Raw genomic sequence first — 576,716 nt, 5'->3', positions numbered from 1 at the left:
TCCGTTCCCCTCCCCACGTCCCACGGCCCTCCAGCGGGCAGCTCTGAGTCGCGGCCACCTCCGGATCCGTCCACGCGTCCCCTCCGTCACCCGCGACCGGGAAGCGTGGGCAGAGGGAACGGGGTCCGGGACCGGGAGGCATCCGGAGGAGCGCTGCCGCCCACCGACGGCACCGGGGAGCGGCCACAGCCCCGGGGACGGCTCCGGGCACAGGGAACCCCAGCGCCGGGTTTAAGTTGGAGCTCAGCGAGCGTGTGAGCGCGCCGGGAAGCGCGGGCGGCGGGGCCGGGGGGAGGGAGGGAGGGAGGCAGGCGGGCGGGCGGGCGGGCGAGCGGGGGGGTGTGTTTGGGGTAATAAATCAGGAGCCGCTCTCCCGGCTTTGACAGGTCCCGGCCAGAAGACACGTGTCCGTCCGGCCGAGCCGCGCTCCGCCGCGCCGTCTGCCTCCGCCCCAGGGCCGTCGGGCCCCGCACGGCTCCTGCCGGCCTCCCGCAGGACGAGCCGCCCGCTGCCGCCCCTCCGCGGCTCCCTCCGGCCCCGCTCTCGCCGCTCCGTCCCGGCGCTCCCCCGGCGGCGCCGCCCGCCCCGCGGCCTCTGCGTGCGGACGGCTCTCACCGCTCCGACCCCCACCCCCCCGGTACCGCAGCGAGATCACCGTCCCCTCTCCCCGCTCCCACCGTTTGCCGTTTCTTCGCTTTTCCTCTCCCCCCGAGCCAAGCGCCGCAGATTTCTCCTCCAGCCCGTTCGCTTGAGAGACGTTTCCCTCCCGTCTCTTTCCCATTAACCCACCCCTCTCCCTCGCCCTGCCCCGCAGCCGTTCGCACCCGTACGTTCCTCTCTCCGCGCCGGCCCCGCACGGCAGCTGGGGACGGACGGAGCCGCGGAGGACGAGGCCGGGCTCTGCGGGCACAGAACGGGGCTTCGCCGGGTCCGGCCCCGCCCGCCCCTTCTCCCACCCGAGCTCGGCCGGCACTGCCCCGCTGCGCTCAGGAAAGTTGAGGGCGGACGAGGACGGGGGGTGCGCTCCGCGTTTCGCTTTTGAATTACGCAGAAATAAACGTACAACCGAATTTGGTGTTGTTATCTCCATCGCGTCGTACCGTCAGAACCCATTACGGGAGCGACGTTGAGTGGAAGAAAATAAATTCCGCCCCAACCTTGCTTTGCACTAGATTAGCAGATAGGAAATGCTATAAAGATGAACTTAATACGATTAGAGATGTTTCCTACAGATTTTCATATATTGATTCGTGGAATTTTAATTCCGGAGCTTGCTTTGCTATAATCCGCATTTATTACAAGCCGATAGAGTTTTATTATAGCCCGCTATCAAGGTCGATTCCCTTAACTGTGTAATCTGACATGAATTTCATTTTGAAGGAAACTCAGTTATAAAAACCCACCGTGAGGACGCGGAAGGAGCGTTGCTATGAGAGAAACCCACCCGAGTTTGGGGACGGAGGGCGCTGGTGGGAAGAGCCTCAAAACTTTACAGTACAAAGAAATATACAATAAAAACCGAAAAAGGAACAGCTCCCCCCTTCCCCCCCCCCCCCCCCCCCCCGGGTTTCCAAGAGCAGAGAACGGCGCTCGGTCCCCCCCCCCGGGCCGGGTGCCCCCCTCTCCTCCGGCCCTGCCCGCCCGGGACGCCTTCGGGGGCCGCGGTTGGGGGGTGGAAGGAGGGGGGCGAAGTGAAGGGAGAGAGAACTGAAACTTCACGTGTGTCGGCCACAAAAAGCCTGATCCAGTAATTAAAGCACATCTCGCCTCCCTCCCCATGGCTCCTTCCAGCACTGCCTTTGCCAAAGCAGCACGTTCGGGTCCTTCCTTCGGAGCCTTGTAGTGATTCAGAACAGAGGGAATAAGCAAAATGATCATAAATTTCCTAATTAGAGATTTCGCACCAAGACAAAAAGGTGTTAATGAGTTTAATTCCAGCGCCTGTCATTGTCCCTTTTTTCACACCACTTATTTACTAATGGCCCAGAGGGCTGCTCCCGTCTCTCCTTTGTTAAGATTTTAATTTGCCTCCTTTTCTGCCTTTGATGTAAAATTGTGACCTACAACTCTTTGAAGTCCCTTATTAGGAGGAAAATTAACTTCGCTTTTCTACTGTATCTGCCCACTGTTCGTCCAGACAAACGCAAAGAGCTCCTTCCAGACTCCGGACAGCGGGAGAACGTTCAGGGTACCTTTGGAAATGCTTATTTTTTAAACTGTTCTTTCTTAAACGGAGGGCACTTTTAAAGCTGTATTGGACGATGAGACCGCTGGTAGAGCCGGGGAGGGGGCGAGGTGGGAATATCTTCATAAAGAGCCCCAAACGGGCAGCGCAGGGCTGTACATCTGGAAAGCTGAAAGCGCCGGGGGGGGGGGGGGGAGGTGGAAGGGGGGGTAGGGGGGGACAGGGGGAGCCTTTATTATTAAACGTCACAACTTCTGCCGTCCCTCCCGTGTGCCACTCGTGGCCGACACCCGGCATTGAGAAGGGAGGGGGGGGGGTCCGGGAGAAATTATATCTAAATCTGTCTCTATATAATTAGAATGCCATGAGGCAGGGTTAAACCTCTGTAAAACACACAACTGATTGGCGATTGCTAAAACGAGATTGGAAAGCAACTCAAATAAAAGAGCGCGACGTCAGTAAACAGATTTAGAAAAAAAAAAAAAAAAAAAGAAAGAAAAAAAAAAGAAAGAAAGAAAGAAGGAGCCGGTGACAAACCCGGCGAGAGCAGCTCCGGGCAGAGAGAGAGAGAGGCAGAGGGAGAGAGAGAGAGAGAGAGACTTAAAAGAAATAGGAGGGGCTTGCGGGAGACTAGAAATGTCAATCAGAGCCCGGAGTCCCAATAATCTCAGGCAATCTGTTAGGACCTGACCTGGGTCCACTCAGATCAATAGGAAAAGTGCGAGAAGAAAGCAGCGCGCGGCGCGCAGCGCGGCCGCAGCCAGGCGGGAGCCGCGGCCTCCGAGCTCCGCTCCCGATGCGGCCCGGAGCCGGCGGCGGGCGCTGAGCGCTGAGCTCTGCCGGCGGCCCCGCGGCCAGCCCCGCCGCTCGCTGCCCTTTCTCTCCCTTCTTCCCTTCTGCCCCCCCCCTCCCTACCCTTCCCCCCTCCCCACCCCCACCCCCCCGCACCATGTCGTTCCCGCAGCTGGGCTACCAGTACATCAGGCCGCTGTACCCCGCCGAGCGCCCGGGCAGCGGCGGCTCCCGAGGCGGCGCGGAGCTGGCCCCGTCCGGGACCCTTTCCAACGTGCTCTCCTCCATGTACGGCGCGCCCTACGCCGCCGCCGCCGCCGCTCAGGGCTACGGAGCCTTCCTGCCCTACGCCGCCGAACTGCCCATCTTCCCGCAGCTGGTAAGAGTTCCCCCCGGGGCCGGGGCGGGGGGGGGCCGGGAGCGGGGCGCTTTGTTCCCCGGGCCCGGCCCGGCGCGGTCGGACGGTGCGGGAGCGGAGCGCGGCGCGGGGCCCCGGCGCGCCCGTACCGAGCGGCGCGCCCGGAGGTTCCGCGGCGGCGGTGCGAAGGAGCGGGTCGGGCCGATCCGGGGCCGTTCGGACCCCGCGCCGCCTCAGCCCCGCTGCCCCTTCCCTCTCGCTGCAGGGCGCGCAGTACGAGCTGAAGGAGAGCCCCGGGGTGCAGCACGCCGCCTTCCCGCACCACCACCCCGCTTTCTACCCCTACGGGCAGTACCAGTTCGGGGACCCGTCGCGGCCCAAGAACGCCACCCGCGAGAGCACCAGCACGCTCAAGGCCTGGCTTAACGAGCACCGCAAGAACCCGTACCCCACTAAGGGCGAGAAGATCATGCTGGCCATCATCACCAAGATGACCCTCACCCAGGTCTCCACCTGGTTCGCCAACGCGCGGCGGCGGCTCAAGAAGGAGAACAAGATGACCTGGGCCCCCCGCAGCAGGACGGACGAGGAGGGCAACTCCTACGGCAGCGACCACGAGGGGGAAGAGGACAAGAGGGAGGACGAGGAGGAGATCGACCTGGAGAACATCGACACCGAGAACATCGAGAGCGCCAAGGACGAGCTGGAGGACGAGCTGCAGGACGCGGACCTGCTGCACTCCGACTCCAAGACGGACTCGGAGGGTTCCGAGGGCTTCGAGGACCTGCCCGGCTCCGAGGAGCGCTACCTCGGCCCGGCCGCCGCAGCCGCCGCGGAGCCGCTCCGCCTCCGCCACCACCACCTCCGTCACCACCGCCACCACCGTCGCCCGCCCTGCGACTTGCCCTCCGCCGGCCCCGAGCCTCCGCCGTCCGCCCCGCCGCCGCCGCCGCCGCCGCCGCCGCACCTCTCGCCCCCCTCCTCCGCCTCCTCTTCGGCCGCCTCCTCCCCGACGGACGCCGCTTCGGCCGGCACCGTGCCGAAGCCCAAGATCTGGTCGCTGGCCGAAACGGCCACCAGCCCGGACAACCCCCGCAAGTCTCCCGGCTCCCCGCCGGCGGCCGCCCCCCAGCCGCTGCCGCTGCCCCCCCCGCCGCCCCACAGACTCGTCTCCTCCTGCCCGCTGGGCAAGTTCCCCAACTGGACCAACCGCGCCTTCCCGGCCGCCTCCCCGCACCACCACGCGGCCCCGCACCCGCTGGCCTTACTGAACACTCCGCACCTGCTGGGGCTGGGGGCCACCCCCGCCGCCGCCGCCGCCGCCTTCCCGCGGCCCGCAGAGCAGGCGCCGAGCGCGGAGCCCCCCGGAGCAGGTGACCGCTGAGGGACGCGCGGGGCGGGCGGGCGCTGCGCTCGGCTTCGCGGCGGCCGTCGGGCGCAGGTGGCGGCGGCGGGCAGGCCGTGCGCGGGGATTGCGCGGGGATTGCGCGGAGGGACGCGGAGCCGGGGCAGGCCCGGCCGTGCGGGCGGCTCTCGGCTTTTCCCCGTTTGGTTCTTTTTTACCCCCTCGAGACGGCGGGGCCGCCGTCGTTTTTGTCGCGCGAGCAAATCGGCGAGGAGGGATCTCGAGTCGAGCGGCTGAATTCAGGGATGGGGCCAACACGTCGGGGGCTATAAAGGAACGCTCTGTTTTTCTTCTCTTTTTAGATCGATCTAGTGCCTTGGAAGTAGAGAAAAAGTTAATAAAGACAGCTTTCCAGCCAGTGCAGAGGCGGTAAGAGACTGCTCCGGCGGTGCGCGGCCGCTCCGTGCGGCGCTTCCCTCGGCGGGGCCGCTCCGTGCGGGCTGCGCCGCGGTCGGGACCGGAGGGCAGCGGCGGGCAGAGCGAGGCCGGGGAGGGAATGCGGGGGGCAGCGCGGGGCTTTGCTGGGAGCGGCCCGAACGGCCCCGCTGTAGCCGAGTGGCCGCAGCCTCTCGCTGTGCCGCCCCTACAACTTGTTGTGTTTCGAAATGATTTCCAAATACCACCGACAAAAATAGCGCTTACTTCTAACAGCAGAGCCCACGGCGGCCCAGCCCGAGCTGAAGCCAATTAAATCTATTTTTTTGTGTGTGTGTATGTGTGTCGTTTTTGTTTTTCCAGGCCCCAGAACCAGCTCGATGCCGCCATGGTTCTATCGGCGCTGTCATCGTCTTAGTTCATTTTTTTTTTTTATCGTTGTTGTAATGATTGTAAAAAGAAAAATCTCTGTATAGTTACGACGTTACGCATGTCCGTATGGGGAAACTAAAAAGAAAAAGGAAAAAAAAAAAAACAAAACGAATAATAATAATAATAATACAGCCCCGCTTCTGTGCTCCCCCCGGGTACCGGGCCGTGCGGTTGGTTGGTGGAAGTCCCGTGAGCGTCCGTTCGGTGTCTCGGTCTTTATTATTATTATTTTTTTTTTTTTCCCGGTTGTTTTGTTTGGTTTTGTACATACCGTCAAACCTGTACATACGTGTGAACCAAATTGTACGAGAAAGTTATCTATTTTTGGCTAATAAAGACACGGTTGCCACTTTGCCTACAGCCGCCTCTCGGCTCCGCGGTCGCTGCTTGCGGGGCCGGGCGGCTAAGGGAGCGCCGGGGCGGGTTGAGAGCGGGGCACGGCCGGCTGTCCCTGGAGCCGCAGCGCCCCCTGGCGGCGGCCGCGCGGGGGAGGCGGAGGGCGCTGCGGGGCGCTCGGAGAGGGGGATCGGGCCGGCCGTGCCCCGCAGGGAACCCCGCGCTGCGTTCGGCCCCCGCGCCCCGTCCCGCAGTGAACCCCACGGCCCCGGGGTCGCTGCGTGACGGAGAGGCGGGGGGTGGGGTAGGGGGGGGTGCGCGGGGCTCGGCCGGAGCTGGGATGAAGTTAAAGTACAAACAGAAGCACATAGCTGACATGCTTCAAGTTGAGACAGTTGGAGATATGCAAATGTGCGGGGCTGCGCGGTATTGACATTTTGAGGCCACAGTGATCGGAATGTATTATTTATAGGAGCGGGTTGCGCTAGGCCCATAAACTGCATCTTACGTCTTCGGCGTCAGTAGGCAGCAATACTAGAGTGTGTGTGTGCTCACACCTATATCCGTACGTGTGTGTGCGTATCGCGTGTCCCGCAGCCCCGTCCCCATGCAGGCCGCGTGCCCCAGTGAGGCCCTCGGTCCCATTCCCCCCACGTCCCCTTCTCACATACGTTCTCTCCGGCCCTGGAAACGCGTCTGCCTCCTCGCAGTGCTGTCCCTCTGCCAGGAACCGTTCCCTTCCTGCGCTCCGACAGCTCCTGAAACGAGGGGAAGCTCCGTGGGTGGGTGCCGGAGAGCGGATTGTTTCTCATGTAAATGTTACCCTGTCTCTCTGCACTTTGTATCTTTGCTTTCCCCTTTGCCAGTTCTTGCTGAGGGAAAAAGAAAAGGGGAAAAAAAAAAAAGATTAATGGCATGTAAAACGGGAGGGCTGGGGGTGAGAGCTACAGGCAGATTTCCACATCCCCTTCCTCTGGGCGTCCCGGTTGCTTTTCCATTGAAACTTTCACCCAGTGGTCAGACAGACGCTTAAAAGGGGGGTGGAAGAAAATAATGAGAGGGAAAATGAGTGCCCCCCCCCCCCCCCCCCGACCCGCCCGGCATCGCAGCATCCCCCGCTGACGGGTTGCTGGTGCTGAGCTCGGCCGTAGCGCTGTGACAGCCGCCAGCAGCTCCCGGCAGTGGGAGTGCGGCTCCCCGGGGAAAACAGCAGCCGTGGTGGAGCTCGTGGGGTTCCCCGAGTGGAGAAAATTCCCATTCATTTGGTGAGGGAACACTCTGCGCTCTGTGTATCAGCGCAGCACTAAAAACCCCGCTCGTGTTTTTTTTTTAGCGATCACTCGCGCAGCCTGACGGCCTCCCGCAGCCCCAGCCCGGCCCGCGACAGCTCGGAGAGGCCTCTCCTCCTCCCTCCTCGCTGCTGGCTGCTCTTTTCCTGTCTAATCAATTATCTCCCTAGCTAGTCCTTCTCAAAGGTGAGAGCTCATTATGCATATTCATAAATCACGGCTCCCAGCCCTGACACTGATTGATGTAATCATCTCCTGCCCGCGCCTTCCTGCGCCCGAGGAGCGCGGTGCGGAGCGGTGGGACGGGGCTGGGGCTGGCGGCCGTGCGGGGCCGAGCGGGCAGCGTGGGGCAGGGCAGGAGGCAGCCCCGTGCCGAGAGGTGCCCCGCGCAGCCGGTTCTGTGCAGGAGAAACGGAAACGATGAGGAAAAGGCCCCCGACACACGCGTAGTTTTTACAGCCAAGAATCGGAACGGGCATGAAAATAACCCCCCGGATCCGACGCGTCAGCGCACGCACTTGCTTTCATTTTCCTCGGGAAGTTAAAGCTGGGAAGGGGTATTTATTCTGGTAGGGATCTGATGACGAGCATTTCGATATTCGATACAGTAAATGGCTTTAGCATTATACCCAACTGCTCCCGGTAGCTACGTTTTAGAAACTGAAAGAAAAAAGTTGCAAATGACGAAAGTTCCTGCTGAGAGGAGCTGGAGAACAGAAGGGCTCCCAGCCCACGGCTCTCGGATAGGGACGTGCATCACTGTGGTTTGGTTCCCAAGCGTGCTCCAGCACGGAGCCTTCAGAGGCTGCTCAGACTGTGTGCTTTACCTGCACTGTTCACACTTGGACTTTTAAAACAACTCTTTTTATCGCTTTGATCAGAACTATCAGTGTAATACAAAAACTATCAGAGTAATACAAAAATATATGCCCTGAAAATCATAACAAGATACAAATCAAAGGGAGTCCTAATCAAATACTTTTGAGAGCGTTATCTTCCTTGTTAACAAATGGTAATAAGAAAATTAAGGCTTATAGCTTGCTTGCATTTTATCTAAGAGAACCAATAAAGATATCAGATGCTCTTTGTTTTATATGTTTGAATGTAAAGCAGTATAATGAAGAACACGCACCTTCTCAGGGTTCATTTGCTTTACAGATATTAACCCTTTGCAATGCTGGTGGATTTCTGAATCTGAAGAGTGAGGAGGAGGCTGTGCTGCTCCCCCACCTTTTTGGGGGTAACTGGCTGCACTCGGGACAACGTCTTTTTTTATTCAGTGCTGAAATTGGAACAAAGCAACAATGGCTGCTTGCTGACTATGCATGTCCAACAGGCCTCTTTTCCATTCAGCAAATGGAAGATATTAAACAACATTTTGCTTAAAGGTACACCGAGGCCATTTCCATTAGGACATGGTGTCATTCATTTATTCACATGTTAAGTGGATGTCCTTGTGGCTAATGAGTAATAATCAACAGTGACTCCACTTTATTCCTTTGCTCCCAGCAATGTTAAATACTCTGATGGAGTCTCTTTGCTGACACACTAGAGAATATGGTTAAAAAGTGCTAAAGGACATTTTCAGCATAGAGCAGCCACACACACGCGTGCTGGAAAGAGCACTTTTATTACAGTCTGTTCTGTTCGGCTTTGTTCCTGGTTGAGGCACGGCACATGGAAAGCGCTGCTGTTTATCTGAAGGCAGTTTTTGTGCCTTAAGACCCAGAGCTCTCACAGCTCGGGAGTCGTTGGGTTATTGAGGGGAGATGAGCTCTTGGCCACCTGGTTTATAAAAAATACAACAGCCCACTCCTCCCTTCTGTGGAGGGTTTGCTGGGGGAGTGATATGGGACAAAACCTTCCCATCCAAAAAATCCTGTTGGACGTTTATTCTATAAAATAAAGAAACTCTCCCACCAGCTAATTAATCCGTTTGATTACATCAACCCCGGCAGCTAAGGAGGTTAATAAACTATATTCATATCTATTTTCTTTTCCTTCGTGCTATTGCTTACTCTGGAGTCTGCAGCTTGGTTGTCTCCCGTGTCAATTCCCAAGTTTGAAAGGTATAAATGAATCATTCTTGGTCACGATTAAGCTTAAGTTAGAAATAAAATATGTCAATCAATCCGGTTGGAAATGTTCCCGCTGTCTAAGTTGGTTATGCAAAACACTCTAAGGTGTGTAGGCATGCTCAATTAGGTCAAGGGATCTGATGGCACTCCTACCCGTAAATGTGTGTCACTTGGATTCCTCATTATTTTTAGCAGTGGTGAAAATGCATGTCAGTAGGCCAGCTAGCCAGGCTGGAATAAAATTACTTGCTGGGTACGTGTGAAACTGAGGTTTTAATACATTCATATTATACCTGTTTTCAAGCAAAACAGTAGAAGGAAGATATGTCTCTCTCTCTCTGCCTAGAAAATACATGACTCACTCTATTGAATTTCTCAGCAATCATTAGTATAACTCACACCGGGCTATGGGATACTCAAGATACCTTAGCAGCGAAATTTAAGTGTCTAAAAACATGGATGTAATGTGAAATTAGATACAAGGAGTAAAACATCAATTTGCTCTATTACAGTCTAACTAGCTTCCAAGAGAAGCAAAAGCTTCACTGAGAGGTTAGACCATCCCTCTTCCAAAATAATGTAATGAAAATGGACATTCAAGATGGCCATTGAACAGCAGCCTTCGTGCCCGAGTTCTCGGATGGAGACTTTTGCAAGTGATTCCCAGAGAAGACAGTGCCAGAAATGTACACCTGATAGACAGCTTCCCTCCTGCATACTCAGTCAAAGCCTAAAGCTAACAGAAATGTCTTCATACAATTGCAGAAAAAATAAAAACTAAAATCCAGGGTAAGCAAATGCCAGTGCTCATACCTTCCCTTCAGTGCAGCCACTGAGATTACCTGAGTGGCTCAAGGAGGGGGTTAGACCTCTGCTTTTACACCTCCTGTGCTGGCACTGAGGCACCTGTGCACAAGGAATGGGGAGAGAAAGCAGCTGGGAAGCACGCCATGCTCCGGCCTACTTCTGGTGTGCAAAAAATAAACAAAATGAGGGAAACTGGCAAAGAAAAATGTCACTCCCAAGAGCCAGAGGCAGAACTGGTACTACAGGTAAGGCCGGTGTTTGTTACGTGGGGCTCTTAAAGGTGGTTTTAAGGATGGCGGTGTCCCTTTAAGGACAGCAGCATGCAGTTAATATTTTCTTTACTGCCAATGAAATGCAATTAAATCCCATGAATTAATATATTCACGTCAGGAAGAATTCCCATTCTTTTCTTAGGATATCAAAATGGAGCCATCATCAGTCAGTTAGTTAAATAGGAGAATCTGGAGAGTAAGTAAATGGAAGAGCTTTCAAACGCGGGGCTAAAAATGCCCAATGAATGTGTAGGGGGCTTCAATAAAAAGATTTTGACTTGTGTTTTCACCCCTTTCCCACTTTGCTCATTGTTTACTGACACTGCTATGGACACAGCATTCAGGCGCTGCCTGCCCGAGCCCTGGGATGTAAAAATGTCATCTCTATTGTGCTGCTGGGCCGGCTTTGATGCCGCCGCCGCCCTTTGTGCGCTCCTCTAAATCCCTTTATAAGGCTGTCCTGATTGTCCGCGCCGCACATCGCCACAAAAGCTCGTCTTATTGAGAAAGTAAAAAAGTCAGAGAGGGGCCGAATGACGGCGAATTAGGCCTTTGCTGTAAAAGGCCCACTGTTTGTCTGCACTTCTCGCCGTGCAATCGCAAAGTTTGGGCCACGGCCGCAGCAGCAAAGCCAGGGCTTGTGTTGAAAAGCCGTCCCACTGGGATACGTCCTTCTAATGTTCCATCTAGAACTGCCAGTGTTGTTTTTGTAAAGAGTGGGTGCTACGGAGGGGAAGAGTTAAGTCCTAGAAGTGCTCCTGGAGTGTATTTTCCCATTTCTGAAGGAGGACTCGTGTGCATTTCATTTGAGGAGCTGAGACGGAGTGCACGCAGATTCAAGCAGTGCTGCAAAAAGTGCCCGTCGTTTCCCAGAGCAAACCCAATATAAATACAGCCCTGTCCCCACGGGACCGTGTGTCTTCGGGACGGGAACCCGAGCTGCGGACTCGCACTGCTGCTCTGGCAGTTGTTCTCCTGCCTAATGCTATTCTGATTTGTCCTGAATGTTAGTGGGCAGGAAGCAGACAAAGGCTGGATAAGGTCTTATTCTTTCGGAGTGGACTATCGGCATGGGAGGACGGTGATTTCATGGCTTTTGTTGCAGAGGTTAGGGACCGAATTCTCTCACTGAATTAGAATGGTAACAAGTGGGACCGGGGATCTCTGGGGCTTTTGTAGTGCACTCATCTGAGAGATTGCGCTTTTCTCAGCCCTTCAGATTTATTTTGCCAAAGTTACAGGGCAATTATGGAAATGCGCCCTTTGAAGCTCGGCCGATTTCTCTTTATTTTCTCTCCCCCCCCCCAACCCACCCCAGCAAAGCCAAGCTTCCCTCGCCTCCTTTCTTCAGCCTAGCAGCCTGCAGTGACGCTGGGGTTTTGAGTGGCGACTCTGCTAAGCTTTGGAACAACAAGAAAAAACTTCTAATAAATATATGCTAAAAATCAGACTTTGAAGCTTTTTTTGGGAAGGAAGTGCAAAATAACAGGGAGGTAACGACCTCCTAGGAAAGGCTCTGTGTATGTGGCGTGCTGGAAGATCCATGCTATGAAAAGAGCCTCAGTGTGGCATTCAGCCAGGCCGCTGCCCACTGCACTGCACTGTGCGGGTCTCAGCTGCACCTCGCACTGCGGTGAGGGGCCCAGGGCAAACAGTGCTGTGCTTTCTCACCCTCCTACACTACTTATCAGCACAGTTTGGAATCTTTGTGCTGTCTGTGAGCTAATATGACCTACTTTTGATTTTACTTCTGTCCTACCCCTAAAGAAATGCATCCAAAACAAGATGGTCAGACCTGGAACTATGCAGTCTCTGACTAGGACTGCTTTTGCCCCAAAACTCAGTTTTGCACCTCTGTTCAGCCCTTATTTTGTTTCTCTATCTGTAGCAGGCTGCCTTGCTTCTGTGGGGTACACTGAGGCTTTTCTGGGCCATTCAACAAATGCTACGGGCTACACTCAGACTTGAAGTGAGTAGGAGATAACTATTGGTCTTCTTGAAACTGACATACACAGGACCCAGACCCAACCTGAAATGTAGACCCTTCTATCAGCAACAAAACATAGTAAGAACTGCAATATTCCTTGTCTGTGTTCTGTAGCTGCACTGCAGATATCCTTTGTGCTCTCTACAGAGCTTATGAGGGATCTTAGGACCTTCAGCAGCACGGAATACAAGAACCTGGTGTTCTCAATGGATTTTTCATGACTGGTGCAGGAGATTAAGTGTTGCATCTGTGGCATTCAGCACTTGTATAGAGGCCCCAGCAAACACATTTTAAGGGAACTGAGCTCAGCAGAGTTTCCATAGGCACCATGGGAAGAGAACTAGTGTTTATCCACTCCACCTTCACGTCACTTTCCTCCCCTAGTTGGCTTTCACACATGCATGCTTCTTTCCCAATCTCACACAGATTCTCATGGCTCCATCCTATTCCTCTGCACTTCCCCTCAATCTGGGATCACTGATTTTTCTTGTTTTTTTGAAACTCACCCCATAGCTGGGAGCTACAAGGTCAGGCAAGAACCAACACCAGTGAGATCTGCCAGAACTGGGCCCATCACTGAAAAGTCCTCCAGGAGCTTTGGGGGACTCTCATTTCAAAGAGCAGCTGGGCACTATGTCACACTCTCATTTTGTTAGCAGGAAGGAGAGGAGAACATGGGGGATACAGATCTAGGTTCATACTTGGGTACAAAAACTTCTGATGAGTTCATGTTCTGATATTCTCCTCTATTCCAAGAATCTTCCTAATCTGACAAAAGTTAAAATCCAGGAAAGGAAAAGCAAGCCTGCTAGTAGTATCAAGGAAACTCCTGTTCTAGGATCAGGAGTTTCCTTATCTGAAAAACATCAGATTCCTACTGACAAGCAGATGCCTTCAGCCTACCACCAGGTACCGCAAGGTGAGTGGAACTCTCTGCTCTCAGCACAGAACCATTTCAGATACCCATGTTTCAGCTCATACTATAAATAATTGCCATGCACAGCTCCCCTGACATGGTATGACAGTGTGGGGTCCTCAGGGAGCCTGGCTTTCTACTGGTTTAGGCTTGTACTCCAGTAATTAAAAAGACTTTGAATCTGACCTGCTAACACCATTTCCAAGTGCAGGGTTCACCAGCTTCTCCTCCCACTGAAGCAGCTCCAGCCATGTGGGTTTGGGGGCCCATTGCAGTGATCTGGCCTTCAAGCTGAGATGTATGTCACATTGCCAAGGTCTGGACCTGCAAGTAAATGTCACAAATTTTAAATACATATTTTTGTAAGCCACTTTTGAAGATTGCAAAGAAAACGTGTTTCCATTTTTGGCACAGTCAAAAATGAGCCCAGGAATGCAAATCTTCTCAGTGTACTCAGGTTGAAGCTCATCAATAAACAGGGCAGCCATCAACCTGTGAGGTTGATGTGAGGTCTTCCAGATGCCTGGTCTTACAAGGAATAATTTTGGCTCATCTGAGCTGAATTTTAACCCCCGACTCTCATATTTACTCTACAGTGAAAGCAGAACAGGTCAGTGCTGTGAGTGTGCTGAAGCTTTGGATATAGAGGGATGGGCATTGCAAACCACAATTATAAACTCATTTATGGTACAAAAGATGGTATCTCTCTGCTACTTCTACAAACAGACTCTGGATGTGGGTCAGTGGGAACTGTGTGCCTCCTAAGACTATGACCTGGTTATCTCCTAACCCTGAGCAATTAATCACCAGTACCTAATAGGAAGTAGCAGCACACTATAACTTCCCTCAACATGAAACCCCTTGTGCAGAACACCCATCAAATACCAATAGCTGTTCACCCGGGCATGGGAGGAGTGCACAGAGGGTCTCCATACTCCCTCCCTGTGGGTACTGATAAGTGAGAGCAGGGACAGATCCAGAAATGCCAGGGCTGGGGATGTTCCCAATGCTTCAGTTTAAATGAGAGGAATGGCTTTGTCTCCAGTGGGCTGCGCAAAGTTGGAGTAAGGTAGTGAAGGATCAGGCCCCAGCAACTCTTTGTAGTACGGGAGCTTTGTTTTGAAGTGCAATAAAAATACAGGTGGTGGAGGAGATAATGCACCGCACCGTTCCTTTGGGACATGGGGGGAGACGCTAAAGAATTCCAAAATACGGAGTGTGGGCTTTTCCCTGCATTCATCACAGATGTTAGTTCAAGAAAACACCCAGAAGTAGCAAATATGCAAATTTGTTATGAAAGAAGAATCTACGGTACCCGCTCTGTTAAAGAATTTCTGTCAGGATATTTGATCCTCATGAGGAGTTGATCAGATTACGGGTTTAATTTGTGCATTCAGTTTAAAGAAAAAGGGGCGGGGGATCCCTTTTAAACATCTTTTCTTTCTCCCCTGCTCCAATGCTTGTACTTGAGCTATCTCACTTCTGCTCAGATACGAGAAGTGTGTTTACAGTGTAATATAAATCTGGGCTGGAGAATACCAATTTCATATAAATTAGATGGCAGAGCACTGTTCCGCTATTTTGTTGTCTAAATTATATGGAAATTGGTCTTATGCAAGGAGTAAGTCCTCACAGAACAGGGCCCTTAGGCTTTTGGTTTAATTATCATAAGCTTCCATTTAATTAAACTTATTAAATGGTTTGGTGTAAGAGCAGACTATCATTTTGCAGAAGCTTTCTGGAAGAGAAAACTATTTGTGCCCGAGCTGCTTGGGAAGGAAGTAGGACTTCCCTTCAGAGCTGCTTCCTGGAGCACAGGGCTGAGCTCTGCCCATGCCATATTGCCCCAAAAGCCACCCAACAAGCCCTTCCTCACTTTCGGATCTGCTCAATAAAACACTGGGCATTGTATGCTGTTGTGCCAGCACTGGCAGGTTGGACCTGGTGCCACAGGACATCTCCCCCGGCCATGGGTTTGCTCCCCATAACGTGTGCATGCACCAGCATATTGTTTCATCCAGACTATGCTGGGTGTATGCAGCCACTGTCCATCGTATCCATCCATTTAAACAGGAGAGACCTCATCTGAGACACAGATGGAACAAAAATCCTCGTTCTGATGAATTTGATTCTCAGTGATGTCCTACAGAACCTGAGCTTGCTTTATTCAGCCAAGACTACAGTACACTCACTGACTGACTTTGCTGGCTTCTGGAATAAACATGGAATAAACACCTCTTATTTTCTTCTGCAACATATAAAACATTCTCTGAATTGACCAAAACAAAAACCCAAACCTATTGATAATGTCCATGTAAATGGAATGGTGAGTAACGGTGTCATATTCCACCACTCGTAGTACACTGTACTGACTCCTTTAGAAAAGGATAATTAGAAGAATAATCAGCCGAACACATGAAATTGAGATGCTTCTTCAGGGACATGTGAGAAGCTGATTAATAAGAGGAAGGAGGGCCACTGTGTGTCAGGGACCTAATAAAAATATTTAAGGACAAATAGGTAGAAAAAGAAAGTACACATTACTAATGTTGATAGAAAGCCTTAACCGCCTAATGAATTTCAGAAATTGGTTGAGAATAGTTAATCTGTGTGATAACATGACCCTCAGGGTTAGTTAGATCTGTGGATTCTTATCCCCCCTGGGGACTTTGCAAGTTTCCAGAGATTCACACCAAATTCTTACAAGGAAAAGGCATTCACAGATGGGAGATTTCATGCAGGTTTCGCTTTTGAATGCTCACGTTACACAAAACCCAATATACTGAGATAATAGAGAGAGCGAAGCTCGGCGCTAGCCACACTGTTAATTAAAATTTTCACTTTCTAACAAACAATCACACACATTTGGATTTATTATGGGATCACATATAACTCTAGATGAAAGGAAGCGTTTTACCATAACAATAGTTGATTCTTAGTTGCTTCTCTATGCTAATTTAATCTCTATATATGCTGAAAAGCAAATGTATCATCTGGTATTTTCTTCATTGGATCGGGCATTTCTTACACACCCTTCACAGGAATTTCATGGGAAAAACACAGGAAAAAAGCCTCCTCACTTTTATAGACCGGAGCCAGTGTGTAGTAATTGCTGTCTCATCAGTGACTTAGGAATCCTGCCAGCACAATATTTCAGAGAGAGCTCCAAGGAAGATGCAGTACTGTGAGATGCCATGACCTGAGGAGTGGGCAGGACCCTCTTCCAGGGCAGTGGTTGCTGGGAACTCAACTGCCCCAGCAATGGTCAGCTGGAGGTGCCACTTCACAGTTGTTGCTCGTTGATGACGCCCCATCTCTGTGCGAAGCCAAGAGGGAAATTCCCCCACAGATGGCAGTTCTTACACCCCCTCACAAGTCTACTACTAGACTGGGATTTCCAAAGGAATTCAGGGCAGTGAGACACCCAAATCCCACCAAAATCTCCTTTGAAAAATCTCAGCTGGAGCTGTTAGTGACAAGTTGCAGCAGCAGCCTTCTCCTTTGAAGAATGGCACGGATTTTGTTCTTAATATGGATGTAAAGGTGCAGAAGGGGGCAAAAAAGAAAAGAGTCTGAACCCACAGAGCTGGCAGTGCCATGGGCTGGTGTCTGGATTTGTCTGCAGTGAACAATGCTGTATCTAATATCCAATAAGCAATGCTAAACCTCAGTTTCCAAGTCACCTACAGCAACCATTGGAAGCAAAGACTGAAAAGAGGTGTGCGCCCTCATTTGTATGTTGGGTCTATAGCTTGTGAGCTGCACTCATGCCCACCTTGTGCTTCTCCCAAAGTGTAGCCCAGGACTTGTGCTCCTGCACAGTGACTATCACAGGTTTTAGAAGAGGTAAGTGAGACCAGAGAGTGAGGATACCCAAAATAAAAAGCAGATACACATTTTGTGTGTGTATCTGCCTGCACACCTCCACCTCACCCTCAGAAAAAGGCAAGGTTTGTTTGTAACAGTGACATTAATATAAATGGTGTTGAAGGTATACTTTTCAGCTGATATTGCAAAAATGAATGCTCACCACATACTTGTGCATAGGAGGTCCTGCTGAAAATACTTATATATAATTTAACAAAAAAGAAGCTTTTGTACTAAGAAATTATGGCTTAAAGCTTTCTTATTTGGGAACATTCCAGCCTCTGTGCTCATATCCCAGTTATTACAGTAAAGACTTCCAAATGGGAGATATTTTAGAAGAAAACAGTACCAGAGTGATAAGGGTACCATGCTTATTTTTCTTCAAGCAATGGTATGCTTTTAGTTTGAGAAGGAATTTTAAAAGGTTCTAGACGAGATGGTACAAATCAAACATATTCTTATAATATTTATATAAAATACGTCAAGAAAAGGGAATAAGCGGGGCTATTAAAAACACTGCCTGACAAACAGAACAATAGTGGGGCCAGAATGCATCTTACTGATCATAGCTGTATTGAGCTAAAGATGTATGAATAGGCCTTCAGCATGGGACTATAACGACAAAAACCCTTCAAAAGACTTTAGAAACGAGCCTTTTGGTAAATATGAACAACATCCCTTTTGCTTTTCCATTTAACTGCTATGAAACATGGCTTTTATGGGAAGACGTGCACCTGGAAGTACTGTATGGACTGCTACTGCTAGAAAGATGTGCACCGCTCAAACCAAGGTGATGTCTCTCAGCTCTGAAATTAGTGTTTGCTGCTATTTTTTCCTTTAGTGGTATTAGCATATAGATAACATTAACAGAAAGAAAATTTATTAGCAATGACAGAAAGGCAAGGCAGATTGGTGAGTGAGATCCAAGGGTATGAGGGGAAAGATCAAAAAACATCACAGAGCCTATCATCAGCCTGTGCCTGGATACCTACAAGAGAAAGTGAGGCTTCAAAAAGATGAGAAGGAAGCCGATGATGGGGTGACAGAAGCAGCTCCTCTCCAGGACAATGACAGAACAGTAATTATAGACAACGATGACATGTGATGGAGAGCTTTACTCTACAACTTTACAGGGTAGGATCTAGGCAAAACACATGTATCGGCATACTCTATGATGTGAGAGATAGGGAATGAAAGGAGAAGTGAAGCACATCCTCTGCCACAGCAACTTCATCGTTCTCACCATGTCATCAATGAAGAGAACCTACAGCAAGAAGAGCAAAGGGATGTGTCCCTCCACAAAGGCAAGTGGGACATGCCAAACTTGAACACGTGGGCAGCCCAGGTGAAAGCCTCCGGTGGGTGCTGTCGGCAGTGCTCCCAAGGGGCAGCACCCATGGATTTATTTCAGTTTGTGATGCATACGTTTGCAGTGCTTCCTACAGGCTGATGAGATCACAAGCCTGGCTGGGTGTGAGAACAATGAAGCTGAGAGCCTGTCTCAAACCATATGGCCACAAGCAGAGGTTGTTTTCATTTTATTCAAAGCGGAAGTGAGACAAAATAAAGAGATTCCATATTTCACTTGCAGTAAAACACCAGAAAATGTACCACTTAAAATGCAGTTTCAGTAAACAGCAGTATGCTTCCAAGACTTGCACTCTTTTAGTCCAAGGAATGAGCTACTAATTACACAGATGTCATAATTTAAACTGCTCTCTCCAGTCAAGTCTTACCGGCGGCAACCAAGCCACTGCAAAACTGTTTGGTGTTATTATTCCATTTGGCTCCCCTACAATCTCTTTTACCTATGCTACATTGTCCAGAATAATTGCTGCTATGACCCTCCCAGAAATGTGGCACGTTGTCTGCTGCTGCACCGCAGGTGGCACTGAGAACAGGGCTCCACGTGAGAGCAGGAGCAGTATCTGAGATCCCCACTGCCAGTTCTGCACAGCTCACCCTCAGCGCTGTCAGGGGCTGCAAAAACAAATGCAGAGCTTCATCCTGCTTGCATGCACACATGCGTGCTCTCTCTTTCACACACAGATACTATGAGGACTAATAAAAGATCAAAAACAAATGAATGAGGTAAATTAATGAAAATGAAGTGGAAGACTGTAATCACACCCAACCATGCCAAAACAAGAAAACAAAACAAAAAACACCCCAAAACTCAGAACAAATTAGCATGTAATACACTGCTTCAGACAGATGTTCAAATAGGAACAAAAGGAAATAAGTAGGAAAACCATACAATGCTGGCTTGAGAACTTTCAGGAACATGAAAAAAAAATCACATGAAGGATAATTTCCCATTTAGCCTGCAGCGGGAATAAGGCTGGATTCTGCTCTCTTTAAGATCCTCCTCCCATCGCCTTCAACACAACCAGGGTCAGCTGAGCATCACATTTCCCCACCTTGCAAGGCTCAGGGCTCGGCTCCCACAGCAGCCCTCTTTCTGCCTCTTGTAACCATTACTACCCATAGTTTTTCACTGTGACGTGCTCAGCTTTTTGAGCATGTGAGTTCAGCTGTGCTCACAACCAGCTGAGGCACGTGAGCTGTGGCGTGCAGCTTTCAGGGATGGCACCTCTGCTCCCAAAGCCCCCAAGCTTTCCAGTCTGCCCACATTTGCTCACTCAAATACAATGAAATCTAGCTGGAGTGCGATCAGTTGTTAAAACAAAGCGCAACACCTTCCCAGAAAACACAGTTTGGAAGATCCACAGTCTCTGTCAGCCCCAGCAAAAGGGCCATGCAAGCCTGCTGAATGTTCCTCTTTCACCCTGGCTCACCCCTTGCCCTACTCCATGGCCAGATCTCTGCTGCCTGCACACAGCCCCAGCTCTGCTGCCCTCTGCACGGCTGGCCTTGAACAGACAATCATCCTTCCTCCAGCAAATGCTTCAACAGCTGGAACTTCCCCTCAGAAACGCATCAAACAACTACCTTTTGTTGTGCCTGCTTTCTGATTGTCCCATTTCTGACGAGCTCTCTCCATGGATGACTTTATGCAATGCCTGCAATACCTTGTGGAAAGGTCACCAGCCTTTACGTGTTGATCCCCTTGAAGTTCCATGCTTGTTACACAAACCATTCTTAAAGACAAATCAATCCTTTCTTTTAATAGCAGACTGTCCTTTATCTTCCCCTTCTGCCTTAAATTCCCATGTTTTCCCATTTGGAAAGGTTTTCTCCTTAGCCCCAGAAGGGTATTTTCCACCTGGCTTCTGCTTAGTTTAAGTCCTGCTCAGTTTGTTCCTCTTGCAAGGCCCCATTGCCCAGCCCTGCTGTTGAGCAGCCAGAACCATTACCCAGTCCTTGGTTCCCCAAGCCTTCTGCTCCCAATGGGGCAGGCTATCACCCAACCTCAGCTTGCTGTGAAGCTGCCAGCCTGCCTTTAGCCTGGGCTCTCAGCCATTGCAGCCTTCTCAGGAAGGGTCTGAGAGATGCCAGGAGACAATCCTGAAGCCACCACCCACCTTGCCATGCAGCAGAACCAAAACAGAGTTTTAAGCATCTGGGTTGGCGCACTGAGAGTTTCTGTGACACCACTGCAAACTGGTTTGTGCTTCACGCATCGAGGCAGGCAAAGAAAGTAGCCCTTGCTAAGCAGTATATGCTGCAGCAGCAGGATTGCTTCTTGTTTCTTGTTTACAAAGTTACACATTTACTCTTGAAGTCAGCAGAGCTATCAGAGATTTGAACTTCATGTTATTAGGAAAAAACATCAGGCCATAACAATGCAGTGTGTGTCCTATTGAGTATGGCAGGCAGGACGTGGTGGTCCTGGCAGAGAAAGCTGGCACAACAGCAAACTGCAGAAGCTGCTGGTGGTTGGGTGACCCATCTGACAAGCAGTATGGTGTTACTGTATGTCACGTAATTAACTTCATCTGCCTTGTTCCCTTGTATGACTTGCACCGCTCCTTCCCATCCATGCTTCCCATACCATGAACTGGTACCTTGGCCTCTACTGCCTCTGTAGTTTTGCTTCCAGCATTTCTGCTCCGTTGTGCCAAAATACAAACTCATTCAAATGAGGAAACACTTATTATTACAAGAGAAAATAGGGAACAATCAAAATATCTAATGTTTAAAGAATCGCACTTTCCCACCATTTTACCACTCCGCGCAAGGACAGCACAACACTGACGTGCTCTTGAAGTGAATATGCCTGCAGAAACTCAGCTCCTATTCTAGCAACAACAGTACAGAACACTAGCTTGGATCTGCTTAACCGAATCTTGGTAGATAGTGAGAGATGCCCTCAAATACTCTCGCATTGTATACATATTTTGCCAAGTAGTATCAGTTCTTTTGGAATAAACCAATCAACCACACACATCATATATGTGTGATACAACAACCAAGTCTGGAATTATTTTCTTTAATACACCAAAAATAATTTGTAATTGTCCCTGAAAGTCAGCAATTTGCTGATGCTGTATTAGATCATAATAGCCCTTACCAGCTGAACATACAGCCGGGCCCAAACAGCCCTGCATTTATGTTAATTAAAACCAAGCTCTTTGCAGAAGTTTGAGTCTTCGCAAACAATTTAAACTAAATGAGCACCTCTGGATCTACCTTTCTTCTTCTGCCGAGAAAGTACTTGCAGCACCGTTGTCATCAGCCAGTTATGTCTGCGATATTAGGTACATATGATGGCAATTAGAGGCAGAGCCTCCCAAAATCCTGTAGTACGCCCAGGCATCGCTGTAGCTATTTTAAGCAGATTTATACTTAGGGCATCAAAGAATGTCACGGAGAGAAGAAAATATGGTAACTGTTGCTTTAAATTATAGCTATCATTACTTCAAAAGGATATTCAATCAGAAACCACTGCAGACTAAAACTATTTATGTCTTCTGACACTAAAAGGAAAGTAGGCAGTTTCAGCCTGTCATCTCTTAATTCTTTTTTTTTTTTTTTTTTTTTTTTTTTTTTTTAAATAAAAGTAGTGTTTGGTCTGTAAGAAACAAGTTAGAAGTGCAGCAGGAACGAGTCAGAACAGGTCTCCTGCTTGTCTCTGACCTTCCCCTGCCAGTCAGCCTCATTAAGTACCGCAGGCTCACAAAGGCAGCAGAAGAGCTGAGCAGAAGGGTGCAGCGACAGCACTCCAAACGTGCCAAAGCCCTTCCTTAACAATGCACACCCCTGTCCTGGGTGCAGGGAAGAAGCACGGTTTCAGTTCAACATGTGCATTACGCAGACATAGTCATAAGGCAAAAGTGCCCCGATGAAGACTGAAGGCTGTTCTGCGCTTTCTGGAATAGTGGGGCTATTTCTAAATACTCGGATCTAGAATAATGTCCAGCAAAGCAAAGCAAACAAGTGAGCCAAATGTGTGAGGTCACTTCCCATTTGTGGCTTTTAGCTGTGTTTTGAAATGTGCTCAAATAATTCTTCAGTTTGCTGTTGAGATTGTCTTTTTCTTTCATTATTATTATTACTTTTAAAATCTAAGCTTGGTAGGATCTGTTTACAAAAAACAAGGAACCCCCTTTTACCTTTCTCTGCTCCCCTTTCCAAGCAGGCAGCACCAAGCGACCAGCAGACAGCTTGTACCGCTGACAGCTCGGTGCCAGCTCTCGCAGTGTAAGAGCAGCCCTCCCACCGATGTCTATTCTCAGCAAAATTACTGACAGTTTGGTCAGGCACAGAGTCCAGAGCAGCATTTCCCCACCAAGATTCACGTGCCTGTGGTCAGGAGTGTCAGCCCAGCACAGGGGTTTGTGCTGTATGAGCAGGAGGGAGCACAAAGACTGGCCAGCGGGAGGGAATATACTTCTTTACGTGACTGGTAATACTATGATCATACTACCAAGTACATAAAGAAAGGTGTAATGCAGAGACAAAATATAGTTCATGGAGAAGACACAGATGAAGAATAATCACATAAACAACACTGGCAACAGGAAGATGGGGACGGTGCTGGACGTCCTCATGGGGCTGCCATGCCTTCCAGAGCACTGCTGCAGCTCCAGATGCCCACAGCCACCTCAACAGGGACAGAAGCACAATGGCACTTGGGGGAGGTAGCCCCGGGATGAGCTACGTTGGAGGAGAAATGTGGCTGACATGCAGCCCTGTGTCCGCTCAGTGCAGGTAACCACCTCTTCAGTCAATTGTTTCACAGGCTGGAATGTAGCAAGAACTGATCTAATTAGCGTAGGCTGTAATTTAGGAGGGTTCATTATGTCACAGACATTATGACTCCTGGGTATTACTAAAGGACTCATTTGTAGTACTCGAAATGAATTTCTCAGAACACACATAATGTCACCCCTACGAGTGGTGTGTAGCTTTAAGACGATCTGACATATTTAAAATCTCTGACTTTGAGAAGGATTAACTTTCCAGACAGCAATAAACAAATCAGCAAATAGTACAGATTTACTTCTTGCTAGGAGAAAAAAAATGATTTAATGGCTATTTCGGGTTGAAATGGCAAGTAAACTCTGTGACAGGACTACAAAGGGAACTAATAAATCATTCCAGGGGAAATATATACAGTGATTAAACACACACACAGACTTGACAACGACTTTGCATTTCCAGGTACAATATCTGTTTACTTCATCTGAGATGGAAAAAGTTTAATGGCTCCTTCGGAGAGGTCGGTTATTTATTATTTCTGCTCCCAGGGCTCCTGCAGCAGGAAGTGAGCTGGCCCTTCTCATCAGGCCATGCAGCACTTGGGGAGGCAATGCACAAAGGTGTACGAGCAAGTTTCAGTAGTAACGATGCTGAAGTGCAAACTAGTTATAATTAGGCTTAAATTGGTCGTATGAAGAGGTAATATATATAACCTCTATTACTGGCTTTCCTTCGGGGGAATGTCACAAGATATTTCCTAGTTCTTTGCTTTCCTGACCTAAAAAGTTCACTCCCACACAGATATAAATATGCTTGTGCTTTTTGCTTACATAGTGTCTGATATGAAACAAGAAAACTCTTCTGGAGAGCACTTTTGCACGTGTTCAACATGAGCCAGTCCCCAGAGCGCCCTGCCTGCATCTTGTTCCATCCGTAGCAAAGCCTCTGCTAATTTCACTTGCTTGTGATCCACACTCCATGCTATCAACATTGGTGGCTTCTGACGTGGCTGTTCTGAACACACCGATCTCCAGAACTGAGCTAAAATTAACTGAAAGTAATTAATATTTACTTTCACATGATTTGCTTTGGACCTGCCTTCTTTGTGGGGATCAGAACTCGTGTCTTATTCGTTTCTCAGCTTCTCTTTGAAATCCTGAGTTTTATCAAGTTAATTTTAAAAGCCTTAGTCTATAAAGCAGTACAGTAGGATTAAATCTTGTATGTGGAATACAACCTTGTTCAGTAAGAAATGGGCACAACCAGTCGGCTGTGACACATTAGGAACAAGCTGCAGCAGATGAGCTGCTTTTGCCTTGCCGTTCTGCATCCCAGAGGCTCCAAGTGCCCCCGGATGAACATCATCAACTTGAATTATTTTGCAAAACTTCTCTCCCTGAGAAAGCTGGAAAGCTGATGGGGGTCACCTCTTCCCATTACTTCCACTTATGACGGGGGCTCAACATCTCTTAAATGATTATTAAAAATCTCAGATATAAATTTAATTTCCAGAAACAGATCAGATCCCCGCTCCCTTACAAAACACCGCTATCCTTTTTTGGCTGCCTAGGAATTCTAAGTGGGTACTAAACCAGCTAGAAAGAATGACTGTATTTAGGCCTTAATTAAATGCTGACAGATTTTCTTCAATAGCATTGTGCTCAGAAATAATAATAATTAAAAACCTTAATTAAATGATGCTCCTACAGCAATGATCAGCATTCTTGCGTGCAAGGTGTGGTAGCAGAGCGAGCCAAGGATTACTTCTTAGTCTTAGTTTCCATATTAAAGTTCTTATAGCTCATGAGCAACCTTATTCTGTATGCATGAAACATAAACCAAGCAATTGTCCTGAGGATGCAGTGGATTTATAAAAGTCCATTAATCTGATTAATAATTGGATTGCTGACAAGTTAAGTGTCTTGGTGCTGTTAAAACGAAGTATATTTTAAACGTATCTGACTTCCTCCCATTATCTGTCATCTCACTGAAGAGGTTTTGGCAAATAAAAGGTTGTTACCATAAGACGTGTGGAAGCTCCTCTGGTGTTAGCAAGCAGTGGAAAGCCCAGAGTGAAGAGCCGGTGAACTGCACAAGCTTTTGGAACGTAATGAGAAAGCAGAAAGAGGGGCTATTAAGGTTGATCGGTAAGACTCCTTGTTGTAAGTGATTATTTTCCAGTATTAGTGAGCTCCTGCAATTTGCACATATATTTCTGAAACATTCCTTTTTGTGGACATGCTCTACATGTTGGCTTGGCAGAAATCAGGAGGTAGACTCTGATCTTGGCTTTGCCACTGACCCGCACTATGACCCTGAATAAATCATTCCACTGCTCCGTTCTTCTCCTTAGATTTGCCTGTCTTGCTTCCTTAAGGCACAAGTTCTTCATGCGAGAAGCCAATCTCCAGTTATTTTTCTTGTCCAAAATCTGACCTCAGATGAAGTCTGTAGGTACTCTTGAAAACTAACAGGAATAGTGGTGAGGAACAGGTGGTACTGACATGCACAGTCCTCACTCCACTCCAGGAAAAACACCAGCATCAGCAGTTACACTGACCTGCTCTTGGATTTTGGAGTTAGGGGCTAGAAGGGTCTTCCTGACTCTGTGGGGTACATATGAGAAAGTACATCTCTGCAGTCAATACTGCTCACTGCTGAAGGTCTGATTTGTCTTAAATAATGAAGTTATTCTTACATATTGAAAACACCAGCCAACTAGGTACCACATCTCACCCACATCAGAAGAGCACTTGAATGATGAGTCTATTTTCTGCATAACTGGGCATACTTCTGCCTCCTCTTGAGGCTATGTTTCACGGAGGACTGCCCTCGCTCTGGCACTCTGGCCCTGCAATCCGAGAGATTTAAATCCTGGTACTACCTTGCATCTCCGTTATGTGCTGACTCCCAAGAAAGGCACAGCTCCCAGAGGGCTCTCAGCACCTCCCAAGTCTTCCTTACTCAGCATGCTGGCTGCTGCAAATCCTGCTCCAGTTGCTCAAATGGGCTGACTTGGCTGGATCCCTCTGCACCCTCACCTCACCAGGAGACATGCTCAGGCACAGGCTTTGCAATGGTGATACATGAGAAACAACGTAAGAAAGCCAATCCTACCCTCCAGCGTGGGGCTGACTAACCTGTGACACTTAGCTTCACGATGGTGATAAGCAGATTAAGTATGGCTCCTATGCTCAAACTACATCACATGTCTGGCACCAGGACTGTGCTGCTGGAAAACCTGGATAATTCAGATCTTCATCTATAGGAAGCTGTAAGTCAGCAGGAACTGCCCAAAATGGTATTTCGGGACCCTGCGGGCATACAGCTGTATGCTCTATTCAGCACCATCAGGTGCTGCAAAACTGAGATACCCCTGAGCAGCTTCCAGCAACTTACACCTGCAAAATCCCGTCTCTGAGGTATGGATCAGTCCAGAGCCTCCGAGCCACAGGACAAGTGGGTGTGAGTCCTGTGAACTGGGGGGCAAGTTCATAGGACCCAGCTGTGCTGTGTGCCTCCTCCTGCACAACAGATCCCATGCCCCAGACACCTCAGCAAAGCTGTGCCTGCTGCCCCAAGGAAATGAACGTTTGCACTACATTGCTAGCACAGAATCACTATAAAAACTCCATGCCATGTCTGAGTTGAGCCACATAAAAGACAAAGGCAAGATAGCAGCAGTTTTGGTAAACCAGCTTGATTAAAGAAACGACTGTAGGCTGAGCGATACTGAATAAAGCTAGGACAGGATGAAGAGATGTGAGAAATGGAGTTTTCCTTTCCTCCCTTTAACGCTCCTCCCATTTTTCAAAGCGAGCTTGACCTAGTGTGACTCCTGGCAGTTACCTGCTGGGTGCACATCAGATATGTATCAGTAACTGGAGAATGAGGGATAAGTCTCAGGCCACGGAAAAGAAACCAAAATGAAAGCCTTGCCATTAAGAATATTAATATTGGGACTGTTTGAGTTCAGACAGTTACAGACTGGAAGGCTCAGTTGCCACCCATAGTTTGTGTAAGCAGGAATATCATCAATCCATCCTGTGAAAACCAGTACTTCAGCTGGCAGAGTGGGAAGAGAAGAGTGAGAGAAATAGAAGGCTTTTGTCTCAGGTTACAAGTCTGGGGGCTTGGAGAAACCCTATTACCTCTTCTTTTTTTTTTTTTAATTATTATTATTATTTTTTATTTTCCTGTAGAAAACAAATAAAATGAAACAGAAGGCAAAAAACCCCCAACAACACAGCAATGTGACAGTGATGTGTATAATGATTTCTGGCAGCCTAAGATAAGATCACAGCCCTTGGGACTGGTGGAGCCTGGAGCTAACGGACCCCTGCTTTGGGGAAAAACTAGAAGTGGACAGAAAAAAAGTCCTGTTCTCATATTAAAAAGGAAGGAGAGGTATGTTGCTAAATCTATTCCTTCTGAAGAAACCTTTGAAAATATAAATGTATGAAAACATCTGAGTCACTCCTGCACCCCGGAGTGAGCGATGCCCTCTCCTTTCCCCATTGATACTCCAGTATACACTGAGAACTACGCAGGTTTGGGTCAGTTCCACTCATTTTTCCAGTCCTAGTCAGCAGATGATATTTTCTGCTTGAAGTCACCTTAGGTGGCTTTTTTTTTTTCTTCCCCAAATACAAACTTATGCTTAAAGTTAAGAATGATCATACAATGAATGAAGTCCATCTAAATTTCTGCTGTCACTATCCTATCCCCAGGTCTCCTTCAGGTCTTGGGAGTGGGTCTGTTCTCTCAGGGAGGCTGTTTGGAACATCTGGAAACTAATAATAGAATAAAAACTCAGTTTTATCTAAAGAAAAGATCCAGAAACTCCTCTAAGTCAAAAAATGGCTTTGTTCCTTCTATTGGTTTTAGATGGAAGGTGTGAAATGGGACAACTAAGCGACAGCACAGATGAAAAGCCACAGTTATTTATGGTCCTTTTCTGTTGCAATGGTTTCTCTGCAGAACTCCTTGTTTATGTGTGTTTGTTTGGTGTGGTACAGTGCAAGGCAAGCACAGGATGGGAAAAGCCTGCTTTTTGGGGTGCTATTTCAGCACATGTCAAACAGTGCCCTGTTTGCTGCAGAACCCTGAGCTCTTATGTAAATCCAGCCCTTGGACTGAATGCTGAACAAAGAGCCATGCTCGTGGTTAGCTTAAAAGCTTGGTACTAAAACTCACGAGTTTGGCATGTTGGAACAGGGGGAAACACACCACGACCAAATGCTGAGTGGGTGGAAAGAGCAGAGCACTGTGGTCCTGTGAATCATCTTCCTTCCCCAAGGCCTCGCTGTCATTAGGAGTACAGGTGTGTGTTTGGAAAAGCACACGTTGTCCGTACCAGCACATGAACAAGCGGTAGTCAAAGCAGTAGCAATTTCAAGAGGCATTTGCTGGTCAAGATAAACTCTAAGCTCCCCCCTCTGGGTTATCTCAGTCAGTTAACATGTTAAAATTGTAGCTGCTGAGTCCAAGAAAGGGTTTTAACAGGAGTTAAAAATAAAGTCCTTTTTGTACAGGCATGGCTTAAGAGAGAAGTGTCCAAATCCCTTCTTCCAGCAAGAAGAATAGAAAGAAGCAGAAGAAAAAGAGGATTAGAAGCAGCATATGTGCTCTGCCTTCCCTGTTTTCTTCCCAAGCTTTTATTTTGGTCTGCTCCACTTACTGAGTGCACCATCGGATGCTGATCCCATTAATTTCCACGTTACCGTTTAAATCAGGCACATATAGAGCAGAGAGCTGCAGCCCAGGCCTCGGCGGGGCCAGCACATGGATTTCTGCTGCCAAGTGAACATTGGTGCAGGAGAAGGAAAGTGCTTTGCAAAGCAAATGCATCTGCATTCAATCGTCATTAGCTCAAAACCAGTCATCTTTTAGAAAGCATTACAAGAGGAGGATGAGGGAGATGTTCTCACATCCATTCAGCTCTGCTACTGGGAGCACGTCGGATCAACTCACTAGCATTTTCAAGGATGTAAGATTAGGCAGAGTTTGCCCCAAAATCAGGAGAACTTCACATCCATTGAAGTGTGACCATATTCACAGTCAGTGAATTTGGAGCGGGGTGCCTGGTACTAGCCATGTACCGACTTGATCTGAAAGCAGCCCTCTTTAAAAGCAACAGAAGTCTGAGCTGACACGTGCTAGGAAATAAAGTGTCATTTAACTAGAGAGAAGAAAGTAAATGAGGAAACAGCCATGTGAAAGTAAGAGAATTCAAGGGGCACTCCTTTCTGCTGTCATTTGTCATGTATGACACAGGAATGTTGACATCATCCTCTGATAAATGACACTGGCACCTGCAGCAGAGAGATATTCTTCAGCAAAATAGAAGTCTGAGAATCCAGCAGCAGGGCACTACTAGTAGGTTCCAGGAGCTTGCAAGAAAGGAAAGATAGATGATGGTAATTTTCTTCCAAAGAGAAACATAAGACTTTTTAAGAACCATTCTCTTTTGCTTCCCCTTCTGCTCCCTCTGGGCTCTGGGAAATGATTCTGTTTTCTAAATCTAATGCTGGCTTAGACACAAGCTATATGTTATCCAAAGGCTAACCTGTGCCATTCGTGCCACCAGCCGGTGTGAGAGGATCAGTGTCATGAAGTGCACCAGAAGGCACCTGGGACTGGCAACTCTGGAGGGGCCACCCCCTGTCCCAGGCCAGTTAGAGAAGCCTTTAAAAAGCCTATTCTGCCACTAATCCTCACTTTTGCATCCACAACCTGCAGTAAAGAGACTGTTTCTCTTGGGAAGAGCAGGAATACACATCTCCATCGCGCTTCTGCGAGGTTTTTGTACGGCTGCACGGTGGGTTTGTGGCAGAGGAGGATTCCCAGGTGACTTGAGCACAGCCGTGCACAGCCTGCTACAGCAGAGCATCGACATCCACAGCCAGGGGTGCCCAGAGGAATATTTTACCACATCTTCTTCAGACAGATATATCATGGGCTTTATGTTTTGAAAAGCTGGAGAACAGTGGATTAACTGTGTTTGTAAGAGAAGTCCTGCTACTCTTAAAAAAGAAAAGCAAATACATGTTTTCTCTGTCAGATTTTCCACTCTGTTGACTCATGGAATTCACATGCAGCTCGATTTTTTTTTAATGGTGTGATTTATTTATCCCAGAAAAGAAAGAAAAAAAACCTATTTGATTTGGAACAGCAGGTTGAGAAGGAGAGTACGTGAGCTCTGTGACCAAGGCAGCCCAGCCCATCCTCAGGAAAACTGCATTCAGTGCCAACAACCTCATAGCTACTGTCTAGTCCCAGTTTGCTCTGAGCTGCTAACTACTGTCCGGTTCATTTATTATTTGCCCTCTCCCGGGATTACGATGCAGTGATATGGACTAATAGCCCAGCAACATGCCAAGACGTATCCTTTACATCCAGCACAGCCAACACAGTCTTCCAGACCTCTTAGTGCATGAGGGAGACAGGAATCTGGAAGAAGAACAGCTGGCTTAAAACAAACCCTGACAAGCCAACACTGGTGGAAAGGAGAAAACCCTGGAAGAATGAAGCAGTACACAGGATCACCTTCATCTGCAGGGCTTTGTCCAGGATGGTCAAAATATGACGCTGTGTTTTGGTCTCACTAGATCCATCTCTGGTACTGAGTGCTCAAGCAGAAGCAACCACTGCACTCCTGACTCTCCTGCTGGGATAACAACCCATTGTTTGTGTCTTCCGTATTTTCAGGTCGGATTATTGTAACCTGGGTTACATGACAAATTCACCGGGAAAATATATGTTCATCTTCTAACCCAGAGGAAAAACAGAGCATATCACATAGGGATGCTCCTCTGAATGCTTTGGACTGGAGATTCTTTAACTGAGTTTCAGTCACTGAATCCCAGCCAGCTCAGCAGAGTGCCTTTCCCTTCTGGGGTGATTGTCTGCATCATAGTAAAAAGGGAATGATAACTGCAGATGATTGCTGATCAATGGGGTTAGACCAGCTCCATTTTGCAAGGCTGCTTAGCAAAAGACAACTAATTCTGTCTCGTAACTGAGCAGGTGAATGGCTGTGGTCAGTGACAGAAAGCAGCGACACAAACCTCATACTCAAGCACATTGAAAACTTCAAGTGCTCAGGCTTGGATGAACAACTTTCAGCAGCCTGTTCTTTAAAGAAAACAGGAACTTCAGGGACTGAGGGAGGATGTGAATTCTTATGGAGGAGGGTGAGGCAGGGAATGGCTTTTTAAATTTTACTTATTTTCTTCATGTTAGTATGGACATTTGTTATCCTTACAGGCTTGATACTATTAGCAGCTTTTCTGTAGCAAGCTATTACTTGATTTGTTTATACTGTTTAGAGCACAGCAATGATGACATAATTTAGTTGTAATGAAGATGAATATTGTCTCAGAATGTCAGAAGGCACCACATCACCCATTAAGTGTAATGATTTCAAAATACCCTAAAGAAAATTCTGCTGGGCTGGTTGCAGGAAAATGTACACATACACACAAGTCTGATTTTGATTAAAATATAAGCTATTGAAATGCTCAGCTCAATCCCAAACTAGAAGCAACTGTTCAGCCCCATAGATTGAACCACAGAAGAAGGGGGAAAAGATCCTCCCAGGACTCTCCATATTCTCTGTGCATTAGCCAGACAGTGACCTAATAGCAACAGTGACTTGGAGGATATTCGTTTATCTAGCCTGAGCCCAGTTAAATATTGGAGTTAACCTGGCAGGTCACCCACGTTCTGCTGGACTGAGCCATGCTGTATGAGGAACCCTAGCCTGAAGGAGGTGATTCACGGTAGGCATTCAGCAATACTGCAAAGGTGCTAATTCAAAGATGGTTGCAAACACTTTGTGGCTACAAATGACCATAATTGTTCTCCTTTTACATCTGTAAATGCAAGTATAACAAGGCAGGGCAGGAGTTATGCTGTGTGCCAGGCTGTGGTTTACCTGGCATTTCTACCCATGGGGCTGTTAGTTGGCAGCACAGGAGCAGGCCTCAGCACAGACAACATTCTGCCCTGCATCTTTTATGGCCTCCCCTTAGAAAGTATGGCTAGACGCAAATGCAAAATGCAGAAGATTGAGAGGATACGGGTTAGAAGGAGGAAAGCTGAAGGAAAATATGCTATAAATATGAACTGGGTCATATAGAAAGATTAAGTATAGAAGACAGCTTTCTTGTAATGTCCAGCTGTTTCTCCTAAATATTTCTAGCAAACATACATATGTAGAGTTTCAGAAATGCTCCAAGAGGGAATACTAGTACTTCACTTAGGAAAAAAAACACACAGCTCTGTAGGACGGCTAGTGTTTTTGAAGCTCTAGCACCGAGATCTGTCAGGATAGGGCAGGAGTTATTTCAACAGTACTAAATAGCTCTCCCACTGCTTTACTGCAGATTGATCCATTTTCATCCTTTCTTGCCTTTCTGCAGTCAAACACAGATGTAAAACAGATTAAGTCTGTACAGAAATAAAATGAAATCAAAAAGACGCCTAGGACTTTTTTGACTTCCCCTGCAATAAAGTGCGGGGAGAGGTGAATAAAGCCACGCAAGAGACAGTAACAAAATGACAACGGTCCTAACTGATAGCTTATCGAGATGACAACTTGGTGAGTTTTCAGACATCCCTGGCATGAAGACTACTTTTGTCTCTCCACAAGTTAAGACATATGTACGATCAAGACAACTGCCTGCCTAGCAGCTGAAGCCTGTTTCTCCCCATTACCTCTCTCTAGCAGAGCCATACCTGACTGCAAAATACTCCTTCTGCATTTTAATGCACTTTAGAACAACAGCTGACAATGCTTGAGAAGAAACCAAAGCACAATAACAAACCATTATCAATATATTATTCATACAGGATCCCAAATCTGAGGAACGCTGCTAACAAGTCACTTCAATTTTCAGCCACAGATCTTGTGCATGGGAAGGCACCATGATGCACACCTGGCTGGTGGGGGAGGAGTGGGGAAAACAGGGTGATGAGAAAGGCCAGACTCTCCATTGGCCCTTGTGTGGTCCTTGCCAATGCACAGGGCTTCCACTCAGGCCTGGCAGCACATGACACCCTTCTCTGTTGATGCAGACTCTGCACAAGGAGCAGGAACATGGAGCACTTGTCCCTGTGCTCCCCAACCCCAGGTCAGTCCCCAACCTCTGGCTCCACAGCTTGCTCCTCCCAGCCCGGAGCTCCAGACCTTGTGGCACACAGCGTCCAGGCTCTGGAATGCCTCAGATTTAGCTTCAGACACAATAAGCATTACAAATTATGGAGCTCAGTGGGAATAAAAGAGATGGGTTGCCCTCTCTGACTATCCATCACTGTTTCCCATGTCTCTGGGCGACTGCAAAGCTTTCTAAATAGCTGAAAGACAAAAATAGGGTGTATGTATTTTCAAATGTTATACTTTCCCACTCTTAGGCTAATAAAAGTCAGAAAATAGAGAAAGCATTGATTTTATACTTTCCCAAGTCACCAGTAAAAGAAAGCCCCTACACATTTTATATTTTCAAATGATAAAATATTGAAGCTGGACGAGGTGGTTAAAATACCAGTTTTTCAGCTGCGGCTCTCAAAGCGCTTTAAAAAAAGCACTTCTGTTGTACACAAAATGTGTTCTCTCTGTTTTAATCTGTAATTGGTTTAGGCAGTAGATGGTGAAGCAGTCTGCAGTACAGTCACACGGCAGGTAAGAATCAGCGAGGCTCTTTGTTTTGAGGTTTAAGATGTAAAACTTACTGAACGAGAAACGGACGGCTTGGAAATGAAGAGAAACCTTATGGTAAACCTGACTCGGTCGCACCATCACGAGATCCCAGAGATGCCAACCCATTTCAGATGAAGAATTTTTGTGATGATAATGCCAAAAATCAGAGCAATGCTGGGACATTTGTGGGGGTTCTGCTTTGTGTCTTTTCAGCCAGCTCCAGGACAGTGGGACACCAAAGGCACGGCTGCCATCATCTTGAGGCACTGAATCTCAGGGTGATGGCTACAGATCCAGCAGAGAGTGAGCTGAGTTACAGGTACTACAGTCAGATATTACTATGAAACTGCAGAAAAGCCCTGAACCCTTCCTGGGTGAATGGATGCTGAGAGCCCCGTTGCTGGGATGGAGACCCTCTAATTAAAAATTAACACAAAACAACACAAAACAAAACACAGACAGATGAGGCAGATGGTGAATGGGGCAGCGGAAAGTTAGTTAAGCTGTTGATTCAACACCAAATACCTAAATAAAATGCTTCCTCGTCTCAATTGCTGATCAGTGAGAATGAGGCACAGGTGAGGTCATGTAGTTGGTGACTTCAGAGTGTGTCTACTCTGAAATGGGGGTAATTCCAAAGGAAATATTTCAGTAATATAAGGAAAAAGGGCCATTATGGAGAAATATCTTCAAAAAGTAGGAAAAAAGGCCTTCATGAAACATTGATTTATCTGGCTCCCCAGGATACAAATGGAAAGCTAAATCTCATGCCTAAGACAAATGGATTTGCAAAAGAGAATTGCTAACATCTTCTATCCTCAGTTTCAGGATCTTGTCACTTTTCAGTACTGGAAGAACAATTTAGACCTTGCTCATGGAATTAATACTAATGAACACTGAAATGTTTTATCATTTGTTGCGAGTCCTTAGAAGGATCTGATGTTCTGCTCCTGGTCTCCAGCAGATGACTAGGGACAAACCAAGCTGGGAAACTAAAAACAGCATGATTTCATGAAAAAAAGCACTGGGCAATTTAACATGAGATCTATGGCTTGGTAAAGGCAGGAAGGCTCTTTGTGAAAATGCTTTTTTATACTTGATCAGAATAGTCAATATCAATTGATAGCACCTCCCCCTTAAATAATAGTGTGAGATTCTTCCAGAGTACTTCTAGCTTACTAATGTGTAACTGCTCCACCTCCCAGCACAATGAAACATGGGGATGTCTGTACCTGCTGTGTCTCTCACCCACAGCTAGGTTGTCACTGCACATGCATGTGCAGCAGGGTTGCACAGCCTGAGAGCACCAGCCCAGCTCTTACCCCACACTGGTGCTCCTGCTGATCATACCCAGGCTATATATCCATAGGACCACTGCCACTTTAGGTTCATTTCACACTGTTCCATTTCATTCCCTCCCATTTTTTATTAAGGCACAGCAATGCTTCCTCACTTCTATGATTCTTCCAGCCCTCTGGCATGGCTGGTACCCAGCAGCACAACTAAGCAGGGCTGGGCAGCTCCTTGCCAAGAGGGGCAGCTCTCAGTGCAGCAGCCACCTCCGTGACTGCTGCCTGGGTGGCTGTACTGTGCAGAGCAGCAGCAGGCCCTGTGACAATAGTTAGGGGGAAACTTGCTTTTGATACTGTTGGAAAATCCTTGCCAAGGTGACACTACATATTAAAGGGTTTACAATAACAGAAGGTTGAAATTAAATTGAACAGGATATTAATACCTTGTAGCAGAGGAAATGGTATTTCCTTTTGATTTTACTCTTTGCTTTGTGACCTTGCCAAAACCTGCTTCCCTGCACAACTGGAACCAGCTTGCCAGGCTCTCCAGCCCAGCACTCAGCTGCCCGCATGCCTTAGTGCATAGACAGCCTCTTCAGAACCCCAGAAAGTCTGAAAGATTGGCTTTATCTCATCCCACATCCCCTCCAGATCTTTTGTCTATCCTACAGGCTAAGGCTGTTATAAGCTGGCTTATAACACATCTGAACAACCCACAGTTGCAAAGAGAAGATTTGAAACATGGAACAAGTTTCTACAGTCTGATTTCATCCCAATTCTTTCTTCAGTTCATGGAGATCTTTTCCCCTTTCTCTTACAACTACAGAGGGAGCACAGGGGTGCAGGACTGAACTAGCACAGGGCAGTGCTGCCTGGAGTAGCCCAGCCTGACCTGCATAGCAGCCCACAGAAGGGGACAGGGCTGGCTGCCACCCCTATGTCCCAGGGGCTGAATGTGGCTCTTGGGTAATCATAGAATCACAGAATGGCCTGGGTTGAAAAGAACCATAATGATCATCCAGTTTCAACCCCCTGCTGTGTGCAGGGTCGCCAACCACCAGACCAGGCTGCCCAGAGCCACATCCAGCCTGGCATTGAATGCCTGCAGGGATGGGGCATCCACAGCCTCCTTGGGCAACCTGTTCCAGTGCGTCACCATCCTCTGTGTGAAAAACTTCCTCCTGATATCCAACCTAAACCTCCCCTGTCTCAGTTGAAAACCATTCCCCCTTGTCCTATTACTATCCACCCTTGTAAACAGCAATTCCCCTTCCTGTTTAATGTCTGGGAGTCCCACTGCAATGCCAAGGCCTCTGCAGGAATCACCTGCCAGCATCTCTGCTAACTGGATCCTGCCAAAATCCATGTAGAGGCACGCAGGTTGTATGCGTGGATACATGTATTTAACAGAACCCAATCTGCAAGTACATTCTTTAGGGACTGGCTTTTTAAAAGCGTCAGGTTGAAGTATTTGCACATTATCCAGGCTCAGTTTAATGCATTTTTCTGGGCACTGGCATAGCACAAATGGGTTGGCCTGTACACCAGCAGCCATCACTAGGCTAGCAGCAGAGTCAAATTGGGGAAACATTAAGAAGCATGTTTTGTGTCCATAATTGTGTGTTTACAAATGAGGCATTTGAGTACTATATAGTTAGTCTCAAGCAACACTAAGATGGGAGTCATAAGAGTAAGAAAATTTGGCTTCCTGATATGGAACTCCGTCCAAAAGCATCATTTAATCCAGACAAAGAAAAAGATCAATCAATTATGCCAGTAAGTTTGAAACAGCACTATAAAAAGAAAAAGTGACATGGCATAGGTTTGTGGTTCCCAGCTAATGGACCTAAAACCTAGCATCAGCTGGTTTGTGTTTTACATTATTGTCAAACAAAAATAAATCATTGAAAACATGGCAGAATCAAGCCTAACTGGCAGGACATACCATAAAGAAAAACAGCTAGTGGTTGAAGTGAAAATTAAGAAATGCTGTTTGTTCTCCCAGAAATGCCAGCGCTAACCAGAAGAAGCAGCTTGCTCTCACAAGCTTTGCAATTCTTTCCCTTTCTTTCCCGCGAGCGAAACGTTGTTACGCCATAGCTGAGTTCTGCTCCAGAGAGATTTTTCTTCTCGATACTCAGAGATTAGCATATTAAGTACATTATGTCCCATATTTACATAACTATTGCATTATGGCATAGTTAGCATTTTGTCAGCATTTCTATTGCAAACCTCAGTTACAGAGCCAGGAGTCGTGATTGAGGATCATCTCCAGATGACCATCACCACAAGGAGCGGGGGAAGGGGAGGTTACGTATCTGTTTTTAGAACAGATCTCCAAAAGAAACAATCACCTACCAAAGACAGCAGCTAATCAATACTGGAAGGGAACAAGAACTCTTTCAGGAAGAACTGATCTTTCAAATGTGTGTACTGGCAGGCAGACGCTCAAATGACCATCATTCTGTACATTATCACCAACCCCAAACATTCACACACTGTGACCTGAGCCCCAGAATATCATCTTCAGCATTATCAAGTTTTTTTTTTGGCCACAACTATCACTACAGCACGGACTATGGGCATCATCAGTGGGTCTTTGACTTCAGCCATGGACTGATGCAGCAGGACCAGAAAGTGAGACAGACCTTCCAGGCAGCATCCTGCTTACCACAATGATTCCCTGCCTGGGTTACTGCAGAACTACTGCTGCATCAACACCAGCAGTGTTCTTGCAGCAACCAAAGCAGAGCATTGTCCAGAAACACATGCACTTATTCTCCCACCTCGGCAATAGTTAGGATTAGGGAATTAATTTAAATTTTAAAAGGCACTTGTTTGAATACTCAAAGAAGTTTTACTTAAATTGCTAGCATAGACGAATGAGCTGTTCCAGGTGACCTGGCACAGCATCAGCTCAGGACATTCAGATGCATCTTGGGGTCAGATTCCCAAATGCAGTCAGGTGTCTGAAAGAGCAAGAAAATGTCTGCATTTCTGAACCTTTAGACACTTATTCTGGCACACAAGGTCCAAATCCCAGCGGCTCTCAATGAGACTAAGACTCTTAAGTGCCTTCATTACCTCACTGAGAAGGAGTCTAAAGAGCAGATTTTAAAAGCCATTTGCAGCCTTAACTCTAATCTGGCCCTAAACTACTGGGAAGCTTTGAGGCTTTTACCCACTGCCTCTCCTACCTCCAGTGGAGAAATGGAGAGGACAGTTGCATAGCTGATGATGAAGACCTGGACTGTGCTCAGATGGCACAGGATTCTGGAGGAGCGCTTTGGTTGCCCAGCACCGTGTGGCTGTGCCATGCATCCGGGATGTTCATGCACTGCTATTCATAAAAACAAGTAGCCAAAGTCTTCTTTCATAACATATCTATGGAAAATTATTTCTTCAAAACATAAATAGTAAACTCTGCATCAAAACAGGCTTTGTTTATTAAAAAACGTTTTTTGGCTTAGGTCACATACTTGATTTTTGCCGTGAATAAATGTTTACACATAAATGATAATGCTCCAAAAACAGGTGGTTATGGTGGGAATCAAAGCTCACACAGACCATAAACTGCTATGACAGAGCGGGGCAGTGCTGACACTCACACACATATCATGGTTATTGACAAGTTGCAGCATTTACCAATTTCTACAGTTCTGAAGTTGGAAAGTCTGTATCACATGTGAAGCCAAAGGCTAAAGGTAATATTTCATCACTGAGGTAACTTTCCTAAACCATGAATTTACCTGGCAGTAGATCATCCTAAAATATATCATGTGACAAGCCTCCATCAATGCGCAGTTCTTTCAATCCCCCAGACTGCCATAAGTTACGTGCATTGCACTATGCAGGACAAGGCTAAAAACATTACTACACTGAAGCATCTCACCTTGCTAAAGTAAACACCTGCCTTGTTTTGACTGAAGCAAAGCAATCCAGCCAGCTCAGTGCAAACTTTGGCCATTCTCCACTCTGCCGAACACTTACAAAACTTCAGTGAGTTTATCCTTCCAACATATAATGAAAATATTAGTATTTGCCGCAACGAAAAATACTTTCTTTGGCATCTTTATTTCCCATCCTTATTCTAACATAAACACTGACAGCTGACGGTATTCAGGAACGTTGCCATATGTTCCCTTAGAAATGGGATGCTGAAATACGGCCGTTATCCACCAATTGGCATATTTGCTAATTAGCACAGGGTTGCTCAAATGCACTCATTTCTCCCCTGAGGGAGAACACCTCTGAGGAATTCTTATCTACCAGATAAGAATCGGCATCAGGATCCCCTACTAACCGCTTATCCACTCTCACAGTTTCTGATTTAATGGTTAACACAAGGAATCAAACAACAATTCGAGGGAGCAAAGTCAAACTGTGTATCTTCCATTGTTATTTTTTCCAGATGAGCAATGCAAACAGCACTCATAGAGTTAATATTTGAATGCCTTTTCTAATAAAACCAGCTTCCAGTTTTTCAGTCTTTTGTGAAAGTTTAATAAAATAAATTTTGAATATCAATGGAGTACATTCTATTTTTCTTGGCATGTCTGTGCCTTGCTGTGTCCTTCTATTGCAGGAGTCATGCCATAGGGAGAGCACTTTTCCACAGTCCATTGAAGTTGTGCCATAAGGGCTGGAGATGATTTGCTAAAATGCTCCAAAGGTATTCAGATTTCTTTAAAGAAGAAATTCAATTTATGTGCATTTATATTGCAGTGTCTGTCAGGAAGAAAGGTTATAATCACCAGCATATTTTAGATTTACATTTTCTTCTATACATGAGGTAATGGTATTAGAGGTAAACTATGAGGTTTAAAGTTGAATTCGATGTATGGTACTATTTTCATTGCTGCTAAAAGCATGTTTTTGAAGTTCTTGAGGAAAGCATATGTTAGCATATGTTACTGAAATATCAGGAACAGGATGCTGGGTGGCTTAGAGGATAAACCGTTTGTCTTTCTTCTCCGCATTCTTACATAAAGTACGGCTGGGTTTCATGAGCAAAATGAATGGAGGATTCTCAGCTCACAAATTAGTTCACATTGTAAAGCTGTGGCACAGTTTTGTTGAGCAGAGTAGCAGTTAGGCGTGTTTCTGAATTAACATGTGAGCTAAACGTGCCTTTAGTCGTTACTACTGAGGAAGGGAAGAAGAGGGCTTCAGGATTTTGTGATAGCACTTATGTAAGCCTCAGAAGAGCAAATATTCATCAAAAATTAAAAGGAAGGCATGGCACTAGGGGAAGATCTTCGTCTCATTTTACTCTGAAAATTTACTTCATTTAAATTCTCTGTGACGACATTAAATATTTAGATGTTGATATTTTCACCGAGTAGAAAACATTATCACGATTCTTATCAAGTTGGAATCCTTCTAAGCATATGTTAACGTTATCTGATAATGAAATTGCCACTCTTATCTCATTCAGGATCCTGATAATTATAGCCAAAGTACTTTTGTTGGATATACTGCAGCTGATTTTGGACCTGTAGCTGAATGCCCTCTTTCGAATGAACACTGACAGTTGGTCGGGAGATTTATTTTATAATTTCACTGCTACCCCTGCAGTCTCTGTCAACAAGGAAGCACCAGAGCTATCACGATGGTTTTTGCACAGCAAGCTAATTGTATTTTAAGCCAACTTCTAAATTAAATCCCTATAGCCGATCAACTTTGCAAACAGCCATTTAAGCTGTGCTCTTTGGGGAACAGCGCGTGCAGGCGCACATGCATGCATGCTATTTGCTTCATAAATTCCAACAGATAAAAATCCTGTTTCATTTCTCACAGAGTGTTTATTTTTAATACATTATAACTAGATATTGGGCCAGATATGGCAACAACAGATGTTTGCTGAGTACCTGAGTGGCCCTTGACAAGATAGGGCTTCAGTCCTGCAGTGAGCTTCACAGCCTCATACCCTCACACATGACTTTTCTGTGATCAGAAGTACTTGGAGACAAGAAAGAAATCTCAAGAGAGGGGTTATTTCATTTGTATAATTGTCCATGGGCTGTGTCTAAGCCTAATTCACTGAATACTCTGATCCTTCCCTTCCCTCATAAACACCTTCTATCAAAAATAAAATGAGATACTTCAGGATGCCTTTTCTGGATGCCTCTGGGGGAAGATTACTGTATTAATAGCAAAGCTTTGTGAAATGCAGAAATTCCACTTGGAAGCACGAAGACGCAGGTCCAATATAGAATGTGAACATCTCCTATTGGAGTCTTCCACTGAGATGGCTGAATGTGTTAGCTCACATTCTCAGCTTGAAGCCCTAAACCAAGCTCCCTTTATGATCATGTTCCCATCATCTAAAAAATCCCAAACAACAAACTCATTAACAGGAAAATACAAATAAGCAGGTTGCATCGAGCCTGGCACTGCAGGACTAGAATTGTGGAAAAACACACTGAGACTACACATTGTGCACTGGACAAAGAATTGCCACAAATCAGGCACCAAGACCAACTAAAATCAGTAGAACCCTATAAAACAGGGTAGAAAACACAGCCATGTTTCTCTCAGTACTTTGCATGGTCTGAGCTTTGAATGTCTCAGCACTGTCAGCTTCAGAGGGTTTGTTCTGGACATTTTGCCCCTTTCTAAATGGATGCAAGAGTTCAGTAGTGCTTTATCACTTATTTAGGAATGGAGGACTTTTTTCTCTTGTCCATTCCTACTTTCTAGTTATTTTCCAGAACAGTCTCAAGTCTGTTTTTTCCCTTTTGTTTCTTCTCTATAGTGAAACCAGCCATCATTAAGAAGGCCAATAAACTGCACCTACCATAAAAGACTTTCATAAAAATAAAGGATAAATTTCCAAAAGAAATCAAAGTTAAAAATCAATCACCAAATTGTTACCAGATTGCTATTTACATTTCTATTCATTCATCTGAAGGCCATTTGTTTAATGTTAGGAAATTAAAATCTTGCACATGATTTACCTGCTCTAGACTAGCCTGGGAACCCTTCCAGCTTGCACTACATTTCAGTGCAAACAACAGTGGCAGGAGTATTAATTCACAGTAGGTAAAAGCATTCTTATGAGGTCGCATTATAAGGGCGATTTTGTGCTCTTCCCCCTGTTCTTAACATGCACTGGAAGATGCTCACCCAACTAGAACTATTAAAAATGAATCCCTCCAATAGAGCAAACTGGGCCTTTGGTGCATGACTCAGTCTCCAGCCTGCTAAGTGCAATACCAGCAGTAGTTAAAAACCAAAGCCCCCCATGTCTCAGCTGTCCATAGCACTGCTTACTTCCATGTACAGTTTTCTGAGAATGCAATTGCAAAATGGATTTCCACCAGCAGCAAAGCCAACTTAAGGAGTTCCCATCACAACTGAGCTGATTGCTCCCACCCTGAGCAGCAGCTCAGTTACAGAACTCATCCATACTTGGTGCTGCATCACTGAAAGGATTTAGGTAAAAAAAACAGACAAGCTTTTTACTATCACAGTATTGAGACCTAAATGTGAAACATGCTGACACTCTGCATGTCTTTGTGACACCGGCAGTGGTGATATCACCAGCTGATGGTCAGCAATGACCAGATGTTCTGCTCAGATCCATGTGGAAGGGGCAGAGCTGGCACACAACAGATGTATGATAAGATGGTAACATGTATGAACACACTTCTGCATAAAGGGGATTTGAAGCACAAGAGATGGGAAGCTTCAAATGGCCACAGAAAAGAAAAGAGTACAAATGAAAAAGAAAGATGAGCACAGAAGAAAGGACAGCGTATACAGTAATTAATGCCATTTACAAAAACTCCCCTGACCCTTGCTTTTGATTCAGTTTTGAGTAAAATCATACTGTTTTAATTCTCACACTGCATTCTACTGTAATAAAGTTATAGCCAGAACTGTTGTTTTACCAAGTGCTAAATAATGAGTACCAACAGCAGCAATCCCCTAGCAGGATCCTCCACTTTCCTTCCAATACACTGCCTGTAACACTTTTAACACTGCAGAAGTTGGGGCTGATGTTCAGCTGGCAGCTCAGAGATGCTCCTGAAATGCCAAAATGGAACCAGAGGAGCACGGGGCCCAGTATTACATCTGCCTGGGAATTTCCCAATGAGATCTTTTTCATTAGAATAAACCAGCTGGTAGAAAAAGAAACATTCTGTGGAAACATATTGATTTTAAATTAGGAGACCAAACTTTTGTGATGCAGAGCAGGGAATGTGAAATGTTGGGCTCTTGCTCAGTGCCACATGCAATGCTCAGGTCTCAAGGATAGCCTTCAGCTGCTTTGGATTCAGGAAGAACTCCCCAAGGGCAGCAAGGAGCTCGGCTTCCTGCAGCCACAGGAAGAGAAGGGGTGCCTGCAAGACCAGAGAGCTGAGCAGTCCCATTCATTTTTGGAATGCTGTGTTGATCTTATTTTTGTAAATTTATTTCCAGCAGGAAATATCAGTATCTCTACATTTAATTCCTGCGAGAAATAAAACCCTTAGCATGTTCTTGTTTCCTCCAGCTGTAGCTACTGAAAAAGAAAACCACCAGGAGATGAGCTGTACTATTGGGAACGGAAGTTATCAGAGGCTCAGCAGGCTTGTAAAGGCCAGCTCTGCATTCAGAGCTCTGGGGATGAGAATTTTGTTCCATTTTTATAGTTTTTCCTATTTCAGTGTCATTAAACTTTTTCCCTTCCTGATACTAGCATGTGCTCTGCTAAACAGGCATGGCGATGTCATGTGCTGTCACAGCTCACTCCTGGTGTGTGGTGGTGTATGCTCACTGGTGGCACTGTGTTCCTACTGGTGCAGCTGATGTGCTGGGAGCGCCGTGCCCCTCCTGCATCCATTGGTGAATGCTGCCCTGAGTCCTTGCTGCACCAGGAGCCCCCATGAGCTGCAGAACAGGTGGAGAGGGCTTAGAGCAAGGGGGAACCAGGGGACAAGTGAGGCACTTTCAGCTGCTTGGTCACAGCACTCCCGCCCCTGGCAGCCTGCTGCCATTACAGAGCCTGCAGCATGGCAATACCCACTGGGTGCCCCAAATAGAGAGGAAATGGCAAAATAAGTGATGGTATTAAATCTTTGTGTTCATCTGCTGCCCCAGTCTGAAACACATTCCAGTTACTGACAGGCCTACCTGAAATCAAAGCTGCAGGAAAAAAAAAAACATTAGGAGCCCTGAAGAATTTTCCAAAGGCAAATCAATTAAAAGAAAGGCCCATCCGAAATTCAAAGTAGTCCTGCACATTTGGATTCACTGAAAGATATTACACAAGAAATCACAGCCCCAGTCGGCTCAGCGAGTAGCACCAACACTTGTCTGCACTGTGTTTCACAGCATCCCCACACATGGTATTTCAAAAAGCATGGTAATTTGAAAAGCAATTTTGTAAAAGCTTCCATACATCTCCCGTTAAGAGCAATTTGGCTAGTATCTGTTGCTAGTCGTGAGCATGCTTTTAGATAATAGATGGATGAGTGCAGACTAGCAGGAGAAAAAACAGTGGATAAATACTTGGCAGTTCTCTAACAACTTTCACTAGAGGATCGCAAAGTGATTTACAAATATCAATTAATTAAGCCTCAAAAAGCCCCAGTGAGATAGGTAAGTATCATTACTCTAATTTCACTAATGCGTAATCTGAGACACTGAGAGAATAAGTCTTTCACCCAAGGTCACGCAGCAAGCATCTGGCACAGCCTGAGACAGAAACCAAGAGCACTGACTTACCTGGCTCCTCACCTACTGGGTCACTACATCTCTCTTGACACTGTTCTTAAAGGTCTCTTATTGCTATGAGCAAATGCAATGCCCTGCAAACCTGCTGAAGTTCCCTTCTACTTCCAGGAGTAGAGGGCACAGGGGCTGCCAATGCAGGGCTGTGCTACTGCTGGTAACACACGGAGTCTGCTTGCCTCTCAGCTCCTGGTGCTACGACCCACTTGGGCGTCTCTTGTGCAGCCCCAGGCCAGGACAAGAGACTAATGCAAACAAAACAGTCCTCAAGGCTGGCAGCAGGACTGGTACCATTGGCTTCCACATAGCTGCTCGGTCATGACCAAAATACTGCTTGCTGTTAACACAGCTCATCTGAGGAAGAAAGCTGCTGGTCAGCTGCACAGAGAGCACTCGTCAGGCACAGCAGGCCTGCGCACAGATACAGGGCAAGTTGTTGGGCTCGTACAGATGGAAAAAGAGAAACAGAAGAAAGAATTGAAATGCAGATGGACTGTGTAAGAATGTTTTACATTTATCTGTTCATGTGTCAAGCACTAGTAGTAAAGCTGGTGCTTTTTAAAAGCAATTGCCTATTGTACTAATGTGCAAAAAAAGGATAAAGGCAGTACCCTTAGCTATTGCAAATGATTCTGGTTTGCTCCCAAGGAATTTCAATTTAAACTATTTATTCAAGGTTTCATATTAAATCATACAATAAAATACCATTCCTACACAGAAAATGGATTTATTGCACACAGATGTGCCAAAAGCAAAACATCTGCACATGAAAAATCATCAATGCCACGATATTTTATCTCCTGTTTGCAGATAAAGCAACTAATTGCTTTCTGAAAGAAAAAAATCAGGTCAGAAATTTAATGCCCCAAAATTTTAAGGGTTAAAAAGAAAACTAGTAATTACAGAATCCTGTCTCGTTGCCATTTGCACACACCATATTGGGCGTGCGCACATGCCATCAGACCTCAAGTAATGCTTTGTAGATTGATGAAGTCTGACTCAAACAATATGTCACAACAGGAGTCTGACAACCAAAAGCACGCTTAATGTAAACTTGTAAAGTCGCAGGAAAGAATGCCAGAGCTTTAGCCAGTTAATGATTTGAGCAGTAGGCTCTTTTTACTGCTACTGAAATTAAATACGTCGGTAAACCTCTCGTCAGTTACAGATGTCCTCCTGCATCAAAATCACGCACCACTGTTTTGCTTCTTCAACAGAATCAGATGAAACAGAGCTGAATATTTACTTCTTCCCAGCCGGCTGCAATGAGTGGACAGGCATTGCTGAACAGGACCAGTGAATCCCATTCTCCCCACTGAAACCCATTTTGCAGTTTTCTGAGTCAAAATGTAAGCCAATTACCTTAGTGAACAACTCTGTTTACTTCTTTTGCTAGAAAGGCTCATAACACCTTGTAATACGCATGCATTCTTTCCTTGCCTGGCTACTAAACACTGAAATCATTGAGGACATTTATTAAAATGCATGCAGCTCTTTAGTTTGACGTTAATTGGGAATTTATGTTCCACAGAGCACTATGTACAACACTGCGGCAACACTTGTTTGGTACTTTATCCACATCCCAAACTGTTGGCTGTAAAGAGCTCGAGGAACATAAAGGCTGGCTGAGTAGTTTCAAAACAAAAGGAACAGAGGAAGGTGAGTATACTGAACTTTGGGGGAAAGTATTACTGCTTATTTTTAAGTAGACACTCAAAGAGCAAGGACGTAGGTGGAGGAATTTGATTATCAGATGTAGTTTTAAGTCTTGTTTCCCTTGGAAATGAAGACTCTAAGATGATTTTCTTTTTTTTTCCTGCTGCAGGAAGGGATTTTAAAATTAAAAATCGTGCTACACTTTATCCTAAGATGTTGTCTTAAATATTTGATGGCAGGTGCCCAACCCTACAGCTTACATGACACATCTGATCTTCCCAGATAACAATACCTCCATGCTCATTTTTATTTCATAAATCCTCTGTCAAAAAGGAGAGAAAAGAAAGAACCGTCTCTGAGTGAGTATAATTTGAAGGAATAGGCAAATTGTGACACTTGGGCAGCTGTTACCGTATCTAAACAAAACACCATTCCAAAGCTGCAGCTGTCTGTAGGAAAGATGGATACAAAGGTACTAAAATTTGGTATATGATCAATGTAGAGAAGAAAATGAATACGAGGTCAATATACCAGATGTATCTGGCCCATAGCACCAGCCTTGAAACCAGCCTCCCTGGACAAATTTCCCTAAGGAATAGTCCACGCCACCATCAAAGGCAGGGATTAGGAGAGTTGCTTCTTTCCCACTATTTTTATGAAAGGTATCGCATTTCAAGCCAGTTAAGGGAGGGGGCAGGGGGTGGCCTTTTAAATTGGGGCTTGGAGCTGTTACTGCAACAACTTGAATTATCATCTCTTTAAGTCTACTTTTCCCACATGTCCCAAATGCATGTGGCCAGACTTGGGTAAAAGGGGGGAAAAAAGAAAAGAAAAGCCTTCTAAAAGAGCCTCTCACCAGAAACTGCTAATTTGTCAGCTGTATTATCAGAGGCAGTTTCCACATGCCTCTCCAGGCCTTTGAAACTTCATGGTACATCTATCTCCCTGTAACAACATTTACAGATGCTCTTTTTCTGGCATATGTAAGGTGCCTGGACTTACAGCACCAGCTCTGCTTGAAATCCTGTCTGCCCTCTCTGTAAAAGCTCACTTGTGGTGAAAAATGAATACTTTCCATCCCCCTTATTTTGCAAACCATTAAATGTATTGAGAATCGAATGAATGTAGGAGTACATTTTGTATTAAAAACGTATGGTGAAGGCTCCTATGTTAAGAAGCGGGTTAACAAGCAACATCAATATTATATTGTACAAACTTCAATAAAACCAATACCTAAAGAAATCCCAAATTTTGTTTCACTACATGGAATCATGAACGCCTCGATGATTTCAAATGAGACACTTTGTCAATGTTGCTGCTACCTAGCAGTACGTGTTTGGTTTGGGAAACAGCTTTTATCGTGGCTGAAATGAGCTAAAAACCTGCAAGAATAATAAGGACAAGCAAGGGTCTTGTTTCTGGATTTGTCTGGGTGTACAGTGTTCCTTTCAGGACAGTGGGACAAGTGCAGTGCTGCAGGTGAGTGGAAGATGACTCTAATTGGCAGCTTGCTCAGCACTCCGTGACCCATGCTTTAAAATCACAGACCCAGGCAAATTACATGACTGAAACATACAAACTGCCAACACCAGGACTTAGGATGGTACACAGGCCTCTCCTCTAATGTCTCCTGGAGCCTTGCTTTGTTCCAGCTTTCCCCTCTTGAAAACTGAAGCCCTTTCCTCTGTGGAACTCCTCCAGCTGGAGGGGAGGGCACATAAAGGTATGCTCATGCCCGTGCTCATGATCCACATGTCATTGGAGGGATTTGTGGATGCACTCCTGAAAATGGCCAGGCAAGCTTTTCTTTTCCCTTTCCCTTTCTCTTCCCCTTTTCCTTTCCTTTCCCCCACAATTAGTACTGCTTCTGCACGCTAAGCTGGAACACAGCATCTCTGGGTATGTGCATGCAATGTATTCCAACAGGACTCTTATCCCAGCTGAGGTATTTGAGTGTTAATCACAAGTTGAGAACACCTTTTGATTTAGAAGCAGGAGAATGCTCTGTATAGTCACACAAGGACCACAAATGGAGTTTTGTAACTCCAACCATAGCTCTGTGTCATAAAAGCTATTTAGCTGCAAACTATGAAAGATTCTATAGCCTATCACTTGTTCTTGTCTCACAAACTGAAATACATCAGCCTTTCAGCCACAAATTGTCACCTGAACATCTACACACACGCATATGTGTAAAGAAGAGCGGATAAAACAGTCACACAAGATATATGTACATAGGCAGTAAAGACAGATAGATGTCAGCGAGCCATACTTGAACAGAAACAAACTGCCAAAATAAAACATTTAGCATAGGCCTGCAGAACAGCTCCTCCTTTTTAGCCACGTTCCACAGATCTTTCCCTAGCAGCCCATTACATCTCTTCCTGGCTTTTTCTTTTTTTTTTTTTTTCTTATTTTTAATCCTGCCCATGTTCTTAAATTTGCCCAAGTCTTGCCAGAGGAAACGTAATGACACTAATTTTATTTAATATTGTTGACCCGCATTTAAAAAACGTTATTCTTTTAAACTTCCCTAGCTCCTACTTCAAGCCTTTTCATGGTTATTACGTTTCAGTCATTTTAAGAAAATGGATGGAGGTAGAATGGCAAAAACATAAGAAATCGCTACGTTCAGCAGCACAATTAATGCAGTCACCATTGGCAGCTTGGGAGAAGACAATCAACAATCAATGGCTGGAAGGTGACCTGACATCACAGTTTTCTGCCACAGCAATCAATATTGTTCTTGCTGCAGACAGGCTACTCCAGATATGTGATGTTTCATCTCAATGGCTTTTATTCTTGTCCAAATGCTTAATATCATCATACCCAGAGAACCCAGGACTACTTTAAATTACATTCATATCATGCAGAAGTGAAAGAAGTTACTCTTGGAAGAATTTGTCTTTCTGTCCAAAACAAGTACTTTAAAAAGGGGGACAAAAAACATCAACCAAACAAAATACCCAAACTGAATTCATTCACACACTGTGAGTTTGCATTATGCTGCTTTCACAATACCAGCCATTTTCAATTTAATAGAAGCAAAAAGGCAAATTCTTGTAGTTTCCTTTGTTCCTGACTAAAACTTTAGTTACTTGCTATTTTTTGTAACAACAACAAAAGTAGTCCCAGATCAAGTACCATTTGTCAATGGCATGATTATTATCTTTTTTTCCCAGAAGACACATAATTATCTTAGAGTTAATATCTGATAAATGAAACTTTATCCTCCATTTCTTTTTTTTCCTGTTAGGTAAATAGATTGGGAAATTATTGTGCAGTTGCTTGTAGGTAGAAGATAATACAAAATGTAGATGAGCACTTGGTTTGGGATGTTGTTGACTGGCAATACTGCTCATCCTTGGACCAGTGAAACCAGGAGTGCATTAGACAGATCCTTTACAAAGACTGTTAGTCAATTTTCTCCATTTTCACAGCACTTGTAACATCTTTTTCATCTCTACACCCAGACCAGCTTCTACAGAAGTCGGTGGGTGCCTTACCATCAGCAGGCAAAGGCAGAACAATGAGTTCCTTCTAAGAGCTCTCTGTTAATTTGAGACAGGCTAAAAAATAAAGCTCTGAAAAAAAACTCCAGCAAACTAATAACCACGTTCATGCCAGGCACAATATTCTCCAGATACATCCCGAATAAAAGCATCAAGATAAAATTCTTAGGATAGAATGCATTTGTAAGGAACAAGTAACACACTTTAATTAAATGAAATCAAATATTTGAACGGCAGTGCATGACCCCACAATTACTGCTTGAAAACATACTTTCAATTAACTGAACAAATGCATCTTAGTGGATCCTTATGGTATACAGATTGCGAGACAGTTAGGCACCTCTTCAAAGCCCTGAACATGGGGCGACCCTGCTCACGTGGGGATTTGTCCCCAAGGCTGAGCGCTATCGTGTTAGAGGGGCTGAGAGGAGCGCCTCATTGCTTCCCTATGTGCACAGTACGTGTGGAACTGCAGACATGTGGCATGAGTTGTGGAATCATTTTCAGATTTGTTTTGTGGTGACTATGTTTGCGGCAAATACTGAAAATATTATACTAAATGCTGAAAGCATGCCTGTGGGCCCCAGGGATAGACAAGTACATTTTATAATCAAATTACCATATGCTTCTGGCCCTTAATTCAAGAAGTTACACCAGTGCACATTTGGATGCTTACATAGGGTACACACTATGCTTAAGGACAGGGCATAAGCACATACTTAATAAGCATATTGTGGGCTGTTTTGTTTCACCAGAATCTGGGCTACAAAGAGCAAAACAAAACATTTGGATGAGTGATGTCCTTCGGAGGAGGAAAGCAAGTCTCATCCAAGCTAAAAATATATATGAATAATAGACATGAAACTTCCAACACTAACCTAATGCCTGTTTCAAATTATGCCACAGTCCTGCACCACTGCCTTCAATATCAAAAAGTTTTAGCCAAAAAGAAAAGAAACAGATAGAAAAGAATAGAAATATTTACTCTTCATAGTAACATTATTTGTCTTTCAGTGTTTACATTTACATGTATTAAACCTTTGGCTCAAGAAAAAAACGTATTTAAATTGCTTTATGTTAGTGAATGATTATAAAATATCTATTGAAAGTGCAGAACGTTCCTGCCTCTGATTAATATATTTTTCTTTAATTACAGAGGAGATTCATCAGCAAGCCTTCTTGTTGCTACAGTCTATTAAAGAGCCTCAAAGTTGCTGAGCAATGCACTTTTAACAGCCGATAAGCATATGCAAGACTGAGGCCTGGTTTTAAATGCACAGATGCAAGTTATCAAAGCAACCATTCATTTCATGTCGGTTTTAATATTCTCAACTCGATACAATTTGATGACTAATGACTTGAATTATATTTTTTAAAATGATAGCCTTTGACTCATGACGCTCAAAGTAAAGGATGGCAACTAAAGGCCATCAAGTGTCAGTCCATCTCAGCCCATCACAAGCCTCACCATCTCTGATTAAACTCCTTACATGCTTAATGTTAGGCAGATGCTTTAGTAAGGAGTTGGGTCAGGCACCAAAGCCAGCAAGTATCATCAAATTTCCTCACGTTCCATTATATAGAAATCAAGGCATAACAATTTTTAATGAACATCAGAGAACTGTGTCAGCATTGTTCTTAGGAGAGCTACAGATTTGTTCAGTTTAGATATGTTCTAATTTAAAGATTTCCACAATAGGGAATTAAAAAGACCTGAATTATAATTCCTTTAATGGCAGATCACTTGATAACACTGCCATCTCCAGCAGTTCTATATTAAAATGCATGGTTGTGCAGACAAATACTTTTTGAAGGAAAAGTGTTTAACATTATCATTTAACTTTGTCTAATTAGCTGAATACTGTATTTTTTTTTCTTACCCTGAAGCTCCTAAAAAGCCGATCTAATTTCACAATGAACACTTTGTGCCATTATATTTGGAAATGTTTGCATTTGCCAACTCTTGTGCAATCGCCGTTCATCCCTCTGCACTGATCCCTTGCTTCTCTTTCCTTAGGAGTGATTCTCTACCTTCAGCTTAGATGAGCTCCTTCCATTAAAAAACCTGTTCTGCTGATTCAAAAAACAAACAAATAGTTGTTAAAGTTTCTCAGTGGATTTTTTTTTTTTTTTTTTTCCAAAGGGGAGGACGTTTTGCTTCCTCAACCATCTTCCGTCTCTTCTATCCTTAGCAGCTCTTTAGCAGCACTGGAATTCAGTTCCAGAGGAGATTCCGCACTCACTGCGTGCTGAACCACAGAATCACACAGAATGGACCTCTGAAAATCACCCAGTCCAACCCCCAAGGTCAGCTGGAGCAGGGCATCCAGTTGAGTTTTGAATATCTCCATGGACAGAGACTCCAAATCCTCTCTGAGCATCCTGTTCCTTTTTGTTTTATTTAAAATCCTTCTGGTAAAAATAGCTTTTTTCTTATGTTTAAAAAGAATTTGCTGTATTGCAGCCTATGCTCCTTGTCTCTTTTTGTTTCATCAGAAACCTCCATGAAGAGCCTGGCCCTTCATTTCCCCCCATGCCACCAGGTATTTCTCCACACATACAAGGTTCCTCCAAAGCCTATTTATGAAGACTAAACAATCCTAGTTCTCTGAGCCTTTCTTTGTATAACAGATGCTCCAACCACTTCATCTTTGGGATATTTTCCTAGATTTGTTCCTGTATACCCATATCTCCTCAACAGGACAGCCCAGAACTGGACACAACACTCCACTCCCTAGATCCAAGGCTGCATTCAAGCATTTTCTCCCAAATCCAGCTCCATTAGCGGGCAAACAACTAACACTAGACACCTCTAACTCCTGCCCTAGCAGAGGGTACAGCCACTTGATGGAGCTCAGGCAAAAGGAGCAGAAGCAGCTCGCTGGTGTGAGCCTATGCCAGCCAGCCCTCAGCGGACAGAAGTCAAGCCTACAGGCAGCCCAGAGAGGCCTCCCAGAGGATGTCTGTCCACAGCTTACCTCGCTAATGGTGCTGAGTAGACTGTCAGAGTAATGGCAACCTTCACCTGATGTCATACCCTAATTGCTCCAAAACCAGGGGAACTGATTTTGGCAGTACTGGCAGTACTGCTCTACATCTCTGTAAATACAGATGCATTGATGTGCACAACTGGGAATGCCCAAGATGAAATACTAATCCATCTGACCGATCACGACAGCTATCAAGCATTTCACATGTTAGGAGAATAAAAACGTTACATAGCAAAAGGAGACACTGCCTCAACCTTCCTTGGACTGTACTGCTGCACAGGGAGAGCAGCTCCCAGCCTGAGAAAGGGGCCTTTTGGCACCTACCAACAGCTCGAGACATGTCAGCATACATTTTAGACAAACATTTCTTCGAAGCCAGGCAATTGTTGTTTCCTCCATTTTCATTTTCCATTTGCTTGCTCAACCTCTGCAGCCCCTTTGTTGCCTGGTAATAGGTGAGATAGGCAAATACGGGCTCTGGGTGCTGGAACGAAAGGGCCTTTCATGTTGTCGGCAGTGCAGAATGAGCAAGTGGTGTAAGCCGCCTTTGCAGTTTACATACTGTAGTGGCCTGCTATAGAAACTATGTAATTTGGTTTGCTTTGTTATTTGATAAACGGCAAGGGAAGCTTTGTAGCATGTTGACTGACTCTACTTGTAAGGTCATAGGCCAGTGCTGGAGTGAGAGGACACAGCCTTCTGCATGGTCCCAGAATGCCTCCAGATTGCCTAGGAGAAAGCAGGCTTTATTAGAGCCACAAAGACCCCACGATGAAGAGCAGCCGCTCCTAATCAGGAGAAAATATTGGAGGAGGCTTCGACAAAAAGGTACCAAGTAGTCTTAATGTGAATAATGCACCGTAAAGAACTATGAGTCTTACAAATGATGCTGCTTGCTTAGAAATCCACACTGTAGCCCACCATGGATTGCCATTTTTTAAATTCAATCCTATACACTTTTTCACCCTGGACAGCCCATTTCAAAAGACCTGTAAAACTGAGTCTTTCAAGTGGATTTTCTCAAATACAAACGAGTGAAAGACATGTCCACTTTACTAGACTACTGCTTGTGACAACACCCACGTAGAAATGAATAAACAGTACAGAGAGGATGCAAGTCAGACTGTTCTCATCAGCTTTTACCTCCAGGAGCCATCTGTGACACAACAGCACATGTTTGTTAACAGGAAACTATGCCCAGCAGTGGCCCTGAACAAGGAGGACTTCTGGACCCCAATTAGTGGAGACATGCGGAGATGGAAGAGAAAAGGAATTCAGTCAACAATTACCATCCCTGCTACATCCTCCCCCTGCTCCTGCTCCTTTAACACTTGTGGCATCACAGACCAGGATCCTCCTCTTCATGGTGTTTCAACTACCGAAGGGGAGCTTGTGTGAGCTATCTGCACTGCTAACAATTACAGTATGTGCTACTGTACTTTACAGACAGCAATTTTTTCCCTCTGGAAATATCCAGCTTGCTATATTTCAAGGGCCTATATTTCAAATGTGCAGGTACATCTGTCTTACCACTGAGAAATTGCTGACAGAAGCAAGGACCTGACCCTGAAGATGTCTTTGGACATATCAAGTAAATGGGAGCAGCTACTGTGTAGGAGAAATCTGACTCTTCACTGTGGAGTACACATGGCAAAAATTCATTATATTCAACACATTCTGATATGCAATTAACAACCTGGAATGAGTTCAGGTTATTGGCTTGCACCATCTTCCCAAGCAGTGCAAACCCAGACTTGCTCCATAAAGGTGTGGGAAATTTCCAGAGACAGTAAAGGTACTGGACGCTCTGGCCCTGCAGATCTAGCCAGCTGGGAGACAGTGGCCCATGTGCAGCTCCAGTTCCAGGAGTGGGCTCAGTGCTTGAGATTAATCTATTGCCAAATGACTGATGTGTTATAGAGGAATAAAATCAGTGTGTCTGAAGCCTAGACGTTAAAGCTGGTATTTATACCTCCCATTTTCATAGTAAACACAAAGCAGGTGACGCTCAAGACAAACTGAAATAACTCCTCTGAATTATTCTGCTTGTTTCTTATTTATTTTACCTTACTCTGAAAGTTAGTTCCATTTTCTGAGTCAGGGAGAAGCACTAAGAGGAAATACCTTGCTAGTCATTTGGTCAGAGCTTGACAACAGACAGTCTTGCAAAAAAAAAAAATCACTTCTGTATTACTTTTAAAACCAAAACAAGGACTGAGTAAGCCTAGGGAAACTCACCTGGAAGCAAGATGTTACAAAGGGGGCAATGAAGTTTGACAGGCAAGGGATGAGACTTAATTAAAGCTAGAGAGGGGAAGAAGGGAAGAAATTAAATGCTATTTGGGAACACACAAAACATAAATAACTCAAAATATGAAATATTCATTATTTGTAGCTGTGAGAGGTTGCTTGGGAATATTTTATTGCTCTTCCTCCGTCCCCAGTGTTTTTTTCTGGGAAGGGAAAAAAAGTGGAATACTTCAAAGGACGTGGAAAGCAGGATAACTGGGGGGTTAATTCATGTACTTTCTGGTCTTTCATTCTCTAACTCATCCCATCTGAGCCTTGGATCTTACTCTGGTTGAAAAGCCAAAGCATGTGCATTTGGAAGTAATGGGAATATTCTCACTCCAAGTGATGGCTAACTATCATTATTAGGGCTCTGGATCTGGGCAATGCAGGGCTTTTCTCTGGCTTTGAAAACTTCCCTGTTCTGGGCAGCAGGAGGTGAGGCATTACCATTAGGAGGTGAGCATGTATCCTTCTACCTCTTCAGGGGCCGGGCTGCTCACATCAGAGCTGCAGCTGCAATGTTCTTTGAAAAGGTGCAGTATATATGCATATAAGTGCTCCTTTAGTTACTATGGAAGAGGGATTCAGCCTATTCCTAGCCTCTTTGAGGTGTCAAGCTTACTGAATTATTGAGCTTTTCTGCTCCTTTGAGCATGCTTTCAAAATAGGTACTATCTAGTCTTCAAGTATATGGATTCTATATATTGAGCAACAGTCCTTGCAGTATCTGAGTTCTGCTGATTAAGATACCACTATCTTCCCTTTAATCATTACCATAAAAATCACAAACTTTTTGAAAAATATAAATTATTTCTAGATTTTATTTCTTTTTCCCTGATTTTGTCACATCTTTTGTATGTTCTTTTTCCCTCCCCATCCAAGAGAACCATGCAAGCCTCACATTTCTGTCTGTGGTTTTAAAATGAAATCTTTAAGCTGGGATAAAAAAAAAAAAAGTTCCAGTTATCACAACACACAGAGTAACTAACAGATGGCCAGGCCTTTATCCCCAAAATACATTACAAATGTTCTGCCTCTACTGCAGTATCCACCTCAGCAAACAGTACTACTTTCATGTCATGGGGAAGGGTTAAAGCCATGGAGGGATGTGGGTAGTGCTGAGCAGTGCAGTAGCTGACTCCTGGCAGTGAACCCAGTGATGCTTTGCAGAGCTGAGCCCAATGCAAATTCATACCTCAAGTCATCATACTGCTGTCTAACTTCACACAGACATATTTGCTGAAGTGTTTAACATTTCTGTAAAATACTGTAATTATTACTGCTAACCTGATTATTCACTAAAAACAACCCTTCTTTAAAGCTCTCCTTCCCTTGAGAACATCAAACACACTTATGTGACCACAACTTCAAGTTAGATAAAGAAATGCAAATGCCCGATTTCCAAGGAAAACGTTGCACAGACCTAGTGCAATGAGGGAGCTACATTAACTAAATAAGGACAAAAAAGAACAGCTTCAAGCAACACTGGTTTGACAAAACATATTCAAGAGACCCCATCCCTCCTTGAACTTCCTCGAGAATTCCGAAATCCATTTGAAAAAGGCAGTTCTCCTTATTACACCAAAAACAAGTTCATGCTTTTGTAAGGGCTGCTGTGCCAGGAAGGTCTCCAGCTAAAGACCTGAGGAATTAGGTAGTGCCATAGCAGCTTCTGTAAGTACTCACAGCTTCAGGCAGAAGAAAAGATACATCTAAAGATACTGAAGGAGAACAAATTTATGAAAGTAGCCTGCCAGGAAAGTAAGAGCAGTGGCAATGGCAGGGCTGCAGAGACAGAAATGCACATTTAGGCACAGGGAGGTGCTTGGGCTCAGCACCAAGGAGCATGGACAAACTGGGGCCTTCAGATATTCACTCAGGTCCCAAAACAGATAAACACCAGCAACTCCAGTCCAGAGGGAAGAAAAGTACTCTTCACTCCACAAGGCTACTTACAGATCACATAGGGAAGCTCCTCCGCCATGGCCAGGAGCAGGGGCCATCTTGGTGAGAGCTGAGGCCTCAGTGGCTGCCCCAACCTCTTCTCCAACAACAAACACAAAGCCTTCCTTCTGCAGCCCAAAGGAAGGGCAATGAGTGGCATGATCCTGCTGGGACTGGTTTGTGCCATCTGACGGCAAAGCTTGTTGCACAGCAAGCATCTCTAAGCCAGGCAGTGTAGGCCATGGCCTGGTGTTCAAACCAGAAAATAACTTGAGAAGATAAGTAAGGAATTAGTTCTGGATTAAGGTAGGATGTGAATTCAATTTGCTATGATGCTGCAAAGCAACTGAAGTAAGCTCAGCCAGACAAAAAGTGCATTTCCAGTGCCTGGGCCCTGGCTGAGGTGGTGTGAGGTGACGGGTGCCTGCGCCCTGTGCTGCTCACCTCAGCCTCTGGCTGCTCCTCGTCTGCTCTGTCAAAGCCATCGATGTAGGAAAATACTAAGTGTTTAATTTAAGCCAGATAATCCTGACAAAATACAATGGAGGAGCACGCACAGTTGTGCCAGGAGGCATGGCAGACAGCAGCCTTCAGGAAGGTCAGCATCCATGCTGGGTCAGTCCCTGAACCTCCCATCCCCACTCAGGGCAGGCAGGGCAGAGTGGCTGACTGCTCTGCTGTGCCCTGAGTATCACAGCATGGCTCTTGTTCCTGGCCAGTTCTACACACGTTGGTATATACATGAGTGGAGCTGGCCATGTAAGTACCCTTAAGTGATCCTTTGAAACACAGATAAACAACCTTTGCAGGAAAAAGAAATAGGGTAATACAAAACAGAACATGAATGCTGCTTGTGTTATTTTGTATGTAGAACACTAGGTGGGTATTGAACAATTATGCAAACTTTCTGAGAGAACTGGCCATAAACTAGTTCTTTTAAGAGGTGTCAATACCACAGCCGAATAAAATCTTTACACATTATATTGATCTGTATCTATCACATCTTGATCAAAGCTTCCTGCCTTCTGTTAAGGTATTAATGATTTTCTAAGCAAAATCAAACATGGCTACTTCATCTGTCTGAACAAGTTAGATGAAGCCTCTTTAATTGCTGACTTTGATGCATCTTTTCTTGCATACCAATTTCAGCTAGGAAAGACAGCATGCAAGCGTTAAGTTATCAAAAAGGTGGTAGCAGAGACATCTTGCTAAAAGCATCTCACCCATTCTTGCCTGAGCCTCAGTTTTAGGAACCTTATTCTTGCTCTGTGTTCAGGTTGCCACAGAACAAGAGGGCTTGCTTCATAAATGACTCTTTGAAGTCCTAATAAATAATAAGATCCCACCTATAGCTGCAATATTGCTAATGAGAGATTGTCTGCTGATATCTGGCAATTTGTTAGACAAAGGTTTGGAGAAACACCACCTGTAAAGTTAGGAGATACTCAAAACATTGGAAATAAAAGCCCATCAAACTTACATCAAAAAAACATCCCCACATCTGTCATTCTGATGATTCTAGCTCATCAGCTTTAAGCATCCCCTTCACATCTAAAAATACTAAAAACTCCAGTATTATTATTACAAAAGCTTCATGAGTGTTCAGTCATCAAGCCCTGTTATGAATTTTGTGACTAAATTATCCCTGGTCACTAAAGAGTAGAAGCATATGACAAACCTGCATGTCTACTGCTGATATGCTTCTGTCATCTGTGTCAGAGCTTTTAAAAGCTCACAGGTGCAATACAAAAATTCACTTTTGCACAATCATACTATTATTAGCTGCTTCCACCTTGTCACCTTTTGCTCAGATGAATAATAAATATTATATATAAATATATATATATATGAAAATATAGGAATGAAATCCAAGCTTAAAGATACAGAGAAAAAAAGGTTTGGAATTCACAGACATTCTGTATCTTCTCCAGAGAGCCATGGCACTTGCTTGCACCCAGATTTCCTAGTGCCTCAGCCCTCGGCTGGATCTTTCTGGCATGATTTCATCCTTGTCTCTTTAAAATTCCTTATCAGGAGGCTTGTGCTTCTTGTGTCTGTCCTTGTAACATGATAAAAAGGAAAAATGAAAGAGAATGGGATTCCCACAGTAATATATTTGTATTGCTGTTGTTAAACTTGTGTCAAGAGCTTACAACTTGACCACAGAAAGATCTGTACTTGGCGTAAACCTGGAATAAGAGGGTTCGTCCCTGGGGGCAATTTCATAAAACACCAAATTAAGAGACATCAGCTGGGTTCTTAAATTACATGAAGTAAATAAGACACATCAGTAGTTTCAAGTACTCATCTGTAATCAAATAAACTGTATTTCAAACCTGACATTTGGCAAGGGGTTAATTCCTGCAGATCCGTTCTGTACACATTTTTTGAATCTTTAATAAAAGATAGATTGCCTCATAATGTAGGAGAACACAATTATTTTACTGTGGCATGAATGTTCTAGCCTGTGCCTAAACATGTTTTGTTTCAGTATGTTTGTTGTTGTTCACTTTGTAGAATACACCGTAGGTGCTCTTGGAAATTCCTTTGCCAATTTTACAATGTGACTTGCAAATTTTATCCCTGACATGTTTGCTTAATTTCTGGACGACTGCCATTGTATGCACAAATGTAAGCCTCGTGTTTTGAAGTGCTGTGCCCCTTAACCATGACTATTTCCCATTGCTTTCAGCAGTCATTCACGCAAGGCTGTAAAGGTCCTGTGCGCTGTACAGGACAGGACCATTGGGTTCATGTGTTCATCTCAAGGAGCTGAACACCTAAGCTATCACCTGGTTCTCATAAATTCTGCTTGTGATCTTTGTGGTTATAGTTTCAGTAAACATGTTTGGAGAAGTTCAAATGAACATACAATTGCAACGCTACCCTTCCTGTGCTGTTGTATGATGTTTGTAATGGTCTCAATGAACTCAAGTTTCCTTCAGTTCTGCCTGTCCCTGCTTCCATCTGTCAGGCTGCAGGACAGCATAGCTGTTTTCACAGTTTGAAAGTAGTGGAATGCACTTTCTAGGGTGAACTAGCACTGCCCACCTGAATGTCTGAGTGCACTCTAAACACATGCATCCTTAATTTTCTTACCTTAAGCTGTCCTGTGCCATTGCTGGCACTGCATGACGTTCTATCTATCTGCCTCTATTTCCACAGCACTGACAGAGATAATCAACACAGCCAGCCCACTCCTGACAAGGATGAAGAACTTCAGTAACGAGGTGGACATTTGTTCAAACTGTACTTTAACCAGTCTGATGCAGAGCTGCCTTTCTTGTCTTAGGCTCCTAGGGCTAGAGACAGAGACCATTGCCAAGGCAGATGTGTGTTTATACAAAGAAGAGTAACAAATGTAAGCTGGAGGATGTTTCAGCCCCTTGCACAGGGGATTTAGTCCATGGAGAATGGTGGAGGAAGGTCTGGTATGTTGACCATGCTTACTGCCTTGGGTTAGTTCTTAGGCAGGTGAAATCTGATTTAGGAAACTTGCCCATGCGATGGGAGACAGCTCTAATTCAAGCCAATTGTGCATTTGGCCTGCTTAGGGAACACCTGCATAGGGTCACTGAGAACCCCATGTAGTTCCCCACACACAGGGATGCGCTGGCTGCAGGACAGACACAAAACAAAATAATTTCCAGGGCTTTGGACTATAAAATCTCCTCTTTTCTTCAGCCACACTGTAGTACTCATTAGAACCAGTACATGAAAATGTTAGAATGAATCCTTATAATATTTATTACCAACTGCAGAACACATCCTGCCTCATGTAATGAACACAGGAGTTCTTTCAAAGAGAACTGAACAAGATACCTTTCTGCACGCTACAGGCCAAATTATGTCCCTCTCTGAAGGATTCGCAAGTCTCTTTGGGAGGAATGAATACATATTTTTTGTTTTAAAATGCTTTACTATCCTGCTGTATAATCAGAAATTTCAGAACCTTCATTGTCGGCGTGAAACAATCTTTTATATATACTGTAGCCATTGCTACTTCCATGCAAGAGGTAAACTACTTTGGATGTGTACTTCACTTTGTGCTGTAATGCTATTAGTTTTACCTTAACAACAAAAGTATTTACCATCTCCAAGTCTGAATGAATGCTTTAATTGTTCTTCGAGTTGAGGAGAGGTTCTACATTTGAGGTTGGGAAATATTTCTACTGCAAACATCAGACTAAAGAGCACAAATTCAGCCTTCATTTTTCTCCATAGCAATCACTGAGTACAACTTCTGACACAAAAGCGAGTCAGTACATAATACAGCAGCAACAAAACATCTCAATAAAAAGATATTTCATTTAGTGAATGTTTCAGTTGCCTCAACAAACAAAAGATTTGCTGCTATGCCCATGAATGGCTGCTTCAGTTGCAAGGTATAAGGTATGTGTAAGTCTCACAACATAAGTGTTGCCCTTGAACTGAACTGCCCTGAAACAGGAGGGTCATAACGCGCCATCCTGATAAACTGATTTATGTCAGACTGAAAACCAGCCAGACTTCAGTTTCAGCTTCAAATGTATGTGGATGTGTATGCTACAGAGTGGAACTAACAAAAATTAGTGCACCTCTGAAACAAAACCTAGTATGCCTTGCTTTCCTTCTTTTTTTTCCCTGTATAAAGGAGTTAGGATATTCATTAGGCTCTTTACTTTAATTACATCTTGCTCTGTGCAATCATACTTACAGCTCACTCCTAAAAGATCACATGTACAAATAGTTCATTCTCTTTTGTATAGACATGCGTATTAAAAACTCAGCAATAACCAGATAGCAAATAGTAGACCTGCTCTCAAGGTGTATTTTCCACTCCAATAAAGGTACACACAATTCCCAGTTACACTGAATCTAACCAGTGTGCCCATCTCAGGGCTGTGTGTAACCAAAAGACACTGAAATTCCAACCCAAAGCCCTCAGTGTAGTTCTTCACTAGATAGTAAGGCACTCTAAAAAAGGTGATCTGGGGCTTAAAATCCCGTTCATGTTGGAGACCCAGCAATTAATTTTTCTATTCTTGTTTTTTGTTTGTTTGTTTAATGTGCTAAATTACTTCATTAAGTAATTAAAACAATTTTTAAAAGGTCTGATTTGCCTTTTTTTTTAGCTATAGGTCAAAGTCACAGTAAGGTTTTTGCTATTAAAGAATCTCCCTAGGCATGCTGCTCTGTCACAGATCTTAACTCAAAATCATTTATTTAACATCTGTTCCGCAATCATTTCTTAAAGATTTACTTCCTTTAAACACAACTGGGACACTTGATCCTCCCTTGTTTCAATCTGCAATATCCTTAAAAATAACAGTAGAAGACGTTGTGAATACAAAACCGAAGCTGACACCAATAAATTTCAGTGACTCATTTCTCTTGCATTATTCCTGCTTGGCTGGTTTCTAGGAGGAGATGAACTATAGAGACACTCAGAGGCAATTTAGGGGTATTACAGAAAGACCCATTCATTTTGGATTGCAAAGATCCTCTCAAAACTACAGGAAAACTACTTTCTAACTAATAACGTGTAAAAGGATGAACAGATTTACCAGGTGCTAGAAGATCTAATGTCAGGTTATGAGGTTGTTGCCATGGACTTGTCCTCTTTTTTCCACCTGGAAATTTTGCTTGGTCTGAATTTAAGGATTCTGGATATTGTTCCAAGACTTCTGGCAACGCAGCCAGAGCAGAAACCACTGCCAAGCTGATGGTCATCCAGAACTGCAAACCAAAGGTCTCCTGAGCATGTACAGATCAACCCCATAGAACAAGCACCCATCAGCTCTGCAGGACACATGATGTAGGTCTCATGTACCATAAGTTTGCTATGAATGTTTGGACCATCTGTACAACTCAGTGTATGTCAGACCAGAAAATCCTTGTTGAGAAAAAAGTTTTTCGCGTTAGACCTGTGCAACTGAGAAAATGTAAATCTGATGATCTGATGCCAGACATACATTGCAGCAACATGTAGGATAAGTAGCTTGCAAATATGACCTTAGAGAATTGAAAAACATGGGTGTGAAAAAGGAATCCATAATCATTTGTTCCTTGTTAATTATTTTTAAGCCACTCATTACTCAACCCACCGACAGCTTTGAAAGTCCATATCCTGTTGACGAAGTTCAGTTTGATTTCAAAATTGGATTTAAAATGCAGTTTACGTGGGTCTGAAATGTTAATAATTATTGTGGTGTAAAAGATTTTCATTGAGAGACGCTGCAGCAAGCCATTGCAAGCCCTTGTGCCGGATACATTTGTCACAGCAAGTGCCTGGGGTCTGCCTGGGGTCCGCTCCCAAAGGGCTGACTCGGCTGCTCCAGCTGCTGCCAGGTCATTGCTGTGCCAGCCCATTACTGCACTTCAAATGGGGCTGCCTTGGATTGAACTGGTACGGTCCCTATAATTCGTGTCAAGTATCAAGGAGGGAGAGGGGGAGGAAAAGGCAAATATCATAAATGAAAGAAAGATAATAGTACTTTTCTCAGTCCTGTAATTTCATTCAAAGAGTTGTAAGAGGTGAAAACTGCATTAATTACCTGAAGATCCGCACATAACCTTTACTGAAGAGGTGTTCCTTAAATTTATGGCAGGTGTATCAGCTTATAGGTTTGTCTTTGTTTTTGCCCAGCAGTACAAATGAATCACAGAATCACAGAACTGCAGGGGTTGGAAGGGTCCTTTAGAGATCACTGAGTCTAACCTCTAAAATGAGAAGCAACTCAGCAAAATTCATGGTGACACACTGCTGTGAGAACAGCACGAGTGGGTGGAAAACCCACCATGACCGGAGTAAGGAATTAATCTTGGTCCCTCCTCAACCACAGCACAGCCACACAGCTCCAGCCAAGTTAAAGTGCTCGAGAAGGGAAATGAGACTCCTTGGATAATGAATGAAGTCTTGTGGGATGCTGCACATCTCACTGAAATACACCTTTGCTGGTGGTAGTGTGGATGCTGCAAGAGGGCTCTGCCACCCCCAGCAGCATTTCCCTTGGCACCTACCCCAAGCCATGCTGCTGCGCCCCCACCAAGTTGCCTTACTAAGAAAAAGCAGTTCCAGATCCTAACAGTATGATGCCTGTGTCTGCAACTGAAAACATCTCAACATCTCAGATGCTATCATGACCAGATGGAATCCTGCTTGCAGCAACTCTCAGCTTCCTGAGATTTCTAGCTGGGCGGGCTGTTATCCTGTGCTATCTCCTGGAGTCACTGTTTGCCAGACACTAAACGATAACAAAGCAGGGAAAGGCCAGCTGAGTGTCCTGCTCACTACTAGGAGCCCACTAGCAGGAGCCCTGATGAACTCCATCGTGGAAAGATGGGAGGACTGCATCCCATGGGCTGCGCTTGGAATAAACTATATACAATCCGGAGTTATGTTTGGTTGCTCAGGACCCAAAGGGCAATCACTTTTCTGCCAGATCAGAAGTGAAGGTCTCTTTGTTTGAGTATATTTTTCTCCTATTTGTGAGTATCCTAAACTCGCATTGAGAACATTTCTCAAAACAGAAAACATGACAGCAGAGATTTCCTCACACACGGAAATCTACATTTTGACTTAATGCAAATATATCACCCTTTTTTGCTGGCAAAAGACTGTTTCAAATATTTGTCAGTGCAATAGTAATGGTCCCCAGCTCTGTTTTCACTGCCTCTCCCCAGGGTCTGCCCAAACACATATCTGTTGTTCCATAATTATATCTAATGTAACTATAACATCTATAACGCCTCTAACTAATAGGAGATACTGAATCTCCTTAAATAGGTTGCTTCACTTTTGTTCTGACACTATCATGACTGCACCACCACTACGAATATGAGCACTTTACAGTCATTAATGGATTAATCTTCACAGCACTATGGTAGAGATGGAAGACAAAAGCAGAGATAAAGCAAGTAACTATTTCAACTGGAGACACAGCTTAAAAGGAAAAAAAAACCTCAAACCACCAGAATATCCAGTTCCCTCCTCTATGCCCCCATGATGGGATTGCAGCCCAACGTTTTTGAGTTGCATTTTTTTTTCCTCCGAGTTTTTTTTTTTTTGCATAGCTTTTTACACATAAGAAATGAAAATCTTGACTCTTATACATTTTAAATTGCACAGAATACCAAACTTCCACAGAAAAATCATGTCACAATCCAAACCAAACTGTTTCAGTCTGCAGTTTCCATGTAACAGTTTTGACTTGCTCTGCTTTTGACAACACTTCCGACAACATTCAGATGTCAAAGCTAAATATGACTTTGTGAAGACTTTGCTTTAAAAAAGAGCAGCTTCTTCAATAAAAATAAACTTTTCAAAAAGCCTCACCTCCTATAGACAAGAAGTTATTTGCTATTTTATTGACTTAAAGAGAATAAAAGTCTTGCAGCCTTTGGATCTGATAGGAGTCCACATTGTGGAATCAGAACATCCTGAGTTGGAAGAAACCCATAAGGATCATAAAGTCATAGAAGGGGCTGGGTTGAAAAGGACCTCAGAGTTCATCTAGTTTCAACCCACAGTTTCAACTATGTGCAGGGTTGCCAACCACCAGACCATGCTGCCCAGAGCCACATCCAGCCTGGATCATGGAGCCCAACTCCTTGCTCCACACAAGACCACTCGATTTCCTCAGAGATGCCAGCATGCAGTAGTTGAGCTTCTGCATGTTTTTGTTTGTGAATGGGGATGGGAACCTGGATTTTCAGAACAGCTCATTTCCACTGATTACTGGGCTAAACTGACCAGCTTATTTATGCCTGACTACCATGAGAGTATGTCCACACATACATGCTTCTACCTGTGGGAACACAGCCGAGTTAATGCTGCCTGTGTGCTGCTTTTTGTTCCCAGTCAGGCGAAAGAAAGAAATGGAATTTATTTATCTTAAAGCTATCGAGAAAAATCACCTCTATTGGATGAGCTCTAGATTTCCAGTTCCTCCACACTCCTCTATGCACTGTTGTATACAGATGCTTCATTCTTCAATGAGAAAGCCAGAAAATTAAAATCAATAACTTCATTATGTCTACAGTGCTTTTCTGTGCACTTGAGTTTTCCCAGTCTTAATGTCTTACTATAACTTAAAAATCACTGCTCGGCTTTTCCAAAATAGTCCATTTCTATTCCTTTCATACAGAGGTTAGGAATATAGAAGTATATATTCCATTTTTTTTTCATCATGTAGATTCTGAAAGGACTAAAGCAGATCTGTTTTCTTTCACAAAGAAATGTCCAACTGAAGGAAATACAAACAACTATTTTTACGGTATCTTCTACAGATGGTAAAAAAATAATACTTAAAACAATGGAGCAATTATCGGGAACCTTTTACATTCATATTCTCATTTTCTGACAACAAGAATTCTTCCCGCACGGTTCCTCTTGTTTTGTGCATATACAAAAAATAAATAATTGACATTTTGTACTATATGAACTTCATGTATTATTAATTTGATGGAAATGAACACATGATGGAGCACCTTCTTTATCTTTGTGATTGTTTTCGCAGATATGTCAGTAGCACTGATATTGCATTGTATGATGTGTCCTAGGGACTGCAACGCTTCAACAAAATACCTCTAGAAATGCATGTGCACCCTCCATGTCATCTAACAAACTCACCTTTCATTACAGTCACCTGCAGTAAATCCAAGCTTACATTTGAAAGGCAAATCTAAAAAGCTACTGAAGGGAAAAAAAATAATGCATTAACGTAGCAATAGAGTCTCAGAGATTACTTTTCCTATAATTCTAATGAGACAATAAAAATAAAAACCCAGGGATTCAGACTTGACGGTAATGCAGAACTTCCTTCACAAGAATATTTGGGGTCTTCATTAAATGATATACTGTGTGCTATTTCTATCTCATCTAAAATTCTGGCATCTCCTGACAGTGTGATCCTCCCAGTGATATGCACATGAGTAATCACTCATTTACATTAATGGGATTATGGGTGTTTTGTATCTAGGAGAGAATACTTCTTTTTCCATTCTTTTCCCCCTCTAAGAGCGGTTGCTCACTATGCACTTGGCAACTGAGATGTATTAAGGTTTTTCCCTAAACAGGAATTAAGTCTCCCCTGTACAGCATGTCATACTTGCCTGAAAGCAAGAATGCTGCCTACTAAGCAACAGACACCCTAATTAAAGTTGCCCAGCATAATATCAGCCCATTAGTATAAACTAAAGACCAAAGAGAATAATGGAGGTGGTATTAGGATACCACAAAACATAACCTAAGGTCAAACAAAGATTAGTTTGCTTTGGGTAATTTCTTTAAATTTATACATTTTAAACCAATTTCCAAAGCCAAATATAGACAGAACAACGCATGTCAGTTTTCAAGCACCTGCCAAAACAAAAATGATAACAAATAAAGAGCAATAAAATAATTGTCAATCAGATGCTCTCGCACGAACATTTTGCAATAATGAGATATAATAAATATTCATCAACGCATAATCCATAAAGGCACATAGGAGCATATTTTCTGCCTGCATGTAACATATTGTGCTGAACAGTTACAGCTGATCATGGAATAGCAGCAGTCTTACAATGCTTTCTTGCACATTACAATTCCTTTATCCTTGCACAGCCTGGAAAATTGGAACCCTTAGAAACTGTGGGAGAAGGAAGGGATAAAGACTGAGCGCGTTGCGAATGCCAGGCGTTCCCTCAAGAGGACAGGCCAAGCTCTGAAATCAATCAACCTTGCAATTGCCGTGTTCAAAGTTTATGTTTAATCGATAATCAAATATTTAAAAGTGATTTTTTTTTATTTTTATTTTTTAATAAATATATTCTTGGTTGACTCTTTTGGGTTGAACCACATGAAAATACTTCAGGAACAGAGAAATGCTAGCGGTAATGCTGCTGAATGACTGCCTATTAAAATGAGCCTGCTTTCAAAATAATAGCAATAATGCTAATAAAACCTAGATCCTGACAGCTAGCCAAGCAAAACAAATTATCCCGACTTGTTAAAAACACTTGCATGGCACTCTAACAAACAGGAGTATGTTTCAAAACACAGGGAAACCCCCCCAACAGTTGATAAAGGAACCAGCTTGCAGAGCGTGGTTGGTTTCATCAGATCCTCCATGGTACTTGAATTGTTTTGTGCACACCTATCATATAGTTCTGTGAGGTGTTTACTGCTGGATTTAGGGAAACAAGGACCTCTCCACAGGCTCTACCAATGGCCCACACCATCTGCAAGGAGGAGAAAGGTGTTCGTAGCATAGGCCTATGGTCTAAATTTGTTCTGCATTTCTCCTACAACAGTCACACCCAAAGACCCAAAGTAAGGGAACTCATCCATGAGGATGCATTCAAAACCTGAAAGGCAGCAGATAATCCCACTGCTTGCTGCAGGGTGTGCCCTGTGGGCATTGCTGTGCAGCTCAAGGTGGGCCAGCATATGGATGTCATACAGATACCAGTTCTCCAGCCCCCCTGTGCCGTACAAGGCTTCTGTTATCACACTTGGCAGTGGGATTCAAAAGAAAGCTTTAAAGGCTTGAAATGGAGATGACAGAGTATCTATAACGGCACCCATTACATGGATTAATCCCTTTGCTCCGTGTGATTAAATGCACTCTGATGGAGAGCATGGTAAGAATGACTTATCTGTACCACAGATGGGAACAGGATCTTGGAGAAGATGGGCTAGACCTCTTATTATGGATCATGATCTTTCTAATCTTACATCATTACATAGCAAGATGAGCAAGAGCTGCTAAAATAAGTATGCATCAGGGAATACATGTAATATTCAAGCTTGTCTGTAAGGAGAAATTGGAAATGGTAAGATTAAGACCAAAAAGATGGCAAATAAGTTGAAGGGAAGCTTTCTGGACCTATCTCACTGCCCCTTCTATAGATGCCTCTTCCAGTGGTACTGCAGAGCACAGAGCCCACACTGTTGTCTGCTGCTGTGGGGAGCATTCATGGGACACTTTTCTCTAAGCAGAGATGCACAAATGGCCAAGGGGACACCGGCACATCTGAGCCCTGGACACCACAAGCCCTGCTCGGTCCCACGGGCTTTCAGCATGCTATGTTTTGCAGCTGGGCCAGCCTCACTGCCTGCTGGATGTGATCATCTCTCGTGTCAGCCAGGTAGCCCTGGGCCACAGCCCAGTAATTGCCAGGGTTTCCCAAGTGCCAGGATGGAAAAAAGCTCCCATCAAAACTGAGTGGCTCTGCCAAGTTCAAAAGGTGAAATAAATGAATCTTTACACATTATAAGAACAAAATCAACATTCTTCTGTGGCATAAAGTGCCTGAAAAACTAGCAAGTAAAAGCAGGTGTGATGTGCTCCCTGTCAGCTAACGACACTGATAAGCTTGCCATGGCTGGTTCTGCTTCATTTCAAATAGACTGCTGGAAAAAAGGGGGAAAAGCCAGAGCAGAAATAATTGCTGGAGCTTCGAGTTAGCTGAGAGAGCCTGCAGGCTAAGATCAACGCGACTGATTTCATCCTCTTCCTTTTATTTCTATAACCTTAAACGTTCTGCTATTATAAAAGTCATCATGTCAGCTTTCCCCCAAGCCTTAGCAGCGGCCTATTTTAAAATTGTATCAATTGGTAAAGCTCTTGGCTGGAGTATTTTCATCTTGATTTATGGTTTTCGAGCTTTAAAGATGAAGGAAAACTCCGCTGACCTGATCCAAGCATGTATGCACACTGTCGCCTGCATATGTTTATAATCAGGTGCTACAGAACCGAGGCATGCTTAGAAAAGCTTTAAAATTACAGAGAAAGAAGCAAATAGCACGTGAACGCAGCTTATCCCATATTTGTCTCCAAGTAGGAAACAAAAAACAACACAACAAAGAAACAACACAGAACACCTATTTTGATTCTAAATGTTCTTCCTCTGCTTAATATCAGGGATTTAGGACTTCCTGAGGCCATTGATAAGGGAAGGTTTTTAGAATTAAGAAGCTCGTAAATCAGTGTAACAAATGTGGACATGTAGTGCTGTGGCCTTGTCCTTGCTTCCAGATCAATGTAACTGATAAAAGAAATCTGGGATAGTGAGGACGGGGGCAAAGGGACTCTTTTTTTTTTTTATTATTTTTTTTTAAAGCAGGGTGTGATCAAAAGCAAAGCCATAACTTGTATTATTTCAGCAAAGAAGCAGTCAGCCAGCGCCAACGCACATCGCTGCCTTTTAAACACTTGCAGCATGGACCCCAGAGAATGCATTATTAAAATGTTCAAGAGGATCGTATTAGGGTTTCAGAATAAATACTAACTTGCCACAATAATCTTCACACATTTGTCCATGGGGAATGAAGGAATAATGACCCTTTGAATTTGTAATACAAAGGAGAGGCTTTTCTTCTCCCCTCTCCTTGCCAGCAGTGAGGTGGCATTGCACACCAAAGAGCTTGCCGCTAGCGGAAAGGTTAAACTGCTGTGGGAGGGAGGTGGGGAGAAAGAACTTCATCTAGAAAGATGGTGACTAAAGTGGGAACATCGAGGTAAGGCTTGCTCACATGGTGGGGAAATGCATACTGAGCTGTGAGCCAGGGCACGGAGGAGGCTGCTCTGGGCCTTTGGGTACAGCCAGTTGGTGATGCTCCCAGTGCACCTCGGCACCTCTGAAACACTGCCCTGTGCCAAAAAGCATTGGAATTAGCAGTGAGGTCCTCTAGCTGACACGTTGTTTTGGTGTGAGAGAGAGCCCGAGTGACACCTTCAATAATTTCAAATAAACTATCCATCAAATGCATCGCTCCTTGTGATGCGGGTGGGAGAAAAGCTCAATCCAAGTCAGGGGAAATTCTCTTTGGGTTAAGTGAAATTTGGATCATCCCCTAAAAATGATTTCTACCGGCTCAGCAGATGGCAGGTCTGGAAATGCTGCTCTTCCTTTGAGGTGAGCGGGTAGCTGGGGCCCAAAACAACCCCTGCTGCCTGCCTCTGCTCTGCTCTTTGAGGAACGGCTCAGCACAGCTCACCTTACCCACGGAGACGCTTGATAGATGGCATGTGGAACAATCTGATCTCTCCCTTTTCCCAGGACAGACTCGTTCCTGACAATACGCTTTGTATCTGTTATCAAACGAATTAAAACATGCAAATCGGAGAAAGGTCTGCTGAGTTACCCCGGTGCTTTCAAAGAGCCTAAAGTCACAATTTATTGCAACTCGGAGCCTTTTAAAAACAACGACTGCTTTAGCAGAGCTGGGGGGGAAGAGAGGTTGTGTGTGCAGTCAAAGCCGTAAACGCAAGCCTTAGCCTGAAAAAAGGTAATTGTGCTGTGAATGCTGACAGATCTGACAGAAAGTGTCTTCATTGAGAAATTGCATTTTGAAGTTCTTCCCATTCCTTCAGAAATAAATGGACTAAAGCACCAGGGCTGGCTCTGACAGGAAGCGGGGACTCGGGACTTCAAATACAAACATTATGAAAAACAAGCAACATCTGCAAACAGTAAGTACTTATTTATATTTTATGGAGTGTGTGCTTGGAATTTTGACAGGTTTTTAAACAGAGCCTATATTAGGCCCATACAAAGGCGAGAATGTCCCTTTTTAAAAATACATTATGCTGCTGAAAAGGAGTCTAAATCTGCAGCCCAAACCTCAGGTGAGCTCTGACCCCTCCTAACCTGGTCTAACAAAACACACATGTGGTGTTTGCAATGGAACAGTTTACTGCTACTTTCTCAAGGTCAGGACAAGACAGACACTTGAGGGTTAGTATTCAGCAAGCTTTTCCCTCAGCTGCCAGAGTGGCTTTGAACTTTTCCCTTTTGAACAAATAGGAAACGAAACTGTGAGGAAACAAGTGCTTGGAATCATAGCGAGGAACACATACCAGAAAGAGAGGGGAAAAATAAACAAACTATAAACAGACCCTTTTCAAGCAAATAATAATAATAATAAAAAAAAAAATCCAAAAACCAAAAGCAGCCTGACATCTAATTTAAGGGTTTAAAATTATTCCGTGTGTAGTTTTGAAATTTGAACACACAGTCCTTTTCAACATGCTACCCCTTCGGTTTTTTTCTCTAACAAATAATAACCGGTTGGCAGGTATGGTGCACTGTGCACTATAAAATATTTAGTAAGGCAATAACGACTCCCTGGGCAGCATAAGAAAACCACGATTATATTCAGAGAGAAAGCCATGAACAAACAGAGGGGAAAAAAATACAAAGAAAGATAAAGGAAGGCCTTTCATCAGGTCTTCCTGTCCAATAACACACTCAGGCTTGATCCATATGTTTTGAGAAAAATCAAAGTGTCACGACTACCAAAAATGTCAATAGCTCCAGTAAGGAATATTGTCTAACATTTTCTATTACACTGTTGAAGAATTTGCCTCCCAGCGCAATTTGGAAGAAAAGTCTTTTATTTCTAAAACACTAAAAAAACCTGAACAAGGCACGCTTCTGTGCAATGTGTAATACAATAATGCTGTGGGCTTCCAAACTATCCTGGAAACTGATACTCTGATGAAAGTGAGTCCTTCTCCACACCTCTCATATTTTCTGTCCTTTGCACATAGACAGGGCTGCGAGGCACATCCTGGTCAGTTTGATCTAACAGCGCAACGCACCATTCAGCCTGAAACTGGAGAAGGCCAACTTTCATCAGCCTTAATATTTTTATAATCCTGCATAATGATCCCCAGGATTGGCTGACCCTCCTCTCCGAGAAAGGGGGGATGGGGGGCTTGATCCAGGAAGGGGCATTAACTTTGCTCAAATATGTGCATCTTTCCATGTGTTGTTTGCATCTGTGTGCGTAGCTTGCTTTTAAAGACATCCCATTTCTTCCTGTCATCTGTAAACAAGCAATTTATTGCTGTCTTGGCAAAATGCAAACAAAACTTAGCACCTTGCCCTGGGGAGAGCTGCAGCTAACATATGGTTTGTCTGTACCTTGGTGCACAATTTCTTTTGTGTTTGTCTTTTCCAGCACCCTTCAAGTTCCAGAGGGAAAAAAACACATCAGGCTGCTCTGTCTTTATCCCAGGGAATCTAAACTAGAATTGAGCGCGTTGCAGGCAATCAATACTGCTGTGCAAATTAGCCTTTATGACTGAACCACTGTTTGCTCAGAGGAAGAAGAAAAAATCAGTGCGGTGAGTACAGTGCTCCTGATGAGCCATGCCCAGATTGTAGTGCTGCCTGGGCAGTCCAGGGCTCTGCTCACAGGGCTCCCACAGAGCTGCTCAGTGTGGGAAGGACACAGTTCTTAGCTTGTTGCACCGAGCCTGCACTGTTCCTCTCTAGCAACAGATGAGCAGGAGGTGAAGTGAGGGCTTCAGATGGGAGCTGAGAAGAAACCTCCCCCAGGGCCCCAAGGCCAACTAGACACGAGGTGTCCAGAGAGGATGTGCACTCATCATCCTCAAATATTTTCAAGACCTAAGGAGAAAAATCCCTCAACAGCTTCTTTAGAGAGCACAGTAACCTGCTTGGAGCAGGACTAGAGACCTCCAGTGGCTCCTTCCAACCTAAGCTATGCCACAAACCTCTCTTTAAAACTAAACTATGAACACCTGCTGAGCTGCTTCAGTAAGACACACCTTCAGGAAGATGCTCAGTAAAGTGTTTCAGAATCTGGTATTTGGGGTACTACTTGTCATTAATTTTGCCCCATCTCTGGTGGTGTTAAGAACAGGCTGGATGGGGCCCTGGGCAGCCTGATCTGATGCTTGATCTAGTGGTTGGCAACCCTGCTTGCAGCAGGGGCTCGGAACTAGGTGATCTTTGAGGTCCCTTCCAACCCGAGCCATTACGTTTCACTGTATTTCCATGACAGTATTTACACCATCTGCCACCCACAAACACCCCTAATACACAACGCTGCATGCAGGAAATCCAGCAAGGCTGCCCTGTCAATATTTGGTCTTACTGTTCAGCTCAAAGTAGTTTGTCTTCCACCTGTGCGTTATTAAATGGGAGTGCTAACACAGTAATGGACATCAGTAGACAATAAACTAAGTCATACTCTTAATAGGAAGGTGTCCAAAAGTGAAAACAAACAGAATTGCCTGCCTAAGCAAATCAAGATGTAGGAGGAAGACATGTTCTAAGAATTTATTTGCTAGTGAATAAACAGTAGAAAATAACCAGAACTGAGATACTTGCAATGAACAAGTTATTCAACACTTGTAACTCCTTTATCTTGTTTGCAAATTATCTGCAAACAGACAGTGAGCTTCTGTATCTATTTGCTATTTAGAATTACTCAGCAAATGAGTCACATCAGCAAGCCACTGCCAATGCTTTTCTGGTAGGGTGTTTTTTATGCTGTTTGTTTGCTCTCCCTCCACCATTACTCTGAGTCTATGCTCTTCACACACAGCAAAAAAATCAGCATTCATACTGGGCAACCTCCTGACCTAAGCCACTCTCTCCCATCTGATCCCCACACTGACACGGCACACACAGGATGACCATCCACTTCTGTCACCAGTAAGTCATAGTCATGAGTTCCTTCCACACAGAAATGTTTTTGTGCAAAGAGAAGAGTTCAGAATGTTCCCAGAAAGCAAACAAAGATACAGTAACCACCGTCCAACCAACTTGCACCTTCTGCTTACAATAACACTCACAAATAATTTCTTCAAGTATTCACACATTGCTAAAATTAACCGCTCTTAATTTTCTTCTCTAACAGCGGGCTATATTCTAAATAATATATTTAAAAGGATCATGGAAAGCATGAAAGCTCCTTGCTTTGTGCACTGGGTTTAGGGTGCTTGTGCCACCCAGACATTGGATGAGGTGGGGCTGATAATGCTGCACAGCCACCCCCAAAGGCATTCCCAAGTGCTGTCCTGTCCCCAGGGCCGGCTGCCACCAATGGCCATGGGGGCTCAGCTGTGTCAGCAGCATTTTCCTTGCTGTTGTCTGCACGTGGCGAGTTGCATTTTGAAAAGAAGTGACTAAGATCTCGAGCATATTATTACCAGAGATATGACACTGCCTTATTCCTTCAGAGGAAATATGGTCCCCAGATGATGAAATTTTCCTCTAGTTGGTGCCAGTAAACAGCAACAGAAATCAAAAGCCACGCGGGTGCAACTGTCATTAGTATGTAGATTTCAAAAACCAAGTCAAAAATATCAATACTTTCCACTTAATTTATTACTTTATAAAGATGGATGATAGTAAAGTGAAACATCGATTTTCAATGCCCTTTAAAAAATGGTGATGAAGAAAATACTCAAGGACAACTACTTCAAAACGCACACTCAAAATTAATTATTGGTGGTGGTGGTTTTTGTTGTTGATGTTTCTGGTGTTGTTTTTTTTTACAACTGCTTGTTCAATTCAATCCCATTTGATTGCTCTTTTTTTTTTTTTTTTTTCTTTAATGAAGAAAAGGAATAGACCGTTTATGTAAAGGGCCATTTCAGAATTGATTAGATGTAAAGACAGGTTAGCATTTTTACAGTATTGACAGAAAACCATTAACCAGGCAGCCTATAGACACGGTCACTGAAAGTTAATCGAAGCTCACAGTAATTTGGGAGAGCTTTGCGTGACAGTCATACCAGCCCGGTGCCTCTGTTCACAGGTTGGGGCTGTCGCTGATCTCTGAGGTGCATTGAACTGCCTCTTCTGAACGCGGTGTATAATTACTTTGGGATTATCGTCATTGAGTTTAAATGTTTTTGATAGTGTGTAACTGTTGTCACACGCTTGTTTCTAAAATTAACTACAGCACCTTCAACGTTGCACACAGACTCGGATTTAAGAGCACTGTAAGCAGTCTCGGGTAATAACTTCCCTTTGATTATTTACTTTTCAGATGACTCCAGTCTACATTGTAAGATAAGGCTAAAGCTAGGAAATTCTTTTAAAGCAAACAACGCTTGTGGGCATTTTAGGTCGATGGTTCCGCAACAATTCTGTGCCACCTGACAAATGCTACCTGCTTGCAGCAAACACGGCCTTAATAGTGCTAAGCTGCCACTAACCAGTTTTTCATGTGGTTTTTGGACACGGAACAACCAGTACAACATCTGAACTACAACAGGCAGCCGAGATAGAAGGCCTGAGTAAGAGGATGTCCAATTTAATAGTGTAGATAGCAAATAGCCACATTTCCTTCCACATTTACAATTACACTGCATATTATAAAAGCAGGGCAATTAAAAAACAAAACACATACATATGTGTATTACTCTTGACTTCCTGCAATTAAATCAATGTTAGCTTTGTTTCCCATTCTTACTGTGTTACTTGAAGTATTGCAGGAACATTTTGATTTTCATCTCATTAAAAATACAGGTAACACCAGCAGCTTCCATCTGCATGTGTCATAGCTCTGTTCCATGTTGCAGGGAAAAAATATCTGAAGCTTAAAGATTCTTTCCAGACTTGAAATACTTAATCACCTAGCAACCTTGCTGACATCTTCCTGGAAAGCATTCATTCTAGATTACTAAGTTTGTGATAAAGTTAGTATCTGTTATGCCATGAATTCAGCACAGGAAATATAAAAACAGGGTTGAATTTCATTCTTATTTCCCACATCCTAGCTCGCATGTCCACCTACAAAATTTAACCACTGACAGCACTGAGCTGGACAACAACATCCTTGTAAACCTAATTGGTTTCATCGTTCATCATGATTCTAATATAAGACCAACAAAACCCAAAAGGATGGAGCATTTTGAAAGACAACGTCCAGAGTGAATAGCAGGGAAATCCTGCTTTCCACCAAACCCTACAGCAGGAAACTACTGTGTGGATTACAAAGGGTACTGACCACAGCAGGGCCACCCAGCGGGACCACTGGCATCGCCTTCACCTGGAGGTAGATTTTTAGTACAGCAGAAGCAGGCCGCTTAGCTCCTGTTCCCCACTGAGCTCATGGCACTTGACCTATACGGATGCACAAAGCTATGTAGCAATGAGCTCCTGCAGCCACCCCAGTGCTGCTCCACCAATCCTCTGAAGAAAAAGATGGAGATCACTTCCCACCCCCACTGCAAAGTGCTCCAAACACATACATGGGATTTTATTTTATTTTTTGCTGAAGGTCAACATTCAGACCTTGAGCAGAGCAATATTTGGTAGAACAATGTCAGTAGGGAATTTCTAATAATGTCCACTCAGAGAGAGAAACCAGTAATTAGGACAACCCTTACACAGTCACTTATATAGCAGCAAGGGAGATGTAGCTGCCTCTGTGCACTAAAGCCAACAAAAAGAGCCGTTTCTCCTGGTAGCCTTCCTTGCACAAAGTGAGAGCTCCATGCCTCTCAGGGCACTGCAGCTGTAAGTGCATTTTAAAGAGAACAAAATGAGAAGCAGGAGCATGCACCTTGTCAGACTGCAAAACGGTTCAACTTGAGGCTTGAATACACAGACCTTGCAAAAAGGCTCAGCGTGAAAAAGCTGGAATTGTTTTCTTATTTGTCTTGAATGGAAAACAGGAGAAAAAATGCAAAGATGCCAAAAGCTGGAGGCGTGCAAACCTCAGAAACACAAACCAAAGGCTGTCCCAACCTGCAGCTGTTGCACAAAATTCACTCCAAGCCTTCCTCAAGTAAATATCTTCCTTGCCTGACTCTTTATTAGCGAATGCTATGAACCCTGACCCAGCTTAGAAAAATTTAATATTTTCCCCCTAAATACTTTAAAAAACATATTCAAGGGGCCTGGTGGAGTCAGGAAGTCTGGCGAGAGGTAATTTGACATCTGAATTATTTCAAGGCCAATATGGAAAGCTATTCAAAGGCTTATTTGGAGATACGTCAATCAAGAGACCAGTACCACAGAGATGCTGTTGGAAACCCAGATAGCTCTCAGAAAGCTGTGAGATAGAGCAGAGGAATCACGATGGATGTCACATCTCAATCTAAGACATCTATGATTAAGAAAATTATCTTGGTAATATGCGTATTTCCACACCTGTAAAAGCATTTAAAATTTATTAAAAATGATGAGCGTAAACAACGAACATGGTGTAACTGCTTCCCTCTGCTAATTTGGTTGCACTGATTAAGATTTTCCGTGATGCTTCTAAATCAGAACGTCAGCCCCACACCTCGCCATGACGCTCCGCAGCTTGGGGTTCACACACTGGGCTGGAACATGTGCCCTTCCAGCACGCCGTGCTCAGGGCAGCTGGGGAAACAGCCTTCCTTTCATTCTGCTTGTGCCATGGAGGATTTAATTATTCACTGTTGCTCATGCAACAAGGCTTGAAGTAAAATGGCCAAGCTTTTACTATGCCTTCCCTTATGTTATTTCCCCGCATGCATATGCACACATACAAAAAAAACCCAATTAACCATTATTAAAATTTGAAAAAAACTGTAATTATGCAAATCTGGAGTCATTTTGCCAAGAAATGCCCAAGCTGACTCTGAATCAGAAGTAGAAAAGGGAAAATAAACAAACATTCATTTCTGCAAAGTAGGAGTAGCATGTGGCTAGCAGCTATTGAGCAGGAAAAAGGGAGGTGCAATGGGTTCTGGGATTGACTGCTTAAGATTTGTTCCTCCAAAGATAAAAAAACAGGCCTTTCTTCTGCCATTGGCATTTTCTCAGTACAAGTGCTATTCATACCTTCTGCAGACTTCTTCATTTTCTGGCTCCAAGGCTCAGAATCCAATGTACGGAAACTTTAAGTAATATCAGAAACATCACTTCATCCCAGTGCAGAGGTGCACCTCAGGGATAAGCCCGTCGTGCAGGAGCAGCATGCACTGATAACACCTCCTACCTTTCTGCTGTCCTGCAGCTTTACTAAGGAGCCCAGTGAAGCAGAGCTGAGGAGTGATACCAGTCTCTGCCATCTCTCAAGGACAGACAGATGCTGTTCAGAAGGAATCTGCATGGGCAGCTGTAGAAACAGACAGCTCCATTTGTCAGAAGGGTAAAAGTGCTTGACCCTTCCACGTACTACCTGTGAGCCAAGAATGGCCTCCTGGCTGCAAACAAAGTGTTCCCCAGCTCCTTCTCCCATCTACATTTTATCCATAGCTACCACACAATGTGAAATCAGAGTACAGCTATGCCACCGGAGGGTGAGGCCAGATTTAGAACAGCAGAACTTGTCCCCATCCTTCATGTGGCACTGACAGTCCAGTAATAAGCATTTTCAAACTTAGTTCATCCCCATAACAAAGGCAAATCAGGGTTTAATAGTCTTGAAAGTAAATCTCAACCCCAAAGAGTGCTGGTGATGGAAAATGACTTCTTCTCCTTGTTGGAACACACTGAAAAAGAGACGGCTGGGCAGGGTAGCTGGGACAGCCAAAGCATGGGAGAAGCCTTTTGCACAGACAAGACCCTACGCAGAAGAATGTAGAAGAGGTATTTGAGGTAACTGGCAAGACTTTGAGCATCCTTTCTGAAAAGACCACAAGCCATGTCCCTGAAGCATCAAACTATCCAACTCCAAAGACCAAAACCCATGATTTTCTGACATAAAGTTCCTCAGGCACTAGCCTGGCAAGCAGTCGTGCTACATTTGTGCATCCTCCTGTCACCTGATAGAGGACACTTCATTTCAGCTGTTACGTCTCACCAACATTTCACCCACCAGCAGATCTCTTCCTAAAGGCTTGCTAACACAAGTGCTGATTGGAGAGATAGCTAATGCCTTGTTGCCAAGTGATTTCCCTTCTAATTGCATTTTAAGTCTCTTTTAATTGGTGCTCTAAAAGTCTCACACTCTCTAAGTGGAATAAAGTTATACTGTGTGTCTGATTAGATTTCTTGCAAAGTATGTTCTGTAGAGGATTTTGCTATGGCATTCTGGCCTTTTAGTTCATTAGTTTTAAGGATAGGATTAGCCCATGTTTTGGATATTATTGCTTAAATGGCGGCTCTGGAATTGCAAATCTTCTCCTTCCATTAGAATTCTTTGCAGTTCCAAGTATGAAATACAGTGGATGGCACCATGTTAATCCTCACTAATAGTTTTTGACCTTCAACTTCAGAAACGTATTTGCCAGGTTTTCAGGAACAAACCCCAACTCTGTGCTCTGCTGCGAGCTGTTTCATCTCTCTGCACACTCTAAGTGAAAACTTTCTGCACAATCTCTTTGCTATTCACAAAGCCCACATATATTAAGGCCATACTTCCATTGACTTTGCCTTTAATATTAAACAGGCAGTACATGATACCCTCAGTATTGACTCTACTAAGTCCATTAATGACCCTTTTGTGGCTTCACTTTAATTTACGCTTTGAAGGAAAACTGCTGTATTATGAGTCAGGGGTGAGATAGAATATTGCTTATATTAAAGATCGGTATAAAAAGAATATCATCTCTGACCTACCAAGGCAAAGTTGAATGCTCAAAATCATTTCTACTGTAAGGCACATGAAAAATATTATTATGGAATGCCCAGGCTTTCATCTGACAAGGAAGATTTAAGGATTTCATTGTTTATGTACATAAGAAGTAAAGGTCTTTAATTTTTTGTTGCCGACGAGGTGCAATAGAGCCAGAGTTGTCCGAAGTCAGAATATATACATCTATCTCAAATTCTGTATAATTGCTACAGCTTTGAAGGGCCATCTTTTCCAGTCTCCCATTCTGCTAAACTGCTACAGCACAGAGTATTAAAAGCATCAGCTGCTGAGTGACATCTTTAGTACCTAACCCTTACAGGTCACATAAAGACAGAGTTTCAAAACTTCCCTAGCCTTGCTGGTTTAAGTGAAACCCTTAATAATTCAGTAGAGCTCTGTATGTGTATACCAAACCCCGTGGTAGAGCTGAGCACGCTGTAATGAGATAGGAGCAGATCTGTCTTGCAGTGAAGGATGACATGGGCTAATGGCTTTGGCTACAGCATAAAGTGTGAGATTTAAATTGACTAAAGTGAAATGCAAGGGTGAGATTTGCTTGAATGCGGTCATCTGAGGCAAATTCCTTCAGATTGCCCCAGGGAAGAAGCAATTCAGAGAGGACATTCTGGAGTCTGTCAAGAAGACCTCGAGCTCCCCAGCCTGCTCTAAAGGGGCAGCTGCTGGGGATGAACAGAGGAAGTCCTGCGTGCCAGGACTGGAGCTCACAGCACTATTACCTGTCTGCATACAGGCATCTACAGGGGAAAGCTGAAGGCTCCTGCAGCAAGCCTGAAGGGTGACTGAGACACTAAGCAGCCACAGTAAAGCAGCTAAAAGACTCACAGCATATTGATGCATCAAAAAAAAAGCTGAAAGAATCTAAAGGCAGGTGACAGATTCAGAATGCGGTTGGAATCGATCCACTTGTAAGCGCACCGACACTGAAGACACCCTGCAAAAAGCTGGCGAGCTGCATAGCGACTACGTGAGAATTCCTAATGCAGGCTTTGCAGTAATGAAGGCTCGTTGCTTGGGAAATTGCAGCAAGCTTTAAGAACGCTGCAAAAGGCTGAGGAACACTTGGAAAGCTTCATTTTAAAACCGTCCTCAAATTGCAGCTGGGAAGAAATGAAATGCTAATGGCCGCTGGTCCAGGGCAGCTGAACTGTATTGGCTGAAAGCTGTAAGAAGTGCAATTATCTCACTTCTCCTGCGAGTCTGAACAAGCTTCTGTACTATCTCCTCCAGCCTGGCTCTGGTTATTCACTCTGTCTTCAAACTGGAGGAAGAAAAGCAACCTCATCAGAAAAATGAAGCTACTGGAAGGAGTGTGTTTGTCTGTAAAGACAAAGGGCAGAGAAATATGCATGTGTACGTGTATTGCAGCTGGGGCGCTGCTTCTTCTCATCTGGCCAACACTCAGAATGGCAATTATATTTAGATACAAATGTGAACCATGTATCCCAGCTTTTTAGAGCAGAGAGTCCACGCAGTAAATTCTCAGGCAGCAATCCTCTCTCCCACCCAACCACCCACGCTCAAAAAACTAACTTTTAATTTCCTTTAATTGGGTCCTACCTGTCAGGAAACCAGACCAATGCTGTTTTAAGGTGAGCAAAGTCTGGAGTCTCTCAAACAACAAGAACCCAGAAGTCTGCTATAGCTATCCTGACCTTTTTCCAGCCAGCAGCTTCCACAGCCAAAACAAAGCATGGCAAGATGCAGCTGGGAGAATGTTCACGTAATATTCAATTTTCTTTTCTTTTCTTTTTTCTTCACATTTGTGAATGCCTTGTAAAAATCTTCAGCTAAAAACCAGATGTGGGAGAAATGTCCCTGCGGCCTGGAAGGAACAAGGCTGCTTGTTAAGGGGCAACACAAGTTGCTGCAGTCTTCTCTGGGATTGCACTACTGACTTGGATGGTTTAGAGGAGAAACAGCCAGGATCAACCTGGTTAGCAAACAACTTGACTTTCTAAGCCTGAGCTCAGGGGTCAGTGCTTTCTATGCTGAGTAGAGCCAATGGATTGCAGTGGACCAGTGCTTTACTTATAAATACTTTAACAGAGGGCTGCATACTTCTAACACCTCACAAAGGAAACTGTTAACTGAATTCCTCCCTGTTTATCTGTATTCTGCAGTCATGTCCTGGTGTGAGAACTACAGCAGTGAGCAAGAACGGAGCCACAAAACAAGAGCTGGTACCCAAACCGGGCAGGGCTCTGTGTTTCCCAGGTAAATGCCAGCCCTGTGCTCACACCAGCTGGTTCTGCTCATCTCTGGTGCACATCAACAGCAGCTCTGCAGGATTTGGGCGCTGCATCCCAAGAGGTTCCCACGGAAAGGTGAAGCCCTTTGGCCTGGGGCCCTGGCGCTGTCACTGCACTCCCGGCTCCCCCAGACACCCACAGCATGGACTTCAGGTCATTAGCAGTGCCTTTTTCATTGCAGAGCTGCTCCAACCAGCCTGCACAACTTGCTAAAAAAGGTCTTTGGAATGTTTTCTTGATAGATGCCACTGTTTGAAGCAGGGGACCAAGTTCTGCAGCTCTTCTATGAATACACAACAACTGCAGTGGGAATTTTTGCTGAATGAAAGACTACAGACTTTAGCCCATTAATTTTACAAATGTCTTGTCTTCAAATGCTACAGTAATTAGCTTAACTCTTTCACACTTTAAGATGCTTTAAAGTGTGCTGCAGGAATGTCTTAGATTTTAGGGCAAAGCTAATTTAAACTTCACTAGCAGTATGTTCTCTTGGGATACTGCAGGCAATATTGATTTTTATCTGCAAACTCTCTTCTTTTAACTGTTGCCAAGGTTTTAGATTTTATCATAATGTATTCACAAATATTTATGGAGACTATAACTCAAATATGCATTGGTTAAAATTAAGCATATCTTATACAAGGTAACATTGCTGCCAGTTTATAAAGCAAGAGGTTTAGCTCTTCAGCAGGATTATATGTCATATTTAGGAAAAGCACCTTTAAATCCTGACCATGGCATCTCATGAAAGAAAGCTAAATCCATGGCTGTGGAGCACTTGCTGATGCACCTTTGCAGCACACAGTGGCTATTGCAGAGGTCAGTGTTGCTCACTGCACTGCATTTGCATGCTCAAGGCATGACATTAGCACTGAGGCGCATGGGTTGCTCCTTAGGGAAACTGCTCTGCTGCTCAGAGGGCAACTGGGCAGCTCACAGACTCGGGGAACCCTGCATTTCTGGACCCCGTAGGTTTATGAGGAATGAAAGCTTTCCCATAATTGATCTGATGATGGGAACACACCAAAATAACGCAGGTAAAATAATACTCATTGAAACTTCTCAGGGAAAATAAGGAAATGCAATATGAGAACTCATCAGCTTCTGGATGTTACAGATATGGAACTTGTTCAGTGTAATAAAAGAGTCATGGGAAAAGCAGAAGCAGAGGAATCAAAGCAAAGAAGGTACTTAACATTTCCATGGCATATAAACCTAAATTCGGTATTTTAAGTGTGAATATTTACTGTTGGCCCTGCAACCTCAAAAATGCCTCCAACACACGCATGTCACTCATGATTTACTACAGTTCTAATTCAGCACGCTGCTCAAGTTGTTGGGAGAAAAGTTGCGAGGAGAAAAGGCAACACTGAACAATGGCAAAATTAACCTTGCAGCAACTAAGGCTGGAATCCAACTTGGTTTCAGATAAGCAGAAATAAATGGATTTATACATTCTTTGCACTGTGAAGTTTGTGTTTGACCCAAATTCTGCTAGCTAAGAGTTTACCCCTGCAAGGACAGTCACAAGGAAGAAACCAGTTTTCTGTCCACCTTGACAAGGTAAAGCAGGCCATCTGGCCTGGATCTAAGATGTTGGTATCAGAGAATCACAGAGTGGTCAAGGTTGGGAAGGACCTTTAGAAGCCAGCTGGTCCAGCTCCAGTTTGGGCTGGGACACTTAGACACTGCCCAGCACTGTGTACTAGACCTTCAGAAGCTACTCAGCCAATGGACCTACCTCAGCCTGGTTTGGAATGGTTTTCAGGCAGGTCAGATACACAGAATACATGGGTTAAAACGATGGCATATCTTATGATGGGCACACACCTCATCTACGCATCGCGGTAACTGCTGTATGTCTACATTCTGCTGCAGCCACGCGTATGCATGAAGTGGATATAGGCCTTCAGTGATAGAGCCTAATAATGTCCAGGAGCGAAGCTTCAGACCCATAGCTGTAAACATCCAAGCTTAGATTGTTTTCCCCATATACAGTATACAACTAAATGGACAGTCCAGTTTTGGTATGTAAATAAGGTCAAATGAAAAACAGGAAAGGAAAAAAACCTATCAGTATTTGAAATCCTAACTCGTTTTATACGTTGTCTTCAGTTACATATGATGTTACGCAACCCTCTATTTTCTAGGCCTTCTTGGGATTCTTTATTTCCACTCAGTGTCTGATATGACCGCCGCTGGAATTATGTTGCAGCCCACCAGGATTGAGAGCCAGGTACTTCTCATAATGGGAGGTCAAACTAAATGAAAGTCAGAGCCCCACCAGTTCTCACAGCTGAATTCCAACACTGGATATGACATGGCCAAGGGGAAAATATTGGATTTATTTTTATGAGTTAGTCATAACCCTAATGCCCTTAAGAGGTACTGTGAGAAGTGAATCCATTCATAAGGCCAACAAGGTCACTTTTAACTTGTAAAAATAAATCCAATATTTTTCACTATGTCTTATTAGGTTTGTACAATGCAGCAACCACAGTGGTTTGTTTTAAAAACGTCACTTCCCACAACTGCTCATATTGCTTTTTAGTATGATTCTCATCTCCCTCATCCCTCTCCCTCTCTGCTCCTGGGACTTGCACTGGTTCTATGTTAGTGGAATGGAACACAGCCCTCTTTGGTTTGTGCTCACCCTTCACAGTAACACTACTTTACTGTCAACACTTCTTTTCAGCCTCCTATGTTTCACCATTTCTGCACTGCTAGCCCTCACTGACCTGTCTTAGTGTCTACTGCTATTTGCAATGCAACCAACAGAAATTCTAAAGATCATATAATTTGTGGCTTAGCCTGCTCAGATATATAGGCTAATAATTACCCCAAACCTAATCATTTCACAAGCTTTTTCTTTTGCATTCCCCTCAAGGCTTCCACAGAGAGAAGAAAGGCAGGGCTGGGAGCGCTGCCTCAGCCACCACATCCGCCTCTGCAGGCCATGGGAAATCTTGCAGCCCTCAGGACTTCTCTGAGGTTTGGAAAAGCATTTCACCCCACAGACAGCAAGAAACCATTACATGTTTCCTTTTCTTTTTCTCACAGATGGCGCCTTAATATATAAACAAGTTGGAAAAGCAGGGGGCACAGAAAGGCAGCATCTCTGGGGCAGCCTTGCAAGGAAGGAAGGCAGGTTTCAAGTGACTGTTAACACATATGGGAGCGGGAAGGCTCGGGATGGCAGGGCTGGTCACAACGTCTTTGTTTGCAGGAGAAGGCAGGGCAGCACTGTGCTCACCACAGACTAGAGAGCTGAGCCTCAGAAAGGTCAGGAGACAACAGTGCTATGGCAGGAAGCTGATCAGATCACAGTGAGGTGATCAGCCTTCAGCACGCACAGCAAAGGGCACTTTCAGGGATGACACGAATATTTGCCACTAAGAAGCTCAAGGAAAGCAGTGGATTAAAGGGCACGGACAGAGCAGAAAACTTTGCTCTCTGTGTCATTCAAATTTGTTTGCCACCTTCTGCTTTTGGAGGCTTTACGGGCATTAACAACAATTGAATTAGAAAATAAAATCTTTGTCATGAATCAATAGCTCTCCTCCTATTTGGTTGTAATATCCTAAATTAAAGTCACAAACCCAGCAAAATATACCAAATCAATTAAAAAGGAACTTTTTTACGTCAATCACATTCAATTGCTTCCTTTTAAAATGCATGAAAGGAAAGGCTGCTTTCCACCAGAAAGCCTCCCTAGAAAGTATTTGCTTTTTTCCTAAAGGAGCATTCCAATGTTTCTGACTGCAGTCACAAACTTCTATTTTCTGCCCTCTTTAAGGCAGTGCAGAACACAAACCAAGCTGTGAACAGAAGTTACAAAGCTGGCACTCCTAGTGCTCTTCTCATGCCTCCATCTGAGCATCCCCATTCACCTAGACATCTCTCCAACTACAATTCGTTCACCCTTTATCCAAATTCTGAGCTATGTTCCTTTTGGGAAATGATTCTCACTCACTCTGTACTAACATAAATCATGGTTTCAAGAGGTGCAGAGGAGAAGACGTTCATCTGTGTATCTATCTCAGTGAGAAAAGGCAAACCAGATCCAACAGCTCACACACTTTTCTCCCCTGAAAATGGCAGGGCCACATCTTTATAATTTCCAAGCTCCTGCTCCCTGCTTGAGTAGCAGCTCCAGATCATATAGCACAATTTAAAATCTTGGCACTTGGCTTTCAATAATTCCCTGTTAGATTACTGTCTGTGGAAGAGCATATAACACAACTGCTACAAATGCTGGGAGCAAAATCTTCAATAACAACTTAGCGCATATGATAACTTTCCCAATTTCCTGCATCTACACCACCTATCTCTTTACTCTGGTCTGTAGCAGCTTGTTTCTTTATTGAACATCTGCCTTGGGATCCCCTGTCATAAAAAGTAATAAACACATCAATCCAAAAGAAAGAGTATTGCATGGCCCAAAACTACTTAACCAATCAAACTGGCAGCTGGTAGCGTGAAACTAAAGGGATAAAACTCAGAGGTGCTTTTTATACCGAGTATTTCTAATGATATTACACACCTGCTGCCATTTTGCACACCAAACTGTCTGGGTGCTTCTAATAAGTTAATTACAGTTTCTAGCACCAATTATGGATTTCAACCTTTGTGGAAATACCAAGCAATGGGATTAATTTGTAAATCTGCTATCTCGCTGATATTTGACAGCTATTGCTTTGATTCTCTTTCCTACAAAATACAGATGGATTGTCTTGGGAAAAAGCATTCTTTAACTAAATAATAATAAAAAAGCTCAATAGAAATGCCTTGTAGCTTATTATCTACAGACCCCACAACTTGTAACTGTGACTGTAATTATAGTTGTTCTAGTTTCCCCTGCAGGTTTTGCTAAACAAACAAATGAAAAAGATCCCCAAAAGGAAAAACAAAAGCAATTTATGCTCACCAGTTATCATAATATAAATATCCATAGATTACTTGCATAGAGAGCAGATCAGATCTAATCTTTCACTGGAGTTGCTTGTAAATTAGAAATTACATTTACTTCAGGTGTATATTGTTTGCCCTGCTCATAACCAGCTGTAAATTAGAGCAGTTTTGCCTTTCGGGAGAAAAAAAACCTCTCTTTTGAAATGTGTCTTATTGACTGTGTATAAATTACCAGCAGCTGATCCATGAAGCAGATTTGAAGGCAGAAGTGCCTATAGGCAACTTTCTTTATTGATTGTAGATTGATATTCAGTTGATTTTAAAGAAAAGCAAAACAAAATCAGGCTGCAATGTAATTGCTAACTCTTTGTTGGAGTAACACAAACATTATCTCTCATAATACTGTGACTTGACAAGCTATTTGTTCCTCATCCTGCCACTCAGATTAGGATGTCTGGGCCAACTTCCCTTTCCACGTTCTCCTTCCATGAGTACGGAGAGGTGACCAGGTTGGGATCCTGAAGCCTAACAGCCCCACAGCCATGGAGACAGCTGGCTTCCTTTCTGGATAACACTGATCCAGAACATCCATACATACCAGTGTGTAGCCTGCTGCATGTGTCCCTTAGCAAGAGCAAGATCAGCACAGTGTTGTTTTGTTTGTTTTTTAAGCTTTATCACAATAAAAAGCACAAAGAAACTCTCCAAACCATACAATCCATGGATTCTTACTTGCTGTAGAGCACTGTCTTGTAATGTAATGCCTCTGTAGGGTACCTGACTTCTGCTAGGACAGAGCTCTCAAAACACCTTACTGGTTCTAATAATGCCTCCTTCCTGCCCTCACTCACAAAACCTGCAGAAACGTACCCCTTCCTTCAGTTAGATTTGGTTTAAGTAGGTCCTTGTGAGCAGCAGAAATAATGAAGCCCAGTTTCCCCTGGATTGAAATTTTCTGTCACTGAAGCCCCTACCCAATACCCCATCAGCTCACCTCTCCCCATGTTGGTTAGTATTTCCTCTAGGCTGACAAACCTTGCTGTGATTGAACCAGCTGCCTGCTGCAAAGGGACAGTGCAGCTCATATTGGAGGAAACACTGCCATACGTCTCTCTTCCTTTGCTACTCACTATACTCTCCATAGAAATTTCTGAACTTTCATCTTTGAGACCTGAATTTCTCTTTTACGTTTGATTAAACCTGGCTGTAAGTACAAAACTCAGCACAACTCAGGGAAGGACAAATGATGGAAGTGCATTCTCAGAGGCTTCTCCACATTTAGCAGCCAGTTAAAGCGTGTCAGAGTGAGCTTTCTCAAGCCAAGCTCTGTCTACAGCAGAGCCAGAGCTTCATTCCTATAGATGGAACAGCTGTGCAGAAAAACATTCTTGCCTGAATTTGGTTACTCTATTCATCACAGAAACTAAGTCTTGACTTTTTCTACCAAAAGCATTCCTTTCTGCAAGCAAATTCAGAAGTGTGGAGGAACATTCCCACCTACCTTCCTGCCTCCAAGCATATCCACCCAGTTCTTCCAGCTTTCAGTTCCCTCCTGGCACACTTCCAGCTGCAGCTGAGAAAGTAAATGGAGTTTGTGCATATTTACTTCCTTTTCCTACTCACTCATTCATCTCCTCTGCCATCTCAGTTACTATAGCTGTGGACGACCACGTCCTTCACAGTTCAAGCCCAGAGGGAAGTGGCTTGTACATCAATCAATTCACAGTTTCCCCTGCCAAAGGAAACCATTCCCGGGAATCTTTGCTATTAATTTGGTTCCCATATAAGCCCACATTTTCATGGTAACCACCTTCATGACTTACATGGGCAAACTAAGGATACAGGGAGCCCACTAATGCAAACACCTGCTATTCCCACAAACACCACTATTCCCACTCAGTGCAGGTGGCATTAAATTATAATCTAGTGGAATGAAGTACTAAAGCATGCTCACCAGTGCATTACATCCGTACAGTGCTTAATATGATCGGCCACTCCCTCCTAATTGGCACATCTCGGTTTTCCTGTAATACAAATATTCAAGTTACATTTTAGAAAAGAAACTTGTACAGCAGCCAGAGGTTGTACACAGACTAACAGCCGTGCTTTGTGATGCAGGGCTACTCTCACTGTTATTGCTGATCAGTTTGCTTCTATTCCTGATTTTCAACTTCCACTTAAAAAAAACCCAACAACAAACACCCAACCCTTGTTCATTAAACCTGATACCTTTTATATAACTGCACAACATAGACATTGATACATATGCATTTGGAGAACATGTTAAGGACTTTACAACCAATTTCTAATGAATTTCAGCGGGCAGATAACTTATAATTACATACAGCTGCTTCAATTATTGGGAAGTAAATTCTGATATATGTGGTTGCCTGAGTGTTTGAGGAGTTTTCTTCTCTCGTTACATTCTCCCTAAAAATGCTGGTAAGGCCACTTGTTTGACAGGAGTGGAAATGCAGTGCAGCACTTCATTTTGGGGCATGTTACTCAGTGATAGGCAGGCAAAATTACTTCACTGAGTGTTTATCTGCCCTCCTAATGGAGGAAAGGTCTGAAAACCTTTCCCTGTATGACTTTCCTATGTTAAAAGTACACGAGTTCCCTGAGCTATTGAATTTGTCTGCTTTTTAGCACTGGGCATGGCACGAAGATTTATGTTGCTCTGTGTGACCATAGCAATCATCCATCACTATTAGTTACAATAAAATGTTCTCCTTGTTTTTAAAAGCCCTTTGAATTAGATTCCATTATGAAGTTAACGTACCACTGACGGTCAAGTGCTTGTGAATGTAGAGAAGGCAAACAATCTTCAAAAGCATCGAAGGGAAAGTCAGAAGACTTAGATGACTACAGATGGACTTTTTGTGGCCATATTCAGCTATCTGAAAGCCAGGCACACAAGTTGCCTTAGCACTGCCTAGAGTCAAGGGGATGGGATGGGCTTCTTCAGAGGCAGCTCATCTTATCCTGAAATAAATACCAAGAACAGGAGGAATGGTTAATCCTCTGGAGCTGCTTCTTGCCTTCTGTTGTTTATGGAAACCATATTGGAATATGAATGTAATTATCAGAAGATCTTAACTTAGATAAGACGTATTGAGGGTTTTCCCAGTGGTTCCAAAATTATAACAACCTTGTATATAAAAAGGAATCATAAAAATATTGGAGGTGAATTCATAAACACCTGAACACAATGATGCTATTACGATTCTATTTTAAAAATAAATGTATCATATTCTTCTAATGGAGTTGAAAATTACAGTAAGAGCAAACATGGCACATAGTTTTGTCTCTCACAAAGGACGTAGCACAGGCTCCCTTTTCTCTTCACTTGCAGAATTTCCTTTAGGATATACACACCTATATGAGAAGACAGCAGTTCATTTATACTCAGAATGGGAAATGCAGAAGGCATTTAAGCCATGCCAAATCCTTCCAATGAGGGCTGCACTTGCACACGTGTTGCACTTTAACCACTAATCCCGCACTTCTGCCCATTAGCTTCCTTCACATTTATTTTTGTTCACACCGCCATGATAAAGCTAAACACACACCCGGAACAAGTACCACTAAATGCTATTAACTGGGCAGGCCTGCAGCAACAGAGATTGTAGCTTTGTTTCTACTGTATGTTTTAAACAGGGATCTCTGTATTTGCCACCTAGTGTTTGAGTTTGCAGAGCTCCCTTCGATTCCATTCAGCTGTAAGTGGGAAGTCCTGCTATTTACTTCTTACATGAAAGCTAAAGCAATGTTATTACAGAGTCACTCATTTCCAGGACTTCAGACTTTAGGCAAAACAGCAAATACTGCATGCCTTTCAACTGACAGCAGGACACTGATGGGGTTTGATCACAGAATTACTGCCCATTAGAAGCCTATCTTTTGATATTTTCCTTGTTCTTGGATGCAGAAAATCTGCGGAGAAATTAGTCCCAGCAGAGTCTTGGTCCTCACAGAGGGGACAATGAGCGCCACTAAAAAGTGCACCACGCAGCAAATACGTTTTTCCAGCCATCAGAGCAGATCTGTATTTTCTCCATGTCTTTAGAGCAGTTTCACCAGTATATGAATAAACAAAGACAGCGAGGGGCCTTTGCCATAGCACAGGTTTCCAAGGGCTGGGTTTCTGAAAGGGTTGGCTCACGTGCAAGCAGGATGCAGACAGTTCATATTGTCCCAAGGAGGGTGCAGACAGCATTGTTCCTGCTGCCACATTTGCAGGAACAGGAGGCATTCAATCCGTAATACCTCAGCCACTTCTTAGGCAACAGAAAGACACCAAAAGCACCAGATTTTTGCTGGGTTTTCTCAGTATCCCACCAGCAATAAAAGATGGCTCCAGCAGTGTGGAAGAGCTCTCCGTTGACTCTGGCAGTGGCTCAGCCACTGTGTGCCTTCAGTTCACTTATGCTACTTAGATCTGTTATTCACTGTTAAGCCGTTATCCCACATGACACATCTATTTATTTTTAAGCCAAACATACGAGGTGTATTAATGTTTCATCAGCTGCTCTTACCAACCCATCCCAGGAAGCCCTGGTGCAGCAAGCAGTGGTCATTTCCCCACTCCCTGTGTCAGCAGCCCTCTGAGCAGCTCCTGCCACCTATCAGCGAAGGAGTTAAAATCCTAATTTTTCTACTGGCACTTTAAAAAGAAACGCTTTTCTAACAGCCAAATGCTGGGCTTGCACCCATGTAGCTCAGCAGAGCGTTTGGCTTTCTCTTCACATCATATTTTAGTGAATGTTGTGTTTTATAAGATAAAATGATAAATGGCCTGACTTAAATGACCGCAGGGTATCTACTTTCCTGCTAGTCTATTTAAAAGGTTTCTGTGAACATTTTACACACCTTATTGTGCGACTGTGGCTGTCTAATAGCAAAGGAAACAATAGCCTCTGATGTCCACAAAGGCAGGGCATACCACACAGGTGCCATGTTTTACAACACCACTATATCTTGTCATTCAGAAGTGCTCCCTGAACAAATTGCCTGTCATATTTAAAGATAAAATCTGACAGTGCCAGAGCTGACAACCAGTCCTCAACCCTGACATACAACATGGAGCTGAATTTTGCTAGATTCGCTGTAGATGGATTTGTCTTTAGAGATTCACAGCAAAGCCAACTGCTGGCAGAGCAGCAAAAATTATTTCAAAACATTGCTACTAAGTGTCAGGCTTTATTAAATGGTTGCTTTAAAAAGGGAAGGAAAGGTTCGGCGGTAGTCTTAGAGGAGAAATGTACAGAAACATTTTATACATATTTCACTTCTCTGTAAAATAACGACGTACGCTGTTTCTAAATAATAGAAAATCCTGCACTGCATTTCAGGAAAGGTATTTTCATTACTCCTTGGCACTGTGATATATTTACACTGCAGGAGCCTCTATTCTTTTATCTTTTACCTGGTGAGGCTCTGAAAGGAATGTGCAGTAAATACGAATTAAAGAGGAATGATGCAGCCGATCCAGTAATTACAGACTCGATGCTCCAGTGGTTACTGGTGCAAGCATGGAGGGTTTGCCTTGGGTACACCAGCACTGGCACCTCAGTGCTGTTTCCTGTGGGCAGTAATGAGGGGTGTTTGTTGTCTGGTTCTGTTACATGGCTGGTGAACAAGCAGTGCAGTGGCAGGTGGGCAGAAGCAGGGCAGGTACTCAAGAGGTTTGTTATCACTTCACCCAATCACTGCCTCTAAGTCAGCCCCTTCTGAGTTTGGGGTTCTGGGGCTCACCCGCTCCCGCAGCTCTCTATAGCCATACTGTGCCTGCATTAGATCACTGCACACTTAACTCCTTCCTTGCCACAGAAAGCAAACTTTGGTATGTATAACAAGAGAGATTTTTCTCTTCCTGCTCATTATGCATTGAGCTCCTGCGTTCTGCATGTGCCAGATAGAAACATCTGCTGCCAGCAGCAGCAGCACCCAGCACAGGAAAGTGAGCACCTCTCACTTTCTCCAACAGAACAGCCACCTACCCACGCTTCATTTTCTCTCTCAAATCTTTTCCATAGCACGGATCTCTCTACTAGTCACTGGAAAAGCTCTCTGAGTCATCCTACTCTTCCTACACGGCATGGCTTTGCCTTCGCAATATTGTTAGCAAAAGCTGTAATTGTCGTTCTCCTGGGCTGCATCAAATCTTATCTAAGGATGGATCTTTTCTCAATTTCTCTTAGAGGCACTTTGCCCGGGAGAGAACCAATCCATTACTGGAAGGAGACGCCCTGACCCCATTAGCTGGGCAGACGTGTGTTTGAACTGGAGACCTCTGAGCATCCTCAGTCCAGGATGAGCAGCTCAGGCTGCTGTGTCAGACAGGGCGCATCCTCAGCCATCCTCCACGTGCTGCTCTGTACCACAGGGGCAACGTGCAGCCGAGAGGTCGTTGTGTGCCCACGGTGCCATTAAAATAAGTGAGCATAAAGGTATGCAGATAAACAAAAAAGCCTGGGAAGCGTTACTTGTTTAAAAATCAGCATTGGAAAGAAATTCTGCAGGGTCTGTGATTCTCATATTAACATGTACTAAAAAATTAGTGAGCAACATGGAATTTTTAAAAAAGATTGCTCTGTTCCCAGCCTGCTTTATTTGTGTTTGATTCCGGCCCTCTGAGAATACTGAAGCTGCATAATACGAGAGTTTGTAACCTTTAAAAGTGGAAATGTCATAACTTAGTCTTAGGTAGTTAATTGTGGCCCTGACTGTAATGAAAGTGCTGTTGCCCAACAAGCTTTGCACTGCATTGATTTTTCTTCTATCAGCTGGGAGTTCTGGTAGAAGAACAATAGATCTAATAACATCAGCAAAGCAAAAGAGAGTAAGAAACAGCGAGCTCTTCAAAATAAGTAGGTCAAGCCACAATCAATTTCCAGATTTGAAATTATGCTTCTAAAATATATGTTTAATACAGGACCTCGTTCTATGTCTATCAAGTCAAAGCTTGTAAGGTTTAAAGTTCTTGAACAACTGCTTTATCAGGTAGCTTGGAGTTAGGCCCCAGAGGTTAAGCAATAAAAGAGAAACCAAAATACCTTAACAGTTGGTGCAGCTAGTTGAACCCAGCAACAGCTCCTTATGCAGCTTCTACATTTCCCAGGGCTCGAAATGCCAAAAGGCCTCCAAATACATTGAGAAGCTCTGAATTTGCCACGTAGGATTTCACTTCCTCTTCTTATTAGAGGTTATAAAATTTATTAGATGTTAGTAAAATCCTCGTGAACAGAAAATACGAAAGCTTATAAAACAGTGCTTACTATTTGCACCCTAATAATTAAGATGCACCTAGGAATAGGATGAAAACAGAAGCCTGATTTACAAAGTGCCATTAGTGTCAGAGTTGTAACAATACTTAAGCAACAAATTTCACACATAACTGTTGAAATAAAATATAATTGTGTAGAACTGAAGTATTTATGGAGGATATCATAAAAAATCAGATCAAAAACTGCACGCACGATCTCTTTAGTTGGAAAGGACTCAATTACAAACTCACCTGCTGGGAAAGCATGTATCCAGAGTGACATAAACTTTCTCTATTTCCTCTTTTCCTATTTACAAACTCAATGAAGACTTCTTATTTTGAGTTTGTTACTTTTAATTTGAATCATCCTGCAATAAGAAAGCCAACACTGTAAAAAAATCTGTAGTAAAAACTGCTTCTAGTGTCACTGTGTGACAGCAAAGTAAAGAAACCAACTGGTAAACTGCAGACCTGCAATGCAGTATAACTTGAAACTTCTTAGTTCAGAAATTCTTATAACTGAATGGATGGGAGAATGTATTTTAGCTATAGGACAGTATATACATATACATTCTGTGGAACTCTTGTGTGAAGAGTCCTAAGTGTGCATACAGGGCACTAGAATCTTTGATGAAAGATAAACAAATCACCCCAAAGAGGACAGGGTTGTATGATAGATTTGATATAGATATTTGATATTGTACAGGGGATTCTCCTTGGGAACACCTCCTTCCCACTGAACCTACAAAAAAAACCCATGATGTACCTCAAGTATCTGGAATTAAACTTTTCTATTTTCTTCCTGGCTTTACATATGCTGAGCTGTTGTTTCCCTTCAGGGTCTGGCTTGCATGAGAGGCTCTGTAAGTAAGTGCTTTCCAACGGCAGGTTTTCACTTTTACATTTTAGAGGACAGCTATCTCTCCTGGCGCAGGAGATTAGCTGGTGCAGGAGATATTGGGCTGTTTCAACCCTGTTCCAGCATGAGTACCTGGCACTCACCAGCCACCAGTGCTGGGGAGGTATCCTGATTAGTCTCTGCCTCATTTAAGGCAAGCTGTTCTCAACTGCAGAGACTGAAAGAGTGCCTTCCTCTCCCCAGAAGATGCCTATTTTTGAATGAAGAGGAGCAAAGTCTCCTTCTGTTTCCATCTACCCCATAAAACCCCCTGAGGACTGCACCTTTTAATGGCAAGGTCACTAATGCCATGCATTTTGCCCACTCTTTTAAAAAGATGAAGAGTGAAAATCTAGGCAACCATAAGCTTTGAGAGAACCAGAAAAAAAATATAAAAGGATCAGTTTTAGGAAATCTAGATGGAAGGGAAATTCACCTTGGTCTTGCTAGGTGAATGTAACATGTATAACACTGAACTGTTAAGAAACGTGTAAAACTAGTTCTGGTTTCCTGAAGTGCCCTTTCATCCAGTTACCCATATACTTACTTTTGGTTAAGCTTCTGAAGCCAAGGAAAGAATGTTCTAGGCTAAGAAATCAGATTTCAAGGCTCCTGGATACTTTGCTGACCCTCAGCTGGAGAATATGTGAATGGTGCTTTGTGTCAACCATTCTTGGCTAGAAGACTCCATTCAGTCCTGGCAGGGAATCACCTGGCTGCTGTTCTTCACACTCGTGTCACCTCCTGGCTGACATCTAGTAATGCAGAGTAACTAGGCACACAGCCTTCCGTGTTAAGGACACTCCAAGTAACACAGAACACTGCAGTGCATCTTAGCATCATGGGCATGTGTACTTCAGTTCAGCCTGCTGTGCTCTACAATGGCATTCTTCAGAGTACCAAATGAAGTTTGTAGCACTGGTCCTCGTCTTGCCCTGAAGTCTGTGTCTGGCTTAGCATGGGCTTCACACTTCCTTTGAGGTAGCAGATCCCTGCACAAAGTCTAGAAACAACAGACATCACAAACCTCACCATTTTTTATTCTGTGTGCAAGACACATTTCTTTGATATTGTCTTATTCAGTGTAACTAAATGTGTTTTCCATTGCAACTTCTACTGCAAAAACCATTGCACGTGTTTATACACTCAAAAAAGGTTGATGTGGTGCTGGTAGGCACTGCTTTACTAGTGCTCACATAAGGTAAGAGTTTGTATTGAATATGGGAAGTGTAAGGTTGCACAGTCAGAAGAATATCTTCTAAATATAGTTGTAGAGATACACACGTATTGAGGGAAGCACTATTATGGGGTGTGCATGTGGGGAAGTTAGACATGTCCATTTATGGTATGAGTCTTACCAAAGTAAAAGAAATTAATTTGCCTTCCAGACTAGACGTGTTATAGTCAGAATTTAATTGAATGAGTTTCAATGATAATAAAAAACTTCCCTGTTACCTTTTATCTATTTCCAATCAATAAACTGACAGCATCATTAACAGATGAGAATACCTATGGTAACTGACTTGGACATGCAGAAGAGTTCAGGTAGAGGGAAGGCCAGAATCAGTGTACCTTTGAGTTTGCTGCTTTGAAGAAGCTTACCTCCTGCTAATCAGCATATAGGAATCTTACACAAAATTAATTTGCTCATGCACCTGAATACTGTGAAAAGTACACTTCTCTTAGTCCTTCTTCTTCCACTCACTGCAACAGTGAAGAACTGATGATAACAGCTAACACATTCTGGAGGACAAATGACAGACAGCAGATTCTTTAAGTAATTTATTTAACAAAAGTGAGTAAAGTAGCAAAGATATAATACAAACTTAAATATCACTCTACATCTCTCAGTGTTACATAAATAGGCTTTAATACAAATCAGATGTAGCGATACCAAATAAGCAAAATGAGCAAAAACATCCAAATAAATTGGCTGGGAAATAAATGCATTTGAGTGAATGCTATCTGATACTTACTTTTTATGATTTCTTGCTTTAAATCCATGTCAGTTTAACAAAGAACAGAACTTGCTAATAACAGTACTGTTAATAATGAAACAAATGGGAAAAAAAGGGCATTGGAAGGCAGAAGGGAAAGAACAGCAGTGAAATGATCGTGGAATGCTTTGATAATGTTTGAGTAATAAATTACTGGGATGTTCATCACAATAACTAGGGAAGTAGTGCTCTCAGTAAAGTACTACCAGACTACAAAATAAGTACCAGACAAAAAGTGCTAACAGGTGCATAACAAGCATTCCAGCATGTTCCAGCAATGCATCTTCACCTTGATAAATAGCACCCAAATACCCACAGGGGATTTTCTTAGGAGTTTCCTAGTACAGCAGTTCTATCACCTTGGGGGCTACCCATTGAGCACATTTAGAACACAGCTAAGAGTGTGGGCTTTACTATAATACTCTCCATGGAATAACTTAATAGTTCCAGTAAAACTCACTTTTTCCCATTGAGAGCTCGGGGACTTGGAACGTAACTAAAAGATTCACTCGAAAGTTTAATCAAGTATTAAGAATCCTGAAAGATCTCTGTTACACAAGATGGATTACCACACGCTATGCAATTAAACAATACGTTAAATGTACGAGGAGGAAGGATTCCAGCTCCACTTTCAAATGTATCTTTGGAGAAAAATTGTTCTATGAGAGCACCCCTAAGCTGTGAGTGGAGCTGATTAACTGGAAGTAACTGAGACGTGCCAGCAATTAGGTATTATATATACACACTGTGCTCCAGTGCTATTGCTCAAAACATGGCCACACATTTGACTTCTGCCTCAGTTTCTCTGCTCAAAGCATCCTGAGATCTTAACATCAAAAGTCACTTTAATATATTACTATAATTAGCTGTTACTGTTTCCAGTGAAACTTTTGAGCAAAGGACTTTGGAAAATCTCTTCCCACTCAATTTGCATCCTTAAAGGATGCAAGGAAAGGAAAGAAATGAAGAGGTGTTTCTGACAACATAAAGGTCATTTCAGTGTCTTCACTTTTTCCTCTTTTACACAGTTATTCACGTTCCACAAGAAAACAAGCTTCTCAGGACTTTCTGGTAGTAAAAAGCCTTAGTCATACATGCTCAGTTTCAAAGTTATTACTACTCAGAGAGAGAAATAAACGTATACTGTATTAAAAACAATCATCCCAGCCCTTTAATGATTGGGTAGTTTAGCTTTGAATGCAGTTCAGCCTAATAGAGGTTTTAATGGCTTTTGACAGATTGTTCCACTGATCAAGGGCCATGTATGAAAATAACTGCCCACCGAGCCCTGATTTGATTTTAAGAAAAGAAAACTGAAGGTTAATGGTAAACAGAAGTTGATTGTTCACATTTTCAATGAAATAACTCTATCTGACCTGTTCTTAGAACCGGTGAAATAAAGGATAATGGGAATCCTATACACCTGACTTTTTACTTTAGCCTCTAATCAAGGAGACTAATCAGACCAAGATGTGTTGGCATGAAAGCAAGTATTTGGTGATATAGAGGGGGAGGAGAGCAACTTTTTGTCCAAATTCAGCTCTGAAAAACCAACGGGGTATTAGAGGAAGTAAACAGTAGACTAGAATGTCCTGTTCCATCATGCAAATTGAGCACTATCACCAAAGCAACAAGGAGATGAAGCACAGTTTTCATGTCATATGTGAAGTACTCACTGCCAAACATCAGCATTTTAACGTACTCATTTTATCAGTGATCTGATGGCTTTTATTTCACATATTGTTCAGCCAGTTCTGTAGCCTAAGTAGTCTTTTTGCAAATGTATACATTATCTTCTCTTGTTCAATGAATGCCTCAGGCTAAGGTGAATAGGAAAGATGAATGCAAATTATGATGCCTGGTAACATTAAAGGTGATGGGTTTGAGTTTGTACTAGAAAGACAAGTTGCTATTGAGGATTGCCTCTGCTCTGGTAGTGGAGTGAAGAGATCAGTACAGAGCTGAGCTTTTCAGTGTGCTGTGGGGAGTGCAGTGGTCTTGAAGAAGAAAAGGAACCTTCCTGCAGACAATGCTGTGTTTGTCTGGCCCTTCCCTATGACAGCTCATCAGCCCAATGGGGTAATGCAGATGATGAATCACAGAATCGTAGGGGTTGGAAGGGACCTCCAGAAATCATCGAGTCCAACCCCCTGCCAAAGCAGGTTCCCTACACCAAGCTCCAACAACTCAAATCTCAACAGAAACAGATGCGTGGAGGCATTCAATTCACAGAAGTATGGTAGGACAGAAGTGTGGTAGGACAGATATGGAGCTAAGCTTGTTCCTGCAGTATGCAAGTGCTCTTCCCAACTCTGTAGCCTTGGCAGAAGAAGGTAGTGGTCAGCTCCTGCCAAAGAGATGTGGACCAGCTGCTGGGGGCATGAGGAGGGTTAAGGACTGAAAATTAACTTTGCATCAGGTGGTAACAATCAAGGGAGAGGTCATGGCCTGCACTGTACAAGTTACTGCTGGATGATTCCCATATGAGTTAAGTTAATAAAGTTTTGCTCTTGTGAATGCACATCCCTTGCATCTCATTTCTCTTCCCCTCTTGTCATCCCACCTTTACCATCAGCTAGCTGATACATCAACCCAAATTCCACCATGTGTCACAGGGCTACTGGAACTGCACTGCAGTAACCAAGAAAGGAGCAGTGTCTGCTGTTAACACACTATAATATATTAGTTATCATTTGTGTTAGATTTTTGTATAAATTTTTCTTTTTTTGCTGCAACATGGCAATGGAACTCTGTCCCACAGCAATGAGAAGTCTAGCATGACTTTAAAGTACATCTTGCTAAATAAATCTACTTCAATATCTGTGAAACTGAAGTCTGCATCTGAATGAGAGTGAGACAACTGATTTGAGAAGTTGTTTTGCTGCAAGTTACCTATTCTTGGCAGTTTCTGTTTGGTGAGTACCCATGGAATTCTTATTTTCAATTTAGATAATCAGGATCTTCTGTAAAGTTCAGAGCATAAGTACGATGTCTTTAAAATTTAGTGCACTGGGATCCATATTTTTTATTTACTTAACCTTTTAACAAGAAAGGACCTACAAATACAAAATATTTTATATATTTTTTATAATACAATACAAAATATTTTCATATGTGGAGCTACGAATGAAGCATTATAAAAACATTTCTAATTTACACGGCATAACACAGCAGTTTTCTATCAAATACTTATGAATGGCCTTTACCTTTCATCCCCCCATTACAGAAACAATAGAAGTTTTTCATTTTCTGCCAACATTTGCTTCCTATGAGTGCAAAACCAACTCTATCACGTTTTTAACCAAATCCTTTGCCTTGAGCATTTCATTTGTATTGGTTCCATGTTTAGTCAGTAGCTTTCGTAAAATTGATGAATATTTTCTAAAGGCAAGTGCAGACAGGCAAACTGATCTGTATCTTCTGTAACCCATTTTGCCTGATGTGCACGTGCAAGTGAACTATTTCACCTTAATTCTTTCACGGCTGATGAAAAGTAAATGTACACAAAGCCGTGAATGTTCCTGTTTTAAAAGAATCACTGAATCTAATGTCAGAAGCTAATTTATGCTCTCACCTCTTCCCTGAAACAAACTGACCTTGTTCCTCATGCATCTAGAGCATCCAGACTTGGTAGCCAGTTGCTATACACAGAACATCCATTAGAGGCTGTGAGTTTCGGCTCATCCAAAACCGCAATGCGTTACCTAGCGCTGGAATATAAATGGACTGCTGAAGCATCACTGCAACATGAACTACATTGCTATTATTTGTATAAAATAGAGAAAACTTCAAAGTATTTTCCTGCTTCTAGTATGTATCTCAGGCATAGCAACAATTCACGCTTGGTCTTTCAGTTTTCTTTTATAGATATTTACCTTCAACCACGTTCTTCTCTTGGGGAACCCTTTGGCATTCCTACATGCTTCAAACAGTTCCACCAGCCTTACCCATGTCTTTGCCATCAACTCTTGTGGGCTTTGGAGAGATGAAACCTCCTTATGCTTCTGCCTTTCAACTGAATTCAATCATGTTACACTGATTCAGATGATGTGAGACTTGAAAGTATCACAGAGCTTTAATTCTCTTTAACCACTTGATTATTGGTATTTTGCCATTGAATCTTAGGTCTCATTCATTCCAGAATTTTTCAGTTTTTTGTCATTACCACCCTTGGCTTAAATGAGCACTATTTGACTGGACTGAGGCTGGAACTAGTTCAGCTAATTCACTAGCGTTAATCCTCAGCATAGACAAAGCCTAGAATCACGTAGTTTTAACCATCATGTTATTGCTGCCAGCACTCTCCTACTACCAGAAAATAAAACAGTGTTGCTTCACTGCTGCTGGAAATAATTTTTTGCCAATGATTTTTTAATAGCTTCCACTTCAGCAGCAACATTGCTGTGCCTTCTCTACCCCTTGTAGCTGTCAGATTCACTTCAATACTATGATCCCCATGGTTTCTAGCAGCGCTTAATTAAACACAAAATAATCATAAAGTAAGGGCATAAACAAACAAACAATCCCCTCAAACCCTGCGTTGTGTTACATCTTTAGCTCGTTTGATTTCATCTTTCTCATTTCCAAAGTAATATTTGTTTCTTTGAGAACTGCCTTTCCCAAAAGCAGAATTCCCACATCCTCATCTTTTTCTCTAGCTTTTCTCTAGGTGATTTCCAAAGTAAACACTATTTAGCGTGGCATTCATCCAAATATATGCTATTTGCCCACTAGTAAAGCCAGCTTTAGCTAGCATAGGAAAGAAAAACTATGCCCATAACACCATAACAGAGCATTTCAAAATTGTAAGAAATTTGTTGAGCAGGAGACAACAGATAAATCTGCAGATCAAGGTTATACTGTAATTAAACCTAATTTAAATAATTTATTCTTCACAGAGTTTATTTCCTTCTGAAGGGTGGCTAACAGCTTGAGCAGAAGGCCAGGAACACAATGAAAATGCTTGATCTGGGTCTTCATACTTTTGCTGGCATAGCTATGTTAAAGGTGCTAAGAGGTACAACCTGCAGTTGATATAATTGTCCTGGCAAAAGCTGGTAGGTGTGGACACAGTTTTATACCACTAAAACTGAATTTTTGCTGGCACAGCTTCCTCAGCTGCAGGGAGGTCTGGCATATGTTATACTGTCAAATGTACAGTGTTCAGCAGTACAAGCCCCATTCACACGCAGAACACTTTACCAATAGAGTATACTGGTATGCTTTAGGTAAGCCTGGCCTCAGCAGCGATTTTAAGCGTAAGATTAACACAGGAGGCGTATTCTGTTTCTTGGTGGCAATGTCAAGCTCTGAGTCTCACTGTTTTTTTTTTCTGTAGTGGTAGTATAGACTGAATGCTGTTTTACTGCAATATCATTTCCCGCTGCTTTTGTACAAGGGAAAAGGCATACAAAGCTCAAGTCAGGATGGCAACGTCTCCAAATGAAAAATGTCTCTCTCATTCGGGACATATCCAACATAGAATTGTTCTTTTTATAGCATGTTATTACAAACTAGATCACAAACAGCTCCATTTCTCATAGGCTTCTGGTTTTGTTCTCATGGATAGATCAGCACAGATGTCGCAATGCCTGGTGTCATACAAACTATAGCTATTTTGTCAGGAAATCTGACCCAAAATGGAAACCCTAGGTCCACTGGCTCTGGACAATGCACTGGTAAAGCTGGGCTCAGAAAAGAACTCTCTATAGGCAGAAATAATGTAAAGGTTAGAAACTGAATTCTGAGTTCCAGGAAACTGAGGACATGTAGATATAACACTGGAAATCTCTCCCTGACTTAATCCCTTTGGTCAGGTATAAAGGACAGGTCATCCCATTCTTCTAAAAGGATGTCAGATGTAACTGTGCATCAGTTAGAGCACAGCCCTAACAGTGGGTCCTTCCAATCTGCCTAAAAGACAACCTGCAAGCTGTCCTGCTGCAACAGTACTCTGCACCCCTTGGGCTGAACCTGAAAGCACTGTCCTTCAAAGCTATGTATGAGGGTTCAGGGAGGATGTTTCTAGTCTAGAAAGTTGTTTAAATCTCACCTACCAGGGACAAGCGCTGCCTGCTGTTCTCAGTAATATCATATTAGCATCAGTGCAGAGACTAGTGGGCAAGTCTAACTTGCCCCAAATCTAGACAGTTAAATGCACAGCAGGGGAAACACAACTATCCATGGGCTATATTGTCAATGGAAATTAGAATGGAAGAGGAAAGTCCTGAAGTTGGTGTTCCAGACATCATGTGTTAAAAGCCGCTTCTTTCTATAGATTGGGTACCTAGTCAGCTTTTTTGTGACTCGGGAACTAAGGTGGAAACCAATAAAATTTGCATTGAAGCACAAAATAACAAATGACCAAGGAACCATAAAGCAGAAAAGATGAAAGCTGACAAAAAAAAAAAAAAACAACTTCTCTTCAAATGTTGAGTATTATTAATTCTAGACTGGAAGGTAACCTGATATCCTACCTACTGAACAAGATTTTGTAGATGAACAATTACTTCTTCTAGATCAAATGGCAGAGGCATGTTACTTTCTTCATCTGACCAGAAGGGATGGCATTCTGGCTTCTGCTCTTCTGGCAAACTCTCCGCTTCTTCTGACTGGCATCTGAAAAAAAGGTAAGCAGAAGAACTACTTAAGTAAAGCTACAGCAAGAAACTGAATGCTCAGCAAGGATACGTCTGTGCAGTAACTTAAAGAGAGTGATGAAAAGAAAAAAAGCACATCTTCTGACCAAATAGGTTGTTCATTTGCAGCGAAGTTCTCCTCTGTTGTAGCCTTTGTATTTTCTATAGGGATTTCTCAAAAAGCCAATCACAGAGAAATCTCAGTTAGTACAACTTTATATGGTAAATTATTTTTTCATTATCACTGCTGTTATTTAAAGCATGTGATTAAACCATTATCAGATTTAAATGTTTGCCGGTTTCCAATGTATTACTAGATTATTGAGAAAGATTAAACTGAATTTACTGCATTACGGTCAGGGGGGATAGATTAAACAATATTAAAGAAGCCGGACTAGCTTTGTAGATTCTAGATTTACAAGTGTATCAACCTGCTTAGCTCTGAAAAAGGCAATATAAAAAGAGAAAATTCTATAAAGATAAATGGAAATGGAGGTTAATAACAACTTCCAATGATGAATAGGTGGGCAAAACTTCAATAAAATTAAATTAAGAGGTTAGTGTATGTTAGTCCCCTGAGAAAATGTCTAAATCACAGTGTTTTTTATTAAATGGATTATTCATCAATACTAGTGGAGTCTAATTATAATATTCAGCTGAACTGCAGCCTGCAGAAGAAAGTTTTCGAAGTGGAGACCATTACATCTCTTAAGACCTGGCTGCAATACAATGTGCCACTGCAAAAAACGGTCACACTTCAATAAGGATTTCTCCTCCCCGTTTTCCCATTCCCTCAAATGATCTGTATGTTGATTATTCATCAGTTAGCATTTGTAGCACAACAGGACAAAGAAAAATGCATTGTTAGAATTTCAGTCTAGGCTGCAGGTCAACATAGTTCTTCAAACATACAAAAAGCAAATCTTAAGCTTTTATCTTGAGCAAGACATTCTTTTTTAAATCATGCCTTATAAAACATTGTTGTGATGATTTAAACACTGTTTTAAACATACATCTGCGTCTTCCATCTCTGTACAATCAACTCTGAAAGTATTGACACACGCAACTTCCTTGTCTATACCGACAGCCTTCTGGAAGTGACTGTTTCCAAATGGAAGATGTCTTCTTCTCTTGGGAATTATTAATGGCAGTGTAATACCCATGAGAAAACATACTTCAGCTTTACACCCATGTTGGTGTGTGGTTAATTGCTGCACCAGCATCCTGGGCACTCAATCCATCGTACATTACACTACAAGGACAGTATTAACACATAACATTCCAATATATCTTCAGCTCTCCACATCAGCCCCTGATAATAGCATCTGTTAACATGCACTAAGTACTATTATGTAGCACATCACTTCATAAATAATAAGATTAGCCGACCTCGGGGCCTTGGGAAGAGTAATGTGTTTAAATGTTCTCATTATTTATTTAAAACAAGAATTAAAGGAACAGAAGCTACTTGTGACAATCCTCTTAGCATAAATATTAAACTGTTTGCATTGATAAGCTGCACTGTACAGAATAACAGAGGATTTGTTTTGCAGGCTGCTTTGTAATAGTTGTTAGAGCAAATGCAGTTTAGTGTACGAGTTTTGAGAGGTACTTAACTGATTGTGCCATCATGTTCTGAAGACATTTTCCAAATTATATAAAGGAAGAGGAGAAAATTAATATGCAGGGAAAGCTGAAACTAATTACAGCACAACTCTATGAAGCTTTTAAAATCTTGCCTTATTTTCTGTCTTGGCACACAATAATACGCTCAATTTGCTGGGTAGTATAAGATATTTGAGTCTAAGCATTTCAATCTAAGAGTGGATAAATTAGCCGTGTACAGATTATTGCAGATGACAAATCAAGAAGCTCAGCTGGTATTACTGCAGGCATATTATGTGGTCTGCAAAACTCAATTTATAATAATAAACATTCTCTCCCTCATCTGCTATTAACAAAAGGATTTTCACTGAGAAGAAAAGCAAACTGCCTCCTAGCTTCTTCACCATTTAGGCCCCTTTTTTCCTATCTCCTTTTAGCACATTTTTTTTATCCCTTGCCCTCTCTCACAAACTGCATGTCCCTCACCTTTGGGTTTTGGACATTTGTGTCTCTGTAAGTGTGCCAGAAGTCACCAGTGATGCTGTAACGGTGCAGCCCATGAGCAACTATTCAACACAGTACTTTTCCTTCTCTGGTTTTGTTCCCGAGCCATCTCTGAGAATCTCCCCCCCCCACAGTGAAGCTTGTGCCTTAACATTCAGGCAATCATGCCCTTGGCATGCTCCAGCCATCTCTTGTTCCATGAGAGAGATAACAGGGATGGAAGTGCATCAAGTCCCTCAGTTTCCTGCACAAGTTTGATGACAAATGTATCAGTGTACTGCAGAAACCACAGCTCCTCTGAAGTATTTCTATTGTTCTGCTTTACATCACTAACAAGAACAGCAGGCAATGTTACCTGTTTTTACCAAATTTGCAATTTCTGTGCACTTATGACCCACTGGAGTTAATGTCACTGCAGGCTGCCTGTGCTTTTGGGTGCAGGGCTGGCTCCTGATGACCTGGCATGGCGCTGTCAGCCCCATCACAAGCCTGAGTGCACTCCTCCAGGTATGTGCTGATCCTCTAGCTTAGAGTTAGGATACAAGAACTGCCCAGATTAATATATCACTATTGATTTTAATAAATTTCAGCACGATTGTGGGAAAAATTGTTCCCATGGTGCTCTTTAGTTTGTATCAGAGTTAAGGATCTTAAGAGTCTGCAGAAGGATAACAAAATTTTCAATCAAAGCAGAGCAATCAAAGGCACTTGCAATTTGAACAGAAAGAAACACCACAGTGATCAAAGTATGGTGGTGGGAAAACAAGATTGAAAATATGATACATTAATTCAAATATTATATATTAAAAACAGATTGAGTTGTTAATACGGTTAAACCTTTAAAAGAGAATAAATTTATTGTCTGAACATTGTCTGACCAAATGTCACGCTCTGAAATACAGAAGAAAAGTACATATGGCAAAATTAAGGGGCTTCTTTCAAAGCTCACTTGCAGTAGCAGAAGGAAACCACTATCTGGATACATTTCAGAGCAATTTAGCTCCAACACCTTGATAACAGCTGTCTGCCAGCACATTGGATGGGTGACTCGTATGCCTGAAGATGTACAGTCCCTACTTTCTTGCTAAACCAAACAAAATTGGTGCCAGTTTCAATTAAAAAAAGCCTGTATTGAAGGAGCAATGGGCTACTGTTGCCATGCACATTCTCACCACTCTGCCAGGTAAACGTCACAGGTTTTGATTCCGCTTTCACTCATATTTAACAATAGGAGAATATAGATATAGGTCATGGCAAACTCTAGTGTGACAGTGCATAGCTCCTTCCCTTGGAAGGTGGCTGGTTTCACCACAGCAGGTGTACATTCACTGGCATGCAGTTGCTTCGTTCTGGTCCCTTGGGCTGGGCTGACATTTTGATGATCAGGGTGTCAGCTACATTAGAGGACACTGATCACAATGCTGAAATTAACCAAGCTAGCTAAAGTGTGTGTTAATTATGAGTATGCAAGCAGTCAATAAGAGGTTAATGCAAAAGTCAAAGGATAAATTTATTTCAGTATTGCATCACTCTACCAACTAAATGACTAACATTATGCTTTGTTTTTAATCAATAGATTTTACAGTAATGCGTGAGCCATTGATTTGAAAAACATTCTTTCTAACATCTAAGTTTTGCAACTATTTAGTATCAAGCATCAATATACTCTCCTTTTTTAGAGCAGCTAATTTTTGGTTTCGGGGCAGGAACAGGAAAGCATACAGAGAGAAAGAGGCCTTGGTCTCTGCTGGTGTGTGATTAATGCAAATAAGAATTATCACCTAGGAACTTTAAATAAAGTACTGTGAATTAGAGTCCTGGATTCTACTGCGCTGTTTGCTCTGCAGGAGTGTAGTCAAATCAGATCAATAGGGGTCAATCTGTGGCTCAGACTGCAGAGGCATGTTAAGTAAGAGATGATCTGAACAGTCTCATTTCCTAGATGGCACTAATTTAGTTACAAAGGAGACCATGTGGAACTTCACAAGGTAAGTCAAAGAATGTAGGCCTGCCCATCTCGCCCATGTACTGGTATGGTCAGAATGGGAGGAACATACACCCTGCAAAAGCACACATTCTCCCATACATGCTTACTCCATCATTTCTGAAGCTACTGTTGCTATGTTTTATATTTAGTTCCTCCCTCCATTCTTGCTAGAAGCAGGTGTTACTGAACTGTTATTCCAAGTTCCAAAATATTAAAAAAACAATGATGGCCCAGATTAAAAACAGATCTCCCTACTAAGACGAACGTGTTCATTAATTGCACGCTAACACTGTCTAAAATGGTACAATTATGCAAATGTGTTAACTTTGAATTATTTTTTTTGTTTAATAGGGGATCTTGTTCACCTGTATGGAAAATTCACTTGAGTCAGAGTTGAAATTTTCAGTGATTTCAGTGAGAACAAGACCTCATTGAATGGCATTGTGTCAGTAAAATGTGCGCCCAGAAGATGGGATGTCCTGTAACATCAATGTTGTCACAAAGGAAAAAAACAACATTCCAGTTTATCAAGCTGAATGATTCAGTAAAGAATGGAGAAGCTCAAGCTGATGCTTTATACACATATTCTCCTTCACCTTTGGACATGAACAGGATATTGAAGTAAAGTCCCTAAATAGGATTGAAAAAGTCACTCCTGTTATTTGAAGAACTGGATTTTCATTTATCTTCATGAAAAATTAAAAGGTGGAAGGACAAATGTCACCCATGGTGAAATGGAATGGGGGGATAAATCCAAAAGGCAGCGGCTTTCCAGGTGGATGCCCATTACAGCATTAGCAATTTCAGAAATCACAATATGCCTTAGTATTTTGCTATACCCCAGGCAACTGTCTAGTCACAGTAGCTAGTGACAAGTGAAAATATCCAACCACTAATTAAGGTTTAAAGCCATCAAGTAACCTGTTGAGAGAACAATTTTACACCTAGATACTTCTATCAGCATGTCCCTTACATACCAGGGGTGAGGAATGGGGTATTTTGCTGGCTGACCACCTAGGTGAGCTGGCCTCTGAGGTCAGAGGGGCAAGTGAAGCCTCTTTTTTCCTACCTGCCAGTATGGAATAATATGGGGGTCAAACATTGAGGGTCATTACACATGGGAGCAAAGTGCATGGTAGCCATTATGTCAATGGCACCCTGATTCTGCACGGATCCAGACTCCATCAGTTATATTAGAAGGAGATCACTGCTGGACCCCCTTTAGCATGAGATCTACATAGGAAGTTAAGCCACAGTTTAAAAATGTTGATATCTTCACTTCTGGTTTGGCTTAGTGGAAATAGCTTGTACAAAATGAGTATTTCATTTGGATCATCACCAAAATTGAAGGCAGTGGGGAAAATGTGGGCCAGTTAATGCACCATCATGACACAGGGTTGGCCTGGAATAATTTCTGTTTTCTTTCAACTCTTTAAACCATAATCACATCAATAGATTATAAATCTTCCATTTGCAATTGAAATGAATTTTTCATAATTTATACCCTAAAAACTTTTTACTGAATACATGAAAGATGGAAAACATGTAAGTATTTTGAAATTCAATGGTATGAAAGATACTTTCTTTCAGTTGTTCCATGATTGTTGTTCTGTGACTCTACACAACTAAAACCTTTTCAGATTTAATTTGTCTTTTAAGAATAGAACAAATGACATCAATATTTAACTTTGCAAAGAAGTTCTGGTCCCAAACAGGCATTAAAATGAAGTGGCCAGATGGAAAGAGCATTGTGCTTAACTCTTTTGAACATCAAATCCCCATTGTGTTCCCAAATAGTCTGTCCCATTCACATTAAGCCACTCCTGATGTTCTTTCACGTGCTGTAACTACTCCCAAACCCAATCATAAACAATTCCTGGCTGAGAATAGGAATTGCATTTATGGAACAGAGAAAATCGATAAAATGACTTTTTTTTGTTCAGAAATGGAGACAAAAATGCCAGATTTAGAAAGGGATGGAGGCACTTCCCATTAAATTTTAGTTCATGGAAAAACTATAATGTGTGTATATATATAATCTATATATAACCAATCATCTTTCAATAGCTGATAAAGACTTGTATAAACTTGGCCCTCACTATAGAAACCAAATTTTACGGTCAGTGGCTCAAGAGCTTTATGCCCCCAAAGTCACTATACTCAGTAATGAAGACTCTGCTGCAATATTCAAAGGCATCACCGGTGACCTAGTAGGACAGCCTGAAATCTGTCAACATCACCATTGTGTTTACTTCTACCAAGTGAATCCACAGAGGTAGGAGAGAGATAAATGAACCAGATGTTACAGAAGTTTTAAGTGATGGTAAAATGAGCTTGAAAATCACAGTTTCTATCGTTACTTACTCATTGTAATTCAGGTGAATGTGAGAAAAACATAAACTGAAAATAGCCTCCAAATGTTGAAATAACAGCAACCAAGTTATTGGTGGACTCCAACTGCATCTCTATTGTGGTTCAATGAGTAAACAGAAATCTACCCATAAGATACTGCTGATGAGACTATCAGTGGTGTTCCTTATTGTGTCCACCAACTCTAACCTACCAAAAGGGAACTCACAGTACATGACATGCAGGGACAGCAAGGCCAACAAGGACAGTGCTGGCTGATGAGTGATACTAACATGACCTCCCTAGACAGAACCTTGCCCTCCCTTTTTGCCCTTAGTCCAACAGACCCAGAAGCTGCTCATGAGAAAATCACTGTGCTTCCTATTCCCACAAGAGAATAGCTGTGTGAAGCAATCTCCATTTCACGTTTGTTTGATTTTTTAATTAGGAATCATCACCACTCTCTATAAAGAGTAGGAGGTAGGGAAACCCCCAAGAGATACACTGAATAAATAACACAGCATTTGCTGAAAGATGAAGTTTAATCCAATTTAACCTATAGGTCTACAAATTGTTCTCTTTCAGCCCCGTTTCTCAGATGCTTTTGTTTCCCATTTTTAGAATAATACATATAGAAGCAATATTCCTGACTGCATAAGAAGCATGTTTATGCATATTTATGTACACACCCCTTCATACCGATAGTTGGAAATAATCCCATCAGACCAAAAGAGACAGCATTTAGGAGGAAATTTTCAGCACCACAGACATGGATTTAGTTATATACTTTTCATTATCAGCAATGGGATTTGAATTATTCCCTCTGCGCTGAGAATATTTGGCTTCAACTTCAAACAACACAGGAATATATAAGCTTCAATATAATTTATTTTCTCAGAAGGAACCTAGAATGCTTTAAGCCTTTGCTGAGGTATCTGATGCTCCAGTCCCTTCTGTTACACAGTATAATCGGCTGTTTTATTTCACTTGCGATCCTTGCTTTCCTATAATTTTTTTCAGACAAAGAAACAAAATGTCTGCTATATACTGAGTATAAACACAGCTGACTTGTTTTCCCCAATGTATTGATTTTATGCACTTTTAAAATAACTCTTTTCATTCCGTTATGCATAATCACCTGGGACATTGTTCCTCTGCATTTGCAGAAACACAGATGGAATTGCTGATTTGGAACCTTTGGAGAAATCTTACACTATTCTCTAGAATCTAAGCTTCTATTAAAATAAGGTTTCTAACTTCTGGTTGTGAAGATAGCCTGGACAATGTAAACTGATGCATGGTTATCTTGTTGAGTCCACAACCAGACAGACAGACACAATAGCAACAAGGGAGCCGTGAACTTCCCCCACTTATTTTATTGGGTGTTTACTTGCGGCCAGATGCTCCCCTCCGTTGTGCAGAATGGCATTAAATGACTGAAAAAGAGAGAGGAAAAGGAAATGGAAATAAAAAGCAACAAAGAGGAGAAAAAGAAATCTCTGCAGCCTTCTTCCCTGGGGGTTACAGGTGCCCTCCCTTGCCAGTATTGGGTTGTTGGAAGATTTGGGGCTGAGCCATGGATATGGTGTGATGTTCTAAAGACACCTTATTTTCCAAAAGAAGGCCACAGGAAAAGTTAATGACACTTTCTGCACTGTTTACCTTCCCTCTTTATCTTTTGCACTTGTGGAGGTCATAAAGCCAAGGAAAAACACAAATGTAGCGTGGTGTCAGATACCAGTGCAAGAATACGGGCTTCCACTTAAGAGTTCTCTTGTTTAAAATAGGCAGTCCCACATTTCCAAGACATTCTGGGTTAAAATAATGCAAGCAAACTAAAACCTTTTCCTCGTTGAGGGTGTGTTTCTCCATAAGACAACTTTTCATGTCATAAGAAATCAACTGCTGTATGACAAATCCATATTTGTTATATGTGGAAAGTAAAATCCAAAGCAGCATGTCTGAACGCAAGCAACAGTAACTGTATTGCCTGAAACTTAAAACAGGCTGGACAGAAATGGGCTGCATCTTTTCAGCATCAAAACCTTGCAGTCCTTCTAGCCCCAACTGCTTCCTGCGTCACTCCTGCATGCAACTAACAAAATCCCTCCTCGAAATCTCACAGCTTCCATCAAGGCCAAAGCAAAGGTGACACAAAAGGGGCAGTTCTGCAGAGCAAACAGAACAGCATGCACAGAAAGACTCTGCATACAGAAGGACTCTGCATATGGCCATACACCAAGTTCTTTGCAAGTACGGTATAGGAAAGCCTAACAACCACAGGAGTAACTTCCCAGCTGCAGGGTGAAACCAAGATCTGTAATGTGACATACACATTCTTGTGTACACATCTCTCTATATGCATTCATACTCCCATATATGTAAGTACAGCATGCACAACATTTTCATGTCTTCTTTCTACCAAGAGACATGGCTTTGAACTCCTATGTGGCTTGGGGAACAAAATGAAAACATAGTTTATTGTTCCATAATGTTCCATGGACCTACACTGCTGCCTTTCCCTTGCTATACACCACAGCTGTAGCCTGAACCCGGATTTTTATAACAAACATTGGAACTAATATGGTAAGAGCAATGAGGACCAAGGCACTAAACCACAGTTTCCTTCAGGGCAACATGATGCCAAATAGAAGCAAAAGGGAAACAAGGGAATAGATACAAGAAAGGCAATCTTGATAACAGGAATAAAGTTTTGGAGTAAAAGAAACCTCAAGTAACTAATCACATTTGAAGCACTTCAGAAATTCTCAACGGCTGCTGCTTTATGCAGTGATATTTTATCATAGAATGGCCTAGGTTGAAAAGCACCTCAAAGATCATCTAGTTTCAACTGCTCTGACAAGGGCAAGGTTGCCAACCACCAGATCAGGCTGCCCAGAGCCACATCTAGCCTGACCTTGAATGCCTGCAGGGATGGGGCATCCACAGCCTTTTTAGGCAACCTGTTCCAGTGATTATGGATAAATGACTATCAAATATACCATCAAGAAAGTCCCAGTCCTGGCAGAGATGACTCATGAAATGTTACAGTACATCCAGAGACAAATAAAAATCATGTGGAAACAACAAAGGATAAAAGGAGCCTATTAGTAAAACCTTTCCCAAACTTTGTAACTTCTACTGAAATCAATGCAAATAATTAGTAACTAGTGATCCTGCAGAGAAATGAGGGCAGTCACTAACGTGCAAATTTTAATCAGTGAGATCAACAAGATGCAGAGAAAATAATTAATTCTTAACTCAGCTGAGAGTCTCATTACCACTGAAGTTTGCTGATGGTTTCATTCTAAGTGGAATGCCAAAGGGCTTAGGAGCACCTGGGATGCTCCTCCTTGGGGTGTATTACGAAGTATGTGACAAGTCTATATATTCTTGGTGTGTGTCTCAAACCTACTTCAGTGTAGTAGAAAACAGCAAGGAACTTTTAGTTACAAACAGTAAAATCTTACCTTTGAACCTTGTTCAGTAATCATTATACTGACAATATGCTCAGCACTAACAACACCTGGATTTTTTCTGCTTTCCCTTTATAACTGAAAACAGTATATAGAGATGTCAAATATCCTTTTCTACTTTAACTTGTAAATGATCATCATTTTCAGAATACAAGGCAAATAAACACATTTCTTTACTTAAATCCAACTGCACTAAGGGAAGAAATTCTGTTTGAAAGTTCATCTTCAGAATCTACCTCAAAATTATGCAGCTTGTAGAATTCTGCAGTATTTTTAACACCAACTAAAGTTCCGGTACAAATTGAATATCAACTTAAAGATGTTAGACAGGAACACACTTTCCTATGTAGAATGTGACTGCAGTCAAACCATATGCATCTCATCCTGTCCCATTTTCACAGGCATTACTACCACAAGTACTTACAGAAGAAAAGCGCAAGATACCGATCCATAACATCCTTTCAGTGGAGCTCAATTCTCTCAGCATTATAAAGATTTTTTTTCACTCAAGTCCAACTTAGTATCATAATTCTATGATTAGTACCAGAATGCTAATAGTAGGTAAAATCTAAAATGCCTATTACAGCAAATGCATGCAGCTCTTCATGCTATTTTTCTGTGGTGTAAAGAATCCTTCTGATTGAATGATCAATGACTTTAAAACACAGACTCAGACTTTAGGCCTTTTGGTGGTGCCAGCTCACTTGTTTTGTATGTTATGATAGTCCTGGCTTTGAGCTATCTCTCGCTAACTGATGCTTTTGATGCTTTGTTCTCTTTTTACTTTAGGATAGAAAAAAAAACAAATAATGCTGAGTTCTCTTGAATTCTTCTGATGTCTGTCTTCAAAACTCTGCTAACATCCAATTTATGTCATTCTATTTCTTTCTTATGCTCTGAATTCGAAATGAAAGAAGGTAACATAATATCATAAGATCTATGGACGATTGAAATGGCCTTCGGAGTAAACTTCAGAGTTATTCTTAAAACTCTCTTGCCTGAGTAGAAACTGAAAAATTGCTTTTCAACAGATAATGCAACTACTCTTCAAATTCTCCCTGGATGAAGTTATTACCATAGGGAACACTGTAATGATAATAAAGTGCCCTAAGAGAAGTTCACATGGGTTCTTTTGTGAGCATTTGCAAGGCACAAGCCCAACTTGTCCTCAAACATTTATGTGCTTTCTCTTGATTAATCCTTTGTAATAAAAATGTTCACAAAAACTGAAGTTTGCGAATGAGCAAAGCTGACATCTGCTTTACCAACTGGCCTGCAATATTTACTGTGTCATACAACTTCTCTTAAAATGTTGTATCAGGATTTTGAAGACTTGTTACACAAGTTAATTAAGGATATGATTTGATCTGAGCAAAATGCATACTCATATATTTAAATCTCATTTAGCCCTGTGGAACTTTCAAATATATTTCAAGTTCACCCCAAGCTTAAAACCTTCACTGTGTGGGGTCCCTACAGATGGTCTCAACATCACTGCTTGACACACTACCTGATGTACATACATGATTAACTGCAACTTAAGAACCCAAGGTAGCCACCCCATACCTACCCAGCCCCTACCCTTGCATTTCATCTCTCATCTCTGTCATTCATGATGCAATAGGCATGATTTGTCCATGTGTTGTTTGAAGTGATGCAGGTCTACAATAATGTACTAACAGCACTTTTCACATATTTCTGTCAGGAAACCAGCACAGTAGCCACATTGTCAGGTCTGAATTCTGAGGATAATGGTATCATTTTTAGAGCCTAAGGAAAGAGAAATCTTCTCTTGTTAGGTGTCATAAGCCATCTGTTTGTCAGTGCTTTGGGCAGATTCATGGCGAATAAAGATCTACTTAATGAAGAGTGTCCATTTCACTGTTCTCATGAGAGACCTACTGTTTTGTCTTCCTTTGTTCTGTGCCTGCTAGACAACAGTTATTTGAACTTCATGAAAAGTGGATTGTCTTGTCCTTCCTCATGTTCTGTTTTGCCTATGAGCATTGTTTTTCAGACTCCCTTTTCCTGGTTTATTGTTTGCCAGCTGAACAACATCCATTATTCCCTTCAATGAGCTGCTGATGAAATCTTCTCTGCCAGATTTACACAAAACGATACTTCTCTGAGCATGCAACAGACTTAATACACCTCCTATTTAGTCTGCTTTTTCAAATAATACTGTGATTGCATTAATCTAAAATGCAAAGTATATATTCATTTTTCTTCTCTACTGCAATGCTGTAATTTTATCTTCTCTTAATGCCAAGCAATTAATCATATAATCATTAAGGTTGGAAAAGACCACTAAGCTCATCTAGTTCAAACAGCAACCCATTAACCACCTTGCCTACTAACTTGAACCTTAGGGGATTTGGCAATAGCCATACCATCACCCTTTCTGGTGTGAACCTATGTCCTTTATTTCTGTTTCCTTTCTAAAGCACATTTGAGTTGTTATTAATTTGTAGTTTCTATTTCTCAGATTTATGCAGTTGTAAAGGGAAAATTCACACTGTCCTGTTGTAAGAGCATCTGGGGAAAAGAATATTCACCTTTACCTGAAGTCAGGTCTCTTGGAGATATTAATGCCCGGCACTGAGCTATGCTATTAACTTACTAACAAACTGAAGGACCATGTGGCCCAATGCTGATTTTAAACAGAATCCTGGAAATCATGAAGCCTAGTAGAGAACTACCATAATGACAAAAATGTCAGCTACCCAGGTACCTGCAGGCCCTGCAGCAGATCACTGGGCAGTAGAAAAGCTGTTCTAGGGCTCCTTGAACAGAAAATAGCAAGATATAAAGCATGCCAATCATCAGTGTGTTTGTCTGGAGAACAATCTTGAAGGATAAACTAATTGAGACAGCAAGTTCATTTACCAGGAGGAGCTATGGAGAAATAGTATGAGTTGATTTATTCTAGCTTGTGAACGATCTTTTTATTTTTTCAAGTAGCACTGAACGTGAAGTGAACATAGACTACATGAAGTAAGTAATGGTTACCAATTAACATGATGATAAACATCAATGGCGAATCATTACTGAATTGTGCCCCTCGTAGGGGATTCCTCCAGAGACTGACACAGTGGCCAGTATTAGTCCCCTTCAATCAGTATTCTGAAAGTAAATGTGAATGATCCAATACCTGATCATTTCTGCAGATAGCACAGAGACTGACAGAATGGTGAAAAAATGTGAAGAAGGGACTTAGTGCTGACAAGCTGCCCAGTGATCAGGACTGAAAGCCTTTCAGAACTATAGACGGGGACTGAGAGAACATGACTGGAAAATGGATGAGACAATGCTAAAGACATTGCATCTCAAAACAATGCAGGTATTCCAAGCAGTTCAAAATTAATTCCTACTATAGTACCTAACCCTTCTGCCTTTCGCTACATGGATTAAATGACAGTAAAATGGAATAACCTTGTTTCCAGCTTTTTAGAAGTATATTGAAGAGAGCACAGAAAAGCGACTGTGGAGATAGGTAGAAAATATGTGATAATAATTAACTCAATTTGCTTCGCTTACCAGATTTAAAACTGATTGATGGAAGGAAAATACCTTGTGTGAAAAAGCTCTTATCTGGAAGAGGATGCTGGAATTTGAAACAGAACCCAGAGAAATTAAAGCGTGTCTGTTTTTTTACAATGAAGTTGATCACACAATGGGATAAGCCATTAAAGAAACAGAATATTCTCTATTTCTGACACCTCCGAATCAAGAAAAGATTCCTGCCTGGAAACCATGCAGTTACACAGTTAACATAGGGATAAAAAGCAGAATTTTAGTAACCCTGTGATAGAAGTCAGAATAGCTGACAGACAAAAACTTAAATACAGCAATGCTCAAACTTTTGTACATCCATTCTTTAATGAGCTCCCTTCGAAAACTCCTTGTAATTCATCTTGCTGTAAAATAACACACTCCAATTGGAATGGGTATTCCAGCAGAATGAAACATGACTTCTCCTGTCAAAGTCCCAAACATCAGTTTAGCCTTTGAACACAACACCTCCACACTGAGACAGACTTTGTTGTGGGGAACAGAAATGTGTACAAACATCCCTATTCTCCATTCTCTTATCCCTGCTCCAGATTGCTACAAAAACTATTTTATAAAAGAACTGGTTTGAAAATGAAATAAGAATTGGCTGAAAGACACATGTAAACAAATATTTAACTGAAATAATGATTTGTCATTTAATTTTTCAAAATAATATTCATCAGAAAACATAATTCGACAGTATGTTTATCATTTCATTTACTTTGTTCCTCTCACGGTTTCCTGGAATGACCATACAAGGTCAAATCAAATCAAAGCACATCATCTGTTTGTTCAAAATATCATTATGGACAAACCAGGACAAAGCAGCTGTATTACAAGTCACCTTTCCAGCTCTCACACACAAACTGTTAATGGAGAAAGTCACTCCTTTGTAGTGCATTACAGGACCAAGGTCACTTGGGATACCATAAGGCCTCAGTGGATGCCCACAAGACAGAAGAACAACTTGATTCATCCCAATAACCTCCTGCCCTTCCTAAGGGACTAATGCAAAGATAAGTTGCTCAGCAGGCTGCTAACTTGCTGTTCACACTTTTTAGATGAACAGTTCTGCAGGTTAGAGCTTAGAGCGTTTGAGATTCATGTGAAGCACAACTGACCATCGGAATTATCACAAGCATCATTACAATTACATTGATAATCACAACTTTACATGCAGAGACCGTCAGCTCAAAGTTTTTGTCAAGACTCATGTCTGCTAAAGAAGAATATAATTAAAAGTTACCGTGCAAAATTTATCTTGAAGCCCTCCACAGTGGTAAAAAGGTAATAGGAATGCTTTGGTAGGAAATAAGCAGGCTCTATCTTTGGAGTACAAACCGATTAAAACCAAGCACACACATCTGTGAATTGTCTCTATACAGAGTCCTCCATGATGCTCCCAAAAGAGCAAGAGGTTTGACCTGCTAAAACATAACCAGCTGACTACAAACAAACTACTCATATGATATAAAATGTGGGAAACCCAATGTAGTTTCCTTCTACATCTTTACATGTTTGAGAAGTCAGAGACATTAGAATCCTGCAGAATCCTCCACTAACTCAACTAGATGTTACATTTATCTTTCCAAGTGAAGGCGTCTTAAAAAATACAGCGAATTGGAAAAGGAAACGCAAAAAATCTCTAGGTTGTGACCACTTCTTCCACACACAATTGTTTGGTTTTAAATCCTCCTTTCTATCAGTCTAACTTCCCTCTATTTATCAATAACAGTTTCTGCACTTTCAAATCAGAATCTAACCCTACAATGAATGCCATAGTTAGATGAAAAGCTCTAGTAAATATAGATTACAGGTGTGCAGAAATGTAGTTCTGTGATCAAATGGATTTAAAACATATGGTCCAAATCTCGTACCAGTTCTACACTGTCTTAATCAAGTCGATTTAGCTTGAACCTTTCATATCAGTTTTACACTAGCATAATTAGATTGATTTCAGTGGTAATTCTTATTGACACCTAAATAAGAAATCAAGTCCACAGATTATCTTTCATGCCTCAAATACATTATGCAAGGACCCAACAAGACTTCCAGTTCTGTGTGTGTTTTTATGTGCGTACAGCACACATATACGTGCTTTAATTGATGATGAAAGCGACAAGAACTGATGCCATTTATTTTTTCACTGTCTTGAAAGGACATTTGGACAGCTTAGTGTAGTCACATCAGAGTAAAACATGATCTCTACTTGTAAGAAACTTCAATTAGTTATTCTTTTATGTCGGGTACTCTAGCCACTGGAGCAACTTAACTTTAATTCCATCTGACTTCAATTGTGTTCAAATTATAGTAAAGAGGAAGAAGACAACAAGCTGTAAATATGAAAAGAGACAGAAAATCATTGAGAATCATGCCTTTATGAATATTTGATGAAGAAAGGTTAGATCTACTGCTGGCAAATTACAAGAAATTATGTCCATCATGTGACTCTGTCAGCAAAGGTTAATACAAATGGGTTTGGATTTAGTTGAGATGACAACGAGGATTAAAAAAGATTTGTCCTGTCCTCACTGCAATTAGTTTTTCTCCTATTATTATTGTAACAGAGTTTATCGTTAGGATTATGGTAACAGAAATACTGCTCAATGAAATCATGTTGTTTTTCATCATACTGTGGCAGTTTTGCAATAAAATTTTCATCTCTACTAATCTAGCTCTTTATTGTGCATTTGCTGACGTAGAAATACAACCATTAACCCATTTCCTCCTGCAATACCTCAGTTCGTCTGACTGTGATAGAGCTCCCAGATTGCCCAGCACTGTTCCCATGATGGCATGGGATGTTGGTCGGGTGTGATGTCAAATGACTTCTTCTGGACACATCTGATGACATCTGAGCTCATCCACAGCAACTCCTTTATGCTCAATGGCTATGGAAAATGGGAATATCTCGAAGTTACTGCATATGTGGAATAAACAGCCGTAAATGTAGATGTCCTGTAAAATGACAATTCCCTCTCACATTGTCACTACTTCAGAACAGAAGCTAAGGTAGGTTTAGATCTTGAAAATATCTTCCATAGTAGGAATTTATATGTAAACGAATACCAATGTGCCTGTGCATAAGAAATCAGGTTATGTAAAGCCAGGTTTTCACCAATGTGCATTTTAAATGTTAACTTCCAGGTTCAAATGGCACTTCTGCATTTGTGCTGACAAATTAGAGATAATTTTGCTATCTCGGAGTCCATGTTTTCTTTGCCTGCTTTTGAGTTTGAATGCACAATTAAGAGCAGCAGAATTTTAATCCAGACCCTTTTCATTTTCATACCAAGCTGTGTAATCCCATCAGATAAATACATAAGTTAAAACTCCAGAAGCACACTGTGTATTAGCAGGGGTATCCAGATTTGATGAATCGCTAGGAAGTATTAAGAGTGACTGGCAGCTGACTAATTGGAATTGGCACACACAGCGCAAGTTGATGGCAAGCAGTCAGACTTTGGAGGTGTCCACTGAGAGTTACTTCTGCAGTTACATATACTTCTTCCACACTTAAAGCCACGTGAAAGAAGGAAATTTAACACATCAGGAAGCTTGCTAGATTATCAGAACATCTAATCAATACCATTGACAATAATTCTGTCTAAAAGCATTGGGGCAACCCTAAGTAATATACGGGAACAGACGTTCAGGACCTTTGCCAATAGATTACCTTTGACCCACCGTTTCCACTGCATGCCCAAGAGGAAACTTGGTTTCCTTCCCTGAGCTTTTCTACCTAGAGACTTTCCAGCTGCCTAGTTCAATAAAACGCACCCTTCACCTTAGCTTTGACCCAGCTATAAGAAAAAAAAGGAAGGAAAAAAAAAAAAGGTAAAAGCCCACCCCCAGAACCCCACCAGTGCTACAGGCGTGCTGCTCTGGGTCACGGCTGCTACCCTGCTGCAGCCATCTTATCAGTTGCAGAGATTGGACTTGTGTAAATCTCAGCACTCTGCTCGGCATCGCAGGACTCAGTGGGATACAAATGGCTTCTTCGTGTACCAGGCTTGCTCACAGAGACTTGAGTTACCTACGGAGCAACTTTCCTGCTATCTGACATACACCTGGTGGTCCTGAAAGACATCATGACAAATTTCCACTCGCCAGATTTAACGCTCTAAAAAGCACCCGGATTTTATTGCTCAAGTTGAAGCTAACTCTGAAAGACAGAAGACAGGGATGCGTATGTCTCAAAATAACGCAGGTAGCATTAGGGAAATGAAGTGCAATGGAAAAAAAACATTAAACTCATAGTATATGCAACATATCAAGTGTGACTTTTGTTCCCATGTACCGGTAATGGCCATCTATCTTGAAAAAAATAATAAAAAATCAACCCATTCTGAAAAGAAACATCCCAGAGCACGAATGCACTACACAGGAGTCACAGATCAGTATACAAACTTTTACACATGCGGCTGCTATAAAAACCATAAAGGAGAACAACAAGGAGAGCCAGAGCTATTAGCTAAATTATGCACATATCCCCTAGAAGAAGAAACACATCTCACAGGGCAGGGAAAATGATTTTGTCATGTTATCGCTCACTTGATTGTGTGTTTAGCCACGGGACCAGGCTGCCCGTGAGAATCATTCTTCTGTGTGTCACTGCAAGGCAATCCATGGAACCCAGGTTATCTTAGGGATGTGAAAGTTATTCTACAACCGGCCACTGAATTCTGGGAGTTTAAAATAAAAAAGTGAATACTGCTTTATGATTGCCAAACTGCCCGTTTTTCAAAGACAACCAAATCAGCCCCCAGAGACACAGCCCTTTCAGTCAAAAAAATACACTTTTCACGGTGATATCAAAGTCCAAAAGAAAATCTGAGGCCTTCGGTTTTAAAGACAACATAATGAGATCAGAGACTATGCCCGCAAAGAAATTAATTAATGGGTGATTAATGCAAGTAACCTTAAACAGTAGGCATATCATCACAAACCATCACAGGCGGGAATCACAGGAGCTTTGCACATTACTGTAATTCGTATTAAGTATATTAGGGTTCATTCAGTTATTACTGCTCCCTCTTCTTGGTTGGCACAGGATGAAGCCCTAAAAGAATGAGCTTCCAAAAGACACTTAGCTGGGCTCCCTCGCCTTTCAGCTACCTATTCTGGCCTCTGACTGGGCTTGGTTCCATCTTCATCCACTTCCTTCTTTACCAACCTCCTGCAGTTCCTCCTTACAGCTTTAGTACACCAGTCACTCTGCTCTGCACAAAACATGAGCCTCAATATTTTGCTCTTCAGGATTGCCCAGTTTCCTTTACTAAAATTGCCAAGGCCTCACACACATATAAAACAGCAATTTTTGTGGTTTTGCTTTTCATTAGTTTTCTTTATATTCAGCTTGTTTTACTTTGGTAATTGAGACTAAAAAGCCTCAGTTTGAGAGAAAAGTGAGCTGCTTGTGTTGGGCCTTATTTTCATCTCCTTATGGTGTTATTAGTAATTAATGCTTCTAGGTACAGAAAACTTATAGCATGACTAGTGTTACATATCAAATTGTTTGTTAGCTTTTCTGAGCACGTACGTTATCTTGTATGATTAAACTTGTTTGGTTGTTACTGATTTGGACAGTACGTGCCATTTTTGCCTACCTACCTCAACATCCATCACGCGCCATCATTGGCCCACCAACAATATTAAGACCAGACGTTGTCCAAAAGAGGTGGAGAGCATTTTTGCCTCCTTTTCCCAAGCCCCACACTGATAGGAAATAACAAAAAGAATTTAGGATGGAATATTTTATTTTATTTTATTTTATTTTATTTTATTTTATTTTATTTTATTTTTAAGTAACAGGGTTGCTGTTGTTTTCTGCTTAATCTAAGAGTTTATTTTGAATCTGTTTCATTCAGCACTGTACTCTCACCAAAGAGTACGGTCTGGGAACATGACACGCTTGGAGCTTATGCTGATCAGACACCCCGGCTAAATTGATGGAATGGCTGAAGAAGTCTTACATGCAAACAGCACTGCCTTGCAAGAGACAAAATAGCTGGCAAGCAGGTCACTGTCTTGGTAAATCTACTCTCTTTTATCCAGAGGAGAAAAGACTTGAAGATAGTAAATGGTAAGTGACACTATGCAGTCAGGAGTTAATAGCTTCATAATGATCAGTGAATGAATTTGCTGTTTGGGAATAAAAGGAAAACATCACTGCACCAATTTCATCAAAATACTCGTTGTGCTGAAGAATGGTGTAATTTTAATGAAGAAGTTGAACTGACACATGAGGGTCTTCCAAAGTAGGATGCTCAAATTAACTCCTACAAAGACAATGCTAACTCAGAATAAGAAACAATGTAAAACAACCAGCAACAAGCTACTGTAAGTGATGTCTAAAATGATTTTAATATATAAGGCACGCTCACTTAGAATATCATATACTCACATCATGAATATTCAAATGGGACTACGGAGGAGCAGAAGGCGGTTAATTTTGTTCAGATTAACCGCAGTTATTATTTCAAGACACAACTGTAAGCAGATTAGCTGCAGTTCAGATGGCTGTCACACAGAAAGATGGCAACGTGTAGATTTTCCTCAACAAACAGCTGCACAGAAAAGTTGCCTACACAACTCCTAAAAATGCGTTAAGGCACTTGGTCATCCTGTCTCTTCAAAGCTGTTCTTTCTTTTCCTCTTTAAAAATATTGAAAATACAATTGCAGATTTTTTATTTTATTTTATTTTTTTATGGAAAGGTGGAGATAAAAATGAAACCAAGGCATTTTACCTAGCCACGCATTACTATCTTACCTACCCTGAACCTCAGTAGGGATGTTAACGCAATCCACCCTAAATTTTTACACTGTTTCTGGCTCAACAAAGTGAATAAACACACATTCATCTTCAGACACGCCTCTCAACAGAACTACTGGTTCTCTTACAGAGAGATCCATACAGCCTACATAAGTTGGCCTCCATCAGTAGCAATCTGTAGAGTGACATATGTATGTAATATAGGAATGAATGTATACAAGGCATGATTCCTGACTTCTCCAGAAGGATGTTAGGAGTTTTTAGCTCCTGCCTAAAATCAATACATTTATTCACCACAACAGAAACAGCTAAGAATCTATGTAAGTTATTAGATATGGTTTTTCCAGAAATAAAATCAACTCATTTCAATACGACCAGGTGAGAACAGCAGTTTCAATTGTGTGAAGGAATAGACCAAGTGTTATTCTACAGAACAGCTGGCTTTATCTGTGGCTGTCAGAAGAACTCAAGAGTTTGATACCATCTGGGGGTTGCATTCATCTTTCAGAGCTGGTCATGTGTGGCTTTGTATTTGATAAACAAGAGGAAACCAGGCAACCATACATTAGTATTAGTATTTCAAGCACTTCCTCTAAACCCTCTAATGCTGAATGCATGAGTTTAATACAGCTTGCAATACCATGACATGATGACAATAAGCTTTTTCTCAGCAATCTTCCATTAGCTTCAGTGCTTCATATCCTGTGTAAATGTATACTGTGCACTTTGCTAAAAGCACATACTCTTTGGAAAGAGTATATACAAGCCACATTATATGAAAATTAGTGAAGGTAGCAAGAGTGAAGTAACAAGGATAAGCAATATGTTACCAGACTTCTTTCACATAACTAATGTTTGTTTGGGGGAAAAAGATCTGACAACTTTAATGACTCATACTAAATAAATCTGTTCAGAACTTAACCTAATAGACCTCCTATTCTAGGTCCATAGACATGGAATCTTGACTGACATAAAGTATGAACTGGCTGGCTCTTCATAGTGATTATCACATTCATGCTGCAGTCTATGCAGACATGGTATAGAATTGCTATTATTTTAATCTTTCAAATATGAAAACTTTAAAGTGCTACTTAAAATTGGCATGAATACGGCTACACATTACTTTTATGTTTCTGTAAGACTGATGATTTAATTGCATATACTTACATTCAACTTAATTAAGACGATGAACAACCAAACGCTCAGTGAATGTGAGTCTGCAAGATTTGTCTCAGTTACATAGGCACTTACAAACAAGCTCTGTAGGAAAATAGATCATCCCAAGTTGAATAGACACCTAGAAAGATAAAAATCTGTCTGGATGAGAGGGCGACCAGGGGGTAGTGGTTAGTGGCCAGCACTTGCCTTGGATGCTTGCGAACAAGCAAAACACCACAGAACTCTATGCTAGGAGTAACCTGGGTCAGGCACACTTATCCTTCTTTCTGACAACACCAAACTGGAGGTGAAAAGAGGGAGTTAGACAATATACTCAAGGGTAGGACAGCCATACAAGAGTGACTGGAGGAATGGGTCAACGGAAACCTCATGGGATTCAACACAGGAAAAGAAGAGTGGGAAGAAATAATGACATAGTTCAGGCTGTGGTGTAGTCCTGCTGAAAATGGAGCTGAGAATAGCAGGCAGACAACAGAGAAGAGACAAACCGAAAGGAGAGAATCTGACCAGACATAAGAAAATACTGTTTCCATGAGGACAGCCAAGTAGTGGAACAGGTTGCTGAGAGATATTGTGCGGTCTCCATCTTTGGGGGTTTTTGTCTGCCCACTTAAAACCCTGCACGATCTGATCCAACCTCACTGATGACAATGCTTTAAGCAAGAAACTGGCACAGAAAAATCCTGAAGTCCATTCCAACCTCATTTATCTTGTAAGCTCAAGAAGTGAAGCTTATGAGTTCATATCATTAAAGATATGCTTCCATAATGACAGACAACTGGAATTTTCTTATGTTGCAGCTAAATTTGTTGGCTTAATTCCAACTTCCCAAAGCAGAATGTGCAAGAAAGAAAACCCAAACCTTTATTGACATAAACCAAGACAGAGTGGCTTCAGGTTTCCCAAGTATTAACATTATAATTAGGAAACAAGAGTTTTTGTTCCAGCTCTGGGTTTCTCACAACATTCTGCCTTAACAGGATCTCTTGGAATTTGTGACTACTTTAAGCACAAATTGTTCTTCCAAAGAGATGTTGACTTTTGTGGTCTATTAAGCAAGCAATACAAAATCGTACAGTGACGAAAGTGCTTCAGGCTAAGCTGTACATAAATCAGCTTCTTCACCCAAGGGATTTTGTAAAAGACAAGATTAAAAGTAAACTTCTGCATTTTAGCAATAAGTGGCCAGGAAACAACGGCAATTCATACAAGTTTGCTCTTGCTGCATCTTCAGGTGAAGATATCTGACCAGTTATAAAGAGATGGCATAATTCTAAGAGCAAATAGAGAGATAGTCCCATTTTTTGGATAGAATGAAAATTAGCATACATTCTCATGCCTTCAGATCCTTTCTCCAGAGTCTGTACCTCCTATTTATGAAAGGCTACAGGATTAGCCCTTAAAAAGTTAGAAAAAATGAATGCTTCTGGAAAGAAAAGGACAGAACCCCCATGTGTGCATCAGCAACCACAGCAATGACCATTTTAGCTTGCTATAGCCTCCAAGAAATCCTAATGAGAAGACACCTGGGCTCAGATGGAAGGTAAACAAACAAAACTAAAGAGAATTTTCCACAGGTGCTTTACAGAGGAAAAATTCTACCGAGTCATTTGTCTATTTACTTCTAGATTTACTATCGTGTATGTTTTTCCCTCACTGGTGTGGAATGAACTACCACATTATTTGCACCAAGTTCAGCAGTAATATAAGCAGATGCAAACAAAAACCTACTCACATCAATAGAAATTCTAACTTAATCTGATTTGAAGAAAAGATTTCTATGTCATTTTTTGGCTAACTTAATTGATACAAGGATAGTTAAAATTGGAAGTCAAGGGAGCACTGGAAGTCAAAGAATAGGTGGATATGGAATATTTATTTTAGGATATTTCCATTCCACTCTGCACTATTCCACCCGAAAATTTATCTGGAAATTGGTAGTACTGAGAGCAGCCAGGGGCCTGGCATAGGATTACTTCCCAAGTACTTACCCAGGTTCTTACGTTTACTGTGATCCCCATTTATTAAGTTATCTCGTATATGTTTCCACTAAATATGCTTAATAAGAAAGTTCCATGTAGCTTTGGTTTATTTTTTTCAAACATACTTCATGAGATAACATTCAGCTCGTCCATGAAAGACCAGGACGTCATGCCTTGTGAAATCCTTTAGTATAGTCCACTCAGAAAAGCTGTAAACTGGCGAAATATTATGCACAGACATTTCAGCTTCAAAAATAAGTCCTTTCCAGTGGGAGCTCACACTCAGTTTGACAATTCGGGAAATTTCATTTGTAGATTTTAATTGTTCAGCTGATCTCTGCCTAAATTCAATAATCAAAACAGTCACCGCAATGAGATACAAGTAATGTGCCTTGAAGTTAACTCTTACAGGATTCAAAAGGGAAAGAAAGAATTTCTTTTCAAAGTCTTTGACAACTAGTATTTTTTCTGCAGAACAAAAATAACTCTGCTTGTAATGTAACTTCCATGTTCCAGCTCCTATTCCTCCCAGCTCAAAGCACTTTATAACATTGGTCCAAATAGTTCATGCTTTATGCTTGGAAGCACTTTCATTAACTATTTATGTAGGTACAGAAAACAAGATTTGGTCCATGATAAATAATAAATCTTCACTAGATTTAGCTGGGAACTTTTCAATGAAACATGTTTTCCTCAGAAAATCCTAATTTATTGAAGCTATAAAAGTTGGTGGAGAAGGTCAGTTTCAAGTTATTAAACATTTCAAAGATTTTGTGCAAAGACATTTCCAAATTAAAAATAATAATAATTTTAGTACATTCAAAAGAAGTAACACCCATTTGGAAATTTCACCTGAATATATACCAAAAACCCCTGCAAAACTCCAGTATGGGTTGGGAACAGAAGACACACTCACTAGCCTGTGTGCTCAAGTGTCTTTGGAGCTGGAGGTTGTTATTAAGTTTCCAGAATTTGACTTTTTGTCCTTGATATTTTTCCTGAGATTCGCATCTGCCCTTCATATCAACACTATTACTATTTACATTTTGTTGCAGAGGTATTTATGAACTACTTCAAATGACAGAGTAATTGCATTTTAGAAGAGTGAGAAACCAAACCGTTCTGTTTTCCAACAATATGCTGAAGCTGCCTAGTTCCTTACTTCCACAAATAAAAGCTAATAAAGTCTAACTCATAATTCAAATGCTGCTATGCAGTTCCTATAAGCATCCCTGAGCAAGACAGGGTACACCTAACTGACATATAGAGTAAGTGCACGATTTTGCAAAACTGGGATCAAAGCAAGGTCATCAGTAGTACCCAGCTGCAGTTAATTTAAAGCCATCGAGGGTATGACTATGTAAAGTAAATTTACAGGACTGCATTGTAATTTACAAATATTGAGTTCAATCAGCTCATCTGTAGATAAAGAAAGAAGGGCATCACAGAGCTTTTCTCTCAATATTGCAATTACTGCTAAAGGATTGGACAAAGCCCACTCTGGCTCAGTATTTGCTCTGTTCTCTCATCACAGAAAGTGCTTAGAACCAAGAAAAAGGAGTAGACCAAAGCTAAGCAAAAAATCCAAGCTAGAAATGGAACAGAAAGAATACTGGCAGTTGCCAAGACTGCTGATTGAGAAAGCTCTATCAAGAGAAGGAACAACACCCCACCTTGATCTGGTGCTAAAAACTTCAGCAGCCTGCTTTCCTAATCCTTCAGTCTTCCATGGACCTGTCAGCAAGCATTTATGTTCTGCTACACTTTCCCGCAAAAGACAGGATTCATTCCTAGGCCTGCTCTGAGACAAATCCTCCAGGATATTACCGGAGATTCCCAGAACCAAAGTGATGAAGCTAAAGTAGTTAAATAGATTCACCATTTTGGACCAGGAGGGAGAAAAAAGAGATGACTCACACATCAATGTAGTTCTTTCTACTCTGTTCTGTACAATTCCAGAATTTGCCTCAGCAAATTCTTGAATACCATACCTATCACATATTAAAGTTATAAATATTGCAATTACACACAGGTATTATACAGGAAGGTATTACTTACAAATAAATGCATCCTACAAAGAAATAAAAATGCACGAATGCTCTCTGAGGTGGCTTTAAGATCAAGGCCCTAAAGAACTTCATTATTTAATTTTAGCATTCAGAAATAATCTGCAGTTAGAAATAATCTGACGCCTTCAAAACTACCACACTAAGGTATCTTAAAAGCTGAGTCAGGACTTACTGCTGCCATCAAAGACCCTGAAAAATGATCAGAACACAGGCATTTGTCCTTTAGATGTTGTTTTGGTACTAGCTCGTTTAACAGGGTACTGGGAACCCAACAAAATCAGTCCCTCTGCCAAGGTAAAGCTGAGGGTTTGGCTTAAATTAACAACGCATGCCATCAGATATATAAACTTAACTAAACACAAAAGACTCAATTGAACCAGAATTTTAAAACAGTCCAAGTGGATTTTTCATTTTATATATATATATATATATAAGGTAGGAAAAAAGTAGCTATTTTGTCACAGGGAGGAGGGTGGGGGAAGGTTCTGAGACCTCCCTTCACAATGGCAACAAAGAACCCACTGGCATTCACCAAGAGACCACCCACAGAACATACAGTGCGTTGGAAATGTCAAGGAGGAGTGAAAATAAAGACTATGTGCCCTGTTTCCTATGAAACACTTCAATATGGCATGCATAATGTTTTAAATTTTCCACTGACATATTGGCAGTTACTCTGGACCAATCTGGATTGTCACTCAAATGTCAAGACAGAAGGAGAAAATACAGGGCTAGGATTTTTCTTTCGCTTTAAACTTACCCATATTTTTACTGTCAGTCACCGCCCTCCCTCTTGCTACTAATGGCAGCCTCTATAATTCTGAGAGGTGGCAGGAGTATTTATAAGACCACTACTCAGCCTACTCGGATTCCCATTCCCAACATGGAAACTCATTTATAGAATTCTAAAATACGGCTCTCCATGCAACGTTGCCATCACACTGTGTAGGGAAGGGATTTTGCTCTATAAAAAGACAGCAAACAGCTAATAAACAAGACACGTGAACAGCTACACCAGTGTAGCAAGAGAGCCCAAGTCTTGAGTGGTCTGAATGGTGCTGACTGAATTATTTTCCTGAGAAAAACGTTCAGAGAAGTCGTGGTGTGATGCTTTTATCAGATACACACATATATTAATACTCGGTCATGCAGCAAACTCCCCCAGGTGAGGCTGCAAGTTACAAATACGACATCATATTGCAGAAAAGTCCCCCTTTGCACTATTTCCCAGGATGGGAAAAACAAAATACAGAAGCGTGGCAATGAAATACACAAGTCACCCGTGTTAATTTTCTGCTCTGACTTCAAGCTTCTAGAAAGCAACATACGGATGCAAAGCACCACTTTCTAACATTCCCTGGTAAGCAGCTGCTTTATGAATAACTAGAAGAAAACCTTTATGCTTGGTCACACCACCAGCAGGAGACAACTGGCTTTTCTCATGTAATACAGGGAATTGCAGCCAGTGCTTCATTAAAACACAAGACACTTTGGCAGACATGGATGCTGAACATTGCTTACTGTTCACATCTGTGGGTAAATGACAGCAGCCTGAAACTGTTGCCTTCCACTAAAGAGCAAGTACATGATCCAGTGCAGTTAATCAATAAGATAATGGAATGAATCAATACCAAAGATTTTTAGGAGGTCTTAATTAAACAAACACTTGCAGATACAAATGATGTCTTCAATCTATTGATGGTAACAGGGTGAAGGGTTAAACACGAACAAAACCATCAAGTTTATTTTACCAGCATGTATTTCTCTGAAGTACCATATAGCTTCTTGGCCTCTGCATTGGCCCATTGCTGCATCCCTATTCATTTTTACCACCATGTTGCACAGGCAGATTAGCCCATAACAAAGCAAAAAAATGAATCACTGAGGAATTCAAGATGTGATGACAAAGTAGATAAAAGTCACTGGTACCCAGTGTTATTTCTTCTCTGTTAAAAGTGCAACTACCTAGGCAGAAGTGCTAACAAAGTCAGTTTCCAGCTGCAAGGTGTACAATTAGAATAATTAAAGAACACCTAAATTGATGGACCCATTAACGCAGGAGATCTCCAGCAGACCTTCTGCACAAACACGGCCAGTCAATATTTTTGATTCCCCCAATGGTTCTGTGCTAGGCACTGTTTTAAAGAGACATCAATCTATGATGTCAGCATTTATCTAATGAAGCTTCAAAAATCAATGTCAAGATGGTGTGCTACATGCATGCACCCAATTTGTCTGTTCTCCAAGGGATGCTAGATAAAACAAAAACGTTATAAAAGCAGCGAAAACTGACTGTGACCACTCTACCTGACCTTGAAGATGTTAATGAGAGGACGGAAACTTCACCTGGCTGATGGCACAATGAAAGGTTTCCAAAGCCAACAGGCATTCCAATGCCTATTATGCATGTTCATACAAAACAATAGGTGGTACAAAAAGAAAATCATTTGATTTAAGGCCCTCTGAAAGTGCCTTTGTCAGCCTTACAGGGCAATGACAAAATAAACAGGTGGTTGTTCTTTTAAAAAGACTATAATCAAGGTTCTTCAGGATAACAAGATTACCTTAGCTATTAATATAATTCTCCCTCTGCCAGTAGCATTTGCCTTGGCAGCATTCTCATCTGCACCCGACAGCCAGCACGCTCATTCCCTTTCCCAGCTATTAGTGAGGATAGCCACTTATCTTTGCTGAAGCTGTACATTCTTTTAGCTATTTTCTTGTTAGCATTTAAGACTCAACTCATCCTCACTATTCTGTCCACGAGATTCCCTGAAAGTGATGTTTTGACACCATATCAGACAGAGAGTGGAGGGCTAAGTTAGCTTCGTTCTCTCGTGTTTGAATAACAAACTGGTCTCTGGCTGCTCTGAGGTAGGGCTGCCTGGGTTTGTAACTGGAGGTGACAGGTACTCGCTAGCAGATGGGCTGTCTTGTAATCTTTTTCTTTATTCACAGCAACTCTGTCTCTTCCTTCTGTTCAGACTATTTACTCTTGTTGGTAGCATGTAAACAGTTAGGTATGCCTTAGACAGTTCAAAGATGTGTTATGTGGGTGAATTAGTTGATGCAGGATGCCTGTCTGCCTCCATTCAGATGTGTCTCACACTTCCTAGTGCAGGTTTCTGCCCAATTAGCTGGCGATGCCGGCGCCCAGCCCAGGCTCCTAGCACAGAAGGAAACATCCTCAGAATTCAGGCAGCATCCTTGTGGAGCAGGAAGCCGAGCGTTGGTGGGAAGGTGCTGCGTCCCTCACTGCAAACCACAGCATCCCACGCACCGAGCAGACTTGTGAACACTGAGCCTCACTTATCAAAATACAAGGTAGCATAAAGCACGTAAAGGTAGCTCCCCACGAGCTTTGTGCCTTAGTGCTACAGCAGTGAAATCAATCTATTTTTTTTTCCCCATATAAAAATTACACAGAAAAATTTCCTTAAATTTGTGCATTCAGCAGGAAGTGGGACAGCAGCGACATACAGGACAGCTTCTGCCAAATAATGATATCTCCCACCAAGTACAGTAATATTTCATACAGGCATTTTTTTCCCTGTCTGTTGTCAAAGCACTGCTGATTTGCCTTTACCGCCAGCTAACATTTTCTATGCAATGCAGTCCAATGAGGACTGACTTTGATTGCTGATATTTCAGCAAATGGAGATGGGTTTTGTATTTTAATACTAACAATGCTCAATTTGGCTCCTTTTGGGAAAACCAGTTCCCTGAGGGCCATAAATTCACACTCTTGCATGAGTATGAAATATATATTTATTATTATTATTATTTTATTCTCCTTAATGCAAAGTGGAATTTGCAAAATCGCCCAAGTGCTTTTGGAGCAAAGCCTCATTAACCTTCTCAGGGATTCTGTATTTCACTGTACTTTATCTGCTCTTTTTGTTTTTAAATGCAGAATGCAACCCAGCTTTCAAAAAGCAGCATAATACATACGTTTTAGAAACTATCATTCAGTTCATCCAGGAGATGTTAACCACAGGTATCCAATTCTATAACCATTATGGTAACACATCATTTGCTGCAGAAAATGCATCAATAATAATTCAGCTGCTCACGTTTTGGTGGCAAACGAAGACATTTTTCTACTCTTTACACCAACTACTTTACTCTAATTTTTCCTAAGGTGGCATAAAATGGTTACAGAAGGTATATTGCACTATCTGCCCAATTCTAGCAATTGTTTAAGACGAAATTTGCCCCAAAGGCCTCATTTAACCAACAGTATGCAGGGCAACAACATATCACGATCTTAAACACCGCTGTGAACTTCAGCCTGAGCAGCTATATATCTTATTAAAAAATAGGTCACCACTGACAACGCAGCATCTCTAATATTGTGCTAGAATATTCATTCATAGATCAGAACGCCTGCAAAAATAACTAATTAGTCTTTAGAAAGCATTCAGATACCCCTCCATGATCTCCCAAGAGCAGTCTGGTCTCAATCGTGCTTGGGAGATCTTTGTAAAGCAAATCTGGACTTAAAATATTAAGCTGCTGCAATTTTAATAGGTGTGATTCATATTCTTGTAACGGTTGAATTGAAACTCCGTCCAGACTCACCATGTGTGCTATGGTCTTCGGAAGCACGTTATAAAGGCAATCTAAAATCAATACCGAGAAACAATTACAGCATCTGAATACCATTTGGGTGAAATAAGCTGATGGTGATGATGCAACCAGCAGATGTATGTCAATACTTGCAACAAAGTACTATACAGCACTTGCACAAAGAGGGGTTGAGTAAATATCAATACAGCAACTCCCGTTACAAAGAGCAAAAATGATAAAATCAATATCATAAAATAAAAAAGTTTGCACATGGATGAACTCTGGGGTCTGGACCGTGCTGTGTTTGGAGTGCTCCTAAGTTCCTGGTCCTTGGGTGTCAGTAAGGGAACGGTGATTGGGTTTGTCCAGTGCTCTGATTCAGAGGAACCAAATGCACAGTGTTGCACTACACAACCAAAGCAAACGATGTACTGCTACAGAAACTGATACCAAAAAAACAAACAAGAGTATTTATGTTGTTCAGCAGGGGGATGCACGTATCTACTGCACCTGCTGGTCCTGCACACCGTCAAGGAGCCCTCTAGTAATCCAAAATGTGCTGTGTGCTGCCAGCGCTGTCTGGTTAATTGGAAGGCGCTGAAGGACTTCCCATTTGTCCGTGAAAAAGGATAAATTAAGAAGAAATAATCTTGCCAAAAATTCATACGAAAACATCAAATCTCAGTGAATTCTTAAAACGAAAACAGCAGTTAAATGGGTAAAACTGTGAGTGACAGCCCATCTGCAAGATTCTGTCTGTGGTCCTGACCAGCATTTGAAAACAGGGCTGTTTAGCCTTTCAAGCACCTGAAGTTGGTTCTGCTGTTTGCATTTCATAGAAAATACTTTTGAAAGTAAACAAGAACCTTTAGTGAATTATTTAGCATACAAATAAACCAGCAAAGGAGGCTAAGTAGGCCAGTATGAACTAACTGGATTGAAATATTCATCTGTAAATAACTTTTCAATCTGCTGCTTTCACGTACAAATACTACATGGAACATTAGACACAACTAGCTTCTAGGGATATTTAGGCTCACTGGAGAGCAATTTTTATGTCTACTGGCATCTGTGGGTAGTGATATGGACTGACTGTTAATATAACCAACATAAAATTTATGTGAACGCTCACTGCAATAGCAACACACTGTCAGACAGCTGGTGGTTGATGCGTAGCACATGCGGATTTTATATGCACTGTGTAAACTAACCTTTGCAATAAAGATTTAGCAGGTTTATTAGTTTAGGAAATCGCTATAATTAAGGATAATTCATAATGGCCGCTTATCCACTCTCTAGCAATAGCTGCCTTAATTTAGACTCTGTTTCTCTGAGCCATAAATAAGTGTGCTGCTATCTTCTGCACAGATGTGGCACTCAACCTGTTCAAGTTGGTTGAGTTTCACTTCTGTTTTCATCAAAAGAATTAGTAGATAAGACCATAAAATGCACTTTCTTGAAATAAATTAGCAAGAAACACAGTTTGAAAGTTCTGAAACTGCTAAAAAGCTCATTTTGGGAACAGAGAATAGAATATGGGGATTTCCCGCAGGAAAGGAATGCACTGTATAATCATAGATATGACCTGAGATAGAATACTGGATTTGCATAATTAATTACAGGAAAAATATACATGCTTGTGATCTATGCGTATTATTTACAATCTACTTGGTTTGTAATTGAGGGTTTGCCCTCTGACAGCCCTGCCAGGTAACGCTGTCTTTGCCCCTTTTGTGCACAGCCCAGAGCTCGTTTGCAGAAGAAACTGGACAGTGTCCTGTTACTTCAGCTCCTATTAATAATTGCTGTGAAACAATTCCTTGTGTCTGCACAGCAGATTCAGGGGAAAGCTCTCTTCCCAAACTTTCAGCCACAGGTTGGAAATGCACCCACAGAGCCAGTTTTCCTTACACTCCCTTCCTCTGGACGGGTTATATAGTTCTGATTTAGCTGTTACATGGACATCCAATATCATCACTCCTAAAGAACACAGGAATTTTGCCTCACAGAAGGCAAGCCAAGAGCATACAAAGGATGAAGCAGATTCAAGGAAGGCAACAGCTGAGCAGACCACTCCTCACCAGGGCTTCACAGGAAGAGGCACTGATATACCATAGCACAGTCCTGTGTTTCTCATTGGTACAATGGGAGAGGAGACTTGACATGGCCTTCTGAGAGCAAACACTCAGCCCTTTGTGACTGAGTGTGAAGAGTCCATTTCCTTCCAGGAATTAACACAATGAAAGATTATTTCAGGTTTAACTGGGTTTTTCATCTGGGTGGCCTCCACAGAGAGGAACAATAAAGGCTGTGGAAGACAGCAGCAAAAACACAGGGAAAAGGAGCATGGAAGCTGTAAAGTGAGTTGTTGAAGAATGTTGTAGGGCTTGAGAGGTGCATAACTGCACAGAAGACCAAGTGAGCCAAAGGCAAGGGGCACTAGAAGCTGTACCTGGTTTCCACTATGCATAGGAATAATGAACTAAAGCTGATGTTGTGAGAATGCCTTGAAAACATGCCAAAGTGTAAATAGCTCTGCCTATGTTATGACACCTGCCTGTGATCAGGACCTGGGTAAAGCTGAGCGCTGCCTACATGCTGCCACTCCTTCTCCAGGATTCCCCATCCTTTCCCTCTCCTATGTTGCCCATTGCTGCCCAATGCCTCTCAAAAAAATTCCGCTTTACCAACCAATGATAAGAATCAAATCTCACCCTTCCCTCCCTCCCTCCGTCCTTCTACCCCAAATACACCTATATGATTCCAAGAGCAGCAGCCACAGCTTGGGTAACAGTCCAGAAAACAGAACCATTTGTGGTGCATAAGTCTGAGGATTTGAAAGACAGGGAAGAATTTAACTATTACAGAGGATACTTGAGGGAATAAACATCATAAACAATAGCATAAATAACTAATAAGCCTTACTTTTCCTACCCATCTGCTTGTGCTCACTTCTGAAGAGGGGTACCCAGTTAGATGGACTCCTATACATTTTCTGTGTGTATGAAATAAATGTCCAACTACTGTGAAATTTAATACAGAAACACTTTAACTCACTATCATACCAATGCTTGGCTAATTGGCTGAAGTGTGGTACCCAGGTATAGTACCGTGACAAGTACAGGCTTTCTATGGGTTATCTCAGTAAAAAACTTCCCACAGGTGACTAATCACAAAGTGCTGTGATAACTGACATGTCTCCTAAGCTATCGTTTTGAACCTACTGATGGCAAATGGCCACAGCATTCTGGTCATTTCCAGTCTAAACTAAAGAGGCATTCATTGTGAGATTCATACTCCATTAATACAAAGATCTTGACTAAACAAAACAATTAAGTAGAAACTAAAATAGTGCTGGATTTCACACTGCAGAGAGAAGTTTGGTCAGACTATGACTTGCACTGAAGAACACAGTCTGAAAATATTAATCATTAATGAAGACTGTATTTCATAGCAAAATCTATATTGACTAAGATCAATTAAAGAGCAAAATGTTTAAAGTCCTAACTATTTTTTTTTCTATTACATCATTCCACTTTAAGATAACATACAGCTAAAAACATAAACTGTTAATTACTAGCAATGTACTGACTGCGTATCACACACCTGCTTTATACAGAAGTATATTAGACACCTAGGTGGGACAGAACAACATAGTTGGTTTTTTTTTCCAGTTGAAAGGACATGTAAGCAGAAAACATTCAGAACGCAGACCAAATGAACAGTAATCTAAATAAATGTGGGGTTTAAAACCAAAAATATCCCACTACCAGTTTTCTAAAAGATATTATTAAATGCCCCAAAATATTTCTGTAGCTAATATATAAAATAAATAAATAATGACATCCATTTTTTTTCATGAGTTCACAGAAGAGAGGATAAAAGTATAAAGTATCTTCCAATTCCCTTTGCAAATCCACAAAGCAGTAAAGCACAACTACTGCTTAAGCACCATTTAAGGCACAAGAATTGCAATCATTATGTACCTTCTGGGTGAAAAGCACTATGAACAGAAAAGAAGAAACAAACATTTTCTTTTCTTCATATTACTAAGAGGTGACAGGAAATAACCACATTTCCCCTCCCGGAGTCAGAGCCAAGATTAGGATGGAAATGGAAGAGATGAGCTCTAGAGCTGGAAGTTTTACTGTCAATGCAAGAGACCTTTTGGCAGCATCCTCCTGCTCTCTGGGTTTTAACTAATATGTTCTGAATGAGATAAAAGCTTCTCCATTAGCATTCAGTTCAACCAACAAGAGCAATTGAGTACAAAAGAGAATTGCTTTGCCAATGGCATATTGCACAGAGCTGAATGAGAACGCAAATCTCTATGCCAGAGGAAAACTTCAGATTTCCACTGCTTTTTTTTACATATGGCATTTCTTAATCAAATAATGCCCAAATAATTCCAAATTGCAATGTTCACTCTGATTTGTGGAATCAAGTAGAGACCCTTGGTGTTCAGTCAGTGAAATACTGAGCCACAGAATGCTAATCCTTCTGGTGACACATGGCTTGATGGGAACCATGGCAGGTGAGACTGATGCTCACATTCACACAGTGGTCAACAGTCCTCAGAGGAGACTGTATCTCCTGTATCTCCTCTGTTTTTTTTTTCACAGTCATTTAACTTCTACAATGCCACTGCATGGCTTTGTCACACAAAGTCCAAAATGCATCAAAGGTTTTGTGCTGTTGCTAAACTGCGCTGTTGCCAAAAGGAAATAGAACAAAGTAGGGGACAGATTTTATTCACGCACAATGAAATGTTGTTGAATAGCCATAAACTTGAACTACCATATTTCGGATCAAATTCATATAAAATTAACAGATATTTTCCATGGAAAGCTTTAGCTTTGTAAAAAAAAAAAAAAAAGTGCATTTTTGATGGAAAAAACGTGACTTATATTGTGATTAGCTCAAATAACTGCAAAAATATGACAAAATGGGAAAAGATTTAGACACTGTTTTGTTAATTCTTAGAATTTATGTACGATTCAATTATTTGCTGCACCGTTCTTAAGAAATTCCTGGGCTTGGAATAACATATAAATCTTCACCTCAGCCAAATGTGCCACCACCTTGTGTAAATCATCCAGAAAATCTGTGCCCAAGACCATGAAAAAGAGGCAAAAAAGGAAACCAGAAATACCCAGCAAGGGAGCTGGGGTTGGCCCCTGGGGCTGTCAGTGTTGCACCCCAGGTGAAGTGCAGGCACTTGATGGGGGATCAGTACCTGTTCTGAGCACTACAGAAGTTGCCCAGGTACTGGCAGGGAATTCTGGGCTTGACAGTGAACTTCCACTTGGGAAGAGAAAATTAAAAAGATGAAAACAAAATAACCTTGAGCACACTGGCTGTAGGGAAAGCTAAGGGCGGCAGTTCTTTTTGCTTGCCAGCCTGGGGACTGAATGAACTGCACAGATTGTCTCAAAAAGGACAGTTTCTTATAAGCAAAAGGCAGTGGCTAGGTTGAGAAAAAAGGGAGAAAGCTGAGTTTGTGAACTAAACAAAGCGAAATCCCAAACACAACTCTTACCTGCTCACTTCTTCCCAGAGAAATAAACTTCAGATTATCTAATCAGACTAACGAAAACAAGGTCGTGAAGAGTGACTGAATTCAGAGGTGGCCTTCAAGGTTAGATTACATCTCTTGGTCTTAAACAGACAAAATACAAAACAAAGCACCTTAACCATCATTTCCTTTTGAAAGAATATTTTGAAAATGGCTGGTCAGCATTTTTCAAAGAGAAACGCAGTGCAGTTGGAATTAAAACACTCTTCAACATAATAAACAGGAAAAGGTTGGATACCGAGTTTTAGGACTCATGGTTGACATCAACAGCTAAAGTACAATGCTTATAAAAGGCAGAATGTACCTGTGAACAGCCCCAATTTTCTCCATTCGATTTGCAGATGGGGACCTCTATTGGTATAAAACAATTACTAAAAAAAAATAGACACCTGGAAAAGGATTTACTGGCTCTCACTAAAATCAGGGGTGCCAAATTCTTATTTTCATTTCTTCAGTGTTAACCTATGCTGATTTCAATTAAGACGACAGGAATCAGCCTACAACCCAGTGTAATTAGTGTAAGAACCTTGCTTAATTGTGAAAGACTTCAAATAAGTATTTAAAGAAAGAGGCTACAAAGCAGAAGCAGTGCACTTTTTTAACCTCCATGTACGTACGCCTGCAGCTCTTCTGTGCGTGTGCCCTATGTGTATTTTTACCCCATCCCTCGTGTAAGCACACAGCACGCTGCCTTTGGACTGACATATCTCTGCGCTGGGCAGGATTTTCAATCCTTCATGACTATCTATTTGTCATTGCAGGTGAGTGGTGGCACTCCGGCTGATCCCCAGCCACTTTCACAGTTACTTATCTGTCTTTATGGATTCTTCCTGTGTGTCAAGTTGGTGCATAACAGCATTACTGTCAGGGTGACAAAATTGTCCCCAGAGTGTCACAAATGATTCCCTATCCTTATGGCTGCAAGCAGGTAGTAACACATCGACACTGCCTTTCCAAGCTCATCTTTCTCCAGCCCTGCCAGCTGCCCGTTGCTGTGAACACACACAGGCATCCCTGCATGCAGGCAGAACGCGCTGCTAAGCACCGAGCCCCCTCTGATCCCACTCCTTCAGCAGATCCACAAAAACCAAGCACACCTGGGAACGTCTGTTCCTCTGCCCTATTTTTAAATAACAGTTTTTTAGGGGAAGAGAACACTGCAAAATCCCTGTTTTCTCAATACAGAAACTGTGCCTATAAATTCCCGGTGCTGAGTAAGATAGCTGTATGTACTGCATTTGTAGAATTCTCCATGCCATCAGAGCTCTTCGGCTTCTTGAAATTTTTCTATCACACAAAGCCTATTTTTTTTTTCTACCTTCCTGCCTATCACTTTGTCACACTTCTTTCCTAATTGTATCCTGCATGCACTAACACCTTGTTTTTTACAGCAACATTTTCTCCAGTTCAGCACTGGGTGTAAATCTTTGCTGAATTAAAATTCTCATCAGACAAGTGCTGGTTTAAATACTTTCCCATAATGAAAAATCATTCCAAAGAGAGAAAAATAATAATAATAATAATAGCCCATTAGGTTAAAACAATTTACACAATTGGAGAAGGCTGAGAACCTTGATGAATATATAAAAAAGAATGCTTTAACAAGACACCTCGATCAGCAGCCTGAAAGCCATTCTGTGGTCATGTATAGCAGTGCAGGATTCTGGTGGTTCCCATACAAGCCACGTTTATGCACACTTTGCTTTACTTCAGTTCCTCCAGACATCCCCAGGAGTGGCCCTGGGCAGTGCCCACTGTGCTCTAGATACGATGTCTTGTTACAACACCTTGTGCCCCAGTTTCCCTAACTGGAAGCTAAAGACTATTATTCTCTTCTTGTATACAGACGCTAAGCAAACTGCAGCGCAACCAGTTACCATGACATGCAGGCTGGGACAAGACTAGACGCCTTCAGCACGGAGGATGAAGCTCTCCCAAAGGACCTGGGCATGCTGCGGGGTGAAGCCCAGCCTGCTACCCCAAGCTGGCAGGTGGGGTCAGGAGCACTGAAGAAACAAAGCCAGAAGCAATTTAGAAATACCTGCCCACAGAGTCAAAAGGCAAAATATCTGAAGCTTCTCCCAGAATCTTTGACCTCAGAGGCTGACATGGTTTGATGGGAAATTTAATGTAATAGTCTGAGAAAGCCAAAAGGCCTATTGTCAGCAATGAAGTCTGAAAGTTAGCAGAATTAATATAACTGTACAATGGAAGTGCCCTCGAGGGACAGGGCTGCAGAACCAGGGCAGAGGGAAAAATGACTTTTGAAGTCATTTCACTATGACATTCTGTCATCGCCGCTAAACGGAAATAAGAAAATCATCTGAATCACCACGCGCTGCCGCGTGTCCTCTCCTTATCTAATAGAAAGCAATAACACGGCGGCTCCGCGCCCCACCTCGCCAGGCAGGGCTCGGGGACGAGGGAGCTCCATTTTGCATTGCTAAAAGCAATAAGAATAAATGCAAGTGGGAGGCTGCTAGCAGAGAGCGATGGCTGGGCCGCAGCCCATCAAGGCCCAATAAATCTCAATGCTTCAACAAGAGATGAAAATGGTTAGCTCATCATTTCAGTGCTAGGGTGAAATTTTCTCGGAGCCGGAGTATTTTTATAGATGATTGATGCCTGCGCAGGGCAGTTGTTTAACAAAATGGCAGATAATGATAAATAGAAAGTAAATAGAAACAGCAGCAAGGGAGTGGTTCTTAGTTGCAGCAGCAGAATAAACAATATACTTACATAAAGTATATGTCACATATAAGTGCCATTATTCTAAATTCCATGAGTTACTTGCAACATCATATAACAGAGCTGGTAATGGGATTTACAGGAGAGGGAATTTAGGATGCACATGAGGCAAATACGTATGAAAATTCTCCTTCCTGTTCCACCCGTGTTAATCCCACTTCACTGAAATTACTCTGGATTTACAGCTGTGTAAAAAGCAGTAAGTGTGTCTGTACTCTGTATTTTTAATATATTACTGCATTAAAATTGGAGGGATCCAGGAGATGGGACTAATTTTGCTGTCCTTGAAAACTTATTTTTTAACAACAGTCACACTCACAGCGTGTACTAAAATACAAAGACGCTTATGGAACAGGAAAATACCAATACGTGTAATATCCAGACATGCTTTTCATTACATATCTGAAAATAAAATGTATTTATTTATTTTTTAAAGACCGGAGTTCGGATGACGCGGTAAAACAAATATTCACGGATTAAACGATGGGAAAAAAAAAACACAGTAAAAAAAAAAAGCAATGCGAGGCACCTCTCGGAGTTTTCTGAATTCCAGATACGGTAAACAACGTCAAATTGGAGAGGGAGAGATTTGAGGTCAGGGTTCTCAGCTTGGGTTTCTTTCCCTTATTATGCATTTTTTCTTGTGGCTGTACACAAAGGAAAAAAAAATCTAATTACAGCTTTAAATGCCCAAAATGCCATGTCCACCAAAAGCCCGATGCTCATTAGTACTAGTAATTAACTTTACAACTGTCAACACAAACACCATGCAGGCTGACAGATAGATAGTAGCTCTGAGGGTGCTAATAAATCCGGAAATAACAACTTGACACGCAGATGCACAAAAGGATGCAGGTGATAAAGAAATGTTGACATCAAATCTAATTATCTTCGAAACGGCCAACTCCTGCCCAATGCACAGTAATGCACTGTTATTGCTAGTGATGAGCCCCACTGGAACGGCTCTTAACCACAGCATACATCCGAGCCTTTACAGCCCTTGTCATATCTAGTGAGGACAATATCAAAAAGGAAATTATGAGTGTCATGACCCCTCCAAGTCAAAAATCTAGTGATGAATATAGGCTCAGCAAGGCATAGCAGATTACCCCCTTACGAGTTTTAAAGCCAGGATGATATATGACATTTTTATCAGGCACTTTCTCAGGAATGTCACCAAGAGGGAAAATAAAGGCCCTGAAAAGAGACGACTAGGTGAATTATGCAACTGTAATTGCCGATCATAACCTGATATGAGCTGAAATTGCTCTGTTTTCATATTGAGATAGCATAAAATTGTCGGGAAATGCAATGGCTCCTTAATGTGGCCTAGATGAGTCTAATATTCTGATCATTTTTCACTCAGCTGCTAGGTAAATAGTGCTTCTTTAACACAACCACCGTGGCCCAGGGCAATCTAGGGGCCCAATTTTACACTTGAATTGAGGAAATATGTGTAAACTACAATTTTTCATATTTTCTGCATACATAAGAAGATGAAACATCTTTATCATGTGTATTGTCTGGCTGAGCTTATACAAAATATTAGTTTATCTCTCCTACTTTGGTTTATTCCATAAGCAAAACACATAGATCTAAAGGACAGGCAATATTCTATATACAAAATAGGTCCATCTTTTATGCGACTTCATATGACGAATTCTACCATTTTCGTTTTGAAAAGCTGGCAATTAGTATGTGAAGATTTTGCAAAATAAATTAAAATATTCTACAATGCTCACAGTGCTCTGCAAATCAGAGTGAAAATAACAGAAAAGAAAAGGTCACAGGAATACTTATCTGTACAACCTGAGATGTTACTTTAAGCAATAACCTCTAGAATAAAAGCAAAAGGAAAAGCAGTTCTTTATTACCGTGCTATAAGAGAAAATTATTTCATTGGAAATCTGTTGTACTAAATGCTTCACAAACCAGATTTGCTTAAAAGAAAACAACACGAGTTAAAAACAAAAGAAAGCAAAACCCACAAAAAACACCGAAACAAAAAGCGTGCTACCACTCATTCTCAGATAATAATCAGCAATAATACCTGGGGCAGAAAGGTCATAAACCATACTTCCAAGAGAGGAATAATTCATTGTACTACTATGTGTTTAAGAATTAGTTTGATAGAGTCACTATCTACCCCGTGAGATACTGTCTATCAATCTGACCTTCTAAAAATGAGCAGGCAGGCTCCCGCTTGGATCAAACCCTCTTTGCTTTTATGATACGTGCTGTTGTTTTTAACAGCGATTTTTAGGAGCGGGCTTATGAGAATAATGCGGCATCATTTGCAAAATACATCAGTGTAGAAGAGCAGCAGTACAACTAGGCATTTCTTTCCTAATTTCTAAACGTATTTTTCCTCCCAAATAAACCACACTGAGATGCAGCCTCTTTTTTACTCTTCTCTAAGATCCAGTTCAGAAATAAACAAGTACAAAGGAGGTCAAAAGGTTTAAATTTCTTTGTTTGCATTAATGTTATCTGTTTTTAATTCCTATATATCCACCTTATCGGGGTGCTCCAACATTAATTGCAGAGCAGAGCTGCTGAGCAGCAATAACCAGTGCTCAGAAACACCCAGCACGTCGCTGGTCACTGTAGATAAGAGCCCCTTCAAAAAGTTGGTTATATTTGCATCAACAACTTCATCCCTACTCCCTTTTGCATTTTGTGCTTTCTAAAGGCTCAGATGTTGCAATAAATGACACAGCAAAGGAGACACCTCGCTCAATGGAGAGTCTCAAACACAGAGCATTCCAAGGGTGTGGGTGCAAGGCACTGAAAGTAGCACTGATACTTCAGCAGTCCCTCGAGCCTTTGTAAAGTATTTCTCTGGATGAAATAAAATGGGGTTGAAATACGGTGCCTAGCAATTAATACTGTGTGATCCTAAACAGAGTTGTTCAGATCTTGAGAGAATTTAAAATTGTAGACCCATCCATAATTATTACTTTACCACTAGCCCTACCATAAGCAGTCTTTATGTAATTAACATACCAGCAGAGAATTTAAGAGGTACTTGGCATTAATTTTCAATCCCTATTCTCTGTGAATTTGGTACTCAATTGTAGTGACAAATAGAAGACACATGGCTATGATTATGTATTTTCTGTAACCATTATGTGCAGCAGCAGAAAATACCTTCTAATGTAACACAGGCTTACAGTTAGCAAGAAAACTGTTTATTTGCATTCTGTTCCTGTAATTCGCAAAGCCAAGTGACCACTTTCCACTCTTTCTCCATATTTTTGCAGGACCATTTGCAGAAGACTATTCTCATAGTCACTGCCTTCAGCAGGAATTGGATTCTGGGCTCTCCCAAAGGTGCAACACCTCCAGCTCCAATCCATCCTTCCATCTCTCCATCCTCCCGCCTCTGCATCCCCATTGCATCCTCCTGTCTCTGCATCCCCCTTCTGGAGGGTCCGTGAAGAGGCAGTGGCTGTTGCTAAGCGACTGCTGCATGGCACCGCATCCCAGCTGCACCGTGCTGCCTCTCTCAAACCCCACAGATCTGGGGCTAGTGCAATAACAGCGGGCAGTGGTACCCATCAGCTGGAAAGTCAGCACAAGGATTGCAAGAATTAGAAAAGGACTGTTGTCATAGTAGCACCACTGTTGCTGTTATTGCTTTTCATCAGTATTTTTAATCAGAACTTTATGTATCCATGTGTCAGTTCTCAATTTTTGTGATTTTTATAGGACTTTCTGTGCAAGAAAAAAAAACAACACCGTATCTGTGCTGCTGAAAGTTACCGTGAGATCCATTAGTAATCAAATTTCAGCCCAGATTTTATGGTTAGTCTAACCGAGTTAATTTCTCTAATGGTAGCAATTCAGGGAAGAGGTCTCTGGTGGCAGCCCAAACCTGGGATCCTCAGCAGCTGTCAGAGGGACTCTGAGGAATTCCTTATTAGCCAGAACGCAACCAGGCAGAAAACTCATTACACAGTGCTAAATATACTTAATCACATCTATTAGAGAAAAATGAACTTGATAATTACAACAAATAACCAAAGAGCAAAAAGTGTTCACAGAAAAACCCACACCAGGGTGGGTAAGGAAAAGGGCTGCGCTGCCTGCAGAGCGCTGTGTCGGGCAGAGCAGACATACAACCCAACGTGCCAATGATTTAGGTTCCCCTTGAAAGAGAAACATTTACATTTAACGGCTTACATTAAATTTAATGCTTTAAGTAAATTAATTACTTAAATTTTAAAAATTAATTTGGAAGGCTCTTCTGAGAGTTGAGACAACTGCATCTTCTTAACATGCTTTTTGGAGAAAGCAAGCCTGCTGCAGACGTTCAACACAATAAATAAAGGTAATTTTGCAGAGGCTGCTGTTTTACTACAAAACGAGTCTCACGGCCTCAGAGCCTTTCCCAGTTGTGCAGCTGTTATTTTCCTTCAAACGGGATTGGTTTGCAGAGTGCCCTGTGGTCCAGATTTTGGGCCAATGTGCTATCTGTGTTTTAAAACAGGGATGGTGAAACTAAAGGTATCAGACAGAGATTTCAGAAGTTATAGGCCAAAACCAAACATGAGCATTACACATGTTTCCTGTCCTGACTGCTGTGCAGACACACAGGGAACATAGTGGAACATCAGGCCTCTTACCTTTCAGAAAGGTTTAATGCACCAAACTGCTCTCACATCTTGGGAGAAGAAGTTCATCTTTAGGCAGATCCATGAACTTCGTTTCCAGACTGTTTAAACCCAACATTTATTTTAAATTCCTACAAAACTATATAGATTTTTAATACGAAACCATCTAAATACAGAAATAGAACATACTGAAATCATCAAATAAAACCTGAGATGGGATACTTTGAGGTTTTCAAATAATCTTGACTTGGTTGGAAGAGGGCAGCTAAGAAATATATGAAGAAAGCCATCTGTTTTTTCTTTTGTATCCAAAAGTAGACCTCTTTCACCCTAATTTCTAAGGAATATCATTAAAGGACTAGACGGCATCCAGCAAAAATAGAGGCAGATTACTCTCTGTTATATCCAAATAAAGATGGTACACAATGGCTAGAGAAAACCCTTATCTGCAGATTGGCAAAAGTATGAATGCCAGCACTTCTGTAAGTCAGGTTAGGGACCTAGGTATGTCTCATGTAAGAGGTCTAAGCTGCCTCTTCCTCTCCTCACCTCATTGCTTTCTCTCAGCTGTCAGGAAGAGAATTCCATTTCCTAGAACTATAACTTAGAGCGGTGGAAATTAGGAAACAGGATTTGATTCATTGTGTGGCCCAACAATGGTGAAAGATCCAACCTCTGCGTGAGGATAAATTAAGAGCAGATGGACATGACTTTGATCTGATAGAAGAATGCTTCTTTTACTATTTCCTTGCACTTGCTTTCCTTTGTTTCAGCTGATTCATACTCTCTCTGGGTCACTTCTACTGTCTCTGTACCATGTCAGAAATGGTGTTTTGAAAATACTAAAAGAATAATAAAAATAGATAGTAGACACAAAGCTCAGGCAGTAGCCACTTCTCAGAAGTAAAGTACCACAGATACCATTTCCAAACATGTTCCTTTCAATGAGTCACAGAACAAATGTTGTTTTTAAGGAATGCATGTAAAAGGCAATCTAAAATAGTCTAAAATTCGAACAATTTTTCCAATGGGAACCCATCACCCCATGCACACAGCACTTTGCTTGGAGGGGTTGTGGTGCAATCAAATGTATTTTTGTGGTGTTACTAATTCTGAAGATTATTTTTTATTCTTTTAAATTCCAGTGTTTACAGGATGGACAATGTCCTTATGGAAGGAAGCTACTGAGCCTTGAAAAAGTTACTGACTTTATGAAATTCATTACTTATCCTATAAATCTAAACAATGAACCTTACTATAAAGTACATAACAAAGCACTCCTCTTGTGTGACCAAAGGTATCACAGTACATACATAATTGACTGCTCAGTTCTGTATGTCTATTAACTCATTCGTTTTTGTTTGTAGAAACTGAAATTCTAATTCTAGGCTGTCAGTCAGAACTTAGCACGTATATCTGGTCATGCTGAAATCAGAATTAGTACAAGCACTTGAGAATTAAATTACAAGCATATAATTGCTAATGAATTCTTAAGTCCTTTTTACAGTATTTCATTGTGTTCTAATAAATTTAACTTCTACTTACACCTAGATAAAAATATATACATAAAAATATGTATAAAGGTTGAGATTGGGAAAGAAAGCTTTTGTTTTCCAGTGTCCTCTCTCTTCTCTTCCTCCAAGCTTTCAAAACAGGGTACAGTTCTGGATTGCTGAATCAGTTTCTACATTTTTATGACTAAGATGCTCTTCATTCTAGAACGTTAAGGTGCCAACACGAATGTGGCATTAACTGATAGGAACATAAAGAGAGCTATGGTAGCAATGATAAGATAGAAAATTGAAAGAAGCAAGTCTTAAAGGGCATAAAAGGCCATGATCTTTCTTTCTATGTTCAAAAAAATAAAGAAATAATGGCTACAATTGGATAGGAACTTTGTTCAAAGAGCAGAAGTTGGTATTGAATTTAAAATATCAGCCTTCAATGCTACATGTAAGGATCTGGAAAGAAGGGCAGGTTCTGTAATACAAAACAAAATATACACGCATAATTGTGCAGTGCTAATGGTGACAATAGGAAGGTAGAACAATCACATTCAGGAAGGCTAAACATGATGAAAGTGTCATCAGAATGCGAAGCCTAATACAACAGTATTTTGGGGAAGAAAAGGCACATTGCAATCTTTTCTTTCCCGATGTTAGATAAACAATAATATACCCTCTTCCTGTGTAACAGGGAAATTGTCTATTTTAATATAAAAGTTCATAAAATTTAACTGAGAATTAAATTAATAGGGATGGAAAGGGTTTTATAGAATGAGAGTACTAATAGTACTCTAGGTATTTTCTACTTGATTTAGGTAGTTCTTGCATATTCTTATACTTCTGTTGAGGAGGTGAGGGATTATAGTTTTTTTAGGTAAGATTTGCAAAAAAAAATGTAGACTATAAGTAGGAATTGTTTGTGGAGATGTCAGCAGAGCAAGCCTATGTTTGAGAATGAAGAATGGTTTGGAGGTCATCACGGGGTGATGCACAGTGGCAAACAAGAATAGAGGAATCAATTCCTTCTGCAGCCTTCTCTGATGGTTCAAGGATTACACGTACAGACTTCTCACAAGAAAGAAATGTCCTGTCTGATAGCAGAAATAATAGAAAAAGGGCTAAGAAAGAGCTCTGGCAGCAAAAAATACAGGAAACCTGATAGCTCTACATGTTCCAGTTTGTGTACTCCGTAACTAGAGCCTCTTTAGACAGAGTAAATTGGTTGTGATGCTTTTCTTAGTTTTCTCCTATTTTCCAACACAGCGTTGCATCAATCAACCTTGAAAAATATGGAAGAGTTAGGGACAACGGTGACGAACAGAGCAAGCAGACACAGCCCAGTGTGCCAGCAGCTGCAGCAGCACAGGGCTGGCAGTAGGATGAACACATGGTTGGCACTTATCAAGCAATAGAGACAACCAGGATATACCTAGAACTGGGTATGTAGCCGTGGGGTTCCACCACAAGGAATGACAAGAAGAACGGTCTCTATGACTTTCTCTAACACTCATAACTCAAAAACTCTGACCTTGATCACTTCAGCAGATGGTTTTGCTCTGCTGTAGTAGCAATTAAACAGAGTGTGCCAAAGTGAAGAGCAAATTACCCATGCTATCTATCGCAGCTAAAAAAAATCTGCAGTTTTCCAGTATCTAGTGGGACAACATCCAAGATTCTCCAACCTCAGCCCATGCTGGATTGCCATTATATTTTATGTCAGTCAGTACTTCAGAGAGTCTAAGACCCTCGGCATATGTTCTTAGTTAACAAAATGGAAAATTAAACTTTGCAGCAACCCCCTGCCACTCCCAAAATAAAAGAAAAATTCTATCTACATCAATGAGCAGGAAGTCTGATCTTCCTGTGCCAGCCAAAAAGCCTGCAATATAAGGACATTTGGCCGAAGAACAGAATTTGAAACAAACAAACTAGCCCTGTTTCACAGCCCTGCATTCCAGGTACAGCGGTACTCATTACGAATACAATGTTTAAAATCACCTCTAATATCGACACGTTAGAGTTTATGATTTCAACAACATTTTTATGCTTTTAAAGAGTGACTGTTGTTTGAAAACATCATCCTCAAAGAAGAACTGCTCCTGAGTTTCTTCAACACGCTAAAAATCCTAACACAAACCCATTATATATATATAACAGAAGTAAAACTAATGACCCTGCAGAAGACTCCATAAAGTCTGAGCGACAGAACAAGACAAGTTCTAAATATAGAGACCTATCTTTGGTATCAGAACATACCTGTGTCCAGGCTACATAAAAAGGAAACTCAAATGGAGTCTGCATGCTGGTGCTGAACTGAAAATATCCAAATGCAGTAGTTTTTCCAATTAAATGCGCAAAAACTGCCATGACAAGACTTATAGAATTGATGATATTCAAGAGTAGCTGTGAATAGGAAGAAGATACATAGATAAACTACCTCACTGGCAAACTCAAGTTTTTAAAGTCCTGATGGTAAGGGGTAAATGGAAAAGGGGCATTTTAGTCAGTGCTTGTACAATAGGAACAAGAATGCTGATATGGTTTCTTTTTTATATATATAGCTGGGTAAAGAGATCAGAGAACACTGGAACGTTAGCCAAAACAAGTTATCCAGCTGCACTGTGTTTCATCACATATCAGTTTTTACTGAAAGAAAACCATACAAATTTAATCAGTTCTTCATATGGTAATATTTAACATTTTTTTTTTCCAAGTTGTTTGATATTATTGTTTTAAAAAGTTCCTTTTCCCCTCCCTCAAATGTGATGTGTGATAGCGGTGAACGCAGGAAAAACATCTATCCCTGGCAAGACTGAAAGTCTAATTTACAGTAGACTCAGTAATAAGTGCACTGGCGTCTGTGTCAATTGACTGTCTCAATGAAGAACAGGTCACGATGGGGGAACAGTACAAGCAGCGTCTGCATTTGAACTCCCACGTCCTCATCCCATGCATGTTTGTAGCATCAGTAGAAATTAAATTACCCCAATAAACCTTTCTGCCTCCTGCCCTCCCCAAGAAACAAGTTGTTGTTTTTTTTTAATCCTGACGTCTTAAACCACATGGGTTTTCCCTCTTTTCTGTAAGGCTATCGTATGGCATTTGTACGGCACTTTTAATTATTTGAAAATATATAATAGAGTGGAGACATGGATCCCACTTATATAAATGCCTATTAAAAGGCCATGTATTCTCTCAGTAACCATAAAACATAAAACACCTCTTAAAAGAATATAATTCCTTTGTTTCTAAGCCAAACACATATAGTAAGACAGCTTGCTTCTTTTAAGTAAATAAAAATGATTTGTATTAAATAAAATGAAATATTGTATGCACTATATAATTTAACAGCAAGACACATCAAAGTATGCATTACTGTGAGCTAACTCATGCCTCAGAGGTGTTGCTAGCCAAATACTTCAAATGATCCAAGAAACATGTTGTTACGGAACAGCAAAAGCCACAGCGCGTCATAAACTATTGGTCAGATGAGATGTAAAACCAAGTTCCTAACCATTTGTGGTCATTAAAGTCCCCTGGCACTTACTGTACCATTAGAATGTTGATTTTGCCCAACTGGAATGCCTTTAATATACAAGTTACATGCCACCTATCTTTTATTCGTCAGGAATTTCTTTAGAGGGAACTTCATCACCCATCCCATGCTGCCAAGCCAACCTCCTGCAAACTTGAGATGCTCTCCCAGAGCAGTGGCTGCAGCTCAAATGGTTTCAAGGAGTGTCTTGTGGGTGAAGGCGTTCACATGGATCTCTGCATGCGCTCTCAGTTACAGCCCATTAAAATGAGTGAAACTAATGGGATTTCTTGGATGTACTTGATAGTGAAATGTGATCTGCAGTTTGTAACACTGTTCGAAATCCCGCAACTATAATGCAAGTATAAATAACATGATTATCTTGTATATAACCCTAAACAAAATAATTCCAAAAATGTAATCACTGAAAATACACTATAGCCCTTAATAGAACTCCAAGTATGCTAAAAAAACACACTGGATAAACCATTAGCACAGAAAAGCTTATACATTGTTTATACCAGCTTTATATGGATTTAAACTACCACAATGCAGCCAGATTCCTCATTTATGAACTGCTCTGTAGTCCACACTGCTCTGTTTTAAAACTGTTTCAGTGGAAACCCTGTCTGGCCAATCAGACTGCTCACAAAGCTGTTGAGTCAGTACTTTTTGTTAAAAAAGAGGAGGCTTCTCTCCAAGAGTGCTCACAAGCACACTGTAGTGTAAGCTCTGGTTGTGCCAACCATCTAGTAGCAGGAGAAAAATAATCCCACCTCCAGCAAGAGCAGAAAGAATATTTTAAATATATCACGCAGCAAGGAAATGTGATGTAAGCTTATTGATTTATAACACTGATCAGGAGTGAGCAAATGGTGGCACAAAGTGAAACGTGCAGACTTAGGAATTTAGAGAACAGTTTACAAATACTACTGCTATTTCATAAAGAAGCCTTTCCAAAACATGACAGAGCCACAAGCCTCTCGCTGCATCCCAAACCACCAGCACTGCTTTTCAAAGACAGCTATTTGAGTTATACTCTCATGTGCACAGCGCAGTAATACGGAGCTGCTGTTCCTTAGGTCAGCTGCTGGGATGTGTGCTCCGCAGTTGGCTCTATGCATGCAGCACTACAGGAGGCAAGTCCTCCTTCACCTGGCAGTTGTGCAGGAGGTAGAAACTCTCTGCATGGCAAAATGGTTGCACAAGGCCCCATCACTAGCAACAAAAATATATATTACAAAGTTTGAAAAACTCATTTTGAGTAAGAAAACAAGTGATTATCGAAGTGATAATGAAGCACAGCGGACTTTTCCTAAGTAACTCAATATAACTCCAAACCATTTTACTTTGTTGATCTAAATGCACTTGTCAGGCTGGGAGGAAAACGACTGACACTAGCATTGCATCTGTTTTATCCCATTTTTATGGAGAGAGCAGAAAATATATTAACATATTACTTCAACTGTTTTTCCAGAAATATCAACACTAAATAACGATATTGAGGTCATTATACTTTTTTATTAAATGCATAATTACTTAATAATATATGAACCTTCATTGCTGCCTTGCAAACTAACCTGCACCTGAAGTTTCCTGTGGCTACAGCCTCAGCCTCCAAAAGCTTTACAGCGGCACAGTAATATTTAATAAACATCTTTTATTAACCCGTCTTCCATCCACAGCGTTATTACAGTCCGTAAATGTTACAGCAGCACTCTTACATTGCCTAAAAATTGTTATTAATTTGCATTTGATCAATTCCACGTGTGCTATGGGCCTAACGGCACAACTGACTGTTTCTAGCATGGAGCTGGAGCTCTTCTGAAGCAGATTCACACCACTGACAACCCAAAATGTTTGTCCACAAAGCAAACAGCAGCCGAGCCTCATTTCGTTTAGCTGCTCTTGGAGTGCTGGTGAACTACCCACACTGATTGGCACCATCCAAATTCTAACAAAAGCTTTGCTGAAGAGACAGATACTCGTGAAAATAAACTGCTGGCAGATTTGCTAAGTTATGTGAGTAATTAAGTACGTGAAGCTACAGATGTTGAACAATAGTGCCTTCCACCAAGATGTATGCCATCATATCGAAAAATAACCTGGCATCTGGTTTCTTTTTTTAAGTACCTTTCTTAGGGTTTGAATCTTAATTTTTTACAGTTGACAGCAATGCTATTTGAGCCAGTCGGTGGCATCTGGTTGCTGGGGGGGGTGAAAAAAAGCAAAGGAGGAGGAAAAAAAAAAGCTCCATGCACTTTAATTAATTGTGGAGAGATTACATGGTCTTCCAACCGTGTAGTTTGTCATCAGAGCACATTACAGATTTATATTAGATGTTTCTCCACAGTGTCAAGAATAATTAAAAAGGGATAGGAAATGATGCCAGCTAGCAATGCTTTACATCAGCGGTGAAAGTTTTATATTTATTACAGCCAAACAATTTTAAAAGAAGATGTCAATTTTGCAGTTATACTGTGCAAGGAATAAATATTAGGTGGGTAAAGCAGCCAATACATTTCAGCTGCTTGAATAACGAGAGGTTCATGTTTAATCTATCAGACCTACCAGAACTGGTGTGACATGTCAGAGTTATTAATGAAGCGGCATCCCCCTTTCTCATAAAAAACATTCTCTCAATACAATAACGTATGTTTTCCTTTTCTTCCTAAAAGGCTCTCTGCCCAGCTCTTCCTCTGACTCACACAACTATAGGCACGCCGACTGTACACAAACACTTTTACTCAATGCATTTCAATACCTTTGGTCCTGAGCTGTGCACCCAAGCTCCCAGCTCACTGACCACAGAGGGCCACATCACTCTAATTTCTTAGTGCTGGCCCACAAGAAGCATGCAGAGCAGCCTTCGGCCCAAGGATCAATCGTACCCCAACACCTCAGGCCTCCCTTCTGTCACAGACTCAGTCAATGCTGGGGCTCCCAGATCCTTCCCATCCATTTATAGCATTCTGCTGAATTTAGTTTCTCTTGTTCTAAACATTTCACAGTAAGAGCCTTTTGTTGAGAGCAAACCAGGAAACAAGCACACATGCTCAGAATGACCAGAAACTGCATTCAGCTCACACCTCTTAGCAAATCGCATTCACCAAAAGTAAAAATATAAATAAAAAGCAACAGTTTGCAGTGCAGAGGTACATTATCCTGCACATGCCCAGAGCTGACAAAGCCAGGTCCAGGCCACAGCTTCCATGGTGCTTCCTGGACCGTCTGCACAGAAGAGACAATCCATTGCACTTCATTTCCAGCACTCGGGCACCTGTTCATCACTGCACATGATGGTACCCCAATTACAGATGAAGTTCTGCATGTTATTATGAGCAAGTTCTCAAAAAATTTCAGAACAGACTTCTGGTCTTTGAATGTTCTGCTTTCACTCGATATGTTTAACCACGCAATACAACATTACTGGGTTAAGGCATCATAGAACTTTTCTGCTGACTGCTGTTGCTCTGGCACGCATCCTATTTATTCCACTGCTAGCAGTGGCCACCACACCACCTGCTTTTGTTTGGTTTTGTTTTCTGCTGAGTGACTGCTTCATTTCCCATGGAAAACACAGCAATGACAGTTCCATAGCGTTCTGTGTATCTATAATGTCTATTTGGAAATGGTAGCCAGCACACAATTTGTTTGCTAAATGGCAGTGCTCCAAACACTGCAAAGCTGCACGACATCCGTTTTTTACTTCTGCTGTCTTCTAAGCACATTTTAAAATTCAATTTGTCCTGTAAAATTCCATAACACTGTGAAAATTACCCAAGTGCCCTTTCTCTCTTTTCCATCTGTCCGCATTAGAAACTGCTCCACCTCGACACAGAAGAAATGCCTAAGAGAGGGAACACCAGTTTGCGACTGAGATCTCCACTTGGAACCAAATCTGTGCCACTCTTTTCTTCACAGGAATTCCCTTCTCCCCAGCAGCTGAGGAAGCATTCTGGGCAAAGTCAGGTAAAGGCTGCAGGGAATTCTCCAGAGGCTTTCCCCAATTACATTTAGGTTGATAAGGCATTTGATTTGATTGGAAGAGAGAAAAAGCAAAAAAACCTATTAGTTTTCTTATCAAATAGGATTAGATTTATTTTAAGATTATGTGGAGCACTGAGAGCAAGAGATATTAAATAAAATACGAACACAAAAAAGGAGGAGGAAATTGTTCCCAGCTACATACTGCATTATATACAGCATTTTGCTTTGCTGATACCTTGCAGATGCCAGTCAAAACAACAAGAAAAAAATCAGCTTTTCCCAGATTTCTACTTGTGAGTACATGTGCCACTGACAATTCAAAGTCCTTACAGCCTTTGGGGATCTAATTAATATATTCCAATGAATCTGAGAGGTGCTGAAGAAGCAAGAAGACCATCTCTTCCCTTGTGCCCCAAATGAAACATCCTTTCATTTTGAAAGTTAAAATTACCAAGCTTGGTTTACTTTCTGGATCATAAATGATCATCTGAAGAAAATCCACTCTTAGGAAGAAAAAGATCAGGCTGCTCACAATGACTGACAAAGCTCAAACTAACTTGTTGCTAATGCCGATGCACCAGACATGCCAAGTAGCACCTCCTGGAGAATTAAACCAGGACCTCTAAGTTACAGCTTTTAGATGAAAAAAAGTTGTACACCTAAAACTAGTGCGTAATAGTCCAACCCACGGTGTCAACAATGAACCAGAGAGTCAAACACCATGAATGTGTCTCTGAAAATAATCTTTTCATTACATTACTTTGTCCTCTAAAATGCTTTTCTACCTCTCTACAATCCAGTGACAGGCAGGCAGTGAGAGCCATTAGCAGCAATATGGCTGGTACAGTAGCTACTGCAGTCTTTGATGATCTGCTTTGATCATTGTGCATCATATTCATTAGAGAACTTTTTACCCTTTCCATTCTGTAGATAATCTCCTTTAAAAATACCCTTCTTTGATTACTATCAACCCTGCAGAATTCATAGCTTGCAACAGAGCCTTCAGATCTGACATACCCAGAGATGACAACGTTAAAATTTAATGCTTCAGTTACATCAGTATACAACTGCTTTATGGCCAAATCAATCCACTGATTAATGATATTTTATTATCGACTTGAAATTATGCTCATGCAGAACACAAGAAAGTTATTAATATTTGGTCTGATTTATTGTATCCTAATCAATGTCCATCTGTCTATTTATCTACATATATATTTTAACCTACAGAATACTTAAGTAGCATTGAAAAAATATACAGTTCTGGATATTTTCCATAGCATATTCATTCCTAGTGAAACTCATCCAGGCTTACTTTGTTTGCATGAGAACAATGCAATAGATAAACCAGAAATATGGTTATTTTCCAAATGATATACCATAGCAATGGTTACCTTATTTTTTCCCCTCTGTTTTTGTAAGGGAGAGAGAAAAAGAATCACTTTTCTTCCTGGTCTGCTTCTTTATACATTATAGAATAACATTACCTATTAGATATTTCATTTCCACTCCACCCCGCTAACACATCCAGAGAGTTGCAAAGGCAACTGAAAGACACTAAACCATAAAGACTAATTGCAATTTAAATTATCTTTTGGAGAGGATTTTGCAAGATGGATGTTGGCTATGGAAGCTGAAAGACATTCCCGAGCTGAACGCTTTTATATGAAAAAATCATATTAGAATGCATCAGAGTTTTCCAGACTTGAAGTCCTCAGATCCTCAATGATTCATGCTACAAAGTGAAGGTGAATGTTGGCAGGACTGTTAATGGTTAAGATGCAAAACAACTCTGCTTCCTGTTAGAGCTGTATCTTTGCTTAACAACAGATGAACCCATTTACAAAAATATTTACTGCAGATTCTAAAGAAGATCTAAATTTTGTCAACATTGTTGCTGACATTTTTGGTCAAGTTAAACAAACGTATCAAAGCATTTTAATTACAGAAATTAAACTTGGTGCAGCTGCCAAAGACGGCGATGTTTCTTAACCAAAGACTTTACATCAGAAATTAAAAAGCTTTTCCACTGAGATGTTTGCCAGAAGCTGAAAACGTGCATGGGTTGGCTGCTACTGCTGAGCACCACATTTCTAAAAGCCAAAATAAACCCACTGGAATTTGAGAAAAGCATCACAGTGGTTCATCAGTGCCCCTCCAACACTTTGCTGGCCTTTTATCTTATTCTTGATAATCCTTTGCCAGCGCTTTCCAACAGAACTTTCCATGCCACGATACCCACTGTAGAGGATCTGGGAGCTATGAGGAAATGACTGTGCTTTCAGAATGAAAGGGGCTGGATTGATCTGGGTTATGTGGCGATCCACTTGATCTGTGCACAGAGCTAATATGTATTGTATGTGGTGCAGAACACGGAGCAGGTTTTGGTCACATTCCAGAGCAGTCTGGAATTTTGGAAATACTTTATCTACAAAGTACACAGTTGGATTTAAAAAGTGGCTGCACACAAATATAGCGGTACAGATCTCTCATTACAGACCAGGAATCCTCTATTACAACCTAATTTAAAACACTGAAAAAGGCAAAAATTAAGCTAAGGTAGATGGAGCCAAAAGCCTTCCAAGCAAGATGTAAAAGAAGAATTAAACTGGGATAATTCATCAGAAAAAAATGTTTTCATTGAAAGTCTAGCCATAATGAACTTGGATGAAAAGCTGTTTCTACCTTTGTAAGATCACAGTTTCATTACCTATGTGCCTTACCCCAGCAGTGTAACATTTGGGACCAAACTATCACACTTAACTGCATCTCGTAGTTTTCGTACAGAGCATCAGTAAAGCTGAGGCAATTGCATTTTCAGATTAAAAGGTTTAAAAATCGAAAGTGATACTCTTTTATTCCAGGTTAAGATTCCAGTAGCACCTAAACAAGCCGCTAAGGTGGCATACAGCTCTAGGAAGAAGGTGAACCTGTTGGTCTGACAGGTTCCCATCCAGAGCACAGCCAGTATAATTAGTACTGGAGACTTTACATCACAACCAACAACTTTCCCATCCCTGAATAAGTGCAGTGCTGCTGTTTTTACATGGGAAGCGGCACAACTTGCAAATGACTGTCACTTATCCCTGACTGCACTAACAACATTAGGCACCTCTGCTTGCAGATGAAAACAAGCAGCTGCGAAAGTCATACAGGTGAATTTTAGATTCCTACACCCTGCTACAGTTGTTTTCACATGCATTAGGGGATATAGCCTTGGGCATCTGTCTTTTTGAAAATTACATCAATCCAAGGATAGCAAGAGAAGGAAAAAAACACCAGATCACTAGGACTTGTCTAGGAATCTAAGCACAGAGAACTGAATTAAGAAAATTACTTAGGTTAATATGGAGGAGAAAACCTATTTCCACTTTATTTCCCTACGAAGGTTTTAAAAGCATTTCTTACACACACCATGGGGATATACACAGGGATATATATATTTCTTACATTCATACAGAGAAAGATAGAGAAACTTAATGTGTTTGAATGTACGTTATTTCATTTTTGTTCTATTCAAAGCTCTCATCGTTTCACTATCAAAAGTCACCACTATAATCTCAATTTGCAGCCAATGAAAGCAAGAATAATTCTCAATGCTAAAATCTTATTTTTCTCCAAAGTAACAGCACTCGTTCCACTCCTAATCAAAGTCCAGCTTCTTCACTATGACCCCATCCATTTAAATGGAAAATATTTTTCAGTGTAGGTACACGCAACTGGTGTGAAATTAGAATGGCTCGAATAGTCCAGATGCCACTTTAGGATCTTAAATCATAAGGAAGTACATGAGTGATTCTGTAAAATCACAGATATATAATCTGAACCAAATTCTTTCTGTATTTTACCTCTTCAAAAGGGTACTGAGTTCTGCATCACAGGTGCCAAAGCCCTACCAGTATGCTGGATGCTTTGATGTATGTAAAGAGTTTTCCAAAGTGCCTAAGTATCCATTGGGATACAAAGTGTTACATAAATGTAAGGGTGCATATTTTTAAACAACAAAATTGTATCTTCCATATACTCATGTGTATCTAGATGCTTGCAAACAGCACAAGAAGTCATGTTTCTGTTGTTTTGGATACCTCATTGCTTTATCTCCTTGTATAGCAAGGAAATCTTAGTTAAAACAACTACAAAAACCTACATAGCACACATTTGAATTTCAAGCTGAAAATGGAAAACATGAGAGACCTTTTGCTCTAACACCTCTACTGAGCTCACAGGAAATCCTGGACAAGACATTTTGAAAACTACATAGATAAAGTAAATGTTTACTATGCATGTATGTATTTAAAGTATTGCACACTATGTATGTACTACTATGTAGTATTGCACACTATGTATTTAAAGAAGCTCTGTATTGGATTCTAAAACAAGGTACGTATAAAGGAGTTCAGAAATAAGCAGTTTTATATCTTATTCTTTGATTTCGAACAGTCTTAAACATTTTAGAATTGGAGGTGCCCTTATACTCACAGCCTTTGCAGTGCACCTTCTAACCCTTCAGCACTCTAAAATGGAGCTGAGATAACTAAAATCTGGGAAAGGTAGTGAAACATGGAGCACATAATAAATTAAAGACTTGGAAAATTCATGATATCTTGAAACCCTTTGTCTACACAAAAAGACAGGAGTTGGATGAAATTTTTAGTCCCACGTGCAAAGAAAGACAAGACATTCCTTCTATCAAGCATTTCCATCCTTGAAGTATGAAATATAGGGGAAACTAGGTAAAGCAGTTGACTCAAATGAAGACCAATATCTTTGGCGGGCAATCTTCAAGGATCTTGTTTGCACAAAGCTGTATAAGAGTAGCAACCATCTTCACTATCAAGATCTCATCCATGCAACTCCCCAGAATATAAAGTGAGCTTGAGGGAAAGATGCCCTCAGGAAAGGCAGAATGACCAGTGGCTGGATTCAGATGATGGAAATGCTAAGGGATGCCTCAAACTATAAAGAGTATTCACTTAGTCCTTAAAGAATCTCAGAGAGTCATGACACAGGTAGACTGGCTTTTTGTGGAGAGCTAGCGATGTGCAGACAAGGATCATCTGCATGAATGAGCTCTGGGGAATTCTCTTCCAAGCTACAGAAGTTGAAAACATAAGGAACCAAGAGCCAGCATTGAGGCCTTTAAGGCAGGCACTTAATATAGGCATTCCAGTTGCTGTTTACAAAATGGCAATGAGAAAAATGGATAAGCAATCAGCAGTTCTGCAGCAAATCAAAACCAGAAATTAATATCTGTTAAATAACTGTTAAAAACAGTCCCAGGTGTCTGTTCAGTCTGTCCTCTCGCAATGGGGCAGGACTGATGTAATTATCAGCATTCAGGTTCTCAAAACAACTGATGTGAAAACATGCTCAAGGTGTCATTTGACAAATGATAGCAAACATAGATCAAAATGAAGCAAGCAAACTGGCAGGAAAAATGAGAGACTGAATTGCCTGAGGGATCACACAGGTGTTATATATATGACCATGTGAACAGAAATGCATACAAGTACTCACATGGAGCATCCTTTTACTAAGAACTTTTTTTAAATCTCCTCAGCATTATAAAGCTGTCAACTCAATTGCATTTATTAGTAACATAAAGAAAAAAAAACACAACAAAATGACTCATTGCTGTTTATTAGTCTGATAAGTTAACTAGGAAAAGGGGAAAAATCCAGATGAACTGTGTGGAGACAGCCTACTCTCAGTATCTCAAGTAAATCTTTGATCTATGTTGATCTCATGTTATTGCAGTGAGCATGCAGGACCATCATTCATCTCGCATACAAGCAAGGCATTCTTGCATGTCATGCTAGATTTTATCAAGAAGAAAATGAAGTCAAAGCTGGCTGATAAGACAGCAGGGTCTTGACTCAGTGGAAAATCTCAGGATGAGATTTTTGACTTGTAGAATTTGATGGAGGAAGCAAAGACGTTTAATCAACCACTTTACATGCTCAATACTTTGTTGATCGTTAAAAAGCTTTCTTCTTCTAGATTTGTATAAAAACAATCTTGCCAACTTTACAGAGTAGAGGAAACTTGTGAAGTAATCAACAGCAGTTCAGTGCACAAATGAAACAATGGAATAGTTCAATATTGGAAAGGATGTCCTTTCACTGTGCCTTTTAAATGTTAAGGAGAGATGGGATTTGAGCACAGCAGTAAGCACAGGGCAAGAGACTGTTGACAGGATATTAGAAGGAATCCTATGGTGGCAAAGTCAATGTAATTTTCATCACTCCATAGAAACAGGTCTATTTACAAGCAGTAAGTACAAGTAATAATCACTTGGACTTTTAGCAGAGTGCTGACTACCAAAAAGACAAAAGTTTTTTTTTTTTTTTTTTTTTTTTTTTTTTTTTAATTGCCCAAATTTGCTGAAAAAGGTGAATTTAGAGGTACATTTTTCTCTGCACTTGAGTACTGCACTTTGTTGTTTCGGTGTTGTTTGTTTTTGACCAGTTAGTGTTGACAAGATAACACAGAAAAGTTCCTCTTGACTAGCAGCAGATACTGAAGGCATTTCACTTTTGATGAGCTAGGAAAATAAACCATTGATCATTACTGAGAAGAGACGCTGTCCTTTCTGTCCACAATAGATTCAATATAAGTCAGACAAGCCTTAGACTCCAACCAAATTCACCAACTGATCTGCTCAAAAGCTTGGTGCAAACACCATACCCCTGTTTGAGGTAAAACCACCATGGTTTTACCCCTGTTTGAGGACGTCAGCTGAATTTCAATGGTGCATGCTTCTCATGGCAGTTTGCTGCACAGGAACAAGCTTCACCTACAGCCACACAGTCTGAACAGATGACATTCCAAAGTTGACTTCCCATCACATTAACATGCAAATGTTACCTGACCCCAAAATCACCAGTACGGTAAAATTAGCACGATGGAAATCATATATGTTGAGTTGATCACGAAACTGCACATAAATTGCGTTCACATCACTCACATATTTCCTAAAGATAAAGAGTCAGATGGGAACAGGGTCAACATGCTTAAAGTTTTTTCTTCCACAAGGAGACAAGACCCCACCTATATTCAAAAAATACATCACTTCTTCATTTTCCCACACTAATGCATTATTGACTACAATGTACCAAACTTGCACTTGCAGTCTAACCCACTATTACAGCACCATGTATCAGTTCTTTAAACATTGCTTAACAAGAAAAATATGTCAATATACAATGAAAGCTTTCATTTATGCTTTCAAATTGAGCAAACTGCTGCAAGCTATGTTGTAAATTACCCCCAAGAATGTTTAACTGGGCAAAATAGAGAACAAATTTTAGTGACATCAGACGTGACTGGATTCATAATTAGTAACACTTAACAATATATTAACTTTATCTCCATTCTATTCCAGTGACCCTTTCAGTTCTGAGCAGTGTTTGCATACGCTCTTATAAATCATGTATCAGATTTGCCAACAAGCTCTGAGTACTTTTGTTATTTGTGAGAATTAGGTGAATTCCCAGATCAGATTTTTTTTTATTATCCATTACAAAGTAGGTGAGAACTTCCAGACCCCCAGCTTCACTCTATTCTCTCTTGAAGCTGGAAAAGAACTGCAATGAGTATCCACAAAGCAGTCCATTGCTGCAATAAGTGATGCTACTGACTGGTGGGGCCATGCCAAACTGATAAAAAACAGGTACTAATGCCAAGTTAGCACTCTGCCTAAAGCAACTGTCAAGTAATGATAGATTAGACAAATCTGATTGCTCTATCAAAACATTCATCTCAAATCTTGATTAGTGAACCTATTGAATTATGATTAATTCACAAGAGTGCTGCTGACAGATAAGGTACTTTATCTGACAATATGTAGTAGTTGCTTTGCCTGAAGCAAAAAAGCTCTGAGTTGCTGGTAAAATAAACAGTATCAACTACAACATACTGAAAAGTATAATGAGGCCACATGAACCTTTTAATTTAATAAAGCTGATCTATGAGAACCTAGCTTCAGCCAGGAAAAAAAAAAAAATAAGAAGAAGAATAGGAAATGGAAGATGAGGGCCAGGAAATCATTGAAGAGCTGAAAAGAATGTAAGACTGCCAAAGTACAGAGCTGAATGCTGCGTGGGATGGATTGTACTGTCCTTAGGACACCTAGAATAAATCAACAAGTCCCATCTACAATTATGGTACGTGGCCTCCGCATATTGCATTTTCTGGGTTTTACTGTATTATGTAAGAGAAAGACACTGCTTGTACGAGGTGTGATCTCGTCTACCTTGCACTTCCAATGCTTGAAACAAGTGGTTCAATACCAATATCTGTCTTGAGTACTTTACTCCTGGAGAAGAGGCATGCTTCAGTGTTGTTAAAATACCTAAAGAATATACGACACTGCTTATAATTTGTTGCAAAAGTCAACAAGAGGTAAGGCACCTATCCTAGTTCTGAAACTTTAAAAAACTATCTACAATTGTATTTTTACAATTAGCAAATTGATTTTTGAAAAATTATCTATTTTATTCTAATGCAAACCCCGCTATGAGTTTGTCCAGCACAGCTTCCTTTACAGGGCAAAATGGCAACACAGTAGTTTCTGTTCAATTTTGTTAACACTGATCCCTGGATGTGCAGGTGTGTAGACCACTAGAAAGCTCCCTTCTTCAGCAGAGTCAGTGAAAAATAGGTACTGTAATATTCAGCTCGGACTTAATGAAGAATTCACCTTCTCCAAGTCACTTGTTAGCTTATCCTGACCTAACAATTTTACAAAAACCCTAATGCACTGTAATGATGTTTCTCTCCAGCCTGTATTAACCTTTCTGTGACTCTTTTTTCTTTCTTCTCTCTCTCACACACATATTTATTTATTTTACCAAGCCTCTGTTAATCAATGTGAACTGCAGATGGGGTCAAGGAAAGCTACTTCCTCCTTTGATAGCCTCCAACGCTTTCACTCCTGGGGATAAAAATGCTTTAAATGGAGTTATATTCTAGGAAAATCAATATATGATTACTGCAAAGATTTGTATCGATTGCTCTGTTGCATTGCAAAAAGGCTAAAGAAAAATTGCACGGCACATTCCCTTCATTTTCTACTTCATAGAACTTGCTGCAAATATTTTGAGCAACTAAGAAGTGCTGGAACTATATTTAATAATCTAAACTTTTCTTTGTTTAATTCTGTTATTTGTATTCCTGCTTTGGAAAAGTCCCCTCAGACATCTCCCTTATCAAGCCAGAAATCAGAGAACTGCTTGAGATCCCCAAAAACAAATGCACTGCAGAAAATATTGAGCTCTCAGTAACTTCTTCAGCTTTACATATTTCACAAAACCTCATTTCCTATTTTCAGTGCTTACCAGCCTTCTTTGTATTTCTTCCTAACAGAGACGACACCAAACGTTCAGCCTGGATCCTGTTTTCACAGGCTCTGCTGGTGGAGGACCTGGACTTCCTGGCCTGGTGCTGCTTGTGTGGATGTAGCGAGCTGGGCTTGTTCACTCCTTGAACAGATACGAGTACAGCTGCAGCTTCAACAAAACAGAGCAAGATCTCCAAAGAAACAGATGCTCCCTTTCCTCTCCCCATAAGAGAGAGGCTCAAATTTGAAGCTTATTCTGATTGTGTTGACTGCTGGACACTTCTAGGCTTACGCTCCAGCCAGTAAACCAGAGCTAAGGCCACGTGAGTTTTATAGCCTGTACCTGTGATGCAGGAGACGTGGAGTGTCATGCTCATGCTCATGACCCCATCTTATGGGCAAGTGCTTAGCTAACTTGCAATCATCTCTATAACACGAAACCAGAGAAGGACACTATTAGTTAAGAAATTCTTTACAGGAATATCTTTTGGGGTTGTTTGTGTTAGAATGATCTAAATGTTTCCAGACAATGGTTTCTATATAAACTTTTTGCTTCGGGTCTTACAACAGGTTTATTTTCTTTTGTTTGTTTTTTAAATTTAACGTTACATGACGTGTTCTAAACATGAGACCGCTGGTTTTACAATTTGAATTAATAATTTAAGGACATTAAATAAAGCAACGTACGATGATACTTCCAAGTCACTTTGGATAAGTTACTGCATTTCTCTGTTCATTGGTTTCCTGAAAGATATTATTATTTAACTCTTTTGTAAATTATTCAGATCTACTGCCAGAATGTACCACAAAGGCCTCACATAAAGATGTTTATTTCTGGCAAGTCGAAATTATAGCAATGAAACTGCATTTTTAAAAGGGACTAAATTAGTACCAAGATGTGCGTATTCATGGAAATACCTACACACTACATTTGAATTCTGTGAAGAAATAATACCAAGTTAGAACTAACTCATTGCCACCATTTCTGAACGACGCTTGGAAATCCCTTCAGCCAGTTCCAGCACCCTAACTGAGCGGGGGTTGTTACTCCGATCCCTCCTGACCACAAAACACGTCACTCAGATCTGATTATTTTTACATTTGAATCATTCACATCTTGTCGCACAGTCAGGTTTTATTTTTACTGCCTTTCTGTTTGAAAAAAGGAAAAAAAAAAAAGTAAAGAATGAAGGGATTTTTCAAAACATGTTGATGAATGTAAAATTCCTTACATTCTTACTCCCTTCTCCAGTTTCATTCAGCAGTGGCTTTGTAGTCTCACTAACACTTCCATACAAAGATCTTTTAAAAGCCTTTCTTTTCCCTGCTCCTCTGGCCAGAAGTTGATCATTCTATATGTATGTTTTATGACCTTTGTCCTTTTCCTGTAAGCCTTCAATTTAACCTTTGTTATGTGCCTTCCGCTTTCCTCTCCTTTTCTCATCCCCAACATACTTAGTGTTGAAGGAGTCCCGAGGACAGCACGCTGGCTCCTTCTGTTACTCACATTTTTTCTATTTCAGGAATGCTGTCGATTATTTCAATTTCAATTACATTAAAAGCTATTCTGCAGCATACTCCATTACAGTATCTGCTAGGATTCTTTAGGCTTTTCTCATATGGACGATTCTCATTCTTCATCAATTCCCAACACTAAGTTTCCTTTGCTAAAAATCTGCAACTTGCTCTCTGCAGTAGGTGCTAAAAGTAGTACTGATGAATGCTAAACATACTGATTAAAAGACAGTGATGTTATTTGTGGAAAGAAAGGGTAATGCTATGCCACATTCGGTTCATGAAAGTAATATTTAGTATTTCTTCTTGTATAGATATGTAGCTGTAGAAAATAACATTCAATCTGAGAAGAGTTTCTAACAGCTCAGTAATTGGGATGTCTGGCTATGTAAGTGTTCTGAAGGGAGATAATAAAGACTGGGAATGAGGTTTGTTGCCAGATTATGATTTATGTTAATTACCAGGTGAATGGAGGGTCCCAAGTAGTCTATTTGTATAATTGCACTTTTGACATTGCTCAAAGAGCGCCTGGAGGAAAAGATAGGCACATCTTTTTATGGAATGTATATATTAGCAGAGTAACTACATATATGGCACTTGAGCACCTGTGAGAACTTGCCTCCTTTAATTAGATTCTGAAATGGAAAGGGTTAGCTGCTGAGCTTTTTAGAAATGTGGATCTCTGCATTTTCCCATCCTTCCCCCACAATCCAGTGTTGCTCTGCATGCAGCACGGCACGGTCAGCCATACCTTGCTGCACATCCAGTGCTCCTGGCCTCTGCTCAGGGCTCCAGCACAAGCACTCACTGTTATAAAGGCTGCTGCAGCACACCTGCATGACAAGCCACTATGAACACAGCACTGCAAGCACTGAGCATTTAACAAACCAGCTAAGAATCTCCTTCACTAATGCTCGGAGGTCACGATCCACATACACCTATTCCTCTCTCCTTCACTAGGCCAATGACATAACATGGAGAGTTTGATGGACACGTGGTCTGAACTAAAGCCATTTCTCATACATTCATCCCTAAATTGTCCAACACATCTAAATGCAGATGGGCTGCCCCATCTTCAGCAAGTACTGATGAATGTCCGTGAGTGCCTTTTTTTCTGCATGGAGGAATTCAGTGACACACCTTTGCTTCCTATGCACTCCCATGTGAGACATTTGGTCAGACTGCCCCTTTGCTGCCATCTGTCACACACAGTAACAAAATATAACAGGTAATGGTGGGAAGGTTCAACCTCTACTGCCACACCACCAACATCTGCCTCTGACACCATGGGACAACATAATAAAACAGGAGGCACAACCTTCAGAGCAACCCTTGTACATACATATGCCCCCTTAAATTAATTTCACTAGTCAATATGTTCACAAATGCAATGAGGTTTTTCCCTATAAAAAGAAGTAACATACAAGGTAATATTATATTTCAATAATCCTGCATTTACCTGTGCAAAAGCAAAGTAAATATGATTTGAATTGAACACTGTGCATCCAGAAGGACTGGCTGTCAAAACACTTCTTAGATTTATAAGACTTGCTAAGATAAATGGAAAACTTTATGCAACATTTCTAAATGGAGTTGCTCAAATTACTTCTCCTGCATATTTATGCCAGATACAGTATACTTTTTTTAGAGGAGAAAATTCATTACCAGGAAAGAACAAAGGTGTTTTCATCTTCTCTCTCTCATTTTGAAAGCTACAGACTGGTATTTGCCACCAAATATTGCCAGTTTACCTCCACTTTATGATAATAAATAAATAACTATAGAAAAAAACTATATTTCTTAATGCATCATTCCAGAAGCCAAGCCCCAAACATTGGCTGAAGGACATGGAGTGCTGTCAGAGCTATAGAGTTCTGTACAACTCCATACCTCCTTACAGGCAAACAAAGCTTCATGCCATGTATTTCAGCAACTGTGTGGGCTCTCAAATACACACTCCTACTTATCCAAAGGTGTCATAAAGATAAATTGTAGCCTCAGTCCAACTTTCCAGGTACTCCCAAAATTCCTGGAACACTCCATCATTACCTAGTGTTACATGCCTTTGTTCCTCTGAATCCAGCAGAGCTATCATAGTTCACACTAGGTGAGTATCTGACTGAAATTTATGTCAGCTACTAATGCTGCTTTCAGAAGGGAGTTTACAAGAAAGCATGGCAGTACTAGAATGAAGTATGGTGCTCCTTCTTGTGTCAGGTGAATCATCTGAACAGCTCTGAGGTATGCAAGGAGATACAGCAACTAAAACGTCCTCCTCCTCACAAGAAAACCAACAACCAACAATCTTTTCCCCATCCTAAACAGTCAGCCAACCAAGCCAGCACAACAGGTGGTGTTTGGATCACAGCTGGGCAGCTCAGGGAATTTCCTGCCATTTGATGAACACCGGTGACTGACCACAACAAGGCAACACCTGCCCAAGTAAAGGTGAAGGTGCTGGCTGGGGATAACCCACATGAATCAGACCCTGGTGGCATGAAGAATCTCCTGCAGACACTGGGGCACCACGAAGTGGTCAGTGGAGGTATAATTATCACCTCCGTTAGAAGGGAGGTCAGGCTTTTACAGAATTAAGTATCGTATTAGGTATTGTTGTAATTAAACCAGATTAAAGTTATCACTCAAAATCTAGAGTAATTATCAGCAAACCCTGTGTAACACCCTGGGCACTAGTAAGCAATTCAAGAACAAAGCTCTAGATTAAAAAAACCATATGCAAATGTATACATATACGTGTGCGTGTCTATGTATATATATATGCATATAAACATTCACACAAACTTATTTTAGTGCTGTTTCAGAAAAGCATTAGGTTAAAATTTAATATACACAGATTTTCAGGCCTCTTTTACTCTGCATAAATAATTGCTATTCCTGTATAATCTATGAGTAAAAATCTGGTTTTGTTACGTCCAGAAACACAATTTCTTGAATGTACAGAACTGTACAGTTTATTAAATAAACACAAACTGGGATATAATGGCATACATTTGTTTTCATTACAAGTAGTAATGCAATATTTCTCTAAGGCTTACTACATTAGCATTTCTTTCCACGTTCCAAATGCCTTTGAACTTTCTGAAAAGCTACATCTGTTAGCTCGCTTGTATACAGCCGAAACTTACCAAGCGAATTAACTTTTAATATAAATTGCTTTGTTCACTATTAAGATTGATGTTGGACACACTGTACTGTAAGTTGCAAACTGCAATTACAATTCGCTGCAATTATCTCTGGTTGTTAATAGCACAAGATAGCATGTCACTTTCTACCAAGTGTATAATTTATCATTTGTTTGGGTGTTTTTTTTTTCCCCCCATGAACTCTTGTGGTATTCCAAATGTATAATCTTGTTGTATTTATTTCCCAGTGGTCCAACAAAATGCACAGCAAGTGCTGACTAGAACAAACTAAAAGGCAGTGCTATTGACAAGCCGTCACTTGAGCGGTAATGAACACCCTGCCTCTACTTTCACCTCACCAAACTAACAGCTTTAATTTATGATAAAGCAAACGAGAGACAACCTCCAGTTTTATTATACCCTCAGTGCTGTTTCAAATAAAGTAATTAGAAGGTCAAGAGGCAGGTCTAGAAAGCCAAATACAAATGCAAGCCCTCTGCACTGACATTTTTAAAAAATCTTGACTGTTCAAAGAGCATTTTATCCATTCCTCCTCTGCAGCACAGCACAGGGCAGTTTTTACCACCGTAACCAATCTAAAACAGCGCGGTTCAATTCTTTGCTCAGTAATTAAGCCCATATGTTAAGAGATACCTCCAATGTCCCTTCCCATGCCTTTCATTTGAAAGAAAGGCACAGGTGAGTTTTAAAAACATTTTCCTAAAAGCCTTTCTCAGAAAATGAAGTGGGTTTTGGTCCTTTTAGCTGTGTAAGAAATCTCACGGGATACCATAGCTACATAGGAGAGAAATACTTGAAGATAATAATTATGCCAGAAAAGCAAGTTTAAAACCTCTAAAAGCTTACTTACAATTAAGAGAATAAACTTCTCCAGAACTGTTGAAGAACAAGTTTTTCTTGAGCTCTTGGATGAGGCACATAACTAAATTTGGTCTTCGTTGTATTGTTACATAAATATTTACAACTAGAGATATATAATTATCCTAATGAAGCAAGTCTCTGCTTTCATTATATGATATTATCTTGCATTTAAATTTCTTTCAATCAAAAGTATCTCATAACACCTTAGAAGCCAGTCAGAATTGTTCCCCTGCTAGATACGGATGAAATCTATACAATTAGACATTCTTATTAACCAACCATATGTCTTAAATTACATCAAAGCATGCTCCAATGTATTACTACAGTTCTGTTATGTTGATTGGAAAATTACTTCCCATTAAGAACCTGTTTCTGTTGAGCCTTTGATGAGTTGTCTTAGACTGGCTTCTCAACTTGAGATAAATCACTGAACTCCAGCCAGGTCTGAATAAAAGGCAGCAGCTGCTCACCACAGAGCAGCAGTTTAGGAAAGACAAATCTGAGTCCAAACGAAATAGGTGGGGAACTGAAACAGAATATGGCCATTTGAACAAAGACCTTGCTCTTCACCTCAGCGCTTGTAGAATACACGCTATAGACTGCCACAATACTTAGCAGACAAAACTTAGCCTCATTTAAGATATTCTCGTTCCACCAGTCCTAGACTTCATGTGAACCAGGACCAGAGAGTGCCACCTGCAGACTCACATCACACAACAGAACCAGCCTCTGTATTGCATTCCTGTCCAACCATCCAGTCAGCTTGTTCATATTGCCTTGGCTAAACTTCGTGGGAGAATTCACAGTCTAATGTTTACCTGACTACCTCCAGAACTACGGGTCTTGGTTACTGGTAGGATTTCTGCATAGCAAAAGCATTAGATGACTCTGCTATAATGCACACAAAAAATGCACAGCCTTGGAAGTTTGAACAATGGTCTTACAAGAGCATGCATAAGGAAATACTGAAATTACCCAAGTATTTGGGCATTAATGATTTTCTTTGCTTTAAGTACTAAGTTTTGGTAAGCATGTCTTACATAATGGTCTTTTAATTAAGATTCTGTTGTATCATTTTTTCTCAAAGTAATTTTTACACCATCATGGCTGATTCGTATAGCAAGTGCAATTATACTTAATGACATAAGTGGTGTAAATGTGTAATTATATAATTAGAACATGCAGTTACGTTGTAAATGCCTTTGTGGGACTGAAGACAACCCAGAACATACCGTACACATACATGGGAATTAACATAGCTCAGCTGCCACAACTGAAGTTTTTAGAGACTACACAAAAGGGATTGCCTCAGAGAACAGCAATTCTTTATAAAAACTATTATAAATGGCTTCCACCTTCCCTGTTCCATAGCTGCTAACAGAGATTTTTAAGTTTGTAGTGCTGCCTTGGACGGTGAAGCCTGAACTAGTGCAGGGAAAGCAAAGATGGAGTTACATTCTGGCCAACAAGACTTCTTTCTGTCTCCACATTTAAATTACTAGTCCCTCGGTTGTGTGTTATTTGCTCAAAATTCACCTATGTCATCTAAATGACCAAATAACCTGTTTTCTCGCAGTATGATTGCATACATAAAAACAAGTAACATCATACGAACAAGTGTGTGGTACTCTAAACCGTGAAGTTTTATCCTGGCTCACCTGAAAAGCCTGAAGCTACCCGAATTCAGAATAAAGTCTTTCAGTGAAACTTCTACAACCAGCTTTTCCTTTAGGACCTATTTTCCCAAACTGGCATTTACTGTATGGGGTTAAATTTCCTTTTTTTAAGCTACATACTCCCAGGTAACATTCACCACCAGTCATACAGAGAGCACCCTTTTATCTTACCTCGCAGGTCAACAGCGGTGCAAAGATCACTTTTTCTTTGTCAGCTTCTCCCACAGAAACTCCAGATCTGCAGCTCCCACTTTCACAGTACCCTCAGGGTCAGTGAATTCTTTATGAAGATGTAGCTGAAACCAATGGCTGCCCCTTTGCCCGCCTCAGCCCTTCCATCTTATGTTTGTTACTTCCCTTCTTCAAGTGGGCTGTGCGCTAAGTGTGAATGCAAGAGGTCTATAGACCTAGCATAGAAGTTTAATAAAGTACACAACAAATGGATCAGAAAGTTCAGAACGCAGGATAGAAACATCTCACAGCTCTACTGGTCACATTAATATAGCTGATGTCTATGCGTAGTAAGCAAAAGAGAAGTGAAATTGTGTGCTCTGACAGGGAGCGGCAGGTAAGAATGTGCACGCATACAAGAAATTAAACCTTTGAATGAAAGATGGTAGACACTCTCCCTTGTAGCATTTGCTGCTGAAATGCAATCTAAATCTTAAGATTCAAGCCAGATAATACTCAGTGTAAAGTATTTCTTTAAACAGGCCTGAGGTGGGTTCTGAAATATACGACCACTGCACAAATGGAGTTTATGAGGGTAATTAAGAGATTTTTTTAGAATTTCTCGATATATATTTCAAAACATCAATTTTTTTGATTCAGATATGACCAACACTATAACATAGCATGACAGCAGCTATCTTCAAACTGCTATATAAAGATTGCAAGCATTAGAGGAAGTACTGAGGATATAAGGAAATCTGGGAATCAGTGAAAGATGTTGGTATGCAGGAGTGAAGATAGCCCAGCTGGTCCTACCGCTTCAGCTGGTTTCCAGAGGGCCAGGAAGAAATTAGTCTCAGACTTCAGTTGAAAGAACACCTGGACATTAACCTGGGGCACCAATTCCCTTATGAACAAGGTAATCTTTGTTTCCTCACCAATACATCTAGAAACTAAATAATGACTATTAAAAAAAATCCTTGCTCCCCAGTGTCCTTAAATCACTTAAGTTCAATAAAGAAGAAAGAAGTATTTATGAAAAGGCTGAGGGAAAAACACAACAACCAGGCATGCTCCAACATGGAGATATATGTGAAAAAGCATTGCAGTAACATCTCCGGCCTTCTTGAAAGAAACTACATGGACTAATCTAGAGATCTTGAAGTCTGCATCTAATTTATTTCCAGCAAAGAAAATGGTAAGTAGTTGCTGCTTTCCTCAAACATTTGGCTCCTAGGATCAAAATGGACCACCAGGTAAGGGGGGGGGGCGGGGGAGGGGGTCAGTGTTGGGGTAAACAGAGCTTCTACACTGAAAATGATGATGGTCCCAAAATATAAACAGTGCCACATTTTGGCTACTAGCCTGTGTTTTCTCTTCCTTGGAGACCTTGCCTTGGGATGCTGAATGAAGACATTATTTATGTTTGCGTATTTAGATCATCCAAAAAGGAGTACTGCAAAATTTTCACTCATTCACAAAAGCCCACCTATGGCTAAGCAGAAACTGTTAATAGTATGTGAATCACACTGTATTTAGCAGCAGTGCTATTCAGAGTGCCAAATACCTCCCAGTTCCACATACAGGACTAAATCTCTGTACTTCTTGCTGCAGCACATGCTGCCCTTCAAAAATTTGCACCAGGAAATACCAAAGAACTAAAAGAAATTGTGAATTTTTCCCCTATAAACCATGTTTTAGGGGAAAAAAAAATAAATCAGTATATTTTCCAGAAAATACTTAAAAGATACTTGATTGCTTTGAAAATAAAAAGGAACATGTTTTATTTAAATCTATGAAAAAGGTATTAAAAGTTTGTTTTAGTTTCTTTCACCTTGTGCTGAGGACAAATAAAATAGGAACATCTCACACAAGCACAAATAAAGAAAACTCTATTAGCCACTTGAATTGGAAACAAATCTGATAGAACCGATTGCCTTTGGTGATTAAATTACTACATCAATAGTTTTTATTACATTGTTCATACAATTTTCAAAGCAAAAATCAAACTCCACTACAAAGTTGGCCTGAATCTCCTTGCCGTTTTACTTTTTCCCTTTCATTCCTGGTGCAGGGGCACTTTTGTGGTATTTTCACACCTCTCTAGGCAACAAGCAACACCTCACCATAGCACTTTGATGATGGATATCAGTCAATCCTTATAAAAAAATTACTGTAGAGTCAGATTTGCTGTTCGTAGAAGAACAGGAAACCTAGGTAATGTGTATGCAGAAGGACCAAGAGAGGAATGGAAAGGAGAAGCAGATGGAAACCACTGCAGGATGAAGAAGCTAGAGAAGCCCACCATGAAGCACAAACTGTCAGCTAGGATCCAGCTACATACTTCTTTTTTATGCACGGGATAGTGATGCTTCTACTGGGCTAAGGAACTTCCTATTTCTCCAGCAGACAATTCAAACTCCAGAACCAGTTTTGCATTATCACCTATATTTTCAAATGACTGTTTCATCTTCTACTGCTGATTACTGCAATATAGCATATAGCATCTTTTACCTTCCTGTTCAGATAATATTTGGATGATAAACCATTTCCTTGCTACCCTGTGTAAATAACTGCATATCAAAAACAGAAGCATATATTTGCAAAGGTTCCTAAGGTAGCCATCACCTTACCATCCACTTTCATTCAAGCCCCTGGCTTGAGCCTCTTTGCTGCTTTGAATTAATTCTAACCATTTTCCTTCTGATGTCATAGAACAGAAACAAAATATACTCTTCTCCCCATGGCAGATTTCTTACTCTATGAAAGCACTACAGATGCGATTCCAGCCAGATGGTGGAGTTCTCCATTTTTGGGTCAGTCATCATTTGCATCCTATACACACACTAAAGATGTATATTTTATCCTTCATTCAGTTCATAGCAGTACATGAAAGACACTTCCTAGAAATTCTTTGCTACAGCTTCTGATTCATGATGTATTTCATGGAAGACATATTTTAGGTTGTCCATCCTTTGATTTCCCACAGAAACTAATAAATAATCAACAAAAATATGATTAAAGGCATTGCTTCAAGTCTCAGCCAAAATGAATACTAGCTGGTTGAAAATCTTTCTGATCCAAATCTGTTTATCTTAGAAACAGAATTCTAACTTAGGTTTTAAAAAGCCTGATGAAGGGCTCAGCTAAGTTTTGACATGATGTTTTCATATTCAAAATATCTCTTGAAATAAGAGGGAAAAGCAAATGAAACTGGAAATTACAGAAAGATAAGACAGAGCATCAACTAGAAAGGGAAATTACTCATCTATAATTGCAATTCTCTACCGAAAAATCCTCTCAAATAATACCGAGCCACGAATTGATGTATATTTGATGGTGAACTCTGCTTTAACACTTTGTTTAGGTAACTCTAGGAGCACGGCCAACAATAGATAATGGATTAAAAATATTCTAGCTCATGTCTCGCTTTTAGAACCAAGAGGTGAGGAAAAAATAAAATTAAAAACTTCAAACTGAGAATTTCCTGTAATTCAATTCTCTGTGAGTCTATCTGTTTATCTAAGCCTCTGTTCCAAACTTCTCAAACATATTCAACAAATTGGGAAGTCGGTTTATATTATGTTTATTTGGAGAATATACATGGGACTTATCCCTTGTCTAAACTTTCTTTGACAAGCACAGGAAAAATACAAAAGATCTAGTTAAAGAATATCATTTGTCAAAACATAAATGACCTCTAGCCTTGGTAAAGAAGTATTTATTTTCATATAGGCCAACCTGAGATACTTTTATGGATCAGTTATTGCTATCTGTAATGCCCAAGGTCTGACATGTGAACCCTGCGTTTTGTTAGAGCAGACTGGTTTTAGCTCTGAGGAACAACATCACCTAAGTAAACACAAGAGGAAGCATCAAAGGAAGGGACCCTTTGTAAGAAGCTGAGAAGCACTAATTGCAACTTCCAGCTGTTTTCTTACAGAATCATTGCTTGTAATTGAGTAGCAACTATTGTTAAAAGTTGATTTATAACTCAGCACAACACATGACATGTGTGTATTTGTCAACTCTATTGTACATACTTATTTGGGCAATTATATACACTTTAGCGCTTTGTAAACTATTACTAATTGTTTAAATATTTATTTAATTGGTGTCATTTTCATCTGCATTTGAAAAGGAATTGAAAACGTGCAAGATAATAATATTTTAATAGCTGTTTTTAATTAGAAATGCAGTGCACTGGATAGATCAGCTCGTTTCTTTTCCACGTCCAGCGATCTTTTATAACCTGTAGCTCCAGTCCACTTAGATATCATTTTATTTAAAGGTTCGAAGAGGAAAATAAGCTTTCCTGCATTTTCAATTCTCAATTGGCTTCTCAGCTTTGAATGAATTAGTCATTGAACTGAACCGTAATGGAGAAAAACTCTGCATGCCGCTACTGCTGCCAAAAGCCAGCTTAGCAGTTCAGCAGCCTTGCTCCAGGTGTTTAACTCTTTCAGTCAAGAGGCCTTCTTTAAAACTGCAGCTGTAACCAAGCGTGCTGCTAAATTACTGGTTTACTTCCAAAGGTTTTCATCCATCATAAGAACCCTGTTTGGTAGCACTGACTCGTGTTTATTTTTACATACTTAATTTAAAACGCAGCGACCTGAATATAAAACATTTTTAATTCATTTCCTTCAAACTGTGGGATTCTTGTTTGTTTTTGTGGCTCTAACCTCTATTTAAACTTATACTACTTTAAAAAAAAGAAATCCCATGAACTTGATTTCACTATGTCAGTTCTCCTCTAACAGCTTTCCTTAAGGTCTTAGGAAAACAGGCAAAAATCCATGGTTTCCTGGAGCTTCCTCTGGTCTGGGGACTCAGCCTGTCCTGCTCAGCACTTCCAGAAGGCACACTTCACATAACTTTTACAGCTGGGGCACAGAAGTCCCCTTAATTTGAATGCTTCAGAAGTAAACTTTACTTCTTAAGAGCACCTGCTGTAACTACACTAACACGGGCCCAAGCAGAGCAACAAAACGCCTCCTTCATGAATGCCACAGAGATGCAACACGGATGTAGCAAACCCAGAAGTCTACAAAGCTATATATATATAAATGAGTTTTACATGTTACTTAACACTCCAGTTAGAAGACTTTCTCTGTTTATGTTATCGGTGGCTGTTTGCAGCTTAGAACTCTTTATGACACACGGACACGCAGCTGTTTGAGAAACCTGGTAATGGCTGAGAGGTAAAATTTGCCCATAATCAGTAGGAACTGCTCATCTATCAACCTGTCCATTCTCATAGGAAATTAAAATACTGGAAGTTCACAGGCAAGAACTGTATTTTACCAACAAAACTGCCTTCTCAGTTCCCTTTTCATCTGACTAGAAGCATCCTGTATTCTCAAAAAAGCAGGATGGCAAAACCAGTAGAGGCACAGTGCCCAACAACACAAAGATTAAATTAATTCTTGTGCAGGGAAACACTGAAGACAGGAATCAAATGTGACACACTGTTAATATACCCTACATAGAAATAGCTGACTTCCTGTTGTTGTTGACAAAAGGAACACTTCCATTTATTACATCATTGAAACGTTCTTCCTTTGCCTTCCCCAGTGCAAAGATGGGACCTTTTCTCCTTGAGCTCTACAGATGATACACAAAATAATTTTACAGACTATCAAATAAATTTTGCAAGAGAAATTTGAGGAAGTAGCAAAGTACGTACACCTCGGCAGTAAACAGGTCATGCCTTTTAAATGCTTTCATTCATTACATACTTTAAAGGAGGAAACAACAGCATTAAAGCACTGTCACAACAGTATCTGCTCTAGCAAAAAAGATATAGTTTTACTGATAGATAACCTGACATTTGTCCTTAAATGAAGGAGAGAAGGATGTTTAACTTCTGCTGCTGAAAGGATATTTCTAACAGAGCACCTTAACCCAGCTTCCATGCACTACTAACATACACCACTAAAAACCTATGGATGTTTGCTTTTTACAGCATCCTCAAAGCACAACATGCTAGTGTAGTGCAAACACATCCTTTAGCTTATGAATGAATGTAATTTTAAATGCACTTTATGTACGGAGGCTGGCAGTCTGCTCTCCTGTCTGTACAAGCCAACTAATGTTTTCTCACATTTCTCAGACTCACCCAGGCTCTTTGAGAGTGTTCCTGCAAGGACTACAAGATTTCAGCTGGAGTCCCCAGAACAAAGCGCAGGACACTGAAATACTCAGCCTTCCATACTTCAAACAACGAGCTCATAAGCTAACTAAATGAAAAATGAGGCAATTAGACATTACAGAAAGCCCAAGTGTCTGTCTCTGTGTTCTCTATGTGATTTGCTTTGCCTGAAAGCTGTTAACTAAAATGTAAAGAAATATTTCTCTATAGGAGTCCTCTGTGCATATTCCATGTCACTCTTGGAGTTTAAGAGCAAGGTGTCAGACCACATTAGGTGTCTCAGTACAACCAGCAAACTGAGCATCAGTACGGAGGCACATCCAAGCACCACTTCTAGCAATGATGAAGCAAATGGATTTCTTAGCAGGGAATACAAACTCAGTTGAAAATACAGAATCACTTTCAAACCATTTTAACATGGTAACTGCAATTACTCAGCTTCAACCCAGATATTCTGTAACTTGCAGATATTCAAAACATCAAGCATTCCACCACATGCAACAGCTGTATATGGAGTTAAGAGTCACAGTACAGTAGGGTGATGAAAAAGCCAATGCAGATGTGCAAATCAGCAGTGCTAACTGAACAGCTGTTGGACATAGGAAGGGAGCTGGAGGCATGTGTTACTGTGCATGAGTTACTGTGCATGAGTGATGAGTGTGAATGGTGAGCCCTATAAATCAAATGCAAACAAAGCTTTGTCCACTTACTCTCTATTTAGAGGGAATATAAAAAAGGTCTGCTCAAAGATGTCTCTTGATATCTTGCAACAGTTCAAGTGTAATAACTAAACCCAGTGCGTGTACAAATATAGTTACCGATTCCAAAATGCACCACTATTCTTCCCTATATTCCTCCAATTTGTTTAGTTCCATTTAAAAAAGTCTGGAATACTGTAATAAATACTCATAAATTGAGAACAGAATATACTCCTATATGAAGTAGAATATATATAACAGCAGAAGTGCCAAGAATGCATCACGGCAATAACAGATATTGCTGGCAAATGCCATAAATCATCATTACCTGGTGCTAGCCAGTCATTTACACTGAGAAACAATGAAAACAGACATGCATTCTCTGTGGTCCCAGCCACTATTTGTAGCACCACATCTGAAACAAGCCAAATTTCTATGAAGCTCCTGAACGAAACCCTGGGTCTTCTGAAGTTCATAGCAAAGTTCTCACAGACATCAGCATGGCCCTGTATTTCTTCATATTAGGGAACTTTAAATAACACAAAATATGAATAAAATTGGCATGCTCTGGCAAAGAAAGACTAAACTACAGTGCTACTGTCTGAACCACATTCCCCTGTCTTGAAGATTAAAGGCTGAGTAGCAGCTAGGGTGAGGGAAGGAACTGCACAGGGAAGTGCAGCAACACAAGTCTCCAGTGAAGGGCTTTGTGCATCTTACAGCTCAGTCTCACTCACTCTCAACTCAGAGCTACTAATAAGACCCCAAAGCACGCATTTTGTTTAATATAACCCACAATATTTTCACTTTGAAGTCTGAAGTGCTTTAAAATTCTAAAAGCTAAAAAGGGCCAATTTTTGCATTTATAGAAACTGCTTAATTACTGTTTTATAGTAAAGAGTGAAAAAAAACAGAAACTTTTCTGTAATGAGCAATAATCATACCCTGCCTTTAACCACAGCCACTCCCCTTCTCTGAAATAGGAACTATTTGTTTCAGACAACGCTTTTTAGCTGTAGGAACACAGTTTGACTTGTTCTGCAACTCACTTTTAATTGCTCCAATGCTTAAAAAAATGTGATAATTAAATTATTATGCAGCTCTCCCAACCCTGTTGACAGTGTCATAACAGAAACATCATATTAAGAGTACCACTTTCACAGCATAAACAATAAACTACCTCTTGGAAACTGGCCACGTGGATACTAACAGTAAAAGCAGAATGAAAATATGGTTAATGCAAGATAAATCGCCATAGTAAAATAGCAATAATTACTCATTTTGATGATTATTTTCAGAGCCATACAATGCACCGCTGTATGACAGACCAATTTTTCCAACAGAACTCTGGAGAGTAGGAAGATATTTCTGGAAGCTTACAGAACACCGTCCAGTCTCCTGCTTTTCATCTGTCTCCTGGAGGTGGGTATGTGGATTTGCACAGGTGGATTGCTGAATCTATCTCAGACCTTTTCCTCAGGCTATTTACCCTTCAGCCTGCTCAGATTTGCCATGGTACATTTCAGAGCTGCACAGGATGAGCTCAGAGCACAAATCCTATCGTTTGTAAAGAGCATCTGTGCACTACATTCCTACACACACCTTCAAAACTTTTTGACTTTGCCTTTAATACTCTTCATTACCTCTGTGAAGTAGGCTAAGCTGAGGAAATCCTAGCCGCTCCTGCTCCAGCCTATGAATCAGTGGATAAACCCACAGAACTTCACTGAAAGACAGAGACTGACGTGCTTTTGATTGTAAATGAAGGCTGAATTATGGTCTACAGGCCAGCACAGATTTCCACCAGGATTTACTTCAGATCCTGGAGACCAACCAGTGCTGTTCAGCCAAGGCCAGCAGCAGGCAGGGCACAGTGCGGAGCTCAGGCACCAGCAGGAGCTCAGGATGACACTCCTGGCCCATTCTACAAGCCAGCACACTGAAAATAAGGGGCTGTGTGGGCCAGGGAAGGTCTGATTACAGTGGACAGAGGGGGATCCCCCCTCCAAGTATATCTATATATACTGAATTAATATCTATATATACTTTATAGAAGCTCTGTAGGTATATTTAAGACAAGCTCAGCTAACATTATTTTGATTGCTTTTCCAAATGCCAACATTGGCCATGAATTTTAGCTCAGTTTTATCAGGTTTTAGGCTTCCTAACTTACCCAGCCTGGAGGAATGCAAGCTCTGCCATTTCTGAGGCACAGATTCTGTCCACCTTGATCCTGCACGTGCTGAAGGCCAGCAGTCTCTTTGGATGCAAAACAGCTATGGCCCTTCTCTTTATACACTAATAGCTTTCGAGATATCCACAAGCTCTGCTAGGGAAAAACAAGTTTGAAAGACACAATCAACTACCTTAATTCAAACCTTTTCTCACACCCACAAGCACATTCTAATCTATTTCTTACTTGAGACATAAGGATACTGGTACAAGGTCTAGTAAATGTGCTTCTAAATTTGTGCAGCCAAGATCACGGAGCCTCAAGATTTTGCAAGTCCCAGAAGAGGCATATTGAGATATAAATGGCAGATGTGTAATACTCCTCAGCTAACTGATTTGGCAGCAGAAACTCAGAAGATGGTTTCAGAGTTCCTGAAAACCAGAGCTTCCAAAGGAGCTCAGCACCAACATCACTGCAGTGCTTACAGCCTTGAGGACATGAGAAGAGACATCAGCACTTCACCAGCCTCTCACTCGCTCCCTGGTCCTCCTCTACTCATTTGTACTGAGGCCAAATCTGCACCACTTGCTTGCAGCCAGCATACTACCTGCTGTTATAATCTGAACAGGAGAGAGTTTTCCTTGAACTCTGAGTGTTTTAAAGAATGAACCTTGCAGTGTAACAGTTCAGATTCATTTGTCAGCCATATTAAACACAGATCTTAGAGATTTCAAATTATTAGAGGCTTAGTCCAATAATTATTATATTATTATTAGAGAAACACCTGTCAACTGTATTCTAGAGCTTTTAAGAACCTAAGAGTTAATGAGATGCTATGCTTTGTGTTCTTGACAATGCCCACTACATTATGTCTGTGTCCTACAAATCCTGCCATTATTATAAAGGCACAAAGTACAAAGCACAGCATCTACATTTTATCACTCTTATAAAACATTCAACAAGATTTTCTCTCAAAAATAACACCTTTGGAGGATATGAGTAATGACAAAAGAAAAAAAAAGACACCTTCTTAGGTGATATCACAGCACTACCTAAGAAAAACAGACACCGAGGCTCATGTTAACATGATAAACATTTGAAACTCAGAGTTTGATTATTTCAAGGGGTCTTAAAAGGTTTTCTGAAAAGTGAGACATAAAAAAAAAGGAGAAGAAATAAAAATGTAAAATAACCCACCCTTCTGTTATAAATCATGGAATTCCTTTTCCCAAATCCATTAATAAAAACAGTGATTGTATTTCATGTTACAGTTATCTACAAAAGACCATTCTTAATTGCTCTTAAGGCATCGTGTTTTATTTTAGCCAGGTCCACATTTTATTATAAAAGACTAATGGGGCATAGACTCCCAGTAGAACTTATTTTAAAGCTTGGACCAGTCAACTATAAAAAGGGCATAAAAATAGTTATAGAGGCAAAATAAAAATTAAAAACTATAGCAAAGCTTTCAGATTTACAGGTGTAATAAAATGTGTCATAAAGTTTTGCTTTCATTCCAAAGCTTCGTCGTAAGAACACGCAGAATCTTTCTCCATTTCCAAAGCGTATGCTCAAATGTTAAATCTCATTTTTCATCTTTAGTTTATAGTCTCGCATAGGTACATGTGATTCCTTAAAATTTATTGCTATTCCATTGACTATCCTTGCTGATCAGAATGCAGGAGTGATATGAGAGAACCAACACAGGACAGTAATAATAACTTGACGACATTTCTTGTTAACGAGGCAATAACAAGAAGCCTTCAGGCTTTCTGCTTCAAAGTTTATTTAACCAAACTACTTTTGTTGTTATTATCCTATTAACTGGAACCTTCAAAGTGTCACTGCCCTAATAATAATTGTAAGACCTACTGGATTAACTTATCAAATTGGTCAAGAAATCAAAAAATAAGAGTTAAGAACTTACAAAACTCACCATATTAGACAGATGACCTCCTCTAGGAGCGCATATAATACTAAGAGCTAATTCAGAACCAGAGGGACTGTCATGCTTGCTTGCAGCAAGATATTTGAGAAAGAAAAGACTGAAAAATCCTTATCTTCTGAAAGGTAAGAGCTTCCCAGGACTTGTGGAGGCTGGCTTTCTTTAGATTTCATTACTCTTAATCTACTCCTGTTGTTTTTGAGGTCTGTAATTCAGAACAAAGATGGGCTTTTTTAATAGTAACACAGTCTATTCAAAAGCCCAGCACGGTTTCCATGCAAAGAGCTGCAGAAATAACACTTGCCTTCCATGGCAGCAACAAATAAGGGAGACAGAGAGATTCAGTAAGATTCCCTCCAGCCTCAGTTTTATTTGGGTATTTTGGACTTGCCTAAGACTCAGCTGAAAGTCTACAGCTGCCAAGGCACACAACTGGTCACCCAGTTGGTTTTGCAAATCTAACAAAGCATGGTTATAACCAGTGGAAGCACCATCTCTTCTTCACAGAACAGGCTAGTTCTCTAGTTCTACTGTGCTACAATGCGCCACTTCATTATTTTTTTGTATCTATTATCTCAGCAGGTTACATTCTGCTAAAGATGTCATTTCTCAGGCTATAGGAGCTATGAAGATCAGTGTCAGATGAACAGACTGGAGTTCCTCTTAACTATTCTGGTCATACCAGGATTAACAAAGAGAAATTATCCACGTGGAAATATTTCCTAGGTGAACAACAACAACTGCACAGACAATATGGCTTCGTTATGCACATACACCAACTGACGTGCACAAAGACGTACATGCAACAACTATCTCTCACTGCAAGATATCAGCAGCTAACAGGTTTATTTCTATTTCCTGTCATACTCTCTTGCCACAAACCCTTCAATAGAAGAATCTTGAACTGGCTCAGGTTTGTTCCCAGCAGGCATGCTTGTAAAGATAAAAAGAGTAAGACTTTCCCCCTGCATACTCGCTATTTTGGTGGTTATTAACAAGGAGGGCCAAGGAAGGAATGGAATGTTTAGCCCGGCACCACAGTCTGATCCTGCAGAAAAAGAAAACATGAGCAGTCAAGCAAAGTAACTGTATTCCTATTTCTGGGTCTACATTTCCATGCCAGGTTGTCTTTTAAAGTCTGGTTCTCAAAGTTTTCCTACTCTCAATCCTTCTTGAAAAAAAAAATAAAAATAAAAATAATAAATAATAAATAATAAATAATAAAAATTGTTTTGTTTCCTCCTCCTGCAGCTTCTGGCAGCAAGTGGTATGTAAATGTTCAGTAGCCCATCTGAACCCTGTTTCAGAATAAAACAATTTCAGTTTCTAAGTGTCTGAATTACTTTAACTAAATCTGAGGATTTACCTATTGAAGCTTGAGCAGCTCCCTTTCAACCCTGAATGAAGGAAGAATTATGAGACTGGAGTTATTCAATGAGAGCTATCTGTCCTGGCACTTAATCAAAGGGATTAGGATTTGGAAAGAAAAGCCTACAGGTGATCCTCCAGGAAGCATACCAAGCAGTTATCAAAAACATACAAGTTCAAAGCAGCTCAATTTTCATATGCTAAAAGTATTTGGATGAAGCCTCAGGCTTGTTTCTAGGTAAAGAATTGTGTTAAAGCTGTTTGTACTTGCATACTTAGTAGACAAGGGAATGAAATAGCATGTGGTGAAGCAGTACTAGGTCCATCTAACCCTGATGTAACACAATAAATCAATCTTGTTCTGTTAGTGAAACATGATCTGATACCAAGTCCAGGTTTCAGTGTGGTTTCCTCACTCTGGCAGTCACAACAGACACTTGTTTACCTTGTCAGCAAAGAGCTCTGCATTAACATGGAATATGTCATACGCTACCTCAAATGCTTTAATAAGTATTAATAACGAAGCTGCATTCTTTGCTGCCACAGACTAAAGTATTTCAAATTCAAAACATGCTCGGTATCTTTAGTTTGCACCACAGCCATACCAGGAACAGCTGGGAGCAGGGCTGGCTCAGCAGCAGGTTCCAGACCAAACACCTGAGCACTATGGGCAGCACCAGCACGTCTCTGGGATGGCCTTCCTCACCAGTCACAGCAGCCACATTCTGCTTATAATACAGGAAGGCAGTGCTGTCCAGGAGCAGACATAGCGCATGCACCTCTCCTACCTAGAGCTGCCATAAGAAGTGAGCAGGGCATCCCTGTGCAGAGCTCACTCTCTCTGTCAATGCAAGGAAGAAATCAGAGAGCAGATTATGCCTCAAACTTATCCAGGACGGCTTAGTTAGCATAAAAACAGAAGATAAATCCTATGAAATGATGACCCTGGAGCAGAAGTACAGTGTATAGGAAAAAAAGACCTTAATACATTTAAAATGCTCTGCATGTATATGCAAATCTTAGGAAATTGTTAATACTTACTAAAGTATTTAATATTTTCTTTTAGCCCAGACTGGCCTGTGAATTTTCAGGTATAAGCCATGGTCTTTGTTAATTTAAGCAAACATGGGAAAATAAAAACATTACAGAATTTGAGAAAATTCTTCTGAATGGGTCATTAGGGCTCCTTCAGAACCATTACATTACACATTGCCACAAGCCTTGTAACAAATGTCAGCTGGAGCAAGGCTAGCAGGCCTGACTGAGCAGTACCGTTAACACCAACTCTCTGTGGCTTTCTATCAATTTAGCTATAAATGACCAGTTTGAATATTATTCTGAAAAAAATCTTTGGAGCAAATTCACCCTTGAGAGCAGCAAAGTGCAGCCCTAAAGTATTTAATAATGAGGTACAGGAATAAACTTAAATTTATACTCTGGCACTGTACAATGTCTCCATACAGTCTTCATCTGCCTGTAGAATCAGGCTCCTAAAAGTCCACAGGAAAGAAATACGAAAAACATGGAAGAGTTTTCTTAAGATTAGAGAATAATTATTCTTTAAAAGGCAAACATTGATCTTAAATGCATGATGAAACAATAAAAGTCTACTAAAATACGCCTTTTCTATAGCTAAAATGCATGAATTAGTTTGAACCTATGCTTGTAAAGGTAATGCAAAATTAATAAGTCTCACCTTACTAACACGGGTTTCAAAGCATTACTTACCATCAAAACTGTGCTACTCTACAGAATAAATATATTAATGGCACAGTATTTTTAGCCTGCTGATAGGCAAATTGGCTATTACTAAGAAACTGTGAGGGCTTGAGAGACTCTAATCTGTAGGGAGTTGCCAGGTACCCTAGCTTATTTACCCTCACAACTTGCCTTACACCAGCCTCAGAATCCAGATATTGTGCTAGGCAGTGTGCAAGCAGAGCCTGGAAGAGCCCACATGCAGAAAAGCAAAGAGCAAACAAGGTAGGAAAAAAGCCTGTGTTAAGAAGACAGTGCTACAGCACCTATACAAAGAGCAAGGGAGCTGGAACTGAAACCGTAGCTTTTATCTCTTTCCAGGGCATAAAAAATTATCAAACTCAACGATAGCTGCAGGCACTCAGCACCTTGTGAGATCCGTGCTGCAGGAAGTTCATCTTTATAATAAAGCTATTGAAAGCCAAATATCACTTTCATTCATAATGGTGTAAACGCACAAAGATTCTTTATTTCTGTGGAGACCCTTAGAATGGGGTTTGGCTCCAAAAAGACTGAGTTACTGAATTTGATGAGTTTGGTAAAGAATTTTAACAACAGAGTTCCGTTGGATTTACACCAGGATAGCAATATACTTGTCCTTGGACAACCAACACACACGGCTCTATCAGTTAGCTTCCCATGCTGCCTCTTGTAAAAATAGAAAGGGCTGTTGCCATCACAACATAAACACTGGGATACATCTTGTGTACACTATCAGGGAAAAAAAAAAGCAACGAATTGCATGATTGCTATAATTTTGATTTTAAGTCTTTTTGCCAAAAAGAAAATATGTCTTTAATATAAGTTTACATCTGCATGGTATTACATGCATGTAAAACAGATGTAACCTCATTACATTTTCATTTAAATTGCTAAATAGCTACTTAAGTAAAAAGCTAAAATAACATACAAACAACAGTTACTATAATAACAAGTATACTTAGAATTAAATGAAAAGGATCAAAGCTACAGCATACAAAATTTGAGCTGGTCTTTGAAAGAGATACAGTGACATAACGACGCTGTATTGATTTACTCAGTAATTTAATGTCTCTGCAAACTCAGCCAGAAGACACATCTCAGTTTAGCAGAGACACATGGGGGCAAATCCAGAGTTTATACAAAGCTTTTGGGTCTCAAAGATTAGACATAACCTACTGGAGATTATGTAGCAAAATCCCAAATTGAAAATTAGAATACCAGTGCAATACAATCAGCTTGATTATACTTTTAGGCAGACCTGTCTGAACTGGCTGGACTCAGAAATCACGTCATAACAGCGCAATCAGAGCCTGTGCTTTATTTTTAGCAGAGACTACAGTCTTCAGAAGAGATACTGTATTTATTTCTATTGCTCCCCACGCAAACGTGTTCACTAGAGCTACAATTAGGGGACTAATCAAAACAGTGGGTACGGTGGATAGACCAGATTAAACTCTTTGGGGTTATTAAAGAAGGGAAAATATATCTAATTATTATTCAAAGAAAGGGCTAAAATATCAAAGCCCAAACAAATGCAAAACTGTGAATAGCATTGGTAAGAAATACTTAAGCACTGGCAGATAGACAGGAAAAGGACGTACAAAAGGATTCTGTATTCCTAGTATCACTCCCAGGAACTTAATACACTGTTAACATTTTGTATGAATGTATTTCCATTACAAGCACATCGTATGCAAATAACTTCCACCAGTGTACCACTCAAAGAAAGAAGCAATCATATGTTTTTATGTGTGATGAATCCTAACTTCCATTTACCTAATTTGTTCACACTGGGTTTGGCAGAGTCCATCTTCACCACGTGTGGCTTCCCAAGCCAACTGTGCAGACTTTTCTAGCCGGACGGAAGACACTGAAATTGATATCTACCATCACGAGGCAGTTAATACGTAGGTTTTTACATGTACATTCACACTTTGCTAGAGGCAAGTTATTGCATTGTGATTCATTTCTGTTTACCTGTTAGGTTAGACTGATGGAGGCTCAACAAGCTGATGAGCAGAGCTTTGTATGGACATGCAGAAGCCTGTCAGTATTTTGCATTAAACTGTTAAGGATATTATCAAATATTATTTGAGAATAATGCTGACGTATACATGAATTTGAAATGGATGCCCCTGGTCCCTGTAGGCCACGAATTACCACTGGACTTCAACTAAACGTTAAAAGAATAAAAAGCTAATTACATTAACACGGACAATGAAGAGAACCTAAACAGGACAGAGGTAGCTTCTCAGTACCAAGGATGTTATTAAAATATTCAAAGCCACATAATTTCCACTCCTCCCAAGGTCTTAATTTTTTTATTAGTCTCTTAGATAATTAGTATCAGAACATCTGAATTTATCATTCTGCTCTCCCCTCATCTGGCAGAATCTCAGCTCCCTTACAAGATTTTAGATGGAAATTCAGACACCAGTTTTTGCATCTCACACAACGAACTTTGAATCCGTACATACATATAACCCGTGAAGTCACCATTTGCTCACAAAGAATATTTAATTCCACAGCATCTGGGGATGACTCTTACTGTGAGATTGTCTTGTTGAGACCAGAAACAGAGGCAGTTCAATCAGATTCCAGTCTAACTCAAGGAGTCCACTCCCTGATAAACCACACCTCTTGTCCACTCATTGTGAGCCCTGGAATCGAAATCTTGAATTACAGCAAATTCAGAGGGATAGCACAACTCAACATGTGCTTAATCTATCAGCAGTTCTGAAGGCAGAACAAGCTGAGCAAAGAGTACAAACTATTTAACATATCCACTTACACAAACCCATGTGTAATTTAGGGCAGAAACCCGGGAGCTGGTTAAATGATGGGAGGCACGCTTGAAACAATGTTAGTTCCCAACAAGGTCAACAGAAGTTCAAATCTCTCAACATTTAATTACAGGTACTCAGTATACATCAACTGGACATAAGTGAAAATCTCATCGAGAGTCCTCAAAAATCTATATCCCTTCTTTTGTGTTTTGTTAATGACCTGCTCTTCTCTTGCTTCTGTGCATCCAGACATCACAAACAGGGATTTAATATGTACAGAAAATTAATGCAAAGTACACACTTTGATTATGTATAAAAATCAATAATCTTCAAAAGAAAAGTCAAAGCCAGAACATACGCTGCTCTTAAGGCACAAACCAACAGGGGGGATTATGCAAAGTCAGGAAGTAGGTCTGAGTTCTCCCTGCTGCCATTGTAAACAAGCAGGAAAGAGGATAATACAAAGTCCTATTATTCGTAGTAGCCTGTCTTAAGATGACAGATCACATAACATCTCTGATATAAGGTACATGAATAGTGAAGCAAGGGTTTGGTATCTTTCAGCCACCCTTATGCAACCTAAAACAAACAGGAATCCTGGCTGATGACAGCAGGCTGCTGAGATTGTAGGAGTTCTCATCCTCTAAAATACATCATGTTGCACATCTCTTCCTTTTGTGCATTACGGCTAAGTACATACAGATTGAAGTACACTCATGTATTTTTATACTAGACATGGTTCAAGCAGAAAACAGATACATTTATCTTGCTGAAGTGCTGCTTTTTCTGCTCATTTTAAAGAGATTGTCTTCATTAAAGTAAATATGAATTAACTTGCCAGGCAGATGTTATTTTGATGCCTTTTCTGTATAGTCTGGATAGAATAAATCATCTTTCTGAAAACTTCTATTTTCTCATAGTACTGAACTCTATACTACTATTTATAGAAGTCTTAAGGTCTTTTGAAATAAAATACCCGATGTGTTTTTGTTTTTTGTTGCAATAAACTAACAGTAGCTACTTTGTCTTGAAAGGTTCAGTGTATGCAGTCCACACACATTAGAACACAGATACTTCTAAAGGACAAACCAGCCTCTGACCTTATTTTGAAGTGCCAATACAACTTTACTGCTCACATTTTTAAATATTTATTTCCTTCATAGATATTTTATGTGTAGAACTCAGTCCCCATGCAGTAAATATTCTTATTTTCACATTAGCAGAAGCCCAAGACTAACAAGATGCTCTATTATGAAAGACCTTCCTTCTTGGAAATCAGATTGTCTTCTGTCATAAGCTCAGACTCAAAGGCATAAAATCATGCGTGCATTTGCTGATGGACAGATGTAGAATCATAAATATGGAAATGCAAATGTTGTGCTGAAATGCTAAATAAAAACTTTCTTTTTTTTTTTTTTAACACTCTGTCTGTGGGGGAAACATCCTTTGTTTTGAATTCTTAGTTTTGAGGCTTTGAGGTAATTTTCATCCCTTTCTAGCTTAGCTCAACTTCCTCTATGCATATTAATTCAAGCTCTCCAGCTTTGTTTGCTCTTTTTATTTATTTATTTATTTTAATTTTTATTTTTATTTTTTCATATAGAAGACTGCAATCAGAAAGTAAAGAAACTGATCCAGTGAAGATTTCCACATCCCCCTCCAATTACCAGGACACCACGCTGAAATGAGTTTCCCTCACCCACAAACAATAACTCCAATTCTGCACGCTGCCAGCGCTGAAACCAACAGCTGCACCCAGAGGTCTGTTAACCATGAGTTGGTAACCAGCATCACATTGAAGCTGCTGTTTTGTTTTTTTTTTCTGTGATACCTTTTATACGATTAAAATCAATACTGTCTGACAGGATAAATCACTACCAAGGAAAACACTACATCATCTGGCACAAGCTGCTTTTAGTACCACAAGTCAGGTTACCCCCAAGAAATGTAAACACTTTTGTTCCTTAATGTTTAGTATATTCCAGTAGCGAGTCCTTTCCATCATGTTTTGTGTCAGCTGACTACCAGCCTCACCCCTCACACTCCTTCTTTTCCATTTTTTCCTTCTCTTTTCTCCCTCTCACTTTTCAATCCTTATTGGCAAAGCCCTCCCAAAACGCCGATGTTTATCATCATGGGGAAAAAACCAACATGAATAAAACCATTTCAGATCTCAACTTCCTCTTCAATGATTACTTGAGCTTTTAATTTTCCTACATCCACTGAATGTCTGGCTGTGACGTCCCTGAAATATCTTTCTGAATTTCTTACCAACTTAAAAACTTTAAAGGATGGATCCACCTCTTACAATCCCTTGAGTCTACGGTTTCACGTGTTAAGGAATGCAGAAAATTACTTCACAGACCATGATGAACATATAGCAACGCACAAACCTGATTTTTATTTGGGAGCATACATATGCAGTGCTGAGCTGATCAGTTGTTTCTAAGAAAAGCAAGAAACTGGTCTCCTCTTGTAGTGAAATTTCATATTTTAAGACATATTCTTCCTGTTATTCATGATAGAGTCTGAGATGTTCCCTTTCACTTCCGTCATTTCTGCCCTTGTTTGATACTGTATTTTACCTTAATACCATGCAAGTCAGTATTAAATTATCAGTTTGACTAAGTAACTTCTTACTGAATTTTTAGAAACTTATCCTTCGTATTCATATGTTATGTATATATAAAGTAGCTGCACCCTTGATAATATGCTTCCAGAGAAACACCACACTGAGATAAAGGAGGACATAAGAACACAATCTTTCTGAATTTCCTTGTGGGGGATGAGATAGAATATCAAACTAATTTACTTATTTGCATTTGAGCTTCCTGAAAGTTGTGAGGATGGAACAGTATTCCCAGATACTGGTTCTTTGCTTGACTTGTCTGTTCCATCATTGGGCACTTCCTTATTTTTTCTGTTTGTGTTATAATGGAGATGATGATTAATTCCCAAACTTGTAGAACAAATTTAGTATCTAGTTAGATGCACATCTTCAGATTTCACTTTTTGTTTGGTTTTTAATAAATAAATCTGCTGAAACAAAACTGTGCTCAAAAGATAAAAAGAATGTTTTGTTAACTACTGTGTGGAAAAAAAGACCAGCAATTTTAAAGGCATAATATGGAGAGAAAAGGAGGAGTAAAATGAACAGATTAAAAATTAGAGATCCTTCTGGGACCCTTAAAGTTTTATGAGAATAGCCTTAGTGAAAGATCTCAATGCATAAACGTAAATTAATTGAAGAAACTGAATCTTTACTTGCATAAATTTGTTACATTTCACAATTAAAATCTATTTAAATGTTAATGATTTAAAATTTAGGATGTGCCCTCTATTAGCAGGGATGAAACCTTCAGTAATCAGCATTAACGAGCGGAAAATGTTAAGGTAACAAAACTTAGTGCATTAGTAGCTATTGAGGAACAGGAGGTCTGATAAAGTTCTCTATAATTGGAGACAGCTTCCCATTCCATTATGTATTTTGTGTAAAGCAAAGACTGCAAAGGATGATTTGAAGAAGAAAAGGACCAACAATTCCTTATGCACTATGGAATATCGTTTATCATTAGGTACTGTTACCATACATACACTAACAACTTGGTGTCAATAGAAGACCAAGCAGCTTTTAAGAAGCTCAAGGAGGATATTTGAAGAAAGCCACTTATCACTACCTAGAATATGCCTCTTGTACACGTAACATCAGTGGCAAACTCACTGCACCCAAAACTGCCCAGTCAGCAGCACTCTTTGAAAATGAACCTCCAAAGCTATAAACACGTTGCTCTGTAACCTACAGTTGTATCCCTTATGTGAGTTAATGTTTTTACACAGCTGTTAGAAATACCTTCTACAATGCACAGGCATCATTTTACTGAATGATATTTTTCTTTTCATCCATATATACATTCATGTACATATTAATGTATGGGTGTTTTATTTTTGCAGTGATTATTACACTTCACATACAGCCTCTTACTACTTCCCATACCCTGTCGGCTTATTTCGCACCTACACTTTTCATATCTTGGAAAGGAAATATCCTAAACATTTTTAATTCCAGGTAAGTCCATGCAAACACTAAGACTTTATCTGAAACTACTTCTCACTCTGACACCTTCTAAGAGTCAGTATTACCAGTTGCTTTTTCAAGCCTTTCCCACCCCTGCATTAGAGAAGGTGGCTAGAGAAGAAATCAAATTCAGGCAAAAAGAAATGCCACCTCATTACTGACTATTTTCCACCCATGGAGCCACTAAGTAAACTGCAAAACTGAGGAATATTCAAAAATCAATCTCAAACTCAGGGTCTAGAAACACTTCTAAAGATGAGTGTAAGTATTACTGAGCTGAAGGGTAGGTGGTTCAGATGGTTATACAAACAACCCTGAAGCAATTCAGCATCAAGATGCTTGCTTTTTCTCCTGCAGTGTTCCATCAAGGACACTATCAACACTTAAAAGTAAAACGGGCAGGGTATCACCGAGCCAGCCCTCCAGCAGGGCTGATAGCCGTGCTGTGCCACCAGAGGGCACACACACATACAAATGAGAGTACCTCACCTGCATGAATGAAACAGATTTAAGCAGTTCTTCGTCTCTCCTTAACCTAGAGAAGGAATAATGAACTGATAACTCTGAAACAAAAGCCTTTCTGAGAGTAAAAGTCATAGCAATTACAGAGTAGTTTTCAGTCACTCCTATTCAGTGGCACAAATCAGACTACCTCTAGCTTCCATATACGACTCCCCAAATCATGGAAGATTTGGCCTAACAAAAGAAAAATAATCCTTTAAGCCTTAAAAAATCCCATAGAACTTTTACAGACCCTGTGTTCTGTCCAATACCCAGCCTGACTTATACAGCACAGTGTATGCAACTTCCCCTGTAATTAATGTTAGCTTTCTTACTTCTTCCTTACCTCCATGAACAAGGCACAGGCTGGCAGATGTGATACGATGCACTCTTTGCCAACTGGCACAGGGATAAAGGATTTTTAAGGAGTCTCGTTAGCCCACCTCCTGAAATCAACTTCTTCATAACTGTTCTGTATCCAAGCTATTCCAGTCAGAGTACAATCTCAGTTTAGGACAGGCAATTGAAGTTCCTTTGCATGTACAATGATACCACAGAGCCAGAATTCTGCCTAGTAACAAGGTCATAAACACCTTCATTCTTTTCCCTGTAGTGGGTATATAAACTCTCATCTGATTTCAGTTCCACCTTGCACATTTAATGGTGCTCACAGCTGAATGAAGACATGCTTTTATGTCTGAAGAGGCTAGATATCTACTTGACTGTGAAAATAGTAATTAACAAAATCATTTAGGACAATTCCTACATTTCATTTAACAAAAAATTCAACCTAGGAAGAAAAACGAACTCATAAGTGCACAGTAGTGATACATATCTATAGATAGATGCTGACGCACCAAGAATTAGTTTCAGTTCCCCTGCTCAAGGCAGATACACTGCAATTAGGAAAGGCATCAAGAAGAGCAAACAACACCATCAAAGACATGGAATGAGGTTTTCTGAAGAATGACTGCATACAATAAGACTGCTCAGCACAGAATAGTTACCACAATGGGAGGATGCAATGGAACTCTATAAAAGCATAATTGAATAAACAAACTTACTGAGGGAATTACTTTTAACTATTTACTCATATAAGAAAAATGAGTAAAAGGAGATAAGGAGATTGTTTCTTTTTCTTTTCAATATATAGAAGCTTTTGTAAATGTTAAAAGTTAACACAAGTAGAAGATGATTGCATAATTCCAAGGCAAAAAACACCCGTGAAGGACCATTCAATGCAAAGATAACATCTTTGCAGCAGAAACTTACTCCCACATCACTGAAGCTGGATCAGCATCCAGAGAGAGAATCACTCCATGCTTCTCTTATAACCATTTCCTTCTTTTGGTACCCATTGATGTCCAGTGATGTACAAAACAGCTACAAAGATCCTTGGCCTGAGCTGGCAAGGAGCTGCTTACCACAGGAGGGGAGAGCAGCACAAGGGATTATTAGAGCAACATCAACACCCTTGTTTTCCCTTCACTCTTCTGACAGACACGTTCATCTTTACATTAGTGTATTAAAACCCCAAACAGAACAGTGTTGAAGACACGAACATGGATGCTCCTAACAAATTACCACTCTTGACTTGCAGAAATACGATGTTCAGAACATGGGTACTTTGTATTCTGAACGCACATGCACTGTGATATTCACTGAACAGAGGGACCACTGGGAGCAACTATGGGCACTAATGAGCTACTGCCGACGTGTAAAGATGCAGAATTGTTCCTAGGCAAATGTACGTTGGGAGGGAAGTTTGTGCAATGGAATTGATCGCTTTCCTGACTGGGAAGGTGAGTCTCTAACTGGGAATTTTTGTGGAGGAAACAATCCACACAAAGGCATTTATTACAAGATCTCCCATTCTCAACCCTCTGCCTTCTCTGCTCCCTAACACAAGGAAGACTTCCCTCCAATAACAATTTATCTCTATTCTTTGGGAGTTGTTCAGCCTTCCTTAAGCCACACGCCCACATGCTTAGATTATTATGCTATTCAATATACTTGCCAATGTTCATCAAAACTCTGGAATGAAAAAGAAACCTCAAAGTGACACAAAGCCTAGATATATGAGTTTAAATAACTTAAAATTGCTAGCACGCTTTGTAACTGCTCCTAACAACAAATTTTTATTTAGAATAAAGGACAAATGCTGTCCTTTTAATTATCAACATTTATCTCTGGGACAAGGCCATCAGGTATATAATATAGAAGATTCTTTTAATATAGAGGACAGATGGCAACTTCACTCCTGGGACATACTTAGACTGCCCCAGAAATAAATAAATAAATAAATAAATCCCACAAAAAAAAGCCCACCTACAAAACCCCCATAATTTTAAAAGGCTTTGAGAATTCCCAAAGGAATGCATGTCTGGATACAAGAAAGCCGGGCTGCCTTGTTTGCAAAGCAAATGATAAAGCATTCAGGAATGTACAGAAACTCCTCAGGACTGCAATGTACAAAACTAGCTTAAAGAATGCATTTCCTTACTATCTACAGTGGTAGAATCATACACAACAGAATTCCTTTTTGAAAACAAAGCTATGTTAGCAGAATTTATGATGATGTAGCATGTAAATCCACTATGGCAAAAAGGAGTGCTTAGGAAAGATTAATTGGGTTGTTTTGCAAGCTACAAATATTTCAATACCTTAATAAAATCCTTTAAAAATAACTCTCTATGAAGAACTTGAACTTGTCTTAAATCATACGTGCATCCATCTATGCATGTGTCATTTCACAGGCATGTTTCATACTTCACTTCTAGGGTGCTAATATCATAAGCTGCGCATCAACACTTCTTTCTCAAGTGTTAATGCCACCAATGCTTTGCTGGGTAAACAGCCACAACCAAGATGGGTTTCTCAGCTGCCTCTGAGAGCAGCCAGCCTTCCCAGCCATGCTTTCAGCACATAAAAACATTTACTTTAAGTACTGATTTTCTCATGGAAAGAGGAAGACTCTAAATAAAAGTTTAGTAGTGGTTTTAGAAAGCTGGAAGACATGCTTCATGCAATAGCATTAGTTGAATATTCTGCAATTGTCATCTGTAATGTGATTATTACTGAGGGTTTACATGTCTGTAAAAAAAAAAAGACCGGAATCTAGTCAACTCAATGGTGTTTGCTTCCATTGCTGATGCTTTGGGCCAGAAAGGGTAATTCCCATCTCTCCCAGTTTCTTTACATTGGCTTAAAAAGCACAAAACAATAAGATCCGTTACATTTTTCTTTAGCCCATAAATGTAAAGAATATAGTAATGCAAATATTTTTCCTTCTTCAATTTAGACCAAAGTTTCAAAACCACAGTATTTTATATTGCATGATGCGCCCTTTAAATAATTAAACCATTCAGCTCCATCCCCAAGTTAAAAAATACATAGAACAAGCTCAGTCATCAATACCGGATTTGCCCCTCTCTGAATTAATCCAATTATTCAAATGTCAGTTATAACTGTCAGAGAGCAGTTCCTTGGGCTGGACCAAACTGTTAAAAATTAAAACTGTTTTACCTCGTTTAGTCTCTCTGCCTTTTTAATGTAAAATCCATGGTCTTGACAAAAAGTTGTGGGATTTGACACCCAATGCAACACAACCCTATTTCTGTCATACATGCATAATTCACTTTGGAAATTTGCACTTGCTTTAAAATATTACTAAAATATACATGTAACATATGCTAATTCAGCCGCATTGGCTTGTAAGCTTCAGCCACTAGGTTATATGTAAACTTTGCCAAGTGCACACACTGTACATAAAGGGATTATAAATGAAAGAAAAGATCACTGTCCCTAGCTCTCAGTTTCCAGCTTTGGCCAAACTGACAGCCCCAAATCCCAGCAACATCTAACATGCCCTTCCTGTGGAGAAGACAGCCTGTTCTCAGAGCCTTAATTACATCCCAGCTGACTGCCCAGCCTTGCCAAAACCAGGCAACAAACGATGCACCTTCACTTGCAATATGGTCTGCTAAACAGACTCCCAGTCACACAGAAAGAAACTTTCACAACAAGGAGAAATAAAGGGACAAGCTCGAGCGGGAGGCAGAGGGCAAGCAGCAATCAAGGCAGGGAAAAAGCCTTGGCGGCTCCTCGGGGAGCAGCGAGCAGCAGCACGGAGCAAACAGCCCTCACTCCAAACAAGCTCACGGCCCAAGGTGCCTCGCGCCAAGGACTGCTGTTCTCCAAGATGGGCCACGGGAACTGAGGCTCGCTAGATTAATGATTGCTAAGGAAGGCTAACCAACCCCACACTGCTCCGGCCATTATAATTACAGGAGAACAGCACGCCGCATTCTGCAATCGCAAATGGTATCATATGTTTTCCTGGCTGGTTTGCAGGAGGAGCTTTATTTGCACAGATGAAATTGGGGAACCACAGATTTAAAGCAACAGAATTATTTTAAGATGAGAATTAGCAGAATGGCACACATTTACAGATAACCCGCAGAATGAAGCCCTACTGAGTGCTGCTCCAGTTTGCAGACCTACCAGACCAGAGCGAAGATATTACCCTCATCCTGTCCAAGGCTGGTTGCTACTCACAGTATTTAAGGACAGAAAAAGTTGTAGTCTCTTAACAAAATGAATTCAACTTTACAGAGCTACTGATAAAGCACAACATTTTGCTGAGACTTCTTGGCTTCTGTAGAAACTCTGAAATAAAGCATCACTCTTAATGTAAGTGCTAAGGAAACAAAGGTTACTTTCCAATGCTTCTAAGAATATTAATACAAAAACAGTATCAATTAGCTTCCTCTAGTGGACTTCAACTTAACGACATGAAAATATACTCCATCCCAGAAGCATTAGCTCTGCTTTATTTTAGTTAACACATTGTCAGAACAGCTTACAAGAAGTAAAAAAGTATTTTGGGTTACTCCAAATCCCCGAGGTATCTTACTTCCTTCATAAAGCCGAGTAGTTCTACCTACCAGTCACATTTAATTTTCAGATTTGCATACTTCTACAGCACACATTTGATGAACTAGCGTGGTATGATACTTATACAAAAAAAGACACATCAAAATAGATAACCACTCCACCAGATTAATACTCCCTCAATCTAATTCTTTCCTTGCCATATTTAACTTTTACATGACAGACCATCTACTTCCCCCAAAAGCCAGTGAATTTTTGCTGCTGACTTCAGTGGGAACAAAATTAAGGCTGCAAAAACTGGCTGCATACCACTTCAACCAGCAAGGGTATGCCACAAACAATAAATCTTAATGCTTTATGAATAAGAGAAAAAGTATCTCTTGAAAATAGTTCCAGATTAGTCAGCTTTGTTGATGTAAGTTTACAGGACAGAACCCAAATATAATAACTTGCAGACAGCTCCATTCTAATTTTCTTTCCTTTCCAGCACTTTGTATAAGAGTTATAAAAATCAATTGCTACAGTCACAGTACATCACATTTAAGCCAAGGATTACATTTACTACCTTTTAATATAAACCTACATTGGAAAATTCTTAAAAATAAAAGACAACGTTCACCAGCATCTCAAAGGTTGAATTCAGAAGACTGCACTTGATAGCTTAGCTGCACTGCATTGTGTTTTAGCACAGGCCTAAGCCTTATGCTTACATTTTAATCTTCAGCCCTGAAACCTATAAAATAGGATGCAACCTGCCTACTAAGACACAGGTTAGCACCCAGTTCTTTGTAGATCTGTAAATAGTAACATGATTGTCATGTGCAAATACTACTAATGTTTATTAATTCTTACATATAGTTGTTGCTAAGCGCTGGCATTTCCCACATGCAAAACTTACAGCAGTAACATGACTAAAGCCAAAATTGGAAGAAGGGTTATTCTGTGATTAATATGACATTAAAATACTGCTTATGCAAGCTGGGACAAAAACACTATTTCTAACTTACAGTTTCTCTTATGTGAGAAAAGGGACTCCACAACAAGAATCTCCAGGTAAACACATGTGCACAAAATCCTCTTGAATTTGCCGATGAAGGCCATTGGGAGTTAATAAAACCCCCAGAAGGCCCCCTCACCACATCAGCAATCACAGCACAGAATTGGTGCCCCTAAGATGGCTCTGTAGGACTCATTGGAAGTGTATTTCATGAGTACTTAGAACTGAGCTTAAGGTGTTTTACATCAAGTTGTTCATATGAATGACAAATAAACTATGACTATCAGCACCTTTATACTGCTAACATTTGTTTATGTCCACATATCATATCTGCAAAGTGATGCAGCCTTCATAGAATTCTATCAGCCTTGTTAGTTTATAATATGTATATATATATTTAAATAACACAAAAAATTGAAAATAGAACCATCTGTATTCTTACCTATATTAGTTAACTGCTCTTTTGCTTTACTTCAAGAATGTCTACAGTAAATTCTACACAACACAGCATACTTCATATAAGTAAATAAAACAAATGCAGAGTATTTCTTCAAATGAACAGTACAACTTTCTGAGTACATTCAACTAAACTTAGTGTGCTTCTACTTCTGGAGCTCCGCATCATGTTTTCATTCAGCTGCAATACCACTGCTACACAGGAGACTGTGACTACACTAAGGTTGCACTGAGATGGTAAATTCATAGACATTAGAAGATGTGAGTAATTAAGAGACTATTTTGACAAGAGACTGTTGTGTAGGGTAGATACATATCTTTTTGCTGAGTCACTCTGGAGCTCAGTATTAGTCTATTGTAAAAGTATAACAGCAAAAAGAGCCATATCCAAGATCATTCTGGGATAACCAGAAAGGTCACGAGTAATCCTATTTCAAGAAATCCAATCCCATCAGACCGAAATCTTGTTTTAAGAGGAAACTGGAAAACACTTCTGCTGTCAACTATTAGTTGTAAAGGACAAATGCTAAAAACAGAGAACTGATAACATCTAACGATCAGCAGGAGTTCCCTAGAATTCCATCTGTATGTTGTAGATTTAATATTTGTGAACAGAAAACTAATGACTAATTTTCCAAAACAAAGTAACTGCACAGATACCCAACAGAACCAAAGAGATTATTACAATCCAGGCATGCAGGCTTTTGTTCACCATTGACAAAAAAGCAGAGCTAACGATAGGGACTATGTTGAAAAAGAGGGTTTTGGAGCTGAGAATCTACTCTATCAAATACTTGTGCTCTTTGTATCTCTTGCAGTTTCTCTGCAAATAAATAGGAGGCACTACCTTTGGAGCAACCTGTGTGCTTCTGTTGAGAGAAAACACAGGACACAAATGTTGCTTTTCTTACCTGGCTGAAAACATTATGGTTAGGACTGAAGTCTGAAAGATGACTGAAGACAAACATCGAAATGCTTGATCTTAGAGGTATTTTCCAACATAAACGATTCCATGACTCTAGACAGAAACTAGGACTTATAAATTGGGAGGATGGTAAGCAATTATATTCAAGAGAACTGGTAGATTTTCCACTTCCCATTGTCCTCAAACCAACAGAGACAATTTTAAAGGATGCATTTAAAGCTAAAGTCAAATCATTGGACTCAATACAGGGACAGCCAAATGAAATGTAATGTTTTATGATACAGGACGTCAAACTAGATGACATAATGGTCCCTCACAGCCTTAACTCTATGAATCAGAGAAAAAGAACTTAGAACAAGTACAGGAGACAGAAATAAAAGATACGCATTTTCTTCTTCAAAAAGAGCTGCATTTTGCTCTGTAATTTTGATTAATTTTACTTTTGGCATACAATTATTTTAATGTGTTATTTCAAAACATCTTCATTTTTCACTCAAAATATTTGTTTAAATTAACACTGGATAAAATCACAAAGGTTAATTTTTCCCACCTTAATAAAAAAACCTAGGATTTAGAAATTCCATATATGTACAGTGAAGGAAATGCATCAACCTACTATAGTATTCTATTAGCACAATCTTTGAATCCAGCTCTGAACATCCACTGAAAGGTGCTTTTGAAGAATGCATGAGATGAATGCCATATTCACTCAGTATCCATAAATCAACTCAAATAATTTAATACCTGTTGAAATTTTCCTCCAATTTATTTTATGAAATAATAACACGAGAAGTAATTACAATAAAGAAGAAGTTCAGGTGCAACAGTGTTAGTTCGACATCTAGGATCAAGTGTCAGTGGAGATTAACAAATTTCATTCATTTTATCTCCAGCACTGGAGACATGCTGCTCCTAGCTTTAATAGTCAGGAATGCCTGTTAGTTAAATGACTTTGTAAAGGCAGTCAAGTGAGGGCAGACAGCGACAGTTTAATTAGGGAGCTTGCTATAACTCTATCTGGGAGCTGTAGGCACTGGACTAGAACAAGTGTAAAACGGCACTCAATGCTGACTAGCAACCCCCCGCATGCACTCCCACCAAATAGAAAAAGAAAAAAAACACACAACAAAACCACCCACAAAAAAACAAAGAACCAACCAAGAAACCAACCCACAAAAACCCTCCATAGAAAACCCCCAAGAAGATACTTTTCACGGCAGGTTGTCTCATTTATTCTGGCGTCAGGTTGGCTACAGGTGAACAGGAGCAGCGTAACCGCGGCAGCAGAAGAAAGGTGAGGTTAAGAGAGCAATCATTTATCTTGTATTGATTTCTGGACGCTATGTCCTAGATACATTCCAAGATAGAATGACAGCTTTCTGTTTTGTGTCAGTAAGGGAAGAAAATGACTAGCACCAGTACCCATTGTTTTCCTATCATATTTCCTTTTAGAAACATGCCACACTTAGATTTTTATTCAGACAAGGAAATCCAAACAAGTTTATCACAGAAAAGGAGAGTTAGGGGATGGTTAATCAGCCATTTGTCTTTGCTGCCGGGTAGCTGGGTGTCAAAGGGTCAAACCCGAGCACAATTGGACCATTTGGTTTTATCTCAGGTAACCCTACATCTCTGGTAATTGAACCCATTTCACTCGGTCAGAGTTCCTGTCACTCATATTCAATGTCTGTCATTACTGAGAAATGCTTCATGACATATTACGCTGACAGAACCACCACTGCAAGACTGCAAAGAATCCCCAGGCACCAGAAGTAGAAGACAATAGAAGCTTCTTTCAGACCAGCGATGTTTAACATTTTATGTGCTGACATTGTGACTGTAGCCACGATATAATGAAAGTCTGGCAAATGGAAGATAAAAAAAAAATCCATAGTTTATATCTGCTTCAGGAACTAACAGGCAACATCAAAAGTAAAACAAACTGGCAGCTGCAAGGTTACTTGCACGTAACATTTAAGCCCTTACAACAAAGGTTATATAGAGTACTGTGTGCATGAGCACACACACTTGGTAATGGACCCAAATATGACACTAATATTGTTTCTATATGTTACACATTCCTTACGCATGGCAATCCAAATCCTCTTCCCTCTCTAACAGTTCCTTTAGTAGTTAGAAGACACCAACAGAAAGCAGAAAACATATTTTGCATAGCCTATGCTAAAGACAAAGGAAAGCACCCCGGCTTTTTAAAACTTCTGTAATGCTCCTGTATGCAGGAATTTTAAAATCAAAGGCACTGAAGTTATTTTCCCACTCTCTGGCTTTATCACCTTTACAAATGATCCCACCTAACTCAGTTTTTTCCCAGAGGTATTACTACGGTTTGTTAGGTCATCTCTGCTGTATACAGCAGGCACACCATTACTGCCACCACACTTGACTCCATACAATATAGTTCTTCCTCAGACCATGCAAATTTTGGCCAGAATCTGTCCAGTCTTGAGGCTGGAAATTCTACAAGTAGATGAATTGCACGTTAACTCTGTGTTAGCACGGTCTTCAGAAGAAACAGCAGATGGAAGTCTGGGGCACTTGGACCCAGAGATGGGGGAAAAAGCAACAGAGGGTGTTAAAAACTTACCTGTGATCATAATGGATCTAACCCCAAGAGGAGTGAAATCATTCCTACCCCGAACGCCCCGACTGGCCGATAGGCAAAATCTCTCCCAAAACTGCTCAAGTCCTTAAGTTTAGCTGAGATTAATGATATCAAACACCACAGCTTCAGAGCTGAGGAAAATATCAAAGGTACACCAAGAGCGTGGATATCCATCCTACAATCATTAAGAAGTCCATACGGAATAATGGAAAAACTCTTACACGTTTTATCAGTCTAGATTTATAGAACTGAATCAATTCTCTTCCATAGTTCTTGTGCAATATGTGAACGATTCATTTCAAATAAGGAGTCGCTAGGAACTGCAGGATAAATAAGGGCCTTCATCATTATTCGCTCTCAGTAAAAAACAAAACTAACAAAAAAAAAACCCCAACATGACAACACAACTGAATGAGGAATACAAAGCCATCTTAAACTATGAAATCGCTCCACGATCTGAGAATATACTGCCTTAAGTCTGTAAGAGTTCTAATATCAACTAAAATACATCATTTCTAAAGCAACCCTCGCTTCCATTCTGAGAATAATCTTTATTTCATTGTAAAGTACATTCACACACAAAACCTTAACTAGATTTAGAAACTAAGATTTGCAGCCATAAAAGCAGTTAAGACATCCAATAAGAAATATGTAACTTAGAATAGCACAATAATTCAGCCATTCATAAATCTGGCACAGTAGCTGTTATCTTGTCACGAAGGAAGATAACACAACTCCAATCACTCTGTGCTGGATTTTTATACTGTATTTATATGCTAAAAGGCTTCTTAGAACCAGATGCTTCAACTCCAAGCTCCAAAACAAGCACCAGCTCTATTCAGCTGGCTGTTTTTGCCCATTTTCATACAGTGAACACTTCTATACTTCATGCAGTGAGTAAAACTCCAGATTTGGAGTACTGTGGCCAAAGAATCAAAATGAATGATATTCAGGTCTACAGCCTAGCAGGAAAAAATGTGTTGCAACAATTTTTCTAATGCTGAAATACCATATCACCAAATGTTCCTGTCAAGGCATGGTTTAATTACCTTGGCACCCATGCCACTTATAATCACCTGTCATTAGCAACAATGCCTGCATCTGTTTGCACGTCTGTCAGAAATGCCAGCCCAGATGAAGTCTACACATAAGACAACTTTTACTGCTGCTTGACCCCAGATGTGGAAAGGGCGTCTTAAGGTTATCAAGCCCCAGAGTAAGATGTGTGCACTAACTGAAAAGTACTGTATTAATTCTTGAGTTTATAATCCATTGGATTAATTCTATGTAGAATTAGAATGCTCTCAGCTAACAATGCAGCATCTATACTCTTTCAAAACTATTTCTTTTTAATGCTTGCACAGATTTGCGTGAACATTTACAAACTGAGCTGTGCAGAATGCAATTATTTGCTATAGCTGGTTAATCTATTTATTAACTGGTTTTCTCAAAGGTAGCCTTAAACTGGGAACAAAGAACTAAATTCTAACTGAGAATACTTTTGTGGGCGATTCTGTCTTTAAATACGAATACAGGAAGCAGCAGTGAACATTTTAAAAAGCTAAGTCTTTAGACATGTGATGTTGTGAAAACTTCAGGCTTTGCTTGCCTACAATTCCAAATGTTATCTTAACCCACTCCAGAAACGAGCATTTTATACTGGCTGCTGTAATAACTGGTATTAGTGGTCCTCTGCAAAAATTATGTTTTTAAGCTATTTCAGAACCTATCTGAGAGTACCTCCACACAAAGTATATTTCAACTGAGGAAAAGACTTCCTATCCATTTCTTCATTACTATGAGTGACAAAGGTCTTCTGTGGATATTTAAAATCCTGGATGTTAGTAGTACCCGGGTCTTTGGACTGCATTCATCTATTGGGAACTGAAATTCATAGCAAACATTTTGAGACTCAGAAGAGAAAACTAGATACTAATCTACTGCACAAAGAAATACATACTACAGCCTAACAGATAAATATATGAAATGTGTATTTCTGTGACATGCATTTCAACAAGATATTACTGATTATTATTTCATCTGCTTTGATTCAGAGCTAATGACACACCCAAAAGGTCTCATCCTCATATACACACCGTGGTGAGGGAAACGTCCTCTATCCACAATCTATGTCAGCATTTTTCTATTCATTGCTATACCTCTACTTGAAAGGTATTCACCAACAGATAACAGTGATCATTAAAGCTCCAACTACCACTTGTATAGAGCTATATTACAATGCTTTTGCCATATTCCTTTCTCAACGTCATTTTGTAAACATAAAGGTTCTTCCTTTTTAATTGTTAAATATCTTGCCTAGCAATTTTATCCAGGAATTTCACAATGCTATCTAACATAGAATAAATAGTCTAAGATACAGTCTGCATTTCAAGTTATTTTATGTAAAATGACAAGGCTAGCAAGACAAACTCTAAATGATATTCTGACAGACTGCACCCTAAAAAGACTCAGGTATCAATTCAATACACACTGGGCAATCAGGTGCGTGCTTGCATGTGCAACTTGAATAGGCTGGTCTAGAAAGAGCACACCAAAATGAGAGAAAGAAAGAGCTTATTCCAGTACTTTTTATAATTCTATGAATAGGACTCCTGTTCATAGGAACAAAATGTATTTTCAATGGATTTTTTTGTTGTTTTTTTTGCTAAGTAATGGGAACACTCATTATTGGCCTTTGAAGCTATTTGACAAATATTACTAGAACAAGTACACAAACAAATTACAAAAGCAAAACTATGGCTTACTCCTGCAAATAGTATCTGCTGCAGCACCTTCTCTTAATGAGCACAGCAAGTTAGCTGTGCATTCAGAAGCATTTAAGGGATCACAGCTCACAACACATGTCAGTCCTTTACGGGCAATGCCCCACGCAGAACAGACAGGCACCCGTGCTTCCCTTTACACAGGCAAGTCTCTGGCACTGATGCTATCACTGTGTTCTAGCTCCTGCTAGGAAGGGCTGGAAAAAGTTTATTGTATGCACTATCCCTGGAGAGTTCAAGTTCCCTCCACCAAGCTCTTTAGCTGGCAAATTAAGAGAATTTACTGCCTAATTATTTTCACATCTTTTTAATGTTGTTGAAAATAAAAGCTTGCAGATGTTATAGAAGCACGTAGCCACAGTGAATATTATGACTTAAATGCATTTCTGATCCTTATAAGATGCATGAAACAAAGCCAAGGACTCTTTGGCTTTACGTTCTCAAGGAATCCAAACTGGTCTGAGTGACTCTAAATGCTTTCTGTTTGTCTTGGCTCCTACCTGTATCAGATTCAGACTGAAGAATCTTAGTGAAGAAATTATAAGGGATAAAATGGATATTTCTAAATTACAAGACCGCAATTCCAGCGGTTCAGTATATCAGTTTTCTCTTTCATCTAAGCCTGCTGTAGAGAAAATTGTGGGATCTGACAACAAACAATTGAAAACATTTACTTTTGTGAGCCAAAAGCTGCTTGCCTTGATTACACTGAAGATTAAAAAAAAAATAACAGATGAAGATCGGTTACATTTTGTTACTGACTCAAAAGGATGTAGGTTACCAACAGCACAGTTACCAGCAGAATCCTGAAGTGCATTCAATTTAAAATGAATACAATTGCAATTAATCTAAAGCTGAATTTTAATCCCAGAAGTCACGCGTGTTACTTGAGTGACTTTCTAGCTTGTAACATTAAAAATAAAGGGGAAGCAAGCACTGTCTCTTCTGTTTGATGTGGAATTAGCACTACAGACTGCTGGTGGACTGCACTTAAACCAGCACCCTTTGAATACTCCAGGTTTTATCTGACCTTAATGACACCTGCACAGCCTGGCTACCCAGCCACAAAGACATGCCAGACACCAGCACAGCCCATCAGCATAGCAGTGTTAGCAAGTAGAAAGACATGACCTATCACATGCATGGTGAGAAATATGAATGAAAGCTCTTATAATTTCACTAAAGCCACTGTTGTTATCTTGATAAGCAACATCCTAATCCTAACTTCAATTGTAACGTAAGGTATGAACCCTCCACTGTAATAATGTTCCCACACCCAGCGCATGACAAATAGCTAAAACACATAATTACTCATTAATTCTAAATTATCACTTGTATTATACTTCCATGCACATGACTGGAGGAGAGACACACATATACAATGTAATCCTGACAATCCAGAAATAAGGAAGGATTAAGAATAAGGACAGCAGGGCAAGGCGGAGGGTGGGAAATTGCAGGAAGAAATATATTTCTTCCTTAGGCTTTTGCTGAAAGTATTGAGATCTGTGGGGAAACATGAAGAAGAGAAATATTTATTCTTGGACAGAACGACAAACAGTTTGCAGGGCAACGTTTCAAGTATTACTGCTTTCAAAACATCAGGCAATTAAACCATACAGTAGTTATCAATTACAGCTCTAGTTTACAAAATGTACTTTTTCTAAACCAAGCTGTTCTATGTATTATTACATAAAGCAATGGAACAGTATTCTTATTTCCTAATTGGAATGACTGATTTCTTCAAGTTCATACGTATATTAACATTCAAAGTCAACATGTAGCATCAGCTAAATTAGAGAGCAACGCAGCTCCACATGTAAAACTAAATGCATTCTGAAGCTTCAACAAGATTGCAAGTATCAGTGCAGATAAGAGGCCACTCATCCCAACATCTTTAACAATCACTAGCATACACAGTTTTTCGATGACAAGAGGTTTCTGTACTAAGTCTGCACCATAACACATCATATGACTAGCTTATGAAATCATGAATGAAAAGCATTATTAATTGTTGAAGCTTTTTCACCATGTATGTGCTGCTGACAAACTGAAGCCTAGAAGGCTGCAGCCATGTTTCAAAAGCCCTGATCTCTCAAAGGTTTTAATCATTCTATCAATACACCGTATGCAATCAAGGAGCTTCAAGAGTTGCAGCTTTCCAAGGTGTTTTTGTATTAGAAAAGACAATGAAACGACTCATGAAAGAGTAGCTAGCATGCCTGCAGCAAACATATTAGCACCATCCACCATAGGACAAAGCTTGCCATTTGCACCATTAGGCTTTCTAAAACAAATGAGGCACTGCATGTGATGTATAGCACCGGAGAGCAACCCCAGCTGTTTGTTTCTGTAGTACATAGGTGCTCTGCACCTGAGTCTGCAAATATTTATTAAGCCTGTAACAGCGAGGTGGTGATGCTCAGAACAGCTACTGCCGAAAACCATTATCTATGGATAATTAAGTACGTCAGGACACTGAGGTCCTAACATGAGGTCCTCATAATTTCCCCACTAAGGGAAAAACAAAACAAGATTACTGCAATATTATCAGAAATATTTCACAAAAGGATCATACTATTTTTATTTTAACAATGAAGGCTGAATGCCAAAGTAGGGTTTAAGTTGTGTTTAATTTCTCACGATACAACATCAGAAATAAGCGCTGAGCAAACCCTCCCAGCTTTTGTAATGATTGAGCAACATGCTTCACCAACAAGCAAGGACAGCATACAATGGCAAAAGGTTTAAATGTAAGCAAATAAAACAGAATTTGCGCCCATGCACGTTCCACTGTTAATGCAATGTTTCTTCTTCCCTGCCATTCTCATGCAAAATAAGTGAGAAATTCCCAAAACATTCTCATTTTTCACTGAACAAAAATAATTCACATAAGCTTTGGAAGCCCTTGTATTTTTTTTTTCCCAAGATTTGAAGGAACAGTAAAAAAAAATTATAAAAATAATATTTCATCATGCAATAAAAAGGCTTTTTGACACATGAAGACAAAAGCTTCAGGTCGTTTATTAAGACTACTTCCTACTGTGTTGGGCTTTGTTTTATCTCATAATTAAAATCACACCTGAGCTGGGCCATCTGCGAGAGTGTATTAAGTTTCTTACAAAACATGAAAATCCTTTCATTTTTTCATACAAACGCCAATAAATCTTGTAGGGGTACGTGTGTGTGTGTGTGCGTAAGGTAATATGCCTAAACAAAGCATAAAGCTTTAAGCAAAAAGTGAGCAGCAGAAATTCTTTTCTCATATTCATTATCAGTTGTAACTCTTAATTGCTACACTTTCAGAATTGCACACTTCAGCAAAAATATTTTCTTTTCTCATATTTGACAGCATTTTCTTTCTTACATTTTCCTTTTTTAAGATAAAAGTTAGCGAAAGTAGAAGGAAAACTGATTTGTTGCATTTGTATTTTCCATATTCCTTTGCAATTAGAGTGTGCAATAGCGTGAGTGTGTTAATATACACACCTCTAAGCTTTAGTTAGATAAAGTTTCATAATGACAGCTACTGAGCAGAAGTCAGGCATGGACTTACAGTAGTTTGCCTCCAACAGGTTCAAATTTAAACAGCAGTAGTTCTGTTTATTCTGTTGCAATCTAAATTCCTTTAAAGCAAACAACATACATTCCAGAAATTATCTTGTTCAAGACTTCTGTTGAGCCAAGAGGCAAACAAGCATCGAGATTTTGACCTGGTGACTTTAATTGCACAATTAAAAGCACATACTATCGTGGTATTGTGAGCAATCCTACTCTGAAAGGTTTCAGCTTCTCACCCAAGGCAAATAATAAAAGGGCTCCTACGCACAAACAGCAGGTAGATAGAAGGCCAAGCTGAGTGACGAAGGACACTGATTTTTCCACCTCAGAGTAGCAAAGCGCAATGTATGAGAATACTGTGAAATAAAGGAAATTGTTTCACATCAAAACATGCTATAATCGAGTAAAACAGGAGAGAAGACTAGAGTCCATGTCTTGCTTTCATGGACAAACCGAATGAGCAGGTGGATCAACTTCATTCAGAGCTTCATTGATTTCACAGGATTCAATATAAGCAGAGATCTTCCTGCATTACTGGGACTTTAATTATTACCAAGCAGAAATATAAATTTACTTCATTCTTTTTTGCTACTAAGAACCATTAAAAATTATGATTTCTATAAAAATTTTGAATCGCCAAGCTTCAGCACTGATCTCTGCAGGCTATCACTGATTCTAATCCTTTCAATATTTACACATAACTTAGCAACAAAATGGTTTTACTCCTACAAATTCATTTGGCTGATAGCTCACTTAAATAGGCAAATATTCCAGTTTTTAGATGAAATTTAGCAACAACAACAAAGAAAAGGAATAAATTCTGTGTGTTTCATCTAAAAGAATCTGCAATCATGGAAAAAAAAAAAAAAGAACTGCTTGGGAATCTAAGGACTATGAAATACTGAAGCTATTTTGAAAATCCTTTTTCTTCTTGCCTTAAAAATACATAAGACTGCACTGAGTCGTGTTTAGCAAAAAAACCATTTTCTTAAAGACTTTTGCTTGTAACAATTCTATGGTCAGTTCTTAAGTTACTCTGCTTCCTATTGCTTCACAGCTACCGCATTCTTTCTGGATAACAAAAATCACAATATAATGATGCTGTTCTGACAGTAAAGTCACCTATTTAACTACGTTGGCCCATGATGTCAGAGGTAGATGTTAGTGGTATAGCAGCAGAGGTTCAACCTTCCCACCAATATTCCATTACATTTTGTTGCCACGTGACAGATGGCAGCAGAGGGGCACACTGACAGAATGGCATCAGACATGGAAATGCAGATGAAGCAAAGGTGTGTCACTGAATTCCTCCATGCAGAAAAAATGGCACTCACTGACATACACTGATGCTCACTGAATGTTTATGGAGACCGGAATGTGGATATGAGTACAGTGAGGAGCTGGCTATGCAGGCAGTGATGCTCTCATACTCAAAGCAGCGATATAACAGTGGTTCACTTCTGACTGTGCAAAAGTGGGACAAAGGCTCTTTGCTCATCACTGGTGAAAATGCACAGGTAATGGTGGGGACTACGTGAAAAAAATATAATGTTTTCCAACTGAGAATCTGTTCTATCAAATCGTGTTATTGTGTTCTTTTACCTCTTGTTGTTTCAATGGGAAGAAATAGGAGGCATTACTTTCGGAGTTAACTATGTACATTGTTCAGTCAGTTTCCAAATAGACTATATTTTTTTTCCCTATTAAATTAGGTACCTTCATTCTGAGAAATTTCTTATTCAACTGCACAAAAAGAGAGATCTTTCTTTTGGAAGAGAATTAGTTTGTCAATGACCATTATACATGCCGAAGTACCACTCAGAAAGAATATACACTAGGACTTGCATCCTAATTTTCTTCCCATTTGCAGTTGCAACAGAAGAAATTCTCTTAGACTTAGTGATGTTGTGATGATGTAAAATTAACCTGAGAAAAGACTGTGATGATGATAATTAAAACAGTTTCAAACAGCATTAGAAAAAATAAACAAATGCTGTACTCTCAGATGTTCAGTCTCATTATCCCTTCAGAAAGCAGAACAAGACATTACATTCTCAGACTACTTCTCTGTCCTCAACCTACTCTGCCTCAGCAAATTTATTAAAAAAATTAGTGAGAATTGTATCATAGCAGATACTTCCCAGCTGTGGTGCATAACAGCCCACAAAGGCGGGAGTGCTTTGGCAAACTGATGGATAACCTTTGTAAAGGAACTGGCATCCTGCAGCGTAGGAAGTAATGACGTAGATGACCAGGTGCATCAACACTACGCTTAAAAGTATATCTTAGCAGCAGCATTATAGTTTTTTTTCCTCCTTACTTCTTCCATGGGAGGGGAAGACAGAATGAAGCCTAGAAGGAACCTGACCTCTGAGGAACAATGCCTCTGGGTCTGCTCTTGAGGTGATCTGGACTTTACACTTTACTTTGCCCACGGCTGTGCCTAACGCACAGCTTTCCTCTGTGTAACCTTAACAAACAAACACAGCATTCTGGTCAGTTGAAACTTCTGAGCTTCTTCTCTGCTGACACCAAAATGCACAGAGATGCCTCAGGGAAAAGAATGTCTAAAAGACATTACAAGGCACATTTACAGTGAATTCCAAGGGGAAAGCAACAATGAACATGCATTAGAAGTGCACTAATATGCACTTATGCAGTCTTTAATCAGCCTTTTTCTCCCACTTTGCAAATGTCTAAAAGACACCATTTACAAAGCATTATTTTCAAAGAAGTAAAACTCACTGCAAAAATGAAGTACTAATAATTAAACTGAATGAAGACGGCCAAAACAAATGAATAATAGATATTTAGATGTGTTATCCTTGCTGGTTTTCATTATTGTGTTGGATCTTTTTCTCCTCAATTGAATTCCCAACATTTACCCATTCACAATGGTCCGTACATTCACATCTGCACAGCGGTTGCCTATGGAAATGTGCTCAGTGTCAGCTTTCAGCGCTCCTTCTCATGTGCCCTCCCAGCTGTAAATGAGGTTAGGAAACAGCACTATAAACACAGAAGTCCTTTTGAAAGGTAAAAGAGTGGAAGGGAAAAAGCTCCACAGGAAATTTGATTTGTACTGAGGTTTTTTCTTAAAAAAAAAAGAAAACACACCCAAAGCTTGACAGCATTTAGAACTATTGAAATACTAAAGGAACAGATAGTAGGATGAGGCATAATATTTTATGGTAGCCTAAAATAATTGCTATAAAGAGAAGAATAAGGCATTACAGAAATAACACAAGTTTAATACAAAAATGCAAGTAGCACTGAATGCTCAGTGCATTGTTCTGAGTACTTGGCCGCTTTTCTTCTTCTTCTTCTTTTTTTTTTTTTTTAAATAGAAAAATCTGTGTTTGCAATTCCTTCAGCAAAAACCAGGACACACACACACAGATGTCATAATTCCACTACAGAACCACGCTAATTTACTTAATGTGAAGCTCTAACGCAAATTGCTCCGCAGTGGAATTGCGCCTCATCACATGGTGAGTGCGAAATAAAAGCAAGCAGATGTGCTCTTCCAAAAGCAGGCGGCTGCTACAATTAAACCCACAGTCATTTTACAAACCAGCGAGCTATTTCATGTGTGGCTCCAGCGCTAATCACCCTTCCCGGCTGCCGCAGCCCAGCAGAACAGCGAGTTGTTCATAGAGTTATCTATCTTGCACTTTGCAGATGATGCCTAACATTATGACAACGGTGGCAAGGTCTCCGTACCTGCCTACCTGAAGCAAGTTTCTGTAAAGTAATGAATAGAGACAGCTTGGGGACCATCCACCTGCCCTGCCTGCCTCTCGCTGCCTGCAAAGCGCAGCCACCAGGGACTGGCAGAAGGCCCCTGTCTGACAGGCCAGGACAGCCTTCCTGTGCCGTGACAGCCCGGGCCGAGCCGCCAGGCCTGACCCACCGTAATTCCTTCACAACGCGGCGGCGAGGCAGCTGACAGTAGCAGCTGCACCTCCTAAGCGAGATGGATGGAATTTTCATAACTAGTTCCCCAAGTTACATTTTACCTTCAAGATAATTTATGAGCTGCCGCGGAGCCTTGAAGAGACAATATGCTTGCCATAAAATTAACTGTAACAGTCTTGTAGGTTATAATTAACACTGGGAGGGTAGCACCAACTGGATGAAACACATGGCATAATTGATGGTGAAACTGGAAATTAAGGAACCTAACAATATCATTACCGCGCACATCACTTCAGCAAAACCCATGCATTCCAGGGGTTAATTACAATCCCCTCCTAAGGTACACATTCTGACGGGGAGTGGACGAGTGTCACAGCTAGGAGGAGGCAGGTTTCCTGGCAAGGCCACCTCGCACCTGGGCTGATGTATATATTGGTTTTTGCCTGGAAGAGATATACATGTCAAAGCAGCAGCAGCAGCACCTGAACATCTGGCAGCAGGCACACCGTAGCTCAGAGACAGAAGATTGCTCGAGCCTCACAGAATATTTCATCTTCTCTGCAGCCAGCATACTTAATAGCAACGAAAAAAAATCCTCTGTGAGGTTTGGCTTAATGGCCCACATTATTAATTTAAATGACTCGAGTAAAGAAAAACATTTTAACTTCATACTGCCATAACTTAGCAGCAAATTAAGATATTTTTTCCAACAGCGTATTATCATCCTGGTTTATTACATTAGTCTTCAGAAACACGCAGAGCAATCCTTTTAGCAACTTGCCTGTCAAGGGGATACGGTGCTGAAGAAGCAATGCTAGTGAGCTAGTTAATCAGAAGTAATGTTATGAGCTGCTGCCATCTTTGGGAAGAAGAACATGCCATTAATCTAGCTGTATCTAGGGCTGTTCGCTTTAACTAAGGCTTAAGGAATCCTTAGCGTACTGTATTATCTGATTGCCTCTCAAATTATTTTAATGAAACTTTTTTTTTCTTGTCCCTGGACAAGAAATGTGAAAATGTGCAGATAAATGATGCAACAGTGTCACCTACAGGCAAGCAGAACAGTTAAAAACCTTCTCCAGCATGATGCCCTCACACCTCTCAAATCCTCTTCCACCTCTTCTCCAACTTCCTGCCCACTCCCAGCCACAGATCTGGGTCCAGGATTGGTACACACCTCCAAAGATAGACAGAAGGCCAGATACTCAAGTATTTTCAGGATGGTCTAATGTAAAATAATTAGGCCATATGTAGATCTTAAAATAAACATGCTGTGCAGCCAGTGAGTGGATACATACGTCTCATTTCCCAAACACATTTTCAAATCCACCTTTACCAAAAGGTTGAAAGTAATTCTAGTCAGGTTTTTCAGAAGAACTTCCTTTATTCAGCTTAGGGAAAGTTTGGTTATGTTACTGGGAAAGCAAACTGAGCAGATACTGTAAAATAATTACTAACTGCACCGGTTTTATAGGAAAAGATTTCAAATATTATACAGGATTTACCAACTGATTTACTCAACAAAGCAATGCGCTGACAGAAAGATTTGCAGAAATGGCAAATTTTAAAATCTAATATTTGAAAATTCCAGACTGTAAATTGTTAATGTGTAATAATGGGAATTCACTTTAGATAACCAAATATTTGTTTTCAGATCCAAACAAGAATAATACCTGCTGCAATGATGATACCTTCCTGATCAAAATAACTCTTGCTTGTTATGGGTTTGTATTGACTCGGTTAAGACTGATAGTGCTCCCATAGTTCTCACTACCTTAGCTTTAGCTGGGACAGAATTGTTTTCTTCAGTGTCTGGTGTGATGCTGTGTGTCAGTCCCAAGAGATAGAACCACATGTTGATAACAACACCAGTGTTTATAGTCACCTGCTAAGTGGTGTTGCATAGAGCCAAGGTCATTCACAGCAAAGGGCCTGATGAGCTGGGACTGAACAGCTTTAAGACTTAAATCAGCCAGAGGGATATTCCATGAGATATGACATCAATCAGGAGGAGTTCTGAAGGGTGTGTGAGCTCATCTTGCTCTCTTCCCCTGCTTGGGGGGCTAGCAGGGTTGGAAAGCAATTACTTGTACATCACTTGTTACATACATTTGAGAGAGAGAGATATACACATATACACATACACACATACATATAGTCATAACAATTTTCTTTTTCTCTTAATAAATAATTTTATCTCAACCCATAAGTTCTACTTCATTGTTTTTCTTTTATTCACTCCCCCATCTCACTGGGAAGGGGGGCCAGTCAGTAAACACTGTGTGTTGCTGAGCCACCTGCTGGGTTAAAGCACAACACTCACAAATTACTTGGTAGGCCAGAGAACCTTGTCAGAAGTTATTTGACTGATAATTTTGAACAGAAAATAGAAATGAGAAGATGCTGACATGCTCAAGTGCAACTGGCAAAAAGTGAAAGACCGCAGTATAATAAGGTTGTACAAACACCCTCTCCAGCATAATTTGGAGCGGAATGTAATTTCAGCAAATCCACATTTATACCTGATGGCACCACTCAGCTTACCTTTGTAGAAAGAGTGGAACAAGCTCTTATTTGCAGATCTTAAAAATCATCTGAACTCTCTCCTTCCTCCTGATATTACTGTTTTCACTTCAATACTTGACAGCCTTTTCCAGTCTCACCCATTTGGAAAGCCTGTGCTGCTCACTTAATGCTCTGGATACAACTCACACTACCTTTTTGGTTTACTTATCTCAATTTTGAATTACATTTTTGATGTTTAGTCATGTTACTTCAACCTGCTTCTTACCTATGAGTCCCACCTGCTGCATCACCAACCCAGCTAGAATATTTGCTAGTATATGATGATATGGAAATACAATTAAGGGTTATAAATTACAACCTGGGGCATTGCATACCTCTGTAAGTCATCTTAGTTAGCTAATCTACTCATATTTTTCGATAATCTACAATAGGATGTTCTGTTTCTGTTGCTTACACATCCCATTTGGGGCTGCCGTCTCTTAAAAAGTAAGACAGAACATGAAAACAACACATGCTGTGTAACAGGTCCCTAAGATCTCTGATTCTACAGAAGATCTCCAGAGGAAGAAATGCCAACTTCCTTTGTTAGCTATTATATCATCATCATAGTTTGTACTTTAGGAATTCCCCAACAACTAAACACATAGAACTGAAAATTCAAACAACATAAATAATAAAATATTATAGCCAACACAAACTGTTAGCACATCAAAAAGAGCTCATTAGAAGTCAAAATAAGCAATAATTCTATTTTCCAGTTATTCTTAATTTCTCTGATGAGTTACACCCCCATCCCACCCCTGGATTCCACTTCCCTCTTGTCCATGCTGTTATCATTGCCCAGTGTTTTACCGGAGTGCTCTCTCACCACTGTGCAATTATCTGTGTATGTGTATCTATGTTGCCATAACTTTCAGTGCAAGACAAAATACAGAGCAAAGCAACAGACCAACGCCCCCTTTCTGCTTTCATTCAGCCTTGATATCCAATGGCTTCTTGCTACCTCACAGCCATGCTGTAGGCAGCTTAGAGCACTGACAGCATCTTGCTCAGTCTCTACATCCATTTAATTTTTGGCTGCTCTCAGAATGCCAGCAAGGGTACCAATTAGTGTCAGCTGTAACAGTTGCTTTACGTGATATACACACCTGCCTACAAGGATTGGAGAACCAATGCATTTTACATAGGCCATCAAACAGATATCCAATGGGAATAATATTTGGCACTATCTACCTGAACCACATTTGAACCACTGACCTGAAAACAAAAGGCTTTGTATTTCATTACCAATCCCTGGAGCCATCAAGTTCTATATGCGTGGAAAAACTTTAATAGCACGGGGTTGACAGCATTTGGGACTGAAGTCACGAACTTATGTAAGCATCTGCTCACACGTCTCATGCAATGACAAAAGCACATCATTTGGCTAGGGCAAGTCTTTGTCATCCTCTGCTTTTTTTGCACTGGTAACATGTACAGGTTATTTCAACAACTTAATTTAGCTTTATCCATCATAAAACTGATTTAAATGATGACAACTAAAAAAGTAAAGTTTCAATTGAACATTTATATATTTAATTTAAGGGAAAATTCCATCTTTAGACTCATTTAATTTCAAAGGAATATTTTTAGACAGAGCTTTGATTTTTACAAAGTTTGCAAAGTGAGTTTGGGGCAAAGCAAAATATATCTATGAGAATTCTTCATTCTCTTTGCAACACCGTGCCTATAGATAGAATGGGCAGCTGTGGAGCACTGCAAGATGCTCAGGATCCTCCCTGCCTCTCTATTTTCCCCTGCCTCTGGCACACGCTGTTCTCTCTTACAGGAATGATGACAGCTGATGCTAACACTAGTTTGTGGTTCAACTGTCTGATGATGTGGCTAACACTTTGTCTCCACAGATTATAAATTTGTTACCTCTGTGATCTATTCGCTCCCCACTATCCTGCAGTCTGGAAACACAATAATCTCCATCTCCAGCATTCAGATCTCCCAGTGGTAGTCAGCAAATCATTGTCAAACTGCTGGAAAAACAACACTAACTATCTTTCTTGTACCATGAGCACAAAAGCTTAAATAAATAAGGAAATGTCACCCATGCTGACTTAAAAGGCCTGTCCAGGTGGAATAAATCCAGACCTTCCAAAAAAAGTTACCCAACGATTAAAACATAAAAAGAACCAAGTGCACTTTGGTAGAGTGGGAAAACTATTTATCACTTTTAGTTTGGGGAAACTTTAATTGCACGATAAACAATGACTAAATTTATGCCATCTGTCAGTTTTGGAAGTGTCACTTGAAAAATCATTCCAACATATGAAAAAGAAAAGCATGAAATCCAAAAAACAATACGTCAAAAATAACCTGTAGTTGTCCAGGTACGGGATGATGCATTTCTCTTCACTGCTTTCAGAAATGGAGCATTGAAACTGAAGTGGTAACATAACCCTCAGTGTAAATAACCCTCCACAGTGTGGCATGACAGAAGAGCACACACACAGAGCTGAATTTCTGTGACTTTCTTACTGCACCACCCTTTAATACCACTTGCTTCAAGTCCTTGTATCAAAGAGCATTTTTACACCACTATCTGCTGCGTCTATCATGACATCACAAGGTAAGATGTAGAATTCTCTGTAAATACCCAAGCCTGTATATAAAGTTTTTTCAAGGGTAAAGGGTCAAAAAAGTTTTAAAGAAAATAAGAGTGGTTGCTCAAGAGCAGTGTTTAATCAAGCAGGATTTGCACTGCTCTGTGAAGCACTGATGCCAAGCTGGGTTGCTTCAAAGACTCCTAGTGCAAAACAGGTGAAAGAGAGCAGAGAGGGGCACACGAAGCAAAGCAACCTGGTAATAGGCAACTGAGGGAAAGTCAGAGGGCAGCTAACGTCTGAGCATGGCGACAGCAGGAAACCTGACCACTTCACTGAAGTTTGTGTTTCCTACACTCATTTAAAAGCTGCAAGGCTGTTTTTATCAGATGCCTCAAAGCATCTTCTTGAGTAATGCACAGTACCCAGCAGCAGCTGCTAAATCACGTGTTCACTTTCAAAATGGGTGCCGAATAGTTTTTCTTCTTTTAAAGAACACACAAAGAAAATATCAAAAAAATCCAAATCTTCTGTTGTGTTCCTTCCCCCCCATCCGTCATAATTTCATAAAGGAGTACTCCAAATTTGCCTTAGTTTAGTTGCCTTAGTTTGCTAATTGTTATGCTTGTTGCTAACTCACTGAGTATTCATTCCAGCTGGCACACGTGCTGTCTGGAGAGGACAGCTATGACAGAAATCCCACTGGAGTTCACACAGCTTTGTGTGTGGAGATTCCTACTGATGTCAGAAACAAAGACACTGGATTTCCCCAATAGAAAGAAAGAAAAAAAATCTGTTGTTCTAAGATTACACGCAGCAATCACAGAAGATGTAAACAACCCAAAGCAGTTGTAAGTAATCCAACACTTTCTCCCACCGGAGCAAAGAGTGAGATTCACCTCATTTACCTTCTCATGCATAAAGAGATACGGCAGAAGAAAAATAACAACTTTTTCTTCAAAACAGAAAACTACAAAATATATCAAAATCTTCCTGTTTGTTCTTGCTTAACGTGCACGCTACTTTATTAGGATTCTACTCTCACATTCTGTTTTGTGCTTTGAATCCAACAGGACGACTGCAGGCTGGGACTCAGTTCTCACACTATGCACTGACACAATTATAAATAGAGTTGTAATAAATAGACATAGAAAATTATCTATGTGGTAATCCAGGTACCACTGCTGAGAAGTATGACTATCTCAGTAGTATGACAAGCATTTACTCTAGAAAAAATACATACCTTTATAGTGTTATGTAAAAGAAAGGCGAGACCTACATATTTCTAGGGGGGCTGGAGAAGAGCAAATATGGTGACCAGGAGACAGTAAGGAACCGGAGTTGGGGTTTGACTGGAAACCAGAAGTTCGTACTATTTGTGATAATAAGTTCTCTTCTGAAGGGTATGAAATTATGGAAGAATGTAACAACTCTTAAAATGCAGTGATCTGATCTACCAAATGTTGTAGCAATGACCTAATAGATTTTGTTCACTGCGCCATTTCAATGAGCCAAGGATTTAAGTTATCAGTCCTTACAGGAAATAAGCAATTAATGCTTCTCTGCCGTCTATCTCGTGAACTATGAAAACATTACTACTGTAATTTTATTTTTCCTATCAAACTCTTCCCCTTGTCAGATCTTTATCCAAAGCTTTACATTTTCCCTTAGCTGACTGTATTTCCCTTTAGAGACGTGATGCAAATTTCACTCAATGAAACAGCATAATGGACAACAGTCTGCCTCTAAAATCATTTCAGACTAATCATTTCTTGCATGTAAAAGACTTATTTAAAAACTGCTTCACTGTTGTTTTCCCTATGAGCTAATATTTTCAGCGTAGTTAATCGTTCTCTAATTTCATCTATAGTTGATCGCTTGATGACAAACTAGTTTCACAGTAAATGTATTTATTAAAGAAAAAAAGCACAGCAAAAAAAGATTACTAATAATTAAGCAGAGTATGACACCCAAGCATTTAAGGCAACATTATAACTCGATACAAGTTTTGTTAAGGGAAGAAATGAGATAACTTTTATGAAGCCATGCTGCGCGGTTCTGCTGGGCATTTACTGGCACAGAAAAGTGAAACTTTCTCTCCAGAAATCCAAGTCATCTTTTTGAAAACAAGTATTTTCTGGCCAAACTGTTTCTTTAGGAAAACAACAACTTTTCTGGACCCAATTAAAGGTAAAATAGCAAAAATTGTCAATTTCAGCAGCAGACTACAAATATTAAGACCTTTTCTGAAAACGAATCAGGTGCAGATATTGAACTGTACTTCTTCATCCTTTGTCTCACTTTTCAAATGATAATTTCTTCCACAGTCACCATTAAATCTTGATCTATTCCAGCTCTCTGTATGGGTCATTGATTCTAGATGTACCATGGTTATTTTTAAATGTTTCCCTTTCGTAGAGTAAAAGAGGGCTGTCCAGAGCCAGATGGGTAACTTCACACTTCATTTATCAAACCCAATGCATCAGACTCCACCCCCTCTTTCCCACTATTGCTGTTAAACTTCCATATAATTTGGTAACAATTTTCATTATCATACAGTGAAAAAAAAAGCCTAGGCAGGTTTGCATGGTTCACCCCAAACCCACAGCTGCTCCCTGACCCCCCGTTCATTACAGTAGAGCTGGGCTCCCCGCACTTGGTGTGCCGAGGGGGGACCTCTTCCAGCCGAGGTCGGGAAGGGGTCAGTTCAGAGGGCTGAGCAGCTCTTTACAGCTATAACAACCTGTCCATCAGGCACTATCACACAGCACAAACAAATCCAAGGCTTTAGGAACTCTGGACCATTTCTGTTAACACTTAGAGATCATCCACTGGAGTCCTACCTGAAGTATTTGGGATCACTGCCACTCAGCACTGAACAGCTCGAATCCTTGGAAGACCTGCACGGCTATCTAAGGTACCAACGGCATCTTCAAGTATATAGCGTATGAAAGGGCAGGATGTAAGGCTCAGTGTGCTACTGGGCAGACTGGGCTACGTGCTGAAATAGGAGCTCAGAGCATTTGCAATTGGCTAACATGCAGCAACAGTGGTATGGCTTAAAAGCAAATGATGCAAGGATGTGCTTTATTCCTGTAGACACTGACACACCAAAACAGTTAAGATGCCATTTGTCCTCTGAAAAAGTATAAACATATGAAGATTCAGTCAGTTTGAACTAATAAATTCCAGAATTTTTCTTTTCTTTTTTTTTTTTTTTTTCTTCTTCTTTAAATCTTAAAGTGTCATAGACAAATAAAACACATGACAGAACAGAATACCTACCTACCTAAAGCCCAAGTGTTGGTTAAAATTTTGCCAGCTGCCTCCCCTTAGTTGACCTAAATTTCTTGGAGTCGTACTGTTCATAATGTGCTCTCTAATGCACAATGTAAAGTAATTAGAGTCATCTGTATTTAACTTCCAGAGGAAAAAAAAATTCTATTATCTAATCTAGCTGATCCCCTGATAGCCTGTTGAAAGTAAAATACTGTAACCTATTGCCTGCCCTTTGACAAGTGCTAATTATTTCCTGTCCAAGCACATTTTTCTCATGTAATTCCAAAGTACACAATAGGCTGATCTCTAAAACATGGGCAGCCCTGCCAGCACCACGGCGGACGTTTTATAACTTTCACCACTGCTGCTTGATGGCTACCACAGCCAGTGCCTCATTCCAGACATCTCGCTGGAGCTTTGATGAAGCCAAGGGAGGTGTATGGTAACAGCCTGTTCATGCAGATCATATGGATGAGACTCAGATAGGTCACCAGGATGGGAAACATCAAATGGAAAGAAAAAGGATTATGGATATTTAATACTCAAAGGACACTTTCAGAACTTTCAAGGCACTGTGCTCTTGAAATTTTCTTTCAGGTGTTTAGTCTCAAGGAGGCCTGCACTTTGTCTGCTTCTAAGTCTTTTCCTGCCCCCAACCAAGAGCTTCGGCATTTCTGTGTCAGACAAGGCTGCGGATACAACTGCACCGCTGGCTCCAGCCACTGATTAAATTGGGAACTGTAAAAGCAGAGGCCAGAAACACTGTAACCACATTGCTTTTAAACGACTCTTGACTGCTATGACTCCTGATGACTTAGTATATTAGGAAATTATTGTTAAACTAAACAAACCTAAAAAGATATTCGACTCTTTACGATCGCTTATGCTTATTGCTATCTCTAGAAAGCTTTCTACTCTGGTTCACAACAAGGATGCATGAATCCCATGGAAAAGTCTTAAGTGATTTTCTCCATTTCCAATGTAGTAAAAACTATTTGCATTATTTAGTATGGGGGCAGTAGGCAAAAAAAACAAACAAAAAATCAACAACCCACACAGAAAACCAACAAGGCAAATCAAAAGAGCCCACAAACAATAAAATTCCCTCTAATTCCTACATTGGAATATGAACAATATTATAGACTCACCTTACTGAGCTCTCTTTGACTCTGAGATCTGAACTGATTAGCACACAAATAAAAAACAAACACCCATAAGAAAGCAAATTTATAAACTATTGCATTATAATTTCTGCTACTACATAGTAATCTTTAACGTTTTTAACTAAAGCTTTTAATCTTTAAATCCCTTCCAATTCAAACTTTCTGTGATTTTAAGAAGCCCACACAACACAATTATTGGGAATAGAAGTATCAGAACCAATACCTAAACTGACTCTTTAAAGTCAAACTCAAATTTCAGAAACTTTCCTAAATTAGATATTAAAAAAAAAAAAGATACACAACTCTTAATTGCTAAGTCTAGCATAGGTTAAGAATCATACCAAGTAGACTGGATTTTGATTAAGCAAGTCTGAAAGAGAAGTTTGACTAAAAGCTGTATTCCACTGCACTCAAAAGACATCTCTTGGTCTTATGGGAAGCGGCACGCTTGGAAGAAAGTATTTGCTACTCTAAAATTTTTTATGTAATTATTTATCATAAATAAGAAAAAAGTATGAAATTATTACATAAGTAGAAATCTACAGCTTTTAGAAATATGAAAAAGGAGAACTCAAAACAGTAGCTAAAAAGATGAGAGATGCTGGAAAGACCCAAGGTGGCATACAACAGAAGTTCTTCTTTGAACTGACTTGATTATAAAAGGACTGAAGGTACGAATGCGTGAACACCATCTGGTTAACACAAGGAGGACACCACAAGAAACTTGAGCATCATGAAGAAAACAGACAAGATGGACATGTCTTTGCATGCCATGCCCCATTGGGAGTATTGCTCATATTGTTACTAGCATAAGGGAAACTTAAGAGTATTTATGCCACCTACTTTGCACTACACCAGCATAGTAAAGGAGCATTTCACCTCACAAAGGAACTCTGAATTCAGAAGCAGACACATTAATTATTCTATTAAGGGAAAAACTCTAATTAAAAAGTTAAACTTCTAACCTGTTTTAAGTGCCAGTTTGTTGGGGTACTTTTCTCCATCTCCTAAAGCGGTTTAACAGAACTATGTTTTATAGGCTTGTTTTTAACTTCAATATCTCACCATTTTTCTCAGTTTTCTTACCTTGCAGCCCATTCATGACGCAGCCTTTGTCGCTCAGTAAGAACTAGCAGTAAGCAGCTGATAGTTTCAGTCCTTTGTTCTTCAGTTTGTTCCTTTTTTCTAACTTCTTGGAGGACCAGGTTCGTCTGAAAGGGAGAAAAAAAGAAAAACACATTAAAATTATAATCTGGAAATAGGAAACAATGTGTAAAATTAATAAAAAGCCCATAAGCAAATAAGGACAGTAAATCAATACTTTTTTTTATTACAGTTCCACTGCTGACAAATCAATACAGTAAATGATGGTTAGAAATGGCCACCATATATTTGGTATTTAATCAATGTACATGGCACATAAGGTAAACCTTAAAATCTCATTGCCTTAAGTAACACAGTGAGACATTGTGCACTCCAGCTCATTTTCTTAAGACATAATTCCATTCTCTTCTGTTTTCTTATATCACATCAAATTAGAAGCGTTTGCCTTACTACAGCATTTGGGGAAGAGTCCCTCCTACCCTTTTAACCTTGCTGAAGACAATTCCCATTTGTATTGTGTCTCCTGAAAGAAATTTCTTACCATGTACCCATGCTCTATTTTCATCTCATTATGAAATATTTCAAGCAAACAAGGAGCAAAACTCTCCATTCTTTTTAAATTTATGGAATACATTACAAATTGCTGGAATCTATCTATCTATTTATATATATATGTACAGTGGACCTAGCTGTAGAGTAGAATTACATTCAGTCTCTGAAGAACACAAGATACTGGCCTTTCCAAACGTTGCATTAACATCCAGGCCAACAAAACTGCAGATCTGTCCTTCATCATCCAGTGAGAAAACTTGAACTCCCTTGTGACAAAACAGCATGTACTGATGCCTGTCTCTACCAACAGGTGCACTGCTGTGCTGTGGACCTCTGCTGGATGGACATCCAACCACAACGAAAACAGAGTCCAAGCTGCAACCTTTTCACTCATTTGGAATAATATATTTCCCTTTCTCACCTTAATCAGCCACCGATTTTCATTTATCTTTGATGCTCTAATCTTCTTCAGCATGTTTTACAAACAGACCAAGGAACCAAAATGCTTTTGGGAAGGATGGGCCTAAATGGGCAGAATGCTTACACAAACCTAGGTTTTTTTCCCCACAGAAAAGGAAGCTAAAAATACATTTCAAACCTGGGCAGTTTCAAAACACAACTCAAATATCACTGATAGCTTTAACCACTACTTCCAGCATGGCCTCTCTTAAGGGAACAACATGACCAACTGACACAGCACACAGATCCCTTCAGACTCTGCCTGGCCGAAATGTGTACACACAGATTCCTCCAGGGATTCTGTAAGATAAACCATTGTTATCTTCAGGTTGCAAAAACAGGAAAATCCATCTTTTTCCCAAAAGTTGGAATATGCATAATATAGACTTAAGCTATGTAAAGTAGCAGCGACATTGGAACCACAACAAGGATTCTAAAAGATAAGCATACCGGGATTCATATAGAAAGAAAAACGTTTCACCAACATCAGACGACAAAGACTACAAAGCATCCATCTTTTCCTTCTCCTATCTCTATTAGTTGGCTTTCCAGAAGGCAAAGAAAATCACACACAAAAAAACTCCATCCAAACAAAAACAAGCACCATCTCACATGCACAAAAAACAAACAAACAAAAAATGTACCCAATGTCCATAACTTTGTACAGATCACATTCTTGACCCTGCTATGACATTACAAAGCAAACAAAAAGCCAGAGTATTTTCAGATAAGATTCTCTGACCTGGGTTTCCCTTGCGCTGACCTACGACGTCTTTTCCACAAGCTCTAGTACCTGCCAACTTCCACAGCCCTGCTCATCTGCAGCAACTGCACAGGTCTTCAAACATACTCACACAAGATGAAGGTGTGTACATTCTTCAGGAGATGAAAATGAACTCTCCTTATTGTTCTGAATAAACATGCCCATTAAGGCTATTTCTTCTCTATTCTAAGATTTTTGATGCAGCATTATAGTTAAGCTTCCCTCTGTACAATAGCACTCACCATACGACCAGGGCACAGCACATTAGGACTTCCCTGTCAGAATGTTTGGGTGGCTGTACGAATCAGAGCAGAACAGGGAAATCCCCAGGAGATTGGAAAGCTGGAGATAGGATAAGTTTATTTCTCTCCAAGACTGCAGAAAAGCCACAAAGACAACAATGTTCTGCCTGACCAATCTGGAAGTACAGTTATTTGCAGCCAACAAATGTCCAGATCCCCTAAATCAGTGCAAAGCACAGACTGCAGGGAACTGGTGGTTCCTAAAGAGAAGAGGATGCCAGTAGAGTCTGCAAAGATGGGTGATTGCTTCTCCAAAGGTTCAGTCACTTAATGCTTTTGTAAAAATGCTGGCAGCCCAGCAAAACTGTCCCTTTGGTACTGAATCCCCCATACCCACAGCCACACCTGGGAACTGAGCATACTTTAATTGTTGTGGAGAGAACAATTATATCACACCAGACTTCCACTAACACCTTGCAGTCCTGATGCACAGAGATGAAGTCAAACACGGATTGACACAGACATCATAAACGCTTCTTTAGTGAGCCCTGCGAGCACGCGGTGGCTACCTCAAGGGTGAAATAGTACTATTAAGCAATGCACAACAACCATACGTAGCAATTTAACTGATTTACTTGTTTCCTACAAGTGCTAAGGGCAGTAAGGTTACCTGGAATGCGAGTGCAGAGTTTGATATGTAGCTTTTACAGAGACATTTCTTAATAACTTGCCATTCTTACTGTCTCAGTAAAAGCCCCAAATTGCATAAGATAAAGCAGTATTCTGTGTAAAGTTATATTATAAAACATCCTCCTTTGAAATATATATATTTTTTCCATGTAACTTGTTTCAGGATTTATTTTTAACAAGGGGATTCAATATATACCTTGACTGATAAAGGTCAAGGGTTCAAGAAACTCGGTCAAAGATCTTATCAGCTGGGAAAGCCATTTCCTCACATCAACACTGATAAAAATCCAACAGAAACCCAGCCAATACCACCCTGCTCTAAAGGGCAGGAATGACCTTCTTTTGAACATCCCTATAGTTGCACATCTCATCAAAGAAAATCTGACCCCGTGTCTCAATTCTTTTAATGCTCTTTAATGACAGATAATTGTCTGCAGAGGCCCCCTGTGCACGATGCTGAGTGAAGCCTTCACACTGCTGCTCTGGACTCTGCACCAGCTCAGTGCTGTTCAGAACACTTGGGACCACAGGACAGCAGAACAAACAAATAGCACAACCAGCCCTACAGCCTGTCTTATCTCATCTTTGGGCTCACTGAGATTCTTGAGGGTGGTAATGTTTACAGATCGTTGAAACTTTCTTTCTTCTGCTTCCTGAGCTAGCAAAAACATATCCTGGACAAGCTAAGAAATGTGATTAAGCAAATTGCTTATCGCTAGAGGGAAGCAGCTTCTCATCCCATTGGTCAGCAAGTCTCCTCAGCAAGCACTACTGTTAACATTTGCAAACATATCCTACAGATCTATTAATGCAGTAAGGGCATTTCCTTTGTAATTCCCAAATGGCACAGTCTTAAAAATAAAAGAAAACCAAAACCCATATAAGCATGTTATATATGTATATAGATAAATAGATATAAATATACAGATAGACATATCTAAAGCAGCTGGCAATAGTCTCATACGTTACAGATTGCTCAGCAAATTATATCCTTTAACTTCTTCCTGGCATAGTGGCAATAAATCTACTGCTCTACTGACATGCCTGGCAGCAACCATCAGGGCATATTTTTTATTGTGTTAGAAAGGCAACAGACAAGACTTTAATAGACTGCTATCATATTCACCTCATTCCCACTGACAAAACATATCAGTGACATGGGACTGAACAGAAACTCTTGTAATCATGTCTTATTACTCATCTTAGGATGCCTTTTATTAACATTATAGCTATTATAACAGGTTTACAAATAGACTTTCCCCTCATACATAGCAGAAGAACCTTTGTTTGAAAGTAAATAAGCCACTAGCAATGGAAAAAAAAAAAAGAAAATAAACAAAAGAGGAGCCTCTAAACACTCCAACAACCACGCTGGTACCTTTTTAGTCTTTTAAAGTTTCATTCTCCCTCCTCCAACAGAGACCTCTCAAGGTTAGAAACATACAGCTTGAGACATGAAGCCTAATATCCTGTCAAACAAACTAGCCCTCAGTCTAAACTGAAGTTAAAGTGGCACTTGGGACAGTTCATCTTTTGGACCCACTTTCTTGGGTCAACAAACAATTTTTTTTCACTTTGAGTTAAGATGGAAATTACTCATCATGAGTTTAAATAGGACAGGGCTTCTGCATCTTTATTAATCAATTCTACTTTAATATCGCTATCATCTCTCAGTAGCCAATAATTAATACAAGAAGGAAAAACATGAAGTTTGAGATGTGTAAGCAGGCCTGATTTTTATTGTATTTTTTAGTCTTTTGGTTTCTCATTATTTTTGTGACTTCATGTTATCGTTAGTGCAAAAAAAATTCCCTGATGGAAATCTGCAAAACCAGAACAACGTGCCTTTTAGAGAAAATAGAACCTGAAATCCATTAAGCCATGTTAATTTAACATGTCATAACTTCCTTGCCATAAAAAAGCTAGTAATTGCTTACAAACCGCTGCTCATTTCTTCTTTACTTCTAATTTTTTATTGTTATTTTTTTTGACTTAAAATATGAGTAAATGCACCCATTTTCACTGATATGTGGAAGTACCCAGTATGGTTTAAGTTATCACCCGGCAATTTGGACACTTTAAATCCAATTCTTTGCCTTTTGCTTATTAATCCACTATGCCAGATATCACGGTTTCACTCAGCAACTTCATGTTTTGGATGATATTGAAAAACGGCTCATGTTTGTCAAAGAAAAAAAAAAAAAAAAAAAAGAAAAAAGGAAAAAAGGAAAAAAAGTGTTGTTTATAGAAGCCAGCTGCTCTGGCTTCGGCGCCAGCAGCTCCTCATCCTGCTATTTTACGCTTGCAACCCCCACTGCCCCCACTGGCACAGGTACAACTAAATGTTGACTTCAATGCTTCAGAGAGCACTCAACTGATTCTGTACATGATTAATTGCCAAAGACATGGCTGACCATATGGAACAGAGAAAGCATCAAGTAATTCATACTTCTGTATATGATCATTTGGCCCCTGTTGTTTTAATGTACAGGAAAGAGCTAGTATAGCACAGACCTGGTGTCTTGCCCTTGACAGCCCATTAAGAAATCTCAAAGCACCTAGTTGAAGTTATGCTGTTGGCTTTTCAATAGCAGCCTAATAAAACAGAAGCAAAGCTTTCCAACTAGTCTTAAATCTTTCACATACAGTACATTAACCACTGCTGCTAAAACAACTGGTTTCTTATGATAGGAAATGGGATTTGATTTCTAGCCTCTGCATACTTACTGAAAGCCTTTTTCTGACCTTTGGAGGTTTTACAAAATCATTGTTCGTTTTTTTCCTGCCATTTTCCCAGTTTCTTGCCATCGTGATCCTAATAGATTTGTTTAAGATTCAGTACATTCTACCCTTACTAGCTGTTATAGGCAAACTGTACAGTAAAGGTAGGCTCATGGGAGCTGAAAGGGAAGAAATTATTATTAACTGTTTTCTTCCTGAGAGTCGGAGAAGTCAGTGCAACACCTAAAACATAATTTACCTTTAAAGAGCCTATAAAACAAAACAAAAAATTCCTGAAAGAAGGCAATATACCAGCGTGTGCTTTCTTTCATCAGACTGGAGACAAATCATCAAATTTCATTGGAGAAGGAAGGCCAATTTATTTTCAAGCTGTAGTATTCTCAGGGACATCTGACAGAGCTCAGTGAAAAGGAAAAGCTGCAGACTCGGAATACGTGTCACTATCATTAACTACTTTATATTAGTTTTATCTACTGTTACCATCTCTGCCGTCATATTCAGTCAAGAAAAACGTTTAAATAATGTTTCCCTGTCAAGGCTTTTAAGATGACAGTGCTAAAAAGTTAATCCCTACCCTCACAGATCTTTTGGCAGTTTTGACGTATGCTGGCAAGGATGCATTTGCTGGCACCTTCCATTAGAAAATATTTACATAGAGTTTTCTTGGCTGTGGATTTTTTAGTTGTCTAAATTATCCTCATGCTCTGAAAGACCTTATGTGGGAAACCCTAATCATTGGACATATTAGTGGTAATTTCCCAGGCCAGTGAACTCAGCTAACACTATTAGTACTCCAACATAATACATGAATAAACCACAGGCTGGCATAACACTTCACAACCATTTTTGTTTTTTAAACTTTTACATGCACCATTGAACATATTCTAAGACAAGAAATCAAGGAATTCACACAAGAATAAGTTATTCAAGAGTAAAAAAGGATGCTAACGTAGATAGAATACTTCCAATATTAAAATAGTTCGTCTTTGGGTCAAATTCTATGACTGAATTTGAATAAACTATAGAAGAACAGGGAATCTTATGAACATTTTATATTATTATTATTTTGTAGGATAAAAGGAAAAAGTCTCAAGTTTCTGGTTGGAAACTATTGCTAAACAGGAGATTCTTCTCTATCATTATACTCAGTAGCACACAATTAGCAAACGCACTTAAGCACATCTGAACTAAGCAAGTGCACAACCCAATTATAGAGTAGAACGCTTGAAGTTCGACATATGCTTAAGCTCTAAATACAACAAACCTACACGCATTAAAATGTAGGAAGCTCTGTCTCTCTTTGAGGTATTCACTGCTGACAACAAAGGATGAATACCTGACTTGATAGATGAGTAGTTTGACCTAGAAAAACCTACAGAGAGTAGATCACTTAGACATTTCCATAAAAACTTTAGGTCTTGTCTGCACCAGAAACTTGTACCATTTAACTATACCTGTGGAGCTAAAGCAGTACATTTTGGACTATGAGTTTAAAGGTCATAAATTAAACTAGGCAGAGCTTATTCCTACACAAGAAAGGAAACAACCATTATTTTTATGCCTATATAGTTCTATCTGAATTGTAGCCTTGAGTTACATGTTTGGAAAAATACAAAAAAAATAAGTGCATTGAAACAATGCTATGATGAAGCAGCTTTGGGTTATTCTGGCATAACAAAATGGAATGAATTTCCAGCAGAGAGGGAACTTACTTTACAGGATGATTCAATGCAGTTACAATGATAAGTCTGGAAAAAAGAAGTATAAAGAACAGCACTTTCAAAATCTTTTTTGCTGCACTAACCAGTTTGGCAGCACTCTAAAAGAGAAGTGTAACTCATCTCATCAAGAAAGAGCAACTGACCCACTCACAGTGCTTGGTATAAGAGTGGCTTAGCACCTTCAGATGCATGGGTGAGTGAAAGGTTACCCTTTAGCCACATTCTCCCAGAGCACGGCCCCTCCACCTCCGTCTGAATCATCAATAGCACAAAGACAGAAGCAGGCCTACCATGCATAGTGGATTATATGAAGTGTAAAACATTGTGGGGGAAAAAGCTTTTGAAAGAAGTCAGGAAAAAGAAATCAGGCTTGCAAGAAGATCCAGCTGACAGGCTAGTCCCTAACAAGTGAATATGTTTGAAAACATTGTGAATGCAAGAAAAGAACATGCCTTTTGTTTCCAAACCTACAGTGTGTCTTTACCCCAACTGTTGCCTGCATGGCTGAACATATGTTTTCTGAACAAGAACTGAAGCAGAAAGTGCTCTTTGTAATAATTCACTCCTTTGTATACACCTCCCTTTCTCCCATTTTGGTCACACGCAAACAGTAGTTATGCTGAACACTTAAGTTCTGAAGAACTGCACAGTAGCATATGCTTCAGTGATTATTCACTATCGCTGAAATCAGTTGAGCTAAGATGCAATACCAGACACTCCACTGATGAGCTCTTGGGACAGCTCACACCTGCAGTACTGAATCACACTGGGTACAACCTGCATGAGTTTGTTCAGCAAGCGAACAGTTTTCACCAACAATTATAAACAGTTCTGAGCATGGAAGAACTGGAATATAAATGATCTTACCTGCTGAAAAACTCAAAAGAAGTGTAATTTTCTTAGCATGTCAAAGTATCATCAACAGATGCTTAGGGACAAAAAAAGGAAAAACTATGGGCTTCAAAGCCCGAAGTGGGTAATGCCATCTCACTAAAACCTAAATGAAGTCTAGTTGAGATGAATACTAGTTGGAGTTGAACCCTCATATAATTTCATTGATTCCAGTGAAATAATTCTGTAGGGTAAGCAAGACTTTGTTCGGACTCATCTGATCTATACTGAAGCCTCAATATGGGAAGCTGCACAGAAGTCACGATCACATTTTTGCTTGCAGCTCTCAGTGCTAGTGCTAAAAGTGCAACTGGCCATATCACTGATTTCTTTGAACTGATCTCAGGATGTATTTCGTATGGAAATGCCTTGAACACTTATGTTCACTGAACACGACTGAAGTCACCACCTGTGGCCATAAACCACCTACTGCCTCACCGTAATACATTTTAGCACAATTGCTTGTAAAAAAAACCTGCAAATATTTGGGACATATTCTTGGTGCCAGTAGTTCTATTGAAATAATTTCAAGTACGGAGATTTAAGTTACATAATAAGATATATACTGCAAACTGAAGAAATTGCTAGCTACAACCAAATGAAATGGTGGGCCACGTATGTCCAGAAGTGCCTGTGGGCATGTTTTATCTAGGACACATGGCATAGCTGAGTAGCAATTCAGTACACATGCAAGATAACCACATATCTTCTGTTGACATGTGCATTCAGTGCCTTTATCCTCCTCACAGTAGGAAAGGTACCGTGTCTATGAATCACCCTACAATAATGGGACTCTCACCAAATTGTTTACAAAATGAAGTTTCCTCACATTTAGCACAAGTAATAATTTCATTACCCCCAGTAGCACCACAGCACACCTTCCTGTAGATTTAACATTCATATTCATGTAAGGGGCAGCAGTACATAAGGCAAAAGGGACAGAAAAAGAAATCAGAGCATGCCCCTGGAAAGAGCACAGGCAATAAAATAACAAAACCTGGCATCTTATGCTTATTCATGTAATGCATGGGGAATAGGATTTTGTCAAGCAGCAAGAAGGAAGGTACCATTCATCGCTATAGGTTGATCTTGACAACAGTGCATGGAAATATACTTCTTTCCAAGCTGTGATTTTGGTCCCTCAACCAAACAGTAGACCATTGATCTAACCTCCTGTGCTCCTCCCATTTTGTTGGTTTAAAAGAATAGCACTTCTTATATAGCCCTGCAAACGGTGACAGCGTGCCATTGAGGGTGTGCAGCCCAAGAGTACAAATACAGCACAGCAGAAAATTTAAGCAAAACAAACAAACAAAAGGAACCAACAAGGAGCACATACAGACAAGTTTTCTGAGTTAGCTCTCATCAGTCACCCAAAACATGTGTAGTCACTATCTCAGATACAGAATAAATAGATTCCTTCTCTTGCATTTAGAACATGTGTAGGAACAAAGTCTTACACACTCCATCCTGACCCAACAGAGCATAAAGCTGTATCATCCTGTGATACACATTCTACCATAACATACTTGGGCAATAATTTCCCATTATGGGTGATAAAGGTGAATGTCTGATCTTTGCAATAGGCAACACAAATTTACACTTGACAAGAAAAAGACTGCAAAAATGAATTCAGTAGTCCGGGTACACATAAGATGCTAGCTAAGGTAACACTTCTCCATAATAAGGCAATGCTTCTTTATAGTGTCTACTCAAATTTATGGATTTGTTGGCTCAGAAGAACTTTTTACCAGAACAAGAACCTCCTGCTAAAACAAACAAATGAAATGCAAAGTTCACTCAGCCTTGTTCTGAGTGTGCGTACCACTCAGGAGTGTGCTCCCAGTGCAGGCACACACAGTAGACAAAGCACACCTGCAGGCTCAGTTCTGCTATGCTTGTCCTCCGAGGGGCTGTGCACAGACTGACTTCTACCAGGCCACAGGATGGGAGCTCTTCTGAGCACAACTTACCTGTAAAACCCACACTCCATAAAACCAGTTAACACAAACCATGCCCAATTATTGATTATGCTGTTTCGATGGAGTTATGTTTGGATTTTGCCCATGTTTCCCTTCCATCAGAGAGATGGGACATTGGAGCAAATGACAAGTACCAGCATGCCAATAGTTTCTGCTATTAAAGAACTACTTTTCTACCACTGTTATTCCCTGTTCTCCTTTTCACATGGGTTTGTTTTCACTTCATTGTGAATTTGGGGAAGGATTTTTGCTCTCTTTTGCACTCTGAGGAAGGGAGCAATAAAGCTCTCTGTAATTAATTTATCTCCTCGGGAGAAAGGAAATAAAAGGTTCATTTTTCATCCTTAAAAGGCAGATTATCAACTAATTAACCCAACAAATATAAGGATACACACAAGGATAAAATGAGGAAGTGGCTCAAGGGAAAAATAATCAATTTAGAAAATGTTAACAGTTACTTTGTCCATTTCTAGTGCATTAAAAACACAACAGCCACCAAAAACAAAATACTTTTTTTTTTCTTAAATATTTTCAGTTAATTTTTAGTTAACTGGACTATAAATGTTGTGATTTGTTCATGTTCATTTATCATGAACATCCACTTTTTATAGATAAACACTTAAGAGAGGTTTAACAGCTTGAATGGCCAAGTATTTGAGCATTTCACTACTTACTGAAAATCATGACTCAATTTTGACGAGTGAAAAACCATTCCATCGGGGAAGATTAACTTTACCACTAACTTTACCATTTGTATGCCTAACGAAGAAAACAAACAGTATGACCACGATATGCATGATGTGCTCACAAATTACACCATCGCTACTGGGAAAAGCTGGAGAGCTTGATGTCTGTTCTCTCATAGCAGAAGTTCTGCCTTAGAGAGGCACCCTGACCAATTCTACTACAGCTCCACATCTCCAGCACTATTACTGCCCACTTCACATTCTGCTTTATCACAGCACGGCAGGACAAATCACATTTCACAGTATTTGGAGCTCACAAAAAAGAGGAATAGCCTACATGAACAATAACTCAAACTGTCCATATAGTGCATAGAGATATTTCTCTTTTTAAAGGTGAAAACATTTAATTTCATAAAAAAATGTATTTTTCTTCAACATTTCAACTATAGAATTTGTGGGTTAGTGTGGGTTTTTTCTTGTTTGCTTTATTTATTTCCATTTAAAGTTTTTAAGATGTTACTGTGCAATTTTTGATGTATACCAAATCAAATTTCAGGGCTCATCTGATTTAAAACACAGGAACACAATACTGCGAACCTAACCTCACACTAAAGAAGTCACATCCCAGAAAACCACATAAAACACCAAAAATAAACAAAACACCATTTTCTGTCTTGATAACCATTTGAGAACCCAGAAGGTACCATTCATACTAATTGACAACTCGCAGTATACACAGAACAGTAACTTGCTGTGATAAGCTTGTTCTGTTGCTTCAGCCTTTCACAGTTGCAGCCTACCCTTACCTTGACCAGCCAGTACAAACACAAATCATAGAATACAACCTTCTTTGGTCAAACTCCTCACATTGGTGCCCACATGTATACACCCTGTGTTGGTTTACGCATGTTTATACACACATTGGTATAAATCCATGAGTCTCAAAAGTAGACATGAATGACATTAAATTAATACTCCAAACTAATAAATTAACAAAAGTTAACAACCTAGAATGAAGATATCCAACAAATCAGCTTGATTCTCAACACAGTAAAGCACATTTAAAAGCATAACTTCAATTTCTCTGGCCTACAACACCAACTGCAGATGTCAATCACAAATGCTAATGGTAATTCAAATTGAAATCTCTGAACAACTTGAGATTCAGGGCCAATTCCAGATAATCAAAACTAAAACAACCCAAAAGATTTCAACTGCATCTTTCCTTCACACCTGTAACTAGAGATAGAAAAGCACAAAGCTTACTGAAATCTCCTGAAATCATTTCAAAAAGATATGTTTTATTCATTTTTCAAATGGTGAAAAAACACTAAGCATTATTTTGAATTTATTTATTTATTTTTAAAACAAAGTCAACCTTGCCCCTCTCCAGCAACGCATTAACAGCAACTGGTAAACTGCTGTGTGAAGGAAAAAAACAAACCAGTTCAAGCTTTGTTTACCACTTGTAGGGTGTTAGGAAGGAGGAAAACCTTTGGTTTTTATTATTTGACATGAATTCAAAGAAAGTATCACAGGTCAAAAGAACAAAATGACACAAAATCAATTACCAAACTGGGTGCTGGTTGGGTGCACAAGAGTAATGCTAAACAACTGTGGTATGGAGACAAAATATGCTTTCTTTAAGACACTTTTACAACAAGTTATTCCAGCCTTGTGAACAGCCTTGCCTTGCATCCACCCCTCATACATTAACGAAAACAAAGGGTGCCCATTTACATTGTGACCGTGCAGTAGGGTTAAGCATGTGACCTTAAAGTATGGTCTGCTTGTACTTGGTAGAAAGGTTCTTGACAATATAAACAAGAATCACTGCTGTTAGAGAAAGGGAAGACAATTAAAAACAATCTAGGATGCATGTTGTACAGCTGTTCAAGTTCCAGCTACATCTGACCTCTAAAGATGCTACGTGTTTTACTTCAGAAACCTAAGCCATTTCACTTTTATTGGAATAATCCTTCACCAAAACCTAAATTTGTATGAAAAACATGAGGTTTTGTATGAGCAACACAATGAAAACTGTGTATAGCTAGCAAAACATGCCATTACTGCAGTTAAAAAGATGTTGTGGTCTGCACATCTCATTCCAGCACTTACATTTACTAACAGCTAAGCAAAATTGAAGTCTTTATGAAGAAAGCTGGAAAAAAAAAAAAACAAAAAAAAACAACTGGAAAAAAACACCATTCCTGAAACAAAAGAGACTTCAATAGGTCAGATCCTATAATCAAATATGTTGGACAGACCTTTGCGCCCAGGCAAAACCTGGGTGATTTCAGCAAAACTCTGGGCGCATGATCCCAGTATAGATGCAATTGCAGGACCAAAAAGCCACAACGTTTTTTTCTAAACTTAATTTTGGATGTCAATGATTCCAAATGCAATAAAGAAGGACTGCAATTATGGTTAGCATTTTCATAATATACGCTGACAAATTTTCTAATAACCAAGAAAGAACTTGAAAGTTAAACAGAAAACGATGCATCAAGCTCTTTTTTCCATCTGTCACTACAACTAATTGTCCTAATACTGTCCTTAAGAAATAGGGTTAGAGAAGAAAAACTTCTGAGAAAATAACAAATATCTTGGCTAACTTTCTCAAAACCACAATTTTCCTGCCTGTTTGATCTTTGTACAGTCAGCATAAGCCAGTGAAACTCCTCCACAAATGAAAGGCATTCATGGGAAGCCATCAGAAAAGCATTGCTCGTCCTCTGGGACCCAGGACAATAAAAGAAAAGTTTGTGCCTGCCACGTGGGCCTACGAGTCAGCTTAAATGAACAAACCATTGCAATATCCTTCAGCTTTGTGAAAGCGATACTTCCTACTTTTTTGGAAGAAAGGAAGTCATATATAAACAGAACAAAGGGAAGAGGCAACACAAGTTGAGCCTCTCATAATAAATATTATGGCAAAAGTTTTGCTCATCAAACCAAGATTAAAAACATATTTTAATCTCTCAAGTTTTATGCCTTTGATGTATGTCAAAGAGGAAAACTTATATATTTTCTAAGATTTACAAGGTTTCTAGTGGGAATAGTTTCATCTTTCATTTTTTTTCCCCTGTATCTGAAATTGAGATTGTATTGGGTAGATTCTATCCCCTAATGCTTTGCATGTCATTTTGAGCACTTCTTTACAGAGCAGAACTTAGGATGTCCTTTGGATGGTTTTTCCCCACAGATGTGTTCCACTGAGCAAAGTGCTGCAAAATCACTATACTAGCATAACAGTGATCTTTTCAGCTATGAAATACTTCTTAAAATGCCACATTTCCTAGACCATGGGAAAGTTTGACTATTCGCACTAAATCCTGTAATGGAAAAGTGCAAAAAAATTGCACTTCTTTGTGGTGCTAAAAACAGCAAGACTGGGTAGAGAGGTCGTTTATTACTTGTGATAACACCAGTATATGACCACTATGCAGCCTGATAAGCTGTGATTAACACATTAGCATTAATTTTCAGAATCAGAATTACAAGATACAAAGTTGACACTCCAAGGGCGCCCTTTATAACATCTTTTGTTAAATTCCATGCAGTTTTCTTGCCCTCCCATACAGCCTTTCAATGCAGCTTTTCTTGTTCTCTCTTGATACAGCAATCGTCACTATGACAGAAGAACCTCCACTTCATCTTATTTGATTAAGGGCAAAACCAGATACAGAAACCAGCTCTGGGGGGTAAGTAACAGTAAAAGAGAGCAGCTAAGCATGTTTCCTCCAGTTTTGCATGTTATACAACTTGTTTTGGGGGTAAAAACAAACCATTAACTTCAGAGGATGCCATCAGAAGAGGAACTTAGGAAGAATACTTTAGCAAACACAGAACTCAGAAGAGTAAAGCAGAGAAGGGATAGGTTATTAAAAATAAGATAATTGTATCAATTACTGTTGGATTTATAATCTAATGACCTATAAGAATTCTTTTTATTATTATTTTCAGAGAAATACAGAATAAACAAAATAGCTATAAGTAACAAAAACTGTGGCAAGTGGATACATGTGAAATTTAAAAGGTAGAAAGGGGGATGCAGCTGAGAACATGACATTTCTCCACCTATTGAAGATCATATAGAGCTGATATGGGCTACCTTCTCAGATGCATCATTCCAAAGATACCCAGAGCACACAGCTGCCTTTCCAGAAACCCAGTACTTTAAACATCTTGTATTAAAGTACCATCAGTCGGTCCATCTAGTCCCAAAGATGCACAAGGCAGCTACAGAAGGAGGTCCAGAGACAGACAGGGTAAGAAAAAAAGAGCAGGCCAAGAGGTTTCAGGGATAGCGATACCACAATCATAGCAGATGGCCTTTTCAAGGAAAACAAGGAAAAAACTGAAAGGCTTTAGGATAGGGAAGAGTTATTGCCCTTGAAAATGAATGCAGATTTCAACCTAGAGATAGTTACAAAACCACCCCACAAACAGCCTGATTCTAGAACTACTACAAAAACAAACTGTAATCAGAAGTGCCAAAGCTGGAATGGCACTAAAGAAATTTCAGCTTGATCGGGAAAACAGGTGCCTTGTCCATAAACACTGTGCCACAGGAAGGTGCACACACATCCTAAGTCATTCGCCTTAAGCAAAGAGTAAGCAAATGGAAGTGAGGAATAATAGGATTCTTGTCTCCTATTCTGCACCCCCCTTAATGCTGCCATATGGCACCCATCTCCGCGAGGAGAAGCAGTACTTTGTACACTGGTGTTTCAGTTTTCAGGACACTTTACAAGTCTCATTGCCCATTCCACTGCTTTCTGCTACCTACTTTGTAATGACACCCAGCCATTCCTTCCTTTACTTTCCCATAAAAACTACATACTCAGGAAATAATGAATGTATGTTTGTCTCTTTCATGTAACTGCAGCACAGTTTTTACCATTTACTTTGCAATAAACTTTCCCCACAAATAAATGTCTGTATATCTTAAAGGTAACAATACACTGATTTTTTTTTAAATACATAAATAATATCCCACAACCTCATTTCTGAGCTGCAGCCTACATAAGAAAAAAAGAAAAGCAAGGAATGAAACAGTGAAGTACTCCATTACTCTCTTTGAGTCTTCAGCTCAAATAGGAACAGCCAGTGACTGGTATAGGTCACAAGAAGGACTATCAAATTACTTCTAGCAGTGAATTGCTACTTTGCTAGACGTAGTTACTTAAGAAGTTGCCGTGGAAACTAGAAAGAATTGGGCTGCAGAGGAGCAGGGGGAGCTCACTGATAGCAGCATGCTCCAGTACTCCAAGCCCTGGCTGAAGGAGCCATGTGAACAGGTGGAGTCCTTTGGTCTCCTCTGAAGTGTGCAGCACAGGATCAAACCAGGAGCCAGGATTGAGCAGCTGTGCTCAAGCAGGTGTCAAAACTGCTGTTTTAGAACACAATTCCTGCATAAGACTCAACATCTTGAGCTATTTTTAAAGCAGGGTAAGGTAATACTTATGTTCACAAGAAATAAATAAGGATATCTCAAGGAAATTAGCAATCTTTTCTCTTAGATTTTCACAGCATTTTGAAGCTCCTTCAATTCTCGGGTCATTGCAACTGTTCTGGAAGAAATCCTAAAGAGAAAAATTCCCATGCATTTAGAGAAAGTTTAGCAATGAGTTCTACAATATGGCCTAGAAACCATATTCCAAGGCAATAAAGGATAAACTTGCATGAGAATAACACATACAGAAACCTAAGCTAGCCTTATTTGTTGCAGAATACAATGAGATTAATAAAGCAAAAAGGAAAAGATTCTCCACTCCTCATAAGAATTAATTTTCCCAGGGAATTTTTTCACCTGTTCTCCTCTGCTTGGCCAGACAGAAAACAGATTTTGCCAGCTATGTTTAATTTTCCCAGCTGTCATTGTGATCTAAAACATTTACGATGGAGCCATCACTTACATCCTTGGGAAACCAGGGACTGGAGAACCAGTTCAAACACTGCAGATACAGAAACCTGCTGCCTGCTGACCACAGCAGCATATTTTGACTGTGTAGTAGCTTAATTGGATGAATTTGACTTACAAAAGGTGTCATCAGAAGAAGAGCGTCACAGATTCACAGCAACAGATTCTTAGCCCTAATAATGAGAATCATGATAACAGCTGATGTCCATTATACCAACTATTCAAAGAGCTGTCCTGAGAAGAGATTACAGCACTTCTGCAAATAATTATGGTTGAATCCAAGTAAAGAAGTAGTTGTTCATGACACTGAAAAAGAAGCAGATCTCAACAGGCTTTGAAGCAAGACCATCAAAAACACAATATAATACATATTTACACACAATATAATCTTCAATTTAAAAGCTGCTAAATACATTGCTCTAGGAGCAAAGTCAGCAAACTTGTTCCATCCTTCCTGAAGCAGATCTTAGTTACCAAGCTGGATCTTACCATTCACATTTAAAGTGCTCATATTTATCGAGTTAAAACCTCCATTCTACGTTCCTTGTTTTGCTAATTCCTTTCCTTGAGTTAGTTTCCTTTTCCCCCTCACCTGAAGTAGTAAATACTCTGTGTTTCTAATCAGGCAGTTCATCACTGAATATTTCACACAGGTACATCACTGCAGACGTTCCACCTGCAGATTTAAGGCTGGACTTCCTGCTACAGTAAAGTCAACTCAGAACAACTTCTTAAAGGTGATTCAGAAATTTATCAGCAGACAAAACCATTTCTGACAGATAAAGAGAAAAAAGGACATTCACACAAGCCACATTTTTAAGTGGCTGTGCTATTTGTTATTATAGCTAATATTGTTCTAGGAAGTTATATGAAACACTACAGCCAACAGGTTAATTTCAATAAGAAAAAAAACCACATAGATTTTCATATTAATACCTTACAGCTCCTACAGACAGAGCACCAACCATTGTATTTGGCCCAAGATTCCCAAGAATACAGGCTAAAATTAGACAGGCAATTTGAGAAATTTTGACCTCTAAAAGCAAGAATTCTCCTTCTTGTTCTTCCACTGACTGCAGCTCTTCTCACCTCAGGGAGCAAAGCAAAGGAATAACAACTTTGAAAGATGAGACACTTCCACATTAGCTCCATTATGCTGACTACAAAAAGAAGTTTCAAAAAGTACACTGACAGATTCTAATTCATCGCTCTTCCTGTTAAAATATCTGTTGCACTTCCAAGATTCTTTATACTTCTATTTCTCTTTTCTCTGCACTTTTTACCCTTCTTTCACCTTACAAACTCTCTTCCTTCTCACCATCGCTTCCCTTTGCTGGTCCTCCCTCCTTTCCCACTACTTTCTGCATTTCTCTGCTCAGCTCACAAACCACTTTGCCTTGAATTCTGTCTGCTACTGAACCCTACTTCCAGCCTTTATGCTTTCCAGACATTTTGTAGTACCACTCGCTCTCTGCAGAACTAGAATAAACACAGCTAAACTCAAATGGAACTATTAAAATGTGAGCAAAACACTGAGGGAACAAAAAGGGGTGGAAAAAGGGGAATGAAATAAAGTCAGTGCAGTGTGTTTTATTTGTACAAGAGAAACAAAGCTAACCACAGGCCAGCAATTGAACAGCAGACAGCAGTTAAATAATCTTAAAAAGAAAAGTCATGTAGGAAGCCACAGTGCTATATGCAAAGATCCCCCAAGGAGCACGTACAGGAAAATAGTCCCCCTACAACTTCAGCATGTCTGCTTTTTATCCCACAACATAGGACTAATTGTCTTCAGTGTCTGTGCTGGATTCCTTGCATGCTGCAGCAGAACAAATACTACTTTTTCACCTATCTGTCACAGCAAACATGAAAGATTTTGACAAAAGCAAAACAGCGCTAATCTTAGCACCTCACAGAGCTCAGAGCAAAACACCCGAGAAAAGCAGAGTAAATGCTGGCATACAGGCAGTAAAACAAAATCATGGTATGAAGAGCTGGAGCATCCCTAACAGACACCCTTTTCAACGTAGAGCAGCACTGAGCACCCACAATTTTTGGGGCACTGATTAAACATATATTGTTATAATCTGTTCCAACTTTCTGGCAGACTGAATGACTTCATCCAGCAGCTCAGGCATTAAGTCCGCAGCCGGAGACTGAGTTAAAACAGAGCTTCTAGATGCCAGTGAAACCAGGTTCCAGCTCTGGGAGATATACATTGCTAATACTTGACCAGCCTACGGTGATGCTGAATTCTCTTAAAGAAACAAGTCAAGACTGGTTAAGATTCTTGGAAAATGAGGAGGCAGACCCTTAGATTTCCAAGATCTCTGCAACTGTAAACGAACTGCAGCCTCGTGCTCAAATACAGATCCCACCAGGCGACCCGCTCTCCTTTCATTTTTGGCTTCCTAATAATAATGCTTCCTTCCTTAAATAACTTCTTTGTTTATATACAAGGCTTAATCACTTCAGAGGGCTAGCAGCTACCAAAACAGTGCTCCTGTAACTGGCTTCCAACAGCTTCACACAGCAGCACAAAGGTTTTAGTGTGGAAAAACACCAGTGAAGGAACTCCTGCAGGTCTTCCTAAATCCCCATGCTTTTCCATACCCACAGCAGATGGAATTTCTGCATCACGAAGATGGAACATCTGCTTTAGCCTCTGCAGTCCAGACCATGTGCTATGGTCATAATCATAACAGCATGTAAAGCCAGTGTCACACTTTGGTCAACTGACACAGACCAGTAGAAAGTCTTTGAAACTGAAGACAATTAAGAAAACCTGCAGACAAGCAAATTACCCTGGAGGTGTTTTCATGCTTACACAAACTCAGGGCTGTATACAACAAAGCAAAATCAGAATAAAGCTCTCACTGCTCCCCTCTCACCAGCTTCAGACCTGAAAGCGGACCAGCTCAGCAAAACATGAAGACGACCACAGTCTTACCAGAGAGGCTAGAAACTTGGCTAAGGTTAACTTCCACTTCATCACAAGCTTTTCAAAGGCCTATAAAATACCTTCTCAATTTTCAGTTCTGTAAAACACAGTAAGTGGGAGACCAGCTGACAGTTGGCCAGCTGTCTCTAGAGCACCTCCAAACCACTTGAAATGACAGTTGTAAACATTTACATGTAATAAAGAATGCGTGTACTCATCAACATGTAAGCATGCATATGTGTATACACACACAGCTGTATACGTGCATGTACACCCAGAGGTATGTCCATATCACCATCCACATATGTGTGCATGTGTATGAAATGGAATCTTTAATAAATCTGTTCTCCAAAATGGTTAAGAAGGAAACTTCTGCAAGATCTGTTTCTTGCAAAGGAAAATTCACCTTCTCATGACTTCAGCATGAACAGCTTTGGGTCCCAAAAGAAGGAGGATGCTTCACTGTTTGCTCCCCACTGCTCTGAATTACCTCAAAGTGGTTTTCAGATTAAAAAAAGAAAAAAAAAGAACAAAACCTTCAATAGGAAAAGTACCACTGGAAGAAATCCTGCAAAATACCCAAATAAAAAACAGTACCTTTGACCTCTGGTAATTCAAATAGAGTGTTAATCACCAAAGGATTAACACCTTCTGCATTATAAATAACATAATCAGTCATCAGGAAATTATAACACCCCATATAATCAAGAAACAAGCCAAAGTCTACTGGAGAACTATACACAGTCAGTGGGAGGCACTACAATGAGAAAGGAACATATTCTATCAGTTCAGTTAGATTCTGCATCTTCAAGCATTGTGGAGGAGGGCAAACTGCTTACATAGATAAATCTCTCTACATGCGTCTGCGTGTTTAAGCACGTAAGACCAAACAACTCCCACATTTTGAACATTAAATAATCCTTTAAATTGTTAAAAATCAGCCCTCATTACCTTCCTGGATTTTTATCCTTGGTTATTTTATACATTTATTAGATTAAAATCAAATCGCTCTTAACATGCTTTAAGTAACTTTCTGTATTTCACATAACTATTATTTGCTGAAGGAAGGACCATTTCTCTCTTGCTTGGCTTTCCAGCAGCATATTAAATCCAGCATTACTTTTTGCTACTTTAAAGGCACCAAGGAGGAAACTTCCATCAACGTATACACTTTTAAAAACAGATGGAAAAACACCAAAGAGATTGCTACCCCCAGTATCCTGCTTTGAAAGAGACACAGCTACCTTACCTTCTGTGGAAGGATTTTCTAGATCTTTTTCAAGTCCTTCAACATCTGACACTGCCCAGGTTGCCCCCAACTCCATAAACACTTCCCCTACTGCAAGGCTCCCGCTATCCCATTTCTCCTAAACCACACCACTCCAATTCACCTCAAAGCAACTGCCATTCCTTTCTTTATTTCCCCACTCCTGCAAACACCAAAGATCTCCCTGTCAAGTCTCTTTTCTGCTTCCAGTGTACCCAGAAGCCCATTCTACCTATGCCTCCAGCTTCAAGTTTCCCAATCTCTGCAGTTCTTCAATATTCCTGTCCTGGGAGCCCTCTCTCTCAGGTCACCCTCTTTCGCACATTTCCTGTGGCCATTGCTGGCATCCGGCTGTCTGCTCTCCTGCTTATTTCCCCAAATCAGACCTCTTTTTTTTAGAGCACGTCAAGAAGAACACAAAGAACAACTCAGCTCGAGGAAGAACAATTCAGCTTAAATCACTTCAGCTTGTAATTCTATTTTCTGCTGAGACAGATATCACAGGAGAGAAGATCACATCGTCACAGCGACACCAAACCAGTTACTATTCTTCTAAGGAATGGTGAAGAAGTTAGCGTGAAGAGCCCGGTGACCCATCTGCAAGCAGGGTAAGCTGGGATTAACACAGACAGCTCTTTCCATTAAATGAAAAAGTGTTAAAATTAGATGGGAGAGGGGAATAAACGTTTCCAGTATGAGAAGCCTTTACATTCTGAACTGCATTCACATTTCTCTTTTAAATCTTCAGTAAAAGAAGCACTCTCCTTTTAACTGCTACTTCATACTACAGAATAACTAGCAAACTTCACCTTTTTCAAGCCTGCTATGAAACCTCAACAGATTTCTCCAAATCTGTGTCATTCCACAACTATGAAATACACTTTTTAACTGAAACATACTTTAGGGCTGTTAGAAAAAGTACAGCTTAATTAAGTTAACTAAGCTGATTAAGCCATGCTCTTTCACCTATTACAGGAAGTATTTAGCCCTGGAGCCATCCTAAAGGCACCTCACAGAGCATATGACATGTTTTCCAGAGATACTGTGTGCATTCAGTCACTGTGGAGGAGAAAGAAAGCAAACACCCCATATGTCAGCATGCCAACAAAAGGAGTATCAGCTGATAAAGCAGCTGTTTATGTCCCACTCTGGTCTGGCAAGTAGGTATTAATTACAAGGGAATAAATGAAGTTAAGAGAACATTTTGCATTAAGAACATTCTCTGAAGTCCTCAGTCTCTTATATTAGTATTGCAATCTTTGTATGTTTACAAAGAACTCTGACAAATGGATTTTAAATTGAACAGATTAAAGCGGCCTTATTTTTAAGCAATTAAGATTAATCTTTCTCCTTTATTGTATCTAAATGAGTTTATATCATGAAAAGAATTCTTTAAAATTTTCAATCCTTTCAAAACGTCCAAAAGCATTTCTAAAATAAAGACGTAGCTAAGCAGCATTATGCTTATCTTGGCTGTTACTGGTACAAGGGTGCTGCTCTGTGTCACAGAAAGATTTCTGGCAGAGTGTGAAAACCTGGTCCATTTCATGGTCTTTCGTGGGACCTGTCTGAAGTGTCGACAAGCAGCAAAGCTGAATATTAATAAACTCTCCATCATCAAAAGCTGTTGCATACCCAAAGGATGAGAAATATTTTAATCAGCTTTCAGCTTGTCTACTACAAGTCAGTTTATTCCTTTGGGATTATATATCTGTATGCTCAATTTTTGTCTTTGTACGCTCTCTCTCTATATATATTACTTTTGAAACTAGCAGTTAAGTCCCTAAATCTGCTGTTTTGTTGGGAAAAGGCAGCCAATGCAGTGATTCAATTACAGCATTTTGTATTCAACCAGAAAAACTAGAAAATGAAAAGCAAAGAAAAAGGAAAGAAAAAATAGAGAATCGGTCCTATGTTGTGTTTCTTAACAGCAAGACTTCTCAGAGAAACCAGTGGGACTTCTTTTTGTTTTGTTCAATATTTTTGTCAATCTCATGAGTTTTCAAGACCGATTCAGCTGTCATTCCCACCATTATCCCTGCCCTCAAGCTTCAACACTGCAAACTCAAAATTCCCTCTTGAAATGACCACAACTGGAACTGACCATGACCATAAACATGTTTTATAAACAGGCGTATCAAGTATGACCTACATGAAAGACAATGAAAGATTAGTAACGAAATAACAGTCTGAAAAACCTTGACTGTAAAGCTGTCCTTGCATAATAACTCTCTCTGCTCTGAATCAGAGACAACATCAGTTATCCTAAGGTTGCATTAATGAAGATACCAACTATATGAGACTTTTTACAAAGTGAGAAATATTAATCATTCTAATTATTATTATTTTTTTTTAATATTCCTTACAAAAGTATCATAACATTTCAGACTAGCACATTGAGCACATGCAGATGCTCAATGCAGAGGCCGGCAGTCCTGGCTAAGTATCATAACATTTCAGACTAGCACATAGCCAGGACTGCCGGCCTCTGCATTGAGCATCTGCATAAGCAAAACACAGAATATCATGTTACTTCATGATTGCATCCCTGGGAATAGATGCATCTCCTATACATGTGGTACCACGGGACTCTCTCATCTTCCCCATAAAAGAGGAGATGACAAAAAATAAAGCATAGCTGCTGAAAGATTTTCAGCTACTTGTGAGCATCAAGGAATTCTGGGAAGCACAGCCTTTGTGTACATCAGCACTGCCCAGCAAACAGAGACTATTCTTAATTCCTATTCAAATCCTCCACCAGAAATATTACCAGTCACTGGTGTAGAGCAAAGGGATGAATACTGAAGTCACACAACTGCAAGTAATTTCATGAAATGGAAGCAGGAAACTGGGCAGAAAATGAGAACAAGTGGTAGAGGACAGTGAGTAAAATTACTCAGTTATGTGTCTGAATAAAATATGTCTGGAAGAAAACATCTTCCAATTCACCTATCCGTGCTGAATCCTACAAAATCCTTATGAAACCATTGGCCTTCCTGCCAGCTACAAATCTTGTATAACTTTAATCTGCCAGTGGGTAGCAAACAGCTTCAAGATTGATGCAAATGTAATTAATAGAGTACATATATATGCACTGGTATATATACATGCATATAAAATAACTTCAGTTTATTACAGAACAATATCGATCCCCAGGCAGCTAAACAATATGAACTGATGCAGTATTCCTGATATTAACAGCATGCTTCCCAAAACACTGCATGAAAGCATCAAGACAGGTTCATTTTGAATATCACTCCATGGATGCCATGCTTACTCACAAGCATAGATATGGCCTATCCTTACCATTCCCTACATCAGTCTGTATTAGAAAAATTCATAATGAAAAGACATGTCATTAGGTTGATTGTGATATTAAATTCCATTATACCACAGGAATAATTCAGAATGTTTAATACACCTGAACTTGATAATTGAGTCTGTAAGAATCATACAGTGTTCAGATTCCCTACCAGTCCAAAAAGATTTGTTGAAATCTGGCATTAACTAGAGATATTTGATAAAAGCCAATGATAATTTTCCCACTGCAGAAAACATTATGTTATGTCCAGATCTTCAAGATGATTAATAGAAGGATGTATTGTAAGAAAAGTGCAAAAAGGGTGTATTCAAAACTAGCTAAGGGCTAGAACTGGAGTGAACCAGGGTAAGGCAGAACACAACAAGCCCCTGCTATCACACTTCAATGGACAGAACCTGCTCATCTGAAAATTAAAGCAAAACACTGAAATGTGGCTTCAGTTAGACAATTTCCAGTCGTGGCAGGGGGGAGGCAGAAATTTGTTGTGTCCTTTCAACTGCAAAACATTCTCTCAATAGGATGTAGCCAATAAATAATTCTTCCAGTTGTAGCAAAAATATCACAACCTCATTCTATTGATGAGGAACCTAAGATGCAAAGTAAGCCTGCCTTCTGAAACCAAAATAAGACTTCAACATTTTAATTTCCAGATTGATTGTGAAAAGTACACTTGAGTTACTTGCACAAGTTAAACAGAGAGTCAGGGACAGGATCACCACCTAATCCAATAGACCATAATGCTTCCTATGGCAAATTTCATTTCTACATATATAAAGTAAGAGCTGTAATTCTGATCAAAAATGAAGTAAATGTTAAAAAACAGATTGCAAAAAGATAACTGTACCATGATCTTGTTAGGAATTGAGACTGATGATCAAGTAGGAAAGAAAAGGTATCAGTGCAGCAGTGGCAACTTCTTGAAGACATCTCCTTTGCTAACAAAAGTCATTTGAAAACAGAAAGCGGATACACAGCCACTAATATACAACAGAAATAAAACCAGGTTAAAAATGCTTGTAGCACTCCAAAAAAATATTATTATAATCACAGCAGCATAGATGATGGCATTTCAGCAGTACAGCTATTCACATTCAGTTTCATTAGGAATAGTAACCCCCCCCAGCTTATAGGGATCACATTAAAGTCAGCTCCCACTAGACCAATGTAATTTAACTTCAACAACAAGCCAGATTTTTCTTGTTCCAATGTAGTGTCTTCATAAACATATAAAACTTACATCCTTAAACAAAAAAAAATCTGTACCTCAAATTCTATGATGGCATAAGTAGGAACTAGAAATTACTTTCAATACAGTTGATAATTTCACATAACTTGTAGATGCAGACATTTTAAAAGCACGGGGAATTTGAGAAAAGTTATCCATGTGCACATATTGTCCCCTATTCAGTTTTTACGTTAGGAGACTTTTGAAAAACATAAAGAGATTTGCAATGAATAATTGGACAAGGGAAACAATCGCTCAGTACTACAATGCTGCTCTGAAAGTAACACCTCCTATTTTATTATGTTGGCCTATAACAGCAGAGGCAGATGTTGATGGTGTGGTAGTAGAAGTTGAATTTTCCTACCAGTAGTCCATTACATTTTTTTTGCTGTGTGACAGATGGCAGCAGAGGGGCACTCTGAACAAACAGTGTTTGAGATGGAAGCAAGAACATGGAATTGAATTCCTCCATGAGGAAAAAACTGAACCCACTGACTTTCATTGACACTTGCTGAACATTTCTGGAGACCAAGCAGCAGATGTGAGCACAGGGATGTGGTGGATGGAGAGTTTCAGCAGCGCTGGCAGCAAAAGTGCTCACTTCTGCTGATGCAGTGTTTTCTAAGTGCAGCATGCAGGTTCTTGTTCATTGCTGGTGAAAATGCTGAGCTAATGGCGCTGACTGTGTTCAAGAGTAGTGTTTGGCACTCACAATTTGCTCCATCACAAAGTGCTATTGTGCTCTTTGTATATGTTACAGTTACCAGGGTCATAGGAGGCATTACTTTCAGAGCAGCAAAAATCATACAATACACATCATACATACAAAAATCAATCCATGTACTACTTCACCATCTCCACAGCAAATAATAAGCCTTATAAGTCAAGTAGCATGCTGTTAACAAAATGTTCCTTTATTATTCCAGAGCATTCCAAGGTCTTGGGAGAAAACGGTGCAAGCAGCACCGAGTTGTATACAATCCACTGTGGCCAACTTCACTTTCACTGAAATCATCACAGCTCCCACTGACAATAAAAGAGCAATATCAGGGTATAAGAAATCTTCCCAGCAATGACACTGACTCACAGGACTGCAGGAGGAACTCTGGCCCGAGCTTTCTCTCTCTGGCACATACCAGGTGTTCACAGTGCTACCAAGAACAGTCTTCACCCTCTCTAACCTCTATTTGCTGTTCCTGCTGCTGAGAAACACAACCAAATTTCCCCAGCGTTACTCTCTATAAACCACTTTTCCCCTAAATAAAATTCTATAGCACCCTAAATCCACACAAACAAGCCAATAGAAAAAACAAAACAGACACACCTGTGTATGTCTTTTTATGTACATATGTATGCATGTTCTGGCAAGCCATCCAGTCTGAGAACACTTCTGTGTGGGATGGAGCATCCATTTTAAGTCACTGTGCTCAGCTCAGATACAGATCAATTTATGCAGCAATTTGGGTATAAAACTAGGGTATAACATACATGCATGAATCCTGCTTTCTGCTGACTGTGTTGCACATGTTTGTGTTTTAAATCACAAAATGGTTTGGGTTAGGAAGGACCTTTAAGATTACTTGGTTCCAACCCCATGCGCTATAAGCAGGGATGTCTCCCTCTAGACCAGGCTGCTCACAGCCCAGTCCAGCCTGGCCTTGAACATTTCCAGAGAGGGGAATAATACTAACGTGGAGCTCATTTTATAGGAAGCATATATATATATATATATATATATATATATATATATACATATCACACATGACTACATACATCCGACTGTATACAAACATAGTGAAGACAACAAAAAGAAGCCCAACTACAGGAAGAGTTTAGCACAAGAGAACAGCACTCCAGTTGTTATGAACCAAGGCTCATTGAGGCACAGCATCTCACCCCCCTGTAGGACATAAGCTGAGGTCTCCTGTCCCAGACTCTTCTTCCTGGCTCGTGCCAGTTTGCATCACAATCTCAAATGTTTTCAGAGCAATTTTCACAGCGCGCTATGTGAGTTGGAAGAGTGCCCTTTGAGCAGATCCAGTGTATAATAGAAATGTTAGAGAGCTTCACATCAGCCCAGCTTAGATATCAACCAGCTCACAGAAGGGTTAAAAATAGAAAGTGCTATCCACTGGTTTGCTGTGATGTTCCTGTAGATATTGTCACTGGATGTATCCTCAGTAGAATTCTATTCAACACCTCTGTCTTTAAGTACAAAGCTGTAGGCTGTAGCAGCTTTAGGAAACATAAGTATCCTTTTTTCTGCTGCACAGTATCTGTGTGTGAAATTCTCTAAAGGGGTTTAAGTATTTACCCTGAACACTATCAGACAGTTTCTAAAATTTTCCTTATCCTGTTGCAAAAACACTTCAAAGAGAATCATAAACACAGCCCTTTGTGCTTTCAGCACACACTTTGTTTTGGAAGCTTAAGTCTGAATTCCCTCAGAATTGTAAATATATATATATATATTTTTCCCCCTCTCCTGAAATATGTGCAAGACTTTATTTATTTATTTTAGGGGAAAAAAAGAGTTTCTACTGCACACAATGCTGAATCCTTTCTCCCACTTCTAGTGGCTAAAAAATATTGAGGTCAAGGAAAATAACGTCCAAAATATTCTGAAAGAAAAGCAGGTCTTTGGGATCAGGTTGTCTTGCTGTTGTTTGAGATCAAAGATACATTTCCAGGAATATCTGACTCCTAGTGTACATAAAATAAAACCTGCCAAAAAAACACATTTATTTAAAGGGTCTGGACTAAACAGATAAGAAGAGCCCCAAAAGACAAGAGATATGGCTAAAATTTGGGTCTTTGAGCTCCCGTGTTGTGCCTACATTTTACATCTCATTAGGCAAACACTATCACCCATCACCACGTGCTCCTCCAATAAAGCAGTGTGACGCTGCAGTATCTAAGCACAAGGGGAAAGCTAAAAGAAATTAAAATCATAGCTCAGAATTCATGAAATTTGGCTGCCAAGGTCAGAGCAATTCAAACATCAGTTCACTTGCTTTGCAATTTCTGAAAACGCTAAACAAACAACCAGCCTGTTTGTGATCCCATTATCTTACTGTGTGCTTTTCCCCCCTCCTCCGCCCCCCAGTATAATTGGTTAGCTGTTTCAAGTGCCAAAGTCTAGAAAAGCCAGGAGAATTCCTCCTAAAATACCTTTTAAAAGCACATTTTATCTTATAGCTTACGGTGGTTATTCTGGAACTGAAATGCCTTGATTTAAACATATATTTAAGCCCCTGTTTTAATTTGGAGAGGGGAAGAAAAAAGAAAGAAGAAATAGATTACAGCCCTGGGCTGAGATTCTGCAGCTCAAGTTTCAGCCCAGACCGTCAGGCTGTAAGCCCATGACAGCAGTGGCTTACAGCAGAAACTACGGCATACTTCATACGTAGCATTGGTACCAAAGAATGAAACAGATCCCAGAAAGGAAAGAAAAACAATTTTAAGTGAAAATATCTCTGCTTTCCGATTTCTATTCGGTTGCATCAGCAGATAAAATCTAGTATAGGGAATAACAATAAAGCTATTATGATGAGTTAATGTGCTGTTTTTATTTGTTTGTTTTTAGAAAGAATTTAAACATTAAGGTGAAACAGCAGCACACAGAGCTATCGGCTTGCATGAATGCCAGTTTGCACACTACCAATGCACAGGATGTGCACGCTGCTGTTTGCACACAACATTCGTAAATCAAAAGGTATGTGGCATAATGATATCAATACCCGTATTTTAAGATGCCAAAAAGTGAAACCAAAGGTGTAGCGATTACTTGTGTTTCACTTATGCCATTAAAAATTAATCCTTTACGATCAATGTTACGTTCCTTTAAGTAAACCCTTAAGAACAGGCAAAAGGCTACGCTGCTAAATAAGCTAAGTCACTCTATTCCCCCCCCGTATTTTAGAACTACAATTTTTCTCCAACTTGCCAAATTCCTGCGTAAATAGGTGGGATTAAATGGAGCCTAACCTACCTAACATAATTATATACGTTGTGCTTTTATACTGCAGGGGAACTGATACATTTTAATAATCCCAGCCTTGGCTCTTACCCACCAAAGTCAATAAAGGTTATTAAGGCCAACTGCCATATAAATACATCGCTACGTTGCTAAATGGACTGTCAAAGCAGGAAATACAATTCATACCATACAGCACTACCAGGGTCATCATAAGAAAGAGAAAAAAGAAATAAGAAAGGAGGAAAGAAAAGGAACACTGGATATAGAAAAAGATGTCTTTAAAGATTTGGTATTTGGGTCTAATCATATACGTTTACTTTTCATTTCACTGATTTAATTTTCCAAATGCGAATCTGCTTAAAACAAAATAAACAACAACAAAAAAGACTGTAGGACTTGTACAGCTCTTACTGATCTGGCACGGCGTTGAAACATTTCCATAGCTAAAATAAATGTCAGATTGCAAGGTTTGCATGATATCAGACCCTGAGAGACAAATTGTCTCTCCACTGAATCTCAGAACAGCTACAGCAAGACTTCCTCACATCACATGAGATTTCAGCTTTTCAGACTTCTCTTTGCTCAGAAAGCAAAGCTTGTACAGTCTTTTTTTTCAAATGGTAACTCTCCCTTTGAATTCAGCAAGCATTTATCCTGATGTTGCACGTGATAACGTGTTAATCTTGGATGACTTTTTAAGGAAAAAAAAAACCACCTCAAACACTTGAATAGCCTTCCTATTTTCAAGGGAGGGGGGGAAAAAGAGAAGAAGGTTGGTTAAACTGCTTTAGATTTAATGGTTCATACATTCATGAGGTAATATTGTGGGAAATGTGATGTTTTATCAGAATGTCATTCAAATGAAAGGTTTAACATTTACATCACAAGAGCGAGCTCTAAGTAAAACTATCCTCAGGGAAAGAAATGCCAGGACTAAACATTACGATAAAATGGCGTGCTTGCTATAACGTACAGAAACATTAAATAGAGCCCAAAGGTTTGAAGACACCGGGTTTCAATTCCTGAGGCATCGCACTTTGCTGTGATAGTGGAGCAATTACAATTAGTTGAACCAGAAATTTTGGAAGACTTTTTTTTTCTCCCTTCTTCTTTACAGCTGTATTACTAAGCAAGGGAAAGAAAGGCACACAGGGAACCCAGGACTGTCTCACAACAGACACATTCAAAACATTCCAGTCAAGAGCTGTTAAGCTCACACACAAAGAAAAATACATTGATAAGTATTTTCTTTTAAGAAATAGCTCCTCTTCAGAACAATATTCCACCGAGACAAGATCCACAACTGCAAGACATGCATATTTGAAGCATTTTTTCACATTATGCAAAGGAAGTTTTTATTTTATTGTTTTCACCTTTAAAAGAATCATTCAGATAAATGATAAATTTGGAGAAGAAGAACTGCCTGCAGACTACCGGGTACCTTCAGAAATACCTTTTTGATTTAACTTAATGCTGTGGAAGCTAAGCATGCACCAAAACACCGCACTTTTTATGTTAAATTGCTGTTGAATTTGTTAACCCACAATTGATTTCCTGTGTTATGGAATCTTAGAGATTACAGCTAACTTGAAGCAACAGGGATAATTCTTGATGTTAATGCTCCATTTCTATGCATTTTTATAAAGTCGGTGCTCGCTGTTGCATTAAAACTGCGGCTCAACATTGCCCCCTGCTGACAGTTTGCGAAACACAAAGGGCAAAATGTAGGTTAAAAACAACAACAAAAAAAACCCACCCCACCTCCTAGCCCAAAACACAGTAAGCATCAGATTCACTCAGAGACCAAACAAACCAGACATTCCCAATTAACATTCTCTTCTGTCTCCGTCAATAGTTGAAATTAATTGTGATTAATGTATTCTAAGTCATAAAACATTAAAGCAATTTTTAAAATTTAAATTGGAAGCAGCTTCTGTCTTGGCCCAAGCATCAGCTTGCTGATAAATATCATCCCGAGGCCTGTTGAAAGGAGATACACTGACGCCACCGTGTTTCTAATTAGAGACACATGGCAATGTCACACCAATTGCAGAAAACCTAACCCTAGAGAATTCCCCCGGTTTGCTGTTTTTCCATGTTCTCGACACACAATGGATATAAAATAACAATCAAACATTCTTGTCTCTACCTCATCTAAGCCTCTGTTACAAGAGGGTAAGTTGTCATTTGAAAGAAAAACAAACCAAAGGGTTCTTTTCGTTGTTTTGTTTTTTGTTTTTTTAATGATAAAGGTTAGTCCAGATTAGCTGATTTTGAGAACATGAAGATGAGGGGAAAAAACAAAGATAAAGAAGCCATAAAATCTTTTCCCCTCTTTTTCTGTATGACGGTCTGATGTTCAGTAATTCCTCGCAGCAACTGATTTCACATACAAACATCCCGCTTTCCCACACTTACTTTCCAGAGTGAAAAAGTCAGCTGTTGCCATGAAAAAGCTTCCAAGTACTTGTGAATGTGTTAGAGAGCAACAAGGTTTCTCTCAGAACTCAATTAGCAGCCTCTTTTTGCACCATACCTCTGGGGATACAAAAACATTTCTACTACAAGTGATATTCAGCATCCTCAACCACAGGACAAACTCTTCCAAGACAACCAGGAACAAGCTGAGGCTTACACAGTGACCAGAAGAAATGATGCAAAAGAAGCTTCTCATTGAGATGTAAGGATACCAGCAAGACAGTGTTTGTCCACGTAGTTTCTTCTGCTTACAGATGTAGAAGCAGGGCCCAACTCTTGCAAAGTCCCCCACCCAGGTCTCTAGCAACAGCAAGCAAACTAAGACTGGTCTCCCAGTCAGCTTTGAAGGAAGGCAAAGATGTACCTTCAAAAACAGAGCAACTATCATACCTGTTATTCAAGAAACTAATTACCTCTAGCTGGTCCTAGCCGGGGTGTAATTGTGCACATGAACTGCTAACAGATAAGTAAGCCTCCACACCATCTGATTTTACCCTAAGTTTTCCCCAGTTACATTCACCAATGTTGTGATTGGCAGAGTCGTGCTGCCCATCTTGGTGTTGAATGGAAAAGTGGCATTGCACAGATTCAGGTGCCTGTTGGTGTGATGCAGTATCTGCCCCATCACCTTCTGACACTGCCAAACTCTAAAAACAAGCCAAGTCAGGAAACAATTAAAAGATCCTCTTAGTTTTCGGATCTTCTTTTGCTCATATTTGTTTTGGCTACTGGGGGAGAGAAATAAGAGGAAGCAGTGGAAGGCTGACAGTGATTCTACTTTTCATATGTTCTGAATAAAGCAGAAATCCTGTTACTACAGTATAATTAAAAACGTAACTGTTGGTGCTTTCAGAATTAAACTCCAAAAAGCTTCAGACTATAAAACCAGTACTCACCATGATCTCCATTTTCCTCCAGAATTCTTCCAGTTCAGCCATAGGCTTAAGCCACCAGTCAGTACACTTCAAATACCGCTTGCCTTGAAACCAAAACTGCCTAAGCCACTCAAATTCAACCTGCAAGAGAAAACCACATGGTTGTTTGAATCATTTACTTGTCACTAACTGGGGCAGGACTGGGGTGGTAAATGAGTACAGATAAACCTGAACAACCCTTTGGAAAATGACAAGGCTACTGAAGCATTCATCTCTAAACATGCCTTGCACACAGTTATTTTTATTTAGTAATACAAAGTATAGAACAAAATTGCAGCAATAAATTGTGATAGAACACAGCCTAGTCAGTTGCTATGTATAAAGAGCATAGCTTCACAATGAAATACAGTTTCCCTTAGTTTACCAACCAGTCTGGTTACCAGAGAAGCTGCCAGGAACCTCAGGATGAGCTGCAGTGCTGTAACCAGGCTCGTGCTCCCTCTACTGAACCTCCTGCACAGCCAACCTGCTGTGTGCACACTGAATGGAAGGCAGCTGTCTGCCACTTGGTGCACTGGGAAGAACAGGCCCCACTGCTTTTCTGTTTATGTGGGAACTGTGCTTTACAAAGAAAACATTATCCCAACAAAGCAATAAAGCTTTACCACGAGCAAAGTAACGCTTCTATTCAGGATATGAAATACAAGTTCTACAGTACATTGCTAGTTTTGTTTGTTGGTGGTTTTTAATTTCATATGAGTGGCTCTTCAGCTTTAAGACATGATAGTTAAACATAACTCATCAAATATTCTTCAAACAAAACAATTCTATTTGCCCTAATTCCCACTGAGCCTGACTGCTACCTTTAATAGCAATCCATAGTTCTGGCCTTTAGAATTACGTATCTATTTTTGTTGTGGTAGTTAAGTTTCACACCAAGTTCAAAGTTGCTTTAATCGTTACTTGCTACCACAAAAGGTTTTGTTTATCCCCGCTTGACTCCAATGATGCAAACAAAGGCAACCTGACAAGGTGAAGGAATAAAGAAAAACTGCCCAAAGCTGCCACTGAACTGACTGCAGCAGGCGACAAATCTCAGCGCTTAACAACCACGATAAAAGAAACTGAAATTTGAAACACTTACAATGAACAAGAACTTTGTTACTAAAATGTAACACGACTAGTTGACAGACAAATCTTAGAATACTTCCATAAAATTGAATGTAACCACATTGGCTCATAGGGCAGAAATCTGGGGACATACACCCTTCCTAAAAACTGGAGTAGTAGTATTTACCACCTCTGAGATATTAACGAGGTATGAAGTATCAAGCATCAAGCTATGCTTCACTAAAAATCAGTACACAATGTTTCAGGATGGCTGAGCACACCAACAGTTCAACAAGGGCTTTTTAGTACTCACTACTCCTTTCTTCTCTTTTTTACCTGGCTGCTTTCACTGAGAGGGCAATAACGCACGATATCTGGCAAATATGGTTCAGGAAATGAATCACATTAAGCCATTAATCAAAGAAAAACTATTAAAAAAAATTATGGAAGTCAGTGCTACAATATGGCTCATCATGATGAAAATCTATTTCAGCCGATCTGATTTTTAACTATAATCATATTGATTAGTTATATTACTCTATGTAATTTCTCAGTCTAAGTCAAGTCTGACATCTTGGCCAAATCTTTAATGTATCTTGATCCCTTACAGCATACACAAGAGCAATGGACTGGTTAATTTTCTGCAGGACACCTGATCTCATCAGATGTCAGTGCATCAACATGTGGCCATTAAGTGACGTGGACTGACACATACTGGGGCTCTCACACTCAGGTCAATATTCATATCACGGTGCCTCAGTTTAGCTCTAAACAGGGTTAAAAGAAGAAGGGGAAGAAAAGACCAACATTTCACCCAACAACTTCGCCACCAAGCAAACTGACAGCTGAGCTGCTCCTCTGACCAGGTGACTGCTGATTCTGAACAAGTCATCTTGATGCGGCACAGGGACGAATTCCTCTATCACTTATGCTTTAGAAATTAGTAAGCATGTATACTTACTGTTACTAAAAGTCTGCAGAGATACCAGTCACAATGAGTTGGTTTGGTATTTTAAAATTAACTCTAAATCAGCATAAATTCCTAAACTCATTGAACTCTAGTCATTAATCTCTTCCTGCAGGAAGAATGCAATCCTATTGGCTGGCTTCCTTCCACCTCTTTATATGAAGAAAAGCTGCCATACCAGGAAAACTCAGCACATACTGGAGAGACAAAAACTCAATTCTAGCCTTAGCGGAACTAAAGGTACAGGTACTAACAGTCATCTGCAACAAAACACTGAGGTTAACTCTTCTTGCAAAGTGTTTTACCCGAGTTCAATCTAGAGAATACTACATGCTAGAGCTAGTCTTAGTTCAGGTAAGAAAGCAGTCTACATGACTGCATAGGACAAAACTTAAACTTATTAACATGGAAAGGAAATACACATGCAGCACATGCTGCGAGTGGGTTTTCTTTTAAAAGGAAATATAGATCCTATGTGTCTACTAAGGCTAAGTGCACAATATGCACAAGTTAAACAATGGTTTCTGTTACAGTATACCCCATATGCGTAACAGGAAACATCCCTGTATGTCACACAGCAAAATTATTCAGGTGACTGCAAACACCAGGGGCTAGTCTCTCACCTGATGTAAACGGCACAGAGCTTTGATGTTAAAGGACCCATGCAAATTTACACCAGCTGTGCTTGTGGCCCTAGCTGTGCAAACCACATATGCGTATAGTTTTATGGACTGAGCCTGATTAATGTTTTGTAAAGCCCTGCATGCATGAGACTTTAAATAGCTCTAAGAGCGGTTCTGCTAAAAGTCAAGGGTGCAAATCTTTTGCTATCACTATACCCCTTTTTACCAGCTTCGAACAAATAAAAATAGGCTCTACCAAGTTTCAGTAGCAACACACAGTATACATTCCTTAGCAGATAACAATTTAAGCCCCTTACAAAAGAAGTCTCGTTTGAATCAGAATTATTTCAGTACTACAGATGTTCCAATACAATGCTGACTGTAATAATTTTAGTAGATTAGCTCCTTCAAAATGTTTGAACATAAAAATGCAGTAATTAATACTTAAGAAAAACTAACTCAGATTTGTATTTTCCTTTCTATTGCTGTTCTTAAAGAGATCATCAGCGCTTTAATGAAGAAAAGCTGAAAGTTTTTTTCTAGGTAGAAGTAGAACTTTCCAGAGCAACTAAGCGATGTGAAATCAAACTCCTTATAGATAGCCATGACTATTTTTTCTTTAAATAAAAAACAGTAATTACGAACCAGCTTTGGAAATGTCACTGCCATGAGAAGACCCATCCACCGTGCCGTGTTGCTGACTGTTATTAACAAAGAAAAAGCAAAAGCTGCTCTCCTCACGGTTCTGCCTACTTTCACATCAGAAAAAAAGTACAATCCCCACAGTCTCCGCAAACAGACATTTCAAAATGAATGTGTTTGCTAAGACTCCAGACCATGAAGCAGTGTCAGCTTCACCGAACTTCTACAGAAGTGCACTGTTACCCTTGTACATTTTATAGCACAGAACAACTGGAAGTATGTTAGAGTTGTTTCCACTACTTTTTCTTCAGACTGTACCTCAAAGCAGACATCCACAATCATCTCACAGCTGCCATTCAGTAAAGAACTGGCAGCTACCTCAATACCTGACAAGCAACTAAAAAAGTCTTACACGCATTTCTCCTCCCATTTTTTCCCCTACACACCTCACCCAGCAGCTTGGTTTGTCCACCACACAATGACTTGGTAGCCTTGGTACAATGAAACCAACCCTACCAACTGCTCCATGCCTATACCAGCAGCGGGATCTTAAGAAGTCAAAAATGAAAACATAATTGCAATGAAAGTACCAGATCTGAGTCCCTCCTGATGGCTGTAATCAATTAATGAATCACAAAAAGCACATTATGAACTTGTGAAGCACCATGCTCTGCGAGCTGTTGAACACAGCACCAGACTGCACCTCTCAGAACACATCTGCAGCATTTCCAGTGCACACCTTCTCACCTCGTTATGTATTTCTTCCACTTGCTTTACAACTGCAGTTTCCAGTGATTTCAGAGATAAAGTCGTTGAATTAGAATCAGTTTGTAAATTCTGGAGTGCCAGTTCACACTGTCCAAATATGTACTCCAATGTTCCTCTTGAACACTAAACACAGAATAAGAACAGATATTGAGCCGTGTCAGGACACAGATGTTTCTGAAGTAATACTGAACCATTCAGTTGTAAAATAATCAAAGTGAAGGAGCAGAAGGGATGCATTTCTTTAACTGTATTCTATGATCTTTTCTTTAAAAGCTTTATATAGTTGTTGGCATAAACTATGCAAGACTACTCAGCCAAACATAACCAATCAATCAGTAAACCATAAATTGAAAGGAGAAAGAATAGGACTAATTTTCTATTTACTTTATAATTATGGCAGACAGAAAATATGGCTGCATTCTCCACCAGTTGCATGTGCGTAGTTGCACAAATTAACAGTAAGACTTAAATAGAATTTCAGATTCAGTCTGAGTGTACTGTTTGTTTAGAGGGTGTAGGTAACATGAACAGATCTGCAATTCTGCTGCTTTTGTTTTCACTTAATTTCATTCAAAAAAATAAAATATTTAAAATTCCTTTTGGGAAAAAAAAACAACAAACACACACTCCACAGAGGTTGAGATCAAAATAGTTTACAAAAACAGCATCATCACTTAATAGAGAAGCTTTTACAATTGAAAATACTTATTTTCTTGTAAAATAACACAGACAGGAGCAGCAGGTCAGAGTACTCTTAGAATAAGGTAAAATTCAGAACTACTGATGAAGCACTGCTGATGAAGCACTGCTTCATGCTAAAGTCCATTTCAAGTGAGCAGAGTATAGTTTGGGAAATAAAGGCTTCATTTTATTACGCTTTTATTGTATTTGTCCATGCTTGATGATATTGCTTTTCCACTATTGCACAAACTAGGAAGAAAAAGCATACATGGATACATGTATCACTCTTGCTTCAATAGTGTTACACTCTGGTTTGCTCAAAACTTAAAGCTGTAATTTTTAATACACTTTAATTTCAGTATCTTTTTACAATGCAGTGTATTGTTTCATTTCTGTACGTATCCCTATTTAAATACCACATAAAGAAAACTGCTAAAACTACGGACAGCAAAAGGAATGGAGAGATCTAGCAATCAGAAGCATCCTTATGCTTGACTATAATGCCCAGAATGATTGGCTGAAGGGGGTCACTTTAAGATTCCTCTGCTTCTTCCATCCCAGAACACACAGAATGCAAAAGGATCCAACCTAAAGCATACTCATGATTCAATTCTTCTGCTCTTCTAAAGGCCATTTTAGCCTGTGGACATTGGTCATGTGTGTTTTGTGCATTTCTACCTCATCATAAAGAACACTTCTCAGTTAGGAGTGGGACACAGACACATCCAAAAGAAAAAAAAAAATCAGGTAAAAATAGTTGTTGTTTCTACTTTTTTTTATAGGCAATCCATGAGGTGAGGCATAGAACATCTCTAACAAATGATGAATCTTACATGAATGACTGTGAATTTAGGCAAATAACCAATACAGAAACAACCATACTTCAATCCAACTACAAACAAATAACAGAGATTCAAGGAAACAGTCTGAATAAATGTAACCCAATGCAGTCCTAGATAAGGCAACATAATGCTACATTTACAGCACTGGATTATTATTTTAATGAATGACCAAGTAGAAAACCATGCTTTATACTCACGTCTGCCACTCTGTGAGTGGAGCTGAACCGAGGTGAAAAGCCAGCCAGAACACAGTGCTGGTGTGTCATGTTGAGATCATCTAGGGAAAGATTAGGAAAACCTAGTTAACTTGGAGTCAGTATCATTCTGAATCCATCCTGCTCTGAAAACTGCATGCAGGTATGTTATTTGTCATCAGATCTCCCACATTTGTGGTCAGATAAGTGCTAGTATGGCATCTTTTCTGCCTTAAGATACTGGGTCCTTATCTCACTACAAATTCAAGTGGATTCTGGCACAGAGGAATCAAAGATACAACCACTACTGACTGCAGAAGTGCATATGGCAAAATCTGTATTTCTTGTAAACTGATTTTTTTGTTCTTTTATTTCCAACACCTTCCTTCTGTCCCACACTTCCCTGCTACCTTAAGGACAGATCCTATTATAGGACTACTAGCTGAGATGAATGTGGGCAAGATTTATTAAAAGAAATTAATCACAAGTGTGATTGTATACAGGTGGCCAAAGCCACTTTGGAAATCACAGTTATCAACCTGAGCTCTGTTTAAATAATTTGGAGGTCAGGTCCAAAAGGATTTTGATTTTACAGATGTAATACCAAAAAGTCATGAGACTGTTTAGTAGATTATCTGATTACTTGCAAATGCATACAACTCTTTTGCACAATATAACCACTAAAGAAACTTTAGATAACATAACTTGTATAAAGCACAGACACACAATGAAATTTTTATTTACTATAGGAACTTATTCCCAATACCTGCAGACAAAAAGTTGTTTAAGATGCATGGTGCTTTAATACACTGATCCATGCAAGACGTGCAGTTGGTAACTGACACAGAAAAAAACCAAACACTAATGGAAAGAAGCTCTGATCCACTCATCCCAAATACCTACAGATACTGGCAAAATTAACCCATGCTTCTCATTTTTGTAACTACTTAAGTGAATTTTTTAGTTGTTTTTTGTTAGTTTGTTTTACTTTGCTATATTGCAATTTTCAAATGCATAAGATCCTTGTCCCATTATTTACAATTATTATCAATTCAATTTCTATGCAAGCACACAGCAGCATTCAAAGTTAGCTGATGGCTTGCAAATCCATACTGAAAAACAAAGATAGCAGTAACTGCCAGGAACAAGTTGCACACATGCCATTTTATCTAACTCATCTGATTATAGGAACACTAATTAAATGATTTTAATACACACTCTTGACTACTTATGCCTCCAAATCAGATGGTACTCTTGGACATAAGGGGCTGGTTACAGAGACTGACAAGAAGTGATAGAAACCAGCTTCTCTTTCAGCCATCTCCTAGTAATGTTTCAGCAACAGAAAACCAAGTCAAGCTAATTTTACTGTATGTCAGCAGAAAGTACCAGGAACACCCAACCATGTCTCTGTCCCCAAGAAATTACAGGTCAATGGAGTGTCTCTTGCAGCACTTGTCTTTCATATCAGAAAGCTAGAAGGATGATCTGGCCCTAATTAAGAAATATTTTTAGTTTTTAAACAACAAAGTGTGCACAAACAAAACGCCAAATGAATTAAGAGGCTGAACTAAATGAAGATGTCTGGAATTCACCAAACTTCATGATCAAAGTCCAGCAACAACAAGTTTCTGGGGTTCGAAGTCTTAATAATCAAGGAATATAGCATTTAGATTAAATGTGGAGTCAAGAAAAAACCATGGGGTTAAAAAACTCCCAACACATTCAAGATGCTAGGGAGCAAAAAGGGTTCAAATTAGTTTGTGGAAATAGAAGCAGATTAAATACCTAGAAATAGTTTAATGAGCTACTATACGCATGTGGAAGTGTTTCCATTTAATACTTATCTCTAACCACAAGCCAACCTCTGCAATGTGTGCATCCAACTTCTATACGGTTATGAAAATAATTTTTTGATGCTCCTTCAACTATAATCTGCTAGTGGGTGGGGAGGGGTATAAGATTCCAAATTCATCTTCATGCTGTTTTAAAACCCTAACCTTCAAGCAAGAGCTTGATCTATGGGAAACAGCTGCAGAAAAGTAAATCTTCTCCCTTTGAAAAAGTCCAGAGTGTATTTTTGTTAAGCATGTTTTGAAGTCATGGTAGGAAAATTAGTGAAAATTGTAAATCTGCTTGCCAATCTGGTTGTGTCTAACTCAAAGATCAGGGGAAAGATTCCAATTTAATACTAAGACCATGACAACCCTAGTTAAGCATGCTCTAGGGCAGAGCAGATGGGGCCCTTTGCTCACCTCCACACGTTTTGGATTTATTGCATGCACCCAACACGTTTCATATTAGACACCCCTTGACTGTGTACTTGAGACAGCAGGGTTCAGTATGCACTTCCCCTGCAGACCAATATATTATTCTAAATTGGGCTAAAGTGTTTCCGTTTTGTGAGTGATATAAAGTTCAGATTTGAGGGTTTTTATGCAGTAGACTTGCAGGCCTTCAGCAAATCTTTTCGTATCAAGAAAGGCAAACCTCAAAAAAGCCTGTCTTACTGAATAATTATGGATTCCATTTCATTGCGGTTAAGTAACATTCATTGATTCTATCTTATCAAATGCTTGGATTTGATCACCTCATGGTTAGTACCAACATGCATTATGACTTATTATTTCAATTGCATAGGAGTGCTGAGAATGAAGGTGTACATTTTTAAGACTGCATTTTATTTAAACTCCACCCAGAAAAACATAGAGCCACTGAAGAGAGGAACAAACTGAAGTTCTAAATGTCTACCAGAAATGCTAAAAACCAAATATAAATATCCTTTGTAGCACTATGAAATACCAATAGATTAGGACTCACTGATTTCAATGTTTGCAATCTTCTCAAAGAAACATTAAGATACCGTGTTTCCATAGACTAGATTAACACACACAATTAGGAAACAGTTGAGGTTTTAAGGGCACAGGAATTATTAGAACCTGATTTCAATTACAAGCAGCATATTGAATTTGACATGTCAGTATTTTACAGTGCTTACATAAAGAAGTAAGCACTACACCATTTCAGAAATTGAAATAACAGACCTGCAGTGCTTGCAAGCTAGTTGCTCCAGCTGGATGAGTCAAAGCTCATAAGAAAGAGCATAGTCCTTCCAGTCGGTCCCTCTACATCAACAGATGCTACCAGCTGATACCCTGAGGTGCAACACTCATTGTAATATTACATTTTCTACATACTTAGCATGATGCTTGCTCTGCATTCAATAAAATGCCAGCAAGATGATTACACTTACTGAAATGATATTCTGGAAGGCATGACATTTAAAGGAACTAGATGAATTAAGCTAGACTTGTGTTCTTTATTGTCAAGCTACCTCCTAGAAAAAAAATTTCACCAATATTGCCCATCTCTCACTTCAAGCAGCAGGACATGATAAAGGCAGTTCCGATGTACACTGAAACTTAGAAAAGTTTGAGAGTACCAGCAAACAGCTGCCAAATAGTAACACTCAAAAATACATCTATCTATATGTATTTTTTAAGTAATTGAGAAAAAATGCAAAGGCAGAAGAGATTATTTAACATCTGGCCTACAGAGGTAACTGTAGTTCCCTGTGAAGCAATAATACCAAAGTGATTTACACATTATCTTCTGAAGAATGTTTAACACATTTTTTGTTTCCATCTAAACAAAATAATCATGTTTTCTGTTAAATAAACTTAACTCTCTGAGCCAATCTTCATATAGCATTCCCAATACTGTAGTTACAGTACATAAATCCCATCAGGGAATGAGAAATATCCTTATGATCTCGTAACTCAGCCAACCATAATTTACAATACAGTGCAATAAAGCAAGGGGTCTGACCATTATTTTTGTTACTTTCCTTCTGATTCTGCTGCCCAGCAAAGCTGATCAAGAACAAGGTTTCCAGTCAGGAAAGATTAAAGGTTTTTTTTTTGTGCAGAAGTGGTTCAGGCATCAAACAGATTAATAACTGCCTTCCTAGGGATGTTTAGCTGCCACCTAAACTTCATTTTCATAGAAGAAATGTCTCAGCCCTCTTCCATGCTATTGCCCCGTATCTTTCCAAATATAAAAAAGGAGGCACATCAGATCTACCCCACTGTATCAAAGGAGCACACATCTTAACCCTTTTTCTGTTCACATCTCAAAGCACTTATGAACACAGACAGCCCAGGTATGTCATTGATGATAGCGCACATGATTTGATGAGGTAACTAAGAAAACTGGTACTATTTATTAAAGATGATAACAAAGACACCGCAAATATTAGTTAAACTTTGTTCATAGTTGTCAAGAGGCCAGACAGTAAAATGAAGAAAACTGGTCAGCCTAATAAGCTGGCAATGTGGTATGTCATCCTTGGGAAGTTCCATATTATCTACCTCCAAAAATACAAACAGGGAACAGAAAGCATCCTCCCTATCCTTCGAAGGTGCCTGTTTAGTGAGTTGCCTTCGCAGGCAAACACAACAATGTCAGAGTTGGTTAATACTTTTGATTGTGTGACCTATGATTCAATTTGTTCAAACAATAACACAAGAAAAACACAAGCCAAAGGAGAAAACTGTTTTGTGCCAACAAGACTTAACTGAAGTCCTTGTCTTGTCCGAAAAACCTCAGCGTGTGAGCTCAGCTTCAAGTAAATGAAGCTTTTTGTTAAACAAAGCAGGTGTAAACACTTAAGAGTGAGTGAGTTAGTAAAACTGCATTAAGAACAACAAAAGCTGGTGTCTACAAAAATAAGAATTGGACAGGGACAGCTCAAGTTCTCACAAGATCTGAGGAAATTCTATTTATGTTCTCCAGTCCGACTTGAACTATCAACTCCAACTATATAATTCACAGGGAAAAAATGCTCAATTTTTGTTTTTTCACCGAAGCAAAAGAAAAACTGTGAGAGAAAATTCCTCAAAATAGATTGGAATTGGTCAGGATAGGAGGAATTTGCCATATATTCAAGGCAGAGCTTCTGTTTTGCTAAATTAGGAGACCACTAACTGAAAGAAAAGAGTGAGAGTTTATCAGCTTCTGTGTTTTTCAACAGAAAATTTAAGTTCCCAGCCCTTGAAAATTACCAAGCATCAAGTAGAAGTCGCCTTGGTGAAGCGGTATTGCTAATCCAGGCGTCTCTATGTCCCATGCTACCTTCAAGCCTACATGCCAAACAGCTGGGTCTCTTCCCTTCATGTTCCAATCACTTGTTTCTTCAGCTGATGAACCTTTAAAAAAAGAGGAGGGAAAAAGTGAACATAAAGCTATTAAGATGACAACCATAAAATACAATATCTGATCTAGCAGTACACACTTAATGATGACCCACATTGGTACAGTCTTAATAGGCTTAAATTTTCCACAATCTTCATCCGGTGTAACCAGCTTCTCCAAGGTAAAAAGTACATAAAAGGTTCCAAAATACCGTAAGAGATTAAGAATCTCTTGCAAGTAACGTTACTAAGATGAAAAATTCATGTTAACTACCAAGTAGAGGCACACCAAAGTTCTTAATGGACTCAAGTTTTTCTGCCACTCAATACACATAATGAGAGTTCTACAGATACCAGCTTTTCCTCACTAATTACTAGAACTACAAGCAAAGAAAAAAATGAAAGAGGTGGATCACTGACGTAATAATAGGTAACTTCTAAAAATTATTTCAAGTCAAACTGCAGGTTTGTTTATGTATTTGTAATTTCACTAAATCATAAACTGAAGCAATGATGAAATAATGTGCACATGTAATGCAATGGAAAGCACAGCAATGACAGAGCAGCAGCAAAGTCCAAAGCTGCAGCAAGTGAAGAACTGCTCAAATACAACAGCCAGGGACACAGAAACAAAGAAAAGAAGCTGATTACCTTTGGAAGGCCTCAGGTAGGCAGGGATCTCCAGCAAGAGCTGTTGCCTTCCGCTGCCACCCCTTACATGAGGTCTGGGAAGGGATGGATCCTGGCTCCACTCCTTCCAGTTGCTCATGTACATTGCATGGACCTGAGATCCCCTGGGTTGGCCCTGCCTTCCCACCAGGTGTTCCATCACTGCTTCAAGCCATGACTTAGCACTCCTGCTACATTCACAAAACACTGTATCTAGACCAAGGAGGTTCAGGAAATCACCTAGGAATCTTAACTGTCATTCTTTTCTCAAAATTATTAGTCAAACGTGATAGATAATGTGGAAGAGCCAATGAAGCTTCAATGCATTAGTCACAATGCTTTTCTTATCATTAAGTAACACAAGCAAGTGGAGCCTGGGGAAAAAATAATCCACTGCATAAAAATAGTATTTAGAACTTAATCCCTCAGAACTATTTTCAGAGCTTACCTCACTACATTATAAACTGTAAAATTGTGTATAAGTACAGTATAAATTGAAAGATACAGCCAGCATTTATAACCAGGTATTTGGAAGCCATGGCGTAACAGTCTTACAGCCAATGTAACAGAGCATTTTGACAAAGGGAGGGTGAAGTTTTAATAAGCAGCTGTCACAGAATGGCAGTCAACTGCTAGAAATCATCAACAACGTAGAATGCATAATTACTGCTCGTTAGTTAGCAACAGTTTGTGTGTCTCTTTCACTGCCCATTGCAAATGTTCTTTTGTATAATATTTTCCACAACTTCAGTATTCGTGTCACTGTAGAGCACAAATACCAAAACACAGATTTATAATCTTACTGTATCTCATGCAGATAAGTGACCTTGAACTCCTAAATATTCAAGTCATTCATCTCACACGGTTACTGCAATGTTTGTTTAGCTGGAGATAACCTTCAATAATTAATAAATTGTCTTTCTGTGTCAATTAAGTATTGCCCACCAGCAGGAAGCAGAGAGCCAAAACATCTCAAAAAGCCAGTGTGCAGACCTCAACTGAAACTCCTACTGTAAACCCATTCCCCATATCTCCTCTTGATTGCTGCTGCTCTGGCTCAGGAGCAGCTCTAGGCCTTTCTATCAAGGAGCACACAAATGAGAAAACAAGAGTGAGCAAATACTCAGAAAAATCAATACTAAAGTCTTAGAGGGGCTTTCATATTTTCTGACCCGTTTGGATAAATCGTAACTTAATTTAAAAAAAAAAAAAAATGTTCTCTGAAAACTGCAAATAAGATGGTTTTCAAGGCATTTTTAATCCAATACATCATGGATATTATAAAAAGAGGTAACCTTTCTGGGTTAACTCTCTGTTATGCTGCTTTCCCATTCACTTTGGCAGCAGCACTGTTCACAATATGGCACCAATAAAATATAGAACTACAATCGGAGACAGCAATTTCAATGAAAGTTTCCTGGGGTCTCCTCATAAATCCAGCACCTTTGGAATGTGCTCGTTAAAATGACTTATTTTTTGCAGTTTGATAAATTTTTTATTGCTTAAGTACAGAGTTCAAATGTAGCTCACAGGCTCCTTTTCTCTGTATTCTCAATTATTGCACCTTATAATTATCAGCAGCAATTGAAACCGATTGCTCCTACCATGTTATTTTGGTAACAAATGGAAGCAAGGTGCTACTAGCTTTCAAATGCAAACTACTCCAGAAATGGAAAAAACATCTTAACACTCATAGTATATCTCCAGGTAGCACTGACAAACTTTTACACAACATGAAACTTTATTAAAGTTCTCTATGTCATCCCTCAAGCATGACTGAATGCTGTATGTAAGTTAACAGTTCATATTTAAGCGAAAACATTTGAATGCATCTAAACCTTAGGAACATGAGAGTAAATCATGTGGGCCTTACATATAAACAGCACATTAAGAACATCTATTTATTCTGGAGTAAACTGTACAAAAACGGTCCAACGCAGCAGCACTTAATTGAAATAAGATAGTTTTATCTGCAGTTTTGAACTCTGTTAATGGTTATAGAATTTGGCCTGCAAGAAATCTTTATACTTGTACCCCAAAAGGAACAGTGCAACTGCTTAACATGCTTGCCACAACATAATAGCTCAAAGTTATCAATAAGAACAGAGCCATGAAAGAGCAGACCATACTCTGTTTCTCAGTAGCTGGCAGGACAAAATTAGTTTCTACCCAGAGATATTTAATCTGCCTTACTACTGAAAGGCCATAACATAAAAAGTTAGTTAGACACTAGCAATCTATATATCGATACCCATAACATCAGCTTTCTCTTGCGACTGACATTCACAAAGAAAAGCCCAAGAACTGGAATATTTGTTGGCCTTTATATTCTCAGTTTTCATCTAGAATATGCTGTCTAAATATATCAAAGCAATATTTATTTCTCTATGCACCATTTCTATTCTTTCAACAAGCAATATGCCTGTTATACTACCAACATTAGAAGCCACTTAATATTGTTGTTCTCATCCTGTTCAAAACACTATTCCACAACTTTTATCCATTAAGCAATGCATAGCTGAGATTATTTGTCAGCTACAAATATAGCTTTATTGCAATTCATAACAACTTCCACAAGTTCAGAATTTCCTATTTTCAAACCTAGTGAGGTAGCGACATCAGTAGGAAATATGAATTATTTTTATTCCCAATCCCTGCAGCAATGAAATAGTCATTAGGTTCAGTGATAGGAACAAGCATGAGAGTTCCTTCTGGATCAGTCATCAGTACAACTAACCTCAGCTCTGCTAAGCTGTTCAGCATTACCCTGCCAGCTAACAGAGCTGTTTTATTTATTCTTTTTACTTCTTACAGAAAGAAACCAAACAAGATACAACAAAGTGTCCAGAGAAAATGACATCTCTAGCCTCAAACTTTGTTTGTGGCAAATTCGGGTGAGAAAAAGATGGACATCTGCAGTGAGCTGGTTACTCTACCCCTCCATTAAGATGGAACCTGAAACATCTCTACTTCAAAGGACACTTTTAGCATCAACTAATGCTCTGCTGAGCAACAAAACTCTCTACAAAACTTACATGGGCCTGAACAAAAGATATTCACTAGAAAACATCCATGAATAAAATTCAGTTTCTGAAAATGCTCTTAGTCTACCAGTATTTGGATTGCAATTCACTTTAATAAATAGAGCAGGAAACAAGAATGGGTCATTAGGCCACTATCTTAAAATCCTGAACAAGTTTTTAAACTCAATATTCCCACGTGATGTATGTAAATTAATGTATTATTATACATCCTAAATGGATCAAAAATTGGAACTACTGTTCAGATGAGCATTCAGCAAGACATTTATCTTATCTTGCTGCTCTGAAACGCACTTAGTGCAAAGCTGCCATGATAGTTCGACACTTGAAACAAGAAAAGATAGAAACAAGAAAAGAAACAGTGATACTAATTATAGTATCAGCTTGTTCCATCATCTTTGTGTTGGCTCTCCATTTCTTCAGTGGCACATTAGAAACTGTTTCTACTTTAAATAACACTGAACAAAGTTTCCAACATCAAGCTTTCACTATGGCACCGAAAAGTGAACTAGTGAACAAGCAAGTAGTTAGTTCATCTATAGTATTGCATGCTTCAGTAACGGTTACTGAAATAAGCACATAACAAATGATACCAAAATGCAAAGGGAAATAAAAAGAAAAACACACAGAGCTGTGCATCTCTGAACAGTCAAAGAGCAACCTGGATGCCATAAGATCACTCAGCTCCCAGAGCTCCTGCTGTTCAAACTCTGAACAGGCTGGGGATTCTGCCTCCAGGCAGAAGAAATCTGTACCATCTGCAGAGCTCTGCAAGCTCCAGCTTCCTCATACAAGCAGATTCCACAGATCCTCACTGTCTCAAATGCAACAGTGGTTTATTAAAAGACACTCTATTTATGTTTAGAAAATCAAGTAGACAAATCACATGGATGCATTGGATCGAATCCAACATCGACTCGTTAGAGAATCTTTTATTGAGTTTGCTAGGTGGACTGATGCTTTATGACTAGGCAAACATAGACACTGTGATCTAAGCTGAATGTTAAGTAACAAAGCAACCCATCATTTCAAGATTAAAATGGAAATTAACAACAGATAATGCATGAAAAACATAAGCTATCATTTTTATGTAATAGTCTTTAGCCAAAGCCTCTCAAAATCAATGTGAATTCTCCTCATGTTTTGAAGGAAACAAAAGATTTTTGGAAGTACTAGAAGTCAACTGAAAATGACACCCAAAGTAACATTTACAAATTCAAATCAAGTGTCCAAATTCTAGTGTTATGTTTGCAAAGCTGAGAACTACTCACCTTCACAGCTGTAGCTGTACACAGCAACTGTTGACCTCTCAACCAGATTCTCATCATGATGCCAACTCACTGCCATGTTCCCCATTCCAAAATAAGGCTCTTGTTTCAAGTATGGCATTTGCAGTGGATCCATATAATTTAATAAAGTCAAGTTATAAGATGTTCTCTTATTTAGACTTGTGCAGTCATCCTCTGGTACGTTGCAGTTGTTACTGCTTTGATCTTTTGAAAAAGACCCTTTCTCTGTAAGCGAAGTAGCACAATTTTGGTCCCTATCTATTACAGTAGTGTCTCTGATATCTCTGGTGTCTAACAGATTTTGTCCTTGTAATGCCTTGACTGCTTCAATATGCAAGTAGTCATTAAGTTTGATTAATGCTTTACAAGCATCGTGTATTTGAGGTCTGCAATATTTTATTTCACAACCCTCAGTAGGCCAAGGAACTGTAAATAATCTTGTGTTCAAGTACTTGTAAGTGCATCCTGGGTTTCCAATTAATATACGAGATACTGGGGTAAAAAAATCTTTTCCTTTGATCCTTACAAGGTCTTGAAAAAAACAATCGTGTTCCCGTAGGGTCAAGAAGGCCTCCTGTACCACCTGATGGAGCTCTGCAGGTACTGAATCCGACTTTCTGAAAATCAGCTTGGAATACCTGGTCTTCTGCTACAGGAGAAAAGGAACAACAAAAAAATTATTATTATTATTTTAAACAAGTACTTCCCAATATTCAAGAATAAATTGGCAAATTACAAGCACGAGTCTTGAATATAGGAAAGAGATAGACATCAGATGCCAGCATTTGTTGATAATAGAATCACCAAAGACAAAGATCAAAAAGACTTCCTTAGCAGTCTGTTCTATCCTTGATAACCTTTCTACTGTCACGTCCATCAAGATGCCAACTAGACCTTGTTTTTTGATTATAAGAATTGCCAAACTTGTTTTACTCTCATCCCCCCACCAGCAGCACCCCTTATTCTCACGTCCCCATCTGACCACCCCAGCTCTGTTATCAGCCAGGGATCAGAATTCAGCAGGTTTTGTATGTAGCAACTCCTAGCAAAGCATGACACTGCTAACCAGCAGCATCTTGCTTTGCATGTAAAACACTGCTTCCCACTCCAGGAAGGAATTTTATTTCATTAATATCACTTTCTAAAGAGGGAGGCATTACAAAACTGCAACTTTTACTGGCTGCCTGTAAATCATCTTTAACTACTGTTGAGATTGTTCTGCAAAACAGACACACACTCAGAGAATAAGTTCTTAAGTAAACAATGTTAACTGTATTTTTCATTAAAGTTTATAGATAATAAAAACCGATACAAACTATTGCCCTTGGTAAGGGAAAAGCTGCAGTGTGACTCTATTGGGTGTCAATTAATACTTTAGAAGCTCAGAACTGCTCACTAAGTTCATTTCCTCTTCTCACTAAGTCACTGCTGTAGGGAAAAGGTAGATATGATGGTGCCCTGGGAAAAGAAATAAGGAAAGGTGAACCCTGAAGGCACTGGGAACAGGGCTAGAACCCACAGATGCATAAAACTGATCTAAGTATTTTTCTCATGTAATAGCTTATGTTCAAAGTGCTTTTAGCAAAACAAAACCACTACCACAAAAGCATTATATCATCCTACAGCACACCTGCAGGCTCCTAGTTGAGCTCAAAATCCTTCGCTAGTACTTCCTTCTTCTAAGTGGGATCTAAACCTGACTTTCAGGAAAGAAATTTCAAAAGATGCCTTTAAAAATACAAACCAGTCACTCAGTATGCACATTTTCTACTGCATGCAAACAGTTATACATCAGTATCATAACATGTTAACTCGCAACATTTAACAGAAGACTTTATATGACTATGGATCTAATAAGGTGAATGGAAAAGGAAGCCTGTTTTAGCAGCAGTGTTTAAATACAATAAACCTCTGTCCATCTACAGAAATTGACACCACTGCTTGTCAGTTCTTAGAGAGAAGCTAACTCCCTTTCTTCACACATTTTTACAGTTTCAGATAAGTAGTTTCCCAGAAATAGGGGGAAAAGTTAATTTGATATCACAATAATAGATACAGATAATAATAATTCCTGACAAGAATATTTACATGCTTAACTCTACATACCAAAGCTTAAAAATACTTCCAGATATTTATTTGAAAGTTTTTCTATAATCTGCAGCACAGAAAACTGGATCCCAACTTTCATTAAAAGAACTGAGCATAAACTGGAGAAACAACTGCCAAGAGCCTGGAACAATTCCATTAGAGGTCATGAACCATTCAACTTGTTTCAGTCGGTGCTTTTTGTTTGCAGCCTTTGAACAGGACTATGAAAAAAAAAAAAACCTTAATGACAAAGAACTGAAGGCAGTAACTGCAGGTTTCATGTATTTACAGCGACAGTCAGATATGTGGGCACACGTTGATGGGAATTACAGTTATGTCATAATTGTTCTTCACAACAATATTACACGTTGTGACATATAAGGTTACTGCATCAATCGATTCATTAATGCTTCTGTAAATAGGATATACTCAGTTCAGATTAACCAACAACCACATTATATAGACTACTATAGCATACAGAAATAGTCATTTTTACTATCTTTTATTATATCACTAAATACACTTTGTTGCTGGTATGAACAACACACATACAGTTCCAAACTATTGGAGAAGTAGAGAAATAACAATATGATGTAAAGCAATTAAGTGCCTGGAATCATGTACTAGAAAGGAAGCACACCATTTTCATCTTATTTTTAACCAAAGTAAAAATATTGCATTCTCCTCCCAAAATGCCAAGGTAATGGCTTCCATATCCTTTTATTGATCAAGTCAGAGGCACGTTACCTTTGGACTGTGTTTTAAGATTATGTGCTTAAGAACTGCTTCATTATTGAATTTTACATGTCACACTGAAGATTCTACCTTAAAGAAACACTACCCTGCTATCTCAGAAGTCAGGAAATGGAAACACGTTTCTGACACACGACAAGAAAGCAGTTTGGTCTTCTTTAAATCTCTGAGTCATTGTGCTATGTCTAACATAAGGAAGGCATTAAGGGATCAGAGCACAGGGTGAACACTAGGTTCATACTGGACACCTCGTTGTTTTGGGGGGATGGGGAAGAGGGAGGAATCATGTACTGCATGTTGTAACTCTGACAGCAAGTATCAAAGGTCAATTCACTGCTCACTGGGAGAAAAAAAAGAAGTGGTTGTGTGACTGGCAACCACAGAACAAGAGAAAAAAAGGCACATGTGATGCTTGATTCTCCATCTGAATGTCACATACACTATTTCAAGTACACCCATGTTCTGACTTCCATATCCATCACCCTACAGAGTAAACTAAAGTGATAACAAAGCTGGAAAACAGCAACAAGGACACCTTGATAAATAAAATGATACAACACAAAATAAGTTTGTGTTTCACACATATTCATATATTGCCTTTTTTTGTTTTGTTTTGTTTTGTTTTTGTTTTAAAGTATAGACTTATTTGCTCACAAGCATCCTTAAATATTACATTGCTTTAGCCAATAGTTTGGGGCCCATTTCTGAAATCCTTCATCAGTCATGAAACCTATTGGAAGAGGATGTCAGTGAAGTTCTGCTTGTGATGGAACTGTTTAGTTCTGTTCAGACTGTATACTTTCATACCTGTCAGTAGACAGTAGCTTCTGAATTACAACCCAACTAAGCTTTACAACACATTCAAAGCATGCTGCTTTAGAAAGGGCAGATCCTCAGAGAAGCAAGGCAGATCTCTCCTGGGAAGATAGACTACAGAACTAAACTTTATCACATGAGATATTCTGTTTTGCCGATCAGTTGACTTCAAGCTCTTACCCTTCTTACCCACTCTTTCCCATCAAAGAACTTGTAAAATCTGCACATGTGATAAATTCCTAACACCAAGCAAAGGAGCTGCTACTTGGACAGCCTGAGCAATAACTTCTCTTTTCCTGTCAGCTCTGTAAGACTGTGGATGTAAAAGACAGGGGGGGACAAAAACAAAAGATGCTGGGCAAGAGCAGATATAAAAAGTGATCAGGAGGGAATATATTACAGGAGTAGCACAGAGAAAACACCAAGCTGCTCGAGTCTCTGAAGTAGGAAGGGCTTCCTGAACACTGGCTTCAGATTGAATAGTTAATCTTGTTCACTTTTCCTTTCCCACTCCCACAGAAGTGCACCACAACAGCAAGTCTGCAAGTCATTTTACAGCTGGTAACAATCCCAAACAAGAGCTTACTTCCACTATGGTGAGCACTCGAAGGTTATAGAAAACCGTGCTTTTTCTAAGCACCTTACAACTCCAATCAAGTAGAAATGTAAGGGAAACATACAAAATGCTCAATATCACTACTGCCATCCTATGATAAACCTGTTTGATTTTATGCTTCTGACTTGTAATCCAGAGCCCAACAGAGGAACTGCTAAATGTGCTAAACATTTCTTGGCATTGACATCCTACAAAAGAGAAAATCATCTTTGCCAGTGAGGAGTGTGGTACCATATAGAACCATATGCCGATGAAAGGCAGGTGACATTCCTGTAATGCTATAGCTGTTAAGAGGTTCTTTCTTATGCCTTTTATCTTACTGTGTTTGGATTTGATCTGATTTAACCTACAATTCCTGCCATATGTTTTCTAGCTGACCTAAAAAGATCCAAGGCAGATACACAATATTCTCCTACTCATTTCATGGTAATCCTCAAAACTTGCATTTGGCTTACTTCCCACGTAGCTAGCTGGCTTGTTTTCACTTCTGTTTGGTTTCATTTGAGGCATGCATTCTAGTTTTCACCATTCATTTTCTCTGCAAAATTAAGGGTTACTTAGTGTTTAAAAGTTTAACCACACCAAGAAACATTTTTCATATTTTGCCAAATCTTCTCAAATCATAAATATAACAAGCTGCAAAAACATTAAAAGAAACACAACATTAGCTTTATTTTCATGAAGCATAAGAAACAGTGATTCATTGTTACATGAGTTGCATGCTTACACACCTTGGGAAAATAAATAAGGCATTTAGTTACTCCTATAATGCAGATTGTCACTTCAGTAATTATTAATACATATGCCTATAGATTCCAATATGAAAGTAAGCAAAAGTGAGCCTGAAAAACTGCTCACACCTAGAAACGAGTTAAGTTTGAATCTTTCATTCTTGACTACGTTGATTCTCGAGGTTGTATTTCACTGTTATTTTTACCTGTCATTGGGAAGAACTAAAACAGTTGATACTTTTATCGTAAGAAGTTCTTTCAGTGTGTCTTGTTTGTTGAACGCAAACAGCCACTTTGGTTTAAAACAAGTATAGTTAAAAGATACATTACCAAGTGATGGAAATCAGCATCGGCCGGTGTCAGGTATGGAAGTTTGCCCTCTCCAAGTTCTTCAAGAAGCTTTTTTTTCTGTTTTGGGGAATAACATTAAAGCACAAAGTTAGACTAAGAAACAAGATAAAAGGAAGAATAAAACTCGTTGTACAAAAAAGGCAAATGTGCCATTAACTCTCATCAGTTCTGGAAAAATAATAAAGAGTAAATAGATGCAAAAATCAGTGAAGATTTTCCACTTAAGATCAATCCATCTTACGTAATTTCAGAGAAAATAAGTATTTTTCCACTCAAATTCTTTAAATAATCTCACCTCATTAAACAGATAAAAATCCATGTTGCTCCAACATTCTTCAAACTTATGCTGAGTTTGGACTTCAATACTCATTTCTTATTTTGCTCTTCTACTTAGTTTTGTGGACTCATTCCATTGAATGGCTTAGTAATTTTATATTAAAATAATGAGCCTAAATGTTGGCCACATTCTGAAGTGATTGTTAAAATGGGACTATGAATGAAAAGCACTAAAAAAAAAAAATCACAACAAGCAGAAAACACAACATCTACTGAAAACCATCATTGGTAATAGCTAAAACTCCATTCTCAGCATGCACCGTTCCAGCAGGCAACAAAACTCTGATGTGATGCTGGCAGCAACCGCAGAACCAGCTGACTGCATGGAGGTTTTCTCTGCCCCTCTATCTCAAATCTCTCTTCGTCTGTTACAGACTGAGGGATCCCCACCAATGTTCAGCCAACACTATCACTGAAGTATTGTTAAGAAAAAAAAGAGCTTAGTATTCCAAGACCTGTTTTGCTGTTGTTTATTACTAATAAAACTGGCCTAGAAAACTTGCATTTTTTCCTAAGTTCCTTCTTTCTTTCATCCTGCCAAGATGGTTTCTATAAAAGCTTTGTTTATTAACAAAAATTTACTAATAGGAATACAACTGAAAGAACCTTTTTTGTTATGAGTATTCCAGATAACAAAAGGATTCAAGTTCTCATTTTTACAGCAATCTTTTTAGCTACATGAGCAATACCAGCAGAAATAACTGAAACTGCAGCTTGCTCTGAACTTGTTGCAAGAAGACAAGCAGATTAAAATGGAACACAGTTTTTAAAGGAGTAGGGTTGTGATACAAAGGAAAAAATCATCATAACTAAAAGAAATATAAATGGAGGGGCAGGTAACTAACACTTTTCTAAAGCATATTTATTCAGAAACAACTGCATATTTCATCACTTAGATGTCAATGCAAATTGCTTATTCCATAGAGAACTCATCGTTATAAAGCAATATTTCTTATTCTTCTCATAAATTTCCCTTTTCATAATCTTTTCAGGTTTCAACTCTTTAATATGTTCCATATACAGTGAAAACAGATTTCTTACGTTCTGGCAATCCTATTATAAAAAGGGGGAGGGGATGTTAAGTATCACATGTAATATCTCCTGGTTCATAACAAACACCTAAACAAGAATAGGTGAGCTATGAAAAATGCTAATACACATTTTATTCAGTGGTGGCAAACAACTGAAATTTAGGCACCAAGACAGAAGACAGTCAGACTTAAATCAAGAAAGAGGCGTAGGAGATTTTAAGATTTATAACCAGCACAGCCAAATAGAAATCTGAGCAGACAGTTCTCACATACTCATCTCCACATTCTCAGTCTGCTGTTCTTCTTAGAAGACCGACAACATAGCAGCACTGGAATTTGGAAAGTAGGGCTGTAATTTCTCTAGGTCTCTAGTTTCCATTGGGGACATATTATATATTGACATCAAGTCATCAGGGGAGCAGAGCATAATGCAGCTTCGGATTATGTTGGCAGAAAATGACATGCTAATATGCTGTATATTCCAAAACAATAACTCTCTCCTATTATGAAAAGCTTGCTACAATTTTATTACATGAAATCACTGAAAACATTAGATTGCTTTTGTCAGCTGTAAAATAAAGCCCATTAAACAGCAGAAAAAAAAAATAAATCCCGCATTTCAAACATGGACTCAACTGTGGGAAAAAGAGGTGGGAAGAAGAGAGATTCTGACAATTTCTTTGTCAAGTCTCAGCCTCCTGGCAAAAACACACACAACATTGAAATGCACTCTTGTGTATAGGTAGTACTCGCTCACATGTGATTGTCAGATCTGGCTAAGTGCCGCGCCTCAGCTGATGTACAGACTAATACACACAGCTGGGTGGTGGAACGCACTGCTCATCTCCTATGCGAGAAGCTGTCACACGGATGTCAGAAGCATCAAGCCACTCTCTGCTACCTCCAAAAAGTCAAAAAAAGAAAGTCTGAGGATCTAGCTGCGCCAGCTGGTTGATGCCAAGTGTAAGCACTGCTACATAAGCACTGCATAGAGCGCGTCTAATCCTTAAGTAAACCCTTGCATACAAAAAATTGCCTTTCCTTGAAGACACCTTAAAGATATATTGCTAAATTGGATTTTTTTTTTTTTAATTTGAAAATTATTAATGTCAAAACAGTTTATTCACACATTCACATTGTTTTTTTATGTTTTAAACAACTGATTTTTACACTTACATAGGCCACCCTGAAAGTAATGCCTCCTATTTACTTCCATGAAAGCCACAACAGATACAACGAGCACTATTTGATTGAGCAAATTCTCAGCTACAACACACTATTTTGCAACACAGTTATTTCCATTAGCCATGTGGCCATCCATGAACAAGAGCCCCTATGCCACTCTCATAACAATCAGCATCAGCATTGTCACTGCTGCTGAAATGCAGTGCCTCACTGCACTCACATCCACTATTTGGACTCCAGAAACATTCAGCAAGCGCTGAGGAATGTCGATGGGTGCCATTTTCTTTCACACTTTTTTTTGACACTTTTGAGTCAAGGAGCAGGACGGTGTCAAGTTTTGCAACTAACACTTTCCTGCAGGTTGTCAATTCCATTCTCAAAAGGTTTAACGTCCCCCTTCATTGTAAAAGAGAACTTCAAAAACCAGGCTACAAAACTTTGCCACAAAGTAGAATTTCTATTGAGTTTCATCAAACAGGTCAGAAGGGAACAGTCTCTGTCCAATTGATTGATCAATGTTTTGGCTGAAACAACATATTGAAAAGTACCTGCACTCAAGTATTACTGAAATTTCTGCTGAGAACAAATTTAAGGCCATAACATCTCAACAATTTCTAACACATAAAAAAAATCTGAGAGCATTAAGCAGAAAAATAGTTTTTGCAGTAGTTGGTATAAAGCACACTCAAGAAATCATTGTAGAAGTTGCAATTAAGCACAGAAGCCAACTTAAGTCAATGCCAGCAAGATTTGCCTCCAAGATAACCCCCAGGACTGTTTGCTGCCCTGCATTTCCCATGAACACAGGGGAAAGCTTCAGCTTCACTACAGCAAGTAATCTCTCTGGGCCTGAAGCACCATCCCATACCGATGTAAAAAGTCAGTCACAGATCCAAGGCATGGACAGACAATAATGACCATTAAATATTTAGATATGCTGGCTTTTATTTCTACAACAAGCACTCCCTTACATGAGCAGTTAAAATATATGATTTATTCAAATTAGCCTGTTTCCCAAAAACACGGCTGTTAGTCATTGCCCTGGAAAGGAACATCTCATTATTCCCTCCAAAAAAGACATTTCAGAAAACAGGGCAATTTGAAATTTCAGACAAGTGCATTTCCAACACATGAGGGAATGCGAGCAATTTGCACTCCACTGTTGGGTACATAACTTCACCTTACAATCAGCATTACACAGAACAGAGGAGAAGATGAATCCTACTATGCAGAAGACTCATGGAAAGATGATTCAGGCAAACCAAACATCTGACTGTTGCATTTATCTTCCTGTTGTCTTCCTATTCTTACAATTATTGATTTCACTGTCAGATTTTCAATCCTTGCAAGGATATCAGACACTCAGTAAGCTGGGGATCGACCATCTGCTACATTCCACAGAAGGCTGAGAACAGGCTGAAGACTTGGATCACCTCTTCAAGCAAGTACCAGTGTGCCAGGTATGCTGAAAATAGCACCATCAGCAAACTCCCAGGGGCAGTTGCTTTGGTCTGGGTTTAAGGAATTATTACCTGTACCTTCAGATTGTTTTCATCAGTAGTTTATAGTTTCACAAGAGGTTATCAGAGTTAGGAAGGCAGCACTTACACCCCCTACTCAAAAAGCATGCTCTCACAATAAGACTCAACCTCAAGCTCAGACACAAATATTGGGCTTTCCATAAGTCTCTCCCTCCTATTAGCTTTTTCCTTCCATAAGAAGGCATGGTGGGGTCTATGTGGTTTTACTGTTGTTTTTAAGATAACTATTGCAGAATGTGGATTTACTTCAGGTCGTTGATGGAGAAACGCATTAATGCTCTCAAGTGAGAGAAAGGAGAAATATTAAATTTATATGGTCAAAATTTTGTGATACCATAATAAGATCCCATTTACAAAAAAACAAAAAGCCATCACTTCACAGGAACTTCCACAGCCTTTTCCCCCAACATTCTTTCGTATGATTATAAAAATAGAAATCAACTTTGGGATACCTACTTAAAAAAGCAGGAATGTGATTTTTGAATTTGACATTTCTTTAAAAGCATGAAGCTTTCCAAGTGTTACCTATTAAAACTTCAGAGCAACCAAGATCCTTCAAGCGGCTCACTGAAAACAGTTATGTCAGAAGCAAACCTAGAGTAATAAAAAATACATTCTAAGTGCACTATTACAGCTTTTATTTCTCCATTATCACATATATTAGATTTCAGATTCTTTTTCTTCCAGTTATTTCTGTAAATGCCGCTCATTAAAAGATCTTAAGGGACTGGCCAATTTTACAGCACCATTTATTCACATGAAAATGTTATGTTTCCAGATTACCCTTCATTATAGTTAAGATTTACCAACAGCCTTGTCCGTGCTACATTCCTTCTGTCAGAAATACTGGCAGGCAGCTGACCATGCTACTCTGTACTTTGCATCCTACAGCTCCCTCCACCCTCCCCACGATACTATATGCCAAAACCATTTTCATCTTAATGACAAGAACTTATATTATTCTCTATAAACAAGTGTTCAGATTATCTATGACTAGCGATATTTAACAGCCCATAACTCCATTTCCGAACAACACTGTATTTCAGCCCGCTGGTTATTTAATACAACACCGTGCATCTGGCTCTCCCACTGCGATGCAAGCAGACCTCAGCTCTACCACCAACCTCTGTAACTAAGCAGCTGTCTAAAGGACTGCTTGATGCTTTCTCCTGTGAAGGTACTGCCTGCCTTTACTTACTGCTTTCACTCTTTTTGCCTCCCTCATAAATCAGCAGGCCCAGGTTCTGGCACACACACAGACCAGTCATGCATACATACAACATACTTGACTGATGTAACTGAACCACGAGTTAATTTATGCACTGAGGCAGCTTAGCAATGTGTGAAAAGTGTCTTTGCTAACAGTATCCCCTCTCTGACCGCCTCGAGATGTTAAGTGCCCCTTAATTGTTGTTTTAACCTACAGGAACATTACTCTTCAGCCAGTGGCTGTTAATGGAACAGAACTGGACATTTTCTCATCCAGTTGAGCGTAGATAGGTAACACATGGTTTAGTGCTTTATGTAACTATAATAGAAATTTTGAATGATAAATCATTCAAATGCAGCCTCTTTTTGCTGACAAAATGCTCCTGAGCCTCCTCAGCATGCCTCTCAAACCTCTACCATCCCTGCAAATATCCTGATACCAGCATGCATTCCTGTTTCCTTGTATCATTTGAGTATCCCTCTTCCAATGGGCATCATTCAGCAAACAGATCAGCCGTATCTGACCAGAAGAGCTTTACTACTTCAGGTGAAAACAACCAATTTTCAATCAGATATCCAATTCTTCTTCTTCACATTTATATGCAGGCAAGAGCACATACGCATCTAAGAAAATATTTAAACAGGTGGATACTTTTAGGATCATTATCTTGTTTGTGGATCACAAGGTACTAATAAGGATAGTACGGAATTTTTACTTGCCATACTTCACGTAGTTCTGTGGAAAAATAGTTAATATATGTTAAGAAACCACATTTCCTAACTAAGTAATCAGATCACCTCCACTGAACTGGAAGGCCGAGACCTTTCATACTGACTGTCACCAATAATTGATTCCACACAATGCAGCAAAAACACCTCTATCCACCCAGTCCCAAGGAATCAAGTACAATGGTTTGATCAGGTGTGAAATCCAGAGCAATCCTTAAGCATAGAAAAGGATTCAATAAACTTAAAACCAGATAAAGTAAAAATAAATTATGAGGAACGTTAACAGCAAAAAGAGGATAAATTTGGCTGCGCTGCCTGCCGACTGAACCACTTGTTAAGATGAGGTCTTTCTCTCCCCCCAGTGTATTTGCACCTCACTTAAGATGGGATGGGACCTTCGGTTTCTACAGAAATAGTTCAAAGCACTACACTTACACAGGAGAAGATGTATGCATGAAGGCATGCCCCACGGTAAGCAGACATCTGGATTTGTGTCGTGAAAGAATAATTGCTTTGAAGTCACTACAAGGAATGCAATCAGCTATGGCTTTTGACAACTTCTCTTTGGAGGTGCCCTCCACCAACCAGCGTGAGAAAGAAAACTGGCTACAGGAAAGACAATGCCATATTCCTGTGGGAAATTTAGACCTGTTGATCAAGATGATACCTTTTGAAAGTGAGATAAAATCCAAGACTGAACTTGCAATTTCTGTTGTGGGTACAGTTGATTATAGCCTTTCATCCTATCACATACTTCCCATTCAAATTACTAAAGCTGATTCTTAAGATTCCTCATGTGATGTAGGCAAACACCACTGCTTACAGATGAACTATCAGAACCACCTGCAAGATCAGAAATGCAATGAACTTTCTTGCAGCTTTTCATCACTTCCAGAAAAGACTGGGCTTAGCAGGAATCCCAGTCTATAAACATATCTATATTTTAAATCTTAAAATGTCCCCCAAAAGAAACAGCAGTCAAAAGTAAAGTGAAAATAAAATGGATGCTTGAAAAAAAATAAATATATGTGTATGTATAAATATTTCCTTAAGTACCAAAGTTTAGCATCCAGTTTGGTTTCCAAAGTTCCCTTGATAACAATTCCGAAGACAGTGTTAATGCAGAAAGAACAGGTGCTAAGTGCAAATGCTTGTGCCATGCAGTCGTCTACAGGGAAGATCAATAAGGAGCTAGAGCATTAAATTTCACAAACTGTAACTGTCATGTCTATTACATAGTACTTCAACATCTTCGTAGGGCCTTTTTTTTCCCCTAACAGAATAAAAGTTATTTTCCACAGATTTTATTAGCAGAATAAGTACCACAGAAAGTATAGAAACACTCAAACCTGGTAAATTTTGAAGACCTCTACACCCATTTCAGACATCATATGTGATTATTTAAGCAGCCTCTTCAGTCCATAATAAAAAGGTGGTTAGACCATCAAAAGCCTTATGTATAAAAAGAAATGTGTTCCAGGAATGCTTCCCTCATGTGTTGGTCACATCTCACCAAATACAGAACTTTTTAACATTACTTCTGAGATTATTTCTGAGACTACATACCACGCTCCACAAAATCACTGCAGACAACAGAAGGGTACAAAAGGTCCCATAGAATTCAGCTGCAGAAGCAGCACCCTGATGCCTATTCCCTGCAACCCTTGTGCTTTGCCCTTTCCAAGGACACAATAAACACAGATCTTCCTGTAAATGTTTCTCATGCTAGAAAAGGCTTCGAGCACAAGTTCTGTGCAAGTTCCCTGCACAGTCCTCAAAACCATTTAAAAAGGATCATGGATTACCATGAATTTGTGGTCACAGTGCAACAAATGCGGTGTCATACAGACTGTCAACATTCTTCTGAAAAAATACAGTCAATGAATAACATCTTTAAAGCTATGCGGGAGTACAAAGTTAATATGGTGTCATCATCCTTTACAATCAGTTTTAAAGGGAAAACGCCAGGTAGATAAATTTAATGTAATAACAATAATCTAATAATAACCAATATCGCTGATCAAATGATTACGATAACACTCACTTAAACCTATAAACTGCAGTTGTTGCCTTGGCATAATAAGACAACTATTAATAAAACCCCGCTGAGTTTGGGTATCCAAATTAAAGAAGGATGTTTCTGTATTGGACTTATTGAAAGAAGAGGGTTTCTTCTTGTAGCAAGAATGAGTTAAACTAAAAAAAAACAACAAACCACCATCAAACTGAACAATTCACATGCAGTGCAAAATTCAAGTGTGGTTAATTTTGTTCAGTTTGATAGCTTTGTTTTGCTCACAGCCTCCATAATAAGCCACATGGGGAACAGAAAGCTAACATTTAGCATTAAGTTGGCAGACGATTAGCAAAACCCAGAGTCTGAAAGAACACTAGGCAAGTTCATACCAAAAACAGGGAGTTCAATTTAAAAGCGAGGATAATTAGCACTGGAGAAGAGCACCACTGCATGAGATGAATTTGCCATCAAGAGAATTCTTTTTATATCAAGTTTGGATGTTTTTTCCTAAATGATACGTTTTAGTTCAGTGGTTCCCAACAGACTGCAATGAATCATCCATATTTCCCTCATTTCTACTCATACAGCCTAACCAAACAAACTGTAAGCAGTAGAGACACTGATTGCAAATTTGATCCATCTTATTCCTCCGTTTGGTTTCGTTTTACCATTTTGCCAGGTACCTGTGGCTGGTGAATCAGGAGGCACTTCAGTAAGAACATACTTAATTGGAGTCCCAAAGCTGGTATTAAGAACTCTTCTACATCACAGCTCAAATGAGCTTGGACAAGAGTTGTCGGGATCTGTATTTCAATCTACTTGGTACCTCGACAGTACAATTGTAGAGTCAATGTACTGCAGTGAAAGAAAGGATTCTTCAGTTTTCTTTCACTCACATTTTATCCTTAAATAGTCTTTGCATGCTTTAAAGAATAAGCTAAGGGTGCGCTAGCAGATAAAATACAAGAGAGCGCTGATCTACTCTGAAAGAAGTAGAACTGTTGAGCCTTTTGCTTTGTGCCAAACCAAGGAACACTTCATAATGTAAGTCAACATTTTGCTTAAGAACCCATTTGTGGAGCAGAATTGAGAAGTTTGCTTTGTGGTGTTTTGTTTTGTTTTTTCTCTCAACTGAAGCTTTACAAAAAATATCCAAATTCTTGTGAAGAATGTTTTCATTTTTATCTCTTGCATATACAGACTTCTTTCTTATTAACTTTTTCTAATGCTTGCAGTGATCAGCTCTAATTGTCCAGAGCCAAAGTACTACTTAACTAAAGCAGCCGTGCACAAAAATTGTTTCTGAAGCCTTCTGTGTACATTTATTCAGGAGAAACATTTGACTTTCCTTTTTCCACATATATTTATATTCCTAACTGGCCTAGAAGTCAAACAGTCCTGTTGCTGTCACCGCATGTACTTTACAAATGAGAAGGAGCATGGCAGTGACAAGTCTTTTTTCTTCAAAAAATAAAAATAAAAAAATACAAATAAAATAAATCACTGCTTTCCTCTCCATACTGTATTTCCAAATAGAGATTTCTGAAGGTGAGAAAGACAGCTGAGCGGACAAAGGACCATTCCAGATCTCCTCACAGCTCTCCTTAGTCCTGTTTGGTCTTTTAACATAACATAAACAAAAAGATAAACTAGGTTTATACTACCTCATATCCCAACATCACAACTGTCAAATTCAACAAGTGAACAATTCCTACAAACAGTGCTAACTTAATCAAGCTTTGTTTTGCCCTCAAATGAAGAGAAGCAGCCACACTAATCTGCAACAGATACTCAAGCTGCATCAGATTGATAGGAAAATGCACACATGATCAGTGAATTCTGTGGAAACATTAAAAACTGAACCCATGCAGCGATCCAGTAAATGAAGTGCACATAAAAAATTGGACACTTTCAAAATATATAGAGTAAATCTTTACATGTAAGAACATCAAAAGCACACAGTAAATTAGAACAAGTGAAGGAATGGTGATGGTAAAGAGAGATAAAAATACTTTATAACAAATCCTCAAAAAAAAAAAATCACATATGACGTTAAAACAGAGAAGGATGGTTCTGAACTATTGAAATATTTTTTAGAGGCATACAGACAGGTCTCTGTGTAAGCGAACGGATCATGAATACTTCAAATTCAACTCTTTTGCTTCCTTGGAACATATTCTCGATATGAACATAAATTTCATTTGCCTCAGAATGTCTACAGCAACTTAAGTCAACCATTTTATAATTTGATGCCGTGGTTTTGTATGTTGGGATACTCCCAACCTGAAATTCTAAAATCTAGGCCACCCTTTTTGACACATAGTATGCATGTGTTAAAACTGTCTGAGTGACAGCAGTGCAAATGCATTAATAACAGAGGCTGAGGGCAAGGAATTGACATTAAGAGAAAGCTGCTGGAGTCACCTTTGTTCTTATTTGCTGGATCCACTGCAGAATTACTTAGCTTTTTAAAGGAGAATTGTTTCAATGGTAACTAGAACTCACAAGAACTGAAAAAAAATAACAATCAACATAGAATAAATAAATTTATTTATTGGGAGGATTTCTAAATTGAGTGATATCAGACAACAGCAACAGTTAATGGGCCAATATTTAATACTACATATGCTGGAAATCCCAGCTTAACTAGAAATGAGAAAGCTTTCACAGTCTGGAAGCTGCTCAAGGAAAATGCCTTGTTTGTCTCAATACAGAGCTAAGCTTCCACATGACAAATGCTTCAAATCATTGTAATCTGAATTAATTCATTGCTTAGCAATTTCATTAGATTTTTACTTAGGAGTTGAACTAAGAACATCTACCTTTGCCTACTAATCTTGGTGAACTTTTAACTTCATTTGATCTTGCCACAATATCTGCAAAAAAACACAAGATGAGAGGGATCCCTCTCACAGTATCTACTCAAGGACCTTTTCATTTCCACCAGAATAATTCTCTACAATTCTTCATTCACTTCCAGCTAATAAAGAGCAAAAAATAAATGCTTTTTTTTTTTTTTCTTCTTATTCCAAATGCTGAAGGTGCATAAGAGAACTGTTCCTCCAAAACAACACACAGCAATCTGTACAAACCTTGGCAAGGCATTACAATAGGCTCCTACAGCATGCCACTGGTAAAAGACGCATAGTCTACCTTCCACAGCTGCTCATTCACTTGCTTTTGTTCCAAGAGTTGACAAGCTAACAGTTCTGTGTTTACAAGTTTTCAATAGTCCATTACAAAAAGACTCACATTTGTTTGCGTTACACACTGCTGGGATTAAAAAGAAGTTAATATATATCTATTCAATATGATCATGCAGAAAATAGCTGTGTTGTACAGGGCTCAGGCTATGACCCGCTTAACTTCATTCACAGAATGCACGATCCATCACGTACAAAAGCACTGTGGAAAATGTGAGGTGTTAGTAAGTACCACCGTTAGTGAGAAATTCTGCTAATTATTACACCAAATAAGCACAGTCAACAGGCCAGAGCAGTAAGAGGGCATGTTTTGGGGCACTAAATGGCTGCCTTGAATGGAGACGAATATATTACAGTGCCCCCTAACAATAAAACAATTTCCTTGACACTTACAAATCCAGGCAGCCCTAGCGGCACAGATGAAGAGCTCATGACTGTACTTGGCATATGGTGATGTTTCAGTGCCACCTAGTGACATGCACTTTAACTTTATTGTCTCTTAAGATTTATAGGACACCAGGAGTTCAAAAGCTAACGCAGTTCAGCATGGAGCCTGCAGAACAGCCATGCTGCAAAGGGAAGGCATGTGGGGTCACCATGCAACAACCTTCTCCATGTCCTTTAACATTCAAATACTTAAATGGCTGATAAAGCGTTCTAAACATTTTTATTACAAGTTGCTTTTCTAGATAAAAAAAACGTCTTCCAGAAACAGAAAATAGTACATATTGAAGTTTGCACTAAACACAAGAGAGTTTGGATATTTTATGATGTTGATTTTTCCATCTAAACTTTCAACTGAGATCATTTTCAAAAAGGTTTGTTTTCCTTAACTGAATAGACTTATTATCTGGAGTGGTTTCACAGCTTAAGAAAGTGTTTTAGAGACTACAAACTAAGCACATTGATTCCCTGTTTGCATTTTAACACACCGTATGTTTCTGCTGCTGCACTTATTACTGTAATGAAGACTGCAGCCATTTCACATTTCCACTGTCTTGCTGTTCTTCTGCTGGGTATCACTACAGGTGAATTTTTTGCTCAATGCAAACTGAATGAACTTTACGGTGCAACGTAGCCCAGGAAGTAGCTGAAATGTTTTGTCCTGACTACAGACTGATGCAGGTTGGACTCTAGCAAAAATTCCTACAGGTAACAAAACCCACAGATTCATGGGCTCAGGTCAGGTGAAAGGCACAGACTGCAAAAGAAATGCTAAAATAATCCAGTATGATCATAAACAAAATTGAAAGCTTGGATTGTGAAAGCTTACAGAGGCCATTTGAAATGGAATTCTTATTTTCCAATTGATCAAAACTAGGTACTAAGGGGCAAGGTTTAGTTGGCATGGTGGTGATGGGTTGATGGTTGAACTAGATGAACGTAGTGGTCATTTCCAATTGTAATGCTATGATTTTACGATGCAAAGAGCCTAGACACTGCAGGACTAAAAGTCCCTTAGAAAGAAAACTGGGAAAGCTTCACTCAGTACTGACAAACTAAGTCCCAAAACTTGTTGAGCAAATACATGTTACGACATTTAATCCATACCAAAATTCAGGACCACAACTGCTACCAGAAGAACCAATTCTGCCTCTATTTAAATGGCAAATAAAAAAACAAAATAATCTTATTCCTTACACATTAGAGAAGTCTACTCATGGCTTCTCAAATTAAGCCTCCGGGATTAAGGTATTTTTCCATGAAGATACCTGCTCTTGTATCTAAGATGACTTTCTGTGTTCCTCATCATATTCTCAGAGATACTGATTACTTACAAACATGGATGACTTCAGCACAGATAGCCACATATTAAGAGATGAATTGCTTTCATACAGCAAAACCATCAAGCTGGGGAACAATTCTAAGTAAAACATAAAACAATTTTGCAAGGAATTCTCTTTACTAGATGACATTAAAAAAAATGAAATAGCCTTAGTGATCACTTACATCTTATTTTGCTATCATAAATAAATTGCTATAATACAGAGTGGCTTATTGTTGCTCCATTTTACTTAGTTTTCAACATTGTTTTCATTAGAAATTGCAGACCAATAACTTTTACTAGGTTATTATGATTAACGCAAGCTTCAGAGAGTATTAAAGAATCAATTTACCATCATCTTTCTAAATCATATGACAACACCTTTCTAAATCATGTGACAACAAGCGAGTGGGACCCTAGTTTGGCAAGCACAGCACAAGCAATACCAACTGTTCTACAGCTGTATTTTGTTGTTCCCAGAAATACTAAATGAGGGCACACTGGACATCAGTAAAACAGGTTTACTCCCATCAAAGTGCACATCAGTGGAGAGAGAAGGAGAAAAAAAGAATATTGCTTCCTGCTTGCTTTCAGGAATTCTTTTGAGTACAGGCAGAGAAGCTTTCTTTTGGACATGAACAACTGATTCACATGACAGCTACTGTTACCAGCCCTGGTGTAAAACTACAGTAACTGTTACTAAAACAGAGCAATGCTGAGTTTTAGAAACATACAGGTAATATACAGGTCTAACAGTACTTCTGTTTAGCATTAAACACTCTTATTATGCAGTTATTAATTCTTATTCAAGCTGATTATACTGATGTCTTGTATAATGGAAATTACTCACAGGCTCTTGAAGTGCCACATAAAATAGCTAGACAGAAATACAATCATAATTCCCAAGCAATTACTCTAATAAGCATCTTACAGAAAAATACTGGTTGTTATTAACGGATGGTTGTCATATAGAAAGGTTACTGTATTGCACTGGGTTTTATTCACCCTATTGCTGAAACTGTCTGTCAAGACGCTTTTGCTAGATGTAAATATTTAATGCTATTACCATCATTCACTCAGTGCTCGTATTGTCTGATCAAGCATCTATTACTGTCTGCTAGATGCATTTGAGGACAGCATTTTTCATGTCTACTGCTCCATCACATGCAGACCCTACTTCTCAAAGGTTCTTCGAAGTTCAATAATTCATTACACACCATGCAAAGGTCTGTATCCTCTGTAAGAATGTCTGACTGAGGAGTATGAAAACTACAGTATCTCTCTAATAAGTAGTTGTTGTTTCTTTAAACTAATGACACTATATTGTTCACAAGTATTTGCCTCTGGCGCGTGCATACACTGAATTCATGGAATAGGCCAGAGCACTTGATACTTTTAATAGAAGTCAGAGCATACTGGGTGCATTTTAATTTATGTAATTCCCTGAAAACAGAACAAAAAGGTCAGTGTGTCCCCTAAGTGCAGTTACATGCATTGCAACATTTTTCTATTTAAACCATGTCCATAGTATTATATGTAATAGATCTATCACTTGCTGATACACAATACTATTCTATAAACATTATCTCGTAATGCATCTTCCAGTAAAATATCTTAGACATCAGATTTCCAAGAGTCCTACTAAGGTCCAAAGACAAGGACAAGACAAACTGCCACGTCTATAAAAAGACCTACTGAGAATTAACAGATCTCTTCAAATCAGGCTCTTAGTTTGTATGAGAGTGAAACCTGGGTATGAAATATATAAACTTAAGAATTACATATCTACAGTCTGAATTTTGCCCACATACAAAACAATAGAAGAGGGCAATTCAGGAGTGATTGGGCTTTCAAGGCCATTGGAGATGGTTTGTTTGCTTGTACAACTATTGTGGAAGCAACTAAGCAAGGAGAGCTTACAAAAATCTCATTCAGAGGAACAAAAGAAAAATCCTAAAGTATTTTATATGTATTGCTGTCATGATTTTTAAGAGAATGAGAGCAGAATGATTGGCTATATGGGACTTAAGGAAGTGTTCAAATGGTCCAAAACAAAGTATTGTTTGAAATCTTTGCTTTGGTTTAGACCAAAAGAAATCATTGACTTTCTTTTTTAATTAGGAAACAGAAGCACCACAGACAATCATAGGAACTGCAAGCCAGCACAATTATTAATTCTGTCCCAGCAGACGATCACCCTTTATGAACATATGACAAGATCCAGCTATTCATCAACAAGACTAGAAGGAAATGAAAACGTTGAATTCACAAGATCTGCCTTTCAGTTAACATTCTTAATGTAAATTAGGGTTAAATGTGAATAAAATTAATATTTAATCACTTGAAAAACTTGCATTCCTTTCTTCTCTTTAAACACTACAACTTAATTATAAAATAATGTAAAACAAGTGTAAATTTAAAAGAGTCGTTTTGAAGATTTGCATTAATAGTTCAAGACCTACTGACATTGAAGAAAAGAAGGGGAGTCCCAACACTATGTTGCTTTAAAGTAACTGTGATTCTATTCCTTGCCAACAGACAGCAGAGCAGGAAGGCCCAGGGGACTGCTATGCAGAGACGGAATGTGACAGAGGGACGCTGACCCCTCAAGCAAAGACGGGCAGAAATGGCTACAGGTGGAGCAGAAGCTTTATGTCCCACCTACTAGAAGAGTCTCCACATTTTACAGTGAAATAAAATGATCTTGTCATTAAGTTGCACAATCCGACATTTAATGATGATGCAGCATGATACAGTGTACAGTGCAAAACCAGAAAGAAAAGCTCCAGCACAGCAGCTGTAGTCTTACAGTGCTTATGCAGACTGCACTACTGCTCTCTCAAACTTCTGTACTGAAATCCCACACAAATCCTATGTCCCTCATGGTTTAGCACAGTTGCTACCATTATATGGTCCATAACTATCATCCATTACTATGCTAAGGGAAGGCTAATAATTATTTCCTATTCTAGCACAGAAGTTTTTAAACAGTAGAAAACAACATGCAAAAGCTCAGTTTTTCATAAATTATCTTTCACAAAGTTGTCCATAAATAATGAATAGGGACATCTCTGTCACTCTTTCCTATGTGTATGTTGCATGATGTATAGGTTAGGAGTTGTTTCTTTAAACACTGTAGAAATGTGATAATGCTTCCTGTTCCCTTCCAGAATGTAACTGAAACAATTTGTCACTAGCAAGAAGATGGGCATTCATATCATTCACCAAATAAACCCAGCAGCACTGTCTATTACTAAAGTATAAAAGTCAACATTTCAAATTTCACCCCCCAATAATGAACAGCACTGCTCAAAGTGCATTCAAGCACAATGTAACTTTTCCTTCTAAAAGGAAAATTTCCAAAGTTCTGTGGTTAACTTTTCCCAACAGGGACAAGCTCAGAGATACTGTGCAGCATATCTGTTCTGGGAATAAGCACAACATGATCTTCACTTAGATGATCAGAGAGCACCGCTCCTATGAAGAAAGGTTGAGGGAACTAAGCTTATTTAGCTTAGAGAAGGCTCCAAGGAGACCTCATTGCAACCTTTGACTGCTTGAAGGGAGCATATAAACAGGAAGGGGAACAACTAGTTGCAAGGGTGGATAGTGAGAGGACAAAAAGGAATGGTTTTGAACTGAGACAGGGGAGGTTTAGTTTAGATATTAGGAGGACAGTTTTCATGCAGAGGATGGTGATGCACTGGAACAGGTTGCCCAAGGAGGCTGCGGATGCCCCATCCCTGGAGGCATTCAAAGCCAGGCTGGATGTGGCTCTGGACGGCCTGGGCTGGTGGTTGGTGACCCTGCACACAGCAGAGGGGGTTGAAACTAGCTGAGCATCGTGGTCTTTTTCAACCCAGGCCATTCTATGATTGCATGACAAGAGGTCATTTTGTTTGCACCCTGCAGAAATCAAATATATATATATATATATATATTCCATTTATTTATTTTGGATGCTTGTGGTTTTTTTTGTTTTTTTCTTTGTTTGTATTTTAGCAAAGTAAATCAAAGAGAGTGAGAAAATTAGATTGTACTGGGAAAAAAAAGTATCAAAACAAACTATTTCGCAGACAAATAAGCCAACACTACACTGTGTACTGGACTTAAAAAGCAGCAGCACTATGATAGATAAGTTCCTTTTTCTTGTTATTTAACTTCTGCGAATTGAGCTTTACTAATGCCCAGTAAAAGAATGGGGTCCTATTTCCCGTCACTTCCTCCTATCTACAACCAGATTGTTTACATGAATTTTGTTGACTGTAATCTACCATGCAACATTTCTAAACCTGCATCCCAATCAGGGCTATCCTCATTAAAAACATGGCCTTTCACCTTCTAAGAAGCACTGCTAACATAAATTACATTCTGTTGTAGCCCAAAGGTGATAGAGATGAGCAGAGGATAAACAAGGAGTAATACAAAAGCCAGTTGGGTCAGCCTTTCATTACAGCCCTTTCAGAAGCTATTAATCTCGTTTGTAGTCAGTGGGCTGAAAATAATTACTTCTTTTAACTTATGTTGTACTCAAAAGTAGCAATAAGGACAGGTCATGCAAGACACAAATAATTCTTGGTCCTCGTAAAGCCACTTCAAATGGTATTACGTGAACATCATGACATGTTACTTCAGATTTCACTGACAGAAGAAATCCCAGCAGTAGCAGTTACATTTCACCACCCAGACTGGTTGCATTTTGCCATAACATGTCACCAAAAGTTGCTAGGAACTAATCAGGGCAAACAGCTTTCAAAAAGTAAACACAACTCTTTTAATCAAGTCCAGCTTTACTTATCTTTCAAATCAGAGTTTGCACTTGGAACTATATACAGAGATCTTCTCTTACACTTAATCCGCTTAGTACATCTTGGATGCTGATTTACAAGAATTAGCACAGACCTGTAGCACATTAAGACATTCTCATGTTGAATGCAAACATAAAAATCCTGGGAGTCACACATTGCTGCAGAACAGTTCAGTAAAGAACTAAACTTGGTAACTCAGTGACTGTTTTAAGTACCGTCTGGAGAATAAACAGTTACTTCTAAGTAAGCTTGCTGCCAACTGCCAGACTACTAAAGACTCTGATGAACCAGATAAGCAAGAAGTCCTATCTCCCCAAATAAAATGCTTACTTAAATATTAAATATACTTAAATACTCTTGAGTGCAAGCTGCAGGCAGGCAGTTCTAGAATAAAGAGAAGTTAATACTGAGAGTTCTGCCAGCATACAACAGCCTGGTGCTTATTCATCTGAACTAAATAGCTAAATGATAAGAAAGAGGGAAAAAAAGACAAGAAAAGTTTTGGGTTGTGTAACATTAACAGAACTTCTATTCCATGCATCACCATGCAAGCATTTTACACATATTTGGGAAAGAGCATTTCTGTAGTACCTTGAAGAGTAGAGATTGATAGCCTGTTTCATGCCACAAAGAGCTATTGTAGGATGAAAACTGGGACACTAACCAAAACCTCAGCAGTGTTTTTAACCTACTCATCAACTAATGAACAAAGCACAACTTACAGCTAATGCCAGAGCCCGCTCCAGAATTTTTTGCTGGCAAAAAAGACATGTAAACTCTTAGCTTAATGTTAAAGAAACAAATGGCTAAGTAAAGGAAAAACAACACATTCTTTTGTATTTTTGTAGTGCTAGCCAAAGATTCACTTTTTTCATTGCTGCTATTATTATTAGCAAGTTCTTAAAGGATCTCCTGTTGGTTAGTACAGATCAGGAGTCAGAAGAATCTGTTATTCAATTCCAGTTTCCTGTTTGAATAAGATTGATCAGTTTTACTAAGGCTCACTTGTCCAGTCCTTTCTTCAAGATTGCTTCAAAAATTAAAAAAACAGGAAAAATAAGAAATTTGCATTTGAATTCTTTCAATCAGAAATCCATTCTGTCTAAACTAGCATCTAAATGCAGCCTGTTGTATAGTAACAACCTTCACGGATGTAAGTAGAAGAACTCACATCTGGTTTAACCTAAAGCCAACCTAAGGCAATACAGTGCCAGTAGTTGGCACAGATGCATCACCTCACGCCAGATCTACCTCTTATGATCAAGAAAATCAAGATGACAAAAAAAAGTGGCTCATTCCCTAGCTACACTACCATCAAACAGCTAAGGAAGATGCCCGAGGACAGAAGGTAGCCATGCCCCAAAAAAGACAGACAAATGCAAAACAGATAGTAACAAATGCAGAAGTAAATATCAATGAGATTAGTTAATTACAAGCACCATAGAGATTTAGCCCCACTAAGGTAGTGTAGGAAGATCCATAGAAAGGTCCAGTACTTGGGAACTCTCTCCTTTCTCCCTTCCAAAAAGAACAAGTAGGCTTTCCTGTATTTCTAAGAACCTGGCGCAAACCCAGATACAAGCCAGTCCCTACGAAATACAATGATAGATTTTAGTAGTAGGCAACAATGATTTTGTCTACCTGCATCTTTATTTATTTATTTTATTTATTTATTTATTTTGGTACTTCATGGCCAATTACAGTAAAAGTTGCTCAACAGGATGCATACATAAGAAAATTCCTGTCACAGAGCAAATGCAAATTTAATTACTTTTAAGTTAAACCTTCCATCTTGTCTAGAGGTCCTTCAAAAATGCAACTGTAAACAAGCAGTACATCGCAATCAGGTGTCAAGGGCTTATTTGATCTCCTGCAAATATGTCACAAATCACTGGCAGAAAGTGGGTCGAGGGGGAGAACAAAGGAAAGAACTGTCAATGGACTAGGTAGCTCATGTGAGCACGCCTATTAGTGCACTGGATCTTTCTGTTCCTGTCTAATGCTGTCCATATAAAACCTTCCTCATTTGACAGTGTTCTGTTATCCTGCATTTGATGTAATTTTTCTGTAGTAAGCAAAAACAAAATAAATCTGAAGAGCTGATAGAGTAACCAGAAGACACTGAATATATATATATATATATATTCAGAATATATATATATTCTGCTGAAGTATGAGATGTGCTTTATGATTTTTTAAAAATTATTACATAATGGCCACATATCTTTACTTTGCACAGCATTGTTGATAGCCTGAAACAAGCAACAAGGTAGTACTGTACAACTGGCTGGAAACAAAGCAAGTGCATGTGGAGCACACATTTTAGCTCTTATTGAAACATGAGGTACTTCTGGGGGCCAGAAGCAACATACCGGATAGCTCTCTGCAATCTGCTGGCCAGTCCAAAATTCCACTAGATAATTGCTATATATAAATCCCTGAACTAAAAGGTTGCTCAGAATACACAGATTCATCTGCTATGAGTACTTCTAAGAAATTCAACTTTGAAGACATATCTCTCATGGCAAGAAGATTGTATAGGCATTTAGTTAAAAAACTTATCTAGTAGATATGAGAGTATACTTTCCTGCACAAATCTTCAGTGAAACCAAATGACTGCAGTTGAAGTATAATTTGTAAGCTGCACGAAAAATTGAGTTCTGAGATGCATTCTGCATCCGCACAGTTAAACAATAGATGAATCATGTTATTTCAGCAAGAAAGATTACTGGTCTGTGTAGCACAGCTTGCATGTTGAGAAGTACCTAGAGGTGTCTATGTCTTTAACGTGTAACAAAGGGACACACAGATCCAAGTAATCCAAAATACACTGGGCTGCTTTGAGGCCATGCTGGCTGGGGGCAAGGTAATAGCTGCGGTGTGTCTTCTGTAAGAACAACCAAAATCACTGGAGAAAGTCAAACTAGATTTGTGGATACATAAGCCCTTCTTCAGCCTAGTATAACACTTCTATAGCCTTAGAAGCCAGACTAATACTTATTACCTCCACCTATCAAGCTTGTCTTAACCAAGCAAAGAACTGAACTGCTATTCTTACATTATATACTTCAACATGTCAAAAGCCTTATCTTTACATTCTCAGATCAAACAGCATAGCTTTTACATAACAGTCAATGGAGATTTTGTTTAAAGGTCTATGTATTCTAGGGAAAAAAAAAAAAAAAAAAAAAAAAAGAAAAAAGAAAAAAAAAACAGGAAAAACTTCTGGTTATTAACTGCAGTTAACAGTTTTTCTATATATTTTCTATATATATTGACTTAATATTCTAATACACTTACATGAAGCCAAGGCACATCCTTACTACCTGTAAGACATTTTCAAAAATGGCATCTTAAAGATGGAGAAGCTGATGGAACAGGCTAAGAAGCTCCTGCTGACTGCCAAAAAACCATTTCTACTGAGCTAAAATTTCACCGGTGCCTATCTTCTGGTGCAGGAGATTCACAAAAAGCAAAAGTAGCTTCTGCTTCAATAACACAATTAGTTTAAATTCTCAGAAAATAAAGGAAAAGGTGAATCCAAGATGGGTAATAAATACACAGATCTTCTGTGCAAATATGAGGGGTCCCAAAGCTGCAGAATCGTACAATCTGATACAGAGGAGCAGTCCAGTCACTTTTATCCTGAAATACAGAAACCGTTCAGACTTCTCAAGTTTATATATTTGGGAAACGAAAATTGAGAAGATAAATTTTTGAAATCCCCAAATGAAGATGGTACATTAGTTGAGGTCTTACTTGGCCTCTTCCACAGGCTGCTGTTGGTCAGCTCATTTAACTGGAGCTGTATGTAATACTCACCAGGTTGTTAAGTTCAGCTTAACTACACTTAATATTCACCACCTGTACTACTGGGTGAAGAAGCCAGATTGCTGAAGTCCTCCCATCTAGTTCACTTATTTAGCAGAATATATCTTTAATAAATAAGCAAAAACAGATGCTTTCAGTTCTTCCTACTTTTAAAAAGGAATACTTCCTCTCAACCTAAAAAAATATATAATTTTGAGCATATATAATTTTCCTCACATATTAGACAACAGCAGTTGCAATCACTTATTGACTTCTGTTTTTTTTTTTTCCTAAATCCCCTCAATTTTAACAATGCATTTACCAATACAAATGCACTAGATCTATTTATCTCATGCCAACAAAATTTGAACAGGGCATCACATTATGCTTCCACCCATATTATAAACTGCTGCGTACATTAAGTGGATAATATTATTAACACTGATGTTTCTGTAGGCCATTCATAAAATAAATGGTGGACAAAGTAATTCCATCTATTACACACGGAGCTCAATAACAATAATAATGAGAAAATTGCAATAGACATAGTGAGTAATAATCAGAACTAAACCGACAACTGTAACAATATATCCTTTGTGTAAATGTTCTGATCATATAAACAGACTAATCTGCAATTTTTCATCACTGATAAACACTGGAAACCAGTCAGAACTCAGACTATATTTTATCCCTGTCAGTTTGTATCTGAAACAACAGCAAAAGCTACTTGATTTATTAACTTAACGAGAAATAGATAAATATGTTGTTCACCAGGATACAGTTACGTGCAGCATGACATCGTATCACTATACCTGCCTAAACACTACAGTTAGCAAAACGTACTATACCTTTCCACATATGTAGCTACAAATGCGACACACAGCTTTGCCAGCATAATGTCATAAAGCTGTACCGGGTTGTCAGTAGAAGTTATCTAAGGCTTCTTGTTAGCATTTACAGGCACCATGTGATCCCATTCTAGAGGCTGCAATGCTGACTGCTCATGTCAGAACAGAGATTGAGAGAATTTTTGAGAGCTTCAGCGGTTTTAGCTAAATTTTTTATTACCTCCAATTTTTTAACATTTTTCCTACCGCACACATATAATGCCTAGAAATGATTCAGAGAAGCATAGAAAACTCTCTGGGCTGCTATAAACACAACTGAGTAAAGCATAAAGATGAACCAAGAAGAGTCCGGCAAATTTTGAAGGACAATGACGATAGAAGCCCTAATATTTCCCATTAAGTCAACTGATACAAAATTTCCATAGCGTTCTGACTGCAGGCAAGATCTTGCACGCTACTTTTTTTTTCTATACAGGAAAACACTAAGAGTGGCAAATACCAAGGACTTGTTACAGAAAGTTGCCTTAAGGAAATGCCATCTAATTCTGCATTTTCTACCTCTTGGTAGACTTGCAAAACTCTCCAGTTAGAGACTAAAAAGGTCGAGGTGAGCTCCAAGCTTCACAATACAGACCAGATGGGGAGGATGCTGCAGTTGGCGCTGAGCCCAAGGAGAAAGATCTACAGGGAGTTTGGAGAGGTAAACGTTTGACAGTGAGACAGGAGCTCTCTCCCAGACATCATCCACAGGGATACTTCATTCCCCTTTGCTTATTTTGTCACTGCATATGCACAGTATGACTGAATGTATTATGCATGGGAAATCATCACAGCACTGGCAAGAAGTCATTGAGCTTTTATTATGCATGCAAAGGGCTGCAATTTTGCACATACAGATAGAATCTGGAAAGCCCAAAGATTTCCAAAAGTAAATAAGAGAGAAAATTGGGCCCAGGTCACAGGGGAAGGGATGATTCCACATGCAAAAGAAATTTTCCAGAAATAAATGAAGAGGCTTTGAGCTATTCAGACTTCCAGCCAGGTGCCTCTCAGGAGGACTCCGTGGCCAAGTCCCTGCAGGGGCTTACACACAAGTAGGCCATATGAATTCTCAAGCAACATGTTTGGAACTTTTTTGTTCTTGTTGTTAACTACGTTAACATTTGACCCTTGAATAACACTTCCACTCATCCTCCCTACCCCCATGTACTCACTGCTCCTGCTTATTACGTTCCACAAGCAGGTACTAACAGACGCCCAGGTGAAAAAAGAGTAGCCTTTAAAAGTGTTCATCTACTTACATGCTAAATAGCCTCATCTGAATTCATGCAAATATAAAACAGCATAACCACAATCTTTTTGCTAATAGCCATCTCCAATAAGACTTCAGATCATGAAAATGAAAAGGAGAGGAACAGAAGTGCTCTCCTGCACTGGGTTTGGAAGAGTTGTTCCTCCTGCCCTCATCAGCACAGCAGTCACAGCTCTCTCTTTCCAGCCACATTAGTATTGAAATTGGAGCATCTGAGCCCTTCACTCATCATTTCAGTGCTTGCGCCTTCTTAGAGTGACACCAAGCCTTATAAACAGCAAGACACATGCAAATTCATTTATAATATAGTTTATATAACACTGCTTTGCATTCCAGTCAAATAAGCACTACAGTATTACACTGGAACCCAATAGGTGCTAGGTGTTTGAATTCACGTATTATTGATTCTCCACTCAGTTGTGTCAGTTTTCCACTTATTTAATCACCTCCCACAATAAACATTACCTCACATGAACATTTTGGCACCTTCCAGCAAGTCGCTATTTGGTAGTTTTTATTTTGCTCATTCATCTCTCATTGCCCAGCTCTGCTACTATCTTGATTCTCCAATTTATACTTAGGAACTGGATCATCTCCAGTTTGTAACATAACTTCCATAATACATGAACATTACAAAAAAAACCAGCAAAAACACTGATCATGAAAAAATAACGATAAATACCTGAACTCAGCAACACAAATGGCTCCTTGAATGAAGTTACATAAAACAAGGACCAACCAAGTATAAAGCCAATGTACTACTTAGTTCCATATACATTTAGAAATATAAAGATGAAAGTTCTACAAAACCATCTCTGGTTATTATCTTTCTAGGATACCAGCAGAAACACTAACACAAGAGAAATACAATTTCTGACATATTCACTGTTCTTTCTGTTTTTAATTAATGTATCTTAATTCACTTTTGTACTGGTAGGTGAAAGATTAAATTGTTGCTTTGATGTTTGGAAAAATCACAGTTATATCATTCCAGGTAGAAAAAAAGGAATAAAATGCCAGAACTTCCAGGATCAAACAATGCTGCACTGATCTGCTTTAAATAAGACTTAACACAAACTTCCTATTTAATTATATTGTGCTGCAATTCCAATCAGCACCAACAGAAGTATTGGTATGTCAGTAGTCAATGTGCTGTGCAGTGGAGTCTCACTCCTGTAACATAAGTTCATCAGCAAGAACCAAATTAGCTCAATGAAGGGGACAGATTTTAAATTAATAACTTATTTTTCAATTTTCCCAGTAACTTTACACTTCACATTACTTGCTAAATACTCATTTAAGAAGCACGAACATCTGAGACAATAAATTGAGAAGTAATAAATGATAAAAGTGACCGATTCAAGTACACAACCCTAAGCTGTATAATGCTCCTAAGCAATGGGAAGACATTGTATACATAAGAGCATGCTGTAAACACATTTCATGTGGGTCTGTTCTATCACTTCAGGGGGAAAAAAAAAAAACAAACCAAAACTTTGAGCTTCCCAACAAAAGACAAATTATAAAAGAATTCAGACAAAAAGGATTTTATGCATTACATCACCACCTTGCAAAGGTGTTAACCATTTCTAAAACATACTCCATTTTAAATGTAAATGAATAACAATTCTTCAGCCATAAATCTAGCCCCTGAATAGCATGAAGATCACCTTCATTTAATTTATAGAACACTGTGATTCTACTACTTACAGGTTTAAGTCATTTAATGCTTTGAGATGTTTCAAGTCTAAAGTTTAAGCCAGCTAAGTTACTTATACATGTCATTATTCACAGTTACAGTAATCAATGACTCATAATTACTACTAAATTAATTGTTACAAAACTATAAACGTTACAGAAGAAATGGTCTTGGACCAGAAAACAACCGAGTCCACGACATCCCAAATGTTAAGCTGCTGGTACTAGCCTACATCCATGATTTAAGCTCTGTCTGTTGCACAGTATACAGTCACATCAGAAGTTCAAGACAACTCAAGAGATGTCAGCTTTTTGTGTACAAAAAGGCCACGGACAAGCAAAAAGCAGGGTTAAATGTACAACTTGAACCCTGAGTGTCTGAAGTTGTAAGAAGGAATCTCCTGATACGCATCATGTGTCCTGCAGTACCAGGGGTTCACAATAAAAAATATCTCTGCATTTCTTTGCAGCCTTGCTTAGTCGCATAAACCAGTTCCTTCTTTCTACCCTTGAGTACGTTTTATCAGTAGCTAGAAATGTCAAATACTTCTATGGTAAACAAAACTATCCCAGCCTTTCTTTATTTTCCTATACACCAACACTAAAGAAGGTGACAATATAATCTGCCTTGGGCAAGTCTATCATCGACCACAGTAGACAGGTCATTTTCCTTTTATCAAAGAGGAGAGTAGGTCATCACATTTTAGTGCATGTTGACACCACTGCTAGTAAAAAGAGATAAGAATTCAGTGCCCTAAAGGTGCCTTAACCTCTATTTTACCTAATACAGATATTTTACAGCTATTGCGTTAAAGCCAGAAGAGAGACAGATTTGTATCCTGAAAGAATGCACTACAAAGGTCTCAACCTTTGTGACAAGCTGATATTTGTACTGCAGAGAGTGTAGGTGACAACAAAGCACTTCCCTTAAGTTATCCAACCCTCCTTTATTTTGCATTAAAGGATTTATTTTTCTCCGATAACACCAAAGAGGATCATGGATGTCTAACCTCAAGTACATGCACACAGTTTCCAAACATTTTTGGAAGCTGGAATAAAAAGCACACGTACCCCTCCTGCTCCACCAAATGAACTTCAGGAGCTTCTCTGCTTGATTAGAACATTTTGCTTTCAGTCTAGATATTGTAACCACAAACAAAACAAAGCAATGCCACTTACCTTTACTCACTGCACCTTTGCTTTTAAACATTCAATTCTAATATCTACAAGTCAGAAGATACTTTTATGGTGGGGTTCGTTGTATGTAGACAATGCTAACAAAAGGACTACTATTTGAAAACCTATACACAGATGCAATAAACTGAATAATGATGGTCAATTTCTTCTACTCAGAAGTAGGAAATGTTACTTCGAAAAAAGGCAAAAGAAGAACCCTGGTTAAGAGAAATTATGCATTAGTACTTCAAGATCCTAAGAACGTTCGTTTTTTCATTCCCTCAACAAAGCATTATGTGCTTAGAGACAGCACCAAATACAGTGGTTAGTCTTTTCAGCATTCTCTATTTATGTGCTTCTTTGCAATTAAGCAGTAGTGTATTTACATATACAGCCTAAATTTAGTTCTCCTTCACCAGGAGGTAATCCATAGGTACAGATCTCATAAGAGAGAAACACCAACTAAAACTTAATATCAGCAATTAAAATCTATTAAAAAAAAGTTAGAGGAATGTGATTTCCATGTCCACTAACCAACCACTTCCTTGTCAAAGAATTTTGTACATTTATTCTATGCATATATACACGTGTATATAGATGCATACACGTTTTATACTTCAGACAAGGCACATATGAATGCATCAGCAAAGACTGAAATCAAAGAATTAGACCATTACTAAATAACAGTGCTACTTAAGACTAAAAGCAAGACAAAGAAAACTAGGATCTCTATGACACAATCTAAGTTTCTAAATCAGTTCACACAAACAGAGGTTTCTTGCAAGTGAAATTGTAAGCACTGAAACCATACAAACCTGATTCTAGAAATATACAGAGGGCGAAACACTATGAAAAGTTAGTGCTATTAACCAATCTAATCACTTCCTATGATTTTATTGATTTTGCCTAATTAGTGTGAAAACATTTCAAAAAAAATATAAAATAAAAATGCATCTTATAGCCAAATAGCAAGATAATGCAATCATTGACCTTCTTATCTATGCTGTCCATTATGACAAAGCTCTAGTGAATTGTGATTGACCACGATATTTATAGTCTGTGATGTCACTGTGATCAAACATTTCATATGAGAAGCAACTGGGATGTTTAGAGAAGATAAACAGATATGCCTGAAGAGATTGAACAAATAAATTGCACCTAGCTTGTTTTGCCCAAGTGACTGGTAAATAATATGCTAAAGCAGAACATGACTCCTCCAAACACAAAACCACTCTCCCTATTTGTTACTGTATGATAGCTGGTTTAAAGGATTCACTTGCAGACCAAGCTTATGCTCCTGTCTAGTCCAACACTGCAATTCCCTTTCATTTAATTAAGGGTGAGTGAGGTTCAGCCCCAAAGTCCTTACCATTCATTATTAGAAAATACAAATATATCCGTTCATTAAATATTTTCAACATGAAGCATTTATCACTTACTGAAGCCCATCCTTCCCATCTCTTTGTAATGAATTCCAATGCTCTTCTATTCACCGTATTCTCTACTTGAGGAAAAAAAAAAAAAGGCTGTTTTACATTGCCTTGGGTTTCTTACTTGATTATGATAAATGCTATCTACTCTCACACTCTTGGGGAGAGAGCAGGGGGGCACCTGAAATAAATTTCAGCCATTTTAAGTTCTCACAACCGCTTTACAAATCACGTACCCTGAACTCTTTTTACACTACTACATTACAGCAAGATCCCAAATAACAGTGCCGTTTGACAGCTAACCTCAGGCACCACTGGTCGAGCATCGTGCTGCTTACACTGCCGGCTGCAGAGCTGATAGGATACGCAAGACAAGCTGAGGGTTTAACTGGCAGAGCTGCTCAAATCTAAATTGTGCTATTTGAAACAGACCACAGGAGACAACAGTTCACTTTTTACCATGGCAGCAGATTCAACCTCTTGGCCCCATGAAAGCCGCATGAATACATTCAGCACACACGAAAAATATCTTCCTATATTATGATCAAAGACATATTCAATACGCATTTTTTATGCACATTTGAGCGTTCTGTTGACAGTCCTGGAAGTTAAGTACTATGGACTGCTGCACATGAGTTTCAAGCCGTGATGGAGCCCGATGGCAGGCTACTCCTGACAGCCCGATAATGACAGGCACGTTGCAGGCCGATGCCCGTCATTCACCAGCAGCCTGGCCTGCTCCAGCCGCTGCAGAGCGACTAAGTGGGCGGTCAGAGGTTAAGTTCTGCGCAGACAGCAATGAAGGGCAACTGTCATGCACCACTGAGTGCTGTGAGGCAGCAAGGAGTGGCTGTCTTCTGCAGAACATGCAAAGCGCTCTCATTCTGTCCAGGCAGACACGTATTTCAAGGTCCTAAATGAGACCGCTGCCAATTCACGAAGAGCCAAACTGACAGCATGCCATTCAAACTGCCTGTCACAAATTTCTCTTTCTCTCATTTCAAATCACAAATGCATGCAAAGTGTAACGTTAAACAGAACTCCCAGCAGCTGTTTTAAACAAGCCAGATTCGGCAGGGTAGAAAGAGTGAGGAGAAAGACATCCAAACTTTTTAACTTCTCTTTCTTTTAATATATAAAATGTTCAAATACCTTACCATTATTTCTCCAGCTCTCACGCAATGGCAAGCCTTTATGATGGGCATAATATGGAAATATTTTGTTCTATTAAACAACAGTGATTCCTCTACTATTAAAAAGGAGCGCCTTGCTAATTAGGGTTAGCACAATCACTTGGATTTGTAATTCCACATTTCTATATTAGTTTTGCCACACAGAAATACTTTAAAGCACGCAAATAAACACTTTGCATCAGTCTCTACATATCCCAAGCCTTTCTATTATAAATGGCCCAATAACAGTATTTTCTATTTCTTTAAAAGCACTGTTTGGTGTGGAGTTATGGCTTGAACAGTGTGATTAACAATGAAATGGCAGTATTTTGCATAAAACATATACGCCTTGCTTTTAACTCATTGGCAGTAAAGATGTATATTTTTTACTTACACATTTAAATTATGTGATCATATTCACATTCGCCTCCATTAACATATAAAAGACTCCAGGAAAAATAGGAACACTTTTTATTATTAGATAAACAGTGATGCCTCTCATCTTTCATACAAACCCATGCTCGACACCAAATTTAATCACGCTGACAAAGGACCATACAGGTTTGCTCTTTATGCCCTTCTCATGAGCAGTCCATCTCTCCTGCACTTCCTGGGCCAAGCCCTGCCCTTGAACAACAGACTGACATATAAACTGCTTGTTCCTCTTCACCAGGTCACTGGCATCACCATGTTTGTGACATTCCTGCCCTGTACCAACTCTGACATGGCTCCAATGCATTAAAGACCGTATTCACAAGCTACAAATCACAAACTGAAGAGAAAGTGGAACTTCATTATTTAGGATGAGCACATTTGGATCATGAAGCATTAAAGCTATTGTTCTTCACGTAAGCAGACATAGACCCCTCAAACCTTACAGCAGGAACAACATTCCTACTTTAGGAATGCTGACTCCATCACCTCACCACTCTAAGTCTTTCCAACATTCAGCATGAACTTCAAACAGTCCAACACTGTCCAAAAGGAACAGGAGTTACTGCATACACACAGCTCAATCACAAAGAACGCAAGCAATGTATCCGATGCTTATCATACACCATCCATTCATTTGTTATAACTCACAAATCCACTTAAACTTCCTTTTGTATTTTAACTTGTAGTTGTAGAGGAGGGAAAAACGTTCCCTACCACAGAGGTGATTTATGAGGACGGTGCTAATGTGACTGTATCACAGGGCTATTTTTCCCCACAACACTGGCTTTAAGTTTAGGAAATGAAAGATAGTATGTACCAAAAGGTTGCCAAGCTTAATAGATTCTGCTGTAAGGAATGGGAGAAATTAGTGCTAACGTAACATTTCTCCAGGTCCTCTTCCTGCCCAAATATTTCACTATCACCATTACTATGAATAAAAGAACTAAGATCAAAACAAAAGAACCAATATCACCAATATGGTGTACATTTCATATACCACAAGGAAAACCAAAAACAGAGCAGCAAACATACATAAAAGGTACGTGTCCACTGAACTAGTCATCATAGGACCAAAAAGAAAAAAGTACACTCCAAGGGTATGATACTACAGAGCAATATGAGCAATGGTTTTCAGTTGCAGAGCTGCTTAGACTTACTACTGTTCACTTTCTGGCAAATAAAACCTTATCTGATCTTTACTTTAGCTTTTTTCCCCCCCTCAAAGCACAGCACACACTGTACTACCAATCATGATCTTTGACTGCCAAGATCCAGTGCATTAAATTGTTGCACTCATCACAGCATGTATCAGAAGCAGTGGCTTAGCTTGAAGTTAAAATCTTCTGCCATTGTAGACTGGAGTCTCTCCAGTGACTTACAGGCAGAAGCTTCAGTAGTTTCAGTATTTGTAAGGAAAGATGCAAATCAAATGCTGAACTTCGTATTACGGGTTGTTTGATTTCAACCCAATTTTAAACCTCTGAACAGAATCAGCAACATCTCTTAATCAGATATCTTTTCAAGTATTCACCACATGAAGTACCAGTTGCCTGAGGCTTATGAAATAATACTAAAAACTTTATAATCATTCATTGATTTAGTTTTGAGAATAGTATATCATTTGAATCCAATGGGAACATAAAGAGCTATTTGTGAGGTCAACCACAGTACAGACAGAGGCTGACATGATATCGATGGCAAGGTGGAAAGAAATTGCCAAATACAGCAGATCAATACCTCGTTTCACTGTTACAGCCTTCTGCAGACATAAAATATATATCTTTACAGCTACGAAAATAATAATAATGAAAGTGGGAGATAAATGTTTCCCTCAAGGTAAACTATTTGATTAGCTGAGGGCAAAGGTGACAACAGCAGTTACACTGAAGTAACTTTACAGTCTTAAATAAAAGTGGTGGGATGAGCAGCAGACAAAAGGGCAAAATGAAACAGAGCACATTCTAGGAGGAATAGATGTCATTCCTTTATAAAAGTGCCGGATGTGTATGAAGGCAAAATAAGTTAATACTAAATAGGGTAAAACAATTTCTTTGTTTTACACTCCAGTAACTCCAAAAACGCTTGTTTTAATTACAGAATTATCATTTCCTGTGCAGAAGACTTGAACAGTACATTTAAGAAAACTGCTCCAAGCCATGGTACACAAGAAGCTCCTCTGTACACATCTCCGCACTCTAGAAAATTATAGGGAAGATGCTGTTTGACACATGAACTGAAATGAAGCAAACAGCATTTGCTCAGTTCATACGTAAATTGAAGGGGAAAAAGTTTGGGGTTCTGAGGCACACAAAGAATTAAAGTAATCAAAAAGAATCTCATCTTTCAGGAACCGTGTCTGTTCTTCCCTTGAAATCACCCACAAATGCAGCTGACTGACAGCAAGAAACCCACAAAAGGGTTTTGCTTTTCCTGGATTTACTTCTGTTGCATTGCCATGACTGGCACTTCCATTTAGGGCTTGGGAGAGACTTCAAATACCACCAGTAGTTGTGACCAACTCTACAGCTGCTTCCAGCAGGTAACAGAAAGTGCAATTAATACTCAGAATGTGCTTCCTCGCTTCTTACTTTAGAATACCAAAACTTGCATTTACACTGAATTTTAAACGTCCACTAAACTAAGGCCCTACTCGGCCTTTTTAAATTATTATTCGATAGCAAGCAGAGCTCATCAGGGTCTGTAAAGTTGCAAAAAAAAATTAGATTTCATAGAGAGAAGGGCTACCCAGAAAGGTACCACAATAGCTTCTCAGAAACCATGAAGTCTCCCTAAGTGATGGAAGTTAGATTAGTTAAATTAAGGCAGAAATAGAAAGGAGAAGGAATATAAATACTCTGGATAAACCAACATGTGTGTTGTTGTTTTGTTGGTTTTTTTTTTTTAAATCTACTTGATGCTACAAAACAAAAACTCCTAAAATGCACGGCACCTATTTCTTCAAAATCATTATCCAGTTCTGCATATCGCCCCACCAGCACTGACTCCTTAACCTACCATCACTGCAATGTGGCAGGAGCCCATTTTACTAACTGATAAAAGGTCAGGGTTATGGAACCCCCGGCAATTAAACTTGTGGCACACAACTAAGCCAAAAATCAAAACTTCACTTGGCTAAAGGCTACACAAGTTTCAGACGTGTGCTTATATTCTTAACTAACAAGTCTATGAATGAGTATAGGAAAAAGATTAAGTAGGTGAAAAATAAAAAAAAATAGAAAAAATAGAATAACCAGGCCATGAGGGCATATCGGAATAGGGCAGATGTTAAGAACAGCTCCCATTCACTAGCTTATGTCACAACCACTAGGATCGAAGAGCTCCGAAGCCCCTTAGACCTCTGGCATTTGATTACTCTGACATTCCTCTCATATGCAATGGCCTTACAGGCTACAGTCAACAGAACACAAATTCATGTTTTCAGTATCCACTTTCCTCGCATCCTCAACTCCAAGATCTTACAAGACATAAAACATAGATCTGTTCTTATTTACAGCAAAAAACAAGAGACTGAATGTAAAACAACATGTTTAATAAATCTGGGGAGTCTAAGTACCAACACAATTCAGAGAAGCAAGATAGACACACACTCCTTAATTAAGTGGGTGATGTTCTAGTTAAAACAAAAAGACAACCCTGGGCCATTGCTAAGATTAAGCACTCACTCTTGCAAAGAAAGCTCCTACTATCATCAATATAAAGGCCTTAAATCACAAAAAATAAACCATCTCTTACTCTAGATTCCAGAGTAAGTAGAAAGTCGGGACACAGACTGATTTGGATTTACACATTTTCAGTTATAACAAGTAATTTTACAGAGGATTAGTATCTTGATGGTCCGATCAATACTAGGCACTGCTGCTATTACAGATGAAGAGAAAATTACCCCTCCAGTAATAAAGTGTGTATGTCTTGGTTCTCCTTCATTTGCTGAGTCCATTACTGTAATGGTTCCAGCATTAGCAGCTGAGGCAATTTAAGCAGCAGGAACGTGATGAATTTAAAAGCGAGGAACATTTGCCACTCATTCTTTCTTGTGTTTTATTCTGCATATGCAAGGTTTCTACTTGACCATTTCCAATACACAAATTGTGTGTTATTTTACTAACAACACTATTTCTTAATTATTGTCCCATTAATAATGGGATGGGCCAATAATGCGATTAGCACAAAAACTAATGCTGGCATATTGGCTGCTGATTCTGCAAAAAACAACCTGCACACCATCTTACCTAAGCAGAAATACAACATAACAACAAGCTTATTTAACTGTATCTAAGCTGTTTCATTAACTTTAATTTGCCCAAATAAAACTCCTAAAGGAATCTATTTAGTCTGTCAATTGGAAAATGTAATGTTTTTATATCTTAAGAGGCAGAACAATAACAAAAAAACCAAGAAAGTAATGAAATATTGGAGCAAACTCTGAATAGATGAAGTTGACACACTTCATGGGCTGGGTAATATTTTTCACCACTGATCCTAAAAATCTCTTAAGCATTCTGAGAATACTTTTTTTCGCCCCTTGGTGTTAATATGTTGAAGCAACTCATTTCATCTCGAATAAATAATCTTCTCCAGCCAGGAAAAATGAAGATGATGCAGGAAACATAACTTTTCATCAAAATCTCAGCCAAGCTCCTATGTTCCCTGCTACTCCTTGTAAATAAAACACATGCAAAGCTTTGGGTTATTTAAAGCTTTATATTGCCTTGTCACTTTGTCTAACGTCTCGCAAATGTGAAATCACACATGAATATCTTTGTAAAAGCCTTGTGAATATTCAGATACGCGCATATTGATGCATTTATTATTTGTATAGCAATAACTTTATTGGATTGGGGTCCCAGCTGCACTGGGAGCTGTACAAATATAACAGTAATGTCTGCGGAATAAATTCTCTGAAGCTGCTTTTGGTTTCTCAGCAATGTGAATTAGCATAAACAGCTACACAAGGTAATTGTGAACTGGGCCATCAATGTAATCCTTTTCAAGAAAAGGAAAATAATGCTCCAGACTAACTGAGCATCCCATTTTTCTTATGGCAATGTCATACAGCCTTAATATGCAAACAGCGGCAAAAGGAAGTATATAGATGTAGTTTATAGAACTTGGCATATATCATACTGAAACTTACCTCGAGCATTTTGATAACGTAAGGCTTGAAACCAGACATGTGTTAGAGAAGAACTAATCAAGATAATAGTCTAACAGCATTGCAGCTTTCTTCTCAAGTTTAAGAAGAAAAATTATTTCCAGTAGACTCCCTGCCAACACATTTGTGTTTGCTTTTATTTTACATGGGACCCAGAAGTTTACCAGAAGATGAACAGAGCTCTGATCAACAACACAAAGAGAATAAAAATAACACTAAGGTGGCTAAGAAGAACTGAATTTTAAAGTGTTAACAAGTAACATCTCCTCCATCAGCTCTGTTTTTATACATAAAAGTAACATTTGCTGTGGGGAAGAGTAGAGAAGTTGATGGCATGAAACATCCCCAAAGGTGGGTTCTATTCTACAATCCTCTTCACAGTCAGAGGGATAGCGCACAGGACACCACCATCCCCAACACAGAATCATAGGATCATTAAGAAAGTCATATAATTCTTGGAAATGACCTCTAAGATCACCATCAACCCACCGCCACATGGAGCTTAACACAGCCGCATAGATCACTTCTGGCCATGATCCCCCAGCTTGTTTTCAGATCAGGCCTGGATCACCACACATAGTCATAAGCAGTTTCATTTCAACTGGACGTTCCATTTCAGTCAATCAAGTGGGTGAGTACAAAGTGGAAAATGCTGTATCACAGCACTGCACTCTGAGAAAATTCCCACCACACATCCTTGGAACTGAAGCGCTACTCCACAACAGCATAAATCAAAACTGGTCTTACCCATGAAAACTGAAGAGATAGAACAGCTTGCCATATAAAAGGAGCATATCGCGTAATTACAAAGCTAAAACCAGTTACCAGGCTTTCGAAAGACAGCACTCAGCTGCACACGATTATTGCAAAACACAAACTTTTATTCAAGATTTAATTCTCCAGACAAGAGACGCTGCCAGGAGAAGCATAAACCCAACCAGCCCCTTGGTCCAACCACTTCCCTCACATTAGCAGGCCCATAAATCCTGCTCTCCAGAAGAGGTTGGATTAAACTCACTCCTATTTGAGGTGAAAAAGAAAACTTGTTTTGATTAGGGCCTAGATGGAACCGCTGGCAATGCTAATGCAGTAAGATCACATATTATCTACATTCAGTGTGGATTTCCCACCCTTGGAAGCACTTGAGGCCAGGCCAGACAGGACCCTTGACAGTGGGAATTGTAACTGGGTGGGCTTTAAGGTTCCTTCCAACACAAAACATTCTATAGTTCTGTGAGTTCTTGGTGGACAATATATCAGCTCATGGACTGAAGGGAGAACCTGGCTTAGAGACAAGGAACCCAAAGATAACATCAGATGCAAAGGAGCACAAAAAAAATACCAGCTTGTATTACTGCAGGAGGATTCTGATCCCATAACAGTTCATTTGTACAACCCCGTCTGCTTCCATACCCTCTGTTTTCAGGAGTTCTGAGGGCTCCTCTTTTCCCTTTCAGAACACCCCAAACAGTAAGGACTTATCCTAATTCCCAAACATGTTTGAGACAAACTGCGAAATAATAACTAAACTCAGGCCTTAGATGCACAGCATTAATGTACATACCAAAAAGAAGAATATTTTTCATGCAGTTCCATCACCCTGGATTGAATGGGACAGTTAACATCTGTGTGCTTTTATACATATATAAAGATGACAACGGGACTGAAACACTTCAGTTACTACTATTTTTCAGCAGAGGGGGAAAGCGGAGGGCTATGAGGATGAAAGCCAGCTTGGTGCTGCAGAGTTGAGAAGCAAATTACAGAACGGACCCATTTAGTTTTCCTTCTCTTTAAGCATTCTGATGCAAACCGCGAGATCGAACCCCTGCAGTGAAATAACTCCTAGCAGCAACAATTTAACAGTAGCACCAAAGCCAGCTGTGCCTGCCACGCAAGTTAGCTGAAGCGTTACCGTAGGAACCTGTCTATAACTCTGTAGCAGAAGGAGCCTCCTTGCTCAGCACCGCCCCGCCAGCAGTTTGCAAACACGCACCTCCCGCGCGCACCGCTCCACGCGAACACAGCACCGGCGCGCGGCGCTCTGCACGGCGCTCTGCACGGCGCTCTGCACGGCGCTCTGCACGGCGCTCTGCACGGCGCTCTGCACGGCGCTCTGCACGGCGCTCTGCACGGCGCTCTGCACGGCGCTCTGCACGGCGCTCTGCACGGCGCTCTGCACGGCGCTCTGCACGGCGCTCTGCACGGCGCTCTGCACGGCGCTCGGGGAAAGCAGCGCATTGCAATGCACGGAACAGCGCTGCTCCCGGGCACGTTGTCCCGGCACGATCTGAACACGCGGGGGGTTACACAGGAGATCTAGAAGCGTTTATTTAAGACGGGCTTAGCAGAGAGCAGCAGTGCTTCAAATTGGTTGACAGGAGTGTAGCTACGTAACACACCGCCGGCAGGTTTTCACACTTACCGCAATGACTCCCACACGCGGCACCTGGCGCTCCTTTTTAACGGAAGTACCCAAAGCCCCGTGAGCAAAATCCCTTCTCGTCAGCGCTGCGTGAGGCTGCACACCCTCCTTAAACGTGGCGGCACTCGCAGCCTCCTGCAGCTCGCTGACCCCGGGCGCTCGGCGCAGCGCGGCCCCTCCGCCCCCCTCACAGCCTCGGATCCCGGCTCTGTACGGGAAGCGCGCGTGTAGCACGAGCCGCGTCCCCCTGCAGCTCCCGCCCGAAGCGCCACAGCTGCTGCGGTGCCAGCGCCGCTACAGGGACTCGGAAACGAACCAACCCCGCGCTACCCGTCCGCCCGCAGCAGCCCTGGAGCAGGGGCTGGCCCTAGACTGCCTTTGTGGGGTGGAGGGGAGCAGGAAGCGAGGCGCGGGTACCTTCAGTTCCTTCTCCCGCTCCCCCGCTCTCCTCTTCATGCCGCCGGATCGCGCCGCTCCGCCGCCTCCCGCCGGACCGGAGCACTACAAATCCCGGCACGCGCCGCGGCGCGAGCCCAGGAAGCGCCGCTTTACCGTCGGCTCCGCCCAGAACTACAACTCCCATCGAGCAACGCGCGGGCGGTCGCGCTGCCCGGAACTGGAAGGGACCGGTTAGCAACCGCCCTTGTTGCTAGCGGAGCGCTGGGACGCGGCGCGGGCGGGAGCCGGCTGTGAGCCCGCTATGAGCCCGCTATGAGCCCGCTATGAGCCCGCTATGAGCCCGGAGCCCGCTGCTCCCGCTTGGCGTGTGGTGAGAGAACCGCGGCGCTGAGGAGACGCGCAGGGAGCCGACGAGCGGAGCTGCGCCCGCCGCCCTTGAGGACACTCTAAACATCGCGCTGTGCTCTGCTATTGACATTGCCCCCAGGCTCTCCTTAGCTGTGGTGTTTGGCGTATGTGTGATGAGCAAAGCCATCCCTGTAAGACTTGAGTGATTTAACCGTGCGTCCGAGAGCGTGTAAAAGCCCAGGGCGCCCCTTTTTCACTGTGAGGGAATAATACCGCGTCCCTCCGCCCCTTCGGAAAGTGTCGAAGGCAGGGCTGAAAAACCCGAGGAGCACCAGTACGGTGTGAGGAAGGTGAGACTTGGGCTTTGGTATTTATTGGTGTTTGTGTGGGACCGGCGGGGCTGTGAGGTCCCCTTCCCTCAGACTGCATTGGGTCGCGCTGTTCTAGCATCCATAGCGACCTCCTTTCTGCCGTCATTCCTCGTTCGTTGTACCGATGCCCGCAATCTGAAGCGCGCGTGCTGTGAACAAGCAGTTAGTTGAGGTTGTTTTAGTCGGGGAAGCCAATAAAGCGGGGATATTTATCTTGGAGGAGTCAGCTGAGGAGGCAGGTGGGCTGGGAACACGCTGCGATAGGCTGAGGCGCCTGGCTGGGCTGCTCTCTTTTTCCCCTTTAACTCCGTGTGGTTATGTGAGGAAAAGCATCATACGGGCCGAGGCACATAAAGTTCTAAACTGTGTTGAAATAATGAAGTTAACGTCTCAGTTTGTAAGATATCACTGTGAAGTGCCCCTTATTGCACCCCTAGCTGAGAACTCGTGGAAATCTCCATCATTCCCCCCTTAGTTTAGTTTTGCCCCATTGGAATGATAGCGGGGGAGCTGTATGCTTTGTGGGTTGTATAATGTCAGAATGTGGGCCTGCAGCATGAGCCTTTCACCTTTTTACATTTGATTCTCACAGTTTAATTCCAGAGATATGGTGAAAATTCCTTTTTTTATGCGTGAAGTTTGATGACTTTTAGTGATTATTAGAGACATCAGTTCTTTTATGTTACGAACAGAGCAAATTTTAATGTCAGGCACTATGTCTGGAGTTGTATTTTGCTTAAAACCAGATTGTGGGTTTAAACTGTGTGTATCTAAAATATACTTTTTCATTAAAAAGGTTACATTTTCTTTGGATACCGAAAGAAAGCTGATTGCTTTGTTCCTGTCACTTCATAATGAGGCAACTACCTTTTCATTTTGATGTTGAGACTATATCTGAAGTCCAGTAAACTCAGGTAATGTAGCAGGTCTATTTTGCTGTTTGTTTGCTAGTCTTGTCATCTTACTAATAAAACCGGCTTTCACGTACAGTCCTTGACTTCTGTGAGACTGCTAAGAATGAAAATGGAAATAAAAATAAGTAAAAGTAAAAAGAAAAAGTAATACGATGAAGGTGATCACGTTCTAGACAGAGGTGTAAGGACAGCATCCTCTCCTTGGTACCAGCATGAGGCAAATTTGGACTGATCATCCCGAGTCGAAGGTTTCTGTAAGGATGTTGGCAGTGGCCCATAATGATGTGCTCCATAGTAAACCCAGACTGAGAAAAGTTGATGACTGCAGATAGCACTGAGTTTACATGTAACAACCAAGTTGGGCGGCAGCTAAGAATATTGAGGGGCTACTTGACAGTTTATGTAATTAGAATTGTTCTGCTGGGTAAAATGCCAGCGTGACGTGGGCTTTGACATCACAAAGTGATATTTCTGTGACTAACAGCAATGAGACTGCACATAAACAGTAGCTAATTTACAATTGCAGATCACTTCAGGCATTTATACCACTATGGGAAGGGAATGTTTGTTCCATACATAAGAAAAATGTGATCAGTATGTTATAAATAGTGAAAGCTGGAAATTATCCTTTGTCCAAAATTTTAATGAGTAAAAAAAATCAGAAGATTGGAAGCAAAGTTGAATTAATCAAAGTTTATATTGAATGTGGTGTTAGGAGTTGAATGTTTATGAAGAACAAGGTGATATGGCTTCTTGTCAGACTGAAATAACACAGGAGCTTATCAGGAATGCTTACATGATATTACATAACAGTATTTTTTTGCAGTGGTAGTATTTGAAGTCTTCAGTGACTTGGGTCGATGTAACTTATGTATTATAGTTTTATTGAAAACTACATTTAGGTTAATTCTTCTCTTCTGGACGAGTCACGAGGAGAGTTGTGATAGGAAACTTTATTGGCTGAAGAAAAATGTATCTCTAGCGTCAGTTTTGGTTGTGATAGAATCAGCAGACACTTCCTGGAATGTCTATGGGTTGTATTGTGTCACTTTGGTCCTCTGATACTGGTCTTTCCCAGCGTCACTGTTAGTTTCCCACTGCTTTTCTGACATACTATGGATTTATATTGGCTTTCTATTATTGGTGTGTAAAAACAGGGGAAAAAAAAAAAGACTGTCCAAAGAACACCGTGTTTTTGGTTTTTTCTTCCTTTTTAATACTGTTTCTGCCTTAATTGACTTTATGGCCATCATAAAGAAGAAACAGTAGTTAGCATCTATCTTCATATGTTACTCTGAAACTAATGTAGTGCATTCTCACATTAATACCTTCCTAATCCCACCTTGTAGCTAAGCGTTCTATTGCCTCAAGAAAGAACTGTGTTCGGATTTATGAGAATTGTTCATAGGAGAGTCTCCGTCCTAGAAAGTAATTTTCACTATGTCAGTGATTGAAGGAAGACTAGGAGAGCAATGGGGGCAATGCTGAAATGACTTCATAACCCCCAGCACCTTTTTTTACCAAAGAGTTCCACTCAAAGCATGGCAGATGGCATTATGGTCTACAGGTTAAGACCTTAAGCCTTCACCTGTCTTAAAACAGGTAAACAATTAAATACCCTCAGGTCCTTCTCCCATGTGCCCTTAGACATATGGACTTAGCCCAAAGATTAACGAATAAAATGGAATAAGGAAGTTAAAAAATCTAATTCCAAAACCATGAAGTAAGAGTTATTAGAAGAGAAAGAAAGCCATAGTAGAAAGGAATTGCACAGCTTAATGCGACGTGGTGTTTAGCTTGAAAGTTTAGATTGTCCCAGGCCAAACAATTGAGGAAGGTGTATTTACAGTTATGTACAATGTATGAAATATAATGTATATGTCAGGGAATCTGTCATTACTTTTAGATGAAGCGATTGTAGTCACACAGCTTAAGTCACAGAAAATAATTTGATTTGAATTTTGTTATTCACAGATAAGCCATGTCGGCTGTAACTGGTGTGAAAGAGTTGCCTGTGAGAGCTGTTGCTCCAACTCTAACTGGAATTGGAGGATTACTAGGTTTGTATCAGCTGCTATGTATTACTGTTACAGACTTTGATCTGTGACTTCTTTAGGTTCTTTCTGAAAATGTTTCTGACATTGACACTCAGAAAATTGAGTTCAAATAACACTGCAAATCTGGATTACATTGTGGAAGGTGAAAGATATTATGACCCATTCTTTGTTCATGTTACTTGTTATAAGAGGGGCACTGCTGCAAGATGTTACAAACTGCATATTCTTCATCCCTCCTGGGAAAAAAAAGGAGCTTTTTTGCTGAATTGAGAACAAGGCCAGACCCATTCAATAAAATGGGAACCAAAAGTAGGAAGTAATTCTGACATGCTACTAAGTTGCTATTAGAATGGAATTACTGGCTTCAGTCTTTTATCTGAGTGAATTTACAGAATTATGAGTTAATCTTTTCAAGTTTTGAAACAATACGTTTACTTTGGAACATATCAGAAAGTATCCCGGTGGGAAGGGTCATCTTACTGTGTTTGACAGTACCTTGTTATGTGCTATACATTTTCCTTTCCGTTGTTCAGTAAATCACCAGTTTGCTATATCATTTTAGTTACTTCTTTTAATCTGTAAGAGGTGAGAAAAAAGTAACTTATATACCATTAAATCTGAAAGAAATCAACTCATACAAATGTAAAACATCAAATTACTTGGGAACTTCCAATGTGCAATATTTCAAAATGAGAGACTGGGTTATGTGTTGTTTAAATACATCACATGTATTGAAAGTAATCTTGAGTTATGTTGATTTGGGTTGAATCAGCGGCTACACGGAATATTAGAGCTCGGCGAGCTGCATCACAACTCAGTCGAAAGGAGCTGGAAGATAAATGTTTGAGTTTACGTGATGAAAACACTTCACTTAAACAGCAGGTGAATAAGCAAGAGGAAACAATTAAAAGGTATGAGCTTTATTTTTTTTATTTTTAAATTTTGGTTTTATTTTGGTTCAGAGTAACTCTTTTGCAAGTATTAATCGTTGACAAACTTACAATTATGATTTTTCTCAGAACACTCTTTAAAGTGGTCACTCAAAGCTTGATATTCCCTTCTGCCCAATGGAATCTTCATGTAGTACATTCTACAATCCTTTTTCAGTGAATCTACTTTCTCCTAACTAATGGAAATTGAATTGGTACATATGAAACACCTGGAAATAAGTCAGTTACTTCACTAGGACAGTATGGAACAAGAGACTTCATTTTTAACTTTTAATTCTGCTTAGCAGATGGAAACAAGGAGAGCTGTACATTATGAACAACAAGCTATCCAGAAATTGCAATTTGAGCCTCCACTTATACACTAAGCATAGTGTAAAAGTTAATGATATTGATTCATAGTGTTAGTATCTTTGCCCAAAAAAATCTCGTAGTGCAATCCATTTTTGTTTTGATTTCTGATTGTCTGTGTGTGTATGGGATGCTTTTCTGCTGGGCAGTATTTAAAGCTCCATCTAGAAAGTTTTAAAGTTGTGTCCCTCTTTGCCAATTTGAATCTGGTCCCCTGAGTACATAATTCTATGTGAGTACATACAATAAATATTCTGAGAGCTGAAGAAGCAGCTATGGAAGTCTAATTATTCATCAGCACTTTCACCCTAGAATCAAATTGGTCATTCTGAATAGCATGTCCAGTGTTTCTGTTAAATGGCTTATCAACTGCACTCATCCACTTAGGGAAAATTTCTAGAATGTCCAGATTGGAATATCTGAACTAATAATTTAATGCACAGAAAGTCCAAAATTCTCAATACTGTTTTTGTCTTTATCACTGGAGAAGAATCATAATTCCTTAAGCTGCGTTTTTCTCCCAGCATTTCTTATGCCAAAACCCTTTTGTATCTAGAAGTTTGGAATGAATTTGCAGTAGAAAAACATTAGGGGGGGGAAAAAAACCAACACAAAAAAAACCCTAAACAAAACAGAACTGTTTACAGGCAGGTAATGTTCTGTGACATCCTAAAGTTATTATGGAATTTTTATGTTTCACTTTTGTTCTTTTAAATAGAAGCTTCTGTCCACAAGTACGCCAAAATAAAACGAGCCTCTTTAAATACATGAAGTGTGTCCTTATTTTCAGTTTTCTTTCTGAGCCTGCAAAAATAGATTCCATGTAAACTAGAGACTGGTTGAAGATGTGTGACCAATTTTGTAAAGTCTTGAACTTGTCTTTCTCATCAAAGCCACCTTTTCTTTCTTTATATGCCAAGTTTTTTCCATTCGCTGTTGGTATGTTTTCTGTTCTTGTATATTACATCACCTCCATGTGCCCTTTCTGCCTTTTGTTCTAGCTTACCAATGTTTATCAAAACTAAAGGAAATCAAAGGTACAACTCTTGAGATGCCAAAAGCAAAATTTGTATCCTTTTAAAGACAAATAAAAACCATACCCTCTATATCTATTCTTCAGCTAACTGTTCCTTCTCTGAAGCACATTGGTAATATTTGCTAAAGATAAAATTGAGGATGGTAATATCACATATTTAGCCTATTTTTTTTTTCTGAGTACTTTCTTAAATATTTCCCCCTATGCATTTTAACAGTTTAAGAACTGAAATGTATCTTTACATCCTAAAGTGCTATAAATGATCAATCTCTGGAATGTTGCATATTATTAGCATTCTTTCAATATTTGAATGTTTTGTGGAATTGCAGCTTTTATAGTTTGGCCCACCGCATCCAAAATCTGTAACTTTACTTAACAGCATGTGGAGGTTCCTACATAAGGTCATGCGTTAAAAGTTACATTTAAGGAGCATATGGAGTAAATATGTGTCCTCCCTTTACTAACCTTAAATGATAAGCCTTAGGAAACTGTTATTTGTCAGTGCTATAAAGCAGATTGCTGCACAGTGGTTTCAATTATCTTCAAAGAGTTCTTCACAGGCAGTAATAGTTATATCAAAACCTGAAATTTATTATTCAGGTTCTATGCTGAAATCTTCACAGTGATTATGTTCTTTTCAACAGAATGCTTTTTATGCTGACTTTTCACATTCTTTTTCATCTTTTTTATTATTTTCCCCAGATTGGCTACCAGGGTAACGCGGCTTACTAATGATAAAAAAAAGAACGAGCAGGTTGGTGGCGGCCCCAAGCGGCTGGGTCAGACTGTGGAGCAGGAAAAAGTAGTTGAGAGTTTGAAGGAGAGAATTCGTGAACTTGAGAAATGTAACGACATCCTCCGCAGCAAACTCATTTCAAACAATCAGCAGCACCCTGCTCAAAGCCGTAGGCCTATTCTATACAAATACGCTCAGTCTTTAGATAGCATTGGACTCAAAAAACCAGGTGGTGATGCTGGCACACTGGAACGCATTAAAAAAGGTATAATTCATGTGTATTAAGCGTAGTATTTTAAATACATAACACCAGTTACTGCTTAACTGGAGCAAGAGCGTGTCCTTTTCTGAATACAAGTGGACATTAGTACTTTCAGACAGAAAGATCAATTTTCTCCTTTTTCATGTATTTATAGTAATCATGCTAACACTTTTGTGTTTTAAGTCCTTGTTTTGAGAATCCACAATAGTAGGGGTAAAACAAATGTACAAATTTGAAAATGAAGTATTTATCAAACGTTTCCTAAAACTGAGAGATTTTCCTATGATATCTCCAAACGCCTTATAAAAGCATTATATGAAAATGCTCAGCATTCTCATAGTGAAGTTTGGTGTCTGTAGTTTGTTTGCACGTTATTTGCCTTTTTAATTTCAAGGTTTGTTCTCAACTCTTTATACATGTGCGTGCAACATTGTAGTCTTCAGAAAAAATCTATTACATGTGTGGACTTCTGAAAGCAAATACCACAGTGCAGCCATCATTAATGATGCTTTTTACTTTCAAGACTTACTGGTTGTGGCAGCTTCACTCTCAGTCATTTATTCCTGATAACTAGTTGGAAATTGTGCTTAGCAACTTTTCTGTTTCTATAAGAATATTTGTAGAAGTTGCTGTTATGTTGTGCTTTTCTCCATCTACCTCTGCCACTAGTCTTTATTTTGGTTATTTTGATAAATCAAGAAGCCTAAACTGTGAACATTAATCATGTTTTTAGACAGATAATGAAGACCAACAAGCTCTACCACTCTGAAATTGAATATAATGGGATAAAATAATTGAAAATTTTTACACTTAATATTCTTTTTTCCTCTAAATAATGTAAAGATAGAGTTGAAATAAGATAAATGTACTCATGCCTATTGCTAGCAGGGAAAGGTGGTTTACTTTATTTGAGGATCAAAGAGCATATGTTGTTTGGTTATACTGTGAGGATTTCTCTTGGCATCAGAACAGATCCAACTCAAGTGATTAGAAGTCCATTTCCAGTTGTTGTTCTTTGAAAATACTGTCTCAGTTCACTGTTATTCAAATTAAATTTCCAAAGAAAAATATTTCAAGACTTTTTTTTTTTTAACATCATTTTTTTAACAACTGTGTTGCCTGTAGTTCAAATTTTATAGCAGCTACAATTGCGGGTGTTCTAATTATCTCTCTATGTGAATTTTACATGAAAATGCTTTTTATGGCATCTGCATAGACAGTGTTAAGTGTTTCTACTGTAGGTATTAAATTTTTCCGCAAAGAGCTTTGTTTGACATCACAATTTTATTTTATTTTTTCTTATTAGAAGTGAGATTGCAAGAACCAGAAGTGAGACCACCAAAACATGCCAGAGACCACCACAAAAGTGACCAGAGTCTGCTCGAGGATGCAAGAGCTAAAATAAGACAGCTGTATGATATTCATATATTTTCATTTCTGTCATTATAACTGTTACTGTTTTTAAGAAAAAGTTACAGTTTTCTGAAGTTATAGTGTGAAATTATTTAACTTCAGTGCTAACAAAAATACTTCTTATCTTGACATTCTTATCCCTAAAATCCATGGGATGAAGTGTCATTGATAGAATGCAATTTACCGATGTTTGAGTTGCACGGATCTTAGCATAGTCTCTAACTGTATTTGAGCAGCTAGACTTTATTTTTGAAATAATTTTATATTTACTAGTATGTTGTATGAAACAGTAGTTAGTAGTTTTATAGACATGGGCCTAGAAGTGACTTCTTGTCCTGTACTAGTCACTGTGAGTACTTGGAAAATAAGAGCTGTTAAGACTACCAGGAATCTAAATGTTCATAGTAGTTTTTCTCTTTCCTTGGAAACACTAATGGGGGGGAAAAAAAGTGTTATAATGTCAGAAACATTCAGATAGCTTTTCTTTCAGATATTTCAGTTCACACAAGTGAAAAAAACCACACCATAGTTGCTCTAACTTTAGGTTGGAGCAACCAAGTGCAAGTGTGTGACCAAAAAAAAACTACATGGCACTTTTAAAGTCTACAATTGGCATATGAGGTAAAGAGGAACTGTAGCTTACACTTCAGAAGCTGTAGTGTACAGAAAAGTATTTATTCATTTTATTAAATGCTTACCTGATTTTGGAGCATAATATACCTGTTCTGGCAGGGAATCTGAGATTAATTTCCAAAAGGAGCGCAATTTGGAACTGGAGCAGATTAGAGACTTACTTAAGAGTCAGCTGAGCAAAAAAGAAAAAGAGGCTCAAGAATCAGCCCTACAACGGAAAGAGCAAGAAGTGGCGAACCAAAGGTACTGTGAAAAATGAAAGTCTCCATGATTAGAGTATGTGCTCTATTTGCTTCTTTTTTCTTTGATGGAACTAAGTTATATAATATTTGACCAAGTGACTGTGGATGATTCTAAGCTAGGGGAATGTCATGAGAATGCATTATGATTATTGCTTTTTGTGTGACTTTTATTATAAACAAATAATCAAATAACTTAATACTTAGCATTTTAGAGAATTGATTTCCAGCTGATTCAGATTCAATTGAAGTTGACATCATTAAACTTTGTTCATCTATCAGCTCTTCAATACAAGCCTGAGAAACATCTCAAAACAGTTTCATAGTCATTTAATGTTCATTAATACTGTCTTTTGACAGTAGAAAAATAATGGCCCTGTAAGGACAGGTTAGTGAATTTTTGAAGGTACATGCTATAGCTGTACAGTGAAACAAACTCAGATAAACATTTTTGTGGAATGTCTCACAGTAAAGTGACCATGAATTCAATGTCTTCTCTCACTCTTTCTTCTTTCAGTTTTACGACAATTTGTGCAGAATTGTGTAACTTTGAATATATTCGCCTTCTTCCTACTGTTTAAATCCAATGTGGTACTTTTGTGTTAAGGATTGAGTAAGGTCCAGTTCTGTTTATTCCTCATCAGACATCAATGTATAGTTACTTTTGCCTTTCTAGGGAATCATGTTATTATGGTGAGCACTCTTGTGCATCAGTAATGTCATAAACCAAACTTGACAGAGTTCTTAAGAGTTACTGTGTCTGGCTGAAGACACTAAAAAAGTTGAGTTTTTGTAACATATGTATGCTACAGCTATTGATACCATTAATGTTTTTGTTTTCTACAAATGTGCTTTCAGTTACACAATGTAAAGGTGTTACTAAAAGGTACATTTTTTTCTCTCTCTTTATCTTCCTTTAAGGGACAAGAGGTAAGGGGAAGAACATAATGTATGCCAGTATATGATCTGGTTACTTCCCAAGTGTTGTAAAAAAGTGGGTACTGCATATTGATGTTCTATTCTTCTCCTGGGAGTCCTGCCTTGCTCTTTGGTATAGTTGTGGTTAAACACTATTAGCCTAGAAGCCTTTTGTTTACTTGGCCAGATGGAGTGTATGTGAGCCTGAAAAGTATAGCGGTGCTATTCTTTATGTTTGTTTTTCTTGTTCTGAATGTGATTAGGGGAATGTTTGAGAGCTGCTAGTCTCATTTGAAAGAACAGTCAGGGCTCTCTAAGAGCAATCTTGGTTTTTTATCAGTGTCCCGCTCATATGGAAGTAAAGACTAGATGCAAGAGATGTGGTTTAATTAGACCTCAACTTTATTAGCTTAGCCATCTGGGAATTACTGGCATAAATTTGTACAGTGCTGGTCAAGATCCTTTATTTAATCATTTCCTTCTGTTGAAGGTTGCTATTGGTCCCCCATTTCCACACAGCTGGTCTCCAGTCTATTGTTGGGATCCTACTCTGTTGTTTTAATCTCAAGGATCCAGGGGCTGGAGAAGAGATTGACTTCACTGTTCTGCAGACATCAACCCCAAACTTAAGACTTAAGATTTTAAAGGGTCACTTTCTCCTAACTGCATTTCCAGTTTCAGTCTTTTAATCTAGCTTTTAGATGGGGTTTAGAGTAAAAAGATAGAGTTTATGTGCCTTATTTCTGTGCTTGTGGCAGAAAGTATGTTAGAGGTAAATCAGCATGCTCGTTAATCAAGGGTATTGCTATAAAAGGGCACCAATCCATTTTCATTTTCTGACTTCAGTTGCATGTTTGTGAGATACACGTTTGTGTCTCCTGGATCTGCAGCAGAACTTTCAGCATTTAGGGCAGTAGAGAAAATTTTGCATGAGTGCAACTTTATTCTTGTAGGTAATTTTTTTTTTTTTAATATTGAGGAAAATATAACCTATATTAGAGAAAGGTAACATTGTCTTTTAAGTCCTAATTTATCTCCTATTTTAAACTAGTCTAGAAAATGTGGGAAGATGTTCTGGGAGCAAAACAAGTCATCTACCTGTGTGGATAATCAGTTTGTCTTCTGTTCTACTGTTCTGTGACATCATTTATGGAAAACGAAAATAATCTTTCTCTAATAACTTCCTTAACTAACTAAATATGAAACAATTTTGTTCTTAAACAGTGTGCTCCTTGTCATGTACCTTCCTGGGATAAATACTACTACAATTCTAAGAGTGGAAGTGATTCCAGTAAGAAGTAATTTTTCACTTATGAGTTTAAATAATTTACTGATAATATCAGTACCCCAAACCCATTTAAATCAAGTAGTGCTTCATGCATTGCTGAAAAAATAGTTATTGTTGATTGTCAGGAGCCATGGGGTTTACATCTGTACATCATAAATTTCTCTATCATCTGCTCCTTTTTCTACTTAAAAGAGGGAAAAAAAAAAAAAACAAAAAAAAAAAAACGCTCTCTGCTTAAAAAGAAGGGGGGAAAAAAGAAAAGAAAAAGCCTTTGAAGGCATCAGAGCCTTTTGTTTGATGTGTGGAACAAGATTAATAAAAACGCGCCACTACATTAGCTTTTAAATAGTTTGCATGAGACAGTGCTGCTGTCTATACTCACCATAACTTTAATTTATGTAGATAACATGTTTTAGGCACATGATTGTCTTAGTGTTGTGTTGCGTTTCTTGGGCAGTGTCTCAGATTTCTGAGTATGTTTATCTCCTGTGCAAGGACAATTAACTTGGCAAGGCCAAAATACAATAAACTTTGATTTTAAAGTGTAAGAGGAAAGTATTTTGCATTCTCAGCTGGATTACAGATGTATAAATTTTTTGGTCTGTTTTCTTGGTCCAACGTGGCATGATGATACCTAAAACATACCTAAAACAAATAAATATTGGATGAGAAATTACATTTTAAATGATAAAGATTTATTCTGATAGTCAATTAATAAAAATAAGAATTGATTGCTCTTCCTACACTTGAAAAAACTGCAAAAGTGTCTGCTTTCACTGTTTGAAGGAAAACTTTGGAAATAAAAATTTATTTAAATTGAAAGTAATTTTAAACATTTATTAATTAGTGGATTCTCGAGTTAATCTTAGAACTGTAATGATATAGAGCACCTATGTGGATATTAAATGATTCTCATGTGGTTAAAGACATCTGCAGCTTGTTTTGAATGCTGTTCTTTAGGTGTAAGCAGTGTGAATTGATAAGTCAGTTTTCTTAACAATATTTCATAGGTGTAGACTGTAAGAGAAAATTCCTTAAAATTGTGACAAATGTTTTGAAGGGCAGGAAAACAAATAATCTCTAGGTTATGGATTGTTTTCTTTTCCTGTAATATGTAGTATATGATAAAACCAACATCTCTGTAAATTGATTGCTCCTTTGACATCCTGAATTACTTAAGTTCTTTAACATAAATCATAGAAGACAAAATCAAGTTGGCTACCACATGCTGGATCTTCTCCCAAGTGTATTGTAGAAAGTTTATTTCCACAATATCAACTTATCAAGACGAAAATAATAGGACAAGTCATTTTGTCATCTTCATGCTCATGATGTGTTCCTTTTTAATACAATTTTGAAGGTCAAACATTCGGGACAATCTGGAAATGATTAAAATCCGTAAACAGCTGGCTGAGAAAAGCAGTGCTCTTTCAACAATGGAAAGCAACTTTCTCCAGCTTCAAGAGGTAATTATGATTAAGTCGGTGACATTGCATTACTCTCATCTTATGATCATGCTTTAGTGGAAGATAAATACACACATTTCTTGATTCCAAGTCATTACTGAATACAGAAAATTTATGAAAACGTCACCAGAAAATGCAAGATCTTAGGGATATAATATTTTTCTGCTTCTTCACAAAAGTACTGGAAGAACTGGGTATGCTTGCAGGCAGAGACAGTATGATAATGAGAGGAGAATTTCTAAGATTTAAAAAAAGAAAACCACCACCCACGTATAACTGAGCTGTATAAAGTATGTCTGCCTTCCTTACAAAGTGGAAGCAGTAGGTACCCTTGCTATTTGCAAGGTGTACAATTCCTAACTGTATCCAGAGATGTTTATGGTCAGGTAATTTATAGTTAAGTTATATTTGTTGTATTTTGTTGTATTTCTGTTTTGTTTTTTTAATTTAGTAGTATGTCTTAAGCTTTTGTTAGATGCAGGTACAATGAAACTGTAGATCCAATGCAAAGAGAAATTAAAATTAAAAACAGGAAAATTCTAAGGAATTAAAGTGGCTTTTAAAAAGTTCAAACAAAGTGAATTCTGAAGAGTAAGTGCTAAGTTACTGGCCTACAATATGGGGGTTGATCCAAAAATAATACTTCTCTTTTTTTATGTTGGCCCATGACATCAGAGGCAGATGTTGGTGGTACAGCAGTGTAGGTTAAACCTTTCCAGCAATATTTTATTATGTTTTGTTGCCATCTGAGAAATGAAAGCAGTGGGGCAGTCTGACAGAATGGCATCTGACATGCAAGTGCCTAAGAAACAAAGGTGTGTGTCTCGCTCCGATTAAGGAGTGAGGCAAGGTTCTTTTGATAAATTATGCTCGGCGTGAGATTAAGAAGAGAAGCATTCAAATGTTGATCCGACCAGTTTATTGGGAATAATAGACGGCTGAGGGGATGGGGAAGGGAGAGCGGCGGATACCAAAATTAGGGTGATGGGGAAGGGAAAGTGGGCGATAGGAAAGGTGGAAAAGGCAAGAATTACGGAAAGCGGGGAAAGCCACCTCCTGAACGCAGCAGCGTCCCGTTGCACGTCGTTTCGTTGGACCAGGAGGAACAAGCGCAGGGGAGAGCCGCAGCAGAGGGTCAGGCCGCAAGCAGCAGATCGGTGCAGCGCAGAGCGGGAGGTAGAAAGGGCAGCGAGGTATCGGGAGGCAGCGAGGTCTTACGGAGCAGGGTCTCGGGCAGCGAGGTCTCACGGAGCAGAGTCTCGAGCAGCAAGCCCAGGTGAATCCGGTGTCCGCCGTAGGAAGACGTTGGAGGAATCTGAAGCCAGATGCCTAAGAGTTCTTCATGCATGCATCTTCTTCAGCATGCAGGCGTTCACGTAGTGAGGCATCTGATGTCAGACAACCTCCTTGTTCATGAAGAGAGGCATCTGATGTCAGAAAACCTCAACCCATAAAATCCATGGTTTGTCCATGCTCTTTTTATCCTACTTCTTCCCAGCCTTCGGGACATTTCTGGAAGGCTTGGGTAAGAGTCCTGTGAATACCTCGGAGATGGCCCTCTTCCTTGAGATAGGCCCACACAAAAGACCACTTAAGGGCCATTCATCTGTATCTTATCTCCCTTTCGTAGCTCCCGGACTTGTCCATCTGTCATCTGTCTGTCATCTGTCACGTCAACCTTTAAACAAAGGGGGTCTGGAACCGTGGTTCAGACTTGCCTGGACTTGTCCTTCTGTGTGTCTCTGGAACCTTGGCTAGGCTTCCCTGAACTTGTCCATTTCAGCAGACTTTGAGACAGTAATGTAAAAAGCATGGCCTCTTACAGTGTGTCACTGGATTCCACCATGTGGAAAAAAATTGGCATTTGTCAATCCTTACTGAATGTTTCCAGAGATTAAATGATAGATGTTAGCACAGTGAGGTAGTGGGTTGTACATTTTAGTAGTGGTAACAGCACTACTACACAATTGTGTAAGACAAGCCACATTCTGGGTGGCCATGCATGGCTATTACACTACAAAATGAAGATCATCTTGATCAACAAATCTGCATGAATTGGTGGATTATGACCAGGGAACTATGTACAAAGCTGAATATTGGATTCAGTGAGTTGGAAGCAGTGGTGACCTTGGAATATCAAGTTGGATCCTGCAAATGCTCACCCAGGAAGAGCAAGAACCCTGTATGCAACACAAGGTGAAGGTGACATTTTCCTGGATTTCATTGTTACCAGTGACAAGACACGATGTTACCAATACAAGCTGGAGTCAAAATGGCAGTCTAGGGAGTGGCAACGTGAATCCCCCATCAAACAGAAAGTTCAAGACAACTCTTGAGGGGATTAAGTGATGTGTGCTGTCTTTTGGAATGGGAAAGAAAGATGATCTTTGAAGGTTTCCTGGAACCCAGAGGCAGCATCAACTCTGAGTGCTACATTGTGACATTAAGGTGAAGATTCAGACTTACAGAGTCAGACCAGAGAGGACAGCTTTCTACTGACACACAGTAGAGTCAGATCCTGTGCTGGTTTGAAGGCCATGGAGCACATTGCTGGTCTTGGCTGAACTGTCCTACCACGTGAATGTTATAGTCCAGTTTTGGCACCTTCTTACTTCTAACTGTACAGGCTGATGAAAAATGGGCTGTGTGGGCAACATTCTCCTGTCATATTCTTGTAGCAGCTGTGAAACAGTGGGTCGTCTTCACCAGTGCAGATTTTTACTAGTGCAGCATACAGGCTCTTATTCATTGCTAGTAAAAAATACATGGCTAATGGCAGTGACTGTGTTGGAAACTAGTGTTTTATAGCTGAGAATTTGCTCTATCAGATAGTTGTATTGTGCTCTTTGTATCCATTGTGGTTTTTGTGGAAATAAATAGGAAACATTGCTTTTCAGAGCAACCTGTGTAAATAACTAGAAGGGCTAAAAAACTAACAGTGGTATAATGTTTCTGTAGTAGAATTTCCTAACAGTTGTACAACACAAGAAAGAAAAGCCCTAGTGCCTGCTGCAATTCCAAGATCTTGAGGCAGGAATATCACACTGTAGATAAAAGCCTTTATTTATTTTCATAGAATATTATTTATTTTGAAATGTTAAATGTATGGATTTCTCTTGTTCCCTATTCTCCTTTTTTCAGCTTTCAGCTCCATAGTAGGTTCTATGACTTCTTTGTTCCTTTTCTTTTCCCCCCTCTTATTGCTGTTGCCTGCTTCTTCCCACATGGTTGACAAGACTTCTGTAATTATCATTTTGTTCCCTTCATTTTATCCTTTGTCTTTCTGCTCCTATCACTGACTTTGCTCTCCCCAGCCCCTAGCCTAATATCTTCTCTGCCAAAGCAGCTCTCTTTTTAGTTCAAATCTAATTTCACACCATGAACTATGTTGAATGTAAACTCCAAGGGATACAGCTTTTTTGTGTTCTTAAATATAAAATGATACAGAAGCTATTCCATTCTGAATCATATACGACTTTTGGTAATTTACAGCAGACCTCAATTTCTTATGGTCTTGTGCCTCTGTCTTGATAAGAGTTGAATTAGAAACACATGACTAAGATTCAGGCTGATATTTAAAGGCATTGTTTCTAATATTCACATTGAAAGCTGCCTTTTTTTGTTTTGTTTTGTTTTCCCAAAGAATGAAAGTGTTTTCTGTTTCATCTTATTTTTATGAAATAATGGATACAAGTTTTTTTCTATTTACAAATATAGGTATAGGACAGAGCAATAGAAGCTCTGAAGAAGGACTATTAAAAATTGATGAGTGATATAGTTTATCTCTCTCTGGAATACGACTGTCTGCTAATATCATTTATTCCCCTTCAGATTGTTCTTATGAAGAAATGAGATGTGAGAGGCCAAAGATATGGCCACGGATTGGGTTTTCTGTGGTCTTGTGTGTTTGTTTCTAGATATTTGTATTTCATGTGAACCTAAACAATTTGCACTGGATTTGCATTCAGCTTCTTCATTTAATTACTTTCTAGGAATATTTTAAGGAAAACATGAAGGTTATAGTTTTTTGTCTATAACCATTGAACATTATCTATTCTTATAGATGTATAGCCAACTTATATATGCATATAGCCATTTTATTAAACAGGAGATTGGTTTTTAGCTTTTTTCTTTTTTCCCCAAGTCATAATTTGCATGTGTTTTACATGAAATTTTTTTGTGAGGCATTATTAAAACATTATGAAATGTAGACATTACAACATTAACTAATATTTTGGAAATAGAGGTTCTGTCAGTATCTTCCATTAAATATTAAAATTGGTTAAATGTGCCCTAATATATACAATTAAAGTAAATTAAAACACAAAATAAATCATAAGTCCTTTATTAAATTACTGCTAGCAATGAAGTACAGCCTAGTATATTGGGATTATGAAACAGTTATATATCTACAGCTAAGGGTTAACAGATCTGCAGCAAGTTCTGTGATTAACATAACTGTGGTCAGCATTCATTTTTGCTTGCTACTGCAGTGTTTTTGGTCAGCATGTCTAACCACTGTAACCACAGCAAAATCTTTTAATTGTTTAACAGATGTATATCTTGGTTCTTTTCATTATGACTAAACTGGCGGTTTAACGTTCATGAAAGCAACAAGAATGCTACCTTCTCTTGGCCATATGTAATGAATTTTTTTCCTGTTTCATAGTTCAAGAGTGTCTCCTGTTGACCATGTTGAGAATATATATCAAATGCTGCCAGAACACTGATAGAATATGCAGTATTGTAAAGCAGAGTGATTTTCTTTAACTTTTCCTACCCTTGATTTTCTTCTTTTCTTTTTGTAGAACCAGAAGAATTTGAAGACTAACCATGATGCTTTAATAGCAAAAACTAGTGACCTGAATCTCCAGCTTAAAGAGGAGCAGTTAAAGAGCCTCCGTCTTGAAAAAGAATTGCAGTCAGTGACTCTTACCAATAAAAGAGTAGAGGAGGTGAGAATGTGTCCAAGGGAACTAGAATCTGCTTTGGATGATATACATAGATAAGGGAAAATACTTTTCAGTGCTAAAGGGTAAATAAACCTTCCAATCACATTTAGAAGACTGACATGATTAAACTCATAGCTAACGCATTAGAGAGAAAATCCCATGGTTCTGCTTGCATTTCATAAAGTACTTGTCAGCCGAGCTACGTAATCACTGCACCAGTGTTTGGACACTGAAGAAAAGCATAGAATTTTGTTGCCAAATCTATTGTTAAACAAGTGGTGGGTTGAGGAGTAACAATCATAATACTTTACTTGTTGATCATATTTTGCTATTTATTTATTGAATTAATCATATCTAATGCAAAACAAAAAATATTCTACAGGATAAGATAAAATATAACTAGATACTGTTGTTCTTCAGCACATGCTCACTAGTCTCAACCTTATATGAGGAATATGAGAGAGGCTGCGATGTGGTAGAAAAAAAGTGTTATTTTCAAGTTTATTAGGCATGGTTTTATGAAAAAGACTAGTAACTCTTCCTGACAATACATACAAAGTATTAAGTAACTATCTTTATAAATTCTTTATAGTTTACTATTTTCTATTTCCTTACTGTCCTTCCATGTTTGAAATTTTCTTAGTTACAAGCAAGAATAAAGGATCTAGAGCAAGAGAAGGAGCACTTGAAGGAAGAATATGAGAAGCTATCTAACAGGTAAATCATTTACCTAAATCTACTGTTTAATTGGCAACTTTTTCTGATACTAGTTAGAACAATTTCCGATACCAGTTAGAATAATACAGAATACCTGTTGACTGTGGTGGGTAGTCCAGTGTCCACAGGTGCCAGGTTAATCATGTTTCCTTGCGTTGTTTCCTTTTTTATGATGTTAGTTTTTTGTTTGTTTGTTTGTTTGTTTTTTACAAGGGAAATAAAAGACATGAGCCCTTTTCTTGAAAATGTTGTTCTATTGCAATTTCTCTTCAAAGTTGATGGGAATTTTGCCAAGGCCAGGACTGAGAATCGGATCTGAAAAGTTTACAAAGAACAAGCATGAATTTGTCAGTTGACTCTTATTATGTAGTCACTATCCAAGAAAACAATTCATTTGGATTAAAGATCGGGAGGAATTGTTTTCATATGACCTTGTAATGCAAATCTAGAAATGCTTAAACTGTCTCCAAAGGAAGTGGTGCCAGATGTGGTTGACCATTTATAGTTAGCCAGATGGCTCGGTCTTCAGTGAAATGCAGTAAATGTGAAAGAAATTGCACATGAATTCAAGTAACAGTAATCTTAAAATTCAAAGGGAGAAAACAGCAGAAGTGGACTCCACTCAAAGGGATATAAATATTAGTATTATATAGGCTACTTGCCAAAACTTATGTTCATTTAAATATCTAAATGCTGAACTACTGTCATAAAATAACATTACTGTGTTATTTTTCTGACAGCATACTCTTTTGAAAAACTGAAATAGTGTGTAGCTGCATATTTATGTGAAGTAATTGTACCTAAAGATATTGAATGCATGTATAGTTGGGCACAGTGGTCTCTAAAACTTAAACATTTCAGAAGTTTGAAAACTAAAGATAATTCATATCTTGTCTTGCTAAGATTTATTCTTTCCTTATCAAAGCCAGTTACATCTTCAAAAGTGATAAGTCTAAGCAGTTATATAACATACTGTCTTTCCTGTAGCTGTGTAATACTAAATCTACAGAAGTGATTGTGGGTTCTGTGTATTGTATTTACTGCACGCTGTTCTCAAAATTTTGGCACAGCAAAGTTAAGTATATATTACTGTAGGACCTAGAAGCACTGGTTAAGTTCACACATGCTGTAAAAGACACTATTGTCCTGTAAGATAGTATGTATTTAGAGATCTGTGTCAAAAAGCAGGTGAGATCAGATGCGGGATGAGAAAAAGAATTTAGGGAGTGATGAAAGTATTCTTATGAAGACTAGGAATTGAGAACTCTTGCTCATGCTGTTGTAGCTTAGAATTCATGCTATACTTTTTCTTTAATCTTCAAGTAATTCTTCTCATATACTTAGGTATAAATTCATTTTTATGTACTCACAACTACTTTGTGTAGTCACTGCCCTCAAAACTGGCTGTTGCCTTTCATTCAGCATGTACTGTCTTCCAAGGTATATGGGCTGTCCCTTTTGCCATATTTCTTTCTTCTCTTTGGTTGTTTGTTTTTTTTTTTCAGTTAGCTTTTGTTATATGAAATTCTGGAATAGATAGATCAGTACGTAGATCGATGGATAACTGTGTGTCAGAAGATGTACAAAAAGAAAAGTTGCTTTTCTAACCAGACAGCTTCACCAATGTGCTTAGTGGAAAGAGCTCATTTATTAATGAATACACTGCCATTTCTGATTTTTCACAGATTACAGAAGTCAATAAACTGCTTTATGACTGTTTTTAAGATGAAGGGCATTTTTCTGGTCAATAATGCAACTATTGAATAATAATAGCATGAAGACCATGGTACTCAGCGTATAAATTACAAGAAACACACTGCATTACTGTGTCTTCTTACCCACTGGGAACTGTACTGTAAATTGGGTAATGTCCTTACTTTTATTTCAGTCTGAGCTGCACATTTTGTCATGGTTTCAGCAGTTCTGATTCTGTGTCTATGCAATCTTACTACACGCGGATTGGTAGTTTACAAGTAAATAATGTGTTACAGGAAAAATAGTTATTCTAATATCTGCCTGCCTCGGTTTTTTATTTATTTAAGTGGAGGAAAGATTACTTATTATTATTTCTTAATCGGTATCAGAATTATTGCTCTACATTATGAGAAAACTCTTGTCACTTTGTGGTCAGCATTTCTTTGAATAGGCAACTGACTTTAGGCTCTGTGTCTTTCACAGATTTAAAAGGAATCAGGTGGGTGATCCTAGTTCTCTGCATTAAGAGGTTTTGTATGCGGAAGGAATGGTTTTGTTAGTTGTCAGTTGCCGAGGTTTGAAGCTGTGGATTACTCTGGAATACGTATCTGAATTCCTCTTCTAGTTAGTCCCACAAATGTTGCATGTTGCCAACTTTTCTGACTTTGGAGCTCTAAATTAAGGCCAGTTCCTTTGCTCATCCCACAAACTCTTTCATGTTTTTTAACCACAGCCTGAGAAAGGCGCCTTGGTTTCAACAGCAGCAGACCAGCATATGTTTACTTAATTCCTGAGACATGATGACAGCGGTCTCTGTGCCACAAAAAGCTTTCTTCTTTATTATTTTCTGTTGAAGTTGATTTTGAAAAGTTACTCATATGCCACATGTTTTATTGCAGTATCTTCAGTATCCAGGCCCGTGAACAGGACTGGAAATTAAAGGAAGAGCAACTGAAACTTCAAATTGCTGAACTAGAGGCTGCTGTCAAATCTAGTTCAGAGGACAAAGATAAAATCCTTGACGAGATGAAAATGGAAAGAGGTACATTTCTGAAGTAACTGCTGTTATTTCCTGATGCAAATTTCTCTGGTGCTGGACTACAGATATGTTCTGCAGAAAAATGCAGTTCCTTCGTAGTGGTGAATTCAAAGCTGTCTTTTACTAGTACACTGAAAAGTGTGCTTAAGTTATGACTATCGAGTCAATTTCTGTACTAAGGATAGAGACTATGTGCTAAATGAAGATCCTTTAACTCCAGTTGCATTAATACTTCAGTGGGTCAATATATTTCCCCCTTATTCACCTCTAAATGAAGAAAATCTTACAGACAAGAAGACAGTCTTTCTCAAGTTGTAAGCCACTAGTCTAAGTTCATTTATTGTGCAGTTATGTGAGACCTGTATAGACCCTTCAACTTAGTTGATTTACTCTAATGCAGATGAGTGTTCCACAATCTTTTGTCAAGGACTTAGCACTCTCACCCCTATCTCACTGCTGTATTTATCAAAAGGCATAATTGTTTTCTTATATACTCGATTATTTTTAGCTTTTCGTTTTAAGCATTTAGTGCAGTTTCTTCTCAGTTGTGCAAATGCATTGCTTTTTTCTTGTGACTGCAATAAAAGGTGTAGTGGTTAGTTTGTATTTGAATTGAAAATGGCTCTTGTGGATTCCCAAGATGCGTGGGTGAGAAGGCTACTGTGTAAAAGATCAATGAATGATTCTACAGATGATTTATTTTTAGTGAAGATGTCATTTGATATATAAGCTCTGCAAAATTAAGACTAACTTGATGCCAGTTTTTCAAACATGCCGAAACCCTCAAGACTATTTCAGCCACCTGTTTCCCGTGGAGTTCAATACTCAAAGTGGAAAAGCTATTCTGTGAAAATAGTGAAGTTGTGCTTCATGCCCTGAAGGTCAACAGAAAAGACTCCAGCATTAAAATGATATCGTGGAATATTTGTTGAAAGCTGTAGAATATATTCTCAACTAAGTGTTTAATGTTATATCTATTAAGTCCTACCAGTACAGATGGGGATTACAACAGCTATTGCTTGCCTGTCAAGGTGACGGTTCATGTTTCTGTCACTCTGACCTGGAATATGAATTCACAGTATTTCAATACATTGTATAAAAAATGCAACGGGGGGGAGAAAAAAAAAAGGTGAAAATATGTTGTTCTAGAGAGAATAAGGAGCTCAACTGGGGAGGAGAACAGACAGAAGAGTACTTCTCATTCCTTAGAAACTTCAGTGCTTTTAAAACTTTTCTATGTGAGAGAAAGCATGTTGTTATAATTACTTGATCCAGTCCTGAAGTTTGTCCTATTATGAGACTAATTTCTTCCTGAGGCTCCTGAGATGTCAGTGTGGAAATAGCTGTGCATTTGTACTTGTTTGTTGAAATTATCTTCAACCTTAGACTGAGAAGTGGAATTGTATTTAGTTATTCAGACTGAGAACTCAGACTCTCTATTCTCTTTCCCGACCTTTCCCAAAAGCAGAAACCCAATGAAGTCATACTGTAGCCATGCCTAGTGGTCTGTCTGAAAATACACGAAGTGTAGAATAATGCTGTCAGTTCAATCTTCATGAAAGAAAGAATGTTTTGGTTTTGGTTTGTTTTTAATCTCTTCACATCTACCAGGTGTAAGAAACAGCAGGTTTCTACCCAGCTCCCTCCTAGTTTGCTAGTAAAAGATTTTGCTGTACCAAATAAATTAGTTTCTACATCTCTAGATGAAGTTTTAATGCATACGTTAATACGAAAAAAGCAAGCTTATTTTGTTTTTATAGTTACCTTAAGCAATATGTTCTGTTATTTCCCTATGTTAAGACCAAAAGGAAAAGCTGATGCAAGAGAACAAAGAACTGCAGTCATGTTACCTGGAAAATAAGAAACTGCTAGAGGAACTGGAAGATCGCATGAAGAATTTGACCAAGGTAAAATCTTCTTAGAAAATTGCCAAGAAATAAATTCTATGCTTTATTTGTAATGCTTTTTGAAAGTAAAAGAATACAAAAATATTAATAATGATTAAAATGTTGTGTCCAGCGAGAGTGCATCTTGTCATTCAGAATATATTTCTTCAGTGTTCACCCACATCTGATACTACATCTTCACTGAGTATTTGTCTTTCAGGAATGTGATGCTGATCCAGCAGAACTCAATAGTGAAGCTCTCTCGCTCACAAAGGTAACTTTCAAAGAACTCCCTTTTTTTTGTTTACTGTTACCTCTTTTGGACACAGTGCCCTGGGTTCACAAGGGCTGGATTTCTGCAGTAGTTCATGCATCCTGCATGTATGTGTGCACAGGTCATTTTTCAGGTACAGTGAAGCAAGAGGAAAGATGAGAATTGTGAGGATGAAATTTAAAGTTACCTAGATTTCACACTATAGAGTTATATAGAATTCATAATGACACTAAAGGGGAATTAAATCAGATTCATAAGTGTTTTCTATAAAGCTTGCTCCTTCTCATTTCAGTGAGCAATTGCACCATCTTGTTCTGTAACGTTGATTAAAAAACGTTTTCTTTTTTAATTCTTTAATTCGTTATGAGCATATTTTAAGTGTTGAAACTTTGAAAAAGTGCTGGAGCAACCTCGTAGCTTACTAGTTAGTCTCTCTATATTTACGAATAGAGAAATACACTGAAAATCTGTTTGGTTTTTTTTTCACTTGCTTGTAAGTTGTAGTTTTATTTTTTGTCAAAACTGAATTGAAAGTGAGCAGGAGAGAAATGAGTGCTTTAAGTTTCCACTGTTCTTGAAGACCCACATTTAATTTAAACCATGTTTACTGAAATTTATAATGTTTACTGTAAGTAGAATCTTACTGCTACTTGAAAGCTGATAGTAATTCTATAATGGTAACAAAAGAAGTAAAGCAAGGAAAAGATCAACAATCAAACATCAGTATTAGTAAGAACAGTAATGTAGGCTTGAGAATAATTCAGTTTTTGGGCATTCACTGGAGCATTATTATCAAGTATATAAGAGGTAAATGTATTAGGTGGATTGAGAAGTTTGATCGCTTCTGAATACATGATACATCAGAAATGTACACAAATTGGAAGTTTACATTACTAAATAAAATCGTGGTGGGTCCATGGCATTTTTATTTTTTGTGTTATCATATGTCCTTCTTCCAGTGTTATATTAATCTATGCACAAAACATCTAGGTAATTTGTGAAAGTTTTTTCTAGTAACTTTTAAAATTTTCTCCAGGTTCAAAAGCAGCAGAAGAATGGGGACCTTTTATGTCTGGAAAAAGAAGATGATGATACCCGTAAAGATTTGGAAGGTTCCTTGCAGAAGCTGCAGTTAAAACATGTGGAAACAGTGCAAGAACTTGAAAAGACAAGGCATATGCTAGTTGTAGAGCATAAAATTAACAAAGGTTACAAGGTACTAAACTCCACTCGTAGTGGTAGATAACCTGATGATAACATCTTAACATTTGTAGCACTGGAACTTGTTCCCTCAGGAAAAAAATGAAGTCATAATTAAGGCTTCTGAATTACCCAAGCCAGTCTGTTTTATGAAATAACCTAACAAAATTTGTTAATGTTGAAAGAAGTGTTCAAAAACCACCAGATCCAAATGACTATAACTTCAGTCTTTTAATTCACCCTGATTAGAGCCCTTAAGCACTTGCCTTCATGGGATTATCTCAGAGCTCTTATCAGGCCTACACTTCTCAATGAAGCTTCCTTTCTACAACTCTCAGCTTTCAGCCTCTTGTGCTGGATTATTGCGGATGATATTTTGGTTTTCATTCGATCCATCTGAGGTTAAAATAATGCAATCTTTACAAAAACTATCAGGAATATTGTTCTGAACGGATCACTAGTCAGTTTTCCTCAATGATGATTGTAGATTTTGCTAAAATTAGAACTGGTTCCTGTGGCGTTGAATTCAAATTTGTTCTTTTTCTGTGCCCTAAATTCTTTCTCAAATTTAACTGTATTTTCTCTTTTCTAGCCAAAAGCATTTGCAATGTCAGTGTCGATATGCTTCGGTGGTCCTTTTCACATGCAATTTTTTTTTTCAGTCTGAACTTGAGACAATGGCAAAGCAGATCGAAAGTCTACAGAAAGAATATGAGTTAAAAATAGGAAAGTATGTCCATCTTCTTGATATTAGGGCTGAGCACATCAGAAATCTTGAAGGTATTTTTGAATCATATTTTCCTCCAATTTTTTTGTTATTCTTAGATTACAAACTTGTTCAGCAGTTGAAACACCTTTTAATTCTTAGGACAGAAAGATCAGATCCTCCATGTTCTGTTAACTATGTGCTGTTTCATTGACTTAAGAGCTACTTATGAAATAAAAGGCGAGAGGGTACTTTATGCTGCAACTGTTGCAGCATAAGTAGACAAACCTCCATTCTTAAATTCTGTATTTGTGATTTGTCAATTATTTTTTTTTTATTTTAATTTTTCTGTTCAGTTATTACATAACTTTTTATACGTTGCAAAAACTCAAAGTTATGGCATAACATGCCTACAGAATATTTTAACATCATGAATTTGAAATTATGTTTTAATGACTTTATTGTATTGTATAAGTGGTAAATGGGAAGTGCAATATGGGATAACTTACAAAGCTTAATGCAACAGCATTCATCATATTTTGTCTCTAAGTTGCATGTTCTGTGCTAAAGGACTGTGTGATGATTTGTGTCTTAATTCTGTAAACACTTATTCATTCTTTCCCCAGCAAATAATATAATTTGTAGTTCAACCCTTCAAAAATACACATCTTAAGTCTCTGCTAAACTTTAGCATAAAAATACTTACTTTGATCATCATATAAGACTTCAGTATTTTTGCTTTTCTACAGTTAATAATTTTTAGCAGTCTGTGTTATTACTTATATTGATGCAAGTGCATTGTGGAAGTATTCTGAGCATGCTAAGCTAACCATGGGTGTCTGATTTTAAGTGTGCAATTTGTGTTCGTTGATTTTTTGTTTTGTTTCTAAAAATTTAAGATTGTTACTGTAATAGAATTAAACAGTCATGTTGTTCCTCTCATTCTCTTTATTGCAGCCCAAATGAAAGTTGTTGTCTATAGTACTAAACAGTACAAATCCGGACCAGAAACAGTGTCAGGCAATCCACAGAATAAATTTGATGCAACCATGCACCTGGAAAGGGGGGAAGGACTTTTTGAAATTCATATCAGCAAAGTGAAGTTCTCGTCTGCTGCGGTGCATGCTTTTGGTGACCAGGAACCTACAGCTTTTTGTTCTTATTCATTTTATGACTTTGAAATTCAAACAATCCCTGTTTTGCATGGATATACCCTGTCATATGACTTGACATTTCAGTATCTTGTAAGGATTGATGAATTCTTCTTGGAGTACGTGGAGAATAAGAGTATCACTTTTGAGGTTCATCATCCATGTGGCTTAGATTATGAAACAGTTGCTACATGCCAGCTGACGCTCCATGAAACCCTGGAACAGAATGGGAGGATCTATACCAAGGCAGCTTTAGTTGGTAATTAACATATGAGAAAGTATTTTGTTTGGTGTGATTAAGTGACCAGTAAACTGTATTTGACCAACAATTGATTTATTTATTGCTATTTCAAAAGAAAAAAGAATGGCTTAAAAAAAAAAAAAAGTAGATTATGTTGGATGTGCAGCATTTTTTGTTGATTCTGGCTCTTCAAACAGGTAAAATTTTACCAATAATCAGTGAGAACAGAGATGATGGTAATAAAATGACCTGATGTGACATATATTAGAATTTTACAACATACTGCAAATAGCATTAGAAAATCTTGTCTAGAAATGGCAGAAGATTCTTTGTCTTGTATAGAAGTTACTTACCAAGTGTAATTTCATGAGTAAAGGATATTTTATTAAGACAGTATTACCTTTCTCGGTATAATTATATGATGACAGCATGGAGAAAAGGAGTTAGAGCAGAGTTCTTGTTTGCATTACTGTACTATTCATATTTCACAGTTCTTCTATGAACACTGCAGAGAAGATCTTCAAAATCTGACATTCTCTTTCATTTTTCATTATTGTCTTATATGTTATTTGTGTTTTAGTTGTTTAACGCAGGTTTCCTTCATTCTCTAAGATTATTATTGATACAAGGTGGCCCTACTTACTTAACTATGAAAAAATAATTTCAGTTAAGTCTTGTAATGAACTTAAATTATACTAAATGATTTTCCTCTCACATCAATAGTTTTTCTGATTGGTGTAATATACATGAAAACGCAAAAATGTTTCTGCTTTATAAGACTGTCAAATATCAGTGCTTTATACTTGGCCCATAGGTATATATCCTCCTCCTTTATCCATAAATAACAGAAGAAATTATGGCTGTTGTAGTTATAACTGTTAAGTTCGCTGAAGAGATAAGAGGTCTGATTATAATTAATACTCATAAAGCATTGAAAGGGCAGAAATGGTCTTAAAACAGTAGAAAATACTTCAAATAGTAGCATCTATAAGGGGGAGTTGGTTTGGCTTTGGGGTGTGTTGTTGTTTCTTTTAACTTAAGTCATTGTTTTGAAGTCATTTTAAGTTGAAGTGAAAATGTGATCCCATGTTTCCTTAGGAATAAATGGAAACATCCAAGACTTTGGTACTGTAGAATATTGGATCAGGTTACGAGCTCCTATGGATCAATCCATTGGTCTTTACAAAAAGAACTCTAAGGCTCGGGGGTATGTAACACCCAATCTTAGGGAATCCGAATCACAATTCCAGGTATGCTTAGTTTTGTGTTTACATAGTTTTGGATAAACTGTTCTTTTCCCCATTGCATTATTTATATATATATATATAATTATATATAAATAATAATATATATAAATAATATATATAAATAATAATATATATTTTTATATATATATATATATTTTTTTTTTATTTTTTTTTTCCTGCATTACAGCTGAATTGGAGTTTTGCTGAAGAGGCAATGTCTTAAACTTCAATTGCTTACTTACATAGGCTCTGTCACTAGAACATATGAAATATTATGTAAATATTATATTTATTTTTCTCAATCTGTAGAAAAGCCAGATTTCGTTTACATTTTATCCTAGTGGAATATTCAGGAATGTTAAACTATCCAGGTCTCAGGTATTATTGATGAAGCAATTGTTCAGAAAGTTTTAAAAGTTCATACTGTTTGCACACATTGACATTGAGATAATTTCACTTTTTGTTTTCTTTTTAATTACTACTTGATGAAGAGAATTATCATGATACAAAGCTCTGTATAGTTGTGATTTATCGATTAGTTTAGGAAATAAAAACAATTCTTTGTCTAGCGTAACTTCGATGTATTTTACTGTACAACCACGTGAGTTTATATTAAACCCAAATCTCTACTGATTCCATAATGTATGTTGGGAAGTATGATGTACAAATTCTATGAATGGTCAATGCAGATATTTTCAGAATATCTTTGGGTTAGACAACAATGTAACATTTGCTTTAAATCAGATTTTACTCAGAGGTATTTTTAACTCAAAGCAATCTTTAACTAACGACTAAAATCTGGCCATTGTTAAATGCTCAAATCTGCAGTTTTCTCTATTTTTGATTGTTATTTCTAGCTATGTTACAGATCCAAACACGGATGAAAGATAAGATGTGCGGAACAGAGCATTTTGTTGTAATTGTTGTAAAACTGGAAATTCAAGCAACTGAAATATACTGGTTATTAAGGAAAAAACAGAATAGCAGAAACTGCAGAAATGAAGAACAGCTTTTAAAATAGCTGTTTGAGACTGCAGTTTTCAGAGATGTTTCATAGCAGAAACTGAAAGTCATGTAAAAGTGGCCCAGGTGGTTACGTTATGTTACAGATACTATTAGTCTGTAGCTGCAGAAATGCCTTCAGTTGTGTATTACAAAATGGAGGCTTTCACAAGTTAAACATATAAATATAAAACTTTGTCCTTTATGAGAGGCAGAAATCATGGAAACGTGAACTGTACAAAAAACTGCTATAAAGAGTCTTTCTCTTTTTTCCCCCCAATTATGTTTGTAGCTAGAAATAATAGTCTTAATGTTACTTATTCAGGAGAATCTAAAACTGTCATGATTGACTGTCTCTACCAATTTCAGTTTGGATTATTTAATAAAAATATTTACCATTTTGTCATGCAAAATCAAATTGATTCATGTTCCCCCAAATATTGCAAGACAGAATTTTGAGTTTCATAAACAAGATAATTATGTACGATGAATTAAATTAGCTGTGACACATTACCATAAAAGAAAGCAAACCGTTATGAGGTGAATGTAGTTGGGGATTGCTTCTGAAAGACAGTCATGTTATTTGGATTTTTGTGCTGTTCTTTCATTTTTATCAATTTACCTAATTTCTTATTCCACACTTTTTTTTGCTGTTCATGTGCTGATTTCTATTTTTGTCATTTCTTTACTAACATAAAGGTTTTGGAGAAAGAAAAAGGGAATGCAAATCTGCAGTGCTGTGTTAATTATTGAAAATTACATACAAAAAGAACTACAGTTAAAAATTGTCTTGACACAGAACAGCTTTAAAAATCCAAATCCATAGTTTTAAAGTGGCACTGGTTATGAATCATCCATAACACTTGACTACTTTGGTAATCCAATAGCAATTAGGTCACAATATCTTAGAAAAAATAGGCAAATAATTGTGTTCTTGAAAGGATTAACCTCTTATCTTCTCACACCTGCAATCAAAGAGGGCTGTAGTTGAATTTATGGAATGAATTAGATTTAGAAAGTTAAACAGTAGTTGGGGTGTCATCTAGATAACTTATTTGTTCTATTTATATATTTCTTACTGTGCCAACATAAGAATTCTAACTTTAAAATTCAACTTTTTTCATTTAATGCAGCCAATTCCCAGAACTGACCAAGTCAACACTTCAGCAGATGGCGATTTAAATGAACTCTACGTTACAGTAAAACGTTGTAACCGTCTACTGTCCCGAAAGAAACATCTTCAGCCAAATTCATATGTTGTCTACAAGTTTTTTGATTTTGCGTACCATGATACTCCCGTCATTCCTAGCAGCTCCAACCCACAAATAGATGACTTTATGTGTTTCCAAATGCCAGTGACTGCAGATCTAGACCGATACTTGAAATGGGAATCCCTAATGTTTTATGTATTTGATGATGCTGAAATAGGAGAAGATTGTTATTTAGGAAAAGCCAATGTGCCTCTTATTCCCTTAGCATGTAACAAACCTATCTCAGGTAAGAATTCGTTCTCTTCAAACCTAAAAAAAATCCTCACTTCTTGTTTAGTATGTCAAATATATTTAGAACTTTGCCTAGTTGAATTTGGAGTATTTCAAACAGTAGAAATCGACTGTCAGGCTGACCTTGTTCCAGTGTTTGACTTCCTCTGTCATTTAAAAAAAAAAAAAAAAAAAAAGGAAACAAAAATACATAAAACACCTTTTTCTGTTGGGTCTCCTCTCCTCGCTGCGCATCTATGGTTCCATCTTTTCTGCATTCTACAAGTAGTGGCTGCAGATAGCAATAAGATGCCTCCACTCAGCTGCCTTTTCTGAAGGTCAAGCAAAGCCGCTTCTTTCAGACTCTTCTATGCTCCAACTCCCAGAATTTCTTGGTAGTCCTCCAGTCAACTTGCTCAAGTGTGTCAATGTCTGTCTTGTTTAGGGGAGGCCACAGTATTCCAGATACCATCTCATAGGTGTCAAATAAATTAAGAAACTTTTCTGGCCCTGCTGGCTGCATTCTGGCTGATGGAATCTGGAGTGCAGTTGGCCTTCATTGTTCCAAAAACATGTCTTTGACTCATATTATGTCTCTCATATTGTGTCTCTCAAAACAGGATTTTTATTTATTTATTTTTTATTTTTTTTATATATATATATTTTTTTTTCTCTCTGCAAGGGGGACTGCTTGTATCTTTTCAACCCCCAGCCTGTTCTGCATCTTGAAGCTATTCTGGAGCAGATGCAGGACTTTGCATTTGCTATCATTGAACTTCATGACTGTCGGCCCATTTTTCCATTCTATGTGAAAGCAGCTCTGCTTGCAAGGCATCAACTGCTCACCCACAAATTAATATCATTTATAAATTTGCTGTGGCATATATAATACAAAATCTACTTAATGATCATTTGATTACCAACTATAAGACATATGTGGAATTGTTTATTGTCAATTTTACTATATGATTAATGTAAAATGCAGTTTATAATGACCTCCACAGAAAGGGCTGAAAGGTGAAAAAATCCAAGTGAATTTAATGTCTCTTCTTTGATAAACTTTCAGCAATTGATAGATTTTAAAAATATTTATTTAAGAAAAATAAAAGTAGAAAATGAGAATGCTTAGTTAGAAATTTTGAACCATGTTAGTAAGAATTACTTACCTTGTATTACCTTGTTACCTGAGAACCTACAAGACATTCTGATAGGATATAGTAGTCCTGTTCATTCTAAATACTGTATTTCTGAGTTTCTTTAATATTATATCCAGTATATTTGAGTCTACAGAACACAATATTTTGGCTTTATTCCAATAATAAAATACTTTCTAAAATGAGGACTGCAAAAACTGTTCTGTGCTCAAGTCATGTTTTGCTTTGCACTGCTGTTTACTGTATGCCATCTATTTAAGTGCAATTTACTTTTTGTTGTCAGGTACATTTGAAATAACAGATTCTAAAAGAAGGGTTACTGGTGCCATCAGAGTTGAGTTAAAATGGAAGTTTGAGTACCTACCACCAGGTGGAGCCGCAGTGGCTGCAGGTTTGGAGAAAGACATTCAAGATGAGATAGCAATGATACCTAAATTACGTTCAGAACAAGATATGCAACCTCCAATCTTCTCTCCTCCTACTACTTTGTCAGCAACAGTAAGTAATTTAACAAACTTGAGAAACTAAGAGATACCAAAGACCTACTACAGCAGGTCATTTAGATCTTCCCTGATGGACCAGGATTTGTCCTTAGTGTAAAACAATGCATAGTACAAATGTAGCCACTATCTTGGACTTCCACTGGGACATAAAATCTTTTCTCATGTGGAACTCACTCTGCATTCCATAGATGTTCTGTAGAGTGTTACACCCATTTGTGGCTTAATTCTGAAAGAGATCTCAGTTTTTGGGGAAGTTATTCAAACAAAAATTACATAATCTCATGGATTTAGAATTGAAAGTACAGTTTCATTTATCTATAAGAAAAAAAAATAATGTCACTCAGAATTTACTCTAAGATGATTCAAATATGCCAATAAATAGACTTCACCTCTATTTTTATTATAGGTACCAGTACTGAAACCCAAGTGCCATGTAATTCTAGTAGACAAGGCAGTGTCAGTTATGAATACCTTTTCAGTACAGATGACAGTAAGTGTAACATATTATGTTTGTGCATATTGAAGCAAGGAGACATTCTTAGGTTATAGTGTACAAATTATGGACCTGGTAATCGAGAACACTCAGCTAAAGAAGATGACATGTCCAAGGCAGTGAATGATAATGTAGTACTGCATAGAGGCTGGAAAACAATACAGAATCCCTCAAAATTCCTTACTGTCTTCCACAGCTTTTGAGCTTCCATTTTCATGGGTTTATGGCAGATTCCCACAGGACTGATTAACAGTCTCTGGCCTGTTTCTTCGTTCTCCAGGTTATTAAAGTGACTTAAATTAATTAACAACTCACACAAACATTTAAGTGACTATAGAAATTAAGATGACTGAAATCAATTTGAAGTGTTGTGCCAATGGGATACAAAATTTGACACCATTCATAGTCACTCCTGTACAACAAGCTTTATCAGCTGCAACTACACATGCTATGGATACAATTAGATTTCAAGACATGGGATAAACTGTCACTTGAACATCCTTCTGTGAAAGGATCTGCATGGAAACAACTCAAACATGGTTTAAATTTTTATTTGATTTTAAGCTCAATACTGACTGTATTAATCAAATCCTATAGTTCCTGGTCAGTTCTCTAACAGCTAATGATAAAAGGTTATGAGTATTGTTGTTAGTACTACATTGGAAATAACTTATGCATTCTTAAAATTAGCTGTGATGATTTTTTTTTTCTATTTGTATTTATTTTTGACTAGTAACCTACATTTTCAATCCACAGCACTTTCTGCTATTGCTTAGTTTACTATAACTAGAACTTTATTCTGAACTTTACATCACAGACTAGAATTATGAATTAGGTTAAATACGAGAGAAATCAACTGAGATGCCAGATGTATAGTTACAGGTATAACATCTTCAGCTATCCAAACAGCAAACCCTTATATCTGGTAACAGACAAGAGTAATGTTAATATAAAGTCATGACATATTTGGACTTTATCTGAAGTCTGAATCTTGTGATGACTGTGCAGGAATGTATTCATGCAAGACAACGGGAAGCCCCACAGAACAGTATCTTAAGGGGGGGGGGAGCTATGTAAGAAAGAAGGGAACAGATTATTTAGCAGGGTTTTGAATTCCATATGTATGTTATCTCTTCAGTCACACATTAAAAACTGTGCTATCATTAAGGAGTATCTCTTAAGTCAGAAATGTGAAATGTGAGGGGAAAAAAGTGATCCCTGGTTGTGACTCTTTCATTTTGGTCAATAGAGTGACAGGCACATCTACTTATTTCCTTCTATGTCTGGATAAAACTTTTGTCTTTGCTTTAAAAATTTATCATCATTTAATGGAGAGGGAGATAAAGCAGAAAGATAGTAACTTTGGAATATTGCTAAATAGATAGCATTATAAGAGTGAAGTGTTAAATACTGCATTAGTCCAATTGATTGTGAAAGTAAATTCTTGTGGGAAACTGGCAATCTTTTGGTTCCAGTGGTGTAACAAAATGCTTTTTTTTTTTCCAACCACCTGTCCTTTGTTTGAGAATTGTCTCTTTTGCCTCATTTTTTTGTTAGTACACTTGGAACCTTTTCATTGCTTCTTATACTGCCAAAACAATGTAGTTGTTTACAAGGTATACGCGTCTATAATGGATGTGAGTCACAACTCTTCGTGTTTTAAACCTTCATAACTTGCAAGATGTTTTATGAGATTATCTATTCTTATATTACACATAATATATAAGGTCGAACAAGAAAGCCTTACAGTTCTTGAGGTGAAAGAGACTGCTACAGAAATTCAACAAGAGAAAGAAGATAGCTCACGTTTGTCAGAAAGGCAGCTGAATGGCCAAAGCTCAGTTACTTCTGGAAATCAGACAGAAAGAACTGAAAACCAGGAACCAGAAGGTAGAATTCATTCTTTATGAATAAGTGGCTATATTTCCTTAATAAATGTCTTTCCTTTTTTTTTTTTTTTTTTTTTTCTTTCTCTCATTTCTCACTAGCAGTGGGAGCTGCCTCATTATGAGAAGCTTCATGACAGAAATGATATTCTGGTGTGTTTTATAGCTGAAGATGGGTGGTGGATATGGTGGTGTTATTTTCATCCCAAATGGAAACTGTATTGTAATTGAATGCAAAAATCTGGTATCTGACCTAGATTCATAAAAAATTAAAAGAAAGCTGGCTTCTATTTTGAATGTCTTCATATTCTCTGTTAGAACTGCATTGTTATAAAGACTGTTTTAATGAATATGCTTCTTTTGTCTGCAGCTAACAGCCAGTGCTGGTATTGGAAGCCCTTTTAGGCTGTGAAAGGATAACGTGTCTTATCACAACTGTGACATAAAGTTGTTAAGAAGCAGATTTATTTCAACTTTATAACAGCTGGGTCACTCTGTTCTACCTTTGAGCTAAACTGTGTGTTAGTAAAATAAGCTGTTTCTGAAATACAGAAACAAACAGAATGTTAAAATTTTACATTGTTCTTTAAATCTTCTGCATAAGAATTCATTAGTAAAATTGGAAATCACAGTGTTGAATCCCTGTTGCATTTTTTTAAGTAATTTGCTTCAGAAAGGGGAGGCCTGAGTGCTCTGAAAAATAATCTATTATCATTACAGAACTACTTTGTTTAAGAAAAGAAAAAAAAAAAGAGTAATTCTTTGGATGTGTATGGTATTGAAGCCAATCATAGGAAATCTACAAATTCAGGCCGTATCCTTTATTAAACTATCTGATATTTATAATTAAGCTCCTCACAGGACTTTTATCATTGTACTTATCAACTTTAATCTTGGAAATGTGTGTATTTTTTTTATAAAATAAGTGGAAAAAACAACTATGTAGTCTGCTTAATAGGTTGTTGATTTGCCACTCCTAGCTTCCGCAAGGAAATCTTTACTGGACGCTAAATTGTACAGTTTTCATTTGGAGTATCTAATATATCACTATCACGTTTTCCAGCAAATCTCAGATGCCGTACAGACAGTGGTTTTTTTTACATTTATTTTTTATTTATTTTAGCAGGTCAAGTTGGTGGACACACAGATGATTACGCTGATTCAGATAGTGACAGCGACGACTGTATTATTTCAAGCCCAATATTCAAGAATATTAAACAGGTCAGTTGGAGTGTTTTATGGCAATTTGCTAAATCTAAGAAAAAAAAGAAATGTAAAGCCTGACTGTATTTAGTACTGGTGTGGCCTCACCTTGAGTACTGCTTACAGCTCTGGGCTCGGTGGTATATAAATAAAGTTAACTTACTTGAAAGCATCCAGAGGCCCCTTGGTAAAAGGGCCGAAAGGCACGTCCTGTGAGGAGAGGCTCACTTGGGTTTTCTGGAGGAAACTTTGCTTACTGGACATCTCATTGCTCTCTGCATCCTTCTGAGGATGGAAAGTGGAGGGAAAGACACTGGTGTTCTTAACTTCTGATTAGTCCTGATGTGGGCAGGCAGTTTAACTTAGATGGCCCATGAAGGTCTCATCCAACTTAACCATTCTAATGTATGACATGATTTGGTTTTGTACATTTCTGAACATTTTGGTTCCTTTAACTCCCTATTTGTTGTTCTTTAGCAACTTTGTTGTCACTGTTACAAGTGTTGTAACTTGATTTTTTGCTGCCAGGAAAACCTTGGTTCACCTAGCTGGGATTTCCATATATCGTCCTTCCCTGTGTTCAACCAACCAAAAACAAACTGTAGAAAATCAGGAGATATTAATAATTACCAGTATCTTTCCATGCTGCATTTGTTATGACCAACAAAACCTTGGAACTACAGGTTTCTCAAAGCAATGCTTCCTAGGAGAAATACTGCAGTTTTTGTTGTTGTTTTTAAGTTCTAGAAGGGTTTTAGAAGTGTTAAATGCTACCACATACATAAGCTGAAGGGAGACATAGAGGGTATTTTTGAAAATGAAACATTTTAGAGACATATATTATGTATAAACATTGCATTTCCACCTGTAAATTTGAGAACTCAGATGGCTGCTACTCATCTCTACCAAGTCAAACAATAATAGAACTGATCTGTGTATTCTTTGTCTTCCTCTATCTTAGGTTATCAAAAAAATGTAAAACATTTCTGAGAGAGTAGATTGAGTTCAAGTTTGTTACTTTCCCTCTTTGTAGATTCATCAGGTACTGAAGTGCACATTCAGGAACAGTGGATAGTAAAATTAAAGCTGTAGGCTATGAAGGCAACACGTGATACAAATTTGATTTTAAAATTAGGCACTGATGTATTTGAAATTTTTAGTTTACCAAATCCAGAATGTGAAAGTTGGTACTGAATTCACATTTTTTTAAAGATCAAAATCCAGTGCCTTTTATCTTGTGAGATAAGTATCCTGCTGGTAATCATACAGTGTAAATAAGTCTTGTGATTTTAAGTGATTGTTATGCTAATTATCCCATGAATCTGAGTTGTATGCCAAACTGTTTAAGCTACTTAAGATCATACTGTTTCTTTTTTGCATGTTGCAAATTGGACAGTTCATGGTTATTTCTCAGATATGTTGATCATAAAGGAAATCTAACAGATTTTCCACTACTTAGCTGTACCACTTGCTTCTTTCTCTTTTCTTCTTGTCTATGATGTATAATTAATCATAGATTACTTCATTTTGTTTCATTTGATTTACAACATTTATGAGCTTCACTTTGTCGGTATGAAATGCTTGTCCCCTTCTTTCCTTTCCAAAGTGGTGTAATTAGTGTTAGCATCTTTTTTAACAGGCTACATAAAGTTTAGTGGCTGGATTAAATCAAGTCATTAACATAATGTGCTATACAATTTGCCCCTATCTCTTTTCGTTTCCAGCACATCAAAGTGCCAGAGAGTGCCAGTGTAATTGGGCCTTGCTAGCTTGTCAGGTTCAGTCAGGCTGATGGCTGCTGCTTTTACTAAAAAGCTTCCAGGCATGATAATTAATAGAGAAAAGAAGTCTGAGAAATGTAAAAGTTTGGACAGTTCTCTATGAATATTTCATACATTTGAATAATCAGAAGTTAACATTATCAATTTGATGTATAATACGTTGATTAAAAGCCTTGTTTCAGATCCTCAAAATAGACATCAAAACTGCAAATTTGCATTTTCTTTGGCATGGTCTTTATATTAATAAAAAACCTCTTTTCTCATATATTCCTCCTCCCTTTCACCCCCATGTCTACACTTAATCTGTAGAGGAGATAATATGGCATTCAGTTACCAGAATATAATTTACTGCTGTCAGCTTCCAACTTAAAATATGCCCATAAGGCAATTACTGGCAAAACCAATTCATTTGGTGGTGGTATCACTTTTTCTTCTTTTCTTCAGGTGTGTTTACATCCCCGCTTTTCACTGCTGGTACTTTTTTAAGAAGTTGGAATAGTAAGATAACAAAACCAGTTTATTTATCAAAACAAGAATTAGAACTCATGAAACAGAACTGTTTATTGGGGTGAAGTGTGAGTTATTACTAAAGCACTGTAGTCACTAGTTTCTGTGTAAACTGATAGTTCTAAAATTAAAAATCAGCATTATCTGTTCTCCATTTTTAAGATCATTGTTGGCTGTATTATGGTCACTGTTAGACAGGAACTAAAAACTGCTAAGGTGGTTTTTTGCTAATAAAGCTTGAGATGAACCTTGTTGGAGTCAATACTGAAAATGATGAGTTTACAGCTTCTAGTACTTGACTAATGTGTTTGAAGTAGTAATGAGAAATGCGTGCCAGCCATTGCTCTTGCTGAAAGAACTGGGGGAAAAGGGAGAAATAATATCAACCCAGTCACAAACACTGGCTTTTAACCTATTCAAAACCACAGAATTCTAAGTCATTAGGTAACGCTGTTTTACATAACAATTAAAGCTAATTAGACAGAATACAAAATTATGTCAAAGTAAATAAAGTTGAGTGTATAAGGCCACAGGAAAATTATGAAAGGAAGTCCTTCTTAACATAGATGGTACTATTTGCTGGAGTTGTGCGTATGAATGCCCCTTAGTTTCTTGAGAGGCTACATGTATCAGAACTCATTGATGTGGAAGTTACCTATGGACACTTAGCAACTTGAAAAAAGAACTGAAGGACCTTTTTTTCTTCGAATTGCAAGTTTTAAAAGCATAGCATGGCATTTGAAACTAAATTTGTGTTTTCATTAGCTGCAATACTATACCAAGAATTTTTTTCACACTGTGGTTAGTCTAAGGGAGAATTGTATTTCATTATTTTTTTATACATTTATATTGTCATCATACAGTCATATAATGGGAGATTGGGAATCCTTCACAGATATAATGTGCTAAGCTTCTAAATAAAAAGAATAACCGCATTAAAAATATGCCATTTGTTATATTTTGTCACACTAACTTTCCTCTTAGCAAATGAAAATGCTATGCTGATACTTTATTCCAATCCAGGCATTATTGAAATCATACCAAAGTCTATGATCCACACAAAGAGAAAGTATGTATGAAAGCCAGAATTGTTTAATCTTATTTCTCTAGTTTAAATGTGGATGCGTATGAACATAGCTGTAACATACAGAGTAAGTGCTCTTTTTATTGAGCATTTAGTTAGCTAAAGATCATGCTTGCTTCAGAAATAGAAGGTACTTTAAAGCTTTTCTGAAGCATTTGAATTGCGTAGTTTTGTGACCAGTTGCTAGTAATGTGTAGCTATCTGGCCTTGAATTTTGATCCTGTCAATGTAGCATAAAGTTTGAGTGTTTTAAACGTTGAAGGAAAAAAAAAATAAAAGGAAGTGTCTTGGAGAGAGTACATTAGTTAGATGGGTGTAGGTTGGTACAGGTCTGCAACAGTACTGCTGTCATAGACTTGATTGGGCTGCACTGAACCTTGCTGCTGTGCTAACTTTGTCTACTTCTAGCACGTGGCAAAGGCCAGAGATCCTATGAGAGTTATGTGTGCCTTTCCCTTCTTCCCGAGTTTGACTCTAAAACAGATATTAAGAAACAGGTGACAAGGAGGTCGCTTCTTTTTAAGAGAGTCTGAAGTGGGTGCACTTCTATAATCCTGTCTGTTAGGAGAATGAACAGGGAGTGTTGTTATACCCTTCTTTCTTTCCTCATATCTTACACGGTTCTGAGAAAAATAAGAAAATAGAAGATGTCCATCTCAACATGAAAAATGGTACAGAAAGAATATTGCCACCGACTAAAATATTGTGTCCAAATTTCTTTTCCCTCACACTGAACCAGTTTTTCGGAAGTAGTTACTGAAAGTGTTTATTGTGGAATTTTTTGTTTTTATGGGTACATCCAATTTCTCTTATTAGAGGAAGTTTTTTACTAAACTTCTCTTTAAAATATTTAAAGAATAATTTTATTCCTTTCAAAATATAATTGTCTGTGCAAAATAATTGCTCAAGACAGGCTATTTTTCATTTAAATAGTAACTAATAAACAAGATCAAGGCCAAAAAAAAGGAAGAAAAAAAAGAAAAAGGCTAACCAAAGCAAAAAATCTTAAAGGTTTAAGTAAAATACTTCAGTCTACATCATATAACTGTAAATAGTTGCTTAAAAATTAATTCCTATCATATATTGCATGCTATGCATATTTTCACCAAAGGCTATGTAATATGACTGGTTTATGTTAGTAGTGAAATATGACAGAGTTGCTATGCTGTTCTTTATCAGTCCTGCAAATACGTATATTTTTTAAGTTAGCTTCTGTTTCCCTTTATATACACAGTATTCATGTTTAATATTAATAAAATGAGGTCTTTATTTTTTGAGTGTTTAGCACTAAATTAATAATAACTACAACTTTGTAATAGTATGACTGAGGTATTTGTTCTCTACTGAGTTAACAGTGCTGTCAATACTTGGATTTATTGTGCTCTCCTTAAAAAAAGCTGTGACATTCTATGCTTACAGTGTGCAATTAGAAGGGTTAATTATGTCAAACAAGTTTAAGTAATGTAGAAGAACCACTTTCTAATACAGGCTATGGCATTTGGAGTTGATACCTAAACTGCAGTCTGTACAAACTAGCTTGACATAGCTGCTAAATACTTTGGGGCAAACAAACCTCAGCATATCACTTAAAATACAGATGCTAATACATCTGTTCAGTGCAAGAAGAAAAGAGTTGTTTCTGAAGTAAGATTAGACAATGGAGCCAATTTCATTTTTTATGCATGTGAATGTAGAGTGCTTGAGGTTATTAGTTGAAACTGAGTAACCTTTCCAGGCTTTCATCTCTTTCTTTTCAAATTTGAATATGAAAAGCATATTCAAGTCAAAGACCATCACTTTAATGACATTTGGCAGTCATTTGATTTATTAGATTTTAGAAAAAAAAATTCCTTTAAATATTTCATCATTCTATGCTAATCCTAGTAATATTGCCAGCTGAAGCCATGTACCTGTATTAGTGGAGACAGAATGGTGTGGAATTTTCTCTGTCATCCTAGTAAAATTTCCATGAATCTACTGAATAATAAAACAACCTTATTGAAATATTCAGATTTGGGTTTTTAGTTAAAGTGTCTTAGGATACATTATAAAAGGAAATGTCTTTTGAAAGGAGGGGGTAAAATTACTTCATCAAATATTGAAAGGGCTTGACAGCAATGGAAATTGTTCTATATGATGGATATTTTTACAATAGAATACACCTGCTTTTCAGTTTGATTAATTATATAATTTGCTTGGAAAAACATAGGCTATCTCCATAATAAATTAGGATATTGATTTGCAGTTCTGACACTGAATCTAGAATGCTGATCTTTTGAATATAATTTATTGCTTCAAATGGCCTGCATTTACCATAAGGGCTCATTGAAATATTTGCACGTAGGGGAAATATTTTTAATAAAGTTGTGAATATGAAAAGAAAACAAAAGTAAAAAATAAAAATGTGATGTTTCTGTACTGCAAGGAGCTCTGTTCATTATTTGATGACTCTAATCTCTGAATGCTCATCTGTGTACTTAATTTTGAAATTGTAGTGGCTTTTCTTCCTTTAAATCACAGTGATCTAGGGGAAATACTTGTGACTCTGCCTGTCAGGTCTGACATTTCCTCTTAAATGCAATAAAACTTATTAAAATGTACATGTAACCAAATAATACAGGCATTGCTAGGTGGTATGAAACAATTTTTATATAAGGAATAGAAAAAATGTCACTTTAGTTACAGACAATAAGAAATGGTTCTGATGGAGACCTATTGGAATACTTTGTTATCAAACTAACAGTATGATAACAAAGTATTGCAGTAGGTCTCCATCAGAGACCTTTAAAGTGTATTTGATTTTACTAGACAAGTTTTGTGTATGAAATTGTATTCCATATGTGTTCAGTGTTACTTAATATGCGCAAGTACTTTGTGATTTGATGTATTTTTATTGAACTAATTGTAGTACAATCTGCAGTAGACACTTAAGTCTAAAAGATGTCCTTTGGTGGGAAAACTCTGATACCTTATACTACTGAGCCTATTTCAGGTGGCTATAGGAACAAGATGCAGATTGCTTATAGTTAGAAACAATGGCAACTGAAATCCGTAGTTCAGACATCATTAAGATAGCTCTAGCTTATCCTTCTCTAGCACAGAACACCACTTGTAAATTAGTATCTGTTGCAGCAGTGCTTCCAACTTCAAACCCTGGGGCTTTAGAATCTCATTGTGTCTCTGTCAAAATCAATCAGTCAGTGTTTATACAAAACACCCAATGTTTTACATGTGTATGTTAGTATGTTTTAGTTAACACTTCAAGAAATGAAAGATAATTCATATTTGTGCTTTATCTTTAAATAGGCATCTGAAAAAATCCGGTTTGAAATTTTATCGCTTTGTCTTATTGACTCACGAATTTTAGAAGATGACACAATACAAAGACTATTTGTGGAATGCAGATTATTCAATTTAATTGCAGAGGAGACCCCAGTGTCACTTCCCAAACCTCCACTTGGACAGAGGATTCACTATAACTATAGCAATGGTAAGTATAATGAATTTCTAGTAAGATTTATTTATTTTTTTATTCTAAATCAAGGCCTATCAGTAAAGTATGTTGGATTTATTTGTGTACCAGTTGTATTTGTTTGGTTCCCAAAGATTTTCAGAACAGGTTTTTCTTGAGAAATGCTATGGTTGCACCTCGCTAGAAGAAGTAAACTGTTGAATTATGGTTCTGTAAGAAATGATGATATGACAGTACAGCATATTTAAGCATGTTAGCCTGGAATTTTGAAAAATAGACTTCATATAACTCAAATCAGGTATTTCTGAAAGAAAATGTTGAAGTGATGTCTTTATTGGTATCTGATGATACAACAGATGAACATTCTGTGTAACCCTATACAACTAAAACAGTTCAAAAGAGAAATTTTACTTGACCATCACTTGGGGTTATTCAGTTTTCCTTTAGCATGAATTTTGGAAGTGCTTTATTCAGCAATGTTTAAAGTTAATACCTCGCATTCTTCATATTACTTAATCTTACTTCCTCTATGCTGTTCTCTGAAAAGCACCTGAAAATGGTTTGTCAATACATAATGTAATTTACACTAATAGCATCTAAAGAACTGCTGTAATGATTGATGAATAGCTCTTATTAATTCTTTTTCCAGAAATTCCATGGTATTTCAATTACTTATTAACCTTTTTAAATTTTTTTCCCATTACCTTACTTATATCTTTCTAATATTCATAAACTATTGAATTATCCCCAAGTTGAAGACTGAAATCCCTTATAGATGTCACATCAAGAATTTTCTTCACTATTGTGCAAATGCTCATGTGACAGAAAACATAGGATGGGTTAAAGTGCTTTAATTTCTGTAACTTTGTGGAAGACATTAATCTTTGTATGGCTTTAGGATAAACAAACAACAAAATCTAGAGAATGCTACAGACTGCATTTCATTCACTGAGGCTTACTTTAAACAAATGGGAATCTTGTCATCGTGTAAGACATATAAATGAGGCATCAGATAAATAAGAACTTATTTTTTAGTTTCACAATATTTGTCTTGCTAGCTGCTGTAAACAATTATCCAAATATGCTAGATTGGAAGCAATTATTGAAGTGGAATTTATAAAACCACATTGAAAAATAACTGTAAGCCAACAACAGCAATCTAGCACTTAATTTCTCTTCCTTTTTGAGTTGACGTTGTTTGACATGTAAGAAACATTCAGACAGCATTTAAAAATAAGTTCTTACCCAGTCTTGTAACTTGTGTTTTGGATATGATCTAAGCATAGTATTAGATTTTGTAATTATCATCTCCACAAAGTACAACTAGCAAAACATAATGAAGTTAGAACAGATAAGTTAAAAGTGGGAAAGAAGAAGCGGTGATGAATAAGGAATGAAATCTCAGACTCTTCAGACAGTTATGAAATTTAAATCTATTTCAAGCTGTGATATAGGAAGATACTACCATGCTTTGCAGAGTCTGTAATTCCTAATGAATTCTGAACTGGTAGAGCTATATTGTACTACTTCCGCTCATCAAAATTTGGCTTCATAACTGCTTTTTTCTTTGCTGCTCTATTTGCAATTGTGGAACTGCTTAAACTTTAAAATTTTCTAAAAAATAAATATCAGAAAGCGGTTTGGGTCTTAATTTCTCCAGGATTGTATTCCACAGTGTTATAGTAATGTGGTTGTTCTTTGTGGAGTTTGTGTTTACGTGTTGGTCTGCCAGTTTCTGCTTAAATTAGCTTTGCACATGGTGGGGACAGGGGAGATGAATCTACTGTTTGATATTGTCAGTTGGAAAGCCAGTGAGATAATAGTAATGAAATCTGCATGTGTGTTTACTATAATACTGTCTTATTATGTCTAGTTAGAATTCAACATGTTGAATATTTGAGATTAATTGAATATTTTCTTTAATAAAAATGAGATTTGCATGAGGAGAAAGAAATGTGCTTTGAACTCACAAGGAAAATGAGTCTTCTAGGTTTTAGATAGAAAAAAATACATAAATCCATAAGTATCCTACAATCATTAATTATAAATATTTTTATTTATTTGAGCAGCTCAAGTGTTTTATACATCTCAACTGATACAGAAGATTCAGGTTGTTTGTTTAAAAAGATTGTTTCTGTATCTGTTAAACATCCTTTGCTTTCATTGGTTCATATGTAACATACAAGAAGGTTTATCAAAAATCAAATCACTACTCAGAAAGCTTTCTCAATTAGCATGCGATTGTATGGACAACCTTGAAGTGCAAGTATAAAAAGACCAAAGGAGTGTTAAAACTTTGTAACAGAAACGCAGATGTGCTTCACGGTGGTTATTCCTTTTCTCCATTAGTGCTCAACACAACGTGAGGCATTCTTTTATTGCTGTGATAAGCTTCTGCTTCATCACATACACATTTAGCTCTGTTAGAAATTGCTTTATGAAAGTAGTATACTGTAACACAACCAGCTATGTTGTTATTTAGAATTGCAGTGATTTTTAGTAAGATTCAGGATGTGGTAATTTTTCAGACTGTGGTGTTGTGTTAGGATGAACTTAGAAATGAAATTTTTAGATGCAAACTGTCTCAAGTTAATGTTGAATGATTTTTGCAATTAACTGGGCAGAAACAAGATGGTCTGTGCCTTAGAGCAATGTTATAATTCTAAGTTCAAGCAGCACTAGGGGTGATATGAAAGCAAGTTATCGCTATGTAAAGATGTAAGTTTCTTTTTGCTGTAGTTAATCATTTTTTCCCCAGATATGAAAGAAGTTCTCATGTTGAATGTTTTACTTGCTAGCCTGAGTTCCACTGAGTTCAAACTCTTCAGATTTGTAAACAGACTTCCATTTTAAATTTGTTTTAGATACAGGATTAGCAAACTTAGAAAATTCCAGTTTGAATTCTTCTGGGGAAAGGAAGAATCTGTTCATGTGGCTGTTCCTTTGAAGTTCCTTGGCTGTCCATCTGTCTCCCTGCTGCCTCCCATCGTTTCCTGTGATGGCCCCAAGTGTACTTGGCCATGAGAGTAGCTAGCACATGTGGAAAGTCATGCACTTACCCAAAAGAATAGCAGATGTAAGGAACAACTTCTTTTAACCTGTCCAAGAAATTAACCATCTTGTGTGTAGAAACTTAGGAATCCAAGCACCAATGCTTTGCTCTCTGCTAGTAGAGGAAAAGGTGCTGAATTGCAGATTGCTTTCATTGCATGATTCAAGTGCTGGCTATTTTCTCTAAGTAACTTGTTTCCAGTAATGATGGCCTAAGAGTTGAGAAGCAGCTTTTGGAGAAAACTGGAAAACTGGTGGCTCTACAAGATGTGCTTCCTAGAAGAACTCTTTGATAGAGATATGACCCTCAGTAAATTCCTTTGCAGGGAATTAATATGAACCTTGTCATCTCTGTTTTGTATGTCTATATTCCAGTACTCTGCTTCTTGGTAAAATGATTAACTTCTGTTATACAAATAAACTTAGATAACATATGAGAGCATGAAATAATTTAAAGATTTATATCAATGTGTGGGGGGGAAAAAACTGAATTTTATGTGGAGGCGGAAAGAGAGGTATCATTTTTTTTTTTCTTGGTTTGTTTTTTACTACAGTTAAAGAGTTAGTAGAGGAAAGTGAGGCACTTGAATAATAAAGATTATGGAATTTAAAAAGAGAAATTTCTAACTCCTGCTCAAAAGCAAAAATGTTTCTAGAAGCTACATTTGTTACTCAGAGCTATATTCATTCTACTTCTGTCCTCAAACATTACTACTGCTTTTCAGTTTTCTCATACAGGCTTTTAACAATCCTTTGGACTAGTTTTAGCGCTTGTAATACTTGTTGGTTGATAGCATGTGCAAGGAAGAAGCTACTTTCTTAGTATAAGATGCACAAAAAACTTTTTAAAAGAATTTCCTGAAACTCTGTATTTTATTCTTTTATTGTTTTTCCAAAGCAAGATTATTATTTGCTGTAGGTCATATTAATGGTTAAAAAATAAAACAAAAATTAAAAAACTAACACATGAGCCAGCTTTTTTAAGGAAAATATTATATGGCTTTCAGGGCATTCACACACACTCCTCAGACTGCGGATTTTCTTCAGTCCATTGGTCTAGTTGTTCTTCTTATTGAAATATTGTGGCAGGAAAGGAGGATTAAATTACTGAGGCTGTCAAAAAGGACAAGCGTTCTGCCATAAGTTATCATTATCACTAGATTCCTCAGTGGAAGAAAATGCAGTAAATCCCTTCAAATACAAAGCAGTAAAGACCACTGGCTTTTAAAATCATGACTGCTATTGGCATTAAGAGAAAATGACAGCTATGTGGCATACTTAGATGCTGCTTGTATCTTTTTTGACAGTATGCACATAAACCTGCCAGTGACATGCCATTAGATCACATGACCTTTCAAATTTGATTCTAGCATTATTGCCTTTCTTTAGGACAGACAAGGGAATGAGATGTTTATTTTTCTTTGTTCTCTTCTTCATGATCCTTCCTCTAGAAGATGAAAAATAGTCTGTAAATAATTATAATAATTCCAATTTGCTTTGCAGTGATATATGTGGATAAGGAAAATAATCGCAAAAGAAGAGAGTATCTCAAGTCTATATTTCAAAGGCCACGTCCAGACTGTTCTGACAGGTACATATTAGCACTGAAAAACTTCATAAAAGGTCTTTATAAGGAATGCTTAAGGTTTGCCTTTTGGCTTGTCTTGTTCCTTGACTATTAGATACTGACATATCTAATGAACTAGAGAGAATTTTGTTTCAGCTGGGAACATCTTGCAATGGTGACTGATATACATTTCTTCCCTGGAGTAGGTTTGTTTGACGTGGTATATCAATGTCTCTTTTATTGTTGTGTTATGTGTTTTGTGCTATGTTTTGGTTTTTCTTAACAACCTTGATTTGCAATAGCGTGTATCTATCATCAGCACTTTATCAGTAATGAATTTTAAAACCACATATAGCAGAGCTTTCACACTCCAGAAAGCAAATCTTTAGCCCTAGAATTTCCAAAAATCTACTTACAATTTAATTCAGCATTTGGCTACTGTATTCTATCTTTCATCCTATCCTATTTCCCTATCTTTCACTACGTACATGGTTCCTACAATTGATTTAATGTTGACACTGAACAGATTTAATGTTGAACTTGAACCAGGTTTTTTGTTGGAGGTGGTGGTGGGTTTTTGCCCAGTTTTGAAGTTGTTATGATTTTATTCAACAGTCATCTTGCATGGTTCAATAGTGCAGATTTGCTCCTCCTTAGCTCTGTGCCTCAATCTGCAGTTAGATATATTATACTCCATCAGGACACCTGTTGTTGGATATTGTGATATTTTTCCATTTTTGCCTCTAGAACTCTATTTTAAAACAGCTTATTGCTAAGAGTCAAGCACAGAAGTAAAATACTAAAAAAAAAAAAAAAAAGTTTTTTGTAGTCGTTGTGTTGAAAGGCTTTTGGGAAGATTTGATTGTGATTTGTCTGAGGGTAGTCATTCCTATATGGTTGGATTTTGCATGTTTGTTTGTTACTCATTTGGAATCACGCTTGAGGTAACATTTTTAGGTTGTAAAACTCAGAAGAATTCACTGTTTTAACAGTGTTGCCAAGACATGCTAAAAAAAGTAGTTAAGTCTGAATTCCTGTCATTGTCGATCTCAGTATGTTTGGCCTCAGTGCAAACCACTAACTCAAGTCAGCTCCAGCACTATGTTAGAATTACATGTTTAAAAGAAAAACTATACTGGGATACAATGTGTGTAATTTAAGTTCACACAAAAATTCAAGCATTTCATATAGTTGTTGATCTGCAATATTTGGGATCAACAAATAGATTTCATTTAAGCAGCATGGTAAATAGATGAAGTCCTCTATGTGCAGGGTGTACTCATAGCTAGTTTTTTAGGGGGTTGTTATTATGCTTGTTTGGTGGTTTGTTTTTTTGTTTTGTTTATTTTATTTTATTTTTTAAGTGTACAACAGGGATGGAATAATAAAGGTAAAATAGGAATTGGGAATTGTATTCCTCAGAAAGAATGAGTGCCAGAGAAGTGACAGTATCAGGTCCAGCTTTAAAAGGTGATTTCACAGTAAATCATTAGAAATACGGTGTTTTGAGAGAATCATCTTTAAGTTCCTGCTCTTGTCCTGGAATATGGTCTCCAAGCCTCTAAATGAGGTGTGGAAATACTCACTAACTTTCAGCTTAGCTCTTGATGTTTGGAAATGCTGCCTTCACTGAATTTAGTTAATATTTCTGAGATCCAGGAGGTGTTAGATTTGTTTTGCCTTTCTCAAATAGCAATCTCTTGTCTCACACCACTTGTTATAAAACTTTTAAATGTTGTGTAAATTAATTTCCAGAGAAGCCTGAAAGTGCATAGGGTTAAACTTGGTTTTATGAATGGGAAAAAATGTAAAGAAATTAAGTGATTTCAGTTCTTCTACTACTGCTAAATAATGGCAAAGAGGGAGGGAAAATGTGACAGAAAGGGTCTCTCAGACTATTGTTTTTATTGAAAACATTGCACATCATTAATAGAGAGATCTGGTTTATGGTGAAATAGAGCCTTTTTGCCTTCTTTGTGTGTTTTTGAGTTAACTTTAAACCCTTTTGAAGGTCAAACATTTATTTATTTATTTATTTATTTGCTTAGCTTACTATTTACGGTGGTTAGTGATCCCCCGGATGATGAACCGGATCTTGAATGTGAAGATATTGGTTTTGCTTATGTCAGCTTGAAAGAGATATTCAAGTATAGAGTGGATATCATTGAGAAAGATATTTGCGGTAAGTTTCAGAGACTACTTTATTATTACCTTATTGAAACCAGTAGTTACTCATTTGAACTTCTTCTTCTCTCCACAAGAAATTCAAGCTTTATTGTGTTAAGTAGTTGTTTGATGTTGTCTGAATTAGTACTAATATCAACTAGAGATTTCCCCATTAGTTCACAAAATTTTCAAAACTGTGCCATTTTGTGATTGCTTAAAACAAAAATTGAAGAAAAAAAAAAAGAAAAAGAAGTAAAAAAAAAAAAACCCAGCACACTCAGCTCATAATAATCAGTTGATAAACCCTAAGAACTTTAAGGACATGCCTGCTTCCTATGATTCTCTATTTTGTACAATATGCTTCATCCAATCAGACTGTAAATATGTATTACTTTATTATTAAAACTTGTGTTAACAAATACTCTATTGCTAACTTCTGTATTCTGCTTGAAGGAATTGTATAATTCACAGATTATCTTAAATTTGCATTCTCTGTGTAAAACATGTCTCTGGTCAAAATGAAATAACAGTAGCTTTGGTTCAGGTCTAGCAGTTTAAAGTAAGATTTCTTCTGTAACAGTCTGTGACTGGACCTCCACTGTGACTTATTAAAGCAAGATGAGGTGAGTAGGTGTGGAACCTTCTGCTTCCTGTGTCTTATGATGACATTTTTATGAAGCAGAGTCATGTCTTTTTATAGTGATCTCCGAGGTAGCAGGAGCAGGGCTGTCCACTGTGCATTTTTGTCCTTACCTGCTCCACTCCATTCTCATTCTCCACTATGTAAAGCTAAGTAAAGAATAAGCTGGGAGTGTTTTTGTTAACAGTTAATCTCCTGTAAAGGTAAGTGGGCAGCATGATTACCAGAAGTAGTGTGCCTGTGCTTGCAAATCACTCTTAAACGGCAACAAGAATTGTGGTTAGCCCTGGTCAAATGCTGCACTAATACTTCTACACTTGTGTGTCTGATTACTATACCTTGAGCAAAGGGCTAGATAGTGAGGGAAAGAAATAGTTTCTTATCCATTCCTATTATCGTGCATGATTTGCATCCGTGCCGTTACTAAAATACCAAAAGTATTTATCAAAGTTCAAGGAACATGATAAGAATTCTAAGAAGAAGTAAATTTTCATATCCTGGAAAAATAATATACAGATTTGCTGCAGTTCTTTCTATGACTGAACCACTTAATTCTTTTTCCACCGGTAATTCTTCTCCAAGAAGTTATACAGACATTGTATCTCTTCCAATAAGATATTTCATAGTCTCTCATTGGAAAATTGTTTTTGTTATGGATTTTATGGCTGTTTTGTCTTCATTCCCATTTGATAAGATTGTGACGTAAGTATAATTTTGTTCTCTTGAAAATCATCTTTCACAAAACTCTTAAAACTCTCAGCTATAATCTGAGATAATTATTACAGTAAGGACACTTGTTTAGTGTTAGTTGTTTTAGGAAATCATTACTATGTAATGCCAACTGCTTCACTATTGAGAGGAACATTTCTTCCTACAGTCATAAGATATACAAACTATTTTTTAACTTTATGTACATTCCATCTGTGAAAGCAATAATACTGTATAGAAATACATTTATTCTCATTCTTATGCACATTTCTCCCCATCCCTCCAGAAACTAACTTTGTTTCTTAGTAAAACACTGCTGAAGCTTATAAAGTTATCTCACAGACTGGATTTTCTAAAAAAAAAAAATCAAAATAAATAAATGTTGCCTTCTTATTCACCATACAAAGTTTGGATTAATTTAAGAGGGAGATTTCTAGTGTCGCTTGATAATTAAAACACACCCTCTTGACAGTTAGTATCTTTTTCATATGGATTTATGGTAATGTTGTTGACAATGGCAATGGGATGCTGCCATTCTAATCCTTCTTAGAAGTTTGATTCTCTAAACTTCATTTGTACTTTTTGAGGACTGGATGAAGATGAGTATATGCAGTGGCATATGATGGTGTGTCTCAGGGACAACTTGACCATATTAAAATCGAGGGAACTGAATTAATGTTATTTTCTATTATCAATTATAGTTACCCTAATATTCTTGTAAGTAAAAAGAATGATCTCCACTAAAGTTTTCTCTTCAGGTTGACATTTCACTGAATGATTTATGTAAACAAAATTTGTTTCCATCTCTAAGATTAGCATCTAGTCTGTCCTTTAATAGCTGTGTCAGCAAAGTAAATGATGAAAGGTTTATCCTTGGTTTTTCTTTCCCCAAACTTAACTCTGATTGTCCCAGCAGCTTGGGCATTGTAGCATGCAGTATCGTTGCATGTTCCCAGAGTAGTTATCCCAATCTATTTAGTAAATACATAACCTTGCTGTTTCTTTGCTGTATACATCGCTTTGAGGAGATGTGCTGTCAAGATTATTTGGTTTAAGTCAAATTCCTCCTAGAGTCACATTAGACAGCCTCATTACTTTTTATTCAGGAATGGGAAGTAACCTCATTCTTGACTGTTAGCATGTTTTTAATCAAAGCAGCAGAGAATGTGGCCCGCAGGGCTTATGTAGATACTGTAGGAGAGTGCAATTGTAAATCATGTTAGCTAATTTCTGTAAAATAAAAATTTTAAATAGTACTTTAAAATACACACTCATAAAGATGAAGGTAGTTAAATAGTTTAGTCTTGAGTAAATAGTATCTTTGTCTACACTATGCTGTTTTACAGCACACAGAAGCTTACATTGCACCAAATGGAAAGAAACAATTTACCATTTAAGTACTCTCCAAGCTGATTTAACCTGGTCATATACACCCTGTTTAAAGTATAGAAAATACTTTAAATACTGTAGAAAATACGTCTATCTGTATATTTGTTACTTAGTGGCATTTGCATACCTGCATATATGTCTTTAATAGCTTGGATTCTGATATCTGTGTATCTGTATTTGTGAATTATGAAAAATAAACAGTTTGCATAAGCAGTTTTCATACAGAAAGTTCTCTTTACTTGAAAATTAATTGCAATGCGAATGCTTTTGTTTGAAGCACTTTCTAGTTCATAGAGTGCTCAGGTTCCAGTAGACTGAGCACTAGCTACTACCTTTAATGTGGAAGCTTTCTTCATAAACCCTGTGGAGGTGAGTGCCGGAAGTGGAAGCTATTTTTTGTTCTTTCTGCATATGCTAAGGTGCCTTTTAATCTATCCAAATCCTAAGCAAAATTATCAGAACAAAACCAAAGCCTTGAATGAAATTACTAATGCTGTTTTCTGATATTTCCTTTCTAGTTTATGATTCACAAGATAATAGTGCAGTAATTGGAAAGCTCAGAGTAACAGTGGAAGCCCTCAGTGCACTGCGTGCAGTCTACAAGGAATGGAAAGATGGCAAGTAGGCATGAAAGGGAAGTTTGCCTACAGAAGTTCCTTCTGTAAACGCATACTAGACAGTGCTTCAAAGATAAGATCTTCATAATTCTTAGAGTATATTTAATCTATAATTTATTTAAAAAGGACTCTCGATTTATTCTAATAAAGCTTTGCATACTTCTCAGTCTGTTTGTTTTTATATTTCCCCCCTAAGGCTAAGCATCTCCCCACAGTGGACAACGCCTGGTGAATAATTAATACCTACATGATTGAATGATGTGCTTTATTTGCATTTTCAACATTTTTTCCTACATAAAACAGTAATAAAAATGCAAGTCAAATTTTTAATTTTTAATAAAAAAACCATAAGCCTTAGAAAACTGATTAAAAATACTTTTATGTTATCCCTAATCACCCCGCTAAATGGAATGCCTGTGATTAGCCTCATTAAGAATTTTATACTGTGAAGATTTTATTAAAAGCAATATATGAAAATTACTTGGATTAATGTGTTAATCTGCCTCTTTAAAATGCTAATATCCATTTTATGCACATTAAATCTCAGTATGTGTTTTCTTTGATGCATACAGTTCCTATCAATTAAATATAAAAAATGAAGCAAGTTGGAAGACTTATTAAATTACTGCAACCTTTTTTCACTAAATTTTGCCCTTCTGCTAACATTATAATCAGCTGTTTATGATTATCATGATTTGAAGTAGGGGAAGGGCAGGCACAATAATTTTTCTATACAGTAAAAGATTTACTTTCAGCCAACATCTGTCAAAGCACAAAAAGAAGCCATAAAGTATCAGATTTTGCTTCACCTAGTTTGAGCTGGAGGGACAAGCAACTGTGTTTTCGTTTGTTTTCTATCACTTTTAGAACTTCTATCAGACATGGAATGAATTGTTGTATCTGAATAACCAGCGTCTATCTGGGAAAGTTAATTTTCTAGCTTTTAACCAATCTCATTGAAGGATTTAATTGATATTTTTAATGGAGCTGTGAACCAGTGCTGCAAAAGGATTGTCTCTTGAGAACAAGGATATAATACATTTCATTTTTTAATTTACTTTTTTATTTGTCGTTTTCTTCAAAGGATTTTATGTGCTGTGGATTTCCACTGTTTGCAAACAGGCTATGTTTCTTCATAAGCATATGTAAAGTATTCAGAGAGATAAGTAATTTATTAAAATCTACCTAATTTGCCGTGATATATTAAATCTCTGCTTCAGTGATCACAGACCATTTCATTTAGAGAATTAGGCATTCCCTCTTTGTGTGATTAAAGCTCTGGAAAATGAGTTCTTTGCTCCTATTTGTGAACATTCAAAGCCTGCTAATGGCAAGAAGATGGAATAGATTATGAGACAATTCATTACAGTTCAACAGGAGGAAGAAAAAAAAAAAAAAAAAGCAGCTATAATGCAGAAATGCAAGTATGAATATCTGCATATAGTTTGAACCATCTGTGCTCTAATGGCTTCAGTAATGGCTCTTCATCTTCAGTAGGCTTTGAAATGACATCCATACAATATTAATTTGTTGATGTACATTATGAGGCCATTGGAATGAATATACTCTGACCACAGAAATCTCTAAATTCCACCATGAACTGATGGTTGACTCCATTTTAGGACCTACTATCTTCAGGAGTAGTACTTCTCATCCAGACTTTTGCCAATCTTTGCAGTATTTCATCCCTCTGGAGCTTTCAGGAGACCACAGACAGCTGCATTCCTAAACCCCTCCATTCTTTGGTTAATGGCCATATGTTTGTTGTCATTTGGGCTGGCTGTTAGTTCATCGTTTTGGCCACTTTTTCTAGCTTTTTTTGGCTCCGTACATCTATATTGTCAATAAGACTGTTACTATACATCACAATAATTTGAAACAGCTAGATTCAACACTGAGATTAACTGAGTGGCTTTTGCGAAATTCAGTTGCGGTATTCTGCCAGGAGGTTCTTATTTTTCTTCTAATACTTTGCAAACCAAACTAAATATCCTGCACATAAACAAAGAAGCAAATTGTTTTGAGTTTATTTGTGTATATGTGTGCTTGTTTACTGACTTGCAGGAGAGCTGTGTAACTGGTGCTTGTTTTCTTCTGAAACAAACCATGTGGTAAAATTCTCAGTGATGTTCATTTCACTTAAATGTTTTTAGCAACACCCTTAGCTCTTAATCTTCACCATCCGAAGCGGAAAACTTAGAAATCAAGTATTCGTATATTCATTAAACACAGACCTCTTTGGTAAGTTACTGCAAAATATTTTAGTTGACATTTGGTTACACTGTGTTAAGTGTTCTCAGTGACTCCAACATTAACAAGTATAATTTGCTTCAGCTTCCGAAGCGTGTTTCTTTGTAAAGCTCACTATTATCTGTGTTTTTAGGTTGGTTTTTTTGTTTGGGGTTTGTTTGTTTGTTTAAATTGATTTCTATTCATGTTTATTACTAAGCAAGATACAATATTCAGTGAACATCTATCCAGCAGGTGGCTTGTATTGTCTTACGTGACGTAAACATGAGCTTACTAGAAACTTTTGTTCTTGAACTAAGTAGTCTGTATTTCCAACATGCTCTTATACCTTAAGACCAATCACTGTTGGGTCTAATGCAAAAAAATCCTTTCCTCTCTTCTCGTGATGTCCAAGATATGTTTATTGAGATGTAAACTTAAATTTAGCTCAAAATTTCTCTTTTTAATGTTGCTTTTAGCTTGTTGCCACCTATAACTTAGGGGTGGATGTTATGAAAGCAAGTACATTGCGAAACAAGGTAACATCTGTATGAACTGCATCAATTTTCCTGTACAGTAAGTCTCAGTTTATCAAATTATGTGCTTATAGGAGTAGCTATAAACCAGCAACAATAAAATGGCAATAATAACTTGCCTATGATAGAACCTCTGCAACTGAAGATGAATATTTATGTCAGTAATACTGATTTTAAATGTTCTTTATTGTTTCAAGGTGTAATAATACAGTATTGTAACCCGAGAGGTCACGAAAAATACCGAGACTAAATATGAGCTGCTGAATTTTGTTTTCTTGTTTTCTGTCAGAACTGAGAAATTAATTTAAATGAAGACTTAACAATAGTGCAATCAACCAGTTTTTATTAATTGGACTTGAGTACAAATCATTTAGCTAATATTAAATTGGATCCAAGTATATGCAGGTATGAAACTAACTGCAGAATATAAATCCACGTTGATGTTTCTGCATGTGAGAAAAAATTGTCTTCAACATATTATGCTGTGTTTGTTTTTTTTCTCTATTTTTGGGAAGTTTTAAAATTCTCTTTGCATTTTTTCAGTTGGGTTGGGGTAACTTTGTGAAATGTGATTTAATCAGAGTAATTATTACAAGGGAAATGTTGGATCTTTTATTTTTAGAGTTGTTTTTTTTCTTATTGCAATATAATACTGTCATTCATGGGAAAAAATTGTGGAAGTCACCTATGAAGTAAAGATCTGGGTCTTTATTTTTGAGCACCAAACTCACTGTAAATCTTGTGTCCATAGGCTTTAGAGACATTTAAAAGTTTCTTATTTCTAAAGTTGTTGCTCAGTCAGTCCTCAAGCATTCATTATTTCATGGGACCAAAATCTAACTCAGTCCTGGGAAGTTTAGTTTTAGTTTTAGATTGTAAACTGTCAGATGCCCATTCAGAATATCTTGTCTGAGAGAATATGTGACCAAGCCTTCAAACAGAAAGGCTTATAGATTCCAAGAGTTGTAGCAGTTCTTCCACAATACTGTTAGTGGGACAGGACTGTTCAGGTTAGATGGGACTTGAGGAAATCTTTCATCCAACCTACTGGTCAAAGCAGGATCTGCTAACAGTTAGACAGTATTGTTCAGGGCTGTGTTTAGCCTTGAAAACCTTTAAGAACATAGACTGTTCAGATTCTTTGTGCAGCGTGTCCCAGCAGCTGACTGTCCTCATGGCAGAAAAAAAGAGGTGCTTTTCTAAACATTACTTAAATCCAGAGAAGTTTTGTAGTATATTAACAGTCAGTTTTCTTTTTATTTGTTATTTGAGCCATATTCAGATCTAAGCATGTGAAAACAGCTTTTGTACTTAATATTATCATTTGTTCACAGTTCTCTGGATGGCATAAACATGGTCATGTTTGCACAAGTAAGTACTTTGTTTCAGCTATGTAACATCCACAGAAATACAAATAACTGCATATATATGTGTGTGTGTGTGTATATATGTATGTGTGTATATATACATAGGCATTTAGTGATTTCCATGCCTGCTGCCTTGTAGTATGCCATCCACTTTCTGTTCAGTTTAGTGAAGTAATTGACAAAACCTAGCTGATTTTGCTGACAATTTGGTTTGCTGGGGTATTTTTCTTTAGATTTGTAGTCGTAATGTATTTTCTGGTTTTACTGTGGTTTATTCCTGGTTTTATTATATTAGATTATTTTAAAAGTAAGGAAAATCAGATAAAACAACCAAGACCATGTTTAATTGCAATTATACTCTACTTGCCCTTCTTTCATTAATGCTTAACAAATGGCATTTAGATTTACAGACAGACTTTCTTCCATGAGCTGTAAGAAACAAGGATCTAAGCCTGGAAATTCCGCCTATACCCATTGCCTGTAACAAAATATGTGTTACTCCAGTAATCCAACATCAATAACTGCAACAGTGCAAGACAGGTCTTGCAAGCAATCTAACAGTGAGTTATTTAATGTTTTTGTGGATTTGGAAAATAATCTCTTTTCTGTTTAGACAAACCAGCATTCTTGTTGAATGTCAAATGATTTCTGCATTAAAGCTGCAAGAGCTGTGCTTTCCTTGAAGGACTGTTGGAAAAAAGATCACTGTGTTTCTACTACAAAAGAAAAAGAGGGAAAAAATGGAAGAAAAAACAAAAAGGAGGGGGGGAGGGGAGACCCAATAGCAAATGGACAAACATTAACAAACAAACAAAACCACCCAAAATACCGCAGATGTGAAGTCTGTCTAGATCAGAAGCAGCATCACGCAACCAGTGAGTATTCTGGTTACTTACATGTAAGCAAAAATTGCTACAATAATGACTGGCCTTTGACCTTAATGATAATGAATCACTGAGAATGTATTACTACACATAGGGTAATTTTCCCAGAGAGATGAAAAGATACATCACTTAGTATCCTGCTTCAGAAATGAATAGTGATTGCGCTGGTTTTGCTAAGTCCTTCCTCAGGATCTGTTGTTAGCAGTTACCATAGAATACCAAAACTAGACCCACTTGGAAGCTTTCCAATGAACTGATAATGTCAATTAGTATAATTTATACCTTAGATGAAATGTACGAGAATAGAAATATTTCTAAATCAGAATCAGTCATGTATATATTAGCTTGCAGTAATTCTGATCTGAGCTAGAACATATGGTTGTTCTTTTTTTTATTTTTTGTAGCCAATTTATATTGAAGTCAAAAAAAGTTAAGATAGAAATTTATTTGAGAAAGCAAATTACAGTTATCTGTGTCAAGTCTTTAGTAACCATGCTTTTCATATAAGCTGGTAAGAGTACTAAGAGATTACATTTGCATCCACAGGATCTGACAAATAGGACAGAATCCTGCAACATCTAACCTCTGTATAGCTATTGATGCATCCCACATGTCGTGGAAAGCAGTGATCGTTTAAGCTAATTCTACACATCAGTGCCCATTATTTGGGAGAAAACAGAGAGGACTAGCAGGCCTTTGTAGTTTCCCTTGATTCAGCTCAAACTGGGGCTTTCACTCCACTGGAGAGTGACTGTCGCTGAGTTGAGGCACTGAGCATTGCCAGCCAGGCTGCTGCCTGTTCTGACAGGCTGAGGTTGGAACACACCTGTAAGTGCCCTGACTGCTGCTGAGACGAGTGAAGAGGAAGGAAGTGGAGGGGAGAGCCTCAAAGATCTAGGAGCTGAGTATGCCTACAGTAAGTGAAGTGGCTGGTAGCTGTTCAGTGCCTGAGGAAAATGGATTGTTGTGTGTGCAAGGAAACTGGGGGATGAATCAGATAAAGTCACACTACAGTCATGCTGGGTAATGGCAAAAGACTAAAAAATAATAAACAAATGAAAAGGGAAATAGAAAAGCAAACATCATAAAGAAAACAGTCTTCGTGATGAAGTGAGCATTGATACTGTGCTCTGTACGTGGGTTTTTGTTTGTCCATTCATCTGTTTTCACACTGAGCCCGTTCTCATAGAGCGTTTACATTAGAAAAATGCTTCTGAAAACCTTTGCTGTCACCTTATTTATGGGGCAGATTTAACTAGGGTTATAACAGAAGCAGGCACATCATGGATTTGTGCTTTCTCTTCGCTCATTTCAGAATAGCCTAACACAATTCGGCAGGCAGTCCCTCCAGGATGACATGTTCTCAGCCAGAGGAATTGCACCTCCTCGTTTCCTAATAAAAAAGGAATGGAAGGCAGTAGTTTGGTTTCACATGGCATTCAGTCCCACCAGACAGTAAAATAGCAACATGTTTCTCAGCCATGGGTTAAAAAAAAAAAGAAAGAAAAAGAAAAAAGGCCCAAACAGTGTGTTGTAAAAGAGCACAAATTATAGGATCATGAAGTAGTAATCTCTGGTGGTAAAATGTCTGCTTGGTGGTTGTGTTTGGTTTTGGGTTTTTTTCTGTTGTTGTTGTTTCTGTGTTTTAATGATTACCTTTCTTTCTGAAGTAGTACTGTTGGTACCAGTTACACATATGCTTTTTGAGTATTAACATGAAATGTAAGTTCATTTCAGGAAATGCTGGAGGGTGGATGTTTTTCACATCTTGTAATCCTTGTTTATGCTATGCTCTGTCTGTTAAGAAAAATACAGCTTAAGCACACTAACTAACAACAGAAGTTTTATGTTTTAAGGTGGGGTTGTGTTCAGAGAAGTAATTGGTAGCTACATTGCTGAAAAAAAGCAGATCCGTAGTGTTGTTATTGAAGGGTCTCAGGGCACTCCAGAAGAAAGGTCTGCAATCAGTTTCTTACTTGGTTATTGTAGCTTGTCATCCAGTGTACTTCACCCTCATGTTTGAAGCTTAAATGGAGCATGAAGTTCTGTATGAGTTGCTTCCCAGTGTTTGACATCTTTTACTTGAAGTCATGATTTTGCCCCAAATTTGCTAAATCTCACTCCAGGCCTAACCACTTTGTTTTGTGAGTCTTCTATTAAGACTACCTCAGGGTTGTAGGGGTTTTCACATGTTCCAATTGTCTGGATTTGATGTGAAAATACTTTTACTCTACCCTCTTCTTCTTAACTTTTCCCCAGTCTAGTTATGTAAGAGTGAACGTTAAAAGGAAATCAATTAATTGCATATTAAATTTCATAACTGTTATACTCTTCAATCCACAAGTCTTAGTTATACAATGAAAAAAATACCGTGCTGGCTTCTTACACCCTCTGATGCCATGCCTGTGTAGTTACTATTTGCTGCCCTGGGAAATTAAGAACCAAACTTATTTTTTCAGGTGATACATAACACGACATGCTGTGGAGAACACCAGTTTATCCTTAAATAAAGATTTATTGTTAAACGCAGTTAATTTTGCATGTTAAAATTATCAATGAATGTTTTGCTGGTTTTAATAGCTTTTATGTTAATGTCTGTTCTATTTTTTAGGTTGTTAAATTACTTCTTTTATAAACTGCTTCATCAAGAAAGCATTGCTTATCAAATTGCGAGTGTGGAAAAATATGCTTATGAGATTGGTTTCTCACAATCCCTGTGACAGTAAGCTAGATGAATATGGTTGTCCTTCCATTTCTCAACAGCTTTCAGAGTGTAGTTTCTTATTTTATCTTGCAGTATTTTTTTTTCAGCTGTGTAAACCAGATATTTCCTCAGCATACTGCATGGAGAACAAAGCAGGGGTTAAAAATGAAACCTTATGTTTTACAAAATCGATACAGACCACACAACAAACTTAGGTAAATATTGAAAGTAACCACTTCATGTCCTTATATCACAGAATGCATAAAGTGTGACTTGTGGGTTAAAGTTGCCCCCTACTGTCTGGTATGATATTTGCATACTGAATAGAAATTTCCCAATAGAATCTGAGATTTTGTCTACTACTTCTTTAATGAACATACCTTACTTCTAAATTTCTTATGGAGTTACAGTGCATACAAGAAGAGGAAATGAATTCAAAGATTTTTGAGCTACTCAAAGATCTTCCGATACCAGAGTGTGTGTCCCCGCAGCATCTTGATTAGTGTAAAATCTGAAATGTACTGCAGTCCTTTCTCCATTCTCTCATAAGAGCAGTGAAGACCAACAGGCAGCACCAAGCTGATTAAAAGCTAATAATAAGTGAGCAGTTTAGTTCTCTTTAGGGATGTACCTGAGTGTGAAGCAGTTCTGGTGCTGAATGCATTGGAGGCATTGGAATTGAAATTATCTTATTCATTTTTTCCTACTTGTTTGCTGCAATATAAACTTTGTGGGATTTCACACAGAAGGAGTTTATATATAATTTTGAGGGAATCTGTATCCATTCTGGATGTTACAAACCTTTAAAGAGTTTTGGTTTCTAGTTAGTTGATTTAGACTTTGACCTCTGATTTTTTGTATATGCTAACCATAGTGTATCCTTCTATGATTTTCTGACTTCAGATAATTTTTGTATGTTCAATTACTTTTGGACATAAAGGCTTTTCTATTTATTTCTTTGTTTTTAAAACATACCTTTTCAGAAAACTGTAAACTGACATTTTGTTTATCCTTTAAATAGCAATAGAAAGTTCAGCTTAATAATCTGTGGATGATTACAAAGAATTTGTCAACATAACGAGTGAGCCAACAGTACAAATCCATTATGTGCATAAATGCTTTAAAGAATGAAGAGAAATGAATCACAAATGCCAAACCACTGGGAATTCTGTAGACAGCATTGTCCTAGTCACAATGTGAGTATGTTTTTATTTATGCTGCAAAAATTGTACTTTGAAAACAACAGCAGTGGTAGCAAAACAAATGCCAGTGTTTGTTTTCAAATTATGTCTGTCAGAACAATTTGCATGTAAGGATCTTAAATTATTCAGTAATAAACACCAAGCACTCTAGCACATGACAACTGATACCACATTGTTATTAAGATTTAAATACCATTTCTGTTGAATATTTTTGTGAAGTAACAGTATTCTCAAATCTAATCTTTGTTTTACAGCTTCAGTAAGGAATCTTTATTGCAGTTTAGAAATGGTAGTACAGAATATTATTTTGAAAAGAAAAAAAAATAGGAGAAAATGTATAGCTGCAGTTGGTGAGAGCTGAGGACATGTTAATGGCAATGTGCAACACGACTGTACAAGGACAGAAATTGCAGGGACAGTGGCGTATTACTGAAGGTAACACATATTCTCTTTCTCCAAGTCCTTCTATCCCTTGCTGCTCTGCTCTGTGCTTTTTAATTTCAGTGTAAGACCTGTTTCATTGGTACTGTTGAGAAGATGGCAGCGTCTCCTTCAGTGTTGCTGTCAAGGCTAAACATTTTGCATAGGGAACAACCGAACTTGTTCAAGGAAGACAAATCTGTCTGTATTTATTAAATACTTAGAAGCTACTTCTGGCTCAGAAATATCTCAAGCTGAAAATGGGTAGAAGATGCAAAAATGTTGAGAGGATGTGTCATATATTCTTGCTCTGTTGTGATTCATTAGGTGTAATTAGACATTGCAGAATTCAGGGTAATCAGAGAGATGGACCTTTGGTCTGACTTCTCAATGAAAGTTCTAAGTCATCTGTCTTGAAACGTGAAATGAAGCTTTTCCTGTAAGCCTCTGCATCATCAGGCTGTGTACTTGGTTGCTCAGAGGAACTCTTCTGCACATTCAGCAGTATAGCAGATGCTTTTAAACTGGAAAACAAAGTGATTATGAGAGCTGAAGCACAATACAAGTCACGTGTTCTAATTACTGAGGTTTGTTTTTTCTTGACTTCTTTGCATGCCAGACACCATGAACTGAACACAATTTTAAGTTTGGGGTAGCAGTGGAATTTAACTACTCTGTAATCCAGTTGTGACATTATCACTCTGTGGTTTGCTCATTTGCCGCTATTTCTGTTGTTCCAGCCACTATCATCGTTTCAAGAATGTATGGTTTAGCATGTATGCTTTGAAGCCATTAGTAGATATGACAATACATACTTGAACAAGAAACTGCTATGTTGCACAAGTATGAACTTCCTCTCATTTGAACTGTGGATCGGCTCCAAAATGTTCAGTTTAACAAGGTTTCACTGTAAACAGAACATACGTTGTAAATTTATCTGTATTAATTTAAAAAGCACTACAAACATATTTGTAAGCTTTCACGAACAGAGCCAGACCAATTAATGGATCTGATTGAGTAGATCTGAAAAGATGTAGGGTGATCAACCTCAAAAGCAGGTATCTGACAACATTTCTGAGGAAAGAAAGGGGGGGGAAAAATAAGTAGAGAATAAAATAAAGTATTTAATGCACCCCCTAAATGTATGGCAAGGAAAAAAATCCGTGTCAAATTAATAGTCACATGCTGGTTAAAAAGAAACAAATTCCTCCCTGTGTCAATACATCTACTGTAGTTTCCCATTAAACACCTTCATAATTCCTTTTTTTCTTCACTAGATGCAACATATTTGACTGAAAAGTAGTTGCAATAATGTGAAGTTTTCTGGAAAGCCATGAATACCTTATGTGAGTGGGAATATGTTCAGTTGCCTGTTGCTCCACAGCCATTAATCTGATGAATAAAGAGTTTGCACATGGGTTCACTCAGAGAGTTAACATCTGATTTTACATGGAAATATTTGAAAGAAAAAGTACAGCGTTGCCTGAAGCCTGTTAGAGAGACTTTGGAGATTTATTTAATGCAGTTTCTTGCTTTCATTCCCGTTGTCTACTAAGAAAAGTATGTTGTTTTGAAATATAGAATGAAATAAGGGGAAACAAGTCAAACAATGTTTCTAGCAGAGGAAAAAAACAAATGTCCCTTGCCTCAAACACATATAAAACCTGTTTTCAGTGTTCAACTTTTGCTCTACTGCTTCATTGCTATCAACATTAAACCAGATGATTTCTAACCCCTACACTGATTTATTTAAGATGAAATAAAGGGATGGGAATTACCATAATATATCAATATGAAACATCTTTTTTTATTATTATTTTATTTTATTTTATTTTATTCCAGGATAATTACATCAATAATTCAGTTTAAAATAATTTTTAAGAGATATTTACTAATTATATTTTCCCCATGGAGATAAATACTTGTTGCAGGAGGTACCAGTAAGCTGAATGTCAGAAGTTACTAAGTGAAACTGAGTAACAGTCTGAACAAGGATTTAGAATGATTTTGGTTTCCTGGTGGGTTCAGGAAGTCTTCAGATGTAAACTGTGTGTCCCTCTTTGTTGCTTTTTCTCACTACTTTTGCATTTATTGGCTAGTGGATGTTGAGGGAGTAGGGGAGGAGAAGAAATAGGTGGGACAGCTGTATTGGCTGGGGGAATGTGTTGGATAATCTCTTATGAGTGAGGCTGTAGGTACACAGCTTCTGATAGTTACTCTGCCTTTTCCTTATTGCAGCGTACTGGATGTGCATGATTAGAATAATACTTGATTGGGATTGCCCTTGCTTCTTCCTGTACTGTTTTAAAGGACATTAAAGAGACACTTGGTTGATGCAAAATCTCATGAAACCAGAAGTTGCATTGTTTGAACAAAGTATATTCCATGTTGGGTTCATGTTGTCTGCTTGGTTTGAAGTGCAGAATAGTTGTGCTGCTTTCAAACAGCTGCGTTCAGCAAATTGCTCTCTCCCTCAAGTATTTTACAATTAATTTAGATATTTATTTTGAATTAGTAAATTGTCTCAAGTTTGTGTTGAGAGAAAAAAAGCTGCATGGAGTCATTTGTTCCGTCTTATCTCTTTGGTCTGAGATCTGACACTCACTTCTGAGTGAATTCAATTCCTTAATTGTTGTACGTACAGTTTTGTGCATGTGTTTTTTGTTGCTGATTTGGTGGGGGGTTTCTGAGTGAAATTTGCTGACTTGTACAGATTTGTCTAATTGCAGGTGGTTGTTGACTAATGGCATAGTCATAATTGACTAATCTAAATGGCAGCTGGGTGTCCTTAGAAGATAAACACACAACATTCGTATTCTGAACTGTGTTCAGTTGCTTATGTGGTGTTGCCTGTAGAGACCAGCTGTCCCACGTGTCTGCAGATAAAGTCAGGACTCTTTAGAGTTGGTTCATGACCCAAGAAAGAGAACCAAAGCAAGACAGTGGGGAAGTTTTCTTCTTTGCTTTTAGCTGTTCCTATAGACAGCAAATACCGACTCAGCACATAAGCCTCAGCTGCTTCAGAAACTGCTTGGAATATTTGGCTGTGACTTGTCAGCTAAGCAGCTTCCATAAGAAGGCTTCTTTTCTTGCCAGACCTTCATGTATTGGAACAAAGCTTGTTTCAGAGCAGGTTTTGCCTTCATTTAGCTTGGTTATTAACTTAGGGAGGTTACGAAAAGACACAGAGTCAGGCTCCTCAAAAAAGGGGCTTTGTTGACTTGCTGAAGGGTGAGAAATAAAGCCACAATGAAAAAGAATGGAGAATAAAATAAAACTGTGAAACAAAACATTGGTGGGGGAAAGATCTTTAGCTCTGAGCTGCAGTCATGTGCTATAGTGCAATCTTTTCTAGCATAATGTTTCCAGAAGCCAGCTTTTCCAAACGGGTTACTGTTGCGTTGAGATGAAATTATTGTTATTTAGTTTCATCCCCTAGTATCAGAGAGATACAATAGGAAGGAATATTCAGATTGTGGTTTTCAAAAGGGATGTTGACACCCATCAGTTGCTTGTGAGAGCTTTCATTCGCACTTCCTTGATTCATAAAAGAAAACATTCTGTCCATAGATTTTATCCTGTTCTGTTATTAAATTGAATTGATTTAAACTTGGTCTCACAGAATTTGAATGCTCCTGAATGGCTATAAATCATGTATTTAAAGAGCATTTTGACTAAGTAAGTTCCTTAATGTTTTTAATATCTATTGTCTAGAACAATAGAGGCATCCTGGAGTTAATACGTATATGTGTGTGGCAGATGCAAGGCCTGCATGAGGATGTTCAAATCTACATCAAGGCTTGTATCAGCTCAGCATGATGCAGCAATTGAGACTGGCTGTTTGCAGAGCTTTGGCCAGCATTAACCAAAAAAAAAAAAATAAATAAAAAAAAAAAATAAAAAATGCTGGGTTTGCATTCCACAGTGCTGTTGTAAGTCTGCCTCTGTAAACCTTCCTTCATGTGGGTGCACATCATTCTTCAGGCACATCCTTGGTTTAGACTAACTGTGGCTCACATGGATAATGTGTTAATCTGACAGCTAATCTTGCTATAAGATGGATTAACTACTCTGTGCACATGACAGAATATCTAGCAAGGGGCATGATTTTCCTTTTCAAATACTTTGCTTTCTTCCAGTGGATTCCTGTTACTCACAGGGCCCATCTGCTGAACAAGAATGGGCTATACTTACTACAGCTTTTTGAAAGAAAGATTATTCCGTATGGCCATATAACCTCAAAAATCTTCCTGACTCTTTTCTTCCTGCTAATTGTTCTTGACATTTTCATTTCATCAAAGTTAACTATCTTGCCCATAAAGCCATTGAGGATGCAAAAACATCTGTGAGCCATGCCCTGTAGTTAAACACTTCCCAAATCAGCATTAATGGTCAGGGTTTTGCTTATGTTTTTATTTTTTAAGTCTGTATGCACAGGGTGGATTTCTGATTAAGTGAAACAATACTTTCTAATTACTAGCTTTGTCTGAAACAAAATGTGAGAGTAATTGAATCTGGTTTTTGGAAGAGACAAATTTCTGCGTGATATTACTACTATGGGCTCAGAAATGACAAAAGAAATTGGTCATAAAACAGGAATGAGATGAAGGTCATTCCATCTGCTGTGAACTAGTCTTGCTGGCCTAAGTGAAGTTCAAAAAAGAATAGATTGGAGCAGAAAGTTGTACATAATACTGAGTACACTGAATATCTTTTATTATTTATGGAAGCAGCAATATGGACAACAGCAAATTGGTATACAGTAATGGAATTAAAAATATGCAATTGATAACTAGAAATTCTTTTTCATGAATAATGTTATAAACTTCTGGACTCTCCACTTAGATGAAGGAAAAGCTCACAAGTTGTTTTATAATTTATGCATATGAAAACTCAAAGGCTGTTGCATGACATATTGAAAATATATATTACGATAGTTTTAGCTTGTTGTTGCAATGCCTGTTTCACTTGTAGTTTCTGAAATAAAGAAATCATGATTTAAATTTTTCCAGTACCTTTTACAGTAAATGCTGCGGTGCGCTGTTTTGTACTTTCCCTGTCAGAGACTTCCTTGCACAAGGCTGCCTATATCCACGTGCTTGGAAATTTGCTTATTTATTCACTGCCAAGCAGAGTTTCGCTTCTTCAATAGTAATCGGATATTAGTTTGACTCTGCGTGGAAATGTGAAGTAAATCAGTGATTAATTTTTCCATATGTCTTGCATAAAATCAAGAAATGATTGTCCAGTGGAAGCCAGAACACCAGAAAACAAGTTCTACTGGTCATATATTAAAGAAAGTGCAGATATTAAATAAATAAACACTATGAAGTGTTGACCTTAAGAAAATGAATTGCTGAAGTTATTTTATTTTGGAATATCTTTTATTTGGCTAATGAATGACTTCAGATGTGAAATTAACTTGTTTCACCTAATTATGTAACATCTTTTATTCAGGGTGTAGAAGCTGCAGATATGCAATTCAGTCTGTGAGCACCGGGCACCCAGAGATATGCTGCCCAGTTAGATCAGATTTCTTTACAGCTGTGATCCAAGCCATGAAGTGAGAACTCAAAGTAAGTGCTTTCAAACATCGGGGTTGTAAGAAGTTTCTGAACTATACCGTGTTGCTTTCAATATATTGATTTTGTCACCATTGTAAATGGTACCACAACTCCTGCTCATTAAGAAAGTTGGCCCTAGTATTGAGCTATTTAGATATTTTTACTGACATATTAGTTATTACTATGCATTATCATATGAAACATACATATATGTTCATATACATACATATATATTTAGGACAGGCACTTGTAGGGAAAGTTAGCAACTCTCTCTGCCACTAGTTTCAGTATAGAGCTGATGTTTTCTGTTCTTTTTCTTTCACTTACATATTTTTATACACAGAGATAAATACATCTCTCAACGTTGTGTAATATCTAGATCTGTTAGGGTGTATTGTGCATGTAATTACAGATTGAAATAATCATAGCTCACAGATGGGTTTTTGGGCGTCTTTTGGATTGGTTAGCCTTTAAAAGCAGTTTAATCTTACTTTGTTTAGGCAGAGTATGGATCTTTTATTTAATTAGAGCACACAGATTTCTATGATGTTTCATACAATGTATCTTGGAGCACATCTCAGCATCTGGATAGGCTAAATCTAATATCATTCATCTGCATGAAGAGCTTTCCCTTGCATTGAGAAGGTCATATGTATTAATTACCAGCTACCTCTGTTTTATGACTTTAATTTCGTTAAAGTAGCTGGTGAGGGTCATTATCAGTCATTTAGGATAATTTTCTGAGTGATAAGAAAGCAACTGTTTGCTCACTGGCTTAAAAAAGAAAAATCTCTTTATAGACAGTTTTGCATTTCATAAATGACTGTGAAACAACTGTTTCAAATTGAGAGAAATTAATAAAATGATGCAATGCAGTTCAGTACAATATATTCTTAAACTTATATGCCTGTATAGCTCCATTGCTACTGAAGGAGATCTTTTGTAATAAATAGGATAGATAAATGGTATTTTTCATCTGAGAATCCATTACTTTGCAATAAACCTGGATACTCCCAAGTGCTTTTGTTATTGACATAACATGTTAACTGAATCAGCAAATAGGTTTCAATTGGATAATCGCCTTCATGGCTATTACTGGCGTTAAATATGAAATTTATATGAAACGTATAGGGTGTGTAATTGACCTGCCTAATCAGTAGTTCAAATTTGATTCAAATTCTGAGTCTATAATCAATTTAAATTTGTTGAACTTGGAAGTACTGGCTACTTCAAGGGGTGATCTGTCCCATCGTGGAGCGATGTAACATGAACTGACAATTGGACACATTTGCCGTACAATCTGAAAATAATTTTCATAAGCAAAAACTAAAAAGTAATAATTTTGGATAAATATGGCTTGTAAAACCAGAAGTTTCAAAATTGTTTAGCAGAAGTTAACCTCAGTCTGAAAATAAACCCCTCTACCTGTTTGTTTCACATAAATTTAAAGATGTGAGGATTTGTGATCGCTTGATAGCTTTTGAATCATCTGCAGTTCATATGCATTTGAGTGTGGCTCAAGAAACCGCCTTGTGACTACAGAAGGCAACACATGGGCTTGCAGGTTCCTTGAACTGCAGAACCCTAAAGGGAGTGAAATGTACCAATTCAATTCCACAATGCAGCACAGAGTCCTTATTTCTACTTTCTGTGTGTGAGCTATATAGCTTCATCCTGTTGATCTCTCCGGCTCTTTTGAGAATGACTTTTGGCCATGCAAATTTTTTGGTATGCAGTGTTTAGAACCAGGCAGTTTGGCCAAATGTGATCTAAAGTGATCTGCAGAGTATTCCTTAACTTCATAAAATAATAATAATCATTTTAAAAGTGTCTCTGGTAATTGCAGCTTTTCATGCCCATGCCCTGATTCCAAATAACGATTCATTACTCATTAATCTTCCATGCATTCTGATCCCTTGAACATTAGTGATACTACTTGCTTCTTGTGTGCAGCAGAAAACAAACAAAAATACTTGGGATGTAGTTATTCTGCATTTCTGCTTGGTTTTATGGAGGTTTTATTTTGCTGCAGGGAATCAATACTTTGTTTTTTGAATAAGTGAGGCATAGGAAGGAAAGGATTAATTATAGTCGTGAACCATGTATTGTTAGTCACAGTGGTAACTGTAGACATACTTTACTCCTATAAATAGCAACTCTTTTATCCAACATCTTTCAGTCAGATGGTGCTATGTTCCCTCTCTCCTCCCTAAGACTCCTGCAGTCTGTATTTCAGCAATATGTTTTATATGTAATACAATAAAATCCACAATATGTGCTATTGCCTTTCCTTTTAGTACAGTAGCACAAAATCACATCAATTGGTGTAGAGGATGAATAAGAATAGTCAGGTTTGGATTTAATTTTCTAAATGAATTCAGCTGGACTGGCAGCCCTGGAGGTGCCCTAAAGCAGAGAAATTGTTAGAGAAGTTTAAATTAGGTGATAATTGCTGGACACAATAAAAGTTGAACAACAGTTTTTCTTTCCTTCCGGACTTTTGAGGAGAAATGAATTGGCTCTGCAGATTGAGAAACCAGGAAAACAGCGGGCTTCACACATTGTTTGTACTGAAAATTAAAACCTCAATAATGTAAAAATGCTGAAAAGCCTCCAAGTACATTCTGCCAAATTCCAAACTTGTATTGCCAAGAGGGTATTTACTTATGTTATGGCTCCACCTACAGTCATGAGAAAGAAAATCTTATTGATGGCAGCTGTGGATTCTGGGGCTCCACTGATTCGCCGTGTTTTAACATCATAAACTCTCTCCTTTAATTTGGGTCAGCATGCTTCAAACTGAGCTTCAGTCCAAGTTGGTTATTTCCAGAAAAACAGCAAATAAGGTCATGCATGTTGGTATCCCGGTGTGATTAGCTTAAATATCAGGTAGTTTTTATCAGCAAAAGGCTAAAAGGCACAGGAAGTCCCATCTTACCTCATATATTTATTGAGTTCCTTTAAATGACAATTAAGGTTTTTACTCCCTCTATCTTGAGATGCCCTTTAAGGATGTTATTCCTCAGATGATGAGCACCCTTCTAGTATTTTAAATGTATAAATAGGCTTTTTGTATCTTCTTGACTTTGTGCTGCTATGGACCTTAATGTTAAACAGACTGTATGTAATCCTTACTCTAATTTTAAGATGAAGTTTAGAAACAGTTACACTATTTATGTGGCTAGACAGCTGACATAGTGCTATTTCATTGTACATTCTTTTGCAATACAGATGTGAGTTGGAATTTGACATAGGTTTTCCATGTTTTGGAACAGTCAATCAGAAGAATGAACACCCATTTGTGAGGAAAGTAGAAACTGAGTGATAAGTAAGTGCAAGTTCTACTGCTGCCTGAATGCTGCTCTATCAAAGAATTAATCTTATGTGGGTTAAAAAAAAATTGTTTGCTTACAGAACAGGAAAAGTAGGAAATAATACAAAAATCAGCGGAAAGGGTTAAATATGAAAAATGGCACTAAAAAGTTGTTAGTTCTTAGTTCTTGTGTATGAACAGTTCATGAGAGTTTAGCTACTGACTGCTAAATAGTGGCTAAGGGAAATTTCTTTACAGTTCCTATCACAGATAAACCTGGCCTCCAGCTCAACTAAAGAAAATAGACGTACTAAATACTTGGAAATTTTCAAGGTACGGTGTTTCTCTTGGTGTTTCTTTTTATATCTCTCATGAATACATAATACCTTTAATATTATGACAAGTTTGTGTTGTTTTCATGTAGCAGAGATAGCAGCAAACAGAAGGGGGGGGAAAAAGCACAAAAGGAAGCTTAGTTAAAGAGATGGACATGGTCTGTGGTCATCTAAAGTGATGGTTTTGTCTTTTTTGGTGTGTCACTGTGTTTTACAGGCTGACACGCCACTTTTGCTCTCTTTTTCAGCCTAGCCTAATTGTATTTTGATTTAGGTATAATCTTGATGAGCAGGAACTGGTACATTTATAAACACAGTAACTTTACAGCATGAATTTAAAACTTAATCCAAAGAAATGTGAACACTTTTTAAAACAAGGAAATTATTTTGAGTATACAATCAGTGAGGATAAACTTTCACAATGAAAAGAAAGCTGAGGTTGTCAAAAATCTTGCCAGCTCTTTGGATGTACACATATGTTTAGAGTTTTTAGGCCTCCTATTACAAAAGGTTCATTTGTAGATTGGCCAAAATAGCAAAACCACTACATAAGTTGGGCAAAGAAAGGAAACCATTTCAGTGATCAGCAGTGCGTGATTTAATATTTTGAGAGTCAAAGAGGCTCTTGTGATTGCTCCTGTTTTACTCTCTCTGTGTTTCAAAAACCCTTTCATATTGAGCACAGCTGCTAACACTTACAGTTTGGGGATTGTGTTGACACAGGAACACAAAGGGTTTGAGATATTGCTAGCTTATTGCCAGGGTGGGAGGTCAGGGGGAGGGCATGGAGGGGTAAGAGTTTTCCAAAGACAAATAATTGCAAGAGTAACTCATGGCTAAGGTTAAAGACTATTTTTGTAGTTGGAAATTTATGATCAGGACAGAACGTGCATCTCATTCAGTGATTCAATAGATTCAGGTATCTTGAGGGAAACTTGGCAGGCGGTTACAGATCTACCGCAGCATGCCACAGACTTGAATGCAATCACGGCAAAGCTATTGATATGGCATTTTGATTGCTAGTTGCAAGTATTTCCATAAACATGACAGTAGAGAATTGGTTGTTCAAAGGAATGAGTGAACTTGGGAGTAACAGCTTTTGTTTATATTTTAGTCCCATGAGTTGCTGAAAGCAGAATCTTGAAACCTGTGCCGAAGATGAACAAGCAGCTGATAAAGTGTTTTTTTTGCCACTGGCATTTTGCATTTTGTGCTTGGCCTGAGTCAGGTTTGCACAATTCAGCAACTCTGAGAGTTTTCATAAAGTGGCTGGTAAGAAACCAAGAGGTTGGCTAAATGGAAGGGGTAATTGTACTGGAGCTGAGGCTGAAGATCTAAATTCCTTTACTAAGTTTGTCAAATTGTCTGATTGGTAGAGAAAGACAAGTTCCTTTGCTAAGTGACTCATCAGGAATTTAACCAGACCTTCATGGAGTATCCTTCCGTGGGGAAGGATTCATTTCTCTCCACTGAAGGAAATCAAGAGTGCTTGGATTTCTAGGTTAAGCATAGCCTTTGTAAATGGCCTCAAGTGATTTCTTTCTGTGCTTGTTATGAACTGAAAGTGATGCTAATTCTTTTGCATGAAGCTCCTGAATAATAATTAAAGAAAGGAACTTGCATGAAGTAGAAAACCTGTAGAAAAAAATCAATATTTCTGCAAACGTTTAAAATCTCTAGAAGATAAGGACACCTATGTGTCCTTTTCGCAGTGTCTCCAATCCTAAGAGAAAAGAAAGCAGGATTCTTTTCAGGGATCCAATTAAAAAAATAATATATGTATGAGAAATAATGAATGGAATATGTTGGGTTCAAAGACTTAGAGTTGTTCATAGCAAATATATGATGTAATAACAAGGATTTCAGTAAAATCGCCTCGATATAATGAAGACTTTGGCTAATGAAGACTTTGAAGAAAGAAGCAAAGAAATAATTTCCATCTGTTTGTTCAAATGTTTTTTACATTCTTCATAGGTACACAGGATTAAAGGGAACACCTGATTTCCACATCTGTTTCTTTTCAAATGGAAATGAAGTGGAGGTTTGTAAGCTTTTGAATGCAGTGGTGCTGCTTGTTTATTTGTTTGTTTCAAAACTCAGGCAAGAAAACCTTCAAAGAGAAGGAGTTTAGATTCCTCTCCAAAATTAATCTTTTTCTAAAAAAAATAAAAAATCCTAACTCCAAAGATTGAGAAACTTCATGCAAAGTGAATGGTGCTGGTGTGAAATAGGCTGTCTGTGCACTGTGTCAGCTACTGCACAGAGCTGCAGTTTCACCTGGTCACGATGATGCAGGTGAGATGTTCAAACTGCCTTCTCTTCTAGTGTTATTTCTGTGAAGGCACCACAGACCCTGCACTGTTGTTACTAAATGATGCTATCAAGTTAGTTACTGATCTATGAAAGTCAAGAGATTGGATATGAAAAATTGAGAAAGCTACTGTTTCTTGAGGTGTCTTGCCGATCTTAATTACCATCAAAATTCACCCTTTAACCAGTGTGCTCTGTATCATTCTACCTTGTCACCGTTAGAGTTCAAAACATCTCTCTGAAGAAAGTATTGGCATGCAAAGTATTGGGCTGGACCTTCTTTCTACTCCACAGTTCATCCAGAACTGCTGCTGTACAAATGCATTTACAATTCTCATTTGCAAGTGTCAGTCATAGACTTTCTCTTTTCTTTTGTGCCCTGAAAGTGTTCAAACACCAGATTCAATTAAATTTTCTTGCATGTTTCTAGATACTTACTAGATGAATTGTATTTGTCCCTGTGTCTTTTGCCTTCTGTGAGGGACCATAACACTGAGAAACTGGTTGAGACAGAAGAAACATGTAGCTGTAAAACATTACATGAAGGAGGAAAAAAAGTCAAGATGTACAGAATGCAGACAGAATTAGAGCTGTTGCATGTTTGGGCTTGATATTTTTTGCATTTATATTGATAATGAAAGTGAAATGATAGCATTCACTTGTGTTCATTTCCCATTGAAAGGTATTGCAGAAAGAAGTTAATTGTAATATATTCTGCATGAAGATACGTACAGAAAACAAGGAGAACAAAATATGAGCTTGTTGCGACTGAAATCATGAGACATATCTGTCCATGGCAGACAGAGATCCATGTAAATCGTGAACAGTTTCAACCTCACTTATCAGCAACTCTGCTTTTAGCAATATTTATTGTGTCTGTTTTGTGTTTGGTTCTTGGTCAACTTTAATATATTAGGCAGCATAGCCTGCCTAAATGATAGCTGTATGCGGTAGAAGTGAGCTAACATTTAGCTTGTGTGCGCATCAGAGATGATCACTATAAAGTAATTAGGAAAGATAATAAACTTTGCACTTGTGAGATATGTGAAGCTGTAGATTAATTTCACATATGAACTTAGAGAATTCCCATTACTGAACAATTTTAAAAACGATTCCCAAAAATGAAGATCTGGAGGAGATTTATCTCCACAAATAAGGAGACAATGGAGCCTGCAGTGCCCTACTGGAACCTGAGCGAGATGTGATGCATTAACTACCGTATGTTAACACCCAGATTTACAAAGGAGCAGTTTTCTTGGCAATGCATCTAATTTTCCTTGTTGTGGTCCACCTAAGTAGATGATTAATTACGGTAAGTGCTTCTGATGACTGATAATTGTTAACTTGTAATAGCTTGATTTTTTTAAAAAGTACAAATGTTTTGCTTTATTGTATAATCTTACAACTGTACCTCTAAGATATTTTCTGATAGTGTTGTGGGTTTTTAAAAGTTACATTATGTGCCATCGAGCACTTCTGTTATTGTTGCGTAGATTGATAATTACTTGGTGTTTTCTGTTCTTGTAGAGTTGCATGTTTAAGAAGGTCTGACAATGTCTGCCTTAAAAGTTGCATCTTCATTTTGAAAATGGTAGTGCATTTAATAAGGTCCCATGATAAATCCAATGAAGTTGTACAGAAGTGTGCTAAGCTGCCATTTTACACTTGAGAAAGCTCAGCTATAAAATACAGTGTGACTTGCCTGAAGCCACACAGCAAGACTGTGAGAAAGCCAGAGTGAGTTTGGATTTATTCTTTCTATCTTTTCTTTTAACTATAAGAGATATTTCTTGTTCCAAGTAAGGTAAAGCATTTAGGGAAAAATGGTTGTATACAGCAGAAAGGAAAGAGATGATGCAGTAGTGCACATTAGTGAGTATGTTTGCATTTGCAAGTTAAGATCAGTCATGAAAAATCTGATCTTAAATGAAAATTTTAATAAGTATGTGCATTTGGACAACTATACAGCTTCATTATCTGAACTGTGGCTTTCTCTAAAAATCCATAAGTATGCATCTGCTTGAAAGATTTCTAATGTTGCTATATTAAAATTCTTGTTATCAATAAAAAGAACCCTCTGGAATAACAAACGATTTTTCCATATGCAAAAATCTTTAGAACTGTGTGGTCTAAAAATGAGACATTTCCAAATAAAATTGTGCTGTGCACAAGAAATTGAGGGAAAAGTCCTTAAGGTGACTTTTAAATGAAAATGAAATGTCTTTTAGTAAGTTTCAGAGGTACAATATTACAGACTGGTAGAATTGTATCTCATTAATTTCAAACATAGATTTTATGTGAGGCTATTTGATTATAATTTGATTATCTGACCCTGTAATTAAAGTTTATTGCCAATTTCAAAGCTTATGTGTAAAATGAACTGGTTTTCTTCAAAGCAATATACAATCCATTGGACTCATTGACTTCTAGTTTTGCATTTAAATCGAAAAGTCTGTTATAACATGACAAACAGGTTCAGTTTTTGATCATTAATCCTGCTAAGCAATATTCATAAATTCAATTTTGAATCAGTTGGAATACTTTTCTTTTATTAGTTTCTGTGTTATTAAATGAGATTGTTTCTGACTAATATATTTCTGGACTCAAACTGTAGCTCCAAGCTGTTATTCAAATCAAATAACATGCCCCTTACTTGTGCCTAGCACTAATAAATGCCAACTTGTGATACATTCGTGGGAGACTGTCACGAATATTAAAGGAGGCAATAATGCCACTAATGTCTCATAACTAAGCTTATTTTTCTAAAGGGCTGAAATCAGTCATCCTACTGAGGAGGGCAACGGGGGAAGAACCTTTAAGACTTAAAGCCTAAAGCATTATTTTACTCTGCTAAACATTATTATTGAGGAGGTAAATGACCAAGAAATTACCACTGAAGAGAATGAAAAATATGGCACGTAACTTCTGGTGCCACCCTGAGCAACAGAAATGCATCCACTGCTAAGCATATGCTCGTTCTCATAAAATTGCATGTTCATTGGTCTGGAGGCTTGTTTTTCTTCCTCTGAGTGTCTGAATTAAAGAAAGGGGAGAAAAAAAAATCCCCTTTTACTGTTATTGTCAACCTCCTACTTCAGTCCTTTTGAGATATTCTGGGTAACAGTTCGGGGGTTTGGTGTAGAACACAAGTTTAACATGCTGACATGAAATCATCTGACAGATAAATAGGATTAACTTGTCTGAGATGTCATTCAGCAGCCTGGTGACTGGGGAGGCTGGGCTGGGGGTGTGACTGGGATGCTGGGCATGGGATGGGCCCGACCCTTGTGCCAGTGTGTGGGCACAAGGTCAGTGCTGAGACTCAGACGTGACCATTTTAACTATTCTGCTTTTTTCCCTCTCAAAATATACCCCCCAAAAATTAAAAAAAAAATAATAATAATGATCTCATATCTTTGATGTAGTTTATTAGTGTTGGTATCATACAAAGTACCAAAATAACTTATAAATTGTAGCAAGGCAACTAATGTAATTGGACTTAGTTGGCTTTTGTTTTTTTTAATGCTGATTCCTACATCAAAGATGCATTTAACTGGAAAGCACGAAAGGGTTGAGATGAAAACTGGTGGTGTTTTGTGATTGCCTTTAGTTCTTACAGATTGTTCTATTGTGCACAGGGTTTGCTCCAATTGAATTAGCTAATTCTGCAACCCCCGCGTGATCTGTTTCAGAAAGGTTCCCTTTCCTCTGGACTTGCTGACTGCACATCCTGGCTGAATGCCCATCATACTGCCTTATCTTGCTCCTGTGTCAGAGTTCAGCCACTAACAGATGGCACCAGGTCGATGCTGAGTGGTACCTCTGGGGAGGTGATGCTCTGCCCTAGCACTTGGCTTACCCATTTTCAGTTTCTCAAATGAAACAGAAAATATAATCATGATTTCTTATCATCAGAGTAATTTCTCACTGGGCTTCTCAGAGGTGAGTTGGAACTCTCAGAGTAGATACTTGCCTAAAGTTTCCTGTAATTCAGCCAATATATACATATTTTAATTCTGAAATGTTTCCTAATTTAACAAATGTTATCAAACTCCCCAAAGAGAGATTCATGTCAGTATCTTCTCCATATGTCATTTATTATTTTTTTCTGAAGTGCAGTTGAATCCTTTGGTTTGAAAACTTCTAGGTGATTTTTAAAGTGATAAGTCATAATTTGAACTTGTCATTATGCACAAAGTACTTATTTCTTACAGTCAACACTGAAAGAGAACAAGGGTTGTCCTATGTACTTACTGCATGTTATGACCGATGCTAACTCTGGATGGTATGATGCAAAAGTGGCTTGAAGTATGCTAGTATTTCCACCTATTCATGTGAGTAATTTTTTTAAGTCCTTAATTATTACACATTCTTAAGCATATCAATTGAACTTCTTTAGATAACTGGAGCAAACCCGCCAATGCTTTCATTTGACATTTAATAAAATCTAAAAAAAAAAAATAACAGTTTTCAAAAATAGTATTTCAGAAAATAAGTATAAAATGTTCCTCTTAATGCTCCAAGAATGGACTATCTGCAAATTTTTGTTACCTTTAAATGTTGTATTAAAGTAGTAAGACAGATCAGATTTTAATGATAGGTTACCAAGTGAGTCAGTGTTTCAATCTGCCCAGCAATCTAATGTCTGGTTTCGCTCAGCTTACACTCTTGCATATCCATCCTTACTTTGCATAGAATATAGAGGTGATTCTTTTAAATAAAAGGGAGTTATCCTAATGTTTTTGAATAGGAGTCATATAGCATTCATTCTTCCTCTCAGTCCTGTTCCAGACAACTTTGGAAGGTTGTTTTCTCTCCTAAAGTTTTGGAAAATCGGTAACTTTGTGTATGTACGTTACTTAGAACTGAGGATGCACACACAGCTATCATTGCATTGACACTGCTAAGGGAATCTGAAGGTTAAGGACAGAGAGGAGAAGTTCTTTCAGATGCTGGAAGTGGAAGGTATTGCTTCAGCACTCTCAGTTCACAGAAACATAAGAATTCAATTTCATTTCTATTTTTGCAGCATGACACAAGTGTCAATAACTTTAATACAAGATCTTTGAACATTTAATTTCTCCTTTTTGCAATGGTTGGGAAAATCTTGAAATGTTCTAATAATCCAGCTTAATCTCACTCTGTGTGCTGATGTTGGGGTGTGTAATTGTTATGATTTCCTAAATTAACATATTTTTGATTTTTTTTATAACTTTAAATAATCTCATTCAGAGCACCATTAACCACATCTCAGCAAAATTAACAGAGATTTGGGCTGTTTTCTCAAACCAACTTTCTGTTCTAGAAGATACTGTGTTGATTAGTAGTCTTGTTTTTAATAGCTAGAGGATCTACGCTCTCTCTTAACAGACGTTGCATTTTGGACCATAATATGCACTATCCTTGAAGAGGCAGTAATGGTGTGGCTATAGTTTATGTTCGAAGGCTCACAAACACTTCAAGAAAACTCATGTAATTGTTTCAATTGGTTATTGCTCAATTTAAAAAGAATCTACTTCATGTTTAAACTTTAAAACCTAAAGATGAAATTCATCATACAGTCTAAGACTTTTTCCTAGAGGAAAACTTAATCTTCAGAATTGGTGTTTGGACCTTGATTTACTTATGTATGTCTTTAACTGCTTTAAGGTTAAAAATGTTGTGTAGTTGTAATTAGGTTATGAAAGTAATCAGAGTATTTGCTTTTATATTTAATGACCAGAGTGAGTTCAACTTGGAGAGGCTTTGAAGAATATTAGGCTCACCTAAATGTTATAGGTTGTGCTACTTCTTAAACCTGTCTTCCTTCAAAGAAGGAAAGAATGAAGAAAAAGCTAATATACAAAGTATATTTTAAAAAGAAAGAAAGAAAGAAAAAAACAAAGAACTTGCCAACAATTTCAATGCATAAAAAATTATTATATTAACAGTTTGTTCCTGGTGTCCAGAGAGGGATTTCTATATTTCTCCTACATTTTACTCCACTTAAAATGTTGAAACTTCATTCTGAGTTTTCATATAGTCCACAAGTTGCTAATTCACCTCCAACAATAGGGCTTAATAGAAGAGTTAGTTTAGTACATTAACTTTATTTTTTGTTAATTTCTACATTTTTGTGGAATTTGTCTTTTTGTGCTTTTACAGGTTAAATAATATTTGTATAAGTACAATATTACAGAAAGAGATTATACAACATAAATATATTTATATGTTTTAGTTCATACCACTTGGACTGTTCATCAGAGTGCTCTCATCATGGAAACGTATCTGAGATATCTTTCTCATAATTCAGTTGTAGAGGGATTAAATGGTTGTTTTTTAATTAAGCCTCTGTTATTCCGTCAGCTCTTAAATGCCTCTGCTGAATTTTAGCTGCATAGGTAAAATACAGCATAAGATTTGTAGGAACCAGCTCAGAGTATGGAACCTTGCAAAACTGGTCTTTTTGGAATACATCCAAACAGATACTCAGAATGTGATAATGATTGCTAATAATAAATAGCATTAAAACAAGAATCAGAAACGCTTTCTACATTTTTGCAGTGACGAGAGTATTTCCTCTCAGACACAATTCTCAAAGGCTGAAAATCTTCCTTTTGATGACACTTGATGGCAAAAGAATTCTAACCCAAGTGGGGCATAATGCTGTCCCTGTGCACACTTAATAACTAAAAGATGGTGTAGAGAAAAACCAACTATTTATCATGTTTTATCCAGTAACACAATTTAAACCCATAAGCCCGAATTTATTCATGATGTTAGTGATTTGTTCCTACTGCTTTCTTTCCACAGGTGTTGCCATCAAAGCTTCCCAGTCACCTTGGTTAATCCATTCCAAGTGACAGTAATTATCCTGAGCTCCACACTGACTGCTATGACGTGAAACTTTGGAATCTGTGCACCTCTGATGTCATCAGGAGACACTGACGTCAAAGCTGCTTCTGCGGAGCATGAAGGTCATCATATTACTTCTGCATGAGAGGTATTGATTTAATCCATCTGATGGTAGGCCTGTTAGAAATGTAATTGTCCACTGAAAGAACAGGTGTGCAAATGGACATCCCAGCAAAAGGCAGCAGTCTTTCCAAGTAACGTTTTACATTACTCAGATCACTCCTGCTTGTTTTCTTCCTCCACTTGCCCTCAGCCTGAGCCTGTTATTGATATAAAGGTTGAAGCTCAGGCAGCTTAACTGTTATGTGGAATGACCTTTACTTTTAATATTAATATATTATTGTAAAGTCTATGAGACTCATAAATGCAATTTTAGAATTCATATGAAATGCCATGTGCTGAACCTATTGCAACTTTTCCTCTAGTCCTGTGGCAGGTTGCAAACTATGTGAATTAATATGCATCATATTCTTTCCCCTTTATTTACTTAGAGAGGTTTGCCGAGCAACTTTATCAAGAGTAACATTATCAAGAGCTTTCCTGCAAGCTTCTTTATCATATTCACATCCGTGTCTGCTCGACACTTGTCACTGTCAATCAAATCGCAATAATACGCAGATGATTTGCTCATTTGGTTTAATAAAATCTCTCTGCTTATTTGCACTGCAGTCATTATGCCACATAATTGCTCTGCCGCTGAGGTGAAAGGCAGCCAGTTGCCTGGGGGATAAGAAGAGACTATTGCTATATGAAGGATTTGTTTCTTTTCCTCTGTCTCTCCCTAGTCACTCATATCCCTAAAATTAATATTGTATTTGAATCCAGTCCTGCTATTCTTATGCAGGCTAACATTGTTATTACTTATTATTTGGATGTGAAGTCATTTATTTTTAGTTTTGATGTCCAAGCTGTCAAGCTAAATTTCATTGTGTACTGCCACATACAATTTTTAACTGCCATTTAAACTAGATTCAAAACCCAAATTATGAAGAGAACATGTTCAAAGGAATGGGCTGACAGGAAGTATAGCTACAATTTCTATTTCCTAGGAAATCAAAGTATAGATCTTGTTATTGTTCTGCGGTGGAAATATGTGCAGTTTTCGTACTTCATAATGGTTTCTGTATTGGCTGGACACTGCTTCAGAAGCAGAAGAAAGGTGGCTATGTATGCATATTGGCAGCCCTAGAGGTGCAAAACAAAGGCATCCAGTTCTGGAAATGACAGAGCACAGAACCAGCTCAACTTACTGTTGTAAATTTCGGAGTGATTTGTACTCCATTTTCCAGTAGATTCTGCTGTGATGGATGGTGGGAGTGAAAATGAGGAGTCTGTGTGTGTAACACAAGCCTCCGCTACTTCCCTGCGCACTTAATATAGCAGTAACTGCCATATGATGACAATCATGAGCCCATGTTTTGGGGATGATTCTGTCCCAGTGGCTTAAAATAGGAGCCTTAAATACTTTTCTCTGCAAATGTATTTCAAACAGAGAGTACTTAACATTGAAAATTAAACACCAGACTGAATCTGCCTATGAAAGAATACAGCTATATTTAATCGGAGCTTGGTTGGCATGTCAGAAGTAGTATTAATATTTTAGGGCAGTTGAACCTGAGAATATCATCTCTATTTGTGCATGTTCAATCTAACAGCTTTCAGGTACAGAAAGAGATGGTGATTTATTGTAATATTAACATGGGGATCTGCCTGAACTACGAAAGTCCTCAGTTAAACAGAAAAACCTGTTAACATCCAGGAATCTGCAAAAGGACCATTAAAAGTCACCTTCAGACTTCGTGCTAGGCCATTACATTTCATGTAGTCAGTTCTGAGCCCAGTAGCTAAGTAAAATAGCTCCAAGTCTTTCAAACTCATTTTGAAATATCTAAAATATTTATATCATTACTTTCTGAAATTGATTAGAAATTGGTTATGACTTCTTTCACTAGACAAAAAAGTTGTTTATCTCTCAGTTTTTTTTCCTCTCTAATGGAGTTCTTTCTCTGTAGTTTTTGGTGAAATTAACAAGACATTTCACCAGATTTTTATGTGTACGTGGCTCTTTGTCTGCTTTTGATACAAGTAATGACATCAGATATCTGAGCTATGTTTGGTATTAATGTTTATCTCTACTTTTGGGGAGGTAGGGAGGCATGGCAGTTGTAATGAACAGCTGATTCTGAGCTTCATTAATTTTATTCAGTTCTTTAGGTGTAATATAGGACTGCATTCCCATTTGCCTTTGCTAGAGCATTTGGTATATAGCTTGCATTTTGTTTGAATGAGCATACCTATGAAGGGGGTCATCCTTTGACTATGTATCTTGGTCAATCTATACCACTGTGGAATGGATTGAGATTGTATTATCCAAGTATGCTATGGCTTGAAACTTCAGTTTCCTGGGTTTGTTATCAACCCTCCATTGGAATCCATGGTTGTTACGGCAGGGTAATCTGAAGATACTCAAACACAAACTTAGGTGTCAGAAGCACATTCCAGCCAGATGCCAAATAGTGTTGAGCAGGCTGTTTGTACTTTAACAATGATCTTGAATACTCCTTTTCTACAGAATATATAGCAGTGCAGATTTATTCTAACTTTTATTCTCTCATTATTTTTCTTGAGTAACAGAATGTTCATCAAAGGAGGGTGGTAAAGGCATACCAATTTCACAGGTAGTTATACTTCTATGACATATTTTTCCTTTCATACTGTGTTCTGAGCCCAAAAGCTAGCTGTTCATGTGGATGACCAAGCACCAGAACCAGAAAGTACATTAAGGAATATTAAGAGATATCCAAAACCCATCAGGATGCACTCCTGGGCAGTTTGAGAGGACCATTTCCACTTGATCCTTTCTGTGAGTCTGTAATGCAAGGATGCAGAAGTGCCACACAATCATAATCTTAACCTGCATTTCCACTTGTAAAAAATTTTGTTGTGTGATTCCCTGGTTATTGTCAATTATTTATTTGTTGCTTGCAACATACAGATCTACTTAGTTAATTCTAGGTCTGCCTGATTCTTTTCCTACTGAATAAAATTGCACAGGATAAAATATTTTCTGCTAGTAAATATTAAGTTTTAAATCAGATTGATTTAAATCCGTCACAGAAAACTTGAACACCAAACCCCTGAGACTGCCTTAAATAAAATCTTTCCTTTAGATTAATCACAAGTGTCACTAAGAGAGGAAAGAAGGAGTTTCATTTTCTTGTCCTTACGTGGCTGTTGATCCTTTCTAATCTCTAATATTAAGAAGATCTTAATTCTAAAAGAGCTTATTTTGTCATGCTGGCTGATTTGGCTTTATGAAATGTGATGAGCTTTTGGAAGAGATGTTAACTATTATATGCATAATGGTTTTCTCAGATGGAAGTGTAGCTACTGTGTTACTATTGTTTTAATGTTGGCTCACTTTCTTCTTTTTGTATGTAGTCTCAATATTATTGTTATGTTCCTGTATCATTTCCTTGGTGATAAGCTGGGGGGAGGGAAAACAAAACAAACCTTGTAAAAGCATTTGTTCATGTTTCCAAAAACATCATTCTGAACCGTGGGGAAACTTGCACTGGGTCATGTGCACCAGAAAATACACAGCTTAACAAATTCCTGCGTATTTTACAGGCAGAACTGTATGAAAATGTGACACATACCTGTGTATTAATGATTGGTGTGATTAGAGGATAAACTTTGGTGGACAGGACTTTCAGAGGTCCTGAAAGGAAAAATTAATTTGGAATTATATGTTTTGTAATGAAATAATGAAAATTAATTCAATTATGACAGTAGCTCTTGGTTTGGCTATTTTTGCTTGACTCCTTGACATATTTTAGACATTTGTTTTGCTATAAATTGGAATTAATATAAAAAATAACATAGAGAATACTGCATCAGGGAACACTGTACCCAGGATTTTCATAAGAGAGAGATGAATCTAATATTATACCTGCTATTAATTAACATTAGATTTACTATCTGAAAGAAGGTGTTTAAAATTCTGCAAAATGAGACATAATTATCTTCTTATAGTCTCTTTCTCGTGATCTTCATTTTCCAAAGGCATTAAGGGACCTTAGATTTGCAAAGTGGAAATTATTAAGTATAATTAAGCTGAAAGTTTTATTTGATAGAGGAATTCTCATGATGTTTGGAAATACTTGGTTTAAATCTAATCTCACTTCACACTCTTGCTATTTAGAATGAAATGTGTAATAAAAGGAAACCACAAACAGCCAAGCTGTGTTTCAAAACTGAAGAGACTCTACTTGTTCCTTTAAAAGAGAAGAATAAAGTAACTTTTAACACTGATTGATTCTGGTAACTATCAAAGAGATAGAAGATAGGACTGAATAAAATGCAAATCACAGTACCTTGAGGAAATAAAAAGAACCAAATGAGAAGTAAAAGCTTCAAGTAACCTATGGAAAAAAAGGCTGCAGTTGGCATGGAAAAAAAGTTAAAAGCAAAGTACATAAAACAGACACAGACAGAGATGTTACATTGAGAATTTCTTGGCCAAAGTAAGTTCTTCACAGATGAAGAATCTCAACTGATAAGAAGTTAGCGAAATATTGTCAATACTTTTAATTGGTCTATAATATCCACCCCTAAAAATGTGAGTATGTGACTGGTCAAAGCTGGTTGTAAATAGCCAGAACTGGGCAAGCAGACTGAAGTTTCTATATCTTGGTCATTCTGTAGCAGAAGCCAAGAAAAGCCTTATTTAGCTCTAGGTTGCTTCCTAACGAGCAGACATTTGGTTTTCCATCTGTTAATATTTATTTTTTTTTTTCTGAGGATCTTCATCAGTAACTGAAGAAAGAAAGATTCAGAATCCAATTGCATTTCTAAGATATCCACTCATCTGAGCTTATGTTCTCCTTGCTTCTCATTGCAGGGGATCCATCTGCAGCAGAACCAAAATGCTTCTGTATTTCCCCACACCGCTCATCAGCTCTGCTTACATTGGCTAAACGTTTGAGAGCAAAATCAAAGATGTAACAAAGTTCCTACGTGCCTGTTTCCAGTGGAAGTATGACTGTAAGCACATGTTCTTCTTAAGCATCAGGATGTGCAGGCTGCAGAGAGATGCTAGGCTGGGTGTGAGTCTTTTATTTCCTTTCACGTAAATGTTTACATCAAGTCCTAGCTCAGCTTTAGAAAGGGCTCCATGTAGTAATTGTTTTCTTTATATACTCTCTATAGTATTTCTGTTTAGTTTAAGCTATAAATTTGAATACAGAAAGCATTCAAGAAAATAATAGAGGAGTGATAGCTTCTTTATTCCCAGTTCCAAGCTCTGAGAAAGGTAGCGTTGGCTGTAGTTTTTATTTGGAGGGAAGAGAAGCAACCTTTCTCATAAACCTTTCCTCTATTGAACACAGAGGTGACCAAGCTTCCACAGCAGAGTGCATGATGAGGGTAAGATTGGCTCATGAGAGGGTGGGGTGAGCCCTAAAGAGACAGGATTTTATGGCACAGGTTGAGAACATGGGATATGAGGTGCTGCTAAATGGCATGCTGTGTAATTAAGCACATCTCCTTCTGCATGGAGGTTTACTAGACAAAATGTTCATATCCTGCCTTTTCTTATTCCCTTTGAAGCAAGCAGCCCAGTTGAGATGTTGTTTTTCTACCTGAAGAGAAAGATGGAATAAACTTCTGAATTCTAATACTTGAGCTGTGAGCTTGAACTTGTCAGCGATAGATATTTTTTCTTGCATGTAGAGGGCATTCTGCGTTATTGCTCTAAAAATTGGATCTTGGTAAGTTTTATAGATTTACTCTGGACAAAAATGCTCTAAACCATTGCAGTTTGGACCTGTGTTAGTTGGGATAGGCAGACACAATCTTTGGGTAGCTGTTCGTAGCTGTTTCTCACTGAACACGAGAGCTTCCTTTGCATATTCCTGCTCACTCTTCAGTTTACTCTTCATATTCAGTTCTTTGATCAGTTATATGCTAAGTTTTGAGAATATGCATCTTTTTAAAATAACCAACCGCTTACATACCTGCTTAATGTGTCACTTTATTCAGAAAGTAATAAGAAGATGAAAGGAGGAAAGTGACTTTTGTGTAAAAATCTCACTCCAGGTGTGAGTGGAGGAAAAAAATAGTCCTACTTCATTATGTCTCATCTTTGAAATTATGCAGGTATTTTTCTGTCAACAAATTAATTTTCAGATGGAAAATCACAGCCATGAGTTGGTTGGGTTTTCACTCATCGTATCGCAGCGTTACAGCAAAAGCTGGAGTTCATAATGGTATTGTGGAAACTGCTGATCAAAGGTTGTTTACATGGGCTGTGTTCGCTGATTTGCCGTGTTGTCTCATACAGATGCGCTCTAATGACTGTTCTCTGCAGAAGTGATTTTTCAAAAGGATTCTCTAATCTGATTACTCTGTAATCGTTGGTTATTCTCGAGTGTTTACGTACGTATTTGCTTGAACGTATGTTTCACACGGTTGTGATGCAAATATGCCACATAAGAAAGGCATTTCAAGAACAGAATTGCTTTATTAAAGGAATAACAGTTTACATTGTAACTAATCAGTGTTTTTAAGAATAGCTTTTAAAAATGGTTTTCAAAATCTAAAATGAGGAATTATAATTCATCTGTAGATAGACGGAGGTATGGATTTCCACCATCAGACATAGCCTTCAAGCTATGCTTTCTTCAGTGTAATGTGGTCTTTAATTAGTCATCGATAGCTAACGCTATTCAGGAACAGCCAGTCTCCCCAGCAGTCAAATCAACAGCCATTCGAATACCAAAGAGTCTGAATATTACATACATATATATGTTTTTATATGAAGTGAGTCTAGGAAGATAAAAGGCTTCCCATGGGGAAACATATTTCATATTTCTGACCCTCTATTAAAATAGTGTTTGCAGTTGAAATCTCACATTGTTGTTGTTGACAGCACCGGGATTCTTCAGTTCTACCCTAAAAACTAAACAACAGATTTTGATGATGAAGTTAGGACTGTTTCCTCTTATCTCTTCCCTTAGGAAAATACACTATCAAAGGCGTTTTTTATGTAGGTGCATCCATCGCTACATCTATTCTAACAATTTTGTGTTAGTGAAAAATGCCTTTAACTGCCACTACTGTATTAAAAAAAGGAAAGTTTCCAGTGTACGCTTGTCTTCCAGACAACGTCAGTGCCTGGTCTTTTTGGCAAAACGTTTTCTTAACTAACTTGATACGTGAAGGCAGTATTTCTGTTACGCCACTCTGCAGTTCCTTTGTACGTCTGGCCGGTCGCATTGCCTAACTGCCTAAAGCTGCCAACTGCAAAAGTCCTCAGCTGGGTATTCACGCTTCATTCCTTCTCCCCTGCAGCACTTTGCCTCGGTAACGCTCGGGGTGCAGCGGAACGCGTTCATCCGAGCAGCCTGACCTCTCAGCCGTCCAGCGTTACCGTCACTCAGCCGCCCCGTGTCTCTCCATAGGCGCCTCCAGCAGCCGCAGGACGCCACCTAGCGGTGCCTTGGCGGAGACACAGGTAGGAGCCGGGCGGTGTTGGCCTTTGGGTTAGAATGTGTGCTTTGGGGGTATATACGGAGTATGGAAAATCGTGCCTTTTTCCTGTGCTAATTTGGAAGGTTGTGTTGTTATTATTATGTTTGTAATGTATGTTTTAAATAAAAATTCCTCGCTGTATTTTATCTGTGATGTGCACACTTGAACACTTGCATTCTAAGGAAATCCTTGGCTCTTGATTTCCTTCCTTGGCTGTGTATGGGACAGATAACCCCGTGCTACAAGGCCCGGAGCCGGAAATTGCCGGTGAAGCTCCGCACGGAGCAGCTGGGCCGGAACAGCGGCCCGGCCCGGCGCGGGGTGTGCAGAGAGCCGCCCTCGGCGGCCATTTCCTCCGCCATGTTGGTACGTGAGACAGCGCGGGCCCCGCCCCAGCCCACGGCCCGGCCAATCGCGCTCCTCCCCGCTCCGCGCAACCAACCAATGAGCGAGAGCCGCTTTTTCTCACCCAAACGCTTTCTTCCTGCCGAGGGAGTGACAGGTGCGTCAGCCCGTCCCATTGGCCCGCCCTCCGGAGACTGACGTATCCACAGGCCAATCCCCAGCACCGGGACGGAACGCCGTGCAGCCGCCAGCGGCACTCCGTGACAGCAGAGGCGTGTGCCTTAATGCATCGCGACACGAACGGCGGCTCTGATTGGTCAGCTCCGTTCTCACCTCCCCGCCCCGCCGAGCCCTAGCGGGAAAGCGATTGGTCGCGGGGAAGGCCGGGCCCGGATGTGCAAGTCCGGGGGGCGGGCTTTAAATGGGGCAGCGGCGGGGGGAGAGAAACGGCGGCGGCGGCTGGCGGGGCCTGGACCGCGAGTGCGGCGGGTCAGCGGGAACGCGGTGAGAGAACGACGGAGGGACGGCGGCACCATCGCGGGGATCGGGGCGGGGGGTGCGGCCGACGAGGCGCGAGCTGCGCCCGGCAGCCGGGGCCGGGCCCACCCGTGACTGGGGTCGCGTGTCCTCCCGTTAGCGGCCGCGCTGAGGAGAGGCGGCGGCAGGTGCCGGGCGGGAGGTGCCGGGCGGGCTGCGGAGCGACGCCGTCAGCGCGTGGAGCCTCGTGGTGGGCGCGGGTGGCTGCGTGGGGTCGGGGACCGAACCCGGCACGAGCCCCAGCTCCTGTTGCTGCCCCTTCCGGGGTCGTTGGTTCTCCGCTGTGTGTAATGGCGTAACGGGTGAGGCCGGGGGCAGCTGTATGGGAGAACTCCGTGTGGATAGAAGATCTCAGTGCAGAGTGATCTCAGTGCAGAATAATCTCTAGAAGCCTTTCCGTCGTTTAATGAGGGCTGAAATATGCTCTCCGTGGTGACGAGACCGGTTCTTAATAGCTTGTAAATAGGCGTCTCTGTGATGACAGGCTTGTCAGTAAAGCTGCGAGTGTGCTGAGGTGCACAGCTGCCTTCGGAGAGGTGGAGTCGGGAGCCGAGCTCCATCCAGCAGCAGCGATCAGCTCTGTTTGCTCTGGTGACAGGCTGGGCTGTGCTCTGCACACAGACCTCATCCTCTGATCTCTGCAGCTCCTCTATCTCTTATTCTGTAGTGGTGCAATTTATATTACCCGTGTTTTCAAAATAAAACCAAAACATCAGCCAGAAAATGTTTCATCCCCGAGGTCCAGCTCATTATTTTCAAGTCTGCATCTCGGCTTCCTGAAGTTTTCACTTGTCAGAGCTGTAGCACTGTAGCACTCGGTTGCTCTTTGTGCATCAGTTTCACCACCCTCTGGTTACCCAAAAATTCCCTGAGGAAATGCCTTGTGTTTTTCTAGGCGAGCATCTTGCTCTTTGAGTCTGGCCAGGTTTCACATAAGGGCCTGTGGCACATCCCTCTGGCAGGGCTCTGCTTTGCAGACAGCAGATAGGAAAGGCAACAACAGATGGGCTGCTTCTCTGCTGTCCCACAGCGTGTCCCGGTGCTGCCCTGCCGGGCTCTTTGAGCTGCCTTGGCTGCTGTGACTTTGGCTGCTGAGGAGGGGAAATGTCTGGAGGAACTGTGTGCTGGAATGTCAGCCTGAGATGATCTCGGGTTGGGAGAATGTATTTGTTTTCAGCACTCTTCTAAAGGGCGCTTGCATCTGTGTGTTGTTTTGTTGTTGTTTTTTAATGCTGGACTGTTCTGCAGCCTGGATGGCTGTTAGTTAGACAGCTGTGGGTTGATATCAGGGTTTCTTTTAAACCATTACCACTGCTGGGTAAATACTCTGGATTATCATTTATTTCTGTTTAACAAGATTAGCATTTATTGACTATTTAGGAGAAGTTCTGTTCCTTATGTTATCATTTTCTCTATGAACTAGTCAAAGCAACGTGTGAACAGGTGGCAGCTTGCTTACTGTAGGGAAAAAAACAGTAGTGTTGACCACAATAGAACCTGTGCTGTTTTCTCTCAGTTTGCCACCTCCTCTGGACTGCTTTGGGCAGTTCTGTACAATTTCCTATTAAATCAAGTCAGGAGGTTGTACAGGTAACAAGACCTATTTTAAACAAGTGAACAGAAGTGCTGCTGGAGGTCTTTACCCGAAGAGGAGCAGCATGAGTTATTTAAACAGTAGATGAAACGCTGGAGCTCTGAATACTGCTCAAGTCCTTGTTATCGGATTGCTGATCTAATGGGTGCTAAGCCTTAGTGCTCCTAATGAACTCATTAAATAGCTACAGAAAATCATTTGTGTTCTGTGGCTTTGTTTCTTCCTGGCAGGGTTCCAGTGCAGTGGAAAGCAAAATGACATTTATGTGGTGCAAACTCAATGGGAGGATCATCCCTTTCACTAGGAATGGCAGAGATTTTTTGAACGGAGAGCTTCAGAAACGTGCCAAGTCTGCATTGTAAGGGACAGCGCTTAACAAGAGTGCAAGACTAAGCCTTGTAGTACTGTCTGGTGCTGGATGTGAATGTGAAGGGGTTACTTTTAGTATGGTACTCATAGAAGATGTTCACTGACTGTGCTCAGCCAGTTGGTGGTCTTTTCTCCACTTGGCAAGATGAAGAACAGTTTGCAGAATCTTTCTCATCTTTTTAAGAGAATGCAGGGGTTTAAGTGCAAAAATAGTACAGCTGTAGTATCGTACTGGAGTCTAATAAATAATAGAGGTATGGCAGGTTTAGCTGTTGTCAGCCTTAACTACAAGTTCTTATTTCTTATAGGAATATAATGCTGGTTATGGAATTCTCTCTGAATCCTGTTTATGTATGGAGTCTTGTTGATCTGTACTCATTCTGTGTATTTTCAGAGAGGTGTGAAGAAACAGAAGACACTGAACAATTGTGGACTTTGATCTGAAACTCTCGTTATGAACCCTTTCTGGAGCATGTCTGCAGCTTCTGGGCGCAAGGTAGATATCTAGTGAATAGGTACTGCAGTTTGTCGTCAGGAGGGCTGGGGTCTTGTTCCTATAAGGGTCAGCTGCATTAATTGGAGCATGCATGTGAATGAAGGCTACTGCAGAACCGGCTGTAATGACTTTCCTTATCTGGAGCATTTTCAAGGATGGAAGATAAACTTGTTCAAATAGTTGAAAGACTTAGTAAACAAATGTCATGAGAACTGTCTTATGTAAACCTTAGCTGGATGTTGCATGTGCACTGGAGTGTTCACAAAACTCTGCATGAGTAACATTGTTAGTTTCTCCATTTTATTTTATCTAAAAGCACGATTGTTGTAGGGTTAGTCACTCCTCAGATTTGCAGTGCTATATTTAACTTTGTTGATGGCACTTGTGACCAAAGTATTGCTATCAGTGCAGGTCTCAAGCCCTTCACGGTGCCATACTGTAAATCACCTCTGCCCAGTCCCAACCCTGCAGGTTTGCCTTGGCAACTTGTAGAGAGATTTTGAGGTCTGTGCATAATGCAGTGTTGTGTAGGGGGACAGAGGAAGTACAAAGTATTTTGTTAGTGAAAGACGTGGGCTTGAAAGGTCATTATAACAAAATTATTTAAACATGTCTTGGTGTCAAACAGTGACTCTCCCGCAGAGTGAATGGGCACTGTGATCAGCGTGCAGGGGGATGTTTGTCTTAACACAGACAGTAAGTGAAAATATGATGTTTTCTGTAGAAAGTTCCCTTCTCAGCTTTGCTGCGTTACTTTTAAGAGACTTTTTGAAGGCTAGAATGAGAGGATGCTTGTCAGTGGAGAAGTGATTTATCTTGGTACACTGTGCTGGCAGTAGTCTGACTTCTAAGCTGATGGTTTATGTTACCTGCTTTCAGTTTCTAAAAAAATACAAGCCTCCTTAAGCATTTGTCTTAATCTGCAGATTTCCTATCCACCGTCGGTTACTTTTGTGCTTGTAGGCTGGGTCTAAGACAAAAGCAATAAGGATGCACACACCTCAGTGCCCCTCACATCCCCCCACAAACAGACAAAAACCAAACAACCCAACATAAATCTCATTGGCCACACTTGTAAATAGTGCAACTGGATTTAAGCTTATGTTAAAACATGTTCTTATGTTAAATGTTCTTAATTTCAATGTCTTGTGTCATGGTCTTATTTTAAACCTAACAGAGACCTGAAGCTGATGAGAAAACTTTGAGTGGGGAACTGAGAACCAGTCCGCCAAGAGCTTCTGCAAAGAAACAGTTGCCTTCTGTTCCGAAGAATGCTGTGCCAGTTACCAAGCCTGCCTCCCCTGCCATGTCATCCCAGTCAACGAATGGAACACATGCTTCTTATGGGCCTTTTTATTTGGAGTATTCCCTCCTTGCAGAGTTGTAAGTTTTCACATTTAAAAATAGAGCTTCCATTCGGTTATTGAACTTGTGCTTCAGTGGGGGGTGAAAAGTACCATGCAGGGATCTACTTCTGCCTTGTGTCTCCACCCTAAGAACGCAGTAAACCTGTGTTCCATCAAATTGTTTTTCTTGGGCAGCAACCTCACTCTCTAGAGATAGTTGAGGAGAAGGAGAGATGTGTTTAGGTGTGATTTTCTGAATTCTTATTTCTCATTAAGTAAATATATTTTATGTCTGTGCCTTTGGACCAGTTATCATAATAGCTTTTTATTGTTGGGTTTTTTTTCCAGAAGTAGCTACTCCTTAGAACCATTATTAAATTAGAAGCAAGCAGATGTCTAGTTTGTTATGAATGTAGGGTACCAGGTAGTAATGTTCAAATGTGGAACACTTGAATGCTTCCTGATGATACAGCTTATTAAGTGGATATTAGGAAGACAATTCTTGCCCGTCAATCAGCAGTATTTAAAATGAAACATAGGAGGGAGGAGCTACTGCAGTTTAAAGGGCTTTTGTTGGGTCAGTTGCTTTGATCCAGTCTAGTGTTGGATCACACAAGTCTATATGTCTGCAAAGCTTTTTAGTTTTATAAAGATACTGAAGTTGTTCTGTGCTATGAAGCTGGAATGACTTCCTCCGCAATAGATGTACTGGATTCTCAAGTATTCAGTGCCTTTTGGAATGAAATCCCTTGAGTCCTGATGTAATGCTAAGCTTCAGTTCTTGCATTTAACCCTTGTATTGAAAGTGAGTACTCAGAGCCTTAGATCTTGTTTTGGGCAGCTGAGTGTGACTTCGTAATAGAAGAAAGGTGGCTTTCTTCTGCAGCGTGCCACAATGTATTGATGTGCCTCTGGTTGAACAAATTCATGTATAGTATGGAAGTTGTTAGCAGAGAAGTGTCTTACTGTTTGTTTGGTTTTTTAATTGTTTATTAATGTAAGCATGCTGAATTCTCAGTTTAATTGCCCCGTACAGCAACTAACTGGAAAGGCTATGAAGTGAATGTTTCAGTTGATGGTGTGTAGTTTTCAGTACAGTCTGCATACTGTGCATCTATGGCTCGTTAAACCTCCTTCCAAATTTTAAGTTAAAGCTATGATAAAAGTTTGGGATTAACTGCAGGCCTAAAACTGCAAACAAAATCTCTTAATTGTGGTTCCTTCTTTCCACCTTTACTTTGAAACTGGGAATTCAGCAGAGAAGTAGAAAGGCAGTAAGCACATCTTTTGGGGAAAGAACTGATTTCTGCTTTTCTGCTGATTGTTTTCTCCTTGTGGGAGAATAGAGAGCTAGGAAAAGCAGAGTGCGGGTTTATGGATAAAGTCTCCTGTACAGTGGCTTTACTGTTGTCACCTTGCTGTAGGTGTAGTGTGGTTGTGGAGCTATTCTAAATGCTGATTCTAATTGCAGTACGTTGGTTGTGAAGCAGAAATTGCCGGGTGTCTACGTGCAGCCATCTTACAGATCAGCATTAAGTAAGTTTAAATTTAAACTTGGAAAACTTGAATAATTACATGCTTTTAATTTCTTCTACTCAAGAAAACTTTCTCACTTGCAGTGTGGTTTGGAGTGATATTCATAAGACACGGGCTGTACCAGGATGGAGTGTTCAAATTTACTGTCTATATTCCCGATAATTACCCTGATGGAGACTGCCCGGTAAGTGGCTGTAGTGGTGTGTCTTGGGTTTTTCTGCTCTGGTGCTTTAAGTTTGCCTCCTTGTTAAAGCCAGTGTACCAGCGAGCTTCTCACTTCTTTTGAACTAGTTTTGTTTAGTTGGCTGGCCGTGTTTGTGATGCATCTTGTACATGTCTCCTAACGTCAGTGGAGGGAACTTGCTGCTTATGTTGCTGTTTGTCTGTGTCTTTTCTAAATACATTGAAACAAAGAACCAAGAGAGTTTGAGGAGAAAGCTGATGAAGTAGCAGGAAATGGAGATGGGTAGTATGGTGTTACCTTTGGTCTTTGCTTTTTCCTTTTGGGGAAAGGTATCCAAGTTCCTACTTCACTTTCCTGCTGTTTGTAGCAATGTGACTCTCTCCAGAGAGGAGCATCTGGTCTTGGCCGGATTTATTGAAGAGGAAGGTTGTGGGTGGATGTATGTAGCTGCTGCAGCTGAGAATGAGCTGCTGTGTCAGGAAGCTGCCTGTTTGATATCAGGCTTTGTCTAAAGCTTTACGGGGACAGAATTAATATAAAAGAGTTGATTTCAAAGATTAGTCTTAAACATCTCTGACATATCTGTAGTTCTTTTGCTAGCATGGGGCTTTATAAGCCTTCCTGTTGAAAGTAATTTTATTATTATTGTGTTTTAGAGGAACACACAAATGCCAGAGGAAACAAACCGTACAGAGCTGGAGGCATCTCACAGCTCATTTAGAAACTGTGTAGGATAAAAGAAGTTGCAGCTTGTAGCTCAGTAATGTAAAGAACTTTCAGCTGTTTTGTTTTTTTTCCTGGCTTAGTCTGATCTTATCTGATACTGTTACCTGTGTTGGCGCTGGTGCTTGTGCTGTTAGCTGGATTAGTCTCCTGATCGGGTGCGTCAGGGAGGACAGGACTCTGCATGTCACATGGGTGTGCTGGGTTACAGTGTCACAGTTGCTTTCTTGTTACATAGTAGCAATCAATTGATATTTGGAAGCAACATCTCACTAACCGATAAAACACGTAAGACCTGAAACAGCCTCAGCCTGTGCTTTAACACTGGGATTTTTCTTTTTCCTAATGCAGCGCTTGGTTTTTGATCTGCCTGTCTTCCATCCACTAGTAGATCCCTTGTCTGGTGAGCTGGATGTGAAAAGAGCATTTGCGAAATGGAGGTTAGTGGTAACATATCGATGTGCAGTTTGGAAGGTTCTTTCCTTTTTTTCACCTAGTTTTGTTCTTTTTAGGCGAAATCATAATCACATATGGCAAGTACTAATGTATGCTCGCAGAGTCTTTTACAAGATTGATACAACCAGTCCTCTGAACCCTGAGGCTGCAGTGCTGTAAGTATCTTCCAGGCACTGAAGGTGTGATTTCTTAAGAGACTTTTGCATAGAAATACAGAATCAAGAGATTTGTATAACTGCTTGTGATCTCTGTGTCTGGAGCTCCTTGTGCTAGAAGCTAACACAGGCTTAGCCCCAGTGTGTCTGTGCTTCTAGGGCAAACCTGTACCTCCTTGCAGTTACTTGACAATGTGTATTTCTCTCTTATAGGTATGAAAAAGATATTCAACTGTTCAAAAGTAAAGTGGTAGACAGTGTCAAACTGTGCAGCAGTCACTTATTTGATCAGCCCAAAATAGAGGATCCCTATGCAATCGTGTAAGTAACGTGGGCAATTTGACAACAGCTTCATGCTTTGAGAAGTTTTAGTATAGTTTTCTATTCGAAGCCTTTCCCTGCCAGGACATTCAGGTTGGATGACCTGTTCTTTTGTATGGATGTAAGAGTACCTTGAATGTTCTTACCTTTATTTCTTCTTGCTTAATATTGAGTAAATCTGCAATTATCCGACACTGTTTGCTGTTGGATAAGATCTGTGTCAGTGCATAGTAAGTTCTTGTTACCAAAAACTCATGATTTGTAGTTGACTTGAAATTAAGCAAACTAAACCAAGTAAAAGTGCTTTTTTCCCTCCCCCTTCTGTATTACTTCCCTCTGTGTGTTTGCAAAAATGTGGAGTAAGAGAACTGTATTTTCTCCACAGTTTTTCTCCTTGGAATCCAGCTATACATGATGAAGCCAGAGAGAAGATGTTAACTCAGAAGGTAAGTACCAAGTCCAGATTTTCACTATAGAAGGGGTTTATTGCCTGATAAAGGAAGGAAATGTTCTGCGTCTCTTTGTGATGAGCACGAACCAGGCAGGCTTTATTCTGCTTCTCCTCTGGATCTGGAGACGTGCTGAAACTGAATTGGTGTCCTAACTGAGCAGTTATGTCACTGTTCTAACGTCAGTGTGTTAAGCAATTAGTCATTCAGCCAGCTAGAGTGCTTTGTTAGGCTGAGTACAATTGCTGGTAGATTTGGCAGATTTTTTTTTTGTTTAGAGATGGAAAGGAAGAAGAAAGGAGAGATTTGCTGACTGCTTTGTTAGCTTGTCCTGTCCTGGTCAGTACTGCTGCGTAACCTCACAGCCTCCAACTTTCTTCTTTCCTTCAGTTGAAAGATCTTTAATGAGTGAATGGAAACTTCAAGGCTTTCTTTGTAATCTGAAAACTATTTTGGGACTGTTGCTTCTGCCTCAGAGCACTCAGATACAGCAAGAGTGTGTTCATACAGTGTTCATACAGTTCAACAGAGCAATACCTTGGGTATTTGTACAGTCAATGTGCAGTGATGCTGACTGTCCCTTTACCTGCTCTAGAATTGAAGTGGTGAGGATAAATAACTTTCTAATGGCTTTTGAGCTTAGCAATGCATACAAGAACTGGAAGAGGCCCTCTTGTCTTTCTCAGAGAGATTCAAAAGAAATGAGCCTTGATTCTGATGAGCTTAAGTCTTCTAAAATATTATTGAAAGCACACTTCCCCTTTCATTCAGTTTATTATTTTTATACTTTAAATGATTTCTAGCACTTGACAGGAATTGATGTGCAGCAATTCAGAGCCTGCATTGAGTGGCGTGACAAGTGAACCAACTCACAGCATCTCAGGGCTCTAAAGTGGCATTTGTTTTAGTTACAAATTACTGCATGCATGGTGCCTTAATTGCTGGAGTAGTTTGATGACAGCAAGAGCACTCAGGCTTCTGTGCACCAGGAGACTTGTTCCCCAATGGCAGTGCAGTTGAGCTTGTTCTTTGCCTTCCCTGTACAAGGAAGTTCCCCAGTCCTGTTTTCTTTCCCGTCTCCTGCAATCCTGGATCGATGTTTATTACCTGTGTAACTTCTGTGCACGGAGAAACAACTGGCTGTGCTGGAGCTGTTAGCAGCAAGTGAATGACATATGTGCTTTGATTTGGATTGACTCTTCTTTCTGTAGAACCAAGAGGTTTGGCAAATAGCAGCACAGTGCTGCTGAGCTTTGGTCTCCAATCAGGATGCTCTATCCAAGGAGTATCTGTTTAATCTTTATAGTATAATTGGGTGACAGTACATGAAGGAAGTCATTAGAACTCTCCTGTAGTGTCAGCGTAGATCTACGCATGTCATGCATACTCACAGAGATTAAAGCAGTAGATGTGATGCTGTTTCTCTTTGAGGAAAGGAAATGATTTTGACCTCTTTTCTGCTTGTAGTTGCCAATCTGAAAATGTGTGGGAAAGTGTGCAAGAGGGCTTCTAGTAATTCTGACTTCAATTTTCTTCTACCTAGAAGAAACCAGAAGATCAGCACTGCAAAAGCATGCATGTTTCTGGCCTGTCATGGGTAAAGCCTGGCTCAGTTCAGCCTTTCAGCAAAGAAGAGAAGACAATGCCTACCTAGCTCTTCTGGACTGTGGTGCACAGAACACTTTCTATGGGTGGAGGGAATGTAATGGAGGGAGAAACAGCAAAGCAGCAGTTTAATGGATGGTAGCAGTGACTCCAGAAGATTATTGATGGATTGCTGTCTCAGTGTTTTACATATGCATTAGGTTTTAAAGGCTTGCCTGGAGTTTGGAAGTATCTCTGAACACTGCAGTACTTCAATCTGAAGACTGTCTGGAGTGGGTAATTCCTCAGGGCTCTGACATGCCTGGAGGTTTGGGGTTGCTTTTAAGCTTTTATTTTTTCCCTCCAGGAAATGGCTATTTTTGTTTTCCTTCTAAATTTTAAATTGCTGGCAGAAATACTTGCAGGAAATATGATGCCAGAGGTAAGCTGTGTTCATGTAAACTAATATAGCAGAGTTAAACACTATATTTAATGGTTTTAAATACTTTGGTTTCTATTGTAAATATGATAGGATTTGAAATTGTAAATAGATGGTTCAGTGACTCCATTTAGCACTTTCCAGAGATAAAGCTGAGGATGATACTCAGTGGATGATGTACTATTGATTTGTAAATGGATGCTGTCCCTAAAGCACACATTAGTCTGACAGGGTGAAAGAAGAATGTCAGGCTTAATAGACTTTTTATTACATAAACACTAAAATCAAAGCTTTTAATGGTGGTCTCTTGAGCTAATAAAATCTTAGAGGATTTTAGATTCCCTGGGTGTCTACACTGTAGGGACTAATAGAATAGCTTGACTAATGTGTGTTAATGGTGACATCTTAAGAAAATAAAATGGAATCATCGCTTTGCATTTGTCCAACTGTTCCTGTTTTAGATGCTCAGTAAAGCCCGGGGCTGGAAGCGTCTGGCAGCAGAAGTGTTTGTAGTGTCCTGTTGGGTGCTGAAGAGACGGGTTGAACACAGCTGTGTTCCGTGTCTAGGAAAACCTTTCTAAAGCTGGTGTGAGTTCAGGGCCAAGTCTTCCATCTTCCACAAGAGCCCTCCTGATGTCATAATGTAGCATAATGTCTTACTGCTGCATAATGGGATTTTTCTATAGATCCCAGATTCTATAGACTCATGATGCTAGCCTCTTACTGCTGGGATTAATGCTTGGGAAATGTTTTGTTGCTGTCTCACCTGTCTTTAATTGCAGTGCAGCTGATTTTCTTGCTGGGTGGGAAAAACTTCTTTGGCTGTTGTTATTTGCTTTACAAGGAGAAAATGCCCAATAATACCACAGATACATGTGTTCAGTTCCACTCTGTAGTCCACTGCATATGTCCCATTGTAACAAGTATGCGCGTGCCCCGTTCAACAAACAAATTCAGCCAGTGAAGCACGACTGCTGTCCTGCAACTTTCTGCTCGGGAAGTCTCTAAAATGGCATCCTGTGTTCTTGAAGAGGAGCTTAAAGCAGTGCTGGACTTGTGAAAAGAATGGCTAAATTCCTTGGGACTCGGTGCAGGAGGAGAAGACATCCTGGTGTTGCTCACCATGGTTAGACTCCTCCTGCAGTAGCCCTGCCGGCCTGTGTCTGACATTGCCAGAAGACTGTTCAGAACTTCCTCCAAGTGACAGGAGTGGAGTCACTGCTCTGAAAGGTGAGCTGTATCACGTGCAACGTGGTGCATTTGTTTCAAGGAAAGGTCTTCTCTGAGCTGCTGTTCTGGCCTGTGATGTTGCTACTAAAATACTGTGAATGTTCATTCTGCTGCTGCTCTGTTCTCTTTTGTTTTTCTTGGGAAGGCTGAAAGTCACATGTTTCACCTTCAGTATTTGAGATATTTAGTGAAACAGGGACTCGTGTGGACCAGAAATGGGCCTAGAATTCGGACTGAGCACGATGGAGCAGCGAGGCAGGGAGCCAGAAGCAGAGCACGGAACTGGAGTGTTCCCTTTTAGTTACCTTGATCATTATTCAGGTATGAATTTCCTAAGCTGCTGAACTGAATGGCTTGTGTGGAAGTTCAGTCCCTTCCAATCGTGGGATGCTCTGTGATTTCAGCTGCAGCTTGGTAGATGGAAAGCTTAATTCCTGATGGTGTACAAAGCAGAAAAGCAGTTTTACCCCCCAAGTTACCGTGGGGTTGGACAGGGCACACATGCAGTAAGTTGATGGCCATGTGGAATAGCAGTAAGCTGGCATCAGTTCAGAGGTGTGGTTACAATTATTGGTCTAAGTGTTGCTGGGATTTAGAAACCACCGCAACTAAAGGAAAAGCAGTAACAAGAAAGGAGATGAAATAATGGTTGTTTGAGCAAGTTTTGTTTCTTTTAGGCTTGTTGGGGTAGTCTGGATTTCTTAGTGAAACCCACGTTAAGAGCAGTTTCCTCTCCAAATAATTGTATATAATTAAAGAATGGCAAATCTATTTCTAGTTCCAAATGAGTAAATTGAATGAGCTTTTTTTTTTTTTTTCTTTTTTTTCTTAAGATTGAAAAAGAGAAGAATAACGGATCACCTGGAAGCAGGTCATGCACAAAAAGAAGCAGTTCCAGGAGCCAGGTAGGCAGACAGCACCCAAACTGCAACGAAGTACCAAACCCTTTCCTCCAGCAGTTGGCTGTTAACCTGTCCTGCTACAGCTGGAAGTCAGTCTGTGAAAAATGGACTGCAAACGTTTGAGTGTCCATCAGTACCTTGGCTTAAACAGCATTTCAGAAACACTTGTAAAAGTAATTCAAGTACATCACGTGCCTCAAGCAGCCAGCAAGTGTTATTATATGTTTGTGCTATTTTGGTGTTTGGGTGTTTGTGCTATTGGGTCAGCCCGAGCCTTTGACAGATGCACACTGGGTGTAGCTTTTGCTTCTTATGAAGCTTTTTTTCACACAAGCCTTATAATGAGTTCTTTATTGAAAAATACACTTGCAGTATTTCATACAAATTAATGGAAATGGTACAGAGTGACAGAATTGTCTGACAAGTTCATAAATATTTTTACAGAGACATCTACACCGCTGCTCCGCTTCAGCCCTTCTTACACAGGTAAGAACAAAAGATGCTTTTATTTCACCTTAATTGATTTTACTGTGGAATCAAGTCTTAAATCTTTCCATTATTCAGAGGAGCAGCAATGAATGAGAACATGCAGCTTTTAAGTTCTGCTTCCTTATAAAACCTTCTAGCATCCATGCGTGCTAAATTTTACAAGAACAACAGCATTGTCCCCAGTTGTCATTAAAGATGAGTCAACTGGCACAGGGCAGTAGTTATTAGGAAAGGTCTAAGCATACCAACAAGGCTGGTATTGTAGAATTGATTAAAATGGAAACAATTAGTATGTCTAATTAATATAGCACTGCTTTCTTATATACCATTAGCAGGGGAGAGATTTCTCCCAGGCAGCCTGATTCTGTCCATTACAAAAAAGCCCCAAACCTCTCCCTTTGTCCTTTAAAACCACTCCAGAAGCACAGTGTGCGTCTTGAGGACATTGAGGCCACCTTCCTTCTACTGAGGAAGGGGGGGCTGGTTCTGACTCTCAAGCAGAGCCAGCTGAACAAACAACAGAGGTGTACAAAATTCCTTGACCAAAGCCCACGTCCCTGGCCTCCTGCAGTTGTTACTGCATGCACATAACATTAACGTGAATTCTTAATGCCATTTGCTGAAGAAGGGGAGCTGTGGGATGTCAAATTGCAAATAAATACAAGAATTGGATTGTTTCCATGAAGAAAAACAGCTGAAGTCAGCCTTTAAAAAGATATTCACATTTAGAAAGTGCCATTGCAAATATACAGCAACACTAATCTGCCTTAAAAGCAATGCTTCACAGCCCTATCCAAAGTGCCACCTTTTGAACACGAGTTCACTTTAGAACATTGCACAGCTAAAAATGATGCGTAAATGGAGTTAGCTACTTCTATACAACAAGGTGCCCAAACGTTAAAGCAAAACAACGTGATGGATTTGGGGGCACACAAAGCATCCTGAATACATACAGAATCCATTCAGACAGCTTCCTTCAGCGCTCAAAAAGCTTATTCCTATCTTCCCTTTCCAAGCAGAAAAGGCTGGATGTTGCTAGATTTATGCTTATAAATCATTCTTTTCATGGCAGTCCTTAATGTTTTATTTTTTCCTTATTTTTTTTTCCCCCAGAGCACACGTTTGACTATGAGTGCCTTGGTGCAACGCTCCCATGTTTGATACATATACAACTTCCTATTCCAAAGCTGAAAATGGTCAAGCATTGATGAAAACACTGTAAGTAGACTGGTTGAGCAGATGGATTTAAATACCTGTTACAAGGTAGAAAGCTGTATGAGGGATACATTCTCCAAGCAATACAAAGCTTTGAACTGCCTTCTGAAGCCAAAGGCAGCAGGTAGGTCGTTTGCCTTCTGATCAGCTTTACAACAGGCAGAGTGGAACTGCAGAGCTCAGCACGCATCCTCCCCAGCCCCTGGCACTGGGGAAGCTCTGGCAGACATGGGCACTGCACAGCCCAGCAGGGACTGGTCAGCATGGGCTGGCAGGAGGAGCCTGATGCCTGTGCGGTCCTGCTGAGTCCATGGGATGCTCTGAGCTGCCAGCCTGGCACAGCAGCCGAGAGGTCCTACCTGTGCTGAGCCCTCAGTGGGACCCTCGGTCGTTGGCTACGTCTTGCAGGCGGCGTAACAGAGCAGTGTGGTTTTCCTGACAGATCCGCTTAGCTGGCGCTTCACTGTCATCTTCTAAGAGAATGCCTCTCTTCTTTGTTGGAGTTTCTCCTGTTCTAATCATGCTGTTAATTTCCTTTAGCCTCTGGGGAAAGGTAGAAAAAACACTCTCATTATTGTAGCAACCAAAAAAAGCGACGTTTTTGCTTGTCCCATTGCTGTAGGCTTACAAACGCCTTATTTTTGGAGCTGTGTGCTATAGAATGCTTTCTGTAACAAACTAACCCTTTCGACCATTGTACTGGTCCCAGTACTGGAGTCTTTCTCAAGGCTTTTGTGTTAGATCTTTGATGCTCTGCTGGTGCACATGGAGCTGGAAGGCCTTGCAGTTGTAGTTATGACATGTTATCTTACACTACAGGTTCAGAATTCCTATCCTAAGTGAAGACACTGCTTGGAGAAGGCTTCTACTTAATGGTGGGTGACTGGAGGTCATGGGATTCAGCCTGTTCCATGTTCACTTGGTGAGTCTTTCTGTACTAAGAGACCTTTTGCCTCACTAAGTAGATAAGAGGGAATGACCGTACTTCATATTGAACTCTTGGGGTCTACATGCCACACACCCCATCCTGTGGTGTCAATGATTTACCTTCTGGCTCTTTCACGTGCACCATTACCAAGGGTAGCTTTTAAAAGTACACAAGTACCTTGGATACCTCATTGCTCTCCAGCTTCTTAGATCTGTAAACTGACAAGCTGGAGACAGTCTGGTGACAAAGTACACCTTTATCAGGGTACACTAAAAGGAGTGTTATGTGGTCTTCTCTACTCTTAATGTCACATCCCAACAGAAAGGGCAGAATTAAGGATTTATAAAACCAAACACCTTTAGTTCTTACCTTGGATGGGCTGCTGCTGAAATAATAGAATATTTTCTCTCGATGAGATGGAGCAGACACATTTTTGTGTGGCGAGATGTACACCGGGTGGTTCTGAGACAGCTGTACTCGGCGAGGGGAGCTGATCCTCACAAAGGGGTAGGGAGAGAGCGGAGGAGAGTCTGTCTGCTCAGGAGGAAAAAGAAAACACAGCTGCGATGTAATCTCCGTGAGCTACCTGCAGTACAGGTGGTGTAAGCTGGTCATCTTAAACATAGTGTAGATTTTTTTTCCTCCACTACAGCCATACCTTTCCTTAGAACATGGCTGGATTTGTCATACAGCCAGATATGCTACTCCTTTTTAACTGTATCTGAGGCTGGTGGATAACATTGCTTAATATTTCAGCACCAGGTTATCTCCTTGAACTGGAATTTTTGTCATAAATACTCCTTGGAGTTGCTTTCCTTAAGATGAGGTTAGCTAAGAGCATTTTAGCACACACACAGTAAAATAAGATCTATTTACTAACAAAAAACAGCTTTCTTACCCCATTTGAAGTATATTTCAGGGCAAATTCTTTAATCTGCTCAATGTAGACGCTGTTGTAGAACTGTATGAGGTCTCCTCGCTCTTCCTCCTCAGTATCACTGTTTGCACCGGTCAGGCGGGTGGGAGTAGGAGGAGCACTGCTGGGGTGCGGCACAGGCAGGGTGCTGCTGGAGCGCATCACCGGGCTGGAGTCTCTGCTAGCTGAGGAGAGAAGCACACAGTCCTTTAGCCGCCCTGCTCTGTGCATCTCCATCCCCAGCAGGGCCCAGGTGGCTGCTCTCAGTGCTGGTGGTCCTGCTTAGCAGCCTCCCTGACAGCAGACTATCAAACTGCTGAGTATTGCTACAGCAATGCTTCATTTCCAGCAGCTTATTGGATGAGCTGAAGTGATTTTTTTTCAGTAGAAGCTGAGCTAAAATTCCATTTCTGAGGCATTTCCCCTATAATTTCCCTTGTTGCCAGCTGGCACAATTTCAGTTAAGGAATGTCAGTCTTTCTTTCAGCAAATGGTAGAAATATTTGGGTGGTACTTTTCAATGTGGGAAGCTGTGGAATACGTGATTTTTTGTTCCTCCCCTCCTTGCCACCTTTCTGTGACAGAAAACATTAAAATGTACATTTATGCTGTCATCTATTAAGTATCTTGAAAGCTGGCTGTAAGAAGATGCGTGCTCATCTTCTTGATTTTCTGTGCAAAACTCACGCAAGGAAAAAACCTGTTAGTTCAAATATCAAGGAAAGGCTCTTTGCACTACAGAGACATGGGAGGGGCTGCTGGTGGTTCTTATCTCTGAAGCCAGCCAGATTCCACCTCCCTGCTGAGCTACTAAAAGAAACTGCTGCAGCTCTATGGCTGCTGTAAGGAAGTAGCTGTGGATATGGGCTGCCACTCATCTACTTTCACTCTACATCGTGTTCTCTGGTGTACAAACTTACCTGAGGAGTTCAGGCTGCCTCTGTAGTGCACTCTTAAGGGAAACAGACACAGTGACCGACTCAAAATGGTACTGACAAGGCAGGTGCAATGCTACGCTTCACTTAGCAGCTCTTGTCTGTTGTCGGTACGTTCTATATTGTAGTGAAGTTTATCAAAGAAGGAACTGTTTCATGTGTGGGTCTACAATCTATAATCCAACTTGTACGCTACCTGTGCTGTTTTGTGGGATTAAAAGTGAACGCCTGGAATTTGGAAACACTCACTTCTTTCTTTACTTCTCTCCTTACTTCTGTCTGTAGGTGAGTTCTGCTGGCTGCTGCTGTCACTGCTGACAGACTGGCGGCGACGTCTCCTGCCTTTTATCAGGACGCTCCGATACACCTGCATGGAAACAAGAGCATAACAGTAAGTGTGACTGGATGTGCAGTTATGCAGCCTGGAAGCAACACTGCATCATCCGTCTGCTTTTTGGAGCACTGTTTGACATCACATTGTTTTCTGCAGGGGAAAATGCAGGCAGCCTCTTGACTGTTATCCAGTAGGCACTGCCGATGTAGGTTGTAAGCAAAGGTATCTTAAATTACAGGTACAGTTGAACAGCAACAGCTTTCAGTACTGCAGGATTTGGGTGTGACTGCTGCATTTAAGGGCAGTGGCTCAGAGAATGCATCACTTAATATTAAATCTTACATAGTATTAGATGATGTCATTTATTGAATGCCTTATTACTTCTGCTTTGGGAACAGAGAGATTTCTGACTGTACTTACGTGACTCTTGGCTTGTGGTTGTGTCCGGTAGCAGCGCATGATGTTCTGGAAGGACCTGTCTTCCTTAGTAACCTAAGAAGAGAGAGTATTAGTTCTTCTGTGGTGGCTTTTTGTTGTTTTTTTTCCCTCCCTGTTTGGTTTGTTGAGGTTGTTTTTGTGGGTTGTTTGAGCATTCTCTGGCCTACCAAGCCTTAAAAAACAGACTGTTTTTATTGATCTTACCTTAGCCATTACATAGATAGCACACATCAGCAGCTGATCCAGATGCCTGTCCATCATGATTTCAGGGCAGTGCATCAAGGAATACTCAAAACACGTCCAGACTTTTTTCCGCAGCTCATCAGATATATCCAGTTTGACAGAGAGATCCCGCAGACGAACACTGGCTAAATGATACACCTGTGGGAAAGGAGACAGCTAAATGATACACCTCTAGGAAAGGGACCACATCTACTGTGCTTGTCTTGTCCAAACTGAGCTCTAACTTGAATGCGAGTGCTCTGCAGAAGTCGTGCAAGTGATAAGCTAATGACAGATACTGAAATGAGCTGCTTTTGCTCACAAGACTAGAGACTGTTAAACTGGTACTGATGCTACAAAAGCATTTGTTTTTGAATTCTGCAGTTATCTGGAATACAGAAACCTCTGTATTGAATAAATATTTCCAAAGTAAATTTCTTTCTTTAAGAGCCTGAAAGAAGATAGACACGTTTAAGCAGCTGCTACCCACAGATGTAATCTACTTCCCAGCAAGTGACAGCCGTACTGTTCATCTGCTTCAACAATGAGAAAGCCCTGCGCAGGAACACAGCTCTTCAGGTATGCATCTGAACAGACAAAACATGTTATCTTTGAAACTAAATATTCTCTTATTAATATTAGAAATAAGGAGATATTTTAATATCACAGAAGAGCTACCAAAATACAAACTAAGCAAAGTATGAATTAGGCTGAAAAGTACCTTCCTAAAGAAGAGGGAAAGCGAGCCCATCTTCCGGGACCGAGCAGCTGTGGCAGCAGTGAGGGGCTGGGCTGGCCTTGGCTCTCCTGAGGTGATGTGCTGAACAGTGACCTGCCCTGGGAGCTGCAGCGCTGCCCCCGACATCTGAGTGCTCAGGGTGCCTGTCAGAGCCTGGGCGCTGAGGGGCTGAATGGAACCAGAGACAGCCTGGGGCTGGGCCCCCACATTGACCTGCACTGGGAAGAAAGTTATTCCTCCGTTTTCATTGGCGATACCTGTAATTTAAGAAAAAGTCTGACATAAGAGCGAGTTGTGGGGGGTTGTTTAGTTTGGATGGTGTTTTCTGTTACAGCTTTTTCTTAATAATTCAGTAAATCTTACATCACTTGATTATAATTTGTAGTATATTATAGATAAGAAGATAACGGAATTAAACTAATCTTCAGTTATAATGTCCCTTTCTGCTGGCTGGGGAAGCAAAGCTCACTGAAATAAGTTGCTAATACGGAGTCACTGGGCATCTTTGTGCTGTCTCTAAATTCCGCTGATCTATTCATACAGTTCTTCCCCATTATACCTTCTCAAGCCTGCTGTCCTGCTCTGGGCAAGCTGTTTCCCCCACATCCCCTCACTGGATATTGGACAGAAATCAGCCTCATCTGACAGCAGCTTTTCTCTTACCTTGTACAGGTATGGTCACAGTTTGCCCATTATTGGCTGTTACGGTGGCAGTTGCTACTGTCACCAATGTCTGGCCAGGCACTGGAGTTACTGACACGGTGTCAGGGTTCACATTCTGCACAGGCACCGTATTTACCACGGGCTGCTGGGCAACCCTGACTGGAGTTGAGGTGTCAGAGGTATTATCGTTATCGACAAACAGCCTTCTCCTTGTAGGATGCGCTGTAGGAGAGCTGTATCTGTCATACAGGGTAGTAGGGGAAGATGAAATGCCTGTGGATTTAAAGAACAGAAAGCAAACAATCTTGTTGTAAAATCCCTTATTATACAAATAGATAAAAAAGAAATTTGATGAGACCCCAAACGTGACAACTGGAAGCATTTAAAATTAATGTCTACATCTGTGGCTCACAGATTATGAGATGATTTGATCTCACGTAATGTGGCACTGAATTGCTTTTTCTCAGCGACTGTGTTATGCTTTAGTTCTGTTTTTAGTCCTCTGTAAAAAAAACCTGAAGCCTCACAGAGCTGAACATACATTGGAGCTTCTAATCTGGTGTAACAAACCAAGCTGCTGAGCAGAGCAGAAGTATTTATACATGTACGTGTGTGTACAGAGATGTTGTTAATAGACACAAACACCTGAAACCACTGACACGGGACTGTTTTGATCTGAAAAAAGGAAGGTTTCAGTCTTAGACATCTGACTTAACTGTGTTAGTTACAACAGAAATAGCTTTACAGGTGCCTAATTGTACAGTAACCATTAGAGCAGCTTCCTTCCTGTATGCCATTTGGATTGTAAATTCAGGGCACAGTGTAGGAGTGATCAATATAATGTGCTTGAAAAATAGCTCACCTTTTCCCAGGCCTCCGCTGTCAGCTCGGACCTCATTTAGTCGCCTTGGTGTCAATGGAGAACTGACAGCACTGTTGGCAGCAGATCTCTCGAAGTACTGAGGTGGCATGACCTAAAATAGTTGTACTTTTATCAGTGTGGCTGTAGCACAAATTCAATGCATAACCAATCTGTAGAACTTCTAGTCTAAACGTGTTGAACAGTGAAACTATACGGAGGAAAAGAAAAATGAGCAACATGGAAAAAATATTGTAACCTTAAACTAAAAACTGTGTAACTCTGGGCATGCGAAGACTCTTCTGCAAGAGCTGATGTCCACCCTCCACCGTGTTACGCCATACAGAGCAGCGCTCACCTCTTCACAGCTGGGAACTTTGTTGTCGTTATCTCTGATTCTGTCCCACAGGATGGACTCCTGTTTCCAGGCCATGCTTTCCAAGATCTGTTCTTCGATATGATTAAGGTGTTTCACAACTTCCCGACAAAGACCGTCTTCTGCTCTAATGAAAACCTCAATTACCTGTAAAGCAGAGAAGGAAGAAGTCCATGTCATACTGAATAAACCAGTGACTGAGTATAACGTATTTGTTTTCATAGATTTCTTCTTACAATGAAATGAGACCCTAACTTCTCAAGGAAGAGACAAGTACAATTGTTAGACTGTGTCAGTGTGGTTCAATTGCCTGGTGGGCTGCAAGTTTATCTTCCCACAGAGCAGTGACTGCGGAACAGCTGCAGCAGCAGCTCAGGATCCCTGGTCCCTAGTTCAAGATAGGTACAATTCATTAGTCACTTGGACACGGCTCCTACGTTCCACTGATTAACAGCAGTCTGATTTTTAGATGCCCCACCCAGCTGTAAAATACTTTCAAGACAAAAAGAGGCAAAGCTAAGAATGAAGTTAGCTCACAATTTAGCATTCAGGTAAAGAGATTATTTAATCTAAGTTAAGAGTATGCAGGATTTGATCAACATTTCTAGCTATTAAACACTTCACCTTATAAAAGTGATAAACTGGAATGTCAAATATTTCTGTGATGAAGGGAAAGTTTCCAGGTTGCTTATATGTGAAGGTGACGATCTCGAGGCAGCAGGCCAGCAGGGAGCGATGAAACACGTCTTGCTCCAGTACTGCCTGCAAGAGAGTTGCCCATTTTAGTGCTTCATCTGCAGTGTAACAATACAACAGGGCAATGCTTTCTATTCAGCAAGATTACCCAGCTTTTAAACATGGGATTTCCCTTTGTACCTGATGGAACAGAATCCAAATGAAGACATCTTTACTCTTTATAAATTATATATATCCTTTTTGTTCTCAAACATGAAGAATTTCACGTAGTTTTCCTTCCATTCAGGTACACCTTCCTGGGAGATTTACTCATTTAAAATAGCATTATATAATAAAATATTATAAATGTATATAAATATTTCCTTTTTTGTAGATCCAACTTGAAAAATAAATAAGGTGCAATTGGAGTAGTTGTCCTTACAGATAAGTCGGTGTCTCCCAGTCTCCTCCTCTCTTGCTCAATGATTGCCTCCAAAACCTTGTAGTAGAGCACCTCAGCACGACGGAAATGCTTGCTGGCCACATCTGTAAACACAAATAATAGTGTGAACTGCAATGAAAGCGTCATCATTCATCTTAAACTACAGAGATAAAGCAGCAGCTTATTTGCTTGTGTGGGTTCCTGTGCAGCTGTGACAGAAAGGCACCCTTGAGAGAAGAACAGTTCTTCTGAGTGCTTTTCTTTCCTCCCTCCTGTAGAACATCGTAAAAATATCATCAGATCCCTACGATTTGTGCCAAGTATGATTATGAAAGTTTATACAAGGTTGAAAGTTAACCCCTCTTAAGACTAGCAGGCAAAGAGAAGAAATAGAAACGACTCTTGTGCCAAAGCACAGCCTCTACATAAGGCAGAGTTTACTTGGAAGAGATGAGTGTTTTTAAATACACGTGAATTCCTATTTATGTGATAAAATGTTTCCCACCTTTGGACAAATTACTGAGTTCTTCTTCAGACTGCATGCTCTGGCAATACACTTCATGCATTTCTTTGACTCTACTTGCAATAGACTGTGAGGGATCTCTGGAACACGCCCTGGAAATACAAGCTAGTTTAAGCGTTCTATTTCTGCTAAGACAAAACACAAATACACACCAAAAAACTACAATAGGATTAAAGCATGAAGCTGTAAAATACCTTTGATAGACAGCAATGCAAACACCCACACGTGCCTTGCTGGATATGCACTGTGAGACATCCACAGCAAATTCTACTGCAGGGAGCATCAACTTGTCATAAGAGTTTAATACTAAACAACATATTCCAATGTGAATTAATAAGAAAAGTCTTGAAAAAATTGCAATTGCAGTTTGCTGTGAGGGAAGCTCCAAATTTGGGTGTTGTTATAGCTGCCCATCTCTCAAGGATAAACGTGCAGAAATAAAGACAAGAGCCTTTCTAAAGTTAAATGTCCCTCTGGCTCCTATTTCACTCCGGACTTCCAACACATTACCTTTTAAGTTACACTATTTCACATTGTTATTATAATTTCTAACTTTTGTTAGCTCAGCATCAAACTTACTTGAAGATTTGCTCCAGGTTTTCACTGGGGGCATTTTTCAGCCCTGCCAGCATGGTGTGAAGGCGGCTCAAGCTGTACGTTGCTATGGAAACAGGTGTCACATAGGGGTTGCTCTCCTTAATGTACTTGCGGCCAGTGAGGGGGGTCGACATCCGAAGTGATTTAGTCTAGAAAGAAAACAAAGAAAGGATCTCTCTGTACATTATTACAACACTCGGACCTCGTAAGAGACTTAGAAGTGTCAGGCTAGAATTGTTTCTTAGCTGGTTACATATATATCTATCTGAGAAAAGAGAGCTGGACTCAAACAACCCAAACCAGTTCTCTCCCAGTAACTGCCAGCAGTGGCAGGTCTATCTGTTGCTTGGATGTCTGTGTCAAATACTAACACAGAAGTGTCTGAGCAAACACAAAATGACCTCACACTGAAACACCACAATTGGACAACTCCTTCTCCACAGGAACATCAAAGGACCGCGCCAGACTCACTCTGTCAAAGTGCTGCTGTAAATTATGCTTCACTTGTACTCGCTCAGCTGTTTCCATTCCTGAGGGTGTATTTAAGCACCGTGTGAGAGTTCCAATTTCTTCATCTGCATCCTCCCCGAGAAATATTCGCTCATCGAGGTTTCCTACTGACAAGACATACTCCTCGTAGGCCTTGTTGATGGCTTTGCTAAGGAGGAAAAGAGAGAGAAAACCCCTTTGTTTAGACAGCGCTTTCACTACCTGCTTTCTGACTGAACACACTTCTTGGCCTATCAGAAGACCTCAGAACTTGCTTTTTCTTCCTAATGCTTTATGTCATATAGAAAAGACCATGGAAACACGAACAGGAGCAGACATCGAGCAATGCTATGCTGAAAAGGCCTCAACCAGCAAAGAGCTAAAACGCCTTTTAATATAATATCTAAATAGTAATATATCTATAAATGAACTAGCTAGTATTAGTGTTAAGACACAGGTAATAACCCAAAGGGACACAAACGCAGACCAAAGCACAAGTCGACTCACAAGCTATCTCCAAAGTTTCCAGGATCCAGAAATCCCGTCAGATTTTCATCTTTTCCTTTTAAGAGCTGAAAGAGCAAAGAACGGACACTGCAGCTGTTAAAGTTCTGAGGACAACAAGCAGAGAAGCATTTTCTGCATCCTGAATGCACCCACCAACCTTCTTGTCAAAAAGTTTCCGAATGTACGGCTTCCAAAAATGCTCCTTGATGCCTTTTGCTTCTAAAACTAATCCGTAATGTAACGAACACAGCTTTTCAATGATGCAGGGAGGGTCAGATGATGTTTTATAATCCTTACTATGAAAGTCTTCAGGCAGACCTATAGAGGGACAAAGAGAGTACTGTTTGATTTCGAATAGTCATACCTTAGTGAACTCAAATTCTTTGCTATGAGGCCCATGTAGTCTGAAATTAAAACAGAAAACTATTTTGTCCCCTTGAAAGAAATGCGGTGCACCCTCGGTTGGATAATCTTATCAAAACTGCCTTTCAAGTGGCAAACCCAAAGAGCTTAGATATTCAGTGATAAATAGCATCAGTTCTAATAGAGCAATGATGAAGCACTTATGAGCTGTAATATTTATTCAAATAAGTTTGAGATAATGGCCCCTGCTCACATCCAAGCCACTACAGGACAGTAAATACTATACAATACAATACTGAAAATGAAGCATACCATTCTGCCCACCACCCACCTTCACGTCCATCTCAGCAGCCCCAGAGGTTTGTGCAGATTTTAGATAAAGACTCTTTTTTTCCCAACATACCTTTAAAATTGGGATTCAGAAGTTCTCTGTGGTTAGGGCACTGGAGAGCATTTCCATACACCAGATCCAAAGCACATAACAAGAGGTGATAGGAATTGACCAAGTCATCACTGATCATGGGAAAATTGCCTTCAAAGCAAGAAAGATAATTGAGATTAATTAAAATCATCATAGACTTGAAAGTATTTCACAAAACAGAACTATCAAGATTTGCATTTCCAATCAACAGTGGAGTATTTTAAGCACAGATTTTGGTGACTGGATTGTCAATACCTGGGTAGAAACACAGGGAGGAAAACAGACACAGCTAAAACAAAGCACATATCATTGCGTTTGTTCACCTTTATGTCCAGTTTTCGGATCAGAGTCTATAAATAAGCTCACGGAAGCAGCACATGAGAGCAGCTCTATGGCTATAAGGGTCAGTAGCTTACTTTGCAGCATACACCAAACGCACAAGACTGGCGCTTTCTGCACTTGTGAAACCAAACACAAGATGCTGAGGCTTGCAGAAAGATCACGGCGACAAGCCTCAGCTTGCTGCTGATGTGTGGTTGCCACGATAAGGATTACTGCCGGCCCTCAAAACACAGCAAACAAACGGGGAATATTCAATTCCTCCAGTGGTGTGCATTTACTTTACACTGTTGTACTGCCACACTTCATAAGGTACCACTCGACACTTATTAATTTTGCAGTTCATAAGTACTGTAATTGTTTGTCTCCTAAAACTTAATGGGCTGTTATCAACACTGTGTTCCCATCCACAAAGTTAATCTGTATGTCTGAAACTGCTTGCCAATCAACACGTACTTAATGATGACCTGCTTACTCAAACATACTAACTCAGCAGGAACAAGACCTGCCCAGCCCCTCTGTGCCTGTTCAGGAGCAACTTGCAGTCTATGAAGCAGCTTCTGCACAGGACACAGCTGTCTGGTACAGCATCACACCTTTCTTCATACTCCTGCAAAGATCCAGGGATATTGCCAGTAACTTTTCCAAAATGAAGCCTGCTGGCAACCCTCTGCTTTGTGGTGAAAAGAAAGGCTAAGCTGGACAGGACAAAGCTACTGCCACAAAGTCTATAGTGAGACAACCTACTGCATCCTATCTCAGAAACAACCAAGGAGATACTGCAGGAAACCTACACTGACTGACCCTGCAATCCCAGGCAGTCCCTCCTTTCTCATAAAGTTCTCATAAAAATATAACAACTCCCTGGAAATTACAGAAGGACCAGAATATTACCTAACTTACGTTCAAAGAACTCCCAGTGAACCCATCCTAACTGCACCTGAATCAATTCCTACTGATGGCAGACTGTAGATTATGCTGCATGACTGAACAACTTAAGCAAAAAACGTTGGGGAGCTTCACTGTCCCTCATGCAAAAGGATTTACTTCCACTCCCTTCTGTCTTTTTCTCCAATCAGTCATTAAAGAAAATAAATGACTGAAATCCTCTGCTATTCAAATTAGCTTTAAGGGTACTTTTACAATAAAAGCAATACATGCATGGCAATATACCAGCTCCTCCCTGTTTTGTTTCCACAGAAGCCTTTTAACAGCATTTCCACATGTATGTTCCAAGGCAATCTGAGTCTTCAAGCCAGCCAGCCACTTAGGTGAAAAGATCAAACTGCTACCTGTGAGAATGCCTTGAAAGTACCCTCAGCTACAGCCTCATGACACAGTTCTGCTGTGTTACAGAACAGAATCCATTACGTATTATCGCTGTTATTTGAAACTTACAAGGAATTTAAAATCATTTTTGTTCCTAGGGAACATAAAGCAATACTTTACGTTAATTACAACTGTCTAAATATGAATTCACTGCAACTCTGAGCTAATTTTCTTTTAGTAGTGCAGCCTACAATCACCAAAATATAGCAAACACTGGAGCACTATTGCAGATAAAGCTACCAAACTGTTATGGCACACTGCTTACCTCAGACAGCTGGTAAAACATGCAGCTGCAGGAATTTAGGTGCATTCATTCAGACTGCTCCGAGGAGGCCCTTTCTCATGTTTAAAGACTAACAAGAACGGGTTTGTAGCATTCAGCCCCTTTCAAATCTCTTACCTTTCGCATGAACAAACAGCACCCAACAGAACTGGAAAACTTCAGTCACTGTGCACGGCTGTCGCCTGTGGGGGAAAAACACAGCAAGAAGACACAAGAAGCTCAGTGACTAACAGTGGGCAGACATCCCATCATTCTGAAAGAGCTGCTTTGCCACAGAGCAGCTAAAGTCTGAACCGTGGCTCTACCCCTCAAAAAATAACAAAGGCAAAAACTGGACTGAAATAACGCAGTGGCTGCTCAGAGCTTTACAGCAGACACAGCTGAAAGCCCGGCCTCAGCCAGCACGTGATTCAAACATCGCCACACCAACAGAGCACCACACTTGGAATGTCTTCTTAAGTACTGTGAGCAATGTAAGCACGTGTGCACATCCTGCAAGGCATACGTTACACAGCACGCTGGGCTTTATATGCTGTTTGCTCACAGACTTCACCTAGAAACTTTGCTAAAGTGCTTTGCGTTTTTTGCATAGAATTTTACATACTATGGAGCATTCTGCAATACAGGTGTGTAACCAACACCAAGTTCACCTCCACTAATCCTAACCAGCCATTCATGAGGCCCTCCTGTCCATCAGGAGTTCTGTACCTACCCGGGGCTATTTACCTCGTAGTGCTGCTAATTACACCAGCTTTCCTCAGCATCCATCCTAAATATTTACTTTCGTAATTCTGGCTAGTGAGTTCAGCCCCTGCATTTGGAAACAGGAAAGTCCTGGCACGGTAATCAACTCATCCACATTATTATTGTTTCTCCAAAATATCAGAAACCGGAGTAATGAATGTACTGCAAGGAACGTTTAAAAACAAACAAGAGCCCCTGCCCTTCTCTAGCACCCCTTTTTATTCAACGTCCTTGCTTGTTTCCATATAGCACATCACCTGAGCTGGTATTTCACGTACCACATCCCAGCTTCCCTCAGAACACATGAACAAGGTGGCACACGGGTAAGTTTTACCCAACATGGTCACAGTGCTGCTAGATCTTGTTCTAAGTGCCGCTATCAGTTTAGACCACAAGACAGGCGTGAGCCCCAAAGCTACAAAGTCTGCATGACGTAAACAGCCTTTATTGGGTTTCCTCTGTTTCTAGAAGCACCATTTGCTCCACAAGTCTGTCTTTAGTATTATTTATTTCATTCAGCACCACATACTGAAGTTGGGAATTCTTTCATTCAGGCCAAATTCACTCACGGTGGGGTCATGTTCTCAATTTCTGCAGTACTTTTGTCAGCCTGCACTCATTTCTTTGGTTACTCCACCAGGTTATGTAAGGAATGGTGTTAGATGTTAAAAGCATATATACACATTGCACACAAGGATTCGGAATTCTCCTCTGACTTAATCTTCAAAATGAGTTCCCGCTCTGCTATCCAAACAAGCTAGCAGGGTTTACTGAACTAGCTGCAGAACCGTATTTGTGCTGTAATGCCAACATTATGTGCTCAGTCCATCTGTATCACAGTATTGGCTACCAGTACCATCAGGTTATGCTCACAAAAAGATCAAGGCAAAAAGAAGACACGGTAAGAAACTGAGAAACAGAGAAATAAAGCTCCCACTACAAAGTAAAATACGCATAAGATCTGTCTATAAAGAAAGCTACACGATTTAATAGGCAGCTCATCACACTAAGCCGTTCTATGAGCTGCTGAGGCTGTGCAGATCATAAAGCAATCTGACTCTTTCAGCCCTTTCCACCCTACAAACAGCATTTCTTTCACCTAAGGGCTGATTTTCATCTCCCCCTTTTATTTCCCCCCCCAGATCACAGAAACTTCTCAGCTTTGGGGCTTCATTCACCCTGTCAGACCAGAAACAAGATTCCAAAATCACTGTAAGCAACAACAGACCACATCTGGCACCATAGAGAACTACTAAGGAAGTTAAAATACAGATAGAACAACCAAGCAGCTCCAATACGTTTTTGTAACCACAATGGTCTAACATCAGTCTGGAAATAACAGAACCGTACCTCTGTTTTCTTCCTCTCTGTTGACGGGGTTGATCTTCCTGAGGGTATCTGAAAATGTCCTGAAAAATGGGCTCGTACTTCTTAAAAATGACTGCAGAAACAGTAAAGTTTCTCTCCAGCCTTTCGGTCCTTTCTCGGAACTGGGAGGGTAGGTTTGCCATGTCTTCCCATTTCTTCATCTTGTTAAAAAACTCAATCAAGCTGAAGATATTGAACAGGTTAGATCTCAGAGGGTTGGCGTTTTGTTTGCTTCTATTCTCACTGAGTTTGTTTTGCAGATACACGCTATAACTGTACATTTATTTACAGCAAAAGTACAACTTATGCTTTCCGAGCTACCGGTAAAAGCAGCACTGCAAACATGACGAGTATAGATTTAAGTGTTCAGAGCCAGCTCCTCATTTACAAACCAGGAGGAGCTGAGACAACTCAGAGACAACCATCCTACCTGCGTGAGCCACAGCACACAGATCCCTGCTGTATAAACTCTATATCTAACAAAGACATCCGGACTTTGTTCTTAATTTCTATGTTCCTCAAGATGCTTTAAATTGGCTAAACTGAGTTACCTTTGCTCGGAGCAGCGCAAAATGCGGGTTAGGGATACATAATTTCCCTCAACTGTCCCCCTGCTGACGGTCGGGATGGCTTTCCTGCAGGCCACATAGAGGGCACACGCCAGCCAGTGCAGCTCGTTGCCCTGCGAAGCAGAATGCAATGCATGTCAAGCCCTCTGTGAACTGCTGGGCACAGAGACATGGAGTACATCGCCACAAATGGGCTGCAGCAGCAGCAGCAGCAGCAGCAGAGCCGCCTCCTTGTTCTGCAGTGCCTACGGCCGCACTGCGCCTGCAGCGACCAGGGGAGCGCCTGAAGAGCTGACAGCGCCAAGGCAGCGGTGACAGCGTGCGAGGTACGGTGCGAAACGTCACCCCTGCCACACGGATCGGCCATGGGGTCACTGCTGCCCTTCTAGAGCGACGTTCTGTACTGTACATTGTACTGGTTTGGCACTAACGAGAGGAAATAAATAACAACAGCCAGCTTTCTGTTTGATCGAAGCGTCCTTCTGTCCGCATCCGTGGGATGGCACAAACATGGTTTCCGCGTCTCTCTCTTACACAACACAACAGTCGCTCAACTCAGCGCCTAAAAACACCAGCGGATTCCAGCCCAGCGTAACCGACGCTCGGGCCGAGGCACGGCGCTGCACGGAGCTCGGGGGCAGACGGCAGCGCGGGGCCGGACCGACGCTCCCCCAGCAGCCGCCCCGCCCCGCCGGCCCGCCCGGCTGCCCCTCAGCGGCCGCTCGTGGAGGCACGAGGCCGTTACCCCCTCACACACACAGACACTCACATACACACACTCACACACACTCACACCCCGCAGGCCGCGCTCCCTGTGCGCTGTGAGGAGATGCCGCCCCCCGCCCGGCCCCCCGCGCACCTCCAGCGTGTAGTTGCGCTTCATGCTCTGGTAGCTGAGCCAGGCCTCGGAGCGGGCGCGCTCGTCCATGTTGAGGCTGCTGCAGAGTTCCTCGTAGCGCTGCCGCGTTTCCCCTTCCTCCGCCGGCGGGGACGGGGCTGCGGGGATCGCCCCTCCGGCCCCCGGCTCGGCCTCGGCCTCCTCCCCGCCCGACATCCCTCGCCCCGGCGCTAGGGGGCAGAGCTCCCGCCGCTCACTGCGCCTGCGCCGCCGCCCCTGCGGCTCGCGACGCTCGTTCGAATCCAAACACCCCGGCGCCGAGCCACGCCCCCGCCCTCCGCCGAGCCGCCGCTTCTGATTGGACGGAGGGAAGAAGCCCGACCCGTCCGCTTCGCGGCTCGGCGCAGGCGCAGTGCGCTCCTGATGACGACATAACCCCGCGACGGCGCGGCCTACGATCCCAGGGTGCACCGGGACGGGATGGGGGCGGCGCGGGGTGTTTGTGGCGTACTGATGGCTTGAAGCGCTTTCACAGCAGCATTCCGCTTTATTTCTACCCTGGCAGATTGGATAAGAAAGTACAGGTTTGTATCGAAACGTTAAGAAAAGCGTAGCAAATTTTGAGGCAAAACAAGTGTAGTAAAAGCACAGCCCTAACTGTGTTGGCCCCAATAAGCTTCAGTCATCTTCACTAGTGGTGAATGCTCTTTACCTCCTGAGCAATAAGGTGGGCTCCCAGCTAAGGCTAGATAGCCTAGATAGCAATCTGCTAGGCTAGATAGCAAGCAGAGGTCTGCCAGCCCAGTAAGAGAGGTCCGAGATGATACAATCCCAGATGTCTTTGTGTAAGGAGAAACCACGTGCATCACAGAAACCTTCCAGTATCCTCATGGGATCTTCCCAGCTCCAGCCTCCTGACACTTCTGATGTCGTTTTGTTAACATGGCAAAACTTGACCAGGAATCGTCCAGCACTTGATATGTCACTATCGGCCTCTGTGGATGAAGACCAGCAATAATAGGAAGTTTCAGCTTCAATCTGAGAAGGAAAAAACATCTTCCCCTCGTGACTCTTAGAAACAACATTGAAAAGAGGAAATTTCTATTTATGTTCAGGTCAGGATTATTGCTACATTAAAAATAATAAAAAGTAGCAGAATATGTAGACAATTTTTTCCTGCAATTAAGAGTTAGCAGGCCTCCCTTACAGGAACAGAAAGCTGAGCTCAGACCACCTGCTTTACTCGAGTAGCATAACACAGATGAAACAGGATAAAGCAGAGGAGATAACCAGGTCCAAAGAACTGAAATAAGGTTGAGGACAAGCTGTGAGCTTTGGAACGTTTTTCACCAGTGCCAACACTAACCTGACATTAAGATCTCAAGTATTTCTCAAGTCAGCCTCCCTCACATGAGGAAACGGCACAAGAGTTCTTACCTGAACAGCAAGGAGAATTCTGAACGTTCTTTCCTTCTTGTGGTATCTACTGAGAGAGCTTGAAGGGAGGTAGGGTTAAGGAAAAATAAATAGCTTTCACTTGCCTTATTTGAAAGTGCTCTCACTCCTTTGTGAACAGAAACGTTACAGTTAACATTAAGCAGAGGTTTTTTTGCTTGTTCTTAAAGGTGAATATTACATAAATTTCCCCTTACATGAGGATACATAACGTTCTGAACTGCATCTAAATTTTAAATTAGGAAAGCTTAAGCATTAGCAAGACAAAACTCTGAACTGAGATATTCACATTTACGTACTTCTCAGTTTTGAGGCTTCACCCAATTTTTATATGGGAAAACTTTTAAGTGTTGTTAAAATACTGAGTTAAAAATAATCAAAACACCCCTCATTTCTTCCAGCAGGCTAGAATTTCAGCAGTAATAAATGCAATTTACTGACACCACTAAGTTCTATTACGTTTCAGCACTCTTCCTTGATGTAAATAGTCTCTTCAGTAAGTAAGATCCCATTTATTACTCACAGATTTGATTTAATTAAGCAAACAGAAATTGAACAGGCTACATTATCTCTTCCTTTTTGAAGGCTTAAGCGGAAACTTCCTACTTGTACCAAAGGATAAAAAGCTGCACAAGCCCCAAGAAGCTAATGAAGCAAACACATATGTATCAGTTAGGGTGGCTGCTTCTGCATGAATGCTTACACAGGTAAATAAATATTTATATATATACACACACATATATATGGTTAAATCTGTGACAGTTCTCTAATAAGTTCTCTAATAGACCTACTAAAAACAAATATATATATATATATATATATTTATATATAGTTAGGGGTTCTGCAGGGCTTTTAAGGAGAACACAAATACAGGGCACATATACATACGTGCATTTTCATCACCTGCATACAGATCTGAGAAAGGAAGAACTTGGAAAGGGACACATAAGAAGGATACCACAATTGAAGCGCAGTGATGTACTGAAAACAAGAAAGCACCTGAGAACCAGGAGATAATTCACATTCAGGAGAAGCATCCGTACCCTGCAGGAAATAAATGAAAGCCAGTAAGTGCCGTGTCCAAACTTAAAGATTCAATAAACACATAAAAACACAGAGTTTTGTAAATAAAAACCCCAAAAGACACAATGCTCACCCTGGAACATAACATACATTGTTATTTCATATCAATATTCTACCAGAACCTTGACTGTACGCTACTCCCTAACCCACAACTACTCAAAGGCTGCTGTAGCATCAGCTCCTTTTGCTTGTAAGACAGCAGAATTACAGGAAACTGATTGAAACTGATTCCCAGAACAGATATTCAAAGTAAAGCATTTGGTTCTGCAGAAAAAGACAGCTTTGATTTTTTTTACATTCACAAGAGTAATTTCAGTTTTAGTCCTTAGCACTGAAGCTCAACGTTTGCTGCTCCAAGATTCAGATCTAACCTTTACACAGCGTTATTTTTTACATATTGAGGCTGACATCATGGGTAGTCAAAGAATATGTTTAATAAAAAATAATTAAACTTCCATTTGCTCTATAGAACATCATAGAAAGTAATTCAATAAATTACAAATGACTTTTTAAGACGCTTGTTCAACTACAGAAAGCAAATTCAGACTACACAGAACACAACTGGCAAATATTGCAAATGTCCAAAAGAAAAACTGGACTAAGACTTGGATCATGAAGCTTGAAACAAGGGATAGAAATACAAGGCAATAACAGCTAAGGTTCTTTTAGTAACTACCAACACACACTTTATCATCACCTCGGATATCCTTTTAATCTTAACTTCAGTATTAGTGTAATTCTACTGAGGTTTCCTTATAACCCTTAACTTTATACAACCATTTTTGCATATAGTCTAGCTGACAGCGGGACATTTTTCCCCTTCTGGTTCAAACTGATGAAAAATAAACCCAATATATTATGTTCAAGTCTACACCAGCCTTCATTACTTGGATTTGAATTGCCTTATTACATAGAAAGAATCACTAGAATGGTAACCAAACTCACTTGAGCATAATTAGGAAAATACTTTATTTCATAAATCTGATATAAATTAGGTTTTAGCCACAAGATTTAAGATTTCTTTTGTGGGGTAAGGGTGGGAAGTGATGGTACTGTTGATGTGCTCCATCAGCAAACTAAGTTAACAACTGTCTGTAAAACTTTGGCTATTTCATAGATGCATCCTAGTTAAATAAAAGTGCTATATTACAAAGGGCTAAGTATTAAATACGCAATACTTCTTTATTTTTTTTCCCACGATGAAGAATTGCTACCCCCTTCTCTTGGCAGTTTTGAATTCTCACTATTGCTAAGACACTGCATGAAGGGCCAAAAGATCAGAATACTATTTGGGAAGATACGTAACCAGCACAATCCAAATGGTACTTGTAAAATCGTGTATGACATGTAACACTGCTTCTAATCATGGGGTTATTTCGCACGTACAAACTTAGATTTCATTGGTAAAGTTCTCGGTAAAAAAAAAAGAACAAACAACACAGTTGTTTTACTGTACAAGCAAGCAACAGAACTATATCAAAATATACAGTTTTGCTTTTATTTTTAAATTTATCCCTTTGTAAAGCTTTTTCAATGACTCCTACTAGTACCTGTATCTATTTTCTCTTAACACTTGCCTTTTCTTGGACCGCAAATGCTGTAACAAGGGTCAATTGAAATCTCAGTCAGTTCAGAACTTCTGTAAATGTGAATCTGGGCCTCTACTGTGTCACAGTAATAGCAGCTTAAAAAGAAGGAGGAATCAGATCACACATCAAATGTTAGACAGATTTTATATAGTAAAGGGTTCTAAGGTTTTGGACTTAAACAGATGCCTTATGCCCTGTTACTGTGGTTTCTAGGAATAACTCGTCTTCCTTACTATTCAAAGTGCTTTCTTTTTTTTTTTTTTTTAAGTGGGTAACTCAGCATAACATATGAAAAGTGATATCCCAATAATGATTTGGGGTAATATTTTATATTTAGTCAGACTTAAATCTGCAGAGAAGTTTAAACTCAAAAGGAGTTCAAAACTATCTATACTTTATTTACCATTATTAACTGGTAACTCCAGGAGGTTTTATGACATAAAACACAAATAGAAATCTACACAAACAAAGCAAACAAACAATTTTTACATGAAGTATGCAGTGTTGAAAGGTCTTTTCAGTGGCACTTTATGACACTTTGCCTTTTCTGAGTCTTGGGGCAACTACTCCTCATTTTGGGACTTCTAATTCTGCAGAGGGAGCCCAAAACTTTGCAAAGGTGTAAACTAAATAGATCTACGTGGTGCCAAGAAGCGTGAGACAAGACCATTTTTGGCTTGATTTCCCCTTACTGCTGTCACAGAGAACAGTCGCAATGAGGGGGAAAAAACCCACCAACAGTCGTATCTCAACTCAGATTTTAACATGATATACAAGATGTCTTTAGAAAACAAAACAAAACCTGAAAACAAGTAATAGAAACCAATGTAAACTTCCTAAACTAACTCAGCTGAGGTAACAGGTAGCCAGTTTAATTGGCTGATTGGGAAAAATTTATCTTCTTTTAAACACACTTGTACCTGAATTGGAAACAGCAGTGCATCACAACACTAGAGCATTTTCATGTAATTAAAGCAATGGATGGTGATGTAGATTCTACAGCTTTCATGACATTCATTAGCTGCCCAAATTATTGCTGAGTTTTGATCTGTAAATTATAAGTGTCAAGGAGGCTGTAAAACTATATTCAAATTAAATCAATAATATGCATAAAGTATTCTGTGTTCACTGCAAATATATTAAATATACAGCTCTTTCTTGAGCATTATTTTCATAAAATTAACCCCCCAACAAAATTATAATGCCTTTTGTTGTAATTTTACACCATTGTGTATTTGATAGTACATACAAGTTCAGAAACTCATGAACTTCAGGAAATATTACATGCAAAACGTCTCTGAAAGCAGTTTGCACTTCTAAACAAATACTGAAATGTTCGGTCAGTAAATCATTGATGCACTCAACACTGGGTTATTTACAATGAAATAATTAAAGAATAAATTCAAAATCAGTTCATAATTTAAGTGCAGAGTCTGGGGTCAGTCTTCATCACTAGAATCTGAATCCTCAGATGAAGACGATGTACTATCAGATCCAGATGAAGCATCTGCTTTCTCTGAACCTTCATCTGTGCTGTTTTCGTTGTGAGAGCTTGGCTCTGTTCCCCCTTTGTCTTCCTGATCTCTAACCCGAGAATTTTCCTCCTTTTCTTCTGTAGGCTTGGCTGAGCCCGTGTCATTACTTTCACTGTTCTGTACATCAAAAATATTAGACTGAGACAAAGCTGGGATATGAAGATTAAGGCCTGGAGTGAGAAGCATCCCTGGATAAAGTATGTTGGACAAAAGTAATGGGTTAAGAGAGAGAGGATTGGCAGCTGCAGCAGCAGAGGATGTTGAAGGAGAGCTTGAAACAGAGTTTTCACCACCAGTATCTGTATTTTGGTCTTCTGTCCTTTCTTTCTTTATATCCACCTCTTTCAAATCACTTCCCTTTTTATCCTCTGAAATAGATTCTGTAGACTTTGTCAGAAGTCCTCCCATGCCCAGCAAGTTTGGTAATCCAGCCATCCCTGACAGCAGCATGGGGAACATGGCAGCCATGTTCTTAGCTTCTCCTCCAGTAGTTAAGCCAGCTGGCATTCCAATCAACCCTGCTGTTACTTGCAGTGACTGCAGGTTTTGCAGGTTTTGTTGTAAGGCCTGAAGACTAGACAGATCCATTCCTGGAAGCAATCCGTTGGTGAGCAGAGGGTTAACTGATACGCTTGCAGCAGTGGCAGCAGCTGCAGCTGCTGTTGCCTTAGCAATCTCACTTTTGGGGCGCCTTCCCCTCCGGCTTACTTCTTCCCGCACAACAGGCCCGGTGAGAATACGGTCAAACATTCCTTCTGGAAGAAATCCCTGCAAGAGAAGCAGTGTGAATCTTTAGTAATTTGAAAGGATGTACAAATTAAAGAAAAACAATCCACAAAAAAAACAAACACAAAAGCCAAGCATACACTAACAGTATCAAACACTTTTCTGGGGTGTTAGCAAAGCAGCTTCATCTCTAGACTGGAACTGGTGGTGGCTTTGTGCAAACTCCAATACTTAAAAGTCCCAATTCAACAGTGGGGACTAAGGAGGCACCTTTTCAGACACACTGCTTACTCATCATCTAAGGATTATGTGCAGACCAAACCACATAGAGTTCATCAGAAGAGCAATCTTAGGTTAAGATCTAAAGCATGGCATTGCTTTGTAGTATTATCACATTCCAATCATCCATTTTGCCACTGCTTAACATCAAAAAAGTGCTAGTTCCTGCTTAATGTTTTCATAGTTCACCTCATCTATAAACTTAAGAACAAACAATAAAGACTCAAATGCAATTCTACTAAAATGAAATTCAGGTAGCTTTTTTTTTAGGGTTGCATAGTATTTACCTCACGTCTGTAAGCCCTCCTTACGTAAGCACTGCATAAACACGTGCTATTTTCTCTGTAGCAGTTTTCCTTATTTGACCCTAACAATTGATTGAAAACAATAAATGAATACAGTAATAGATTTGTTTATATGCCTATGGTTGCATGGCATAAGTCATAATGTTCAGGTTCAGTTATTTGATCTAGGCAAACACGCAGAAATGCTGTCCATAAACGCACACAGTTCTGTAAGCTCTATGTTAGCCATAGCAGCTCACATCTGCCTACAAACGTGGGATGCTTTGATGCACTTTTTCCAAGCATCTGTGAAAAAGCTACTCACTGACTGCAGCTTGCTACTAGCAAGAAACTTAGGCAGGACATGCAAGCAATGTGCTGCTCTTACTGTGGATGATCCATACAGAAGGAATGTATGGGAAAAACTGAAGTGGTTGCACAGACCTACACCTAACAATGTATTCATATATTAACCTTGGTCTCTTCCCACTACAATCCCAACTTTAGTTTCTAGCTAATAATACAACCTCTAGAAAGAGAGAAATGCTAAGAAAGAAATAGCTGTATTAATACTTGATTTACATCTCAATCGGTGATATTAATTTCTTAAAAGTAAATGAGCTACAAAGTAAAAGTACGTACTTAAAATAGTATTTATCTTCTCATCTCTAATAAGAAACTATTCTGTGAGCCAAATACCTTTCTTAAAGCCTTCAAAGTAACATTTCAGAGATTAAAATGTCATAGCATTATAGCGCCTTCAACTAAATCTCTGATCTCTAATTTAGGGTTGACAGTTACTGTCCCTTCTCTTCCTCCTACTCACAGCTGTGCCAGCACACCAGTTTCAGGAGCCAAGGTGGCTGAAAAAAACTAACACTGACTCATCCTCCACATTTAACAGAATTTAATACCAGAAGTGAAAGCCTTGCCTTCCCCATCACGTCACAGATATCTCATTCTGCAAATACTCACAGACTGCTTTACAATTTCTCCCCATTCAGGAGCCACTCCATATTCTGGATTTTCTTTCAAGAACCTGCACAAATCCTTCAGAGGGGGAGCAAACGCACCCCCCACCTGAGAAACAAAGACAGAAGTCAGTAAATAGTTCTATGGAAAAGGAAGAAAGGCAACTGACATTGTTTTGGTTTTTTTTGCTTCTTACATAAAATAAGACACACAGTCTTAACTAAAATTATCAACGTAGCATTAATTGATTTCTGTTGGTTTATGCAAAATAGAGTTTTGGAGAATTTGGTGATGCAGACAAGTAGGAGGCAGCTAATAACTGAGCAAACTGAGAATAAAAACATAACAGAGAAGAAGTGAGTTTCACCTAAGGTGTGGAAATTTATTATTAGAGCAAAAAGCCAGCATGAAAACAGGCTCTTACAGCAAGCTAAGATCAAATCCCTCATTTATTCATCATCAACTTAGAAGATTCCTCAGGGCACAGCTTACTAGAGAAAAGTCAAGTGTCTGTTTTTCAAGAGACTAGCTCTTGTACAGGTTCCTTTTCAGAGCAGCCATCTCAATGCACTGAAGAGATTAAAGACTGGAGTTCTGCCTCGCTTTCTTCTGCAGGTGCCAAAGCTTCTGACCTTAACAGCAGCATAAAAAACAATCTGCTTTCTCTCCAAGAGAAAAACAAGCTAGCAGCATAACAAGAGAAAATGCTCCAGATGTCAATGCAATACCTCAAAGACTCTTGCTGGATTGCTCCTCTAAGACTCCCACTGACATTCAAAGACACCATCCCATGTGTCTCTCTACAGTTCTTCCATAAACAACTATGTTCTATATGATTTTCTTGAATATGGTCTTTCAGCCTTCCTGAAATCCCATTTTCAAATGCATTATGCCTTTACCAAGCTTTAATTACCTATCTGAAAACTTGTACTAAGCAGCTGATTTTCTGTCTTCCACTGTTGAGATTTTAGAGAAAAATCCTCTTCCTGCTTTGGTTCTCTGTTAAGCTACTATTTAACCTAACAGTCTGATTTACAGGGGTTATATACTGGCCACCCATAAAAAAAAGAAAAGAAGAATACAAAATAATCCAATGCACAGGATTTAAGTAATTCCAAGGGACAGGTTTCTATAAAGAATGAACTACCAATATAATATTAATCATATCAAAAAGTAGTAACGTCAAAATAAGATAATGTGCCCAAAATTAAGAACATGTGAAACTCCTGATTAGAATACACATAGATCTATTACATATATATGTGTGTGTGTGTGTGTGTGTGTGTGTGTGTGTGTGTGTGTATTTATATATATATTTTATATATATATATATAAAATATAATATATATATATATGCATAAATTTACAACAGGGCCTTTTTTAAAAGCATGGCAATTTTTGCTAGTCTTGAACTGAATTATTATACAGAAAATAAGAATTGTCTCTGAAAAAGTTTGTGTAGCAAGTCCAATAGTTAAATTATATCAGTAAAGTGCACGAGAGCAATTTTTAACACAGAACAGTAGATTTCAGGGCCATACCAATACAGTGGGCATGCCTCTGTATTAATCAATGGCACAAACACTGCAATATATGACGTGCTCAACTTGTGCTGAATGTTAACACTGAAAGTTTCTAGCAGTATCATATATGTTTTCAGTTATAAAATGCTTGCTAGAAGAGCGTAATCGACTTCCTTGTTCTGTACCAAAACCCTGCACAAAAACTTTAACTTGTGCTCAGTATTATGCTTGCTAAAATATTAAGAGTTCATTTTCAAGTAACTTTCCATTTGGAAAACATCTGAATGGGAACAGTCAATATGAATACCTTTCTTGCATTTCTTCTATTTATGAGCTGGACACGTTCTTCACCAGTCAAACTGTTAACATCTAGTTTATTAGGGTTTCGACAACGGTGTCGTTTTTGTTTGGGCCTCCCTTCATGCAGTTGCATCCTCTGTTATAAAGGAATAAAAAAAGTCAATTACTTTTCTGATATAGCTGCTTTTAAAATGGTTAAGTGGCTTTCAGAAATATTCTTCTGTTTCAGTGCTTTGTCCAACAGAGAATGTCATAAATAATACTTCCTTATGTTCTGTGCCACATTAATCAAGTTTTAATTCAGAAATAACGTAAGAAAGCTATATGCACAACATCACTATCATACCGCTGTAATGTAGGTAATGAGATTTTTCCAGCAAATCCTGTTTTGTATCACTATGCAGTAATGTTATTTTCAGCTCCTGTAATTTCTGATTAACTAATCGTTTTCACTGTAATACGAGGCTTCTTAGATATTTTTTAATTCCTGTGTAAAACTAGACAAGGATCAAATGTCTTTGCTTCGTGTTACTTTGCTTAGCAATTGTATTTGTAATGTATTCGGTGGAAATCAAACTGTGTAAGAAAGAATGAAACATTCTCCTTCCTGATCAATACAGAAGAGCAAAGAAATAAATAATTCCATGCAAAATGCATTATCAATTCAAATACATCTTATGAGATATTTTGCTATTAGTTGAAGTTAACACGCAAGTATACTCACAGGAATACAAGCTCCTAAATCTTCAACATAGCCCGGATGTTCCTTCAGCCACCTTTCTAGATCTTTCCTTTTGGGGGCATCATCACCTGCCAGCCTCGTCCCATCTTTTAGGTTAATAACAGGAACTGGACTCTCTGCATCAAGCATGCCTTGAGACTGCGTGTAATTGAGTGCTGGGTTTATTCCGGCAGCAATGTGACACGAGTTAATTCCTGGATTTACCTGGAGAAATTCAAAAGATGACCCTAAACTCTCCACAGAAAGCAATCACAGTTACTTCAGGTATGTTATGATGAAGGCCAGAGTCCTGCAGATCATTAAACACAAACTCAAGGACTCAGAAAAACTCCCTTTAAGTCCCTCTAAGACCAAGTCCTGTCACATGCTGCAGGAAAGGATGTCAGGAAGTGTTGCTACGCCATACACTGAGTTTCTAATAGTACGCTTCTAATTACAGCTTAACAGTGGTATTTTTACAGAAGACACTGGTTACCTGCTACTTGTTTCACATTTATTATGTTTAGCAAAACTCTAACAATTCTTATTTGTGTACTAATAGACAAAATTCACAACAATTTCAGCCGAGTAATGACGTTTTTGTTGAATGATGACAGTTACATGCAGTTAAGGATTGAACAGTTATCTGGATCTTATTTTTGGATAAAGATTTAACTTTACTTACATGATTGGGCTGCTTATTTCTGTTTATAAAGAGGACATCGACTCCTTCCACGTTCTTCCTTCTCCCTCTTCTCTTTTTGAGTACCGGCTGACTATCAACTATCACTCCATTGGCGCTGGCTGCTAAGTGACTGGAAGTACCTAGCCAAATTACAGAGCAAAATTCATGTCAGATCCTTAAATTATTTATAATGATAAGCATATTAGAATAATAAAAGAAAATGAAATTGATACAGTACTAGTGCAGGTAATTTCTACATGTAATAGCTAAAAAACTACAAGTAGCAAGTTAAGGATGATAGTTTTAGAGATGTTTTCATATACACGCATATGCAAACTCAATGAATTTCAGCCACTTGGTCAGATCCTGGCCTAAAGGAAGCACCCAGCACAAAAACTACAAATATTTTTAATCCAAACTAACTGCTCAATTCAAGCTCATTTTATATTGACAATGTAAACTTACTGTTGCTTATTATGAAAATAACCTCTGAATGTTTGGCTGTAAGCCAAATAACTTGTTCCAGACTATTGCCTTCAACTGTTTCATTACTTGAGACACAGGAAAGCATCTGAAGAGTGTGAAACAAATAACACAGGCGTAAGCCTGGAATTTTTCATCTTCACTTCCTAGACACGGTATGTTCCAACTGTCTCATTACTTACAGCATAGAGTGACATGCTTTACAATAATTAAGGTCTTCTTGCAGGAGGACTTACCATTCGTAATGGAATCCTTCAAATAAAGAACGTCACAAAAACTGACTGTGAAAGCACTCATGGTCCAATTCCACGCTTCAACTTAGGTGCCTAGATTCCCTGACACATTGCACACAATTGCTCTAAACTGTGGTTTAAAGCAAATTTCACAGCCGCCATCTCTCTCCACCGCGTATACACGCAGATCAACAGAAGAGCAAAGAATAAAAGATTTATTACTAATCCTTGTGCCCTTCAGACACTTTAGGAATTCACAACACGTACCTGATTCAGGAAGCGATTTTGGGAAGTTGACAAGGCTGATTTCTGAAGCATTCTGGAGATCACGTAGCCGAGCCAGGTATTGCTGCTGTCCCAGTGCGCCTTCCTCGCTTTCAAATGGCCTTTTCTGAGATAGTCCCTGCTTCTGAAAAGTCAATTTCAAACCACCTTCCTGTTAAATAAATCCCAGGGTTAGAAGTGTCTCTTCTGAAGCAGAAATGACTACTTCATAATCAGGATTCTCACTTAGTTCTCTCTGGTTACTCCAGAGGAGTTGAGGAAAAAGAAAAGCCACATACCAGGCCTTAAAACTAGTTCTGCTTCTCCGCATGAAGGAAGCTGACCAGAAACTTCACCGAATTGTCTATAAATTTTAGTTTACCTGCCCACTTAAGTGGAAAAATGCAGATGCTGAACTCTAAATAAGCATCAAATCCAGTTACAAGGGGAAGTTTCATGTATTATGTGCTATCAACAGGTCATAAAATACAGGTTAAAAAATAAATAAAATGAAGCATCTAGCCTGCATTTTGAAGTGCAAAATTTACCTGTAAACCTTCATGAAAAAGAGGAAGTGCTGGCTAAATAGAATATGCTGAAATGTTAAAAAAAGAAAAGCCAAAAAGCAGAAACATTGTTCATAATTCAATGTTTTTTGTTGTTTTTTTAAAAGAAATGGCATAAAACAGGCTGGCTGAGGAAGCATCACAACAGGATTTCAATTCAGAGAGGAGAATAATGAAGATTTCCCTCCAGAGTTCTATGAAAACTGGAAAAAAAACACAAAACAAAACAAAAAAAGACCCCAAATACTCAATGCCCAGAAAAAACAGACCCAAATACCCACAAACAAGTGTGTGAAGGAAGTGAGAGTAAGAGCAGGCAGCCACTTGCAGGTAAAGCATGCCGCACACCGCAATCGCAATCAGGTCCTAGGGCAATAAAAATAAACATACGTCATTGATTTTCACTGTAAACTCCTTTTCTCGTACATGCTTCTTCACCTTTGACATCTGTGGCGACTGATCATATTCTTCTTTAACACCTGCAAGAGGGGGTGTTGGTGCACTGGGCTCACTGTAATCTGTAGCTGCGCCTGGACTATCCAGAAGTTTGGTTGTGTAGAAAGATGCCACTGTATTGCTGTCATAGTTCCTTCTTGCTGAAGGCCATTTACCCTTCAACACTGTTTGACAAATACTATCAAGCCGGTTAATCATAACTCGATCCTAAAAAAAAAAGAGAAAGCATTTTTACAAGAGTAACGTTTACTGACACTGCACATTTACGTATGATGTTAGAAACTACTCTGTGCTACAAACCAGAAATCAAACCCCACAGATCTTTGACTATTCAAAAACAGCTCGAAAGAGCATAGCGTTCAAATGAAATAAAATGACTAAGAAAGAATGAAAAGTGAACAATCAACTATAGGAGTGAACTTGGCTATGTCAGCCACAGTAATTCAGAATGACTATAAAGCTTAGAAATACTCACTATTCAGTACTTAACTCAAAGAAGATGAGTTTACAGTAAATTAATTCTAGTCTCTTTTCCATGTACACTGCAGAATTTCAACATAAGGAATCACATAATATAAATTCTAATATTAAAGTTGTAACATCAGTGCTCCACCCAATCTATACCAAGCATTTCACAATGTAGCTGACGGTGTCCAATTACCACTACCTAAGTCATTTCTTATATGTAGCGTAAGTGAATACTCACTCCACTTCTTACCTACTTTGAGAGTACTCTAAAGAACACTCTTTATGACTTAGGATGATACAAATATGCTTCCTTTAATGTTTTGCTTCCTATGTGAACATTCTCTCATATACAGATTTACTTTTATTATAAATTAAATCCTTTTCTTCCCCCCACCCAGCCCCAGTTATCTTCCCACAGCCTCTGTGACATGGTTTTATTACATTTAACTGAATATCAGCCCACCTTCCCCTATGTACTTCATTTTCAAAGAAATATACTAAACTTGCCTTTGGCCAATAAGATGCAGCCAACATGTATCCACCTTGTAGGAGATAACTGGAATTTGGTGTCCCATTATTCATCTGGAAGCTGTCCTGCGTCTCATCGTGTGTTGTACTCAGAGAAGCTACACTCTCTTCGTCATATGCTTTTATATGAGGGGTTCCTTCTGCTAAATAAAACCACCAGTACAACTTCATGTTGGAAGTTAAAAAAACACTCATAGTAGGTCAGGTGAGCAACACAGAACAATGTTCAGAGAAAGACCTAACAAAATTATACTCAATAATTGGTGATTCGAATGGACTATTGATCCTTTCCCAGGCATATACATTTTGTACATACTTCTGTTAACTTTCTGAGAGCCTAAAAATGAAATTGTGCACACTACAGAACAAGCTGATAGGCAGACCTTACTTACTTTAACGTATTTCATTTGCAAGCAAGAATCAGATTGAACAGAAATATGTCTACTCCAAGAATGTGGCAAACCTGTTGGGATACTAGTTATAAAAATGCCCTCACTTCTTTTATTGGATGGAACGCTGGATGCTCTACTTCACATATCCTGAAAATTATTTCTTTTGATTTTAATCACAGATTTTTTTTCCCTTATTAACTTCCCATTATGTCCACAGACTTCATTTTAATTCTCATCATCATTTTTCTTCTTCCTCCACCAGGACAACACAAGTTTCACCCTGATATGGGAAAACAGTTGAACTGAATGTTGGTGCTTCCAGAAAAGGTAACTACTAAGTCAGCAAACAGAACAGGAGTGTTGAGGGATGATTCTACAGAACTCAAATCTGTCCCTCGGAATGGCTATGCATCAAATCGTCTCGCCTCTCTTAAATGATGTTTCCGATATAGAAATTAAGCCAAAGTGTGACTTATGAACACCATAGAATCTTATGAAACAAAACCTGGCTTAAAACAAGTGCAGACAAAACTGAGAAAAGTTTTCCCGCATTTTCCAATCTCTTCAATTCCAATTTAGAATAAAATAACCGAAATAAAAGGAAGGCTGACTGATTTACAAGATTTTGCAATCTGAAGTTTGCATGATTACTTGCATCAACAGACTGAGTTGGCATAAAGAGAGACTAATATTTTGACTTGCAGCACATGTTTTAGTATTCACCATTTAGAAATAGCTATGTCAGATACTCCTTCCTTTTCTCTCACTGTTTTTACATTTTCCATACAACTGTTTCCTCTGAATACAGCCTTCCACTGCTAAAGGCAGCAGCTTCATCATTCTGCTTAAGCGCCACTTTACTTCCCAAGAATCGTTTTCCCAATAAGTTAACTCTAAGGTTTCCATCTGTGATTTCCCCAAACACAAGTATCAATCTAATTATATAACACCATTTTTCCTGAGCTATCAGGAAAAAAAAATTGCTTTACTCATACTGTAATGCCGCTGCCTAACTTCATTCTCTTCACTTTTCTATTACCATTAGTTATCATGGGGTAGAGAAACCTTTTTACATTCTGATTCTGAACATGGCAAGAGTACAGCTTGTAGTACCTCTAAATGTAATGTGTTAAATTGTAAAACTTCAGCATCAGTACACTGCTTGACCACATCCAGCTTACAAGAAAATATAGCTTACATGACTCTTTAACTAGTACAGAAATATTATTGCAGACTTCCTGAAAAAGCTATGCAGACAGGTAAGCAAGAGTGAAAAAAATAACAACAGGGAAACCTAGAGAATCTCTGCATTAAGCAAGGAAGAGAAACAGTAGTAGGGAACATACATAAAATACACTTCACGGAATACACTGGCCATTCAACTCTCCTCCCACACGTGAGCCACATGCACTGTGTGCTTGCTTAGGGAACTGGTCAACAAAGCCAAACTACCTCAATCCAAGGCAGTGAATAAGAAGCAAAGAAAATACTGCATCTGAAATTCTTCAGCTCCCCTGAATAATCGAGTATTTACATTTACTTCCACGGGATTTAATGTCTTTTTTTGGACCTTTTCCATAAAAAGTCAACTTGTTCAGTTTGAAAAATCGTACTTCAGAAATAAGACTACACATACCACGTTTTTGCGCCTCCTCTTCATCACTATCACTCTCTTCAGACGAGGACGATGATGACGACGACGATGATGAGGATGAAGATGACGAGGATGAAGATGCTGAAGAACAAGATGAAGATGATGAAGAACTAGAGCCTGATCGAGAGTGTGAACAAGATGAGGAAGATGAAGAGGATGAAGAAGATGACCTGGAAGAACAGGATGATCTATCTGAGTCAGAGTCTGAGTCAGAGCTAGAGTCTGATCCTCTTTTGCTGACTCTCTGTTTTTTGGAAGCTGGGTTTGGAGTTAGAGGCTCTGTCCTTGCTGCAACCATGCGCCTGTCTGTTTCAATCTTCACGCTAGGTTTGTGTTCAGTATTTTGTACTGGTGCGCCATTTTTTGGACTCAGAGGCTCAGATTTCAGTACTGTCTGCGTCTCCTCTGTAGACATACATTCCTCTTCAGACGACTGAGCATCCTCTTTCCGATTTTCATTTTTAACTTTCATGTCCTCAAGAGTATTCACTTTAGCATCTGGCAATCTTGACTGAGGTGTAAGAGGAGAAGCAGATAATGCCATCTGATACTGATGCAAGAGTGGAGTAGAAGTCCTTGACAGTGCTACTTTGTTCTGACTATAGTTCCTCTGGGCAGACATAAACGAGAGTTCAGGATCACGAAGAATATGATAATCTGTCCTGCTAACCCCATGCTTAGCAGCTCCAATAAGTAAATCCCTGTCATGAGTCCCACATTCCCACCAGACAGGTAAATCTGGGTTTGGCTGACATAGCTTTAGTCGTTCAAACAACTGTGGATGTCTAAGAGCCTGTTCTCGCACCTTCCTTAGAAGCTCAATGCGATACAAAGTCCGAGAGGCACGTTCCTCTGTAATTGGTTGGATAAAAATGTTTGGGTCTACCAGTTCTGTAATAAAACATAACACAGATGAAAATATGGCAAAAAGCAAACACAAAACCAAAAACCACCACCACAAATCAATACCAGAACTACATGACTTGAGTAACTTGATATATTGCCCTCCATAAGCTTTCAATTTTACAGTTCACTTAAGATCTTTGCTTATTTTCTTCTCCATTTTTATTCTGGAACATGTAATCTCAAGATAAACACCAATAACAGAAATCAAAGAGAAAACTAAAGATACGAAAGCAGACACCCACCTTCTTTTGAGGGGAGACGACAGACTCTCCTGCACATCGACATAAATGCATACAGGTATTTCTCTAAGCTCTCATCAGTTTTCTTATGCAGCCTTGCCATAGCTCTGAATTTGGTCCAATCAAACCGTCCCCGTTCAGGATCAAACACCACTCCAAATGTGGACACAACTCTGTAGAAGTCAGCTTCTTCCCTTCTTGTCCACCTTTACCAGCAAGGAAAAAAGTAAATACTGTAATTTTCTTCACTGTATCATTCAGCGAGCAGCTATTATTTCTTCTAACTGTATAATGCATATACCTTTGCTGTCTTTCTATTTTAGCAGCCATCTTTGGATTTAGAGCAACTTCTTCATATGGAGGCTGCATCATACTAGTTTGTACTGGGAATGCTGGCTGGATCTGCTGGGCCTGCCTATTTTTACTTGTTCTTTGATAAGCTGTTATTAGGCGGCGAAGACGTGTTGTTAAGGCAGACTGAGTTGGCCAATAGATTTTGTCACCTTCCATCATTTGCCCATCTATATTAAAATGAAGTCACAGGAAAAAGAAAGAAATTAATTGTTGCTGTTGCCTATGGTTCTACAGTAGGCAATCTAAATGTTTTAGCTAAAAGCCAGGGGAATCAAGCAATTGAAAATTAAGTGTAGATTTCAAGTTGTGTATATTTACCTCCATCTGCTATTACTAGATCACCTGGGGATGAAACATCATCCTGTAGAAAAACAGAAGCAAAATAAAGTAAAAAAGGGACTTGGATAACTGCCCACAAAAGGTTCATTCTAACAAATATGACAATGAACAGTAACGTGCATTTTGCATAAATGGCTAACAAGGCACACAACAGAATTGTACAATAATTTATAGAGAGAAATGGGGAGTAAGGCCTGTGAATTCAGATAACTATAGCTATTAATAGATGCCTACCATACCTCTATGTCATCTTTAAACATTGCTGGTGCTGGTTTATATTCTGGATCTTCGACATCCCTGTTAAAATTTCAACAGAAAAGAAACTATGTTAATATTTTGAAAAGCTTACACGCAGTCACAAACAAAACTCATTTCAATTGACTTACATACACTGTGTTTAATCTTATATTTGAAGCAAGGAAAACATTTCATGCAACTTTGACTTGAAACCTGCCTCCCCTCTCAAAGCTATTCCTTATGAGTTGCTAGTATCATTGACTAAGAAAGGAACAAAGGAAGTTCTCCCTTTCTGCGCTTATCAGTAATACTCAAATTGATCTATTGGGGTCACTGGTTAACAGCACAAGAATATTACACCACGCTGAACAACCTGAAATAGATCTGTAATACTCTGTCTCTGAAAGCTTTCAAACTTGACAACCTAATGAATATTTCTGTTTCAGCAGCACAAAGTACAGTCCTTTTAACACCAGGTTGCTACATTCTTTCTTAGCTGTGAAATTCTGGATTCAAATAGTTCTCTTACACTTCTCTTAAGTCTGCTTAACGTAGTGTTTTTCAAATCAATGACACCACACTGGTAGGAAGCCAGGTAAGAAGAGAATGAAATGAAGAGAATGAAGCACAACACACACAAATTCAGCCTCTTTCACATTATTAAGCATTCACGCCCAGTTTGAAGTACCCCTACCCATCAATATAATCATTTGCTCTCTGCTCAGCAGCAACTGCTTTATCATCTGGCTTGCCAACCCTTTCCAAGAAGCACAGCGCTGGGTCTGCTCTGATCGTGTTGTATTTTTCATAACCTACAAATGAAAAAAAGACAAAAAATCAAATTTTAAGGTGAACTATAAGAAAAGATTATAGCCATTTGTATTGGGGAGGAGGGGGGAGAGTACACATGCAGTCATTCACGTTACTGACCATGTTTAAAAACTCCAATTAGAAGGGATTTGTCTGCCTCTGCATCCCACCACTCAGCAGGAACTTCAGAGTGATCTGGCTCAGGGACCCAAACATCAATTTCACTACGGAGATTCACCAACAGCACCAACATCAGTAATATTCAGAGGGAGCAACACATTTCTTTTTCTTCTTTGGAATTTGTATGCTATTCAGGGTGTTGAAACTACTTTCTTCAAATACACATAACAGCACATTCCATGTCCAACAAACTAATACAAAGGTTTTGAAGATTATAATGCTTCAAAGATTTTAAATTTTTAAATTGATTTTGGTATTTAAAAACAACTAACAGTTAACAAATGTAAGGCCATGCTACTATGAGGCACATAAATAAATGCTATAATGTATAGCTCATCTTTGATAACTGTTTTGATAACCTAAAGAAACTAAGGAATGCATTTCTTCACTTTATACTCAATAAGAACAGCAATACAAGATACACAGCTTGGTACTTTATATTTGATAGAGACCAGTAACAGAGAAAGAATACAGAAACAGCAGATAATATTATTTCTCTGAGTATTCTGCCAACTTCTGGCAGTTTGGGTTTACAAAACTCAGTAAGCCAAAAATCATCAGCTTCTGCACTCGACAGCCTGAGATGGACTTTTCTGTGAGTATTTGTAACAGCTTTCTGAAAACAGAAGTACTTCCATAGATAAATAAAAAAATAACGGAATATGTAGCACTTGGCCATAAGTGTGAAGAAAGATGCAAGGAAAAACCTGCTAGTCACCATGTAAGGAATATAACTTCATCTTTTACTTACTTTTTCAGTCTATTTACTTTTAATAGTACTATATATATCTATAGATTACAACAAAATGGGAAATCAAAACTTCCTTATGTCGAGAAGATACAAAGCATTTTGTGGACAGAGCAAATGAAAGCACTTCTCTCAGAGCCTAAATATACAGATATTTGCTTGAAGCTATTCTTATTTAGGTCTGGGAAGACTTCTTCAATTTCATTTGATAAGTTCACATTTAAAATGAGCAAGTAAAAAAAGCCTCCATATAGCTCACCTGGCATCAGTTCCATCAAACACTTTTTGAATTTCACTACCAATAACTTCTTGTTTTAAGTAATACAGCATTCTTACTCGAAGCAAGACCCTACAATAAAAAGAAACAAATGTATCAGTACTCTATAAACTTTATTTATTTTTCAATACCACCACAAACCTTTCAAACAGACTTCCTTCAGTTAGGAGAGGAGATACGCTCCAGTTCCTCCACCTTGCACTTCTTCACTGCTGGTGTTTCATCACCAAAAAAAATAAATCTCTCATCCAGAATCAGCAGAAAACTCCTCACTTGCTTCATAAACTACTGTTCAGAACAAGCTAGTGTTTCCCTTTTCCTACACAGAATATTCCCTTAGAAATATTTCAGTGAGCTGACAAACACCTTCAATATTCCCTTTCATTCCTCCTCATTTTGGAATTAAATTAACGTGGCTTCTCCTTGTTTTATCTCAGTTCTTGACTACAGCTGTATGAAGTTTGCAAGCAGAGCATGACAAGTTTTCTTATAGATTATTCCTTTATCTAAAATAAGCTCATTCATCGTTACTAGTCAAGCAAGCCAGCTCACATTCTCAGCAGCCTGGCCTCTCATCATTTAAATATATATATATATATATTTTTTATTTTTTTTTGTAAAGGATAACAGAATTATTTAAATACAAACACCTAAACAAATAAACACCACAAAAACTTGTTTTCTCCCAGCAAAACAACAAGTATCCTAAAGTTGAAGACAGCGAGGAGCAAGAAGAAAAAGTCTGCACATAAAGAGCAAAAAACATTCACACTTCAACTGCTCCTTACTTGTTGCAGTGATGTTTTATGTGCTTTTTGTATCCTTCATCTTGCAACAGATGTTCTGGATTGTATTTTCGCAGCCATTCTGCTTTGTGTATATCAAAAGTGCTAGCCTGGGTCTTCACTTTTTTTCCTTTTCTTCCTCTAGGCACAGGGGCTGACAGGCCTATAGAAGACATGATACAGTAACAGCAACAGGTAGGCACAGATCCCCTGTGACATTGTTACTAAATCCTACCACAATACAGGGACCTGCAAAGCAGAAAAATACACTATCCTCACGGCCTCTCAATAGGAGGCGTCCTTTTTCTTTGTTTTGTCTCCTAGAACATCTCTCAAATATATTTCACAAACTGAAGACAAAGCAGGAGTGGGGGAAAGAAACAGTTGTCAACTATAATGACAAAGAACAGGTTCTTATGAATTGAAATGAAAAGAAAGTTAACACACGTTATACCAATCCATTTGGGATTTTGATTTGCCATCAAAACAGAAGTAAAGCAGAAGTGAAACTTGTTTTTCCATCTATTGATATAGGCATCTGCATTAAGTTGTATTTACTTTAAGTATCACACCTTCAGGGAGAATTTTAAGCTGTGATTATAGCAGAACACACAGGTCAGTGTATGCGAAGGTATTTAACTGCAAAAAATACCTTACCAAGATGATTCTGCAACTCTCGTGTTTGCCCATCTTCTGTTGGAGTAATGAGATCCCATATAAAACTTTTTATTTTCTCATCTCCTCTGTAGTGAACAAGACAATAGGCTAAAAGAGCTCGGCAAATTATCTCCACGTCGTGTTCATTTAGCTGTCTCTTGAAGCGACCATGTGATAAAATGTCTCTCCATCGACCCCACCTAGTGCAAAGAAAAACACACAGTAGCACTTAAAGCTCATACATTCCATAAGTCTGCAGGCTTATTTTTTGAAAAGGAAAGCTAAAAATCCTAAAGGAATTCCACTTTTTTCTTCTGCTTAACTTACTGAGTGGAAACATGAAAGCAGCATCCCAACAAACTGTTTAAAATTGTTCTAAACAAAATCTGCTTGCTACGAAGAATAGTTTTAGGCTCTTAAGACACAAAACTCATGCAAACTCATAATGACTAACGCAGTCATTTATCATTTCAGGGGCTGAAAGAAGACCTAAGATTTTATTTACAAAATGAACACATGACTTAAGTATGCTAGAAATAACTGGTCAGATTTTCAGTTCCCATTCAAACTTCATTGAAATACAAGACATTCTATAATTATGAACAAGTCACTTACTAAGTCTTTGATTAATTTTATTTTAGGTACTTACAGAGTCTTGAACCTACCCATATTGTATTGTAATGACTAAACCTAACCCTCTCTGCAGAAAGGTTTTCACCTCTTTTCATTAATATTTACTCAACTGCAAATTACCAGAAAGCTTTATGCAGGCTCCGTAATTCTGAAATAAGTTTGTGGTCTAATACACATACATACAAGAAATTATTGTAAGTTTGTTTCTATCTAGATACTGTAACATGTAACACTATAAACACAGCCATTTATGTACCTACACCAAAAAGCCCCAAAAGGTAAACCTTGGACTTGCGACAAAAGCAAAGATATAAAATTATAGTTATGTAATTAGATGTATTTTATTGCAACTCAGAACTTTTGCAAGAAGTTGTAAATCTTAAAATGCTACGGATCACATCAAACAGTAAGGAGGCTATATGTAAAGGGAATACACACACACAGACACTTATTAACCAGTCAAGATCTGTATTTATCTCTGCCAATAAGTCACTCCATAAATATAAACACATTTTAAACTTATTGTATCCTAGATCAAAGAATGCTATATACCATACCCATAGACCAGTAAGTTTTTCTCCACCCGAAAGCACTCCGTCCTTCCGTATCCATTGGAACGGTCACAAGGCCTGCGGAGTTTGGGCTTCTCCTCCCCCTCACTCTCCACTTCAGACAATTCAGCCAGCTCATCTTTTGTAGCGCTGAAGGGCCTTGTTTGTTTTCTGATTCGTGGGGTATCAATAACCAGGCTGTTCTGCAAAATTTCAAGCAGACCTTCTTAGAAAAGCAGTTGTTAAGTTGTTCTTAAAGAGGTGAATTTACTTTAAGAATGAACAGTCTCTTAATTTACTAATAGGTTTTTTGCAAAGATATCACTGAATATACCCACATATAACACGTATAATATTTTGTGGTATTTAAGACAACAACAACAAAAGGTTTTTGTACCATGGTGCTAGCATGCTGCTAACAAACCAGACTCAGTACCTCCTCTGAGCTGAATACCTGCACTACATGTTATCAGTAAAAAAAGGCCAACAAAACCTTTATGGAACTGACTGCATGGGAATGTTGTCAAGCATTAGTCACAGCTTCCAGTATTGTAAAACTGACATTATGCCTTTCAGTTAGCTATTTTGCTGATTCCAGCATGGGGTTTACAGTCAGAGAAAGAAAAGTAATCAGAATAATTACATGCTTCTAATTCTTTTCAGATCTTAAGCAAAAATAAATAAATACTATAAATAAGTTACTATATATGTATATATATATATATATATATATATATATATATATATATATATATATATATATATATATATATATATATATATATGACAACAGGGAGCTAGGAAATTACTGAAGTGGTTGATTACCCATGCAGAAACTAACCACCAAAAATTTGGCATTGCTAACTGAGAATTAAACAACAAGGACATACTTGAAAAAAAAAACTACAATATGACAGTACTTACTCGGCCACTGAGAGCATCTATATCTATTTCTGCTTTTTTGGCCCATTTCTGCCAGAAGTTGGGATCATCTAGAGAAATATCAGTTCTGTTTCCAGACGCAACAAAGCTAGCCTGCAAAAAAATAAAACTACATCTTACTAACAGCATACATGAGAAGTCTGTAGGATCTGAATGCCCCAGCATTGGGAAGACTGCAAAACTTTATTCGTACAAAATCTCCTGAGCTGCTGCTAAGCCTTCAGAAGTTCCTTAACAGTGCAAAGTAACTCAAAAGTTCTCCTCCCCCTTAATTTTTTCAATTCTGACCTATAACGAATCAGAAAATTCTAATGAATTTCTAGGTACCACCAGGAGAGAAAAACATTAAGCAGCAAGATGATTCTGCTTCTAAGTTTGAATCTCAATTACTCAAATGGAAAAAAGTAGAATCTTTTGAAGAGGCTTATCAGCATTTGGGGATTTAATCTCATGCAAAATTACTCGCTTGGGGGAAATTTCAAAGGAGTATTTAAACTACCAACAATCAAAGCCTGAGAGCATGGAATGCGCTACATTTCAGAAGGTCTTTAAAAAACTAACACACTGCTTTTAGGGAAAAAAAGATTCTTTCCAACTCTTGTGATAAAAAGATAGAGATGATCACATTCCCTAATTGGTTCTTCAGATTTTTCCTTAATTCATGATTAGCAAGATACAAAAGATCCTAAATATATTTATAAATAACACATTTTTACATATGAATTACATACAGTTATTTTTATTGTTTACTGTCTGCCCCCCCCTCTTTTTTTTGTTTTTTAACACAAACAGAACCATACTGTCAAAGACCAACTTTGTGCTTCCATACCTTGGCAAATGTGGAGCCCCTTCCTTCTGATTCAATTGTGATAGTTTTGGTACGCCGCTGCAAAATTTGGTCAATGTCTTCCTCACAGAATTTGGAGCCCTCATCTTCTTCATCCATAATGGCACCATACGCACCTCTTCGAAGCAAGTCTTCTATTTCTTTTTTAGAGAGTTGTTGGATCTGCATAAATAAAACTCACATCAAAAAAGCCTAGGAAAATCCCACTGAAGTGATATTTATTTCTTCTTCATTTCAATGCTTCTGCAACCTAGTTACAGATTTGTAATTTAGAATTTAAAAGCTAAGATATAAATCATTAAGAGATACGTTTTTTAGAAAATAAGTCTACATACACCACCAACACTGTTTTCTCTTCCACTCATACTCTGTAAGACAGCCTTATCCAGTCCCAATTTCAGACTTGCTCTGTCAAACATCTCTCTTTCATATGAGTTACGAGTTATCAGTCTGTAGACCTTCACCGCTTTGTTCTGTCCAATCCTGTGACAACGGGCTTGAGCCTTTTGAAGGAAAGGTGAAGAGCGGTAAGAAATCAGACTCATTTAAGGAAAGCGTAAGTTTCAAGTAGTTTATCCTGTTCAAGCACAATCTTAAAAATAACAGAACAAGCTTGCAAAGAAATCAAGCGGCCATTTACTTAAATTCCTAAACTTGATTTGCTGCTTTACCATACACCATAATTAATTTCTATATACTGCATTACTCAGTATATACAGAATCCAACTCTAGTGCTGCCTTGGCTTTCATGTCATCAAAATCTTTATAAACTCAGACTTTGCTGTGCTGTGCATGTAAAAAAGTAAACAGTTGAAAAGAGAAAGTCAGAACCAGATGAAGTCATCTGGGTTTCCTCTATGTAGGTAGAAAGCACTCATCAGTAAACATTAAGCATATGCCTTAACAACAATGTTTAAAAATGATGCAGGTTCAAAATAAAGACTGAATACTCCAAGCGATCAAATTTTTAATCCACCAAATTAGTCTCCTCAGGTCTCAATGTTCAGTGCATTTACCTGCAGATCATTTTGAGGATTCCAGTCTGAATCAAAAATTATACATGTATCTGCTGCAGTCAAATTAATCCCCAAACCACCAGCTCTGGTGCACAGAAGGAACACAAAGCGATCAGAATCTGGTTTGCTGAACCGGTCAATTGCAGCTTGCCTGAGGTTGCCACGTACTCGTCCATCAATTCGTTCATATAAGTATCTGGAAATTGTCATATGCACAGAAAATTACAAAAATACTTGTAATTTAAAGAGAAAGTAGAACGGATCTCCTGCCTGCACATCTATTTTTACAGTGAATGAAAGTCACAACTAACTTTGATTATCAGAAGTCAGAACAGAGCTCACCTCTTTGTACTACTAACACGCATCAGGAAGCCCTAACATCAAATATTTAAGACAAGTTCTTTATGCGTTAGAACAATTAACTGATGATACATGCCTTTAGACATGTATTACCATGGCATTTATTTTGCACTACAAACTGGAGTCCAACAGGTATATTTAGAAGTTTTTCATGTGCTATTCCTGGATTGCTGCCTGTGGTACAGAAGCAGGCAGTGTGCTTTTGTATTACATACCAAATTGTTTGATCATGATAGGGGCAACCAAGTAACATTTACAAAGAAGTACTTGGTGAGCTGTCATTCAACAAACCACACATTGATTTTGTCAAGAGCAGGAGAAATAGAACAAAAAGAACTTCACAGTACCTCTCACTGCCTTTCATCAAAGGCATCAATGAATTTGACTTCCTCAACTAAAAGTGGCAAAATTAGAAGCCCAGGGTAAAAAAACCACTTCTCTTATCTTTGATAATTACAAAGACTCCAATAAAACTTCAGATATCAAATAAAACGCCTGTCTTGCTTAAAAAAAGGAGTAAGTACTTCCACACATTCATTGTAAAAGGATGCTGAATGCATATCAACTAGTCAAAGCTTCACAACCATTTTTCTTCTAATCAGGCATAAAATAGGACAGCAGATAATCTACAGGACCACAGGCTATTTGGCAGGCAGCCATCTCCTACAGTCATTAATCCTGCTAACTACCAAGTCTAACCATGTGTGCACACTAACATTTCTAATCAAACAGTAGCATAAAGCAAGATTCAGCTTCTGTGGATTTCAGAAGATTGTACTTGTAGATCACAAAGTCAGAGAGTTGCTCAGGTTGGAAAAGACCTTAAAGATCATCAAGTCCAACCACAACTTAACCACACTAGCCTAACTAACAACCTTCCACTCAAACAAGTCCCTGAGCACCACATCCAAATGGTTTTTAAACACATCCAGGGATGGTGACTCAACCACCTCCCCAGGGAGCCTTTTTCAGTGCTTAACAACCCTTTCTGTAAGGATTTTTTTTCTGATATCAATGATATCAATCAAAGTTATGATATACTAATCTAGATGTAGTTGTATCGTTATAGGAAAAGGAATCATTTCATGCTGGATTGTTAAACATTACTATAAAGTTAAAAGTAGGATGTTAATCAGAAATACAAAATACAAAACGTTAAGCTCAGTTCACGTAAATAGTTTTGTGAAACAAAACCACAGAATCACAGAGATCACGTACAGTTAATAAAAAACACACAACTATTTTTGGTATGCTGTAGCCCACAACATCCAAAAATACGCCCATTGAGACCAATAAACTACACAGTATGCACAGTATTACCTTTTATGTATAAGGTAATCCTCCAAAATATCAAGGCAGCGCACCATTTGAGAGAAAATAAGGACCTTGTGGCCTCCTGCTTTCATTTTTGGAAGGAGTTTATCAATAAGAACCAATTTACCAGCAGACTGGATCATTGCTTGTAGATGGAAGTCTGGAGCAGTTGGGTTGTAAGTTTCTTTAAATTCTCCAAGGATTTTCTCTTCAGCACCTATTGAAGAGTATCTCTTAGTATCTACAGGCATAAGCTACATAAACCTCTATGTATAGGAATAAGCTGCTAATAAAACCACAACAATGCCTGTAACTCTATATATCCCTGGTTAGCCACTACTGGAGACAGAACACAGTGCTGGATGGACCTGATGTTTATGAAGAACATCTGCTTCTATGGCTTACATTTAACGAGAACAACACTGGAAAAAAAACACCTAAAAATTAGATGAGTACCTCCAAATTGCACAGTGAAAAATACAACTTGTTCAAGTGTTGGGTAAAAAAGTCATTAAAAAAGTCCTTTTTACAGCTGAGATATTTGAAGTAAGACTTGAGTCTTGAGTGGTAGTTTTTAAGACCTTTTCTGAAGTCCCAGTATGACTGAAAACACAGTAAAATCTAAGAACTTCAAATGCATTTTCTTGCAAGTAGGAAAGAAGTAATAAACTGAGTGAGAAAAGCACAAAACACTGGGACAGACAGTGTAAAAATTATTCTTCCTGCAGATTACAAGTTCACTCTAGATGCTGTTCTTAATGCTGCTTTTAAAAACATGTATATTATTTTCATAAAATAATTACAAATATCTTGGGAAATCATACAAAAAAGTTCACATTTTGGGTCTCAAACATGCAACTTCCTTATATCTATCAAAAAATACTTCCATCTCATCAAGTTGTTCTTAAGTAGTTTAAATAAAGTGCAGAAAGTTCAAAAACTGAATGCAATTTTGATTTCACATATACTTACCTTTGATGAGATAAGGATGATTACAGCATTTTCTGAGTTCCATCATAGTGTTAACCAAATTTGGTACATTTGCTTGCCCAGCTCCTTTAGATAAGAAAGCAAAGTTCTTCTCCAAGATTGCTCGATAGTATTTCTTCTGAATATTAGTTAGTTCTACTTCAATTATTGTTTCTTCCTTAGGAGCCAGCTTTTTTTCTACATCTTCCTTTAATCGTCTGAGCATCATGGGCTTCAAGATAGCTTGTAATTTCTGAACCTGAGTGAAACAGAAGTTTTTTGGAACACATAAAGTGCAGTTAAATTCATTTCTCAGCTTACATAAACTGCTTCTCAGACAGGATATCATCTTATTTTTAACCTCAGAATACTAAAGAAGTGTTTGATACACCCCAAAAACATCATTGCCTGCAAACTGCCTATGAAGCCTGAAAATTTCAGTTTTTATACTTCTCCCTATTCTCTTACTGTATTTACAAAGTCTATCCAAAAATGTAAAAAATAACATCAATTAAAATTCTGCAATTTATACTCTGCTTTAAAATTTATCAGAGTATTTTCCAAGTCATGTCAATCTCTAACTATTGCTAATGCAGTAGTAGTTATGATTCAAGCCAGAAGTTTCTCCTACAAGTCACCTGCTCAAATACTCAAACCCAAGATGAACTAATTCAACGTGCATTACCTGTTCTTCTGTTTTAAGGTCTCCAAATTCTTGCATGAATGTTGATTCAGCAGGAAAACGCAATGGTTCAAGAAAATGAAGAAGACTAAATAACTCTTCTACTGTGTTCTGCAGTGGCGTACCAGTTAACAGCACTTTATGTTCCTACAGAAGGAAACAAAAATTAAATGGCTTATGTGCAAACACTAACATTTTTCTGTCATGTTCAAATGTCATAACATGAAATTAGCAGCTCTGTATTTTACTTAGTATAGAGACAGATGGATTAGTAGTAGATAAACAGTAAGTATTTTCAACTAGCTTTTCTTTAAATCCTGTCTTCCTTCAGCCCTAATGAATAAATGAATACTTGAACTTGGCCTGCAATATTCACATGAATATAATCGCCCTCTTTCCACAGTGAGGAAAAGAAACACATATCAGAAAGCAAAGATAATTTCTGACAACACGTAGCAATGAGCGAATCAAAATAAGTCAAGTCTGGAAAAAAAAAAGAATCCAAACCCAGTCATGGAGCACCTTGTAATAATGCTCCAAAAATCTTAAGACTCGCAGTAGTAGTTGCTTTTTGTAAAGCTCCCAGAATATCAAGCAAAATCCAAACTGCAGGATTGGAGAATAATTCTGCCTTAAATTCCAGGAATTGCACTGTACTATTTTAGAATTAAGGAGACCATATTAAAGGAAGCTTTCATGGTAATCAAAACAGACTTTAGAACAGTATCATCACAAATAGATTCTGCTTACAGTTAAAGCTTAGCACCCTTTTTTAACCAATCAAAACCACACCACTATCAGGTCTGAATAACACATACATTTGAAGAGAGTTTCAGGAACATGCCCCTTCACAGAGAGACTGCTTAAAAGGTCTTTTCTGACAGATAAATAAGCTTGTGATTTATCATACTCTACAGCATTATTTTTAAAGGAAACAAACAGAATTAAACAGAAGTGAAAAGCAATTACTCACGAGGTTCATTAATTTTAGTCCTTCTAACAGTTTGCAGTTTCTATTTTTCAGTCTGTGTGCTTCATCAATAATAACGCATCGCCATTCAATTGCATTTAGCTCTGGACAGCCACCAAGAATCATTTCAAAAGTTGTGATAATGGCTTGGAATCTGTAGGTACCTCGAACGATACGTCCCTGGAGATTCATCAATGTAAAATTTGTTATGTTACATTGAATCAACTCGATTTACAGATTTTGTTGACATTTTACCCTAAGCTGGATACCAGATTTTATAATATAAATTAGTTCATCAACCTATGCATATTCATTAACTATGCACATTTTCTACCTATACCACATCAATAGGAATTCAGTATCATCTAACCAACAGTGTATTCTAACAACTTATGAATTGCTAAGAGTGCCAGAAGATATATGTAGATAATATTACATTTTTAATCCTGTAAAAATCTGGAAGACTGACAGAAAAAAAACCGAGTCAACCCATCAAAATGTGACAGCAATATGACAGTTAGCACTCACACAGTTAGGTATGAAAAAATAGCAGCTGACAGCTAAACAAACATTTAGCACCTGGCTTGATCTGCTACACTGGTCTGATAAAGAATACAGAAGCACTCAATACCACAGACAGTAGACAGCAATTCACTGGAGAAACAAAACATTCCCTTGTTATTTCGAGCTACCTAAAAACAAGCTTCTGCTTTACCAATAATATAGAAATATCATGATTTTTTTTTTAATGTATGCCCATGTAAAATACATAAAAGAGGCATGAAAGAAGAACCCCTGAAATCTGACTAGATAATGTCAGTGTAAAGTAACAAGAGATAATGTCAATGTAAAGTAACAAGAGAAAAGCAAACTGTACACAAGCAAGGCTAGTTTACCGTACAGAAATGAAATAGCTATAATAAAGGAAACAGCTTATTCAGATTTATTTTTGTTCTTAATGTTCTTCTCATTCAGCCTCCAACTGCAACTATCTGCATAGACTTTAATCTCCATGTGTGTATCTGTGTCACTTCTTTGCAGAAGTGTTCTCAGCATACCAAAACATCAAACATCTTGCTGCAACCACTTCCACAAAATTTACTCTGTAAGAATATGGTAAACATTTAGAGAAATTAAAAGCTTAAAAAAAACACAATGGGATGTAAAATGACTTTCTGTATGTACAGCTAATCTAAAGTGTACTTTTCAATCCTACTACCTGTGATGTGCCTTGGGTAAGACAGTGCATACAAGTGATGTTACAATACCTGGGAGTCCCTGAAGTACATTTCATATTGCTGAATCATCTGCCTGCTGATCATACTTCCATGGTACACCACAACATTAAGGTCAGTCCATGTGCGAAATTCTCTTTCCCAATTTGTTATAGTGGAAAGCGGAGCTATGATCAGAAAAGGTCCTCTTATACCAGACAGGAGGATTTCATAGAGGAATGTAATTGACTGAATGGTTTTGCCAAGACCCATTTCATCCGCTAAAATGCAATTTCGTCTGAAAGTAGAATACATTTATTTGTTATTGAGGTCAAAGAAAGTACAGAGCTCGGGTTATTGCTCAAAAGGACAATTTATTAAACAAAGCTCAAATATACCAGTTCAAAACAATACTCAGAATTGAGGTACTGCAAGAGACACTCATATGTTCGCTGGTTTTGGTGAAAGAATAAGCTGATGCACAAAACCACAGTTTTCAATCATGTTTAGCACTGGCAAAACCTCAAGATGGAACGTGCCAGGAGGTTGTCCTAGAAAAATATTATGAGGTTATTTTTTTGGGACTACACCTGCCCCAGTTTAAAGGAATTCAAATTAATCAGTTTTCCTGTAAGTATGCACACCATAATGAATCTTCTAGAGATCCATAAAGACTCTATATAAGTCACAAATACAAAGCATCCCAGTCACCCTTACACAAACAGGGTGGAACAAAGCATCGCTGCCAAGCTTTCCCCACATTTCCAAAACCAAAACGGAGGCATATAATCAAAAGAGTATGCACAGTACCACTGGGTGCTCACGCTCAGCCACATATTGAAGCTCTTCAATCTGCCAGCATACATGCTCACACAGCCATGGAGAGCATGATTGAGAATTGAAAACATTTTTTTGTAATCATTCAACTATATGTAGTAAAATGTTAAGACTGAAAATGCATTTTCAGTTAATTTGACTCCTTTTTCTTTTACTCCTGATGATAAAAACACAGTTTTCAAAGTTTCAAAGGAAGAGAAATTCCTTTTTTTTTTTCCATTGTATCTTTTCAGCTCTAAGCAGAGAAACAAAGATAAATTGAGTTCAAACAGTATTCATTCCTCATAAAATTTTCTCCCCGTGTTACAACATTTATATTAACAAAAATTCCATGCATTTACCTATTGTACCAGTTGAACAGAAGCCAGTTAAGTCCCTCCAGTTGATATTCCCTGAGCTGGTTGCCATTTTTATATTCCCTCGAGTGTTCTATCTTCTTCCATGAGTTTGGAGGTGGTCGGTCCTTTAAAAGAAAAACAAGTATGGAGGTTAGCACGTACTCTTTATTTCCACCAAAACTGTTCTACTCACTTTTTCTCAAGCCTAACAATCTACATTTAGAAGGAAACTTCTTAGCCTTTAAACTGGGATGCTGTCATTGTTGACACTACTTACTAATGGTCAGTCTGTGGAAAACTGAAATTTGTATCTGTCTATTAATACTTTTAAAATTAGAGTTTATACTATAAAAATATTAAGGACATGAAACAACAGACTAACAGTATCAAAATATATTATCTTAATCTTCCTGGCTCCAAGATTGTGCACTCAACAGACCGGCAATTAGATTGTAGCAGGCAACCTAACAAAGAAACCATGAAGCGGTTTGACTGCAACTAAGTAGCAGCAGACACACTCTTCAGGCAGCTCTACATTATGACTTGAACAAACTTACAGATTCAAGCAAAATAGTTTTAGTAAGATCTTTTCTGATCAGCTGTACTTATTACATTTCCCAGGATTTGTGACAGCTTGCATTTACTCTTGACTCATGTAGCCTTATCTGGCAACCTGGAACTTAATTTTGTGTCTCTGTACTTCCAGTGTCAGGATTCTCTGACAGCCCCCCCCTCCTTCCCCCCAAGCAGGAGTTGCTTTCCCTTCCCAGTAGCTGTGATCTGCTCCCCTCCACCACCAGCAAGCATCTGCCCATTCCCCCCATGCCAGGAGGAGCCACACTCCTGCTGGCAGGGCTGCTGTCAGCAAATACTTCCTTGTATGTGCTAGGGCCTGGAATAAAAAATACTTGTTGCTGATCCTGACACGGCTATCAGTAGTACAGCTGCATTTCAATAATCGTTTTCTCTCCAAGTCAAGTACGGTAACAGAGATGTATGTTATCAAGGCCTTCTCAAATGCCAAAATGGCAGGGTTTTAAATTAATACCAGAAAAATGAAAAACATAATCTGAAGAGGTTAGCTGTGACTACTGTCATTATTTGCAGATAAAAGAAGATTAAAATAAAATCCTACAAATTAAAATACTGTTCATATTCAGTTACATAAAATAAATAATTAGAGCATGTATGGTGTACCACTCCAGTGTCTTAAGGCAGAATAAGCAACGACAGTGACATATACAGGACTTTAAATAGAAGTAGTATTTTTTTCCCCTCCTACTCTGAGACAGAAGATTGATAACTTAAAGACAACACGCATTTCCTTGTTACATGTATTTTTCTTCCTTTCAGCTATCTCGTTATTAAAAGAAGAAAAATGAAAGCAGGAAGTAATTATGGAATCTGTTTGACAGGCCTGCTTGTCAACTTCCTTTAGTGCTAAAGCACAAGACTTCACTCTGGTCTCTGCAAGAGGATGATTATATTTCATTCTGTTTTCCTATCTTAATAGTGCTTAGATTCTATAACAGCCTTTTTCAGTGTGTTTCTCATCACTTAGTTAAAAGCTTAGAAAGTTATAATGCTTCATGTTTTCTCCAAACTTTTTTTTTTTTTTTTTTTTTTTTTTAACAGAATAACAATTTAGATGAAAATATTATCCTTAAGTAACAAGGCTCACAAATCCTTCACACAGAATATCAGTAAGTCTTACATTAAACACAGAATTATACAGTGGGGAAGATAAAAATTGCATTTGCCAAGACAGACAAGTAAATTAGGCATAATTTTACCAGTCTCCTTGAGTCAGGCCTGGAAGCTTGCAATTGTTCAAATTCTTCTATTTTTGCTTGATCTACATCTTCTTTCAGCTCCCACGTACTGTCTTCATATGGCAACGAACACCATTTTACTAAATAGTAAACAACAGGCTGCAGAAGAAAATTCTGAATGTTATCAGCTTTTAATTTAGTATACAGACTGTTAATATACCTTACTACATGAGCAGCTAACTTATGGGCTATACCTACAAAGAAAAATACATTTATAATACTTTCTGAGTAATCCGTGTACTTATCCTTGGGTTCTTGTATTTTTCTACCTGTTGCAGAACGCTGGAGTACTTTTTAATCCTGCTTACCCACATCTAAGTGTCATTCTTAGGGAAGACGAATTGCTGTATTTCTGATAATTGTGGAAATGACAAAAAAAAAAAACCAAAAATTTAACAGATGTGCTGCCTAGAACATATCCTTCTTTCTCAAATCAGGCTACTTAAGCCATTTTTTAAATCTGATGTTCTCATTCTGTGAAAGCTTTCCAGATGAGGTAGAATAGTTGGTCCAAATGTAATGCCTCTTACCTATTTCCATGGATACTACAAAGAGCACAGTAACACCATTTGACAGAGCAAGTTCTCAGCTACAATTCGCTATTTTTCAACACAGTCGCCACTATTAGCTCTGCACTTTTGCCAGCACTGAACAAGAGACTGACTACATGCTGAGATTGTAAAACTGCAAACCTATCTGCAATGTGATCGGTCTTTTATGTTGCTATCACCACTGCCAAAACGCACCACCCATCACCTCACAGTGCTCACACTCACTGTTTGGTCTCCATAAATGTTAAGCAAGCATCAATGAATGTCAACAGGTGCCATTTTTTCAGCATTGAGGAATTCAGTGACACACCTTTGCTTCATCTGCACTTCCAAGTCAAACACCAATTGGTCAGACTGCCCCTCTGCTGCCATCTGTCACATGGCAACAAAACATAATGGACTACTAATGGGAAGGTTCAGCCTCTACCTGCCACACCACCTTTAGTAAAAGGTGGATGTTGTTTTACTATGTTTTACTAAAGGCCAAAACTATAAAATATAAGGCATTACTTTAGGAGCAGCAAAAATATATATTAAATATGTTTAACATATTTATTAAACACTGAGGAAGAAGCCTACTAGTGGCTTCTCAATTGCTGACTGTCAAAAGCCTGTGGGTGGGTGGAGTGAGAGAGGAAGAAGGAAGCACCAAAGATACTTATTTCTTGCCTTCTTGTGCCTTTTTCTACAAGTGATGCCTTGTCACCACCTGACAGACAGGACCAGTCTTTTGTCTCAGCACACACAGTAATTAACACAGCTCACCTTTGCATCAGTAACCACGTGTCTTTTACATATTAGTAAAAAGCAAAGCCATTGAGCTGTGATTTCTATCTCAAAAAAAAAAAACCAAAAAACAAAAAACCACCATGGTAATGCAAGGTAATGGCAAGACTGTGTGGATCAATGAAAATATTATTCAGGATTAAAATCATGGCGAAATCATGAATGTGTTAACTCTGAAATTTGCTAGAAATACTATTACCAGTCAGTTACATCATCTTGACATGCTTTGAGATATGCTTACCTCACCAGTGTCTTTATCTTCACAAAGAGAGACTTCTAATACCCGGTCTACTTCAACATAGTCAGGATTAAAAGGTTCTTCTTCCATCTGCAATGCAAGATTAATAAATCATTTGGGGGGGGGGGGGGAAAGCTGGCACATGTTGAGACTTGGTCTCATCGTAGACAAAATCTGATCATGAATGAATTTGATAACTGGAAACTACTGATGCTTTGCAAACCACAACCCCTCTCCTAAATGAATTTATTTAGTCATCAAGTTTTGTCTTGGGAAGTTTACATACAGGAGAACCTAGCCACGCTAAAATAATCTTTCCCTCATTACCACTTGGAAGGTTACCCCAATAATCCACTATTTAATAAGCCATTCAAGCCAGGTTAGTTCAGCGACTCCAGAAGGCCTGCTCTGACAATTACATTAAACAAACAACCCCCCACTGCAATACAAACCCAGTCCTAATGGCTAGATTTTATTTCTCAGCATTCAGCTGTTGTATTTTAATAACAAATATTCATCGTAACTTCCATTTTAATTGCGTGTTTCATACTCACATCTGCAAAAAAGTGAGCTCTTTGTGCTTGCCTTAGTTTGAACCGTTTTATTTTCTGCTGGATTCTTTTATCCTTTAAAAGCTGCTGTTCTGTGGCCCACTCGCAGTGGAGATAAGAGCTAAAATTATAGAGATTAACATTAATATATTAATGTAAGCCATGGCTTACTATCTATTTTTAACATACAGTTAAAATAATTCAGTTTATAAACCAAAATCTCATTCAAATGAGAGAATATTTTATCATTTAAGACAGAATTCAATGCAACAACTAAAGATTCAGTGGTAGCTATACCAACTAACTTTACCTCAAGTGAATCTTTCTGAAGTCAGATCTAGTAGCTAGACAGAAGACAGGTATGAAATGGGGGAAAAGAAAATACAGAAAAAGCCATTTCTTCATTCCTTACTTCCTGCTTCTGATGTAAATTCATTTCTATAACTAGAAAAGCTTTTTTCAAAACAGAAAGTGACACCTACACCAGCCTCTTCTAAATGCCCGACACTGTAAATCTAAAAACAGCTCATTTAAATTCATGAAATTAAACTTAGCCTTAGGCAATGTAGTCCCTGCTGAATTTAATAAATAAACATTCTCAAAAAACTCTGTTCTTTTAGCAACCACAGCTGGCAGCTTACTGGTCAAAGCAGGTTTCAGAATAGCATTAACTTGCCAATTATTATTCAGAACATTACAAAGATTTTATAGCAATTTTAAGTTTGCAAAGAGAAATCTGAAAAATGACAAAAAGTGGCCATAAATCATCCACCAGTAGCACAGAACTTTGGTATGTGAATATAGTCCACCCTTCATTCAACAGCTTGGTAATACTTACTAGTTCTTGTACTTTACGAAAAACTCTTCTGTTTCTACTGTCATCCCAGCAGATATCTAAGAAGGAAAATCAGGGGAAATGTAAAATGATGAAGTAAAACCTATTTTAAAATACACAATTTCATCCGATGACAATCACTTACTTCTTTCTTTATTATCCTAGAGGATAAGATTTTGTCTACAATCGCTGCATCTTCCTCACTTGGATTCTCCTATAACGATAGAAAAACAATGCCATCATTATAAATACCAGTAAATGCCCATTTTTCAACCATATCAGGCTTAAAAGCCTCATCAGCAAGAGTGGCTTGTTAAAAGATGCACAATAACGGTAACTATAACTTTCAAAGGCAGCAGTCCCTATTGTGCTAGTAGAGAAATTTCAAACACGGAGAAAATATCTGCTCCTCCTTGAATGTATGCATGTCTGCTTTAAGGAATATGAATATGATTGTCTTTTTCATTCAACTGATATTTGATTAGTACTATTCAGGCTGTAAAATACATTCCCATGCTAAACCAAAATCTTCCAGATGTTTAACCTTAGAATGAAGGCTTACTAGATTTACAGAGAACTCTATGCAGAAGTACAGTTAAAAGAGCATCAGACTCCACACCCACTTGTCATATAAATTTCCTTTACATGCAGAGGTGATTCTGATGCTCTCCAAAAACAGATTTATTGTTTTTACCCTGCTACATTATTCTGATGCAGTGGACACACTCTGACCTTTATTACACAAAGATGGAGAAGCAAGAACTCTGGCAGACAGGTTAAACAAATCAGTAAAATGAAAACAAGGCAGCATGTGTCAAACATAGATTTACACTGAACACCAAGGCAGATTTTACTCACCACAAACAATTGCAAAGGCTGCTCAGCAGGTAAAGGAGCAGGATTCTTTTTGATTTTCGCAGAAGCTTTAGCTTCTTCTTCTGATTGTTTTCCTTCTCCTTCTTCAGCATACTTTTTCCTTTTAACTTGACGATTTGATCTTCTCTTCTGCATTGAGTAGAAGAAAGCTAAGAGGCTGCACCAAACATCTCCCCTAACACAGATTGTCAATTTCAGAATACTTAAGCTAAACCAAAACCCAAAGGCCAACATGTGATGGAACATACCAGGCACGTGAACCACAGAAAAAGTAGCCACTAAATATTATTTTCAAACAATTAAACTCTAATTTTTTCCATAATGTTTCTCATAGGAATATTTGATACTTCTAATTTTAGAGTTCTAAAGGAATCACAGAACATCCAGATATATAGCAGATCTCCAATAAGGAAGCATCAGTATTTCAATAGCTTTAGAGCACTGAGAAATATAATCTGCAAAGTAAACCAGTTTCTTTTAATTAGTTTTATTATAGAGAGCTACACAGAAAAGCATATTTTTGTTTAGGAAAATCCATTGGCAATTTCAGTACAGTAGTCAGTTGAAGAAGAAAAAATTGTTACCAGACCAAAACCCGACATCCCTGTTGTTACACTGGCTTCTGCAGAGCAGATATTAAGTAACAACACGATTGCAGAAGGGGAACTTAATACTTGGCTGTTAAGTTCAACCCTTGGTCTGCCCGGTGCCTGGTAAAGTGCCTTGCTACACTTTAACAACAACTTCAGAAGTGTTTTGGTAAGGTAGAGAAGTAGTAAAGTATATACAACACAGTATAATATCAAAGAATGAGCATCAGATCACTCTCCTGGAGATGCTAGGACAGTGAAACGGCCAGCTTTCAATGACAAAGCAGCTGAACTAGCTATTCACCATTAAAAAGTGTGTGCGTGGAGGCTGAGGGGAGGGTGGTGTGATGGGGGGATTTAATGTAAAAATAAACTTCAGATATAAACTAAAATGTCATGTTACAGTTTAAAACAACAATGGAAACATTCTTACTAAGAAATGCTAGTTAATAGGAGCAATGCAAAATGATGTAGGAATTGAGAACAGGAAGTTAAAGAGCTACATTCAAGTTTTACTCATTAAGTAGCTGCTGAAGTTTTTAAAACCTATTGAGGTGTTAAAAAGCATTTTCAGGCTTTCTTAATATGTCTTAATGGATGAAATGATTAATAAAACATCAGCAGACATATGCTCTCCAGTGTTAATATATAATCTCTTTTGTTTGAAAAATGCTGAATTACTTCCTTAACTGAGAAATATGGTCATAAGAAAAATAAATAGAAAGATCTGATGTGCAAAATAAATCAACATACTTAAAGAATATGCTTACTGGGAAACTAAGCATACCAAATGAATTAGGGAGAATAACCTAAAATTACTGCTCCCGTGGGTTTAGAAACAGAAAGCTACTTGCAATAGGAAAATTATGACCATGTTGAAAAATTGAACAGAGAATGAATTAGAGCAGAGAACGATGGAAAGAAACAGATGTTCTTGTTTTGCTTCTCTCCAACTCCTTTGCAGGTACACAGAGCTGTATTAAGTGGCATTCAGCAGCACAATACTTTTCTTTCTGTGATACCCCTCAATATCATCACTCTTTTCCCCTCACACAAGAATTATTTAATACTAAAACTAAAATAGCAAAAAAGCCAAATCAGTAACCAAAACGGAAAGATCTCCAGTCTTCTGAATTAGAGCTGTTGACCCACAAGTCTATATTTATGTGACGACAGGATTTTAATTGGTAACCTATGGTTCTTAAGAATGTGAAACCACTTTTTACTTCTTTTTACATCTACTAAACAGGCCTTACATTCTAAGACAAATACTCTGAGGAATAAATCATTCTATGCTCCCTTCCTGGTAACCTTTACCTAAGGCACTTTATCACCTAAATTAATAGAAAGCCATTCCTGGAAATGGCTTCTGATCCCCTTTCCCAAACCCATCATTATCTCCTGCAAAATACTGAAGGTCAGCTCTGCATTCGATGATTATTTTCTGACATTATCATCAGATCATACAATTCATTTTTACTCAACAACTTATTATAAACATTGATTACAGCCCCCTTCAAGGAAATCGCCGCAGAATAAAAACCTGCACATTTTCAGAATGAAATCTTACATTTTAATGGAATCTGCCCAAAGGAAGAGAGTTACAATTCTGTTACTAATATGCATATGAATAAGATACAATCACTTACATAGTTCATACTTCCTTGTGCATAAATTTTGCAATGATTATAACAGGGCTATTTTTTAAAACAGTGAATAAAGTTAAAGGGAGAGATTCCTGAAAAGAATGACTACCACTTGAACTCTCAATCCTGCACTTCCTTCAGCTGTGTTCTACATTGGTTGCTCCAAAAGTAATGCCTCCTCTATTTGTTTCCATGGAAACAACAACAGATGCAAAGAGCACAATGACACTAGTTGATAAATTCCCACCTACAAAACACTTTTTCCACACAGGCACCACCATCGGGTGATTTGTTCAGATGAGCTGAGTGTGACACTCTTCCCTTTGTGGCATGGCAAGCTTTCATTCCCATCCAGAACGCAGCTTGTATTTCACATCCCTGTCACCACTGCTGAAACACACCACTCGCCTCCACAGTATGCTCACATCCATTGTTTAATCTCTATAAACATTCAGCAAGTGTCAATGAATGTCATGGGTGCCATTTTTTTGATACAGAGGAATTCAGTGGCATCACTGCTTCATAAACACTTCCATGTCAGACACCATTTTCTCAGACTGCCCCACTGTCACAAGGCAACAAAATGTAACAAGATACTGATGGAAAGATGGAACCTCTAGTGCCATACCACCATCACACCTGCCTCTGATGTTGTGGGCCAACATAAAAAATTAGGTTACATTACTTTCAGAGCAGTCTTTATGGATACTGGCATGCTGAAACGATAACTATTGCTATCTATAAGAGACAGACATGAGTGACCAAAAGAGGCAGTAAACTGCCACTGTATAAAAAGAAACAGAACTCACTGGAGAGATGGGAAAAAGAAAACCTGTAGACAAATACAAAGTTAAGAAGGAACAATTCTGATCACATACCTGTGAATCTTCATCTTTCAATGGCTTCTGTGGAGTCTGCTTCGCATCAGACAATTCATCTGAAGATTCATTTTTTCTTTTCTGTTTCTTACCCAGTGTGATGATTAGCTTTCTGTTAGGGGAAAAAAATATAAAGCATCTAAATGAATGCTATATACCAGTTTTATTTCAAGCTTAAAAACAATGCCAAACCCATAACCAATAGCCTCAATTCCTGTTACTATAAAAATCAGGAAGCCCCACTCCCTTAAAAATACAAAACACTTCACAAAACAGAATGGTACGACCTGACAGTAAGAGTTTTATACTTCTGTCAGTGAGTTTCTCCACAGGTAAGCGGTTAGCTTCATCTCAAACTTGTCTCTATCAAATATGATAAATCCATAAGCAAATATTTGAGATGTACAATCTAAAATTTAGACTAAATATAGGAAACTACACAGATAAAATTAGCACAATTATCATCTGCAGATGATGACAGTAAATAACTGAATTCAAACAGCTTCTCACTGTAAAATGTCTTCTTATTTAGATTTTAAAAATCATCTGGGCAACAATCTAAAAATCATTCAAAGCTGCCTGACGTGTAGATTGTATGTGCAAGCCAGTCACTGAACAGATAAGAGGAAACTGTACCAATTTGTTTGTCTTCAAAAAAACCCCCAATAAGCCATGTTCAATACACAGATATCTAAAAACACTGTACTGAAGAAATTAGTTCAATTCTAATAAAAAAAGCACTAATGATTTTTCAGTTCAGACAGAAAGGTTATGCTAAAATTATGACATCAAAAGTAATCTGTTTTATCTATCAATATTTCCTTTTCCATATTCAAAGTGTGCCAACCACTGCTCTTAAAATATATATATATTTCACATGGCATCTAATTATCATTTCTGCATAACAGACATGAGAGAACTGTTACAACACAAATGGTCTCTGCTATTTTACAGAACCAGTTAAGCACAAGGCACAGACTTTTATTCAGATAACTAAACTGTTTGATCCCAAAGTAGCACCAAATATTGTCCACCTGGAAAGCCATCAAAGAGAAAGTGGTGGCTGAAACAATTTCCTTATGTGTTCCTTTTCAGAAGAGTTCAGATAAGAGAATTATCAGATGTTCGCGACAACCAAACTAACAGTCCACAAACAAAATGAAAAGTTACCAAAACATTATGGATAGATTAAATAACACGGCAGATCTTCATAAGATTACAGACCTTAGTAAAAACCAATGTTTTCACAATGTTTTCAGTAGTTAGCCATTAGGTTACGTTCAGTGGAACACTTCAAAAAATAAAATAAAGCATTATCTACACCCATCTTTTTTGACTCAGTATGAACTGAACTTCACAGCAAACACTTGATGAACGTGCGATAAGCATGACAACAGGTCTGCTTGTTTGCAGAGCTGCCTGTTCAAAACTAACTTCTGGTCCTGCGTGTTCACCTCTTCATCTGTCTCTCTCTTCACTTTCCATTTCCTACCTCCAGTGCTTCCCTTCACATGTATCTTCCTGATACTTTCTTAACATCTTCCCTGCATGTTGCTGCTGTGAATGTTTCTTCCTTTCTGTGGGTATGATGCCAATGAGAGGAATACATCACAGTTCTGCTTCCTTCTGATCCAGCACCCAGAACCACAGTGCACTTTGATATCAGAAGTTGCTGAATGACAGCCTGGTTCTAAAGTCAGGCATTTTTATTGGTAAAGAATGCAATCTGCTCATATTTTGGCCAAAAACTTATTACAAAATGTGCTACGTGAAAACAAGGATTTTCAGAAGCCTGTAAACTGGATCGATTCGGAGATTTTTTTTTGACTGAGAACAAGCTGCTTTGCCAGTTTGTAAATTTCTGCAGGAAAGCATAAAGATACTTGGCTACCATCCCTTCTGCCAAGCTGAAACAAACTGTTCTGAACAGCAACTATCTTTCTGTTTCCGTGAAAAGGAAACAGCACACTGCAGCCTCAGAATAAATCATATCACTAGACTCCATTCCAATTTCACTTTCACTTGCCTTTTTTAAAGTGTCTTATTATGTAATAGAGAAATATAATGATTGGGGGTAAGGTAGATTAATTCAACACTTTTTTTTTTTTTTTTTTTTTTAAATAGAGAAGGAAGAAAAAAAGTAAAAAAAAATAATAAAAAATGATGAGAAACTTACACCAATGGAACAGACCAAAAAGAAGCCACGTCAGGAGCCATTATTACTTCTCATCCTTAGCACATAACTCCTAAAGTATTTTAGGTCTACAAAACTCAGAGCAGATCTCTGGACACTGCAACTTCTTCCTTACAGACTAACAGCCAGTTAGAACCTGGTTCGTTCCCCTTCCTTCTGATAGGGGAACAACACGACCGCAGAGTTGTCAGCACTTTTGAGAGCTTTAAAATTATGAACAAGCCTCCAAAACACTGAACGTGAGGAGATATTAGAGAAGAAAGGAAACAGCCAATGCATATTAGGTACATAAGAAACAGCAGCAGCTTGCTGACTTTCAAAGTATACCTTTAATGCATCATTTCTAATTCTTAAAACAGAGAAGTGGCATATAACTGGTTATTAGTGTGTGAAAAGCCACCTTCCAAATATTTTTATTATTAAATTATTATTAAATTATTAAGTATTTTATTAAATTACCAGTAATAGAACTAAAGCATTAGTGTTTTTAATCAGTGAAACCATTGTTAAAAATCCTATTAGCAAAATACAAAGCAGATATCTCCCTGACAAGACTGTGTATCCTCTTCAAATGGGAGATATATTGGTAGTAAAACAGCTGCTCTCATCATTTCAGCATATGTTTAATAAATAATACTAACACCCTAATGTTACCCACTGTCTCCTCCTCCAAATATATCTCTAATTAATAACTTTTGGATTGCAGACAGATTTTTTTTAAACACTCATCTAGTATTACTTGGAACAAGCAGCCATTTCAAGCTCATACAGAATGTGGAATCATAATGCAAGAAAAAAAATATATATGTTTAGGTATTTTCCTGACAAGACCATAGTGTTGTGCATTCAAATATTTTGCTGTAATTAGCAGACTTAAGATTGCATCACTTAAGCACAAGTGATGCATCAAAACTTGAGTTTGGGAACAGAGGAAACTCTGACAAGGAGTCATGGCTCAGTATGTGCAAACACATCCCAGGAGGATGATAAAATGTTACATTTGTGCCCTTTAAAGGCATGAAAATACAGGGTTAAGACCTAATGGAATAAAAAGATTCAACGAGATCTCTTCCACTTGTGCACAGATCTGTTATCCAGCATTTGTCTGACTTATATCAATCATACAATAAGACAATCCACAATGTCTGATTTCTAGGAAATTCCCTTCAATTTCTTGTACTTAGCCCTAAATGATGCAAGATCAGCACATCAGCAGAACAGGAGAATGGTTTCCCTTTTTTTCCTCCTTCACAGTAGCAGAAGAGCTGTGAACTGGTGTTAGAAAGGACTCAGACCACCTCAGAAAGAAAGATTTTCTACCAGGGTCCATAACTATTCCTTTAGCACATCAAATGTAAAAACCAATTCTGATTACTGGCAGAAGTTTGGAATTCAAAGGCTGGATTTAACTCTGTACATCTAATTCCAAATGCCTGAGGGGGATTTATTTAGTTATTTATTTTTGAAGACTAGGTAGTCTAATGATATCACCCTTTATATCACTAATGCAGAGCTGCTGCTTTTCATCAGGGCCGTGATATTTAATTTTGTATTTGAGTAGGTGGGAATACTTGAGAGCGATATAATCTAAATGCCAATCTACTTTTCTGAACAACAGAATGTTCACAAATTCATAACTCTTCAAACCCTTATATAAAAGTGGTAAAAGACGTATTTAAACCAAAAAATCCATCACCTTAAATGGATGAACTGAGATCATAAACATTTCGTAAAGCTTGTAAGTCATTAGAAGCTCTAAGCAAAACATTAAGGGTTTAGATTCCTAATCCTTAATGTGCCTGGCTAAATAGACAGCATATGAAAGGTGGCTTGGAAGTTCTCACAAAAATAGTAAAGTAACTTAATTGTAAAGAATTAGGTTGATCAGTAATCAACATCTGAAGGTAGCTGGTGACACATTTGGTAACCCTAAAAAATTACATGCATTCTTACACTGCTAATAGTTTGTCATATGTTTACAACAACCTTAGTAATAAAAAAATAATAATAATTTAAAAAATCACTCATTTATCTTTCCCTATCTTTACAGCACAGAACTTTACTAGGTCTTGAATCCAGTGGACTGAAACCACAGGCCTTGCTTCTTTGACTTGAACAGGTCAGAGGGTTAACAATCTTAAGTGGAAACTTCAGAAAGAAAATACAGCCTGCCTAGAAAATAACTACCACTAATTCATAACTAATTGTGATACATCAGAAAGAATTATACTATAAATTTTCTCTATATGTGGATCTCAAAGGAATCGTGACAGAAAATGTGAACACTTAACATGAACTCCCCAAAGACAAACCAATTTAACAAGTGAGAAAAAACCTGTTTGAAATCATGCCATCTCCCCTGTGCCCAGGCACACAGTAGCCAAAACATGACCCTGGACAAGGGCTGCTCAATGCCAGGAAAGCTGTGTCACATTACATCTAAACACAGACTTTTAAAATAGAAACCGTTGGCTCACAAGCCATGGGATAAAAGTCTGTTCAGCAACTAGCGTGCCAGGTCCACTTTGCCAGTTCAGCAAGGCAGAGCGTATCCTTTTCACAGCTGGATCACTAACTCTAAATCCTGCTCAAGAGCAGCACAGGCCACACTACGCACTAGCAATGGCTGCAAGCCCAATCCAAATAACTAACTGCTGTCTGAGTATAGACTAGAGAAGGCACGCTCAGACTCCTGTTGGATAAGCCCTGTTTGATAATGAAGAGGATGTGAAAGATCAGGTTAAAAGCAAGCAGAGGTCACCTGAACAACGAGCCTGACTTCAGCCCCTCTGAGAGGCACAGCTCCTTGCCCCAGCCTGGCTCTCAGCACCCCAACGGAGCTGACCTGTAACCGTTACTGCCAGTTCCAAACGTCTGGCCCAGTGAGCAGAAAGGTGCTCTGCTGGGATGATGTGTCACATCCAAACTTCTTTGGAAAGGAAAGCCCGATGTATTCATGCAAGTTCTTCGCTACAGCTAAACGTGCACTTCATTTGTTTCTTTAGTGTATACTATCACTGTCCATAAAGCTGATGGCTTCATTGCTCATAAAAGAAGTGCAGCTGATAAACAACTTTCAACTGCCATAAACTTACTTTTTATATTTTATTATCTTTTAATGACTTTTTACTGTCTTAAGGTTTCATGCTTGCATTTAAGCAACAGTTACACATAAAACTTAGTTGTGTTTTTTCAATTACTAATCTTGCCCTTCAATATTTTTTTCTCCCAGTTTTCAACAGATGACAAAAAAGTTTTATTTCCCAAAAAAGCCCAAGGTTTTCATGAAATTCAAGTTCTCCCTTCTCCTTCTCACCCAGGAAAGTAATTCTGCCTTCTAAAGTATTACTTCAAGGTAAAACTTTCTCTCAAGGTTCAGAGGGAGCTGTACTTTAAGATAACAAGGAAAATGAATGTAGCAACCCACACATTCAAAATCCTAATCCCATTTTGTTATTGCAATTTGCAGCGTGTGCTTCCATTAGTTAAAAAATATTTTTCTAAGAATGTGAGATAACAAGATATCTTTATTAGAAATTGTTTAGTCTCCTTAAATCCTTATTCCTTATTGGATTTTAGGTAAACAAGTTTTATGAAAAACTTGCAGCCACACAGTTGTTGAACCACCTCTGAATAGAAAGTTTTAGCCATCCTATAGTAAGTATTCTACTTACATAAGATCAAGTTATATCGGCATAGTAAACACTCTCATAGGATTATTTTTAAACAAACATCAGGTTCTTCTTGCAATTAGCGCTCTTCAAAATCACTGCAGTATGTATTCTTGCTAAGCAGTTGACACCTTATTAGTAAAAATACATGCATTAGAAAAGATATAAAATAGTGCTAGCACAAGGTAACACCACATGAAAGTACTCATAAAAATGCATGTGCATGTCCACAAGCAATGTACTTTGTTGGACAGCTGTGCATCAATGTAAGTTCTGTACAGTGTGTAATAGGTGGCTCCAGAAGACTCGCTTCACCTGTTCCACATTGATTACTTGACCACACCGCCCGACAGCATGCTTCTGGGGCTTTAGGAAGTTGGGGTGGTAAATAACAGAGAGGCAAACCTTCACAGCTAAAGTTGTCTGTACTTAATTAAATGGGAGGCTGTCTACCAGCTTCAGATTGAGCACAAGCATCACTGTTAAAAAACAGTTTGACAAATGTCTACCTGTCATTTGCTGCTACTTTGTGACAAGTAGAAAACTGATGCAAATTGATGTGCACAGCTAAGCGTTTCATAAAGACAAAACGGAATGCAGAACTGTAACTCGAAGGGAACAGCTGATTTGACTATTCTGATTAAAAAGCAGCAAAAATATTACTGGAACTATGTAGCATATCAAAAGGATTATTTTTCAGCAGCTTTTGGTAATTATTTGGATGAACAACTACAAAGCTTACTTAGGGCAACACAGGCAAAGGTTCCAGAAAATGACACTAGCTAACAGCAGTGTGTATAAGCTTCCTGATTAGAACGACCCACAAAATGTCTGCTATACAATACGAATAACTTTGAAAACAGATTTGGGAGTATACATCCCAAACCCAACTTTAAAAGAGATGGGGGGGGTGGGGATATAGGGAAAAATGTGACGAGGTGCTCAGGAGCGTAAGCAGCACTCATTTGCAAATCCATAAGCAAAGAGAAGAATTAAGACCAGTAAAGTTCTGCTTAAAATCATGCAACATTTACAACAGAAATCTTTATACTATTGGACTGATTCTCAAGGAAGTAGTTTATTTGGAGCATGCAAGAATAGTACCACAATAGGAATAAAAGCGGAAATGCAGAGAAGTGGGCTGATTAAAAGAACATTCATTTATGCTGTCTACACATGAAATATGCATACGAAGCATTTAAATCTGGACAGATACGCCAGTTCCTATTTCTGTTATTGCTAAAAGGGCGAAGGATTTCAAACAAGAATTGAACCATAGCTGAGGTTTCTGTTTCAAGTCCTGACTGACAAGCTTAACATCAGAAATCACATTATTTCCTTTAAAAGTATCCTGAAAAACTAGGTTAGCTCTGCAGTCAGAAGTGTGCCAGGCATGGAATTCCTTGCAGCTTTCTGACACCTAGCATATTTCTTGGAGGCTTCTTACCACTCCTCAGGGTATCAACCCAGCTCGATCCAGCTGAGTCTGCACAATTTTTAAGACGGCAGACTAAATCGATACAACGAAAGAACACAAAATACTTAAAATACCAATATGCATTGTACTTTTGATACAGTACACAATATCTGTAAGAATATTCATCTGCTAGTAAGTTCGTTACACTTCCAGTTTCACCCTATATGATTTATCATACACTGAAAATATGAAGCCAGAATTGACAGAGACAGCATTTATAATTATCAGATAATTTGGAGTCAGAACCAACGACCACACTAGATGAGAAAGACACTTCGGTGTTGTCTGTGCTTCAAAGTAAGTACAAAGTAATGCTGGCACAGAAGTAAAATACAGAAGCCATTCCTTTCAAAGGACAGTTTTAAAATGATTTCATCTGAAGAGAAAACAAAGCACTCTTGTTCCTGAACAAGAAAGCCCACACATGGACTTCATTAGGAAGAATTCTGTGTAGGGAGTAAATGAGAATATTATCAGCAGGCAGTTTTCATTTTAATCCAAGATGTGAAAATCTGAAGAGAAGACATTTAGATCTACTTACCCAATTTTTGTTTTCTCTTTAGTTTTGGATGAGGAACCAGTTTTCGGCTTTTTGCTCTCCTTGTCCTTGGGTTTCGATTTAACTTTTCTCCCTTTCTTTTCCTCTTTTCCTTCAGCTGAAACACTGGGGAAGTTTTCTGGACTCATTACTCGTGGGATGTTTCTCTCTCCTCTCTCTTTTGCTTTTGCAATTGCTTCAGATATTATGCGATTTGCCTTTTCTTGTTTACTTTCAGAGTCTGCTTTTTTCCTCTGCTTCTTTTCAGACATTGCCCTCACCTGGGTATTCTGTGACTTAGTATGTGATCCTGAACCATCAGTCTTCTTGGAGGAAGGAGGCTGCGGCAAGAGACAAAAAGTAAACAAAAACCTCTTATTTTAAGATACTAAATATTTCTTAGAAGACAAAGTACAAGCTTTTTAAATCTGGAATTAAATTTGCAGAGACCCATACAGACACAACAAAGAAGGAATTCTGCTTTTACCACAGAATGGCGTGGGTTTCAGAATAAGTACATCAATTGTTGGCTTTAAACAACCAGCCTATGTACTAAAATTAGTTTAAAAAAAAATCTTCCCCAAATTCTCTGAGCATTCTTTCCTTCTCCACAGTTTGTCACACCGATCCGAAGCCTTTCAAGCATCCCCATACATTTGATACACATCTCCGATGTCCCCAGTAAACATTCCGCTCATAAAATCAGAACAAACCAAGACCACCCAAAGGTAACAGCATTAGCATCTCCTCTTCAATAAGATACCAGGGCACAAATACCTTAGAGCACACATCATATCCACAAGGCTAAAGCGGTGCTAAACAGAATCGCTGTTAGAACAAAATCAAGATTAAAAAAGCAATCCAGAACTAAGCCTACACGGCTCTCCCTGAAAAAAAGACCCGAAGGCAGTATTTTAGTATTTTCATTACGATCTACACAGGGCCAGTATCTCAGCAAAAAAAAAAAAAAAATGTACGTTTTTCAGGCTATTCAGTGCTATTTCTCTGATGCAGGACTGTTTACATGCGAGTGCAATGCCCCAGCCACCAGGCTCTTCACAGACCAGAAGACATGTTTTTGCTTTCTTCCCCTCCCCCTCCAAGGAATGGAAAGAATTTCCTATTCAAACAGACAAAAACCAGCAGATAACACTTATGTTACATTCTCACCCGTAAAGGCGCCTCTGACTACAGCACGAAGAAAAGCCACCAGGAATTTCCAAACACATTTCCAGGCTGAATCCAGTGCACTTCACTGGATCCATTTTCTATCTGCGCCTCATCAAAGGCAGAGAGCGGTGCTGCGGCAGGGAGGGAGGCCGGCGCGGGATCACTGAAATGCCACCTCAAGGCCTACAAGCTCTAACAAATAACCATGGCTCGAGCAAACAGCAACAAGCTCAAGATGGCGATGCAGCACGGCTCCCGCCGCAGCAGCCAGTAATAAGGAAGGTTATTCAATCCCATTAGCCTTTTAGCCCAAAGAACCCCTCCTCCTCCCACTCATTCAGGCTTTCACTTACCCTTCCTCTTGGCCTCTTCACTGAAGACATTTTTGGCGTCAGACAAAGGCTTGCCCTCTGCTTTTTCAGCACCCCAGGCAGTGCTCAAGAGAAAAGCATTGAAAGAAGATTGCTAAATGGCCTATTTAGCAAGCTGCAGCCAAGATATGCACAACCCTCCACAAATGCACATTGTGATTTATCAACATATTCCTCCCTTGGCGAGCACACAGCAGCGCAGGTAGAGCAGAGCCTGCCCGCCGCCCCTCCAGAGCAGGATTTCCACCACAGCTGTAAGCAGATAGCCAGATTCCAACAAAGCACAGAAAGAAATGAATGCACAAAGCATCAAAATGCATCAGCATGAATATTAGAGATGTCGTTAAAAATACTGACTCCTTCTGCGGAAGTAGGCCAGCAGATGGTGCTACCAGTTATTATTCCATTAGACTCTGCAATTTAACCCCCAACGGACTGCTCTTCCCTACATGTGGTATCGGGATTAACTCTTCCTTTTCCATCTCCTGCTGTAAAACTGCAAATACTATTTCCCCTTAGGCTGAAAATTGTGGGAATTGCATATTTCTGTGGCCAAGCCTTCCCTGCATCGTGACGAGTCTTGCATCGAGATGGGGAAGCTGCAACGCAGACATAAAAACCTCAGGCTGTGGCCTCAAACATGTTTTGTCCTCCAATATATCGTTTGCTTTTTTTTCTTTTTGCAATTGAATTCTGTACTGCAAATAAGCAACAGCAATTACATAAGTGTCCTCATGCAGAATTCACAGCTTCTTTCAGAACAGGGAGGAAAGCTATACCCTGCTTTTCCCCCTCCCCCACTGCCCGGACCATCCCACACCTTGTGATGAGGGTCCATGGCCAGGTGTGAATCTCCCCTGCCTACCAAAGGGGCTTAAAGGTGCTATTTTAAAAGACTAGGTAAGTTTTCACAGTGTTTTTTCTCAGCGTATCAAAGAAAAGCCAGCAGCTGGTATGGTTTTCTAATTTTTTGAGAAGTTATTTGAAAAATAAGAAGCTTTGACATCATTGCTACACCCTACCAACATCCTTGCTTTTCTTGGAAGCCCATTAGAGAAGAATCAGGAAATAGATGGGGATGCGACTTCTCTTAGGATTTTGGGACTGTTTAAGAATACGTCTTGATTGGGATTTTACTTCTTCAGCCTCATTTCAAGATGAACTTCATTGTTCAAATCCATGGGATGAATTTTCTTAGTTATCACTGTCATTACATTCAAAGATATTTCTGCAAATACGCAGCTTAATTACAAGGACAACTGTTCAATTTTCATTTCACTTTTTAGAACTGTAGCAAAGATGCTTCAATGTTATGGTTATCCAACCTACAAGAGAAATCGCAAACATTGATCTTTCAGAGTTACTATTTCCAAGCTTAGGAAAATGCTAAATAATGCACAATTTTAGCATTCTGAGATCAGCTAAATTAAATTAAGGAAGTTTCCTAATGCACTTGGTATAATTTCATCTCTAAGCCAAACACTATTGAAGCTTGTAAGGTCAGAGAATTTTAAACATAAACTGATACCTTCCTGAGCCATTCTGGGACTGAGAACAAGCAAAAAAAAAAAAATTTAAAAAAAAAAAATCCTAATTAGTAAATGAGCAATAATGGCAATGGAAGCTTTATGCCAATTTCCTGAAGTAATATTCCTAAGTATTCAGTTGATTTAAAAAGAAGTTTCTTATGACACATCTACTCAAAGCTGCCTCCATGTCCACTTCTATTACCTCCCTCACATAGAACTGGGAGCATGCTGAATGAAGTGACTAGCTGTTTTAATCTGGAGGCTAACCCACTACTTCTTGGTCCATACTATTGCTTCTGTTTTAAGTTACGTGTCCTGCACACCAACAACACTAAGCTATTTGTTAGCAAACTGCAAACATATTCTTTCGGTTTTGCTATGACGTTTCTAACCATATGGGAATAACATTCACAAAGACACAGGAAGTCACCAACCAGCCATTACAAGCTAAATAAATCTGTAATGAAACCTGCATCAGGGAGGTCACCACTGTCTCACACACACACACACACACACACACACAAGCTGCAAAGCAACACAACTGTTTTGAGAACCAGAAATACCCTTGCCTTACAAAGGACAGTATCTGCACGTACTTGGCAATCAAAGTAACATAAAGATCAAATGCTTCAGGGGTCTTTTATACTGAGTATTGATTAAATCTTTTTAAGTACAGTCATAAACAGATATAAATTATCATGTACACTGGAAACAAATCCCAAAAAGCTACATAGCATCTACAACAAAAAGAACAAAGCCTTTTGCCAAGCCAAATAAAGCCTTCCCACCACTGAGAAGGGACATAGATCAGACATCCCAAAGGTGCACATCCTTTTGCCAAGAGCTTACAAACCCATTCCATCCAACAGCACTGAGAGGAATTTGTAACTGAGGAAGATGCATGAGAAAGTGGAAAGGAAAGCCCCAAGGCAGCCACATATTTACAGAATGAACATTTTATTTGGAAAAACAAGCTTCTAGTTTTCATGGTTGTGAAGATTGGCATCCAAACATAACTAAACACAAAACAATGAGATGCTGTCCCAATTCAGAACAGCTCCAGGGTATCTGCTGCTGCTAACAGTTTCGGCAAGTGGCACTACTGGGGCTCTGTCAGCTGCCTGCTGCTATGCTGAGTGCTGTAGGCAGCAGGGAAGTGCCAGGAATACAATTCTGTATCAGGTTCATGCTGCTGCCACCCACAAAAGCCATTGGAGCAGCAGGTATGGGCCATGCTGCTGTTTACACTGAAGAGGTACTCTTAAGGGACATTAAGGGAGGAACAAGTCAGATAACAGCTGTAGACTTGACCACACGTACATTCACAGGAGCTGGTGAGCACCAATATTCAAAATATGTGAGCAGCATTCAAAAGATTCAAACACTCTGTTTTGAGAGGTAGAAAATACATTACATGTCAGAATGGTATCTTAATTAAACTAATGTCAAAACAATCAAGTTACTGGGCAATATCCAGAGAAGGAATCATTGACCTTCCCATTACCTACCAATACTCTGCTGAAGGGGTTTTGCAGAAAGATGTTTCTGCAACGCCTATGTGCCATTTGCAAGACAGGCACTTCACAGTATAGCAGTACTTCCCACAGCCATGAATGCTTACAATCAGTTTTCTTCTTTTCCTTTGAAAACCTAAACATGCTTCAAATTTGCCCTACAACAATAAGTAGTTTTTCTACATCCCCTGTGTATCAGCTTCAAAGGAAGCCCCGTATGAGAAGCTTCCATCTCCTAGGAAATCCTCCCAGATTTTGCCTTACCCACTCCATGAACAAAACATCATTTCGACTTTTGCCAGAACCTATGGCCATTCATGCTGGAGCAGGACTGCTTTCAGTTCTGTGTGCATGCTGTCTCTATGGCCAAGCCTCCTCATAGAGTTGCATCCATTCTTGATATCCTCTAAGGACCTGTAATGCCTTTCCCTAGTATTTTAATGAATCACACATTTCTGACTTACTTACAATATACATATTTATATTTTTTTCAATGGCTCTCACTTGTGCATATGCTCATCAAAATACTAGTTAATGAATTAAATTATGATTGTACCTATTGTAAGAAACAAAAAAAAATCTAAGCTTTACACTTGCAGTGCCTCAGAAGATCCATCCACTTCTACTAACAGGAGGCATCAGCATGAAGATGTGACTATGAAGTACTTTGTGTCCTGAGAGCAGTTCCTGCTCATCTACCAGGTCCTGAGACAGAACAAGATGACCTTGACATCAGCCACACAGAAAGCAGCTAAAATTAGCCACCTGGAAACCTGATCCTCATGCACTGCCACTCCATCATCTTTGTCCACATTTATTAATAAACAAGGAATCCTTTTGTGCATGTCAAGTCCCTGAAATAGAATCATTATCCCAGCTACACTGCAAATAGAGGAATCACCTAAACGATGATCAGTTCTGTGTTTCTGCCCAGATCAGACTGTCAGGTATTTTCACATTGTGATCACATCAGAATTTGAAAACTGCAAATGCTTGAAGCTGCCACACTCCCCTTCAGAGCTTCTGTTCTGACTTAAAAGTCTCTTCTTCAACAGTTGCCCCACGTCATCTGGTAGAATTACTCCATTGAGCAAAGAGCACTGTCCATGGGGTTCCGGCATTTTTCCTTTCTTTTGGGGTATACATGGAACAATGAAGAAATGAACCATTCTAAGTTGTGGTTCTTGCAATATACTCATAATATTATTTGCTCTTCTCCTTCCTTATTATCATTGCTAATAAATATCTATTTCAGGGACACGGAATCAAGAAATAGACACTTCAAACCTAATTGAAATGAATATCAAAGTGTTAAATGTAGATTAAAAAAACAAAAAAAACAGGAAAATTACCTTGTCTCCTTTATTTGTTATGTTGATAAATGAGTGGCCGGCAACTCCAGTAAAGTCTCAATGCAGCCATTTTTATCTGTTTAACAGTCACCTCAGAACATAAATTTCATTACTGTAGTTCATCACTTAAAGCACATTCAACTCAAAGCTTCAACCAAGCACTAAATTTATGTGGAAATAAAGACATTCACGTAAGGGCCAGCAACCCTAACTCACCAGCAGACTGCTAAGTGCTACAGAACCATTAACATGTGTCACAAATAACATTTTACCACTTCTGTAACTAAGACACCATAATTATAATCAGCAGTAGATTCTTAACCAGTAAGATTCTAGTTCACCACCTCACTCACAGAGAAAAAAAAAATCAAGCCACTGCCCAATGTAAGCAGTTACTGCTATCCTATGTGCACTGCAAAGGCCCATCAGGTACTAGAGATTAAACCTACAGCACACACAGATTGCTGAGTAGAAGATTTTGTTTGAATAGAGCCTTTTTGTGGCACAGAACCAAATAGCGCTGAAGTGCATCTCTGGATATTTTGTAGTGTTATAAAAACTGCATGCATCTTTCAATGTAAATCTTCAAGTACCATGCAATGAAGCACATAAAGCTGCTGAGAAATGAAAGAAGCTGAGGACCTCAACCTGCTTACTCTGGCAAGCTACTGCACTGGATCTGTGTCAGTTTTCATTGGCTTGGTGTGCTGTGCCCACCACGCAGCTACTTCTCTGTGGTTCTAGTCTAATACTGGGCACAGCTGTTTGGAAGATGGCACAGAATGTAACAAGACAACCAGCAGTCCCAGTGCCATTTCTCAGGTGCAGTTTTTCCACATGAAGAACCAGTAACATTGAGCACTTGTACTGACAAAACCCAACACTTTGCACATTGGAAGTACTGCCCCACTTGACATGAAACTGTTGAAGAAAATGTGATGGTCACATTCAAGTCCATTGGAGTTGTGGATGCACAACAGATCTGAATTACCAGGATTCAGATCAGTTTTAGAGTCATTCCATACCACTGCAGATCTTGCCAAGCCTCTACTACCAATCCCACAGATCCAAAAGTTCCAGCTTTATTTGGTGCAGCAAAAAAAAAGAACCACCCAACAAATCAACATCTGACTTAATGCTCTACAAAACAAGGCAGGTAAATGCACAAGATATTTCAGGAAGTACTTATGGACAACAAAAGAACAGATCTTTCTGAAGTGACCAGTCATTGGAGTTAAAAAATAAAACACCAAACAAAGCCCTGAAAATATATCGATCCATTGAAAACTGCAAACATCAAAAGCAGTTTTAAGAGGTACATAAAAAGGTTAACCTCTACTGGTACACCACCTTTTGCATAAGGAAAACTTCTGTTTAACAGGTCAAGAAGCTCAGACAGCTTCCATAACTGTCCCAAAGCCACATTTCTGAAGGCCTCGTGAACTCCATAGAAACACAACACTAACTGAAATGGCACTAACTGCCAGACATCCTGCACAGACATCAGTTGAAGTAGTCTCTCACAGTGCTAGAACTTGATCAGTAACAATATTGGAGCCAAGTGGAATAAGCTGTTCACTTTGCTCTATTTGTGTTGGTATTCTCTCATTTGGCCTATATTTGCTTTACGTTTTAAGTACAAAGTAAAGGGACTCTCTGAAGGGATAACTAAATGTAAATGTGAAGAACTACTAGAGATGTAAAGAATAACTTGTACTGCACTTCAGGACATATGCTTTTCTTTAGTCAAAAATAATAAGATGTGTCTTTCCCGAACTCTTCAGATTCCAAAAAGCAACAAAACTCACTAAGCCCGCTCTCCCTTAGAAAAATAACAAAGTAAGAGTAAGATGGCACAATTTCCTAACTTTTCTCATACTGAAAAGAAAACCACAACATAACATAGAAGCAAACAACAGGAAATCTCAATATGACTTAGCTGAAGATGAATTGATAAATATTCAAATATTTATTATAAAAGCATAAGAACAATCACCACCAAAATAGAAACACAAGCAAAGTAAGTTCTCCTACAGCAGAATGGTTTGGTTCTCGGCCTTTCTGCTTTGTGAGCGCGGGGTCTTTTGAAAACACATAGTAACAAAATGTAGCAAGTAACACTTAATGCAGGCAACATTTTCTATTCCTGCTACAATGTACTGACATTTTCAAGAGCACGCTGAGAGCAACACCCTTAAAGAGAACAGAAAGATGCCACTATCCCCACGGTGGACCACATTTATTTGCAACAGTTGTGCAGTCATCAGCAAACTTGCTTCTACAGCCGCTCAATCTGAAGCATCCCTACAGCAACCAGAACCCGTGCCAGCGCAGAGGCACAGTGTGAAACTTCAGATAGCAGTGTAGAGTCCCTTCCTCCACTACCATCACCCAATGGGGTGCTTCACAACTAGACATGTAAGACATCCTCATGTACTTATACTCAAGGATGACTTAGCTAAGTATAACATGATACGTAGCTATGTTTGTCCACTACAATTTCATCATGCCCCACTGGCTATCCCAAGGCAATCTATTATTAATACCTTCACCTGGCTGGCTTGTTGGTCTAGACTGAGCAACAAGGCAAACAGGAAGACAAACCGAACACCCCCAACAACTGACAGAATACAGAATGTCTTTGCCCCTTATTAAGGCAGCTTTGATAATCATGCATCTTTTGACTACAGACTTCGAAGAAATATTTAGCTTTAAACCACGCAGCTAAGCTCTCAGGTTACAGCTATGCATGCACATTAAACTTCAAGTGTCAGCTGCTCAATTTTTATCTGGCTTGCTGCAAAAAAAGAAAGGCAGTACAACCACATCAGACAAGTTGGTACATTCATTCCTTCAACTTCCCTGCAATTTCTAAGCCACTTATCTAATTCAGATAAATTAGAAAAACAGACATCTCAGATGTCCTTTCCACTGCCATGAAGTAGACAAGTAGAGAAGAGATCTTCATGGGGGAAATGAAACACAAGCTCCTTCCTTCTTTGTCCTCCAAGAATCCACATAAGACTACTGCAATCACTGTGGCCATCAGCTGCAAAATACTCTGCCGGGACACCAAACCATCACATACTCGTTCTTTCATTCTTTCCTCTGACAAAAGAAACCCTGAACTTCCTACAGCTAAAGCAGGAGCAGCCTCCCTAGCCCCCTCTATTGCCTTGAAGCATCCAAACACAACCAAGCTAAAGATCTGAGGAAATCCCATTGGAATCCATACTTCTTCAGAATGTATTTGGTCTGAGCGGCCAAAATACCCACCCTTCACCTATCTTTATTATAGATTTAAATCCAAGCGTTGCAGTGCTCAACATGGCATTCAATTTTCTATTTTCCCCGTAGTACAGGCCTATTTTAAGCACAATATTCTCTAGTACTGAACTATGATTGAAAGTGAACTTTATGATGTACAAATTGAAATGCACTCATTTTGAAGGCTAAGGAAATTGTATATTCACAGAAACTCGGGGTTTATCACTCTTCCCTCTTTCAAAGAAGCTTAATATAGCACATTTATAATTTAGAGTAACATCCTGAATAGACTCTAATTACTGTACTTCCCTTCTGATTTCTCAAACCTGTTTCAATTCTATGTTTAACAAAAACAAAAGACTGCTGTAGTTACCTTCCTAACCATCAGCTTCAGAAACTACTGCTTTCTATTTTCCTTTCTTTTGATGTGTTCAAGAAAGATAAATCTGCAAGTTCAGTTGTCTGAAGTAAAAAAAAAACAAACCTCACACGCTCATATTTAAATGCAGAAACAAATCAGATACAATGGTCTAAACCATAAGCTTCTCACCAACACGAAGCAAGGCAGTCTGTAAGGGGAAAGATTCTTTCAGAAACTGCCTGTCTGGAAGGGAACAAGCTCTACAGTGATACAGCAGCTTACTTGAAGGCCTTATGAGTCACAAGAGGAAGCCAGCTTAGCATCTGCTTTTTTTCCATAACTGCAAGAATGATCAAAAAGCAGAAGAAAAGTTCTGAACAAAAATCTTAGCTTGTTTTTGCTTGGACACCCAGAGAACCCATGGTATTCTGCCATCAGAAACCATAGTTATAAATTCTATCCATAATAAGAAACAGGGAAAAAATAATGCTTGAAATTAAATATACTCCATTCATAATACAGGACAAGAGATACTGCACACAGAACATACCGAACACCTCAAGTTTTACTTACTACCAAAAACTTGATCCCTTTTTAAGCTTAACTTTTATATAACATAAATAAGCCAACACTAACCTACTGCCATTCCCAACTTCAGCTCAGTACACAAATGCTATGCAGAGAAGCTGTATCCAACAGACACAGGCTGGTGGTTTGGCAGCCTAGCTCACAGGTGCATCAGATACAAGAGCAGCATCCCCAGCCCATGCATCCAACAGAAAAGCAGAACTGGCCCATCATATCTGAGTGCCCTCATGCTCCAGACAGCACAGTAATAGTATCCATGTCAATGACCCGATGCTCAAATAGACACCAGCCACAATGCACACTCTGAAACAAATACCGTGAAAACTCAAAACAATATTGCTCGATCATTACAGCTACCTGCACTTTATACATTATCGATCACCCCACATTTGCACATAACAAACTAACTCACACAAAAAACTACAAAGAGAGAAAGAGAAGCAGGTAGAAAGGTTCACAGACTCAAAGGAGCTGAATGTGTGAGACAGCTGTTACCCAACTGACTCACTGCACACCCAGCCAGTTAAACAACACAGGTACTACCCAGATTTACAGCCCTCACTGAGTTTCTATATTACTTCAAAAGCATTCAAGCTTTGGCCACTGCTTACTTCCAAAAGTATTAAATTAAGATACTTTGGTTTACTTTTAGATTTATTATTATTATTATTATTTTAATACAAGAGACAAAACCCTTAAAGTTGAGTTTAATGTAAAATTTCCTAGATTTTGCTGCAAAAGCCTGCAGAAGTTTCTACCCGTTAGTTCGCATTCTAAATTGTCACCACATTTTTTCACCTTTTATCCTCACGAAGTTCACTACTGTCACCATTTCCTCACTCTCCACCAAACCCTTAAGCTTCTCTTCTGCCCCATGGACTGAAGCCCACAAGTCCTTCAGCCACAGCCCCATCCATGGGCCGGCTTTGTGCACCCTGCTTCTTCCAAGCAGCTGCTTCACCACAAGGGAGGAAAGCTACGGGCAAGCAGGCAAGAACAGTGCACAACTAGCACCAACCTGCCCACCTCTGGGCTCTGCACCTCCCTGCAATTACCCACAGAAAGCAGAGGCAAGCTGGGCCAGGCCAGAGAAACAGCGACAGATTCAACCAAACACAGACACGGATTCTCTTCTATCACTTCTTTTAACAGCGTAATTTATCAGCTTCCATTCAAATTTTGTCACGCAACACAACTGTAAATTTCACTTAGAAGTGAAGCAGCTTATTCAAAGTATGAATGCTGCTGGAACAGAGTGCTGCAACTGACTGCAGCCTTGGGCAATGCCGGCCAGTGTTTCTATCATATAAGCACTCTCTTTTTGAAAAAATTAAACTAAATAATTAAAAACCAGCACATATTTTCTCTGCTGATGGCAAAACAACAAAGTGCTATAAAAGAAAACAACAGATGAGAAAGAGCTATGACTCCATATTAATAGGAAGATAGTAACTTTAAAGCGAAACAAGCTATGTATTCAGAAAGACTTGCAAACAAGATCTCCTTTGCAGTACTTTTATTCACTGAAAGCAAGTAAGTGTAAAAGTTCACCCAACCTGTGAACACAGCATTTTTTGTAGGTCCTTAATGTCACTAATTGCAGCATAACAAATATCAGCACATAGTGCACATTAAAAGATACCAATATAAAAATAAATCACTTTTCCCAATTTAACAGCTAGGAAGTCATGTATAATCATTAAAACCAGTGCTGACTGCACAGCATCTTCACATTTAAATCAAAGGGGGACAGACTGCAATTCAAACAAACTTACATATTCGCCCTAACAGCTTCAAGTAATTGCTTTGACAGCTTTCTATGCCAGGGTGCAACCTCTAATGCCAAAGCAAGTTCCTCAGCATAAATTAAGCCTAAAAATCCCACTTCTATTGAACAGTTTTCACAATTACCCCTGATCAACACCCACTCCCTCAGTAGAGGAGGGAAATCAGATGCCCACAAGAAATGGCATTTATTAAATGGGTAACAGTTTGAAAACAGAGCTCACAAGTCACAGGATACTACTGGGGACCAGCTGGATTCAATTTCAGGCAAAGGAAAAAACCCACAAGGGAAAAACCAAACTGTCTCTTTTCCCATAAACCTACTGAAAAAGTTTTAGGCTTAGAACACAGGATCCAAGAGCTTCACTGGGATAACCACAGGAAACAGCAGGGAGCATGAGCTGCTGGTAGGGACCGATAGATAAAAGCAAGATTTAAGACAGCTCACTAGAAACAAGCACAGAAGTGCTCAGCAGAACCTGCCTTTCAGCACATGAGACAGGACCAGACCCAGTGCAAAGATCAGCATAAATGGTTCTCATACCAAAGGCAGCAGGAACTGCTAGCACCAGGCAGCAGTCTGGCATGCTGGCCAGGGACAGCAGTACACAGCAGTACACAGCAAGTGCTCACCTCTGGGCCTCTTTCCTGCCTGAGCATGGCTCATACACCTGTCCTGAGAAACTCCCCCCGTCCTACAAAGCCTACTCACACGTGCAGTTAAACTGTGCTAAGCCAAAAAGACAAGCAGGCCGGCCCATTAAACACGTCTTTTATAGAGGACCAGGACATGATCACATTTCCTAACACCAAATGACTATAGGTGAAAGAATACTGCATAGGATTCTATGAATGAAGAGCTACAACACATAATTCAAAATGAATTTGGCTTTTTTTTTTCTTTTCTTTTAATGAAAAGTTCTGATTTCAGCACTGCTTCAAGTAAAACAAACTTTAAGAAACATTTTTAAGTTTACACATTTAAAACTTCTCTCTTCTGAATTCCACTGACAAAGATGAGACGCTGAAGTGCCCTTCCCTGTCCTTGTATGCATAACCGAGCCATAAGATGATGTTTTACCCACGCCACTGCAATTTGTGGGTAGATGTTCTTTGCGATGGCTGCCACTGGCATGATTTGAAAAACCACATCAAAAGCCATTTAAAGCAGGGAAGGTGGGGGAAAGAACAAGAGAGCATGCTCATGTATGTCTAGAAATCACCTTCTAATTCTGACATGTTTTTAATCACAAACCAAAATCCCCAAAGGAAGATGTAATGCAACACTTATCCGAATGAATGTGATCAGGGCTGTCAGGCATCAACAACCCCTTCCTCAATGACAGCTTCAACAGGACAGGTATTTCTCCAGTCTGAACACATAAAACTTAGTATCAGAAATCCACCTGCACAGACATACTAAAATGAAGAAAGCATGACTTAAAACCAGTGGTCCCAAAGTCTAACGATTTCAGAGTAATCACAACTACACACTCAGACCATGGAAAAGCTGGCACTTTTCGTGGTACTTTTCTCACTGATAATTCAAATCATGACAGACCAGACATTAAAATTCATGCTTCAATTTCACAGCTGTAAGTATTATTAAAATATTCAGCACTGTAATGCTTTAGGACTCCAGAAGCAGCTTTAATAACTTAGATTTTGGAGAGCTTCCCCAGGTCCACGTGCACAGTGCTACAATCAGCATTTAAGCAATCCCTAACACTACTCCTGCTGCAACCACAGCATGCCAACCTACAGCTTGCTACTGCTACATCCTGGGAGCAAGGCCTTTCCAATCTCTGTTTTAAGAAAACAAGGAGATTAAAGAATTTGTTTTCTCTTTCTGAAACAATGTTTCATACTGTAATAAAAGCAAACAAATGCTCAGAACAAAAACATCTGAAATGTTTTCTTTAACAGAAAGGCCAACTCCTCTTTTCTTTCTAACACACAAACTACAACTAAATTGTGAAGCCATGTTTATTTCCCAAAGTAAAACTTCCTAACAATCTATAAAGTTTGCTTTTCAGTGTGTTACTGAGTAGTATTATGTGTGCAGATACAATATGCTACCAACATTGAGATTACCTTCAACTATAGACTGACTCCCAGCACACACAAGTGGGAACACTTTCCTAAGATGCAAATGCAAAGACACAGAGAGCAAAAAAACCAAAGTGCAAGCACAAGCTAAATAACCCACGCAAAAGAAAGCCTGCCACACTTACAAAATAGAAATAAATACAAATTACACTATGTTCAAAAATATAAGGCTTGTCAACTGCTCCTAGTCTAAAGCTACACTCCTAGAATCATTTATCAAAATTATTCAAATCAACAGATGACTTCTCAGCTCCATCACCCAGGAAATTGACTCACTTGTATTTATCATCCTTAAGAGCTGCCAAATTCAATCCACTCTTGAGACACTTTGAAATACACATAGCCAGAGGCTTGTGCAAATTCTGTACCTTAAGGAACTAGCAAGGCAACAACAATGCTCAGATGTAGAAGGCTTCTGGGTGGACAAAGCACTGGTAACTGTTCTGATTTATTTACACGTTTAGAATTAACATTACAGCTAAAAGAAATTGTAAAGCATGAGTGCACAAAACACACTGACATCTGGATGAAAGCCACATCAATTCCACATGTACTTGAGATTCTTTGCCTTCAAAACCATAGCACTGAAACTCCTTTAAAAGTCCTGCTTCTATTTCATAAGCAAGATTTCCCAAAACCCTGTGAGACATGACTTTTCTACAAACTGTCTCAAGATGAAATGCTATTCTGGAAGTTGCGGAGACAACAGTGTCTGAAGCCATTAAAAAAAACAACTCAGATTTGAGATAACAGCATTGGACAGATCAGTACTCACCACTGGTACTGACGGAGTGTCCCACCATGAGCCCACTTACACCCACTTGGTGTTTGTGACTACAGCATGCAATTACTTTGCCTGTACTGCCAAAAAACATGCTTCCCATTTCATCACTCCTTCCCTCCCTACCACTGCTTCCATAATACACAATCTTGTACACAAAACACTAAAATCAATTGGGAACTTTTACCCCTTAGGCCTGGCTAAAATAAAGGCAAAAAATTTCCCAGCTCCTCAACCAGTGTTGCAGTTCAGTTCATAGCACACAAGATGTATTAACACACAGCAGAAGAACAGGAGCTTTTTCTCCTTTATATTTTCACCATACACTGAACTGCCTCTTCAACAGTCCCTCATACAGACTGCTATCTTCTGGAAACAACTCAAGACAATTTCTTCCTTTCTTGCTTCTGTAATTAGGTACCACATCCAGACTCTGAGCTTGCAGTTATATCATTACTCTGCTTCACCAGTCTTCAGTGTTAACAAGATATCTATTTGTAAACACTAAGTATTCAGATGTTCATGCTTAGTCTACATTATCAATTTAAGTAACTTTGTTTTACATATATTTGTCAGCCAGTCTCACCTCAAGATCTGCAGGGTTACTCCTGTACGTTGATCCATCTGTTAACTGCCTTCTACAGAAAGCTTTCTCTTTTGGCACATTTTAAAGACAATTACTGCAGTCATCTAATGAGCATGCAATTAGCACAGGAAAAATGATATTCATAAATTGTAACAATCATTACAACAGCAAGAGTTTCTTTTTGAAGAGGAAGTACACAAAGAATCAGACAGTCTCCATATCTGACAACTGCAGAAGTTTCAGAGAGACTTAAAGTGCTAGTAATAACTACAAGCATTCAAAACCAAGAAGAGTGATTAAACACTCCTAACGGATTACTAACAAACCCATAAGGTTTTCAAAATAGTAAACTGAATATCCTGGTAATTCTCCCTATGTTTAAAATTCTATCAATTCCTTTATTATAGAGCCATATTTCCCCAAGGAAATGCAAGAGAGATTAAATATGTGTAAATTATAAATAGCAACAAATATTCATCAGTAAGTGCATTACAAACTAATCTCATGATTACATATTTCCTTCCCTCCATCCCATGCAAATTCTTGTTTTAGGACAACAAAATGTATGAAACACTCCTCTGGAACTTGGATAAAACACACAGAAAATAAAACGATTCACACATGTTCACCTACAAAGCTAGCAAAACATCACCAACTTTACTGATGAATACATCATTGGCAAAAAAACACAGATTGGTAATGAAAGCACATTCTATACATTTCCAGTTGGAAAGACTGCTCTCTCTGCCCTGCTCAGCTCACAGGTAACTGCAGACACTTGACACAGTTTTGCCACTTTCATTTCCTCCTACATGCATGGGCATTGTGGAAAAGAGCGAAAGCAAAAAGCAGGAGAAGATGCCAAAACAAAGTCAGGGATTACTTGGCTTACTTCTCCAGTAATAGGATGATAAACTTCTGTTAGGTGCTGGGAGATGACAAGTGAATTCTGCTGCCTCACTGTGGCAGAGACAACTTATTAAACTACTCCAGCTGCAAGAAAGGTAAAACCTGCAGACAGATATGAACTCATAGAAACATTTAAAAGGCAAGTTCAAACAGAGATTTAAATTTGTTAACATGACAACGCCCTCCATAAAACTAACCATAATTAAGGAACAAGTACAGCATAGATCCAACGGATACGAGATATGCTCAACAGCATTTCAGAAGAACACAGGGTTCAGGGCTCTTTTCTAGAGAAGGAAAGGATTTTATTTTATATTTTTGAAAACATTTCAAGATTACAAGACACCCCATCAAATATAAATGCTTTGACTGCAACAGATGTCTGGATTTCAATTTCCAAATAACTCAAAGTAGGAAAAATTCTGAGACACAGATTTTATTATGCTTAGTCCCACTGAAAACTGTCATCCACTGCTTCACAAGCAGTGAAAATAACAGCATCATAATTTTACTATCTTGATTGCAGAACGCTCAGGAGCCATGCACAGAAAAGCCTGTCTCTTCTGCAAAGGATCTCAATATGGTCCAATCACTGAGTATTTGAAAATGCTTCTCATTATAAGTTCACTTAAACCATATAGAATATAAGACATGCACCCTAAAAAATACTTTATCCTTAATTCCTGTGCAACATCCTTTACTGCACTTATCAACTAACTGGCATGCTGGGCCTACCATAACTGCCTGAGAAACACATCACTGCTTTCTATTTATGTCTTCCGTAAAAAAGACACAATCTGAGATTTTGCAAACAAGCACAACAGCAATGAACTGCAGAGCAAGAGGTACATAAATGTGTATCTAAGGGATACCTATCTAAAATTCAGAGGTGACACAAAAGGGAGGTACTCGCCAACAGCCAAAGGTGCAAGGCTGTGATGTGCTGCAGGACAGGAGCCTGTCACCAGAGCTCCCTCACAGATAAGGTGAGGCTTACCTTCCACCTCCATATACTCATATATGCTCTGAAATACAGAGACGCCAATGTTTCCTTCTAAGCTTTCAACAAGTGCAAGGCAAATTCTCTTCTAAAATAGTGTAATCTGTTCCTCTGAAACAGGCATCAGGAAAGCATGACACTGCAAGCATAAAATCACTTTCAGGTTTTAAGTCAGTGTTAAAAGAAACAAGAAGTCAGATGCAATGTGCTGGAAGTCATGAATACACTGAATTATCTAGCTAGGTTATAAACATTTATTCACAATTAAAAGGAAAAAAAAGATTCTCTGATAAAAAAGTTGAGACTACCACCTTGTGCTATTGCACTTAGAGTTCCTAATGGAATGCTATTTGCTAGCTCAATCCCAATTATTCTGCTTTTGTTTATGTAACTACAGCAGATTTAAAAGCTTAATACAAAATCACACAGGCAGCATGGTGGTTGCAGAGTTCTCTCAGGTCAACTTGTGCCCTGTTCCAAACTCCTTTTACTTCTCAACTGAATGCTGAGGCCTGTACTTCTGTCACCTTTTTTGAACTTATGAAAAACAAACAGACTACTTGCAAAACAGTTTTGAGCAGAGGTAAAAAGAACAGAAGCACTGTATTAGCCAAGGGTAGCACTACATGGATCTCCTGTGTATTTCTCCACTTCACTTTGTTCTCATAATCAAACTATGATGAAAAATGCATGATGTAAAATTAAGGGCAACAATATATTTACAATTATAATCTAATTACAGCAGGCATAGAAAGCGTAACAGCAGCATAAGATATTCTAGATTGCTTTTAATTGTGCACCATTACACTGAGCTATTAGTTTTGAAATTAATTTGTATTGAAGGAATAGCTTTATAAGTTAAACTGTGATAAACACGCCTCCTTTCAAATAGCAGAACAGATAGTAGTCGGTTTTCTCTCAATTTTTAATAATCTCAGTATAACTGCATTTGAAGTTGAAAAAAAAATAAAAAGCTGAGAGAAATTGATCTTGAACTCAAAATTGTACAAAGTTATCAAAGAAGCAATAGAAGTGAGAACTGGAGGCAAAATCCTTCCTGGAATTGCAAGAAGACAAAAGACACCTGAAACATGTAGCACCAGTAGCTGTTATACTGCTCTATTACTGATTTACACAACGTACATGGCAGGTTTAAAGAGGCTTCTATATTGTTTGCTTCTCTCCTCCCTGCACTGATGCACGCCTTGAGATAGTCTGACAGCTACTGCTGCATGTCCAGTTCCTGAAGGAAACACTGAACATATGTTCTATTAGATAAACTTAAGGTCAGAAGGGAATTCATACGACTTAGCATACCACAAACAATAATAAAGAACAACTGAGCAGCTTTTATAACTGTCTTCTGTTGGTTTCATTTCAAAGTTCCAGGAAAAAGTAAAAGGGAAAGTAAAGGGACCAAGTACAGTCTTTAAATACTGCCAAATTGCTTTGTTCTCCCACCACTTCAAGAAACAAAGTAACATCCCCAAACCACCTAAACACTCTTTACAGGTCTCAGAGCTCTACACCTCATTACTAAACAGTGAACTGAACCCACGTTAGTGAGGCTGCTGCAGTCCTGAAACTGTTCTGCTGCATGCAACAGAAGAGTTGAAGCACCAAAAGATTTAATTGGACTTGCCCCTTTCACCACCTGGCTTGTATCCTGCACACTGCTCACAAACAGACCCAATGCATTTCTCACCATCCCCACTTCTCCAGGACTCCTCATCCCACACACCCCTGCACTCCCCTGGGCCACAGCGCCACAGCTGAAGAGCCCAGCTCAATGGCAGGGATGATGGGCACTGCCATCCTTGCAGCACCACACAGATCCCATCACCCTGCTCTCTGCTAGATACCACTGGCATGAGAACACCCTACCGCATCATTCAGCCTATCAAGCTAACCTTGATACACTGCTGTACACATATTTTATTAACAACATGCCAGCACAACACCAACAAAAGCTTCACTCGTAGGAACTGAAAGTTACCTGTTTCCTGAACATAAGCAGGAACAGTGCTGGAGCAGCAGCCTACTGAACCAGAGATAAATGCATTGGGCTCTCTTCTTTCCAAAAAAGCGAATCAACCCAGAAACACCAGCCTACATTTCTATTTATTACTGCATACACACTTCCAACAAAACACACGGCGATACAGATAGAGATGAGAGCCAGTATGTTAAAAGAACTTTATATTTCAACCAATTGATCAGACTTGAAAATTCACTTCTTTCTCATGACAGAAAGCTTTCAGAAAATAAATCAATAAAACTGTGTTTCAAACACTCAAGTCACTTGAAGCACCGCTTTTCTAAACTCTTCAATGCTCATACAATCTTAAATCCCTTCAGATAACACAAAATCCATCACCTCCACAATTCATTTCTCTTGTATCCCATTAGTACAGAACGAGACAAGTATTAAGCTTTTGTGTCCCCCACGCAGTAGATGTGGATGCTATAGGAGAACTGGAGATTATTTTTAGTCAGAAGTAAAAAACAAAAACAACAAAATAGACATAGCATTTTCTACTACTACTATCACATGAAAGTAAACAAAAAAGCATTTTCAGTTAACGAGCATGAGCACCAAGTTACCAAGCAAAGGACCAATAGAACAAAACTGCACAACCTTTGCAAGAAATCAGCCACATAAGCTCTTAAATGTTCTGATCTGAGTACTTTAAAATACAGTAAGTCATAGTATTTGCATCTGAAGCACAAAACAAACATTTCTCTCTGCTGCACACCGGGAAAAATAAGAAGCAGGACTGGCTTCATTTTCTCTGAATAAATATCCCAGGTCAAGCAAATCTTGTTTTCTACAACAGCAGGAAAACCAACAGAAGAGACAGCAGGTTTGCAACAGTTTTCTCCTAGACTAGCAGGAGCCGATTACCAACAAAAGCTCTGAGATTTCATTACTCTGCTTCGGTACAAGCACCAATATGAGATCAATCAAATCAGACAGCTCACACTCCCACACTCCAAACCCCCACATACCTGTCCTTGAAAGGTTACACGACTTCTGTCTTGCAGATGCTGACTAGAAACTGAAGAATGCCAAGGATGGATCTGAGTTTGAGACTGTGCCCGAACAATATCAGATGACTGTGTTACCGAATGTGGGGTTATGTGGTCTTCTAGGTCATGCTCTAAAACATGGCTTGTGCTATCCTGAACAAATGCAGAATCATCAAACTGTGGCAGAAGGTCTTCCTGAAGGAGGTCATCTGGGTCAAGTCCTGTAAACGGTTCATTCGGAGCGTCAACTTGATGAAGTAAGTTATCATCCAAAGACGTAAAACCGTTGCTCTCAATAGGGTCAGTGAAATGGCTTATCTGAGAAGCAGAACCAGCAGAAGCTGGAAAACTAATACTCACAGGAGAGAGTTTTGAACTACTAAAGTTGCCCTGAGGATGCGAAGAATGCAACATTTGAAAACTATTTGAATTCAAAGCTGTGTTAGCATTTAACATGTGCTCAGCTGTGTCTTGCTTGGTCCCCATTTGAGATGTAAAGGCATCGCTTCCAGTGAAATCAGAGATTGGATGTGTCTGCTGGCTACTAGAAAGAGCTGTGGTAGACTGAAGAAGGCTGGTAGGAGAAATGTGGTTATTAGAGTAAGAATAAGGAGATGAAAATTGTTGGCTACTATTGACAGAACACGGAGTAATCGTTGGAGACTGTCCACCAAAAGTTCCTTCTTGATTCCCACAAAAATGTAACGAAGCACTTGCAGTTTGAGAAAACGGCTGAACAGACAGAGGCTGCTGTGAAGTTGAAGGATTAGAAACTGGAGGTGGGTGATTAACACTGACTCTGTGAGAAGTAGATACATTAACTTCCATGAAGTCTTTTGGCTGACTCAGAGCATCTTGCCCCGTGTTGCTCCTGCTTTGTTGCGATCGTAGCGAGGCACACTGATGCTGTGGTTCACTAGCCTGAAATAAGGCAAAGTCATGGTGTGCTACAAAGCTTTTGTTTTGCTGCATAGACTGAGAATGTCCTTGGTGAAAGGGTGATCCATTTTGATTTGAAACAGTTGTGGCAGTTTGATGACCCCACATAGGACTACCATCAGCCACATCTGGAAACATCCCATTAGACTGGTTTTGAGGATGAATTGGTGAACAATTGAACTGAGAGTGTGGTGATAAGACGTTGTCTGTCGAGCTATTAAAAGACTGATTCACTTGGTGAAGTTTCAGGGAATCGTATTGATTCAGCTGTTCAAAGTCACTCAACTTTTGTTGATTCGGAGCATCCTGCACATGATTCAAAGAGTCTATGTGCAAAGGTTCAAATTCTGCACCTAAATTTAATTCATCAACAAGTGAAACAGGTCCAGGTTGAACAAAGGCATCATCTGACAAACCTTCTAAGGTCTCACTAAAAAGATTGGCATCATCAAAAAAATCCATCATAGGATCAGTCATCTTGATAGGTCTGTACTGCTATTTCTCTCAACTCCAAATGGAGTCAGTTTTGGCTCTCTGCAGTAAACAGAAACAAATTACATCCAGCAGTCACCACCTTATCCAAGGCATGCCAGTAACCATTAGTGCTTCCGATGAAACGCTCGTCTTGAAGTGTTTAAAACATCCTATGGGAGAGTAGAAAAAGAAAAATGGAGATTACACAATTGCTTTGTATTAGAAGACTCTCCTCATATTGCCTCTCCTTAGAATACCAAATGGATTTTTGGTATTTCATTTATGATTTGGTACTTCAGTTAAAACAGATCTATTATGAGTTATCCTCGCTGTTACTTAATACCCTCTACAGCCCTTTCAGTTTTTAACCTTTATGTATTTAGTGTAACTTGTGATGTTTTAAATATATCAGTTCCATTTTTATCTCCCAGTTTGGTCTGTTATCTTAGCACAATTTCAGGTTCTCCTTTGCCATATTCATTAAAGCTGCCAAATCGCAACAGGTTTGTGTTTCTCAGTGAGCACTAAATAAAATACATTTTTCACTCATGTATCATTCTTAAGCAGCTGTTGAAAGAAATCATAGTATATAAAATGTACCTAATTTTCTATGCTCAAACAAGAAACCTGAGAGGAAGTAAACTACACTTCCTAGTAGTCACCCCAGCTTTAGCAGGAAAAGCTGAGATAGTCCATTTCTTCCAGTTCTTACATTAAATAAGGTTCTGAAACAAAACAGGATTTCATCTCACTTAAATAGGATTTTTCTGTAACTTATTTCGAGGAAAAGCAAGAGGATAAATACAGCGATTCAAAGATAAGCATACTTATAGAACTAACTTCTGCTCAGCAACACTTATTACCTAGTTTTAAAACATCAGTTGCTTTACTCTTTCATTTATAACATCACTGATCACCAACCAGAGTTTCCATTCAAGGATGTCAGAAATGGAAAGCACAGAAGGTTATTTCAACTTCTGTTATAAAACACTGCACATTTATATTGTGATCAAGGTGAACAGGAAATGTTTGAACAAAAATGTCTCTTATAATTTGCCTCCCCAAATAACTAAAAAACATCTAGAATAGAGAAGCAATCATTTTAAATGAGCATCTTCAAGGAATAACTGTTCCTTTACCCTGGCCAAACACTTATCTAATCACCATAAGAAAATAGAAATAAACAAAAAAAAGCCACACCTTTTAATTCCTAAGGCAAATGCTAAAATTCACCTCTATTTCAACTGCAATTCTTTACTAATTAATTCTCTAAGGAATAAAAAGAGCAAAACCAGAAACAGACTTCCTGGAAACCTGTAATATTCTCCCTATGTATAAGGCTCCTGTTGAACCTATTAAGTACAAAACAGTCTTTGACAAACTGATGAAAATCCATTCAGCTTCTATTTTCAGTCCATTGAATGTGTTGTGACCATGGTCAAAATAAAACCTAATTTATGCTAATAAGTTAGGATGAGGTATATAAAACTTCTGGTCCGTGCAGAAAGAGAACAGATGGATCCTGTATCACACTGAAAGACACCAAAATTAGCCACATCTATCGAAGTATGAATTAGTATGAGCATTACGTACCAGATCCTGTTTTATTATGAAGTTTAAAAAAAATAAAAATAAAAAAAATAAATGCTATCTGCATGTTTTTTTTTCCAGTAAGAGAAATACTTTTACCCCAGCTTTTTACTTCCACATCCCTAAACCGCATTGTATTTCTTCAGCCCAAAGAAAAGCCTGCCTGGAAACTTCAATAATTTGGAGAAAACAGCCCTCCAAATTTACTTAGCAACTGTGACTTGTGTGTCTCTTTGCTGTACTTGAACGTGCAAACATTAAACACTTAGCTTGCAAATTGTAAAGGCAAACTGTGGCGTGCTTCTCAATTAAACTAGCACACAAGCATTAATTTTCTGACCCTACGTTAAAAAAATTTCCTACCTTCTCACATTCAAATTAATGTAACAGAAACATTCTGACACGGAAACCTTTCCCATATGCTTCATGCTTTTCTTCCCCCATCTTCAGTCTCTCCTAGAAAATGATGGTAGCTACAGCTATGCTTCAGCACACTTCCACTCAGCCTTTCTCTTCCCCAAACAGATCTGTCACACTGATCTCAAGTCTGGACACTCTTTTACCTTCTGTTGGCAGAAGAGCATTCTAGGAAATAAATATTTTGAAAACTTTCATCTGTTGGGCTTAACAATCCCAAGTTTAACAATGCAATTACAGACAGTATTTCATAACACAATCCCAAAACACATCTCACTCAAGGTAAGCTTCCCTCGCAGTCATATTTTAATCAAAACAGGGAAACCAGGTTTGAACACTTACTCAACCAAGCAAACTACATTAAAAGAGGCAGAATATAATAAACCCTACCAACATTCCTAAAACTTGATTTGCCAAAACTAATTATTTCACATTAAGAGATCACCGTTATAGCACATAACTTTATTTTACAGCCATCACAAGCTTGATTTCTCTGCAGAAATACCATTTAACATTTTAGAGCCCCTTGTATCCAGAATTTGCTTTAAGCGAATTGTAATTCTTTGTAGGTCTGAGTTCTCTGTCACTACTTTATATTGATTTATCACTAATCTTGACCCAGCCTAAAGTTGGTAAGATCCCATTACAACATTTATATCTAAGAATTACTTCCTATTACTGGTCCAAACAAAACAAAACAAAACAAAACAAGCATCACAATACAGGTAGAAAGTGACAAAGCAATTACAAGCCTGTGGTATTTCTACATGATTTTAAGAAGTTACTGCCCCTATCAGCTTCAAGTTCTTCAACAACAATTACCAACTATAGGACATTTTGTACATTTTTAGTTTTCACTGATGTTGCACATTTTATTTCATTAAACACTGTGGAACCCAGAGACATGTAGCAATGTTTCCTACTGTTATTTAAGCTTCTCCTCTTTTATTTTAACTCCTGGATTCTGTATCAATTGTGATGATTTATGGGCAAAAACTGAACAACAGCTAATGGGAAAAATCAACAGTATTACTCTAAAACATTTCAAGATTCTTCATCTTCCCATATTTTAAAGTACCTCCAGTTTAAACATAACATTTTTCAAACTGCCAACTCCACAATTCAGTGTCTCAATCAAAGCATGCTTTTTTACTTAAAAAGCTGAAATAATGGCAAGCCAGACACGCAGTAAATACCATCTTAGAATTAAGCTAGGGACTAGTTAGTAAAAGAGATGAAAACTGAAGCCATAAAAGCACATCATAACAGAAAGCCAGATTACATGTAGAAGAAATAAGAGAGGTAAATACAGGTAGTCATCACTGAGAAAGAGTTTCACATTGTACGTACAGACAGTGGTTTGGGTTTTGGGTTTTTTTAGAAAGCAATGCAACAAGGTACAGCAGATTTGCTACCAAATGAGATCTGTCAAAGACAGAACAAGTGCTGTGTGCTAAATTCTGTGTAACATACGAAAGCACGATGTGCTTGTGCCTTTTACCATTTGCCCATCTATTAGCAGGTAGAACACAGCATGAAAAGAGGCAGTGTTAAAAAAAATACTCAAAAACCTTATCACTTCCGAATAACATTCGTAAACGATACAGATATTACCTCCCCAATAATAAAAATAAATGACATTCACACTATCATTATTTATCAGATTTAATTATAACTAAAGCTTTCACTGTGTTCAAAAGCAGAAGTAAATTAAATACAAAAGTTATTTCCCACTGTGGCTCCAATATAAATGAGTCTATTACAGTTTTAAAGATCAATGTGCATGTTCAAATTAAAATGCACAAAGGGACTGCACAATTTCCTCAAAATTCAAGCAATGTAGAAGATAAAAAAGAACATTTGGACATTCATTAGAGATGAACTGGTTTATTATCTAACCCAAAGTACTAAGTATTTGTACCATAGTGCTGTGACATCTATAGCTAAATAAGGATTGAAGAAAAGCATTTTATCTCAATGGTAAAACTAAAATTAAGAGATATTTCGTCTAGTCTGTTTGATTGAAAACAAATATCTGATTTTTTTATTTTTTTTTTAAGACATACACAACTCCCTTCTAGTATCTCTCCTCCTCTCTTCTGAATCAATTAGCCCCTGAGAACTAACATTAGATGTTTAGAAGAAACAAAACTGGTGATCGTCAATTGTGAAGATTATTCACAGAAGTTCAAGTCAGCCAACATAACAAACAGTATTTCGCACATAAATGAAATACATATTTCAGTCTAATTAATACCAAGTTTCTATTAGCAAAGACATTGACAGGTGCTGAGTATGGGACAGCTTCTTTCTAGAACAAGCTCTGCTGAAACGCAACAGAGCAAAACCAAAAGCAAAGTGTATCACAGAATTTTCTATGTACATTTGCAAGGTATCTGAAAGTCACAGGACAACTTTCGTGCCACAATTAGTTACATTTAAATATAGGAAGTTTTGTGATTAGCTTGGGTCAAAAATAGTTAACACATGCATCTTACAATCTATACTAAGTGTGCAATTAACCCACAGGATCTAAGTGGATAAAATCTTCTAAATTAACATTTCACAAGAAACTTAAGAAAAAGGTTCGAGTAAAAATCAAAATCATCCTTACCCATGAATACAGAACACATCCCTTTAACGAAGAATTAAGAAGGTCAGAGATGCGCTTCAACTCCGGATGGGTACCTCATTATTAGAGACCTGAAAATGAGACATGGTAAACCAATCACACAAATACTATAATTGAAATATTATATTATGCAAACGCACTACTCAGAACTCAATTATGCAATAGATATCATAAAAACAAGAGCAGCGGAAATAATTTATAACCAGTAGTAGCCATGATGTTATAAATGTCTTATAAATAAGGAAGTGCCTATATTTTAGGGACAGTCCTGGGCAGAGAAACAGCCCCACATGGATCTGCAAGACTGAAAGGCATAGTCTCTGCCAGATCAATGGAAGTTCAGACCAACATTAGCACACAATACAAAGACCAAACCAAAAAAATAGATCTAGGCTTTATGCTAAGTTTTAAAGCTGTATGTGCAGAAGGCTCTGCACAAACACTTGGCTTTTTTTGAAAAGCAGAACCAAAGTTTCTGCTATTACAGTGACAGATGTACTTGCCAATAGTAATTGACGCTGGCTTTCTAGGGGAGCATAATTGCACAATTTTACCCCACAGCTCCCTTTGACCACACGTAGAAGATCTCACTGTTGCAAGATTCTCCTTTAATCCAAAATAGGCTTGAAAACATTGGACACTTTAAAAGAAGAGGTTTGGTCAGAGGAAGGGGGGATAAGTAAAGGCTCTTCCAACATGCATTTTCCTCTCCCAAAATAATAGTATCTTTGTAACAAACTCTTAAGCACCTTAGCTACAAAATAAATAGTTCAATCCTTAAACTTTATAAAAAATATAAGCTGATAAATATATCACTTCATTGGGAAATAGATTTTAATACCAAGATTACTTACTCACATCTTAAAGACAGAACTGTAACACATGTCAAAGATGCAAACTGCCTATGATAGCTATCAAAAGCCTGCAGTGTCCCAGTAAAAATTTTTGTTGAGTGCTATTTGGTACACAGGTTATTACACTGACCCTTCTTCTATTTTTCAGTAACTTAAAGACTCATTCTAGGGTTGCAGAACTACATGGTCTCCACTCTCTGTTAAAATGAACACTTCAGAAGCAGTTTTTTTCTTCCCCAAAAGATAAAAACAAAGATAGACAATTCTTACTCTTCAGGCCAGCAGTCACTTGCTTGAATAGCTTCCAATATGGTGCCGGCTGCGGAGTACTTAGAAGTTTGAAAAATCCTATGTTTGAAAAATCCTATGTTGAAAAGGAAAAAAAAGACATATATAAACAAATATACATTCAGCAGAACTGCAATACATTATTCTAATAGTAATACATAATAAATACTCCAGACAGAGGAAGAATCATCGATGATTATACTGAGTGCCAAGAAAAACACACACAGAAGAAACTTCAAGCTTTTGTAAGATGCAAAATAGGATCTATTTCCAAAGATTCTCCACTGGGATGTACTGTATGCAAGCTTTTGGTTACACAAATTGATGTGTGTATGTATCTGTTACATGCTATATAGTAGAAAAAAAAAGAAAACAGTTCTGTAAAGTCTCCTCTGGAGCACAGACTTAATTCTGCTCAAATTGGGAAAACTCATTGATACATGAGGAAGCTTGCATTTTATTACACAGAACCAGAAATAAATTAATCTAGAACTAGATACATATATATTAAGCTTTCATAGTCACTTAATTTTGCCATAAAGTAATGAAAAGACGAGCAGGTATTTCCCTATGCGCACGTGTGTTTTCTTATGTTCCTGAAGGAATCCTAAAGTGCTGTCATTACTCACAAAGGGTTTTAAACAAGAGTGATCTTTTTTCCACTGTGGACAGCAAAGCACAGACTTCTATACACATTAACGGAACAGGAAATAAACTGTGCATTTCAATTAGTTGAAAGCAACTACTTTTACTGCTGTTTGTATTTCTTAAAACTTCATCTCAAATTTAATTCAATGATTTATTAAGCTTCATACAACATTCTCGTGTGCTTGTATATCTTCGGTCTTTGGAAAATGCTCTTTAGAAAATTTAGAAGCAATAATTTAAGAAACTATGATTTTCAACTACTTTCTTCACCCGCCTGCCAAAGCTTGTGGTGCACAGAGCAGAACATGTACGTGTGCCTGAGCTGCTTCAGTAGATCACCATCTCCATTCAGTTTCAACCCACCCTCCTGGCATTAGATGTCACACGAAGGTGGCTGAGCTGTAGACGCACATTTTCTCAATTATGTTTTGTGGGCATTAATTCCGACTGTGATGCAATAATAAAGAAGCTAAGAAGAACAACTACAATAGTTTGTGAGCTAGGAAGAGAACTAGAATTTCAAGAATTTTCTTGTATAAAGCATGAGGCTCATCCTTGAGACATTCTGTTTTACTGAAAATACATGTCAGAAAGTTCAAGGGTTCTGCCATAAGACTACTGGAAGAAACTATTCTAATAACTTATTCTGCTCTTTAAACATTATCACCGTTTAGTTTCTCCAAAGTGCACTTGTGAAGACTCATAAATTCCAAAACATAAGAGTTTCTGCTTATTTTTCTAACACAGATCACACCATTTTCCACCGTTCTGTTACACATTTCTAATTCACATTTCTGGTCACCAGAAAGGCAGCTGAGTCGTACAAGCCTCCTTCCAAGTCTAAAAACAATCCTCATGGTGCTCTTTGGATTCCTGATGCATGCATTACAGAGTCTCTAATTAATCACCAGTTACTTCTGTCATAAGTTCCAGCATTAGACATGTTTCTTAATACCAGTATCTTACTTGAGAAACTACAGTGCAGTTTTAAGATGTGGAGAAACAAACACTCTGAAAACCAGAAAAGAAAGCCTTCTTGTTTCACAAGATTTCATTAGAGACTTGCAGAGACAAAGGACTTCACAGCACAGCCCTCCTCCAACTCGTGACCTGCCAGCACACTCACTTCCAACCATTCCCATGGTCTACTCTGATAAGCACCTTTATGAGCTACTGCTACTTTGTGACATAGAAGAACAATTCAGAGGCTCATGCGTCTTTTACAAATAACTCCAGGCAACAATCTGACCAACAGCAGCAAAGTCTGACACTAACACAGAAACCTCAGCAAACACCCACACCAAGCAACACAATTTCAAGCCTCCACACCAGATGAGGACGTGACAGCACTATGGCCATGAGCACCACAAGACCATACTGCTCAACAGAACTAGTGTCCTGACATGCCACTGCATACTTCATTAGCTGCCATCAGGTGAATCACCTACTGCACATCTTCATACCCTTCTGAAAGGAGGTTGCATGCAATTTTTCTTCCATAGAAATCTAAGCAGATTTGAAACAAACATTTCTCAAAAACATCCATCCCAAAAATATGTTAAGAAAGATATTCTGAGTTTGAGTCACAAAAAATAGCTGTCCAACTTAATCCTCACATTTCCTCTAGGACATGGAGCACCTTTTCGTGCCTCTATACAGGCATCACCTCTATGAAACTCAAATCTTTATTTACTGAGGTGCTAAGCATCAAATGTAATAAAACAATGAGCTCCACAAATGTCATTTGCAGAATAAATTGTGGGAGCCTTCCTCAGTTTTAGCAACAAACAGAAGATAGAACTTCCTGATACTGCTCATGCAACACAAGGAAAAAAAAACTCCCAAGAACACATTGCAGAAGGAAATCTTTTGGCAATCAGTTATTACTTTCCCTAATATGACTCAGATAAAGAACAAAGTCAAAATTATTGTCTTCAGAAAAGCAATGCAAATGTTTTCCCATCTGCTTGCAAACTAACTGCTGTTTTAAGACAACAAGAAATTTAAGTATCATTAAAAAACCGGCTATTTCTTAAAAGTAAAATACTTGTACACTGATGGCCCAAAGACATTAATACGTGACATCTCTTTGATAACCTCTATGAACGAAGCTGAAGATCAATGCTTTGCCTCATTGAGGGACGCCACACTACACCCATATATTTCTGCTGACTTCCTACTTAAAAAAAGCAGCCTTTCTTGTGGCTTATTTCTTACAGCTCAACAACTGAAGGCAGAGCAAAGGCAGCACTGAAAGAACTGAAAACTTGAAGAGCAGCAAGCCATTTGCAGGGGTTGGTGTATGAGCAACAAAAATACATCCAAGCACAACAGTCCACTTCGCTAAACGGGAAAAAGGATATCATTATTTTAATAATACCCTAAAATATTTCCAACAACTTCAACTATCAATTCTTGAAAGTTGGGCTTCCTAGGCAACTGGTTTCTCCATCACCCATTTGTACATCTGCAGATACGCTACATTCCCGAGACTATTTCTAACTACAGGAAAAACAGTAGAAGATGGAATGAGAGCATGTAACGTGGGACAGAGCGTGAGACTTCTAAATGTTCATTAATCACACTGTCCCTTAGTTTGACAGAATGGAGACCATAAAAGGGAGAAACACAAACAGGTCACTGGAGGAAGACAAAAGTATCCATCGGACTAGTTTGGTCAGGAAAGAAACCGAGTGGGTAAAGTTACTGGATTCCAGATAAACCAAGGAAAATTCTTCAAATGAAGAACTTATGAGCTTAAGTACCAAAAATTTACTGAGAACTTAGTTTACATAGAGTGATGGAAAGAAACGTAACACTGCAATCCAAAGATTAATAATAACATCATGCCACTTGACTCCTCCAGATGCAACTTCTTTCCTCACTCTAAATCACAGGAGCAGTTTCTAAGAAAGACAGCAGTGCAGTGTTTGGACAATTACAGCTTCAAGACTGAGATATAAAGGGAAAAGTCCCCCATTGCAAGGAACCCTAACCCATAAAATACATGCAGAACTGTCCAGCTCACCTTTACTTTCAAAGTGTTTGAAGGATGAAAATACTGACATTTTGAGGAAAATGTATATCGTAAAGTTCTAAGACCAAAACATCTTAGAATAAAAGAACATCTTTTTGTTTTATGGGTTTCACAAACAAGGTAATTTTAATGCATCACATCAACATTTTTGTTTTAACCCATCCACATCACGAACCTGTCTCTCAAAAAAGGAAACAAATGCACAATGTCTGTTTCACACAGAATCATAAGGGTTGGAAAGGACCTCAGGGTCCTTTGGGTCCTGCTAAAGCAGTTTCCCTACAGTTTTAGGGCTTGAGTGACCTCTTAAAAGGGGTTCATATCGCACCTTTCAGATAGCACCACCAGCAGTAGTTTTTAAAAACACACTGTACTCTCAGCATTTCTCCATCCTGAATTCTTGGAATAACCTGCAGGAGCATTTAGCACCCGCAGCTCAAGTGAAATGAGTAGGTGCTGAGATTCCTCAAAATTCATGAAAACATATAAGGCTTAAAATCACAGCTCTTTTTCCAGTAAAAGGAACAGCTTTCATCTGAGGGATATGAGTTAACAGAGATCATTGCAAAGAGCTGCATAAATTCCTACAAATCCAACTATCTGGTTGCACGAAGTAAACCAGCAGACACATTGTAATAGTGCATGTTCCTGTCCTTATTACACTATAAATGCAAAGCAAGTTCACAATGCACCATAATCTCAGAGCAGCTGATACCTGAAGTTTTCACCCTACTCAATTTCCCACTAGCCTCCCTGCACACTGTAGCAGTCGGACAGAGCAGTAAGATGGGAAAAGTGTCACAACAAAGGTGCGATGACAGAAGGACCAGCACAATAGAGAGGTACTAAAAAGGAAGGGAAGAACATTGCTCACCCGTATTAGAAGATTCCAGGTTTGCAGGGCCAAGCTTCACCAAGGAGAGATCTCCAGCAAGAGATCCTTCCCCAGTGGCAGTCAGCCCTTAAATGAGGTCCAAGAGAGGTGCAGCCAGGCTTCACCCCTGCCTGTTTCACAGCTGAACAGCCTTTACCTTTGCTCCCAGAGCTGAGCGGGTCCTATCCACAGGTGCTCAGTCAGTGGTTCAGGCCGGGACTCAACAGTTCCCATACACGTGCACTGACTGATGCACAGGGCCTGGCACACAGCTCCCTGCATTGGTTAACTTTCAAGAATGCATACGATAGTTTTTGCTATTTGGTTGACAAAAACCGCATAATTAAGTCCACGGTGCTTTGGAAGTCCCATCGGCCACAAGCAGGAGCAATGAACAAGTCATTATTTAGCCTGAAAGAAAAAGATATACATGGGAGGGGGAGAAATTATGTGAGTAGATAAAACCCAAAGATTGCTACTCATTGTTTTACCAGTTCAATTATAGAATAGGAATAATTACTAATTTTGAAATACTTATCCAGTGAAAGACACAGGTCAAGAGTTGATATGTGTACCAATATATGAAAACTAAGAGCCAGGAAAAAGCCATCGAAGGTGACTGACTGTCAACATCCTGCCTTGAATCCCAAGCACATTTATATCTGCATACAAATGATTATAAGCATAGTGATTATAAATAGGAACTTGATGGTGTCAAACAGCACAGGTGTAAAGACAGATGCTAGGAGATCTTACGCCCGACGGGCCTAACTTTCCTGAGAGGAGGATTACTTTTATGGCTACTGGTCTCAGTCTGAAAGAAGACTTAAGAACCCATCTCTCTGCATGTAGATTGTTTTGTCCCCTGTAAGTACGCATAATACTGCTAAAGGGCTCACATTTCTTCTACAGGAGTAGACAGAGCTGCGTTTCTTCGCACTGCTGAAGTTAAACAACTTTCATGAACTGAAGTTTGCAGATGCTAAAGATTCGTGGCACTTACACAAAACGAGGAGCACAAAACGTTTCTTAAGAACTGAAACTGCATGTATCAACCTTCATGTCAAAGCCAGGCAGCCAAGTGAGAGAATCCTGCTCTCTTCACCTACTTTTTAACCCTGCCCACAAAAAATACACGTGAAGAGGGAATTAGAAGGTTTTCACGCTACACTGCTTTGCATCTCAAAAAGAAATAGAGGATAATCACTCCATTTGGGTAGAATCGAGATGCCCCCTATCCACCCTATGCCAAGTGCACACCTCACCGACCTGCCCCCGGGATCCTCGCCCTGTCATGCCGGTTGGAGGCCGGCCTGCAGCCCCCACCTGGAACACACCAGCTACAAGCCCCAGCTCCGTGCTCCCACAGCTGAGCCCTCCCGAGCCCCTACCCACGCAGGGGGCTCTGCGGCCACGTGCCCCCGCTTCTCTCCCTCACAGACCCACCGCCCGCCCAGCCCCGGCCTTCCCAGCCGCCTCACCCAGCGCCAGCCCTGCCTTCCCTGCTCCCACACCTCCCGCTGTCACGGCTCCAAGCCGGCGGGCTGCCACACGCGGCTTCTCTCCTTCCCACCGCTTCGTTTCGCCTTGGGAAACGATTCCAGTTCCTGCCCACCTCTGTCACCTCGCGGTGCGGCGGCCAGGCCTGACCTTCCGCCGGCCCGCCCGGGCGGCTGCCACATCCCTCCTGCCACGCAGCCTCGGGCACATCCTCGCCCGCCTCCCCCTCCCCCGCCGGCCGCCCCCTCCTCCCCGCGGGGACCCCCCAGAAGCTCGGCCGCCTCATCCTGCCTCCCTACCCGGCGGAGCGCGGGGCCGGCATCCCACGGCGCCGCTATCCGGGCCTGGCCCGCTCCCTCCCTTCGGAACTCAGCCCTCTCGGTGCCGCCCGGCCGCCCCTCTCCCCGCGACCGGGGCGCGCAGCCCGAGGCCCCGCACCCGATCCCGGCCGCCGCCCCCGCCGCCGAGGTGCGAGGGGCGGAAACGGGTCGCGGCGGGGCCGCGAGGAGAACAGGCCGCGCCGCGCCGTGCCCCGGCGGGAGGAGGGGGCGGGGGAGAGGCCGCCGACGGGGCGCGAGGGCCGGGAGGGAGGTTCGGGCACCGGGAGCGCGGCCTGCTCGGAAGCGGCGGGGAGCAGCCCGGCCCCTCGCACGTACTCACCGCCGGGTTCGCCATTACGCGGCGGCGCTGCCCGGCAGGAGGCACGCGCGTGGGGAGGAGGCGGAGGCGATGCCCCGCGCCTGACAGCTCCCCGCCGGGGCGGCCCGGGGGCGGCGGCGGCGGCTTCCCCCACACACACACCCCCCCCGGGGGGATTCCCGCCGGCCGAGGGCGGCACTTACCGGGCAGCCGGCGCAGGCCGAGAAAGGCGGGCGGCGGCGGAGCGGGCGAGGGCGGCGCGGCGTGACTGGCTCGGCGCGGCTCTCCTCCCCCCGCCGCCCGCCCGCCGCGCAGAGCGGCGCAGCGCAGCGAGGCCGGGAGGGGCGGCCGGGCCGGGGGCGAAGTTTCACTCGCTCCGCGCCGCGACCCCACCGGCCCCAGCGAAGCCGCGGGGACGGGCCGGGGGGCGCATTTGCATATTTCTCACCCCCGCGCTGATTGGCCGCCCGGCGCGGGGGCCGCCGCGCGCTGACACGGCGCCGCAGGAGGGGAGGAGGAAGGGGAGGGGAGGAGGGGGCGAGAGAGGAGAGGGGCGTGAGCGGCGGCGGCGGCACGGGGCCGAGGGGCCGCGGGCGGGGGGAGGAAGAGGAGGGAACGGGCCAGCTGGGACGGGGCGTGCGCGGAGCCACGGGCGGATTTCCTCCCCGGGACACCTTTACCTCGCCCCGCAGCCCCCGTGGGAGGGGGCGGCCCCCAAAGGGAGGGAGGCGGCGCGGGGCGGGCGGCAGCGGAGCCGATAAAATGGTGCGCCGGGCGGCGAGGCGAGCCCATCCAATATGGCCCCCTTCTCCGGCAGAAACCAAGCCCTTTTTTCACCGGAGGCACCGGCGAAGGCCGGGTCCGGGCTGCGGGGCTGCGCTCCGCGGTGAGCGGCCGCTCCGGCTCTTAGCGAAGTGCCGCCCGCCCGCAGCGCCACCGCGGGCGGCGGGGGATTCCCGGGCAGCGCGGGGGCGGCGCGGCCCCTCAGCAGCGGAGCGGCGCGCGGGCGGTCTCGCGCCGCAGCACAGCGCCGCCGCCGGGAGCCGCCTCACATCGCACAGCGGCGGGAGCGCGAACCGGAGCGCTTGGGGTCGTCACACAGCGCCCCGCGGTTAGGCAGCGTCTGAGGCAACCGGCTGCTTCCCGTAGGAGAAGCTGCGTGGCGAGATGTCGGCGATGCGCCTCGTTGGTTGCGGCAGCGTTCTCGTACCGAGCGGAGCTGGCAGCGCGCAGGAGTACTGGAGGTAGACACATAGAGGGCACAGCACCACACCGTGTAAAGCCGCTTCGGAAACGCGCTGTTGAAGGCACGGAGCACGTACAGCTTCACGGCTGAACTGTTACCCTTCCCTTTGCCTTCACGTGTTTGTTTCACTCCTACGAAACATGGTTCCCCACATACCAAATATTGATTGAAAGATCAAACTGTAGAAGCAACAGCTGACAAAACACACTTAAACTAGCTGATGTAACTTCTCACAAGCAGAGCTGCAGGTTCCTGCTGCAGGACCTGTGTCTGACAGAACATTCCCTGCAGCACAGAGCTGGAAGGAGACCTCCCTGATTGCTTAGAGAAAGCACTGAGGGGCTGCTTGCTGCTGTCTGTAGTGGCACAGAGACAACCCTCACTGAGAAGGCCTCAGCAAAAAGCATGAGTTGGGCAAAGGATTCAATTGAGCCTTACAGGAATGGAAGAGAATTTGCTTTCACCCACACCGCAGTGCTGAGCCTGCTGGGACTGTGCATGGTATACATACAGGGATAGGAGAAATCTCACCCTCAGGCTTTTCCTGCCGCCTGCTGTAAGACAAGGGAGGAACATCAGTTCTCTGCAACCTGTTGCTTACACAATTAGGATGTAGGTTGAGTGTTTCTCACCATAGCCAACATCAGATTGCCTGTGTTGTCCTATGTGAAGACACTTGACTGCGTGTTGCCATAAATCAGTTGATTTTAGAGTCCCTAAACAACTTACCTAAACTTGCCTAGATAGAAATTTAAGATGGAGTTTTATTTTCTTTTAGTTTGGAAAATAAGCATCTCAGCAAGCATTTAAATGAGTGTTTTAGCTTTTTAACACTATGTCTTCTCCACACTCCCAATTTCTTCATGGCTAAAGCTCAGTCATCCCCCATACTATTCACTAACACTCCTTGTAACAGATATGCTGAAGTTATCATCCAAGCTTCTTTTTAGTTAGCCCCACAGATTTCTTTCCTGCTGTAATTCCTTCTTCCCCCCCGCAAACACTGTGAAGAAAACAACAACCTCTAAATACACACTTTTTTCTTTTTTAAAGCAATTTCTAAAAGTAAACACATACACTTGTCTATCCTCCACAGAGAAAGAGGCCAGTACTTAAATAGAAGACAGACAACCTTTATTCTTTTAGCATAATTAGCAGCCAGTTGTAACACTTCCTTAGCAAATAAATCAATGCACTTGTAGCAGTGTGAAGGGCTTTCAGCTGTAGATAGTTCCAATGGTAATGCCATAAGTTAAAAGCATAGGTTTAGAATGATAAAGCTCATGAATAGCTGAAAACAGGATCATGGGGCTGGTTATTCTACAGCTGAATAGACACTGAATCCTATGAAGCCCTTAGAATTTAGGTAAAAAGCCTAGTTGATTAAATGAAAGCATTAAATGCAGACTTATGTCAGGGGCTTTATTTTCTGAAGTATTTATCTACTCAGGTTTGGAAGTTACTAAGACAAAGCTTTTACATAGTGCTAAATTCCCTTTTATTTTAAACTTTTGTCACATATCACTATCCAGAAGCAATACCATTGTTTTAATGTATACATTATAATATACATTATATTATATAATGTATACATTAGTATATTGTACATTTTATGAGAAACTCAGTACCACTGTTTTTTCACAAGGTAAGTGTAATGCTGTAGCATTGGACAGATCAATATAATGGGAAAGACATCACAACAAATGTGCAATGACAAAAGAACCAGCACAACAGAGAGATGCTATAAAAGAAGCAATGATGCTTGCTCACCTGTATCAGAAGATTCCAGGCTCACACAGAAAAGCTTCATCAAGGAGAAATCTTCAACCAAAGACCCTTCCCCAGTCACAGTCAGGTCTTAAATGAGGTCTAAGAGAAGTGCAGCCAAGCTCCATCCCTTCTGTACACACACAGCTGAATTGCCTTCACCTGTGCTCCCAGGGCAGAGTGGGTCTTTTCCACAGGTGCTCCATCAGTGGTTCAGGCCAGGACTCAACAGTTCAGTGCAAATGTTTGATTGATGAAAACTCTGTAGTTGTTTGTTTGTTTGTTTTTTTCTTGGAAAATGTTATTCCACACCCAGAGCAGGATAAAAGAGGAGTGTCCTTGTTTTGTAGAGTACAAGTCTTCTTCCTCTATAGACCATAAGGCACACAAGCAGTAAGTCCTAAGGCAGGCAAATTTTTATAGCACCAATGGGAGTCAAGAACATAAAAATGCATGCATTCTAACTGCTATATGTGGGACATCTGAAGAAAATAAAGGAGAGGGACTCGGTAGTCTTCCATCTTTTCTAGACTTAAAAGGTATCATCTTTATGTTTTCATCAATCAAACGTTTGCACTGAACTGTTGAGTCCTGGCCTGAACCACTGATGGAGCACCTGTGGAAAAGACCCACTCTGCCCTGGGAGCACAGGTGAAGGCAATTCAGCTGTGTGCTTGCAGAAGGCGTGGAGCCTGGCTTCACCTCTCTTACACCTCATTTAAGACCTGACTGCTATTGGGGAAGTTTTTTCTGCTGAAGGTTTATTCTTTGTCAAGTTTTCCCTATAAATCTAGAATTTCTGAGGCAGGTGAGTGCTTTTTCTTTGTAATGTGTTTCCATTTATGTTAGTTCATTTGTTTTTATGTCTTTTGTTTTGTTGTTCCACTGCATTGATCTTTCTGGTTGTGATAGCTGTAGGTTCTTGCCCAGCTTGAATTGGAGAAGTCTTCATTTTATTTTGTTGTTGACTGGTAGTTTGTATGAACTTTTGATCTGAAATGTGCACAGGAACTCCTGCAAGCAGCAGCTATGTTCTACACCTGCAGATATGAAACATTGCAGACTCAAAATACATGGAAGCATATAGTTTCTTTCATGGTCTCAAAAATGCAGCTGTAAAACAGGTTATGGCTATAAGTACTTTTTTAGATTAAGAGGAACTTTAATTTTTCAGTGTGCGTGTTGAGGAAACAATTGCATCCAAGGGTCTCATTGAGAAAGAAGAAATGGATTTTTTTTTATAAGTGTTTGTGAAACAGAACTTGATTTCTAATTATATTTGTAAGCAACTTATTTGGAATGTGGAAATAAATCTCTTGGCAGCTGACATGTCTGATTCTGTGTAGTATGTTGTGGTGGTTTAGTCAGCAGTTGGAGACTACCATAAATTGAGTAAGTCTGTAGTTAAGATATTAGAGTGCTGCTTCCATTGCTGTTTCTACAGACTCCTATATCTGCAGTTTGATTGTCTGCTTGCTACAATGACAGTTTGAAATGTATGTAACTGACAAAACCATGATAATATTCAAGTGAAATCTGCTGTGAGATAAGCAGTGTGAGAGAAAAGCATTTTAAAATCTGAAGTTACTGGAATAGTATTTCAAACTAAACTCTGTTATCATTAAGAAATGAGAAAAGCCCTTTATCTTTAGGGGATTGATTGCGGTGGACTTCTTGAAGTGTACTTATTTTTGTCGAAGGTTTGTTGTGTTTTGAGAGAGCCAAAGTTCCTTTCTTGACAGGCTGAGAATGACTCATGAATCTCTGTGCTGATGTGAGAATCTTGAATCAGGCTTTAAAATGTATTCTGCAAAGATTATGCCTCAAAGAGGAAGGATGACTCAGGGCTGCTTCTAAGCATTTGTGTTCGGAAGAAAAGAAGCCCTTTAAGAGTAGAGCAGAAAGTTCTGATGGGCATGCAGAGCACAGGACTGAAGGTCAGCTGACCTCTTTGGGCAGCACTGAAGGTTTCATTCTCTACTTCTGTAAGAGAGTTGAACAGGGAAGGTTCTTGTGAGAGGATGAAGCTAGTGATAAGAATAAGTTGTAAGAATGTGGTGAAATCTAGAGGAAGTCTGGAAGGGACTTGAATCTTCTGAGAACAGGAGTATGTTGGATGATTGCAGTAGACCAGATGTCGAGAATAATGTGGCAGTTAAAGCCGGCTTTATTTTATCCCAGTTTATTCTTATTTTTTGTGTGCTTTCTGTTAAAAGCAATAGAGTTAATGTATAACCTGTTTTTCAGATGTAGAGCTTCATGTAAGTGTAGTATTTTGTTTCAAATCCTGAGCTTTTTACTAAGATTTACACACAGTAAGACTAATTACTAGTATTTGTTGTGCACCAGCTGTCTTTAATGATAGAGGAGGAGGAGGAAAAGGAAGGATAGCCTATGGGGGGTTTGAGGCAGGGGTTGTTGTGGGATTTTTGTTAATAAAATGGTTTTTTGGGTCACTTTCTGACTATGGAATGACTGTGGGTCTCCTGCTTGAACAGTTTGACGCTTTTCTTCTGTTCTCTTGCTAATGAAAGTTGTCAGAAAGAGATTCTCATCAGTCGTGAGCAGTGCAGGAAATAAAGTGTGAGGTTTTAAGGCAGTTCCCTGGTGCAAAATGCTATTTATCTCTTGACTGTATCTGAAAACTACTGTAACAAAATAAACAACAAACTGTTAATAACCACTCTTTCTCCTTGCTCCTATTTTCCTTTTACTCATTCTGAAATACCAAGCCTGTTAAATAAGCTCTGGAAGAGGTTTGAATAGCATTGTATAGCTCTGTGTTGTAGCGCAGTGTGCTTCAGGTATGTTCTCCTATCGGAAGAGTCTGTGGAGTGCGGATCTGCTCTGTTTTGTGCGTGCTGGAGCGGTGTGAACGAGAGGGAGCTCCGAGCGGCCATTCGAGCCTAAATGGGATGTAGAAATCTGCTGCTGCCCTCTTGTGGTGTTGTGTAGAGAGCTGTACAGCTCTTAAAGGAGCAACGCTGCTTTGAAACTGGGGTTTTAGCTGCCCATGAAGTTAAAGGTGTATTTTTTTTTTATTATTATTTTTTTTTCCTCATAAGAAACGGTTTTCAATGTTGTAGCGTATGCATTATTATTTTCTCTACCCTCGTGGGTAACAGGAGGGCAGAATGTGCTGTTTATCTTAATTTTAGCAAATTAAGAAGGCTTTTCATACTATCTCTGGCATCATCCCGCACTATCTCTGGCATTATCCGTATGTCCAAGGAATTTATGCTCTGTGTAGGCAGGCAGCTAGACAAGTTAAAAAAAACAAAACCTAGAAACAAACAAACAATGCAAACTAACAAAAAGTCTGACAGTGTGGTCAGGAGCAGTGCCTGATGCTCTACACAAACACTGGGATACCACGGGGATGCATGCTGAGACTAGTTCTGCTAAACACTGTCAGTGGAAGACACTGAGTCAGAGAAGGAGCTGCAATGCAATATGCTCAACAATAAGGCTTTCATTCAAGGACTTGTCAGGCTAGAGGACGGCCAGGTACTTGCTTTCTTGAGGCTTGCTTTCTCTCATTAAACCCCCTAGAATATCTTCAGAAATCTCCTTTGTGATCTTCAACTTGCCAGCATTGACTTTATGTAAGTCCCACCCAAGCCTGCACTAAGATGACTTCAGTAATCTTGAAACTGTGATAATGTTGTGTTTGTAATCCTGGTCTTTAACTATTTTTTTGTATATGCATTGAGTCTTTGCAGTGGACTCATCTTGGTACACATAGAAGCAAGATCTTCAGTTTAAGACCTCTGAAATAAATCTAGTACTGTGTATATTTCATGTGCAAATATTGTCTTTCAAGTTGTCAAGATATCATGAGTTAACTGCTAATACTGCGGAGATGAGTAAGTCATGTAGTTGAGCACTTGAAATACATGAACTGCAGAAATCAATTTGGGTCATCTAGTCTAGACTAGAAATCATACTGGTTTGTACAGTACACGAGTGTTGGCTTTCTGTGTTTGCTGAGCCTGTCTTACAGTTTTCAATATGGAACAAGTAAAAGACTGTCTGACTTCCAGGCTGAACATTTTACATATCTTTTATCAGGAACTGATGTGAACTAAGCTGTGTGGGATTCAGCAGCTGTGTGGCTTAAGTGATTTAGGGAATCCCTCGTGAGCCCAGGCTACTGTAAGAGCAGTAGCAGGTAGCAGCAGCTCTCCCCATCTGCTGTACTGATATCCTCCAAGAGGGAGCTGAAGGTGGAAAGATGTGACTTGCAGAGGTTTTATTTAATTGGGATTATGTAGCAGTTTGGACCCGTGTACCTAAATTCAGTTCAAATAATTCTTTGTATCTGTGCCTAAATAAATGAAGCTCCTTTGGACCTTGACTCTCTGGGCTGAAGTCAAATATTTATCATCAGCTTTGAAGCAATAGGTTGATGTGCTAAAATGAACTTTTAAGAATGTTATGCTTTCATTTCTGAAGTTAAGCTGAAGTGAAGCTTCTTTACTGGTCATGATGTGCAAGAATATGGCAAAAACTAAACTTAAAAGCCTTTTAAAATATTACTTGTGGAAACTACTGAGATGTTTAGGTTAGCATAGTAGCAATTGTCTGTATTGCGTTATTGGTTATTATTGCATATGGTAGACCAGCTCTATGCAAAGGAAAAATGTCTGCATCTTCTAGCAAAATTGTGATTGGCCAAAGGGCAGACTTGCTTTTCAGAAAGTTAGTTCCAATGTGTTCTGCCTGGGAAGTTTCAGATTCCTCTGTCACTTGTCTGGTTTGCTATTGGTGCCACAGAACATAAATGAGTTTTGAGATACTTATACCTACCTTGTATTTCATAAAGTGTGTAATGACAGTTTGATCTTGTGATGACTGAGAGCTCACTTCTAGATAACTAACTGCAGTTTACTAAAGATGAAGTCTTATATTCTGTTAGAGCTTACATTGCTGGTGCACTTTTAATACCCATTTTCTAATGTGTTCTCCATAGCCATCAAGGATTAAACTTTCTTCATTTTAAAGAAAAACAAAAACCTCTTTTCTTCAGTAGTTGTATCCTCTGGTATCTCATTGGTTATTGTTTAAATTACAAGCAAAAACTGTGCTATGTTTACTCCTCCCCCCCTGGTAGTACTTAATACAACAAGATTGTGGTAAGGAATTATGGCTCCTAGAAGTTGATACTGGTTTCTCATATTTAGAAGTTGAATAAATTTTAAATGTTTCACTTTAAGAGCATCATTTTGGTTATGGGAAGGCTGTGTATATGTTAGTGTGCTCATATACATTCACGTGTATACATGCAGCTTCTGAACAAGTGTCACACTTCTACTCAAAAGAAGGCTGTGCTTGTAGCATCAATGCTGCAACATCATCTCCAAGATCACTGCTAGGGCTTATCTAAAAGTGGGACTAGTCTGCTCACAAGAGGGCACTGCAGCTCTACTTTTGTGAGCTGTAATCAGCGATGAAGTCTGGCAACATAAACCAAATAACACTGCCACTGTCTATCCCCATGCATTTCTAAACCAGGCTTGTACCACTCAAGGTAGCCTACCTTTTATTTTAGTATGAACTAAATTTCAACTTATTTGAAGTAATGAAGGAAGTTGAGTATAGGACTTTAAAATGGAATGTCTGTTTGCTTATTGTTCAGAGTTCTGTAGATGGTGATGACTGAGTGAATGACATAATAAAATATGATCTCATTTAAAAAAAAAAAAAAGACTGACTGTAATGAACTAGTTTAGTTAGTTATCAAAGCCTTAGGTGTCATCAGACAGCTCAGTAGACAAGTCATCATAAAAGGAGTGTTCACTTAGTAAAGATTAATTATAGCCTCCAGCACATCCAGTTTATTATGTCCAATAAGTATGACAAACAGCTGGAGGAACGTGTTTGTCTTTACACTTGATAGCGTTCTCTTGCCTTGAGGTCTGACTCCTGAAGAGTAATTAGCTGTTGTGGGCGAATTGCTCCTAATTCTGCCAACTGTATTTTTTGTTGCATGTATTTAACCCTGTCCTTTAAAATAAAATGAAGGTACAGGGTCTGATAATGACATTATACAATGCATAACTTTTTAAATAGCATCTGAACTCTCAAGCAGAGGCTTATTTATTTATTTATGTATTGGTAGTGGTTACTTGTAGCCCATGTATTTGTTGGGTTTAAGAAACTTTATACTTTTAGTCTAGAATGATTTTTCTCAGTGGAGTTGTTAGACTGGCAGCCCACAAATGGCTGAGCTTTTAGGGGCTGCCTGCTGAAGAGATGTGTTACAACAAGCTGGTTTTACAATTTCCCATAATGACTTTCAGTCTAAAATTCCTTCCCATTGATTAATACAGAAATTCGTGAACTCTGTGTTATGGGAAAGCATGTATCAGGGAGTAGGCAAGACATATTTGGAGCTAAATTATATGAAGAACTTATGGAGTCATAAAAGATCTGTTGGGGAAAAACTGTTCTTCTCTATGTTATGATTTCCTTTTGAAAAGCATATGCACCATAGGATTGTGATGGGAAGTGGAACAAGTGTTAGAACTAATGAAGATATCCAGATACTGGATGAGGAGAAGGTTACAGAGGAAGTGAAGAAATGATGTAGAATCTCAGCACAGTAAGGGAAGCCTTCTGACAACTAAGATTTATAAGATAAATGTAGAGTCTCAAGAATAGGTTTCAGTTGAAGGATATAAATTTGCATTTTATTCAGTGTTCTGATGCAAATATCAAAAAGGGAGGCTTTAAAACACTGAGAAGTTGATACTGCAGTTAGTGACAATTGCTGATTTTTGTCAGTTAAGTCTGAGTTGCAGTGATGCTATAGTGTGGTTTTGAAACAAATTTGTCTCGCTTGATGCCTAGGTAACTGGCATCAAAACCAGATACTACGCACTGGGTGACAGGCTAAGTCCTTTTTAACAGTATGGAGTATGACCCACTAAGATAATTCCTTAACACACAGAATCATATTTAAGGACACTGGTGTGTCACAGTGAGTATGCAAATAAAGGTGTCACGTTGGTATGCTGTAACTCGGTAATTTGGGGTAGAGAGGAATGTCAGTACCTGAAGGATGGAGGTGGCTCTCTTTCATTGGGATACAAACTCATTTTGTAATTGGTGTGTTTTATGTTTCAGTGCAAGTACTTCTGAAGTCTGTTTCCAGGCACTGATGTGACCTTATTTGTGCATTTGACATTTTATTGCAGTTACTGAGGCAGTACTTCTGCAGTTCTGGCTAGGTAACAAGATCTGCAATGAAACAAAAGATAGGAAAGATGATAATTTTATGCACTACTTGTTTATTTTACTTGTAGTACTGCACTGCAGTAAAACAGGAGGAAGCTTGGGCTCTTGGTCCTTAGCTCTGTCACATCCTCCAGTAGGCTTGCTGTTTCTCTCTTTCACTTAACAAATAGCAAGAAGTTGGCATCTATCAATATTACAAGATAAATCTCTTGTTGATGTTTGTAAAGCACACAATAAAAAACACATGACATAGCTAACATTGGAAATTCTAAAACTCTTAAAATTTCTTAAAGTTGGTTCTGTGAAATTCTCAAGTACTCCAATGTATTCATTATTGAGGTTGCTCTGAAAGTAATGCCTCCTATTTGTTTCCATGGAAACGATAACAACGCTCAAAAGCACACCACTATCTCATAGAGCAAATTCTCAGTTGTAAAACACTATTTTTCCACAATTAGCCAATTTGTGTGGTTGAGCTGATCAAGACACTCTTCATGGCATGGTATCTGTGCCATCTTGCCTTAGATCTCTAAAGAGAACAGATTTCCTTGGATCTTTCTACTTAGAATACAGAAATGTGGGCATAGCAATAGAAACAGCAAACTAGGACTGAGATGCAAAGAAATACGCATGTATGGATTCATTTTCTTTTGAGCTACTTTAACATCTCTTCAGGTTAATAGAAAGTAGGTATTCCTTTGGCATCTTGCTGCTAATCCTGGATATCTACCAGTTTATACTAATTGGGATGTAGTCTCCTTTATGCAGCTATTTCAATCTTGAAGATTGAATGGAAGGACATAAATTTCATAGTAAGATAAGAAATATCTGACAAAGAAATGGAGAGGTGATGGTATATTTTGGTGTTGTGCTAATGATAGTTTTAATATTTCCTTTTTCAAAGTGTTCAACAGAAATTGAACACTGTGGGGGAAGAATTAATATCTTTTGTTAACCACAAAACTGCAATGTCTTGACAAAGTGCAGAATAACTGTATTTCAATCTTTCTTCAAAGGACTGACCAGGTGGATCTTGTTGCTGATGAGTCAGTAGGAGGAGAGTTGTACAAGTATTAGTTAAATGCATGGAGGGGAGTTGTACAAGTACTAGTTAAATGCATGACAGAAGACAATTCTGAACACAATGGGCCTTGTTGTCAGTGTCTAGTGCTGAGTAAATACTATCACTGGAGCAATGTACAGTTGTATTTCATATTATGCAAACACTTCTCAGGTGTGCTGAGTAAATGATGTGTGCAGTCTGCTGGGGGAAGATTTGGAACATGTCTGTGCAGGGATTCAAGCTGTATTTGAAGCTTGCTGGCTTTCTTTCAAGTACTTGAAGGACATCTGACCCAAAATGGTTGTAGGCCTATTATCTTACTTTGTACTGTAGTTGTAGTGTGAAACTGTGTATAAAATCCATTATATTTCTTATATAGAACATGCAGTATTTTAATATGAGATTGTTTTCATGTGGCTTCTGTTTAATATTGCACGATCAATGTAGGGTTCAGCTGCCATCTAGTGGGGAATTTCAGGCAGCGTTCTAAAAATGAGCAGTAAACTGAAGTTGCAAGTGCTTACACAGGTAGACTTAAGGACTGCTGGGGGCTGCTGAATTTTTTTGCTTGATCCTTTCGAGTCCTTACATGGGAGACAATTCTGCCTCTCCACATATCTGAATTAGGAGGAGGAAGTATGCGAATGTGGACAAATGTAGAAGCATAGGACTGAATTGGTGCATGTTTTGAAGTTCTAAATTAATTATGCCTAATGTGCCACAGGTATTCCTTTAATGAATTTTCTCCTGCTCTGTGACATGGCTTATCAATTCTTGTGGGGTTAAGTGGGTGTTTCTAATAGTACTTGAACAAAATAGGGAGTTGTACATGATGTAAATGAAAACCCTGCTTGCTTAACAGCAATTTCTAAAACAAAGCAAACAAACAATATCAGCCTGCAAGTAATTAGTGTTTCTGGTGATAACTGAGCAGAGATAGTAACCTGAAAACATCTTGAGTCATGGTGGTGAGCTATGTGTTGCTGCTTGGAATTGCTTCAGGTGCACAAATCTGTGACTGTCCCTGACCTGCAGTGAGTGTGTGTGTGTTTTTTGGACAGAATCTTAAATATTGTGCTTCAGATTCAGTAGGCTGCTTTAAAAGAACTGAGTTTCCCTCCACTTTCATGGAATATTGTTTGAGGTGCTTGTGACTTTGTTTCCAGTATGAATATCTTTCAGACAAAGATACCTCACCTTAAGGTACTGTTATTAAAGCTCTGCAGGAAAAACATGTAGTTTAACATCCAGAACTTCATCTTACAGCTGTAGGATCTACTTAGTCCCACAGTGCTAATCTTACAGCTGTGGTCCTGATTGTCTCTTTCCAGGTACTTGACATTTCAGGCTCTGAATGGTTTTCAACCAATAGATGCAAAACTATGGAGATGCTACTGTTTAAAAACAACAATGAAAACCCACCAAGCCTGCTAATATTAAAAATATTAAACTGTTAATATAGAAATAACATAGGCTGCTGTGGCATTACAGATCTTTCCTGTAGTGAGGCTGTGTTTCCTAGTAAGTAAGCTGTGGGATGTATAAAAGTTAAAAATCAAATCTTGAGAAAAGCAATTGTGAATTACTGAATTAGAGAAAAATACTAATAAAGAACAGTTTCATAGGCAGAAAACTTGCCTTTTGCTGGTTGCAATGAACTATAGCTCTTCATTGGCCAATGCTTCATTAGCAGGATTAGTGTGTTGTCACGAATACTAAACATACCATTAGCTAAATAGATTTCCCTGTTGTATTACTTTAGTTCCTTTCACTGTTCTTCAGTCCTGCAATGCAGTGAGCCTTCTATAGACTTCTATTAAAAAAATAATCCACCAAACCTTTGTCTGACTGAGACCAAAGTGGGCTGCAATACCAGTAAAAGCATGGCAGCTGTGGAGTCCATCCAAAAACCTGGAGGGTGAAAACAAAAGTAAAGACCTCTGCATAGAAGTAACTGCTGAAGCTGCCCAGAATTCAGCTATAATGGACAATGCTTGTGATACAGCAAGTTGAAATTGGATATTGATGTACTTCAAATACAGACTGCAACTACGAAGTAAGCAACTTAATTATTGGTATTCTGCTCTTGATGGGATTGATCTTTGTGTTACTGACAGACTGTGGAGATGAAGGCAAGTTTTGTATAGGATCTCAGCCTAATCTGCATTTACAGCTTCTGGTGTGTGATTGCCATCTAAATTGATTAATTTCCTGTGTGAATACTCAGAAAAATAGCCATGTTGCACAAGAAACAAGCCACCAGTGTTACCTCCTTGAAAGTTGAACTGACTCTGGAGTAACCTCTTCAAAACCAGTGAAACCCTGAATCCAAGGAATTAACTAACTTTTAAAAGTGTGTATGCATCTATTTCTGTCTGGCACAATTACTCTTGTAATGACAACTATAAATCTCAATTGTGTTAAAGAACATGAAAGTTTTGTCCAGTAAACACAAATCTACATCAGTACATACAAAATGAACTACATATTGAGTTATAGTCTCAAAAATATGAAATTAGTTGATCTGTTTTACATTTGTATTTATTAAACTTCCAGATTGTTATGATGTGAGGCACTGGAATTGTAAATTCCCAATTTTCATCTGCTGTGATTCATATTGGTGCTAAAATGTACATTTTCTGTGCTTGAAGACCTAACCCGAGTAAATAAATGTTGTAGCTTATTTAATTCCTTTAGTTGTTGTCATTTGCAGTAGATGTGCAAATGGGCAGGGTAGATAGGTCCGAATGAGGTGAAGCTCTAGCAAGTGCATTGTATTGTTTGGAATTGACAGTCCTTCTCATGTGTCAGTGCTGTTGTGGATGGTTATATGAAACGCTCAGCAGGTTTAGATGAATAAAGTGATGCCTCCCCTGCATATCCTTCAGCTCCTTTTGCAGCTGTGGAACTTCTAATGCGTACCAAAATACTTCGGAGGACATAAGATTTCTCCAGAATTGCCCAGTTTCTGTATAGGGCAACTGAGCTGCGTTCGGAAAAGATCTGAAGGTAAATACCACTGGAGGGCAATGTTGTAAAAGGAATTGTGAGACCGAGGCTGCAAGAGAATGAGTATTCAAGGGTTTTGGGTTTTTTTTTGCTGGTAGTAGGTAGGGAACAACGCGAGTAGCCAGTCTGACTTAGCTTTCTGAGTCCTGTAATTGGAAAGGCTATAGATGTAAGTCTATCAAGGCTTTGATTTTATAATTGTTTTTTGCAGCAGGTACTTGCTAGTCACAATGGGCTATTTGTAACACTAAGCTATGGAGGCTCTATTTAGAGGCGATCTACTTTCTGTGAATCCTCACCCTGTTGAACTCTTCAGTAAGTTTCTAGAACTACTTTTGTGTTACAAATTACTCTAAATGGGTGCAAATTTACCTCCTAAAAATAGGAGCTCAGCGCTAGAAGGTGGGGCCAGCGATGTGGTGGAGGATCCTACTTGGAGGCCTGTCAGGAAATACTTGCTGTCTGGCTCTAGGCTCTTGTTACTTCACCCTTCAAAATTCTTTTTGTCCTGAAAGACTTATACTTTGCTTAAGAGAAATATGATGGAAATTCGGAATAGTGCTGGAAATGTAATGTGTCCTTAGCGAATGTACTCCTCTCTAGATACAAGGACGAAATAAAAAGGATGGTTGAAAATGATGCGTTCAGACTTGCTGCCTTACTCTTGTAGGTGACAATCCTTAACAACTTCATAGTGTCTATTGAAAATGTAGATTTTAAAATCGATTTTAATTTAAATGCACTCCACTCTTACAGTGGAGTAAGAAAATTACTTTGCTAAGCACTGTTGTATTGTGTAGCCAGATGTTTATGTTAAGAAACGAAATTCTCTAAATGAAATACTTATACCAGAGCCAAACTACTGATGTTTTATTCGTGAGTTTATGCATGCAGCAGCTCTAGAAAACTGCTGAAGTCACGGTTCCTTGTGAGCAGATTTTCCAACTGAAAGTCATTTTCTTATCTGTTAAGTAGGCAGAGGTGATTTCAGACGTTAAAAATGCCATCTGTAAGGAAAAATTCTACTTAGAGACAGTCATAATGATCTTCTTAATACTTTCCCTGGTTCATTGATCGATCAAGTGTCTGTAGCTTCCATCAAACCAAAATTTCTTTTCGTAGATGAATTATGTTGAAGTCACAGATGAACAGCAAGTATTTGTGGTAATTACTTTGTTAAATTCCTAGAACCTTCTGTGATGGCAAAATGGTATTCTCAACAAGAATAGAGGCTTCAAGAGAAGCTTATAAAAGACTTGGAGTGCTGTGTCTCAGCTGCTCTTTTGGTCTTTACTAAGGCTGTGCTTTACAGTCTTGGTTCTTGTGTTCTGTAATTGTTTCTACACCTGTGGCTCTCTAGTGCTGACTCCTGATCATGCTTACTCTGTCGTAGTCTGCTTCCTAGCCTTGATTCACTTTAAGCTATCTGCAGCTTGTGCTGACTCTCTTTGTGTTTGTAGCCAATGACATCTCTTGGTTTATGTTTTTCACTTTGGCTTGCTCTGGGATGGATGACTGTTGTCTGCACTGCTAACATCAGATCCAGTCTGATAGGCTTAAATCCCTGATAAAATAAATGTTAGATGTGAGCATTGTTTGCCTGTAATCCCTTTGCTCAAGCTGGTCATGTCTATGAACTATGTATTTTGTTGGAAAAATTGCTTTTAGGATGGCCGTAACTTCCAAATGCATGGTTTATCTAGGTTGCTTTTGGTGTTTGAAGTGTAGGGATTAATGGGCGATTCTTTAAATACTTCTTTACTGCTCTGAAAATATTTAAGATGGTAGCAGTGTTTGTGATCACTTCCAGTATCAGTAGTTGCTGTTTGCATTGTTATTAGATGATTATCCTCCTTCCACTTCTCAGTTAGCTAAGAAAACTCAGCTACTTGTTTCAGGCCACTTCATTTATAATTCACACCACGTTATATTCTAAATACTAAGGCATTAAATGATCATCCTTTGTTAATCTAGTATTTCTGCTTTTTGTACATGCTGTGAGTTACAGCTTGGTGTCTGTGCTTCAGAGCTAACAGTTATTGAGGCCAAGCTTTTGTGCTTGGTTTCTCCAAGCGTACTGAACTGTGTGTGTATATATCACTCTGTACCCCATATCTTCATTCTTCCTGTAGTCTCCTGGTACCAAACAATCTGCACCCAATTTTCCTGGTCCCTGTGCTGATGCTGGTATTTGAACACATGTTCAGAATACAGCATTATTTTCATTGTTCCTTAATTATTATCACTTGAAAGACAATAATTTTGAAGTGAAATCTAATTGCTCTGTTAATTCAAACATCTGCTGAAAGATTTCAGTGGATAATGGTACTTTGAATTGTTGCAAGCTGGAGTTTGTTAGTGATGGCTGGCAAAAGTCTGTCATTTATTAGCTTTGGAATGGCACTAACTATTAACAGTAGTAAACAGTTTGTACAAACGGATAAGTCTAAGAAATGCTTAAATGATTCTGACAGTCTTTAAAGCAGATTAATTCTGAATGGGAAATCTGTGGTTGAGTTAGGAAATTGTATGGAGGCATTTAAGTCCTATAAAGGTGTGCAATAGCAAATCATAATGGGAGTGAAAAATATTGGAAAATCATTTTTGTGAAAATAAAGACTTATGGTTTAGAAAAGGTGCAAATGAAAAGATACTCTTTTTTAAGAAGGAGATCAATGAAAACCACTTTATTAGAAAACATAAATCACTTTTTAATTTCAGATGCAGTAAGGAAAAATACTTTAGTTTCATTGAAATTGATTGGTACACCTGCAGAGAAGCAGCTTTATCATCTCATTATCAGTCAATTAATATTCAGGTCCAAATGTGAATACCGTTGTGGTTAACTGTAAATGAATGATTTTATTGAAGTCTTAATAGACCAGGAGAAGCAGGCTTCCACTATGCTAAATGAGGGCAGCTGAGGGAAAAATAATTCCACTATGGATTTAAACATCTTTTCAGTGTTTCTGAAACTTTAAATGGGCACTTGCTTAAGTGAGCATCCCTTTTGGTTACGTTGAAGCTTCGTTATGGGTGAGGTACTGCTTGAGTTGGGAAGCTTCCATGTTTAGGCCTCCTGGTATGAAAGATTGGGATAAGAAGTTTGTGTACAGGAAGTGCACTACCTAAACACTGAGCAGATTTGGATCCCTGATGTTTGTCTTGGACAATACAGTCATCTCCTTTGACATGCCTTGTTAGCAGTATTCTGGAATAGTGATAGAGTTTTGAAAAGGGAGGGTGGGAATGATAATTTTTTCTACCTCTGTAGGAGCTTTCTGCTTAATTCTTAACTGAAAGCCATAATGAACTTGTTTCAGTTACCCACTGACAACTTCTAGGATATTAAAAAAAAAAAAAACAAAACAACCCCAAATAAGCTGATTACGGGTATCTCGTTCAATTGAAGCTTTGCATTTCCCTGTAACAGTGTTATCTTTATGGGTTTGGACATGAATCAGGTTGTAAGTGCTTTAAATTGGTTTGAAGAATGGTGAGATCCTCTTTCTGCACACAAGAAACAGGTAAAGAGCAGATAGTGTAAAACTTTAGAATTGAATTAACTGCACAAGAAGCAGCTATTAGGAATCAGTTGAGGTTGAAATTTACAGTGCTCAGTGCATCTGGGATACTAGAGACAGAATGTACATGGGGTTGGTGTCACTTTGAGGCTCTTTAGTTTTTGGTCAGCAGTCTATTCTGAGGCACCAAGTATTTTTATTCTCTTACAAAATCTAGAACCACTGTAAACCTTTAGTTGCAGAATTTATCTTCTGAAAGTTAGAGCTACTATTTAGAGACCTATATTTTTCCCTCACTTCTTGCCTGTGATTTAATGTTTGGATGATGAACCTGTGTTGCTGTTACAGCAACCAAATTTCTAAAGAACACCTTCCCTGCCCCAGCTGCAATTAGAATTATCTGTAAGCATTTCTGTGGTGATTGTCATAACGTATAATCAGAAGGGAACCTAATGTGATGATAGGTCAATATCAGCTTCCTTAAACCTTTTCTCTAGTTTGTTACTTTCATGTGATGATTTGGAAAGCCTGTAATGATACCATTATTACTGTTGTCCCCCAGGTTCATGCATTCTTCCCAGAGGAAGAAGCATCCTGGTGACATTTAAACCTCATGGTTTCCAATTTTGTCTGGAAGAAACTCATCTGCTCTTTCAGTTACAAAAACCAAAGCAAACAATAAAACAAAACACCAAGAATTTGCGAGAGAAGACTTGCCATCATATCAGCACCTTACTGTCTTAACAGCAGCATGGTTTTATGGATGATACACTTGAGACTTCACAATTTATAGGACTGCATGTCAGTATGACTACCTGTTTGCTTCTCCGGAGTGCTCTCATCTTTGAGAAATGCAGTCTACTGCTGAAACATTGGTTTTACTGTCCATTATCGGAGCAGATGCCTGGTATCTGTCAAGCAGTGCATGCTGGTGTTAGTTACATTTCTCATGTATGAAAAATGTAGAAACTGAAAAGAAGGCAAATTGTTCTTTGATATATGGTAAGCCACAAACATGCAACTGCAGATGTAAATCAGGTAGAATTGAACTGTATGGAAGACAAATGCATTGAAAGCTGGTTCAGTGTCTGCTTTAATCATTAGCAAGCTTTCCCCCGTGATTTTCAATTATCCATTTATCTAACCTAGTGAGCCATAAGACACTAACTGTTGCACAAGGACCAAACAGTTGTTAGAAGCCTACTCCTATGGATAGGATAAAGCAAGAGTCCTTTTTAGACAGGTCATCTGTAGTCATCTGCTTAAGTGTTCTATTACCACAGATTTTTCCTTGTTACTTTATTTTAAAATGCTATAGCAAACCCAGTTATTGATCTTAGGTTACCCACACTCTTAAGCTCTAAGTATTCAGCAGGGAGAACTAAATCTTCTGGAAAAGATTTGTCATTCTCTTCATTGAAAGCAAGGCTTCATTATTGCTGTACTAAATTGGATCTGGTTTTCATATTTGAACCTTTTACATTGAGGTGTCCTGTAGCTGACTGACTCTCACATACAATGTGTATGCCTGTTTCTTGCATTTTTGGTTTTTAATGCTATTATGACATACATTGTCACATGGCCAGGCTGGCTGATGGTCCCATAATAGCTCAATACCTTTGTTTCAAATTAGTCCACAACTGTGAAAGTAAACTGTGTAGGATATCCTGCACAAGGTAATTAGTCTTCCAATTAGTTATGTGACGTGTTTATTGTCTTTTTAGAATGCAGTAGTATTAAATGCTAGTATCTTTGATTCTGAACATTTGAGTATATAGTTGTGTAACTATGTGGAATTTGACAAAGGGAGGAAGGGAAGACTGTTATTACTAGTGTGTGCCAAGTACTGTAAATGAGGCAGTGAATGTGATCTTCACATTTGCCTTGATTCCAGAAATCATGGTTAGTTTTTTGTTTGTTTGTTTGTTTTTTTAATTTTAGAAAACTAAAGGGATAGTCATTTTTTGCCATGCTGCTGAATGTGTACTTGTAGTTCACAGATAATAGTGTTCCAATACTTTCACAATTGTCACACACAGAATTAAGTAAATAATGAGGGGAAACTTTTGATGGCATGTAACAATATGTTACCACCATGACCCTTTGGCACACTAAATGCTAGGTGATTAGGTAAAACCAGGCTTTCTGTTTTGGGTATTTCTGATGTGTATATATATAAATTACCAGTATAAACCAAGAGCCTTTTGAACACAAGCCCAATTCTGTAGCCTAATTCTACAAAAACTGCAGCACTGTCTCCCTTTTCTCTCTCCAGAAGTATTTTATGTTTATTCTTGGTGAGAGGGGGGAGTAAAAGTATTTACTCATATTCAAATATTGAGTGATGTGAAATGCTGAGCATCTACCCTGAGTAGGTAGTGCAGGCAGCCATACTAACAGGTCACTGCATCAGTGAAAGGATCAGTGCAACATGCATCTAGTTCAGTGTTTATCTCTGCCTTGTACAGCCAGCTGTGAGCTAGTCAGCCACCTGGTGCCTCTTTCATCAGTGTTGCCAGAAAACACCTTTGATCTAATTAGTTGTATATGGATTAGAGCTGTGAACATGTAGCTTTCAGAGTACTTGAAGGGCTAACAAATATTACTTCATCCTGTCCAATTCTATTCTGATTCATTTGATTCCTGCTGATTTTGGGTCAGAATCTTCCCTCAAAGTGCTTTTTCAGGTATACTGCCAGATAGTTTTTTGTTGTGATACATGTTGGGGTCATCATGCTATTTGGTGTACTGTACCACAATATGGATGTGTTGAATAATTTGATGAAGAGAAGCATTATGAAAGCTGAGCAGAGAAGAGATATCTATGTTATGGGATACCTACTTCCTTGTTTGTAACTGATGTTTTTGTTTTGTGTATTCTTAGCTTTGCATTAAATTATGTGTACATGGAGTGTTTCAGAATCAGATCAGGTATAAAAGTTACTGCAGAATCAGACCCTAGTGAACACTGCAGCCAACTGTTTACCCATTATAATTCAAAAATATTCTTAATCTGGACAAATTGGTTAAAATGTCAGTGCATTTTTAAGTGATAGTAAAATGATTTATTATGATTGATAGTTAAAATAGGAAATAATTTGCCTACAGTGTTTGCCACTATTCTGAATCCAACTTTGAGGAGTGTGAAACTGATGGCAGAGATGAACTGATGGTGCAGCTGAAGCTGTGTAGAGCTTACTTAAAGAAATTAAAGACCCCAAGCCTATACAAATCCCATTTTTGAGTGTCTTATATGTGTATAATTTATACACATAATTGTGTACATACTTACATGGCATGTATTGATAATTTAAATAGTAAGAAGATGATGACTGCCAGAAGAGCGTCTCTATTCTTCAATTCTCTCATCCTGTTCCTTATTCAGAGTGCCACAGGCTGCCATTTTGTTTTTCAGTCCATGTTGATTAAAAATATATATATATATGTGTATATAGGTTTAGACTGTGAGTATGGGAATAATGATGACAAACTGTCTGCATTAGCTAACACTTGTGTTTAACAGTACTAATGTAAGTTAACAGGTCTGTTACCTGTTGATTTTACATAAAAGTGAATAAGATATAAATAAGCACATTTTTAAAGATTCCTTTTTGTCAGTACTTGAGCTTTGTGTTGTCTTGATATTTCAGGTGGACTGACAATAAGTGATGAACTATGAAGACTTCAGGGGACAAGAAAGACAAGATCTACTACTCAACAGGTGAGAGCTGACTAGATTGAAAGACTAGTTTGGACAAAACCTTCAAAAGATGATCACTTTGTGGTAGTGTAGTGGAAATGATACCTCATGGCTTGAAGCAGTGTTGGAGCACCTGGTGGGAAGGCAGAGCTCACATGCATGCAATGTACCACAGTACATGCATGCAATGTACCACAGTGACTGGAAGGGGTGGAGCTAGGATCCACCCTTTCCCAGACCGGCCCTCCAAAGGTAAGCAGCTTTTTTCCTTTTTTTTTTTTTTTTTTTTTTTTTTTTTTTTTTTTTTCCCCCAGTTTCTGATATTCTTTCAACTATCACTTAACATGAAAAATACGTTCTGACCATCCAAATCCTTTGTGCTATGGAAGAAATAGAGTTAAGGAGCTACACTGGAGGGTGGAAGTGTCAGAACTTTATTCTTTTAGTCTTCATTTTTCTCTCTGCTCTTATATGCTTATGTTGTCTGTAAATGTATTCTGTTTTCCCCCTTCTACAATGCCAGCACGAAGCAGCTGATTGAGCTTCTCTAAGCCAAAACAAAATTCTAGAACCTCTGTTCCCTTTCATTTTCTTCTCAATGGTTTTGATATTGCAGGTGTGTGCCTTTCCTATGCAGAATATCTGATTAGTAAATAGGAATTAGATATTCTGAACTTAAAGTTCCATGGTTGTTGTCTGCTAACGGGGCTTTCTATGCTGGTGAAAACTTGCTGGTTACTCTCCTGGTATCTCTGTTAAGCTTTCCGATAAGATCAGGCCTCAACATTCCCTTTTTTTCTTTTTAAAGCAGAATAGATCAGAACACAATTGAGCTTTAAAAAAAAAAAAAAAGGGGGGGAGGGGGGGGACAGAACAAACTGAAGGTTTTAATTAGCTCTGTTAGTTGATAACTCACTGGAGTCTTTTTTGTTTTAAGTGCTTTTTATTTTTTTGCTCTTAATGTGTGGAAACTGTATGAGCTCTGCTGTACCTCCAGAAATGAGGTATGAAGTATAACCTTCAGTATAAGTATAAAAAGAGTATGAAGTATAGTGTAGCAAATCTTGTGCTGGTACTTTTAATTTAATACAGACTCTAGTGGAAAAAATGTGATAGTTATCTGCATGATATAATTCAATTTAATTGCTGTTTGTGCCATTATATGATGTTTAAAAAAAATTGCTCTTTTTGGAACGTGCACACATTTGTATATATATGTGTTTGTTCTAAAATATAACCCAAATACACTATTTACACCCTCACTGAAACGAAAAGCTGGTAAATCTTGCCAGCTGTCAAGGAATAAACTGACAAAATAGGTAACTACTTTTATCCTCTGATTGTGTAGCAATATCTGTATCTACAGCAACAAAGAAACTGATCAGCTGTCTGCTGTTATATTTGGCACTAGGATATGACAGGGATCCTAAACAAGGTTTGTTGTATTGATTTAGCTGTTAGGTGTTGGATTTGCCATGTATTTGAACATAAGGAATGTGAAATTGCTCCTTCCTATCCAATAACATCTAATCGGGCTATTACTTCTCAAGGAACGCGTCTGTGTTACCCAACCACAGAGGGCCCTGATGATAATATAGGATTGTGAGCTATATAAAATCTGTTATTGTGCAATCACTGTTTCTGTTGACTTGGTGCTTTTTATTTTGTTAAAGAAAAATCCCTTTTTTTTGTGTTATGTTAGCATGTGTGTAACTCTTGAATCTGAAGAGTCTTGGTCATGTTGCTTGTAGGTGGGTTATGGCACTGTTAAGCTAGGCTGTTATTGTGGGTTACTTTTGTTTAATTAAGCACCATGAACGAATGTTTGTTTGTTGTTTCCTTTTAAACAATAACAAAAAACCCCAAACAAACCAAAACCAAACAAAGTCTCAACTTGTATTATAAAGAGTAAGCACAAGTTTCCCAGAATATACAGTTATTTAATAAGATTTTAGTGACCTGGTATTATAAAAATATGTTCATACAACACTAAATTAATAGTTTTAGATGCTAGTTAGAGAACTGCATTGATATCAAACTGATGGATGCAAAGTCTACTTGAAGATTGGGATAGATTTTGCTATCACTTGATGTCAATATATCTTTCACATCTCATGGTCTATGATACTAGCCACAACTTTCTGATGTCTTAGAAATTCGACCTAGAAAATGTTTAAATCGTGAAGATCTAAAATATTTCTGAAATTTTTATTTGTATCTGTTTTTGGCTTTGTTAATGTAACGCTTTTACACCTCAAGGCAAACAGTGCACTGTTGCTATTTCAAATCAAATGTTAGTGAACTCAATACTTCAGATTCTTGTGAAAATGGGATATGAACTTATTGAATTGCTCTGTATGTTACAGACAGCTGTTGGTCATAAGTCCACATATTCAGATTTATTTATTTATTTATTTATTTTTGTGTATGTATGGTAAAAGTTCTTGCATCTGGTTGTTAGTCTACCAAGTCTTTAAAACAACCAGTGTTAAGCATTTGGACCAGCCCACAATTAAACCTTCAGCTGAACACTTTAGCATTGATCTTTCTTCATTTTAAGTTGAAAGCACTCAGCATCAGAGTGTTGTAAAACAAAATAGTTATTGACAAGTTCCATCCTGGGTATTGTGATTCAGCTGGTAGGTGGCTTGCCTTGGAAGAGAAAATTCTTCTCTGCTGATATACTGCTCTTCACAGCTGTCTCAGACAAAAGAAGTCGGTTTGTCTTGGTGAATGAGAGGCAAAGTAAGTGCATAACAAGCAGTCTGTCTGTAGCAGTGAATTTTATCTGAAATATAAATCTTAGGAGTGTCTTTAAAATGTTTTGTTCTACTGAAAAGGAGTGTTTGGTTTAGGGAAATTGACATGTTAATAGATTTCATGTATTTCACAGAAGATTTCACCTTATCTTCAAGTTATCTTCAAGTTCATAAGTAGCAGGTGAAAGTATTGTTTTCCTTCTGTCTTGAATTTTGTTGGTTTCAGATGCTGTGTTTTACTCCCTCCCTCTCATACTACAGTTCATATGGCAGTAGAAACGTTTTTTAAGTAGATGATACTTCCAGGGCTCATAATTAATGGTAATGGCCATTCCTTTTGCCCCAGAAGCAATATATCTATCTTCAAATATTGCCTTAGTTTGCACCTCTTTAGTAAACCTCGTTCTAGTTTCAAGTAACAAGAAGGTGGGAGCTGGGGAAACTTGATTTATTTATTTATTTAAGAGTTTCATCACAGACCAATGTTAATTAAATGTTATAGTATGAATGTTTTGCGGGTTTTTCAAGTATATAAAGCATTCTCCTATTTTTGTACCTGAAGGATGTGAATGAAACAGACAGGCAACTCTAGCTGAGTGGCTTTGTATTATATTCCACTTAAACAGTCTAGGAAACATTTCTTTTTTTTATGGGACTATTAGTTACTGTTGTATGGGCACAGCAAATCTCTATTCATGCTGTGGAAGTCATTTTCAATGCTGGATGATGTGGTGTGAATCATGGGTCTGATCTTTGCTTTTGCTAGTTATATGAAATTAATCTTAACAGCTGAGTTAATTGGAAGGAAAAATGACATCAAAACCAGAATAAGCCTAATGAAGTCCATTAAGTAATTTAATGATTACATAATACTGATTTAAATTCAGGAGTTCTTCAATTCAAAATTAATTTCTGCTGTCTTTGTACTCTTTAAACACATTTATTGTTCAGGTGAGGAATAGTTCTCATTTCTGGTTGTCATTCTGCCTTTTGTTATTATGTAAAGAATGTTATGTTTGAGTAAATGTGTCCCCATTATTAACCTTTTAATTGTAGACGTTCAATGTCGAGTTGACTGCAGTTGAATGGACTTAGCAATAGCAATCCAACCAAAAGCAAAATTGAAGGAGTCAAAAGGTTTGAATCAAAGATCTGAAGTGCTTCCATTTGAGTAATCAAGGCCGGGCTTTTGGATGACCGCTAGTAGTTGCTATCTTGAGGGTGCAGATTTTTGTTTCCTATATATGTGGCATTATGTATAATACTGTAATTCACATTGTCCCATTGTCAATCTGTTTCTATTCTGTAGCTTCAGTGCTATTTTTTTTCTAAACTGAGATTGGGGAAAATTCCAGCAAAGTTTCTGCAACTTTTGTAATGCTCTAGAACTAGGCGTAAGATCATGAGCAAGTTGGTATTTTACAATGCTGCATGAATGTATTTTACAATGCTGCATGTGTGCCCCCAGTGGCGCAGTGGTATAAAGTGCTGCTTTGCGGCACCGAAGGGCCCGGGTTCAAATCCCCCCTGTGGAGCAGGGGCTAGAAGTGCCACTTTGCTACACAGGGGGCTCGAAACCTGGGAGTTGGACTCCATGATCTCTAAGGTCCCTTCCAACTCGCACGATACTATGATACTATGATATGATACTATGAATACATTGTTGTGCACCAGGACATCAAACTGATTGCTGGTGAAACATCTGTAGCAGTAAATGTTTCATTTTGGGACAGATTCCCCATGCATCTTGCATACCTCAAATGGGCAAGTACTTTCATCCAAGCTATCACTTGTCCTTTTTCACAAATTCTGCTTTAGATCTTTTGCTTCAGAACATCAGCAGAAAGTTGAGCTGAAATACTTAAAGGCAAGATTTTGATTTGGGAAGACCTGGTTGCAAGAGAAATTGAGGCAAGGTTCTTTGAACAGGTTTTTCCCTGCGTTCTTCCTCTCTCCAAATAGGCTGGAATTAGAGGCTATCCTTACCTTTTTAGCTCCACAGATTGTGGGATTTTTATTTATTTATTTTTTATTTTTTGAAGAGCACGGTATAGAAATGACAGATGCATTAAACAAGATGAAATTGCCTGTTCACTGTCATATTGGATTCTTTGGCAGAAATGGAGAGGAAAACGAATGAGTCTTGTCATTCAATTCCATCTGATATGAGAGTGTAATAGTATATATGTGTAATAGTAAATACTAAGAAGAATCAAATTATCAAAATAAGTAAAAGTTTTTTCTGCCCTCCTCTAGCAGTCAAGAATGCTGAAAACATAGATTACTACTTTTATGGAAATACAGCACAGAGGAATACTCATTTTTACAGCACTGAGAGAGTCATTTGTATGGGTAGTGCTCTTCAAAGTTTTTAAATCAGTAACAAAAACCCACAAACAAACAAAGATGTAGTTTAAAAGCTACAGTGCCAGAAAGTGTTTTGGAAATGCAACGGTTTGACAAGGATGTAAAGCTATATGAATATGCAGAGTGTTAGTGCAGCTTGAGGAGGTTCTACATTCCATATTTTTAGGAAGTCACAACTGTGTTACTCAGCTTATTTTCAACTCCTTTATTGGTTATGTGTACCATTAGCACTTGATGCCACGTGCTGTTAGATGATAGCCTTTTTTGTATGAATTGCCAGTTTTTGAAAGATGGTGCTCATCGCTTCAGTTTAAATTTTCTCTCCTTCTAACACAAACATCAATAGGGCATTCTCTGTAAAATATCCCCAGTGCAGAATGACAAATTTGAACCTACGTAGCTATTAATAACTATTAATTCAGAGAAACTGGCTCTCTTGTTTGTAACTCACCCAACCAACAAGTCATAGTTTAGTATGTAGATATTAAGAATCAGTTCTCGGGGGAGAAAAAAGTGGTTTTAAATTTTCATTTTTATTAAGTAAAGTTGTTTGGTTGCCTTATCTATTTTCGTGCATGCATGGAAGAGCAAAACATAGCTGGGGGTGGAAAGAAAATAAACTGGGAGGTAGCTTTCTGATCTCTGTTTAAATGCTGTTAAATAATGTTTATTTGATTATTGGTAGGGCTTTTTATTAAGCCAAGTGTTAGAGAAGTTCTTTATTAAGTTTTAATATTAATGTTTCAAATAGGACTTAAAATGTAATTTCTTATTCAAATTTTTTTTTAGTAGAACTCTATCCTTAACTTAAAGGCAGGAGTACAGAGGTAGCATAACCTTTGTCCTTAGTTTGCTAAGGGACATAAAATGCTAAATTCTGTCTGTGCCTGTTTCTCCAAGTATTTATCCTAAGAAAAGCATTTGAGTGGAAACTGCACAAAATAATTGTGCAGCTTCTTCATGCAAAATTTAACTGTTTATTTTTAATTAAAAATAAAAAAATTAAACATTTAACAAGTTGCATGTGGTTGCTTTCTGGAAAGTATGCTTCTTAGTACTTGAACTGTATCCTTTTCAAATGTATGTTCTGTGGAGCTGTTTCTGAATTTTCAATATATGCAGTATTATATAGGCTTATATAAGGAACCTTGCACTGCAACATCTTTTATTTCCTTGTTTGTTTGGTTTTTTTGCCAGAATTTTCATATACTTTCATAAAGACGATAGAAAATTGAAGGTTACGCCTTGTTTAACAACCTGTGTTGATTGTTAAGCTTTCTGTATGTTTGAAAAGAAATGCATCAAAATTGAATCAGTGGGTTTTACTGAGGGAAAAGATGTTTCTGTTGTACTGTCCCATTGCCTTTCTGTTCTGTTTTGGTTAATGTGTTTTGATGTTGGTAGTATTAGTTTAGACCCTGCTTGGTTGCATGACACTAGCATCTTTTGGATTCGTATTGGACTTTCATACTGAAGCTCATAATGTCTTAATAGTGAAAGTTTTGACTGATCTTTCTGTGTTGTGTCATTGATTTGTACCAATCAGCAACAAAGCAATACTTCAGAATTACCACCAGTTTATGAACACATGCAAGATTAATAGAACAATGTGTTATTTTAACTATGTAGTTTCCAGTATGCTGACTCTTACCTAAATTTTAAATATACTGATTAGCTTTGTGCTTAAAAGTTGCAGCTCCTGTGTAGTTTAATAAATTGAGATTTTGTTTTAGTACATGATTTTTTTCTTTTTTGTGTGTATTTCATTTAAAAGACAAAACCCTCCAAACCAAATCAAAAAGCTCTGTGTTTGATCTGAGTAATACCCTCTGGTACCTGTTGGTGGGATTTGCATGTGCAGATCAGAAAGGAAGATGAGGAAGAAAATGGATGAGAAGTAATATGAGTTCTCAAAGAACATTTTTGGCATCTGTCCTCTCTAGTGCTTCCAGCTAATTTGTGAGTTCACTAATGAGAAACTTGTAGTCTCCATAGCAACCATTCCATTTTGCCCCATCATTTCCTAATATGGAGAATTTTAACAGAAAAATAAAATACCTCTTACTTGCTCTTTCCCTTCTCCTTGCCTATGCCTTTATCTTGGAAATCCACACAGGATTGGCTAATGGTGCTGCTCTTCTCAGGTTACTTGTTAGGAGTCAGGGTGCTTGCGGCCTCTGAGTGTACAGGAAACTTTTAGAGGCTCTGGTCAATGCTTTGCATGGGCATTAAAAATCAGATGGGGCAGCTACTATGCATCTCATTCAGATGTACTTAATATTTTAGGGATAAGTTGTAGTTAATAAGCAAACCCTAATTGCCTGATGTCATGTGTCTATAATATTCTATTTTCACACAGACTGGTGGCTGTCTTTTACTGGTCTTGCCATCATTTTTCTCCCAGAGTAATAAGGGTTTTTGACCCTTTTGGCTTTATTTTTTGTGTGGAGGGTTACCTTATGAAAACACAAACCTGAAGTTTGTGGTCTGCTCCCCTACCCTGGTATCCCTGGGATTGTACAAGTAATACTTGTTTTCCATAAGTGTTCAAGTTGGGGAAACTTGCATGTCTTACTAATAATTAATGCAGACCCAGATAGGAACCATGCAGGAGATTAAAAGATGTTTATTTGCAGAGTATTCTTAGAAGACGGTTGCAGAGTGTTTTTGGCATTGTCCCATCAGAAGTACTTAATCTGCTGTAATTCATTGTAACAGATGCCCCACCTTGGGAGGATCCTCAGGCATTAGTTACCATAGCTAGCTGCACATTTTTTCCATGAAGATTTTTGCATGCTTAATTGTACATACATTTCCTTATCCTCTAATCTGTCAGCTAGGTGAAGTCTCCTAATCTAACAGACCTGCTCTGAGTGCGACATTGGCCAATGCAGAGTAAATGGAAACATTAGACTGTTTCTTCCGATCAGTGCTTCTAAACCAAATCCCCAAGCAGCTCCTATTTTTGTGTTTGTGTGCTATTGCCTTCCAATGCTCCTGAGGCATTCTTTTTCATAAGAACTGTGGTACCTGAAGTTCTACCTCTGAGTATGCTGGAAACAGGTGTTCGGAAGGGTGATTTAGAAGACTTTAAATGTAATCAGAGACTCAAGGAAAGAAACAGCTGGTGAAATAATGGGGTTGCAAAACAGATAAGCCTCAGTGCCTAGAATGAAATGCTTTGGAGAAGTTGCAAGAAACCTTTCAATGAGCCCCTCTGGAGCAGCCTGTCAGATCAGCTCAATTGATGATGATTCTGTTTGTATTTGATAGTTTTACTTTGTCTCCTTACAGGGGGTGCTGGAGTTTTAATACAGTAGATGTTACTTCTGTACTGCTTGCTTGCTTTGTTATTTTTTGGAAGCCTCAAGTTTTTACTTTTTCTTTTCTGCTGCCTTCAAGGCCAGCTTAACTAATTTCAAACCCCACTTAAAAGTTGAGCATACTACTGCTAGTTCTTGTTTCAGTGTTCTAGGAGTGCTCTGTTTGCACTTGTTTGACCCTGGTTGTTAAACTTGTCTAGCACACTGTCAGCATAGCCTTGTTTCTTGATGGCTGCAAACTTGGTTGCATTCAAGGAGAAATATTTCCTTCAAGTCCTAAAAAAGAGTTCAGAAACTTGCTCCCATATTATGGGTGGCTTTTTTCTATGTAGATAGTTCAAATCTGTTGTTACTCCTTTATTAGTACTTCATATTTCTTTTGCAACTGCATTTGTTTATCTTTACTTTTTTCCTTGTGTCCTTCTGACCCAGCAGCCAGCACCTCTACTAAATTCTCATGTTATCAGACGTGTTTGCTTCAGGCAATGTGAATTTTATTGCATATCCCCTTCTGTTTAATTGCTGCACAGGTGCCAGCAAAGCTGAGTGCTGCTGTGAGTGGGATGTGGTACAGGGTCACAGGATGTCTGCAAGATGCCCTGGTACTGAAACTGTTGCTGCTGACAGCACTGCTGCTGGAATGAGTGTAGTTGCTTATTGCCAATCCAGCTGCAAAAAACACATGGTGAAAATGAAAATATTCCAACAAGAGCTATAAAAAAGATTTTAAGACACAGAGCTATGTGCATGAGTGTTCAGCTATGCCACTTAAATCCCAAGAATACCCAGCAGATGGCAGTTTGATCAAATATGTAGTTATTGGATTTTACATGGCACTCTGAAAAGCTTAAAATATTTATCCAAATTCAATGAAACTCTGCTTATCAAATCATATGCTTACAATTCTTTCAATTTATTGAAACAACATTAAACTGGTAGTCTAGCTTCCTGTGGTGTTTGAGTATATAAAAAGGAATGTTTTGAGTTTTGACTTAAAGCTGTAGACTGAAGCTGAAACTTCCTTTTCCTACTCCTTGCAGAAAACTGAGGCAAAAATCACTTAATTCTGAAGCCCAAATAGCACAGTTCTGTTGTGTCTCCTCTGCAGTAGGAGTGCAAGTCAGGGCTTGAAGCAGTGATGGAACACCTGCTGGGAAGGCACTGGGACAGCCCAGGGGATCTCAGGTGCATGCAGTGTCAATGCTGTGCATTATATCATTACACTCCTTATCTGTTTCATTTTTGAATGATATCTCATCTATGTCTAGGTATTTGTATGCATAAATGAGGTTTTAATTCATGGTTACATGCTGTAGGTTGCACAAAAAGTAATGCCTCCTATTTATTTCTATGGAAACAGCAAATTCTCTGCTATAAAACACCAATTTTCAATGCAGTCTCCACCATTATCACTATGCATTTTTGACAGCAAAGAACAAGAGCCTGCACACTAAGCTTGTAGCAATCTGTACCAGGAGAAGTGACCAGTAGTTACTGTTGGAATGTGCTGCCTACTGCCTCACTGTGTTCACAGACACTGGTCTCAACAAATGTTCAGGAAGTGTTGATGAATGTCAGTGGGTGCTAGTTTTCTGTGTAGAGGAATTCAGAGACATACCTTTGCTTAGAGACCTTTCTGTCAGACTGTCCCTCTGCTGTCATCTGTCACACAACAACAAAATGTAATGGGATATTGGTGGGAAGGTTCAACCTCTACTGTAATCCCACCAACATCTGCTTCTGATGTCGTGGGCCAACATAATAATATAGGAGGCATTATTTTCAGAGCAATCCTCATATAACGAGTTTGCTCATATGAAGAGATATAAATGATACTATTTGAAAACAAACTAACCATTGCCTGTACATCTCTAGTGTAATCTGGAATTTCTTTATAGTTGAACAGAAGTGAGATATGCATGTTAAACATTTTATATATGAAAAAGTTTTCACTGCAACATGTAGTTGGATGCAGAGAAGTTTTTTTGTTTTGTTTGGAAGCTTCCATGCAAAACAATCGTTATAGAATAATGGTATTTTAAAGCAGTAAGTGTTTATTAAGCCTAGTTAAGGCCTTTAAGATGCAAATCTACTTTGTTGATTTGTGTTTCTTACCAACATGCACTTCAAATATTATTTAAATATTACTTAAGTGTAATCAGTTGCCAGGCCAATATTGGTTGGTCTCTTTTGTTTTTGTAGTTTGGGCTTTCTAGGGCATGACCAGGAACACCCAGCTGCACCTTCATAGGACTCTGTTATGTGGTTGACTTCATGCTAGATGCTAGGACACTAGGGAAAACAAAAAGGATTCGAAGAAAATGGTGTAACTTGTTTTATTTATTACCAAATCTAATAGTTCTTGTCTATACTTAAATAAGACTCTATATCACAGTATCGTGTGAGTTGGAAGGGACCTTAGAAATCACCAAGTCCAACTCCCAGGATTCGAGCCTTCTGTGTAGCAGAGCAGCACTTCTACCACTTGTGGCACAGGGGGGATATATATTACTGTCCAATATCTATGCAATGCTTTAGTTTTTCTTTATTGGGTTCTCTGTATCATGAGAACACTTCCAAATGCTGAAACTTTGCTGGAATTTTTTCTTTTTGTACACAGATGCTTTTAATCCTTTTAAAACGAAAAGAAATATCTTAACTTGTACTAAAAAATGCCTAAACTGCATCGCCATTCTTTTTTCCCCCATACTTGGGTCCTTCCATTTGGCACAAGAGATGTTAATACCTATCATGCAAGTCTTAGACTGCTGCACAGGCATGTCTTATGTTTTCTGTTAGTGTTGCAGAGTTTCAGGGGGTGGGAGGAAAGGGTTTCATCACTGAAATACACGCAGCAAAGTAATATGATCAGACTCAAACCTGACACGCTGAGTAATCTGTAATATGCTAACATTTCAGTATCATGTTAGTATTGCATTAGACTAATATGACATTAATACAAAATGACAGGAAAAATGACTAATACAATAAGACTTTCATATATTACTTTAGGGCTGCCATATCTGTCCTTTTTAATTCACCTGAAACTGTGCTTAAATGCCAAGTGAGAGCTGCATCTGGAACAGAGCTGTGGAAAAAGACCATCTTAGGAAGGAGGACATTTCAAATATTGTGTAACAAGAAACATGGAAATAATGGAAATGAACATGTGAGTTTTACGTGCTAAGAATGATGGCAGCTTTCCTAGAAGGGTACAATTAAGTGGTAAGCTGCAATTTATTTGAGCCTTTGGAATCTGCAGTGATGACTGAATGGCATTTGTTTTCAATTTTAAATTGATGACAAATCACAATTTCAACAGAAGGATTGAGAATGCTGCCCTGTTTGTCTGGAAGCTCAGATATAATGGATGGATTGATTCTGATTTAAAAAAAAAAAGAATTGGTTGAAATACACCAACACATGTTTAACTTCCTAATTCCTAAATGAATAGTCCATATGAGGAGGACTGTCCTTCAAAGGGTATATATATGCCTTTTTTTGTCAGTGCATGCAGTCCTTAATTGCTTCTAGATGTTTGTGCTCTGTTAACTTCAGTTTTGTATGATTTTGTTTACAATGGATTAACTTAAGAGGAGCATTTGCTGAAGAATATTAGTCTTCATCACTTTTCCTTGTGTTTTTATTTGAATGTAACAGTGAGAATACTGAGGCAGCTTAAATTCCAGGCCTTTCAGTCATATTCACCTGATAGTGCATGCATATGCAAGTCAGTGTTTCTGTAATGATCTGATATGGAATTTTGATAACATTAACTTCTACATATCTCTTTGTAAAAGTGTAATTAAAGAACTGTAGGGCTTCTGGATATTGTTTCAGGGTAATGCAACAATTATTTCAGTTGAGGTAACGGGGGAAAAAAATAGGTGCTAGGAACCTCACCCTTAGGTTGTATCCCTGTGTATTACTTCAGTGGTCAGTAGAGAGGTGAATAAAAAATATCTTGATAGATGGTTGACATTCTTAGTATATTCCACTGTAATCCATTACATTTCTCTGGTACCAGGCACATGATGATGATACCAGATGTCCCTGTATGTAGTGTCATTTTTTTGCTCTTCAAATTAAACCAGTTCTGAAGAAAATGAAGTGATCAAATGGACAATACAGCATCCTAATGTTAGCAAGTCTTGCACCAAGTCTACCTGAACACAAGCATTTACTTTGTGCTCTCCTGAATTGCATTTGTGAGTGTATATTTCTGAACAACTGCTGCATTCAGCTCCAGAGCATGAAGTAGAAAGCTCCTTGTCAGAAACAGTGTCCTGGTTTCCCTGTGGAGGGTTGTGCCCATGTAATCAGACTGAAAACTTTTAGCCCTTTTGCCTCTTTTAGTAAAAAGATTGATTATTTTAACATGTAATTACAATGTTCAACAATATATTGAATTTTGGTTAGAAGTTGTCTTTGTTGTTGTGCCCCAAAACTGTCACCTAGTAGTATTTATAAGTAAATTGCTAAATATTGGACTCCAAACAGCCTTTGTACTGGGGTTCAATGAGGATGTGAAATGAAAATCCGTGGGAAAAGATCTGTGTTCTATTTCAGATATGTAGCTACTGATTTTTGCTACTGTTGTGGACTATAGGGAGAAATAACAATGTCTAAATGTTAGAGTCATTAAGCTAGATTTTTACATCTTCTTGCTTTAAAATCTTGCTTTACTTTCTTGTTTACATAAAAAGTACATTTCTTACTCAAATTCTCAATATTAAAGGTTGGTGATTCATCTTGTTTCATCTAAAACGTTTGTTGGATGTTCAATATAATGGCCACATAATTATTGTAGTGTTACAGGTCAAACTCGAGTTCCATAAACTGATAGCACAATATACTTCACAGTATGGATTTTGTAGGTACGGTTCATAGGTACTGAATTCATAGGTAGAGTTTTGGAAATTAAGTAAATCTTAGCTTGTTTTTAATCAAACCCGTGACACCTTATTACTGTATCTCTCATTCCTTTAGGAATGATGCTAAAATAAAATGCAGATTTTAATACTGTACCTGCTGCTAAGTAGTTCTTAATGTAGCTTGAAATGCATTGCAAATGTAAATTGTAAGATAGCTCATCTACTTTGAGAGTTAACTTGGAACTTTGCCATACTTAATGTATTGGACAGTTCAAAGCTCAAGATTTAGGACAAACATCTGTCTAAGCTGCTAGTAGAGATTAGAAATGATAGAGCCTCTGCCATCTCCCTGGGCAATCTCTTCTGGTTTTTACTAATAGAAGGGTTTTTGTTCACATTTAAGCTGAAGCTTTCTCATTGTAATTTAAACCCATTACTAGTCCTGTTCAGGATGGGCATGGGGAACAGATTATTTTCTTCTTCTTTGTAGCAGTAGGGGGTTATAAATGTGTCGCTTTTTGTACAGAAACTTCAGGTGAGAGTTTGGGAACCCTGCAGTCCTATTCTTATATACTGCCTGTGTGAAACTACAGGGAAGTATCTTTATGCTGTTCTCATCAGTATGTAAACTACGATTCACTGCTCAGCATGGAGACACTCATGAGACAGTGGTGAAAATTAATGTGTATTATCACTGCTAGCATTTTAACAGGGGGCTGTCCATAGTTATTCCTTACCCTGACAACCCTTCTTAAGGATGGGAAGACTGCAGAATGGAGATGAAGTGTTTATCTCATCTTCCTAGGTAAGTAATTTGTTAGCAGTAAATAAAGTGGCAAAAGAATGTACTTTGAGTCAGTTCTATTAGAATACTTTTGAGACTTGATTCAAAGCCAGCTGAGATTGGAAATATTTCACAAATTATACACTGGATTTTAGGATGGCACAGGCTTGTAGCCACTTCATGTACTATGCAAAGGGATAAAGCTGTAACCTTTATAGAGGAAGCTAGTTGTTTCCAAAGCAGCAAATTGGTGGTTTTTGACAAGCTGTAGAGGTCTTCCTGAGGTTCTTCAGGAGTCATTCTGCAATTGTTGACAAGCTAGAGAATCCTGCAAGTTGTTGCTATGTTATGCTTGCAAGAAATAGAAAAGGTGTGTAAGTATTTCTTGTGTGCTCTTCAGAGAGTGCAGCTTCCAAATCTGAGGAAGATTTTCTGCTGTGTTACTCATAAGAGCAGGTTGGAGCTGCTGTGGAAATAAGTCAGGAATACATCCAATTAGAATTAACAATACAGAGGCAGTAACCATTAAGTGAGAAGTTGGTATGTGAGCCATGGCAGGGGAGAAGGAAAAAAGGTTTAGTACATTACTAAAGAACAACATGAGAGTTCTTCAAGTTTTACAGCTCACTGTGCAGGATGTGACTTAAATGACATCTTTGTTAGACCCACATCGTATGGGGTAATAGCTTTATACAAACTTACCATTGCTGAAATCAGAGGAACAAGGTTTCTTAAAGAAGTATGTGGAAGGGAGAGAGAGAGGGTTCTATCTCTGTGTGGAAGTACCTCCTTCTCAAAGGAAGATGTCCTTACAGAGAATAGAACCACATTTAAATGTTAATCAAATCCTTCCTAGTGTAGTATTCCCATGACTTCTGAACTTATGTATCACTTTCTGTATGATGCCTTTACCTGAATAGCTGTTTAGCTTTCAGTTACTTAAACAGCAGTCTAAAACATGAAGGAAGTCTCAAGATCAAGGAAAAAAACACTTGTTTTTTCTTGTTGTATGTATACAGGTAGTATCATGTAGCAGATAGCTGTTGACTAGAAAGGTGTGGCTTGTAAGTTCTTCCACTGTAAGTGTAAGCATCTTCTCAGTGGCTAAAATTCTCAGTGGTTTCTATTATTTGAAAACTAAAGGCTAATAAAGGTGGACAGGTCAAGGTTTGGATTGACTGGTTAAAATCTACCAGGATCCTCAAATATCTACACTCTGACTGCTGAAAAAGTATGACTCCAAGCAGTAGCAAGATTTTTATGACAAAAGAAATCCCAAAACCAGCAAAAATTGTTAGTATTACTGAAAATAAATTAATATTCAAGTCAAAGTAAAATGTATTGATTTTCAATAAGCAAAATTGATCAAATTATTAGGACAGTGAAACTGTACAATAGTCTGTGAATGCATCTGTAGAGGTATGTTCTCCAAAATAATCATCAAGAAAATAGTAATCTAGCTTATTGACTTAATGTTTCTTAATGCAAAAATCAAAATGCTTCATGTCAGAACAACAAACCCTTTTGGAATTAATATTTAAATCCTCGTTCTCAGATAAAGGCTTCTGAGCAGTGATTCATAGTTTCTTCTCAGTATTCTACTTCCAGCTTAAGTATAGAAAACAGAAATGTAAAGCCTCAGTACTAGAACTGCAAATGGTAACTTCAAGTATTTGATGTTTTTATGTGAAGTTTGAAGTGTGTGGGAATATAGGAGTTCTTTCATGTATTTTTGTCATGACAGACTTTAAAAAAATCTACACAGCTGCAGTTCCTCACCTGCTTAAATAACATGGATGTCTGAGTCTTTGCCCTGTTCTACTTCTGCCCATCATGAGAAATTAATTGGATGATTTCTCATCTTTTTAAAAAAGATAGTTTTGTTTAAAGTAAAAACAACAACAACAACAACAACAAAAACAACACAAACCCCAACCTATTCTTGTGCATTTAGACTGTTGTCCTTCCAGTTATTGTATTTATTCTTAGTGCTGAGTTAGTTTAATTTGGCTTCAAAACAACTAACTTTTGAAGACTATCACAGAGGAAGAAGATCTTAAAATTGTTTTCTATTGCATGCTGTTAGAAATGCTCTCAGTCTCAGTAGTTTTCTCTTGTCATTTCTTTTTGTTCCTTTATTACATTTTCAGATATACTTTGCTACTTTTCATTCAGATATTCCAGCCTTTGATATCTTTGAAAACTCAATTTTTATTTGATGAAAAGGTTTAGCAATTTAAGGTATTTGCAAGTAGTTGTCTTGTGCTTTATGCCCAGAAAAAAAATGAGTGTCTCCTGATACAAAACATGTGCTTGATTGACAGTGGATTTCAGTGGCTGTCACAGGCTGCAATTATTAAAACTGTTGACCATTGACCATTATTACTACTCACTTGAATATTTTAGTTAGCTATTTATGTCAAAAGCAGTATTTCCATGGAAATAAATTCCCATTTATACCTTTGGAAACTCTCTTGTGACATGTTTATTTATACTTGATAAGTGTAACACTTATGTTGACAGTGAGTGATTTAACTTATATTGCTCTATAACTAGATGATTTGTAAATGATGTGATAATTTCCTGTGTTTTAACTCAACAACCTCAATAGTTTGAAATGCTTCCTTCTAGAGTTTTGTCTGCATGACGCATGCACAGCAACTTTCTAGGGAGTGAAGGGTGTTAGAAATGTCATTTTTTTCATAAGTAAATAGTTGATTTTTTGAGTAAGCCAGACTATTTTCCTTGCAGATGTGGTTGTTTTCTGGTGTCTCACTTATGTTTGTTTGTAATGGTAGCAGATAATCATGTTCAATTAATTGAATTAACTCCCATGATACCAACAGAAACCTCATGTTATCTCTAATTCTAATGTATGGTGTCCTCTTCTTCTTTTCTACCTTCATGTCCTCTGGTTGGAAGCGCAGGTCACAGTTTGTATTTTCAGAGGGTCTATAACATGTGATTGAGCAGGCAAGAAGCTTTTAATATGTACAGTGACTTTATTTATTTATTTACATATCAGTAGGTCTAGAAATACTTGAAAAACTGTTTTTTGAACTTTGTCAACATTTTTTTATTACTTTCAGAGATTTACTTGTGTAATAATCACTTTGAAATAACCAACATACAGACTTCTGGGGAGCATTATCTTTGTTATGACTTTTTCAGGACATCTGTGCAGAAATACGGAATAATCAAATAGTATAATAAGAGTCCTTCAGTAGCTGTGCTTTGGTAGATCCATCAACCCATAACAACCAACAGAGTAGGTGACCAGAGCTTTCCCTGGTGTATTAGGTCCTTGTGACTGCTGAGCTGAACAGCAATGCATAACTTTTCATTGCATTTAATTTATCTGACTTAAGCATGAATGGTGTATAATCATCATCAATCTTCATGATATCAGAGAATGTTTTTTGACAGCAGTGCCTCAACTTAAAAATAAATATCCCAGTTTTAATCCTTCTGAATTTCTTTCCTCTGTTGTCATATATTGGACTTGGGAGGACAGCAGAGTAATATTTTCAAATGTGATTAAATGTTTCTCTAAATCATACCATATCTAGTGATGGGAATAGAAACAAAAGTCTGTTACATCAGGACAATCAGTTTTCAAGTATGCGTTAACTCGGGCTGATAGAGATGAAACCATGTGCTTCTTTTAGTGTTATTTTTCTTAACTCTGCACAGCAGTTGTGAAGTTCATATAGTGAAAATGAATTAACCAAACTACTTTGGTTTAATTAAAACTACTTGGCTTTAATTATTACGTGATGTTTCTGAACTTGATTTGCCTGTTCATCTCAGCTCAACTTCAGAAGAGACTTTGCAAGTGAGCGGTTTGTTTAAATGTTATTTGTGACAGCTAATGTAAGGTACGTGAAAGTAATATCTGCACCAAATCAAAAGGCGTGTTTATGTGGAGGTACACAACCCATGTTCTGTGTAGTTATTTCTTCTATAACTGTAACAAATGGGAAGAAAATAGTGAACTATTACTTTTCCTAGTTTACTATTATGTCTCTTCTCCTCTCATTGATTTAAGAGGAAAAAATGCTTGTAAGCACTCTTTATATTTTTGTTATCTTACAAAGTTTCTAAGTTGTATACATTGTAGTCTTTTTTTTACAGCAGGAATCCTTAAACCTTCCTGAAATTTATTTAATTTAGCAGACTTGTAATAATGCACATGTGTTTTTTTTTGAAGGTGTTAAGGGAGAGATCATCAGCAGAATTGGAGTTCACCTGTAATGGTTCACCTGCAATGTAATAATCTGACAGGATCACAAACTCAAGTAACATGTTATTCTAGTGGGAGAAAAAATAAAACAAACCATCCTGGTTATTAATCAGAGCTAAGCAAAATCCTTTTTAATCCTCAAAATACTGATCATGGTAGTTAGTTTGCTTCCTGCATGAAAGATAAGAATATTTTGGCAGAAACACTGGTGAAATTCATGAGGTTGTTTTGAAGTTGTTCTCTTTTGTTCATTACAATATTTTTTAGTATGTCAAATATAGTGCTGTTGTTTACTCTGGTTTAGTTTCTGTAGTGATCTGATTGGTCATGCCACAATAAATTGTTAAGAAACTTCTTGTTTCATCCTTCTCTAAATGAGTAGTTGTATTCAGGCCAACAAGTGACAGTTGGGCTAGATGATCTTGCAGGTCCTTTTCAATCTTGTGATTGTATGAAGTTTACTTAAGAGAGTCAATCACTTGCTCTGCAGAGCCACGGTTGTTCTGAAAAATGAACCAGGTTCCCAAGATTTCACAGAGGATGAGTAATTCAGGATCTAAGCCATTTAAAAGTGTATCTGCTTCTGCTCCTGACTGGGGGGATCCAGACTTGCCCCAAGGTTGATTAAGGGCTTAGGTGTTGTTGATCATAGCTAGGGCTGTTTTAGTGTATAAATTTACTAATTTCCAAACATGGTTCAACCAGAACTGTTCCCAAATTTGGTCCTATCTCAAATGGAACTACTCCTAAAGGGAGAGAGTAATAATTAATGCCTCTAGCTATCATGTGAAATTGGGCAAAGAGATTATTTGTAGGTTTTTTGGATTGTTTGATTACTACTTCCATTTAAAGAATATTAACAGCCATCCTACAGAAAAACACCCCTATCTTACTGCTTATTACTTGCCATACGAATGTGTTTGCTACAGAATACTCCTCAGACTTTTCCTGTGGCTCATTTAAATGTGAAAGAACACGTGGGTAGCTGGGAAACACATTTATGCAAGCTATTATATTTCTCTTCCTAATTCAGTAATCCTAAATAAAAGTATGCTTGCTTGCCCCTAGGTAGCATGCATTGATATGTAATTGCCTTTGACGGTTAGTTGTATTTAGCATTGTCATGAGAAACAAATCTATGAATTCTGTATATTAATTACAATATTCTAAGGATCATTTTTCAAGATCAATATAAAAAGGTTTAGCTACAGTGTCTTTGCGTGTGTATAATCATCTACATCAGAATCCTTGAGGAATCACAATAACAGTGATTCATTCATAATTCACAATTTCCATTATCTTTCTACATTTAGTATGTGGTAAAATTTATAGCTTCATTTACATTGTGTTCCATGAATAATAGAAGAAATACAGTGAAGACCATGGGAAATGATCTTGTTGCTGCAGATGCACTCTTAAGCAAATCTGCATCACAATACAGCATATTGCCTCTTGTGCTACAATTTCTACAGAGCCTGCAGCTGCAGCAGGGACACTCTAGATGGTCTTCATTAAATGTAAACTCAAAGCAGGGTGATGATGAAACCTGGAATAAACTGCTGTAGGTGAATGTCAGAGTTGCAGGCATTAGTATAATATCTTCATTTGAGCACAGTCAAAGATATCAAGTAGAAAAGAGTACTTAAATAAGCAGCTACAGTTTATAAGAATACTCTCTTTACTTTCTTAACAAGGTAATGCTCATCAGAATATAAAAAAGCTTGTTTAGGGACCAAGAAAAAAGTTTGTCAGAGATAAATCTAGCTTCTGTAGTAACGCTGGCTTGGAGCAAAACTGATCATCAAGAGGGGTAGTACCAGCTGCAGTGAGAAATATTTAGAGGCATGACATGGTGAAATAATGGCATAATAGATGAAATGAAACCTTTTTCTTCTTGATTTGTAACACATAACATTCCACTTGTTTTTCTATATTCTGGTAAACTGTTGCCGAAGTTCAGCTGCTTTACTCTGTATTTTTTTCTTAGTGAGTGCATGCTGTCATCAGTAAGAATTGCCTAACTTAAGACTTGTTGGATGTGATAGTATGCTTGTGATGAGTTCTCCAAGGTTTTGTGTACTGTCTGATAGTTACAGTATGATAGTTAGCTCAGTTGAAATTTCAGTTAATACTTTGTCTTGAGTTGTTAAAATCTCAACCTGTTTTCACTAAGGTGGTAGCACAGGTAACTTCAGACTATTGAAGCTGTTAACAATCTTCTGCATCTTACACAAAACCCCACAATAATGCATTACTATACATAAAAATGACTTCCTTTAAATAGTAAAGAGACCTTCTTACTCTTCTTGGGATTATAAAGAGGCCTAATCTATTTAAAGCAAAACACAAATCCAGCAAGTTATTGAAAAATTAAAACCATTTTTTAAGGTTGCTTTTCCTTTTTTTAGAGAGGAAGGGAATCTTAAAGATGTGAAGTGCGCTGCTTTGAATTGCACTCTTTAATTCAGTTGACTTAATTTTGATCCTTTTTTTTTTTTGCCAGTACTCAGCCAGGCATACTTTAATTAGAAACACTTTGAGAAGATTGTGTAGTTTCCTATAAGTAACTGACACATTGTCATTCAAATAAATATAATGACAGTTAAAAGGAGTGGGTTATGTTTCAGTTTCAGAGAATTTGATGTTTTCTATACTCAGCTGCGTAGCATGGCTTAATTCTCTGAAACATTATCCAGCAGAGTACTCAAATGTCTGAGATAATATCAGTACACTTTTTTTCTTTCCCAGTAGCTGGTTTCCTATCAAAGCTGATCTTTCCCGTGATCTGTAAAAGCTGCTATTTCTCTTCTTTAGAAGTCTGACATGAAGACTGACAGAACTGTTTCTTATGCACTTCAATATTTCTTTTAATTGCTTCCTTCCTGGAAATGTTGATACTCAAATTATGCTCTTACCTCCGTGATGTTTTTTTGTTCAGTTCTGCTGGTTTTGGTTCCCAGAATTATCTAGCTTTGCAGATGTGCCAGATCCATCCATGCTGCTTCTTTAACGTGGCTTTATCCAGGCAACTTTAATTGTTTTTGATAATTCTTTCAATAAAGTTCTTCAAGACAAATTGGGCCTAATGCACTATTTGACTCACTGGGTAAAATCCATGCTCTGCATAGGTCAATAGGTACTTTTCTTCTGATGTCAGTGAAGCTAAGATATTGAGCAATTATTTCATCCTAAAGGGGTAGTAGAATCAATCTCTAAGCAATATTTCCTTACTTTGACCTTTCAAAAATCACCATTACTGTTCAGTTTTAAGTGTTAGAAACATTTGGGGATTTGCATTGTTTTGTTTCTTGTATGTTTTGAAAATATGTTCTACCTGTTCAGTATTATTCAATTTCTACTGGCCAGAAAGGACACAACTCCTCTTGACAGTGCAAAATCCCTTTCTGGAGCTTTATAGGATGAATGTGACTGCACCTGCAAATATAAGTGTGTGTGATCCAACAGACTGGCTTGAGTCATCTTGAGAAGACTTGCCAGAGAACTAGGCAAAATGACATCTATTTTACAGCTATATGGAATGTTTCCCTTTACTAGAATCTCTTCTTAGCTTTGCTAAGAGTTTTTATGAACAATTGTTTTCATCTTTATGTGTAAAAGCTGGTAATAACAGCTTCAAATAATTAGTGATGTATGATACAGCTGTATGTTATTTCCTTCTTCACAGTGATAATCAGACAAAAAATTGTGCTTCACATTTCTTAGAACGTTTCTATAAACCTACACCTATCTACCTGTCTGTTTATTGAGGTGTAACAATGACTGTGTTTTGAATATATAAACACTGAGTGTCAAGAACAGTGTACAAGAAAATACTGAGAAAGCTTTTTATGTAGAAGTAAACTCATCTGCTCTGTAGAAATGTGCATGTAATGTTGGAGTATATAAAATTATGTGAGTTAGATACCAAGCTGAGAGGCAAAAGTATTACATGGGATAAAAACTATGCTAGGGATTCTATTGTGAAATCACAAATAGCCTCATAAAACCTGGAAGTTGGGCTTTTTTTTTTTTTTTTTTTTTTTTGAATGAATAAGATTATTACTAATAATTGAATGTGAAATATGAGAGATCATTCTATTTTTATAGTTAAATGTTTGAAAAATTACTCTCCCAGCTCAATTTTGTTCTGGTCTGTCAGAGATGAGTTTTCATGTTTTATAACTGAAAATGGAACTGGGGTTCTTACAGATCTTTGGTCTCTACCTGGTGTCTTGAATGAATGTTTTTAAGTTGTATGGTGAGTGAACAAATGTTTTCTTCCAGTTCCTTTTTATTAAAGAAAGTTATGTAATTAATAAGAATATAGTGGTTTATTGTGAACTTGCAGCCTGTGTGAGAATTCTAGAGAATCTGTCACTTGTCAAAGGAGTGTTTTATATATATGTATACAGTGAATAACCTGTTGCAGTACCACTTTAGTAGGGTGCAATCTAGATACAACTTGCAATCTAATTCTGGCCTTCAGTTGCATAATCTTTTATTAGCACTATAAAGAAATTAGATTTGCCCTTAAATCTGCATATGTAATTTTCATTGATTTCAGGAGAAAAATTACACGTGTCTAAGCGCAAAGTTCTAATGTTTGACAGAATAACTTTGTGAGTATAATTAAGTTTCAATAATTGTCTAGAAGCTGAAAATCCTAATTGGTTTTATGTCTGTTTTTAAAGTTTCTCCTCTTTAAATCTCTCTTGTACCTTTTAGTTGCTGTTTTAGACCACAGCTTGTGTTGTTCAGTGTTTGGTGATTTGCAGGATTCCAATGGTAGAGAACAGTTTGTTTCTCTGTTCAGTTAACTTGGCTCCTCACCATTTGGGAGGAATATGAAAACAGTGAAGCACATTCTACTGTTGTAATAATCTATTTTGTCGGTGATTTGTGAAGTGAACTTACTCATGTTTGAAAACAAGTGAATCTTTAAAGTTTGGGAGAGGCTATAGGAACTATAGCCATCATCACCTGTAGATTTTCTGTTAATGAAGAAAATGTTGTATTTGGTGCTATCATATCTATTTGTTATTAAGATTAGATAATGAGATTAAAAAAAAGTCAAACTACTATTTAGAACCACACATGCACACACACAAAAAAAGGGTGACAGAAGTAACTATTATGAGGAAGAAAAGAAAAAGCCATGTGAGGTGGGGAACAGAAACATGCTTGGGAAGCCTGAGGACTTGGATGAAAAATCCAGTGCTGATCTGAACTGTGAGGTGGATATGAGTAAGCAGTAGAATGGGAAATAAATGTTTGGATGAGATAAAGGGATTATACAGGAACTGGGATGAAAGTGTGAATTTTTGAGGTGGTTAGTAGTAGAAAAATGGTGAAAGAGTTAAAAAATAAATTTCCTGCTGTCCTCTAAGAGCATTTGAACTGTGTTGTGATGTCTCTGCTTTTGCTGTTGTGTTTTTTTTTGGTTGTCAAGCTAGTCAGATCTCTAGCTGTACTGACATCACTGGTGAGCGTCTGTGTGTCTCCAGGACTTGGACTATCTCAGTTATACTTCTGATTTATATCCGTTTATCTCCTCTGGAGCTGTATAGTTAGAAATACTTCTGTCTTATAATTTTATGGGTAAGATATTTGATGAATTGTTCAGGTGGCAACAAACACTATTCTCATGTTAAAGACCAGATCATGGGAATAATGACCTTCATGGAAATATGAGAATTCAGTACTGTTCCATGCTAGGGAAATTGTTGGAGAGAATACTGATTAATGTTGAAGGAGAAATATGTGGAAAAATTAACTGCCTCCAGAGTACTATTTTAAACAGTGCGCAATAAGTAAAATCAGTCATTTTGGTCCAATGACAAAGAAACAAAGTACTGAAGAGCTGCTCATTAAGAAGGCTGCCATTCTCTGGACTGAATGAAGCAGGATATTCATTAACTCCATTGTTTCCTAATTTAAAAGCTTGACTTTGCAAGTTATTTCACTTTTCTTTTCTTTTTTTTTTTTCATTTTTTTTTTCATTTTTATTTTTTGTTTGTATTTCTGCTATTTTAAATATTAGGATTTTTTTTCCCCACTCAAATTCCTTGACTGTGCCTTTTATTGAAAGGAGTAATTTGCTTAGAATTTTATATATTTGATAGCTATAGAGAAAGCTCAGTGGGAGACTAACCTTCTGTAAGTACAAAGCTCTATTAATCATGAAGTAGTTGAGATTCCCAAAACTCATTCCATGAAGAATTATTTTGTTTTGGTTTCATTGTGTTATTTCACATTTTGATTTTTGATAATGATCAGAATCTCTTCAGTGATTTATTGTCATTAAAGATTGCAAGAGCATAACAAAAGAATGTCTGACACCAGCATATTATTATGCTGATGATATCATAGAATGGTTTAGGTGGGAAAGGATCTTAAAGCTTACTCAGTTCCAATCCTGTGCCATAAGGCAGGGTTAGCAGCCACTACATGAGGCTACCCAGGGCACCATCCAATCTGGCCTTGAACAGTCCATGGATGGAGCATCCCCACTTCTCTGAGCAGCCTGTGCCAATGCCTCACTACCCCCTAAGCAAAACATTTATTCCAAATATCTGAACTAATTCTCCTCTTTTAGTTTTAAACTGTTCCCTCGTGACCAGGGGATGTAAAGCTTGAGTTGCCTTACCTCCTCCCATAAACAGGCTGAGTAGCTTTTCTAGGATTATGCAGCTAGGACTGCAGGAGCAAATCAAACAATTTTAAACTCAGATTTAGAACTTTGCAACTGCAAGTGAAGTGTCTGTCCACAACTTTTCCTGCAACTTTTTGTTCAGTTTTCTAAGGCTTTAAGTATATTTAAGACTGAGGCTCTTTAAGCAGACTACAGTCAGTCCAAAGATCTGCCTGGGTCATAGATCAGTGGCTAAATCCTGTTTTTATTTCTCTCCAATGTGTGCTGAGGAAAACAGGTAGATCAAAAACTTTGTCAGTCTCAGTATTTAACTAGAAAACCCAAGCAATGCTGTAAGCAGTATGCTACTGGTATAGAAGAACCCCCAAATCTGACTACTGCAACTCAACGTGAGGAAGAGTGGGCCGACAAAACAGCTGAAAATCAGAAAGATAAATCATGTGAGAAGTGCCTAGGACGTCCTTAGACAGGAGATTTAACTCTGCATAAGGGTGGAAGTTACTCCCTGCAGCTCTTCATTGTTCTGGTGTAATGCAAGTCTTTGCTCAGATGGTGAGCAGACTTAAGCACTGATTGGTGTGGCTCTATGCTTTTGTAAGTGCTTGAAGTTGAGTTGTAACCATCTTTTCTAAATAGATATGCCAAGTGATTTAGAAATCTGTGCAGGAATCTGTTTGGAACAAGAACAACCAAAAGAAGAAACGCTTGAGAAACTGCAAGCAATTCCATGTTGTTGATGGAACTTATTTCTGGGTCAATGTAAAGATGTATTTCCCCATTTATCTTTGGTAACCTAGCTACATTGTGCTGCAGTCTTGTTAACCACACATGTTTAGATGTTCCGTCTGCTTAGACAGGACACTTTAAAAAAAAAATTTCCTCTCTCTGTTGATAATGATATTGTCATAAGATGTCTTGCTCTTCAACTTGGTCGTAAACTTGAGTTTTGTCATAGCACTAGAAGGCAGTATGCTAAAAGCATTAAAAAGCACCTGTCACCTATTTGTAAGATGAAAGGTATTAGCACCTTTCATAGCTGGAGTATTTCCAACTCTGCAATTAAGTTCCATAATTGTCTACAGCAATTTGAAATGAATAACAGTAATTTTTAATGTCCTGTTCTAAAAGCTGATGTGCTGCTGAATTGCTGCTCTATGGCAATCCAGGAAGGGCTTCGTTTCACTGATGTGTACAATTGCATCCTATCTACCTCTTTTGTGGTTGAGTGTATTTTGAACTTGATGTAAAAAATATTAAGATGTCAAAACATGAAATGTTGTTTTCATATTGTCTTCAGTGATCTGATAGCCTTTACTTTTTTCTGGTAAATCATGTGTATGTATGATAAAACTAAGGAAATGTTACCTATGAATCTATTTGCTCCCTGCCCATCACCCTCAGTTCTACAGGAATATTCAGTGACTTGATCAAGGAAGTGTTTACTGTCATTCATAGTTTTGATTATTTGCTGACTAGAATATAATTAATCCAGATTACTGGTGTACTGCAGAGCCTGAGCTAATAATAAGAAATAGCTGTTTTCTTTCAGCAGCACACAGCCCCTGGGCTCTTAACACTGAGGTTGTAACTCCCCTCTGAACTCTTCTGCTTCAGTTTCCCAGATCTATTTTCTCCAAGTACAGTTAGTTGCTTTATGGCTTGAAGGAATGTATTGGTTTATTTACCTGTTAGAACTGTAATAATATTGCCTTTGGAGTCCTTTTTGACAATACATCTGACTACATTTTTTCCCAAGAATAAAATAATTAAAGTAAAAATGGAATGTGCCAGAAATTCTGTACTACAGACAGAATGGAACTGTGGGCTATAATTCTCAACATTTGAATTCGCAGTGTTCTGTTTTGTGGGAACAAGAAGGATTTCATTATAAGGCTGTATTTCATAAGGAACTTTAAATAAAAAGCAATCTTCAAATGATTTTTTCCCCTCCAAATTAAGTTACACTTAGTCCCACTAATAAGATTTACAATGTAATTATAATTATTATATTCTCTTTTTTAAGAGATGAGCTATGTGAAATGACTGTGGAATTAAGTACATGCATTTGAATGAGATATGGCAAAACTACAGGTTTGGGAAAACTACATCTACTGCTGCTACCCAGCAAGAGACTGCATTTAGTGTTACTGCAACTGTAAGTTGTTTTGAGCCAAGATACTCTATCGAAACTTCACTGTGGTTTTGTTGTTACTGGAAAGTCACATCTCCTCCCTTCCTTATGCTGTTTCTGAGCTTTTACACCTTTTCCATCAGTGATCTGATGCTTTTGCCCTGTGTTGTACCTCCATGTTGAAGGATGGATGTTAAAGCTTCTCACAGAAGGACTTTCTTCTATTCTTTTGCATGTTTAATTGTTTTCATACTGTTTTCCACTGGCATTATTGCTATGTGCCAATTATGGTACTAAAGATAGCTTCCACTTCAGAGAACACCATGGAAAATAAAATTCTTACCAAACTTGATAGGATTGTCCCTCTGAGTCCCTTTGGATTCTATATTAAGTTTGTAGTAAGTTGAAGATGTGTATCGTAAGTTGGTAGTTAAATTTTGGGCTGATGAACCAGTAGCACCTTTGGCACTGTAGTTATGGTAGGGAGTGAGACTTCTGTCTCAGTGTCTTGTAACTGATCAAACCAGAGATGCATTTAACCAACACTTTATTCAGTGAGAGATAGCAACTGCTTGATTATAGGAGCCACAAGAAGACAGCAGAGTAGTAAATGCAGGCTGAATGTCACAGTCCGTGCCTCTATCAGGAGTTGAGTGTGTTTTGTCAAGGTAGGCAGGGCTACATTTCAGTCTACTGGGAGTGGAAATAATGTCTAGTTCAAATATGGCACAAATATATATTTGAAGAATCCATATAGCAAGTCAGTTATCAGGTAGATAAAGCCACTGTGAAATCATATTACTAAATCATCTGCTAAAAAGCTGAGAATTTTCTTGCTAACGAACTGTGTAGGTACAGGCATTCATTTCTAAACCTCAGAGAGGAGCAAGTGTTCCAGAGATGCTGATTTGGCAAACAAACCAGACTTGATCTTTGTGACAAGTTAAAGTAGATCTGCACTTCCAGAGGCAGAAGATCCCTGTTTTGCAATAGTTGCCGGGTTTTTTGGCAGTGAAATAGATTTAAGGAGTTAGGGGGCCTTACCTTTACCAGCCAGGCTTTAACAAGTGAAATCTGCAAATCAACATGCAGGTAATTCATGAGAGAAAGCAATCAGTTCCTCACAGAATTATTTGTCTGATACATTACTGAATTCTACTTCCTGTACTTGACTGCTTTTGTTACTTTGCAGAATTTAGGCAAGGTGAGCTCTTTATGGAAAAGGAGTTTTATTTGGGAATTTAAATGTGACAATGGTTTTCATACTGTCTCTCTTATATTATTCTATTGTTTGTTGGGTTTTTTTAGTTGCTCATAGCACCATGAGCAGTACTGGATATCACCACTTGCAATTGCTCCTTATGTTCCAGTAAAGTTTTCAGCCCCGTTGTTAAGTTCTTTAAGTTCTTGTGGAGAAAACTCAGAGATGCCATGCTTTACAGTAGGGTAAGATAGCAAAGAGCACGGATCTTTCAAGATTTGCAGATAAAGAATGCAAAAGAGGTAGTTTTGGATTCTTAGTGCTTAAGAATTTCTTTTTTACTGGTAGGTTTATTGTTGTATCTGTAAAATTGTCCCATCCATTCTTGCTCATGGAGCACTGAAATATGCAGGTTGAAACGATATCTCTTCATTTTTGTGAATTGGACTGAAACATTTTTTTCCAGCTCAATTTGCTATTGAAATACCTTCCTGAGATGCCCTTTGCCTTATATGAATTGTAGATTATGCAATTCATGCTTCTGCTGTATTCTGATGAAGGCAAGGCATACTTCAAATGAAACGCCTATAGAAAAATATGGGCACATACTATATCTAAACTGTAATTTCCATGCAGCAAGTAAGTAGGACAACATTTGAAGATGAGATGATAAATAGGTACAGTACCGTGTTATTTCACAGTAATTTGAAATTGTAGTATCTGTTGTATAATTGCTGTAAGTAATTCTGGCACTTTCTTATGATATTAAATTTAAGGCAAATATTATGCAAGTATTTCTAGTGATGTATGTATTTTAGCTAAATTGTGATTTTTAGATCAATACTGCTTTCTTTGCACAGGTTTTGTATAAAAGATATAGATGAAATTACAGCTATTTCAACAGTGGTATTAAATGTGAGAGCCGTTTTCATCCTTTGTAGCAAAGAGTTTCTGTTAAATGCTTTTCCCTGAACCCCCTCAAATGTTCCTGATTTTCAAGTACTCCCCTGATTGTTCATTCAAAATTATTTCTGTCCCCCTTTCATCTGTGGTGTCTCATTAAAAACTGAAACTTGATCAGGATATAGAAGTTTCAAACACATTTAGAAGTACTTAAATATACCACTTTCTGAGCCTTTATTCTTCCATTTCAAAAGGTATCTCTAATTGTGGCTCTTTTTTCCATGATTTTTTTCACCTTTTTCATTACTGTTATTCGCTCCACACACTAAACCCCTGAGCAGTGCCCTCATATTGCTATTACAGATTGTCTCATGCTGGTATTATGTATGATCTCATGCTGCAGTATGATATGTATAATGATCACTCATGAAATGATTTTTCTGTTATTAAAATAACCTCTGTTAGTTACCTTTGTTACCTTTGTCCCTTTTTCACACATCTGATTAGAACTAAAGGTAAGCTGGACAGGAAATAATTGCTACCAGTTCTTCTATAGTAGTAGAACCAGTGCACTTTTAAATATTGTTTTTAATAGAAGTCCAAATAGTAAGTGTAAAATGCTAATAAATACGTTTTGTAGATGCATCATTCAGGTTATACTTGAAATCAGGCAAATGTGGGCAAGCACTGGGAACGCTTCAACACAAGTAAAACTGAAAATAAACAATATATACAGGATTCCTGGTTTGGGTAGTGAATGTATTCTAATATATCTAATTTTCATTGAGGTATTGAAGTGAAAGCTAATTGACTTTCTGATCATTCCATGAACATTTCTATCAAGAAACTGGTGAGTCTGTATATTTTACAACCTTGGGTGGTCTTGTATGGCCACGGAGTTGCTGTTAATGGCTCAGTGTCCAGTTAGAGACTGGTCTTGAGTGGCTTCCCCCAGGGAGAGGGTGAGAGAGGTGACTGTCCCCCTAAGTTTTCATGTCTCATTTTCTATTTAGCTGGATCCTTAATTAGGAAAGCATACTTCTGAGTAACTTCTCTGTGTATGCCTGGCCTGCAAGTTCCTTGTTAAGAAAGGTGAGAAGGGCTTTGCTATGTCTGCAAACCAGAAGAATTTTATACTATGCTGTTTCTGAATGCAGTGGGATTCATATCTGCTTAGTTTTTATACACCTTTGTAGTCTCTTGTTTTTCTGGCAGCACCAGTCTGTGTGAGATGAACTACTTGAAGTAATGGATGATTCCTCTTTGTGCTCAGTCAAGACTGAGTGTGACTTCAGTTTGTGTGTGATTCACCCAGAAGGACAGGACCTGCAATGTTTGCTTTCCTGACACACTCATACGCCCTGAGCACACTGAGGTTTCTGCAAGGTTGTCTTTTTCAAAGTGAATTGAGTAGGTATAAGGGCCTTTAATGAGTAAACTCTCAAATTGTATATTATAAATTAGAATTTATCTGAGGACAGTTAGTTGAAAATCTGTCAGCACTTGGAAATCCAGTGATTTAGAAATGAATGCTTTTTATGGACTCTTTTCATTACCCAGTTGTGTAAAGTGTAGAAGATTGACAATATTGCTCAGTGTCCTTTTGAAAACGCTTCAATAGAATAAAGTTTAGATATCCAAGATACAGTGTATATTTGTAGTAGCTCTAACAAGATTAAGTTTACACAAACATGATTGTTCTAACTTTGGAGCAGCAGAGAGTTCCAATTCTTAGGAAAATTTCTCCCTCTGCCTCTGGAAATAAACATGTTGCTGATGATTAAATACTTGAATGGAGTTTTTAAACAATTTAAAAGCAAACAATTTGTTTCTTGGGAATAGATAATGTGGCCAAGTGTGTTTCTGCTTATTTCTGTGCTGTTTGCAGGATTGTGAAACTTGCTTTAACTGTCTTTTTATTTTTCCCATCAGGATGTTTATACAGGTGATATCTACTTGGCATTGTAATTTTCATGGCTTGTGAGCTGTTTACATGGCCATTAAAGGATTCATCTTCTGTAGAAAACTGTAACAAAGGGCAGCTTTTGCTCCATCACTGCTGTTAGCTCAGGTTAATGAAATAAAGTGATTTGGAGTTATTAGTTGAGAAAAGGCTCTGCATATACGCTACACATTTTAATCAGCTTACTAACTTGAGGCAAACATACTTTTGTTTAATGTTTTTAACGTATAGTTATTGTGGTAGATATAAGTAAATATCACTATTTGAGATACATGGAGTGATGTAATATGTTGTACTTAGTGCTGCTACATTAATTCATAATACAATTTTTTTAGTTGTGCGTGGCAGTTATGAGCTTTACTTCAGTATGCAATACTTAACACGATCTGAAGACAAGAACCTAAGGGGTCCAGACCAGAAACATTTATTTTGGACAAATACAAAGGCTGTCAAAGATGCTTCTGTCTTTTAAAATGTTGACGTAACGTTATGTTGTTTTGTCATGTGTGGTGTGAAGACTTTTAGACAGCTTTCAGCCCTCTGCCTTCCAGAGAATTCAGCTGTTTCTGTATTATCTGGTTCTCTAGATAAAAGAGAGCTGCTTCCACTCATGGCAACTATGCAAAGAAGGGTGTGAGCAGGTACAGAATGCTGCCTTGTTCTTGGGTTCTCCTGGATCTTCTCTTCAAGTAGTGCTAAGATGGTGGCTTGCCTTTCAGCAGTTTTGTGAAGCTGGAAGAGTGATTTCAGCACATATAAATGTGTTACAGAAACAAGTTGATGCAGAAATAACCTTTCTGTAAATAAATGGGCAGAAATGTAATGAATTTCTGATCTTAAAGTAAAGCAAATTTTATGAAAGGTCCAAATGAAAGATGAATGCTTGCAAAACAGTTGTTAGAGAAAAGTAACTCAGTCAATTTTCATGTACTGCTTGTTCAGCTGTTATCACCTCTAGAAAATGTAAATGTATTTATATATACATTTCCATTCTTTACTTCCTTAAAGAGTTAACTAAAGCAATCTCTTGCTGCTTTTTCCCCCCTTTTTTTTTTTGCCTGGGCTCTGGTCACTCTTTGCAAGGAATAAATTGAAGCTGTGATGAATAAAAGTCATGAAGCAATCAAGGACTGATGGGAGGCAGTAAGCTGAGCAGCAGCAATTGTACCTATCAGAAAGTCCTAGCTCTGTAATTTAGAGATGAAATTGAAGACATGGTGATAAATATAAGATGAAAGCTAACAATAGTACACAGAAAACCTTACTTTTTTTTTTCCCCACTTAAGAGTACTCCAGTTGCTGGGCTGAATCAAAGGAGTTCTGGACATTTAGAAATCTGCAAACATTTCTCAGATACCTGGGTATTGGATAAGAAAGTCCTTCTAAGCAAAAAGCTGTGTAAATTGAGTGATGTGATCAACTTTGGATGGTGAGCAGCTGTGTACAAAATTGTAGTCTCCAGTGGCACGTGGAGAAGCTCAGTACAGTGAAGAATAAGCAACATCCTGTTGCAGACTAGAGATGCTGGAGAAATTACCTTCAGCTGTGGCATGTGAGCTCCTGGGAGTCTGAACTCCAGACCCACCTATTTCACTGTACAGGTGTATGTATGTTATGTCTAAAATATTCTTTTTAATTCTTTTCAGCAAGTGCCCCTTATTTTTGTGGGCTGTGTCCTCTTCCCATTCTGAAATAGAAAACCTAGGGTTGTTAACTTGGTAACAGATTTAGTACAGATCTCTCAGTGGATCAAGCTACTTTAACAACATGTGATATGAAATCATTATCTAAAGTTGCAGTGTGAGCTATTTGATAGGTTTAGTGTTTATTATTCTGAATAACGTGAAAAGAGGTCCAGGTTTGTTCTTTTTAAGTATGGTATAAATTCACAATTAGAGACTTCACTCTTGCTGCCTATTATCCAAGCAGAAATTGGATCATGAAAGTTTTCTCTCTGCTCCAAAACAGAGTCTTCCACCAGTGGTCAGTGCAATAAGAATTGATGAAGAGAGTTTTGCTCAAATGTCACGTTTCACTATCTAATAATAGTAGGCAATACTGTTAAGCCATTAGTTGTGTGTCTGTTGTGTATGGTTCCTAACATCTTTGCTTGAGTGGTGATGTCTGCAGGAAATAGGCTTATTCTCCAGAGTTCATTTTTGACTTGCAGCCAATTGAACTAACTGTATGTAGCTAGCGTAGTTAATATCTCTGGCTCAGTGGATGCAGCTGTCATATTTAGTTCCTCAACTATAGATTCTGAGTTTGGTGGTTCTTATTACACCACATAGCAAATATCAAGAACGTAACATGTTTTAGAAGTAACTTACACAATTGTTTTAACAGATTCAGAGCTTTCATGTTTCATTGCAATATCTTTCTGTAAAATACACTTCACAGATCTGTTCCTTTCTAATTACATGCTACTGTTAAATCTACTTTGGTCAAATATGTGGACAGCTATTCTTAGTAGAACTGAAACAAGTTGTCTTTCATTGCTTTTGAAGATCTAGACTGAGAATAGCATATTGTCAGGAGTCAGCAGATGGAGATCTAGCTACAGGGTGCAACGAAGGAAGCATATGTCTGCTTTGCCTTTTGTTCAAGTTATGAACTGGACTGGTGCATGCTAATTCAAGTATATGCATATCATTCACCATATAAAAGCAGGAAATATGAGGTAAAGTGTTAAGCTCTATGAATTGGCTTCCTTTACAGGAGCTTTGGCTTGTTTGTATACAGTGTTGCACAAGATGAAATAGCCTGATGAATTTTAGGTACAAAATGAGCATTTAAAACTTGCCAGTCAACTTTGAGACTGAGGAAAAACCTGTGCTAGACACTGTGAATGTGGAAAAGCTACACAGGGCAGAGAACCAGATGACTATAAATTTGAGCAATCTCCTTGCTTAGTCGCACTCCAGAAATGAAAAACAAGTCTGAATTTCTCAGTCTAAGCTCAAAAACTATAAAGCATGTTTGTTTACCATCTGCACCGTCCTTTCAGTCCCCCGAGGCATATGAAAAGAGAGGCTATAACAATGGAGTACTGGCTTGCTGAAAGCAGCATCAGCAGAGCTCTAAAGACAAAGCAGCAACATTCTAAACAGCGGATGAAGGGGAGAAGCAGCTTGTTTTTCTCCCACAGGTTTGAACAATTGACACATGTTTACATGCTTGAAAATGGATAGAGACATTTCCTGTGAGGACATATTCATGGCTTTGTTGCAGCAGCCACGATGGTGTTTTCTGCAAGTCTTGGAGTCTCTTAATTCTTTCCAACCTTTTATGGCCTATATCAGAAGTAGTGAGATTAAATCCTGACATCTTGACGCTCATTGCTTTTTTGGTGTATACCAAAACTGAATTCTAATTCACATCAGCAATTCTTGAGTCAGCAGAAAACACTTAAGTAGATTTATTATAAGTTGAAGAGCAAGTGCCCCATTTTCCAGGATTTTCTCTTGTATTCACTGTGTCTGTGTTCATTATAGTCACCAATTGAAACAGAATGCTCAAGAATGCAAATTTTCCATGTGACACTGGAATTCCTGCATGCTGGCTCAGCGTTAGGCACAACCTGCTATCAAGGGCAGTTATTAAACTGATGTTATGTATGCGTAGTTCCTTTTTCATGGTGTTCTGTTATATATGAAGATCCCAAATGCTGTTCTGAGGAAACATGTAAAAGTCTTCAAGCACAGTCATTGTAACAGATATTGTGACTATCTGAAAACCCTGATTGTAATGTGTTTTCTTGCTTTCTTGTAGATGAAGTGTGTATGTGGGGATTGCTAATCTAAGATTCTTGACCTAGCTTGATCTTTGAATATGTTCAAGAGGAAATCTCATGCTGTGGCTTTGCTTTCCTATCAACAGGAAGATATGGTTGGTGTAAAAGCTACTGAAGAACGTGAGCTGTCAGGAGCAGCTGAAAGGGGCCTAGTCTGCACATCCAGCTCAACATTACTCTGTGAGATACATGTGGGACAGGTGCCTCTTTACACAAATACACTCAATGTAAGTAAACTTCTGTTTCTCTCTAGTATATACTATTTGTATCTTGGTGGCACTTCAAGGCTTTATTACCTGCAAGACAAACTCAGTTGATCAGGGCAAATTCAGTTTGTAGTTATGTGCATGCTCTGTCATATGAGAGATGGAATTCTTGTTTATGTAGTAGAGGATTACAATGACCTACATTCAGTTTCCAGTGTCTATTATAATAGCCCTGAGCAATGCTGAGTTCCTTTTTGCTTTGGACACTATGAACTGTTCACTAAGCATGTGATTCTTCCCAACTTAGGGATCACAGAATTGATAACTTGTAAGAAAGATCAAGGAATGCTTGTGTATGCTGTTAGCTCTATATCTACTTAAATAGATTTCCTTAGTATTAAAAGGAATCCTTGGGTACGTAACTCTTCATTGTCTAATTCTTTGTATCTGAATAATTATGAAGGGAAAGTATTATCTATGATTATTCCAATTGTGAATTCAGTTTCTTTAATTGTAGTGTCAGTTATCTAGTGAGTAATTAACTGCTATAGATAGTATACAGACAGTCAGGAAAATAATCACATTTAAATACCTGTCCATATATTTTTGGCTCTGTTTTACACACACTTGTAGAGTTTTTACCTATTTTTGAAGGATATGTTTATATCCCTGCAAAGAAGGGGAGAGGCAGAATAGTGCAGCTGCAACAATTTCATTATACATGTATGGTTTTCTTGATGAGACAGAAAAAGAACCCTAGTAGTGCCAGGTTGGTCATTGCTTTTTTATGTAGGGAAGTGAAAGGTAACTGAGATCTAGTGTATTAATTTTAATTGGGGGGGGGGGGGGGGGGAAGCAACAAGAAAATAAGCTCAAAAACAAAGCTAAAGCTACCCAGTAACAGCT

At 39.1% G+C, this 576,716-nt stretch overlaps 6 protein-coding genes and 4 long non-coding RNA genes across 22 annotated transcripts in view; 6 read left to right on the top strand and 4 right to left on the bottom strand.

Annotated features, from left to right (window-relative positions):
• The window catches only part of LOC140257475 (uncharacterized), a 134,031-nt gene extending 133,057 nt beyond the window's left edge, over positions 1–974 (bottom strand). Inside the window, exon 1 of the long non-coding RNA XR_011905028.1 lies at positions 678–974. This is a non-coding gene — a long non-coding RNA (uncharacterized lncRNA). The remainder of the gene's footprint in view (positions 1–677) is intronic.
• Positions 975–3,134: 2,160 nt separating this feature from the next.
• IRX3 (iroquois homeobox 3) lies at positions 3,135–5,896 on the top strand. Its single transcript, XM_072346804.1, has 4 exons — positions 3,135–3,356; positions 3,601–4,708; positions 5,043–5,109; positions 5,479–5,896. The coding sequence occupies exons 1-4, from the start codon at positions 3,135–3,137 to the stop codon at positions 5,531–5,533; spliced, it is 1,452 nt and encodes a 483-aa protein (XP_072202905.1). The 3' UTR covers positions 5,534–5,896.
• Positions 5,897–97,801: 91,905 nt separating this feature from the next.
• FTO (FTO alpha-ketoglutarate dependent dioxygenase) lies at positions 97,802–317,521 on the bottom strand. Of its 2 annotated transcripts, none has more exons than XM_072346328.1 (10): positions 317,425–317,521; positions 279,684–279,761; positions 274,332–274,998; positions 269,222–269,365; positions 264,162–264,241; positions 262,421–262,564; positions 258,353–258,472; positions 225,573–225,697; positions 104,422–104,563; positions 97,802–101,655 (listed from the first exon to the last, which is right to left on the bottom strand). In XM_072346328.1, the coding sequence occupies exons 1-9, from the start codon at positions 317,461–317,463 to the stop codon at positions 104,422–104,424; spliced, it is 1,539 nt and encodes a 512-aa protein (XP_072202429.1). In that variant the 5' UTR covers positions 317,464–317,521; the 3' UTR covers positions 97,802–101,655. The 2 variants fall into 2 exon arrangements, with proteins under 2 accessions (XP_072202429.1, XP_072202428.1); XM_072346327.1 differs by having other exon boundaries at positions 104,426–104,563.
• An 89-nt stretch (positions 317,522–317,610) lies between these two features.
• Positions 317,611–370,362, top strand: RPGRIP1L (RPGRIP1 like). 2 transcript variants are annotated; one of them, XM_072346326.1, is made up of 25 exons: positions 317,611–318,104; positions 318,922–319,039; positions 321,014–321,099; positions 321,869–322,007; positions 324,133–324,431; positions 325,735–325,840; positions 326,574–326,717; positions 330,280–330,385; positions 335,194–335,340; positions 335,981–336,054; positions 338,649–338,791; positions 340,589–340,695; positions 340,895–340,948; positions 341,985–342,164; positions 342,811–342,928; positions 343,812–344,264; positions 345,345–345,496; positions 347,629–347,992; positions 349,414–349,628; positions 351,854–352,016; positions 353,139–353,233; positions 359,894–360,077; positions 364,614–364,701; positions 366,726–366,859; positions 370,099–370,362. In XM_072346326.1, exons 3-25 carry the CDS (start codon positions 321,021–321,023, stop codon positions 370,203–370,205), a joined length of 3,651 nt encoding a protein of 1,216 aa, XP_072202427.1. In that variant the 5' UTR covers positions 317,611–318,104; positions 318,922–319,039; positions 321,014–321,020; the 3' UTR covers positions 370,206–370,362. The 2 variants fall into 2 exon arrangements, with proteins under 2 accessions (XP_072202427.1, XP_072202426.1); XM_072346325.1 differs by having other exon boundaries at positions 353,136–353,233.
• Positions 370,363–389,588: 19,226 nt separating this feature from the next.
• On the top strand, positions 389,589–392,413 carry LOC140257505 (uncharacterized). The gene is made up of 3 exons (XR_011905035.1): positions 389,589–390,023; positions 390,726–390,792; positions 391,744–392,413. It is a non-coding gene; the product is annotated as an uncharacterized lncRNA (long non-coding RNA).
• A 13,805-nt stretch (positions 392,414–406,218) lies between these two features.
• Positions 406,219–419,883, top strand: AKTIP (AKT interacting protein). 4 transcript variants are annotated; one of them, XR_011904977.1, is made up of 13 exons: positions 406,219–406,337; positions 408,728–408,829; positions 410,007–410,212; positions 411,647–411,711; positions 411,795–411,895; positions 412,970–413,058; positions 413,131–413,229; positions 413,443–413,550; positions 413,936–413,996; positions 415,543–417,573; positions 418,086–418,157; positions 418,599–418,640; positions 419,757–419,883. XR_011904977.1 is itself a non-coding variant. In XM_072346241.1 (10 exons), exons 2-10 carry the CDS (start codon positions 408,788–408,790, stop codon positions 415,651–415,653), a joined length of 882 nt encoding a protein of 293 aa, XP_072202342.1. In that variant the 5' UTR covers positions 406,219–406,337; positions 408,728–408,787; the 3' UTR covers positions 415,654–417,676. The 4 variants fall into 4 exon arrangements, 1 of the variants encoding a protein (XP_072202342.1); XR_011904978.1 differs by lacking the exon at positions 419,757–419,883 and having other exon boundaries at positions 406,222–406,337; positions 415,546–417,573; XR_011904979.1 differs by lacking the exon at positions 419,757–419,883 and having other exon boundaries at positions 406,222–406,337; positions 415,467–417,573.
• A 337-nt stretch (positions 419,884–420,220) lies between these two features.
• RBL2 (RB transcriptional corepressor like 2) lies at positions 420,221–436,066 on the bottom strand. The gene is made up of 22 exons (XM_072346240.1): positions 435,777–436,066; positions 434,900–435,030; positions 434,331–434,531; positions 432,354–432,418; positions 430,268–430,396; positions 429,659–429,819; positions 429,502–429,566; positions 428,977–429,163; positions 428,488–428,654; positions 427,891–428,000; positions 427,386–427,489; positions 426,893–427,030; positions 426,251–426,415; positions 425,896–426,007; positions 425,034–425,306; positions 424,353–424,627; positions 423,614–423,790; positions 423,392–423,463; positions 422,887–423,004; positions 421,685–421,887; positions 421,156–421,320; positions 420,221–420,401 (listed from the first exon to the last, which is right to left on the bottom strand). The coding sequence occupies exons 1-22, from the start codon at positions 435,969–435,971 to the stop codon at positions 420,231–420,233; spliced, it is 3,384 nt and encodes a 1,127-aa protein (XP_072202341.1). The 5' UTR covers positions 435,972–436,066; the 3' UTR covers positions 420,221–420,230.
• LOC140257167 (uncharacterized) lies at positions 420,457–424,357 on the top strand. The gene is made up of 3 exons (XR_011904980.1): positions 420,457–420,780; positions 422,923–423,028; positions 424,080–424,357. It is a non-coding gene; the product is annotated as an uncharacterized lncRNA (long non-coding RNA).
• A 2,641-nt stretch (positions 436,067–438,707) lies between the features above and the next one.
• CHD9 (chromodomain helicase DNA binding protein 9) lies at positions 438,708–522,179 on the bottom strand. Of its 8 annotated transcripts, none has more exons than XM_072346869.1 (41): positions 522,080–522,179; positions 512,348–512,441; positions 511,206–511,294; positions 505,151–506,754; positions 484,823–485,160; positions 476,940–477,051; positions 473,808–473,954; positions 473,095–473,163; positions 472,953–473,008; positions 472,118–472,235; positions 471,567–471,653; positions 469,950–470,087; positions 468,160–468,281; positions 467,036–467,279; positions 465,771–465,947; positions 464,801–464,944; positions 464,119–464,374; positions 463,153–463,363; positions 461,473–461,668; positions 460,792–460,959; positions 460,439–460,618; positions 459,592–459,702; positions 458,674–458,870; positions 457,484–457,683; positions 456,830–456,989; positions 456,024–456,113; positions 454,957–455,060; positions 454,721–454,838; positions 454,029–454,086; positions 453,769–453,811; positions 453,398–453,617; positions 453,100–453,302; positions 451,934–452,842; positions 449,885–450,048; positions 448,844–449,116; positions 447,891–448,059; positions 446,908–447,047; positions 446,226–446,447; positions 445,509–445,637; positions 443,682–443,786; positions 438,708–442,185 (listed from the first exon to the last, which is right to left on the bottom strand). In XM_072346869.1, the coding sequence occupies exons 4-41, from the start codon at positions 506,585–506,587 to the stop codon at positions 441,322–441,324; spliced, it is 8,679 nt and encodes a 2,892-aa protein (XP_072202970.1). In that variant the 5' UTR covers positions 506,588–506,754; positions 511,206–511,294; positions 512,348–512,441; positions 522,080–522,179; the 3' UTR covers positions 438,708–441,321. The 8 variants fall into 8 exon arrangements, with proteins under 8 accessions (XP_072202970.1, XP_072202967.1, XP_072202972.1 ...); XM_072346866.1 differs by lacking the exon at positions 522,080–522,179 and adding an exon at positions 519,267–519,557; XM_072346871.1 differs by lacking the exon at positions 522,080–522,179 and adding an exon at positions 519,267–519,557 and having other exon boundaries at positions 447,891–448,032.
• Positions 522,180–522,341: 162 nt separating this feature from the next.
• LOC140257416 (uncharacterized) lies at positions 522,342–575,823 on the top strand. Its single transcript, XR_011905015.1, has 3 exons — positions 522,342–522,884; positions 540,562–540,632; positions 575,691–575,823. It is a non-coding gene; the product is annotated as an uncharacterized lncRNA (long non-coding RNA).
• The last annotated feature ends 893 nt before the right edge of the window (positions 575,824–576,716 follow it).

This window comes from Excalfactoria chinensis, chromosome 11, assembly GCF_039878825.1.
Source record: "Excalfactoria chinensis isolate bCotChi1 chromosome 11, bCotChi1.hap2, whole genome shotgun sequence".
Taxonomy (NCBI): Eukaryota; Metazoa; Chordata; class Aves; order Galliformes; family Phasianidae; genus Excalfactoria; species Excalfactoria chinensis.
This window is presented reverse-complemented; position numbering and strand designations above follow the sequence as displayed.

Coding starts and splice junctions, on each gene's coding strand:
- IRX3 (XM_072346804.1), top strand. CDS start 3,135: ATGTCGTTCCCGCAGCTGGGCTACCAGTACATCAGGCCGCTGTACCCC. Junction 3,357..3,600: donor TGCCCATCTTCCCGCAGCTG/GTAAGAGTTCCC, acceptor CTCTCGCTGCAG/GGCGCGCAGTACGAGCTGAA. Junction 4,709..5,042: donor CGCGGAGCCCCCCGGAGCAG/GTGACCGCTGAG, acceptor TTCTCTTTTTAG/ATCGATCTAGTGCCTTGGAA.
- FTO (XM_072346327.1), bottom strand. CDS start 317,463: ATGAAGAGGAGAGCGGGGGAGCGGGAGAAGGAACTGAAG. Junction 279,762..317,424: donor AGCGGGAGAAGGAACTGAAG/GTACCCGCGCCT, acceptor TCCCCAAAACAG/AAAAAAAAGCTTCTTGAAGA. Junction 264,242..269,221: donor CGACTTCTACTTGATGCTTG/GTAATTTTCAAG, acceptor ATCTTTCCCTAG/ATGATCTCAACATGACACAC.
- CHD9 (XM_072346869.1), bottom strand. CDS start 506,587: ATGACTGATCCTATGATGGATTTTTTTGATGATGCCAATCTTTTTAGT. Junction 452,843..453,099: donor TCGTCTCCCCTCAAAAGAAG/GTGGGTGTCTGC, acceptor GTTTTATTACAG/AACTGGTAGACCCAAACATT. Junction 442,186..443,681: donor GAGAAATTGTAAAGCAGTCT/GTGAGTATTTGC, acceptor CTTCTCTTGCAG/GGATTTCTTCCAGAAGGAAT.
- AKTIP (XM_072346241.1), top strand. CDS start 408,788: ATGAACCCTTTCTGGAGCATGTCTGCAGCTTCTGGGCGCAAG. Junction 411,712..411,794: donor ATCTTACAGATCAGCATTAA/GTAAGTTTAAAT, acceptor TCTCACTTGCAG/TGTGGTTTGGAGTGATATTC. Junction 413,997..415,542: donor AGAAGATGTTAACTCAGAAG/GTAAGTACCAAG, acceptor TCTTCTACCTAG/AAGAAACCAGAAGATCAGCA.
- RBL2 (XM_072346240.1), bottom strand. CDS start 435,971: ATGTCGGGCGGGGAGGAGGCCGAGGCCGAGCCGGGGGCCGGAGGGGCG. Junction 429,567..429,658: donor GGAAACTTTTTGACAAGAAG/GTTGGTGGGTGC, acceptor TTGCTCTTTCAG/CTCTTAAAAGGAAAAGATGA. Junction 423,005..423,391: donor AACCACAAGCCAAGAGTCAC/GTAAGTACAGTC, acceptor GTTTCCATGCAG/GTGTATCGGAGCGTCCTGAT.
- RPGRIP1L (XM_072346325.1), top strand. CDS start 321,021: ATGTCGGCTGTAACTGGTGTGAAAGAGTTGCCTGTGAGAGCTGTTGCT. Junction 321,100..321,868: donor TGGAATTGGAGGATTACTAG/GTTTGTATCAGC, acceptor GGGTTGAATCAG/CGGCTACACGGAATATTAGA. Junction 360,078..364,613: donor TCACTATAACTATAGCAATG/GTAAGTATAATG, acceptor TTTGCTTTGCAG/TGATATATGTGGATAAGGAA.